Source organism: Nothobranchius furzeri, chromosome 2 (genome assembly GCF_043380555.1).
Source record: "Nothobranchius furzeri strain GRZ-AD chromosome 2, NfurGRZ-RIMD1, whole genome shotgun sequence".
Classification (NCBI taxonomy): Eukaryota; Metazoa; Chordata; class Actinopteri; order Cyprinodontiformes; family Nothobranchiidae; genus Nothobranchius; species Nothobranchius furzeri.
In genome coordinates, this window is record NC_091742.1 from 97,445,621 (window position 1) to 97,870,358 (window position 424,738).

The window sequence follows — 424,738 nt, forward strand, 5'->3', positions numbered from 1 at the left end:
GAACTGGAAATGAAGAGACGATGCTCGAAGATCAGGAGGAGGCTTCACACCCCCCTTTTGTTTCTCAAACTTATGCCGTGTCTGTGAGACAGGAGTAGCATAACAAACAACAGTTCTGAGGCTCCTAAGAGCCTGTTCACCAAAAACATGCACATTGTCACCAGAATCGTGCTGAAAGAGCAGGTGTTCAGATGTCCAAAGACCTGGAGGTGTTGGACTCGGAGGTTCTGAAAAGGAGTTATCCAAGAATGGTTGTGTCACGGGTGTCCAAGCAAACCTAGCCATGTGTAAACTCACATACAGACATGATGCTAGCTTTAGGAACATGGTCTGTCCTGAAAACTGAAGCCAAGAGTACTTTTTTCCCAAGAATGATGGAGGTTCCCACACAGAATCAGAAAAACCCGGTTTAACCAGAGTAGTTACAGACTGACTAAAGTTCCGCCCCGTAGAAGGTGTACCACCTATCTCCGGGTCAGAGGTCAAAGTTGTCAGCTGAAGTGGTGGAAGGTCAGTGTCAATTTCTGCAATGACCCGCCCGCTCGGAGGAGGGTTTCCCCCAAACAGGTTGAAGTCCGCAACGGAAAACTCAGTGCCACTCAGCACCCCCCCTTTGTCAGGCGGGGCCCTGAGCAGAGTATCACTGCACACACCTACTACTCCCGGGCCGGGAGGCCACCCCGTGCCCGTTAGAGAGGTGAACGCAGCAACCACCGAGACTCCCTCAATATCGCCACTGACCACAGGACTACTGGAAACCGCAGGGTTTTCTGCGCCGTCGTGGTCACCTGAAAGAGAAGTCACAGGAAAGAGAGCACAGAGGCCAGAGACAGAGTCACACCCCTGTGAAAGAAGCAAAGAGTTGGCCACCGTATTAGCAGAGGTCACGAACTGAGAAATGACAAGGTCATTCACAGAAAGGTCAAGATGTCCAGGCACAAACCCTTCAAATGGTAGGATGGCCACGTGTGGAGGCCACAAGCGTGTCACGGCGGCTGATGTTTTCATCTCGCCCCGTGAAATAAGCAGGTTTGTGCATGATGTGGACTGATGATGGATGCAGACCTCTGACTCAAGCGGTTTAGCACAGCTGGAAGAATTCACACCCATGCTGGAGAGATGTTCATCACCTAACATGGTGGAAACAGAAAAAGCATCAGGAACCACAGGTTGAATCACAAGCTGTTTGTCAGAATGGTTAACCATAGGTTCAAGAGATTTATTTAGATTAAAAGTAGCAGAGAAAGTGTCGTTTATTTCAAACCGTGATGTTAATGGTGGGGTTTTGACCCCCCTTAAGAAATAAAGGCAAAGAAATAGCATTATGACTGAAAACCTCTGAGTGTGTGAGGTCACTTCAGAAAGTGCAAAGCAGAACCACCTCCGACCCAGTGTAGCTGGTACCGAATCGCCGTCACCCGTCCCCAGGTCCGGGCCTTTGGGCTCCAAAGTCCGTACCCCCACCGCGCCAGACCGGCAGCTCCCAGCTAAGGGTTGGCCGTCCGCGTACGCTGCGGGACCAGCGTGGTCCGGCCGGTAAACAGTCTCCTGTGTCTTGGTGTGTTCCGTAAGCAGATCGTTAGAGAACCTTACATCAGGTGTAACAGTACAAGAAAGATTTTGTCGTGTCTCGTCCATTTCTCACTAAATACAGAGCAAATCGCGTTTTTTACCTTCTGAGCCCACGTATAACACCCGGTACAGCCCCCTTAATTCATCTCACAATTAAGGACTGCCCGTTGCGTAAACTTAACTTTACGGCACAGGGTAAAACAAGGAATTGTTGATAGAGAAATGAATGTAACACAACTTCACCACAAGATGGAAGAAAAAGGCATGGAACCGGCAGAATGGAGGCTGGGAAGCCTGACCCTTTCACCGGCTCAAAGAGAGTGAAACCTACGCGGCCACGTTGGTATTAGACGGATAAAACTCCTGTTTTACTCCGCCTGAAGGCCACGTAGCAAAATGTCGATTCTACACACCGGAGTGTTTTACAAGAACCACCGCTAAAGGTTTAGCGGATTTTAGGACGCAGAAGCTCTGCGACAGAACGGTTTAACAGCTTATCGGGACGCGCAACCCGAGCGTAAACCGGAGTGACTCCTTAGCTCTTCGGCTAAGTTTGTGAATGTCTGGAGCGACCAGAACCAAAATTGCCCAATTAACCAAACGTCCCTTAGCGACGAGGTAATGTTTAGGGTCTTTAGCGTTCCCACTCTGGGGTGCAGATACGCTCTCCAGCGTGTTTCGTCTTACAGCAAGATTAATATTCGCAAGTTAAGCAAACTATTACTGCCCGCGAGGTTCACTGGAAAAAGGACAATACGTGGATCAGACGCTTGCCGAACGGAATAATATTCCAACGGGGATGAAGTTATCTCCGATTTCAGAATTGCTCGCACACGGTGTCCAAAACACCGCAACGAAGGTCTTACTTTTAGGCAAAGGGAAAGTTACTTGAGTTAAGCGGCTAGCTGTTAGCTGTTATCAGAGCGGAAAGTTAAATTTCTGACCTGAAAGGCTCAGAGACGCGATGTCTCGTCAAAGTGGACAGAATATAGTGAAAGACCCCACTCACCCAGCCTCTCACCGAAGGGCGAAGATTGAAAAACTCACAGGATTTGCCAAATTTGTGGTTAATTTGTGATAGAAGATTCTACAGAAAAATCTTCCCCCGGACGTCTCCAAGAGGAATGAGTTTAGTGTAGAACAACTTCCGGTTTTTCAAAATAAGACATCAAAGTGAAACACAGAGAAAACGCGTAATTTTGTTAAAAATTAGCTTTTAGATGGAATAAATGGATATATCGCAGATATAGAACTCTGGATTAGCTCCCCAATATGTAGAATGGTTCCTCTTTCATAAAAGAGCATAAACCATAACGCTACATAATTGGCAGAGCCTAATTTAGGTTCACTACAAGGAAAAGAATTGAACACAATATATCAACATGCTTACAAAACAAATCATTCAACCACTACTGCACTTACTCAAATAACATATTAATGCTTAGAGAATATCGATAATAAGCTAATTGGTTCTATATTTCTTGATTGAAGTGCGGCTTTTGATGTTTTAGATCATGATATTTTATTACAAAAACTTAAACACTATGGATTTCATACGTCTGCTCTCAACTGGACTAAAAGTTATCTTACCAATAGAGATTAAAATTTTTATTTCAATGGAAGTTTTTCTGATAAAGGTCAGATGGAATGTGGTGTTCCACAGGGAAGTTATTTGGGACCTCTTTTGTTTTCTATTTTTTGAATGATTTTCCGTGGGTGCTGCAACATGCAACTACAGCAGTATATGCAGATGACATTACTGCTTTAGCTTCAGCACATACAGAGGGTGCATTGAATGAAATATTAACCAAAGAGTTAAGAACAGTCGAGCAGTGGATAACTGCTAACAAACTAGTGTTTAATGCAGGAAAAACTAAATGCATGGTAGTTGGCTCCAAACATACTTTACAGATTATGCCAAAGTTACATTTAACTCTGACTAACAACATAATGGAACAACTAGAAGAAGTAAAATTACTGGGAGTAATAGTTGATTGTAAGTTATCATGGACAAGCCAAATTATGTGTTACAGAAAATGGAGAGAGGTATGGGCAAAATTTAATTTTGTTGCAAATTTATACCACAATACTTACTTAAATGCCTTGTTCAACCATTAGTGCTTTCTTGTGTAGATCTAGCATCTCTTGTTTGGTCCAGTACAAGTGAAAATAATTTGCATAAGCTACAAGTAGCACAAAATAAAGCTGCTCGAATTGTTTTAGGCTGCCCTTACAGAACAAATGTGGGAACTATGCATGAAAAACTTGCTTGGCTCAATGTGAAGCGTAGATTGAAGTATTTCTTGGTAACAATTGTGAGGAAAATTATAATTACAAAAACACCAAAAATTATACATTGCACATTATTGTTTTTCTCAGATAATCATACTTATAATACATGACAGATAAATGAGATGAAAGGTGTTTTACCACGCAGTAGAACAAATCAAATTCAACGGATCTTTTCACTATAAAGCTATGATTGCATGGAATGCATTACCTAGATTATTAATATTTGAAAGTAATAACTTTTCTTTTCAGAAGAAACTGAAAATATTTTTGATTACACATTTAATTGTATAGTGACTATGAACTCTGCAACGAAGGACTGGGTATCTGGGTTTGAGGTTGAATACTGGATATCGATGGACTATGATACGAAACAATGGACATGAGGTCACCATTCTGTTGTATTTTACTTTCAATCTTTATTGGTGTGATTAACTCCTTTCCCGATATTAATTTATATATGTAATTTTGTTCTAGATATGTGATTTCATCTTGAGCTACTGGGATTATGTGAATTAGGGATGTGTGTGTGTGTGTGTGTGTGTGTGTGTGTGTGTGTGTGTGTGTGTGTGTGTGTGTGTGTGCGGGTATTATCTTATGTAAACAATTGTATGAAAATGTATGAGACCCCAGGAAGACTACCATCTGCATTTAGGCAGAAGCTAATGAGGATCTCAATAAAACTAAACGAAAAAAAAGAACCGCCCTCTCCACGTTGTGCAACACTCTCCCAGCGCCTGTTTACAAGTAGCTGCCAGCTGTAATGTGTAATAAGAGGCTCTAAAAACAGCATGCAGAACGTTAGCTTACCTCTCGAGCAGAAAACCGGCAACAGCGGCGTCTGTGGGGAGCGGACTGGACCGCGTTATCCTCTTCCTGACTTCCATGAGAGTGCGGGGGTGCACAGAGCACGCATGCGCAGGAAGTGAAAACTAACCCAGGATTGGCTTCACCAGAAATTAACATTTTTGTGGAACAATGGTTGACGTGATCCACCCGGAAGAAAAACATCGATTGCTATACCTTTAAATACGAGTACTAATACTTCGATAATTTTTTACTCAAGTACAAGTTAAGTACTTGCCTGAATTTTTACTCAAGTAAAAGTAAAAAGTATCTTAAATAAAATGTACTCAAAATAAAAGTTACTTAGTTACATTTTTGTCAGTGTAAGGATGGCTACATCTAAGTAGTGAAAAATCACAATGCCAGTTCGCAACACGTCCGTGTGGATTTTTATCCAATCAGTGAGAACTGGACGTGCACATTGATTGGACGAGGTTCTTTTACGATTGTGATTAAAATTATTCTTTATTTTGAAAAAGAAAAAATATTTTTAGATGCCATCAGCATGTGAGGTATCTCAATGTTCTCATGACAAAACTCTAACATGAGACTGTGCTCTAACCTGTCACATAACAAGCTAAATGAAAGTCAAACATTTCAGATGGACCATATGACAGCTGCTAACATTGGCCCTGCCCTACTTTACCTCTACATTACAGTTCCTTTATCCGTGTCCATCCTAGAGCTCCTCTCTGACCTTCATACTTATTTAGAGCAGCTGATTTTTAAAGCTAGCAGAGTTCATCCTTGGTAGTGGGTTCACTCACTCATTTAACCCTTCACCACTAAAATGAGTTTTTTCATTCCAATCCTCCTAAATAATCCTCCAATCATCCAACTGGAATCCTTAAGGGTCCCGTAACATCCATCCTATCAGAATAGGCCTTGGGAGACCAGGTGCTCTCCTGGATAAACTTCCTGGTCTGGTGTGCTCCATTCCAGCTTCAGTTAAAAGAGTGATACTTCATGTGGGATCAAACGATGTCACACGCCGGGAGACTGTCATCATTCAACAGCATTTTAACCATCTCGTTGACATTCTGAAGAGCAGTGGAATGTCTGTTTTCATCTCTGGCCCGATCCCCACAGTTTCTCATGGATATGGACGTTTTAGCCATCTGCTCTCTCTCCACTCCTGGCTTCAGTCTGCTTGCAAGTCCCACAGTTTTGGTTTCATCGATAATTTTAACCTGTTTTGGAACCATTTCTCCTTTTTCAGGCGAGATGGTATTCACCCTAACCTACATGGCTCAAGCATGCTAACCGCTTACATCCGGTATGCTGTGCAGTCCCATAGATATACATCTATGGTTGATTCACTTCCACAGTCATGACGGTTTACATCCTAGAGATCTTTACCTTCTGTGGCCTTTGCTCAAACCTCCACTTCAAATAACATCATTCCCTACAGTCCTCCCACTTCCTGTCGGTAACAAGATGGTGCCTGTGCTTGGCTTAGCCACAGTCACCGGCCAATTTTTCAAACTTTTCTCCACTAACCTCCTCTTTTCCACCTTGCTCTTGTCTGCGACCCTCTTCAGTGGTGTCCCTGCTACCATCTCCTATGATCGCCAGACTCCTTTGTCCTTCCATTCGTTCACAATCGCCCAAAATGCACCGAGGACGTACCTTCCTGTTTGTTTACCTGAGCAGCGTGCTGGCCCGGTGCAAAATGATTCCAACCAGGACACCTCCAGCGATGTTTATCCGGTCCCGGGAAAACGTCGGAGGAAAAGAGGTAAATGAGCAGGAATCCAGGTAAGAATAAGACTTCTCTTAAAGCGTGGTTTATCTAGTAAACATCGGCGTGATCTTCTAGCTTCTTGTCCTTTGTTTGGCGACTTGAGCGCCACTTCCGCATTCCCGCCAGGCCGAGTTGCAGCGCGGTTTCTCCGTCCAAGTTTTTTAAGGTCTGTTTATCCTCATTCTTCAGTGGCTTCTCCTCCTGTTCCCTCCATAAGTGGTTTTTATAAACACCGTGGATCTAACCCAGCTAATTTACGTCCACGAACTCCAGCTGTTTCTGTAGTTTCTGATCCACCTCACCCTCACTCAGGCCCCATGAGATGTCTAAGCTGCAGCTGTTACACCTGATACACAGGAGACCTTCATCAGGAATTCCTGATGAAGGTCTCTGACTGAAAGCTTGATCAATAAACTCCTACATCGCAGATTGAAGTGTGCGGATTCTTATTTTGTTTATTCCACTTTTTGATCCAGCAGCTTTCCCAGATGAGCGGTGACTCCTTCTACTCATTATGTGATCATTAAAATCATACTGCATTCATGTTTAGAGCAACTCTCAAATACCAAATATAATCACAAGTTTCCTTTTATTTTGTCTTTTGTTGCATGTTAAAATATACATTGTAGTAATACTTTGTCTCTTTTTGTTGAACAACCTGTTGCTTGAACTAATATTGAGAACTATCTCACTGAAGTCAAACAGGGTGTGTCTAATGAGACACCGCTGGATTTGTGAAAGTCAACACAGGCTTTCTATTCAATACCTTCCCCTGTAGATAATGATTTTGCTTCTCAAGCATTTGTGGAATCCATTTTTTCTGTGTGTGGAGTGCTGTCATCTGGACAGAGAAAAAGAGCAACCACATCTCTGGAACAACGGGTTTTCCTAAAAATAGACAAAAAGCTCTTAAAAACCCAATTATTTATTAAGGGAAATCTAAATTACAAAAACATATCAAACCAGCTTCCAACAACTGTGATTGACTATCAGAATATGTGCAAAAAGTTTCCAAAACATTGTACCCATGATGGCTTGACTGTTATGTTGCAGTATTGACAGTCCGTTTCAGGGGCAGGTCAGGTTGGCTCTATTCACACATGTATCAGCACAGCATGAAACACACAAACAGTTGAGATCTTTTGAACTGGATTTCTGTTCAAACGTTTAGAACAATTCATGTCATGCTATTTGGATGACCTCAGTTTGTAGGAAAATATGAACGAGTTAACAGCTAGTCTGAGATTCACACAAGCTGTTAACGTGTCCATCTCATAGTGCAGGAGTGTCCTGCACTATTGTGGTTTTAGTGATGTCAGTCAGTTCCATTGTCTTGTCAGAACTGTAGAACCAGCATTTAACTTATTGTCTCCTAATATTCATATTTAATCTAAATTACTTCAGAGATTGCAAGTTCTGTTGACCTACATACACTTGCTGTTTTGAAAATGCATTCTGCAGCTGGTTTGTATCCTGTTCAGTTCATTTTTTGTTATTCTGCCTGGAACGTATGGTAGCTCACCTGTTCAAAAAGAATATGGTTTTGAAAACAGTTTGGTAACACACAGCAATTTCTATTATCAGTATCAGACTACCGGTCTTGTCACTGATATGTAACTTAATATTACAAAAACCTATAAAAAATTGATTAAAACTAATAAAAACTAAACTGAAACTAAAAAGTAGATGAAACTAAAACTAAACAGAACAAAAACAAACATTGAAAATAAGACTAATGAAAAATGCTAAACAAATAAAATATTGGCCAACCACAGTTTATGTATATTAAAATGTAAAATTTCCAGCTAAATTAGAATAAACGATTACAAATATCAATGAAAAAAGATTAATTTGTTAATAGACTAAATAGAAATTTTTTCAAAAAAAGAAAAAAATCTCACAGTGTGTCTTTAACAGAGCTTGAGAATTAGTGTTTGTGTTCAATGAGTGGGTGACACATTTTTTTTCAGTGCAGTGGTCTCTGGCAAGATTTGATTGATTGATTGATTGATTGATTGATTGATTGATTTTGGGAGTCTTATTTCCTGATATGTGGACATCTCGCCCCGGATTGGATAACAGCAATGCAACTCTACCACTGACTTGCAACATGGATATTTTATCTCTCAAAATACACGAGCTTGGAGGACCTTCTGCTGTGAGGTGTAGTTGCTAATGCAGACAGTTAGCTTAAACTAGCCGAGACATCCACTGCTGATTACTGGACGTTAAAACAACAACAGTCTTCCCTATCGTGAATCGAGATCGTCGAGTCCATGAATGCTAATTCACAGTGTGACATAGATCTGTGAGGATTTTCAAATACATGAGTTTCATCTATTTTCTATCAGAAGCTAATGCAGGAGAAAGGTGTAGGAGACTATTTTCATATTCAGCCTGCATGAAAACTCAGAGTGATCAATTATAATTACAAAAAAAATTTTTTTTTAGTCAGTCAACCACACTTTAAACTTAGGGCTTAAATATAAACAGAGTCCACAATTAGACATAAAAAGCAATTTTGCCCTTTTTATACTTTTTCCATCAACACTCATCCTAAAGATATTTCTGTACATGTGTCACACTGGGCTAGTTCATGCCTAAGATATATGTGACTAAATGTAGTCAAAATCTCAATTCTTCTCAACTTTAAGAAGAAGAAAAAACATATATTTTAATGTATATAAACTCAAGTGTGAATTTTTACATGAGAAGTTAAAGAAAATATCTGGCTGAATCTCTTACCGACCAAACTTGGAAAATACTTTTCACTTGTGTTGAGTTCTCATGTGATAAAACAAGCCACTACTGACAGTAAAACATTTACAATAAGTGTTACATGGATATGGCTTCTCACCTGTGTGGTGCTCTCATGTGTTTAGTCAAGCTACTACTGGCAGTAAAACATTTACCACAAGTTTTACATGGATATGGCTTCTCACCTGTGTGAGTTCTCATGTGTTTAGTCAAGTTACTACTGGCAGTAAAACATTTACCACAAGTTTTACATGGATATGGCTTCTCACCTGTGTGAGTTCTCATGTGTTTAGTCAAGTTACTACTGGCAGTAAAACATTTACCACAAGTTTTACATGGATATGGCTTCTCACCTGTGTGAGTTCTCATGTGTTTAGTCAAGATATTACTGGCAGTAAAACATTTACCACAAGTGTTACATGGATATGGTTTCTCACCTGTGTGAGTTCTCATGTGTGTAGTCAAGACATCACTGACACTAAAACATTTACCACAAGTGTTACATGGATATGGCTTCTCACCTGTGTGAATTCTCATGTGTTTAGTCAAGACATCGCTGACAGTAAAACATTTACCACAAGTGTTACATGGATATGGCTTCTCACCTGTGTGAGTTCTCATGTGTTTAGTCAAGTTACTACTGACACTAAAACTTTTACCACAAGTGTTACATGGATATGGCTTCTCACCTGTGTGAGTTCTCATGTGTGTAGTCAAGTTACTACTGGCAGTAAAACATTTACCACAAGTTTTACATGAATATGGCTTCTCACCTGTGTGAGTTCTCATGTGTTTAGTCAAGATATTACTGGCAGTAAAACATTTACCACAAGTGTTACATGGATATGGCTTCTCACCTGTGTGAGTTCTCATGTGACGAAATAAAAAAGACTTATGACTGAAAGATTTTCCACAGAGCTTACAATAAAATGGCCTCTCACCTATGTGAGCCCTCTTGTGCTTTTTTAGTGTCTGAACATCTACATTGTCTCTGTGATCTTCGCTTTGCAGACGTCTTTTATTACGTGTCAGTTCTTCATTGCTGTTTGATTCTGAATTTTCTTTCCTGCATCCACCCTGATCTTGGTTCTCTGCTTCTGTAGAATTCTGACTCAAGGGTTGGTTCCTGTTGGGTTCTGGATCATGGCAGTCTGTTTCGTTAGAAGGAGAAGTCTCAATGAAGGTTACATGTTTTTGTTTCAAAAGGAACTGCCCTTCATGCTGATGGATATAGAATTCTGGCTGGTCCTCTGTGATCAGTGGATGTTCTGGTTCCTCCTGGTCCAAACTGGAGGTTGACTCTTGGTCAGAGAGCTGCTGGTCAGTCAGAACATCTTTTTCCCAGATATGATGCTGTGGAAGTTCTGGACAGGTAAAAAGAAAAAGAAAAACGTTGAGTAATGTGGCAATTAAAAATGTTCCAATGAAGGCAGGAAGTTCAGGGCTCTAGAACGGGATGATTCTGGTCACAAATGTGACTCCATTTCTCAATGGTGCACCTACATATCTACACTCAGGTTGCACCAGACGAATAGTTAGAGATGCTGGTCTGTCAGAACCTTCTACTTTTCCCAGAAATTAAGCTTTGGAAGCTCTAGACAGGTTAAAATAAAACTGGAAAACTTTGAGTGATGTAACAATTACAAAAAGAATATAGATATATATACTATATATACACCACTAAGTTGTAATCATCTGATGCATCTAAAATGCATCTCAATAATTCAAATTTTGATCTCAATTACGATCTGGGTTTTAAATCATCATTAAAACTGACTGAGCCGATTGTTAGCTCCTCCCTCATGCTTACTCTTGCGCTGCTCTGAGTGGCAAATCAAGCACAGCTCTCACAGCTCCAACCACTTTCCATTTTAGTGTGAGATGCAAACACGTCTCAAACAAGTGAGAAGACTTGAGGAATGCTTGGCAGAAGTTGTTTTGAGTGGAGAGGATAATGGATGCAAAATGAAAGATGTAGGAGCCATATGTGTTGTTTTCATTTTCTTTCTGTATACTTGACAGGAGGCTTGGCCTCATTTGATTGGCCAATTGATTGTGGAAGCACCAGCCTACTTAAGCCAACACAGATTAGACTCAGGTGTTGTTGTGATGGGACAAACAGTTTTTTACTGTGTGGCGAGGACTGTGGCTGTGTGTAACGGGCTGTCATTGGGGCAAGTAACACATTCATTTGAAACCCTTTAACTGCTGTGAATGGATCATGGACATTTTTGGAAGAAGACAAATAATAAACATCATCGGCAGTGGCGGTTCTACATGGAATTACTGTACTCCCCGGGCGAGGCCCCCTTAGATCGCCCCCCCCCCCCCACCACCACCACCACCACACCACCTGCACGCACACACGCATGTTTTCTACAAACAGGCATGTTGGATAAAAATAGTGTTATTCTGTCAAACAGAGTTCATTAACCTTATCCACATTTATAATGGTAAATAATTGGATGCATAAATGATGATTTTGTCTGGGAAAACATCTGGTGTTGTTTTGCTCCAGCTGGAGGGAGAAGTCGACCTTGTAAGTCTGCAGTCGTGTTATCACAACAAAGCTTCTCTGAATCTGGGAGGTTGGGTCAACTTTCAATGTGTGTGTGTGTGTTTTGACATCTGTGAATAAAACCTTTTGATGAGCTTCTGCTCGTTGGGAGACTAAACCGCCCTCCCTGTTGTGTGCGTGGTTCTTTAGTCTCTCCCGGTAATCAATACTCTGATTATTGATTATTAATGTTTATTAATAAATTTTATTAATAACTATATTATCTCTAACCCCCCTTGTGTGTTTTGGACTTTCTTTGAGGTACGCCTGGATTAAATAAATAAATAAATAAATAAAAATATCCAACATTTTGGTGCCGCTGACCCTTCGTGCAAGCCGCCGGACGCTGGGGGGTCGTCTCCAGGGAGCCGAACAGGCGCCGCTCTCACCTCAAAGTCCGGGGGGCTTGCATTGCCTCCTGGTCGGCTGCCCTGCAGACGGTCTTCCGCCACGGCTCCGCGCGTCGGGACTGCGGGTTGAGTCCAACGCGCGAGGGGGGAGAGTGGCTGAGTGAGTGAGTACCTTCTTTTTTGCAGCTGTAAATATATGAGCTGGTTGATTCGACGGTGTGTTTTACGCATGTGTCTGCCATTCCGGGTATGGGAGACGTCCCGTGTCTTAGTGGGGGGGGGGGGGGGGGGGATGATCCGGTTCGGTTGAAATAGAGTTGAAACAGTCAAATCCGGGAGCCGCTATGCCGTGCCCTAGGTCCAGCTGTCTGACCGGGTCGGTTCAGTTTGAAATATAAGCGGAAAGACAGATCAGAAAATCCCCTGGGAAGGTTGTAATAAGGGCTGTATCGCGGGAGATACGGTCCGCCCCGCAGTGAGAACCCCATCGCCGGTGTTAATACGGTCGGAAGGCAAATTTGGAATTTATGAGAGATAATATAATAGCGCCGCGTTAAAGCCGCAGCTAATTAACGCAGTACCGGCTGATATACGGTGGCCGTACGCTGGCGTTTAGTCTAAGTAAACACACTGTCACTGGATTATTTAAAAAGTTTCCTGTGCTGCTGAGGTACAAATATTCGAACACCGCTGTTTTGGCTTGAAAACAACCCCAAGTCGAACCAAAAACAAAAATCACTCATATTTGTGTGCGTCTCATTGATTTGGTGTTGTTCGTGGTGTTTTGTCCGCCGCTGGCTGATCTTTGCTGTCTGTGTGTGGCTTTGTGTGTGTGATCGGAGCTCTGCGCTGCTGGAGCTTCAGCTTTCCTTTGATGTGTGCGTAACTGGCCAGTTTTGCCTGGTTCGGTTCTGTTCGGTGGTCTGTGTGTTCGTGTGGGCGTATGTCCCGTTTCAGATCGTGCAGGCTTGCTTGATCTCTGTATCTGCCGCCGTGTTGAACTATCTGTGTGTGTGTGTGTGTGTGTGTGTGTGTGTGTGTGTGTGTGTGTGTGTGTGTGTGTGTGTGTGTGTGTGTGTGTGTGAGAGACAGAAAACGGAGGAGCGGTGATTTGCTTCAGCAGCTGTCAAATGTTATCTGAAAAAGTAATTTTAACATACGCTTTTATCTGTAGCATAATCGTTTTTCTGATAATTTTTACTTTAGAAATAATTGGCGTTCTTCCAGCTTGTTTTACTAGACCAGTAAACAAAACAACATAGAATGGGAAACACCACTTCTAAAAACAAACTGAAGGGGGACATGAAATACATGTCTCATAAACACCCAGATAGCTTAAAATTTATGCAAAAATGGCGCAAAAGTACAAAGTTGATGGGAGACTGGAAGGTCAACAATGGCACGATCTGGCCAGCATGTACACACTTAAAGTTGGAGCAGCCACTGGGAAAAATAAATTAGCTAAGGCGGAACAACTAAAGATAGCGACAATTTGGCGAGATGAGACAGATAAAAGACAGGAGGATATTCGAAAAAGTAAGGAGAGAAAGAAGGGGAAGGAAAGTGCAGCAGGGAAAAATACATCCGTCCTAAGTAAACTAACTCCTTCAGCTCCGCCGGCTGAACAGATGCACCCGTTTAAACCCCGGAGAACAGTCAGAGAAGTGGGTCACAGATATGGCGGAGGTGATTCACTCCCACCACTTAATTGGTCAAAAATTAGATCAACTGGCTCAAGCGAGCCTTCTAAACCCTCCCGCAGCTGGACAACTCCAGTTTGACATGTTGACAACGGATGTACAACAAAACGTTAATGAAATTCCAAACTTTACTCAAATAACAGCCATCAAACAAAGGCCTGATGAGTCCGTAGATGAGTTCCGTGCCAGATGTCAAACACATTTCAACCTCCACCGTGCCATCACACCCGACGCGGATGAAGTTGGGCCTTATGTCCGACTTTTATGTGCTGATTTGTTGAACGGTTTCCTGCCTGCAATGGCTGCACGGATCAAAACTCCCTACATTCCCTGGGAAACGTGCAGTGTTGCAGAATTGATGTTACACGCCAGACACGCAGAAAAGGTCATCCAGGGAAACATTAAAAAGCAAAAAAACCCTAAATCAGCCCAACAGGTCTTTTTTGAAGAAGATGACAAAAAGGGGGGAGAAGCTGTTGTTTATCAGCAGGAGAATTATAAACAGAAACAGCGCCAGTGGTTGAAATCACAGGCCCGAACACAACACTCCGTTTGTTGGAACTGCCAAAATCTAGGTCACGTCTCACGCAACTGCCCCTTAAAATAAACTAGATCCCTGATCTACAGCCCCTTTTTGTACTCTATGTCCCCCGTGCCGTTAGACTGAGTCAGCTTTTAGTTTTCACCTGAACTTTTAGAGGCCTTATGTTTAAATAAATGATTGTCAGCTTGGTTCGGTTTGTGTGTGCGTGAGAGAGTGTGTGCGTGTGTGAAGAATTGGCTGGAGTCCGACGGGTGTGTACGGAGAGGGAAGGAAACAGGGAAGTTGTTGGGTTATGGATAACTTTGGAAGATTTGGGAAAATGTAACCCTTTAGGTCTAGGGACACGTATACACTCTTTTGAACAGGTCTGATTTGGGACATTGTAACAGCAAAACTCCGCCTCCCAGAGATTCAGTTCCAATTCAGTTTGTATAAATGTTTTGAATGATTTAAGGTCTAATATGCAACCCCTTTAGGTCCAAATATAACAAATAGTTATAAATTCATTAAGGCCAGGTTGTGCTGAACAGGTTGATAGGGATTATGGTTTTTGTTTTGGGAAAAATATTACGCCTTTAACCCAGAGGTGCAGGCTAATTCACATCGTGCCTGCGCCTGGTTATTACTGACCAAATAATATCTTATAAAATGAAATTATAAGTCAGATGAAATTAAATTAAAAATCAAAATGGTGGTCGACAGGGAGTCCCCATAATTGTAGTTTTGCCCTAAAACAAATTAAAGGTTGAAAGAGCTCCTGCCACAAACCAAAAGAAAAAGTAGCACAACTATTAATTATTTATTGCTCTTGTGACCAGAGTATTTTTATTTATTTATGGTGGATGGTTAAATCTAGTCTAGGAGTGATCCCTGTCCTATTGATCTTTTATTTGCAGTTAATTTCAGTGTTTCTCTTCATCCTAACTTGGTTTGCTTTCACCTACAAAATTTAGAGTGCCTTACAAAATCCCACTATTACTTAAACAATCTCGCTGGCTTTCATTGGTCAGCCAATTTTCTAAAATCCTTGTGGATGATGGATGGCTTGCATCTGGCGGTGCAGAGTTTTGCCTCACAGACTCTCTTACGCCCTTTTGCAAAATAACCACCTAACAAGGAACATAAATAAAAAGAATCTACAGTGGGTAAAGAAATCCCCATTCCGGTATTTTGGGACACACTGCTGTCAGGTGAAGGCAGATCCAGTCAGAAAACCATGTTGATTGCCCAAACCCCAGATATGGAACGGATTATGCAGTTTTAAACCCCTATAAGTAACCCCTTAATGAAGAAAGGCCCCAGACCTTTGCACATTTCTCTTTGATGCTGGATATGACCCAGAGTTACAGAATTAGAGGGGAAAATTATTGTAAAATTATGATTTTGTGTTACTGTGGTATAAAACCACTTAAATGGCATCTGCTCTATTTAATTGAAGAACTGTAAAGATGGTGCTTTACTACTGTTGTAAAATGACAAACTCTTCTGCCCCTGTTCACTGAAACGGCTTTGATGTATTCATTTCTGGTTTTGGGGCAGATTAGCTTTGAGGCGGCTGATCTGCGTCCAAGGATGCCTTTTGCTACTAGACTTAGTTTAAAATTACAACTTGGACTCAAGATGGTTTCTATTTCCACTTGATAAGGCTGTTCCTTAATGGAATACAAACTCTAGCTCAGCGCAAATATTTCAACCTGCTTTGTTTCATTGGTTAGACTAATTAGTAGATATGGTTTAATTGTAACATTTGTCATTTTCTGTGGAGAAGCGAGCTACTTCAATGAGAACTACTTCTATTGTTAAAAGATTTTTCAGTGGGACCACTGAGATATATATATATATATATATATATATATATATATATATATATATATATATATATATTCTTTGATTTAGGGCCCTATCTCCAAAATAGGCTGATGTTTTCTCACCATATTCTGTTTTATTTTACTGGATTTATTATTGGATTTCTGCACAACACGGTATGGTTCATATGGAAAACAAAACAATATCAGCTATCTACTGAAATGTGAACTTCAGCTCAACTCCGCTTGTGAAAGTTTGAAGGTTCTCAGCCGAATGTTTACTTTGACAGTCTAAACACCCAAACCACAATATTGCCACCTGTTTCTTTCACTGTTTTGACTAATTAGATATATTTTAGAAAGAAGTGGTTTCAGTTTGACCTTTGACATCTTCTTTGGAGTAATGAGCTAATTTTGATTGTTAAATTTTACGGTGGGACCTTGTGCCCACTTTTCGTGGGTTTTAGTTTTATTATTTTGGTTATTTTGTTTTATTTTATTTTAGTGGGAGGTTTTCTTTAGTCTTGGTACTGGATTATTACACAACGCAGTACAATCGTGGTTTCTATTCTTTTTTTCTTTGTTTGTTCTGTTTGTTTTGGCCATCCGACCACAGTGTAACGAACGCAGTGTTTCCGGCCTGTTAGAAATAGAATTTCCAGGGTTCATGATTGACCCACACCATATTCGGTCTTATTATTACAATTATTCTATTTTATTTTATTGGGTTATTTTCTTAGATGATAGAATTCTGCTCAATGCAGTGCATGCATGGTTTATACAAACAAACTGTTAATATCCTCAACAAACTTCTGATTATTAGTTTTGCTTAGTGTAAATTGTGAGAGGTAAGAGTGGACTGCCGTTTTCTTTTGCCCTTTTGTTTGTTTTGTATTAGCCAGAGTTAGATACATGTTGGTTCGAGGGTTAGATAGGTTTTTCTTTGTTATTTCAGCTCTTTGTCCACTCTGAAGCTAACACGGTGATTCCAGACTGTTAACAGTCAGATGTCCTACCATGTCAAAGGTTATTGATTCAACCTGTCCTTTTCGTTTATTTTCGTATCTCAGGGTTTTATGTTATGACTAAATAATGTTGTTTAGGAATATGCGGTCCTAGACTTTTTCTATACTTGGTGTTTACGTGTTTTATTTTGACTTTAAAGTCGCCTGAGTTTTAAACAAATGAAAGACATCCTGATTTGTGATTTTGTTTTGTTTCTTCGTTTCCTGCCATAAGCAGACACTTTACCCTGGTTGGGATTTCTGACCATAATGACTTGCTGTTTATACAAAAAAGAAGGCATTCAGCCCTTTCATAAACTTTGACATCTTCCTGTTAACTGAGTCTTGTCAACCATAGATGGGTTATGTAAATTACTGGTGTAGGTTAGATTACTACACAATACACTTTGGTATGGTTTAGTGATATATATATATATATATATATATATATGTATATATATATATATATATGTATATATATATATATATATATATATATATATATATGGGTTATCTTACTCAGGCCTTTTGTTCTGACATTGTGATTATTTTATCTTTGCTATTCAAACAATTACGATCAAGGGGGATACGGTGATGTCCCAGGGCATTTTCTGTCCATCTCAGTATTTTGTTTGTATGCGGACCTCACATGTATGTGTAGTCTTGATTTTAGTGGTCAGTTTCTGGTGAATTTCAGCCCCACTGGGGGGTCCCCAACTGGATTGATCAAAAGAATGATTGATGGATGGATGTTGTTGAAGAAAAGTTTAAAGTCCACAGTGATCTCGCAGAGTTCTCATGTGCTTTCTCGCCACAGACCGTGAAACCAAGGAGATTGGGGCTCTGATGCACCTGCTGCTACCACATGAGGCGTCAAGGTCACCCATCTCATCCCTCCCACTGCTGCACACTGCTGAGAGGGCCACAACGACTGACCATCTTCATGCGGGGCTCACCGAGGACGGCAGATAAGTGAACAATCTGCCTTAAGCTTGCAGGATCTATCCACGACACCTTTGCTGATGTTTGGTGATCGCACTCTGCCCTGGAACCGGCCCTCAGCACCTGACGGAACGAGAGGAAACAGCAGCAGTTGGGAGGAACAACGGCAACAACACCTGGTGGCTGAGACCCCTCCGGGGTCCGTCCACACGACGCTGTGACCTGCCTCCAACGATGTCCAAATCCAGTACCCCAAATCTCCCGTCTGGTTTCACGGCTTCCTGTTCAAAAAAGATGTCCCCTCATCGTCCCCACTGTTGCCATGACACCATCAAAGTTGCTTGAAAGGCTCTCCCCTGCCACACAACTGGTGTGGCCCCAACGTGCAGAGTAGCTCGCTGCCCCCCACCTCACGTCAGCTTAGGACGGGCGTCCTTACGAGGACACCTGAGCTGGAGTAAGAGAGTCTGGGTCTGTGATGACCCTTTGCCTTTCCCCACCTACAAACACAAAGCCCCTCACTTCGACGGCCCAACCACGAGGATTCTTCTGTTTCATCTCGACGAAAGTGCAACTCCATCCCAACGTGACCTTCTTTGCCCCCACATACATACATACATCCCCACTGCTAGGCCTTTGGCCCCCGACTCTGCTGAAACCCCCTGACGCTTCCCGTGTCTCATAGACTGGCTGTTTTAAAGAAGAGAAATTGGTATCGGCTTCTGTAACAATGTTTGTTCATGATTCACTCAGTTTCAGCTGTGTTACAGGTAAATAAATGGTTGACAGGCTCATGACAGGTGCCTTAATCCGTATTTCCCACTAATAAAGTTTTAGTTCATATGTTCCCCTGATGAACCTGTTTCGTTTTAGCTTATACAACGCAGGCTCGTAACCATTGGTAATCAACTCAGGTGGGTTTATTACCCTTTTATTTTTACTGTTATGTTTTACTCTTAAAAATTAATCATTTCATTTTGTCATCTTAAAGTTATTAATTAATCATGTTTGATTTATGTTTTTAATAATTTTATGCTCTTAAAATTAATCCTGTTTAATCATTTTATTCTTAATTAATCTTAAAATTAATTAATAATCATTTTATTTTTACATCTTAAAATTAATCGTCTTAGAGTTAACCATATTCTGCTGCCCATTGAAGGTGACCCATGTTTCCACAGGGAGGTCTGTTAACGTTGTTACACTCAGTGTACGGTTGATAATGGTGGTTTTTTGGAATGAACTCCATTTGACCACAGGGAGGAATGTTGGATAAAAATAGTGTTATTCTGTCAAACAGAGTTCATTAACCTTATCCACATTTATAACGGCAAATAATTGGATGCATAAATGATGATTTTGTCTGGGAAAACATCTGGTGTTGTTTTGCTCCTGCTGGAGGGAGAAGTTGACCTTGTAAGTCTGCAGTCGTGTTATCACAACAAAGCTTCTCTGAATCTGGGAGGTTGGGTCAACTTTCAATGTGTGTGTGTGTGTTTTGACATCTGTGAATAAAACCTTTTGATGAGCTTCTGCTCATTGGGAGACTAAACCGCCCTCCCTGTTGTGTGCGTGGTTCTTTAGTCTCTCCCGGTAATCAATACTCTGATTATTGATTATTCGTGTTTATTAATAAATTTTATTAATAACTATATTATCTCTAACCCCCCTTGTGTGTTTTGGACTTTCTTTGAGGTACGCCTGGATTAAATAAATAAATAAATAAAAATACCCAACAAGGCATGTTTTATTAGAATGACTATTGAACATTCATTTTTCTAAGTTGCACATATTTACATTAATTACTATGAAGTTGTCAGAATGTAAAGCAATATGCATTATATACTGTATCAAAATATATAGACTCAAATATACAAAAACAAACAATAACTAAATATTAAGAATATATGAACATAGTATATAATAAATATTCTAAATAGCAAAAATATTTCACACATAACAAACTAAAGATAATCACTACAGCATTGCACTTAGAACAGAAAACACAAACTAAAATTAAAACCTAACCTTGATGCAAAGTCATCAATAATGTCATCACATGAAATCTGCTCCCCTGCTGAGTGATTGATACTAATCAGAGCCAGGTGAGTGAGCCGCCCCTGAAACATAGTTGACCTCAGGTATGACTTGATCAAGTTTTGAAAAGCTCCTCTCAGCTTGAGCCACAGTGACTGGCAGAGCAGTCCAAAAGTTGGGGTAGATCTCCAATAGATCTTCATCATGATCCATAATATTTTAGAATTGCCTCTGAAATTGTAATTTAAACTGACATAAAAAAAACTGTAGACTACCAAAAGTGCCAACTTTTACAGAACAAATCATGTAAAAATAATCAGTGCAGCCATCTGCAATAAATAAACAGGATAGTTAGTGGTGACCGGGGAGTTTTCTTCTCCTTGTAGAGTTGTTTTATTTATTATTATGTGAACATGATCAACATGTGTTTGTTGTTGTTCAGGCAGGCCACAGGCTGCAGCGAGCATTTAACAAATCCTAGTCTGATATTCAGTAAAAGACGAAGGAATTTTTTCGAACCATTTGAATATTCGTTTCAATATTTCAGCCCTATTAGCTCTGTTAGGAATTAGTTGACCGAATTTAACCTTTAAAATCCCAGTTAACTGGTTCAAATAATTGAAAACATGCATCATGAGAGCGTACATACCTTTATCTTTCTCCTCTTTTTTTCCTATTTTTTCCTGAATCGGGCACCTGGTAGTTTTTGCCTTTTTATGTTCATCTCTTCTGTTTGGCTCTTGACTCAGTAAGTTTCCTTTAGTCAGGACTAAACAATTTGACCTTGATGGGGGGGGGAGACACCACAAAATCGGTTTGTTTTTCCTTGTTTTATTCGGCCATTTCACACAATTCAGAAAAACCTGAAAGAACGATAGGCCTGTGTTTATGATATTATGAATGAAATGTGCGTTAAATGGAAGAACATCAAGATGTGGTTGACTTCAGCCATGTTACAGTTGATTCAGCCCCTACCCGCTCATTTCATTTGGGAAGACCCAGAGGCGAATTCCCCGGCCGCACCCCTCCCCTTCCTCTTCTTCATACACACACGGTGCACGTGAACCCTCTCAGTCAGCAGTGGGCGCCAACTTGCTGTTTCCAATCCAGACACTGTCATATGACAGATAATAGAAAACCTCGGTGCGGTGCAGATTTCTTTCTTTTTTATTTTTTACTCAGCGCTTGTGCGCCCCTTTTTGTGTCATGAAAAAATGCCGCCCCGGGCAACTGCCCTGTCTGCCCGTGCCTAAAACCGCTACTGATCATCGGAAATAAACACAAGCTGCAATTCTTTTAAACACACGTAAAGATCACCACCCGCATCAGTAACCAGTAGTGCCAGTGTATAGGGCATTGGTATTACACTTCAAGGTAAAAAAAACTGTCCCGTCGGCCAAGAAAGGTTGGCGTCCTCTGCAGTCAAGGCAGCAGAGGCGTAATTGAATCAGCTGTTTCCTGATCGCTAGAGGAACAGCGCGCATTAACGGCGCGTCTGGAAGAAGCACGGAGCGTCGAGCTGTCATTGGGACAGAAGGCGTTTCTGCGTGGGATCTGGATGGCCTTCCCTCATTGCAGAACGAGCAGCACATCAGCAGACAGCGGCGGGCGTTCTGTCATTGGGGCAGAAGTGTCTTCGTTGGATCAGCTGTGCGGCCTCGTCGCTGAAGAGTCAGCACGCGTCGAAGAGAGGTGCGCATATGAAGGATCGTCGCTGGGGCGGCAGACCAGCGCACATCAAGGAAGCAGCTCAGCGCAAAAGGTGTGGCACGCGGCGGAAGAACTGCGGGCATCCTGCCACTGGGGCAGATGTTTCAGCATTGGATCCGCTGAGCTACCTCATTGCTGGAGCGGCGCTGCGCAGCGGAAGGAGCAGCGAGCGTCCTGCCACTGGGGCAGGCGCCTGGCAACCTCATCGCTGGAGCGGCGGTGCGCGGCAGAAAGAGAAACTCGCAGCGTAGCAACGCTCGTCAGGGGGACGGCGGGTATCCTGTAATTGGGGCAGGAGACTTCAACGTTGGATCCGCTGAGCAGCCTCATCGCTGGATGAGCGGCGTGCGTCAGCGAGGCAGTGCGCGTCAGAAGGAGCAACTCATCGCTGAAGAGGAGGTGCGCATCAAAGGAGAAGCACCGTATTGGAGGAGCTACAGTGCGGTAAAAGTACAGGTGCTGGCCAGTAAATTAGAATATCATCAAAAGGTTGAAAATATTTCAGTAATTCCATTCAAAACGTGAAACTTGTACATTATATTCATGCAATGCACACAGACCAATGTATTTCCGATGTTTATTACGTTTAATTTTGATATTTATAGGTGACAACCAATGAAAACATCAAATCTGGTATCTCAGAAAATTAGAATATTCTAAAGGCCAATGAAAAAATGTTTGTTTCTCTAATGTTGGCCAACTGAAAAGAATGAACATGAAAAGAATGTGCATGTATAGCACTCAATACTTAGTCGGGGCTCCTTTTGCCTCAATAACTGCAGTAATGCGGCGTGGCATGGACTCGATCAGTCTGTGGCACTGCTCAGGTGTTATGAGAGCCCAGGTTGCTCTGATAGTCGTCTTCAGCTCCTCTGCATTGTTGGGTCTAGCGTATTGCATCCTCCGCTTCACAATACCCCATAGATTTTCTATGGGGTTAAGGTCAGGCGAGTTTGCTGGCCAATCAAGGACAGGGATACCATGGTCCTTGAACCAGGTGCTGGTGGTTTTGGCACTGTGTGCAGGTGCCAAGTCCTGTTGAAAGGTGAAGTCTGCATCCCCATAAAGTTGGTCAGCAGCAGGAAGCATGAAGTGCTCTAAAACTTCCTGGTAGACGGCTGCATTGACCCTGGACCTCAGGAAACAGAGTGGGCCAACACCGGCAGATGACATGGCACCCCACACCATCACTGACGGTGGAAACTTTACACTGGACCTCATGCAACGTGGATTCTGTGCCTCTCCGCTCTTCCTCCAGACTCTGGGTCCTTGATTTCCAAAGGAAATGCAGAACTTGCTTTCATCAGAAAACATAACTTTGGACCACTCAGCATCAGTCCAGTCCTTTTTGTCCTTGGCCCAGGCGAGACGCTTCTTGCGCTGTTTCTTGTTCAAGAGTGGCTTGACACACGGAATGCGACACCTGAATCCCATGTCTTTCATGAGTCTCCTCGTGGTGGTTCTTGAAGCGCTGACTCCAGCTGCAGTCCACTCTTTGTGGATCTCCCCCACATTTTTGAATGGGTTTGTCGTCACAATTCTCTGCAGGGTGCGGTTATCCCTAGAGCTTGTACACTTTTTCTACAACATTTTTTCCGTCCCTTCGCCTGTCTGTTAATGTGCTTGGACACAGAGCTCTGCGAACAGCCAGCTTCTTTAGCAATCACCTTTTGTGTCTTGCCCTCCTTGTGCAAGGTGTCAATGATTGTCTTTTGGACAGCTGTTAAGTCAGAAGTCTTCCCCATGATTGTGGTGCCTTCAAAACAAGACTGAGGGACCTTTTAAAGGCCTTTGCAGGTGTTTTGAGTAAATCAGCTGATTAGAGTGGCAGCAGGTGTCTTCTATATTCAGCCTTTTCAGAATATTCTAATTTTTTGAGATACCAAATTTGGAGTTTTCATTAGTTGTCACTTATGAATATCAAATTTAAATGTAATGAACATTGGAAATACATTGGTCTGTGTGCATTGCATGAATATAATGTACAAGTTTCACGTTTTGAATGGAATTACTGAAATATTTTCAACCTTTTGATGATATTCTAATTTACTGGCCAGCACCTGTACATTGAAGCACAAGAGGTAACCTCGAACACTGGGCTTAGCCATTAACTCATTCACTGCCATTGACGACTAAAGTCGTCATTTTAAAGTTAAAGTTAAAGTCCCATTAGTTGTCACACACACAGGTGTGTGTGCGAAATTTGTTCTCCGCATTTGACTAATCCCCTGGGGGAGCGGTGAGCTGCAGACACAGCCGCGCTCAGGAACCATTTGGTGGTTTAACCCCCCCAATCCAACCCCTTAATGCTGAGTGTCAAGCAGGGAGGCATTGGGTCCCATTTTTTCAAAGACATTGGTATGACCCGACCAGGAATCGAACCCTGATCTCCCAGTCTCAGGGCGTAGATCCAACCATTCACTGCCAATAATGACTAAAGTAGTCATTTGCATTTTTTTACAGTTTGAGCATCAGAATGAGCCCCCGTGCTGAGAGAACAAACATCTCAGCCCTGAAGCCGATCTTCATCCGCATACGTCACACGCCACATGATCAGGAAGCAGACCATCCATGTATTAGGAGATCGTTTTGGGCCGTTCCTGTAAAAAAAGTGAGGCGCGAACCGGAAAAGCGTCTGCCGATCACAATTCAACAACGGATTATGAAAGAACGGATAATGCTCGAAACACACGGCTTCTTCCTGATGTAAGAGGTGAGTCTCCTCTTTGTTTTAGTTGTTTTGGCATCAACATCATGCTAGCGCGCAACGTTCTGTGACTCTTAAAAAAACAGTAAAAACGGTGAGAAACGCTGGCAGCGAAGGCCGTTAGCGATCAGGAAATGGCTGGCAGTGAATGAGTTAAAGAATAAAGACAGTGACTTGTGAAGGTGAAATTTCTAAAGGGTTTGTTTTGGACAAAGGTTTAAGACGTTCCACTTGTCATGGCGGAAGAGGAAAATGTTGGTGTTGAGCCGAAATGTGAACAGAACTTTGCTTTGGGTTATAGATCAGCTGAAAAAAGGGAAGTTAAATCAACAGCCAAAGCTTTGGTCATGAAGATTGGTAACTTAGAAGAAGAAAGGAAGAAAAAGCTAAATAAGCTTAGCAAACTAAGACAAAACATCAACTTACTGAAAAATGAACAGTGTTTAAATGAAGTTGATTCAGAGTATAAAAGGTTCTTGAGTTTGCATGACGAGACATTGGAGACTCATAACAAGTTGTTAACTTTATTGCCTGCAGAAGAAGAGCAAAAGCATGAAACACGGTACCAAGCTAAGATGTTAAAAGTTAAAGATTTCATGTGTGCTACTGAGAACTGGTTGGCTTCACAAGGTGTAGAGGAAGCCACATATTGAACCACATGACAGCATTTCTAATGTTGAATCAAGAGGCTCACAGAGTAAAAAAGGTTCTTTATTTACTGCAATCAGTAAATCTTCCAGATCTTCTGCAAGACTAAAAGCTGAAGCAGAAAAGACAGCATTAGTAGCATGTGCTTTAGCTTTAAAGGAGAAGCATGCTCTTGAAGAACAAGAACATTTACCTAAAAGGAAAAAGGAACACTTACAGTTGAGCACCAAAATTGCTGCTGCTAATGCTAGACCTTCTGTGCTAGGGGGTAGTACTAAAAGTAGTGCATCGGTCTCCTGGTGTTCAGATGGCTTGGAGTCATACATAAGAAAGGGCACAAAACCCAAAGTTAAAGAAGATCTTCAACTGCAAGAATCAGAGGTGTCATTTAGGCAAATTGCAAAGGTGTCAGAGTTGGAGAAATCCATACCAGCATTATGCTTGGATAAACCTGTCTCAGTTGATATAGACCACACGGAGACTGGAGTCTTTATTCCACCAATACGGTCCCTCACTTTGCAAAGATTAAAACCTGCAGCTAAAGAACCAAATGTAACACTTGCAGCACAAAGCAGCAAGAATTTATCTCATGGGGAACAGGAAGTTGGAAACATGTATAGCTTATTGAAACAACAAAATGAGATCACGTCCGTTTTGGTCCAAATGCAAACAGCTCAACTACTGCCAAGTAGAGAAATCCCAATCTACGATGGTACTCCATTGCAGTTCAATTCCTTTATTAAGGCTTTTGAACATTGTGTTGAATCAAAAACTAGCAATAAAGGGGACTGTTTGTATTACTTGGAACAATACACCAGGGGGCAACCTAGGGACTTGGTTCGTAGTTGTCTACATTTAACAGCAGACAGAGGGTATGTGTTAGCCAGAAAGCTACTTAAAGAGCATTTTGGGAACGAGCACAAGGCAACTGCAGCTTACATGGACAAGGTGTCTGACTGGCCAAACATCAAGGCAGAAGACACCGCAGCTCTGAAGAAATATGGTCTGTTCTTAAGAGAATGTTGCAATGCAATGGAAGAGTTGCAATATTTAGAAGAGTTGAACATGCCAAGTAATTTAAGAATGTTGGTTCAAAAGCTTCCTTACAAGCTTAGAGAAAAATGGAGAGTTAAAGCAAATGAAATTCTTGAAAAAACTGGTCCAAGAGCACGTTTTCTGGACATTGTCACTTTCATAGAACATCAAATAAGAATAACTACTGATCCCTTATTTGGGGACTTACAGGATGTAACACCTGCCAAGAACATTTCTAAGGCGCAAAGATCTTTAATAAAACCACAATTCAAAAGAAGCAGCTTTGTAACTAATGTTTCTGTCAAAGGAGAATGTCCACAAAACGTCTATCAACCAAAAGATCTAAGTCAACGTGAAGCAGTCTGTGTGTTTTGTACACAAAACGGGCATCATTTGGAAAAATGTTGGGAGTTTGAAAAAAGGTTGCATAAAGAGAAACTAGATTTCTTGAAAAATAAGGGTCTATGTTTTGGGTGCTTTACTGTTGGCCATCTGAGTAAGAGTTGTGAAAGGCGCAACACCTGCAAGTACTGTAACCAAGCTCATCATAGCATGTTGCATATCGGTCAAAAAGAAAGAAATTCAAAAATCAGTTCAGCAAAGGCTCCAAATCAGGGAAATGAGCAGCAGTTTGAGAGTTACTCTACTTGTGGTCGTACTGGGGCTGGCTATCAGCATGGTATACTGCCAATAGTACCTGTTAAGGTGAAAAGTTCAAAGGGAGCTACTACAGTGGAAACACATGCGTTCCTAGACCCAGGAAGTACAGACACGTTTTGTACTGAGAACCTTCTTCATCAGCTTAGCATGCAAGGTCATAAAACTCAAATTCATCTACGTACTTTGGGTCAAAGTAAGATCATAAAATCCTCTGTTGTGAAGGGACTTGAAATTTCTGATTTCTCAGGTGAACATTTTTATGCACTCCCAACAGCTTTTACTCAAAAAACTCTGCCTGTGTCAATCGACAACCTTATAAGTGAAGAAGAGTTGGCAAAGTGGCCGTACTTGAAGGGGTTAAAGTTTCCTAAATTACATGCTGGGGTGGATTTGCTGATCGGAACAAACACTTCCAAATCAATAGAACCTTGGGAGGTCATAAACAGTCAGGGTGAAGGGCCTTACGCCATTCGAAGTTTGTTGGGCTGGGTTGTAAATGGTTCAGCCAAAAACATCTACAGTGAAACAAGTCAGTTTTCATTGGTTCAAGTAAACCGAACCTCAGTGGATAAGCTTGAACAGTTGCTAATCAGTCAATACAACCATGACTTTGTGGAGGAATCTTGCATTGGGCAAGAGGAAATGTCAAGGGAGGAAAAAAGGTTCCTAGACATAATGAAGTGTTCAGCACAGCTAGAGTGGCCAGTACAAACTTCCACTGCCTTTTAAAGAGGAAAACATTGCCATGCCAAACAACATTAGTGTAGCTCTAAAGCAACTATTGGGTCTAAAAAAAAAGCTAAAGGCAAACAAGAGTTTTCATGAGGATTACACCGGTTTTATTGCAGAGTCAATGGGCATGCAGAAAAGGTACCGCAAAACCAATTGCAGCCAATAGCCAGTAGGGTCTGGTACATACCCCATCAGGCTGTGTACCATCCACAAAAACAGAAGTTGTGCATAGTATTTGATTGTGGAGCAGAGTACAAAGGCATCTCTCTGAACAACCAGCTTCTGCAAGGTCCAAATTTGACCAGCTCGCTGGTCGGATTTTTAGTTAGATTTCAGCAAGAGCCTGTGGTACTAATGGCAGATATAAAGGCAATGTTCCATCAAGTTAAGGTGGCTGAGGCAGATATAAAGGCAATGTTCCATCAAGTTAAGGTGGCTGAAGAGCACATAGACTTTTTGCGTTTCCTTTGGTGGCCTCATGGTGACTTAGAACAGATTCCAGAAGAGTACAGAATGACTGTTCACTTGTATGGAGCTGTTTCGTCCCCGAGCTGTGCCTGTTATGCCCTTAGGAGGACAGCTGAGGACAATGAAGCTAACTATGCACCAGATGTTGTGGAAACTGTCCACCGAAACTTTTACATGGATGATCTTCTTAAAAGTGTGCCAACAGAAAAGGATGCAGTCACCATGGCAAAGGACCTTATGTCCATCTGCAGCAAGGGAGGTTTTACCTTAACTCAGTGGACTAGCAATAAGAGAAATGTGCTTCAAAACATTTCAGAAAGCCGCAGAGCACAAACTCTCTGACTTAGACTTGGATAAAGATAATCTACCTGTGAGTAGCGCATTAGGCATGTTATGGTGTGTTGAAACTGATAACTTCATATTCAAACCAAAGGTGAAAGAAAAGCCTGCTACCAAAAGAGGAATGCTGTCAGTAATCAGCTCATTGTATGATCCGTTGGGATTCCTATTTCCTGTCATTTTACCTGCCAAATTACTCTTGCAGGAACTGTGTAGACTGAACTATAGTTGGGATGATTCTGTACCTGATGCTTTCCAGAAGGAATTGGAGAAATGGTTGAGAGATTTGGAAAATTTAACTGATTTCCAAATCGGCAGATGCCTTAAGCCAGAAGGGTTCGGAAAGGTAATCGGCGCACAAATGCATCACTTCTCTGATGCAAGCGAAAGTGGGTACGGTACAGCTACTTACCTCAGACTCAAAACGACAAGGAAGAGATACATGTTTCATTTCTATTTGGCAAGGCTAGAGTAGCCCCATTGAAACCGGTTACCATCCCTCACTTGGAGCTTACGGCTGCAGTGTTAGCAGTTAAGCTGGATAAGATGTTGCGTGCAGAACTTCAGTTGCCTTTAAAGAAAACCTGTTTTTGGACTGACAGTACAGCTGTTCTAAGATACATTCAGAATGAAAACAAGCGCTTCAAAACCTTTGTAGCAAATCGCATAAACACCACCAGAGAAAATTCTGAAGTGGATTAATGGAGGTATATAGACCCTTTTACTGTTTGTAAACAATATGACGTCAGCGAGAATGCGCGCGCAGCTTGGCAACAGAGAATGGCGTTGTTTCAGGCTTTATCAAGCTACGCTGCGGGGTTATCACCGGCAAATCTTGAATGTTATATTATTAAACTCACTTTAACGAATGGCAACATACTCCCGGATCCCTGTGGCATTACGGAATGGGTGGAAGATGCAGGTGCGTGGCCAGATATCCAGTGGCCCGATATATATACGTTTTTAGTGGAGAGGCCCAGCAAGTACACACGTAAGAAGCTACGGGCATACAAATCGTTAGATGCATACAACTATGTTGTCTGTGGCCACGTACAGAAAGTAAAATATCACGACATAGACTCTGAGTTTTGCGTCTTGAAGGCAGAAGTCCTTCCTAGCCAAAGACAAGGACACAAGACTGCTATGTACGAGGCTTGGGTCGTAGTAAACAAACCAGAGAACTACGTACCTGCATGGCAGGGTGAGTATAGCATAGGTTTCTTTTTGTAGCGTGCTCAGAGTACAATCGTGTAAATTTTTAGAGAAATACAGTTTATACTAATATGCAGTGGGAAAATACAGATGAATTAGAATGAAATGTTAATTTCATTTGCAAACCAGCAAACGCAACTTACTTTATTTAATAGAACACACGTTAACCAGCTTTCTGGTGTAATCTTAGTACATAATTACCTTACCTGATATAAAATGGGCGCTACAAACTCGAGCATTTCGGATCGTGTTTTCAGTCCAGTTTTCATTGATTCCTTTTGATGGCCTGCAGCCACAGACGCCTCCGATTTTGTTGAAATGGATGTGCTCCCTTCGGAATTCTGTAAAGTTTCAGTCCACTGCTTGAAGAGAAGCGATTCTGGCATCCATACACGCAACAACCCGACATGTTTACGTGCTCAGAACTTCAAAACAAAGAGTTTAAAACTCTGTTTTAGTATCGAGTGTGAATGAGGAAGCCTTCACTCTCGTTGCCAGGCTGCGCGCGCAACTTTTGATGACGTAGGTAGTAAAAGGGTCTATACCTTCAGGGTTAAACCCCGCTGATCATGCCTCACGTGGGTTATCAGGTGAAAATTTGAAGTAAAAGTGGATAGAAACGCCCAAGTTTCTTTCAGAGCATGAAAATAGTTGGCCACAAAACCCTGCAAGTCTTCAGTTACCAACTGATGACCCAGAAATAAAACATATGGTATTGACATGTGCAACAACCAACAATGTCAACCCTACATCAAAGCTAATAGCTTACCATTCGGACTGGCAAAAGCTAAAAGTAGCTGTTGCATGGTTTCTAAAAATGAAGGAAGTGCTGCTTAAGCTGAGAAAGGACAGGAAACAAATTGGGATTCAAAAGGCCTCCATTTCAGATGTCCCAGATTTAAATCTGACTAGAAAGTTACAAGAGTTCAAAAAATCATTAGGAAATCAAGGTTTATCCTTGGACAACCTTAAAGAAGCAGAAAATGCAATCATTGCCTTTTGTCAGCAAGAAAGATTTTCTGAAGAGATAACCGCTTTAACGGCAGCTAAAGCCGAGGTATCTAAAAAAAAAGCAGCATAAACAAATTAGATCCAGTGTTGCAGGATGGTTTTCTGCGAGTGGGAGGCCGGTTGAGCAAGTCAGCCATTCCTGAAACCACAAAACATTCCTGTATTCTGTCAAAGGACCAACATATTTCTGAGCTTATCATTCGTCATGTACATCTTCAGCTTAGACATGGTGGTAGAAACCATGTTCTTTCTGTGATAAGAAGAAAATATTGGATAACACATGGGGTTTCTGCTGTTAGGAAAGTCTTGGCTAGGTCAAGTCACACATATGAGGTCAGACAATGGCACTAACTTCATAGGAGCAGAAAGAGAGCTACGAGAGGCCATAGGTGCCCTAAATACAAAAATAATCTAAAAGGCAATGACACAAAAGGGTCTTTCAATCCGCCAACCGGGTCACATTTTGGTGGAGTTTGGGAACGTCTCATTCGCATCATCAGAAAGTTTCTACACTCAGTATTGCATCAACAAGTGTTAGATGGTGAAGGTCTACATACCATCTTATGCGAAGCTGAGGCTATCCTGAACGACCGACCCCTAACCAAACTATCAGATGATCCCAATGATCTTGAAGCTTTAACGCCCAATCACTTGCTTCTCATGAAAGGGAAACCTGTCCTTCCACCAGGTATCTTTGAGAAAGAGGATTTTTATGTAAAGAGAACGTGGAAACAGGTGCAGTACATTGCTGATTTGTTTTGGAAGCGATGGATCAGGGAGTACTTGCCACTAATTCAGAAAAAACAAAAATGGATCAAAAGGAAAAAAGGTTTAGAAGTGGGACACATAGTTGTGGTTATGGACTACACCACTCCTAGAGGATCATGGGTGTTAGGGAAAGTCCTTAAAACGTTTCCTGACAAGAAGGGCTTGGTTCGAGAAGTTCGCCTTCAAACCAAGACTAACATTATCGAGAGACCAATAACTAAGCTATGTTTAGTGTGTGAAGGGGAAACTTGGGTTTCAAAAGGTATTACGGGTCTTTTGGTTTATGTATATTTTTTTATTGTGTTTATTGTTTGTTTATAATGGCTCCTGTAATTTAAGTTAATGTAATTGCTATGTCTTCTGCCATGCACAATTAGGGGCTGGCGTGTAGGAGCCATATGTGTTGTTTTCATTTTCTTTCTGCATACTTGAGAGGAGGCTTGGCCTCATTTGATTGGTCAGTTGATTGTGGAAGCACCAGCCTACTTAAGCCAACACAGATTAGACTCAGGTGTTGCTGTGATGGGACAAACAGTTATTTACTGTGAGGTGAGGACTGTGGCTGTGTGTAACGGGCTCTGCGGACTGTCATTGGGGCAAGTAACACATTCATTTGAAACCCTTTAACTGCTGTGAATGGATCATGGACATTTTTGGAAGAAGACAAATAATAAACATCATCGGAAATAAACACAAGCTGCAGTTCTTTTAAACACACATAAAGTCCACCACCCGCATCAGTAACCAGTAGTGCCAGTGTATTGGGCATTACATAAGATGTTCGTGGAAAATAGTTAAAACGAATTTGGTGATGTGGAAACATCACGGGTTCGAGGAGTCAGACGTGGATCAAGTAACAATGGTGTGTAAACTTTGCTATGCTGTCGTAGCTGCACCACAGAGCAAAATTACAAATGTAGTCAATAATTTGAAGACTGCTCACAAAGTGTCTTATGATCAGGCAATGAAGGAGTATAGAGGAACAAAACCTCTCAAATCCTGCTTCATCCTCACAAACCTTAATTCATGCTACCCTGTACAATGTGACCTGAAATCCCACCAGCTCCCAGAGAGTCGGAGTAACTCAGACTGGGGCAGATCGGCCCGACTAGTTTCCACAGGCATGGTTCGGTATTTTTCCTGTACTTTCTCCCCCATTTTTAGTCCATGCTCCATTGAGGTACCTGGAAAGGCAGAGTTGGGCCAATATCGTGATTCTGGATGCTGATTGGCTAGGGGACGGAGTTACTGGTTTCTCCAGAGTTCCCACCCCCCACCCCCGCGCTTTTCAGGATGCACCGACAGGGGGCAGCAACCCCAAACACCGACGAACAACTGTACAGCAACTGCTGATAAAATTTCCTGGAGCCACGCATGCCTCTCGCATGCAAATAACTCCACCCCGCGAGAATTCTATTCGAGCCAATCAGCACTGAGATAAACCACACTTTGAGAGAAGTCTTAATCTCACCTGGACTCCTGCTCGTTTACCCCTTTTCCTCCGATGTTTTCTCGGGATCAGTAGGGCTGGGGGTAAACGATTATTTTTAAAACGATTATTCTGACGATTATTTTATCGAATAGTCGACTATTCTAATGACTATTTAGAAAATTAATCTAATGATTATTTTTCTATTGCACAATTAACAAAAACCAGAAAATCTCAAATAAATTCCTCAAAAAAATGGATAAATTCTTACTGTAAGAGAATAAACACTACAGGCCTTCCATTTTGTATAACACTGCGTTTATTGTGTTGGTTGGTTATGTTCTGGTGACATGTAGAACTTGGGAGTGCAGGCTGCTGCCTGAGAGGTGGTAGAAGATGGAGTGTCTCCATGCTGCTTTGTTTTGGTCACTTATGTGCGTGAGGCGAGTGGTCTTACGGGTTAAACCAAACTCAGGTGATATTTTACACTAAACCGAAAACCCACAACACTCTAAATGTAATAAAAGGGAGATCTACACCACAAAAAAGATGAACTCTAAACCAAAACGTAACAGCTTATCCCAACGCAAGAAAATGTTAGCGAAGATGCTAACAGTAGCTTTACCAACGTTAAGTTAAAGTTACCAAGTTTAAATAAACCAAAAACACCCAGCAGCAAACAGACCAGCACGGAGGAGAGACTGCTACCACCAAAACAGCTCTCCTCATGTCTGAAAGAAGCTCCTTAATGAAGGGAGAAGCGCTCCCGGTGATTTTCTACATCTGCGATAGACACGAAGCAGCGCATCTGACCCCGGAAGTTGTTGTCCGTTGCCGGGAGACGAAGGGGCAAAACAGGAAAATAATCTAGTAGAGGACGGACGTTGTTCTGGGTCTTCGGTATTTGGCGGAGATGTTAGTGAAGGCGGAGAAGAGGGCGAACTAGAGGAAAAACAGGCAGATTCCTCCTCTATTTACAAACTCCTGGGGATGCAACAAGTGGGCGCGGTGCGTCGACTTCCGGATCTGACGTCGACAAATTTTTAGAATCGAGCCGTCGACTTCGTCGAGGCTTCGCTACAGCCCTAGGGATCAGATAAACATCACTGGAGGCATTCAGGTAGGAATCAGCGTTTGGCTGCGGGCCAGCGCGCTGCTCACTTAAACAAACATGGAGGTAATTATTCGGTGCATCTTGGGCGATTGCGGACAAACGGAAGGACAAGAGTCTGGTAGACGGTAGCCGGGACACTACCAAAGAGGATCGCGGACAGAAGCAAGGCGACAAGGAGAAGGTAAGTAGAGAAAAGTTTGAAAACGTGGTCGGTGACCGCCGCTAATCCAAGCACAGGCACCATCGCGCTACCGACCCGGATATGGGAAAGGGAGATTAGAATGCTAATTGAGTAATAAGTATAATCTGATCTCATGTTTATAAAATGATGACATCAAACAGACAAAAAACAGCGAGGTTACATTTTCACACTGTGACAACTATATTATGTTCTAGGGATGCACCGATGGATCGGCATTAGGGCTGCAACTAACGATTATTTTCATAATCGATTAATCTGTCGATTATTTTTTCGATTAATCGGTTCGTTATTGTTTAGCTATTTAACCTATACAAGTGATGGATGCATTTCAGTTAAGAAAAAAAATATAAGAAAATTGTGCAGTTGACTGCAATCTATTTTATTGCACATGAACAGTCAGCAGTATAAAATGAGCTAAACAGTGCAAAATATCAGTCCAGAATAATTTTTTTGCGTTAGCTGGAAGCCTGCTCCTTCCACCATGGGTAGTGGCCTCATGTCTTTTACCAGCATGTTTAGAATAGAGTTTGTAAGTGGTATGAATTGCTGGGGGGTGAGTGTCTTGTTCCCCATGTAGTTGTCCATAGTTGTTTGTTTTTTTCTGCATAAGAAACACAAATAGACTGAAATAAGTACACATATAAAATAAAGCAGCACACACACTACAACACTAAATCAATATTATATTATTTGAATTAATTAACAATATACAGTGATCATGTATTTTGAGGATTATGTTCTACAAAATAGCCCGCAACAGGAGATATTCAGAAAAAAAGTCTAATTTTTTTTACTATTAAAAAGCTCTAAGTAAGAAGCTCATGAGGTTTTTATTTTGAGTCGGGAGTGTTTAAATTAACTAGAAAATGTGAAAAATGTTTATTTTGTGTAATACTGTTTAAGAAACATGATAAAAATGTGTTGTGAGGCGTTTTACAGCGTTAGATAGTAAAACAGCCTTTTAATAGTAAAAAATGACTTTCTCTGAATTTCTCCTGTATTTAAAAATTGAAAGCGTACAACTATGCCGCGTTATATTCACCTGGACACAGCTCGTCTGTATATTTTTCTTCGCGGAGTTGTCCTTTTTTGAATGAGGAACATAGTTATGGGTTTGTGCCGTTTTTCTCTTAACGAGAACATTCTTATAAACAGACGTGCTAAATTTGGCGAGCGCATGATACACAACACGGAGATTCACGATTGCATCTAGTCAATCAGAAGTAGAACACCGTAGACTGACGCGGCAAAAAAACATGTTTAACATCCACTATAACGAACTCAGCTAAAACACTAAGTCCAGCTTGTTTATTTTCTGTTACTTACCGGGCTGGCTCTTCCAAATGACGGCTGACCGCGGTGCTCTTCCTCTGCTGCATCAGCCCCCACATGTTTTCGTCTCAAATGTTCACTTAGGGACGTCGTGCTTCCGTGCCATGCTAGATGGTTTTTGCATATTTAGCAGGTCACCCGTCTTTTCAAGGCATCTAGAGTGAAGTCCGGGGTTTCTCTTCAGTTTTGTCGCTTCTATTTTTCTTCCGTATTTCTTCTTGTTCCGCCATCTCTCACAGCAAGATGAGCGTCAGTAACGTGATACGTCATGAAAACCGAGGGCACTCATTGGCTCATTTCATCTTCTACGGCTCCACTGGTAGATCGGTGGCTCATTACTGCCACACACTGGCGGCAAATTTAACAGATTGTAACCGATGTCAGATTGTGGTAAAAATGGACTTTATGCGGTAAAATATGATTATTAAACAACTAATCGATGACTAAAAAAGTTGTTAACTATTTTAATAATCGATTATAATCGATTAAATCGATTAGTTGTTTCAGCTCTAATCGGCATTTGATCGTAATCGGCCGATAGCGCCCCTATCGGTTTTGATCGGAGTTTTCAAAATAGATCAAAGCAGACCGATCAGGTAGGGTTGTCACGGTAACCAGTGTAGCGGTAAACCCCGGTAAAAAAAAAAAGTTGACAATAATAATCGTCTTGTTTTAAAATAAAACTATATTATCTTGGTGGATCACCGTGACTGCGGTGTAGGCGCGGTGACCCTTACCAGCCACCGTATCATTTGCTGAAGTTGCTGGCGGCACATGCGCACTTTGTTGTTTACAACCAAAACGTTCTTGAAGCTAAAGCTGAAATAATGGTCAAAGGGTGACCATCACCCACAACTCTACAGTCAACGCAAGGCAAGCTAACGTTAGCGTTTTAGCTAAAATGCGTGATCCGAGGATTTGGGTTGAGGGAGAATGCAACGAGTCTCTATACAAAGCAGCCGCAGTGCCGCTACTTGCATATAAACCGTGTCGCGGACACCCCCATGTTGAAATGACGCTATGCATTACGGGACTCCCAGGGGCAGATAAGAGTTGGTCTCTCTCCGAGAATAATTATGAATTTAACAATGATTACTGCCTGATGACATTTTCCCCACATCTGCAAAGCTCACTGGAACACAAACCGAGGACAATATTTTCCTGATATAGGGTTTATTAGGCTGAAAGAAGACACCACATCTCACATATTCTTAAAACGCTTCACTGGTTGCCCGTTAAATTCAGGATCAATTATAAAATTTTACTTCTCACGTTCAAATCCTTGAACGGTCAAGCACCTCCCTATCTGTGTGATCTCCTTCATTACTACCACCCTCCTCGAGCTCTTAGGTCTGAAGATCAACTCCTCTTAACTGTCCCTAAGGCACGTTTGAAGACTCGTGGGGAAAGGGCTTTTTCAGTCTGCGCCCCAAAGTTATGGAACTCATTACCACTGCAGGTTAGGCAAGCTTCCTCTATCGCCGTCTTTAAATCTCGTCTGAAGACCCTCTACTTCACTTACGCATTAGATCCCTAATTCCATAACTCCTTAGCTCATCCATTGTCCCTCCTAGACAATTCAATTTTAATTTTGTGTTTTTATATTCTGGTTTAATTTGCTTTTACTGTTAATAGTCTTGTTTTTATTTCTTTTGCTCCTTTTTACATTTTCCATCTACCTGACTATTTTAACTTGTGTTTTCTTGCTTGTTTTTTGTGCAGTGCTTTGTATGGTTGTAATGCCGTGTTGAAAGCACTATATAAATAAAGTGGTATGGTATTACTCAAGTAAGGGTAAAAAGTATCTGATTAGAAGGCTACTTGAGTACTGAGTATCATCTGATCTAATATTTGTAAAATGACGACATCAAACAGACATAAAATAAGAAGTTATGGGCAAATATTGGTATTTTAAAGACTAAAGGGAAAAAATGTAAACAAATGTAACGTGAGGAAATATGGGTTTTCTGTGCCAAAGGCTGTATTTGCCCGGCTGGGTCAAAAGCTGGGTCGCGCAGAACTTTCACCCACAGATAAAGACCTTCCCCGCCAGCGAGTCTGCAGCAAACCACAACATCCAACACCTGCAGCTTCCCGAAGAAGGAGTTCTCACAAAATCTAGTCATAACAAAAAAAAGTCTTAAACTTCCTTTTCTTTATATTAAATGTTAAATAATCATTTGATCATTTTGCTCATTATAAATGTGTTTTAATCAAATGAATGATTATTATGCTTTGGGTAATCATAATGAACTATAATGAATCAATACTTAATTAAATAATGTGTTGGGAGATGTTTGGTGATGACCTTCACACTCGCTCACACAGGTCTGCATTCACAGTAACTCCAAAACACATTTGCTCTGACGCACAAGTTTGCTTTGGGAAGAGAAGTGGCTTTTGGTAAGATACTCAGTAGGGCTGCAACAACGAATCGATAAATTCGATGAAAATCGATTACTAAAAGCGTTGGCAACGAATTGCGTCATCGATTCGTTGTGTTGCGCAACTCTTCCAAAAGCCCCCTCCCCTCCCGCCCGCCGTTGCGCGCAGACCGGTGGAGAGCCGGCAGGTGTTTGTAAGAGGCACGGCAGAAGCAGCGAGACCCCAAAAAAGTAAAAACTTCTAAAGTTTGGGAGCATTTTCAGTTAAATCAGGCGAAGACATGCAACGTTTGTAGGTCAGACTCAGCATGGCACGGGGATACTACGGTGATGATGCAGCGTCTTAAACGCAAGCATGTCAGAATCATCAGCGAGGAAGGAGAGAGCTCTGTGTCCGGGTAAGTTAAAAACTTTTCAAAAGTGATTCACCCAAGCCCCGGATTATTACACAGGCTAGACATGCCCTAAGCTCGTAAAAAAAGTCTTTAAAATTGTAAGCGCGACGCTATTAGATAGGCGGGGGGGGGGGGACTCGCACAGCTGCGAACCGGTTCCGCCGTCACATTCCCGCAGAAACTGGTTGATCACATCGGGGCCAGACTACTAGCATGTGGCTTCACAACCACAATGTCCTCAGAAGCGAAAACGCTTTTAAAAGGGAGGGATGAGTCCTAACTGTTGCTGCAGGCGTGTTGTGTGAGTGCAGTTATATACTGGTTAATATATTTTTGGGTTCAGTTGCTTTCATGTGGCCTAATGCGAGTCTATTTGGGATCATTGGAATGATCAGCAGCATTTCTTGATGTGACTTTATGGCAGTTGCCCAGGGCATCATCACATGGAGGATGGCATTCATTTACTTTTGTTTTATTTGGTATTTTTCAGTGATTTTTGGAAATAGTGATTAATTTTGATTAATTCACAGCCTATGTTTAATTACATTTAAAAATTAGTTGTTTGACATCCCCAATTATAATAAATGTCTACAGATGAGATCAAACAAAACAGATGAGAATTGCCCTTAAAGAGCAAGTCACCCCAAATAAACTTTTTTTTGCTGATAAACTAAATAAACGAGTGTCTAATCATGCTGCAGACACGTGTCGTCAATAATTTGGCACTTCAGTGCATCTTAGTTAAAATTTAAATATTCTGCCTAAAACTGGCAGTGTTGTGCCGTTGTCAGGTAAAAACTCTGCACTGTATTTTAATTTAAATCTGCCACCGCTATTGGCTAAGAAGTATGCTATGATGTAAACTGGTACATTATGATGTCACAATGCTGTCGTGAGCCTGAGTGTGTGTGTATTTGTTAGCGGCTCCGCCCTCTCGGCCTGCCAGGCAACAGCATGTGTTGCATTTTTCAAACATGAAGTGGGAGTGGAATTAGACTCTGGTAGGGGTTGACTTGCTCTTTAAGCTGTTTAACTTGGACCAAGCATTTTAGGTCACAGAAAGGTGTAGCTTAGGGTCTCTGTCTTTACACCTTATAAGACAATTTAGGTGATGGCATGTTGTTTTTCTGCTATTGAACTGTTTTCTAATAATGTTGTGTTTAATAAAGTGAGGGAAGGAGAAAAATAACGTTTCCCTAGCAGTTTTTAAAAATGTCCCTATGTAATCCGATTAATCGATTAATCGTGTCGAGACCCCATCCGATTAAACGATTATCCAAATAATCGTTTGTTGCAGCCCTAATAGTCAGTTCATGTTTCAGTTCGAGTTTGACAACGAGAGAGAGAGGACGTGTGAACAAACGCCAACGGGGAACGGAGCCGCCGGCTCCTGTCCCCCCCCCCCCCCCCCCCACGCTATTCCTGTCAAGCCAGACAGGATAGCTGAAACGCAGCCAGCTACTGCAGACTCGTCCAGAGTCTTTGATTTCTGAGTTAATTTAAACAACGTGTACCGGGGGGCAACTCTGGACTGGATCGCCAGCACACCTTTGTCTCCTCTGCCAGCCAAGGTGTCATCTGGAGCACACACCCTCCTGGGATCCGGGTCTGAAAAGGGGATCCTCGTACGGTGAGGCAGACACGACAGATAGCGTTCTGATGCATCTTTTCTGATAAGAACTAAGTTTAATTCAAACCATCATTTTCACTCAGAGACACCTTTTCTCCCCCTGAAGCAACCTACATCTGCACACACGCATCCATAATCACATCACATCAACTTGTCTTTTCATTGAACTGAAACACAGACCCACGGATATGATCATCAGTTTATCGATGAAAACAACCTTTGAGTCTTCTTAACACTATAAAATTTGGTTATTAATTTATTAAAATTAATATTACGAATTAATATGTAGAATGGTTCCTCTTTAATAAAAGAGCCATAAACCATTACACTACACAAAAAACATAATTACAAAATAACACATTTTAGGCAAAATTTAGACACAAACTGAGGACAATATTTCCTGACATACAGGGTTTATTTAATTGTGTGAAAATGTAGCACGTTTAAAAAAAAATACCGCGATAATACCGAAAACCGTCGTAATGTTGGTCACAATAACCGTGAGGTTAAATTTTCACACCGTGACAACCCTAATACAGACCATTTTAGATTAGGTTACATTTCCTTTATTCCCAGATTATGTAGTTTGTAGCACTCATTATAATGTTGTAGAAAATGTCTGGCCAATCCACGTGATCGGTATCGGTGACCGGTATCGGTGATCAGCATTCTTTGATATCGGTATCGGTGATTGGCAGCAAAAAGCCTGATCGGTGCATCCCTATTATGTTCCAGTCATGAGTCATTTATATTTCAGTATGCTAATGTTTCTTGCATTGCATCATGGGAATTTTGGGCAAGAAATTATGTGTTTTACTTATAATTTGGTTGGTTTACTTACTAATTGTGACCACTTACAAAACATTACAATCAATGTATCGAAATATGATTATGATTCATTGAAGAAGCAAGCCATAACCAATTATAGTGGAATGCAGTTTTGTTTTTTTACCGCGGCACCAGCGTTAGATCCAAACTTAAAATATAGTCAGGATTCTAAAATTAACTCTAAAGTTAACGGGTAACCAGTGCAGAGACGTTAGAATAGGAGTGATGTGAGCTCTTCCGTTTGCTCCAGTTAGGAGCCTCGCTGCAGATTTGCCTTTTATTTGACTAAAGTCGTCACATAAAAGACAGCCCTAAAATAAAGCTGATTTGCCTAAAATGAGCAGTTTCAAGAAGTCCCTTATTGTGACATCACAGTAAGGAAAATGAGCATAGCACCCCCCTCACCTGTTGATCCCGGAGCAGCAGCAGCTCTGATCTCAGCCTCAGGAAGCAGTGACAAAAGGAGTTGGTGTCTGTCTGGTTCTGCTTCATCGTGGTCTCTTTCCTCACCAGCAGGAGTCACAAGGGAGGTCACCGTCTCCTGCTTCAGTACACACTGCTCTTCATCCTGACTGATGCAGAGCTCCTCTTGTTTTACAATCTGCAAAGGTTCTGGCTCATCCTGCTCCACTTTCATCTGTGGAGGTTCTGGTCCCTCCTGTAAAGGTTCTGCTTGTTCCTGCTCCAAACTGGAGGTCCTCTCCTGGTTCCAGAGCTGCTGGTCAGTCAGAACCTCCTCATCTGTCCTGACATAATGCAGTGGGAGTTCTGGACAGACAAACAGACCAAACAAAAAGCTGAGTCATGTGACAATAAGAAAGCACACTTCACTTGAACCATCTGATGCATCTGAAGATGTTTTAGAAAACAATGAACTCTTAACCTGTGCGTGTGTGTGTGTGTGAGTGTGTGTGTGTGTGTGTGTGTGTGTGTGTGTGTGTGTGTGTGTGTGTGTGTGTGTGTGTGTGTGTGTGTGTGTGTGTGTGTGTGTGTGTGTGTGTGACTGGACTCAGTATCTATCAGACTGACTCGTTTAACAAGTCTCTGATTGTAGAACATCAGCTGGAAGCGTTCACCAAGTCTTTAAAGTTTGTCTCTTTTAAACTGATTTAGTGGAGTTCCTGAAAATGAAAACTTCCTAAAATCCCTGAAATGTTATTGATTTGTTTCTCTAAAGTGGAACAAAGTTTACCGCAGACTGATTTCAGCTCAGTTGGGTCAAAAAGCTTCAGAACAGCAAATGGATCCAAGCAGACTGTCCTGAGATTGTGTCCTCAGTAAAACCACATGAGTCCCGCTGCTGTTTCATACCTATTCTGTGTAAGTTGATCTGTGGTTTCCAGCTGATCTCCAGCAGTCTGCGCTGACGATCGATCTCTTCCTCGTAGCGGACGATGGTTTTTTCAAACTCGGAGAAGATTTCTGCAGCAGCAGCAGTTAGCCGCTCTCTGATCACCTCTCTCAGAGACTGAGCTGAAGACATTGTTGCTGCAGAGCCTCAGAGGTTCCCCTCACACACCAGCACAGCAAGCTAGCGCTGGTAGCTAACAGCAAGCTAGCTCTGATAACAGCTTCCGGTCATGTGGCAGCGTGAAGGCGCGTTAGCGCCACCTACTGGACTGGAGTTGGACCAGCAACAACAAGGAAGAGATGAAGGTGTGGATCACAGGTTCAGGTCAAAAGGTGACAGAATGAGACTAATAACAGTGGAAAGAGAAACTGTTGAAGACCTGAGGGAAACGATCAACAGAGCAGATTTAGTTGGAATCACACAGCTGCAGGTTTTTAGGGACAAAGAGAAAACTGATCCATCTGTTACTGGAATTCAACAATCAGTTCTCTGGAGGAACAAATTATTTCATCCCTCCTGATGTTCTTAGTTCAGTTCAGTTTATTTATAAAGTGTTAGATGGGAATAGAGACTACAGAGGATGTAACAAGGGCGTAGGAACGAGTTTAATATTGCTGTTACACCAGAGACCTTCATCAGGAATTCCTGAAGCACCTTTCCCAGATGAGTCGTGACTCCTTCTACTCATTATGTGATCATTAAAATCATACTGCATTCATGTTTAGAGCAACTCTCAAATACCAAATATAATCTCAAGTTTCCTTTTATTTTGTCTTTTGTTGCATGTTAAAATATACATTGTAGTAATACTTTGTCTCTTTTTGTTGAATCACCTGTTGCTTGAACTGATATTGAGAATTATCTCACTGAAGTCAAACAGGGCGTGTCTAATGAGACACCGCTGGATTTGTGAAAGTCAACACAGGCTTTCTATTCAAAACCTTCCCCTGTAGAAAATGATTCTGCTTCTCAAGCATTTGTGGAATGCATTTTTTCTGTGTGTGGAGTGCTCCCTACTAACACAGAAAGTCGCCACAACGTCGCATTTTGAGACGTTTCGTTTGTGACGTAGTGACAACGTAGCTGCTACGTTTAGGTTACTACGTTCCACAGGGGACGTTGTTGGTACACTGCTGAAACGTCACACTACAACGTCCTCCAAAAGTCGCTTTATAACCTCTGTTAAATGTCCTCTCTGTCACTTATTCGGCACTTTGAATAACAACGTTGCTGCTACGTTGTTACAACGTGATAACTGTAGTTCCAGAATAAATAAAATTTAAGAGAGATTTTATGATCAAATTAGATTTTCAGCTTATCCATACTGTGATTCTAATCTGGATTTTGTTAAAATTAAAAATGTTTTCCTCAACACACATGAAAATAACACACAAAGATATTTACGTAGCTAATGTAACAGTCTATGGTTAAGATAAACATTGTCACTATTTTTAGTTAATAAATATTGAAATAGATTGTAGAGAGGACGAATCTTCTCTACAAATTCTATCATAGGACATTTGTACATTTTATTTTTTATTTATTTATTTTTTTAATTTTGTCCCGCTGTCTGGGCTCCATCCAGCCAATCAGGCCCTAGGCACGTGCCTACTTTGCCTTTAAGTTAATCCGGCTCTGCCTGTAGATAATGATTTTGCTTCTCAAGCATTTGTGGAATGCATTTTTTCTGTGTGTGGAGTGCTGTCATCTGGACAGAGAAAAAACAACCACATCTCTGGAACAACAGGTTTTCCTTAAAATCAACAAAAAGCTCTTAAAAACCCAATTATTTATTAAGGGAAATCTAAACTACAAAAATATATCAAACCAGCTTCCAACAACTGTGATTGACTATCAGAATATGTGCAAAAAGTATCTAAAACATTGTACCCAAGATGGCTTGACTGTTATGTTGCAGTATTGACAGTCCGTTTCAGGGGCAGGTCAGGTTGGCTCTGTTCACACATGTATCAGCACAGCATGAAACACACAAACAGTTGAGATCTTTTGAACTGGATTTCTGTTCAAACGTTTAGAACAATTCATGTCATGCTATTTGGATGACCTCAGTTTGTAGGAAAATATGAACGAGTTAACAGCTAGTCTGAGATTCACACAAGCTGTTAACGTGTCCATCTCATAGTGCAGGAGTGTCCTGCACTAGTGTGGTTTTAGTGATGTCAGTCAGTTCCATTGTCTTGTCAGAACTGTAGAACCAGCATTTAATGTATTGTCTCCTAATATTCATATTTAATCTAATTTACTTCAGAGATTGCAAGTTCTGTTGACCTACATACACTTGCTGTTTTGAAAATGCATTCTGCAGCTGGTTTGTATCCTGTTCAGTTCATTTTTTGTTATTCTGCCTGGAACGTATGGTAGCTCACCTGTTCAAAAAGAATATGGTTTTGAAAACAGTTTTGTTACACACAGCAATTTCTATTATCAGTGTTGGGTAATTTTATTTAGTCAATCCAGGATTACCAAAGAAAGTCCAACACACACAAGGGGGTTAGAGATTAAAGGTGTTAGGTTATCAGTACCATTTACCAATAATCAACAACCAGACATTGCAAAATCAGAGAGAAAGAAGATACACACCAGTGGCTTTCTGTTCGGTCTCTCGGCGAGCAGATGCTCGCGAAAAGGTTTTATTCAAAAGTACATAAGCACACACATATTAAAGATAAACACACCCACCCCCAGGAAAGGAAACTTTCCCTGGTTCTTGGTATAACAGAGAAAAGCTCCGTCTGCACTTCACTAGGGAGCTTTCGTGATAACAGAACCGCAGACTTACAAGGTGCCTCCATAAGTGGTTTTTATAAACACCGTGAATCTAACCCTGCTAATTTACGTCCACTAACTCCAGCTGTTTCTGTAGTTTCTGATTCCTCCACCTCACTCAGGCCCCATGAGATGTCTAAGCTGCAGCTGTTACACCTGATACACCAGAGACCTTCATCAGGAATTCCTGATGAAGGTCTCTGACCGAAAGCTTGACCAATAAACCAGAGTCACAGAATAATAACAAAATACGAACATGGAATGAACCTTCGTTTGAATTAAAAAACACCAGATGGTACCCAGACAAAATCGTTTTCCATGCATCTAATACTGTTTTTATCCAACATTCCCCCCTGTTCAAACGATGGTCATCCTAACTAATTGGTGTAATAAAAACAACAACAACTATTCTATGATTACGGGTAATGGTCGCAGCTGCAAAGAATCAACCTCTAACACACAGAAGACCACAAAAGAAGTAGTGACCTTTATAAAAGGCTGTAAAAAATAAGCAACAACCTGTAACAAAATTAAAGCAGCTCCAATAGTTGGCAACCTGTAATAAAATGAATGATTATAGCAGTGATTATATCAAACTCAAGGATTATACCAAAAATCAAAAGACAACGATTATACTGATTAAGTAAACATATAAAAGAACATAAAATCAACTGTGCTGATCACCAGGACATCAATCAACAATGGTTACAGAAACTGCAGTTCACATTGTAGACATCATAATGAAACCAGCTTTATTAGGAAAAATATGAACTAAAGCATCTGTCATGAGCTTGTCAACCATTCTCTTACCCCAAACATGGCTTAAACACAGCTTAAAACTAAGTAAATCATGACCATGATAAAGATAACAGTAACAAACATTGTCAAAAAAACGATACCAATTTCTTTTTGACAGCCACTCTATGAAGCACGGGAGGTGTCGGGGGCTTAGCAGCTCTAATTGGGGCAGAGCCGAGGTTCACAGGGCTTATCAGTCGGGATTATGTGGGACTGCAGTGGGGGCAGAGCAATGAAGACCACGTTGGGATGGTGTTGCACTTTCGTCGATGATGATGCAGATGAATCCTGGTGGTGGGGCTGTTGATGTGAGGGGCTTGGTTTTTGTTGGTGGAGAAGGGGCAAAAGGTCATAACAGACCCAGACTCTCTTACTTCAGCTCGAATGTCCTCGTAGGGACGCCGTCCTCATGCGATGTGAGGCGGGTGGCAGGGAGCCAAGCTGCACTTTAGGCCACACCAGCTGTGTGGCAGGAGAGAGAGCCATCCTGAGCAAAAGGCGTGTGTCAGCAACTTTGATGTTGTTATAGCAACGTGGGATCCTTTGACGGCAGGGACGGTGAGGGGATGTCTTTTTGGTCAGGGAGCCATGAAACCAGACAGGAGATTTGGGGCGCTGGAACTTGACATCGTTGGAGGCAGGTCACAGTGTCATGTGGAAGGGCTCAGGAGGAGCCTCATCCACCAGTTGTCGATTCCGTTGCTACCCCAACTGCTGCTGTTTCCACTCGTTCTGTCAGATGCTGAGGGGCGGTTCCAGGGTAGAGTGCGACCACCAACATCAGCAGCGGTATGGTGGACCCTGCAAGCTTAAGGCAGATCGTTTACTTATCTGCCATCCTCTGTGAGCTCGCATGAGGATGGTGCAGTCGTGGCGGCCCCGCTCAGCAGTTCCGCAGCAGTGGGAGGGATGAGATGAGTGACGTTGATGCCCCATCTGGTAGCAGCACTTGCATCAGGACCCCAATCTCCTTGGTTTCACGGCCGGTAGCGAGAAAGCACAAAAGAGTCTGCGAGATCACTGTGGAATGTGACTTGTCTTCAGCAACTACCATCCAATATTCTTTCTAATCAGTCCAATCGGGACCCCCAGTGGGGCTGAAATTCACCAGAAACTGACCACCTCAGTCCACATGGTATCATCCTAAGCTAAAATCAAGACCACACACACACACGTGAGGTCAGCATACAAACAGGACGAAGAAGGCTGGGCCCCCTCCAGTTACAGAGTTACAAAATACTGAGATGGACAGAAAATGCCCTGAGACATTCTTTTATGTGTTAAAAAGGACCATGATATACAGGAAAAAACCTAGCATTGCGTTCCCCCTGAACGTAACTGTTTGAACAACAAAAGATAAAATAATAACAATAAACACAATGTCATATCAAAAGACCTGAGTAAGATGCCAGTAACTCAAAAGTCAATTAGTGAGTTAGAATTGTGACTCAGTTTATCAATAAACCACATCAAAGCATATTCATAAACTCATGTTCCGTGATATATTAAACTAACCTACACCAGTAATTAAAATAACTAGGGCCGGGACTTTAACGCGTTAATCACGATTAATTTAGAAAAAAAATAACGCGTTAAAAAAATTAACGCATTTAATCGCAGCTTGCATTTCAAGCACGGCGGAACCTTTGTCATTGCACGATTTCCTCGTAGACTGAATATCACTGACGCACACCACAATGCACAGTGCTAATGGCTACTAAAACCGAATAAAACAGAAAGAAGTTGCCTTGCTTGGACTGATGCAGGATTTAGGAAACACGTCCACCTCTTTTCTTAACTTGGAAAAAAAAACTTCCAGACAACAACGGAGTCCGTGTCGCGGACATTTTTCAGAGATCGTCTCTGCTGCGGCTGCCCGGTGGCAACGGGAACTTTACAAAAGTTGCGGTAAGCTATATTTTTAACATTTACGTAACATCTGTGCAGCGCTGAAAGCTCCAGACAGAATAATTCTGTGCCCTAACAGTAGTTTATGAAAGTAGTCAGACAAACGAGAGGCACCTGGCTGCCGCTGGGAGAACGCTCCGTGTTCTCACTACTCTGTAAACAATCACAAACAACATGTCTTAAAGTTGAAAACAGAAGTTTCAGTTAAAACAGAAACACTCTGAAACTTTTCTGATGATTTTCTAAACAATTCTGTCGGGGAATTATATGTTTTTGAGACGAGTCGCTGTCTAAACATCATCGCATGCATTACTATCATTAAGCAGCGAGCAGGGGCGTGTCCAGGGAGTGGCCTGGGGTAGCACATGCCACCCTTGGAATCTGATTGGCCACCCCAGGTGCCACCACACTAAATTACCTTTAAATAGGCTTTTCATTGTCCACAAAAGGCTTGGGGATAAAACAAAAAAAGCATAACCATTGGTGCCACCCAAGCACAAAGTTGTGCCTCACCTGGGCCACCCCATTTTAAAAGATCTGGACACGCCACTGGCAGCGAGGTGTGTTGAAGCTGTCATCAGCTAAGGGGTGGATGCTCAAGTGCATCAGGGGCAGCGAGGAACGAGGAAGTTGTGATCAGGCTGGAGGTCACACCAGATTCGCTGCTGCAGGCGCGAATTTGCGGGTCTGCAGCATCCCCTTCTTAGGGTTTTGTTTCATAGCACACAGTGACATTTGAATAACTGAAATGCATTTTTTATTAAAAGCTTTAGTTTACAGTAATAACCATGTCTAATGTTTGATTCTCTCTCATAATTTTAATTAAAATTTTACTTTGAGAGCACATTTTCCTGAACGATTAAAATGCTATTGAGATAAATTAATTACAAAGCCTGTAATTAATTAGATTAAATTTTTTAATCAAGTCCCAGTCCTAAAAATAACCCATCAATGACTCATTTAACAAGACTCATTTGATAAGAAATTTCTAAAGTTATGAAAAGGTCCGAACACCTTTTTAAAGCAGCAATTCAAATCATTATGTCCATCAATCCCAACTGGGTAAGAAGTCTGCTTATGGCAGGTAAACCAAGAAAAACAAAATCACTAGTAAGGATGTCCTTTATTGTTTAAAGATAAGGTGACTTAGGGTCAAAACAAAACATGTAAACAACAGTCACAGAAAAGAAAAGGTTAACATATATCAAACCAGGACTGAATAAACTCAAACAACATGGACTAGTCATAATAAAAAACCATTAGATAAGAAAAAACTGTCTCAGCAACAGAAGAGAACAGAGTTTTAACCATGAACCCTGAATAGGGTAGGAAATCTATTTTCTAACAGGCTGGATCCACTGCGTTTGCTTCAGGGTGAACGAAGGCCAAAATAACAAACAAAAATCTAGCTCTCACAACCCCTAAAACATGATATAATAAAAACCTGAATGCATGTATCTAACCCTAGCTGACTGACCTATTCAAAACAAGCAAAAGGTTAAAAAAAATGGCAGTTCACCCTTACTGTAGCAGTACTAAACAAAACTTCACTAATGGTGTCGCGTGCCCGTCCCATTTACCGGTTCCTTTAAAACCCAGTTCCGTTAGAACTTATGAGACGGTGCATCCATCAGGGTTCGGGGGTGTATCGACGAGTATAATCGTACTAGACCCGGGTTTGGACTACCTAATTAGAATCTTGCCTTTTATTTTAAAGGTGAAATGACTTGCACGAATAGCCAGCCCCAGAGTGCTACACTTCTTTTAAACTCGTTACCTTTTGGTTAAGATACTAGAGAGAAGTCTGGAGGCAAGCCAAGCCTCTCAGCAATTGTTTGGGCTACCCGGAATTAATTGCGCCTCTAACAGCTTATGTGGGAGGTTGGTAACTATAAAATGATTTATGCTAGTTGATCAGGCTATCATAAGTTTATCAATTTATTTATTAATCCAACCTTCCAGCTGATTAGAGACTTTTTCAACCTGCAATCAGAGCCAAAATAACCTCGAATATTTTGCTTTTATCGCCCTTAAGACAACTCGTTACCCGCAAGGAGGGAGAAGTTAAAACTTCCCTTATCTTAAGGTTTCTTTATATTATTCTGTTATAAACTGTAAAGTAAGTCCTGATAATTCAGAGACCGACCTTCGACATGCTTACCTCTGTGCAATTTATGGCCAGGGCCCCAAACGTGAAGCTTTGGAGAAAACCTGAAAGAATCAGGATTATGTTTCTTTTTCAAAAAAGGTTTATTACAAAATCAAAATACAAAAATGAGTAAAGTAAAAAACAACTACTATCCCCCACGGAGGAATTAGTTCAAAATGATTAAATAAGAGTCAGTTTACACCAGCTCTTGTCTTCTCAGAATCTCCCCAAGAACGAAGCCTGAAGCACTCCCTGAAGAAGAACCCTGCTCGATCTGAGCTGCATCCTTTTATATCATTTCTGAGACTGCTCTAAACAATGCAAGAGTCACAAGTCATTCTCTCCTGACAGTTTAGGTCAAGGGGTCATCTACCAGATACACTTTTTTAGCTCTACATAAGACATTTAGTATCATTTCACTACATGCAGTATTCACATGAGGGCACAAAAGTTACATTCTGCACTCCTGGAATGAGAGCACAGGTCATAAATCTTCATATTGGTAGCAAATTGTAGATCTTCTTCCAGCATTCCTGAGAGCTCCTGGGTCCAGCTGGACCTCTCCTCACTCCATGCCATTCCTTCTTTTCCCGCCAGAGGTGGAGTTAGGGGCGGGCCCAGTGGTGTGTCCATGGGTGGATCTAGAGAAGACAGCTTGTCTTTTGACCCTTTGCCTATTTCTGTCCTCACCAGCAAGTCCTGAACTCTTGTCCTCTTGACCCTTGTGTGACCCTTGTCTCTGACCACTGTTTCTAAGCCTTGACTGGTTGCTCGGGCTTGCAACAATGGTTGTACTGCGTTGTGTAGAATTCCAGCACCAAGACCAAAGAAAATGATAAAATAGAATGTGGTGAGAAGAACTCACCGTAAAATTTAAAAATAAGCCTCACAAAATCAGCTCATTACTCCAAAGAAATTGACAAAGATCAAAATTAAACCACTTCTTTCAAAATTAACCTAATTAGTCAAAACAGTAAAAGAAAACCGCTAAAAGAGTTCGTAATATTTGGCTTGGGTGTTTAGACTGCCAATGTAAACATTTGGTTTACATTCCAGAAAGGGACTGATATTGTTAAACTAAGACCATCGGAACCAAAACGTTTGACAAGTTAAATTAAATGATTCATTCCCCCTGATGACACATGACCTGGGCCATGTGCCACCAGAGCGGCAGCTTTAAAAAGAACAGGTTTACCAAGTGAATCACATCCATCATCCATCTGAGACCCACTTCTCTGACTGTTCTCCAGGTTTGAACGGGTGCATCCTTTCAGCCGGCGGAGCGGAAGGAGCAGCTGCAGCTGAACCTGCCACTTCACCAGCTCCCCGATACGACGGGGGAGTTGGCCCAAGGGATAAATCATCGCATAGTTTTCTGAAGACGGATACATCCTTCCCTGCTTCGCCTTCGTTATCTTTTTGTTTCCCCTTCTCTCTGTCTTTTCTGTTCTGACTGCCCACCCGTCTTATCTGCCTCATCTCGCTGTTTCTCCCTTCCTCTGTCTTTTGATTTAGTATTCCCCATCGTATCTAAGATGTTTTGTTTACTGGTTTAGTAAAACACGCTGGAAGAACTCCGATTAGTTCTAGTATGAAAATTATTAGAAAGACAATCAGACTGCTTATGAGGGCGTATAGTAAAATAATTCTTTCAGATAACATTTGGCAGCCACCGAAACGAATTAACGCTTCCCTCTTTCTTTCTCACACACACACAGCGAAACAGCAGCCGAACCGGTCACACAGCAAAACCACTCTCAAAGGAACACACACACAGCGAACCGGCAGCCGAACCTGTCACACGTAACACTCTCAAAGTCCCCGATACATGCACATCCCCACACACACACAAATCCACCCCCTCACAGAAAGGAAACTTTCCCTGGTTCTTGGTATAACAGAGAAAAGCTCCGTCTGGACTTCACTAGGGAGCTTTCGTGATAACAGAACTGCAGACTTACAAGGTCGAACCTCCCTGCCGGAGGCACAGAATAATAACAAAATATGAACATGGAATAAACCTTCGTTTCAATTAAAAAACACCAGATGGTACCCAGACAAAATCATTTTACATGCATCTAATACTGTTTTTATCCAACAGTCAGTATCAGACTATCAGTCTTGTCACTGATATGTAACTTAATATTACAAAAACCTATAAAAAATTGATTAAAACTAATAAAAACTAAACTGAAACTAAAAAGTAGATGAAACTAAAACTAAACAGAACAAAAACAAACCTTGAAAATAAAGACTAATGAAAAATGCTTAACAATTAAAATATTGGCCAACCACAGTTTATGTATATTAACATGTAAAATTTCCAGCTAAATTAGAATAAACGACTAAAAATATCAATGAAAAAAGATTAATTTGTTAACAGACTACATAGAATTTTATTCAATAAAAGAAAAAAATATCAGAGTGCCTTTAACAGAGCGTTGGAATTAGCTTATGTGTTCAATGAGTGGGTGACATTTTTTTTCAGTGCGGTGGTCTCTGGTAGGATTGAATACCTCGTAAATGGTTCTCAGGGGGAACAATTATACTGTTGCACCATTTCTCAGACCTAAAATTTTCTCACATCACAGCTGAGCTTTAGGCTCTGTCCACACGTAGCCGGGGATCTGCCAAAACGTAGATATTTTTCTACGTTTTGGCCTATCATCCACACGAAAACAGAGTTTTTTTCACATGAAAACGGATCTTTTTAAAAACTCCGGCCAAAGTGAAGATCTGCGTTTTCTCCGTTTTGGGTGTCTGCGTGTGGACAGACAAAATCGTAGTTTTAAGGTCCGCAACGTCAGTTTCCGCGACAAAAAATGCTGACATCACGTGTGCTACCAGTGTTTACACTAGCCGGCATCTTGGAAGCCCACCGAGCTGCGCTCACTTTATCAATTGTCCAAGCGCTTTTTGCTTGTTTGTTTTTGCAAGCGGAATTACTGCTCCTTGCGGAAGACCACAGACGAAGGACGAGGTTAAGAACGGGGGAAGTACTGCCGCCTACAGGTCTGGCATGTCCTTAACATCGTATTTATCCGGGTACGTGTGGACAGTGTTTTTTTTTTTAAACGAGGTGGTGTGGATACAAGTTTTTGGAGGGGTGGATATTCGTTTTTAAAAAAAAACCCGGCTACGTGTGGACTAGGCCTTAGACGGCGGGTTTTGGAGTCTTATTTCGTGATATGTGGACATCTCGCCCCAGATTGGATAACAGCAATGCAACTCTACCACTGACTTGCAACATGGATATTTTATCTCTCAAAATACACGAGCCTGGAGGACCTTCTGCTGTGAGGTGTAGTTGCTAATGCTGACAGTTAGCTTAAACTAGCCGAGACGTCCACTGCTGATTACCGGACGTTAAAACAACAAGTCTTCCCTGTCGTGAATCAAGATCGTCGAGTCCATAAATGCCAATTCACAGTGTGACATAGATCTGTGAGGATTTGCAAATACATGAGTTTCATCTATTTTCTATCAGAAGTTAATGCAGGAGAAAGGTGTAGGAGACTATTTTCATGTTCAGCCTGCATGAAAAACTCAGAGTGGTGAATTATAATTACAAAAAGGTAAAGAAAATATCTGGCTAAATTTCATACAGACCAAACTTGGAAAATACTTTTCACTTGTTTTGAGTTCTCATGTGATAACTCAAGTTACTACGGACAGTAAAACATTTACCACAAGTGTTAATTGGATATGGCTTCTCACCTAGCAATGGGTACCGAATTCGGTGCTTTTTAAGGTACCGACTGAATTCCATAGTACCGACTGAACACCGATTCACTAGCCTGGCAAGCCAGACTAAATAAATGTATTATTTAGTCTGGCCACGCTCCATTGACGGCTTTCGGTTGTGGGGCGGGTTCTACCGTTGTCTTTCAAATGATCTCCGCATTCCACTGGACAATGAATGTGACATACTCTTGTTTCACTCTGTTGCATCATCCCACCCACCAGGCATATAGAGTGCCCTGATTGGCCCACAAAGCGGATAAAGCTCTGTGATTTGTTCACTAAGCAGATAGAGCACTATGATTGGCCCACCATTATGGACCAATCACAGCTCTTTAAGTGGGCGACGGTGGCACAGGAGTTAAGTGCTTGCCCCGTAATCGGAAGGTTGCAGGTTCGAGCCCCGCTCAGTCTGTCGCTGTCGTTGTGTCCTTGGGCAAGACACTTAACCCACGTTGCCTGCTGGTGGTGGTCGGAGGGACCGGTGGCGCCAGTGCTCGGCAGCCTCGCCTCTGTCAGTGCGCCCCAGGGCAGCTGTGGCTACATTGTAGCTCATCCCCACCAGTGTGTGAATGTGTGTGTGAATGGGTGAATGACTGATTGTGTTGTAAAGTGCCTTGGGGGGTTTCAAGAACTCTAGAAGGCGCTATATCAAATACAGGCCATTTACCATGTGTTTGAAACCCCTCTAGAGAGCTGTGATTGGCTAGCCAGAGTCCTGGTAGGAGCTGCTGAGGTTCCAATGGAGCATGCCTAGACCATTCTTTGCAAAGCAAGAATTTGGTCTAGTTCACTAGGCTACCGATTCACATCATTTGAAACGGTGCCTCCTTTCGGTACCCGTCCTTCATAATGAGAACTTGCCTAGACAGCCGTGCATGCGCAAGAGCGTTATGTCGTCGCTCGCTGCGAGCCAGTTGTAAACAGAACAGCATGGTAGAAAGAATGCACGCTAAAGCTTGGGTCCACTTCACTAAATGTGATGGGTAACTGGGTGATGATGAAACCAGCGACAACGATCTAAGTGAGACATCCTCATCTTAATCTGCTCCTGTAGGTAAATAAAATGTTTAAGATAACGTTAACTTGATATGTTAGCTTCCGTTCAACTAATGGTGGGTTCGCTTTCTCCTCAGAACTCCAATTTTCCGACTAAAAGGACATGAACACGCTCTAATGTTTGGCTTCACTTTACTAAATGTGACGGGTTATTGGGTGGAGATGAAACCAGCAACAATGATCCAAGTGTGAGGCATCATTGTTTAAATCTGCTCCAGCAGCTAAAAAAACTGTTTAAGATAACGTTAGCTTGATATGTTAGCTTCCATTGCCACCATTGTTATCAGCTAATGGTGCGCTCGCTTTCTCCTGGAAATTCTAACTTCCCAGTAGGAAAAATCAAATGAAAAAGGACGGCAAAAGGAATGAAGATACACAGTAAATTTAGTTCACAGTAAAGATGTTTAATTCAGTTTAATTATCAGCTTATAAAACTAAAAGGTCGATGTTAAAATACAAACTGTTGAATGTTATTTATCGTGATATTTATCAAATATGGTTATATATTGAGAAAATATATATATTTAATTATAAAAGAATTAAAATATTAAACACTCAAAAGTATCTAAAATTGGTACAGTTAAGTACCGGTATCGATTCCTAGGTACCGGAATTAGTACCGAATCGATTCAAATGTCAAAGGTACCCATCCCTATTCTCACCTGTGTGAGTTCTCATGTGATAAGTCAAGCCACTACTGGCAGTAAAACATTTACCACAAGTTTTACATGGATATGGCTTCTCACCTGTGTGAGTTCTCATGTGTTTAGTCAAGATATTACTGGCAGTAAAACATTTACCACAAGTTTTACATGGATATGGCTTCTCACCTGTGTGAGTTCTCAAGTGTTTAGTCAAGTCACTACTGACAGTAAAACATTTACCACAGGTGTTACATGGATATGGCTTCTCACCTGTGTGAGTTCTCATGTGTTTAGTCAAGTCACCACTGGCAGTAAAACATTTACCACAAGTGTTACATGGATATGGCTTCTCACCTGTGTGAGTTCTAATGTGTGTAGTCAAGTTACTACTGGCAGTAAAAGATTTACCACAAGTGTTACATGGATATGGCTTCTCACCTGTGTGAACTCTCATGTGTTTAGTTAAGGTACTACTGGCAGTAAAACATTTACCACAAGTGTTACATGGATATGGCTTCTCACCTGTGTGAGTTCTCATGTGTTTAGTCAAGACACTACTGTTAGTAAAACATTTACCACAAGTGTTACATGGATATGGCTTCTCACCTGTGTGAGTTCTCATGTGATAAGTCAAGTTACTACTGGCAGTAAAACATTTACCACATGTTTTACATGGATATGGCTTCTCACCTGTGTGAGTTCTCATGTGTTTAGTCAAGACACTACTGGCAGTAAAACATTTACCACAAGTTTTACATGGATATGGCTTCTCACCTGTGTGAGTTCTCATGTGTTTAGTCAAGATATTACTGGCAGTAAAACATTTACCACAAGTTTTACATGGATGTGGCTTCTCACCTGTGTGAGTTCTCATGTGTGTAGTCAAGTTACTACTGACAGTAAAACATTTACCACAAGTGTTACATGGATATGGCTTCTCACCTGTGTGAGTTCTCATGTGTTTAGTCAAGACACTACTGTTAGTAAAACATTTACCACAAGTGTTACAGGGATATGGCTTCTCACCTGTGTGAGTTCTCATGTGTTTAGTCAAGACACTACTGGCAGTAAAACATTTACCACAGGTGTTACATGGATATGGCTTCTCACCTGTGTGAGTTCTCATGTGTGTAGTCAAGTCACTACTGGCAGTAAAACATTTACCACAAGCGTTACATGGATATGGCTTCTCACCTGTGTGAATTCTCATGTGACGACATAAACAAGACTTGTGACTGAAAGATTTTCCACAGAGCTTACAATAAAATGGCCTCTCACCTATGTGAGCCCTCTTGTGCTTTTTCAGTGTCTGAACAACTACATTGTCTCTGTGATCTTCGCTTTGCAAACGTCTTTTATTACGTGTCAGTTCTTCATTGCTGTTTGATTCTGAGTTTTCTTTCTTGCATCCACCCTGATCTTGGTTCTCTGCTTCTGTAGAATTCTGACTCAAGGGTTGCTTCCTGTTGGGTTCTGGATCATGGCAGTCTGTTTCGTTAGAAGGATAAGTCCCTACGAAGGTTACATGTTTTTGCTTGAAAAGGAACTGCCCTTCATGCTGATGGATATAGAGTTCTGGCTGGTCCTCTGTGATCAGTAGATCTTCTGGTTCCTCCTGGTCCATATTGGAGGTTGACACTTGGTCAGAGAGCTGCTGGTCAGTCAGAACCTCTTCTTTTTCCCAGATATGATGCTGTGGAAGTTCTGGACAGGTAAAAAGAAAAAGAAAAATGTTGAGTAATGTGGCAATTAAAATGTTCCAATGAAGGCAGGAAGTTCAAGGCTCTAGAATGGGATGATTCTGGTCACAAATGTGACTCAATTTCTCAATGGTGCACCTAAATATCTACACTCAGGTTGCACCAGACGAAGAGTTAGAGAGATGCTGGTCTGTCAGAACCTTCTACTGTGGAAGCTCTGGACAGGTTAAAGTAAAACTGGAAAATGTTGAGTGACGTAACAATTACAAAAAGAATATATATATATACCTCCTCCTTGAACCGCCACCTTATCGTGGTGGAGGAGTTTGAGTGCCCTAATGATCCTAGGAGCTATGTTGTCTGGGGCACTTTGTGCACAATCGTGAACATTTGAGAGAGGCACAAACTAAAATGAAAATTACTTTTGACAAGAACGCTAAACCACGCGAATTTCTCCCAGGAGACAAAGTGCTAATGTTAACTCCTACAGCAGGGGATTCGTTAACGGCACGTTTACCGACTGAGGCGGGAACCTTGGCGGTCCAATCCCTGGACAAGTTAACTGGTTTTAGGGACATGGAACATCACCTCGCTGGCGGGGAAGGAGCAGGAGCTTGTGACAGAGGTTGAGCGGTAATGGCTGGATATAGTCGGACTCACCTCGACACATAGCATTGGCTCTGGAACCCAAGTCCTTGAGAGGGGGTGGACACTCTCCTTTGCTGGAGTTGCTCCGGGTGAGAGGCGGAGGGCTGGGATTGGCTTTTTGTTAGCCCCAGTGTTATGTTCCCCAGTAGTTTGTGTGAAGTTTATGGTTGTGTTTTACTTTTCATGTCACACAACATGGATCCTCTGAGCCTCTGGGGACAAGGACTCTTTGACTCTGCCAAGGACTGCGGAGTTCAGGACCAGCAGCCTTGTGTGAACTTTGCCCCAAATGACATCAACGGACAGCTCCGGAGCAGAAGCTGCAGCTGAAGCGGATTGGGACTGATGGTGGTTGCCACATGAGGAGGATAAAACGTCGTTGGAACCATTACACGAGGAGCAACTCCTACCCATGGGTTGACTCCACTCCACGCTCCCTTTTCTCTGTTAAATGGTTTAGTCTGCTAACATCTTGAGAAAGTGCTATCTTAAATGAGAGTAAATCTCTGCACTTTTCTGGTCCAAACTGTGGAGAGGATTTGTTTTAAACTTGGTGGTATTTTGGTTATTAGCTTTAGAATCTTAGTTGTTTTGTTGGTACCAGTTAAAGATAATTAGTGGGTAAAGAATTGCCAAATATTTTGTTTGTTTTGTGTGTAATAATTCCTGGTCCCAGCTGGGCTTTTGTTTTTGTTTGTAAATCCTTGTAATTATAATTGAACACAAAGAAAGATAAATTATTATTTTACAACCCGTTTCATTCCCTAATTTTTCCCAATGCTTACCCAGTTGAATGGGCTGGGTTATCTTAACTAGAGTCGAGACCGTAATACCCAGGACTCTCTGCCTGTGTGTTGGGGTTTACCCCGGGGGAAGAGAGGGTAGCTTCCCAGCGCCTTTGGGTCGGAGAACGGGTCCTGACTGTTGTTTGTGCTTATGGGCCAAATATCAGATCAGAGTACCCACCCTTTTTGGAGTCCCTGGGACGAGTACTAGATAGTACTCCATCAGCGGACTCCATTGTCCTGCTGGGGGACCATTTCAACGCTCAGCTTACCCTGGAGGGGTGTGATTGGGAGGAACGGCCCACCTGATCTGAACTCGAGTGGTCGTTTGTTATTGGACTTCTGCGCAAGCCGCAGTTTGGCCATAACGAACACCATGTTCGAACATAAGGATGCCCATCGGTACACTTGGTACCAGGGCAGCCTAGGTCGCAGGTCGATGATAAACATTGTAGTCGTATTCTCTGACCTGCGGCCATATGTTTTTGACACCTGAGTGAAGAGAGGAGCGGAGCTGTCAACTGATAACCACCTGGTGGTGAGTTGGATCAGATTGCAGGGGAAGATGCCGCGTAGACCTGGCAGACCCAAATGCATAGTGAGGGTCTGCTGGGAAAGCCTGGCAGAAGACAGGGTTCCCACTCTTTTCTTGAAATTATTTGCCAGGACTGTTCCTGGACAATTTCAAGACTTTTTCAGTGTACAAGTCAAGTTATCATAACTACGGTTTGCCGATATCCCAATGTATTTAGAAACAGATATGATATTGTACCTACCTACACCGTTATTTTGACAATATAGTTGTGGAAAGATTTTTGTCTTTCACAATCCCACCTACTTTCTTCTACTTACAATGCAACACAACTAAAGCAGAAGTTATGCTCTACTTTAGTTCATACCATAGGTGTGACATTGTGGCATCATCAAGTCATCTCCATGTCATGTTTTTGTTCTGCTCAACAACTGAACCAGGTTAATTCACTGTGCTGACTGAAATCATCGTTGTCTTCCTCCGCTTATCCAGGTCTGGGTCGCAGAGGCAGCATCCCAACTAGGGAGCTCCAGACCGTCCTCTCCCCGGCCACCTCCACCAGGACCCCAAGGCGTTCCCGGACCAGATTGGAGATGCAAAATCTCCAACGTGTCCTGGGTCGACCCGGGGGCCTCCTGCCGGCAGGTCATGCCCAACACACCTCCCCAGGGAGGCGTCCAGGAGTCATCCTGACCAGATGCCCAAACCAACTCAACTGACTCCTTTCGATCCGGAGGAGCAGCGGTTCTACTCAGAGTCCCTCCCAAATGTCCAAGCTCCTCACCCTATCTCTAAGGCCCGGCCACCCTATGGAGGAAACTCATTTCGGCCACTTGTATCCGCGATCTCGTTCTTTCATTCATTACCCAAAGCTCATGACCACAGGTGAGGATTGGGACGTAGATCGACCTGTAAATCGAGAGCCTGGCTTTCTGGCTCAGCTCCCTCTTCACCACTATAGATCGGCTCAACGTCCGCAGCACTGCAGTCGCCGAACCAATCCGCCTGTCGATCTCCCGATCACTCCTACCCTCACTTGTGAACAAGACCCTGAGATACTTAAACTCCTCCACTTGAGGTAGGACCTCTCTCCCGACCCGGAGTTGGCAAGCCACCCTTTTCCGGTCGAGAGCCATGGTCTCAGATTTGAAGGTGCTGATCCTCATCCCAGCCGCTTCACACTCGGCCGCGAACCTACCCAGCAAGAGCGGAAGGTCAGAGCTGGATGAAGCTAGGAGGACCACATCATCCACAAAAAGCAAAGACAAGATTCTCCTGCCATCAAACTCGACACACTCCACACCACGGCTGCGCCTAGAAATTCTGTCCATAAAGGTAATGAACAGAACCGGTGACAAAGGGCAGCCCTGGCGGAGTCCAACCCTCACTGGGAACAGGTCCGACTTACTAACAGCTATGCGGACCTAACTCACGCTGCTCTGGTAAAGGGACTGAATGGTCCTTAACAGAAAGCCACCCACCCCATACTCCTGGAGCGTCCCCCACAGAGAGCCCCTGGGGACACGGTCATAAGCCTTCTCCAAATCCACAAAACATGTGGATTGGTTGGGCAAACTCCCATGCCCCCCTCCATCACCCTTGCAAGGGTATAGAGCTGGTCCACAGTTCCACAGCCAGGACGAAAGCCACATTGCTCCTCCTCAATCTGAGATTCAACTATCGATGGAACCCTCCTCTCCAGTATTTTTCCAGGGAGGCTGAGGAGTGTGATCCCCCTATAGTTGGAACACACCCTCTGGTCACCCTTCTAAAAGATGGGGACCACCACCCCAGTCTGCCACTCCACAGGAACTGCCCCCGGTGACCACACAATGTTGCAGAGACGTGTCAACCACGACAGCCCTACAACATTCATAGCCTTGAGATACCCAGGACGAATCTCATCCACCCCTGGGGCTCTGCCGCTGTGTAGCTGTTTGACTACCTCAGCAACTTCTGCCCCCGAGATTGGACAGTCCATCCCCAGGTCTCCTGGCTCTGGTTCCTCCTCGGAATGCGCGTAGGTGGGACTGAGGATCTCCTCAAAGTATTCCTTCCACCGTCCGACGATAGCCCCAGTTGACGTCGGCAGCTCCCCATCCCCACTGTAAACAGTGTGAGTGAGTTGCTGCCTTCCTCTCCTGAGGCGCCGGACAGTTTGCCAGAACCTCTTTGAAGCCGATCGATAGTCTTTCTTCATGGCCTCACCAAACTCCTCCCAGGCCCGAGATTTTGCATTGGCAACTGCCACTGCTGCACCCCGCTTGGATATCCGGTACCTGTCTGCTGCCTCAGGAGACCCACAGACCAGCCACACCTTGTAGGCCTCCTTCTTCAGCCTGACAGCTCCCCAAACCTCTGGTGTCCACCAGCGGGTGCAGGGGTTGCCACCACGACTGGCACCGGCCACCTTGCGACCACGGCTAGCAACAGCCACCTCAACAATCGCAGAGTGGAACAAGGCCACAGTCAATGTCCCCCACTGCTCTCGGGACGCGGTCAAAGCTCTGCCGGAGGAGGAGTTGAAGACCGTCTTGACAGGCTCTTCTGCCAGGCGTTCCCAGCAGACCCTCACTATGCGTTTGGGTCTGCCAGGTCTACGCAGCATCTTCCCCTGCCATCTGATCCAACTAACCACCAGGTGGTGATCAGTTGACAGCTCTGCTCCTCTCTTCACTCGGGTGTCCAAAACATACGGCCGTAGGTCAGATGATAAGACTACAAAGTCTATCATGGACCTGCGACCTAGGCTACCCTGGTACCAAGTGTACTGATGGGCATCCTTATGTACCAAGTGTATTGATGGGCATCCTTATGTTCAAACATGGTGTTCGTTATGGCCAAACTGCAGCTTGCACAGAAGTCCAATAATGAAACACCTCTCGAGTTCAGATCAGGCGGGCCGTTCCTCCCAATCCCACCCCTCCAGGTCATGCTATCATTGCCCACGTGAGCATTGAAGTCCCCCAGCAGGACAATGGGGTCCCCTGATGGAGCACTATCTAGCACTCATCCCAGGGACTCCAAAAAGGGTGGGTACTCTGAACTCATTTTTACCCCATAAGTGCAAACTACAGTCAGGACCCATTCCCCGACCCGAAGGCACAGGGAAGCTACCCTCTCGTCCACCGGGGTAAACCCCAACACACAGGCAGAGAGTCTTGGGGCTAGCAAAAAGCTAGTTTTGAAAAGTTTTGAATCTGCACCGTCTTCCTGACATCACTCACTCCTGCCTATAAAGGACACAAAGACATATTTGAAAGATTGTTACTGTTTATATTGACTGTTTATTCAATAAATTAGGCCTGCTTTTCAAACCTTAGCTCTTTTATATCTTTCATAATCTATGTATTATACTTACTGTACACACCACATTACACTTTACTGCTTATTTCACATAGTTGGATGGTCAACTGCATTTTATTGTTCCAGTATTGGTCATTTTAGGTTAGTCCAGTCATCCAGAAACAAGATTCAGGGTAGATGACTAGGCTAATATCTCCCGCTAACACCACAGACATATAGGACCTGAAAAATATATTTTTTTCTACCTCAGAGATAAGTACTTGTAGTTGTTTGCTACCTTTTTAGTCTGGACTGTACGTAGCATTACTATGATAAATATATAGTTACCACTTAAAATCATTCTAGTTATTAATTTAGCCGTGTTGAATTCAATTTAATTACGTTAACAACTTTGTTCAAATGACCATGCCAGTCTTCAGTTCTCACTGCCTCCTGGCTGCGGTCTGTGTAGCTAGCTAAAAACAGTATGAAAAGCTGAGGCTCTGTCCTCTGAGCACATACTTAGTATTTTGATAGAATCGAATTCATGACATTTTTCTCATTCACATATTTTTGTTTCTGCTGTCGGACGATAGAACAAGTATGAATTACTGAGTGGAGCGCGGGTCCGGTAGACTACCTGCTATCCATTGCTATCCCGAAGCTCTCGTCATGTTCGCTCGTCTCAACACATGAGTGAAAAAAACAAAAGCTCTCCGCTGCTACTTTGTCACTCAACAGAGAGAAGGAGAAAAACTTCTCGATCTATAAACTGCGATAAAGCAATACTCCGTGAACCGAGTCGCTATTTTTGGCCCTTCTTTGGAGAAATAAATCTAGGGGTGAAAAATCTGTAAATCTAGCCAAAAAGACAGTTGGAAAAACAGAAGTGGAACTGGAACTGAAGGGGAATATGCAATCTGATTGGTTGGAAGCGTCATGTGGGGCACTGTGCCAGCTAGATGCAGAAATTAAATGAGAAGCGCTACAGCCCAATATTGCCCAAAATGTTTAATCCGTTTGTTTATCCACAAGGAGGGAAAATTATTTTCCAGGAAAACTCAAAAATTTCCAGGACATTTTGCAATTCCCCCCATTTTCCATGTGTTTTCCATGACTGGAAAATTGGACTATCATTTTCCAGGTTTTCCAGGACGCGTGGGAACCCTGCAAGAACCTGTCAAGATGGGTTTTCAACTCCCACCTCCAGCAGAGCTTTGACCGCGTCCCGAGAGCAGTGCGGGACATTGACTCCAAGTGGGCCTTGTTCCACTCTGCGATTGTTGAGGTGGCTGTTGCTAGCTGTGGTCACAATGTGACCGGTGCCATTCGTGGTGGCAACCCCCACACCCGCTGGTGGACACCAGAGTTTCGGGTAGCCATCAGGCTGAAGGAGGCCTACAGGGCGTGGCTGGTCTGTGGGTCTCCGGAGGCAGCAGACAGGTACCGGATAGTCAAGCAGGGTGCAGCAGTGGCAGTTGCCGAGGCAAAATCTCAGGCGTGGGAGGAGTTTTGTGAGGCCATGGAGAAAGACTATCGATCGGCTCCAAATAGGTTCTGGCAAACTGTCCGGCGCCACAGGAGAGGAAGGCAGCAACTTGCTCACACTGTTTACAGTGGGGATGGGGAGCTGCTGACGTCAACTGGGGCTATAGTCGGACAGTGGAAGGAATACTTTGAGGAGCTCCTCAATCCCACCTACGCACATTCCGAGGAGGAACCAGAGCTGGGAGACCTGGGGATGGACTGTCCAATCTCGAGGGCAGAAGTTGCTGAGGTAGTCAAACAACTACACAGCGGCGGAGCCCCGGGGGCAGATGAGATTCTTCCTGGGTCTCTCAAGGCTATGGATGTTGTAGGGCTGTTGTGGTTGACAGGTCTCTGCAACATTGCATGGTCATCGGGGGCAGTTCCTGTGGAGTGGCAGACCGGGGTGGTGGTCCCCATCTTTAAGAAGGGTGACCTGAGGGTGTGTTCCAAATATAGGGGGATCACACTCCTCAGCCTCCCTGGAAAGGTCTACTCCAAGGTACTGGAGAGGACGGTCCGATCGATAGTTGAATCTCAGATTGAGGAGGAGCAATGTGGCTCTCGTCCTGGCCGTGAAACTGTGGAACAGCTCTATACCCTTGCAAGGGTGATGGAGGGGGCATGGGAGTTTGCCCAACCAATCCACATGTGTTTTGTGGATTTGGAGAAGGCTTATGACCAGGGTCCGAAATTAATTTTTTTACTCACCGGCCAAGTTGGCCGGTAGATGATGAAAATCTACCGGCCAAGCATATTTTTTACCGGCCAAAATTCTAAATGATTTAGATCCACCTAAAGCAAAGTTTTTATGAACTCTTTCATTGAAATCTAGTCAGACTCCTTGTTTTCTCTGTCCATGAAGTCTGGCCTCCTGCTTCTGACACCATCTTTGAACCAAAGCATTACAGCCTCATTTGGGTCTTAGTCCTTGATCTCTGGAGAACACAGCTTCACCATGAGAATATCTGAAAGTGTGCTAGGGTTGTCACGGTAACCGGTGTAGCGGTAAACCCCGGTAAAAAAAAGTATACAATAAATAATAACAGTTTTGTTAAAAAAAAATATATATTATCTCGGTGGATTACCGTGACTGCCGTGTAGGCGCGGTGACCCTTACCAGCCACCGTATCATCTGGAAGTTGCCGGCGGCACATGCGCACTTTTTTGTTTACGACCAAAACTTTCTTTAAGCTAAAGCTGAAATAATGGCAGGAGGAGATGGCAGCACTTGAGACATTTATTATCCCTCAAAGAAGACAAAGTCGGAAGTATGGGCATTTTTTGGATATTTGAAGAATGCCGAGGGACAGTTGTCTGTGAAAGGCAGCAACGCTACGTGGCCATCATAATGTAGCCATTGTCTCACGACTCCGCCGTCTCCAGTTCGCCACTTTTCACAAAATCTTCTGGTTGCCACTGGTCCTGGTGGTTTTTCTTCCAGTTCGACAAGTTTTCTTTTGGAAGGCTGGCTGACTCCAGTTAAAAACCGCCACATTTCACCGCTAGTTTTAACACGAAGCCAACTGCTAACTTGTTAAACTGATTGAATGGGATAGGTGGAAATGACGTTGGATGCGGCGTTCACGTTTCGCGTACGTTTGTGTACGTTGCATGCAGGCGGGAGGAGTATCAGAAATCCGTGTTAGATGACTGATAAACATAACTAATTTGTTGCAAACATTTACTCGCCAGGTGGCAGGTAGAGCTCAAAAATTTACTCGCCAAATGGAGCAATTTACTCGCATTTGGTGAGTGTTAATTTCGGACCCTGCTTATGACCGTGTCCCCAGGGGCACCCTGTGGGGGACGCTCCAGGAGTATGGGGTGGGTGGCTTTCTGTTAAGGGCCATTCAGTCCCTTTACCAGAGGAGCGTGAGTTTGGTCCGCATAGCCGGTGTTACAGACGCTGTCTGTTTTGTGGCCACAAGATGGCCTCAGAGCTCCTACCTGTTCTCCTGGCTCTAGCTGAGCCAGGTGTCGCTAATCTCTCAATCAGGGAGCTTTCTATAAAAGGCAGCTCCCTCTGTCATTCAAGGAGGGAAGCTTAGAAGAGGCCTCGTGTTAGAGCGAGTGTTCCTCTTTTTCCCTCCTAGAAACCCAGACGTTAAAGTCTTCGTTGTGATTACCTGTGTGGTATTGAGTGAGTTCAGCTCACCCTTTTGGTGGAGCTTTTTGTGTTCATCTAATTCCTTTCATTTTCCCGGATTAGTACCGGCGTTTTTGTGTTTATTGATATTATTGTTATTTACCCAGTATTGGATGATCCTTGTGTTTAGTGTTATTGTTAATTCCCCAGTGTTGGACGTCCTTTTGGTTTTGTATCATTTTAGTCTTTGCCTGCATAAAGCAGTGATTTTTAGTTTAAAAACTCCTTTAAGAGAGTAAATCTTGGTTTGTCCGGTAATTCACATATCTTTCTTTACACCCTCAATAACATCATCTCCTAGACGAGCTGGGGGACGTAAAAGAGTGGGGGCTCGTTCGGGAATTTTGTCATCTTTGTACATTTATACCCGGTTTTACATCTATTTTTGTTTTCTGGACTAACCTTGTTTTCCTCTCTTGGAGGTGGAGCGGACGTCACCATGGCAACCTTTGACTTGCAGGCTTTTGTGGAGGCTCCCTCGCGCCGGCTGCTGGAGCGTTGCAGAAAAGCCGACCTCCGGGAAGTAGCTGCCCACTTCGATCTGGTTATCCTGAAATCGCTCACGAAAGACGCTCTACGGAAGTTCGTTGTGGACTATATGGAGGCCCAAGAGATCCTTCCGCCTCCTTCCGAGACCGACTCCTGCCCTTCATCGCCTCCGGTGACTCCAGAAAAAGAGGTCAAACCAGAAGAATCCTCTTCCGGCTCACCGTCACCAGATCAGAGTCCTCCGACTTCACCACTCAGTGGAGCTCGCCTGAAGCTCCGGCTCGCTCGCCTGCGCATTGAAGCAGATGAATGCGCTCTCGAACGGCGATTATGCCATGAGTTGGACTTAAAAAGACTGGACGCTGAAACCCAGCTTAAAATGCTCGAGATCGAGCTACGGAATAAGAAGCCCGTTCCTGATGCGGCTTGGACTTCCTCCCAGGAACCTGATGACTCGACTGCCTCCCATACAGGGGTTCGCCCAGATCCAGTGACACCCGCCCATTCGCCGTTGCGAACAACACCCTTTGATGTCAGTAAATGCATCACGCTGCTGCCCCAGTTCCAGGAGACGGAAGTGGACGGCTACTTCCTCGCATTTGAGCGGATCGCTGCGACGCTGCAGTGGCCTCGCGAGGTCTGGCCTCTCCTCTTGACTTGCAAGTTAACAGGTAAGGCCCTTCAGGTGGTATCCGCTCTGTCTCCAACAGATGGTGCTAATTACGACAAGGTAAAGTGAGCCGTACTCACGGCTTATGAACTTGTTCCTGAAGCCTACAGGCAACAGTTCAGATTTGAAAAACCACAGGTAAATCAGTCGTATGTTGAGTATGCTCACAAAGTCTGTGTTGTTTGAAAAATGGTCCTCTGCTTCTCATATTTCCTCATTGGCTGATCTGAAGGAGCTCATTCTAATAGAAGAGTTCAAACGACATCTTCCTGAAACGCTGGTCCATTATTTAAATGAGCAGAAGGTGATTTCCTTCTCTGAGGCTGCTCTCCTCGCCGATGAATTCTCCCTCACATACCGGGTCCGAGAGATTCGTACGGACGCAAACCGTGCAATCAGACCCCGTGTAAGAATATCTCCAAATTCTAATCCTGAAAAACCAGAGTGTTTTTACTGCCATAAATGTGGCCACGTCATCCGTGATTGTTATTCTTTGAAACTGAAAAACTGTAGTACCGGAAGTTCTCCAAATAAGGACAGAACTGATATAGCTTGTTGTGAGAAAACTAACGCTGAAAAGCCAAATCCCTGCTATAAGCCATTCCTTTCAGAGGGTTTTGTCTCTCTTCTGGGTTCTGAAGCCAACACCAAAGTTGTTATCTTGAGAGATACAGGAGCTTCCCTAACTTTAATAAAAAGAAGCTTGTTACCGTTTTCTGAAAATAGCCAAGCCGGCTACTCGGTGTTGCTACAAGGTATCGAGATGGGAGCTCTCTCGGCCGAAATGCACTACATTAAACTGTCCTACCCCTTAGTCTCGGGTGATTTTCTGGTTGGTGTGTTAGACGAACTCCCTACAAAGGGAGTTGAATTAATTTTAGGGAACGATGCTGCTGGAGGTTTGGTCGAACCTCTGCCTGAACTCATTTTAGAACCCGAAGTTCATGATAGTGGAGGCCCTCTGCCTGCTTGTGTGCTAACTAAAGCGCAAGCTAAAAAGGATTCGGAGATAACCCTCCGTGATTCTGTGTTGCATTCTTTCCTGTCAGATGAAAGCTCCGTTGCAGATGCTGCTACTGTTATGAAGCCCCCGGTTTCTGTGAACTTTCCTCTAAGCTATGATGCTTTGGTAGCCGCTCAGAAAATGGACAAACTCTCCGGCCTTATTTTACACTCGCTGCTGGTAACGCTACTCCTGTCACTAACATTCCTTTTTCTTGGACCCCAGACTGTCACCAGGCTTTCCTTTCTCTCAGAAACCTGCTTTGTTGCGCACCGATCCTGGCTGTTCCTGATCTATCCCGGCCCTTTAAAATTGAGGTGGACGTCTCTGACGCCGGAGCAGGAGCTGTTCTTCTCCAAGAGGATGCAGATGGGCTTGATCACCCCGTCTGCTACTTTTCCAGGAAATTCAACCCGTCTCAACGCAACTACTCAACAATAGAAAAGGAAACTCTGGCTTTAATTTGGTCCCTACAACATTTTCATGTATATGTCTGCAACCATTTCACCACTGTTGTTTTCTCAGATCACAACCCACTGACCTTCCTCCACCGCATGTTCAACGCAAAGCAACGTCTGATGAAATGGGCTCTCCTCCTCCAGGAGTTCAACATTGAAGTCCGCCACAAGAAGGGGGCGGACAACATGATGGCTGATGCGCTGTCCCGATGCCACACGGATTGAGGCTCCCTAGTAGAAATTTTGTTTTGTTTAGATGTGAGGATCTCCCTTAAAGAAGTTGTAACTCCCCCCTCAGAGTCTTACTCCACCCACGTATCAATTTTAAAAATTGCAACATTAGTAGGCGTTGCCTGGAGGACCGAGAGGGCAGAGCCGCGGCAGTGACGAAGACGACGGCTAACTAGACGATGCTAGCTCCCTTCACTCTGAGCAGTTATTAGAAGTGGTGGACGTTTCTCCCCCTCCTTACCCAGACACTCGAGAAGAAAGGGACCAAGTCTATTTGGAGGAGACAAGCGGACCTGAGCCTTATTGTTTTGAGCTTGTGAGTTGCCTGAAATTACCGGAACCGACCCAACAGAACCGGCTCTGAATGGTAAGTAGCCGTTAGCCATAGCATCAGATTAGCTGCAGGGTTTGTCTCCACGGCCCTAGAGCTAGTATTCAGCATGTTTTAGAGGTTTATCTGCTTCAACACACCTGGTTTTAATCAGCAACAAATAGCTGAGCTGCTTAACAGCTAATCTAACCCGTTAAAGCAGGAAAACCACTGAAACGTGCTGGATAGCAGGTCTCCAGGAGCCTTGGGCTCAAGTTACAATCTGCTGCATAGAAAGTTATGAAAATACCCCATGAGAAAATTATTCTGTAATGTGTTCAGCCCACTAAAACTGCCCTGATTTCATTATTCATTTACTGATAACAGCTGCTCTCTCGGTTCTAGGTCCTCTGGTGTCTGCAGGTGGTCTCTGCTGGTGTCGTCAGGATCAGGAGCTTCCGGAAGAATGTGCCTTTCAATGACTCTTTCCACCTTATTTGTTATATTAATTAAATAAATCTCAATTGATATATTTCCTGTTTTTGCTCATGTCCATAAATACTTAAACATGCTTGAAATTAAAACGAGCTTTTAACAGTGAGGTGCTAGTTTAATTCATCACAATAGTTAAACATGCGACAATGTGATAATTCAATTAATGTAATTTATAAATATCCATTAAAATATCAAAACTGGAATCAAAATGAGATATTTGGCAGCACAAAAAACTTGTCAAACACAATATTTATTATAATAATTGTGGGCAGACAGGAGACAGAGCTGATGGAGGTTCTCAGTCATCGAAGGATGGCTGAAGGCTTTCCAGGAACAGGAGATGTGGTGTTGTCTCTTCTCTCTCTATTCTGCCAGATGAGCTGATAGGTTACAGGTGTGTTAGGACATCTTCATGCTGTCACAACCAGATGACAGGAGTTATCAGGTGATCAGCCAGCCTAATGATGAAATGCAGAAAGAAAACAAATCCAGGACAGTGTACAATAATATGTGGTGTTGCTCACCTTATGTGCTCTTATAAGTATTAACGTGTGCCTGCCTCATGGTGTAGAGTCCGTATTTTGCTGAGTGTCCTGCAATAATGCAGGTTATTAGTTAATTTACTTTTGATAGCAAAAACAAAATATTTAATGTGAAAGTTATTTACCAGGTGCATCAGCTCACACGTCACCACCAAGTGTCACAGGGCCAGAATCAGTAGCCTCCTTCATGATGTAATCACATACTAATTTAATTGTTAATATCTTAAAAATTCTGAAATGTTTTAATTTTTTTACCTTGAAAAGTTCACTGAGCTTGCACTGTCACTGAGGTGGAAGCTGGAATCAACAGCAGACACCTCACATCTTGGTCTTTTCAGGGGGTGTGGACGCTGCTCTGGGACTTTCTGGAAGATGAATTTCCGTCATGGTCCTCGTGTCACAAGACACACTGCGGCTGTGAGCTCTTCTGGGTGGCTATGTACAAAAACAAAGAAGCAGCACATTTATAAATGTTTAAAAGAGCATAAAATCACGTGTAACAATAATCTGTAAAACAAATTCAAACTAGAAGGTAATAAAAAATGTTTACATAGAAGATTATTAAAAATAATTCACCTTTGCTACAGGTAAGGCTTCACGTCAGCCTGGACAAGTGCATTCTTGCAGCTAAATCAGTCTGACAGCCAGTGTCTTGGGTAGATTTAGCCTGAAAAAACAAATAGAAGCACATTGTTGTTGGGAGTTTATAAAGTCAGATAATATACAAAAGAAACTCCTATATAGGCGCTTTATAACAGTCCTAGTGTGTGATCGTTGTTATAACGTAAAAGTCAGTCACATATGATGTGGAGAGCCTGAAATGCGACCCCCTGAACAGAAGTCCTTACAGAACCGGGTTACAGAACCGGGTCACAAGCTGGATTTCACGCTGTAATGCTGTCTGTCAACTAGTGCTGCGTCAGTTAGAGCCACTGTTGCAGAATTGCCGACTGACTAGCTAAATGAAGTGAACCACGTCTCTCGGACTTTGCATTTAGGTAGGGAATTGTCTTTAGAAGATGTTAAAACTTTATTTAGCTGACTCACCTCAGACTGGAGCCCGCCGTGGTGGGGGAGCAGAGTCGGTGGGCTGCATCTAAATCGCGGAAGAGCCACGGTGGGCACAGCCTCCCTCTTCAAACGGAGGCGTGCAGAATCGCGGATAAAATGCCCACAGAGCCACCGCAACCATACTACACTACACCATCTCACCATGCTAACACGATATGGAGCACTAAACTCGAACTACTTTCCTAGTTACACTAACAGCCAAACACTAACTAAACTACAATATCCAACAGCCAAGCTAACACTAAATAAGTAAGTATAAAACTAAAAGCTATGCTCAAGACTAGGATATGCTAATGCTATATGCTAATGCTGAACTACGGCTAGCCTCCTACATTCGCTTGCAAATCCAACTCCCAACTCACCACAAGGCGTGGCCGAGACGCTCGTTGCTTTTATAAAGTTGACACAGAGCTGCTACGTAGTACTCTACTGGTTTACGTAGTATCTTACTCTTTAGCCATTGGTTAAAATTTATTCAAAATGAGTCAAATTCTATGTTTTAAGCTGAAGGTGGCGCTATACTGTGGTATTTAGGCAGAATTTTTAATTTTTAAAGAAAATGCACCAAAATGCTAAAATAATGAATACACACATTTAAAGCACTATTAGACACTCATTTATACAGTTCATCAGCAAAAAAAAAGTTAATTTAGACGTTAATTGCTCTTTAAGGCTAGTGTTGGTAGCGCAAGCTACTATCTCGGGGACACTCCGCAGCGCTGACGATCAGCGCAGCGTGATTTTAAAGTGTTTAATCAGCCCGTCTTCCGAGATCCAGGAATTTTAGTCAGTTAGTTAGTTGTTTTATCTAGTTAGTTAGTGGGAGCGCTCTTGTTTTTGTGGCAACAACAAAAAAGAATTTAGTTGTTGTTTTGAGGGGGAGGGTGTTACAGACGCTGTCTGTTTTGTGGCCACAAGATGGTCTCAGAGCTCCTACCTGTTCTCCTGGCTCTAGCTGAGCCAGGTGTCGCTAATCTCTCAATCAGGGAGCTTCCTATAATAGGCAGCTCCCTCTGTCATTCGAGGAGGGAAGCTTAGAAGAGGCCTAGTGTTAGAGCGAGTGTTCCTCTTTTTCCCTCCTAGAAACCCAGACGTTAAAGTCTTCGTTGTGATTACCTGTGTGGTATTGAGTGAGTTCGGCTCACCCTTTTGGTGGAGCTTTTTGAGTTCATCTAATTCCTTTCGTTTTCCCGGATTAGTACCGGCGTTTTTGTGTTTATTAGGCCCGAGCAGCGAAAGCGCTGCGAAGGCCTCTTGTTTTTTGCTCCGATTATTCTTTCTTTTTTGTTATTCCGTGCCCCCTTTGAATGGCTTTTTGGGGACCTTAACATACCCCAAAACTCACAATATTTTGCAAACTTGTCAGGCCTGGTGAAAAATTTGATATTTTAAAGGTCCCAAAAAAATCGCAAAGAAAATGGCTGAACAGCGCCCCCTAGAAAGTAAAAAAAAAAACCCTCTCCATAAAGCTTAGTTTATCGTACAGTTATGAAATTTGGTACACTTGTAGTACTCAACAGTCCGCACAGAAAAGTCTCTTGCAAGCATGGTCAATATCAAACAGGAAGTCGGCCATTTTGGGTTGAAATGGCGATTTTTTGCAGTTTTTGCCGTTTTTAGGGTCCGTTTCTGATTGGATTGCTCGATCATTTTTCGCACGATCGTCTCAAAACTTGTGTAAAATTGCTCAGAAGGGATGGGTGAACAAATTGAGACAAGGATTCTGAGTTTTCGTAAATGATGAAGGGGCGGGGCCAGGCCTCGAAGTTTGACTACTCACCAAAAAAATTTAAATTGCTATAACTTCATAACTGAATGGAATAGAGTTACCAAACTTTCTGTGGTCATTTGTCATCCACCCACAAAGTAAATTCCATGGTCGGATGATGACATCACACAAGCCCCGCCCCCTCAGGACCAAAAAAGTCAAGTTTTACTATGAAAGGTCCCAAATTGCCCTGTTTCACTTAATCACCACAAATTTGTAGCTGTTAACTCAAGACAAGTGGGGGTTGCTTGGCGTCACTTTATAGGAGTGTTCGGCAGAGGGCGGGGCTGCGGCGGCGCGGCGAAGTCAGGCGTACTGCCATGGCCTTACGTTTGCCTCCCATTTCGTCATTTCTAAAGATATCGTCACGAAACTTCTTGTGAGTGATCCTAGTCCGGCCCCCCAAAAGATCTGATGTGAATATCCGGTGGGCGTGGCCTATTTTCTGAAATAGCGCCCCCTAGGACCATTAAAACTGTCAGCCCCAAGCCATGCTTTGACTGAGGATTACGAAATTTGGTACACTAATGTGGTGTCTCAGGACCTACAAAAAAGTCTCTTGGACCCAAGTGCAAAGTCGTACAGGAAGTCGGCCATTTTGGTCCAAGTACACGATTTAGTGGTTTTCGCACACGTTGTTTGGAGAGTGATGCTCCGTCGCCCTTTTCACCAATCTCCTTCAAACTTCAGTTATACACTCTTAAGACATAGGGGAAAAAATTCAACCGTCGGATTTTTCAAAAGTTGAAAGGTGTGGGCGTGGCTAAGCCTCAAACTTTGACCTGTCGCCACACCACTCTTTTTTGCACTGCTCCCTACTGGACTCATTTTACCCAATCACCAGGATTCTTTGGCAAACAGCAGTAGACAACTTGAGGTTACTTGGCCTCCAGTACTGGCAGGTTTCGAAAAAAGGCGGGGCTTTGGGAGCATGGCGAAAATCGCCATCACGCCATGGAAATAAGTTTGTCTCTCATTTCTTCAGTTATCGTGATATCGCTACCAAACTTCTGGTGAGTGATCCTAGTCTGACCCCCAAGAGAAATAGACAGCTGAAGTTTGTGGGCGTGGCCTATTCTCTTAAATAGCGCCCCCTAGGACCATTTAAACTAATAGCCCCAAGCCATGCTTTGACTGAGGATTACGAAATTTGGTACACTAATGTGGTGTCTCAGGACCTACAAAAAAGTCTCTTGGTGCCGCAAAGTCGAACAGGAAGTCGGCCATTTTGGTCCAAGTATGCGATTTAGTGGTTTTCGCACACAATGTTTGGAGAGTGATGCTCCATCGCCCTTTTCACCAATCTCCTTCAAACTTGTGCTATATACTCTTAAGACATAGGGGAAAAATTCAACCGTCGGATTTTTCAAAAGTTGAAAGGTGTGGGCGTGGCTAAGCCTCAAACATTGACCTTTAACCATTACATTACTTGACTTAATAACTCCCATGACCATGATCAGATCTATATCAAACTTTGTCTGTGTGATCACTGACCACATCTCAAGACAACGTCATTGTGGACAGCTGACATCACCTAAGCCACGCCCCCTGACACCAGGAAGTCTATTGTTTTATGGTGAAATTCCCATATTTGCCCACTCTAATTTAGTCAACATGACACTAAGGTCATGCACTGTCTTCATGATGGTGTAATGACCATTCAGATCTGATAGCTTTCCATATAGGGAGGCGCTTACATGCCATGGCGAATTCTGGCCTGACGCCGTGACCTTACGTTTGATCGTAACTTCCACAAAAAGCCTCCCATCTGCACCAGACTGAACATGGCAAACGTTAAACGTGTAATTGAATGGTGGGCTCAGAGGGGATGCTGAGTCAGGGTGAGGTGCGGATGAGAAGACCATTAGCGGTTTCTGGTGTCGGGGTGGTGGACGTTTCTGTTCCGGGGACGTGCCCTGGTTCCCCGGCCTGCCAGCCAGGCCAGAGCGGCGCGGAGCTGCGAGGGCCGAACGACGCTGCTTGCAGCTTTAATTGATATTATTGTTATTTACCCTTTAGCCAATGAGACACAAAAAGTTGGTGAAATTTGTATAATGTTACCACAGCGCCCCCTACACACCATTAAAACTGTAATAACTCCTACAGACGAGGTCGTAACTGCACTAAACTTGCTTTGTGCCATCACACAAAGGCACCCAACACAATCCTGTGGTAATTGGTTGATATCGCTTTAGCTCTACGCCCTGACAGATATTAGGCCCTGAATAACACATGCATGATGCAATTCACACCAAACTGCACACAAATGACTGTTATCAACCTACAAACTTCTTCATAGAATATTTCCTACATTTGGGACAGCGCCCCTAGATACAAAAAACCTTTGTAACTTCTGCAAAAAAGCTCCAAACTATATCAAACTTTGTGGGAGTCATCACACAACTGCAATCAACACATGTATGTGCTCACTTGTTCAATTCACTTTAACTCCGCCCACTTACAGCTTCTTGTCTCTAGATGACCCATGCAACATTTGATTGATGCCAAATTAACAGAAAACCATCTTTGATGACCAAAGATGACCTCTATGGCATTTAGTTGTAAATGGTCACAGCGCCCCCTAGATGGGTTCAAACTTTATTAACTTCTAAAGACAAGGTCAGAACGGCATCAAACTTGGCTTGTGACATCCCGTGACTGAACCAAACACATTGATGGAGTTGTTGGTTCAAATCCCTGTAGCTCCGCCCCTTTCAGCTCACCGGCTTTAGATAACACACACAACGTCCGATTGATGCCAAAATAACAGAAAACCATCTTTGTAAACCAAGGCTGACCTCAATGGGATTTTTCTGTAGTTGGTCACAGCGCCCCCTAGTTAACTGTAACCTTCAATAACTTTAAAAAACATGGTCAGAATAGCATTAAAGTTGATCACTGTCATCACACCACCAGTGTGGTAAAGATACAGTATGCCCTAGTGGTGAGACGTGTAATTGAATGGTGGGCTCAGAGGGGATGCTGAGTCAGGGTGAGGTGCGGATGAGAAGACCATTAGCGGTTTCTGGTGTCGGGGTGGTGGACGTTTCTGTTCCGGGGACGTGCCCTGGTTCCCCGGCCTGCCAGCCAGGCCAGAGCAGCGCGGAGCTGCGAGGGCCGAACGACGCTGCTTGCAGCTTTAATTGATATTATTGTTATTTACCCAGTATTAATAATAATAATAATAATGCATTTAATTTATAGGCACCTTTCAAAACCCAAGGTCACCTCACAAAACATGATAAAACTTACACACAAATAAGAATAAGATAATTTAAACAATAAAATTACTAAAAGTATGCTATAAATGTCAGAGTAAAGAGTTTGTGGGCTAGAGAGTGTAAGCCAGGTTGAACAGGTGAGTTTTGAGTTTGGATTTGAATGAGAGGAGGGAGTCAGTGTTACGGATGTCGGGAGGAAGTGAGTTCCAGAGCCGAGGAGCAGAGCAACTGAAAGCTCTGTTTCCAACGGTGGTGAGATTAGCGGGAGGAACCACAAGGTGAATGGAAGAGGAAGACCTGAGTGAGCGAGATGGGACAGCAACATGGATAAGATCGGAGAGGTAAGAAGGGGCTAGACAGTGGATACATTTGTAGGTGAGAAGCAGGATTTTGAATGAGATTCTGTGTTCAGTAGGCAGCCAGTGGAGACGCTGAAGAACAGGGCTGATGTGATCTCTATAGGGGGTACGAGTGATGATCCGTGCAGCAGCATTTTGGAGGAGTTGGAGCCGATGGAGGGATTTATGGGGGAGACCAAAAAGGAGAGAGTTACAGTAATCAGTCCTAGAAGTGACTAGGCTGTGTACGAGGATGGCTGTAGCAGGAGGAGTGAGAGAGGGACAGAGTCGGTTGATATTGCGTAAATGAAAGTAGGCTGAGCAAATGATGTTGTTGATGTGGGCTTTGAATGATAAAGTGCTGTCAAGGATGACTCCAAGACTCTTTACATGGGGGGAAGGAAGGATTGAGGAATTATCAATGTTAATTGATATGCTGGTGGATATGTTCAGCGTGGAGGGTTTGCCAATCAGTAGAATTTCGGTTTTATTGCTGTTGAGTTTCAGGAAGTTTGAAGAGAACCATGATTTTATCTCAAGGAGACAGCTGGATAGGGAGACTGGAGGGAAGATAGCATCGGGTTGAGAGGAGATATAGATTTGAGTGTCATCTGCATAGAAGTGGAAATTTATCTTGTATTTGCGAAAGATATGGCCAAGTGGAAGAATGTAGATGATAAATAAGAGAGGTCCAAGGACAGAGCCCTGGGGACACCGGCAGAAACAGCAACAGGGTGAGAAGAAAAGGATTTTAATTGAACAGACTGAAATCGGCCAGTGAGATAGGAGGAGAACCAGGCGAGAGCAGTGTGAGTGATACCAAGGGAAGCTAACCGGTTAAGAAGGGTTGAGTGAGAGATGGTGTCGAAAGCTGCACTAAGATCAAGAGGGATGAGTAGAGAAAGGAAACCAGAGTCAGCTGCCATGAGAAGGTCATTTGTGATTTTAACGAGCTGTTTCTGTGCTGTGTTGAGGGCGAAAACCAGACTGGAACTGTTCAAAAAGGTTGTTATGATTGAGGTGGGAGATGGGCTGAGAAGCAACAACTTTCTCAAGGATTTTACAGATGAAAGGTAGATTAGAGATTGGTCGAAGGTTATTGAAGTTATTGGGATCAGAGCCAGGCTTTTTTAGAATAGGTGTGACAGAAGCTGTTTTGAATGCTGAGGGAACAGAACCTCAGTATTGGATGATCCTTGTGTTTAGTGTTATTGTTAATTCCCCAGTGTTGGGACGTCCTTTTGGTTTTGTATCATTTTAGTCTTTGCCTGCATAAAGCAGTGATTTTTAGTTAATAAACTCCTTTAAGAGAGTAAATCTTGGTTTGTCCGGTAATTCACATATCTTTCTTCACGCCTTCAATAACATCATCTCCTAGACGAGCTGGGGGCCGTAAAAGCCGGTAGTAAGTGGGACCTGTTCCCGGTGAGGGTTGGACTCCGCCAGGGTTGCCCTTTTTCACCGGTTCTGTTCATTACTTTTATGGACAGAATTTCTAGGCACAGCCATGGTGTGGAGTGTGTCGAGTTTGGTGGCAGGAGAATCTCGTCTCTGCTTTTTGCGGATGATGTGGTCCTCCTAGCTTCATCCAGCTCTGACCTTCAGCTCTTGCTGGGTAGGTTTGCAGCCGAGTGTGAAGGGGCTGGGATGAGGATCAGCACCTCTAAATCTGAGACCATGGTTCTCGACCGGAAAAGGGTGGCTTGCCAACTCCGGATCGGGGGATCGGGAGATTGACAGGCAGATTGGTCAGCGTCTTGTAACATGATGAAGGAGCCATTTCTCAGGGTTATTATCCTCTAACCACTGTTCCCCTTTGACACAGTGCCAGAGTGCATGAAACAGCCTCAAGGTCATGCATTCGCTTCTAAACTGTTAACATTCCAGCAATGAAGACAGAAGAAGACTCCTTTATTTTCTTTTATTAAAAGCCAAAGAACTCTATTTTCAATAAAGCTAATCAAAACAACTTTTAGTCAATAATACAATGTGACCGATTTGTGAAATCACAATATTATGATTAATATGTTTTTAATAAGTAAATGACTTATTCTAGTCACTAGACACGCTGATACACTAAGGTAAATAATCACATGACACATTGCTGTTGCTGATCCAATCAGAATCTTCCCCGTCTGAAGCGTGGCGAGTCTCTGTGGCGTTTATTTAATCTGTCAGCTTGGATTCGTCCAGAATCAAAAACATCCGGATTAATAAAACAATTCCAACTAGGGCTGGGCGATATGGCAAAAATAGAATATCACGATTTTTCCAATATTTTATCACGATTTCGATTTTATCACGATTTTTTATCCATGAATAGCATAACTTCAATTGCGTATTAAAGAAGAGAAACATTGAATAAATAAACATTTATTCATATTGGGGATAATCAGCACAGTGCTAACACACTTATATTTTAAACTCACACCAGAGATGATAAAAGCCCTGAGAGAAACAATTACAAAAATCAGTTTTTCTCGTTTTTCAAGTTACTTAACATAAATTAAAATCGTAAACATATTTAAAGTGCAAACATGTCAATTGCAAATGTATTGTGCAAACATTAACTTGTTCAAAATTAGGGATGCAAATTATCGAGTAATTCATTAATCTATAGTTGTTTCATCTTATCGATCGATGATCGATTAATTGATAAGCAGCGATTTTTCTGAAAAATTGAATTAACCTCTGAATAGGTTCCATCTACTATATATGCAACATAAAATGCCATCTTCTATATGATATAAAGAAAAAATGCAAATAATATTCCTTAATCAAAGATTTATTCTGGGATCAGGTTGACGGCAGGGAATAACTTTTGGTAGCAGCTACTTGAAATGAAAATACATTTGTGCTTCTCATCTGCGACTGCGACATTGGAACATAAATAGCAGCAGCATTCCTGAAAAGAAAAATAGAATATAGGCTACTTTAACATAGTGCACTGTCTCTATGAAGAATAATAAAATAAATTCTGTTAAGCAAATAAGGTGTCGGATGTGGACCATCAGCAGTATTTATAATCCCTTTTTAACTGGGAAATGTGACAATATCACAATTACATTGGTAAACCAAAACTGTAGCTCTAGTTAACTTAATATAGGCTCCCTGATGACAGTCTTCATAAAACAAACAACCAAAACATCCCTAGTGCTTCTCATAGCATAGACAGACTTATCTATTTTTGTTCAAGAATATCAGCAAATCCACATGGTCAGGAGTAAGTCGGGTGCGCAGCCTGTTAACAGTTAGGCCAGCTGCTGAGAATACTCGCTCAGAAGGGACTGATGTGCCTGGTATGGCCAAGTACTTTCGTGCCAGGTTTGCCAGCCTTGGAAACCTTCCTTCATTGACTTTCCACCATGTTGTGGGACTGGAATCAAGGAGTGGTGGCGGATCCTTCAGAAAGCTGTCCACCTCTTTTTCTACATCATTGGTGCTCCTGGTGGTATAGTTTTCACCCATGAGCAAAGCATACGCACTGCGTCTCTGAAGTCCAGCTGCCTGGACTGGCACCGCCCGGCCCCCAACCAACTCCTGCTGGCCTCCAATCGCATCTGCTGACGTGGCGCTCTTGCATTCGGCTTCTGCTTCAGTCTCAGCCAGAACTTCAAGCAGTTTGGCATGAGCTGTAACCCTCCTTGGTGGGGTCAGAAATCCCAGGTGCTTGTGCCTAGGATCCAGCATGGTTGCTATCATTGGTGGTGTTGACATCAGGTCATCAGAAGCAATCTGTGAAGAAAACAAATAATTATATCTAAAGTGCCTCTTCACTCCCTGAATATTGTAAAGCTGCTGAAATACTGAGCTGCCTAAAATCAAAACTCAACTTTTTAGAATTGCTTTTGAATTATGTCATAGCACATCATTCATCATTTAGTTTCTTTTCAACTTGCTGCAACAAGCTAATATCGTAATTTTTTCTTTGCCTTGTCTGCCGTTTTTATATTGCTGTCAAATTGTTGTTTTTTTTTGCAAATTTAATAATTTAAAGCACCTTGAATAACTGCTGTTATTGTGCTGTAAGTGTGCTATATGCCTTGCCTAAATGTTTGTTTTTAATTTTTTTAAATTGATTAGGTGTTTATTTATTGCCTGATCTTAATTATTAGATCAGATTGGAGTTAAAAACTACCATTGTCAAACAATGTGCTTTGTATGCAATGCATACAGTTAAAAAATATCTGCAATCATTAAATTTAACTTTTAACTTACCTTCATCCTTTCACTCAGTGAAGTGCACACTCTGGATTTGAATTCCCCCACTTTGCTGGTGTCTTCCTCGTCTGTCTTGAGATGCACGTTGATCAGGCTGAAGGTGATGGGATACGTGTCTGATACGGACACCTCAGTCTCGGCAGACATGACGGTCGTTGCACACTTGAGCGTTTCCAGCACTGGCGCCACATCCTCCATCAACTGCCAGTATTCATCTCTCAATTCCAGCGTCCTCGCATCTGAGAGTTTGGTTACTGTGCGGTCAGACAGTACAGCAGACACGGCCCACCTCTGCTCCGTTAGTCTGTTAAACATTTCACTGACTGAATTCCACCTGGTTTTGCAGGATTGGATGAGTTTATGAGACGGCAGCTGCATTTGTTGTTGTTTAGCTTTGAGCGCTATGTTTGCTAGGCTACTATGATTGAAGTGTTGCACGAGTCTGCTAGCAGCTATAATGACTCGGTTAATGTAGGTGGTGAATCCGTCGTTAATGGCCAACTGCAGCGTGTGGGCGAAACATGGAACTGAGTGCCAGTTGACTCGTGTGGGACTGTTTGCTGAGACGATATTCCGTGCATTGTCGTGCACACATGCAACTACACGCCCCGCGAGTCCCCATGTTTCCACAGCCTGGTTTAGCTTGTCGGCTAAATTGTCTGCCGTATGCCTCACCGTTATACTCTCTGTGAGTAGGACTGCTGACTTTACCCGCCAGTCCGGTTCAATGTAGTGGCATGTCACTGTGATGTAGCTTTCCGTAGTCAAGGAAGTCCAACAGTCTGTCGTGAGGGCCATATTCGCAGTTGCAAGTTGCGTTCTCAATTCGGTCTTCTTCTTCGCGTAACTTGCTTCCAAGCGAGTGGTTATAGTTGTTCTAGAAGGGATATTGTACCCTGGCTCAACGTATTTTATCAGTTCTTGAAATCCCTGTCCTTCAACGACATTTATCGGCAGCATGTCTGTAGTAACCATGTTACATATTCGCTGGGTAATGCCCTCTGCTTTTGTGGAGTCACATACCCTTCTTCCCAATGCCATGGCGATTGTAGGCTGAGTGCCACTCGCAGTTTGTAGCACGGCTGAATGTGATGTACTTAGGTGGTAGTTCAACGAAGTTGTAGATTTGTTGTACTTCAGAATACTTCCACATATTGTGCATTTGGCATCGTTGTCATTGACCAGCGTGAAGTGGCTCCATACTGCACTCCGTTTTGTCCTCCTCATCCTCTGCGTACTCTTTCTCCTCTGTTGTTGTCGTCGTCGGAGCCTTCCTCTCTCGTTATCACGCATGTGCGTCAAGTACGTCTGGTGTCAAGCGCGCCCCCATGCGGACTGGCGGGGAGTTACATGTTTAAAACGCAATTAATTGCAATTAATTTATTTTAATCGAGTAATTTCTTATCGACAATTAATTGATAATCGATTAATTGCTTGCATCCCTATTCAAAATACTATGTAGTTCCCAGTTGCTCATGTAGTGGATAGTTAAGCTCAAATACGGCTCTGATGTGCGGCTGGACCAGAGATCGCTTGTGGTAGCAAAAAACTGCGCATTCTGAATATTTTCTGCAACAAGTCTCTAAATAAAGTACAATTTTCCAGTGCAGATTGGAGACAACCCATAGAAGCACTGATTTGATCTCATTTCAGAGATAAATAGAAAAAATAGAACAGGTTAGATGCACCTAATAAATAAAATTACTAACAAACTCAGGAATCTTTCTTTGCTTCACTGTTCTGGTGCTGAAAATATCACTAATGTGGATCAAAGGAGATACACAGATGAATGCACCTCTTATTATTTGGAAGCTACATTTACTGCAGCTGGCAGAGGCAGAGATTGTTTCTATTGATACACGGAGTTTACAGAATCATTTTAAATGTTAATAGGGGAAGACTGCAGGAGGGAGCGGTAAAATACAGGGGTCCCAGCATAAACAAGATACTACGAGTCTGATGAAACCCGCTGGTTTTCCATCAGGCAGTCACGGAACAGCTCCAGCGACCCAGTGACCGAGCTCAGTCCGGTACCGACACCGGCTCGGCAGAGGGTGGACGAGCTGAGGCGACGTCGTGCTCTGCTTAAGAAGCGGTGTTATTTTCCTGCTTCAGAAGAAGCGTCCAACGTGTTTTTACGCTTTCTCCGAGACATGTCACGTCGCTAAGTTGTTAGCGCCGCGCGCTAAGGAAACCCTGCGTTCCTCTTCGGAACGAAAACCTCGTATCGCTCTCAGCCGCGGCGAAGCCATGTTTGTTCACACACAAGTGAAAACAAGCGGGGCACTGATATATTACTATGACTCACTCTGATTGGTTAAGGTCAAACAAAGGCGTGTCATTCGCCTGGGGTAAGTTCCCTTTTCATTCAGAGGCAGAAATTCAACAGCAGAGCTGTGAATCGTGATAAAACGGTCTCTCAAAAATGACAGACCGTCAGATGTGTAGATCGTAAAACGGTCTAAAATCGTCATATCGCCCAGCCCTAATTCCAACGCCATTATAAGTCAGTATTCAACATGATCTCAAGAAACCCCTGAAGTTCACCGCATGCTACGTGAAGTATGGAAAGGCCATCTATACTTTTCTTTTTAAGCTAAGAACAGGGAAAAACTTTTCGCTGTTATCAATCAACAACGGTTCCTTCAGAATAAAAGCTGAACTCGCTGACCCAAGGAGATTCCCCTTTTTGACGCTGTGAAACACCTGTCGCTGTTTACCTGCAGAAAATCCAAGGACTAGTCTGTCGTTCTGTAACGCTGTGCCATCGGCTCCGGTACCGGAAGGAAGGTCCTGCAGGACCTGGGCATTGTGGATCCACCGTGGAGGTCTCACTGAAGGGTATGTTGATGCGACAAACTGGCATCTCATGTGTTTATGACCACGGTTCAAACTTGATCAGTTAGGAGCAAAACATCATATCCCACTCAGACTCGCTTCTCCAGACACGGAGGTTCTGAACTTGACATCGTTCACACACACACACACACACACACACACACACACACACACACACACACACACACACACACACACACACACACACACACACACCAAACACACACACACACACACACCTACCTCACACTTCATTCCAACAAACATCCATCATTAGAGAGTTAGTCTTGTTAAATTGCTTAAAAAATCATTTAGTAATAAATTTTCTTAAACGTTTGAAAGTCTCTCTCTCTCTTCTCTTGTCTCTCAGTTCATGCAAAGTGATTATTTAATTAATAAAAAGATGCAATCTTCTGATTTAAATAACCCAGTGTCCATTAGATGGGATTCATACTAGATATGAATCTTTAATGTCTATGGTCATCAATTAAATTGTAATTCAATTCCATTACAGTCTGCAGTGATGCGGACGCTGAGCCGATCTGTCGTGGTGAAGAGGGAGCTGAGCCAGAAAGCCAGGCTCTCGATTTACCGGTCGATCTACGTCCCAATCCTCACCTATGGTCATGAGCTTTGGGTAATGACCAAAAGAACGAGATCGCGGATACAAGCAGCCGAAATGAGTTTCCTCCGTAGGGTGGCCGGGCTCAGCCTTAGAGATAGGGTGAGGAGCTCGGACATTCCGGAGGGACTCGGAGTAGAACCGCTGCTCCTCCGGATCGAAAGGAGTCAGTTGAGGTGGTTTGGGCATCTGGTCAGGATGCCTCTTGGACGCCTACCTGGGGAGGTGTTTCGAGCATGTCCTGCCGGCAGGAGGCCCCCAGGTCGACCCAGGACAAGTTGGAGAGGTTACATCTCCAATCTGGTCCGGGAACGCCTTGGGGTCCTGCCGGAGGAAGTGCTGGTGGAAGTGGCTGGGGAGAGGACGGTCTGGAGCTCCCTAGTTGGGATGCTGCCCCCGCGACCCGGATAAGCGGAGGAAGACGACAACGACAATATATATATACTAAATATACACCACTTGGTTTTAATCATCTGATGCATCTAAAATGCATCTCAATAATTACAATTTTGATCTCAATTACGATCTGGGTTTTAAATGATCATTAAACCTGACAGAGCCGATTGTTAGCTCCTCCCTCAAGCTTACTCTTGCGCTGCTCTGAGTGGCAAATCAAGCGCAGCTCTCACAACTCCAACCACTTTCCATTTTAGTGCGAGCTGCAAACACGTCTCAAACAAGTGATAAGACTTCAGGAATGCTTGGCAGAAGTTGTTTTGAGAGGAGAGGATAATGGATGCAAGATGAAAGATGTTCGTGGAAAATAGTTTAAACGAATTCGGTGATGTGGAAACATCACGGGTTCGAGGAGTCAGACGTGGATCAAGTAACAATGGTGTGTAAACTTTGCTACGCTGTCGTAGCTGCACCACAGAGAAAAATTACAAATTAGGGCTGCACCATATTAGGAAAACCTGCGATATTCCATAACAGTGCTTAATATTGCGATATCGATATTACTCACGATAAATGAACAAATACTAAAGTATGCAGTGTTGATGTCGTCTGGCGAGTGACGTCTGCTCTGGGTTTAAAGCAAACAAAAACTAATGCATGAATTCCATTACAACATAACATTTTTATTGCAAAAATAAGCAGCTGCACCTGCTACTGTATTAGCAGCTGCACCTGCTACTGTATTAGCAGCTGCACCTGCTACTGTATTAGCAGCTGCACCTGCTACTGTATTAGCAGCTGCACCTGCTACTGTATTAGCAGCTGCACCTGCTACTGTATTAGCAGCTGCACCTGCTACTGTATTAGCAGCTGCACCTGCTACTGTATTAGCAGCTACACCTGCTACTGTATTAGCAGCTGCACCTGCTACTGTATTAGCAGCTGCACCTGCTACTGTATTAGCAGCAAAACAACAAACTGCATGCATGCAGTTTCTCAGTGACTTTAAAACATCACCTCCACCATAAAACTTTTTCTGATGCTCCAAATACAGAAAAACATCCCTTACCAGGGTTTTCGAATAAATAAAAAAATCAGAAAATAAGTTTAAATGTTAAATAATAGTTAACATCACTTAAATGCAACAGCAAATTCTCTCATTGCTACTGAACATTTTCTCCACTTATGTGGTTATGATATAAGGCTGTTGCTGTAATTGGGAAGTGAACTGTGCTGGGCCAAACTAGGAGAATATTAAGATTTTCTGAGGGAAAGAGAAAAACAATTGTCTACCTTTCAGAAGAGGAACTGGCAAAAAAAAAACTACATGGAAAATATGTGAAAACGTTTGTTTTTAACCCCAAATTGAACAAGTTTACCTAGATCTTAAAAAGCAGCTCAGATGATGAAACTGCAACTATGATTCTGAAAACAAGCTAACAAATTGAACTAGCTCCTCTTAAGATAACCGGCTAGCAGAGCTTCTGACTGACAGTTTATGTGCAGCAGCAAATCAACTATCCTGATTAACAAGGTTATAAAACCTCATAAATGAAAAATCACTTTGATGTGTGGGGGAACTTTTCCAGGCCCTCATTAGCAGGGTGGGACTGGGAGGAGAGTGCTGTAGCCTTTTAGCTGGAAGCTAACCAGAGTCTGGGGCTAACACTAGCAACATGAAGGTGGGTTGGTTCACCGGCACATGTCGGAGTCAGCCCGGTAAAAATTATTAACGACACCGAGCGGAGTCACGTTCACGTTTGAAAGCAGCGCTGAATCCAGAAACATCAGCACAAAGTGCGTTAGTTGCTCTGAGCCAGCAAAACAAGGGAACAAGGGAACAGCGCCGCAAACTCTGTTCAACTATCCTGATTAACACGGTTATAAAAGCTCATAAATGAAAAATCACTTTGATGTGTGGGAGAACTTTTCCAGGTCCTCTTTAGCAGCTCAGGGTGGGACTGGGAGGAGAGTGCTGTAGCCTTTTAGCTGGAAGCTAACCGGAGCCTGGGGCTAACATCACCACCCGGTGGAACACTAGCGACATGAAGGTGGGTTGGTTCACCGGCACGTGTCGGAGTCAGCCCGGTTACTATCAGCTGCTTAAAGACACCGAGCAGACTCACGTTCACGTTTGAAAGCAGCCCTGATTCCAGAAACATCAGCACAAAGTGCGTTCATTAATCTGAGCCAGCATGACGAACAAGGGAACGGCGCCGCTAACTCAGTTCGGGTGTTGTGTTCCACCCATCCTAAGGGTCTACGTAGGGGGCGGGCGTATTACGTGAACGGACCCATCTGATTGGCCGTATATCAGAAGGGCTACATTTGATTGGTCAAATAATACTTCTGCGTAAAAAACAGAGCTGGTTTACACAAAGTTGATGTACGACACAGATGGAAATGTTTGAACCAAACATTTATCACTGTTTTTGACGTGCTTTGCGATGGGCCTATCGCACGTCCTGTTATCGCGATGACGATAATTTTTCGATATATTGTGCAGCCCTATTACAAATGTAGTCAATTATTTGAAGACTGCTCACAGTGTCTTATAATGAGGCAATGAAGGAGTATAGAGGAAAATAAACCTCTCAACTGCTGCTTCATCCTCACAAACCTTAATTCATGCTACCCTGTACAACGTGACCTGAAATCCCACCAGCTCCCAGAGAGTCAGAGTAACTCAGACTGGGGCAGATCGGCCCGACTAATTTCCACAGGCATGGTTCGGTATTTTTCCTCTACTTTCTCCCCCATTTTTAGTCCATGCTCCATTGAGGTACCTGGCAAGGCAGAGTTGGGCCAGCATCGTGATTCTGGATGCTGATTGGACGGAGTAACTGGTTTCTCCAGAGTTTTGCCTTTGCTTCACTGCCTGCAGCCATTTCCTGATTCAGAGTCTGACAAAAAGTCATAAAACTGAGCAAAATGTCTAGTAACATCATCATTTTTGTGCCGAGTTGTGTTTCTGCAGACAGTACAATTTACCTTACACTGTTTACAGATTCCGGCTCAGCTCCTTCTTAGCTACAACAGACTGGTTCTGTGTCTGCAGTGATGCAAACGCCGCCCCAATCCGCCTGTCGATCTCCCGCTCCCTCCTTTCCTCATAAGACTCTGAGACACTTGAACTCCTCCACTTGAGGCAGGACCTCTCTCCCGACCTGGAGTTGGCAAGCCGCCCTTTTCCGGTCGAAAATTATGGTCTCAGACTTTGAGGTGCTGATCCTCATCCCAGCCATTTCACACTCAGCTGTGAACCTCCCCAGCAAGAGCTGTAGGTCAGAGCATGATGAAGCTAGGAGGACCACATCATCCGTATAAATTAGAGATGAGATTCGCCTGCCACCGAACTCCGCATTGTCAACACCACGGCTGCGCCTAGAAATCCTGTCCATAAACGTTATGAACAAGACCAGTGAAAAAGGGCAGCCTTGGCGGAGTCCAACCTTCACTGGGAACAGGTCCGACTTCCTGCCAGCAATGCGGTCCAAACTCACTACTCTGGTACAGGAACTGAATGGCCCTCATCAAAAGACCATCCACCCCATACTCCTGGAGTGTCCTTCACAGGGTGCCTCAGTTGACACGGTCATAAGCCTTCTCCAAATCCACAAAACACGTGTGGATTGGTTGGGCAAACTCCCATGACCCCTCCATGACCCTAGCAAGGGTAAAGAGTTGGTCCACAGTTCTACAGCCTGGATGAAATCCACATTGCTCCTCCTCTATCTGAGATTCAACTTTCGACTGGACCCTCCCCTCCAGTACCTTGGAGTAGACCTTTCCCGTGGGGCTGAGGAGTGTGATTCCCCTATATTTGGAGCACACCCTCTGGTCCCCCTTTTTTAAAAAAGATAAAAAGATACACTGATAGGCATCCTTATGTTTAAACATGGTGTTTGTTATGGCCAAACTGCGACTTGCGCAGAAGTCCAATAACAAAACACCACTCAAGTTCAGATTGGGCAGGCCGTTCCTCTCAATCATGCCATTCCAGGTCAGGCCATCATTGCCAAAGTGAGCACTGAAGTCCTCCAGCAGGACTATGGAGTCCCCAGTCAGAGCACCATCTAGTACTCATCCCAGGGACTCCAAAACGGGTGGGTACTCTGAACTGCTATTTGGTGCATAAGCACAAACAACAGTTTCCGACCCGTTTCCCGACCCAAAGGTGCAGGGAAGCTACCCTTTCGTCCCCTGCAGAAAACCCCAACATACAAGCAGAGTTTTGGGGCTAACAGAAAACCCACCCCAGCCCACCGCCCCTCACCCTGAGCAACTCCAGCATAAGAGTCCAACCCCTCTCAACAACTTGGATTCCAGAGCCAATGCTTTGTGTGGAAGTGAGCCCGACTATAACTAGCCGGTACCGCTCAACCTCTTCCACAAGATCCAGCTCTTTCCAGCAAAGTTCCATGTCTCAATAGCCAGTTTTTGTGTCCGGTGATCAGACCACCAAAGCTCCCGCCTTGGTCTGCTGCCCGATCCACATCGTACCGGACCTTTTGTGTTCCTCCTGCGGGTGGTGGGTTCACAGGTGGATGAGTCCATGTATCCGGTTTGGGCTGGGCCTGGCCGGACCCCATGGGCAAAAGTTCGGCCACCAGGCACTCGCTCATGGGCCCCAACCCCAGGGTGGGACCCCAGTAACCCTACAGGCCAGGTACTCTAAACCAGGCCTAAAGGGAGACCCAGGACACGTTGGAGGGACTACCTTGCTCACATGGCCAGGGAACTCCTTGGGATTTCCCCGAAAAAGCTGGCCCAAGTGGCTGGGGAGAGGGAAGTCTGGGCCTCCTGAACTTAGGCTGCTGCCCCTGCGACCTGTCTCCGGATAAGTAGAAGAAAATGCGTGGATGGATGGATGAATTATTTATTAAGGAAATCTAGACACTACAAAACATATCAAACCGGTTTCCAACAACTGTGATTGTCTATCAGAATATGTGCAAAAAGTATCCAAAACTTTGGCTCTCTTGACACATGTAACAGCACAGCATGAAACACATGAACAGTTGAGATCTTTTAAACTGGATTTCTGTTAAAACCATCGACATATAAATATTGGACAATGAGTTTCCATAGACTCCAATAATAAGTTTTTATGCTAAAATGGGAGGTGGCCACCACCACCATTTTGACCGTGTTGTAGGTTCCGTCAAGCTCAGACAATTCCATAAAAGGGAAGAGAGGTGGAGCTGAGGGTGGGGCCGCAAGGCTGGGATAAACTGACGACACCCGGTCCAACTAGCTACAAGCTAACCTGAAGCTAACCCAAAGCTAATGCGGAGGTGGGAGCTAAGCTAACGGAGGTAGCAACCTAGCTACAACCAGAGTTAACTGTGCACAACACCAGAGCTTCTTAGTCAGAGATACGCCGGGCTGACCGCTGGGTAAAACCGGGGGGGAACACAGAGGTCTCCCGAGACCTCCACAAGCCGGCAGCCCCACAGCAGACAAGCGCTGCTGCGATCTGAGATGCGCAGAGCTGCTGCTGGGGAGAACTGGGTGGAAAGGTTTCCACCCCAGAGCTCCACAAGCTGGCAGCCCGCGCAGCAGTCAGAAGAAGCGATCAGACAGAGATGTGCCGAACTGCGGGGAGGGGAGAAGAGCTCCACAAGCCGATAGTTGGAACCCAGCTCCACCAACGTTATATTTCAACCCATTTTCTAAAGTGCAGCATTGTGCTAAATGCACTGGGTTTTACCCTATTACAGTGGTTCCCAAACTTATTTAGCCGCGCACCCCCTTCTATGTCCCGACCATGTCGACGCACCCCCCCCGAGCCCCCACATCGGGGCATGGCTCTATATCTATCTATCTATCTATCTATCTATCTATCTATCTATATATATATATATATATATATATTGTTATGGGCTTTGGCTGATATTGCTATTTTGCCTTCACAGCAGGATATGGACAATGCGGAAGGTGAAGAGGCGAGGAGCGCATCTGAGGGTGGTGATTCCGAGGATGGAGCGGAGATCATGAGGACTCCAGAGCGGGGTAAGGTCGCCAAGTCTCCCCCAGTGACTCTTCCTCGTTACGATTCAGAGTCTCCGGAACCGCGGCCTGGTTCGGGACCGGTGTCACCTGATCACGCCCGGCTACAGGTGCGACTCGCACGCCTGAAATATGAGGCCGAGGACAAACAGCGAAGGCGGGAGTTCGAGCTTCGCAAACTGGAACTCGAACTGGAAGCTGACACGAGACTAAAGATGAGACGAATGGAGCTGGAGATGCAGGCTGAGAGAACTGTCCATGGTGCTGATGCAGCATCTAGAGGCTCCCTGGCAGCGACTGAGAGACTGGATGTCGGGAAGTGCATGGGGCTGATGCCGCCATTTCGCGAGGCCGAAGTGGATAGTTACTTCGCCGCATTTGAGCGTATCGCTACGACACTCAGTTGGCCGCGTGAAGTGTGGCCTCTTCTCCTTCAATGTAAGTTGTCTGGGAAAGCGCAGGAGGTAATGACTGCTCTATCTGTCTCTGACTGTGGGGATTATGATACTATTAAAGACGCAGTTTTACATGCCTATGAATTAGTACCTGAGGCTTATAGGCAGAAATTTAGATCTCTACGTAAACGTGATGAGGGGCAAACATTTGTTGAATTTGCGAGAGAGAAGGGTTTACTGTTTGATAAATGGCTGCAGTCCTTAAAAGTGACCAACCTGAACGAATTACGAGAGTTAGTTCTACTGGAGGAGTTTAAAAGATGTCTTCCTGACAAGAGTGTGATCAGAGCTTTATCAAATGTCTTCTCGCTCTCCACGGGTGCTCCAAACAGATCAAGGGTCAAATTTCACGTCTGACCTCTTCAAACAGGTCACAAAAGTATTGGGGATCCAACATATTATGTCTGCCCCGTACCATCCTGAATCACAGGGAGTCTTGGAACGATGGCACCAAACATTTAAGTCGATGTTGAGGAAATACTGTTTTACAACATCTAAACAGTGGGATGAAGGTGTGTCTTTCTTGTTGTTTGCAGCTAGAGAAGCTACGCAGGAGTCGCTGGGATACAGCCCAGCGCAACTGGTTTTTGGGCACACTCCTAGGGGACCGTTACAGGCTTTAAAGTAGCGGTTTCTGCAGTCACCAGGTTCACTCAAAATGAACATAAACGAATACGTGAAATGTTTTAGGAGTCGCTTAAGAGTTGCAAACCAAATAGCACGAGAGCATTTGAAAAACGCGCAGAAGGTGATGAAAAGCCACTTTGATCAAAAGGCTAAACTGTGCGATTACTTGCCAGGAGAGAAAGTGTTAATATTAAGTCCTAGTGTTGGTGACACATTGAGTACACGTTTTGAGGGTCCATTTGAAATCAGCCACAAAATCAATTAAAACACTTATGCGGTTAAAACATCACACCGTCGGAAAGCTGTAAAAATCTGTCATGGGAATCTATTAAAAACTTATGTTGCCCAGGTCCCAGTGGATCGGATGCAGGATGGAGCACCAGTGTGCGCAGCTGGTCTCATCGCCACGTCCGATCCACAGGAGGAAGTAGTGATTCGAGCTTTACATGCAGTAAGTCCGCGCTTGAAAAATTCTGAAGTGTTGTTGAATTTGGATGAGAAATTAACACATTTAACAGAACAGCAACGTGAAGATGTGACTGTGTTAATTAATGCACATCTTAGCTTGTTTTCAGATGTCCCTACGATTACGAACGTGTGTCACCATGACGTGATTCTGACCAATCTTCAACCTATAAATCAGCACCCCTACAGGGCAAGTCCAGAAAAACGCCGTCTAATGAAACAGGAAACGGATTACCTGGTTCAAAATGGTCTAGCGGTAGCGAGCTGTAGTCCATGGGGGTCTCCTTGTTTGGTAGAGGAGAAGCCTGATGGGTCAACCAGGTTCATCACAGATTATAGAAAAGTTAATGCCATCACTGAGCCGGATTCGTACCCATTACCGCGTGTTGATGACTGCGTGGATAGCATAGGTATGTCTACGTATATATCAAAAGTGGACTTGTTAAAAGGTTACTGGCAAGTGCCTCTTACTGAGAATGCGTCGAAAATCTCCGCTTTTGTTACTCCAGATGCGTTTCTGCAGTACAAAGTCATGCCTTTCGGGATGAGGAATGCACCTGCTACATTCCAGCGTCTTATAAATACTGACATAGCTGGCTTAGAGAATTGCAGTGCATATTTGGATGACATAGTCATACACACAATGTCATGGCAAGAACATCTACACACCTTGAATGAGTTGTTTAAGCGCTTGGTTAGGGCAAATCTAACTATTAACCTTGCGAAATGTGAGTTTGTTAAAGCCACAGTCACATACCTGGGGAAGGAAGTGGGACACGGATTTGTTTGCATGCTAAAGGATAAAGTGCTGTCAGTTTCAGCCTTTCCGGTGCCCAGGACGAGACGGGAGCTGAGACGATTTCTGGGGATGGTAAGCTACTATCGCTGTTTTTGTCCAAATTTTGCAACAGTGGTACATCCCCTTACTAATCTGCTAAGTCCGAAATATCCATTTGTGTGGAGTGAAGAAGCTCAAGCAGCTTTTACATCCTGCAAAGTTCTTCTTTCCAGTGTACCTGTGTTGAAGGCTCCAGATTTGGCCAACCCGTTCACCTTGGAGGTTGATGCTAGCCAAGTGGGGGCGGGTGCCGTTCTACTGCAGGCCGATGAGAAGGGGATTAACCATCCGGTGGCGTATTTCTCGAAGAAGTTCTCTCCCTGTCAAGCCCAGTATTCGGTTATTGAAAAGGAGACGCTGGCCCTAGTAATGGCTCGGCAACACTTTCGAGTATACGTAGGTTCTACTACCGTACCGTTGGTAGTGTATACGGACCACAATCCGTTGTCATTCTTGGCCGAAATGTTCAATCAGAACCAGCGCTTAATGCGGTGGGCATTGCTTTTGCAAGAATATGCTTTGGAGATCAAACATAAAAGGGGTACTGATAACGTGATAGCGGACTGCCTGTCCCACATGCCTGATTGCAGTTGAGGTTGTTGTTTTTTTGTTGTATTTTTTATTTTGTTTTTCTTCTTTGAGAAGTTTTCGTATGTGATGGATTGTAAGTTTGACTTCATCAAACTTTTTGTGAGCAGGGGAGGTGTTATGGGCTTTGAGTAATTGTTTTCTCTGTTACCGGGGACTTCACACAACTTCGGGTCCTTGGAGGAGAAGAGGAGAGCAGAGAAGAGAGTGGGGGCGTGAGCTCCTGCTGCAACGAGGTGCAGGGTTGCCGGGACAACGGGGGAGGATCCCCACAACAAGGACAGACAGCGGAAATATCGAGGGGAGGAATCTCCAGGACGCGGATCAGGGATCACACCTGCAGCAAATGAACTGATTGCTCACCTCACCTCTTCAAACAGGATTTAAGCAGTTCATGGACGCTCCGACGAGGAGCGACTCTTTAACCTTGAGCTCGTCTCCGCAGCTGCTTCATTGTGCACATTCACTAAGTGTGATAAGTAATAAAAAGAGATTATAACTCTCAAGTATTTTTGTTTACGTCATTCTATTGGTCCTAGAAGACGTTCAGACAGACGTGTGTGCACTTAAGAAAGACAAAAGAAGCTACTGCTCTTCTGTACGCCGTTTTGGTACATTAGTATTTGTTTTGGGACATTAGAACCTCACCCCCCCTTTTTCCGTTGTGAAGATATAACATATATATATATATATATATCAGTGGTGGGCAGTCAGGGCCAGCAAAGCCTTCTCTGCTGGCCTAAACATACTCAAAAGCGTAAATGTATTTTTTTTCCTTTGGTAATTATTTTTAAATTAAAAAAATGTTTACTGGTCTATTTTCTTTATATCCTATTATACCCACTTGGCTGCACTGCTTCCAGTGTTAAAATACCAAGGCTGGGTGTTATCCAATCAGATTTAAGTTAGCTTGTGTTTTCAGGCAGATTAAGTCTGCTCTAGGCCTTCAGAATCAATCGAGAAGCCCACTGTCCGCTGTAAGTGAACAGAGACGATCTAGTTGCGATAGCCAATCAGCTCACGAGTCAGCTTGGCCCGGGCCAGCTAGCTGGCCTCACGCAAAAGTTGCCATGAACGCATCCTGTGATTGGATGAGCAGTAGTTAGAACTTTTCTAGCGGCAGGAAGCAAAATATCAAAACTTAACACAGAGATTTGTATCTATAGGCAGCTATCGGTGTATTTTTGAACACATGATGGCTGAAAGAGGAGAAGAGACAGACTTGGTGGCAGATTAACTTGCCACACCATTTTCAAGACAGACCTTTCAAGAAAAAATGGATCTTGTGAGAACAGGTCGTCTGACTCCAACGCTAGCTGGCTTGTCCCAGCGGGGAAAGGATTTGTTCGTCATTTTCAGGCAAGCAACTATGAACGGTACCCACGGCTAACAGCTTCAGAGAACCGCTGCAGGTTATTCTGCTGGGAATGCCTGTTGCTCGCATCAGATGGATTTGGTAGCATTAAAGTGCGTTAAAATGTACGCCAGAAACACGACCGGGCAGACACGTCTTTCAGCCTCCATGTCCGTAGAAAAGGATCCACTCATGAACCTGAAGTGCACAGATAAACAGTACAGAGCCATTGAGGTTTTCCTGAGGAAAGAAAGAAGGATGGATTTTATTTTCTAATGAGCAGGAGAGGAGGAGATCCATGCTGGACATTTATGTTGGTGAGTAGAAACATTTTATTAGTATTTTTTTAATGTTTTGTCATTTTATTTTGTTAATAATCAATAAATGGTAACGAAATAAAATGGCAAAATGAAATTATTCTGTGTTCTGTTTCTATGCAATTTATATTGTGAATGACGTGGTGTGTAAAGCTGCGCCAACATGTTCAATTGTTTCGCGGTACAATTTTCTCCAAAACAAATGCAAATAATGTGTTTGCTTTACTTATTTATTTTACTGTCTCATCTCTTAAACCCGTCTTTCATTTCTGAGATTTGACAGTATCCGTGGTCAGTTTCCTACTCTCAACTGGGAATGCGAGTTTGATTTTAAAGACTCTGGAAATTATGTGTCTTGACCAGCCACTGGTGTGCGTGTGTGTGTGTGTGTGTGTGTGTGTGTGTGTGTGTGTGTGTGTGTGTGTGTGTGTGTGTGTGTGTGTGTGTGTGTGTGTGTGTGTGTGTGTGTGTGTATGTGTGTGTGTGTGTGAGAGAGAGAGAGGTTTCTCCAGCTGTGATGTCCTATTGATGGTATTTTAAGGTGTATTAAATTAGATTGGACTGAATAGGAAATCACTGAAGGCCCAGGGGTGGAACGCACCGCCCGCCACTGATATATATATATAAGCTAAAATGGTCAAGCTAAACAGACAGGGTTAAAAAAAATTCCCCATCACTTTCATTTTTTAAATAGTAATTAATAAACATTCGATACCATTACAATTTCCTTTGATTTCATTTTAAATAAATATTTAGAGTGTCCAAGTAGCACATAAACAATGCAATTTAATGGTTTTCTTAAAGTAGGAACGTTTAACCTGTGCGGCCAGAGCGCTCTCCTTCCGTCTGCTCTGCGTAAACCTGAGCTGATCACCTACTTGTGCGTAATCAAATGTCAATAGGGGACAAGATATAGCCATGAGGTTCAATTTTACCTCAGACCGACTTATTGCTGTTTTATGGTGTGGCTGAATCTGCGATCCGCTGTCATGCGGACCGGAATAACACGTAAAATGAGATGTGGTCAGGTTCATGAGGAGTCACTGGCTGGAGCGGACCCGACTCATCCCAGAAGCTAATATCTTAATTTGACCTTGAATGAAAAATAACCTCTTAAAAGATTTTATCACAGAGGAGGCAGCGTTCATTTCTGCCTTCAGTCTGACGGCGCGCCGGAGTTAAAGCAGCGTGCGCGCTTATTGAATCTGTGTGTGTGTGCACGCGCGCACGCGCGGCACAGCCGCTCAAGTCACCGCGTCTCGCGCTATTTAAACCAATGTTGTAAAATTACTTCTGCCCAGCCCAGATGTGCTCACATGTGCACCCGTGAGCCGTGGTTCCGCCGGAACGCGTCTGACCTCTGACAGAAGCACACTGAACTTCAGATCGTCAGCGCGCTGTCAATAGCCTGAATGGGAATCATTTCTTGTTATTTTGTTACATCCACAATGTTCTGTGTGTGAGGTTTACAATGTCAGAACACCTGCATGAGACAGGTGTTAATTACAATCTGCCAGAATGACTCACCACCTTCAGATTCCTCCAACACCGTTAAAAATGATCAAATACGGAACATATCAGCGTGCGCAGGCCAGAGTGCTGAAGCTCGGCACATTGTTATTATGAAGCTAGGGCACATGTGGAGGACACGCGCAAAAATATACTTGTTTTCAATTACATTTATTGTGCCCACTTACTTTTTCTTTGGCCCAGCCACAAATGAGTTTCTGGCTACGCTAATGGTGACATATGACAGACCTCTCTGAGCTCTGCAGCGATTACACTTTTCACCTCGCGCACCCCCTAGCGGCAGCTCACGCACCCCCAGGGGTGCGCGCACCACACTTTGGGAATCCCTGCCCTATTACATTTAAATTTCACGGTTAAACAGTACATGTTAAAATCTAAGCTCAGCTCGGCAGTGACCTAAAATACATAAATATAATTTTATTTACCGAAAAAAAAAATGAAGTGGAGACTCCTTGGACGCTCTATTAGTGCAATTAATGCCACAGCAAGTCATTTTGTCCAACAATTGCACAAAAAATATCCAAAACAGAATACACAAACACAGAGATTCAAAATCCCGGAACAGTTTCCAGGCCAGACCGAGGCTCTACTGAGGCCTTTCCACGCTAGCTCTGCGGTCACGTGGGTCTGATGCTCATTAATTATACAGAATTTTAGGCTTTTAATACACTTAAACAGAAGAGTGAGAAAAAAATTCACCCCCCTCAGAGTTGTCATGAGTGTAAACTAGATCATTTAAACCAAAAACATGTTTTGGTACCAGGCTGTTAACATGTGTATTTCTGCTGTGAAATTGGTATTTTTAACATGGGAGTCAATGAGGATTTGCTCGCTTCTGACACCAGCCCCTAGTGGATGAGGGTGGAACTGCAATTTTTGGTACTTCCGGGATTGCTCCGATTTTTGAGCCGCATTGTGGGGGCTTGGTTAAAACTAGGGATGTTCCGATCACATTTTTTGGCTCCCGATCCGATTCCGAGTCATTTGATTTTGAGTATCTGCCGATACCGAGTCCCGATCCGATACTTCAGCAATACAATAAAATAGCAAGAAAAAAGGGAGACTGCCTCCAAATTGACCTGTTATTATTATTATTATTATTATTATTATTATTATTATTATTATTATTGTTATTGTTATTATTCTTTATATGACGGCATCCAACATGATACCATAAAAACTTTTTCTTTGTTTTTCAGCATAGCTTCCAGTGTCGGCTGGCTCCATGTTTTGATCTGCGTTGCCGCGGTGAACTCGGAATATTGAGCTGGATGTTTGCTCTTGAGATGGCGGATCAGGTTCGTGGTGTTAAAAGCAGCTCTGTCTTTTCCACCACGTGAAACACTCAGTTTGCACACGTTGCAAGTGGCTGTTGGACAGCATTCGGTCTCCAGTTTAAAATGATTCCAAACCGCTGACATTTGTTGCCCTCCTGAAGCGAGACGAGCATTAACCTGCTAGCTAACTGCAACCTGAATTCCGCGGTCCACTTTAAAACATGTGACGTTACGGCTGCTGTATGGTGTTGTCATGTTGTTATTGAGGAAGTGAAACTTGGTACAAAATTAAGCCATTGTTATTCAAGTTGAAACTCAAGATTGATTAAAAATGTCATGCTTGTTGTTTTATAAGGTTAAATCCGATCTTTAACATCCGATTCCGATCTTTTAAAAGTCACATGATCGGGCCAGATTTCCGATCACGTGATCGGATCGGAGCATCCCTAGTTAAAACCTTTAGAACAATTCATGTCATGCCATTTGGATTACCTCAGTTTGTAGAAAAATATGAACAAGTTAACAGTAGGATTGGACATCGTTTGATTTTGAACGATTCCGATTGCAATTCCTTGTTTCGATTGCGGTTCCTATCGATTCCCGATTCCGAATCTTTCAAGACATGACATGTTTTACATGAGCCAGCTAACCACAGGTCCTACTTGATGAAATAATCTGAACTTCAACATGAATTTTAACTCTATGAACAACAACATCACCTTCATTTAGACAAAAACATGTTTTGGAGAGAAAAAGAAAAAGACTTGCAGCACAACCAGTGTAAATGGCCTGTATTTGATATAGCGCCTTCTAGAGTCCTAGAACCCCCCAAGGCGCTTTACAGCACAATCAGTCATTCACCCATTCATACACACATTCACACACTGGTGGGGATGAGCTACAATGTAGCCACAGCTGCCCTGGGGCGCACTGACAGAGGCGAGGCTGCCGAGCACTGGCGCCACCAGTCCCTCCGACCACCACCAGCAGGCAACGTGGGTTAAGTGTCTTGCCCAAGGACACAACGACAGCGACAGACTGAGCGGGACTCAAACCAGCAACCTTCCGATTACGGGGCGAGCACTTAACTCCTGTGCCACCGTCGCCCCACAGTGTGTTTGTTTCTGACCACAACATAAGTCTGGAAGAAGCCTCTGGGATGAGAGGCTAAATGTCTCCAACATATCCAGAAACGTCCAGCTGTTTTCAGCCAAAACTCTCTGGGTGATCATCATGTCCAGGATGACTGACCCCAAAATTCCACTACCTCGGCTCCGCTGCGCTCCGGCACGAACTCCGCAGCAAATTCCACTACTGCGACCGTGCAGCGCAGTGCGCCCCCCGCCGTTCCGCCATCTGGCAAAAATAGGATCGATTCTATTTTTGCCGGACGCCGGAGCACCTCCTCAGTAAATGGACAGAAATCACAACCGCCCATCAGGAAAGGGAACAAGCACAACTTCCGTTTTTCACAATAAATCGATAAACAAAAAGCGTTTTTTGTTTCATATGCACAGGTTTAACAACTTTTAACAACTATCAATGGCGGCTGAACTTTAAATGCACAAAAATAAGCCTTAAATACAGTTTCTACTATCAAAGTAGTCACACTTTGTTGATCCAAACACTGCTGATCTCTCAATACAAATGATGGGCAGATTAAACAGTTCATGCCGATGCTTCTCCCACACAACGGGTGTTTGGATCTAACTTCCGCGTTCATTGCTCGGACTGTATTGCAAGATCTCGAAAATCCCGCGCATGCTTGTTTGCCCACCTCAGGTCTCCGCACCGGAGCGGAGCCGTTGTAGAGCGGGTACCAGTAAAAATTGAGTACGGAAGCGAGCGGCTGCGGAAGGCGGAGCGGAGGTAGTGGAATTTTGGGGTGAGAACTACACCTCCACGCTGCAGCAGCATTCAGTCAGAACAGAAAGTGAAACTTAAATGTAGCTGGCTGCGTCTGACTGCTGACGCTCCGTGTGTGTTTTTATTTCTGCAGTGAGACAAACTCACCTCCAGAGGTGGAAAGTAACGAATTACATTTACTCACGTTACTGTAATTGAGTAGCTTTTTTTGTATATTTATACTTTTTAAGTCGTTTTTAAAAGCTGTACTTTTATTTTTACTTGAGTACGTTTTTTAAAAAGAATTGTAATTCAGTACATTTTAAATCATATCCGTTACTGAGTAAAAATAAATTATAGGCTTAATAAATTAAAAATATTAAGTGAAGCAGCGTCGGAACAGGAAGAGACACCTGCATGAGCGCCCCGGGGGGGGGGTACACTTTTGCCCAAAGACATCAGTTCAGTCGATCAACTCGCTGTCTACCTCCTCTCTCCCTCCTCTCCTGTGGGTTGGATCCCGCACCTACGCGCACCGGTGTGACGTTATCAGAATTCTGCTTGGTTCGGTAGCGAGACTCGGTTCCGTGTTTGAAATGTGTTTCTCTACCGCTCCGCACGGAAGCAGCAAAATAACGTTTAGCGCTCATAACAAGCGGATTCTCAGCGCTCTGCTCATAAAACAGAAGACCTGCAGGCCTCTGTGAGTTAAAACATCCTGATACTGTTCAGGTGTAAACATTGTGCTCCATCCCTGTGTTTGAACTCAGAAGATGCTTCTTGATGCCACAGATATGTGATGATTTAGCTTGTTTCTTTATTTTACTCCAGAATAAGAGATTAAATTATTACTAAAGCAATTCAATGTAGTTAAATTAGTCATGGCGTGTGTGTGTGTGTTACACATATAGGACTGCATGAGACAGTGTGGTATCATCAAATCCATGCATCCTATATCTTGGCTGAAGTAATGGCTCAGGAAAATAACTTCTATTTCATAAATAATGACGTCTCTGCAGTGTTTATGATAATGTTTTATCTTATCTTTGGTCTGGGAGGTGTAACTTATCATGATACAAGCCTTTTAAAACATGTTCAAGTGTTACAAGAGGAGATGAATGCATGAATTTAAAGTTCATGTTTGGAGTCCAACCTTCACAGTTTGGAGGCTCACGCTGGTGAGGAGACACCATTAGTTCTAGTAACACCTGGGCTCCCAAGGCCTGTTCTGATAGGATGGATGTTACGGGACCCTTAAGGATTCCAGTTGGATGATTGGAGGATTATTTAGGAGGATTGGAATGAACAAACTGATTTCAGTGGTGAAGGGTTAAATGAGTGAGTGAACCCACTACCAAGGATGAACTCTGGTAACTTTACAAATCAGCTGCTCTAAATAAGCATGAAGGTCAGAGAGGAGCTCTAGGATGGACATGGACAAAGGAACTGTAATGTAGAGGTAAAGTAGGGCAGGGCCAACGTTAGCAGCTGTCATACGGTCCATCTGAAATGTTTGACTTTCATTTAGCTTGTTATGTGACAGGTTAAAGCACAGTCTCATGTTAGAGTTTTGTCATGAAAACATTGAGATACCTCACATGCTGATGGCATCTAAAAAAATATTTTTTCTCAAAATAAAGAATAATTTGAATCACAATTGAAACTTACCATCCTAAAAAAACCTTGTCCAATCAATGTGCACGTCCTGTTCTCACTGATTGGATAGAAATCCCTCCTTCAAGCCGTGCGTGTTTGAGTGTGTGTGTGTGCGCACACACGAGCGAATTGTGAACTGGCGTTGTGATTTAGCACTACTTAGATGTAGCCATCCTTACGCTGACAAAAATGTAACTAAGTAACTTTTACTTTGAGTACATTTTGTTTACGATACTTTTTACTTTTACTTGAGTAAAAATTTAGGCAAGTACTTTTACTTGTAATTGAGTAAAAAATTATCAAAGTATTGGTACTCGTAATTAAGTAGGAAATTTTAGTACTCTTTCCACCTCTGCTCACCTCACACCATCCAGTTTGTTCTTTAAAGCTGCTATTAAATCCACCGTGTTGACGTATTTTAGCAAGTTTCCTCTACGCTGCAGGAGTTAAAGTGTACATGACGGAGTAAAGGTTCTGTGGACGCGTTTGTTGGGGGACTCAGTGCTGCACACGGACAGCTGGTGTGATCAGCTCTGAAAAACTATCACAATATGCAGATCACGTTTATTTTTCGCGGAGATCGGCCGCGGATTCCTCTTCCGGTCGGCATTCTAGGAATCGAAACTAGGACTCGAAATAAAAAAAAACTTGAACGATTCAGAGAACAAAATAACAGTTGGAACCGGTTCCAATCAATGCTCGATGCCCAACCCTAGTTATCGGCTAGTCCAAGATTCACACAAGCTGTTCATGTGTCTATCTCATAATGCAGGAGATGGAGATGGTAGCTCTCATGTTCGAAAATGTTTTTGAAAACTAAGAAAAATTCAGAGATTTTGTTACACACAGCAATTTCTATTATTTTATAATATCTAACTCTGTTCTTTTAAATAATTTTATCTATTTATTTTAGTCAGTCTTGATATGTAACTAATATTACAAAAATACTAAAACTATAATTAAAACTATTAAAAACTAAACTGAAACTAACAAAATATTTGGCATGAAAAAAAATTTAATTATGTAAAGAAAATTAAAACTAATGAAAAATGCTTAAGTATTAAAACTGTGATGAAACGTAAAATGTTTCTGTACATGTGTCAAACTGGGCTAGTTTGTGCTTAAAGGGACTTTACGGAGTTTTGAATTTTTATGCTCGTGATTGCCCCCTCAGGCCAAAAGCGTAACGGCAGCTTCAATAGTAGGCTTGTGCACGAGGCGTGCATGCTGTACGTGCACACTCCTTAACGAAAATAACAGCTGAGACAGTCCCGTGTGTGTGTGTGTGGCCCGGAGGACAGGAGAACGTGCAGCTAATTAATTAAATAATTTGGTTCTGCACCTTTCTCTTCAGCACAGCCGACAAAGGTTTAAGATGGGTCAGTCCTCCTGCATGCTCAGATCATTCCCTTCCCTTGCATGAAAAATTGTTCCAAAATGAAAGTTGAACCCACATCTTTTTTTAACTGTGAATTCAATGCCGTTCAGCGAGTCTCCAATAAAAATTTGGGCATCTTACTGTAAAAAATATACCATTAATGTAAAAAAGAAACTCTAAATAAACTATGTTCACATCCAGAATCAAACCCAGGTCTTCTGCACGAGAGTCTGACATCTTACTAGGTGAGCTAAAGCGCCAGTGACGTCCTTTGTATCTGTAACATATATATCCTTGATGACAGCTGAAACAACGTTCAAAGAACGGTTCGGAGTGAAAATGGCTATTTTGTTGCTAATTTGCAGGAAATATCTAGAAGAAAGTTCTACAGAAAGTAGCTAGGGTCCTCAGAAATGTAGCTAGCTTTGTCACTAGGCGTTAGGAACAGCGACAAAGTGGCACTGCCTCTCTCTCTGCTGCTAAAGCTACGGATAGCAAACGCTACGGGCTATGCCTGAGCGTGAACGCGCATGAAGCAGCCTGCTTGACCCAAGCATCTCTCTTTTTCTGTGATTTTACAGAAAAACAGGCTAGCTTTGTCACTAGGCGTTAGGAACAGCGACAAATTGGCACTGCCTCTCTCTCTGCTGCTAAAGCTACGGATAGCAAACGCTACGGGCTATGCCTGAGCGTGAACGCGCATGAAGCAGCCTGCTCGACCCGAGCATCTCTCTTTTTCTGTGATTTTACAGAAAAACAGGCAATCACAGTAAAAATGCCAGGGCTCATTCTACAGGACCAGGGCATTGCAGGAGAATGTATGAAGAAGACATTTATTATTTCTATACATGTTTTGGCTTTCAAACTTCCATAATGCCACTTTAAGGAATATGTGATTAAAGTAGTCAAAATCTCATTTTTAACTTTACGGCAAAAACATTTAACCACACTTAATGTATACAACCTCAAGTGTGAATTTTAGACAAACGGATGACATTATCCAGATATAGAGGGTTTAGTTAGTTAACACGTTAAAAAAATACCGCGATAATAATGAAAACCATGATAACTTTGGTCACAATAACCGCGAGGTTACATTTTCACACCGTGACAACTCTATTTTGTTCCAGTCATGAGTCTTTTATATTTCAGTATGCTAATGTTTCTTGCATTGCATCATGGGAATTTTGGGCAAGAAATTATGTATTTTACTTATAATTTGGTTGGTTTACTTACTAATTGTGACCAGTGTTGGGAGTAACGCCGTTTAAGTATAACGGCGTTTCTAACGGCGTTCTTTTATAGGTAATGGAATAATCTAATTAATTACTTTTCCCGCCGTTGCAACGCCGTTACTGTTACTGGGGACGGACGGATGTGCGTTACTATGTGCTTGTCGAATGTTGAGCAACAGTGTGAGGCTTTCCGACCGCCACAATTCAGCTGCAGCCTGGGAGAGAGAGGTGTCGGTAACGCACTTACAAACACGATGATGATTGGCCGGGTGGGCGGAGACCCTCACTGTCTCAGTCGCTGCATGCTGTAGTGTAGACACAGCAAGTGATGGTAATAACGCCGTTTAAAATAGCCACGTTAATAAAAAAAATATTTCTTTCTGTGACGAGCAAACTAATCAATTACCGTCTTCTTTTATCAAAACGATAGTTTCTGTTACTGATAAGGAAATGCGTGCGTTAAGCAGCGCGGTGTGTTGAAGCTGTCATCAGCTGATCAGGAGCTAAAGAGGTAGATGTTTTCATCCAAGCGCATCACGGCCGTGAAGAACGAGGAAGACGTGATGAATAGTCTACGCCCTTCTTAGTGTGACAGCGGGACGTCCCGAAGGTCCGCTCACCTGTTCACTGCTCAGACGTCCTGATCTTCTACCTTCCTAGATCATCCAGCTGTAACCTGTTTCTGATCATGTGTTTAGTCCCGCTGTAACACTGATGCATCAGTCTCAGACGTCATGGAGCTCAGGTGTTATCAGAACTACCTGTGTGTGTTCACCACCAAGCTGCAGCTCTTCTGTGTTTGGGTCTGACCCACGTTAGTACATGTAAGTCCTCCATCAGGCTTGTGCCTCTTCTAGTGTCATTGTAAAGGATTTTATTTATTTATTCAACCATTACTACCATTAGTAATATCTTAGACTCAATTGGTTTTACTCAAAGAATACATAGCTCCACCCACTCCTGCCATCATACATTGGACCTTGTTCTGACTTATGGCATTGAGTGTGAGGAAATAACAATCTTTCCACATAATCCAGTCCTCTCGGACCACTTTCTGATAACCTTTGAGTTTTTTATAACTGAGTTCTCGAGACATGAAAGTAAATTTCATTATAGTCGGTCTCTATCTGACAACGCTGTTGCATCTTTTAAATCAACTGTTCCATCTTTACTGTCCTCAGCATCTCAGAGGCATGTAGCAGAGGGCAATATTTTCAGTTCTAGCCCCTCACAAATTGATGCCTTAGTTCATCATGTTAATTCCTCTTTACGTGTGGCATTAGATGATGTAGCCCCTTTAAAAAAGAAGGTAATTAGGGACAGGAAGTTGGCTCCCTGGTTTAACTCTCATCTACGAGCCTTAAAACAAAACTCTAGGAAATTGGAGAGAACATGGCGCTCTACGCACCATGAGGAGGCCTACCTGTTCTGGAAAAATAGTCTTGTGCTTTATAAAAATAAGCTTCAACAAACTAGAACTGCTTATTTCTCAGCATTAATTGAGGAGAATAAGCATAATCCTAAATTTCTTTTCAGTACAGTTGCTAAACTTACACAGAATCATAGCTCTGAGTCATCTATTCCCTTAGCCCTCAGCAGCAATGACTTCATGGGATTTTTTACAAGTAAAATTAATTCTATTAGAAACAAAATCTTTAGCATCCTCCCTAATGCGCTTTCTTCTTCCTCAGTAAGTGAGGCAGCATCAGAGGTGACTGTAGAACCTCATCTGTGCTTGAACCGTTTTGATCCAGTTGAGCTTTCAGAGTTATCAAAAATATTAGCTTCATCTAAACCTTCAACCTGCATTTTGGATCCAATCCCAACCAAATTATTTAAAGATGCATTTCCTTTGGTTACTGCCCCCATTCTAGATATAATCAATCTATCCTTAGTAAATGGGTATGTACCACAAGATTTTAAGGTTGCTGTAATCAAACCTTCACTTAAGAAGCCTTCTCTGGATCCAGATGACCCAATGAATTATAGACCAATATCTAACCTTCCATTTTTATCCAAAGTCCTGGAGAAAATAGTGGCCATCCAAGTATGTGAGCATTTAAACACTAATGCACTGTTTGAGGAAATTCAGTCTGGTTTTAGAGAGTATCACAGCACTGAAACTGCATTAGTGAGTGTTACAAATGATATTCTTATGGCCTCAGATAAGAATCTTGTGTCTGTTCTAGTCTTGTTAGATCTCAGTGCTGCCTTTGACACAGTTGATCACAATGTTCTTTGAAGCCCCCTTCAGACAGGCCATGAAAAACGGAAATGTTCCGGACTCTGTCCGTAAGACCTTTCTGTCTGAATACAAACATCCGGATAACGTGTTCCGGAATTTATCCGAACGAAGCCCCTAGTAACAGGTCCGGACTTGTTACGGACAGGCTGGCTTCTTCAGACTGGTGAGGTAAAGTTCCGGACAAGAGGGAGGGGGAGGAGGAGGGGACCGGGGGACGCTGTGCGCACCTAGATAGCCCGCTGCTGTAGCATGCGGCGAACCACGGCAGCTCGCCTCCTACGGTGTCGCGTGCCCGTCCCATTTACCGGTTCCTTTAAAACCCAGTTCCGTTAGAACTTATGAGACGGTGCATCCATCAGGGTTCGATGGGGATGTCGGTGAGTATTATAGTATTAGATCCTGGTTTGGGCGTCCTAAGTTAGAATCATATCTTTTATTTTAATGGTGAAATAATATGTAAGACCTTTCCTTCTGTAGTAGCTCACTTCTTTTTAAGCAATCCCGTTATCTTAAGGTTTCTTTATATTAATCTGTCACAAACCGTAAAGTAAGTCCTGATAATTCCAGAACCCATAATTAATGTGCTTACCTCTGTGCAATTAATGATCAGAGCCCCCACTCGTGAAGCTTTAGAGAAAACCTGAAAGAATCAGGATTATGTTTCTTTTTCAAAAAAGGTTTATTACAAAATCAAAATACAAAAATGGGTAGATGAAAAAACAACTGCTATCCCCCACGGAGGAATTAGTTCAAAATGATTAAATAAGAGTTAGTTTACACCAGCTCTTGTCTTCTCAGAATCTCCCCAAGAACTCTCCCTTTCTCTCTTTCTCTCCTAAGAGTCTCTTCTGTCATCCCCCATCCAGGCTTGGACGGGGGATGACCCCTCCAAATCTGCTCTGTCTCTTCTTGTCCTCTGCCCCAGCTGCTGTCCGCTCTCCCAATCTCTCTCTGCTGTTCAGAGCTGTTCTTATATACCCTTCCTGGACCAGCTTAAGGTCAAGGGGTCATTTACCAGATACACACTTTGTAGCTCAACACAAAACATTTGGTGTCATTTTCACTACATGCAGCATTCTTCTTAACACAGGTCATTACATCATCTTTTGCAGCATTCTTCAGTTTCTCTCCAATGTTCCCGAGAGGACTTCTGGATCTGATGGGCTTGTCTTCACTCTGTTCTCCTCCAATCCCATCTTTCCAAGCCAGGGGTGGGGCAAAGAGGTGGGGTCAGTCTCCTGACCCTTCGCCCAGTTCTGTCCTCTTGTCCCTGTGACCCTTGAGTGACCCTTGTTTCTGACCACAGTTTTTTTGACCTGCAGCCCAGCTCCTGTCGACTGGCTGATTTTGCTCGCACAAGCCAGTCCAGTGTGTTTCAGCTTTTGACCCCGTACTTGCCACTGTCTTTGGCATGTGGGACTCGCAACAACGGTACCGCCTAGACGCGCGACGGAGCGCTTCACACCGCTTCAGTGATTCCTTTAACCATTGAGCTTCATCATCCAGGTCTCTTATGCGTCTTCGTGTGCGCAGAATTATGCTTAAGCGCCTCGTGATTTTTATCTTGAGAGGCGCTAAAGAGATGATACTTTCTTCTTCTTCTTGACATGAGTCCGATCCCCCCCCACCGCCGTCAGACATCTGGAACTTTTCCCTGCTGTGTGAACGCAGCCGAAAGGACAAGTTCCGGTACAAAAGTGGTGTGTCTGAAAACACAGTTCCGGTTAAAAACTGGATTGAATTGTCCACAAATGTTCCAGAATGTCTGTCTGAAAAGGGCTTTAGAAAGACTTGAACATGTTGTAGGGATCAAAGGAACAGCGTTAGGCTGGTTTAAATCCTACTTGTCTGACAGATTTCATTTTGTAAACGTACATGACAAATCTTCTTCATACTCCAGGGTTACTTGCGGAGTACCACAGGGTTCAGTGCTTGGACCAATTCTTTTTACTATATATATGCTCCCAATTAGTAAAATCATTAAACAGCATGGGATAAACTTCCACTGTTATGCTGACGATACTCAGTTATATTTATCCATTAACCCTGATGAACCTAATCGGTTGGGTAGATTAAAGGCTTGTCTTGAGGACATAAAAAATTGGATGACTCTTAACTTCTTGCTTTTAAATCAAGACCAGGGGTGGACCGTTAAAGCACCCGAGCGCCAATAGCGCTAAATTTTCTCGTCGGGCGGTAAATACTTGACGACTTACCGCCCGGGTGGCGCCCAAGCTTCATTTGTCATTTACACACCGGCTTTCGCCTACATCATGGCCCCGCCCTGTAGGAAGCTGCCGTTTTCGTTTCGCACGCGTGAACCTGCGCGCCTCTAGCCACCTACTGCACTTGTACGATTCGTGCACGTACTGCACGATTAGTTATAGTCACGTGAACTATAAGTTCACTATTAAAGACGAAGTGGAACCATGCTAGAAACACACAAGCACGCAGGAAGATGGCGCCACCATAGGGATGGGATTTCTTGATGAAATCTCCGGCAAAACGCTTTAAAACTGGTGAGGAGAAGCGAGACAGTTCGAAACGGTATGAAGCAGAGAAGCGTGTGCGTAGGTGGAATGATTCTTGGCGGTTTAAAGAAGACGGGAGGCGCAGAGAGTGGCCGTGTTCGAGTTGAGCAGCGGCTCGCCTGGAAAACAGACGAGAGCAGACGGAAGCAGCAGGGGGAGTGGCTGAAAGCCGGCGAAACGCCGGGGACACGCCGGCCGCGGAAGCGCCCGAAGCGAATCGCTCACGAAGTCCGGCCGCTGCTCGCCGCTCCTCAGTTCAGATCAGACGCGCCCCATTCGAGGCGCGCCTCGGCTCCGCTGTGGTTTTTCTTTTAACTACCTGGTGTCCTCAATTTCCTCAGCTCTTTTCCTCTACGTGTGTGTGTGTGTGTGTGTGTGTGTGTGTGTGTGTGTGTGTGTGTGTGTGTGTGAGAGAGAGAGAGAGAGAGACTATGGTGTGAACCAGTTGTTTCTGCCAGTTGAATCTCTTGGATTTTCCTGCATGTGTAGCTCAGGGGTGACGATGGCTGAAGATATCGCGTTAGCATTCACACTTGTTCAATTTTCAATTTTAATTCTGGTGCCTGTTAGCAGCTGAAACACATCCTCACGTGCTTGTGGATATCATATATTGTACATGGAGACATGACTGTACTAATAAGTAAAGGTTGTCAGCTGTAGCTTCAGTGTGCTCATAGGAAACGTGACAAAAGAAAACAAAACACATTTCTCTTTGTGGCCTATATGGTTGTCATCATCAACGTAGTATGATTTACAGAATACATGTGACCAACTAACATTTCATGTTCTACCACCGGATGTTTGGATCAAAATATGAACCAATCAGATCTTAGATCAGGTGAGAGCCAGGTGTTTCCCGTCATCCCCTAGGTTTTGCAGCCGAGGGTGAGCAACTGCAGTGCCTTGCTCCAAAATCTGCGGCTGCCTTGATCTCACGAGGTTATCGTTGCCTACGTATGCATGACCTCAGAGCAAGTCGGCGTCAATTCGGACACAAATCTAACCGGCATGCACTGCTCGCCGATCACCGGTGATCTAATCTGCGCAGAACTGGCTCATCTCGAACACAGCCAATGGCTCGAATACAGCAAAGCGGAGTTGGTGATGTACTGCATTGTATGCCGGAAGTATGCGACGATAAAATCGTGTTTTGTTGAGGGAACAAACAAATTCAAACTTGAATACGTTATTATGTTTGTGAATGTGTACAAAATAAAGGTTTATTACATTTAAAACGGTTCAGTTGTTATTTTGACTCGTTTTGGCAGCTGACCAGCGGGGCCAGTAGATTCTTGGCAGGGCCGGTAAATATTCAGAGTTACCGGCCCGGCTGGCCGGTTGGTTTTGAAGTTAATGTCCACCCCTGAAGACAAGACGGAAATTCTCATCTTTGGACCAGAAATCCAGAAAAGGAAATTGCTTAGCCAATCGCCTGACCTGAATGGCATTACATTAATCTCCGAAAACAAAGCAAGGAACCTTGGTGTTATCTTTGACCAGGACATGTCTTTCAATTCCCAGGTTTCACAGGTTTGTAGGATTTCCTTTTTCCACCTTCGGAATATTGCTAAGATTAGAAGCATCCTTTCCAGGAGTGATGCTGAAAAACTAGTTCATGCATTTATTACATCAAGACTGGATTACTGTAATTCATTACTCTCAGGAAGTCCACAGAATGTAGTTATAAGTCTTCAGCTTGTCCAAAATGCTGCAGCTAGAGTTCTGATGAGAATTAAAAAGAGAGATCATATCTCTCCTGTCTTAGCTTCCCTACATTGGCTACCTGTTAAATTCAGAATAGATTTTAAGATCCTTCTTCTCACATATAAAGCTCTTAATAATCAAGCTCCATCATACATCAGTAATCTGATTGTTCCATATGTTCCTAACCGAGCACTTCGCTCTCAGACTGCAGGTCTACTGGTGGTTCCAAGAATATCTAAACTTAGGATGGGAGGCAGATCTTTTAGTTATCAGGCTCCTCTCCTGTGGAACCAGCTCCCAGCCTTAGTCCGTGAGGCAGACACCTTGTCTACTTTTAAGAATAGGCTTAAAACATTTTTATTTGATAGGGCCTATAGTTAAAAACTGATATTAGCCTAGATCAGGACAAGTGGGGGAGTAGAGGGAGGTGGAGTGTACAGTCGGTAAAGACGGCTCTCCCATGCTCTGCCTCCAACATGCCTCCATCTAAATAGAATAGATTATCCAGAGTTATCTCTGTAGTTATGCTGCTATAGGCTTAGACTGCTGGAGGATACACTGACCACTTTCCACACTCTACTACTTTCTTCTACAATCTGCTCTTTAACTGTATTATTTCCTGCTATTTCAGCTGTTAACTTTATTTTCTCTGTAAGTGTTTTTCTCCCCAGAAGAAGCTACAATGATGTTCTGCTGAGCTGTGGTGGCCTCATGGAGGGGGCCATCATCTAGCACACTGCTGCTAACCACTTAAACATTCTTCCTCTCCTGATAATAACTTTTTGGTTTCCTTGACGTTGGATGTGCTACTGCTAATTTATCCCTTTAATACCATACCATACCATATTTATTTATAAAGCACCATTTCAAAATTTTCATGGCAGCTAACCAAAGTGCTGTACATAAAAAACCAAATGCTTGACCAAGAAACACAATAAGAACAGGCAAAATACATAAGACCAAAGCATAAATAGTCGGAGATAAAAATTTCTACTAAAAACAATAAAATAGGAGAACAGTTAACAGCACTATAAAAATAAAATAATGTGACGAATAATAAAAACATTTGAAATGGCACAAATAAAACGAAATAAAATACCAGATGGTGCGAGGTGCCAAAAGTGAGCAACTAAATCATAAAAATGGAATTAAAAACTCAAATCTGGTGCTGTAACTGTACTATTTTGTGCAATTTCAGCTGTTAACTTTATTTTCTCTCTAAGTGTTTTTCTCCCCAGAAGAAGCTACAATGATGTTCTGCTGAGCTGTGGTGGCCTCATGGAGGGGGCCATCGTCTAGCACACTGCTGCTAACCACTTAAACATTCTCTCTCTCCTGATAATAACTTTTTGTTTTCATTGACTTTTGATGTGCTAATACTAGTTTATCCGTTTAATTATAGATCCACTAGGATAAATACAATAAAGTTGATCTTTCACCAAATACAATATTTACTAAGACATCACAATATAACTATAAACACATTACTTGTCTCTCTCTCTCTGTGTGTGTGTGTGTGTGTGTGTGTGTGTGTGTGTGTGTGTGTGTGTGTGTGTGTGTGTGTGTGTGTGTGTGTGTGTGTGTGTGTGTGTGTGTGTGTGTGTGTGTGTGTGTGTGTGTGTGTGTGTGTGTGTGTGTGTGTGTGTCTGCTCTGTCTTCTCGATCCCCAGTGAGTCGTGGAGGATGGCTGCTTATACTGAGCCAGGATTCTCTGGAGGTTTCTTCCTGTTAAAAGGGAGTTTTCCTCTCCACTGGCGCTGCATGCTTGCTTAGTATGAGGATTGCTGTATAGTCACTGACACTAGTCAGTGACTTGATGCAATTAGCTGGGTTCCTTATATAGGAAACTTTATTTCTGATTGGCTTATTGAACTGTGAATTGGAATGTTTATTGTGTGAAGTGCCTTGAGACGACTCTTGTCGTGATTTGGTGCTATATAAATAAACTTGAATTGAATTAGCAGCAACAGAAATGCTGCTAAAAACACACAATTATGTGAAGCTGGAAAAATTAGAATACTGTGAAAAATTACATTTATTTCTGTAATTTAACTAGACTGAGAGGCCATTTAAAGGCTCGGGAACCTTTACAGGTGTTTCTATTTGCAATTTTAATTTTAGCTGATTGGGGTCTTGCTAAATATCACACAGTGACCTTTTAATAGTCTAGATAAGTGTAATGCTCCTGTTAGTAGTTCCTCCTGTTACGTGCTTATTTATTAAAATTATTCATGTTTATAAAAACATTTGGACATATATTTTATTATGTTCCAGTCATTAGTCATTTATATTTTACTATTGTAGTAATTCTTGCATTCTTTAATGAAAAAAAGTAACTAAGTAGTTATTTTTGTTGGTAATTAGTTACTTTTATGATCTTGTAACTCTTGTAACTCAGTTAGTTACTGAGTTACTTTTTTGACAAAGTAATCAGTAACTATAACTAATTACTTTTTAAAGTAACGATCCCAACACTGATTGTGACCACTTACAAAACATTACAATCAATGTATCGAAATATGATTATGATTCATTGAAGAAGCAAGCCATAACCAATTATAGTGGAATGCAGTTTTTTTGTTTTTTTACCGCGGCACCAGCGTTAGATCCAAACTTAAAATATAGTCAGGATTCTAAATTTAACTCTAAAGTTAACGGGTAACCAGTGCAGAGACGTTAGAATAGGAGTGATGTGAGCTCTTCTGTTTGCTCCAGTTAGAGCCTCGAGGCTCTAACTGCAGATTTGATCGCTCCCGATCCAGCCCTAAAATAAAGATGATTTAACTAAAATGAGCAGTTTCAAGAAGTCCCTTATTGTGACATCACAGTAAGGAAAACAAACATAGCACCCCCCCTCACCTGTTGACCCCGGAGCAGCAGCAGCTCTGATCTCAGCCTCAGGAAACAGTGACAAAAGGAGTTGGTGTCTGTCTGGTTCTGCTTCATCGTGGTCTCTTTTCTCACCAGCAGGAGTCACAAGGGAGGTCACCGTCTCCTGCTTCAGTACACACTGCTCTTCATCCTGACTGATGCAGAGCTCCTCTTGTTTTACAATCTGCAAAGGTTCTGGCTCATCCTGCTCCACTTTCATCTGTGGAGGTTCTGGTCCCTCCTGTAAAGGTTCTGCTTGTTCCTGCTCCAAACTGGAGGTCCTCTCCTGGTTCCAGAGCTGCTGGTCAGTCAGAACCTCCTCATGTGTCCTGACATAATGCAGTGGGAGTTCTGGACAGACAAACAGACCAAACAAAAAGCTGAGTCATGTGACAATAAGAAAGCACACTTCACTTGAACCATCTGATGCATCTGAAGATGTTTTAGAAAACAATGAACTCTTAACCTGTGTGTGTGTGTGTGTGTGTGTGTGTGTGTGTGTGTGTGTGTGTGTGTGTGTGTGTGTGTGTGTGTGTGTGACTGGACTGTATCTATCAGACTGACTCGTTTAACAAGTCTCTGATTGTAGAACATCAGCTGGAAACGTTCACCAAGTCTTTAAAGTTTGTCTCTTTTAAACTGATTTAGTGGAGTTCCTGAAAATGAAAACTTCCTAAAATCCCTGAAATGTTATTGATTTGTTTCTCTAAAGTGGAACAAAGTTTACCGCAGACTGATTTCAGCTCAGTTGTGTCAAAAAGCTTCAGAACAGCAAACGGATCCAAGCAGACTGTCCTGAGATTGTGTCCTCAGTAAACCCACATGAGTCCCGCTGCTGTTTCATACCTATTCTGTGTAAGTTGATCTGTGGTTTCCAGCTGATCTCCAGCAGTCTGCGCTGACGATCGATCTCTTCCTCATAGCGGACGATGGTTTTTTCAAACTCGGAGAAGATTTCTGCAGCAGCAGCAGTTAGCCGCTCTCTGATCACCTCTCTCAGAGACTGAGCTGAAGACATTGTTGCTGCAGAGCCTCAGAGGTTCCCCTCACACACCAGCACAGCAAGCTAGCGCTGGTAGCTAACAACAAGCTAGCTCTGATAACAGCTTCCGGTCATGTGGCAGCGTGAAGGCGCGTTAGCGCCACCTACTGGACTGGAGTTGGACCAGCAACAACAAGGAAGAGATGAAGGTGTGGATCACAGGTTCAGGTCAAAAGGTGACAGAATGAGCCTAATAACAGTGGAAAGAGAAACTGTTGAAGATCTGAGGGAAACGATCAACAGAGCAGATTTAGCTGGAATCACACAGCTGCAGGTTTTTAGGGACAAAGAGAAAACTGATCCATCTGTTACTGGAATTCAACAATCAGTTCTCTGGAGGAACAAATTATTTCATCCCTCCTGATGTTCTTAGTTCAGTTCAGTTTATTTATAAAGTGTTAGATGGGAAGAGAGACTAGAGAGGATGTAAAGCTGTTTTCACTCAAGGGCGGACGATAGCCGTGAACTATCAGGGTCAGTGTTTAATGCCACCATTAGTTCTGTTTTACACACTCCAGCTACTTTGTCCCCTCTCTTCCCTCTTAACACTCCACACATCACATCCTGTTAGCGGCACCTTCAAAATAAAAGAGTTTGGTGGCAGGAGAATCTCATCTCGACTTTTTGTGGATGATAGGGAGTTCCCGATCCGATCACATGATCGGAAACCGGCCCCGATCCCGTGGTTTCAGACTGATCGGGACTCGGGCTTTACTTCCCGATCCAAGCCCCGATTCAGAGTCGGATACTGGGTTCAAATTACAGGAGAGCAACTTGGTTCTCCTTAAAGGTTGTCAGGCTCCCCTGATGCCCTTAACTTACACACCCAGAAGGAGCACAAAGAGATCCAGTTTCTACCTTTATGTAGTAAGATTACACCTGAAAGCTGGTTAACGTGTGTTCTATTACATAAAGTAAGTTGCGTTTGCTGGTTTGCAAATGAAATTAACATTTCATTCTAATTCATCTGTATTTTCCCACTGCATATTAGTATTAACTGTATTTCTCTAAAAATTTACACGATTGTACTCTGAGCACGCTAAAAAAAGAAACCTATGCTATACTCACCCTGCCATGGCTGTGAAGACGTAGTTCTCTGGTTTGTTTACTATGACCCAAGCCTCGTACATAGCAGTCTTGTGTCCTTGTCTTTGGCTAGGAAGGACTTCTGCCTTCAAGACGCAAAACTCAGAGTCTATGTCGTGATATTTTACTTTCTGTACGTGGCCACAGACAGCATAGTTGTATGCATCTAACGATTTGTATGCCCGTAGCTTCTCACGTGTGTACTTACTGGGCCTCTCCACTAAAAACGTATATATATATCGGGCCACTGGATATCTGGCCACGCACCTACATCTTCCACCCATTCCGTAATGCCACAGGGATCCGGGAGTCTGTTGCCATTCGTTAAAGTGAGTTTAATAATATAACATTCAAGATTTTCCGGTGATAACCCCGCAGCGTAGCTTGATAAAGCCTGACACAACGCCATTCTCTGTTGCCGAGCTGCATGCGCATTCTCGCTGACGTCATATTGTTTACAAACAGTAAAAGGGTCTATAGCGGCTTTAGTGATGTCAGTCAGTTCCATTGTCTTGTCTGTAGAACCAGCATTTAATTTATTGTCTCCTAATATTCATATTTAAATTAATCTAAATTACTTCAGAGATTGCAAGTTCTGTTGACCTACATACACTTGCTGTTTTGAAAATGCATTCTGCAGCTGGTTTGTATCCTATTCAGTTCATTTTAGATAGATAGATAGATAGATAGATAGATAGATAGATAGATAGATAGATAGATAGATAGATAGATAGATAGATAGATAGATAGATAGATAGATAGATAGATAGATAGATCAACTTTATTGTCCACCTCAAATTGAGGCAGAAATTCGTCTTTGTCATGGCTCACCTTACAATATAATCCATATTGCATTCACACAAATATATAAAAGACAGTTAAAAGGTATTAAAATTTTATCGTAAAAAAAATACAACTTTAAGAATTCAAAATTGTCATTGCGGTGGAAACAAATGATTTCTTATAGACACATTTCTTGGCCAATGGAACTCTGAACCTCCTTCCTGATGGAAGTAGCTGAAAATGTGGGTTCAATGGATGGGTTGAGTCTGCACTGATCAGGGTAGCCTTCCTGTGCACTGCTCGCTCGTGAAGAACAGAAAGTGGGATCTGAGGTGAGCCTGTAGTTTTGCTGCCTAATTTAACAATGCGAGAGAGTTGTGTTTTGTTTTTAACTGTAAGAAAGTTACACCAAGCTGTAAAATTGAAAGTTAGAATGGATTCAATCAGTGATTTGTATACAATTGTTAGGAGGTTCTTGTTCACATTGAGTGCTCTTAGCTTCCTTAGCAGGTGGAGTCTTTGCAGCGCTTTCTTGTAGACACCATTGCTGTGATTTGCAAAGGACAGGCGGTCATCAATTTCTGTTCCCAGATACCTGAATGACTGAATCTGCTCCACAGGCTGACCCTGTATGCTGTATTTTTTGTTATTTTATCTGGAACGTATGGTAGCTCACCTGTTCAAAAAGAAAATGGTTTTGAAAACAGTTTTGTTACACACAGCAATTTCTATTATCAGTATCAGACTACCGGTCTTGTCACTGATATGTAACTAATATTACAAAAACCTGTAAAAAACTGATTAAAACTAATAAAACCGAAACAAAAAAGTAGATGAAACTAAAACTAAACAAAACAAAAACAGACCTTGAAAATAAAGACTAAAAAAAAAAAGCTAAACTATTAAAATATTGGCCAACCACAGTTTATGTATATTAAAATGTAAAATTTCCAGCTAAATTAGAATAAACGATTACAAATATCAATGAAAAAAGATTAATTTGTTAAAAGACTACATAGAATTTGATTCAAAAAAAGAAAAAAATCTCACAGTGTCTTTAACAGAGCTTTGTAATTAGCGTATGTGTTCAATGAGTGGGTGACTTTTTTTCAGTGCGGTGGTCTCTAGTAGGAATGAATACCTTGTAAATGGTTCTCAGGGGGAACAAATATACTGTTGCACCATTTCTCAGACCTAAAAGATTCCCACATATCAGCTGAGCTTTAAACGGCGGGTTTTGGAGTCTTATTTGCTGATATTTGGACATCTTGCCCCGGATTGGATAACAGCAATGCAACTCTACCACTGACTTGCAACTAGGGCCCGACCGATATATCGGCCAGCCAATATTATCGGCCGATATAGGGGTCATTAACTCTATCGGCTATCGGCCAAAAAGACGGCCGATATGGCCGATATAGCGCTACCTATCCAGCAGATTCCGCCAGCTTTATGAACTCATGTTATGGGCTCCACTCCTCGGGGGGGGGGGGGGGGGGGGGGGGGGGGGGGTGGAGCCACTGTCACAGCACACATGCAGCAAGCAGCAGTCAAGCAGAGAGAGACGGTGATGAGGAAGTAGGAGGTAAGTCTTCAGTTTTAAGCAAATTTTTTGTGTCAGTGGTAAGTTGAACGGTAAAATAAGCAATGACAAAAGTATGTTTCCCCTCAACATGCTTCCTAAGTTTATTGTGTGCCTCGTGGCCTCGTATTGAAAAGTTAACCTGAAAAAATAAAATAAATACTGCCGCAGCATTAATCTCTATGCAGAGTTCACGCTGCTTCCCCTAGTCATGCAGGGCAGTAAGTAAGTAACATTGGCCTTTTTCTGGTAGACATTCTGGAATATTCTCAGACAATTTCCTCCGCTCTTCTTCAGCAGTCTTTTCAAACTTACACGGTTCACCCGCGGATTGCGGAAAAAATTGTGCAGACGCCGAAACTCGCTGCACGGTGCGGGCGGAGCGCGCAGCGCTTCGGCGGCCCATGTGGCCTATAGAATAGGATAACAAGGGTGACGAATGAAGGAGTCCCCGTTTAGCGGCGCTTCGGCGGCACACGACCGTTGTCGCAGCTGAGGACGGGCGCGGGGGGGTTGGCAACAAAGCAATGAAACGCTGTGCAGGGAGTCCCCCCAGCTGGGAGAGGAGTAGGGGCGGTAATACGAGAAAATAAACATTCCTCTCTGCAATAGAATAAATCTATTGTATTTTTCAGCCATATATTTTACATAAGGCTTATACATACTAATCTAACGTATCTTATTTTTATTTTCCTAATACTGTCGGCTTTGGAAAGGATCAAAACACAAAAGTGTAAAACTCAAAAGTATTTTAATGCCAAAAATCAGGTAGCTAGGATGCTGAAACCAGCAGAGTATGACTGAAACTGAACCGTATGCACTGAGGAGTGAGAGATGACAGAGGACTAGTTATGAGGAGGAGCTGTGAGTGGGAACAGAGGACAGCAGGAGAACATAGGAGGAACTATAAATGAAAATAATTTTAAAGAAGAAAGAATCCTAAAAGGGAAAGAAGAATAACTAGAAAAAAAAACCTGACAACAAACGGAAGACGAATACTAAATGAGAAAACCTTAACAGCTGGGGAACCAAACAAAAACAGAGCCATTGGTTTTGAGCCACAATGCCTGATATCATTTATTTACATGATAATTTTTAAACTTTTAAGTATAAAAATGCCACATTTAATGTATTTTACTTTGTCTTAGTATAAACAGATATATAACTGTACTTTTATGCTGATTATTTTATTACAGATGGAAAAAGAGGGTCGTAGTAAGGTGTGGGACTACTTCATTAAAGATCCATCTGGTGATGTCATCTGCAGCATCTGCTCATTTTCAGTAGTAGTTTGTGTGTTCTGTTGTTTTTGAGATTGCAAAATAAATCTTATTTGCATTACTTGGAAACCCCAGTCAGTTATTGAGACAGTTCTTTGGTGTGTAATAGAGAAATAAGTTCGCATCAAAAAGGCAGAGAATGAAGGGTTTAATCTTAAGAACATTTGTATTTATTTTTTTGTGAGGGAGATTTATAGCCATTATATCGGCTATCGGCCTTTGTTTAAAGTTTTATATCGGTATCGGTATCGGCCCCCTAAAAAGCATATCGGTCGGGCCCTACTTGCAACATGGATATTTCATCTCTCAAAATACACGAGCTTGGAGGACCTTCTGCTGTGAGGTGTAGTTGCTAATGCAGACAGTTAGCTTAAACAAGCCGAGATGTCCACTGCTGACTACCGGACGTTAAAACAACAACAGTCTTCCCTGTCGTGAATCAAGATAGTCGAGTCCATGAATGCTAATTCACAGTGTGACATAGATCTGTGAGGATTTTCAAATACGTGAGTTTCATCTATTTTCTATCAGAAGCTAATGCAGGAGAAAGGTGTAGGAGACTATTTTCATGTTCAGCCTGCATGAAAAACTCAGAGTGATCAATTATAATTACAAAAAAAATTATTATTTTTTTTAGTCAGTCAACCACACCTTAAACTTAGGGCTTAAATATAAACAGAGTCCACAATTAGACATAAAAAGCAATTTTGCCTTTTTTTATACTTTTTCCATCAACGCTCATCCTAAAGATATTTCTGTACATGTGTCACACTGGGCTAGTTTATGCCTAAGGTATATGTGACTAAAAGTAGTCAAAATCTCAATTCTTCTCAACTTTAAGAAAAAAAAACCCCACACATTTTAATGTATTCAAACTCAAGTGTGAATTTTCACGAGAAGTTATAGAAAATATCTGGCTGAATCTCTTACAGACCAAACTTGGAAAATACTTTTCACTTGTGTTGTGTTCTCATGTGATAAATCAAGTTACTACTGTCACTAAAACATTTACCACAAGTTTTACATGGATATGGCTTCTCACCTGTGTTGTGTTCTCATGTGATAAATCAAGTTACTACTGACACTAAAACATTTACCACAAGTTTTACATGGATATGGCTTCTAACCTGTGTGAGTTCTCATGTGTTTAGTCAAGTCACTACTGGCAGTAAAACATTTACCACAAGTTTTACATGGATATGGCTTCTCACCTGTGTTGTGTTCTCATGTGATAAATCAAGTTACTACTGACACTAAAACATTTACCACAACTTTTTCTACGTTTTGGCCTGTCATCCACACGAAAACGGATTTTTTCACACGAAAACGGATCTTTTTAAAAACACCAGCCAAAGTGAAGATCTGCGTTTTCTTCGTTTTGGGTGTCTGCGTGTGGACAGACAAAACCGGAGTTTTTAGGTCCGCAACATCACTTTCCGCGACAAAAAAATGCTGACATCACGTGTGCGACCTGTGTTTACACTAGCCGGCATCATGGAAGCCCTCAGAGCTGCGCTCTGTCACTACCCGATCCATCAATTGTCCAAGCGCTTTCTGCTTGTTTGTTTATGCAAGCGGAATTACTGCTCCTCGCGGAAGACCACAGACGAAGGACGAGGTCAAGACCGGGGGAAGTATTGCTGCCTACAGGTCTGGCATGTCCTTAACAACTTATTTATCCGGGTACGTGTGGACAGAGTTTGTTTTTAAAACGCGGTGGTGTGGATGCAAGTTTTTGGAGGGGCGGATATTCGTTTTTAAAAAACCCGGCTATGTGTGGACTAGGCCTGGGAGTCATGACAGAACCCCCCCTCCTCAAGGGCGGATTCCAGACGCCCACAGGAAACCAGAGCAGGGCGGGAGGAGGGGGACCAGGAAGGAGGGGCAGAGGAGTTTGGGGGGCCGGCGACAGGGAATCAGGAGCATGCTCCCAGACCCCCTAGAGTAGTTTAATACTTATCTTTTTCATGTCTGCTCATTGGTGCTGGTGCACACCTTGTGGTAGAAAAAGAACTGGAAGATAATTCAAATACACTTTAAAAAGGCATTTAAAGTGGTGTGTGTGTGTGTGTGCATGTGTGTGTGTGTTACACATTTAGGACTGCATGAGACAGTGTGGTTCCTCAAATCCATGCATCTTATTATGTGGTTGAAGTAATGGTGAACAAAAATAACTTGTATTTCATAAATGACGTCTCAATAGTGTTTATGATAATATTTTATCTTATCTTTGGTCTGGGAGGTGTAACTTATCATGATACAAGCCTTTTAAACATGTTAAAGTGTTACAAGAGGAGATAAATGCATGAATTTAAAGTTCTTGTTTGGAGACCAACCTTCACAGTTTGGAGGCTCACGCTGGTGAGGAGACACCATTAGTTCTAGTAACACCTGGGCTCCCAAGGCCTGTTCTGATAGGATGGATGTTACGGGACCCTTAAGGATTCCAGCTGGATGATTGGAGGATTATTTAGGAGGATTGGAATGAACAAACTGATTTCAGTGGTGAAGGGTTAAATGAGTGAGTGAACCCACTACCAAGGATGAACTCTAACTTTAAAAATCAGCTGCTCTAAATAAGCATGAAGGTCAGAGAGGAGCTCTAGGATGGACATGGATAAAGGAACTGTAATGTAGAGGTAAAGTAGGGCAGGGCCAACGTTAGCAGCTGTCATACGGTCCATCTGAAATGTTTGACTTTCATTTAGCTTGTTATGTGACAGGTTAGAGCACAGTCTCATGTTAGAGTTTAGTCATGAGAACATTGAGATACCTCACATGCTGATGGTGTCTAAAAATATATTTTTTCTTTCTCAAAATAAAGAATAATTTTAATCACAATCCTAGAAGAACCTCGTCCAATCAATGTGCACGTCCAGTTCTTACTGATTGGATAAAATATCCACACGGACGTGTTGTGAACTGGCATTGTGATTTTTTACTACTTAGATGTAGCCATCTTTACACTGACATAAATGTAAGTAACTTTTACTTTGAGTACATTTTATTTAAGATACTTTTTACTTTTACTTGAGTAAAAATTTAGGCAAGTACTTTACTTGTAATTGAGTAAAAAATTATCAAAGTATTGGTACTAGTATTTAAAGGTATAGCAATCAATGTTTTTCTTCCGGGTGGATCACGTCAACCATTGGTCCGCAATAATGTCAATTTCTGGTGAAGCCAATCCTGGGTTAGTTTTCACTTCCTGCGCATGCGTACTCTGTGCAACCCCGCACTCTCATGGAAATCAGGAAGAGGAAAACGCGGTCCAGTCTGCTCCCCAGAGATGCCGCTGTTGCCGGTTTTCTGCTCGAGAGGTAAGCCAACGTTCTGCATGCAGTTTTTAGAGCCTCTTATTACACATTATGGCCGGCAGGGACTTGTAAACAGGCGCTGGGAGTGTGCTATACCTTTAAGTAGGAAATTGTAGTACTCTTTCCACCTCAGGTTGCACCCAAGACATTACAAAATCAGAAAGAATGGAACAAAGAAGCTGGATTAGTTGCCGGTGGATGAATCTTCCTTGGTTTGGGAGTGAAGTGAAGCAGCTAGACCGATGGAAGTGGCGGGTTTTGTCCAGTTTGCTGAGCGCCACATGAAGCTAACCTGCTTTTGCTACCTTTCCATCCGATGCTTACCCTGTTAGCGTTAAACAGCAAAGTAAAACCTTCTAACTTGTACATGAACTTTTTCTATATGTCACAGTGAAACTTGGATTTGTAATTACAGAAAATAAAATGTTATGTGTAGATGTGCGAGGGAGAGCCGCTACACCGTGCAGTGGAGCTAGATGAACTCTGGAATCGGTGAGCAAATCTTATGCCGTTATTTCAAATAAGTTTGCACTATTTTACCTGAAAAACGTTAAAAACAGTTCATTGTACATACTCTGGTTAATAACTGTTGCACAAAAGTCTGATGATTGAGAAAACCAGATTTATACTTTTGCTAACTGTGAATCAGAGATTCTAATTGTTTTTTGTATTTATTGTCAAACAATATGGATAATATAGGTATTCATTTTTGATCAGGTTTATTTGCATGACAGATAATTACACGAGTGGATTAATCTGGTGACTTTGATGGCGAGCCTTCTCACTTTGCAAAACATCAGCATTTACGTTTAAACTCCAGAAAGAGCGAACAACAAACTGAATAGTGAACAAAGAGATTTAATAAAACACTTTAGTGGCAAACAAACATTTCATTTAACCTTTTCTTCTCCAAAAACAAAACATTTAATAAAACTGCTGCCTTTCATTTTAGTTAAAAGAGCTTCCAGATCAGTAGCATATTTCATTCAACACCCTTAGAAATCCCAAAATATATATTTAATTTATGTTCATTAATTCTGTCCTGTGCTGACTCTCATGTGAGTGTTTAAACTTGATTTTTGGCCAAACCATTGTCCGCAGAGATCACAAGAAAAAGGCTTCTGTCCTGTGTGGACTCTCATGTGAGTGTCTAAATTTCCCTTTTGGGTAAATCTTTGTCCACAGAGCTCACAGGCAAAAGGCTTCTGTCCTGTGTGGACTCTCATGTGAATGTCTAATTTTCCCTTTTGGGTAAATCTTTGTCCGCAGAGCTCACAGGCAAAAGGCTTCTGTCCTGTGTGGACTCTCATGTGAAAGTTTAAACTTGACTTTACACAAAATCTTTTTTCACATAGCTCACAAGCAAAAGGCTTCTGTCCTGTATGGACTCTCGTGTGACTGTCTAAACTTGCCTTTTGAGCAAATCTTTGTCCGCAGAGCTCACAGGTAAAGGGCTTCTGTCCTGTGTGGACACTCATGTGACTGTTTAAATTTCACTTTACATTAAATCTTTTTTCACAGAACTCACAAGCATAAGGCTTCTGTCCTGTATGGATTCTCTTGTGTGTGTTTAAACTTGACTTATCACTAAATCTTTTTTCACACAGCTCACAAGCAAAAGGCTTCTGTCCTGTGTGGACTCTCATGTGAATGTTTAAACTTGACTGTACACCAAATCTTTTTTCACAGAATTCACAAGCAAAAGGCTTCCGTCCTGTGTGGACTCTCACGTGAGAAAACCAGATTTATACTTTTGCTAACTGTGAATCAGAGTTTCTAATTGTTTTTTGTATTTATTGTCAAACAATATGGATAATATAGGTATTCATTTTTGATCAGGTTTATTTGCATGACAGATAATTACACGAGTGGATTAATCTGCTGACTTTGATGGCGAGCCTTCTCACTTTGCAAAACATCAGCATTTACGTTTAAACTCCAGAAAGAGCGAACAACAAACTGAATAGTGAACAAAGAGATTTAATAAAACACTTTAGTGGCAAACAAACATTTCATTTAACCTTTTCTTCTCCAAAAACAAAACATTTAATAAAACTAATGCCTTTCATTTTAGTTAAAAGAGCTTCCAGATCAGTAGCATATTTCATTCAACACCCTTAGAAATCCCAAAATATATATTTAATTTATGTTCATTAATTCTGTCCTGTGTGGACTCTCGTGTGAAAGTTTAAACTTGTCTTTTGAGCAAATCTTTTTCCACAGTGCTCACAAGCAAAAGGCTTCTGTCCTGTGTGGACTCTCATGTGAGTGTTTAAACTTGATTTTTGGCCAAACCATTTTCCGCAGAGATCACAAGAAAAAGGCTTCTGTCCTGTGTGGACTCTCATGTGAGTGTCTAAATTTCCCTTTTGGGTAAATCTTTGTCCACAGAGCTCACAGGCAAAAGGCTTCTGTCCTGTGTGGACTCTCATGTGAATGTCTAATTTTCCCTTTTGGGTAAATCTTTGTCCGCAGAGCTCACAGGCAAAAGGCTTCTGTCCTGTGTGGACTCTCATGTGAAAGTTTAAACTTGACTTTACACAAAATCTTTTTTCACATAGCTCACAAGCAAAAGGCTTCTGTCCTGTATGGACTCTCGTGTGACTGTCTAAATTTGCCTTTTGAGCAAATCTTTGTCCGCAGAGCTCACAGGTAAAGGGCTTCTGTCCTGTGTGGACACTCATGTGACTGTTTAAATTTGACTTTACATTAAATCTTTTTTCACAGAACTCACAAGCATAAGGCTTCTGTCCTGTATGGATTCTCTTGTGTGTGTTTAAACTTGACTTATCACTAAATCTTTTTTCACACAGCTCACAAGCAAAAGGCTTCTGTCCTGTGTGGACTCTCATGTGAATGTTTAAACTTGACTGTACACCAAATCTTTTTTCACAGAATTCACAAGCAAAAGGCTTCCATCCTGTGTGGACTCTCACGTGAATGTTTAAATTTGATTTTACACTAAATCTTTTTTCACAGAGCTCACAAGCAAATGGCTTCTCTCCTGTGTGGACTTTCATGTGAGTGTCTAAATTTCCCTTTTGGGTAAATCTTTGTCCACAGAGCTCACAAGCAAAAGGCTTCTGTCCAGTGTGAACTCTCATGTGTGTGTCTAAATTTCCCTTGCGTGTGAATCTTTGTCCACAGAGCTCACAGGCAAAAGGCTGCTGTCCTGTGTGGACACTCATGTGTCTGTTTAAACTTGACTTATCACTAAATCTTTTTTCACAGAGCTCACAAGCAAAAGGCTTCTCTCCTGTGTGGACTCTCATGTGAACGTTTAAGTTTGATATGCAGCTGAAACTTTTTCCACAGTCGTCACAACTAAATGATTTTAGTTTTGTCCGAACTTTCCTGCTAGAGTCTACATTTTGCTTCACTCTAACACGTTTCTTATCAACACAACAGCTTGAAGACTTCAGTCCTGAAGGACTTGTCACTCTCATGTGTTTCTGGAGAGACCGCTCATGGAGAAACTGTTCACCACACTCTGGGCAGCTGAAAGATTTGACAGCCTTCACATGTGATTTAGAAGACCTGCTCTTCTTCAAGTCTTTGTTATGATCTTTGGTGTTTGGCTCAGAATCTGACAAGAGTTTCAGTTGACAGTCAGAATTGTTGCCATCCTGGTCATCATCTTCATCATTGCTGACTTCAGTCTCTGAAGAGTTAGAATCATATTCATAAAGATTTAGATCTGGATTCCTGGTAGTTTCTGCTCCTCCACAGTCCTCTCTACCACTTTCTGCTTTCATCTGGTCAGTGGTGCTGCTGGTTGGAAGATCTCTGTCTTTAGGTTGGTTCTGATCAAACTGTGACAACAGAACTTCTCTTCCTTCTTCCTTAACCTGATGAGAAACTGCAGAGAATGAAATGTTGGTGGCATCAGTTTTAATCTCATCAAGCTGCTCCTCCTCTTCCTGCTTCATGTTGAGGGGCTCCATGTCCTTCTGGTTCAAAGGAGGCCTCAGTTCTTCAGGAGCTCTTCCTTCTTCCTTAAACTGACACAAAACTACAGAGAATGAATTATCACAGTTTAAAATGAATTTAAATATAACAAAACTTTAAAATGTATTTTACTTTGAAAAACCAGTACTGCCGTTTATCCCCGTGTGCGAAGGAGTCGGCTACTGTGCGGTGCGCTGCTCTCACGAGTTAAAGAAAACTACAGGGAGAGAAAAGGTGGAAGAAAGGAACCTTACGTTAGAAGAAGGCATTTTTAGTTCAGACCTGTGAAAACCAGCTTCATGCTAACGCACGCTGCTACATGTGAACAGTAACGTAGTCAATGTGGTCTGTCGTTAATGCGTAATTCCAGATTAGTAACAGCGTACAGCTTAATGTCGGGTCATGTTCCCACCGAGACTCTTTTCAGAAGAAGAGGAAGGGTGGGTGGAGAGGATGGAGTAGGACGCGAGTCTGGGAGCTCCTGCAGACTTCGATTAAATTGTTATTCATTTGCGCTTTTTTGACCATATTTCTTGTCCCAATTCTGATTTTTGAATTATTTTGTTGGGACGTTTTAATCGGCTCGGCATAAAATGGCAGCAAAAAATGTAAAAACCCGCAATGCTACTCAAACACAACTGAAGCTTGGTTTGCAAACCGCGGCCACACCCTCGAGTGAGCCGTCGTCTCCGGCAAAGTTTCCCTTGGGCCAAGCTAATCCTGATATCGAGGCTCTCAAGGTCGAGTTGCTTGCTTCGTTGAGGAATGATATTGCTGACATTTTTAAAAAAGAACTTCAGGACACTCTGGGTGATGCTTTGTCCACCATTAAGTTCGACCTGCAGGCTGTGAAGACGCAGCTGGCGATCGATAAAGCTGCCAATGACTCTACCATGTCCGAGCTAAAAGGTACGGTCAAGGAGATGGAGCATGCACTGACTGTTTGCTCTGATGATGTTGCTGAGATGAAAAGTACTATCAAGAGCCTCACTGCTCATGTAGCCAAGCTGGAAAACAAGTGTGAAGACTTGGAGTCCAGGTCGCGGCGCAACAATGTTAGGATATTGGGAGTACCAGAGGGCCCTGACACGTCCACCACTGCTGCCGTAGCCTCCTTGCTAAAAGAAGCATTCGACCTGGGGAAGGAGCCGCTTTTGGATCGTTCACACAGGACCCTCCAGCCTACACCTAAACCTGGCGACCGACACGAGCTATTATATGCAGGTTTCATTACCACACTGATTGTGTTGACATTTTACGACGTGCTAGAGAACGCCGACAGATTAAAGTTGGAGACCGAACCATCTCAATCTTCCCCGACTACACCGTCAAGGTGGCACGGGCTCATGCTGCATTCAATACGGTCAGGCAGCAACTCCGTGGCATTGAAGGCGTCCGGTACGGCCTGCTTCATCCAGGACGACTCCGCATCACATACAAGGGTTTTGAGAGGGACTTTGTCTCAGCAGACGAGGCAAGTGATTACAAGTGCTGGCCAGTAAATTAGAATATCATCAAAAGGTTGAAAATATTTCAGTAATTCCATTCAAAACGTGAAACTTGTACATTATATTCATGCAATGCACACAGACCAATGTATTTCCAATGTTCATTACATTTAAATTTGATATTCATAAGTGACAACTAATGAAAACTCCAAATTTGGTATCTCAAAAAATTAGAATATTCTGAAAAGGCTGAATATAGAAGACACCTGCTGCCACTCTAATCAGCTGATTTACTCAAAACACCTGCAAAGGCCTTTAAAAGGTCCCTCAGTCTTGTTTTGAAGGCACCACAATCATGGGGAAGACTTCTGACTTAACAGCTGTCCAAAAGACAATCACTGACACCTTGCACAAGGAGGGCAAGACACAAAAGGTGATTGCTAAAGAAGCTGGCTGTTCGCAGAGCTCTGTGTCCAAGCACATTAACAGACAGGCGAAGGGACGGAAAAAATGTGGTAGAAAAAAGTGTACAAGCTCTAGGGATAACCGCACCCTGCAGAGAATTGTGACGACAAACCCATTCAAAAATGTGGGGGAGATCCACAAAGAGTGGACTGCAGCTGGAGTCAGCGCTTCAAGAACCACCACGAGGAGACTCATGAAAGACATGGGATTCAGGTGTCGCATTCCGTGTGTCAAGCCACTCTTGAACAAGAAACAGCGCAAGAAGCGTCTCGCCTGGGCCAAGGACAAAAAGGGCTGGACTGATGCTGAGTGGTCCAAAGTTATGTTTTCTGATGAAAGCAAGTTCTGCATTTCCTTTGGAAATCAAGGACCCAGAGTCTGGAGGAAGAGCGGAGAAGCACAGAATCCACGTTGCATGAGGTCCAGTGTAAAGTTTCCACCGTCAGTGATGGTGTGGGGTGCCATGTCATCTGCCGGTGTTGGCCCACTCTGTTTCCTGAGGTCCAGGGTCAATGCAGCCGTCTACCAGGAAGTTTTAGAGCACTTCATGCTTCCTGCTGCTGACCAACTTTATGGGGATGCAGACTTCACCTTTCAACAGGACTTGGCACCTGCACACAGTGCCAAAACCACCAGCACCTGGTTCAAGGACCATGGTATCCCTGTCCTTGATTGGCCAGCAAACTCGCCTGACCTTAACCCCATAGAAAATCTATGGGGTATTGTGAAGCGGAGGATGCAATACGCTAGACCCAACAATGCAGAGGAGCTGAAGACGACTATCAGAGCAACCTGGGCTCTCATAACACCTGAGCAGTGCCACAGACTGATCGAGTCCATGTCACGCCGCATTACTGCAGTTATTGAGGCAAAAGGAGCCCCGACTAAGTATTGAGTGCTATACATGCACATTCTTTTCATGTTCATTCTTTTCAGTTGGCCAACATTAGAGAAACAAACATTTTTTCATTGGCCTTTAGAATATTCTAATTTTCTGAGATACCAGATTTGATGTTTTCATTGGTTGTCACCTATAAATATCAAAATTAAACGTAATAAACATTGGAAATACATTGGTCTGTGTGCATTGCATGAATATAATGTACAAGTTTCACGTTTTGAATGGAATTACTGAAATATTTTCAACCTTTTGATGATATTCTAATTTACTGGCCAGCACTTGTATGTTAAAACTTTGATCTCTGGGTGAGCCTGAATAGCCTCTTAGTTTGATGCTGTAATGTAACTAAGTGCTCACGCTCTCGTTAGGTTTAACGCCACCTGTGCATTGTTTTCTTAGACCGCTGTGCCAGTTATTATACTGTTGGTGTGCTGGTTCCTTTTATTTTCATTTTATCTAATGATACTGAATTATATGATATACTCTAGAGTTCAAAGGACTAGGTGGTATACATAATTGTTGCTGGCACCCTAATGCAGAAAAAGGTTTTGTTGGTAAACGTATATGCCCCGAATTTTGATGATGCTGAATTCGCTAATAGATTACTAAGTAACATCCCCTTTCTGAATACACATTTGCTTATTTTTGGTGGTGATCTGAATTGTGTTTTTGTTCCAAGCTTGGATCGTTCTGGTCCTCGTAATTTGACTCCATCATCTATGTCTAAAACATTTTCAGATTTTATGATACAGAATGACCTTGTTGATCCATGGAGACTTCGCAACCCTACAATCAAAAAATTTTCGTTTTTCTCCCAGGTCCACCAATCTTATTCCAGGATTGATTATTTTTCCATCGATAGAACTCTCAATTCATGTGTTACTAACTCCGACTATTCTGGTATTGTAATATCTGATCACTCTCCTCTGCTATCTGATCACTCTCCTCTGCTATTAGATGTTCAACTCTACATATAAACGTAGTCCTCCTCTTTGGAGATTTAATTCTCTCCTTTTGGCTGATAAAGAATGTTGTGAATTTATTTCAAGCTCTATTGAGGAGTTCTTGTTTAATCGGGATGATTCTGTTTCATATTCTCTGCTGTGGGAGACTCTTAAATGCTATTTGAGAGGTCAAATTATTTCTTATTCTGTACGTACTAATAAAAAGATTAATGCCAGGCTTAAAGAACTTACGGTGGCAATTAGTAACTTTGATCAAATTTATGCACTGAATCCTTCTCCAGAATTACTCAAGCAAGCAAGTCAGAATTTCCCACGGATAAAGCTAAAATGAATGAATTTCTTCAGTCTCTTTCAAACCCGGTTATCGGTACTCATAAGGCCGGGCAACTGGACTCCCCACTATCTGCTGATGAAGTATTAAAAGCTATTACAGCTATGCAGTCTAATAAAGCCCCAGGCCCGGATGGGTTTCCTATTGAATTTTATAAAACATTTATTGGTAAACTGGCACCTTTACTTTTGTCTGTGTTTAACGAGTCCTTGGAATCAGGTTCATTACCTCCTACTTTCACGCAGGCCACCATAGCGCTCCTTCTCAAAAATGACAAGGACCCAACTTCCTGTGATTCTTACAGGCCATTATCTCTGCTTAATGCTGATGCAAAGGTATTGGCTAAAGTAATTGCGTCTCGCCTAATTATCTGCGAAGAGCAGAATGGCTTTATAAAGGGACGGCAATTATTTTTTAATACCCGAACACTCTTTAACGTGATTTACTCAAAGCATCTATCTCAACTTCCTGAACTTGTGATTTCTTTAGATGCTGAAAAGGCTTTCGATAGGGTGGAGTGGGAATACTTGTTTGCAGTTTTGAAGAAATTTGGTTTTGGTGATAAATTTACTCCCTGGATTCAGCTTCTTTATTCATCCCCTAAAGCCAGTGTGATGTTTACTCTGATTATTTTGCGCTGGGTCGTGGTTGTCGTCAAGGTTGCCCTTTGTCACCTTTACTCTTTGCCATTGCTATCGAGCCGCTGTCCATTACATTAAGATCTTCTTCTGTATTCAAGGGAATCACCCGTAATGGAATTACACATAAAGTATCATTGCATGCGGATGACTTATTATATATGACTGACCCTGCTCGCTCCATTCCTGCTGTTTTAAGTATTCTGGAGAACTTCAGCTCCTTTTCAGGTTATAAATTAAATTTAGGGAAAAGTGAGTGTTATCCTGTTAATATGGCAGCACGTCAACTCCAACAGTCTGATCTAGGGTTGTCACGGTAACCGGTATAGCGGTAAACCCCGGTAAAAAAAGTTGACAATAAAAATAACCGTCCAGTTTTTAAAAAACTAAATTATCTCGGTGGGTTTACCGTGGCCGCGGTTTCGGCGCGGTGACTCTTACCAGCCACCGTCGCTTCAGCTGAAGTTCCCGCGGCGCGCACACGCACTTTTTAGTTTGCAACGGCACCAAAACTTTGAAGCTGAAATAATGGCCGAAGGAGGAGACGGCAGCGCCCAGGACATCCATCAGCCCTTAAAGAAGACTAAATCGGAAGTATGGGCATATTTTGGATTTCTGAAAAATGCTGAGGGACAGTTAATAGAAGACGGCTATCCCGTTTGCAGAACGTGCAGGAAAAAAGTGTCTGCAAAAGGCAGCAACACTTCGAATCTAATGGCACATCTGAGTGACCATCACTCACGTCTCTACAGCCAGTGCAAGGTAAGTTAACATTAGCATTTTAGCTTAAATGCATGACGTGAGGACTTTTGGTTGAGGGAGAATGCAACGAGTCACTATATACTGCAGCCGCAGCGCCCTCTGCCAGCATTTAAACCGTGTCACGGACACCCTGTTGCTGGATGAAGCATCTTATTTGTTGATGATGAAGAGAAATATACAATTAGTTCCTTGTCATTGATTTGTTTACTTATTCAATGCCATTTATACTTGAACATTTGGATTTGATTACATAGTGTAGTAGTTATTTTAGTAATTTGTTTAAAGTGGCTATTTATTTTAAATACATATTTTTTTAAGGTTGACTTGTACAGTGCTCAAGTCAAGTGTGGACTGGAGTTTTAGATTTTCATTTTGATAATGAAGAAAACAAGTATATGAGAAAACAAGTGGTGTTTCTTTGATTTGTTTACATATTGTTTATGTTTTGAATGTTTAGATTTGTATAATTTAAACTTGCACTGACTACTGTAACATGTTCCAGAAAAATACGCTATTTGTTCCTTTACTTGTGAAAAGTTGCACTTTTGCTAAGGCTTTGTGTTATTTTAGGTTTAATAAACACTGTTAAACCTTTTCAAAACTATTTCAGTTTGTGTAGAACAGGACTATCAATGCTTTCTGAACATATGCAACACCGTTTAAAAAATACCGCGATAATACCGAAAACCGTGATAATTTTGGTCACAATAACCGTGAGGTTAAATTTTCATACCGTGACAACCCTAGTCTGATCTACCCTTTCGTCTTAGTCCCTCTGGGTTTAAGTACTTAGGGGTTAACGTGACTCGCTCTCTATCTGGCCTTAAATCAGCAAATTTGTCTCCTCTTTTATCTAGGATCACATCTGATATTCAAAGATGGGGTAATCTCCCGCTTTCTTTAATCGGTAAGATTAATGTCGTTAAAATGAATATCCTACCAAAATTTTTATTTTTATTTCACTCAATTCCCTTATTTTTGCCGAAACATTTCTTTGTTTCACTGGACAAGATTATTGGTTCTTTTATTTGGGGAGGGAAGCCGCCTAGGGTTTGTAAAACGTTGCTGCAGCAATGCAGATTTAGTGGAGGACTTGCATTACCTAATTTTCTAGCTTATTACTGGGCCGCTCACATTCAAAAACTCTGCTACTGGCTAAAATCTTCTGGTTCCTCGTGGTGTAAATTGGAGCTATTATCATGTAAGGGCTCCTCTTTACCAGCTTTGCTCTATTCCTCTTTACCCGTAGAAGAAGAGGAAGGAAGCCGAGGAAGATGTTGAGGTAACGTTAGATGAAGATGCTCATTGTTCTTTATCGTGACCCAGTTCCCTCTGAGTGATCTGTACCGTGATACGTGTGATATTCCCAACGTTCCTATTGGTGATTGAAGGGAATCTAACATGTGGCTAATATATTAGACAAGTAGGCTGAAGTGGAGGAGGTGAGTGAAGGAGAGACAAGTGGAGAGGCAGAGCAAGGAGCAGCATGATGATGGAGAGAGCAGCAGGGAAGCAGAGAATCTGGCTGGGACCCAAAATGTTCCTCCCATGGCTGTAGCACAACAGTCAAGCATTACAATTTATGTCAAGTTAAATAAATATTTTATTTAATTTTATTTATTATTAATAATTTTTTTTAACCGTGTCCTGTCTGGCTGTGAAGCAAACAGAATTGATGTCTGAATGCTGGTGACAAGCCTTACAGATTTACTTTCAGGTGGAGCATCAAAGCGTCTGCTTTTAATGTCACGCCTGATACTTCAAATTTTATTGTTATTGTTGTTGAATGCTTTGTAATTCCGACCAGACACGGAGACAGAGGTGAAAGAGAAAGGAAAAGACAAAAGGTGGGAAGAGAAGGGGGAAGGGGTGGGGGGGTCCACAAAAATAAACAATAATGAACAAGAGTCTGCTTCTAGACCTTCAGAAAGAGCAGAAAAAAATGGGACACACAACAATACATCAGGAGCAAGCTATCACTGCGTCAACCTGATGATGAAATATAAAATCAACATTGTTTAACTGAACAATCACACGATAATAAATCACAGTGCATTTAGTGGCAACGACAGCCTTAAGACAAGCCCATACTTTTGAGAGCACCATGTGAGCACCTGTGTGTGTATACGTGCTTGTTTATGTAAGGTTTCTCTATAGGAGCGTCCAATAGAGTGTGAGGGACCACAGATCCGCCCCCCAAAGATGTGTAGGAGACGGGGGGAGCTCCAAGTCCCAGAGATCCAGGCGCTGCCCCAGAACACAGGAACCCCAAGGAGACTGCAACCAGAAAGGCCCCCGCCCCCCTCGAGAGGCACAGAGGATTGCCCCGGGGGGCCACAACCAGCAGCCGGCAGAGTCCCGGGAGATATCAGCGGCAAGCCCACAGGCCCACCCGCAGCCTCCCACCCCCTCGCCGGCCGAGCCCGGGACCCAGCGACCCGGGACCCAGGGGCGACCACCCCCACCGGGGACCCAGCAGAGCCCAGGGACCCAGACCCCACCACGCAGCCACCGGGATCGATCAAGCAGACGCCAAAAATCTTAAACTCCCTGACCCGGGAGCCACGAACACTCAGGCAGACCAAGGCACCACACTCCACACCAGGTGTGGCAGGGGGAGGGGAGACGAAGATCTATCAGGGTTTCCCGCCATGGCTGAAATCCCACCGCCATGCCTACAAGATCAAGTTTTTTTTTGCGCCGTTTCCCGAAGAAGCAGCGGGAACTACTATGTTGTTGTTTGTGATCACAGCCGGCGGGCAGCAAGGAGGAGCAGGCAGGGCAAGGTGAAGTTAGAGCATAAGTTACCGAGTTTAAAATTAGAAAGGTAGCAGTGGATATAATGCTTTGCGATTTACATGTTTCAATAGCATTAAGATAAATGTTGACGATCTTGACAGGTTTTCCTCCCCCCACCAGGCTAAGCATCACTTATTCATGTAAAATTTATTTTTTCATGTCTGACTTTAACCGCATCTAATCCTGTATTACGGCGTGAGCGCAACAGCAACAACTTAAGATCGATGTGTGAGCAGCCTGAGAGGTCGGGTGTTTCATCTGAACCCTTAAAACCTACAGCAGGCTACGCTGCACTATTGACGTGTTGGCGCGCGGCGCTAACAACTTAGCGACGTGACATGTCTCAGAGAAAGCGAAAAAACACGTTGGACGCTTCTTCTGAAGCGGGAAAATAACACTTCTTCTTAAGCAGAGCACGACGTCGCCTCGGCTCGTTCATGGCCGAGCCAGTACCGGACTGAGCTCGATAACATTGACCCAGCACAGCCACTGGGTTGTTGGAGCTGCCCTGTGACTGCCTGATGGAAAACCAGCGGGTTTTATCAGACTCGTAAAGTTTCTTGTTTTTGCTGGGGACCCCCTGTATTTTACCACTCCCTCCTGCAGTCTTCCCCTATTAACATTTAAAATGATTCTGTAAACTCCGTGTATCAATAGAAACAATCTCTGCCTCTGCCAGCTGCAGTAAATGTAGTTTCCAAATAATAAATAAGAGGTGCATTCATCTGTGTATCTCCTTTGATCCACATTAGTGATGTTCTCAGCACCAGAACAGTGAAGCAAAAAGATTCCTGAGTTTGTTAGTAATTTTATTTATTAGATGCATCTAACCTGTTCTATTTTTCTCTGAAATGAGATCAAATCAGTGCTTCTAAGAGTTGGCTCCACTCTGCACTTGAAATTTTTACTTTATTTAGAGATGTGTCATAATTTCTCCCCAATTCACCCCCCCCCCCCCCCACCCCCCCCACCCGGCCCCACCGCCACAACTGGAAAAATTCCTAGGGGAAACACTGTCTATATCATCAAAAGAAGTCACAGGAGAGGGGAGGAGTCAAAGGCCCCACCTGACATATACAGTCATACACAAACACAGTCACACACTCCCTCCCTCATGCTCACACATGCACATACAACCCAAGACTTACAAAAATGCATGCCTGACACCCACTCATGCTCCCCATACACACCCTATTCACTCTGGTCTCGGTACTGCTGCACATGGGGTACAACCATCACCGGTTACCAGAGTTTGACCCTTTCTGCTGGGGTGCTGATGAGCAGGGTCCCCCGCCCAACGCTGAGCACAGCAACCCACCACCCCAGACCCCAACCAGACGGCCAGATCTCCCTCCTAGCCTCCAGCCCCAGGAAGCCAAGCAACAACAGAGGTGTGCTAAGACCCCTAGTCTCCCTCCGCCTGCTCCAATATAGTGTTGTGTGTTGATGAGGCGTATGACTTAAGGTCAAAGGAGATTGTTTCAAAAGAGGCTTCTTTCCCCGATGTGGCCGAATTGGGAACCAGCTGGAAACCGAATTAATCGGGAAGTAATTCTTGTTTTAATAAACCACAATGTTATGATTTCCGGCCATTCTGGCAAATCAGAATGTGCCATGTCTGGAAGGCTTTACCAAAACATTCCTCAGAAAGCCACGCCTTCCTTCAAATACAAGATTCTTAATTCTGTGAATAAAGAATCTTTAAATGTTATGTGAGGTGAACCTTAACCTTAACTTGTATCTTATGAAGATGTGTATGAGTGTAGATAATGCTTAACTTGTTAAATCAAACACAGTGATTTGTGATATAAATGGATCATTGTAAGAACCAAATTCATTTCATATTCATTGATTTAAGCACAGGCTATTCAAACATTTGATGTAAACATCTTGTTCATTCATCACATATGATTATTTATATCATAAGTTGTAAAAGCCTTGTAGGATTCATGTGGATTTACTTTTATTCAGAGTGAGAAATCCAGCAGTCTGACTTTTAGCAGAGATAAGGTTTTTGTGGGAGACCTTGGCAGTTTATTCATGTCTATGTTGAAGAACAATAAGTGAGCAAAAGGTTGATCAGTGCGTCTGAATCCTCCAGCTGGTGTAACCGTGACTTTGTAGCTCTGGCGTGTATGAAAGGTTACTGTGTGAATTTGATGGTGAAAATTGACCCTTTTTATTCATTACACCCACGACACCCAGATTTATCCCCAGATGACCCCCTGGCTATCAGGTGCCTCTCACCACCAGCTCCACAAACAAATCAGCAACAAGTAGCAGGAGGCCATGAACCCTACGCAGGACACCACGAACACTACGCAAGACTAGGGATGCACCGATACCGATACTGGTATTGTTGCCGATACCAATACCAATACCGGTATCGGTAAAAGTTAACCGATACCAGGAACCAATACCAATGCAGTTGCTTGGAAATGGCTTCACTGTAACTTGTCATTTCTGTTTACCTAATGTTTTAGTTTTGTGATGATTTCCATTCATATATTTTACTTTTTATCTACCTCACAGTCTTTTCCTGTTGAAAGCAGAGAAGAAAATAAAATCTGTAATCCAAATCATTGCAATTTTTTGTGTGGTGGAAGTATTGGTATCGGTAATTGGCATCGGCGAGTACCCAGATCCAAGTATCGGTATCGTATCGGTTCGGAAAAAAGAGGTATCGGTGCATCCCTACGTAGGATGCCATGAACCTTACGCAGGAAGCCACAAACCCACGAACCCTATAGGAGGCCACTAACCCACGAACCCTACGCAAGAGGCCACGAACACTACGCAGGTCTTTTCTGTATAAGCTGTAACTCTTTCTGTTGCACTTTGAGATTGCTCTCTGCAATAACATATTTAGCTAGAAACTCACATATTAAAGTATGGAGTTTTTAAGTGGTTTAGCATTATTTATAATCTATTCTGAAGTTTCAGTTTTCACAGAAAAATGTTGCAACATTGTTTGCAATTGGTGCAATAAAAACACATTTTACCAGATAGGATGAATGACCGTGATTACAATATTGATCAAAATAACCGTGACTATTATGTTGGTCATAATCATACAGCACTAGTACATATATGTACCTTTGTTATTATTTATTCTTCTAATTATTCTTTTAAGTGTTGGTGCAGCTGTCACAAGCACATTTCCCCACTGTGAAATAAATAAAGTCTATTCTATTCCATCAATTCAAATTTCAAGACTTGCTTCGATTCCAATTCTCAAGAATTAGAATCGATTATCACAAATTGATTTGATATACGGGGTCAGTGATCTCTTCTTTTCAGGAGATGTGGTGTTCTCAACTCATTCACTGCCAGCCGTTTCCTGACCGGTAATGCCCTTCGCTGCCAGTGTTTTTCAGCGTTTTTACTGTTTTTTTAAGCGTCACAGAACGTTGCACGCTAGGATGATGTCGACATCAAAACAACCAAAAAAAATTTGGATTTAAAAGGAACTCTGGCTGTAGGAGCCATTTGTGTATTTTCTGATTTGTATTTTTCCTAAGCCAAGTGACGGGCCCAGGGCCTGAGTGGTAGCCACTCCTCCTTATTTAATCTGGGAGCGCTAGGTGTTGCTGACACTGGGCGCAAGCAGTTTCTACTGCGTGGCGAGGACTGGGTGGCTGAGTGATCACAAACGCACGGACAATCAGGGGCAGGTAAACATACAGAAATAAAATTGTGCCTGTGTAACTGAATCATGGACACTTACAAAGCAATAAACATGTTAACAGCACATTCAAGCTGCAAGTTCTTTAAACGCATGTAAAACTTTGTCCACGTCAGTAACCAGTAGCGTCAGGGGGCATTGGGCCTGGGCGTTACAAACACTGGCTATGAGGATGTGTGTGCCCTGATAAGCCACAAGTTTTCTGTTGTACCAAACTACAGGGAGTGCAGAATTATTAGGCAAATGAGTATTTTGTCCACATCGTCCTCTTCATGCATGTTGTCTTACTCCAAGCTGTATAGGCTCGAAAGCCCACTACCAATTAAGCATATTAGGTGATGTGCATCTCTGTAATGAGAAGGGGTGTGGTCTAATGACATCAACACCCTACGTATATCAGGTGTGCATAACTATTAGACAACTTCCTTTCCTTTGGCAAAATGGGTCAAAAGAAGGACTTGACAGGCTCAGAAAAGTCAAAAATAGTGAGATATCTTGCAGAGGGATGCAGCAGTCTTAAAACTGCAAAGCTTCTGAATCGTGATCATCGAACAATCGAGCGTTTCATTCAAAATAGTCAGCAGGGTCGCAAGAAGTGTGTGGACAAACCAAGGAGCAAAATAACTGCCCATGAAGTGAGAAAAGTCAAGCGTGCAGCTCCAAGATGCCACTTGCCACCAGTTTGGCCGTATTTCAGAGCTGCAACATCACTGGAGTGCCCAAAAGCACAAGGTGTGCAATACTCAGAGACATGGCCAAGGTAAGAAAGGCTGAAAGACGACCACCACTGAACAAGACACACAAGCTGAAACATCAAGACTGGGCCAAGAAATATCTCCAGACTGATTTTTCTAAGGTTTTATGGACTGATGACATGAGAGTGAGTCTTGATGGGCCAGATGGATGGGCCCGTGGCTGGATTGGTAAAGGGCAGAGAGCTCCAGTCCGACTCAGACGCCAGCAAGGTGGAGGTGGAGTACTGGTTTGGGCTGGTATCATCAAAGATGAGCTTGTGGGGCCTTTTCGGGTTGAGGATGGAGTCAAGCTCAACTCCCAGTCCTACTGCCAGTTTCTGGAAGACACCTTCTTCAAGCAGTGGTACAGGAAGAAGTCTGCATCCTTCAAGAAAAACATGATTTTCATGCAGGACAATGCTCCATCACACGCGTCTAAGTTCTCCACAGCGTGGCTGGCAAGAAAGGGTATAAAAGAAGAAAAACTAATGACATGGCCTCCTTGTTCACCTGATCTGAACCCCACTGAGAACCTGTGGTCCATCATCAAATGTGAGATTTACAAGGAGGGAAAACGGTACACCTCTCTGAACCGTGTCTGGGAGGCTGTGGTTGCTGCTGCACGCAATGTTGATGGTGAACAGATCAAAACACTGACAGAATCCATGGATGGCAGGCTTTTGAGTGTCCTTGCAAAGAAAGGTGGCTATACTGGTCGCTGATTTGTTTTTGTATTGTTTTTGAATGTCAGAAATGTATATTTGGGAATGTGGAGATGTTATATTGGTTTCACTGGTAAAAATAAATAATTGAAATGGGTATATATTTGTTTTTTGTTAAGTTGCCTAATAATTATGCACAGTAATAGTCACCTTCACACACAGATATCCCCCTAAAATAGCTAAAACTACAAACAAACTACAAGCTACTTCCAAAAACATTCAGCTTTGATATTAATGAGGTTTTTGGGTTCATTGAGAACATGGTTGTTGTTCAATAATAAAATTATTCCTCAAAAATACAACTTGCCTAATAATTCTGCACTCCCTGTATGTTGTTAGAAACACACAAAATATTACTGTTTATTTATAAATCTGTAATATTTAGTACATTTGTTGACATACGTAGGACGCCATGTTTGCACTCTGGGGGCGATGACGTATACTGGTTGCTCTTGGAAGAACAGCTGTTGACGCTGGTGTTTGTTTACGCTCTCACCGTATTAATTATTAAGTAAAATGCTGCATTGTGCTGCTTTTGGATGTAATTTCCAGTCAGAGTGCAACAAGGGGAGTGATGTGAGTTTACAGCTTCCCCACTGGCAACAAGAGGAGAAAGCAGTGGAAGATGCCTGTGGACGGACACAACTTCCCAAAGAGCCGCGGCTGTGTTCCCAACATTTTTCTCCTGATGCGTTTGAGGCTTATAGTCGACCACGACTACTTAAAGAGCTCACCAGAGCGGCTGGGTATAAGAGAAGGTGGAAACTAAATGCTTTAGCGACCATTTTCCCACACAAGGAGCCTAAACGCCCTCGGAGGGACGAGAGACGCTGGACGCTGTCCTGAGCCGACAACCCGCTCCTGCAGCTGCCGCTTCTGTCACGCTCAGCCAACCAACGGACACGCCACTCGTCACGGATGAAGCTGAACGTTCACCTCTCCCGTCAGTAAAACAAGCAGCAAGTGTAGCAACACAGTGTTGTCCACATATAGAATATCTGCAACAATGACTAAAGTGGTTTCACTGAACATCCTAATCATCTATGAAGCACACGACAGCTCTGGATGCTAAAATTCTCCTAAATCATTCATCATTGAATAAATCTGATCACACGATAGCTTACAGATAACTTCTGCTGACACAAATGTGAGCTCTCTCCCTCTCGGTTACCATGGAGACGCATTTGCTGTACATGCACCACCGGTTCTGTCCTGCTCTCGCTTCATCCCGCCCTTCTTGCTCTTCATGTTGATGCTCGTGTTGTGACACATGGTCAGTGATGTCATCATTAATGTTTCGCTCTGGTTCAAAGTGAAAAGGCTGAACAGATGACATGTCGATGTCGCTCAACAGTCACTACAGGGTCCCAAAGCCGCCGGTGCAACCGAGGTACAACCATATGACGTCACTACCCAGAGTGCAGTGCGACGCTAACAACAATGGCGACCAGGGATGTGTATTTTAGAAATTCTGGCGATACGATACATATCACGATACAGGGAAGGCGATACGATATATCACGATATATTGCGATACATTCAGTCAGACGTTACAAGCAATTTTTTTACTGAATTTATTGTAAGAACGTTCAATAAACAGTCCAAACTGATACGTAACATGCTTAACATGAGGTATCTGAACCATGATGGAGGGATTTACATTTCAGTGGTGGAAACAAAACCCGTTGCACACTGCTGCCAACTAGCGGGTGGCGATTGAATTGCACAAAACGAAAAGAAAATACACAAATGTTTGCATGTAAATTCTTTCAAGAATTAGATACACGGCTTTTGAATATCGATGTAATAATCGCAGGAAAAAATATCACGATATATTGCCATGTCGATATTTTCTTACATCCCTAATGGCGACCTACGAGTTAAACTATTTTTACTAATTTTATAAAGATTAAGACATCAAGAAGGTTTTTTACACCATTTTAATATAACTGATACTAACATTTATCTTTTAAGAAGCACAGAGTTTTGTAACCTGGGTTCCTTTTAAAATGACAACTTTTGTCGCCAATGGCAGTGAATGAGTTAATGATGATGAGGGTGGCTCCTAGAGGCTGAGGTGTAGGGCTAAAGTGTCATCACTCACTTTGGTCTGGTCCAGACGTCGTCTCTTTACTGGTGCTCCTCAGTAGGTGACGTGAAGCTCCAACATCTGAGCGTTCTGTGTTCCTCAGAGGAGAAGAAAAGTAACATTAGCACTGGCTACATTATTTTTACTAGCATCTCAAGGCCTTGGAGAAGCAGATGTTCACTTACCTAAACATCAGACCAGTTTGTCCCAGCTGAGCTCATCAGGGCGTTAGTCTGACAGCCTGTCAGTGAAACACGGCTCCAGCCTTCTGGATGTGGACTCTACAAAGCAAAGCAGCATCATTTTTACTGTTGTTTTCATTATTTTACAGCTGATTTGATCAGATTTCTGACGCTCATACCTGATATTTGTGGCTTTGCAAAATAAATTGAATGCTAAAATTTCTCAAATGCTGTGTGTGGTTGTATTTTGTGTATGTACAGTAAAAAATGATGTAAAATTGCATTAATGTTTTTCAACATGGTGTGGCTGGTAAACTGTATCTACCATACAACACTGGGAATATTAAGCAAGTATGTTGGACTGTACGTGGCTCCTTGATGGCCCCACCCTCAGAAAAATCCTTGATCTGCCACTGGTACCTGGGTCCATGCTATCCAGAACACACACACACGCACGCACGCACGCACGCACGCACTCTCACACACACACACACACACACACACACACACACACACACACACACACACACACACACCAGTACCTGTGTCCATGCTGATGGATGATCCTGAAGTGGTAGCAGGTTTTCTTTAGCCGTGTTTAGCTAACAGCTGCAATAGAAACAAAGCAGGAGAGCTGATTAAGATGCTGCTTCAGAACAACGCAGGAGATTAAAGATCCAACGCTTTGGTTCTGATCAGCTGAGGACAGATCCAGTCTGGAAAAGAGGACCTTTGCTCACCAGAGTTCACGGAGTAGAGCTCACCGCTTTTTCCTCCAGAGTCACATTCAGATTCGGGGCTTTTCCGTCGGAGAGTGTGAGCAGGATGGATGAGAGAGCGAGCAACGATCCTGCATCATGACCAACTCAGATGAGCGAGTCTGATAGAGGGAACCTCTTCAATCTGATGAAAGCAGCAAAACGAGCGCGTTTCTCAGAGAGGCCAAAGGAACAACAACAAGCTAGCTCTGCTAGCAGCTTCTGGTTTCTGCTTTTTCCGGTGGTCGGTGACCAGCATCACTAGCGCCACCTGCTGGACAGGATGAACATGTATTCACTCACACACAGACCTATGTTCAGTATTAAATCAGCGGTTTCTTCAGAAGCCCTGACAGAGAGGAGACCAGTAAAAGATTACTTTCTGTTTTCTTTCTTTAAACAAACTGAAAAAGATCTTCAGCAGCAGATAAATGCTTTCTGTACAGAATGTGAGAGAAACTTCTGATGTCGTTGATACTTTTGTCTTTAGTTGAAGCTGCTGTGAGATAGCCTAGTGAACTAGACCAAATTCTTATTTAGTCTGGCTTGCCAGGCTAGCTGTGAGAGGCAAACAGAACATTTAGTGAAGGTGCTGATGTGTAGCCTGGCAAGCCAGACTATTACTAGACTAGACTATTACTACTAGACTAAGGCATGTTTAACCCTCTGGAGGCAGGCGTTGCAGATTAGCAATGTAAAAACCTACCTACCTGGTTACTCCACATACGTACTTCATGAGCATTTTTTAACTCAGAATTTTCCCTGAAGGACTTAGTTGTTCGTCCCTCTATCAAAACTTATTTTGAGCCTGAGAGGGTTAACTAGCCTGGCAAGCCAGACTATTTATGTGAATTTATTATCTGACTATATATGTGAATATATACTTTGCAAAGCAAGAATTTGGTCTAGTTCACTAGGCTAGGAATAGATGGCTCAGAGCTATGATTCTGTGTAAGTTTAGCAACTGTACTGAAAAGAAATTTAGAATTATGCTTATTCTCCTCAATTAGTGCTGAGAAATAAGCAGTTCTAGTTTGTTGAAGCTTATTTTTATAAAGCACAAGACTATTTTTCCAGGATAGGTAGGCCTCCTCATGGTGCGTAGAGCGCCATGTTCTCTCCAATTTCCTAGAGTTTTGTTTTAAGGCTCGTAGATGAGAATTAAACCAAGGAGCCAACTTCCTGTCTCTAATTACCTTCTTTTTAAAGGGGCTACATCATCTAATGCCACACGTAAAGAGGAATTAACATGATGAACTAAGGCATTTATTACACGTATCATTATCGCTAAAGGAGGCAGAGGAGTAACTAAACACCTGACACCGAGAGTAAGAGATAGGAGATGGAGAAGCAGAGACAGAAGAAGCCATAGCCGTGCTGAGGCTAAGCTAACTGGACGAGCAAACTGTTCAACACCAAATAAACTGCGTGCGAACTCAAATGGTTCCCTAAAAGCTAGGTGGAACAACAGAAAATGTGTGTTTTAGCGTGCTTATGTGCTACAATAACTCATAGATATCCTAGTACAGAGAAACTAAATCAGTTTTAGCGAGCCCCAAACACCAAACAGCTACACGTAGTGCAACACTGAAAACAGGAAATGCCTTACCGCCAGGTAAAGCCAATCAGCCAATCCAAAGTGCCTTCACTTTGGCACCTCTAATTTACGTCAGTAATATTCAAAATGAAATTGTATTCTGAATTGTTTCATGGTTGTTGTTAAAAAGTATCTGAACTAAAATTTAACACAAGTTGTACAAATAAACAATACATCAGTGGTTTACGACACTAAACGACTCACTTAATATCAACTCAACCTTTACAGGTGAAGGTCTGAAGAAACTGGGATCCTTCAAGAGGTTATTGGAAAAATTGATCAGCTTAAGCAAGCTACTGAGACCCTCCAAAATGTCACCGAAGCAATAAACCTGCTGTCTGACCTTGCAAAAGTTAAAAGCACAACAGCACGACAAGATGAGCAACTGCACCTTGTTATGGATGCCTTCTGCTGTATGGATGCCTTCTGCTGTCATGTTTGCAAAAGTGGGCATAACACAAATAGTAACTGTATTGCATATTCAGTCATTTTTAATGTTTTCACTGCATCTAATAATGCTTTTGTTTATTCAATCTGTTGGCGCCAAAAATGTCAAGAGGTCATCTACAAAATGTATTGAGTTAAAGCTGAGTTCTTAGGTTGAAAGTGTTTTCTGGCTAGAGTTCGTGTGTTGTTCCAACATCAGCTCCGAAGGAATTTCCTGTTTTGGCCTCTGCTTGCTTCCAGTAAAATTGCTTAAAGCTTATCTGACTTGCTAAATACTTGATGTGATTCCAAAGTGTTGCTGGGTCCCAGACAGAAGTCTCCACCCACAGTTTCCACAGAGAGATGTGCTACCAAATATGGTCTGGTTCTCGCCGGTTGACTAGTGAATGTTTAAAGGCTGAGAGCTATAAAAGAGGGAACCACTCTTTTGTGGGGGTCTTTCGGCTGTCCTGAGATGTGAGAAGACAAATAAAAGACCACGCTGTTCTCGACTGAAAAACTCTCTCCGACTCTTTTCTTTAAGAATAACAGAAATTGCCCACAAATACTGTTTATGTCTCATGTCCAAGCCGATGTTTTCCACATGCTGTCAGTCTCTACTGGGATGCCAAACGTGTGTGGAGAGGTGGCTGTTGAACACAAACTACTGTCTGAAATGCAGAGCAGAAGACTTTGAGTTCAAGGTACATGAGGTCAAAGGTCTTAGCGCCGTTTTAGCCCTTTTCAAAGAGGTGCACACAGAATAGTCACTGGTGGAACCGTCATTCATTTTCTCAGGAAAAAATGTTGCCAAAAAGCTTAAAACAATGTTTTCCCCCTCTTAAAACAAATAAGCTAAAGTTTATGGCTCCTTGTTCTTCCGTATCACAACCAGTTTATTCTGTGGTTCTAAAATGTAATGTTGTGGAGTAAGGTCTAACCACGTTGTAGGTTACATTCCTCTACTGGAGATGTTAAAATTCCTCCTCTGGACGGAGGATGACAGGTCAGTTTTTGGGGAGAGGAAGTAGCAGGAGCAGTCAGTGAGCGTGTGTTAGAGGGCATTAGCCTGAAGAGAAGAAGATTTAGAGTTGGTGTAAGCCAACTCATTATTCTTAGTTAATTATTAGGATTAATTACTCCGTGGGGGTAGTGATCAGTCTTATATCTATCCATTTTTTGTATTTTTTAATCTTGTAAAATAAACTTTTTGAAAAAGAATCCACATCCCTGATTCTTCCAGGTCCTTTTTAAAGGTTAAAGTGGGAGCCTCGACCTATCCTAAGAAGAGGTAAGCACATTAATTACAGGTTCCTGAATTATCAGGATTTGCTTTACGGTTTGTGACAGATTAATAAAAAGAAACCTTAAGTAAAGAAGATAGTCTTCTCCTCTCCCGTGAGTAACGAGATATCTTAAGGATGATAAGCCAAAACATTAGTAGGTTAAAATAGGCTCTGTTTGCAAGTGTGAAAAAGTCTCCGCCAGCGTGGGTTGGATTAATTAGATAAATTGATAAATCTATGTTAGCCTGATCAACTAACAAGAATAATTTTCTAGTTACCACCGCCCACAAAAGCTGACAGGGACGCAATTAATCCTAATAACCCAAAGATTTGTCAGCGACGGATGGCCACCCGCTGGACTTCGCCCTAGTATCTAAAACCACTAGATAACGGGAGTATCTAAAAGGAAGTGTGCTCTCACAAAGAAAGAAGTATGGCATATCATTTCTCCTTAAAATAGGAAACTGATTCTAATTTAGGGAGTCCAAACCAGGGTCTAGTACAATAAAACTCACCGACGCCCCACGAACCCTGAGAAAGCAGCGCAGTCTTATTAAGTTCTAACGGAACCAGGTTTTAAAGGAACCGACAAATAGGACATGCTCGTGACAATTTAATTTAAGTTAAAACTATTATTTTCTCTTCTTACTGTGAAGTGCTTTGTGGTTTTTATCTTGAAAGGCACAATAAAAAACTGGTTTCTTCTTCTTCTTAGGATGTACTGTCATCCCCTACTGCAGAGAACGAAGAGGCTTATCCTGAAGACTGGAACAGAGTGGGAGGTCTTGCTGCACATGGATGAGCACACCTTTGATCGCCATTTTAGGGTCACCAGGCCACAGTTTGAATACCTGACAATGAAGCTGCAGGAGAATGGAGTAGGCAGGGAACACCATCAAGGCCTGCCACCAGTTCCTGTGACAAAGAAGGTGCTGATGCTTCTGTGGTCCATGGCGAACCAAAACAGCTTTAGAGAGATGTCTGACAAATTGGATGTGTCCCAGTCTGCGGCACACCAAATCATTGTGGATGTGCTTCAAATACTTTGCACACTTGGCTCAAACTTTGTCTCCTGGCCAAATGCCTGTGAGAAAGCAACACCTGCTCTTGCTCTTCAGCGACTCTGTGGCATCCCTGGTGTCACTGGTGCCATCGATGGGTGTCATATAAGGGTGCAGAAGCTACCAGTGCGAGGTGTAGACTACATGAACAGAAAGTCTTTCTTCTCTGTCCTTCTCCAGGGGATTGTAGATGACAGAGGGAGATTCTTGGACATTTGTGCTGGACCACCTGGAAGGGAGCATGATGCAAGGATGTTGAGGGCTTCTCCCTTCTTTGAATCATGGCAGGAGAAAATGGCTGCTTACAGCTTACTTGGAGACAGTGCATACATCGGGCGAGATTTTCCATTTGTTGTAACCCCTCGACGCGACAACGGAGCCCTGACGTGTGAGGAACAACTTCAGAACAACAAGATCAGTCGTGGTAGGGTGGTTGTTGAACAAGCTTTTGGACGAATGAAGTGCATGTGGAGGCGTCTCCGTGATCTTCAGAACACCAACATCAAAACTGTGGTGATGATAATAATGGCAGCCTGTTTGTTGTACAGCATGACTATTGCTGACTTGTGCCAGCTGGACCCCCAGGGCTGCCCAAGAGAGGATGATGACAACTAGTAGTGTTGTCCAAGTTGCAAGACGCTTGTTCTGCTTTTACAAGTATTTAGCATTTCTTCTTGTTCTTGTCAGATATTGACATATGTTGTTAATTGCAGTGTGCCTGTATTTCAGTGGCTTTATTTTATTAAAGACTTATTATTAAAGTCGAGGATGGCGCTCGCACAGGTGCGAGCTGCGAGCTGCTCGTCCTCTTAACGCCGGGGACACACCGGCCGCGGAAGCGCAGCGAAAATGGGACCGCCGTCATTCGGCGCCCTTGTAAAGCTATTCTGTAGATCTAATGGGCCGCCGAAGCGCCGCGAATCACCTCGCGCACGCCGGTGCTCCAGCCCGCGCCGTGCAGCGATCATTTCGGCGTTGGCTCAATTTTTTTCGCGAGCCGCGGGTGAATCGCGTCAATTCTGGCAGGAAGTCAAACCTAGACATAAGAGGCAGGCCGGTAAAGTTAACAAAATAAAGCATTTCAAAGTAAAATTCCGCAATAGTCAAATGTGTTCGTAATCAGACACTGCAGAAAAACCACACGAACACACACACATACACACACATCGAACTTGTGTGCGTGTGTGACCACGTGAAGGGGTGTGTGGTTTGGGTGTCTTTTCACCGGAGCAAACAGGACAGAGAGGCAGAAAGTCTGAGGCAAGCAGTTAAGATGGATGACTTTAAATTAATTATGGAAGTTGAGAAACACAAGGAGCTGTACGACCCCCGAAAAACATGATTATTTACATACCCATTTAGGAAGAAACTGCTAGGATACAGCTGCAGAATTGGAGCGGGTTCCAAGAGATTCAACTGGCAGCAACAACTCATACCATAGGTACACACACACACACACACACACACACACACACACACACACACACACACACACACGTACAAACCTACAAACACTCAAACGTAGAGGAAAAGAGCTGAGAAAAGGCAGAGAGAAAATGGAGGACACCAAGTGTTTAAAAGAAAAACTACAGCTGAGCTGAGGCGCGCCTCGACGGGGCGCGTCTGATCTGAACTGAGGAGCAGCGGCCGAATTTCGTGAGCGATTTGCTTCTCGGCGCTTCAGCGGCCGGTGTTTCCCCGGCGTTATGCAGTGGTACCTTGCTTTTTACTGGCTTTTATTGGCATTTTATTGGCTTTTATGCATTTTTGTCGTCTCTGATGACTTTTTTGAATGGTGTGGATTCTCTGGTGACATACGATCGAGCTGCGTTGCTGAGGCTTCGTCCTCCCATTGATGTAGCGGGTTGAGCGCACTGGGAACCTCACGGATGGCGCTGCTGGTTGGACTGCCCGTGTGCTCTCTCCCCCAAGCCGTGATGTGTCGGCCCTCTGTCCGCCCCAGCTCGAGAAGGAAGCATCAGAGAAGACGGGGAAAGAGAGGTAGCCGGTGCGTGAGACGTCGGGCTGGATCCCTGAAGAAGCGGCTGGTCCGATCGGCCCAGCTTCTGACCCGGTGGTTCCAAGATGTCTCATGGATTACTCTGTGCCCTGCCTAGGGAACTTGGCCAGCTCTGAGGGTGAACTGGCACCGCGCACGGCCAATCGACTCGAAGACCTCGCCAGACTGGGGTTTGCTGGGAGTATCTGTGCTCGGTTACGGGCACAGAGTTAAAGGAAACGTGCGCAATCTCTGTGCCGCAGCCCCGCCGCAGACCCGGTTTGGTCTAGCCAATGCCAGGTCTGTGCTGAACAAAATTTTTATTCTTTGTGACTTTTTTATTCAGCATGACTTGGATTTTCTCTGCATCTGTGAGTCATGGATCCCGTTTGGTGACTCAAGCGCCCTGCTGGAGCTGGTACCACCTGGCTTCTCCTGTTTTAATATCCCCAGATCACGGGGCAGAGGTGGAGGGCTGGTTGCTGTTTTTAAATCCAGCTTTCCTTGTAAACAGATTACACCCACCATGTCATTTTCTTCCTTTGAACTGTGCCTATTTGAACTGTGCATCTCCCCCCGCCTGCTCGTTGTGCTGATTTATCGGCCTCCAAAGACTGACTCTAACTTCCTTAATGATTTCTGTGATCTTGTGGCAGACTGCATCCTAAAATATGATTATGTCCTATTTTTTGGTGACTTTAACATCCATATCTGCTGTCCTGACAATGTGCTTGCTAAAGTTTTTTTTTTTAATTTGCTAGATTCATTCAATCTAACTCAATGGGTATCATCCCCAACTCATGCCAGGGGTCACACCCTGGACCTGGTTCTCTCTTTTGGTCTCCCCGTCATGAACCTTGTGACTTTGCCTCCTGTGTTCTCTGACCACTCTCCTATACTCTGTGATGTTACGTTGCCATGTCCTGTCCCTGTGTGTGAAGCTCCCGCTACTAGGTTTAGAGCCCTGGATGCAGAAACTATTTCAAAGTTTGTGGACTGTATGTCTGTAAGGTTAAAGACCTTTAACCCAGATCCATCTAACATTGATCACTATTCACAACACTTTGATGTACTTTGTAATCAGGTCCTGGACGTGATTGCTCCTCTCAAGCTTTGCAAGTCTAGGCCTAGGAGGGAGCCTTGGCTCTCTGATGTCACACAGGCTTGTAGGCGGGCGTGTAGAGCCTCTGAGAGAAAGTGGAAAAAGGATGGCCTACAGGTCTCGCATGAGCCTATTTTGCAGACATCATCGAAACAAACTCCAAGAATCCCAGGATTCTCTACAAAACACTAAACTCTGTTCTGGTGTATCAGGAGCCTAGCTCCATGTCTCCTACAGCTGCTGGAAACTCTGGAGATTTTCACAGATTCTTTGTTGATAAGTATCAGGCATTAGAGCAGCTATTTCTGGTAGCTCTATTGACACTGTTCCAGTTCCTCCATCACCACCCACCCTGAGCTCCCTCAATACTGTTGTAGTGGAAAATAGTGTATATATTTTTACACTGTAATTAGATCCAGATATTATAATCAGAAGCGGTTGTTTTTATCATCAGGGAGTTTACTTAAACACTTTGTATTGACTGAGAGACAAGAAAAGAGAGAGTTGGGATCGTTTAAGAATCTTTAATTTCTATAATTAAGAATTCAAACAATCTACCAGGACTAACTCAGTGATGGATGCATATGGATTTGAATGTTATAGTGTTGGTGCGTGTGTGTGTGTGTGTGTTCAGAATCTCCAGGCTGCCGTAGGTGGATCTGGTTGTCTGATGTTATGACTATGGACCACGAGGCTTCAGAAGCTTATGACATGAGCCGCCATCTTGTGCCGTGACTACGTACCTATGGAGTCTCCCGCGGTCAGATCAGGAGTGTCAGGTCCTAGAACCCCCTTGGTGCTGGGCTGATGAAACAGTGGTGCAGCACGACAAACCAGTCTACGGATAGCTCCGGCAGTAGCAGCAGATCTCGGCGGGTTCAGCTTTTATTGTGAAGGAACCGTCTTGTTGTTCAAACGACAGAAATTTCCAGCTTGACAGTTCTCAGCTTAAAGTAGAAAGTGCACTGGCCAGGCTGCACTTCTCTTAGCGATGACGATGAGAGCTGGTTGAACTGTTGATTCTCAGATGTAACTCCTTTGGAACTCAGATCGAACAGAACTGAGGTTAAAATGGAACCGAGTTTAAAATGGCGTTGCCTTGTTTTATATCACTTAGTTGTTTATAAATCTTAGTAAACCGGATTGGACAACTTAAGTAAACAGCCCAGATTCTGCCCTATGACAGACGAAAGCTCTGATTGGATGAGAACAAATGTGCCATGCGTTTCTACGTTATGTTGATCAGTCTGTCTGGTGCAGAGTCCTGTTTATTCATTAAACACATAAATCATGACATCTTTATTTCACAGATCAGTCACCTGATTAATATTGATCAAAATATATTTTGATTAGCTTATCACAAATAAAGTACTTTGATTAATTAATGGAAAGCGTTCTTCTTCTCTTCTTCTGTCTCTTCTCCTGGAATGTAAACATACTGAACCAAGCACCCGACCTTGGCGATTCATACACGTTGTTACTGTATAAAGGGGCAGCTGTTAAGGGCAGACAATTAAGATATTCATAACGCTACACACCCCCCTTTTCAAGGTCAATGTGGTCCTGCAAGAGACCACTTGGTCGTTGAACAAACCCAAGTTATGAAGAATCTTGACAACCGAACAGGATGCGATCCCACTGGAACAGCCAACTGTGGTGAGGTACGAACCCCACACTGAAGAACAGTCTCGCACACTCCTCAGGAAGAACACAAGTCAGCAGGTTATTAACTATTCCCCATGGAAGCCATAATTGAAGCAACAGCAACTTTATATCCTCACGGGCAAAAATGCAAAGCAGGAGCAAATCTTGTACGTATCCACGAGCAGTAATTATTCCAAATAGAAAATTGATCTTTGTATCCACTGGCAGGGTAATATTCCAAATAGAAAATTGAACTTTGCAACAGTACTCATCGTAATCCAGAAAAAGGGAAGAGCAGTAGACAGTAATCCCAATGAATGAGGTGTCCCAGCAGCCATGCCGGGACCACGGACGTCCAAGGCCAACGAGCCGGAGCACCACCCAGAAGTAGTCGATTCAGATGACGAGTCACGGATCCACCCCCAGGAAGCAGGATCCTCACGAGCTCAGCAGAGGAGAGAGAGCACAGTGCAGCACTTCAATGTAGACACGACAAGATTGTGTTTCATGTCCTCAAACAAATTAAAACCTAACTCTATGAGTACCTGTTGTACTATGTGTAAGTTTTATGTGAATTACCCATTAAGTGAAGAAATGGATGCAGCCCTCCCTGTGTGAGATGCAAAAAGGATGATGCAAAAAGCAGAAAATGAAAGAACCCTATCTGGTATCAGTGAATCCTCACTTGAAATACACGCTGTCAGGATAGGGGCAAAATTGGTTATAGCCCTGTAAGGTAAATCAACGCAGAGAATCACAACATTCACTTTTAAATCAACCTGTCAAAGATATTATAAAAAAACAGAAATGTAAATCAGTACTAAAATGTAAATCAGTGGAGTTAGTAATCACTTTCATGACAATGTACCCCTAAAGAATTATGATTAGTAAAGATAAAAAAAAAAAAAAAAAATTGGACAACAGTACTATGTGGCCTAACCCACTCACTGTTACCTGGCCGTTTACCTGACTCCAGGAGCCCACAGCATGCCCGTCTCAACACACTCTAAGTCTGCATGTGACGTAAACATGAAAGACAACCATGCACACTCACAAACAAACAAATTTGTGTAACCTGAGATAGAAATCTGTGGAACCAACGGGACGCATTTATCACCCCCCTTTTGAAGTCGGTAGATTGTTGTCGTCGGCATCGGCCAAATCTGTGGAACCCTTGTGCAGTTTGATATGGTCCCTGTTGTAACGGAATCAAAGTGATGTAACTATCTAGAGTTGTATTTTAATACACTGTTAGTAGTTCACTTTTTATAAACAGAAGAATAGGCTGTTTTTATCATCAGGGAGTTTAATTAAACACTCTGTATTGACTTTGAGACAAGAAAAGAGAGAGATATGGGATCGTTTGAGAATCTTTAATTTCTGAATTATAAATTCTAAACAATCTACCAGGACTACTCTGTGATGGATGAGAATGGATTCGGATGTTGTGTTGGTGCGTGTGTGTGAGTGTGTGTGTCTGGTTCAGATTCTCTAGGATGACGTAATCGAATCTGGTCGTCTTTGTTATGACTAGATATCACGAGGCTTATAAAGTGATGACATGAGCCGCTATTTTGCCGTGTACGTACCCAGTGGGGGTCTCCCAAGTAGATCAGGAATTGCCAGGTCTGGAAACCTCGGATGTACGGTGGAGCTGTCGGTGCAGCGATCACGTTTCAAAACCCGTCTGGAGAGTCGACCCGGTACCGTTCAGCGGCGTCAGCAGGTGCTCTTATTTTGAAAGGACGTCGTCTGGTTGTTAAACGACGAAAATCTCCCGTTTCACAGTTCTTAGTTTAAAGAAAACGCATCCGGCCAGGCTGCGCTTGTCTTTAGGATGATGGTGAATAGAACTGAAGTCAAAATGGAACTGACTTAAAATGGCGTTGCCTTGTTTTATATCTCTGAATTGTTGATAAGTTTCAGTAAAGTAGATTGGACACTTGAAGTCAACACCAGATTCTCCTGCGGCAGCCGAAAGCTCTGATTGGTTGGAACAATGTGTCATGCGTTTCTATGGAGATGAGGATCAGTATGTCTGCACCATAGTCCTGGTTTCATTAAACATAATTCATGACATATTTATTTCACAGATCATTCACTTAATTATTGTTGATCAACATCTGTTTTGCTTAATAATTTTAATCACAAATAAAGTACTTTGATTAGGTAAAGCTTCTTCTTCTCCTTCGGACTCTTCTCCTGGAATGTAAACAGTCTGAGGAACAACCCGACCTTGGTTTTTCTACACGGTGTTATTGTGCCCAGGGGCCAGCTGTATGGAGTTGAAAACCATGAACTTCATAACCTTACACTGTGTACCCATTTGTAGACGGGCGCCTTGTTTTTGCCGGCAATCTTGATCTGATACACGACCGGAGAGATCTTATCTGTTATCAGGTATGGACCCGACCATTTGGGCAAAAGTTTCTTAGCCAGCTTCCCCGAGGTCACCTTATTGTTACCCGTTTTGGGAGCGAAAATGTAGTACCAGGCCTCATCACCTACATCGAGTTCGGAATGTGAGGCTTTCTTATCGTAATAAGATTTCCTGCCTTCAGCCGACTTCTCCAGAGATGCCTGTGCGAACGAGAATGCTGCAAGCAGGTGGGTTCCCAGGTCCTGCAAGTATTGGTCGCTCGTGCAAGCCGGGGCTGTGTCGGGCTGAACCCGTTGATACAGCAGGTGAAGCGGTAGGGTCATTTGTCTGCCCGTCATCATTTCAAACGGGGAGACACCTGTAGACTCGTGGGGGTCTACAGGTGGGGGCCCGTATGGACATGAGGACCACGAGGCTTCAGAAGCTTATGACATGAGCTGCCATCTTGTGCCGTGACTACGTACCTATGGAGTCTCTCGCGGTCAGATCAGGAGTGTCAGGTCCTAGAACCCCCTTGGTGCTGGGCTGATGAAACAGTGGTGCAGCACGACAAACCAGTCTACGGATAGCTCCGGCAATAGCAGCAGATCTCGGCGGGTTCAGCTTTTATTGTGAAGGAACCGTCGTATTGTTGTTCAAACGACAGAAATTTCCAGCTTGACAGTTCTCAGCTTAAAGTAGAAAGTGCACTGGCCAGGCTGCACTTCTCTTAGCGATGACGATGAGAGCTGGTTGAACTGTTGATTCTCAGATGTAACTCCTTTGGAACTCAGATCGAACAGAACTGAGGTTAAAATGGAACCGAGTTTAAAATGGCGTTGCCTTGTTTTATATCACTTAGTTGTTTATAAATCTTAGTAAACCGGATTGGACAACTTAAGTAAACAGCCCAGATTCTGCCCTATGACAGACGAAAGCTCTGATTGGATGAGAACAAATGTGCCATGCGTTTCTACGTTATGTTGATCAGTCTGTCTGGTGCAGAGTCCTGTTTATTCATTAAACACATAAATCATGACATCTTTATTTCACAGATCAGTCACCTGATTAATATTGATCAAAATATATTTTGATTAGCTTATCACAAATAAAGTACTTTGATTAATTAATGGAAAGCGTTCTTCTTCTCTTCTTCTGTCTCTTCTCCTGGAATGTAAACATACTGAACCAAGCACCCGACCTTGGCGATTCATACACGTTGTTACTGTATAAAGGGGCAGCTGTTAAGGGCAGACAATTAGGATATTCATAACGCTACACACCCCCCTTTTCAAGGTCAATGTGGTCCTGCAAGAGACCACTTGGTCGTTGAACAAACCCAAGTTATGAAGAATCTTGACAACCGAACAGGATGCGATCCCACTGGAACAGCCAACTGTGGTGAGGTACGAACCCCACACTGAAGAACAGTCTCGCACACTCCTCAGGAAGAACACAAGTCAGCAGGTTATTAACTATTCCCCATGGAAGCCATAATTGAAGCAACAGCAACTTTATATCCTCACGGGCAAAAATGCAAAGCAGGAGCAAATCTTGTACGTATCCACGAGCAGTAATTATTCCAAATAGAAAATTGATCTTTGTATCCACTGGCAGGGTAATATTCCAAATAGAAAATTGAACTTTGCAACAGTACTCATCGTAATCCAGAAAAAGGGAAGAGCAGTAGACAGTAATCCCAATGAATGAGGTGTCCCAGCAGCCATGCCGGGACCACGGACGTCCAAGGCCAACGAGCCGGAGCACCACCCAGAAGTAGTCGATTCAGATGACGAGTCACGGATCCACCCCCAGGAAGCAGGATCCTCACGAGCTCAGCAGAGGAGAGAGAGCACAGTGCAGCACTTCAATGTAGACACGACAAGATTGTGTTTCATGTCCTCAAACAAATTAAAACCTAACTCTATGAGTACCTGTTGTACTATGTGTAAGTTTTATGTGAATTACCCATTAAGTGAAGAAATGGATGCAGCCCTCCCTGTGTGAGATGCAAAAAGGATGATGCAAAAAGCAGAAAATGAAAGAACCCTATCTGGTATCAGTGAATCCTCACTTGAAATACACGCTGTCAGGATAGGGGCAAAATTGGTTATAGCCCTGTAAGGTAAATCAACGCAGAGAATCACAACATTCACTTTTAAATCAACCTGTCAAAGATATTATAAAAAAACAGAAATGTAAATCAGTACTAAAATGTAAATCAGTGGAGTTAGTAATCACTTTCATGACAATGTACCCCTAAAGAATTATGATTAGTAAAGATAAAAAAAAAAAAAAAAAATTGGACAACAGTACTATGTGGCCTAACCCACTCACTGTTACCTGGCCGTTTACCTGACTCCAGGAGCCCACAGCATGCCCGTCTCAACACACTCTAAGTCTGCATGTGACGTAAACATGAAAGACAACCATGCACACTCACAAACAAACAAATTTGTGTAACCTGAGATAGAAATCTGTGGAACCAACGGGACGCATTTATCACCCCCCTTTTGAAGTCGGTAGATTGTTGTCGTCGGCATCGGCCAAATCTGTGGAACCCTTGTGCAGTTTGATATGGTCCCTGTTGTAACGGAATCAAAGTGATGTAACTATCTAGAGTTGTATTTTAATACACTGTTAGTAGTTCACTTTTTATAAACAGAAGAATAGGCTGTTTTTATCATCAGGGAGTTTAATTAAACACTCTGTATTGACTTTGAGACAAGAAAAGAGAGAGATATGGGATCGTTTGAGAATCTTTAATTTCTGAATTATAAATTCTAAACAATCTACCAGGACTACTCTGTGATGGATGAGAATGGATTCGGATGTTGTGTTGGTGCGTGTGTGTGAGTGTGTGTGTCTGGTTCAGATTCTCTAGGATGACGTAATCGAATCTGGTCGTCTTTGTTATGACTAGATATCACGAGGCTTATAAAGTGATGACATGAGCCGCTATTTTGCCGTGTACGTACCCAGTGGGGGTCTCCCAAGTAGATCAGGAATTGCCAGGTCTGGAAACCTCGGATGTACGGTGGAGCTGTCGGTGCAGCGATCACGTTTCAAAACCCGTCTGGAGAGTCGACCCGGTACCGTTCAGCGGCGTCAGCAGGTGCTCTTATTTTGAAAGGACGTCGTCTGGTTGTTAAACGACGAAAATCTCCCGTTTCACAGTTCTTAGTTTAAAGAAAACGCATCCGGCCAGGCTGCGCTTGTCTTTAGGATGATGGTGAATAGAACTGAAGTCAAAATGGAACTGACTTAAAATGGCGTTGCCTTGTTTTATATCTCTGAATTGTTGATAAGTTTCAGTAAAGTAGATTGGACACTTGAAGTCAACACCAGATTCTCCTGCGGCAGCCTAAAGCTCTGATTGGTTGGAACAATGTGTCATGCGTTTCTATGGAGATGAGGATCAGTATGTCTGCACCATAGTCCTGGTTTCATTAAACATAATTCATGACATATTTATTTCACAGATCATTCACTTAATTATTGTTGATCAACATCTGTTTTGCTTAATAATTTTAATCACAAATAAAGTACTTTGATTAGGTAAAGCTTCTTCTTCTCCTTCGGACTCTTCTCCTGGAATGTAAACAGTCTGAGGAACAACCCGACCTTGGTTTTTCTACACGGTGTTATTGTGCCCAGGGGCCAGCTGTATGGAGTTGAAAACCATGAACTTCATAACCTTACACTGTGTACCCATTTGTAGACGGGCGCCTTGTTTTTGCCGGCAATCTTGATCTGATACACGACCGGAGAGATCTTATCTGTTATCAGGTATGGACCCGACCATTTGGGCAAAAGTTTCTTAGCCAGCTTCCCCGAGGTCACCTTATTGTTACCCGTTTTGGGAGCGAAAATGTAGTACCAGGCCTCATCACCTACATCGAGTTCGGAATGTGAGGCTTTCTTATCGTAATAAGATTTCCTGCCTTCAGCCGACTTCTCCAGAGATGCCTGTGCGAACGAGAATGCTGCAAGCAGGTGGGTTCCCAGGTCCTGCAAGTATTGGTCGCTCGTGCAAGCCGGGGCTGTGTCGGGCTGAACCCGTTGATACAGCAGGTGAAGCGGTAGGGTCATTTGTCTGCCCGTCATCATTTCAAACGGGGAGACACCTGTAGACTCGTGGGGGTCTACAGGTGGGGGCCCGTATGGACATGAGGACCACGAGGCTTCAGAAGCTTATGACATGAGCTGCCATCTTGTGCCGTGACTACGTACCTATGGAGTCTCTCGCGGTCAGATCAGGAGTGTCAGGTCCTAGAACCCCCTTGGTGCTGGGCTGATGAAACAGTGGTGCAGCACGACAAACCAGTCTACGGATAGCTCCGGCAGTAGCAGCAGATCTCGGCGGGTTCAGCTTTTATTGTGAAGGAACCGTCGTATTGTTGTTCAAACGACAGAAATTTCCAGCTTGACAGTTCTCAGCTTAAAGTAGAAAGTGCACTGGCCAGGCTGCACTTCTCTTAGCGATGACGATGAGAGCTGGTTGAACTGTTGATTCTCAGATGTAACTCCTTTGGAACTCAGATCGAACAGAACTGAGGTTAAAATGGAACCGAGTTTAAAATGGCGTTGCCTTGTTTTATATCACTTAGTTGTTTATAAATCTTAGTAAACCGGATTGGACAACTTAAGTAAACAGCCCAGATTCTCCCCTACGACAGACGAAAGCTCTGATTGGATGAGAACAAATGTGTCATGCGTTTCTATGTTATGTTGATCAGTCTGTCTGGTGCAGAGTCCTGTTTATTCATTAAACACATAAATCATGACATCTTTATTTCACAGATCAGTCACCTGATTAATATTGATCAACATATATTTTGATTAGCTTATCACAAATAAAGTACTTTGATTAATTAATGGAAAGCGTTCTTCTTCTCTTCTTCTGTCTCTTCTCCTGGAATGTAAACATACTAAAACAAGCACCCGACCTTGGCGATTCATACATGTTGTTACTGTGTAAAGGGGCAGCTGTTAAGGGCAGACAATTAGGATATTCATAACGCTACACTGTTTCATATTCTGAGCTGAGTAAGCTTGTTGCAAGGCAGAAGCCATCTGGCTCTCCACTTGACGTTCTGCCGGCTCGTCTCTGGAAGGCTGCCTTTCCGTGTTTTGGCCCATCACTTGGTCAGATTATCAATGGGAGCCTCAGCACAGGTGTTGTCCCAGGGGCTTTGAAAGCAGCAGTTATTCGGCCGACCCTGAAGAAACCTGGTGCTGATGTCTCTGTGATCGCAAATTACAGGCCTATCTCTACCCTGCCTTTTACATCAAAACTGCTTGAGAAAGTCGTTTATCAGCAGCTGGTCTCACATTTAGCTGACTCTGATCTGTTTGAGGTTTTCCAATCAGGGTTCAGGTCTGGCCATAGCGCAGAGTCAGCTCTACTGAGGGTCTAAAATGATATCTATCTTTCACTAGATCAGGGTACATCTGTGGTGCTTCTGTTGTTAGACCTGACGGCAGCCTTCGACAAAGTCGACCATGCGATTCTACTCGATCGCTTGGAACGATGGGTTGGGATCAAAGGGTCTGCTCTGAATTGGTTTAGATCGTATCTCCACAACAGGACATTCTGCGTTAAACTGGGTGATGTTTTTTTCATCTTGGGAGGGGCTCCGCTGGGGGCCTCGCAGGGATCGATCCTTGTTCCTCTTTTGTTTGCCATTTATCTGCTTCCTCTGGGGTCAATCTTTCATAAACATGGCCTATCATTCCATCTCTATGCTGACGATTTCCAGATTTACTCTCCATTGTGTCAGGAGAAAGGTCACTCTATCCAGTCCTTTGTGTCCTGTATTAACGAGGTGAAGTCTTGGCTAATGTCCAATGTTCTACATCTGAATGAGGGAAAGACAGAGCTCATTGTTTTTCACCCCAACAGCAGGAATGTGGGTCGTTATGTTGATCTTGGCCCTCTTTCTCCCTATTCAAAACCAGTTGTTACCAGTTTGGGGGTGAAACTTGATGCTGGACTTAAATTTGATGCTCACATCAATTCTGTGATCCGGTCCAGTTTCTTTCACCTGAGACGCCTTGGAAAAATCAAGCATATGCTGTCGAGAGCCCACCTGGAGCGGGTACTGCATGCCTTTGTTATTTCTAGGCTTGATTACTGCAACTCTCTCTATGAAGGGTTGTGTCAGTCATCACTGCGTCGCCTACAGGTTGTGCAGAACAGCGCAGCCAGGTTCCTGACTGGGACCAGGAAACGGGACCACATCAGTCCGGTTCTGGCCTCCATGCACTGGCTTCCGGTTTGCTATCGCTCACAATTCAAAATCCTCATCTTTGTTTATCATTTCTTCCAGGGTGGTGGTCCCCCCTATCTAGCCACACTCCTTTTTTTTTTTTTTTTTTTTACCGTGTCCTGTCTGGCTGTGAAGCAAGCAGAATTGATGTGGTGACAAGCCTTACAGATTTATTCTCAGGTGGAGCATCAAAGTGTTTGCTTTTAATGTCACGCCTGATACTTAAAACTTTATTGTTGTTGTTTTTGAATGCTTTGTAATTCCAACCAGACACGGAGACAGAGGTGAAAGAGAAAGGAAGAGAAAAGGTGGAGAGGGGGGGGGGGGGGTCCACAAAAATAAACAATGAACAAGAGTCTGCTTCTAGACCTGCAGAAAAAGACAAAAAAAAAAAAAAAAAAAAGGACACAAAAAAGGGACACAACAACAATACAACAAGATCTACCTATCACTGCGTCAACTTGATGAAAAAAACAAATAAAAAAAAACAAACAATATATATATATATATATATATAATCAACATTGCTTAACTGAAGAATCACGATAATAAATCACAATGCATTAAGTGCCCCCCATAGTCTTAAGACATGTGTTGAACGTGCCCAAGCCCATACTTTTGAGAGCACCATGTGAGCACCTGTGTGTGTACACACGCTTGTTTATTTAAGGTTTCTCTATAGGAGCGTCCAACAGAGAGTGTGAGGGACCACAGATCCGCCCCCCAAAGATGCGCAGGAGACGGGGGGAGCTCCAAGTCCCAGAGATCCAGGCGTTGCCCCAGAATGCAGGAACCCCAAGGAGACTGCAACCAGAAAGGCCCCCGCCCCCCTCGAGAGGCACAGAGGATCGCCCCGGGGGGCCACAACCAGCAGCCGGCAGAGTCCCTGGAGATATCAGCGGCAAGCCCACAGGCCTGCCCGCAGCCTCCCACCCCCTAGCCGGCCGAGCCCGGGACCCAGCGACCCGGGACCCAGGGGTGACCACCCCCGCCGGGGACCCAGCAGAGCCCAGGGACCCAGACCCCACCAGGCAGCCACAGGGATCTATCAGGCAGATGCCAAAATCTTAAACCCCCAGACCCGGTTGCCACGAACACTCAGGCAGACCATGGCACAAGCCCCCAAACCAGGTGTGGCAGGGGGAGGGGGGACAAAGATCTATATCATCAAGAGAAGTTCCAGGAGAGGGGAGGACCCAAAGGCCCCACCTGACATATACAGTCATACACAAACACAGTCACACACTCCCTCCCTCATGCTCACACATGCACATACAACCCAAGACTTACAAAAATGAACGCCGGACACTCACTCATGCTCCCCATACACACCCTATTAACTCTGGTCCCGGTACTGCTGCACATGGGGTACAACCATCACCGGTAACCAGAGTTTGACCCTTTCTGCTGGGGTGCTGATGAGCAGGCTCCCCCGCCCAACGCTGATCACAGCAACCCGCCACCCCAGACCCCAACCAGACGGCCAGATCTCCCTCCTAGCCTCCAGCCCCAGGAAGCCTAGCAACAACAGAGGTGGCTAAGACCCCTAGTCTCCCTACACCTGCTCCAATATAGTGTTGTGTGATCATGAGGTGTATTCCATGGCTGTGGTGAGTGGGCAGTGCGGGCATCATCCGGCATATGCCAGCTGATGCCACTGCACCACCCCACTTACACCCTCAGCCATCAGTGTCTAAGTGCGGTTTAAAATTGGAAGTGGGCACCGGCACTCGGGAGGAGGCTGAAATATCCCCCTGCCAAATGCCGTTGAATGTGCTCACTCCCAAGGCCCTAAGTGTGTGTTTGTGTGGAATGTCGTCAGTGGAAGTGTATAAGGTGCAAATAAAATTGGGGGGCAGGTTGCCACAGGAATGCGGAAATGGGGTCCATACCCGCACTCCCTGACTTGCCCACCCCCCAAGGTCCTATGTGTATGTTTGTGTGATGATGTGAGGGAGCAGGAGGAGAGAAATATGCGGGGATGGGGAGGAATGGCTGGTTGGGCTTAGCCCTCCAGGGAGCCAGCTCCCCTACTGGCCCCAATAGGCACCTCTGTTGTCAAACTGCCTCCCAGGGCATGGAGACCCCAGCCCATCCTGCCAGGGCCCAAAGTAGAGGTATTACAGAGCCTCACGGAGTCTGAGGGCACCAACCCAGCCCGATCCCAGCAGAATATCTATGCCCACCCCTGCATTTGCACAACTTCCAGAATATATAAGACATGGGACATCCAGGTAAGGTTTGGTCCTCCCCGTCCTGGACCTCCCCCTCCCCTGTGATGGAACGGCAGAGGAGCCAAGGTCTACCTGATGCCCCCGAACCCGGGCCAGGCACTGCTGCGTGTTCCTGCCTTGTTCCCGGCAGCATACAAGTCAGGACCCGACCCCCAAGGCCCCGCCCAGATCCCCACACGGGGCCGGCCACCCCCAAACCCCGAGCCCCCAGGCCCCCACCCAGACCCGCCCAGGGGTATTGCAGCCGCCAGGCAGTGACCCATGGCCGCCGCCAAGATCCCCAAGGGGCCCCACTCACAACTGCCAGCAGTCCACCCCCCGAGGCAACCCAAGCACCTCCAGAGGGGGGCAACAGCCCCCCAGTCCCAGACACCCCGAGTGAACCCACCTCCAGGGAACATCCGGATACTCCAAACTCAGAACCCACACCCCCCCACCCACACCATCCCACAGGACAACATCAACGGCCCCCCACCCTCGCTATGTGATGGAACCGATCAAAGGAGCCCAGAGAGATTCATCTGAAGTGGAAGCAGAGGCTATATCAAGTGCAATATGATCTAACAAAAGATTCTATACTGGTTAATGCAGAGAGTTTCTCTATTTTTCCAATTCAAGAGGATAGTTTTCTTAGCGATGCACATGGCAGTCAGAACCACGTGAACCAAAGATGTTGCAATCGGGACATCGTGCAGCTGTCCCAGTAAACAAAGAGAGGGGGAAGTTGGGATATGACATTTCAGACATTTTGACAGATCCTCACATACTCTACCCCAAAATTCCTGGACAGGTGGGCAGGACCACAGTGCATGAATGTAATTGTCAGGAATGTTGTTTGTGCAGTGTGTACAGGTGTCAGACGACACAAACCCCATCTTGAACATCCAATGACCTGTATAGTGTACTCTGTGTAGAATTTTGTACTGAATTAATTGTAAATTGGGGTGTCTGATCATTTTAAAAGTTTTTAAACAAGTTTGGGACCAGAAGCCCTGGTCAAAGCTAACTGATAGATCCACCTCCCATTTTTCAATAGGAATTGCAATTTTATCGTCTATTTTGGACAGTGTCTTATATACTTTAGACAGTAGTTTGGGGGGTTTGAGATTATAAAAGTCTAATACCCTTGGTGGTGTTTGTAATTCTATTTTATTGAGCTTAAATTTTTGTTTGACTACAGATTTAATTTGGTGATATTCTAAAAAGCTATTCTTATCCATTCCAAATTGGAAGACTATTTGATTAAATGGGATGAAATCCAATCCTTCGTATATGTGTTCCAGGTATAGGATTTCTTTATTTTTCCAGTCCGGAAGGTTCATCATTTTGTTGTTTTGCAAAATGTCAGGATTGTTCCAGATAGGTGTGCGTCTGCATGGTACTAGTGAAGACTCTGTCATTTTAAGATACTCCCACCATGCTGTCAGAGAAGTGCTGATACTAATACTTTTAAAGCTTTCATGTTTTCTTATGCTTGAGCTAATAAATGGTAAGTCTGAAAGCTCTATCGTATTGCAAAGTGTCTGTTCTATATCTAACCAGGACTCATCTAATGGGTTATCTTGCAACCATCTTGGTATATATTGCAGCCTGTTGGCTAAGAAATAATAATAAAAGTTGGGTAAATCCAGTCCTCCTCTGTCTTTGGTCTTCTGAAGCGTTTTTAGGCTAATTCGTGGAGGTTTATCCTGCCAAAGGAATTTAGTAATTGAGGAGTCCAGAGATTTAAACCAGTCAGCTGGTGGCTTGTTTGGGATCATCGAGAAGAAGTAATTTATTCTGGGTAAGACCATCATTTTAATTGTAGCAACTCTCCCCATGAGTGATATTGGTAAGGATTTCCATCTTGCAAGATCATCTTCCACTTTCCTTAAAAGTGGGATGTAGTTTAGTTTGGTTAGATCTGCTAACTTGGGAGAGATATTAATTCCCAGGTATGTGATATTCCCTGACTCCAATTGTGTATTAAGCAAATTGACAAATGAGAAATTAATTGGTAGAACTGTGGATTTTAACCAGTTTATAGAGTAATCTGAAACTCTTGAAAAAGAGTTTATCAGTTCTATTGCTTGGGAGAGAGAGGATTGAGAATTCTGGAGAAAGAGTAAAACATCATCTGCATAAAGACTGATCTTATGTTCTATTTTCTTACACTTTATCCCTTTAATGTCTGTTGTTTGCCTAATTGCTGCTGCTAGTGGTTCGATAAAGATAGCAAATAGTGAGGGGGAGAGTCGGCATCCCTGCCTGGTCCCCCTCTGAAGACAGAAGCTAGCTGATATTTGGTCGTTCGTCCTGACACGTGCTATTGGTGAACTGTATAATGTTTGTAGCCAGTTTATGAAGAAGTTCCCAAAGCCATACTTATGTAAAGTTGCAAATAAGAACTTCCAGTTAACTCTATCAAAAGCTTTTTCTGCATCTAGAGATAATATACTAGTTTCTATGTTTCTACTGTAAGAGAAATCTATCAAATTAAGTAATCTACGTGAGTTTGTGGATGACTGTCTACCTTTAATGAAACCAGTTTGGTCAGGGTGTATTATGAAGGGGTTACCTTCTCTAATCTTTTGGCCAGGGCTTTACAAATTATTTTGAGATCAACATTAATAAGAGAAATTGGGCGATAGCTGGTTGGAAATGCTGGGTCTTTGCCTGGTTTTAACAAGAGACTAATATTGGCTGAATTCATGTTCGGCTGTAATCTGCCGCTCTCTTCGATTTCCCTCACCATTCTGAAAAATGTTGGAGCCAGAATGATCCAGAATTCTTTGTAGAATTCTACTGGGAACCCGTCTGGACCTGGAGCTTTCCTATTAGTCATGGATTTAAGGGCTTCCTGGAGCTCCGCTGATGTTAGTGGCGAGTCCAGGACTGTAACTTGGCTGTCTGATAATTTAGGAAGTGTTATCCTGTCAAGGAACTCATTGATCTCATTATCTGATGGGTTTATCTGTGGTGAGTACAACGTTTGGTAAAAGTCTCTGAAGGTGTTGTTTATTCTTTCAGGGTCATTAACTATATTCCCGGTTGAGTCTTTAACAGCAGATATGGTAGTTTTCTCTTTATTTATTTTTAATTGGCTAACTAAGAATTTACCTGATTTATTACTATGTTCGAAGTTTTCTATTCGTAGTCTTTGTGCTAAAAATTGTGTCTTTTTGTCAATAATTCTATGAAGTTCTAATTTAGCTTTACGTAATTTGCTTACTTACATACGACAACACAATATACAAACAACTGGAAGGCTTCGCCATGGGTAACCCGTTATCAGCCACCCTGTGCGAGTTTTTCATGGAAGACCTGGAACAAAAAGCCATAGCCACCGCCCCCCCAAACTGCAAAATAAAACTATGGAAACGCTACGTGGACGACATACTGGAAATCATACCAAAAGGTCAAACAGAAACACTAACACAACACTTAAACAATATTGACGACACGGGCAACATAAAATTCACTTATGAGTTAGAAACAGAAGGCAGCATAGCATTTATGGATATGAAAATCACCAGGCAGACCGACGGGACCCTAAACATAAACACATACAGGAAACCAACACACACAGACCAGTATCTATTATGGACATCAGAACACCCCACCATACACAAAATGTCAGTAATCAGAACATTATATCACCGAGCAAACATAATAACAGAAGAGAGAGACCGTAAACAAGAGGACAAACACATACAACACGCTTTAAAGACCTGCGCATACCCGACATGAGCAATAAACAAAGGAAAACAACAAACAAAAACAGAAAGCAAAGAACAACCCAAAAAAAGAACCAGAAACCCAGAAAGACAAGAACCAAAACCAGTGATAACCCTACCATACATCAGAGGCATAACAGAAAAAATAAGAGCAACAATGAAAAAACACAACATAAACACACCAACAAAGCCATACACAACAGTTAGAAACAGATTAGTACACCCAAAAGACAAAATATCAGCTGGACAAAAATGTGGAGTCATCTACGAAATCCCATGCAAAATATGCAATGAAACATACATAGGAGAAACCGGACGCCAACTCAACACACGGACAATAGAACATAGAAAGGAGTGCGAGAAAGAGGCAAATCGTAAACACACAAGAGCAGCAAAAGAAGAAGCAGAAAGTACAATAAAAAAGTCAGCCGTAACAGATCATTGCTTAAGAGAAAACCATATAATGGACTGGGACAGCACACGGATCATAACCACTGAACAACAAAAATACAAAAGATGGATCAAGGAAGCAATAGAGATAAGGAGACGTGGATGTGGGACCATGAACAGGGACGACGGAGTTTACACGCTGGACCACGCATGGGACTGCATCGTCGGAGAGGGGAGAGCGGGCAGTAGAGGGCGACAACGTCCTCTGCTCCCCGCAGATAAACGGAGAAGGAAGTGACGCGCCACCATCAGCGTCAGCCTGAAGAAGCCGGCAGCTGTCGGCGAAACCGTAGCTACAAACAGGTAAACAAAACTGTTTCTGTGTTTAAAAAAGAACGAAAGCATGGGTATGTACAGATATTTTTAACATTATAAATCTACCCTCTGGATCAGAAACTGTGTCCAATACTGTGAAATTGATGTTTTTGTGTATTAAAATAGCTACACCTCTTTGCCTAGAGTTATAGCAGGCAGAGAACATGCTGGGAAACTCAGGTGTTTTAAGTTCATCTGTGGATGTGGCAGATCTATGAGTCTCTTGTAATAATATTACGTCTGCTTGCACTCTCTTTAGCTGATCAAAAATCTTTAAGCTTTTCTCTCTAGAGCCAGTTCCATGTACGTTCCATGAGACAAACCTTAGTGCACCCATAGATGTGTGTGTGAGTAGCTAAAATATGATGCCTTCATGTGAATAAGATGGAATAAGTATATAAATGTATAAATAGTATATTAATAAATAACAGAAAAGTAAATAATAATAATAATAATAATAATAATAATAAAGATCCAACAGTGTTTGTGGTTGTATTATTGACGCATAAATTATGAAATTGTGCTGTGAATTTAATACATATGTTTGTGTGTGTGTGTGTGTGCGTGTGTGTGCGTGTGTATGTGTGTGTGTGTCGAGTCTGACGCAGTGTTGGAAAGTTGTGTGGTTGTGCCATACAGGTGTAAAGGTACAGAAGCAGGTAAAAAGGAAGGGAAAATACAGATATAGTTTAAAAAAGAAGAAAGAACTAAAAAGAAGAGGTGATGGGGTGTAAGGTGGTGAAGGACAGGTGATCTTATCATCTACAAAACGGATTTAGCAGCTGTTTAATCCTGACGTGATCAAACCCAGTGAATCCTGATAAGAATAGTAAATGTCTGACTGATGTTGGGCTAATACAGCCAGTCAGTCACTCCTCGCTCCTTGTAAAGTTTATTGTCCACATAAAGCTTATCCACCGCGATGACAGCTCTCTTCCCATCCTGGATAAACTTATTACGCAGCGGAAAGAGAACTCTGCGGCGATCCAGAATCTCCTTCGGGAACTGATCATTCACGCTGAAATCTTTTCCTTTGAGCTCTCTTCCGTGACTTTTAACAAGATCTTTCTGCTTAAAATGTTCAAATTTAGCCACGATGGGACGAGGTCTTCTGCTCTCCACTCGTCTAGCTCCAAGGCGATGTACCCGGTGAAATGTGATGTTTTTTATCGTTTCTTCTGGAATCTTCATTTCTGTCTGGAGAAAGTTCTTGATTGTATGTTCGCAGTTCTCCGCCCCTCCCGTCTGCTCCGGCAGACCTGCGAACACCAGATTATCCCTCATGCTGCGGGCCTGAAGGTCCAAAACCGTCTCCTTCAGAGTTTTGTTGTCCTGGGTGATCCGTGTCATTCCCTCTTCCAGGGAAGAAACGGACTCCCGCAGAGACGCGTTCTCAGCAGCGAGCCGCTCAACCTGCTCCTGGCTGAACTCCAGAGATGTTTGGAGGTTCTGAAACTCCTGGTGAAGAACCTCGAGCAGATGAAGTCGCCCCTCAAATCCCAGAAGCTGAGGACAGGACGAGGAGCATGCGCATGCGCTGACGGCTGATCACCGGATACACGGCAGCGTTTGAAGCTGATGGCAGCTCGTTAACAAACATCCACAAACAATTAAGACACATTTTCGCCTAATTTATTTACTGACAACGCAAAAAATAATCTGGTAAGTATAACTCACTCAATCTGGAGGTAAGTGAAGAAAATTCAGAAAGTTTGTTAAATTATATTTTGAGTTATTCGTCATGGGTCCGAAGAAATCAGCAGCTGAGGCTGAAACACCTGCTGGGACCAAGAGGAGCCGTCCTCAGGATTCGCCTGAGGCCTCATCTCCCCGTAAGGACATATTAGAATTATTAGATTCTATAGATAAACGGCTTCTGGGATTTGAGGGATCTAGCCACACTCCTGAACAGACATTCACCATCACGCGCTCCTCTGACCAAGGCCTGCTCGCTGTCCCTCGTTCTAGGTGTCGTACTCGCGGGGACAGGGCTTTCTCAGTCCTAGAACTGTCACTCTGGAACGAGCTGCCACCCTCAGATAGGCTGTCCCCATCTCTGCCAGTCGTTAAGAGTCGCCTTAAAACACACCTCCTCCGCTTGGCGTTTCCTGAACATGTTTGATTTTGGCCCTCTTTTATGTTGAATTTATTTCAGTTTTCATTGGTTCACTCTATCCATTGTTTTACACATTTGTCTTCTACTAGAATGTTTCACCTTTTTTGTAATTTGTATTTTGTAATTTGAATTGCTTTTATTTTTGATTTATTCAATATATTTACCTTCTACTGTACCATGTTCAGCGCCTTGGGCTTCCTGACAGGGTTGCGGAAGGCGCTTTATAAATAAAGCTTTGATTGATTGATTGATTAAAGTTTTTTCTCTGCTTCACACTCAAGTATTTATTATGGGGTTGTACTCTCTCTCTCACTTTACATTTTTAACTCACAATTTACTACTTTCTTCTCATTTTAAACATGTTTAAACATGTCGTCACTGGTCCGATCAGGCAGGGGGCCAGAGAAAATTATGGAGTCCGACATTGTTTTGGCAAACTTACATACCGAAGCTACATTAATTTTAGTGACCTCCGATTGGCGTAACCTGGTGTCATTACTGCCAGCGTGAAGAACAATCTTACAGTACTTAGGCTTATCCTTAGCCAGCAGTTTCAGGTAAGACTTAATGTCGCCCGCTCTGGTCCCAGGTAAACATCTATGGTTGCTGGAGTCTCTAATGCCACGTTTCTGACTAAACGTGTTCTTTGTATAATAGAAATAAAATATATTAGGATTACTGTAACTCACTGTGATCACAAAAATAAATCAGCTGATTAGCAATCATGAAAGGAGGTCTGGGAGGGGTTCACTCTTTTATTACAACACTTTTTCTTTTTAGATCTGTTACAAGGCCACCATGGCTGCCTGAGTCTTCAACATCAGCTACACAAAGAAGCAGGTGTAGCTTGGCCTCCCTGAAGTCAGTGTCTCCTGGTTCGATTGGGGCGGACTGAGGTGGAAAGACCTTCTCCCCTTCTTTTTCCACTCCCTGTGAGGAAGAGCAGCTCCTGATGTCCTTCTCATCCACTGTGGCGGCCATGACATGGGGGTGGTCAGCAGTGTGATGCTGGTCAACATGATGGAGAAGGACCTCCACCAGCTTCACCTTCTGCACCCTCATATGGTCATCTTCTTCTCATCCATCACCCAAAGGTGTAGCTGGAGGGCAGGTGTAAAACCTCCAAAAATGGACAAGACTGGAGTTTTGTCAACAGTGTTATGGCTACACTTATTTCTAATTAAATGGTGCAGTGGTTGTGCATCCTAACATCAGACACGACAGTCCAGGGATATTTTTGTCAATGTTCATTTCATAAATAAAGGAAATTATATTTTCTTAACTAATAATGCAAATTTTCTTAATGGCCAGCTCCAAAAGCAGTGAAAGACTTCTAACTGGGAGTCTCCCTGCTTTTGAATTTTGCCTTTAGAACAGATTTATTTTAAGGCACATAGTACAAACCTATCCCTGACTCACTCTGCAGCTCTCTGGGCCCCTTTTCTTGTTTTATTTTACCTTTTTCCAAATTTACTGACAGTGTGTCCTGTTAGTTTATAAAATCTTGTGTAAAACGATAAATGTTATTTTTTTCTCAATTACTGGAATTCTTTGGATAAGACATGAAAGTAAGGAAGAATCATATGGAAGCGTATGAATAACAGAATTAAATGATTATGCAGTAGCAGAAATAATTTTTAATTTTCACATTAGAACTGCCAAATTTGACTCATAAATAAAATTAATAAGCAATCTTCCAAACTTCTTTTAATTTTCTTCTTCATCATTGCTTATTCTGTGACTTAATGAGAAGTATAAAGAAAAAAAATTTAAGATTTAATTTTCTAATAACACTTCAGCAAATATTTAACTAAATTCTATTTGAAATGTCAAATCTGAAAATGAAAATACATGAGCAGAAACGCTTTTTCATTCTCACTACACAACTGCTTAGTGTGACTCACAATTAAAATGAAGAAGCATTTCTCCAAACTGCTTTTTAATTTTCTTCTTCATCATGGCTTAATCTGTGATTTCATGAAAAGTATAAAGAAAAAGACATTTGAGATTTAATTTTCTAATAACACTCCAGCAAATGTGTAACAAAATTCTATTTGAAATGTCAAATCTGAAAATGAAAATGCAGTAACATAAATATTTTCATTTTCACTTTACAACTGCTAAGTCCATCCATCCATCCATTTTATGAACCTGCTTGTCCATGTAGGGTCGCGGGGGTGCTGGTGCCTATCTCCAGTGGTCATTGGGCAATCAGGCGATGTACACCCTGGACAGAGTGCCTGGACACACACACACACTCACACCTAAGGACAATTTAGAGAGACCAATCAACCTGACTGTCATGTGTTTGGACTGTGGGAGGAAGCCAGAGGACCTGGAGAGAACCCACACATGCACAGGGAGAACATGCCAACTCCATGCAGAAAGGCCTTGGGCCGGGAGACAAACCCAGGACCTACTTGCTGCAAGGCAACAGCTCTAACCACTGCACCAATGTGCAGCCCCAACTGCCGAGTGTGACTCAAACTTAAAATTGGGGTGGGGGATGGGGGTGGGGGGAAGAACAGCGTGTGATTACAGACAAATGCATGAGAGAGATAGCAAACCTGTAGCAGCTTGATGGACAACTCTCCCCACGTTTTAAATTGCAAACATAACATTTCTGCTACGCTAAATAATGATTTCTCTATAGAACTACAAAGTCCGACTGGGGAGGAGAATAGGTCTGCTCTGTGGAGGGGGGCGGAGTTTGCAGCTCCTTCTCCAGACTTAAAAGAGAAAGTACCCAAAAATGGCTCATTCTCAGGCCCTGTCCACACGTAGCCGGGGATCTGCCAAAACGTAGATATTTTTCTACGTTTTGGCCTGTCACCCACACGAAAACGGAGTTTTTTCACACGAAAACGGATCTTTTTAAAAACTCCGGCCAAAGTGTGCAGCAATGAGAATTGCTCTTAACCGTGTGTTCCGACCGGAGTCTAGAAAGTGTAACACCGGAGGGTGAGAGATAGACACACATGTCTGATTATTGAGTGTTCAATAAAGGTTTGCCTCGGACGAGGAAAAGTCAACTGAGCATCTTGTGGAATTTATAGAGAGAACAAGATGAAACAAAGTGAAGATCTGCGTTTTCTCCGTTTTGGGTGTCTGCGTGTGGACAGACAGAACCGGAGTTTTAAGGTCCGCAACGTCACTTTCCGCGACAAAAAAATGCCGACATCACGTGCGCGACCTGTGTTTACACTAGCCGGAATCATGGAAGCCCTCAGAGCTGCGCCCTGTCACTACCCGATCCATCAATTGTCCGAGCGCTTTTTGCTTGTTTGTTTTTGCAAGCGGAATTACTGCTCCTTGCGGAAGACCACAGACGAAGGACGAGGTTAAGAATGGGGAAGTACTGCCGCCTACAGGTCTGGCATGTCCTTAACAACGTATTTATCCGGGTACGTGTGGACGGAGTTTGTTTTTAAAACGCGGTGGTGTGGATGCAAGTTTTTGGAGGGGCGGATATTCGTTTAAAAAAAAACCCGGCTACGTGTGGACTAGGCCTCAGACTCTCCTCAGAACAGGGGTAGATGAGGGGTCTGTAGAGCAGCAATAATGAGGAAATCAGACCAAAGAACTTCAATTCCACTGAGTTTAGACCCCAACTGATTGATTTAGATGTAAAATGGAAGAATTTAAAAGGATGATATGTCTCCTTTAAGGCTTTAAGAGTCAGTCTATTTATTCCTTTTATTTGTTTGAGCTGGAGTTAGCGTGCACATGCTCATCAGGAATGGTCTTTCCTTCATTTGGAAGCGATACACATACCTCTGTGTTTACCGACATAAACCTGTAAATTTCCTCCATGATGCACAGCGCCAGGAGGTGAACGGCCAGAGCAGCGTGAATCAAAAGCTGCATCCAACAAGGCCCAAGCAGCACGTTCAGGACCCAAACACCGCTTCAGGACTCACTCCAGCGTGGTCTCCAACAGGACTCGACCCACCAGCACCTCCAACAGGACTCAACTAGGTAACTTTTACTTTGAGTACATTTTACTTAAGATACTTTTTACTTTTACTTGAATAAAAATTTAGGCTAGTACTTTTACTTGTACTTGAGTAAAAAATTATCAAAGTATTGGTACTCGTATTTAAAGGTATAGCAATCAATGATTTTCTTCCAGGTGGATCACATCAACCATTGGTCCGCAAAAATGTAAATTTCTGGTGAAGCCAATCCTGGGTTAGTTTTCACTTCATGCCCATGCGTACTCTGTGCACCCCCGCTGTCTCATGGAAATCAGGAAGAGGGTAACGCGGTCCAGTCCACTCTCCACAGACGCTGCTGTTGCCGGTATTCTGCTAGAGAGGTAAGCTAACGTTCTGCATGCAGTTTTTAGAGCCTCTTATTACACATTACGGCCGGCAGCTACTTGTAAACAGGCGCTGGGAGAGTGTTGCGCAACGGGGAGAGGGTGGTTCTTTCCTGAAATTCAGAAACATCGATTGCTATACCTTTAGTAGGAAATTGTAGTAGTCTTTCCACCTCAGATTGCACCTAAGACAGTACAAAAACAGAAAGAATGGAAAAAATAAGCTGGATTAGTTGGTACCATTGCCGGTGGATGAATCTTCCTTGGTATGGGAGTGAAGTGAAGCAGCTAGACCGATGGAAGTGGCGGGTTTTGTCCAGTTTGCTGAGCGCCACATGAAGCTAACCTGCTTTTTCTACCATTCCATCCGATGCGTACCCTGTTGGCGTTAAACAGCAAAGTAAAACCTTCTAACTTGTACATGAACTTTTTCTATATGTCAGTGAAACTTGGATTTGTAATTACAGAAAGTACAATGTTATGTGTAGATGTGCGAGGGAGAGCCGCTACACCGTGCAGTGGAGCTAGATGAACTCTGGAATCGGTGAGCAAATCTTATGCTTTGTTATTTCAAATAAGTTTGCAACCTGAAAAACGTTAAAAACAACTCATTGTACATATTCTGGTTAATAACTGTTGCACAAAAGTCTGATTTTGGAAAACCAGATTTATACTTTTGCTAACTGTGAATCCGAGTTTCCATTTGTATTTGGATGACAAACAATATGGATAATTTAGGTATTAATTTTTGATCAGGTTTATTTGCATGACAGGTAATTACACGAGTAGATTAATCTGGTGACTTTGATGGCGACTTTTATGTTTAAACTCCAGAAACAGCGAACAACAAACTGAATAGTGAACAAAGAGATTTAATAAAACACTTTAGTGGCAAAAAACATTTCATTTTCAATCTTTTCTTCTCCAAACACAAAACATTTAATAAGACTGCTGCCTTTCATTTTAGTTAAAAGGGCTTCCAGATCAGTAGCACATTTCATTCAACACCCTTAAAAGTCCAAAAATATATATTTTATTTATGTTCATTAATTCTGTCCTGTGTGGACTTTCAAGTGTCTGTTTAAACTTGACTTTACACTAAATGTTTTTTCACAGAGCTCACAAGCAAAAGGCTTCTGTCCTGTATGGACTCTCATGTGAATGTCTAAATGGTCCTTTCGGATAAATCGTTGTCCACAATGCTCACAAGCAAAAGGCTTCCGTCCTGTGTGGACACTCATGTGAATGTTTAAACTTGACTTTACACTAAATCTTTTTTCGCAGAGCTCACAAGCAAAAGGCTTCTCTCCTGTGTGGACTCTCATGTGTGTGTTTAAACTTGACTTATCACTAAATCTTTTTTCACAGAGCTCACAAGCAAAAGGCTTCTGTCCGCTGTGGACACTCATGTGTTTGTTTAAACTTGACTTTACACCAAATCTTTTTTCACAGAGCTCACAAGCAAAAGGCTTCTGTCCTGTATTGATTCTCATGTGTGTGTCTAAAGTTCTCTTTAGGGTAAATCTTTGTCCACAGAGCCCACAAGCAAAAGGCTTATGTCCTGTGTGGACTCGCATGTGACTGTTTAAACTTGACTTTACACTAAATCTTTTTTCACAGAGCTCACAAGCAAAAGGCTTCTCTCCTGTGTGAACTCTCACATGTCTGTTTAAACTTGACTTATCACTAAATCTTGTTTCACACAGCTCACAAACAAAAGGCTTCTCTCCTGTGTGGACTCTAGTGTGAATGTCTAAATGGTGCTTTCGGATAAATCTTTGTCCACAGAGCTCACAGGCAAAAGGCTTCTGTCCTGTATGGACTCTCATGTGAATGTCTAAATGGTCCTTTCGGATAAATCTTTGTCCACAGAGTTCACAGGCAAAAGGCTTCTGTCTTGTGTGAACTCTAGTGTGACTGTTAAAATGAGTCTTCTGACTAAACTTTTTTCCACAAAGCTCACAAGCAAAAGGCTTCTCTCCTGTGTGAACTCTCATGTGTGTGTTTAAATGTCCCTTGTGTGGGAATATTTGTCCACAGACCTCACAAGCTAAAGGCTTCTGTACTGTGTGAACTGAACTGAAACTTTTTCCACAGTCGTCACAACTAAATGATTTTAGTTTTGTCGGAACTTTCCCACTAGAGTCTACATTTTGCTTCACTCTAACACGTTTCTTTTCAACACAACAGCTTGAAGACTTCAGTCTTGAATGACTTGTCACTCTCATGTGTTTCTGGAGAGACCGCTCATGGAGGAACTGTTCATCACACTCTGGGCAGCTGAAAGATTTGACAGCCTTAACATGTGATTTAGAAGACCTGGTATCCTTCCAGTCTTTGTTATGATCTTTGGTGTTTGGCTTAGAATCTGACAAGAGTTTCAGTTGACAGTCAGAATTGTTGCCATCCTGGTCATCATCTTCATCGTTGCTGACTTCAGTCTCTGAAGAGTTAGAATCATATTCATAAAGATTTAGATCTGGATTCCTGGTAGTTTCTGCTCCTCCACAGTCCTCTCTACCACTTTCTGCTTTCATCTGGTCAGTGGTGCTGCTGGTTGGGAGATCTCTGTCTTTAGGTTGGTTCTGATCAAACTGTGACAACAGAACTTCTCTTCCTTCTTCCTTAACCTGATGAGAAACTGCAGAGAATGAAATGTTGGTGGCATCAGTTTTAATCTCATCAAGCTGCTCCTCCTCTTCCTGCTTCATGTTGAGGGGCTCCATGTCCTTCTGGTTCAAAGGAGGCCTCAGTTCTTCAGGAGTACTTCCTTCTTCCTTAAACTGACACAAAACTACAGAGAATGAATTATCACAGTTTAAAATGAATTTAAATATAACAAAACTTTAAAATGTATTTTACTTTGAAAAACCAGTACTGCCGTTTTTTCCCCGTGTGCGAAGGAGCCGGCTTCTGTGCGGTGCACTGCTCTCGCGAGTTAAAGAAAACTACAGGGAGAGAAAAGGTGGAAGAAAGGAACCTTACGTTAGAAGAAGGCATTTTTAGTTCAGACCTGTGAAAACCAGCTTCATGCTAACGCACGCTGCTACATGTGAACAGTAACGTAGTCAATGTGGTCTGTCGTTAATGCGTAATTCCAGATCGGTAACAGCGTACAGCTTAATGTCGGGTCTTATTCCCACCGAGACTCATTTCTGCTCACATTTTCAGAAGAAGAGGAAGGAAGCCGAGGAAGATGTTGAGGTAACGTTAGATGAAGATGCTCATTGTTCTTTATCGTGACCCAGTTCCCTCTGAGTGATCTGTACCGTGATACGTGTGATATTCCCAACGTTCCTATTGGTGATTGAAGGGAATCTAACATGTGGCTAATATATTAGACAAGTAGGCTGAAGTGGAGGAGGTGAGTGAAGGAGAGACAAGTGGAGAGGCAGAGCAAGGAGCAGCATGATGATGGAGAGAGCAGCAGGGAAGCAGAGAATCTGGCTGGGACCCAAAATGTTCCTCCCATGGCTGTAGCACAACAGTCAAGCATTACAATTTATGTCAAGTTAAATAAATATTTTATTTAATTTTAATTAAGCATAAGCTGTTTTACACACTCCTGCATTAATGTTCACCAAAAACACACAGTCTCATGTCTCACAACGACCGTCTCCATACGTCTCTACCACCCTGCATTTAGGGGCGTGGTCCTGGTCAACACAATCTCCTGAACTCCAAACTGAAGGTCAGAATGGGAAAGAAAGGTGATTTAAGCTATTTTCAGCGTGTTGTTGGTGCCAGACGGGCCAGTTTGAGTATTTCTCAAGGGTTTACAAAGAATGGCGTGAAAAGGGAAAAACATCCAGTATGCGGCAGTCCAGTGGGCCAAATGCCTTGTTGATGCTATAGGTCAGAGGAGAATGGGCCGACTGATTCAAGCAGATAGAAGACCCTAACCCTCGTTACAACTGAGGAACGCAGCAAATCAGAATCAGAATCAGAATCAGAAAAGGTTTATTGCCATTGTTAGTGAACAAACGATTCACAAACTAGGAACTTGCTTCGGTACTAACGTGCTACATATAACATGAATAATATAATTAAAAAATAGAATAAAGTAGAATAAAATACAATAAACTAGCATAAAACTTTGCTATAAAAAATGGCAGGTAAAGGTAATATGGCCGATAACGTGATGTTATGTCAAGTACCGAAGACGAGCATGGTTGTGTGTTTATAAGCTGTTCACAAGCCTAACGGCAGATGGAAAGAAGCTGTTCTTATGGCGAGAGGTTCTGGTCCGGATGGACCGTAACCTCCTGCCTGAGGGAAGCGGCTCAAAAAGTCTGTGACCCGGGTGAGAAGGGTCAGCTGCTATCCGACCTGCACGCCCACGAGTTCTGGAGACGTACAGGTCCTGGAGAGATGGAAGGCTGCAGCCAATCACCTTTTCAGCAGAGCGCACAATGCGCTGCAGTCTGTGTTTGTCCCTCAGACTGCAGTGCATTGTGCCATAAAGCGTCACCGTGCGGAAAGTGAATGCGTCAAGCATAAACCAAGCTTTAGTGTGGAGAAAGTTTGGTTGTAATGAAAGAATACAATCTAAGAAGGCACCATGAAACGTCTAAGAAACACACAGACAAAGACAACAATATGGACACGGAACAAAGGCTACAGAAGGTGGAAGAATTAAAACGAGGTCTTAAGTCCCAGCAGGTTCTGTTCACAAAGCGAAGCTGCCGTCAAGGCGAGTTTTATTGTGGCAGAAGAGGTCGGAAAATCCGCTCGGCCATTTACAGAGGGAGAGTTTAGTTTGTAACGCAGTGTGCCCAGTCAAAAGGCAACTATTTTCAAACATGAGCCTGAGCAGAAACACTGTTGCTGAACGTGTAGACCAGCCTTCCACCAATCTAAAGGAACAGCTTGTGGGAAAGGGAAAAGATTTCATCGCATATTCCCTTGCTGTGGATGAGAGCACCGACACATCTGACGTTGCCCAGCTGTCAATTTTTATTCGTGGAGTGGACTCCAGCCTGAGCATTACAGAAGAGCTTTTGGCATTACGTCCTATGCATGGCACAACTTCAGGACAAGATCTGTATGAAGAGGTATCCAGATGTGTAAGTAAGATGGGCCTGCCTTGGGAAAAACTCGTGGGATTGATGACAGACGGAGCACCCGCGATGTGTGGGCACAAGAATGGATTGGTGGCAAGGATGCGTGAGAGGATGCAGGAGCAAAACGTCACAGGTGAGCTGAAAGCTTATCACTGCATAATACACCAGGAGTCGTTGTGTGGCAAAGCCTTGAAAATGGAACATGTAATGAGCACCATAACGCGCGCGGGCGGTTAACTTAATCAGAGCAAGAGGTTTAAATCACCGCCAGTTCAAGGCATTTCTGGGCGAGTTAGATACAGAGGATGGTGACTTGCTCTATCACACAGAGGTGCGATGGCTAAGCCAGGGAAAGGTGCTGCAAAGATTTTTCGAGCTGCGTGAGGAGATCTGTCTGTTCATGGAAAGCAAAGGGAAAGACACAACAGAGCTCCGAGATGAAAATTTTCTGTGTGAAATGGCATTTCTGTGCGACATCACGAGCTGTGGGAGACGCAGATGCGGAAAGAAAACTTGAGCCACTTTCCCAGTTGCCAGACCATGAAAGAGAAGCTCTCTACCGCCGTGTTCCCAAGTGCACAGTTTGCTGACAAACTCAACATACTTGCCGCCGACTTCCGACGCCGATTTGCTGACTTTGAAGCCCAAAAATGCAGGTTTCAACTGCTCAGCAATCCTTTTGCAGTTGACGTGGAAAGCGCACCACCAAACCTACAAATGGAGTTGATTAGCTTCAGTGCAATGACACATTGAAGGAAAAGTATGAGCGAGTGGGTGCTGCTGAGTTTGCACGTTTCATTCCCGACACAATGGCCGAGCTGCGCATCCAAGCTGCTCAGACGCTCTCTATGTTTGGCAGCACATACCTGTGCGAACGACTGTTCTCTTTGATGAAGCTAAACAAAACATCACACAGGAGCCGTCTCACTGATCAGCACCTTCACTCAATCTTGAGGATTTCCTCAGCTCAGAGCCTTACCCTGAACATTGATGAGCTTTTACAAAAGATGAGACACCATCAAGTATCAGGCTATCCTCAGACAAGTGAGCATCACAGAGCATTAACGTATTTTTAGTTTTTAATTCAGTTAAAATTTTACATTTGTTTCTACAAGACGTGATTTTTCTTTAGAGGAAGTATTGTTTTGTCAGTGTGCCATATATTTTTGCATTTTATTTTATTGTATTGTATTTTATTTCTTTATATTTATTTTAGTTAATGGACTCAGGGGAAATAGCAGATAAGAGCCATGAGAAAGAATACAACTGATTTGATTTATTCTATATTTTTTCATTTTACTATTTGAAGCAGTAATTGGTAGGATAATAGAGCAGCACAATATTGCATTTTCAGTTTATAATGCATGCAGTTTCATTTATGCATTTATCTTGATATAAGGAACATGTTTTGTTTTGAAGGAAAATTGCTGTTTGCTGTTTGCCTGTTGAAAATGTTTTCTTTTTAATTTACTGACAGCCTAAAGAAAATATTACTTTATTCATTTAATGTACAGGACATGCGATTTTTCTTTGAAGGCAGTTTGTTCTTGTCTGTGTGCCTGCTGAAAAATGTTTTCCCGATTATTGATTTAATCATTAAATAATACACTGTGTTAGGTCTTGGTTCAATAAGCTATGTGCAAACATTTTAATATGTTTTAATAAACATTGAACCAGTCCGGCCCTCGGCTTATAGGCAATTTGTATTTTTGGCCCTCTGTGTATTTGACTTTGACATCCCTGATGTAGGTGAAAGCTGGTGTGTAAATGACAAACAAGGCTTGGGCACCACTCGGGTGGTAAGTCGTCAAGTATTTACCGCCCAACGAGAAAATTTGGCGCTCGGGCGCTTTAAAGGTCCACCCATGTGCATGCATGTTTAGAAGACAAGAACAGCGCTGACACAGCATTAATAAGCCCTGGATGATTAGAAAATAAAAACTGCACACAAGACATGCCTGGTTAGTCAATAAAACACACACTTGCCTACCAGAAGAAGTCATTCGCTCTCATCTTCCTCTTGCGCACTAAAGCCATTAAAGTCCTCTTCTTCAGTGTCGGAGTTGAACAGCCTCAGAAGAGCTTCGTCACAAACCTTTTCTGTGGCGATGTCCGTGTTGCTGTCATCATCCCCAGGTGAAGCTGGCTTGAATGAGTTCTTCCCGCTGCCGTCTCCAGCGCCGAACCATGGATTCATTCATGCCAAGCTTACGTGCGGCAGCACTGTTTCCCTCCTTTACTGCCAGATCGATGGTCTTCAGCTTAAACGCGACATCATATGAACTCATACGTGTAGTTACCATGATGAGGGGGTAGGGATTTGAAAAACATTCTTCGTCCTGCCGGCTGCTTGCATGTGCTAAATTAAAATGAGCACTTTCTTCGACTTCCACTTTTGACTTCCACCTGTTTCACTTTCTGCTAAAGCGCCCCCTAGTGGCAGGTGAAGGAAAATATTCAGTAAAGCCACACCTCATTATAAGCCGCATGGTTCAAAGCGTGGGAAAAAAGTAGCGGCTTATAGTCCGGAAAATACGGTAGCAAACTCTGGGGAATCTAACAACACACACAAGTTTAGGGACAGACGATCTCTATAAGAATTAGGGTTGTCACGATACTAAAATTTCAAACTCGATTCGATACTGGGGGGGGGGGGGGGGACTCGGTACTCGATTTCGATACTATTTAAAAACACCAATTTATTGAACAAGTTAATTCAAAAAATAGCATTCCTCAATTTATATTGCAAAAATTAAATGTTAAGAATTAAGTGTATAAAGTGCTTAAACATTTCAAGTATCAGCATTTTTTAAAAAGTGCATACAAAAACTGGCGAAAGTTAACACTTTAAATCATGAATTGTCTCACTATATATACACTATTTGCAGAGGGATGTTTTGCTGCTTAAATTCTGTTTAAGTAGCATTTTTGTCATAATGCTGTAATGCCATATGTTTTGTTCTGTACTTTTGAACAACTCTGTTGGTCAATAAAGGGAGAAAATGAATTTCTCCACGGTAGGACAAAGGTACATCTAATCTTAATAAAAACTGATTGGCACACGGCAGTGATGTCACTAAAGCGCCGGTTAGATTAGCCGTGGACCCGCTCTAAACGAACAGGGGAATCACGTTAATGATTCCTAACAAAACCTTTCGACATGAAGATGTTTTGGTGCAGATAATGTCTTATTTCGAGGCTGCACCATGGGTGCCCGTCCGCACCCGTTATATGGATATACACTGATGGCGATTCGCCAATGGATCTAAATACGCTGTCATGCTTGTCCGTGTACTTGAAGAAGGCTGTGTATATGTGAGACTCCATAATATCGATACCACAGGGATGGAATATCTAATTTAGATACCACTTTTACTATCGATTTATATCTAGGTATTGATTTTTTTGACAACATTAATAAGAATATTAAAATGCAGCAATAAATAAAACGTAATACTTGTGCTTTGTAACAAAGTAACACGCTGTGGAAGTTAACTTGGTGAACTTATTCACCCTGGACAGGAAATAATTGCACAAAAGAAACATAAATAAGAATAAATAAATAAAGAAGTTCCAAAACAATAATTTGTGTTCAAAGTTCAAGGGAGTGGAGCCACACCACATGAGTTCATATGGCTGGCGCCATCTGCTGGATAAGTAGTGCATATCGGCCATCTTTTTGGCCGATAGCCGATACTGTTAATGACCCCAATATCGGCCGATAATATCGGCCGACCGATGTACCGGTCAGGCCCTAGTCTTAATGTTGGAGAAAAATGTTGAGAAGTAATTAAAATTGCACCCACATTTTCTAAGGTAACACACATTTCTTTTAACAACGGTAGTTTTTGCATCTTTACCGTTCCTGCTTGAGGTGGCGAGACTTTGATAACGTTACTGTGGCCGAGCTCAGGATGCATCTGTCTGTGTTGCGAGTCCCCACATGCCAAAGACAGTGGCAAGCTGAAACACACTGGACTGGCTTGTGCGAGCAAAATCAGCCAGTCGACAGGAGTTGGGCTGCAGGTCAAAAAACTGTGGTCAGAAACAAGGGTCACACAAGGGTCACAGGGACAAGAGGACAGAACTGGGCGAAAGGTCAAGAGACTGACCCAACCTCTTTGCCCCACCCCTGGCTTGGAAAGATGGGATTGGAGGAGAACAGAGTGAAGACAAGCCCATCAGATCCAGAAGCCCTCTCGGGAACATTGGAGAGAAACTGAAGAATGCTGCAAAAGATGATGTAATGACCTGTGTTAAGAAGAATGCTGCATGTAGTGAAAATGACACCAAATGTTTTGTGTTGAGCTACAAAGTGTGTATCTGGTAAATGACCCCATGACCTTAAGCTGGCCCAGGAAGGGTATATAAGAACAGCTCTGAACAGCAGAGACAGAGCGGACAGCAGCTGGGGCAGAGGACAAGAAGAGACAGAGCAGATTTGGAGGGGTCATCCCCCGTCCAAACCTGGATGGGGGGTGACAGACTTTTTTGGAAGAAGAGACTTGGGAGAGTTTTGGGGAGATTCTGAGAAGACAGGAGCTAGTGTAAACTAACTCTTATTTAATCATTTTGAACTAATTCCTCCTTGGGGGATAGCAGTTGTTTTCTATTTACCCATTTTTGTATTTTGATTTTGTAATAAACCTTTTTTGAAAAAGAAACATAATCCTGATTCTTTCAGGTTTTCTCTAAAGCTTCACGAGTGGGGGCTCTGATCATTAATTGCACAGAGGTAAGCACATTAATTATGGGTTCTGGAATTATCAGGACTTACTTTACGGTTTGTGACAGATTAATATAAAGAAACCTTAAGATAACGGGATTGCTTAAAAAGAAGTGAGCTACTACAGAAGGAAAGGTCTTACATATTATTTCACCTTTAAAATAAAAGATATGATTCTAACTTAGGACGCCCAAACCAGGATCTAATACTATAATACTCACCGACATCCCCATCGAACCCTGATGGATGCACCGTCTCATAAGTTCTAACGGAACTAGGTTTTAAAGGAACCGGTAAATGGGACGGGCACGCAATATCTGGAGCGCGTCAACGATCAGAGCTCTGTGCCTCACAGCTCTAAATAATCCCCAGAGAGTCCACATAGATAATTTAATATAAGCAGTACCAGGATCGTTTTCGGGCTAAAAAATAGTCTACAGTCCATCTTCCCTAATGTGTTTGTGGCCCTGCGGATCTTTCTAACTCTACCAGTTACAAATTGTGAAGGGGAACGATCATTTTCACAAATGGCAAGAATAAAAAATGACCTGAGAACAACACAAACTCAACAGTGTCTCAGTGCACTGTCACTGATGACTATTGAATCTCAGCTTGTCAGGAATCTGGACTTGGATGACATTGTAAATGGATTTACTAATAGAAAGGCCAGAAAGCAGTTTTTCTGAAGGCAAGAGAGGAGACCAACAAGAGGAGACAAAAAGAGGAGTAAGAGACAGGAGACAAGAGGAGGAAAGAGACAGGAGACAAGAGGAGGAAAGAGACAGGAGACAAGAGGAGGAAAGAGACAGGAGGAGACAAACAAAATGCATGCAGATATTTCATCTTTTCAACTTTTTTTTTTTTTTTTTACTAACGCTGTTTTAGAACATCCAAACACCCCACGTAGCCATGCACTAACTCACACACACAAGCAGACCCACTGCTGCCATGCTGCTTAGCAGTAACATATAGCAGCAGCTGTTATCTGTTTGTTGGTTTTATTCGTGGCTCATGATGGCCAAATGAGTCGAAATGTGCATGTGCTGATTATGAGAATCGGCGAGAGCTGAAAATGTGGGAGAGCGCTAATTGTCCGCAGTAAAAATATTAACAAAGACAATGTAGCACCTGCTAAATGTAGCCGTCGTGGACATTATTACAACATTGTTGAAGTGCTTGCAAAAGCAAAATGACAACGGACTCTTGATAGTCAAGTTTAATGCCTCGTCCTGTTTGAACGTTAGCTTGTTGATCTTATAGATCTAAGTTGCACCATCTAATGACTACAAAAATGTGCAGCATTTTGTGTTAAAACCTCTTTTTTAACAAATCTTGTAGATTAAATATTTTGAAAAAACACTGAAATACAGATCTTCAAATTATTATTTTGATATTATGCTTTCTACATAAATATTTTTGTAATTATTTTAATTTATCTGTGTTGTATGTGTGATTTATGTTTTCAGGAACAAACAGAAAAGTCTGGAGGACTACTGTCAGAAAAGAACACCCTGCACCCCCCAGGAGGTGGCTGTACTTACCGAGAGCGTCCTATCTATGATTCTGAAAGACATGAGACCACTTGCTGTGGTTGAGGGTGAAGGATTCAAAGAAATGCTGACCACTTTTCAACCAGGTTACACTTTGCCTTCTAGGCGCCATTTTACAAGCATGATGGAGAGAAAATATCAAACTTCAGTTGAGAAACTAAGGAACAAACTAAAAAATGCCTCATCCAAAATCTCCTTTACCACTGATGCTTGGACAAGTCTAGTCACAGAGTCCTACTTAGGAGTAACTTGTCATTTCATCAATGACAATTGGGATCTTCTCTCCTTCAATTTAACAACACTCCCAGTTGAAGAGCGCCACGCTGCAGAAAACCTTGCCTCCTGGGTGGCGATAATGTCCTTGCCATTGTGCATGATACTGCAAAGCCCCCTTCAGACAGGCCATGAAAAACGGAAATGTTCCGGAATCTGTCCGTAAGACCTTTCTATCTGAATACAAACATCCGGATAACGTGTTCCGGAATTTATCCGGACGAAGCCCCTAGTAACAGGTCCGGACTTGTTACGGACAGGCTGGCTGCTTCAGACTGGTGAGGTAAAGTTCCGGACAAGAGGGAGGGGGAGGAGGAGGGGACCGGGGGACGCTGTGCGCACCTAGATAGCCCGCTGCTGTAGCATGCGGCGAACCACGGCAGCTCGCCTCCTACGGTACCGCCTAGACGCGCGACGGAGCGCTTCACACCGCTTCAGTGATTCCTTTAACCATTGAGCTTCATCATCCAGGTCTCTTATGCGTCTTCGTGTGCGCAGAATTATGCTTAAGCGCCTCGTGATTTTTATCTTGAGAGGCGCTATAGAGATGATATTTTCTTCTTCTTCTTCTTCTTAACATGAGTCCGATTCTCCCCCCCCCCCCCCCCCCCCCCCCCCCCCCCCCCGCCGTCAGACATCTGGAACTTTTCCCTGCTGTGTGAACGCAGCCGAAAGGACAAGTTCCGGTACAAAAGTGGTGTGTCTGAGAAAACAGTTCCGGTTAAAAACCGGATTGAATTGTCCGCAAATGTTCCAGAATGTCTGTCTGAAAAGGGCTCAAGTAACATGGCTGCAGCTCTCCACATCCTGGAAGAGAAGTTTGGAGTGGTGTCCTATCGGTGTGCTGGGCATACACTGCAGCTGGTTGTAAACCATGCACTGAAAGACCCCAAGATTGATAAGGCACCATCAGCTGCACGGGGCCTCGTAAAGCACATCAGGAAAAGTGAGCCAGCTAGCATCAAGCTTAAGGAGAAGCAAAAATAGATGGGTACAGCTGAGCATGAACTAATCCAGGATGTAGCTGTCAGGTGGAAGAGCTCATACTACATGATTGAACGTCTGTTGGAACAGAGATGGCCAGTAGTTGCGACGCTGTCAGATCCAGAAGTCACACAGCGTGGGAAACAGTACCTGGATCTGAAAAATGATCAGTGGATTCTTCTGGGTGAGTTGAAGGAGGTACTCAAGCCTTGTGAGCAAGCCACTGATGTTCTTAGTGGACAATCTTATGTCACAGCCTCTGTTCTCCCCCCACTGCTGAAGGGTCTTCTGAAATCCACTCAAAACAAATCCTTCGATTCTGCTGCGGTGAACATTTTCCAGAACAGTGCAGAAGAGGAAATCACGTCAAGGTGGCAGCCAGAGGTATCTGCATTTCAAGAAGATGGGAAAAATGTGTCACTCATTGCTGCTGCCCTCGATCCACGTCTTCGTAAACTGAAATTCCTTTCTCCAGAGGATGCTCTGAAACTGCAAGTAAGAGTACAGAAGGATGCACTTGACCTCAAAAGGGAGCAGAGATCACAGCTTCAGCAGGCAACTGTGGGGCAGGAAGCCTCAGCAAGTCCCCCAACAAAGAAGAGGTCTGTGTGTTGGACACGTTGTTGGGTACCGATTCTGAGGAGGAAGATTGTAATGAAAACATTGACCAGGGTGGGGACGGAGAAAATGAGACAGTGAGGAAAGAAGTACTGTTGTACTTTGGGGAAGCACCTATTCCAAGGGATAATGACCCCCTTACATGGTGGAAGAATAATGCTACAAGATTCCCCACACTGGCTACTTGAGCCAAATCATGTCTGGCTGTACCTGCCGCACCAACACCCTCTGAAAGGGTTTCTTCTGTTGCTGGAAACATCGTCACCAAAAAAAAGGGCAAGCCTGACTGCTGAGCATGTAGACATGCTAACATTCCTTCACACCAATGCATAACTGCTTCATGTGATGAATATGATTGGACACACACACACACACACACACACACACACACACACACACACACACACACACACACACACACACACACAGAAACAAGAGAGAAGGCAGCAAAACGGATGTTATTTTTTTAAAGAGCACTTTTTTTGCAGAGAGCAAAGTGAATGTTATATTTTTTTTGTTCAAAGACACCATTACTGCTGTTTATTTTATTTATTTTTTGTTGTTTTGCACAAAATTTAATTTCTTGTTAAATGCTACCTCTAAAATTAGATTGTACTACTACTTTATTGTGGATTTTTTAAAATTAAAACAACAATGCATAACTACTTCATGTGATGAACAAAAGAAAAGGCAAAATTGATTTTATTTTGAAAATGAACAACACTTTTTTGCAGAAAGCGAAGTGAATGTTAGATTTTGTTTGTTAAAAGACGCCATTGCTGCTATTTATATATTTTTTGTTATAAAATTTCCTTGATTTATATGAATATTTTGCACAACATTTAAGTTTTTGTTAAATGTTATCTCTAACATAAGATTGTACTACCATTGCAACAACTTTATTTTAGAATTTATTTTATTAAAATGTGTTCAAATGAAGAAATTTGCATTTATTTCATTGAGATACATAAATTAGTAATAATCAAACTTTTATACAAGTCAAATAATTGGGAAATAATCAATAATTTAATCTAATCAAAATCTAATCAAATTAACAAATTAATCGTTAGATTAATCGATGCATCGAAAAAATAATCGCTAGATTAATCGATTACAAAAATAATCGTTTTGCCCAGCCCTAGTTCCAATCACTTCAATGGTGACAGCTGCATAACTTAAGCACCTTGGCATGCAGACTGCTTCTACAAACAAGTGCCAAAGCATGCTACCTTTGTTATTATAAACTACAAGCATAAGAACTATGTGCCAAAGCATGCTACCTTTGTTATTATAAACTACAAGCATAAGAACTATGTGCCAAAGCATGCTACCTTTGTTATTATAAACTACAAGCATAAGAACTATGTGCCAAAGCATGCTACCTTTGTTATTATAAACTACAAGCATAAGAACTATGTGCCAAAGCATGCTACCTTTGTTATTATAAACTACAAGCATAAGAACTATGTGCCAAAGCATGCTACCTTTGTTATTATAAACTACAAGCATAAGAACTATGTGCCAAAGCATGCTACCTTTGTTATTATAAACTACAAGCATAAGAACTATGTGCCAAAGCATGCTACCTTTGTTATTATAAACTACAAGCATAAGAACTATGTGCCAAAGCATGCTACCTTTGTTATTATAAACTACAAGCATAAGAACTATGTGCCAAAGCATGCTACCTTTGTTATTATAAACTACATGCATAAGAACTATGTGCCAAAGCATGCTACCTTTGTTATTATAAACTACAAGCATAAGAACTATGTGCCAAAGCATGCTACCTTTGTTATTATAAACTACAAGCATAAGAACTATGTGCCAAAGCATGCTACCTTTGTTATTATAAACTACAAGCATAAGAACTATGTGCCAAAGCATGCTACCTTTGTTATTATAAACTACAAGCATAAGAACTATGTGCCAAAGCATGCTACCTTTGTTATTATAAACTACAAGCATAAGAATTATGTGCCAAAGCATGCTAGCTTTGTTATTATAAACTACAAGCATAAGAACTATGTGCCAAAGCATGCTACCTTTGTTATTATACACTACAAGCATAAGAACGATGTGCCAAAGCATGCTACCTTTGTTATTATAAACTACAAGCATAAGAATTATGTGCCAAAGCATGCTACCTTTGTTATTATAAACTACAAGCATAAGAACTATGTGCCAAAGCATGCTACCTTTGTTATTATAAACTACAAGCATAAGAACGATGTGCCAAAGCATGCTACCTTTGTTATTATAAACTACAAGCATAAGAATTATGTGCCAAAGCATGCTACCTTTGTTATTATAAACTACAAGCATAAGAACTATGTGCCAAAGCATGCTACCTTTGTTATTATAAACTACAAGCATAAGAACTATGTGCCAAAGCATGCTACCTTTGTTATTATAAACTACAAGCATAAGAACTATGTGCCAAAGCATGCTACCTTTGTTATTATAAACTACAAGCATAAGAATTATGTGCCAAAGCATGCTACCTTTGTTATTATAAACTACAAGCATAAGAATTATGTGCCAAAGCATGCTACATTCGTTATTATAAACTACAAGCATAAGAACTATGTGCCAAAGCATGCTACCTTTGTTATTATAAACTACAAGCATAAGAATTATGTGCCAAAGCATGCTACCTTTGTTATTATAAACTACAAGCATAAGAATTATGTGCCAAAGCATGCTACCTTCGTTATTATAAACTACAAGCATAAGAACGATGTGCCAAAGCATGCTACCTTCGTTATTATAAACTACAAGCATAAGGACGATGTGCCAAAGCATGCTACCTTTGTTATTATAAACTACAAGCATAAGAATTATGTGCCAAAGCATGCTACCTTTGTTATTATAAACTACAAGCATAAGAACTATGTGCCAAAGCATGCTACCTTTGTTATTATAAACTACAAGCATAAGAACTATGTGCCAAAGCATGCTACCTTTGTTATTATAAACTACAAGCATAAGAACTATGTGCCAAAGCATGCTACCTTTGTTATTATAAACTACAAGCATAATAATTATGTGCCAAAGCATGCTACCTTCGTTATTATAAACTACAAGCATAAAAATTATGTGCCAAAGCATGCTACCTTCGTTATTATAAACTACAAGCATAAGAATTATGTGCCAAAGCATGCTACCTTCGTTATTATAAACTACAAGCATAAGAACTATGTGCCAAAGCATGCTACCTTTGTTATTATAAACTACAAGCATAAGAATTATGTGCCAAAGCATGCTACCTTTGTTATTATAAACTAGAAGCATAAAAATTACGTGCTAAAGCATGCTACCTTTGTGAATATGACCTACAAGCACACTTTAATGGGTAAAAAGAAGTGTCAAACCGTACTGGCTTCATGAATATCAGCTACAAACATACTCGGATTGGCAAAGTTAAGTGGTAAACTGTCATACCTACTTAAATTTGTGCTGGAATTATTGTTTGGCAGCATAAATGTGCATAAATTACGTACAGTAGGACATTTTGCCAAAGTAGGGCAGTTTGTCATGAGGCAGCGTAAAATTATCCTACGGGTAGGACGTTTTGTCAAAGTAGGACGTTTTATCAGAACACCGGCCCTGCCCAACAGTGAGCTTAGCTGCGTGTGACTGATGCAGAGTTGGTTTTTATATCTTCAGAGAGACAAAAACTAGCCTCACTTCATTCAGAGATTGTTCTTTAAAACTCGTATTAAATCCGCTGTGCTGACGCACTTTAACCACTTAGTCGCGCTGCTCTTTAGCTGATATGGGATTTATTTACTGGATGCTAACATCACATCACACTCACGGAGTAACACACACAGGCGCTCTGCTGCTACAGTCAGTGGAAGGTTATCATCTGGTGTAAAAAGGCGTTCATCACAATTCCCAGATCACGTTTTATTCCACGAAAATCGTCCGAATCCACATTAATCTGGGTGCTAACTTTACTAGCATGTTGTGCTAGCGTTAGCAGGTGGGATGCTAATGCTAGCACGCTGCTAATGCCCGTAAATGAACGTGTACAGTAAAGTTAGCCGACATTTTAGAGTGATATGAAGCTTACCGCTCTGCTGCTGTGTCGAGCTGGGTCCAGCCAGCCGCGGGGCCTTTCTGCTGGGCTAAACTAGTTCGTGTCGCACCGCCACGGCTCAACAAAAGCCACCACACCTATAAAACACACTTTTGTTGCCTTTTCTAAGAGATGGTAATGACTCCAACTTGTTTCCGTTTCGGATCTTTATTCCGGGTTACTGTTGGCCGCAGCCCACGTCTTAACTCCAGCAGAAAACTGGTGTCAAGGCAAGCCAGAGTCCAGTTTGTTTTCTGTTCCCCGTCTATTCAAGTTATTACGGGAATGGATGTGGAAACCGGATTTCAAAATAAAATTCAACTTCGAGTGAATTATCAGATATTTTAATCACTGTGGGGTTGTACACTGTTGATCTAAAGTGGAATTACCCAGTGGAAACAGCAACTTTCTATTTTAGAGCATTTTGAAATCAGTGAAAGTTTGGTCATATATGGGCAATTTAAAAAGGCCTTTATTTTGGAAGGCAACATCAGAATGACTTGATATTTATATGGTATCACTGCGGGGTTGTATTCTGTTGATGTAAAGTGGAATTACCTTGTGGAAACAGCAACTTTCTATTTTAGAGCATTTTGAAATCAGTGAAAGTTTGGTCATATATGGGCAATTTAAAAAGGCCTTTATTTTGGAAGGCAACATCAGAATGACTTGATATTTATATGGTATCACTGTGGGGTTGTATACTGTTGATGTAAAGTGGAATTACCCTGTCGAAACAGCAATTTTCTATTTTAGAGCATTTTGAAATCACTGAAAGTTTGGTTGTATATGGGAAATTTAAAAAGGCCTTTATTTTGGAAGGCAACATCAGAATGACTTGATATTGACAAGGTATCACTGAGGGGTTGTATCCTGTTGATCTAAAGTGGAATTACCCTGTGGAAACAGCAATTTTCTATTTTAGAGCATTTTGAAATCACTGAAAGTTTGGTCGTATTTAGGCAATTTAAAAGGCCTTTATTTTAGAAGGCAACATCAGAATGACTGCCCAACGGAAGAAGACAGAAAGTCAGTGGACAGGGTGAGGGTGTCTAAAAACAGTAAGCCTGCTAAAAATAGATCTCAGCATGTCACTAAGCCGTTTGCTGCACAAAATACTAAGAGCTCAGCTTCAAATGTGGATGCTCCCCATCACACCCAAAGCGAGATTGTCCTGCTAATGAGGGGAAATGCCACTCATGTGGGAAAAAGGGACATTTTAGCCGCATGTGTCGGAGTTCAAAAGGGGTTCATGAGGTTACACAAGAGGAGGGAAAAGAGGTTTTCCTCGGCAGCGTAACAACAGAGGGTGATCCCTGGATGGTCGACATCAACATTCAAGATAAAAACATGATGTTTAAGATCGACACAGGCGCTAATGTCACAGTTATACCGCGCACTGTTTTCAAAGGGCTATTTGAAAATAATCCTCCCAGGCTCCAGAAAGCATGAAAACAACTCCTAGGACCTGGGAAAATCCCGTTGACAGTTGAGGGCGTCGTCAAACTGCGGCTGCAGAGAAAGGAGAGTGGAGATGGAGGATGTTTATGTGGTTCGTCCCCTGCACACCGCCTTGCTGGGAAGACCTGTGAGCTGTAAGTTGGGGCTCGTTGCACGTCTGGACAGTGTCACAACAGAGACATTAAAACAAACCTACCCAAAACTATGCAGTGGTGTGGGGGAGGTGCAACAGCCATACGCCATAAAGCTGAAACCAGGGGCTCAACCGTTCTAACTGATAGCTCCGAGGAGGATCCCAATACCATTAATGGACAAAGTTAAACAGGAACTAGCCCGCATGGAGGACCTTGGGGTAATATGCAGGGTGGAGGAACCAACCGATTGGTGTGTTGGCATAGTGGTCGTACCGAAGAAGTCAGGTGCTGTGCGCATATGTGTGGACTTAACTAAGCTGAATGAGTCTGTGCGCAGAGAGAAGTTCATTCTTCCATCAGAGGAGGAAACACTGGGGAGACTGGCTGGAGCCAGAATTTTTAGTAAGCTGGATGCAAACATGGGGTTTTGGCAGATTCCCCTAACTGAAGATTCAGCTAAATTGACAACTTTTATCACACCCCTCGGACGCTTCTTCTTCAAACGGCTACCCTTCGGCATAGCTTCAACCCCCTGAACACTTCCAGAACCGGATGGCAACTGAAGTCACAGAAGGATTGTGGGGCCGCACGCAAGAGGAGCACGACGCTCGCCTGCATGCCGTGCTGACAAAAATTCAGAAGGCTGGAATCACCTTGAACATCGCAAAGTGTGACCTGTCAAAGTCAAAGGTGAGCTTCCTTGGTCACGTGGTCTCTGCCAGCTGCATCAGCCCAGACCCGGCAAAGACTGAGGCGGTGAAGAGGATGAAGGTGCCGACAACTGTGAGCGAACTAAGATCATTCCTTGGGATGGTGAACCAGCTGGGGAAGTTCATCCCACAGCTGGCAGAGAGGGACAAGCCACTACGAGTCCTCCTCTCTAAAAACTGCTGGATGTGGGGTGCCGAGCAGGTCAGGACTTTTCAGGATCTAAAAGATGCACTGACAGCGCCACCTGTCCTAACCATGGATGATCCTAACAGAGAATGTAAAGTTTCTGCAGATGCATCTTCATATGGCCTGGGTGGAGTACTGCTACAGAGATGGGACGAAGAATGGAAACCAACAGCCTACATGTCGCGGTCGCTCACACCAACGGAACAGAGATATGCTCAAGTGGAGAAGGAGACATTGGGGCTGACTTGGGCCTGTGAGAGGTTTCGAAATTTCCTCACTGGAAAACATTTTCAGCTGGAGACTGACCACAAGCCTCTCCTGAGTCTTTTAGGATCGCAGGCACTGGATACTCTACCTCCTCGGATACAATGCTTTAGAATGCGCCTGATGCACTACTCGTACTCCATATCCCTTGTAACGGGAAAATCTCTGTGGACTGCAGACACACTGTCAAGAGCTCCAGTAATGAGCAAAGAGACAACAGATGAAAAAGAGCTGGTTGAGGACACCAACATCTACGTCGACACAGTGGTGGAAAACCTACCAGCAAGTACTGCGTACCTGGAGGAGTTAAAAGACCAACTGCAGAGGGACAGTGTGTGTGCACGAGTGATGCAGCTGTGCACAGAAGGATGGCCCACACACGGCATCACAGAACCAACTCTGAAACGGTATTGGAGTGAACGGGCATTTGTCATGGTCCAAGATGGTCTTCTGCTAAAGGGACAAAGACTGGTCATACCTGCTGTTGTGAGAAATGATGTTCTGTCCAGGCTGCACAAGGGACATCAAGGCGTGGTAAAGTGCAGAGAGAGAGCATGCCAGTCTGTGTGGTGGCCAAGGTTGAGTCAGCAGCTGAACGAACTGGTTCTAAACTGCTGGACGTGCTGTCAGGAGAGGCAGAACCAGAGGGAGCCACTGATGACGACACGATACCCAGGTCGGCCATGGCAGAAGTGCGGAGCGGATCTGTTCATGTTGAAAGACAAAACCTACCTTTTAGTGGTGGACTATACATCGAGGTACGTAGAGATTGCTCTTTTGACACCATCTAGAGCGGATGATGTCAATCTTTGCACGCCACGGCATTTGTGAGACTTAAATCACCGATAACGGACCGCAGTTGTCAGGAGCGGCCTTCGCTGAGTTTGCCAAAGTTTACGGATTTCTCCACATCACCAGCAGCCCGAGATACCCCCAAGGAAATGCCGAGGCTGAGCGAGCGGTGCAGACGGTCAAGAGACTCCTAAAGAAAGCCCTGCTGTCATATCGGGCGACTCCGCTTCAAAATGGCCACAGCCCCGCTCAACTTCTCATGGGGAGGAGAATTCGTACAACTATACCAATGCTTCCTGCTCTACTGGATCCTGACCGTCCAGATGAAAATGTTGTGGAGCTTAAGGAAAAGGAGAGGAAGAGGAAGGATGCACACAGCTATAATCTGCGGCATCGTGTGCAAAATCTCAGCAGACTCACACCTGGGCAAGAAATGTGGGTTACAGACAGCGATGGGCAGTAACACGTTAAAAGTAACGCGTTACAGTAATCCAATTACTTTTTTTGAGTAACGGGTAAAGTAAGGGATTACAATGGCAAAAATGTAATTAAACTGCCGTTACTTCGGTTTAAGCAGGCTGCGTTACTACGTTACTCAGTTGAGTAGAGCGCGTCTCCTGATGATGACGTCTAAACGCGTACGCCGTCCATGATAGAAAACAACTGATGAGAACATTGGAGCGTGACAGAGAGCATGCTCGTTCGGCGTTTGATGGTTGTAAGTATCGCCACTACTTTCAGTTTTATTCTGTAAAAAACGACAAAAATATTAGTGTCCGCTGCACACTCTACGTTGGAAGGAAACTTTTATCTGCAGCAAAAAACTCAACTTCCAACCTTAGCAAGCACCTAGCTAACCGGCATGGGAATGTGAAGCTCACCGAGAGCCCGACTGGCATCACAGCTGCAGCTGCTAACGTGGATTCTACATCAGACGGCCCTACTGCTAGTAAACAGGTGAAAATAGATATAAAACCCGCCGGGCTTGGTGCCGCCGAACTGAAAAAGCTTGTCGCTGGTTATGTAGTGGAGGAGATGTTACCGATTTCCACTGTGGATTCTGAATCATTCCGACGCATCATAGAGAAAATTCCGACTAAAAGTGGTGTCAAACTACCCCAGAGAAAGTCATTCTCAGAATACCTTGAGCGAGAATATGACATCATGAACTCCAATTTGAAGGCAACACTTGAAGAGGTAGACTTTGTTTCCACTACTGCTGACATTTGGACGGTGAATAACAAAAGTTTCTTGGGTGTGACAGTTCACTGGATTAATTCCACTTTACAGTGCAACAAGGCGGCCCTTGCATGTAAGAGGATTAAAGGCAGCCACACATTTGATGTGATTGGAGCAGAGATTGAAGAGATTCATTCCACATACGGGTTGCATGGCAAAGTTGTTGCCACAGTAACAGATAACGCATCCAACTTTGCCAAAGCATTCAGCGTGTATCAGTCCTGTGATTTGGAGTCTGAATCTGAAAACTAGGATGATGAGGAGGAACCAACTTTTACAGATGTCGTAAATGTTCTGTCAGCCCCATCTACTGAAGGTCAGTTTAGCCTGCCTCCACATTACAGATGTGCATCACACACCATTAACCTGATATCAACAAGTGATGTTGAGAAACATCTAAACTCCAGTGCAGAAACCAAGAGTGTGTACAGGAGCAGCATGGCGAAGGGCTCTGCTCTTTGGACTAAAGCAAGTCGGTCGACATTAGCTGCTGAACAGGTGGAGGAAATCAGCCGCAGGAAGCTGATGGTACCTACATCCACAAGGTGGAATTCCCTGTATGAAGCAATTTCAAGAATCCTCACTATACCTTCAAATGAACTTAATCCATTGTGTGTAAAACTGGGAATCAAGTGCTTTACTGAAAAGGAGTATCAGCTCTTGAAAGAATACATCAGTGTGATGAAGCCCCTGACAGTAGCTCTGGACATCTTGCAAGGAGATGAGTGCCCTTATGGAGCTCTACTACCAACACTCACAAGCCTGATGTCAGAGACACTTGCCCTGAAAGACGACCTCTCTAAAAGGACAGCCACCCTTCCAGATGTCATCGTCAAGGTAAGGTTATAAATTAATATTTGCATTGGATGGATTTAGTAATCTGTTCATTTATTTATGTATTTTCAACACCCTACATGGAATATGAATGTTTTACTGTGTGTTAAGTAGTGTTTACAAATTTTAAAATGATAGAATAAAAAACCAAACCTAAAAACAATTACTAGTGATGAACATTAATCATAATATCAAAGTGGTCAGATTAAATAAAGATAAATGAATCTCATTCAAATTATTATCACAATAATCTAAAAGAGAGAATAATTGTAAATATAACATAATAAAATACATAAATCCTTAGATACATCTTATTGTATGTTACAGGCCATCAAGACTCGCTTTAATGCTGTTCTGGAGAGCCAAGAAGGACGTCTTGCAGCGACCACCTGTCCAAAGTTTAAGCTGCGTTGGCTGAGAGACGAGTGTAGCCGAGTGCAGGTCGTTGGGTGATTTTAGCAGCACAGGTTACCTAGAGTGAATCACAAGCACAGGTAGAAACTGAAACATTTTATCTGACTTTGCAAAGGGAGAAATGTGAAAACCAAGAACAAACCGACCCAGTATGGAGTTCCACAAATCTCAAAGAGCTCATCCCCTTCGAGCGTCTTTTATTCAGTACAGAGTACACACATCAGCACATTCTTTGATAAGCAAGTAAGAAGTGACATATGACTGTTTATCCATCCGACTCCGCTCCCATCATTGCGTGTCCGGTCGTCTACTCAAGGAAAAAGCTGATCAGCACAATCAACTCTCAAGGGACCATCCTGACCCTCAGTCTAGTTATAAACAGTCTAAATGGAACTAGTGGCTCGTGTAGCTATTCTACTATAATTATTTATAATATTTGGTCCGGTAAAAGCTGTATTACAAAATCTTCATTTATAATATGTGACGGTAAAAGCTGCATTACAAAATGTTCCCTAAAACAGGTGAAGGAGCTTCTTATCACAGAGTGTCGTACAACTGCTGCTGCAACTGCTGACGGGCCCCAAGACTCCCAACCTCCAGCCAGTCCAGATGAGATGGACTTTTTTGACTTTGAGATCCAACCCAGAGAATCCTTGTCAGCAGAAAATGAAGTAACTGACTATATAAGGTCAGGGCATGAGCTTGAGATTCTGAATCAGTTTCCAACTGTCAAAAAGATTTACATGAAGTACAACACTCCAACGCCATCCAGTGCACCAGTGGAAAGGCTGTTTAGCTTAGGTGGATTGGTGCGTTCCCCGAAAAGAAACCGACTATCTGATAGAAGGTTTGAGAAGTTTCTGCTGATGCGATGTAACCACTGCTTCACTCCAAAAGAAAACAAAACATCTGGTAAATTTTAGGTTAGTCATAATTTTAGACTGGGTCTAAATGTAGCACGGAACAGAAATTTTTATTTATTTTTTTGTGGTAGAATTAGCATTACTCGTCCTCTTTGCACTTCAGCAACTTCTAAAAAATACTGTATGGAAGAAACTTGAATTTTATTTATTTTTATTATTTTTGGCAATGTTTTAGTTGGATTTGCTTAAAAAGGTGAGTGTAAATGCCACAAAAATGTTTTACTTTATTTAATATGGAAGAATATGCAGAAAGAGATGGTGGAATGTGCAGAAAACAGGTTTTTATGTTTAAAAAAACATTGCTTAAACTGTTCTGGAGTCAGTTACATTTACAGGTTTTTGCTTGATAGATAGTCATAAGTCATAAAGTGAAAACATAATTGAAAATTATATATTTTTGGTGAGCCATATACACTGAGACTAGGTCTAAATGTAGCATGAAACTGAATTCTCTGTTTTGGTTGTTATGTCATTACTCTAAGTTCCACTTCACCAACTTCTAAAAAATTGTTAAATGGAATAGTGTAATTTTTTTTTAAATTTTAGTTGTATTTCACTAGAATTTACTCTAAGTTTAAACACTGCAAAGGTTAGTCGTTTTAACTGCAGGTATGTGCAGAAATATAAGAAAAAAAACTTGATTTATTCTTAAAATGTGGTGAAATGTGCAATAAACAGGTTTATGTATTAAACTAATTTCTTTGACTGTATAGGAGCCGGCTGCATTCGTTTATTTAGTTTTTTCTTCATGCAATGTTTGTAAAGGAAAAAGTTAAAACCACTAAAAACAATTTAAGAGCAGACTGTTTCATGATTGAATTTTATATGACGGAATATACTTATAGCCTAGTCAGGTTGTGTTTCATATTTTCACAAAGTAACTAAGTAATTAAGTAACTAATTACTTCTGAAAATAAGTAATCAGTAAAGTAACAGGATTACTTTTTGGGGGAAGTAATCAGTAATTAGTAATTAATTACTTTTTCCAAGTAACTTGACCAACACTGTTTATCATATATAAATATCTAGGATATTATATATTCGATAGAAGTTCATATGCCAACGAGCTTGGTCTACTTTTAATCCAAAGATTAATGTTTAATTTAAGATAATTAAATTTAATAGCAAAAGTTTGTTTATTTAATCAGAAGTTTAAAGGAATCTTTGCTTTTTCAATAACCAGAAATATACACCATTCTGTGTTCCATTTCAAAGAAGAGTCAAGTTTTTAAAGTTAAGAATTTATTACTAACACTTTTAAAAAATGACAATTTGAAATGACAATTTTTAACAGACAATTTGATGTTAAAACTTGTTTTAAAAAGCAAACCTGTGACTGAATGGAAGCTAAAATGAAAATGCGAGTTTTTGAATGCGTGAATGAATATCAGAAGGTTTCTTTCAGCGAGAGAAGCGTTTCTGGGTGGAAAGTAGTTTTGCAGCTAACTGATGTTTATTAGAAGAAACGGCATACAGACGCAATCTGTCAAGAATGTCTACCTCACCCAGTATCAGGAGACCCTCTTCTGGATCCGAGATGTCAGATGGAGATGGTTTCCTCCAGGCACGAGGTTGGTAGGACCTTAGTGTGACCAAATCAATCCTGAGATGTCTCCGTGGGTCACTCGACTGGTGGAACTATTTGCGTCTCAAAATAAAATAACTCTGAAGGAGTTTTGCGTCAGCTGGAAACAGGTGCGTTTATTCGGAGCAACTCTATCGGCGTGACAGAATGCTTAGTAGAGATTCGGGCGGCCGTCCCTCTTCTCCTGGTATGTTCAAGAACTGAACTTTTTGCTGCGGGATTTGCTTTTAACAAAACCCTCAGAACACGCCCTCTCAGCGTCAGAAAGCTTGGTCATGAAGTAAAGACATGTGATGGTTTTTCCCTTTACCCTGGATCCCTTCTGAATGAGGCTGGCTAACGTGCAAGATGACCTTCTGGTTTACTGAACACACATTAGGATTATCAACCATAATTATTATTATACCCAAGCATAATAAGTCATTCCAGTAATTAAAATACATGTATACTGAATCAAGAGATTATTTATGATGGTTGTAATAACAGTAATAAAGTCAAGAGATTATTAAAATTATTATTTAAAACAATTATTGTGAAACTTGAGGTGTCCTTCGTCTTGGGACGGAACAGCAGCAGATAAAGATGGTTTCAGCAGACATCACGGCTCCTGGCGGGTTAATCTGTGGGGCAAAGTTACAGTCGACCCAGCTTGACCCAGCTGGGAAAATGTGACCTTTGTCACACATTAGAGGCCATTCATGACGCTACACATGAGATAACACTCATTCATTCAGGACTGCAGATGTGAGTTAGCTTCACGTTAAATCTGGTACAATGCATCAAATTTCAATATGTATGTTTAATATTGTACACGGTCCTTAAATAAACAAACATTCATCACAACTGTAGCTACATTCCTACCAGCATTATAAAGATCAATAAGCCACATAAATGGTAATAACATGTGAAAGTTAAACTTTTCATGACATAAACTTAACTAATAAAAATCTGCACTGATATAAATTTCTATTTTCAGCTAAATTAATATTTACTGTAAGTATAAATAATGCTGGAATGAAGCTGAATCATTTAGTAAATAGTTGAGTATTCAAATAAAAACAAGTGTGATTGTAATTTGTCCATCGTGTCACCAGCTACAGAAACTTCTGGGACACCTGACCAACCAGGTGGATTTTCTGTGTGACGTTTCCATAACGTTATAAAAGCTGATGCAGATGATCAGATGATCTCCTCCGGGTCGTTCCGCTCTCCCGTCACGGTTCGCTCCGTTTCTGTCTGTGACACTGCAAAGCCGGTTTCCCTCCAATAGCGATTTTTGGAGTAACGTGAATTACATCGTTGGAAAGCTCATTTTATGTCCTTTTTGAAACCGTTGGAATTGTTTTAATTCCATCAGTCATTCAGAAGTTGTGACGCGGAGAATCTAGAGTGAGAAATAACGTGGTTCTTGTGTTTCTCTAGTTTCACTTCAGAAGAAGTCTCTCATGTTCACTTTTCTGTCCGACATGCTAACTCTGCTCCACACACACACACACACACACACACACACACACACACACACACACACACATGGACTCAAATGTTAATGTAAACAAAAGCTCTGAGGTTAAAATCCATCCAGCTGACGTGATGCAGGCTGAATAAAAACTTACAGGTAGATGAACGCAGACTCCTGCAGACAGGCAAAACACCGGTCTGTCGTCTCCATGGCAGCGAGTTAGAGGGACAGCCAATCATACGTTAGCCTGACGTGGCAGAGCCAATCAGTGAGTGAGACTCTAAATGCAAATATTTTTTCTTCTGCCTAGTGGTATGCAAGCCCATTACAGCGGTACTTGGAAACAGTTCACATTTCACTTCCCAGATGATGGCGTTCAGTGATTCGACAGCATTTGCTGAACCTTACTTAAAAATCAAAACAAAACAAAAACATTGGACTGTGATCTGTATTGCTTAATTCATTCACAAATGAATAAACCCACAGCTTTTATCAGTGATAATGGCAAAAAAATGCCTAAACCACAACTACATGAAAAAAATCAGAACAGGACAACCGCACTGATGGATATAACTGATTTTGACGTCACAGGGTTATTGATGTAAGTGTAGGTGTTTGTTTAAAGGAGACATAACATGCTTTTAAGTTATTCCTTTTTACATCTAAATCCTTCAGTTGGGGGTCTAAAAACAGTGGAACTGCAGTTCTTTGGTCTGATTTCCTCATTATTGTTGCTCTACAGACCCTCATCTACCCCTGTTCTGAGGAGAGTCTTGAGAACGAGCCGTTTTTGGGTACTGTCTCTTTAAACTGGAGGAGGAGCTGTAAACTCCGCCCCCCCTCCATAGTGCAGACCTGTACTCTCCTCCCCCAGTCGGACTTTGTAGTTCTATAGAGAAATCATTATTTAGCATAGCAGATTTAGCATAGCATATTAGCATTTTTAAAACATGTGGGGAGAGTACTTCATCAAGCTGTTTCAAGGCTGCTAACTCTCTCATGCATTTGTCTGTAGTCACTCACACACACCCGTCACGGCCGACGGAGGGACAAGCTAGCAGGCACGTGCGCGCGCGCGCACACACACACACACACACAAGGAATGCTGCTTGCTTATTTATTTCTATAAAAAATGTTTTAAAAAATGATACAGCTCATTAAAACACCATTAAAAGAATACATTTTATTAAGATCTCTATCTATATATATACATACATATAATTATAAATAATTTTATAAGTAGTCTTATTTAATATTGGGTGTCTTAATGGCTGAAAATGGATAAAAAGCAGTTACATTTTAATTTAAAGATTTGAGATTCGAGTCAAAAATAAAGAACATTCCTCCAAATGTTCTTTAATGTGATCATTATAATTCTAATGCTTACAACTTTGTTTTTATTGTCTGCAATGCGTAGCCTGTATCTTTATTAAATGTGTTCAGCTGTAAAGTGGTAATTCTCTCTAATGCGTACAGAGAGGTGGAAATCAGTGCTGCAGTGAAATTCCCAAGATCAGTCTGCTTTGCTAACAAATATAGTTAAATCTTACCTGCATTCTAAATAAATACCGTTAGGTGAAAACATCAGTAGGCATTGAGTTATTGATAAAATCCCTAACAGCCAGAATGGAAGAAGAGCATGCTGGGTCATCCTGGATCTGAGCCTGTTCTGTGTATTTACATACAGGATGCAATAAATGTCTACAAGGTGGAGTTTGGACCATTACATCTAAAAGAAAACATACAATCAGTGATTTTTTTTATTGTTTACATTAATATACAAATTTTCTAAGTATTAACCTCACAGCAAATAAGTAGAACAATATAATAAACAGGCTTTAGTAGTTAAACAGGCGTTGTGCACACAGGTGCTTTGTGTCTCGGTGCTGGTGGTGTCTAGGTCTCAGAGTTCCTGTCCTCCTGCCGTCTTCTGTTGTCCTCAGGATACGGATTGATGTTTCCTGATGATGAGGGAGGGGCAGTATGTGGGCTTCAAACTGGTCCTGGATAACAGTGGGAGACCTCCGTTGTCTGAATACTGAGATCAGAGGGTTGGTGAGATGCAGATCTTCTCTACCTCATCTAGAAACGGAGTTGGTTCAGAGAAAACTTTTCCAAAGACCAGTTCCATGATGTCATCGCCATATTCTGCAATGATAGACGATAACATTAATGACATATTTTGTTTACAAGCAGCTTTAGGAAAGTCGTTTCTTTAGCTTTCATGTTTATAGTCACGTTTGTGTTTGTTCACAAGTTCACTTTGCTGCAGTGACTTCATATTCTTACAAATGTAATAAAATAGTGACACTAAAATTATACGAATGATTCCTTATGAAAGGAAGTTCATTAGAGAGCAGTGCAGACAGACTTACTACTCTATTAAATCCACTGTGTTGACGCACTTTAATGACTTTGTCACGCTGCATTTAAGCTGATATGGGACTTTATTTACTGGATGCTAAGATTACATCACACTCACGTAGAATAACACACAGGCTCTCTGCTGTTACAATCAGTGGGAGGTTATCATCTGGTGTAAAAGAAGGCGTTGATCAGAAATCACGTTTTATTCCACGAAAATCAGCCAAATCCACATTAATATGGGTGCTAACTTTACTAGCATACTGTGCTAGCGATAGCAAGCCGGATGCTAACGCTTTAGTGCTGCTAATGCCCGTAAATCTAAAGTAAAGTTTGTCGACATTTTAGAGTGATATGAAGCTTACCGCTCTGCTGCTGTGTCCCGGTGCTGCCACATTCAGATAAAAATGACTCCTTTTAGATAGATGAAGCCGTCAGTACTTACTAGCTGGAAGACACGAACGAACGAACCATGCGCACGCGCGCGCACACACACAAACACAAACACACTACTTTTTCTTCTGTGTTTTTTTAGCAGTAGTGTCATCAGCTCCTGGGTTTAAATACTGCCACACCACCCTTCCTTAAAACGAGGAACAGTTTTGAGCTGTGTGTGGCTAAAATAACCAGACATTCTGCATTTTTCCAATAGGACTACAAAAAATCTTAGCGAGAAGAAAAAATGGCGGATTGGCTCTGTGTTTAGCCGAGGGCCATTACCATATTTGGTAGTTATCCTCACTAAATTAATTACTGATGTAATAGATAATGTAAAAACTGAACAGGTGGACAAATATGCCCAAAACTTAATTAATAAATATCTAAATAGCAACTCCAGTGAATAATATACAGGTGCTGGCCAGTAAATTAGAATATCATCAAAAGGTTGAAAATATTTCAGTAATTCCATTCAAAACGTGAAACTTGTTCATTATATTCATGCAATGCACACAGACCAATGTATTTCCGATGTTTATTACGTTTAATTTTGATATTTATAGGTGACAACCAATGAAAACATCAAATCTGGTATCTCAGAAAATTAGAATATTCTAAAGGCCAATGAAAAAATGTTTGTTTCTCTAATGTTGGCCAACTGAAAAGAATGAACATGAAAAGAATGTGCATGTATAGCACTCAATACTTAGTCGGGGCTCCTTTTGCCTCAATAACTGCAGTAATGCGGCGTGGCATGGACTCGATCAGTCTGTGGCACTGCTCAGGTGTTATGAGAGCCCAGGTTGCTCTGATAGTCGTCTTCAGCTCCTCTGCATTGTTGGGTCTAGCGTATTGCATCCTCCGCTTCACAATACCCCATAGATTTTCTATGGGGTTAAGGTCAGGCGAGTTTGCTGGCCAATCAAGGACAGGGATACCATGGTCCTTGAACCAGGTGCTGGTGGTTTTGGCACTGTGTGCAGGTGCCAAGTCCTGTTGAAAGGTGAAGTCTGCATCCCCATAAAGTTGGTCGGCAGCAGGAAGCATGAAGTGCTCTAAAACTTCCTGGTAGACGGCTGCATTGACCCTGGACCTCAGGAAACAGAGTGGGCCAACACCGGCAGATGACATGGCACCCCACACCATCACTGACGGTGGAAACTTTACACTGGACCTCATGCAACGTGGATTCTGTGCTTCTCCGCTCTTCCTCCAGACTCTGGGTCCTTGATTTCCAAAGGAAATGCAGAACTTGCTTTCATCAGAAAACATAACTTTGGACCACTCAGCATCAGTCCAGTCCTTTTTGTCCTTGGCCCAGGCGAGACGCTTCTTGCGCTGTTTCATGTTTAAGAGTGGCTTGACACACGGAATGCGACACCTGAATCCCATGTCTTTCATGAGTCTCCTCGTGGTGGTTCTTGAAGCGCTGACTCCAGCTGCAGTCCACTCTTTGTGGATCTCCCCCACATTTTTGAATGGGTTTGTCGTCACAATTCTCTGCAGGGTGCGGTTATCCCTAGAGCTTGTACACTTTTTTCTACCACATTTTTTCCGTCCCTTCGCCTGTCTGTTAATGTGCTTGGACACAGAGCTCTGCGAACAGCCAGCTTCTTTAGCAATCACCTTTTGTGTCTTGCCCTCCTTGTGCAAGGTGTCAATGATTGTCTTTTGGACAGCTGTTAAGTCAGAAGTCTTCCCCATGATTGTGGTGCCTTCAAAACAAGACTGAGGGACCTTTTAAAGGCCTTTGCAGGTGTTTTGAGTAAATCAGCTGATTAGAGTGGCAGCAGGTGTCTTCTATATTCAGCCTTTTCAGAATATTCTAATTTTTTGAGATACCAAATTTGGAGTTTTCATTAGTTGTCACTTATGAATATCAAATTTAAATGTAATGAACATTGGAAATACATTGGTCTGTGTGCATTGCATGAATATAATGTACAAGTTTCACGTTTTGAATGGAATTACTGAAATATTTTCAACCTTTTGATGATATTCTAATTTACTGGCCAGCACCTGTAAGCCTTTTTGCTCACTTAGACACTTAAAATGTGAAACACACTGTGTTAATGGATAAAAAAGTGGGTTTTTCATGTTATGTCTCCTTTAAATGGAGGGTCATCGATTTTATTTTACATTTTAGAGTGGTGAAGAATGACCTATTTGATCACCCTCCTGTTATCTGTAACTTCCTGAGAACAGATGAAGGTCCAAAAATCTGTTGATTAGGTTACCCCGGTCAGCTGGTTCTGAAGAATTGTGTGTGTGGGTTTATCTGTAACTTCTGGCTGTGCCTTCCTAAATAAAAGGAGCTCCAAGGCTTTGCCTAAGGGTGAGAGCAAACTGACCTCCGTCTCTGGTGTGTATTTGATTTCTCTCACCCTTTGCAAAGTATTTGTTGTTGTTTGTTGTTGGCAGGATTACAATTTACAAAATTATCAATCAAATCCCTCTGTGTGTGCTCTAAACTTTCTTTGAGTTAATATGGGAGTAATATAAAAATTACGCAACACGCACGATGCTGCGCTACTGAGAGAGGGCGTGAAGCCTCGTTCACACTGAATACAGAACGCATGCAGAAGTGCTAAGTGTCTGTGATTAATCGTCCACCAGCAGTGATTAGTTGTGTCATCAGAAATAAAGGGAATGTGGTTAATTTTCATGCTGAGCTGTTTCTTGGAGTTCTATGACTCAATCATGGCAAAGTTTGAGTTAAAAAAGATAACCGGTTTATTACAATCTAGTCCATGTTAATACAAGCATCGGTACACCGGTGGAGAACCATGCAGCCCAAAAGCGGTTCTGTCTTTCCAGCATCTGTCCACTGCTTATAACTCTGTAAGAACATCCCTAAAAACTCTGGTACAGGCACATTCCTAAGGCTGCTTAGAATAGTAAAATACTATTATAGGAGAATGGAGTCTCCACAGAGCCGCCTTGTAATTTATGACTTCTTGACAACAGTCCCAGCTGTCTCTCCACAGCCTTTAAGGTGGGATTTCTTCTTAGGGGCTCCAAATGAATAAAGACACATTATTTTTAAGCTGCAGTTATTACAACATTGTATGCTATTATTTTATATACAGATAAATTGTTTAAAGCAGACGCCACCGGTATCTAACAGCTTTAAACTGCAGTGGGTTACGTACTACAACCATCATGTGTCTGTTATCTTGTATGTTTCTTAAATACAGGAGGGTATAACAGTTTTTTCTTAATCTTTAAGTAATAATTTTTTTGTATTCAGAATTCATGAATGAACATCTCAAATGTTTGGTTAAGGTCTGAGTTTAAAAAACAAAGGAGATTTGAAAATGAAAATCAAAAGAAGAGGTGGCTCAAGGGCCGATCAACGATAGTTGAGGAGAGGTACAAGACTAATATTAAGGTTGTAAAAAAACCAAATAGTACATTTGGAAGTACTGTTGTTAAATAAATCCCTCGAGCCTTGTGTGGATGCTCGTATGTCTCTTTAACTTTGTCTTTTGGCTAAATCTTTGTCAACACAGCTTACAGACAAAGGCTTCTCTCCTGTGTGGACTTTCATGTGTGTGTTTAAATTTGTCTTACGGGTACATCTGTATTCGCAGAGCTCACAGGCAAACGGCTTCTCTCCTGTATGGACTCTCATGTGTGTGTTTAAAGTTGCCTTATGGGTACATCTGTATCCACAGAGCTCACAGGCAAACGGCTTCTCTCCTGTGTGGACTTTCATGTGTGTGTTTAAATTTGCCTTATGGGTACATCTGTATCCACAAAGCTCACAGGCAAAAGGCTTATCTCCTGTGTGGACTCTCATGTGTGTGTTTAAATTTGCCTTACGGGTACATCTGTATTCGCAGAGCTCACAGGCAAAAGGCTTATCTCCTGTGTGGACTCTCGTGTGTGTGTTTAAACTTGCCTTTTGGGTACATCTGTATCCACAGAGCTCACAGGAAAAAGGCTTCTGCCCGGTGTGGACTCTCATATGTGTGTTTAAACCTGCCTTATGGGTACATCTGTATTCGCAGAGCTCACAGGCAAAAGGCTTATCTCCTGTGTGGACTCTCGTGTGTGTGTTTAAACTTGCCTTTTGGGTACATCTGTATCCACAAAGCTCACAGGCAAAAGGCTTATCTCCTGTGTGGACTCTCATGTGTGTGTTTAAAGTTGCCTTATGGGTACATCTGTATCCACAGAGCTCACAGGCAAAAGGCTTCTGCCCGGTGTGGACTCTCATGTGTGTGTTTAAATTTGCCTTTTGGATACATCTGTATCCACAGAGCTCACAGGCAAAAGGCTTCTCTCCTGTGTGGACTCTCATGTGTGTGTTTAAACTTGCCTTATGGCTACATCTGTATCCACAGAGCTCACAGGCAAACGGCTTATCTCCTGTGTGGACTTTCATGTGTGTGTTTAAATTTGCCTTACGGCTACATCTGTATTCGCAGAGCTCACAGGCAAACGGCTTCTCTCCTGTATGGACTCTCATGTGTGTGTTTAAAGTTGCCTTATGGGTACATCTGTATCCACAGAGCTCACAGGCAAACAGCTTCTCTCCTGTGTGGACTTTCATGTGTGTGTTTAAATTTGCCTTTTGGGTACATCTGTATCCACAGAGCTCACAGGCAAACGGCTTATCTCCTGTGTGGACTCTCATGTGTGTGTTTAAAGTTGCCTTATGGGTACATCTGTATCCACAGAGCTCACAGGCAAAAGGCTTATCTCCTGTGTGGACTCTCATGTGTGTGTTTAAAGTTGCCTTATGGGTACATCTGTATCCACAGAGCTCACAGGCAAAAGGCTTCTGCCCGGTGTGGACTCTCATGTGTGTGTTTAAATTTGCCTTATGGGTACATCTGTATCCACAAAGCTCACAGGCAAAAGGCTTCTCTCCTGTGTGGACTCTCATGTGTGTGTTTAAACTTGCCTTATGGCTACATCTGTATCCACAGAGCTCACAGGCAAACGGCTTATCTCCTGTGTGGACTCTCATATGTGTGTTTAAACTTGCCTTATGGGTACATCTGTATCCACAGAGCTCACAGGCAAAAGGCTTTTGCCCGGTGTGGACTCTCATATGACGGGTTAAACTGGACTTTTGGCTAAATCTTTTTCCACAGTCATCACAACTAAATGATTTTGGTTCTTTCTGGACTTTTCTACATGAGCCTCCATGTTGCTTCTCTTTCACACATTTTGTATTAACCGAACACTCTGAAGACCTTACTGCTGAATGACTTGTCACTCTCACATGTTCCTGAAGAGACCACTGGTGGAGGAACCGTGTACCACACACAGGGCAGCTAAATGATTTGTTGACGGTCCTAATATCTGACCCCGAAGACTTGTTCTCATTACAGCCATGATCTCCGTTTCCAGTTTCAGGCCCAGAGTCTGAACGCTCAGAATCTAGATTCACATCATCTTCATCTTCTCGACTAACTTCAATCTCTGAAGAATCGGATGTCTTTTCTTTAGGGTCCAGATCTAGGTTCTTGCTAATTTCTGCTCCTCCACCAACTTTTGCTGTCATCTGCCCAGCCAAGCTGCTGGTTGGGACACCTCCGTCTTTCATTTGATGGTTGTGGAAATGTAAGAGCAGAGGTTTCTCATCCGTTTCTTCTCTCTTCCTTGAAACTGCAGTGAACCAAGCAGAAATATATAAAAGAAAAATATTCAGTAAAAAGAGAAGACAAAAGACCTAGGGGTGTTTTTGCAATCAGTAATATACATAACAAATGTTGGTTAACACATTACTATTTATGGTAATGCATTACTTTAACAAATAACTGAATCTAAAGAGTTGCTTTTAAGTCCAGACATCACTATGCGATTGGTAGAAGGAAAAAAATGCTATCTGCAAATTCTGATTTACGCCTCTCAGAGCCGGTCAAACCAGCCGTCCGTCGCTGCTACTGTGGAGCCTAGAGACACCCTGACAGCAGCATCACGTCGGCCTCTCCCTTCCTTTCCCTAACACTGTAGACGCGCAGGGGCAAAAATGTAAACAAACATATCTGCCAAATCTTTACTCCGTGAGAGTGCTGTAAAGTTTGTATCCTACAACGAAATCACGGCGCGGAGCATCAACACTCGTCTGTAACCCATAAAATAATAATGAGCATCATGCTTCTAGATCAGCAGCTTGTGATGACAGTTAGTTCTGCTCACTGGGTCAGCTGACCTTAATCCACAAGATGGCTCATATGGCACTAGAATTCCAGATAAAGAGCTAGAAGTAAGGCCAATAAAACATTTGTAGGCCAGAACCAAAATCTTAACTGGGATCCAATGCAGAGAGGCAACATCTGGAGTGATATGATCAAATCGACCAGTGCCAGTTTAAAGACGGGTTGCAGCATTTTTAACTAGCTGCAGCCTAGCAATACACCCATGATCAAGATTAGGGCTGCACGATATTCGATAACAGTGCTTAATATTGCGATATCGATATTACTCACGATAAATGAACAAATACTAAAGTATGCAGTGTTGATGTCGTCTGGCGTGTGATGTCTGCTCTGGGTTCAAAGCAAACAAAAACTAATGCATGAATTCCATTACAACATAATATTTTTATTGCAAAAACATGCAGCTGCACCTGCTACTGTATTAGCAGCTGCACCTGCTACTGTATTAGAAGTAGGGCTGCAACAAACGATTATTTGGATAATCGATTAATCGGATGGGGTCTCGACACGATTAATCGATTAATCGGATTACATGGGGAAATTTTTAAAAACTGCTAGGGAAACGTTATTTCTCTCCTTCCTTCACTTTATTTAACACAACATTATTAGAAAACAGTTCAATAGCAGAAAAACAACATGCCATCACCTAAATTGTCTTATAAGGTGTATAGACAGAGACCCTATAGGCTACATCTATCTGTGACCTAAAATGCTTGGTCCAAGTTAAACAGCTTAAGGGCAATTCTCATCTGTTTTGTTTGATCTCATCTGTTGACATTTATTATAACTGGGGGTGTCAAACAACTAATTTTTAAATGTAATTAAACATAGGCTGTGAATTAATCAAAATTGATCACTATTTCCAAAAATGACTGAAAAAATACCAAATAAAACAAAAGTAAATGAATGCCATCCTCCTTGTTATGATGCCCTGGGCAACTGCCATAAAGACACATCAAGAAATGCTGCTGATCATTCCAATGATCCCAAATAGACTCACATTAGGCCACATGAAAGCAACTGAACCCAAAAATATATTAACCAGTATATAACTGCACTCTCACACAACACGCCTGCAGCAACAGTTAGGACTCCTCCCTCCCTTTTAAAAGCGTTTTTGCTTCCGAGGACATTGTGGTTGTAAAGCCACATGCTAGTAGTCTGGCCCCGGTGTGATCAACCAGTTTCTGCGGGAATGTGACGGCGGAACCAGGGCCAGATTAACACTTTGTCGTACCCTGGGCAACAATATTCAAGGGCTCCATCATCACGACCCGAGGATCACCATAATGTGGTCACATACAGAATATTTTACTGTAATATGCAGTAAATATACTCAATACTTGAATGCCTGACAACACGTAACCCGCCCAGAGTAACCTTTGACCCACCTCGTGTGGACTGACCAATGAGGAGAGGGTCTTAACTTGAGGCCCTCTCTTCATTGGTCAGCTGCATGAGACTGATTCTCAACTGACGTTCAGTCATTGGCAGCGAAGCGTCTCTGTGCAGCGCAAAAGCCCGGGTGGACAGTTTGTTTAATAGGGTGACCATATTTCCATTTCCAAATAAGAGGACAGGGGATCTGTGCCTATGATGTCACACTATGGCAACGCCACACAAACCATGTTGGGACCCATTTTTTGTAAGAACTAAATTAATATCAGATTCTGCCAATAAAAGGGCTCTAAAACAATTCATATGTAAATATTTTGCATATTTAATGCAAAATCTCATTTTTCTGCTTTAGTGCTGCAACAAGGTTTTATTAATAATAAATTATTATACCTTTTGTTTTACTACAGCATCGGTAAGCTTCCTGTGCACAGATTATTAAGGATGCTTGTTTCAGCTGTGAGATTAGACGATACGATCAATTAAAACATAAGTTGTCACACACTCCATGGAAACTTTCAGAGAATCCACAAATAGTGGCTTTCAAATGGTTTTGTTACTTTTTGCAAGTTTAGAAAAGCAGCAGATGAGACAGCGTGTCTGATAATTTAGTTTTTCATCTGATAATATTAGAACATGTCAGTAATGTCTGAGGGGCTTTTATAAACACCATATAACTAACACTCCTGGAGAGGGTAGGCTTCTGGGGAGCCCATTTATTGGGGGGGGGGGGGGCATTTTGCCTTGGCCCCCAAAATGTCTTGAAACGGCCCTGGGTGTGTGACTGAGTTTTGAAGGTGATCTGAATTGTATCAGATGTATAAATATGTTTTTTACTGGTAAAAACGTGTAATGGAGATAAATCTACCTACATTTTACTTTTCAACACTTTGTTTTGTTTTCTTGTTTTTATTAAACTATTTTCCTGTCCTGTCCGTCTCTCATCTTCCTGCATCTCCTCTTAATTGTCCAGAAAATCTGTTGCCTGGATTCTTACCTTTTCACCTCATCAGTTACTTTTGAGCAGATCAAAGAGATCTCCTGACCACAAAGCGCAGAGCGCGTTTTCGATGCTGCGTGAGGTGACATCACCACAGCACAGGTGATGAGCTCCGCAGTAGAGCGCTTCAGGCACAAATAAGACAGAAAATAGAGAACATGTGCATACACGAACGATCGTGTGCTAATTATAGTTTTTTGGTTGCGCCACTTTGAGAATGGACCGTGCGCTGGAAGCAGCTGCCTGGATCGCTGCGCAACAACAATGCGCTGTGCCGCTCTCTGCTCAAAAGAGTCCAAAAATGATATAATATAGAAAACTTTTTTCCGGCTCCCCTGATGTGTAGGATATACAGCTCCCCCATAATTCGATCCCTTCTCCTGGATGAAAAGACGGACATTTTCATCAATACAAGAACCCGCATTCCGGACGCCCGGACAGAGTGTGAAAAGTGGACAAGTCCGGGGAAAACGGAACGTACGGTCACCATAGTCCTCATAAAGCGGGAAATTATAGATACAGTATTTAGCTCGTGCCCTGGGCCCTTTAGAATTCGTGGGCCCTGGGCAATTGCCCAATTAATCCGGCCTTGGGCGGAACCGGTTCGCAGCAGCGCAAGTCTGCCGGCTCTCCCTTGCGCTGATCTGCCGGTACCGGCTCTCCTTCGCGCTGATCTGCTGGTACCGGCTCTCCCTCACGCTGATCTACCGGCTCTCCCTCGCGCTGATCTGCCGGCTCTCCCTCGCGCTGATCTGCCGGCTCTCCCTCGCGCTGATCTGACTTGCGCTGGTCTGGAAGAGTTGTGCGACACAACGAATCGATGACGCAATTCGTTGCCAACGCTTTTAGTAATCGATTTTAATCGAATTTATCGATTCGTTGTTGCAGCCCTAATTAGAAGCAAAATAACAAACTGCATGCATGCAGTTTCTCAGTGACTTTAAAACATCACCTCCACCATAAAACTTTTTCTGATGCTCCAAATACAGAAAAACATCCCTTACCAGGGTTTTTGAATAAATAAAAAAATCAGAAAGCAAGTTTAAATATTAAACAATAGTTAACATCACTTAAACGCAACAGCAAATTCTCTCATTGCTACTGAACATTTTCTCCACTTATGTGGTTATGATATAAGGCTGTTGCTGTAATTGGGAAGTGAACTGTGCTGGGCCAAACTAGGAGAATATTAAGATTTTCTGAGGGAAAGAGAAAAACAATTGTCTACCTTTCAGAAGAGGAACTGGCAAAAAAACTACATGGAAAATATGTGAAAACGTTTGCTTTTAACCCCAAATTGAACAAGTTTACCTAGATCTTAAAAAGCAGCTCAGATGATGAAACTGCAACTATGATTCTGGTAACAAGCTAACAAATTGAACTAGCTCCTCTTAAGATAACCGGCTAGCAGAGCTTCTGACTGACAGTTTATGTGCAGCAGCAAATCAACTATCCTGATTAACAAGGTTATAAAAGCTCATAAAGGAAAAATCACTTTGATGTGTGGGAGAACTTTTCCAGGCCCTCTTTAGCAGGGTGGGACTGGGAGGAGAGTGCTGTAGCCTTTTAGCTGGAAGCTAACCGGAGCCTGGGGCTAACATCACCACCCGGTGGAACACTAGCGACATGGAGGTAGGTGGGTTGGTTCATCGGCACGTGTCTGAGTCAGCCCGGTTATTATCAGCTGCTTAACGACACCGAGCGGACTCACGTTCACGTTTGAAAGCAGCGCTGATTCCAGAAACCTCAGCACAAAGTGCGTTCGTTAATCTGAGCCAGCATGACGAACAAGGGAACGGCGCTGCTAACTCAGTTCGGGTGTTGCTTTCCATCCTAAAGGTCTATGTAGGGGGCGGGCGTATTACGTGAACGGACCCATCTGATTGGCCGCATCTCAGAAGGGCTACATTTGATTGGTCAAATAATACTTCCGCGTAAAAAAAAGAGCTGGTTTACAAAAAGTTGATGTATGACACGGATGGAAATGTTGAACCAAGCATTTATCGCCGTTTTTGACGTGCTTTGCGATGGGCCTATCCCACGTCCTGTTATCCCGATGACGATAATTTTTCGATATATTGTGCAGCCCTAATCAACACTCAAGTAAAGACTATTGCTGTAGTCTAAACAAAATGCATTAAATGCATGAATAAGCTTCTCAAAACAATTCCTCATCAAAAAGGACATAAAGATTCTTTAGGTGAAAAAAATATACTTGAACCACATTATTGACTTGAACATCAAATTTAAGTTGAGAATCATTCTTAACACCCAAATTAGACACAACATCCTTTGCATCATATGAGACTGAGTAACTACAGGAGCACCACTTGGTGCAAACATAATCATTTCCATCTTAGACTAATTAATCCGGAGAAAATTACAACCCATCCACAATTATTAACCTCACGAAGACAACTCAGAGCTAAATCCTTAGCTTTAACAGGAGCATAGACCTGACAGTCATCAGCATAAAGATGGAAATCAAGCTCATATTTCCAAAAGATGGCCCCAAGAGGGAGCAAATATAAATTGAAAAGCAGAGGACTAAGTACAGAGCCCTGTGGGACCCCATATTTCAGGGGAGCATCAATTGAGCTGAAGCTACCAATCTTAACAGTCATATACCTGTCAGCCAGGTAGGAACTCATCCAGAAGAGCGATGAACCAGAGACCAAAAAAATTCTCCAGTCGATTGAGAAGTAGAGCTGCAACAAATGATTATTTGGATAATCGATTAATCGGATGGGGTCTCGACACGATTAATCGATTAATCGGATTACATGGGGAAATTTTTAAAAACTGCTAGGGAAATGTTATTTCTCTCCTTCCTTCACTTTATTTAACACAACATTATTAGAAAACAGTTCAATAGCAGAAAAACAACATGCCATCACCTAAATTGTCTTATAAGGTGTATAGACAGAGACCCTAAGCTACATCTATCTGTGACCTAAAATGCTTGGTCCAAGTTAAACAGCTTAAGGGCAATCCTCATCTGTTTTGTTTGATCTCATCTGTAGACATTTATTATAACTGGGGATGTCAAACAACTAATTTTTAAATGTAATTAAACATCGGCTGTGAATTAATCAAAATTGATCACTATTTCCAAAAATGACTGAAAAAATAAGTTGTCACACACTCCATGGAAACTTTCAGAGAATCCACAAATAGTGGCTTTCAAATGGTTTTGTTACTTTTTGCAAGTTTAGAAAAGCAGCAGATGAGACGGCATGTCTGATAATTTAGTTTTTCATCTGATAATATTAGAACGTGTCAGTAATGTCTGAGGGGCTTTTATAAACACTGTATAACTAACACTACTGGAGAGGGTATGAATTACACAGAGGCTTCTGGGGAGCCCAGTTATGGGGTGGGGTGGGGTGGGGGGGGCATTTTGCCTTGGCCCCCAAAATGTCTTGAAACGGCCCTGGGTGTGTGACTGAGTGTTGAAGGTGATCTGAATAGTATCAAATTTATAAATATTACATGTGTGTAACTTATTGTTTTATAGGTAAAAACGTGTAGTGGAGATAAATCTATCTACATTTTACTTTTCAACACTTTGTTTTGTTTTCTTGTTTTTATTTAACTATATTTTCCTGTCCTGTCTGTCTCTCATCTTCCTGCATCTCCTCTTAATACTCCAGAAAAACTGCTGCCTGGATTCTTACCTTTTCACCTCATCAGTTACTTCTGAGCAGATCAAAGGGATCTCCTGACCACAAAGCGCAGAGCGCGTTTTCGATGCTGTGTGAGGTGACATCACCACAGCACAGGTGATGAGCTCCGCAGTAGCACGCTTCAGGCACAAATAAGACAGAAAATAGAGAACATGTGCAGACATGAACGATCGTGTGCTAATTATAGTTTTTTGGTTGCGCCACTTTGAGAATGGACCGTGCGCCGGAAGCAGCAGCCTGGATCGCTGCGCAGCAATGCGCTGTGCCGCTCTCTGCTCAAAAGAGTCCAAAAATGATATAATATAGAAAACTTTTTTCCGGTTCCCCTGGATGTGTAGAGGATATACAGCTCCCCCATAATTCGATCCCTGCTCCTGGATGAAAAGCCGGACATTTTCATCAATACAAGAACCCGCAGTCCGGACGCCCACACAGAGAGTGAAAAGTGGACACGTCCGGGGAAAACGGAACGTACGGTCACCATAGTCCTCATAAAGCGGGAAATTATAGATACAGTATTTTGCTCGTGCCCTGGGCCCTTTAGAGTTCGTGGGCCCTGGGCAAATGCCCAGTTAATCCGGCCTTGGGCGGAACCGGTTCGCAGCAGCGCGAGTCCCCCCCCCCCCCCCCCCCCCCCATCTAATAAGCGTCGCGCTCACGACTTTAGACTCTTTTTTTACGAGCTTAGGGCATGCCTAGCCTGTGTAATAATCCGGGACTTGGATGAATCACTTTTGAAAAGTTTTTAATTTACCCGGACACAGAGTTCTCTCCTTCCTCGCTGATTATCCCGACATGCTTGCGTGTAAGACGCTGCATCATCCTGTGCCATGCTACGTCTGACCTAAACGTTGCAGGTAACGAATGTCTTCGCCTGATTTAACTGAAAATGCTTCCAAACTTAAAAAGTTTTTACTTTTTTGACTCTCGCTGCTTCTGCCATGTTCCTCTTCCAAACACCTGCTGGCTCTCCCTTGCGCTGATCTGTCTGCGCGCAACAGCGGGCGGGAAGGGGGGGGGGGGGGGCGCTTTTGGAAGAGTTGTGCGGCACAACGAATCGATGACGCAATTCGTTGCCAACGCTTTTAGTAATCGATTTTCATCGAATTTATCGATTCGTTGTTGCAGCCCTATTGAGAAGTATAACATGATCAAGAGTATCAAAAGCAGCGGTCAGATCAAAGGGTAATAAAACGACTGTCACCCACATCAGTATATTGGTAAATATCATTGAACACTCTCACAAGCGCAGTTTCCGTACTATGCTTTGCTCTAAAAGCTGATTGAAAAACTTCTTAAATTTGTTATTATCTAAATGGTCTGACAATAGCTTAAAACATTGACGGATAAAAATTGATTGGGACCGGATTTTTTTAGACCCTGCTGGGGTCACTCAGTGACGCGCCCATTGACAACCCAACTCTGGTAATTGGCAGCTCCATAGTCAGAAACATAGCAGAGACTCCAGCAACCATAGTCAAATGTTTACCTGGGGCCAGAGCGGGCGACATTAAATCCTACCTGAAACTGCTGGCTAAGGATAAGCGTAAATGCAGTAAGACTGCTAATTACGCTGGTGGTAACATACCTGCAAACTCGGGGTGTGGAAAAAGGTGACAACTACAATGCCCCCCTCCCGTCTGTGGGGTTTGTAGTGACCTGCTCTGGCATTTACATACTTCTTGTTGGAATAATTCAAATCAACTCATCAACATGATTTTTTGCAAAATGCAAACTATTTTCTACCATGACGTTTAGACAGTCTCTGCTCAGAGAAACGAAAAAATATGCCTGACAAAAATGATTATGGATCATCAGATATTTTACAACATTTTTATGAGACTAATTCACACTCATGTTACAGCCCCCTGTATTTGGGCTGATGAGTTTATCTCCCTCTGTTCATGCTGTGAGGTGAACCCCATGATCCAGCTAAACTCCCCCACCAGAGGGAGCCATTATCTGGAACCCTTTGGCCTGCTGCTGCTCCCCACAGGGCAGCTGGTGCACATCAGCTGATTAAGAGGTCTGCACAAACAGTTGAAAAGCCAGACTGAGAGGAGCTGGAGAGAGAAGCGCAGTGAATCGAGAGGTTTTGAAGGTTTTGATTACTTTATTTGTTCTTGTTTTATTTTTGTTTGGTTATCCTATTCGGATAAACAGGAGGGATTATGTTATGTTTATTATTAACTGAATGTATCATTCTATGTCTAAAAACACACACACACACACACACACACACACACACACACACACACACACCAGAAGCAGAGTATGGGTGGGATGAGGCTGGCCCATACTCTGGAACAGCAGCTGCTATGTGTTGACTCTCATGTGATTTGTTTGTTTACATTTGTAGTAAACCTTTCTCCAGTCATCAGGACTAAATGATTTAGGTTTCTTCTGGACTTTCCTGCACGAGTCTACATGTTGCTTCACTCTAACACATTTCTTATGAACCAAACAGCCTGAAGACCTGACTGCTGGATGACTCGTCTCCCTCACGTGTCTCTGGAGAGACCACTTGTGAAGAACTTGTTGACAGACTTACCATCTGACTCAGAAGACCTGCTCTCATTCCAGTCATCATCTTCATCTCCAGTTTCAGACCCAGAGTCTGACAGCTCAGAGTCCAGATTCACATCATCATCATCATCATCATCTCCACTAACTTCAGTCTCTGAAGAACCAGATGTTTGTCCATGAGGGTTCAGATCTGGGTTCCTGCTAGTTCCTGCTCCTCCACCAGTTTCTGCTGCCATCTGGTCAGCTGAGCTGCTGGTTGGAACATCTCTGTCTTCTATTTGCTGCTGATGAAGCTGTGAGACCAGAGGTTTCTCTTCATCATCCTCACTCTTTATAGAAACAGCAGTAACAGGAGACCCGACAGCTTCAGTCTCCTCCTTCAAACAGAGATGCTCTCCCTCCAGACTGGTCCAGAGCTCCTCCTGTTCCTCCTTTATGTGGAGGTGTTCTGGGTCCTGCTGGTCCACACCAGCACTCTGTTCTTCAGGAGCTTCTTCTTTAACCAGCACCAGCTGTGGAACATCTGTAGGAAACACAGACACATGATGTTACAGACCACCATACCTTTATATTTACACCATGAGTGATACTGGCTACATGATGTGGGGGAAAAGGAACAAGAACATGAACTTCATTTAGATAAAAACAAATTTCTACTTTAGGAACAATAAAAACTTCCATCACAATCAGCGTGTTTGTTTCTGACCAGAACTTCTAAGCCTCCTACTCACAACCCAAGCTTTAGATCTGAAGCTGATGTGAGGAGAAACGTCTCCAAGATCAAATCAGCAACTATTCAGTCAAAAGGAAAATGAATAAACACTTAGATGTAGCTGCTGTCAGTAACAACCTTTCACTTTGAAGCTCTCAGCAGGCTAGAGCACTACAAAGCAAAGGAATCTTACTAGTTAGCATTTTGGGAGATTTATTATTATTATTAGTAGTAGTGGGTTACTTAGTGACTGAGCAGTGGGCGGAGCCTGTTGTTTTCTACTCATTGTATTATTTTTCAGCGTTTTATTGTGATTCCTTTCGTGACCTCGGTCTGGGACACGTGCTGTATGAATAAACTTGGTTCTTCTTCCACCACAGAGAAAGGCTGCTCTTCCAGCATCATGAACTTCCTCATGGTCCGGTTATTAGCCGAGCCTTCTGACGCTCATACAGACGGGTGTTGGTGAGCGTAGCTGCGTCTGACTGGGAGGTGTTTATCTCTGCAGCCATCCCTGGAAACTCACCTCACTCCACCCAGACTTTGTTCTTTACGTCGTATTAAACCAGCTGTGATCAGCTTCCCCAGGAGCTGGAGCTTTTCACTGCAGGACTCAAAGCTTACATCACTCTCGCAGACGGAGTTAAAGTTAGGCGGACATGTTGTTTTACATTGTTGCTGCTGTCCTGCACAGCATGAAGGAAAAGGGGAAGAACCCCAAGTGCTGCACACAGGGTTCACACAGGTGTTGCTGGTATGATCAGAACATCCCAAACTAACACCAACGTAGATACACAATAAACAACTTGTATTAAGTACTGATGAGCTATCTGCAGGGGAACAGGACCAGCTGGCATCCTCACACCAAAAGGAGGAACGGGTGTCTTTTATAAACCAGCCAGGCACTAACTGGTGTGTTTCCATTACCGAAACTTCCCAGTATGACCGTCTCCACTTCACCGGAGCCAGCCGAACCGGTCGTTTTCCTAGTGCAACGTTAAAATCATGGTTGTTACAGTATTATTTAGTCGTGTTCACTTGTTATCGAATCTTCCTCTCATCATCAACCACCTAAAACCTCACTCTTCATTGTAGCACCTGCCTGCAGCTCAGCAGGTCTGGTGCTCCCTGTCTCACCCTCAGCAGGTCTGGCTCTCCCTGTCTCACCCTCAGCTGGTCTGGTGCTCCCTGTCTCACCCTCAGCAGGTCTGGTGCTCCCTGTCTCACCCTCAGGGGGTCTGGTGCTCCCTGTCTCACCCTCAGCAGGTCTGGCTCTGCCTGTCTCACCCTCAGCAGGTCTGGTGCTCCCTGTCTCACCCTCAGCAGGTCTGGTGCTCCCTGTCTCACCCTCAGCAGGTCTGGTGCTCCCTGTCTCACCTTCTTCATCATTTTCCTGCTGAACTTCCTCTGGTCTCTTATATGAAAAGAGTAACATCAATAAGGTATAAAAAACAAAATGTGATGAGAATGTCACAAACAAGCAACAATCACACTTACAAATTCCATTTTTATGTGGAGATTCTACTTTTTTATTTATTTCGTGTCAAATGGTTTTTGTCTGTTACTGTCGAATCGTGTCAAGTTCACCATTTTTTGTTGACTAGCAGTGTTGTTTAATGTTTAATGCTGCCTAGCATGATGTTTACGTTAGTCAGCCAGTCTAACGTTTGACCAGAAATACAATTATCCTCTTGGACTAAATTATTACCAACTCGCATTTCCTTTCTTTCTTTTTTGCCCATGAGAAGAACTCGCAGAGCTGCTGTCATCCCGGCTCTTATCCCGCTTTACTCAGCCAGCCTTACTGCCTGAGGGGAGGGGCTGTGTCAGTGAGAAGTCTGCGGTGTCTTTCAAAATAAAAGCTCGCAAGTCAAATATTTCAAAATCATTTTTTTCTTCTCCATGTTATTGGGGGGGACAAATGTGCGTTTGTCCAATATTGGAGGGGACATGTCCTATCATCCCCCCCCCCCCCCCCCCCCGGTTCCTACGCCCTTGCCCAGAATATCTAAAATTAGGATGGGGAGCAGATCTTTTAGTTATCAGGCTCCTCTCCTGTGGAACCAGCTCCCAGCTTTAGTCCGTGAGGCAGACACCTTGTCTACTTTTAAGACTAGGCTTAAAACATTTTTATTTGATAGGGCCTATGGTTAAAATCTGATGTTAGCCTAGATCTGGACAAGTGGGGGAGTAGAGGGAGGTGGAGTGTACAGTCGGTAAAGACGGCTCTCCCATGCTCTGCCTCCAACATGCCTACATCTAAATAGGATAGATAATCCAAGGTTATCTCTGTAGTTATGCTGCTATAGGCTTAGACTGCTGGAGGATACACTGACCACTTTCCACACTCTACTACTTTCTTCTACAGTCTGCTCTTTAACTGTATTATTTCCTGCTATTTCAGCTGTTAACTTTATTTTCTCTCTAAGTGTTTTTCTCCCCAGAAGAAGCTACAATGATGTTCTGCTGAGCTGTGGTGGCCTCATGGAGGGGGCCATCGTCTAGCATACTGCTGCTAACCACAAACTTTCTCCCTCTCCTGATAATAAATATTTGCTTTCCTTGACGTTGGATGTGCTACTGCTAATTTATCCCTTTAATACCATACCATACCATACCATACCATATTTATTTATAAAGCACCATTTCAAAATAGCATGGCAGCTAACCAAAGTGCTGTACATAAAAAACCAAATGCTTGACCAAGAAACACAATAAGAACAGGCAAAATACATAAGACCAAAGCATAAATAGTCGGAGATAAAAATTTCTACTAAAAACAATCAAATAGGAGGACAGTTAACAGCACTATAAAAATAAAATAATGCGACGAATAATAAAAACATTTGAAATGGCACAAATAAAACGAAATAAAATACCAGATGGTGCGAGGTGCCAAAAGTGAGCAACTAAATCATAAAAATGGAATTAAAAACTCAAATCTGGTGCTAGATTGTCATGAAAAGTGTCACGGAGGGAAGGCTATGCTAAAGAAGTGCGTTTTCATGGCCAACTTGAAACTGCTAACAGAGGGAGCCAGACGCACATGGAGGGGCAGAGATTTCCAGAGTTCTGGGGCTGCATAAGAGAAGGCACGCTCCCCCCGTGATTTGTACCGAACCTTTGGAACAACAAGCAGCAGATAATCTGCTGGCCAAAGGGCACGGGTTTGAACATATGGGGTCAGCAGGTCCATCAGATAGGATGGGGATGGGCAGTACAAAGCCTTGTAAACATATAACAGGACCTTGAAGTTAATCCTAAATTTGACTGGGAGCCAGTGTAAATCTGCGAGGATGGGTGTGATGTGCATGCGTCTGTCGGTGTTGGTTAAAAATCTGGCCGCGGCATTTTGAACCTTCTGCAGTTTCCTTAAGGCTGAAGCATCAATCCCAATAAGGACAGAATTTGCGTAATCCAGACGTGAAGTAATAAAAGTATGAATGACTGACTCAAGATCCGGGCGTTTGAGGATTAACTTAAGATGAGTGATGCGGCGGAGTTGGAAAAAGCAGGACTTGACAGTAGCGTTGACTTGTGAAGACATTGAAAGGTCAGAGTCCAGTTTCACACCTAGGCTAGTGGCACATGATTTGAGATTGAGTGGGAGAGTTGAGACATCTAAAGCACCATTCATGTTAGTGGGGCTAAAAAGTTTGGCATCTGATTTGCTGTCATATAACCGTAGGCAGTTTTGAGAAAGCCAGGATCTGACCTGGGAGAGGCATTCTGACATTATAGAAAATGAGTGCTGTTGGTTGATTTGAAGGTAGATCTTTAGCTTAGATGCTTTGAGGGTTCTGTGTCTACAAAGGTGGTGCTACCATCTGAGACCTTATGGGTAACGGTTCCCCGTGGTGCTACGGTCCACGTTGGTGAGGTCTCTCTATATCACTTGGATCCTGGTGAGCATAGGTCTGTAGTGGAGTCCTCTCCTTTCTATGATAACATCTCTTTTGCTCTCTCTAGAAGGACGGTGGATCGGGTGACGTTCGGCGGTCCGACCGTGGTTCAAGTGGGTGTGGTGAACAGGGTGCTGCGTGAGTTGAAGTCGGATCCCGATCTTCGGTATCAACCAGTGTCTTACTCCTGGTCCTCCTCTGACTCGGTGATGATATTCATTATTAGCATAAACATCTGCTCGATTTGGGCTATGTTCCTTTTCCAATACCGTCGGTTCTACGCCGAATTGGAAATTCTGGAGACGTCGATCGCTGATGTTAGCGGACGCCTGATTCGGACCTTGGAACTGCGTCGCGATAGACCGGCTGCCCAGGCGTCTGCGCCGGAGCCGGTGAGTTCCTCTCCTCCTCCGCCTCCTCCTCCTCCAACATCAGGGACGTAGAGAATGGAGGATCCCGGTTATCAGGCTCGGTGGTTCCACAGTCGTCTATCTCCGGTTACACACTTTTGTTTGTTTGTGAGTGTGCATGGTTGTCTTTCATGTTATACGTCACGCGCAGACTTAGGGTGTGTTGAGATGGACGTGCTGTGGGCTCCTGGAGTCAGGTAAACGGCCAGGTAACAGTAAGTGGGTTAGGTCACATAGTACTGTTGTCCAAATTTTTGTTTTTTTTCTCTTTACTAATCACAATTCCTTATGGGTGCATTCACATGAAGGGTTTACTAACTACTGATTTACATTTTAGTACTGATTTAAATTTCTGTTTTTTTTTACAGTATCTTTGAAGTTGATTTAAAAGTGATTGTTATGATTATCAAGTTGATTTACCTTACGGGCCATAACCAATTTTGCCCCTATCCTGACAGCATGTATTTCCAGTGAGGATTCACTGATACCAGTTAGGGTTCTTTCATTTTCTGCTTTTCGCATCATCCTTTTTGTATCTTACACAGAGAGGGTTGCATCCTTTACTTCACTTAATGGGTAATTCACATAAAACTTACACATAGGACAACAGGTACTCATAGAATTAGTTTTTTTTTTATTTCTTTGATGACATGAAATGCCATTTTGTCGTGTCTACATTGAAGTGCCTGCACTGTGCTCTCTCTCCTCTGCTGAGCTCGTGAGGATCCTGCTTCCTGGAGGTGGATCCGTGACTCGTCATCTGCATCGACTACTCCTGGGTGGTGCTCCGGCTCGTTGGCCTTGGACGATCGTGGTTCCGGCATGGCTGCTGGGACATCACATTCGTTGGGATTACTGTCTACTACTCTTCCCTTTTTGTGGATTACGATAAGTACTGTTGCAAAGTTCAATTTTTATTTCGAATATTACCCTGCCAGTGAATATGAAGTTCAATTTTTATTTGGAATATTACCCTACCGGTGGATACAAAGATCAATTTGCTTTTTGGAATTATTGCCTGCTCGTGGATATACACTAGATTTGCTCCTGCTTTGCCGTTTTGCCCGTGAGGATATAAAGCTGCTGTTGCTTCAATTGTGGCTTCCCTGAGGAATAGTTAATAACCTGCTGACTTGTTTTCTTCCTGAGGAGTGTGCGAGACTGTTCTTCGGCGTGGGGTTCGTACCTCACCACAGTTGGCTGTTCCAGTGGGATCGCGTCCTATCGGTTGTGAAGATTCTTCATAACTTGGGTTTGTTCAATGACCAAGTGGTCTCTTGCAGGACCACATTGACCTTGAAAAGGGGGGATGTGTAGCGTTAGGAAGTATGATGGTCTGCCCTTAACAGCTGCCCCTTCACACAGTAACACCGCCAAGGTCGGACGCTTGGTTCAGTATGTTTACATTCTAGGAGAAGAGACAGAAGAACAGAAGAAGAACGCTTTTCATGGGTTAATTAAAGTACTTCATTTGTGATAAGCTAATCAAAGCATTTGTTGATCATTAATAATCAGGTGAATGATCTGTGAAATAAAGATGTCATGAGTTATGTGTTTAAATGAATAAACAGGGCTGCCCAGACACATTGATATGCATTACCATGGAAACGCATGACACATTGTTTTCAACCAATCGGAACTTTCGCCTGTGGTAGGGCAGAATCTGGTTTGTTTATGAAAGTAGTCCAATCCGGTTTAGTAAGATTCTCAAACAACTGGGAGATATAAAAAGAAGGCAACGCCATTTTAGGTCAGTTCCACGTTACGTCCGACTTTCAGCAGTTACGTATTAAACTCAGCTCCCGGACATCCGAGTTCCTAAGGATTTCCATCGTCATCATTAAGAAGTTCAGACTGGCCAGCTGGACTTCCTACTTTGAGCTGAAATCTGTCAAGCTTGAGATTTTCCGTCGTTCACCTCAGTCAACGAGACGACGGTCCTTCAAAATAAGAGTAAACTTGTTGACGCCTGCCGATGTACCTGAGTCGACCCTTCAGACGGGCGTTGTTTGCTGTGACCGCTGTTTCAACCAGCTCCAGTATCGCTGAAGGTCCGAGACCTGGCAATTCCTGATCTAACACGGGAGGCTCTTACTGGGTACGTAAATACGGCAAATGGCGGCTCATGTCATCAGCTTCTGAAGCCTTGTGGTAGCCTAGTCATAACAAACCAGATCCGCTACTCAGCCTAGAGATTCTGAACAAAACACACACACACACACACACACCAAACCGAACCATCTACATCCACATGCATCCATCATTGAGATAGTCCTGGTAGATTGTAAGATTTTATAATTATAGAAATTAAAGATTCTTAAACGATCCCAACTTTCTATCTTTCTTGTCTCTCAGTCAATACAAAGTGTTTAAGTAAACTCCCTGATGATAAAAACAGCCTCTTCTGATTGATTACTTAGTTTGTATAAATATACCAAATCAGGTAATTAAATTATCTAATTACAGTATATAAATATACAACTTCAAATCACAACATATGTAAATTGAAAAGAGGAGAGGACCCAGGATGGAGCCCTGTGGTACACCCCATGGAAGTGGGACATTGGGAGAAGAGCAGTCTCCAACAAGAACACTAAAACACCGACCATTAAGGTACGACTTAAACCATTCGAGGGCAGTACCGGTCACACCCACCCAAAATTCAAGTCTGTGAAGTAGGATGGTGAGGTCTACAGTGTCGAATGCTGCGGTCAGGTCGAGTAAGAGTAACTGCACATGGGAGCCAGAGTCAGTCAGAATCAAGATGTCATTGAGTACCCTAATGTGTGCAGATTCTGTGCTGTAATTACGTCTAAAACCTGACTGGAATGGGTCAAGAAGCCCACTGTCATCTAGGTGAGAAGTAAGCTGCGTGAGAGCCAGTTTCTCAACTACTTTTGAGATGAATGGAAGTTTTGAGATTGGGCGATAATTGGCACAGTCAGACTGGTCAAGGCCTGGTTTCTTCAATAGTGGCTGAACAACTGCATTTTTAAAAGCAGCTGGAAACACACCAGAGGAGAAGCTGGAATTGACAATATCCAAAACAGCAGGGGCCACCGCTGGAAGGACATTGCGCAGCAGTCTTGGAGGAAGGCTGTCCTCTGGAGAGCCTGAGGGCTTCAAAGCCAAGATTAGATCAACCAGGGAAGAGAGAGTCACATGAGCAAAGCAAGAGAATGAGGGTGGACAGTGAGGTTCCACACAGGTAACCCAGCCTGAGTAAGAGAAACCGGATCTAACATCCTGGATTTTATGCAGGAAAAAGTTTTGAAACTCATTGCAAAGAGCCCCTGTAGAGGGAGAAGAGTTGGGGGATTCTCTAAGGGATAGTACAGAGGTGAGGACACTGTACAGTTTCTTCTGGTCGTTTTTATGCCTAGTGATTATATTTGCAAAATATCTGTTTCTAGCTGTGCGGACAGCTTTCTGATAGTGGGTCAAAGAATTCTTGAATAATTGGTAGATTTGCAGCTTGTCCTTCCGCCACCGGCGTTCGCAGACCCTACATTGGCGTCTTAGGGCACGAGTCTCCTCATTGAGCCAAGGGCCTGCCACAGTTTTTTTATGTCTGGATTTTAGAGGAGCGACTGCATTTAAAACAGTTGAGCAGGTAGAGTTAAAAGAGGTCAGCAGCTCCTCAACTCCTACACAGGTGGAATCAGGTTGGGAAGTGGATAGAGTCGCAGCTAGGCTAGATGCTAATAGATTGGTGGTGAAAGGGGAAATTATTCTTGTAAGGTGTTGATTATGTTGCCTTTTGGATGGAGGTGTCAAGCCACAGATATTAAAAATAATAGGAGAATGATCAGAGATACATGCAAAGTCAACAATCAGTTCAGAGATACAGATCCCAAATGACAAAACCAAGTCTAAAATGTGCGATCCTGAATGGGTGGGTGACTGGACCTATTGCTGGAGACCAAAACAATCTAAAATGTCTAAAAAGTCACCAACAAGAGATCTGTCAGGGCAGCAAACATGTATATTAAAATCACCAAGAATAATCCCACGGTCATATTTTGGATGAAAGTCTGTTAAAAGATCAGAAAATTCCGATAAAAAGTTTGAATTGTACTTAGGTGGGCGATAGCAGAGAATAAACAGCAGTGGAGGACTAAAGTCCACCTCAAAAGCCATAAACTCAAAGCTGGCTGGAGTCACTGGTATAGTACGTTTTTTTAGGATGGAAAGAGGATCTGAACATGTTAGTAATCCACCACCACGACCAGTGAGCCAGGGCTCGTTCAGAACCTGACAGTCTGAAGAACAGAGCTCTGACAGAGCAGCTGACTCACCAGGAAGAACCCAGGTCTCGTTCATGCAGAATAATGTCACCTCATGCTGGAAAAAATAATACCTTAAAATGAGGGTTTTATTCCCAATTGACCGGGCGTTTAGGACAGCTACCCTGAAGATCGGTGGAAGACCCGAATCAGCTGACCGGGGTGACTGGGCCGCTTGGGCCACCGTAGGATAGCAAAGGTTAGCTTGGTTGACACCCCGGTGCATCCACGGGTTGGTGGTTGAGGCATTCCGGCGACCGGATTCCCCAGAGAATCTTCGACAGAGCGATGGAATGCGGAAGGTCCGATGATCTCCATGTATCAACTCTGGTGACAGGTGAGGTTTACATCCCATGCACGAACGGCCGGAGGAGGCTCTGAGCCGCACTTTGGAACCCCCGCGTTTGCCACGTCTGCGGGACCGCCGTAAACAGAGGGGCGAAGGACCGTCTTAGATCCAAACAGCGGTGATAGGCAAATCCAAGTTTATGCCGAAGTTCAAGAAGGGTGAGGCGATCATAGCAAAAAATTTGAGCTACTATCCACCAAAGAGCAACACAGGAAAATAAAAAGCAAAAACAACAATCGGGAGAGCAGACGGCAGGCCGTGGACGGCGCCATCTTGACAGGTATCTTATTAAAATGCCTTCTGGACGCCTCCCTGGTGAGGTTTTCCAGGCACGTCCAACCGGTAGGATACCTAAAGGGAGACCCAGGGAGGGACTACGTCTCTTGCCTGGCCAGGGAACACCTTTAATCATAGATCCACTAGGATAAATACAATAAAGTTTATCTCTCGCCAAATAGAATATTTACTAAGCAATCACAATGTAACCGTAGACACATTGCTGTGTGTGTGTGTGTGTGTGTTTATGGTTTGTGAGACCTATTTGTCAGGTTACACACCAGCATTATGAAACCAATAGGTTTATGAGACCATTTTTGATGGGCTCGTAAACCGTGACTTTTAAAGTGTTGTAATCTTTGAAAAACTATAAAAAGTAAGCATTGTTAATATATTATTACAAACGTTGTAACAGCCATTATCATCTTATTTAGTTATTTCTGCAACTTAACCTTCCTTTTGTGTTTTATAGCCAATTTAAAAATTGGTTTTGTAAACCATATCTGTTGTGATGTATATAATATCAGAGCCCCCTGCTGGTAGAAAACTGCATAGCAGGGCTGATACAACCGATACAACTTAGCACCTCAGCAGCAGGACTTCTCCTGGCCTAATACTGACTTCTCGCTAAAAAATATAAATTGCCATAATTTCATCATCGTAGGACACAGAGTCACAAAAATGTTTGTGGTCATTTGTCATCCACTCCTAAAGAACAATCAATAATCAGATGATGACGTAATCAAGGCTCCGCCCCCTCACTACAGAAAAGGTATTGTTTACTCTGAAAGCTCCCAATTGTACCCTTTTGATCTAACCAATATGAATCACTGCCAAATAACAGTTGACATGTTGGGCTCACTTAGCATCCAGTACTGGCAGGTGTTGAAAAAGGGAGGGGCTGTGGCGGTATGGCGAAATCAGGAGTAACGCCGTAGCAATACGTTTGCCTCTCATTTCCTCATTCCTCAACTTATCTGCAGGAAATTTTGCATGAGTGTGACTAATCTGACCTCAAACAGATATGGATGCAAACATCCGGTGGGCGTGGTCAATTTTTTTCAAATAGCGCCCCCTAGGACCATTGAAACAGTAAGCCCCATGTCATGCTTTCACTGAGGATTATGAAAGCTGGTACACTTATGTAGTGTCTCAGAACCTACAAAAAAGTATATGGAGCCACTTTCCAAATCCGACAGGAAGTCAGCCATTTTAGTCACATGACTATTTCTTCTTTTCTTTTTTGCACATGCTTAATTAGAGCTAACTTATCGTAGAGTTTTTGACCTATTGACTTCAAAATGACAAATTTCACTCATAAGCCACTGGGGATCAAAAGTTGTGAAAAACATTCTCAAAAGTATAACTGTGTAGGCATGGCTAAGCCTAAGATATTGACCCCTTGCCACATCAGTGGGTGTGACCTATTTATTTAAAATAACAGGCCCCTAGGGCGATTAAAACTATCAGCCTCATGCCATGCTTTTACTGAGGATTATGAAATTTGGTACACATATGTAGTGTCTGGCAGGTTTCAAAAGAGGGTGGGGCTTAAGGAGTATGGCGAATTTAGGCATCACACCATGGAATTACGTTTGCCTCTAATTTCCTCAGTTCACATCTCATCTGTGCAAAATGTAATGTGATTTACTCTAATCCAACCCCAAACAGATAATTATACAAATTTTCCATAGGCATGGCTTAGTTTTAATATAGTGCTCCCTAGGACCATCACAACAGTCAGCTCTATGTCATGCTATGACTGAGGATTATGATATTTGATACATTCATGATGTGTCTTGAGACTTACAAAAAAGTCTCCTGAAACCATGTTTCAAGACCAACAGGAAGTTAGTCATTTTGGTCAGATGATGCCATTTTGTCATTTTAACACATATTATATTTTAACTAACTTGTCCTAGGGCTTTAGGCCTATGACCAAAAATTGATAAGTCATTGGGAATCAAAAGTTGTCTAAATAGTTTTCAAAAGGACTAATGGTGTAGTTTGGGCTTAGTCTCAAATATTGATTTTTTTACATTAAAGTCCTTGGTTTATTAACTTGCAGAGAAATGATCAGAGCTATATCCAACTTAGTGTGTGTCATCTCAATTCTCAAAACAATGACGGTGTCATTTCCTGCCATCACCAAAGCCACTACCCCTGACAACAGGAAGTTTATTGTTTTATTCTAAAAGGTCCAACTTTGACCCTTTGTATAGAATCAACATGAGACACTGCCCAGTGACAGAAGACATGCTGGTGTAATGTAGCATTCAGTAATGAGATATTTCAAGAGAGAATGGGGTTGTGGTGGCACGGCAAAATCGGATGGCAAGCCGTGGCCTTACAATTGGCTGTAATTTCATCATACACACTGATTTTCACCAAATTAAACACAACAGATGTTACAGTCTCTCAAAGAAATGTTTGCAAATTGTTGGTAATTAAAGTCTTAATTTTGCTTTAGGGCCACTTGCATGCATTCATCTCTTTAATAACTTCTACAAAAAAGGTCATAATATGTCAATATGACTTTCTTGTTTAGTCCTTGTAGCTGTGTTGAGTGTTAACTTGACAAGGTTTGTACACTCTGTGAGCCCCTAGCTGCTTTTTATACACAACAAGCCATCAACAAGCTATCCTACCCAATCCTATCCTTTAAATAAAGTTATTGTGCCATGAATAAATCTGACATACTCACTCAAAAATGGAACCACAATTAGCCACCTCCTCTACATAGATGACATAAAACTGTATATCAAGAGCGAGCGAGACATTGACTCACTAATCCACACCACCAGGATCTACAGCACTGATATTGGAATGTCATCTGGACTTGAGAAGTGTGGTCGAATGTTGACAAAGGAAGAGAAGATAATAGATACAGGAGGGGGTCACACTCCCTGAAGGAACAAAATCAGACCTTGAGGACAGCTACAAATTCCTTGGTGTCCAGTAAGCAAATGGCAACCTCGATGAGGCTGCAAGGAAATAAGCCACAACCAAATACTTAAAACAAATAAGGCAAGTACTAAGAAATCAGCTCAAGGGCAAGAACAAGATTTGGGAAATAAACAGCTACGCCCTGCTAGTAATCAGATATCTGTCAGGAATAATGAGCTGGCCAAAAGAAAAAATACATCTGAGGCCTTGACTCCCCCCAAAAAACCCTATTTCCTCTTTGATTCCTTGATATTTTGAATGTTATAAATAAATGTGTATACTGGTCTCATAATGTTTAAATGTCCCCTTAAACCATGAAACAGTCAGAATTGTATATTTTTGTAATCAGACCTCATAAACCCTAATTGTCTCCATAAACCACCAGGTTGTCAAGTCCTCATAAGCCTGTGGAAATTCATATGTGAAATGTATGTATGTTCTGATATGTTTTTCCTAATTTTGAAGTGAGACTTTTCTTCTATGGGTAAAATCAAAATTTTTGACATACTTTTTCGTGTTCACCAGATGCAGGGAAAGGTGTGTCCTCATAAACGACCAAAAAGTCATAGTGGCTTCATAAACCATATATACACGTGTGTGTGTGTGCGCGCGCGTGCGTGTGTGTGTGTGCTCTGTCTTCTCGATCCCCAGTGAGTCATGGTGGATGGCTGCTTATACTGAGCCGGGATTCTCTGGAGGTTTCTTCCTGTTAAAAGGGAGTTTTCCTCTCCACTGTCGCTATATGCTTGCTTAGTATGAGGATTGCTGTAAAGGTTGCAATTTGCTGGGTTCCTTATATAGGACACATTTTTTCTGACTGGCTTAATGAACTGACCTGAATTGGAATGTTTATTATGTGAAGTGCCTTGAGATGACTCTTGTCGTAATTTGGCGCTTTATAAATAAAATTGAATTGTGTTTGTGCGCACCGCGGGAGCGAGCAATGAGCATGTGCGTTTTTGCAGCTTGCAGTGTTGCCAACTTAGCGACTTTGTCGCCATTTCTAACGACTTTTCAGACCCCCTTAACGACTTTTTTTTCTCAAAATAGCGCCTAGCGACTAATCTGGCAACATTTCTGACCCCCCTCAGCTACTTTCTTCCTTCTACTAAAAGATTCAAACTATTAGTTAAGCGAGTTAAAAACATGTTTCATGTATTGCCAAAATGTATTTTGAGAAAAGAAATGTACATGCATGTAAATTCTTACTATGGTAATTTGAAGGATGAAGAAAGAAAAGATTGTAAAAGCTATAGCTGTGAGAATAAGAGATGAGAATTTTATTTAGCTGTAAACAATAATTGCATTATTGTTGTGCAGGCTAGGTTTTTATGCTCGGTACGGGACTGAAGTGGATTGGAGTCCTGGATTCTCTCCGGATGGAGATGGCGAGCCTGTGCCCGAACTGAACTGTATCCCGATCAGGAGAACATCATTCTTCTATACTGAGCCAACATTCCAGTGGTAACCACTCAGACCACTGAACCTGAGTTTTACAAGACCGAGGAGACTTTCTTTTTGACTAGACTACGACCAAATAGAAGACTGACTTTGAGCTCAGCCTGACTAGGTTTACTGATATAGGGGGAAAGGCCTAATTGTTTAATTATATGTCTATTGCAGCTGCAGTATTTTTTGTTCTATTTTCATATATCTATATAAAATTACAAATCTGGTGCAACTGTGTTTTTTTGCTCATTCTTTGGATCCAGCTATTCCATTTCCCACTCACTGGTAATTTGTAAGGTAATCCTGTTGGACCTAGAGTCTGGCCTGTTTATTATTATTTTTTGAATAAGTGGTAACTTAATCTGACGCCAGGGTTACAATAGACTGACAATATATTCATTCATCCACCAGTACCTGTGTCCATGCTGTCCAGGTCCAGGTGGTGAACACACGATGAATCCGTCCCAGCTGATGGATGATCCTGAAGTGGTAGCAGGTTTTCTTTAGCCGTGTTTAGCTAACAGCTGCAATAGAAACAAAGCAGGAGAGCTGATTAAGATGCTGCTTCAGAACAACGCAGGAGATTAAAGATCCAACGCTTTGGTTCTGGCCAAAGGAACAGCAGCAGATCCAGAGGGCAGGAAGTCTAGAGAAAAGCTTTTCTCACCCACAACCTGATTCTGGAGCTCCGATTGTCACGAAGACCGCAGAATATCTTCTCTGGTTCTGGAAAGAACTCCGCCAAGTTGTTGAGGAGGAGAAGAAAGTTTCCACAGCCTGGTGAGAAGATTTCTGCAGCAGCAGCAGTTAGTCGCTTTAGCTGATCAACTCTCCCAGAGACTGAAGTGAAGACGTTTTTACTGCAGAGCCTCAAATGTTCTCCTCACACACCACAACAACAACAAGCTAGCTCTGCTAGCAGCTTCCGGTTTCTGCTTTTTCCGGTGGTCGATGACCAGCGTAAAGGTGCACTACCGCCACCTGCTGGAGCAGAGTAAATCACACCTGGCTCTCATACACAACTTCCGCTGGTGGTTTTTTAGACAAAATATTTTATTTTTATTTTTTTTAAACAGGTTTTATTAACTTGTTGTCAATACATTCAGAAAATACATTCAATGTATCCATGGATCACATTTTACAGTTTTTTACAATTGCAATAACATAAATGCAACATTAGGAAACTATTAAACAAAAAACAAGAAATAAACAAAAGATTGAAGAAAACATATATAACTTAGAAACATAACACTTAGGGGTCTGCTGTGTCTAAGTTGAAATGATGAAATAAGTTGATGGTCTTTGTTAGTTTATTGTTCTTTTTTTTATTTTTCAATGCTGTTCCAATATTTCATAAGGTCTGTAATTCTGAAATTATAGAAGGAGGGGATACTTTTCTGAAAAATCATTTTATGTAAATAATATTTTGCTAAAATAATGACTAAGTTAATTATGTATTTTTCATTGGATGATAAATGAGGGTTAGTAACAATGAGAAGTATTTCATATTTGCTTAAAGAAACATATTTTTGTAACTTTCTGGAAATGTATCTTTGTAAATGGAACCAAAACAAAGTTACATGAAAGCAATCAACAAAAACATGTTCAATAGTTTCTCCCTTACAACCACAAAAAGTACAGATGTCAGAAACATTTGGAAAAAAAATACAGATGTTTGCTTTTGACTGGTAATATCTATGAACAATTTTGAATAAAACTTCTTTTATCTTATTCACAATGACATATTGGTGAGGTAGCAGAAAGACCCTGTTCCAGAGTTTTGTATTCATCAAAGTCCATTGGTGTTTACATATCGGGGTTGAGACAGGATAAATTGCTTTTCTAATAACAGAATTATTACATTTCTTATCTGTGATTGGAATCCCGGAAATAGTGAGAGGGTGCTCGCTGCAGAACTACAAAGGCGGAGCTGCACCATAAGGTGGAGCTGCACCAGAGTCAGCCCCGCCCATTCACGCAAACTCAGCCTAGCCCACTGACTTCCGTTTTTGTTTTCAACTTTATCGCAAACTGACCTGACCCACATGAATTACGGCTGTTACTAGTTTACAGTCGTTAATTCTATGTTCTATGCTCCAATTAAACAAGATAAATAGAACTTGCTACATGACAAAGTCTGAATATATCCCGAAATAAAAAAGTTTCTCTTAGCGAATATCTGCCCACAGCCGCTCTAATAAAACTCCTGTACAACAGCATGTACCACCACCATGTGGGTTCTGTTAGTCCAGTGGCAAGATCGTCAGAGTTAAGTTTTGCTTTCCCCTCAGCTGATGCTGGTTCGATTCTCGGTGGGGTCGGCAACAATCTATTTAGCCAGCTGAAACATTGAATTTGTTCATATTTTAGTTGTAATGTTCATTTTCAGCAAAATATTTATGTCTCTACAAGTTCTTTGAATTTGGTCGTTCCTAAACAGCATTTTAGTTGAAACTCTGCTCACAGATGGACTCACACTGGCTAAATAAACGAATGAATAAATTAAAAAAAACACATTAGTCATTATATGTTAAACGGCATACCAATAAATTGTTGTAAACATAGTACTGGCAAGTGTAGCTAGAAATGAGGAAAAGAGATTATAGGATATTTCCACTGCTGGGAGGCGAACCTGTGCAAAACTTCATGTCAACCTGACACCATCACCACTACACCACCATATCTGATAAAAACTAGATGGCGTTACATTTTATTATGCTATTTAGTGTGTCTTTGGAGATGGGATGTATGGTTTATTGGCGGTGTCTCAGTAGAAGTCATTTCAGAAATAATTTGTCAGAAAATTCACAGAATATCCAGATTTGAGAACCAAAACCAGACCCGCTTCGGGGGAGGAGACCAAATTGAAGCTGAGATGGGAAGAAAATGCATGAATGAGGCCAAAAATGGCTTTGGCGTGTTTCTTATGAGGAAATGACAATATAACATGATTAAAAGTTCCAAAAGTTAGATTTTTAATTATATGGAACCTTTACAAAAACTGTTCAATTCACTTCTCAACTCCGTCCTCAATCTTGCATTTTTTAGCCATAACACCCTCTTTGGTTCCAGAATGCTATAAAGCCTGACAACTGGAAGGAATTGGACTGACTCTTATAGAATGGGCGGGGCTGATTCTGGAATGGGCGGGTCTGACTCTGGTGCAGCTCCACCTTCTGGTGCAGCTCCGCCTTTGTGGTTCTGCAGCGAGCACCACTTGGAAATAGTTGGAGGTCTGTAGACAAAATATTTGTCGTAATGTTTTTTGTTCCTCTCTCCAAAAGCACCTGGCTGCAGACCTCCACTGTCAGGCTGCTTCCGGTGGAGGCTCCTCTGTCAGGACGGGAAATGCACGGAATACATTACAAAATAAAACGGCAAACATTGGCCGTGTTTGAGTTGAGCTGCGCAGTGCGCCTCGCCTGGAAACAAGCCCCCACAATGCGGCTCTAAAATTGGTCCCAACCCGGAAGCACCAGAAATTGCAGTTCCACCCTCATCCACTAGGGGCTGGTGTCAAAAGCGAGCAAATCCTCATTGACTCCCATGTTAAAAATACCAATTTCACAGCAGAAATAAACATGTTTACAGCCTGGTACCAGAACATGTTTTTTGTCTAAATTATCTAGTTTACACTCAGGACAACTCTGAGGGGGGTGAATTTTTTTCTCACTCTTCTGTTTAAGTGTATTAAAAGCCTAAAATTCTGTATAAGTAATGAGCATCAGACCCACGTGACCACAGAGCTAGCTCCGTGGAAAGGCCTCAGTACAGCCTCGGTCTCTCCTGGAAACTGCTCCGGGATTTTGAGTCTCTGTGCTTGTGAATTCTGTTTTGGATATTTTTTGTGCAATTGTTGGACAAAATGACTTGCTGTGGCATTAATTGCACTAATAGAGCATCCAAGGAGTCTCCACTTCATTTTTTTTGTGGCAAGTTAAATTATATGTATGTATTTTAGGTCACTGCCACCTTTAAACTAGCTGAGTTTATCGAAGTAGCTAGCTAACTATCATTTTAACATGTAGCATGTACTGTTTAACCATGAAATTTAGATGTTAAATACGGTAAAATAATTAATAGGGCATATGTCGATGGGTAAAACCCAGTGCATTTAACATAAAATGGGTTGAAATCGCTGAAATATGACGGAGCGCTTGGAGGGACACTTCTGTGTTCCATTCTTCCATCCGGTACTCCCCAGCGGTCAGGCCGGTGCATATCTGACTGATGCGGCGCCTAGCTGCTGCGCGGGCTGACCGCTCGTGGAGCTCTCTGACTCGGAGACAGATCTGACCGGAGAAATACTGCAGCTCGGTGAGTTGTTTGATAGTTTTTGATGTCAGTCTCCAGAAGTCTATAGGGCATACAGGGTTTCCCTTAAATCCCACATCCTCGGCTCATTCACCCTCTGCCGAGCCGGACTGAGCTCGATAACATGGACCCAGCACAGCCACTGGGTCGTTGGAGCTGCCACCGGGCCTGCCTGAAGGAACACCAGCGGGTTTCATCAGACTCGTAAAGTTTCTTGTTTTTGCTGGGGACCCCCTGTATTTTACCGCTCCCTCCTGCAGTCTTCCCCTATTAAAATTGAAAAAGATTCTGTAAACTCTGTGTATCAATAGAAACAATCTCTGCATCTGCCAGCTGCAGTAAATGTAGTCTCCAAATAATAAATAGGAGGTCCATTCATCTGTGTATCTCCTTTGATCCACATTAGTGATATTTTCAGCACCAGAACAGTGAAGCAACAGATTCCTGAGTTTGGTAGTAATTTTATTTATTAGGTGCATCTGACCTGTTCTATTTTTCTCTTAAATGAGATCAAATCAGTTTTTCTATGGGGTTGGCTCCACTCTGCACTAGAAATTTTTAATTTATTTAGAGACGTGTCATAATTCCTCCCCAAGCCTGACCTGACCGCAGATATACTGCAGCTCGGTGAGTTTTTTGATGGTGCTTGATGTTAGAAGTCTGTATGCCATACCAAGGATGGATAATGGAGTTGCATGTCTCAGCACTGACGCAGGAGAAGCATGAATCAGGCTTAAGATCAACCCTCCTATATTCATGAAACCTAAGAAGTCCAATTGCCTTCTTTAAAAATCCATTTGATGTCATACTGAACAACTGTTGTATTTGTTTCTAATTTTAATGATTCTGTTTCAGGTGGAAATGCTGTGTGATTCCTGTGTCCTGTGGCCCATGACCTGTGTCAGCCCGGTTCTGGATGTGGCCTTGCTGAGTTCTCTGTTGCAAGGTTTTCTGGCGCTTGGGGCCGTTCCAGAGTGCACCTGATCCTTGGCGGTCTAACACTTCACATTCCAGCACACGCACGAACACATGCTTGTTGATGTTTGTTGTTTATGATGTTTGTGGTTCATGGTTTACATGTTTATAGTTGTTCATCCCACAATTTCTTGATGATTCTTAGAAATGTTTCTTCACAGGTGCAGCTGCTGGTTGCTGTTTTTTATGTTGGTTTCCTAGTTGTATTAATTTTTCCTCTTATTTACTTGTTTATCCTCTATCAACAGTCTTTATTCCAGATTGGTTCAGCATTTACATGCTGATGTGGCGATACATAACCCAAACCAATATTACTCAAGGGGAACCTCGTACACATTAAGGCTCCTCTTGACAGAGCAAATCTGTTCAGCACATTCTGACAGACAGACCACCATTCTTCTGTCATGTTGCTGTACAGGACATTTGTAGATTTTCTATTTAAAAATAAGTAGTATTACATTTAAAGAGCAATACTTTCACGTTATCATTTTCCTACACTTTGTTTACCTGTATTTTGTTGTTTTTCAATAAACAATGACAAATTATTTAAGTTTGGTTTTTGTTGCACACAAATATCTACAAAGCTAATGTTTACATAACAAGTATGATTGGGTTTTGCAATATGGCACTCTGTTTATTTTAGTAAGATTTTTAAACCAAGTAAAGTTAGTAAAGAACACATTTCTATTGGCTGCTAAGAAACTGTTGGGATTTAAAATGGGCCTGTTGTACAAATAACTTGTAAATGATTATTCCTCACTTTTTTGTCTTAACCAAAGAAATTCCAGTAATTGAGCAAAAACATTTAATTTTTTCTACTGCATTTTATAAAACAACAGGGCACAAAGTGTCGGCACATTAAAAAAACTTAAAATTATAAACTGGGCCCAGAGAGCTGCAGAGTGAGTGCAACATTGTGGTTTGAAGGAAGAACAGTTCAACAGTGTAATGGCTACAGATAAATTACATCATCAACACATTAGCTAGAACAGTCAGGGATATGTTTATCCTGTTTGCCTGAAAATAAATCTGTCCTAAAGGCCAAATTCAAAAGCAGCGAGACTCCCACCTGGAAGTCTTTCACTGCTTTTGGAGCTGGCCTTTAAGACAATCGGCAATATTAGTTAAAAATATATCATTTCCCCTATTTGTGAAATGAACTCTGTCTGACAAAAATATCGTTTCTGAGGTGAGAATGCACAACAAAGGCACCATTTAAACTAGAAATAAAAGTAGCCATTACACTGTTGACGAACCTCCTGGCCTTCTCAATTTTGGCAGGTTTTACACCTGCCCTCCATCTACACCTTTGGGTGATGGACGACATGATGATGGTCATATTTGGGTGGAGAAGGTGAAGCCGGTGCAGGTCCTCCTTCATCATGTTGACCAGCTTCACACTGCTGACCACCCGCATGTCATTGCCGCCACAGTGGATGATGAGGACATCAGGAGCTGCTCTTCCATGCAGGGAGTGGAAAAAGAAGGGGAGAAGGTCTTTCCACCTCAGTCCGCCCCAACCGAACCAGGAGACACAGACGTCAGGGAGGCCAAGGTTGTCTCCGAGGGTCTCTGCAGCTCTCAGGGCACCGCGCCTCACGTAGCTGTCACCGATGATCCAAGTGGCTATGGAGAAAAAAAAATAACAGGTTTGGCCTAGCTGTTTAAAGTACAAAACCATACATGAAGTGGTCAAGACGGGTATTTGGAACTTACACTTGCTGCGTTGTGTAGCTGATGTTGGAGACACACAGGCTGCCATGGTGACCTTTTAACAGATCTAAGAAAAAAATGTAATAAAAGAATGAAACTTAAAAACTCCCAGACCTCATTTCATGATTGCTAATCAGCTATGGCTGATTTATTGTTTGGATCACAGTGAGTTAACTGTTATTTTCACATGACTGTTATCAGGCTCTCTTGTTCTGGTTCTCATGATAATAATTCTGTTTCTTCCAGTAAGTTATCTTGTGCTTACTTCATCTGTATAATGTCTCTTTACTTTTGGTGAATTGTACTGAGTCCAGAGTAAAGGCTAGTTGGCTGTACAAGATACAAACAAGTATCACATTTTGGAAATATATGAAATGTATTTAGCCTGATAATTTATCTCAAATACTAATAACTACCGTATTTTCCGGACTATAACTCGCACTTTTTTACAGTCTGGCCGGTCCTGCTACTTATACTCTGGAGCGACTTATATAACAAAATATGTAGGCTACACCGCGCTGCTGCGGGCCGACTCCGACCAAAGAATGAGTTCCCCTGTCCCGCTGGGAGGGTTTGAAACACCGCCAGCATCTGCTGTAGCCTGTGGAGGGGTGCTGAGGGCCAGCTCCAGCCCAGGAATGAGCTCTCCTCGCCCGCTGGGAGGGTTTGAAACACCACCATCCTCTCCTCTGCTGGCTGGAGACCATGGCGCGCTGCTGCGCCCGCGTTGTTCATTCTGTTATGGTTACCGGTGCTTGTCTTGCAATGTTTAACGCTTGGTCTCAGATTTTGTAAGAAAAATAATAAAATGTCCACCCAAAATACGACTTAAATATATTTTTTCTTCTTGATTATACATTTAATGGCTGGTGCGACTCAGAAGCGACTTATTGCCCGGAAAATATGGAACTGAAAACTTGCTCAAAGCAAAATATGGGTTCATTACGGAAATAAATTATAAACTTACCGATTTAATACTTTTTTAATCCAGGTACTCTTCACGAAAAAGCACCGAAAACCTCCACCTAAACTTTGTGTGAGGTTCAGGTAGATGGGTGTTCCATAGTTAGCTCCGGTTGGGTTGTAGCTAGGTGGCTACATCCGTTAGCTCGGCTCCCACCTCCGCGTTAGCTTTGGGTTAGCCAGGGTTAGCTTCAGGTTAGCTTGTAGCTAGTTCGACCGGGTGTCATCAGTCGATCCCAGCCTTACAGCCGCACCCTCAGCTCCTCCTCTCTTCCCTTTTATGGAATTGTCTGGGCTGGACAGAACCTGTGACACGGTCAAAATGGCGGTGGTGGCCACCTCCCATTTCAGACAAAAAACTTATTATTGGAGACTATGGAAACCCATTGTCCAGTATATATGTCGATGTGTGGAACACAGGTTCAGGTCAAAAGGTGACAGAATGAGACTAATAACAGTGGAAAGAGAAACTGTTGAAGATCTGAGGGAAACGATCAACAGAGCAGATTTAGCTGGAATCACACAGCTGCAGGTTTTTAGGGACAAAGAGAAAACTGATCCATCTGTTACTGGAATTCAACAATCAGTTCTCTGGAGGAACAAATTATTTCATCCCTCCTGATGTTCTTAGTTCAGTTCAGTTTATTTATAAAGTGTTAGATGGGAAGAGAGACTAGAGAGGATGTAAAGCTGTTTTCACTCAAGGGTGGACGATAGCCGTGAACTATCAGGGTCAGTGTTTAATGCCACCATTAGTTCCGTTTTACACACTCCAGCTACTTTGTTCCCTCTCTTCCCTCTTAACACTGCACACTAGGGGTTGTATGAACTAGTCGACTAGTCGACTTCACGGCTCTGTAGTGACTTTTTATGCCTGTCATCGACTAGTCGCTGTCACGTGATAATGACTGACAAGATGCAGTCCTCCAGCAGGTGATGAGCCCCTGCGTCGGAAGGCGGAGGCGACACGCTGTGCCAGAGCGTCTGTACTGACACCGGCGGTAAAACGGACATTTATCCAAACTGTGACCTTTTCCCTCTTGCAATTTTACCTTCCCCTCACCCCCATCCTAATCTTAACCAGTTTGCGCATGCAAAGCTCTGATCGTTGACGCGCTCAATCTGCGTCCTGAGCACCGCCAAATCAGGTGTCACCACCTCAAAAACAAATTTAGCACGCGATCGTTCATGTCGGCTCATTTCCTTTCATGTTTTCTGTCTGTTATTTGTGCCTGATGCGTTTCGCTGCTGCGGAGCGAGGCTCTTCACCTGTTTTGTTCTCTGGTGACGCACCCCCAAGATTCCACTATCTCCGCTCCGGCACGAACTCCGCAGCAAAAACGGCCGGCGAGCAGCGGCACTCCACTGTTTTTGTGGTCGGTAGATCTTTTAGAATTGCAGTTCAAAGGTAACTCATAAGAAGAATATATATGAACCCAGGTAGCAGTTTCTCTTTAGGATTGAGAGGAGATGCAGGAAGATAATAAACAGGCAGGACAGAAAAATAGTCAAATAAAAACAAGTTTGCTTTTGTACCTGGTGGTTGTAACAAACAGACGCCATTGAAGGTAATCAGAAGTGATGGACAGAAAATGAAATAATTATTTTAATGTGTTTTAATGAGCAGCAGGAACGCCGAGAGGCTACAGGTGTATCAGTTTGCTGCTGCTGCGCAGGGGGAGGGGGAGAGGACTGAAGCAGGATGCAAAAACTACCGTTGTTAAAAGAGATGTGTTAACTTAGAAAATGTGGGCGCAATTTTAATTGTCAAAAGCTCCAGCGAACTTACAGACCCCCCCCCCGCTGCTTCAGGTGTATGACGTCATCAACGACTAGTCGAAGTTAACTCGATTTTCATTACTTGACTGTCAACTTAAAAAAAAATTTTCATGCAACCCCTACTGCACACATCACATCCTGTTAGCGGCCTTCAAAATAAAAGAGTTTGGTGGCAGGAGAATCTCATCTTGGGTTTATGAGGATGATAGGGATGTCCCGATCCAATTACATGATCAGAAATCAGCCCTGATCACGTGGTTTCAGACTGATCGGGACTCGGGCTTTACTTCCCGATCCAAGCCCCGATTCGGAGTCGGATAGTGGGTTCAAATTACAGGAGAGCAACTTGGTTCTCCTTAAAGGTTGTCAGGCTCCCCTGATGCCCTTAACTTACACACCCAGAAGGAGCACAAAAGAGATCCAGTTTCTACCTTTATTATATTATTTATATGGACTCAGCGTAGCGGGGATTCTTTTGAGCAGAGCGGCAGGCAGACCGTTGATTATTCATGAACTCCAGCTGCGTTCTGCACACGGCCACAGTAACATTTTCTAAGTTTCTAAGTGGCGTCACACAGTCATTAGTGTCCGTTCATTTTCTCTCTGGTAAGTTCTGTCTGTATTTGAGCACGACGTGTGGACGCGCTCGCGCTGCAGCGCTCGTCACTGGCTCAGCCGGGCAGCGCAGCGCACACTCTGCTTTTTTTGTGGTCAATAGATCAATTTGATCTGCTAGTAATAAAAGTTATTTGTGAGGTGAAAAAGAAGGAAGCAGGCAGGAGTTTTTCTGGAGGACTGGGAGATGCAGGAAGAGCAGAGACAAACAGGACAGGAAGATAGGATTACATGATCAGAAAGTCCAAAAGTGAAGAGTTTATGTTATTTATTACTTGATTGTTCAAGCTACCTCACAGAAAGTGATCTGTTGTTAAAAATTAAATTAAAAAGGTAAATAAATAAACAATAAGGAGCATTCTGGAACTGTTTCTTCCTTTTCTTTTTTTTTATATGTATCAAAAGTATCAGATCGGGACTGGGTATCGGCAGATTCTCAAAATCAAATGACTCGGACTCGAGGGCAATAAAACCTGATCGGGACATCCCTAGCGGATGATGTGGTTCTCCTAGCTTCATCAGGCTCTGACCTACAACTCTGCTGGGAAGGTTCGCAGCCGAGTATAAAGCTGCTGGGATGACGATCAGCACTTCTAAGTCTGATACCATGGCTCTCGACCGGAAAAGGGCGGCTTGCCAACTCTGGGTCAGGAGAGGTCGTGCCTCAAGTAGAGGAGTTCAAGTATCTTGGGGTCTTGTTCACAAGTGATGGAAGGAGGGAGCAGGAGTTTGACAGGCCGATTGGGGTAACATCTGCAGTGATGCGGATGCTGAACCGGTCTGTTGTGGTGAAGAAGGACCTGAGCCAGAAAGCAAGGCTCTCAATACCAGTCGATCTACCGCCCAGTCCTCATCTATGGTCATGACCTTTGGGTAATGACCGAAAGTGCAAGACTGCAGATACAAGCGACCGAAATGAGTTTTCTCCATGGGGTGGCTGGGCTCAGCCTAAGGGATAGGTTGAGGAGCTTGGACATCAAGAGAGACTCAGAGTTGAGCTGATGCTCCTCCATATCGACAGGAGTCACACTCTAAGAAAAAATGTATGTAAAAAAACAGTAGAATACTGGCAGCTACAGACGCCAGCATTTTACTGTTTTTTACAGTAACTATACTGTAAGTTACTTTTATAGTAACTTACTGTTAAAGTGAATACAGTACAGGTACTGTATTCACTTTAACAGTAAGTTACTGTGTGAGTAATTTACAGTACAGTTGCTGTGGATTAACAGTAAAATGCTGGCGTCTGTAGCTGCCAGCATTCTACTGTTAATTTACATTTTCAATGCTGTAACAGTTTTAAAGTATTTTACCGTTAAAGTAATTGTTGTAGTGAACAAATAAATTTATAGTTACATACTGGCGTCTGTTGCTGTCAGAATGTTACTGTAATGAGTTTCATTACTGAATTTACTTTATAAGTAAATATCTGCGAAAATACAGTGCAACTATACAACCACTAAAATAGTAAAAATGTTTTCTGGCACAGGGTGTAACACAAAAAGAAATGACCCACAAAAAAGTTATTGGTGCAGTTTTCAAAACGTGTAAGCTCTATGAAACAAAAAAAAAGAGGATGACATGAAGAACATAGGTCTGAATGTTTATTTATAAACCAATATGCAACAATAAACCATACGCAGTTTTGTTCTTACAAATTAAATTAGAAACATGCATTTCCATGGCAGGGAATAGTTAAAAAACTGGCCACATAACAAATAAAATGTCCATGGCTGCAATTAAGATTCAATAAAAAGAAAAAAAAAGTGCAGATTGCAGTCTTTTACATAATCAGTTTTAACAATTCTAAGATCCAAAAAAATAAAAACTCTATAAAGAAAATAACCTAGTACAAATGCTTTGCTGAATCACTGGGTAAATGATAAGTACCCAACCATAACATTTTAACATGGCTACAGAAAAACATGCTGTATTATCCTGAACAGGATTATAAATAGTCAACAATGACTTTGTTAACAGGAGTGTCACTTACTTTTTGGGTGTGGATGAGGAAGCCATTCAGAAGGGAAAAAAATAAGAACAATATTATTAGAATATGAGTCTTTTAGAAACATAAAATAAACAACAACAACAAACCTGTATGAAGTGCCACTCAAAGTCCATAAGATTTTTTATCAGGGTAGAAACGTGCGCATTCACTGTCTGCAGTTTCTTTTGGACGGCCTTCCCTGTCTTTTTGGACACCACCTTTCCTTGGTAGGATTTTGTGCCTCTCTCTGGGTTAATCCCAATGAAACGCCTGAAAAAGAAAAATACGTCCAATATGAGAAAAACTTGCAGACTACAGTGTGTCACTTTCAAAGCAGCAAGTGCTTGTAACAATAAAGGAGTTCTTAAGCAGTACATCCTGAAATTACTCACACTACATAACTTTCTCCACATTTAGCTTTGTTCCAGCTTTTTTTCAAAATGGATTAAACTTTTTTCCCAAAAAATTCAATAAAAATCATCCTATAATGGCAAAAAAGTTTATCTGTTAGTTTTTTGCAAACTTATTATGAATAAAAATAACTTAGAAATCAAATTTACACAAGTATTCACAGCCTTTGCTCAATAATTTGATGATGGTTCTTCTACAGACAATTTCTTTGAGTTTTTGATTGTTTTATGCTCTGACATGTACTGTCAAGGATCTTATATTGGTCATGTCCAATCAACTGAATTTACCACAGGATGACTCCTGTTAAAGGAACACTTGCCAGTTTAGGCTTGTTTTAGCACTCCCTAGTGTCCGTTGGTGAAACCAAAAGTAATAATAATAATACATTTTATTTCAACAGTGCCTTTCTAAACACTCAAGGACACTTTACAGACAGAGATAAAATACACAACAATAAAAAATAGAAGAGCATAAAACAAACAGACAGATAGGAGCAAAGAGAGTAACTATTGGAATGCTAGACGGAACAGGTGGGTTTTGAGTCTGGTTTTAAAGAGAGTGAGGGAATCAATGTTACGGAGGTCAGGAGGGAGTGAGTTCCAGAGCTGGGGAGCAGAGCGACTGATGGCCCTGCTCCCCATAGTGACCAGACGGAAAGGTGGGACAGAGAGGTGGATGGAGGAGGAGGACCTGAGGGAACGGGTGGAGGTTGAAGGATGAAGGAGGTCTGAGAGGTACGGGGGAGCTAGGTTATGGATGCCTTTGAATGTACATAGTAGAATTTTGAATTGGATTCTGGAAGTGACTGGGAGCCAGTGGAGCTGCTGAAGAACAGGGGTGATGTGGTGGAAGGAGGGAGTTCTGGAAATGATGCGGGCTGCCGAGTTTTGGAGAAGTTGGAGTTTATGGAGGGATTTGTGAGGAAGACCGAAGAGAAGAGAGTTGCAGTAGTCAATACGGGAAGTGATGAGGCTGAGGACAAGGATGGCGACCGAGTGAGTAGTGAGGGAGGGGCGTAGGCGGTTAGTGTTACGTAGATGGAAGTAGGCAGACCGGGTAATATTGTTTATGTGGGGCTGGAAGGACAGTGAGGAGTCGAGGATGACACCCTTGACCTGAGGGGAGGGGGAAACTAAGGAGTTGTCGACAGGAAGTGTAAAGCTGTGGATTTTTGATAGTAAAGATTTAGTGCCGACAAGTAACATTTCTGTTTTATCACTGTTGAGTTTGAGAAAGTTTGATGTGAACCAGTCTTTGATTTCAGATAAACAATTGGTGAGGGAGGAAGGAGGAAGTGAAGAGGAGGGTTTGGAGGATACATAGAGCTGGGTGTCATCCGCGTAACAATGAAAATGGATGTCAAATTTATGGAAAATATTTCCCAGGGGAAGAAGGTAAGTGATGAAAAGGAGTGGACTGAGAACAGAGCCTTGGGGGACGCCAGTAGTGACAGGGAAGGGACGGGAAGTGAAGGATTTGAGTTGAATAAACTGAGTACGGCCAGAGAGATATGAACGGAACCAATCAAGCAGGGTATGAGAAATGCCAAGGAAAGACAATCTATGGAGGAGGATGGTGTGAGAGATGGTATCGAAGGCTGAACTCAAGTCAAGGAGGATGAGAATGGAGAGCAGTCCAGTATGGGCAGCAGTGAGGAGGTCGTTAGTGATTTTTATGAGTGCAGTTTCTGTACTGTGGCCAGGTCGAAAACCAGTCTGGAAGGGCTCATAGAGGCTACTGAGGGCGAGATGAGCATGGAGTTGAACAGAGATATTTTTTTCTAGGATTTTTGAAAGAAAGGGAAGATTTGAGATGGGATGAAAAGTAAAACTTATCTCCTTGCTGTGCGTTCATATTTTTATTTTAACACCTTAATCTAACAGCTTTTCTTTAGTGTCTACTAGGGGTTGTACGAACTAGTCGACTAGTCGACTTCACTGCTCTGTTGTGACTTTTTATGCCTTTCAGCGACAAGCCGCTGTCACGTGATAATGAGCGACAAGATGCAGTCCTCGGAAAAGACAGCAGGTGACGAGCCCCTGTGCATCAGGAGGCAACGTGCTGTGCCAGAGCGTCAGTACTGACGCCCGCCGTAAAACGGACATTTAACCAAATTGTGACGTTTACCCTCTTGCAATTTAACCTTCCCCTCACCCCATCCTAATCTTAACCAGCGTGCACATGCAAAGCTCTGATCGTTTACGCGCTCCAGACATCTGCGTCCTGAGCATGGCCACAGTAACATCAAATTAGTTGTCGCCACCTCAAAAACAAATTTAACACGCGATCGTTCATGTCGGCTCATTTCCTTTGATGTTTTCTGTTTTGATGTTTTCGGAGGTGCTCCGGCGTCCGGCAAAAATAGAATCGATCCTATTTTTGCCGGATGGCGGAACGGCGGGCGGCGCACTGTGCCACACGGCCGCAGTAGTGGAACAGCTCTGACTGACTACAATGGGACCGTTTGTGCTGCGACGTTCGTGCCGGAGCGCAGCGGAGGGGAGATAGTGGAATTTTGGGGTTAGTCTATTTTGGTATAAGGCTGTAATATAACAAAATGTGAGAAAAGTGATGTTCTCTGAATACTTTCTGAATGTAATGTATTTTGGAGAAATTATCCTGCTTTTAAAGGGATATTCCACCCCTAAGTGAAATTTGGTCTATTTCCATTTTCCCCACCGTGAGATAAGTGAGAAAAAGCATTTAGTAACCAGCACAGAAATTCTCCTGATCTGGCAGCAGTACGTCTGCTTTAGCTTAGCATAAACAGTGAATGGCTGATACTAGCATTTTGTGTGCAAAAGTGATTAAAAATAGTCAATTGTTCCTGGTGAGCTCAATAATCGTGTCAACGGCAAATATAAAGTAAAAAGTAACACGAAGGATTTGCAGGAGCCGATTTAGACTTGGAACTACATTACGACAAAGCACCACTGTAACCCGCTGCTGCATGGCGTATGGATATAACACAGCGGTCCAAAAAACCTCTGGCTTCTGTAAACAAACATCTGTGGGAATAACGTGAAATACCCTGCAGCTGTATGTCTTTGGCTCGTTTTCACATCCCTTTGCTACATAAGTAAGGCTTTTTCTTGTATTACACCTGTATAATAAACTACGAAAAAAAAAATACTGTGCAAATCACACGTAATTTTTGACCGCTGTGTTATATCCATGCGCCATTCAGCAGTGGTTACACTGGTGCTTTGTCGAAAAGTAGTCCCAAGTCTAAATCGGCTCCTGCAAGTCCTTTGTGTTATTTCCTAGTTTTTATTTGCAGTCGACATGAGTATTGAGGTCACCAAGAATAATTGGTATCATTATTGAATTATTTAATCACATTTGCACACAAAATGCTAACTTTTGCTATTCACTTCCATTGTTTATGCTAAGCTAAAGCAAATGGACTGCTTCCAGATCAGGAGAATTACTGCGTTGGTTACTAACTGCTTTTTTCTTACTTATTCAACTGTGGGGAATATGGAAATAGACCAAATTTCACTTAGGGGTGGAACATCCCTTTGAATATATTGAAACCCCATCAACAAATTTGCCAACTTTTGATTATGACCAGATTGATAGTTTTGAAATCTTGGCATTGCTGTTTTTTTTCTACAGCGCCGTGTTTTCAAAATAAATAAATTCACGGGGATCATTTTACCGTTGCACAAACTCCAAAGTCTTTGCTGCCTCATCTTGATATTGCAGGTTGAAGATGTAAAATGTGACAAACACCGCTGCAAGCCCTGTTGAAAATGTTGGCAGGACCCCCTCAAAGATGACATGGCCTTCAGCACTGACCATCCATCCACTCAGTTTTTGCTCATTGCCACCTGTGGTGGACAAAGATGAAAGTTTTTATTATATTTTCTCTCATAAATGTTTATCCACACAATATTTTAAAACATCACAACTTAATTTAAGGTCAGCATGACAATTTTATTCTAGTAAAGGCTTTTTAACTATGTTAGGCAAGTACCTTTGGATCTCCTTTTTAACAAGTGTTTATATTCTTTTTACATATATACATATTAAGCAACTTTAAGCGAAACATGTGAATAGTGCTAATCAGTTCTGAACTCACGCAAAATCAGACGAGGGCTGGCTGGCAAACTTAGGCTGGTTTCGACATCCGCTGCCGTTGCAAACTCCTGTAAAACATGGACAAGTGTATATTAGCAAGACAGTATGCATATACAAAAATGGACGAAGCTCATAATATTTATGTGCAATAAGCCTACATCAGTAGTCAGAATCAGCCCATCAGGGGACTCCTTGAAGTGAGCCATCAAAAGCTGGACAACAAGGAATGTTAGATCATCAGTTGCTTCTTGTGCCAGGATTTTCTGGACATCAGCAGTCTTGACTTTAGTGCGGAAGTACTCCACAATGGCATTACCACACTCCTCAATTGACAGTTCCAAGGCACGGAGGATGGCAACATCAGTCAGCAACTCAAAGTGAGAAAAGATTCCACGTTGTGTAAACAGGTAAGGCCAGCTGGTTTGCAGATCAGCTAAGGAGGGGGCAGGGATCCTGTTTATATGTTTGCGCTGAAGGCTAAATGTGGTGTTCATCAAATCAGTCACTTTAGGCCTATCCTCTCCGTGAATGCCATACTTGCTGTGAGTGCTCTGTAATCTTTGACGTTTCTCTTCCACTGTGTCATCAGTTTCCTCTGGAGGAAGTTCTGGCTGGAATCTTGTACATCCATACGTATCAGTTGGTCCCCGTTTGACTCCAGCCATTCCACTGGGTCCTGATGATCTGAATCTTCGAAATTTCCCAGAACGGTTGACATTCTCGAGTCTTGTTTTGAGTTGAGAGAGTAGAGAACTATACCCTCCAGCAATGACCTTTCCACTTGGTGTCATATCTGCAAAGGTATCTAGGTATTGACGGGATATCTTCTGGCAGATTGTAAGGCATTGTGAACGTGTGGGATTAGCCTCGTACTTCTGCACTTCATCAGCAAGTATTCTTATCATTTGACGCCTCTTGTCAGGAGGGGGTCTTTTGCCTTCTGAGATTGCTGTCTGAATTTCCAGTGGCATCTTTTCCCATGGGACTTGGAAGGTTTCTGGCCAAGACTGGGATATATTTTGTGCATCATATCGACATGGTACATGAGGTGGTTGCTTTGCTGAAGTGTGTAGTGAAACTGATGATGTGGAGGAAGTTGAAGGACTTGAAAAAGGGGATACAGTTGAGGGACTTGAAATAATCTCCAAGTCTAGTGTGACTATGTCTGTCTCTGAAATCATAAAAATACATGCAATTTAAATATTAAACATCTAATCATTTGTAATATGTTCCTTTTTATATTAGTGGGTTCTTTACCTTGTTTGAATTTCTCCAACAACTTGCGTTGTTGAATGACAGGCAGCAGATCTTTGATGTCATCTTGCTGGATATACTTCAGGTCTTCCACAGACTCAGCCCCACAGTTTTCAAGTGTGGAAATAATGCTTTCTTGGATGTCTTCACAAAGGCTGGGCAAGGTCTTAAGGATTATCTCCTTTATAGCATCATGTAATGATGACATTTGTCTAAAACTCAGAAACAGAGTGGTGTAGAATTAGAAGAGACATACCCCACACCAAATATTCTGGCAGTGGGTAAAAGTCCAGTAGTTCATCTGATTTGATACAGCAGTAGGCACTTGGCACAGGACTTGTTTGATGACAGTCAATCAAAGGAAGCCGAACAGCCTGGTGTTTCTGACATATAAAATAAACTACTGAGTTTTTATGAACAATGATTTTCTTAATTTTTCCCACTAATAATCCATCATCATTATGCCCAATTACAACAAACATGTTGCTCTTATACTTTGTTCTTTTCATTGTTACATCATTGGCAATCAAAGTGTTTGATTGATCCAGGTCTAGATGTTCAACTGACTTTTGTATATTGTCATTGTAATCACTTGCAAAATACTCAGTCCCTTTGTCCACAACAACATCAGCTGGAAAGAGACTGCCAGCACTGAGAAATGCTTGAAAAGGCTGATGTCTTTCTGATAAACTCTGGCAAATATTTTTGAAGTTGCGCAACTTCCTTGCACACTGTTTGAAATAAGTGTGCTTACTTTCAAACCTTAGAGTCCAAAGACGAATCAATGGCCCAAACTTAACAATGAGGTCTGGATAATGACACAAATAGTGATGTTTGCGCTTCAGTGGATGTTCTTGAAAACTTTCCTTCCTACTTTGCAAATACTCTTCAATCAGAACACGGAGGTATGTGATCTGACCAGCAGTTATCTTTGGAGCACAAACAAGACTGACAATCTCTCTCAGCTGTAAAATTAGCTGCCAAACTTCAACTTCTGATTCATTGTTTATTTTATCACCAATCAACACAGGGAGCATCCTGAGAAAACACCAGTTCTGTACTGCATTTCCTGATAGTTTTCCAGCACCTGGGTTCACTTCACATGGTTTGTTACTTGCATCATTACCATTGAATCCATTTATGCGCCGATTCATTTCAAGGTAGGAGAAATGTTTTTCTTTTTTTATGAGGTGATTAATGAACAATGCCACATCTGATGAAACAATGCCCTCAAAAAGGTCATGGCCAAGGCAGGGGGGTAATCCTGGCTGACAAACATGAAAGTGAGCAAGCTCGTTGAAGATTGAGTCAAATTTGACACCTTTATCTTCACTTGCCCCAACATTGTCTGTGTTGGCCAGAACATTTACTTTGTATGACTCTTCAGTGCGGTCTGGGCCTTTGGCAAGAGGATCAGTCAGAAATGTTTTTCGATCAATCTCACAATACCGACAAAAATATATAGTCCTGGAAAAGCTTTCCACAAAGCCCCCAATACTGTGTGAACCTAAATTGTCACCTGCAATGGCACACAGTGTTCCTTTAGTAATCTTACCATCAGGCAACGTAACGCCAGTTACTTCAAGATCTTTGAGATCTTTAAGAAGATGCCCAAACACAAGATCCTGTCCAAAATACTTAAAATCTTGCTCTCGACAAAGTAGCACAAGTTGCATTTGATCTATGCTAGATCTGTTGTGTGGTAGAATATTTGCAAGAGTCATATAAACTGCTAAAATCTTGTGCTTCTTTTTCCCAGAGCCAAGAGGATTCACTACCTCAAACAAATCCTGATAAAGTATTACACCCAATGAGTATTCTGCATCCCTGGACAGTATGTTTTCAACCATATTTGTGCCATCCCAAACATCCTGAAAAACATCTTCATTTCTTTTGATGGTTTTTGTTAGTTTATGGTAGTCCATCACTGATTTACACTGAAATAGGGACTCTATGGTCTTCTTCAAAGGCACATACTGTGCAAAGCATTCCATTCCAGACTCATTTTGACCAAGACAGATGGACAGTGGGTCAACATAATTGAAGCAGTTTTTAAAAACTGTTTTCCTACGGTGATCTGTGTGGAGTGCTGCAGTATTGCAAGCTCTGAATATATCCTCCTCTCTTAAAATGCCAATCACATCTTCTATTTGTGTTTCTGAGAGTCCAAGAGTAAGTAGCTTTTCCTTGAGATGGAATAGCAAATGTGACTGATTCATTGCATGCATTTCCCAATAGTCTTCAATAATAGTATTTATGGCAGAAGATGGAATAAGTAGCTTGGCTTGTAATTTCAAATAAAACAAAGCCAACTGTCTTAAAAACAGATCTTTTTCTGTTTTCTCTGGATAGATCTCCTGTTCATTACTGAAGCAACTTAAAGGATCTGGCTCCAAATTACAAGCTCCATCTTGTGCATCATCATAAGAGCTACAATGATCTGTTAAGCCTCCTGACATTGATGGACTGTTTTCAGAAACATTTTTATGCTTTCTTGACAAATGTGATGTAAATGTTGACTTGACCGTAAAATGTTTTGTGCAGTTTTTGAAAGGGCATCGAACTGATCTTCCCTCTCTCATATGGATTTTAAGATGGGCCAAAAGACTCCTCATATCAACAAATCTAGCATTACAGATCCCCACATGACATTTGAAGTCTGTTTCACTTCCAGTAGCATTCTTGTGTGCATCTTTATGGCGATAAATGTGACACTTAAAAGATGAAAATTTACTAAAAAACCTGCTGCACCCAGAAACACCACACTTGAACACCACATTTGACATGCAACAATGCTTTCGCATGTGCCTTACATAAGTAAACACATTACTGCACATCTTGGAACATATGTTGCAAAATGTCATTTTTAGGATTTTTTTTATATATATTTTGTAATACCACTAAAATCTAAAAATGACAGTGTCTTCAGAACACCAAAAGATTTACAGCATACCTTTCATGTAATTTAGGTACACAGTGAAATTTCGGTCTGGAACTGTTGCCTGTAACAAAACAAAAAAGTATATAAAATTTTAACACAATATATTTATATAAAAATACTGTTGAATTTCTGAATTGCACAATCAAGGTCTACACTGTTAGACTTTACCTATCCACTTTACGGTAATAAACTGGCAACACTGTTGCCAGCATGATACCGTGATGCATGGTTAACGGTAACTTACCACTTAGTGTTGATCCCAGAATTATACCGTATATTTTATTGCTGTAAAAAACCCTCTGACTGCATGCCGGTGAGATACTGGCAACACTGTTGCCAGTATCTCACCGGCAACAGTGTTGGCAGTAAAATACCGTAATATATTTCACAAGAAAATTACATCAATAACGCAACATTATACCATGATTAATAAATATGTGTTGTGCTGTATGTTTATGGTATGTTACCGTAAGCTCATTTCAAGGTATGCTGCAATACCTTTTCCAGTGATTTACCGTAAACATACACTTTTGCTACTGAAAATAGTCAACGCTCTCAGAGGTTACTGTGTTTTTGTGGGCAGTAATTTACCTTTTTCATGTAATCTTTTACTAAGATACGAGTAAACGGTAACATACTGTAATACAATAAAGGCTCCCAAAATAAAAGGTTTATACTTGTGCGTGCACACACACACACACACACACACACACACACCTGCACACTTGTTTGTGTAATAGTTGGATATATTTAAGATCAAGATGTAAACAAAATGCACTGGATTATCTTTTTTTATTTGATTGCTTCCATTAAAACAGAAAAACATACCAATAGCCGGTAAAAGTCTCTTCAATAAAATGCTTTGTAGTTAAACATCCAGAATGGTATAGTGAGAAGAAATTGGCAACTGATGGACATAATGTAAAAAAGAAATGAATCAGTGACCTGTGTGACCTACAGCTGATAAATAGTCAGATGTATACAAAATGTCTACAAACCTTTCTTAAATGCAAGTAGTAGTTTACGTATTTGAATTGGTGTAAGAAAATGTTTGCTATCATCTGCCTCTACTAACAGAAGGTCACTTTTTTGTTGGACACCAATGACATCTTTCAGGTGGTCTGCAATGGGCAGTACTTTCTGTCTCTCCAATTCCGGCAGGATGCATGTGATTTCATCTTCAATTTCCATCACTGAAATATAAGGGGAAAAAATCGTGAAGAAACTGAATGGTGCAGGGAAACAACAAAAAGATCTGTCATGTTATAAAGGGGTATTGGGTAATAATCCATCAGACTGTCAGCATTTACACACAAACTTCTGTCTGTAGGGCAGTGTAGGCAATCAAGTCCAAGGTCAATAAGGCGTACTGACTGATGCAATTCTAGCACAAAGTACAATTTAGAATCATTAACAAGTATCACAACTATCTTCCCAAACTCAGTGCTCTCATTAGTGTGAACTACTACAACAACATGACCTTTGACATATTTGGTACCTTTGTAGACAACTGCAGACACATCTAGCACGTTATGATTAGAGACATCTGCTTTTGTCACAGCATCCTGAGTGTCAGAGTTGTAAAGATGATGTCTATAATCATTCACTTCTCCAATGATTTGAATTGTAGGTGGAAATATTTGCCCTGGCACAATACTTTTTTTCCATCTTTAATATGGATCCTCAGATGGACACAAAGAGTTTTAATATTTTGTCCAACATACCCACATCCAGGAACTTGTCAGCTAAGATTTCCAGTGAACTTCCAGCTCTCCTCCTCAGTGTTCTCCCCTCGTCTATGATTTCTGTGCATATGGGAACGAAAGGCAGTGAATGTTTTCAAAGTGGCTTTACAATTCTCAATTCCACAAGAAAACATATAATTTGCATTGTGTTTATGGCTTCTAACATGTGAACTGAACAATATAAATTTGTGTGCACGGAATGTACAATATTTACAGAGAAACATTTTAAGTACCCTATATCTTCAATAGTTTCTTTTCCAGGGATATTTTAAGCAATACAACAAAAATGCATAGAAAACTAAACAGTACCTTAACAGTAGTCTAAATAGTCATAAAAGGCTCAAATATGCCTAAAATGTAACATACCCTCAAAAAATGGAAAGTAGTATAGCTTTCACACTGGCCACAAAAAGGAAAATTATTTGACCTCAATATCAGAGTTAAACCTCTCCAACCTGTTCTGCATATCACAGCATGCACTGCCAGCAGCCTTCACCTGCAAACACTTACTGCCAAATTAGCATTTGTTTTTTTTTTGCTCCTAACTTTATTGAAAACAGATGTCATACACAAGAGAAGTCAAGGAAACAAACTGACTTTGATAGCAGTCTCCATTACAGAAAATGTGAAGCAAATCCTTTTACTTTTGAAAAGAAAAAAAAGAAAAAGAAAAAATGATCAAGAGCAAAACAATAAGTAGCAGAAACATTTTGGCACAAGCAGTTTTCTTATTCATATCTGAGATGTGCTTGAGTGACTAAAAATATAAGGAAAAGTTATTAAAGAAAAGGATAAACAGAGAACTTTTTTCCAATTACATGAATAAATAAATTATTTACATAGAATATTTACAAAAAGAAAACATCAGATATTTTAATTAAAATCTAGCTTTGGCTATCAGTCCAAAATACAATCACATGCTGACAATTGAAAAATAGATTATGCATTGTTTGTAGATCTTAACAAATTTGGTTTTAAGCATCACATTACTTTGCATGGGTAGCAGCTGAAAATTAATCACCTTGTTTGTCAGTTTTTAAAACATTCAGGTAACTTCAATAAGGTGTTTACACATTTATGGACAGGGACCATTTTGCAGAATTTGCATGAAGATCACAGCTATAGCTAGTTTAAAAGCCAAAACATGCAGTAAAATACTTACCAGACTGACCAACTCCCCTGTAATGGGTCACATTCGGGATACGCGTTTGGAAAATGTTTTTCTTTCTTCTTTTCCTAAAAGTGCAAGACAACGATCATATATTGTGTTTCCAATGTTGTTGTTTTGAAAGCAAATATCCAGGTTGTATCAGGTGAAAGTGATGAATTATTTTTCACTTATCTAATTCTGGGAAGCCCAACAACATAAAACATACCTAGGGGTGGAAAATACCTTTGATGAGTTCTTCCTTGGCCCATTTCCTTAAGATTCCATCTATAGCTGTCTGAATTTTTTGTTACATCTATAGTGAACACAATAGATAGACAACAGCATAATTTTGGTGGCTGTAATTATCCTATAATATTGCTTTGAAAACATGCAAAAAAAAAAAAACAACTGATGAAATTTTGAAATGATCAATATTTTATGGAATATTTTACATTAAATTTCTTACAGTTATAAAGTCGTAAACTGGTATCATGTCAGTTTTTTGATAAAATTCTGTTAACATTTATCGGTTTAAATCGCCCCCCAGGCAGATGTCATTTACTGTCATTTAGGCAGTAGGACTAATAGATTAGCTTAAATATGATTTTATCAATCTGAGATGATTTTTTTATTTACAATGTAGGCTTGGTTAAAGCATCCAATCTTTTTTTATATTATAATTAAAATATTTTTAAAGAGATTTTAGTGAGTGTTTACATACTGTATGCTTTTATAATAGCTCAATTAAAACATTTATTCTTGGAGCATTTTCTCTTTACTATGGGGCATAGTGTTTTTTCATTGGTGATCTCACAAAGAATTGTTTTGGTAATGCACTCTGAATGAAGATTTGAGCAAGGTATTTTAAAATGTCCACAAAAAACCACAGACAGAAAAATGTCAGAGGTATACCAAATTTTTATATTTGCTGTACTTTACCTGATTTCTTTAAAACAGTGACATACCATGAAAAATATGTGATGTTGTTGAATTTACTCACCATTACATTCCAAATACAGTACTACACTGCTAAGATTTTAGCTGTATTTTCCTTTTGATTTTACAGTAATAAACTATAGGAATGACAGCACAGTCTAACAGTGCATGGAAATTACAGTACTACACTGCAGAGATTTTAGCTGTATTTTACTGTTGATTTTACAGTAATATACTATAGGAATGACAGCACAGTCTAACAGTGCATGGAAATTAAAGTACTACACTGCAAACACTTTTAGAGGTATTTTACTGTTGATTTAACAGTAATATACTAGCAAATGCCAGCAAAGTCTAACAGTGTAAACATGCAATAAACAGATTGATATAATAACAATAACAATAATAATCTGATGCAGAATATTTCACAAAAGAGATCAATTTGATCAACTTTAACAAAAAAAAGTACCTGACGCGCGCGTGCGTGTGTGTGTGTGTGCCAATCTTAAACACTGTGGCATTGATCGGGGTGGATTGAGACAAAATAAATGGTCCCAGGCATTTTGAACCAGAGTAGCCAATCACATTCAGTAACAGAGATCTGTGTTTGCCTCTAGAATGTGTGTCCCAACTGTGCAACTAATGAAGCCACTTTATTAAGCAATATAACACATTAACAGGCATAAGCAATTTACATGTTTATTTGATTGATGTTTAACAAATGAAGTAAGCTTTAATGATCAAACATTTACTCAGTATTTGAGCCTTTTTAACAAGATTTTTTTTTTTACTATGAATGATTGTTTTTCTTACTACCTATTTGTATAATAGTACAGCTACTGGATAACTTAACTTTCTGCTCTTCTCATTCTTACTCAGTTGACTGTCATTTTGGTGCATTTCACGGTGTTTGCTTGAACAGCAAGTTTATTTCTCGCAGTTTCTCTGCCCTTCTTTTGTAATTTCTCTCCACCTCATTCGATCCAAATAGATAACTTTAGCTCTAATCACAGGTCCACCTGCCACAGACCCGTGTGTGTTAATGAGCAAGTGATCCGTACACAATCACGCAGCCATCTTTTTATTATTTTTGCAAAATGCAGGACCAGAGCGAAAAGGGTTTGGTTAGAAAAATGAGACAGTCCGAATGTTAATAGAGCCACTAATAGCTTACTGCTATTATGGATCAGTCCGAAGTCGGCATAAAAAGCATCGAACTGTTGGCCCAAAAAGAATGTCCGCCAACCACGGTACGCCTGATAGAGAGCCCAGCGGTGGCACTGATGCACATTAATAGTTATTAATGAAATATCTCACTAAAGAGCCTCCAGTTCTGATGCTAACGCTAGCACGAATGTACAAAGATGAAAAACAAAAACGTGGTCCTACATGACAAATCTAAAATTCCAGTCATTAAAAATAAATATTTAACTTTCCACCATAAAACTCCTAAAATTACTATGGTGCAAGTGATGTTTCATTTCATGTCATGTTTTGTAAGTAAGCTAAACTTTGACACGTGGGTTTCTGGTGATCTATATATTGACTTAATGCTAACCAAAACCACAGTTTACATTCTTAAGAGTGATAAACTTACCCTTTAGAAGGCTTTCAAGTTGGAGGATGAACACTGATTGTCTTCTTTTCCTTCTTCTTCAACGTAGCTGATTGTTTAAGTTCAGAACTTCAAAAATGTGCTTCCAAGGAAATACTGTATCAGACCGTTTTTTTGCCGTAATTTTCCGGCTGTCGTAATTCAACAGAAAAAACATCAGATTTAACATTAACCTACCGTAATTTGGAAAAACGGTATGTTGCTGTTGGAATTCTGCCGTAAATTTACAGAAATTTCTAAGAGTGCAGTTGAGGTTGTTTGGGCAACTTGTTAGGGTGCCATCTGGATGCCTCTCCAGGGAGGTGTAAGGCATGTCCTTCAGGCAGGAGGCCCCCATGGTCGACCCAGGACATGTTGGAGAAAGTACATCTCCGAACTGGCCCAGGAACGCCTTTGAGTGCTACCGGAGGAGCTGGTGGAGGTGGTCAGGGAGAGGATGGTTTGGAACTCCATAGTTGGGATGCTGCCCCCGCAACCCGTACCCGGATAGGCGGAAGAAGACAAGATGAGACAAGTATACCTTGATCCCTAAGTTTGAGATGACATCTTTGGGACAAGGCGACAATGCATCCAAGAGAGATGGAGAAACAGTCGATGACCCACTAGGTTTAAAAAAATAGTTTTGGTCTTGTTCTCATTTATGCTCAGAAAATTAGAGGCCATCCACACTTTTACCTCCTCAAGACACTGTAAAATACCTGCTTCCAATTTGACTAGAGTAAAAATTTGGCAGTCATCCGCGTAACAATGAAAGGCCAGACCAAATTTCCTAAAAAGTAGCACCCAAAGGAAGCAAATATAAAGACAACAGTGGAGGAACAAGCACCGTGCTCTGGGGAACACCGCATTTAAAGGGGGCCTCCTTGGAACAAAAGTCACCAATACTGACAGACACTGACCTATTGGACAAATATGATTTGAACCAGCTCAGGGCAACGCATTGAAATCCAACTAAATCTTCCAAACGTGACATTAAATTGGAGTGGTCAACCGTATAAAAAGCTGCAGTCAGGTCCAACAGAAGTAATAATACAGTTTCATCAGAATCTGTAGCCAGAAGTTTGCCAATAAAAACCTTAACCAGTGCTGTCTCAGTAATGTGGCAGAACTTAAAACCTGATTGGAAAACCTCAGAAATCTGGTTCCCATCAAAGAAGGGAGTCAGTTGCAGAAACACAACATTTTCCAACACCTTGGAGAGAAAAGGAAGCATAGAAATTATACTAAACTGTTGTGTCCATACCATATTTTTAACAAGGACTTTAATGATAATGCAGATGTTGAGAGTCTGCCCTCGTGAGAAATTGCTGCAGTAATTTGCTCCAAAAGACTGTGCTAAATTGCTCTGAAAAAGCAGATAATAAGTTCCAGCGGCCAAGAGACACTTCATTTCCCATGATGCTTTGCACACGGAAGCAGTGTGATGACGTCACCAAAGCGGAGCCGAGAGCACGAGTTCTGCACATGTGCGAGTTTTCCCGCCAGCCGAAAAAGCTATAAATTATAGCGAAGTCGTTCTTTGTCTTTTGCCCAGAGTCGACTGGCTTGAAGACGTTTTGCTGCGGTCGCTCCGATCAACGCAAGCGCGCGGGAGGTCTAAGTGCCGAAGTGGAGCTCACGGAACCGCTGAAAAGCCAAACCACACAAGCCCATCAGGCCTGCTCTCCTGGTGCTGATTTCCAGCCAATGTATGAGGAAAAGTTCACATACGACTCCGGACGTGTGAGTACAGAACCTGGCTGGAAAACAGTGGAGGACCGTCAAATCAACTGAGAACTGCCGATTAAAACAACGGAGAACCGTCAAATCAAACAGTGAGGGACGCCTCGCTGTTCTGGTGATGAGTAACTCCTCTCCTTCTCTCTCTCTCTATCTTATCCCGTTTCCTTTATAGTTCAAAATAAGCAATTACACCGTGCTATTGCTTCAAATTATCAGACGTTTTTTTTCTCTTTTCATACCAAAACCGCCATCAGAACTCCAAGTAAGGTCTGTTTGTTTATTATTGTGATATCTGTGTTTGTTTAAGCTGGGCCCGGCTGGACAGGCTTTTAGATATTCAAGTTGATCTTTGTTGTTTTGTCAACTGGTGAAACGGTTAAAGTTAAGTTTTACTGTGAAACTGAATTAAGGTTCAGTTACTGTGAAATTTTAAGTCACTAAGTGCAAGCTAATTCCTTTGTCTGCAACTGATAGAGGAAAAGTCACAGCTTACAGCTCACATTCCTCCATCACATCACACACACACACACACACACACACACACACACACACACACACACACACACACACACACACACACACACACACACACACACACACACACACACACACACACACACACACACACACTTGTTTTTAGTGTTTGGGGGGACTCAAGCTAAAGACACACTTATTGGGTCAGATTGTTTTACATCATTATTATTCATTATTTCATTGTTTATTAATTTGAAAATAGGTTAGTTAATAAATGTTGTAAAAATTCAATCCAGTTTTGCCTCAAGCGACTTGTTTGTGTCGGCTGAAAATTTCTGCTCCTAACGATTCCACAAACTTTCAGACAGATTGATAAGATCTTTGGATTCAATTAATTTTCCCCTATTAAAGGGGTGGTGTCCCGAAGATACCTAAGAATATCTTAATTAATTAATAAATCGGTAAATATTCCCATATTTACAGAAATTATTGAAGAATCCAAAAGTAAGTAAAAGCTTACAAATTATTCGCTCACCTAATAATCCCAACACAGAGGTCACCACTGGCCACTAGGGTGTGCTGCGATCAAACCTCGAGGGAAAAAAGTGTATTTAGGGATGTGCCTGAAGTAACGTACATGTGACTATCCCCTGCAGGGACGTGCCTGAAGTCACGTACATGTGACTATCCCTGACTGTACATACTGCTGCTTCTCATTTGGATTGCTGCTGCTCAGCCATCACACTGCTGTCTACCCATGCTACTGTTCAACTTGTATCTGTAAGTCTTCACCTGCTTGTTAAGCTAATGTAATGGTCACATTGTCAGTATGCATGATAAGCCGTGCTGCATTTATTTAAAACTTCACCAGAAGACAGGCTGGAGTTAACTATATTCCAGACCAAATCAGCAATAGCAGGTCAAACCTCCTTCACAAGACAGGAAGGTATGTCATCCAGAGCAAAGCCTGAGGGCTTAAGTTGCCCAAAATGTCTGCCAACCCCTCATGGGACACAGCCTCAAATTGCCAGAGTAATGCAGAGCAGCACCGACTGTCCACAGCCGGGCCACATGACTGAGGCAGGATCACAGACACATAGTTAGCTTTACATCAAAGAAAAACAGATTGCGAAGCACAGTGACCCCGTTTGCAGTAAGATGATGTTTTAGGTCTGTGGAGCAGGTCTGTGGGTTCACTCTGACTGTTCTCACCATTCTTCACCTCTGTTTACCCTAGATTTTTCTTGGTCTGCCACTTCGAGCCTTAACCTGAACTGTGCCTGTGATCTTTCATTGCTCAATATGTTGCTAACTGTGGAAACAGACATCTGAAATCTCTGACAGCTTTATGTATCCTTCCCCTAAACCATGATGATGAACAATCTTTGCTTTCAGCTCATGTGAGAGTTGTTTAGACTGCACATGACCATGAAGAGGTGGAAGAAAATGAATGACAATTTTCTCCGTGTTATAAAGTCTCTGAAATATAAAAACAGTAGTAAGTACACTATCATGGGCCCGGATAAATGAGTGTTACGGTGACAGGATACCACAGAAAATCACTACACCCTCTGTTGTCCTGGCAGGGAATTGCTTTGCAACACTCCCCAGGTGACGGAAAAGTCCGACAGCAAAATGTTTGTCTATGTGTGTACGTCTCTCCCCTGCAGAGCTGACGGAGGAGTATAAATCAGGGTTCAGCCATCATCAAGCTCTGCAAGAACTGCTAATCACTTATTATTAATCAAATCTGTGTTATTGAGGCAGAGAAACTCACATTGACCTGCCCAGGCCAATACAACACAGTAGACAAAGCCTATTAGCGCTAACAAACATCTAAAATTTGATACGTTTCTGCTCAGATATAGCTGATTCTAACAGCTGAATTATCTTCTCAGCCTTAATCAATTTCTACAGGAGAAGCTAATCAGTCGTTTGAACCAAATCTGTAGCCTTCAAACTGGGAAAAACCTAAAAATGAAAATAATTCAACAGCAATGCTAGCACTAACATGCTAATGCCACAACAATTCACAACAAATAGTCTGATATGGTTTAAGGTTAAAGCCTTCACTTATCATTAGCTCAAATACACAATGATCCAATATTTAGTTGACTTTACAGGTCGAGTTAGCCTTCAAGATAACCCTACATTAGCTGATGGCAAACACAGCAAATAATTAGCTGCACTATTACTTTTTATATTTAAATTTTAAAAATCTGGTACAATACTTTATTTACCTGTCCAAAAAAAGTTTGCTAACACAGCTTACGTATTTCGTGAAGCTTTTGAGTCACATCACACCACTGTGCATGGCTCTGTGTACTGAAGCGCGTCCTCGCTGACTGATAGCTCAATCGGATGAATATGAAACTCAGTTGATGAACGTGAGAGGCCCGCATAATGATTGATTTAGCTGTAGAGGCTAGGGGAGAAAAAAATTATGAAAGATTACCTTATAGATAGTCAACTTTAAGAATTTTTGAAAATATTCTAAGTATTTCAATTACGGACTATAGCTTTAATAATGAAATTATTTGGACAAAGATGGCAAGATGTGGTACTGATAGCACTAAGAGACCATCCAAAATGTCTTTGCTTCATTTTTTTCAGTAAGTAACATTATAGTTCAGCTCTTAATTTTGCTGGTTGAATGGGGGGACATGCTGTGCATTCATGTGCATTTAACAAAACATAGGTTGCCGCTGTCAAAAGGAGGTTTGGTGATGTGCCCCTCCCTTTAACAGCAGTAGCCCTGCGATCAGGGATCTGCAAATCTGATGCTCCATCCTCCCGAAGGCAGCCCAGCAAGGTGGGTGCCCGGCTTCACCTGTCTCTTGGCCGGGAGCAGTTGCTAGACACAGAGAGGCGCCCGCTCCTGTCTCCTGAGGCAGCCGAGCCATAAACATGACTACCTTGCCTGGCCTGGCCTGACCTGACCTTGTCTTGTCTAACGTCCAAAAGGGTAAATTTTCTCCTAAATATTGACAAATTTAATAACCTTTCATCTACAGAAATAAATTCACTGTCTAGGTGACCTTCTAAATCCAGAACGTCATGACGACCTGTTTTCCTTCAGCCACCATACCTGATCTCCTGGATAAACTTCCTGGTCTGCTGTGCTCCATCCCAGCTTCAGTTAAAAGAGTGATCATTCATGTGGGATCAAACGATGTCACACGCCGGAAGTCTGTCATCACTCAACAGCATTTTAACCATCTCTTTGACATTCTGAAGAGCAGTGGAATGTCTGTTTTCATCTCTGGCCCGATCCCCACAGTTTCTCATGGATATGGACGTTTTAGCCATCTGCTCTCTCTCCACTCCTGGCTTCAGTCTGCTTGCAGGTCCCACAGTTTTGGTTTAATCGATAATTTTAACCTGTTTTGGAACCGTTTCTCCTTTTTCAGGCTGGATAGTATTCACCCTAACCTACATGGCTCAAGCATGCTAAACGCCAACATCCGGTATGCTGTGCAGTCCCATAGATATACATCTATGGTGGATTCCCTTCCACAGACATGACGGTTTACATCCTAGAGATCTTCACTTTCTCAGCCTTTGCTCAGACATCCACTTCAAATAACATCACTCCCTACAGTTCTCCCACTTCCTGTTGGTAACAAGATGGCGCCTGTGCTTGGATTAGCCACGGTCACTGGCCACTTTTTTCAAACTTTTCTCCACTAACCTCCTCTTTTCTACCTTGCTCCTGTCTGCGATCCTCTTCAGTAGTGTCCCTGCTACCATCTCCTATGATCGCCAGACTCCTTTGTCCTTCCGTTCGTTCACGATCGCCCAAGATGCACCGAGGACGTACCTTCCTGTTTGTTTACCTGAGAGAAGTGCTGGCCCGGAGCCAAATGATTCCTACCAGGACGCCTCCAGCAATGTTTATCCGGTCCCGGGAAAACGTCGGAGGAAAAGAGGTAAATGAGCAGGAATCCAGGTGAGAATAAGACTTCTCTTGAAGCGTGGTTTATCTAGTAAACATCGGCGTGATCTTCTAGCTTCTTGTCCGTTGTTTGGCGACTTGAGCGCCACTTCCATATTTCCGCCAGGCCGCGTTGCGACGTGGTTTCTCCGTCCAAGTTTTTTAAGGTCCGTTTATCCTCATTCTTCAGTGGCTTCTCCTCCTGTTGCCTCCATAAGTGGTTTATATAAACACCGTGGATCTAACCCTGCTAATTTACGTCCACTAACTTCAGCTGTTTCTGTAGTTTCTGATTCCTCCACCTCACTCTCATTCAGGCCCCATGACATGTCTAAGCTGCAGCTGTTACACCTGATACACCAGAGACCTTCATCAGGAATTCCTGATGAAGGTCTCTGACCGAAAGCTTGACCAATAAACACCTACATCGCAGATTGAAGTGTGCGGATTCTTATTTTGTTTATTCCACTTTTTGATCCAGCACCTTTCCCAGATGAGCGGTGACTCCTTCTACTCATTATGTGATCATTAAAATCATACTGCATTCATGTTTAGAGCAACTCTCAAATACCAAATATAATCACAAGTTTCCTTTTATTTTGACTTTTGTTGCATGTTAAAATATACATTGTAGTAATACTTTGTCTCTTTTTGTTGAACCACCTGTTGCTTGAACTGATATTGAGAACTATCTCACTGAAGTCAAACAGGGTGTGTGGACCGCTGGATTTGTGAAAGTCAACACAGGCTTTCTATTCAATACCTTCCCCTGTAGATAATGATTTTGCTTCTCAAGCATTTGTGGAATGCATTTTTTCTGTGTGTGCAGTGCTGTCATCTGGACAGAGAAAAAGAGCAACCACATCTCTGGAACAACAGGTTTTCCTTAAAATCAACAAAAAGCTCTTAAAAAAACAATTGTTTATTAAGGGAAATCTAAACTACAAAAACATATCAAACCAGCTTCCAACAACTGTGATTGACTATCAGAATATGTGCAAAAAGTATCCAAAACATTGTACCCATGATGGCTTGACTGTTATGTTGCAGTATTGACAGTCCGTTTCAGGGGCAGGTCAGGTTGGCTCTGTTCACACATGTATCAGCACAGCATGAAACACACGAACAGTTGAGATCTTTTGAACTGGATTTCTGTTCAAACGTTTAGAACAATTCATGTCATGCTATTTGGATGACCTCAGTTTGTAGGAAAATATGAACGAGGTAACAGCTAGTCTGAGATTCACACAAGCTGTTAACGTGTCCATCTCATAGTGCAGGAGTGTCCTGCACTATTGTGGTTTTAGTGATGTCAGTCAGTTCCAATGTCTTGTCAGAACTGTAGAACCAGCATTTAACTTATTGCCTCCTAATATTCATATTTAATCTAAATTACTTCAGAGATTGCAAGTTCTGTTGACCTACATACACTTGCTGTTTTGAAAATGCATTCTGCAGCTGGTTTGTATCCTGTTCAGTTCATTTTTTGTTATTCTGCCTGGAACGTATGGTAGCTCACCTGTTCAGAAAGAATATGGTTTTCAAAACAGTTTTGTTACACACAGCAATTTCTATTATCAGTATCAGACTACCGGTCTTGTCACTGATATGTAACTTAATATTACAAAAACCTATAAAAATTTGATTAAAACTAATAAAAACTCAACTGAAACTAAAAAGTAGATGAAACTAAAACTAAACAGAACAAAAACAAACATTGAAAATAAAGACTAATGAAAAATGCTAAACAATTAAAATATTGGCCAACTACAGTTTATGTATATTAAAATGTAAAATTTCCAGCTAAATCTGAATAAACGATTACAAATATCAATGAAAAAAGATTAATTTGTTAATAGACTACATAGAAATTTATTCAAAAAAAAAAGAAAAAAATCTCAGTGTGTCTTTAACAGAGCTTTGGAATTAGTGTTTGTGTTCAATGAGTGGGTGACACATTTTTTTCAGTGCAGTGGTCTCTGGTAAGATTGAATACCTCGTAAATGGTTCTCAGGGGGAACAAATATACTGTTGCACCATTTCTCAGACCTAAAAGTTTCCCACATATCAGATGAGCTTTAAACGGTGGGTTTTGGAGTCTTATTTCCTGATATGTGGACATCTCGCCCCGGATTGGATAAAAGCAATGCAACTCCACCACTGACTTGCAACATGGATATTTTATCTCTCAAAATACACGAGCTTGGAGGACCTTCTGCTGTGAGGTGTAGTTGCTAATGCTGACAGTTAGTTTAAACTAGCCGAGACGTCCACTGCTGATTACTGGATGTTAAAACAACAAGTCTTCCCTGTCGTGAATCAAGATCGTCGAGTCCATGAATGCTAATTCACAGTGTGACATAAATCTGTGAGGATTTTCAAATAAATGAGTTTCATCTATTTTCTATCAGAAGCTAAAGCAGGAGAAAGGTGTAGGAGACCATTTTCATGTTCAGCCTGCATGAAAAACTCAGAGTGATCAATTATAATTACAAATTTCTTTTTTTTTTTTTTAGTCAGTCAACCACACCTTAAACTTAGGGCTTAAATATAAACAGAGTCCACAATTAGACATAAAAAGCAATTTTGCCTTTTTTTAATACTTTTTCCATCAACGCTCATCCTAAAGGTATTTCTGTACATGTGTCACACTGGGCTAGTTCATGCCTAAGGTATATGTGATTAAATATAGTCAAAATCTCAATTCTTCTCAACTTTATGAAGAAAAAAAACCCATACATTTTAATGTATACAAACTCAAGTCTGAATTTTCACGAGAACTTAAAGAAAATATCTGGCTGAATCTCTTACAGACCAAACTTGGAAAATACTTTTCACTTATGTTGAGTTCTCATGTGATAAATCAAGCCACTACTGACAGTAAAACATTTACCACAAGTTTTACATGGATATGGCTTCTCACCTGTGTGAGTTCTCATGTGTTTGTTCAAGCCACACCTGTCACTAAAACATTTACCACAAGTTTTACATGGATATGGCTTCTCACCTGTGTGAGTTCTCATGTGTGTTATCAAGTTACCACTGATAGTAAAACATTTACCACAAGTTTTACATGGATATGGCTTCTCACCTGTGTGAGTTCTCATGTGATAAATCAAGCCACTACTGTCACTAAAACATTTACCACAAGTTTTACATGGATATGGCTTCTCACCTGTGTGAGTTCTCATGTGTTTAGTCAAGCCACTACTGTCACTAAAACATTTACAGCAAGTTTTACATGGATATGGCTTCACACCTGTGTGAGTTCTCATGTGTGTTATCAAGTTACTACTGGCAGTAAAACATTTACCACAAGTTTTACATGGATATGGCTTCTCACCTGTGTGAGTTCTCATGTGTTTAGTCAAGTCACTACTGGCAGTAAAACATTTACCACAAGTTTTACATGAATATGGCTTCTCATCTGTGTGAGTTCTCATGTGTTTAGTCAAGACACTACTGTAAGAAAAACATTTACCACATGTGTTACATGGATATGGCTTCTCACCTGTGTGAGTTCTCATGTGTGTTATCAAGTTACTACTGACACTAAAACATTTACCACAAGTGTTACATGGATATGGCTTCTCACCTGTGTGAGTTCTCATGTGACGAAATAAAAAAGACTTGTGACTGAAAGATTTTCCACAGAGCTTACAATAAAATGGCCTCTCACCTATGTGAGCCCTCTTGTGCTTTTTTAGTGTCTGAACATCTACATTGTCTCTGTGATCTTCGCTTCGCAGACGTCTTTTATTACGTGTCAGTTCTTCATTGCTGATTGATTCTGAGTTTTCTTTCCTGCATCCACCCTGATCTTGGTTCTCTACTTCTGTAGAATTCTGACTCAAGGGTTGGCTCCTGTTGGGTTCTGGATCAAGGCAGTCTGTTTTGTTAGAAGGAGAAGTCTCTACAAAGGTTACATGTTGTTGCTTCAAAGGGAACTGCCCTGCATGCTGATGGATATACAGTTCTGGCTGGTCCTCTGTGATCAGTGGATGTTCTGGTTCCCCCTGGTCTAAACTGGAGGTTGACTCTTGGTCAGAGAGCTGCTGGTCAGTCAGAACATCTTTTTCCCAGATATGATGCTGTGGAAGTTCTGGACAGGTAAAAAGAAAAATGTTGAGTAATGTGGCAATTAAAAATGTTCCAATGAAGGCAGGAAGTTCAGGGCTCTAGAATGGGATGATTCTGGTCACAAATGTGACTTCATTTCTCAATGGTGCACCTACATATCTACACTCAGGTTGCACCAGACGAATAGTTAGAGAGATGCTGGTCTGTCAGAACCTTCTACTTTTCCCAGAAATTAAGCTTTGGAAGCTCTAGACAGGTTAAAATAAAACTGGAAAACTTTGAGTGATGTAACAATTACAAAAAGAATATATATATATATATATATATATATATATATATATATATATATATATATATATACTCCACTAAGTTGTAATCAACTGATGCATCTAAAATGCATCTCAATAATTCAAATTTTGATCTCAATTACGATCTGGGTTTTAAATGATCATTAAAACTGACTGAGCCGATTGTTAGCTCCTCCCTCATGCTTACTCTTGCGCTGCTCTGAGTGGCAAATCAAGCGCAGCTCTCACAGCTCCAACCACTTTCCATTTTAGTGTGAGATGCAAACACGTCTCAAACAAGTCAGAAGACCTGAGGAATTCTTGGCAGAAGTTGTTTTGAGAGGAGAGGAGAGGATAATGGATGCAAAATGTAAGATGTAGGAGCCATATGTGTTGTTTTCATTTTCTTTCTGCATACTTGACAGGAGGCTTGGCATCATTTGATTGGTCAATTGATTGTGGAAGCACCAGCCTACTTAAGCCAACACAGATTAGACTCAGGTGTTGCTGTAATGGGACAAACAGTTATTTACTATGTGGCAAGGACTGTGGCTGTGTGTAACGGGCTCTGCGGACTGTCATTGAGGCAAGTAACACATTCAGTACGTTTACATGCAGCCAATATCCGGCTTATGATCGGGTTAAGGTCGGTATTCGGGTTTCTGAGTTGATCAGAATAACCCGTTTACAAGCATAAATAAAAAGAGTTACCCCTAACTTGCATAACCCGATTTAAATGCGGACGTTGGGGTAGCGTCAAGACGTATGGACTACGTCCAGACGCAATATGCCTCATTTCCGGTTCTTCTTGTTCCGGTATCCGTGAAAAAAACAACATGCTTCCCAGTTCGGAAGAGATAGCGACCGCGTTTGTTTGTGCTTTAGTTTCTTCGTCACTCCAAAAGTGTGGTGCTGTGCCGCGACTTGCCATTTTGCTCCCAACTTGTTGTTTACTTCGGTGTTCTGGCACATACACAGGGGTGGACATTAACTTCAAAACCAACCGGCCAGCCGGGCCGGTAACTCTGAATATTTACCATCCCTGCCAAGAATCTACCGGCCCCGCTGGTCAGCTGCCAAAACGAGTCAAAATAACAACTGAACCGTTTTAAATGTAATAAACCTTTATTTTGTACACACTCACAAACATAATAACGTATTCAAGTTTGAATTTGTTTGTTCCCTCAACAAAACTCGATTTTGTCGTCACATACTTACGGCATACAACGCAGTACATCACCAACTCTGCTTTGCTGTACTCGAGCCATTGGCTGTGTTCGAGATGAGCCAGTTCTGCGCAGATTAGATCACCGGTGATCGGCGAGCAGTGCATGCGGTTAGATTTGTGTCCGAATTGACGCCGACTTGCTCTGACGTCATGCCTACGTAGGCAATGATAACCTTGTGAGATCAAGGCGGCCGCAGATTTTGGAGCAAGGCGCTGCAGTTGCTCTCCCTCGGCTGCAAAACCTAGAGGATGACGGGAAACGCCTGGCTCTCACCTGATCTAAGATCTGATTGGTTCATATTTTGATCCAAACATACGGTGGTAGAACATAAAATGTTAGTTGGTCACATGTATTCTGTAAATCATGTTACGTTGATGATGACAACTATATAGGCCATAAGGAGAAATGTGTTTTGTGTTCTTTTGTCACGTTTCCTATGAGCACACTGAAGCTACAGCTGCTAACCTTTACTTATTATTACAGCCATGTCTCCATATACAATATATGATATCCACAAGCACGTGAGGATGTGTTTCAGCTGCTAACAGGCACCAGAAAAGCCATCGTCACCCCCGAGCTACACATACAGGGAAAGCCATAGGTTCTTTTTCTTTCTCTCTCTCTCTCTCTCTCTCTCTCTCTCTCTCTCTCTCTCTCTCTCTCTCTCTCTCTCTCTCTCTCCCTCTCCCTCTCCCTCTCTCTCTCTCTCTCTCTCTCACACACACAGACAGAGGAAAAGAGCTGAGAAAAGGCAGAGGAAAAGGAGGAAAAACTACAGCTGAGCCGAACTGAGCAGCGGCCAAATTTCGTGAGCGATTCGCTTCTCGGCGCTTCCGCGGCCGGTGTGTCCCCGGTGTAACGCCGGCTTTCAGCCACTCCCCTTGCTGCTTCCGTCTGCTCTCATCTGCTTTCCAGGCGAGGCGCAGCTCAACTCGAACACAGCCATTCTCTGCGCCTCCCGTCTTCTTTAAACCGCCAAGAATCATTCCACCTACGCACACGCTTCTCTGCTTCATACCGTTTCGAACTGTCTCGCTTCTCCTCACCAGTTTTAAAGCGTTTTGCCAGAGATTTCATCAAGAAATCCCATCCCTGTGGTGGCGCGATCTTCCTGCGTGCTTGTGTGTTTCTAGCGTGGGTCCACTTCGTCTTTAATAGTGAACTTATAGTTCACGTGACTATAACTAGAATCGTGCAGTACGTGCACAGAGGCGCGCAAGTTCACGCGTGCGAAACGAAAACGGCGGCTTCCTACAGGGCGGGGCCATGATGTAGGTGAAAGCCGGTGTGTAAATGACAAATAAGGCTTGAGCGCCACCCGGGCGGTAAATCGTCAAGTATTTACCCCCCGACGAGAAAATTTAGCGCCATTGGCGCTCGGGCGCTTTAAAGGTCCACCCCGATACAAGACATCTCGCTACTCAAAAGACCAAGATTCCTTGCGAACAGAGCATGCGCAGAACAGACGCTTTGATGGGGATATCTCGATATGCGTTTACACGATCAAACATTCGGGTTAGAAAAGGGTTACCCCAGGTGTAGTAACCGGGTTTTTAAAAACCCGGTTATGAGCATATCCGGGTTTTTGGCGGTGTTTACAAGGACCTGCTGAACCGGGTTATTGTGAATATTCAGGTTTTAAAAGGGTTACTGGCTGCATGTAAACGCACTGATTCATTTGAAACCCTTTAACTGCTGTGAATGGATCATGGACATTTTTGGAAGAAGACAAATAATACACATCATCGGATATAAACACAAGCTGCAATTCTTTTAAACACACGCAAAGACCACCACCCCCATCAGTAACCAGTAGTGCCAGTGTATAGTTCGGTATTTTTCCTGTACTTTCTCCCCCATTTTTAGTCCATGCTCCATTGAGGTAGCTGGCAAGGCAGAGTTGGGCCAATATCGTGATTCTGGATGCTGATTGGCTAGGGGACGGAATTACGGGTTTCTCCAGAGTTCTGCCCCCCACCACCCCCACCCCCGCGCTTTTCAGGACGCACCGACAGGGGGCAGCAACCCTAAACACCGACGAACAACTGTACAGCAACTGCTGATAAAATTTACTGAAGCCGCCCATACCTCTCGCATGCAAATAAAACCCACCCCGCGAGAATTCTATTCGAGCCAATATGCACTGAGATAAACCACACTTTGAGAGAAGTCTTAATCTCACCTGGACTCCTGCTCGTTTACCCCTTTTCCTCCGATGTTTTCTCGGGATCAGATAAACATCACTGGAGGCGTTCAGGTAGGAATCAGCGTTTGGCTGCGGGCCAGCGCGCTGCTCACGTAAACAGACATGGAGGTAATTATTCGGTGCATCTTGGGCGATTGCGGACAAACGGAATGACAAGAGTCTGGTAGACGGTAGCCGGGACACTACCAAAGAGGATCGCGGACAGAAGCAAGGCGACAAGGAGAAGGTAAGTAGAGAAAAGTTTGAAAACGTGATCGGTGACCGCCGCTAATCCAAGCACAGGCACCATCCCGCTACCAACCCGAATATGGGAAAGGGAGATTAGAATGCTAATTGAGTAATAAGTATAATCTGATCTCATGTTTATAAAATGATGACATCAAACAGACAAAAAATAAGAAGTTATGGAAAAATTCTGGTATTTTAAAGACAAAGGGGAAAATGTAAACAAACATTATGATTACAAAATATCAAATTGTAGACACAAACTGATGACATTTTCCTGATATAGAGGGTTTAGTTAGTTAACACGTTAAAAAAAATACTGCGATAATAATGAAAACCATGATAACTTTGGTCACAATAACAGCGAGGTTACATTTTCACACCGTGACAACTCTATTATGTTCTAGGGATGCACCGATGGATCGGCATTTGATCGTAATCGGCCGATAGCGCCCCTATCGGTTTTGATCGGAGTTTTCAAAATAGATCAAAGCAGACCGATCAGGTAGGGTTGTCACGGTAACCAGTGTAGCGGTAAACCCCGGTAAAAAAAAAAGTTGACAATAATAATTGTCTTGTTTTTTAAAAAACTATATTATCTTGGTGGATCACCGTGGCTGTGGTGTAGGCGCGGTGACCCTTACCAGCCACCGTATCATCTGCTGAAGTTGCTGGCGGCACATGCGCGCTTTGTTGTTTACAACCAAAACTTTCTTGAAGCTAAAGCTGAAATAATGGTCAAAGGGTGACCATCACCCACAACTCTACAGTCAACGCAGGGCAAGCTAACGTTAGCGTTTTAGCTAAAATGCGTGATCCGAGGATTTGGGTTGAGGGAGAATGCAACGAGTCTCTATATAAAGCAGCCGCAGCAGCCGCTACTTGCATATAAACCATGTCGCGGACACCCCCATGTTGAAATGACGCTATGCATTACGGGACTCCCAGGGGCAGATAAGAGTTGGTCTCTATCCGAGAATAATTATGAATTTAACAATGATTACTGCCTGATGACATTTTCCCCACATCTGCAAAGCTCACTGGAACACAAACCGAGGACAATATTTTCCTGATATAGGGTTTATTAGGCTGAAAGAAGACACCACGTCTCACCTATTCTTAAAACGCTTCACTGGTTGCCCATTAAATTCAGGATCAATTATAAAATTTTACTTCTCACGTTCAAATCCTTGAACGGTCAAGCGCCTCCCTATCTGTGTGATCTCCTTCATTACTACCACCCTCCTCGAGCTCTTAGGCCTGAAGATCAACTCCTCTTAACTGTCCCTAAGGCACGTTTGAAGACTCGTGGGGAAAGGGCTTTTTCAGTCTGCGCCCCAAAGTTATGGAACTCATTGCCACTGCAGGTTAGGCAAGCTTCCTCTATCGCCGTCTTTAAATCTCGTCTGAAGACCCTCTACTTCACTTACGCATTCGATCCCTAATTCCATAACTCCTTAGCTCATCCATTGTCCCTCCTAGACAATTCAATTTTAATTTTGTGTTTTTATATTCTGGTTTCATTTGCTTTTACTGTTAATAGTCTTGTTTTTATTTCTTTTGCTCCTTTTTAAATTTTCCATCTACCTGACTATTTTAACTTGTGTTTTCTTGCTTGTTTTTTGTGCAGTGCTTTGTATGGTTGTAATGCCGTGTTGAAAGCGCTATATAAATAAAGTGGTATGGTATTACTCAAGTAAGGGTAAAAAGTATCTGATTAGAAGGCTACTTGAGTACTGAGTATCATCTGATCTAATATTTGTAAAATGACGACATCAAACAGACATAAAATAAGAAGTTATGGGCAAATATTGGTATTTTAAAGACTAAAGGGAAAAAATGTAAACAAATGTAACGTGAGGAAATATGGGTTTTCTGTGCCAAAGGCTGCATTTGCCCGGCTGGGTCAAAAGCTGGGTCGCGCAGAACTTTCACCCACAGATAAAGACCTTCCCCGCCAGCGAGTCTGCAGCAAACCACAACATCCAACACCTGCAGCTTCCCGAAGAAGGAGTTCTCACAAAATCTAGTCATAACAAAAAAAAGTCTTAAACTTCCTTTTCTTTATATTAAATGTTAAATAATCATTTGATCATTTTGCTCATTATAAATGTGTTTTAATCAAATGAATGATTATTATGCTTTGGGTAATCATAATGAACTATAATGAATCAATACTTAATTAAATAATGTGTTGGGAGATGTTTGGTGATGACCTTCACACTCGCTCACACAGGTCTGCATTCACAGTAACTCCAAAACACATTTGCTCTGACACACAAGTTTGCTTTGGGAAGAGAAGTGGCTTTTGGTAAGATAGTCAGTTCATGTTTCAGTTCGAGTTTGACAACGAGAGAGAGAGGACGTGGGAACAAACGCCAACGGGGAACGGAGCCGCCGGCTCCTGTCCCCCCCCCTCCACGCTATTCCTGTCAAGCCAGACAGGATAGCTGAAACGCAGCCAGCTACTGCAGACTTGTCCAGAGTCTTTGATTTCTGAGTTAATTTAAACTTGAGAAAGCGCATCTGCGAACGCGTCAACAACGTGTACCGGGGGGCAACTCTGGACTGGATCGTCAGCACACCTTTGTCTCCTCTGCCAGCCAAGGTGTCATCTGGAGCACACACCCTCCTGGGATCCGGGTCTGAAAAGGGGGTCCTCGTACGGTGAGGCAGACACGACAGATAGCAATCTGATGCATCTTTTCTGATAAGAACTAAGTTTATGTCAAACCATCATTTTCACTCAGAGACACCTTTCTCCCCCTGAAGCAACCTACATCTGCACACACGCATCCATAATCACATCACATCAACTTGTCTTTTCATTGAACTGAAACACAGACCCACGGATAAGATTGTCAGTTTATCGATGAAAACAACCTTTGAGTCTTCTTAACACTATAAAATTTGGTTATTAATTTATTAAAATTAATATTACGAATTAATATGTAGAATGGTTCCTCTTTAATAAAAGAGCCATAAACCATTACACTACACAAACAACATAATTACAAAATAACACATTTTAGGCAAAATTTAGACACAAACTGAGGACAATATTTCCTGACATACAGGGTTTATTTAATTGTGTGAAAATGTAGCACGTTTTAAAAAAAATACCGCGATAATACCGAAAACCGTCGTAATTTTGGTCACAATAACCGTGCGGTTAAATTTTCACACCGTGACAACCTTAATACAGACCATTTTAGATTATGTTACATTTCCTTTATTTCCAGATTATGTAGTTTGTAGCACTCATTATAATGCTGTAGAAAATTTCTGGCCAATCCACGTGATTGGTATCGGTGACCGGTATCGGTGATCAGCATTCTTTGATATCGGTATCGGTGATTGGCAGCAAAAAGCCTGATCGGTGCATCCCTATTATGTTCCAGTCATGAGTCATTTATATTTAAGTATGCTAATGTTTCTTGCATTGCATCGTGGGAATTTTGGGCAAGAAATTATGTATTTTACTTATAATTTGGTTGGTTTACTTACTAATTGTGACCACTTACAAAACATTACAATCAATGTATCAAAATATGATTATGAATCACTAAAGAAGCAAGCCATAACCAATTATAGTGGAATGCAGTTTTGTTTTTTTACCGCGGCACCAGCGTTAGATCCAAACGTAAAATATAGTCAGGATTCTAAAATTAACTCTAAAGTTAACGGGTAACCAGTGCAGAGACGTTAGAATAGGAGTGATGTGAGCTCTTCCGTTTGCTCCAGTTAGGAGCCTCGCTGCAGATTTGCCTTTTATTTGACTAAAGTCGTCACATAAAAGGCAGCCCTAAAATAAAGCTGATTTGCCTAAAATGAGCAGTTTCAAGAAGTCCCTTATTGTGACATCACAGTAAGGAAAACAAGCATAGCACCCCCCCTCACCTGTTGACCCCGGAGCAGCAGCAGCTCTGATCTCAGCCTCAGGAAACAGTGACAAAAGGAGTTGGTGTCTGTCTGGTTCTGCTTCATCGTGGTCTCTTTCCTCACCAGCAGGAGTCACAAGGGAGGTCACCGTCTCCTGCTTCAGTACACACTGCTCTTCATGCGGACTGATGCAGAGCTCCTCTTGTTTTACTATCTGCAAAGGTTCTGGCTCATCCTGCTCCACTTTCATCTGTGGAGGTTCTGGTCCCTCCTGTAAAGGTTCTGCTTGTTCCTGCTCCAAACTGGAGGTCCTCTCCTGGTTCCAGAGCTGCTGGTCAGTCAGAACCTCCTCATCTGTCCTGACATAATGCAGTGGGAGTTCTGGACAGACAAACAGACCAAACAAAAAGCTGAGTCATGTGACAATAAGAAAGCACACTTCACTTGAACCATCTGATGCATCTGAAGATGTTTTAGAAAACAATGAACTCTTAACCTGTGTGTGTGTGTGTGTGAGTGTGAGTGTGTGTGTGTGTGTGTGTGTGTGTGTGTGTGTGTGTGTGTGTGTGTGTGTGTGACTGGACTGACTCGTTTAACAAGTCTCTGATTGTAGAACATCAGCTGGAAACGTTCACCAAGTCTTTAAAGTTTGTCTCTTTTAAACTGATTTAGTGGAGTTCCTGAAAATGAAAACTTCCTAAAATCCCTGAAATGTTATTGATTTGTTTCTCTAAAGTGGAACAAAGTTTACCGCAGACTGATTTCAGCTCAGTTGGGTCAAAAAGCTTCAGAACAGCAAACGGATCCAAGCAGACTGTCCTGAGATTGTGTCCTCAGTAAACCCACATGAGTCCCGCCGCTGTTTCATACCTATTCTGTGTAAGTTGATCTGTGGTTTCCAGATGATCTCCAGCAGTCTGCGCTGACGATCGATCTCTTCCTCGTAGCGGACGATGGTTTTTTCAAACTCGGAGAAGATTTCTGCAGCAGCAGCAGTTAGCCGCTCTCTGATCACCTCTCTCAGAGACTGAGCTGAAGACATTGTTGCTGCAGAGCCTCAGAGGTTCCCCTCACACACCAGCACAGCAAGCTAGCGCTGGTAGCTAACAGCAAGCTAGCTCTGATAACAGCTTCCGGTCATGTGGCAGCGTGAAGGCGCGTTAGCGCCACCTACTGGACTGGAGTTGGACCAGCAACAACAAGGAAGAGATGAAGGTGTGGATCACAGGTTCAGGTCAAAAGGTGACAGAATGAGACTAATAACAGTGGAAAGAGAAACTGTTGAAGACCTGAGGGAAACGATCAACAGAGCAGATTTAGCTGGAATCACACAGCTGCAGGTTTTTAGGGACAAAGAAAACTGATCCATCTGTTACTGGAATTCAACAATCAGTTATCTGGAGGAACAAATTATTTCATCCCTCCTGATGTTCTTAGTTCAGTTCAGTTTATTTATAAAGTGTTAGATGGGAAGAGAGAATAGAGAGGATGTAAAGCTGTTTTCACTCAAGGGCGGACGATAGCCGTGAACTATCAGGGTCAGTGTTTAATGCCACCATTAGTTCTGTTTTACACACTCCAGTCCCCTCTCTTCCCTCTTAACACTCCACACATCACATCCTGTTAGCGGCACCTTCAAAATAAAAGAGTTTGGTGGCAGGAGAATCTCATCTCAGCTTTATGCGGATGATAGGGATGTACTAAAGGCCCCAGTTCTCCTTTCTATTCTGTTCAGTTGTTCACCTGTAGTTGCTTAGAGTGACCTGTAGATGTCACCCCACCACTTTGGATGGGAGAGGTTTTGGACAGGTGGATACGTTGGTGAGATCTATATGAGTGTGTTCGCTCCCACTTACCAGCAGAGAAGTGGTCATTTCGTGAGAAGTGTGCGTTACTGAGCAACAGACCACACACACACCCACCCCCACACCCCCACACACACCCGTACCTAAACTTGTATGTAACACCTGCTCCTCCGACAAGCCTGTTACCTTTGACTGTGTGGAGGCAATACAAGCGTTTAAACCATCCTGGGTGTCTTCTGCGTCTTCCTGAATCGCCATCCGGGCCTAGAGTAGTGTTCTGGCCGACACTCCGGGGAGTGGCAGCTGCAAACTGGAATCAACACCTTACAGTCTTCCCTTCCGTGTTATCTACTCAACACTAGTGGTCTTTCGTGCCGGATGTATGCTGCTTCTACCCTAACAGGATGGATAACATTCAGAACTTCTCAGCTCTTGGTGCGCGCCCACGGCGTAATGTACGTCGTCCCCTACGTTATGAAGCTTATGAGACTGACTTCCCCTGGCTTGGTGCAGGTTACCGGGAGGAAAGTGAAATAGGAGGTGATGCCCGTTCTTCCCACCATCCGCCGTCTGACCCCTCTGAAAACCGCTCATACAGCCAAATCACACCAATGAGAGCAGAGTTGGAAGATGTACAACGTGAAAGGTTCCTGTTATAGCAATCACATGACCAGATGAGAGCTGGGCTGGCTGCTTTCCAGGCACTTCATGCTAGTTTGCTGCAGCTGTTGGACCGTGCGGAGAGTCTGCAGCTCAATCCACCGACCAGAAGCCCTGCTGTTCATCTCCAGCCACCCCCTACTGAGGAGGAAGAGGACTGACCTCTACCACCTCCTCTGGTTGCATTCATGGAGGAACCTGTCCCCAGTCAAAGCCCAATCACAGACCGCATCGACACGATGACGAAAGAGCTTCAGGCTCTGAAGAGGGAGTCTATGACTGCACAGGAGGGCCGGATCATTCCCCCACCTGAATCTAAGCCGAGGTTCACGTCTCCTCAGCTAAGGACCATGTACCCTCCAGCGCCGCCTCCAAGTGGACACCTCCCTCCATTGCAACCACTGCCAGCTCCGACTCCGTCCCCATCCACTCCTTTCTCTGCCTCCCAGATGCATAGGCCCTTTGGCTTGGCTGCGGCCCCGGATATGAACTACAGGGGGCCTCGTCAATCTGTGGGACAGTGTTTCTGTGTTGACAACCTCCTTCAGAGTGTACCAACCCCTGAAGAAGCTCAGGACCTACTGGACCGGCTAAGAGCCTTCCTGACTTCTGCTGGATTTGTCCTTCGCCAGTGATTCAGTAATGAACCCAGCACCATTGGCCACCTACCTGAAGACCTCAGATCCACAAGTGCAGGACTTTGGCTCACTCAAGACAAATCAGACACCTCCGAGCCAACTCTGGGCCTTAGCTGGCACTTCCCCACGGACACTTTGGGTGTACAAGCACCGCAAAGTCAGTTATGGCGCCCCCACTATGCGGAGCATTTATAAGGTTCTCGCAAGCCAGTACGACCCACTTGGCTTCATCCTACCGTACTCTACCCGAGCCAAGATGCTGGTGAGGCGCCTTTGGGATCAACAGAGGGGGTGGGATGACCCGCAGCTTCCACCAGAACTGCTACAGCAGTGGGAAACCTGGGAAGAGGAGTTGTCATTCATTGCACAAGTCCTGCTTCCTCACCCTTATCTCCCAAAGCACATCACGGAGTCAGTCAGTGAGAGAGAGATTCACATCTTCTGTGAAGCGTCGGAACAGTCTTATGGTGCAGTGGCCTATATGAGAACAGTGACGGGTGATGGCAGCTCCCATCTGGCCTTCCTGATGGCCCGCTCCAGTGTTGCCCCTAAACGCATTCTCTCCATACCAGACTCGAACTGTGTGGTGCCCTCTCTGGAGCGCACCTCTCCCGTCTCCTTAGAAATGAACTCACCCTGGACATGGAGAGAATAGTGCTGTGGTCTGACTCCACCACTGTACTCACCTGGTTGAGGTCCGAGTCATGCCACTTCAAGGTCTTCATCGGCACCCGCGTGGCTGAGATACAGGAAATAACTCAAGTGCACACCTGACGCTATGTGGATTCAGCCCAGAACCCCACGGATGATATAACCCGTGGGAAGACCCTTTTGGAACTGGCCAGACCCAACAGATGGAGTCAAGGGCCTCCTTTCCTGCTCCTAAGTCCAGAGCAGCATCCTCCAGAGCCGAGCGGCACCCTGGCTGAGCCACCAGGCTCATCTGAGCTCCGCAAAGAGACCTTTTGTGGAGTTTCTACCACCTTTGACCCCACCACCCCGAACTTCAGCGGATATGACACCTGGGTGGAGCTGCTGGAGGCGGTTATTACGCAGTTGCATGGGGCGGCTGGAGGCGGGGGAACTTCATCAGCTCAGGACTATATTCAAGCAGAGAAGCACGTTTTGAGAGAAGCTCAAAGGGAGAGCTTTCCTGAGGAGTATCGGCTTCTTAAGCAGGGGAAGTCTGTCCGTGAGATTCGGCGCACTCATTGGATCCTGAGAGGTAGGGAAGCGGTTAGGTGTTTCCAGAGGACCTGTCTTGAGTGTCGCAGATGGAAAGCCTGACCAGCGGTTCCCAAGATGGCTGACCTGCCAGTGGCACGCCTTCGCCTTTACAAACCTGCCTTTTATTCGACAGGTATGGACTGTTATGGACCCTTTGAGGTCAAAATCGGGCACCGTGTGGAGAAAAGGTGGGGCATCATTTTTAAGTGCCTTACTATCAGAGCGGTCCACCTTGATGTCCTGACCTCCATCGACACAGACGCCTTCCTAATGGCACTTCGTCGATTCGTTGCCAGGAGAGGGACCCCAGCTGAGTTGTACTCAGACCAGGGAACCAACTTCCGTGGTGGAGAAAGGGAACTCCAAGTAGCTTTCACGGCCATGACCGCTGACCTGCAGAAGCTCCTGGCTCCCCAGAAGATCGTCTTCCACTTCAATCCACCAGCGGGTCCTCATTTTGGGGGAGTGTGGGAGCGGGAGATTAGATCTGTCAAGACGGCGCTCTACACTACAGTAGGATTTCAACCCCTACAAGAGGAGGTCCTCCGTACGGTCCTTGTGGAGGTGGAGGGCATTTTAACCTCCAAATCACTAGGATATGTCCCGTCCGACATCAGTGATCCTGATCCAGTGACCCCCAACTGTTTTCTGATGGGACGGCCTGATGGGACGGCCTGATGGGGCGCTTCTTCAAGTTGTTTAACCTAAAGAAGAGCTCCTGAGTCGCCGCAGATGGAAACACTCTCAGGTGCTGGCTGACCACTTCTGGTCTCGATTTATCCGACTGTACCTTCCAAGCCTACAGCTTCGCCCGAAATGGCAGTCATCCCCCTCGGATGTCACCGAAGGTTCGGTGGTGATGATCATAGATCCTCAGCTACCCCGCGTTTCCTGTCTCCTGTGTCGCATCTCCAAGGTCGACCCCAGTCCCGATGGGCACATCGGGTCTGCTGACGTCAAGGTGGGAGACAGGACCTTCACCCGACCTGTGGCGAGGCTGGTGGTATTGCCTGCCCTCCCGGACAAAGACAAAGGACAGTCACAGTGACTTTATTAGAGAAGTTACCTTTTGTTGTGAGCAAATGTACTTCATACATTTGGGGCGGCTGTACAAAAGGCCCCATAGTTGTGAGTTCTTTCTATTCTGTTCAGTTGTTCACCTGTAGTTGCTTAGAGTGATCTGTAGAGGTCACCCCAACACTTTGGATGGGAGAGGTTTTGGACAGGTGGATACGTGGGAGAGATCTATATGAGTGTGTTCGCTCCCACTTACCAGCAGAGAAGTGGTCATTTCGTGAGAAGTGTGCGTTACTGAGCAAAAGACCACACACACACCGACACACGCACACCCACACACACCCGTAACTAAACTTGTATGTAACACCTGCTCCTCCGACAAGCCTGTTACCTTTGACTGTGTGGAGGCAATACAAGCGTTTAAACCATCCTGGGTGTCTTCGGTGTCTTCTTCCTGAATCGCCATCCGGGCCTTGAGTAGTGTTCTGGCCGACACTCCGGGGAGTGGCAGCTGCAAACCGGAATCAACACCTTACAGTCCTTCCCTTCCATGTTATCTACCCAACAAGGGATGTCCCGATCCGATCACATTATCGGAAACGGCCCCGATCACGTGGTTTCAGACTGATCGGGACTCGGGATTTACTTCACGATCCAAGCCCCGATTCGGAGTCGGATACTGGGTTCAAATTACTGGAGAGCACCTTGGTTCTCCTTAAAGGTTGTCAGGCTCCCCTGATGCCCTTAACTTACACACCCAGAAGGAGCACAAAAGAGATCCAGTTTCTACCTTTATTATATTATTTATATGGACTCAAGAGTAGTGGGGATTCTTTTGAGCAGAGCGGCAGGCAGACCGCTGATTATTCATGAACTCCAGCTGCGTTCTGCACACGGCCACAGTAACATTTTCTAAGTTTCTAAGTGGTATCACCAAAAAATATACATATAACACACAGTCATTCGTGTCCATTCATTTTCTCTCTGGTAAGTTCTGTCTGTATTTGAGCATGACGTTTGGACGCGCTCGCGCTGCAGCACTTGTCACTGGCGCAGCCGAGCAGCGCGGTGCACACTCCGCTTTTTTTGCGGTCAACAGATCAATTTGATCTGCTAGTTAAAAAGTTATTTGTGAGGTGAAAAAGAAGGAAGCAGGCAGAAGTTTTTCTGGAGGACTGGGAGATGCAGGAAGATCAGAGACAGACAGAACAGGAAGATAGGAAAATAAAAAACAAGAAAACAAAACTAAGTTCTTAAAAAAATAAAATGCAGGTAGATTGATTCCACTACACGTTGGTACCTGTATAAAGCAATAATTTATCAGCATGTAGTATTTATATTGTTGATACAATTCGGATCATCGTCAAAACTCTGTCCCATGCCCAAGGACATACCTAAGCATTTTGGGGACCGAGGCAAAATAGATCCTTGCCAGGTATTTTAAATTTGAAGTGCTACAGTGGGGCAAAAAAGTATTTAGTCAGCCACCGATTGTGCAAGTTCTCCCACTTAAAATGATGACAGAGGTCAGTAATTTACATCATAGGTACACTTCAACTGTGAGAGACAGAATGTGTAAAAAATCCATGAATTCACATGGCAGGATTTTTAAAGAATTTATTTGTAAATCAGGGTGGAAAATAAGTATTTGGTCAATAACGGAAATTCAACTCAATACTTTGTAACATAACCTTTGTTGGCAATAACAGAGGTCAAACGATTACTATAGGTCTTTACCAGGTTTGCACACATAGTAGCTGGTATTTTGGCCCATTCCTCCATGCAGATCTTCTCGAGAGCAGTGATGTTTTGGGGCTGTCGCCGAGCAACACGGACTTTCAACTCCCTCCACAGATTTTCTATGAGGTTGAGGTCTGAAGACTGGCTAGGCCACTCCAGGACTTTCAAATGCTTCTTACGGAGCCACTCCTTTGTTGCCCGGGCGGTGTGTTTGGGATCATTGTCGTGTTGGAAGACCCGGCCACGTTTCATCTTCAAAGCTCTCACTGATGGAAGGAGGTTTTGGCTCAGAATCTCACGATACATGGCCCCATTCATTCTTTCCTTAACACAGATCAGTCGTTCTGTCCCCTTAAGCCGGGCGTACACTGTGCGTGTTGGCGCAGCCATGCTGAATATGAGTTGGAAACCGGCATCGGAGGACAAATAGACACACAGTCGTATTTGCGTTTGGCCTGCAATTTTTTATTTTTGTGAATGAGCAGCCCTTTTATTTCTCACAGGTGTGTAGCTCCGCCCACAACCCGATTCCAGGTCAATTAAGAACACAAATGGAACAAACAAATCAAAACAGTCAACACCCCCACTTGTTCTTAAATTGGCAAAATACATTCCAATACATCAAACACAAACAAAACTCTTCAAATGCCAAATATAAACATCACAAACTTATCCATCCTTGTTTTGGACATAGGTTTGGTGAAAACATCTGCTACCATTTCCTCTGTAGGACAGTAATGAATGGTTATTTTCCCATCGCTGAGTACAGATCGAACAAAATGATATCGTATATCTATATGCTTACAGTGTTGGCGGCGGACTGGGTTTCTTGAAAGGGCAATAGCACCTTGATTATCCTCAAATATAGTTACAGGTGAGTATTCCACTCCATCGTTCATTCCAGCAAGCAACTGTACAAGATAAAGACTTTCCTGAACAGTAGCCGACAAAGCCATGTATTCTGCTTCGCATGTGGATAAAGCCACAGTGGATTGTTTCTTTGACTTCCAGGAAATAACAGGCCCACTCTGAGACAAAGTAAAACAGTAGCCAGTGACACTGCGCCTGTCATTCTGGTCTGCTCCCCAGTCCGCATCTCTATAGGCCTCAAGTTTCAGATTGACCTTAGGTTCCTGTTTTCTGAAACACAGTTCCTGGTCCACAGTGCCTTTTAAATACCTCAACACATGTTTAGCTGCAACCCAATGTTGTAGTTTCGGTTCAGACAGATATTGTGATAATTTACTGACAACATAACTTAGATCTGGTCGAGTAAATGTCATTAGGTAAATTAAACTGCCAACCACTTCTCGATATATTTTTGAGTCAGCAGGTTCACCCTCACTGTCAAACTTTATTTTCATTTCACATGGTGTTGACCTTGGCTTACAATCAGTCATGTGAAATCTTTCCAAAATCTTGGTAATGCATCTCTTGGTTCATTTTTATTTCTCCTTGTTTCTGGGTAAAGTCAATGCCAAGGAAATGTCTCAGTTTTCCTAGATCTTTCATTTTGAATTCTGCTCCCAGCATTTCCTTCACACTTTTGAGGATTTGACAATCACTTGCTGCAATAATAAGATCATCAACCCAAACTATCAATATGACCTCTTCATAACCATTCAGTCTACTGTAAACACAGAAATCTGCTGTATTTTGGACAAAACCATTTTTAACAAGAAAATCATGAAGCATTTTATTCTAATTTCGTCCTGACTGCTTCAGACCATACAATGATTTGTTGAGCTTGCACACCAATTCCTCTCCTGTCCTAGACTTGACCTCAAATCCTTCAGGTTGTTCCACATAAACCTCACAGTCTATGGGGGCATGCAGATATGCAGTTTTGACATCCATCTGATGAAGATCTAAATCATACTGAGCTGCAAGCTGCATCAAAACACGTAATGACGTCATATCAGCAGTGGGTGAGAAGGTCTCATTATAATCAGTACCATACACTTGATTATAACCTTTTGCCACAAATCTGGCCTTGTATGTTGTCTCAACAGGATTTTCTTTAACAGTATAAACCCATCTACCCCCCACTGCTTGTTTACCTTCAGGTAGGGGCATTAACGTGTACGTGTCATTCTGTAGAAGAGAATCAATTTCATATTTCATAGCCCTAGCCCACTGTTCTGATTTTGAAGAGCTCAATGCCTCCTGTAGTGTCTTAGGGACATCACATGCCACACGATAACAATAATCCACATTCATCACCTGATCATCAGACTTTGCTTGATAATCACAGTCAGTATAAAACTGAGGTGGTCTTCTCTCTCTCTTTGGATAACGAGCAATGTCACAACCCTCACTTTCACCTTTAATGCTGACATTGGAATCACACATCTCTGTTTTCATCTCTTGGGGGACTACATCGGTCACATCAGGTGTTGGAACTGTCTCCGCTCTATTCCTATGTTGCAAATGTTCATACATGTCTTCGTCTGTCTGAGTGTTACATTCCTTTGTTTGTTTTGACACAAACTTCACCAACCGGTTCCTCAAAACTTTACCAGTGTCTGGGAAGAAAACCAAAAATGCAGGGCTGTTTTTGTCGTAGCCTACAAACATGCCCTTTTCACATCGTGGGTCCAACTTTCTTTTATCTTGTTTGTAAACAAAACACTCTGAGCCAAATGCTCTCATTTTAGACAGGTCTGGTGTTTTCCCAGTTAGCAGGTAGTATGGAGTTTGTCCAAGACGTCTGTTATAGCACCTATTTCTGATTATAGCAGCAGTCTGTACTGCATATGTCCACAACTCTTTAGGTAGCTTACTCTCTATCAGCATGCATCTTGCCATCTCAAACAAGGTCCTCCATGCTCTTTCTGCAGTCCCATTCTGATGGGGTGAGTAAGGAGCTGAGGTTTCATGTCTGATGGCATTCTTGCTGAGCAGTGATTGAAACACCGACGATGTAAATTCTGTTCCATTATCGGATCTTATGCATTTGATTTTTCCATAAGGGGCAACATCAGCAATGAATCTCTCTGTAGCTTTAACAGTATCATTCTTAGCCTTAAGAAAATAAGTGAACATGGCTCCTGAATAGTCATCTGTGAACACAACAGCAAATCTGAATTCATCTTTACCTGCTGGCTCTATCGGCCCAGCCAGGTCAGTGTGAACAAGTTCAAGCACTTCTTTAGCCTTCTCGTCTAGATTTGTATTTCTACTTTGTGCAAACTTTCCGTTTATACATACTTCACATTTCTGATCAGCTTTCTTGCTTTCCCCTTTTATTTTCATACCTTTTGTGACATTTTCTAATTTCAGTATGTCATCATAATTACAGTGACCCAATATTGTATGCCACGTCTGAACATCATAACACACATTGCATTTATCAACTTTACTTTGCAGAGTACTTAGATAGAATAGTCTGCCATGTGTGCTAATTTCAAAAGTCATACCGTTTTTATGGATGAGCCGGTTCTGTCCTTCTTTGAAGATGACTGTCGCTCCCTGCGATGTAGCTGCTTTCACTGAAAATATGTCCTGTGAAAATGATGGGACGTAGAGCGCCTCCTTCAGCCTCATCTCCACATATTGTCCTGTACGGTCCTTCATGCACACTTTGGCGGTGCCTTTCTTTAACGCAATCCCGCTGGCCCGATCTCCATCAGCCAACTCCAGAATATGACTCTGGGGTGTGAAGTTTGGATCAAACTCTTCAAACATGCCAACATCAGTAATGATATGCCTCGTTGCTCCTGAGTCGACCATGAGACCCTTCATCTTTACCATGCTGCCCGGATCGTCATCTAGTCGCACCTTGAAAGCAAAGGTGTGGTCCTCTTCGTCTACCGCTTGCTTCACCTTGTCCCGCTTTCTCCATCGACAGTGCGCGTCTTTGTGCGTGGCGCTCTTACATAAGCTGCACCACTGTCTTTGCTCTCGGCGCTCCCCTGCTGATGTACACTCCGCAGCTTTGTGGCCTTTTTGCCCACAGGTGTAACAGGTGAATCTAGTACTCCAGATGTCTCTTCCCCTCAACTTCATCACGCTGTCCTCTTCTGACCCAGAAGCACCAAACTTTTCTGACCCAGAAGCACCAAACTTTTCTGTGCTTTCGTAACTCCTCCGCTTTGTTTTAAAGTCTGCAAACGTTATGCTTTCATCACTCTGCGTGATGTGAACAGAAAATGGTCTGAATGCATCAGGCAGGCCTTTTAAAATCATTGCTGTCAATAAACCATCACTTAGTGTCTCTCCCGCATTACGCAGTGCCGTGATAGCTGTCTCTGCCCGGATAATGTAGTCTGTGACGCTCTCATTCACACCCTTTTGGAGAGAAGTCAGCTCTGTGTACAAACTGATGATGCGCGGCTTCCCTTTTCCTGCGTAATGGTCTCGCAGGATCCGCAGCGCCTTCCTGCCATCATCTGCAGCGTCTCTCATTACCAGAGATAAACTCTTATCATCCAAGAGCTGAATTAGAACAGCATATGCTTCCTCATTTTAGCTGGAATCCTCCGTGTCCTCTTCATCATCATCTGCAGCTGGACCGTCACTCAGGATGATGGATTTTAAGCCAAGCAGGCACAAATGCGCTAGGAATTTTGTTTCCCACAGTTCATAATTCTTTTCATCTCCGTCAAAACATAAGCGGTTCCATCGGCCTCCAAACTCTTTACTGGGCCCATAACCTGTTGGCGCAGCCATGCTGAATATGAGTTGGAAACGGCATCCGAGGACAAATAGACACACAGTCGTATTTGCGTTTGGCCTGCAATTTTTTATTTTTGTGAATGAGCAGCCCTTTTATTTCTCACAGGTGTGTAGCTCCGCCCACAACCCGATTCCAGGTCAATTAAGAACACAAATGGAACAAACAAATCAAAACAGTCAACAGTGCGACTTTTTCACTCGCAGCGTTCAGCTTCAGCTCAAACTGTAAGACTTCCTCGCAGAGCAGATCTCACGAGTCATGCGCTCACACTGCACGACCCAGTTCTCGCATGCGACCTAACTGCTCACACTGTACGTCTGGTAGCAACACGTCGGCCCTAAAAATATGCTAAAAATAGCAGTTTTTACTCAACACGTCAGACTTTTTTTTCTTGTTTTGCCTGTTGTCCTTCGGGAGTGCTGCAGGAGGACACACAGGGATTTATGGGGGTTGGATGAGGAAAACAAAATAAAGAAAGTAAATCTGTGTTAGGTGATCAGTTTAATTTGACATAAACACGACAAACACGTTTTCTTCACAAGCTTTGTGAGTGAAAAAAACGTGTAGAAACAAAAACGAACAATGTGTGTTATTAAGAAAATAGCGAGCGAGAGGCGTTGATGCAGGATTGCGCATGCGCCGTGAGCGGTTCTGATACATTTTGGGTCGCAGCTGCTCGCAGCGCCGCTTCAACAGTGCGATACCCTCACGAGGGACGAGCGATATATTAAACTCGCCAGAAGTCCATGCGACCTCACGACTGCTGATCGGCAGCTGACACGTGGTGTTAATCGCCTCTCGTAACCCCCTGTACACTACACGACCGCTCGGCGCAAAACTCGCCCCGATGTCGTGGATTCTCGCACGAGTGGAAAATCGGCTCAAAAAAGTGAAAAAGTCGCACAGTGTACGCCCGGCTTTAGCAGAAAAACAGCCCCAAAGCATGATGTTCCCATCCCCATGCTTCACAGTAGGTATGGTGTTCTTTGGTTGCAACTCGGTATTCTTCTTCCTCCAAACATGGCGAGTTGAGTTTATACCAAAAAGTTCTACTTTGGTTTCATCTGACCACATGACATTCTCCCAATCCTCTGCTGTATCATCCATGTGCTCTCTGGCAAACTTCAGACGGGCCTGGACATGCACTGGCTTCAGCAGCTGAACACGTCTGGCACGGCAGGATTTGATTCCCTGCCGTTGTAGTGTGTTACTGATGGTGACCTTTGTTACTGTGGTCCCAGCTCTCTGCAGGTCATTCACCAGGTCCCCCCATATGGTTGTGGGATTCTTGCTCACCGTTCTCATGATCATTTTGACCCCACGGGATGAGATCTTATGTGGAGCCCCAGATCGAGGGAGATTATCAGTGGTCTTGTATGTCTTCCATTTTCTGATAATTGCTCCCACAGTTGATTTTTTTCACACCAAGCTGCTTGCCTATTGTAGATTCACTCTTCCCAGTCTGGTGCAGGTCAAAAATTCGTTTCCTGGTGTCCTTCGAAAGCTCTTTGGTCTTGGCCATAGTGGAGTTTGGAGTCTGACTGTTTGAGGCTGTGGACAGGTGTCTTTTATTCAGATAATGAGTTCAAACAGGTGCCATTAATACAGGTAACGAGTGGAGGACAGAAAAGCTTCTTAAAGAAGACATTATAGGTCTGTGAGAGCCAGAGATTTTCCTTGTTTGAAGTGACCAAATACTTATTTTCCACCCTGATTTACAGATAAATTCTTTAAAAATCCTGCCATGTGAATTCATGGATTTTTTTTCATGTTCTGTCTCTCACAGTTGTAGTGTACCTATGATGAAAATTACTGACCTCTGTCATCATTTTAAGTGGGAGAACTTGCACAATCGGTGGATGACTAAATATTTTTTTGCCCCACTGTAGATCTGTGAGGCTTTTCAAATACATGAGTTTCATCTATTTTCTATCAGAAGCTAATGCAGGAGAAAGGTGTAGGAGACTATTTTCATGTACAGCCTGCATTAAAAACTCAAGTGATCAAATATAATTACAAAAAAATTTTTTATTATTTTTTTTAGTCAGTCAACCACACCTTAAACTTAGGGCTTAAATATAAACAGAGTCCACAATTAGACATAAAAAGCAATTTTGCCTATTTTTATACTTTTTCCATCAATGCTCATCCTTAAGATATTTCTGTACATGTGTCACACTGGGCTAGTTTATGCCTAAGATATATATGACTAAATGTAGTCAAAATCTCAATTCTTCTCAACTTTAAGAAGAAAAAAACCATACATTTTTATGTATACAAATTCAAGTGTGAATTTTTACATGAGAAGTGAAAGAAAATATCTGGCTGAATCTCATACAGACCAAACTTGGAAAATACTTTTCACATGTGTTGAGTTCTCATGTGTTTAGTCAAGCCACTACTGACAGTAAAACATTTACCACAAGTTTTACATGGATATGGCTTCTCACCTGTGTGAGTTCTCATGTGATAAATCAAGCCACACCTGTCACTAAAACATTTACCACAAGTGTTACATGGATATGGCCTCTCACCTGTGTGAGTTCTCATGTGTGTAGTCAAGCTACTACCGGCAGTAAAACATTTACCACAAGTTTTACATGTATATGGCTTCTCACCTGTGTGAGTTCTCATGTGTGTAGTCAAGTTACTACTGACAATGAAACATTTACCACAAGTGTTACATGGATATGGCTTCTCACCTGTGTGAGTTCTCATGTGTGTAGTCAAGTTACTACTGGCAGTAAAACATTTACCACAAGTTTTACATGAATATGGCTTCTCACCTGTGTGAGTTCTCATATGTTTAGTCAAGATATGACTGGCAGTAAAACATTTACCACAAGTGTTACATGGATATGGCTTCTCACCTGTGTGAGTTCTCATGTGACGACATAAAAAAGACTTGTAACTGAAAGATTTTCCACAGAGCTTACAATAAAATGGCCTCTCACCTATGTGAGCCCTCTTGTGCTTTTTTAGTGTCTGAACATCTACATTGTTTCTGTGATCTTCGCTTCGCAGACGTCTTTTATTACGTGTCAGTTCTTCATTGCTGTTTGATTCTGAGTTTTCTTTCCTGCATCCACCCTGATCTTGGTTCTCTACTTCTGTAGAATTCTGACTCAAGGGTTGGTTCCTGTTGGGTTCTGAATCATGGCAGTCTGTTTCGTTAGAAGGAGAAGTCTCAATGAAGGTTACATGCTTTTGCTTCAAAAGGAACTGCCCTTCATGCTGATGGATATAGAGTTCTGGCTGGTCCTCTGTGATCAGTGGATGTTCTGGTTCCTCCTGGTCCAATCTGGAGGTTGACTCTTGGTCAGAGAGCTGCTGGTCAGTCAGAACATCTTCTTTTTCCCAGATATGATGCTGTGGAAGTTCTGGACAGGTAAAAAGAAAAATGTTGAGTAATGTGGCAATTAAAAATGTTCCAATGAAGGCACTACCAGAACTGCGGCTTCCTTTTCAATTTTCAAGAAACTCCTAAAGACCCTGCTCTTCAGAGAGCATCTTCTTAACTAGCACCGTCCCTGCACCCGTCCCCACCTCTCTACTGTCCACTCCTTGTTCCCTCTCTCTATGACTAATTTCAAGTTGTTGTTATTGTTGTTGTTAGCCTCAAGGGCAATATGCAGATTATCACTTGCAAGTCCCTTTGGTCAAAAAGCATCTGCTAAATACATAAACATATACATAAGTTCAGGGCTCTTTAATGGGATTATTCTGGTCACAAATGTGACTCCATTTCTCAATGGTGCACCTAAATATATACAGTCAGGTTGCACCAGACGGATAGTTAGAGAGATGCTGGTCTGTCAGAACCTTCTACTTTTCCCAGAAATTAAGCTTTGGAAGCTCTGGACAGGTTAAAATAAAACTGGAAAATGTTGAGTGGCGTAACAATAACAATTAAATCTGCAAGCAGCGTCGTTCGGCCCTCGCAGCTCCGGCCTTGCCGGCAGCCCGAGGCGCCAGGGCACGTCCACGGAACAAAAACGTCCACCACCCCGACACCAGAAACCCCTAACGGTCACCTCATCCGCAGCTCACCCTGACTCAGCATCCCCTCTGAGCCCACCATTATATTACATGTCTCACCACTAGGGCATACTCTTATCTTTACCACACTGGTGTTGTGATGACAGGAGTTATTACAGTTTTAAAGGTATGTAGGGGGCGCTGTGGTGATATCATACAACGTTCACCAGCTGTTTGTGCCTCGTTGGCTAAAGGGCATGATTGTTCATTGCCATGTTCAGTCTCGGGCAGATCGGAGGCTGTTTGTAAAAGTTGCAGTCAAACGTAAGGTCACGGCGTCACGCTAGAATTCGCCATGGCATCAAAGCCCCTCCCTATCTGGAAAGCTATCAGATCTGAATGGTCATTACAGCATCATAAAGACAGTGCATGACCTTAGTGTCATGTTGACTAAATTAGAGGGGACAAATATGGGCATTTCAGCATAAAACAAAAGACTTCCTGTATTCATGGGGTGGGGCATAGGTGATGTCAGCTGTCCACATTGTCATTGTCTTGAGATGTGGTCAGTGTTCACACAGACAATGTTTGATATAGATCTGATCATGCACATGGGAGTTATTAAGTCAAGTAATGTAATGGGGCAATTTGGGACCTTTCACAGTAAAACTTGACCTTTTGGGTCCTGAGAGGGCGGGGCTTGTGTGATGTCATCATCCGACCATTCAATTTACTTTGTGGGTGGATGACGAATGACCACAGAAAGTTTGGTAACTATTCAATTCAGTTATGAAGTTATAGCAATTTAAAAATTTTTGGCGAGTAGTCAAACTTCGAGGCCTGGCCCCGCCCCTTCAACATGTATGAAAACTCAAAATCCTTGTCTCATTTTGTTCGCCCATCCCTTCTGAACAATTTTACACAATTTTTGAGACGATCGTGTGGAAAATGATCGAGCAATCCAATCAGAAACGGACCCTAAAATCGGTAAAAATGGCTAAAAATCGCCATTTCAACCCAAAATGGCCGACTTCCTGTTTAATATTGACAATGCTTGCAAGAGACTTTTCTGTGCGGACTGTTGAGTACTACAAGTGTACCAAATTTCATAACTGTACGATAAACTAAGCTTTATGTAGAGTTTTTTTTTACTTTGTAGGGGGCGCTGTTCAGCCATTTTCTTTGCGATTTTTTGGGGACCTTTAAAATATCAAATTTTTCACCAGGCCTGACAAGTGTGCAAAATATTGTGAGTTTTAAGGTCCCCAAAAAGCCATTCAAAGCGGGCTAAGAATAATAAATAAAAAGAATAAACAGAGCAAAAACAAGAGGCCTTCGCAGCGCTGTCGCTGCTCGGGCCTAATAATAATCAGAGCAAAAACAAGAGGCCTTCGCAGCGCTTTCGCTGCTCGGGCCTAATTAAAGCTGCAAGCAGCGTCGTTCGGCCATTGCAGCTCCGCGCCGCTACAGCCTGGCCAGCAGCCCGGGAAACCAGGGCACGTCTGCCGAACAGAAAAGTCGACCACCCCGACACCAGAAACTGCAAACGGTCAGATCGTCCACACCTCACCCCTACTCAGCATCCCCTCTTAGCCCACCATTGAATTACACGTCTCACCACTAGGGCATACTCTATATTCACCACACTGGTGGTGTAATGACAGTGACCAACTTTAATGCTATTCTGACCATGTTTTTTAAAGTTATCGAAGGTTAAAGTTATCTAGGGGGTGCTGTGACCAACTACAGAAAAGTCCCATTGAGGTCAGCTTTGGTTGACAAAGATGGTTTTCTGTTATTTTGGCATCAATCGGACGTTCTCTGTGTTATCTAAAGCCGGTGAGCTGAAAGGGGCGGAGCTACAGGGATTTGAACCAACAACTCCATCAATGTGTTTGGTGCAGTCACGTGATGTCACAAGCCAAGTATAATGCCATTCTGACCTTGTCTTTAGAAGTTAATAAAGTTTGAACCCATCTGGGAGGCGCTGTGACCATTTACAACTAAATGCCATAGAGGTCATCTTTGGTCATCAAAGATGGTTTTCTGTTAGTTTGGCATCAATCAAATGTTGCATGGGTCATCTAGAGACAAAACGGGTTTTCCTTAAAATCAACAAAATGCTCTTAAAAAACCCAATTATTTATTACAAAAACATATCAAACCAGCTTCCAACAACTGTGATTGACTATCAGAATATGTGCAAAAAGTATCCAAAACATTGTACCCATGATGGCTAGACTGTTATGTTGCAGTATTGACAGTCCGTTTCAGGGGCAGGTCAGGTTGGCTCTATTCACACATGTATCAGCACAGCATGAAACACACGAACAGTTGAGATCTTTTGAACTGGATTTCTGTTCAAACGTTTAGAACAATTCATGTCATGCTATTTGGATGACCTCAGTTTGTAGGAAAATATGAACGAGTTAACAGCTAGTCTGAGATTCACACAAGCTGTTAACGTGTCCATCTCATAGTGCAGGAGTGTCCTACACTATTGTGGTTTTAGTGATGTCAGTCAGTTCCATTGTTATCAGAACTGTAGAACCAGCATTTAACTTATTGTCTCCTAATATTCATATTTAAATTAATCTAAATTACTTCAGAGATTGCAAGTTCTGTTGACCTACATACACTTGCTGTTTTGAAAATGCATTCTGCAGCTGGTTTGTATCCTGTTCAGTTCATTTTTTGTTATTCTGCCTGGAACGTATGGTAGCTCACCTGTTCAAAAAGAATATGCTTTTGAAAAGTTTGGTTACAGACAGCAATTTCTATTATCAGTATCAGACTACCGGTCTTGTCACTGATATGTAACTTAATATTATAAAAACCTATAAAAATTTGATTAAAACTAATAAAAACTCAACTGAAACTAAAAAGTAGATGAAACTAAAACTAAACAGAACAAAAACAAACATTTAAAATAAAGACTAATGAAAAATGCTAAACAATTAAAATATTGGCCAACTACAGTTTATGTATATTAAAATGTAAAATTTCCAGCTAAATTAGAATAAACGATTACAAATACCAATGAAAAAAGATTAATTTGTTAATAGACTACATAGAAATTTATTCAAAAAAAAGAAACAAATCTCACAGTGTGTCTTTAACAGAGCTTTAGAATTAGTGTTTGTGTTCAATGAGTGGGTGACATTTTTTTCAGTGCGGTGGTCTCTGGTAAGATTGAATACCTCGTAAATGGTTCTCAGGGGGAACAAATATACTGTTGCACCATTTCTCAGACCTAAAAGTTTCTCACATATCAGATGAGCTTTAAACGGCGGGTTGTGAAGTCTTATTTCCTGATATGTGGACATCTCGCCCCGGATTGGATAACAGCAATGCAACTCTACCACTGACTTGCAACATGGATATTTTATCTCTCAAAATACACGAGCTTGGAGGACCTTCTCCTGTGAGGTGTAGTTGCTAATGCTGACAGTTAGTTTAAACTAGGGCTGCAACAAACGATTATTTGGATAATCGATGAATCGAATGGGGTCTCAACACGATTAATCGATTAATCGGATTACATGGGGAAATTTTTAAAAACTGCTAGGGAAACGTTATTTCTCTCCTTCCTTCACTTTATTTAACACAACATTATTAGAAAACAGTTCAATAGCAGAAAAACAACATGCCATCACCTAAATTGTCGTATAAGGTGTATAGACAGAGACCCTAAGCTACATCTATCTGTGACCTAAAATGCTTGGTCCAAGTTAAACAGCTTAAGGGCAATTCTCATCTGTTTTGTTTGATCTCATCTGTAGACATTTATTATAACTGGGGATGTCAAACAACTAATTTTTAAATGTAATTAAACATAGGCTGTGAATTAATCAAAATTGATCACTATTTCCAAAAATGACTGAAAAAATAAGTTGTCACACACTCCATGGAAACTTTCAGAGAATCCACAAATAGTGGCTTTCAAATGGTTTTGTTACTTTCTGCAAGTTTAGAAAAGCAGCAGATGAGAGAGCATGTCTGATAATTTAGTTTTTCATCTGATAATATTAGAACATGTCAGTAATGTCTGAGGGGCTTTTATAAAGACTGTATAACAAACACTACTGGAGAGGGTATGAATTACACAGAGGCTTCTGGGGAGCCCAGTTATGGGGGGGGGGGGGGGGGGGGGGCATTTTGCCTTGGCCCCCAAAATGTCTTGAAACGGCGCTGGGTGTGTGACTGAGTGTTGATGGTGACCTGAATATTATCAAATTTATAAATATTACATGTGTGTAACTTATTGTTTTATACAGGTAAAAACGTGTAGTGGAGATAAATCTATCTACATTTTACTTTTCAACACTTTATTTTGTTTTGTTGTTTTTATTGAACTATTTTCCTGTCCTGTCTCTCATCTTTCTGCATCTCCTCTTAATTCTCCAGAAAAACTGCTGCCTGGATTCTTACTTTTTCACCTCATCAGTTACTTCTGAGCAGATCAAAGGGATCTCCTGACCGCAAAGCGCAGAGCGCGTTTTCGATGCTGCGTGAGGTGAAATCACCGCAGCACAGGTGATGAGCTCCGCAGTAGCGCGCTTCAGGCACAAATAAGACAGAAAATAGAGAACATGTGCAGACATGAACGATCGTGTGCTAATTATAGTTTTTTGGTTGCTCCACTTTGAGAATGGACCGTGCACTGGAAGCAGTTGCCTGGATCGCTGCGCAACAACAATGCGCTGTGCCGCTCTCTGCTCAAAAGAGTCCAAAAATGATATAATATAGAAAACTTTTTTCCGGTTCCCCTGGATGTGTAGGATATACAGCTCCCCCATAATTCGATCCCTGCTCCTGGATGAAAAGCCGGACATTTTCATCAATACAAGAACCCGCAGTCCGGACGCGCCGGACAGAGAGTGAAAAGTGGACACATCCGGGGAAAACGGAACGTACGGTCACCATAGTCCTCATAAAGCGGGAAATTATAGATACAGTATTTTGCTCGTGCCCTGGGCCCTTTAGAGTTCGTGGGCCCTGGGAAACTGCCCAGTTAATCCGGCCTTGGGCGGAACCGGTTCGCAGCAGCGCGAGTCCCCCCGCTCATCTAACACGACTTTAGACTCTTTTTTTTACGAGCTTAAGGCATGTCTAGCCTGTGTAATAATCCGGGACTTGGATGAATCACTTTTGAAAAGTTTTTAATTTACCCGGACACAGAGTTCTCTCCTTCCTCGCTGATGATCCCGACATGCTTGCGTTTAAGATGCTGCATAATCCCGTGCCATGCTAAGTCTGACCTAAACGTTGCAGGTAACGCATGTCTTCGCCTGATTTAACTGAAAATGCTGCCAAACATAAAAAGCTTTTACTTTTTTGACTCTCGCTGCTTCTGCCATGTTCCTCTTCCAAACAACTGCCGGCTCTCCCTCGTGCTGATCTGTCTGCGCGCAACGGCGGGCGGGAAGGGGGGGCGCTTTTGGAAGAGTTGTGCGACACAACGAATCGATGACGCAATTCGTTGCCAACGCTTTTAGTAATCGATTTTCATCGAATTTATCGATTCGTTGTTGCAGCCCTAGTTTAAACTAGCCGAGACGTCCACTGCTGATTACTGGATGTTAAAACAACAAGTCTTCCCTGTCGTGAATCAAGATCGTCGAGTCTATGAATGCTAATTCACAGTGTGACATAAATCTGTGAGGATTTTCAAATACATGAGTTTCATCTATTTTCTATCAGAAGCTAAAGCAGGAGAAAGGTGTAGGAGACTATTTTCATGTTCAGCCTGCATGAAAAACTCAGAGTGATCAATTATAATTACAATTTTTTTAATTTTTTTAGTCAGTCAACCACACCTTAAACTTAGGGCTTAAATATAAACAGAGTCCACAATTAGACATAAAAAGCAATTTTGCCTTTTTTTTATATACTTTTTCCATCAACGCTCATCCTAAAAACATTTCTGTACATGTGTCACACTGGGCTAGTTTATGCCTAAGGTATATGTGATTAAATGTAGTCAAAATCTCAATTCTTCTCAACTTTATGAAGAAAAAAAAAACATACATTTTAATGTACACAAACTGAAGTGTGAATTTTCATGAGAAGTTAAAGAAAATATCTGGCTGAATCTCTTACAGACCAAACTTGGAAAATACTGTTCACTTGTGTTGTGTTCTCATGTGATAAATCAAGCCACTACTGACAGTAAAACATTTACCACAAGTTTTACATGGATATGGCTTCTCACCTGTGTGAGTTCTCATGTGTTTAGTCAAGACACTACTGTAAGAAAAACATTTACCACATGTGTTACATGGATATGGCTTCTCACCTGTGTGAGTTCTCATGTGTGTTATCAAGTTACCACTGATAGTAAAACATTTACCACAAGTTTTACATGGATATGGCTTCTCACCTGTGTGAGTTCTCATGTGATAAATCAAGCCACTACTGTCACTAAAACATTTACCACAAGTTTTACATGGATATGGCTTATCACCTGTGTGAGTTCTCATGTGTTTAGTCAAGCCACTACTGTCACTAAAACATTTACAGCAAGTTTTACATGGATATGGCTTCTCACCTGTGTGAGTTCTCATGTGTTTAGTCAAGGTACTACTGGCAGTAAAACATTTACCACAAGTTTTACATGGATATGGCTTCTCATCTGTGTGAGTTCTCATGTGTTTAGTCAAGACACTACTGTAAGAAAAACATTTACCACATGTGTTACATGGATATGGCTTCTCACCTGTGTGAGTTCTCATGTGTGTTATCAAGTTACTACTGACACTAAAACATTTACCACAAGTGTTACATGGATATGGCTTCTCAGCTGAGTGAGTTCTCATGTGACGACATAAAAAACACCTGTGACTGAAAGATTTTCCACAGAGCTTACAATAAAATGGCCTCTCACCTATGTGAGCCCTCTTGTGCTTTTTTAGTGTCTGAACATCTACATTGTCTCTGTGATCTTCGCTTCGCAGACGTCTTTTATTACTTGTCAGTTCTTCATTGCTGATTGATTCTGAGTTTTCTTTCCTGCATCCACCCTGATCTTGGTTCTCTACTTCTGTAGAATTCTGACTCAAGGGTTGGTTCCTGTTGGGTTCTGGATCAAGGCAGTCTGTTTCGTTAGAAGGAGAAGTCTCTACAAAGGTTACATGTTTTTGCTTCAAAGGGAACTGCCCTTCATGCTGATGGATATAGAGTTCTGGCTGGTCCTCTGTGATCAGTGGATGTTCTGGTTCCTCCTGGTCCAAACTGGAGGTTGACTCTTGGTCAGAGAGCTGCTGGTCAGTCAGAACATCTTCTTTTTCCCAGATATGATGCTGTGGAAGTTCTGGACAGGTAAAAAGAAAAATGTTGAGTAATGTGGCAATTAAAAATGTTCCAATGAAGGCACTACCAGAACTACGGCTTCCTTTTCAATTTTCAAGAAACTCCTAAAGAAGACCCTGCTCTTCAGAGAGCATCTTCTTAACTAGCACCGTCCCTGCACCTGTCCCCACCTCTCTACTGTCCACTCCTTGTTCCCTACTCTCTATGAATAATGTCAAGTTGTTGTTATTGTTAGCCTCAAGGGCAATATGCCAATTATCACTTGTAAGTCGCTTTGGACAAAAGCGTCTGCTAAATACATGAACATATACATAAGTTCAGGGCTCTAGAATGGGATGATTCTGGTCACAAATGTGACTCAATTTCTCAATGGTGCACCTAAATATCTACAGTCAGGTTGCACCAGACGAAGAGTTAGAGAGATGCTGGTCTGTCAGAACCTTCTACTTTTCCCAGAAATTAAGCTTTGGAAGCTCTAGACAGGTTAAAATAAAACTGGAAAACGTTGAGTGGCGTAACAATTACAAAAAGAAATATATATAATATATATATATATATATGTATATATACATATATATATATATATATATATATATATATATATATATATATATATATATATATATATATATATATATATATATATACACACCACTAAGTTGTAATCATCTGATGCATCTAAAATGCATCTCAATAATTCAAATTTTGATCTCAATTACGATCTGGGTTTTAAATGATCATTAAAACTGACTGAGCCGATTGGTAGCTCCTCCCTCATGCTTACCCCGGGTTTCCACGGGAGCCGTCAGCAGCACGTTACTGCAGCAGCACGTCTTGCTCGCGTAAGCTGCTGCTTGGCCCTTCCCACGAGACGCGAAGCAGCAGGGGAGCAGCTGTCACCGACAGAGCACGAAGTCACACGAGTGACTTCGTCAGTAAACACAACAACAAGCAGGAGAAAACTACAACATGGTTTGTGTTTTATGTTCTGTCCGTTTTATAATCGCCAATACGGACCTGAAAAACAAAGGAGACCGCTAGCTAGGTGATAACTTCTCACGGGGCCGCACAGTTAATAACATTATTTACAAGTAAAGCAACCGGAAGGCAGCACGTTCTTTATTCTGAAAATCTCAGTAGCTTCTCTCCATTTCCGGGTCCGATTTCCTGTCTTTCCTTCCCCAAAAATGTCAAACTTGACCCGTTTCAGAGGCGTCGCGCGTAGGAAATAGAACCGGCGTGTAAAGGCCGCGACATGCTGCTCCTGAGACGTGGCCGACTCGCGCTGCTGACGGCTGCTGACGGCTCCAGTGGAAAAGGTTCTGTTGATCACAGCCGTTCCTATCAGCAGCTATGACGTGCTGCTGCAGTAACGGGCTGCTGACGGCTCCCGTGGAAAGCCGGGGTTACTCTTGCGCTGCTGAGTGGCAAATCAAGCGCAGCTCTCACAGCTCCAACCACTTTCCATTTTAGTGCGAGCTGCAAACACGTTTCAAACAAGTGAGAAGACTTGAGGAATGCTTGGCAGAAGATGTTTGGAGAGGAGAGGATAATGGATGCAAAAAGAAAGATGTTCGTTGAAAATAGTTAAAACGAATTTGGTGATGTGTCACGGGTTCGAGGAGTCAGACGTGGATCAAGTAACAATGGTGTGTAAACTTTGCTATGCTGTCGTAGCTGCACCACAGAGCAAAATTACAATTGTAGTGAATAATTTGAAGACAGCTCACAAAGTGTCTTATGATCAGGCTATGAAGGAGTATAGAGGAAAAAACCTCTCAACTCCTGCTTCATCCTCACAAACCTTAATTCATGCTACCCTGTACAACGTGACCTGAAAACCCACCAGCTCCCAGAGAGTCAGAGTAACTCAGACTGGGGCAGATCGGCCCGACTAGTTTCCACAGGCATGGTTCGGTATTTTTCCTGTACTTTCTCCCCTATTTTTAGTCCATGCTCCATTGAGGTACCTGGCAAGGCAAAGTTGGGCCAACATCGTGATTCTGGATGCTGATTGGCTAGGGGACAGAGTTACTGGTTTCTCCAAGGTTTTGCCCCCCACCACCCCCACCCCCGCGCTTTTCAGGACACACCGACAGTTTTAATGCTGTTCTGTGTTTAAAAAAGAACGAAAGCATGGATTTAGAAAGACACAGCAAGAACACACCTAAGATGTTCAAAGGGGGCAGCAACCCCAAACACCGAAGAACAACTGTACAGCAACTGCTGGTAGAATTTATTGGAGCCGCCCATGCCTCTCGCATGCAAATAACTCCACCCCGTGAGAATTCTATTCGAGCCAATCAGCACTGAGATAAACCACACTTTGAGAGAAGTCTTAATCTCACCTGGACTCCTGCTCGTTTACCCCTTTTCCTCCGATGTTTTCCCGGGATCAGATAAACATCACTGAAGGCGTTCAGGTAGGAATCAGCGTTTGGCTCCGGGCCAGCGCGCTGCTCGCGTAAACAAACATGGAGGTAATTATTCGGTGCATCTTGGGCGATTGCGGACAAACGGAAGGACAAGAGTCTGGTAGACGGTAGCCGGGACACTACCAAAGAGGATCGCGGACAGAAGCAAGGCGACAAGGAGAAGGTAAGTAGAGAAAAGTTTGAAAACGTGGTCAGTGACCGCCGCTAATCCAAGCACAGGCACCATCCCGCTACCGACCCGGATATGGGAAAGGGAGATTAGAATGCTAATTGAGTAATAAGTATAATCTGATCTCATATTTTTAAAATGATGGCATCAAATGGACAAAAAATAAGAAGTTATGGGAAAATTCTGGTATTTTAAAGACAAAGGGGAAAAATGTAAACAAACAACATGATTACAAAATAACAAATTTTAGACACAAACGGATGACATTTTCCTGATATAGAGGGTTTAGTTAGTTAACACGTTAAAAATATACCGCGATAATAATGAAAACTATGATAACTTTGGTCACAATAACCGCGAGGTTACATTTTCACACCGTGACAACTCTATTATGTTCCAGTCATGAGTCATTTATATTTCAGTATGCTAATGTTTCTTGCATTGCATCATGGGAATTTTGGGCAAATTATGTATTTAACTAATAAATTGGTTGGTTTACTTACTAATTGTGAACACTTACAAAACATTGCAATCAATGTATTGAAATATGATTATGATTCATTGAAGAAGCAAGCCATAACCAATTATAGTGGAATGCAGTTTTGTTTTTTTACCGCGGCACCAGCGTTAGATCCAAACTTAAAATATAGTCAGGATTCTAAAATTAACTCTAAAGTTAACGGGTAACCAGTGCAGAGACGTTAGAATAGGAGTGATGTGAGCTCTTCCGTTTGCTCCAGTTAGGAGCCTCGCTGCAGATTTGCCTTTTATTTCACTAAAGTCGTCACATAAAAGGCAGCCCTAAAATAAAGCTGATTTGCCTAAAATGAGCAGTTTCAAGAAGTCCCTTATTGTGACATCACAGTAAGGAAAACAAACATAGCACCCCCCCTCACCTGTTGACCCCGGAGCAGCAGCAGCTCTGATCTCAGCCTCAGGAAACAGTGACAAAAGGAGTTGGTGTCTGTCTGCTTCTGCTTCATCGTGGTCTCTTTCCTCACCAGCAAGAGTCACAAGGGAGGTCACCGTCTCCTGCTTCAGTACACACTGCTCTTCATCCTGACTGATGCAGAGCTCCTCTTGTTCTACAATCTGCAAAGGTTCTGGCTCATCCTGCTCCACTTTCATCTGTGGAGGTTCTGGTCCCTCCTGTAAAGGTTCTGCTTGTTCCTGCTCCAAACTGGAGGTCCTCTCCTGGTTCCAGAGCTGCTGGTCAGTCAGAACCTCCTCATCTGTCCTGACATAATGCAGTGGGAGTTCTGGACAGACAAACAGACCAAACAAAAAGCTGAGTCATGTGACAATAAGAAAGCACACTTCACTTGAACCATCTGATGCATCTGAAGATGTTTTAGAAAACAATGAACTCTTAATCTGTGTGTGTGTGTGTGTGTGTGCGTGCGTGCGTGCGTGCGTGCGTGCGTGTGTGTGTGTGTGTGTGTGTGTGTGTGACTGGACTCAGTATCTATCAGACTGACTCGTTTAACAAGTCTCTGATTGTAGAACATCAGCTGGAAACGTTCACCAAGTCTTTAAAGTTTGTCTCTTTTAAACTGATTTAGTGGAGTTCCTGAAAATGAAAACTTCCTAAAATCCCTGAAATGTTATTGATTTGTTTCTCTAAAGTGGAACAAAGTTTACCGCAGACTGATTTCAGCTCAGTTGGGTCAAAAAGCTTCAGAACAGCAAACGGATCCAAGCAGACTGTCCTGAGATTGTGTCCTCAGTAAAACCACATGAGTCCCGCTGCTGTTTCATACCTATTCTGTGTAAGTTGATCTGTGGTTTCCAGCTGATCTCCAGCAGTCTGCGCTGACGATCGATCTCTTCCTCGTAGCGGACGATGGTTTTTTCAAACTCGGAGAAGATTTCTGCAGCAGCAGCAGTTAGCCGCTCTCTGATCACCTCTCTCAGAGACTGAGCTGAAGACATTGTTGCTGCAGAGCCTCAGAGGTTCCCCTCACACACCAGCACAGCAAGCTAGCGCTGGTAGCTAACAACAAACTAGCTCTGATAGCAGCTTCCGGTTATGTGGCAGCGTGAAGGCGCGTTATCGCCACCTACTGGACTGGAGTTGGACCAGCAACAACAAGGAAGAGATGAAGGTGTGGAACACAGGTTCAGGTCAAAAGGTGACAGAATGAGACTAATAACAGTGGAAAGAGAAACTGTTGAAGATCTGAGGGAAACGATCAACAGAGCAGATTTAGCTGGAATCACACAGCTGCAGGTTTTTAGGGACAAAGAGAAAACTGATCCATCTGTTACTGGAATTCAACAATCAGTTCTCTGGAGGAACAAATTATTTCATCCCTCCTGATGTTCTTAGTTCAGTTCAGTTTATTTATAAAGTGTTAGATGGGAAGAGAGAATAGAGAGGATGTAAAGCTGTTTTCACTCAAGGGCGGACGATAGCCGTGAACCATGGACGTCACTAGGATTGAGAAATGGGGGGGCTTAGCCCCAGGAGCTTGACCTTGATCGTTTTTTGTCACACCCTGCAAAAACGTTGTCAATTAATTCATTATATGAAGAACATTTAATAAAACCTATTATTTTATCACTTTCTTTTCCTTTCCTACCTTTGTGCATTTTCTCTCTTCTTTTTATAAAAAATAACACTTAATCAGTTCATTTGTGGGGTCTATGTTGAAGAAAGATTTAATGTAAGTCCATTAAAAATTAGATATGTTATATTTCCAAATAAAGCTATTCATTTCAGTCTACTGCACTTAACAGGGGGAAATGTTGTAGTCATTTATTTAATTTGTTTAATTACAACTTGTTTAATTATAACTGTTACTTAAATGTGACAATAAAGAACAAATGAATAATTGTCAAACTTTTATTCTGCCAAATGAGTGTGCAGTTGACAGTTTTAATATATGAATAACACTGCTATGATATGGAATAAAGGAGTGTGTAATTAACAATTACAAGACAAAATTAAAGCTGCAAGCAGCGTCGTTCGGCCCTCGCAGCGAAGCTGCTCGCCCTCCGTCCGCACCCCCTCCGCTCCATCCCCGACGCTCTCCAAACCCAGCTCCCCGCCGCTCCGTCCTGGCCGGCAGCCCGGGGCACCAGGGCACGTCCACGGACTGAAAGGTCCACCACCCCAACACCAAGAACAACTAACGATCACCTCGTCCACACCTCACCCTGACTCAGCATCCCCTCTGAGCCTACCAGGATATTACATGTCTCACCACTAGGGCATACTCTGTCTTTACCACACTGTTGGTGTGATGACACAGACCAACTTTAATGCTTTTCTGCCCATGTTTATTAAAGTTATCGAAAGTTAAAGTTATCTAGGGGGCGCTGCGATCAACTACAGAAAAATCCCATTGAGGTCAGCTTTGGTTGACAAAGACAGTTTTCTTTTATTTTGGCATCAAACGGACGTTGTGTGTGTTATCTAGAGCCAGTGAGCTGAAAGGGGCGGATCTACAGAGATTTGAACCAACAACCATATCAATGTGTTTGGTGCAGTCACGTGATGTGACAAGCCAAGTATAATGCCATTCTGACCTTGTCTTTAGAAGTTAATAAAGTTTGAACCCATCTAGGCGGCGCTGTGACCATTTACAACTAAATCCCATAGAGGTCATCTTTGGTCATTAAAGATGGTTTCCTGTTAATTTGGCATCAATCAAATGTTGCATGGGTCATCTAGAGACAAAAAGCTGTAAGTGGGCGGAGTTAAGGTGATTTGAACAAGTGAACTCATACATGTGTTGATTGAAGTTGCGTGATGACTCCCACCAAGTTTGATATAGTTTGGAGTTTTTTTTTGCAGAAGTTACAAAGGTTTTTTGTATCTAGGGGGCGCTGTCCCAAATTTAGGAATTATTCCATGAAGAAGTCTGTAGGTTGATAACAGTCATTTGTGTGCAGTTTGGTGTGAATTGCATCATGCATGTGTTATTCAGGGCCTAATATCTGTCAGGGGGCGGAGCTAAAGCTATATCAGCCAATTACCACAGGATTGTGTTGGGTGCCTTTGTGGGATGACACATAGCAAGTTTGGTGCAGTTACGACCTCGTCTGTAGGTATTATTACAGTTTTAATGGTGTGTAGGTGGCGCTGTGGTGACATAACACAACGTTCACCAACCGTTTGTGCCTCGTTGGCTAAAGGGCATGATTGTTCATTGCCATGTTCAGTCTCAGGCAAATTGGAGGCTGTTTGTGGAAGTTACAGTCAAACGTAAGGTCACGGCGTAATCCAGAATTCGCCATGGCATCAAAGCCCCTCCCTTTCTGAAAAGTTATCAGATCTGAATGGTCATTACAACATCATGAAGAAAGTACATGATCTTAGTGTCATGTTGACTAAATTAGAGGGGACAAATATGGGCATTTCACCATAAAACAATAGACTTCCTGTAGTCAGGGGGCGGGGCTTAGCTGATGTCAGCTGTCCACATTGTCATTGTCTTGAGATATGGTCAATGATCACACAGACACAGTTTGATATAGATCTGATCAAGCACATGGGAGTTGTTAAGTCAAGTAATGTAATGGCGAAAGGTCAAAGTTGGAGGCTTAGCCACGCCCACACCTTTATACTTATTTAAAATCCGACGGTTGAATTTTTTCCCCTTTGTCTTAAGAGTACATAGCAGATGTTTGAAGGTGATCGGTGAAAAGGGCGACGGGGCATCAAGGTCCAAACAACATGTGCGTAAACCACTAAATCAAGTACTTGGACCAAAATGGCCGACCTCCTGTGCGACATTGTACTTGGCTCCAAGAGACTTTTTTGTATGTCCTGAGACACTACATTAGTGTACCAAATTTCGTGATCCTCAGTCAAAGCATGGCTTGGGGCTGACAGTTTTAATGGTCCTAGGGGGCGCTATTTCAGAAAATAGGCCACGCCCACAAACTTCAGCTGTCCAGTTCTATTGGGGGTCAGACTAGGATCACTCACCAGACATTTTGTGGCAATGTCACTATAATAGAAGAAATGACAGGCAAATGTATAGCCATGGCGTGATGGCGAATTTCGCCATGCTCCCAAGGCCCCGCCTTTTTTCAAAACCTGTCAGTGCTGGAGACCAAGTGACCTCAACTTGTCTAGTGCTATTTGGCATAGATTCCTGGTGATTGGGTAAAAGGAGTCCAGTAGGGAGTTGAGAAGAAAAGAGTGGCGTGGCGACAGGTCAAAGTTTGAGTCTTAGCCACGCCCACACCTTTATACTTATTTAAAATCCGACGGTTGAATTTTTTCCTCTACGTCTTAAGAATATATAGCAGAAGTTTGAAGGCGATTGGTGAAAAGGGCGATTGTGCAACACTCTCCAAACAATGTGTGCGAAAACCACTAAATCGAGTACATGGACCAAAATGGCCGACTTCCTGTGCGACTTTGCACTTGGCTCCAAGAGACTTTTTTGTAGGTCCTGAGACAACACATTACTGTACCAAATTTCATAATCCTCAGTCAAAGCATGGCTTGGGGCTGTCAGTTTTAATGGTCCTAGAGGGCGCTATTTCAGAAAATAGACCACGCCCACCAGAATTTCACATCAGATCTTTTGGGGGGCCAGACTAGAATCACTCACAAGAAGTTTCGTGGCGATATCTCTAGAAATGACGAAATGGGAGGCAAACGTAAGGCCTAAGCGGTACGCCTGACTTCGCCGCGCCGCCACAGCCCCGCCTTCTGGAGAAAACTCCCATAAAGTGACGTCAAGCAACCCCAACTTGTATTCAGTTACCCGCTACGAATTTGGGGTGATTATTGGAAAGGGCGAATTTTGGAAAATTTCCCAGTAAAACTTGACCTTTTAAGTCCTGAGGGGGCGGGGCTTATGTGACATCATCAATCGACCATTCATTTGTCTTCGGAGGGTGACGACGATTGTCCATAGAACATTTCTTTAACTGTAATTCTTTCATTTATGAATCTATAGCAATTTGAATTTTTTTGGCGAGTGCTCGAACTTTGAGGCCTGGTCCCGCCCCTTCATTATTTACGAAAAGTCAATTTTATTGTCTCATTTTAATCGTCCATCGCTTCTGTTCGATCACACACTATTTTTGAGACGATCGTGCGAAAAATGACCAAACTGTTCAACCAAATATAGACCCTAGAAATGGCCAAAACGGGGTCAAAATGGCCACTTTAGTCCAAAATGGCGGACTTCCTGTTTGATATTGACCATGGGTGCAAGAGGCTTTTCTGTGCGTATTGTTGAGTTCTACAAGTGTACCAAATTTCATCACTCTACTATGAAAAAAGGTCAAAGCGGAGGGGTATTTTTAATTTTCCAGGGGGCGCCGTTGAAACATTTTTTTACCAACTTTCACGTTGCCAATGAAATACGTAAATTTCACGCACTTTCTATATTGGGCCAGAATTTGGTGACTTTTTGGATATGCTAAGACCCCCTAAAGGCCATCCAAAGACGCGGAAGAAAAAGAAAAAAAAAAAAAAAAAAGAAAAAAAATTAAAGCTGCAAGCAGCGTCGTTCGGCCCTCGCAGCTCCGCGCCGCTCCGGCCTGGCCGGCAGCCCTGGGCACCAGGGCACGTCCGCAGAACACAAACGTCGACCACCCCAACACCAGAAACGGCTAACGGCCACCTTGTCCGCACCTCACCCTGACTCAGCATCCCCTTTGAGCTCACCATTACATTTTATGTCTCACCACTAGGGAATCCTCTATCTTTACCACACTGGTGGTGTGATGACAGTGACCAACTTTAATGCTATTCTGACCATGTTTTTTAAAGTTATCGAAGGATAACGTTATCTAGGTGGCGCTGTGACCAACTACAGAAAAGTCCCATTGAGGTCAGCTTTGGTGACATTATATAACATTCACCAACCGTTTGTGCCTCATTGGCTAAAGGGCATGATTGTTCATTGCCATATTCAGTTTCGGGCAAATCGGAGGCCGTTTGTGGAAGTTACAGTCAAATGTAAGGTCATGGCGTCACGCCAGCATTCACCATGGCATCAAAGCCCCTCCCTTTCTGGAAAGCTATCAGATCTGAATGGTCATTAAAACATCATGAAGACAATGTATGACCTGAGTGTCATTTTCACTAAATTAGAGGGGACAAATATGGCCATTTCACCATAAAACAATAGACTTCCTGTTGTCAGGGGGCGGGGCTTAGGTGATGTCAGCTGTCCACATTGTCGTTGTCTTGAGATGTGGTCAGTGATCACACAGACAAAGTTTGAATTAGATCTGATCATGCACATGGGAGTTATTAAGTCAAGTAATGTCATGGCGAAAGGTCAAAGTTTGAGGCTTAGCCACGCCCACACCTTTATACTTATTTAAAATCCGACGGTTGAATTTTTTCCCCTTTGACTTAAAAGTACATAGCATAAGTTTGAAGGTGATCTGTGTAAAGGGCGACGGGCCATCAATGTCCAAACAACGTGTGCGAAAACCACTAAATCGAGTACTTGGACCAAAATGGCCGACCTCCTGTGCGAAATTTCGCTTGGCTCCAAGAGACTTTTTTGTAGGTCCAGAGACCCTACATGAGTGTACCAATTTTCGTAATCCTCAGTCAAACCTTGTCTTGGGGCTGACAGTTTTAAAGGTCCTAGGGGGCGATATTTCAGAATATAGGCCACGCCCACAAATCTCAGCTGCCCAATTCTATTGGGGGTCAGACTAGGATCACTCACCAGACATTTTGTGGCGATGTCACGATAATTGAAGAAATGAGAGGCAAACGTATTGCCATGGCGTGATGGCGAATTTCGCCATGCTCCCAAAGCCCCGCCTTTTTTCAAAACCTGCCAGTACTGTAGACCAAGTGACCTCAACTTGTCAGCTTTTATTTGCCAGAGATTGCTGGTGATTGCGTAAAAGGAGTCCAATAGGGAGCTGTGAAAAAAAGAGTGGCGTGGCGACAGGTCAAAGTTTGAGGCTTAGCCACGCCCACACCTTTATACTTATTTAAAATCCGACGGTTGAATTTTTTACTTTATGTCTTAAGAGTATATAGCAGATGTTTGAAGGCGATTGGTGAAAAGGGCGATGGAGCATCACTCTCCAAACAACGTGTGCGAAAACCAGTAAATCACGTACTTGGACCAAAATGGCTGACTTCCTGTGCAACTTTGCACTTGGCTCCAAGAGACTTTTTTGTAGGTCCTGAGACACCACATTAGTGTACCAAATTTCGAAATCCTCAGTCAAAGCATGGCTTGGGGCTGACAGTTTTAATGGTCCTAGGGGGCGCTATTTCATAAAATAGGCCACGCCCACCGGATGTTCACATCAAATTTTTTGGGGGGCTGGACTAGGATCACTCACAAGAGGTTTTGTGGCGATATCTTTAGAAATGACGAAATGGGAGGCAAACGTAAGGCCACGTCGGTACGCCTGACTTCGCCGCGCCGCCACAGCCCCGCCTTCTGGAGAAAACTCCCATAAAGTGACGCCAAGCAATCCCAACTTGTCTACAGTTACCTGCTACAAATATGGGGTGATTAGTTGAAAGGGCGAATTTTGGACAATTTCCCAGTAAAACTTGACCTTTTAAGGCCTGAGGGGGCGGGGCTTATGTGACATCATCAATCAACCATTCATTTGTCTTCGGGGGGCGATGACGATTGTCCATAGAAAATTACTTTAAATGTAATTCTTTTATTTATGCAATTAAAGATATTTGAATTTTTTTGGCGAGTGCTCGAACTTTGAGGCCTGGTCCCGCCCCTTCAGTATTTACGAAAAGTCAGTTTTATTTTCTCATTTTAATCGTCCATCGCTTCTGTTCGATCGCACACTATTTTTGAGACAATCGTGCGAAAAATGACCAAACTGTTCAACCAAATATAGAGCCTAGAAATGGCCAAAACGGGGTCAAAATGGCCACTTTAGTCCAAAATGGCCGACTTCCTGTTTGATATTGACCATGGGTGCAAGAGGCTTTTCTGTGCGTATTGTTGAGTTCTACAAGTGTACCAAATTTCATCACTCTACTATGAAAAAAGGTCAATGCGGAGGGGTATTTTTAATTTTCCAGGGGGCGCTGTTGAAACATTTTTATACCAACTTTCATGTTGACAGTGAAATACGTAAATTTCACGCACTTTCTATATTGGGCCAGAATTTGGTGACTTTTTGGATATGCTAAGACCCCCTAAAGGCCACCCAAAGACGCGGAAGAAAAAAAAAGAAAAAAAAAGAAAAATTAAAGCTGCAAGCAGCGTCGTTCGGCCCTCGCAGTGAAGCTGCTCGTCCTCCGTCTGTACCCCCTTTGCTCCATCCCCGACGCTCTCCAAACCCAGCTCCGCGCCCCTTCCTGGCCGGCAGCCCGGGACACCAGGGCACGTGCGCGGAGCAGAAACGTCCACCAGAACAGAATTCGTTGTGGCATCAAAGCCCCTCCCTTTCTGAAAAGCTATCAGATCTGAATGGTCATTACAGCATCATGAAGACAGTGCATGACCTTAGTGTCATCTTGACTAAATTAGAGCGGACAAATATGGGCAGTTCACCATAAAACAATAGACTTCCTGTAGTCAGGGGGCGGGGCTTAGGTGATGTCAGCTGTCCACATTGTCACTGTCTTCAGATGTGGTCAGTGATCACACAGTCAAAGTATGAAATTGATCTGATCATGCACATGGGAGTTGTTAAGTCAAATAAGGTAATGGCGACTGGTCAAAGTTTGAGGCTTAGCCACGCCCACACCTTTATACTTATTTAAAATCCGACGGTTGAATTTTTTCCTCTATGTCTTAAGAGTATATAGCAGAAGTTTGAAGGTGATCGGTGGAAAGGGCGAGGAGATATCATTCTCCTAATAACGTGTGCGAAAACCACTAAATTGAGTACTTGGACCAAAATGTCCGACCTCCTGTGCGACATTGCGCTTGGCTCCAAGAGACTTTTTTGTAGGTCCTGATACACTACATTAGTGTGCCAAATTTTGTGAACCTCAGTCAAAGCATGGCTTGGGGCTGACTGTTTTAATGGTCCTAGGGGGCGCTGTTTCAGAAAATAGGCCACGCCCACAAACTTCAGCTGTCCAATTCTATTAGGGGTCAGAGTAGGATCACTCATCAGAACTTGTGTGGCGATGTCACAATGATTGAAGAAATGAGAGACAAACGTATTTCCATGTCGTGATGGCGAATTTTGCCATGCTCCCAAAGCCCCGCCTTTATTCGAAACCTGCCAGTACTATAGACTAAGTGACCTCAACTTGTCTGCTGCTATTTGCAACTGTTTGGTGGTGATTGGTTAAAAGGAGTCCAATAGGGAGCTGTGAAAAAAAGAGTGGCGTGGCGACAGGTCAAAGTTTGAGGCTTAGCCACGCCCACACCTTTATACTTATTTAAAATCCGACGGCTGAATTTTTTCATCTATGTCTTAACAGTATATAGCAGAAGTGTGAAGGCAATTGGTGAAAAGGGCGACGGAGCATCACTCTCCAAACAACGTGTGCGAAAACCACTAAATCGCGCACTTGGACCAAAATGGCCGACTTCCTGTGCGACATTGCACTTGGCTCCAAGAGACTTTTTTGTAGGTCCTGAGACACCACATTAGTGTACCAAATTTTATACTCGTCAGTCAAAGCATGGCATGGGGCTGGCAGTTTTAATGGTCCTAGAGGGCGCTATTTCAGAAAATAGGCCACGCCCACCGGATGTTCACATCACATTTTTGGGGGGGCCGGACTAGGATCACTCCCAAGACGTTTCGTGGCGATATCTCTAGAAATGACGAAATGGGAGGCAAACGTAAGGCCACGTCGGTACGCCTGACTTCGCCGCGCCGCCACAGCCCCGCCTTCTTCAGAAAACTCCCATAAAGTGACGCCAAGCAACCCCAACTTGTCTTCAGTTACCTGCTACAAATTTGGGGTGATTATTTGAAAGGGCGAATTTTGGGAAATTTCCTAGTAAAACTTGACCTTTTAAGTCCTGAGGGGGCGGGGCTTATGTGACATCATCAATCGACCATTCATTTGTCTTCGGAGGGCGACGACAATTGTCCATAGAACATTTCTTTAACTGTAATTCTTTCATTTATGAATCTATAGCAATTTGAATTTTTTTGGCGAGTGCTCGAACTTTGAGGCCTGGTCCCGCCCCTTCAGTATTTACGAAAAGTCAATTTTATTGTCTCATTTTAATCGTCCATCGCTTCTGTTCGATCGCACACTATTTTTGAGACGATCGTGCGAAAATTGACCAAACTGTTCAACCAAATATAGACCCTAGAAATGGCCAAAATGGGGTCAAAATGGCCACTTTAGTCCAAAATGGCCGACTTCCTGTTTGATATTGACCATGGGTGCAAGAGGCTTTTCTGTGCGTATTGTTGAGTTCTACAAGTGTACCAAATTTCATCACTCTACTATGAAAAAAGGTCAAAGCGGAGGGGTATTTTTAATTTTCCAGGGGGTGCTGTTGAAACAATTTTTTACCAACTTTCACGTTGCCAGTGAAATACGTAAATTTCACGCACTTTCTATATTGGGCCAGAATTTGGTGAGTTTTTGGATATGCTTAGACCCCCTAAAGGCCATCCAAAGACGCGGAAGAAAAAAAAAGAAAGAAAAAAAAAAAGAAAAAAAATAATAAACGGAGCAGATACAATAGGCCTTCGCAGCTTCACTGCTCGGGCCTAATTAAAGCTGCAAGCAGCGTCGTTCGGCCCTCGCAGCGAAGCTGCTCGCCCTCCTTCCGCACCCCCTCCGCTCCATCCCCGACACTTTCCAAACCCAGCTCCGCGCCGCTCCGTCCTGGCCGGCAGCCGTGGGCACCAGGGCACGTCTGGCAGAACAGAAAGTCAACCACCCCGACACCAGAAACCTTGAACGGCCTCCTCGTCCACACCTCACCCTGACTCAGCATGCCCTCTGAGCCCAGCATTACACGTCTCACCACTAGGAGATACTCTATCTTTACCACACTGGTGATGTGATGTTCAGTCTCGGGCAAATCGGAGGCTGTTTGTGGAAGTTACAGTCAAACGTAAGGTCACAGCGTCACGCCAGAAATCGCCATGGCATCAAAGCCCCTCCCTTTCTGAAAAGCTATCAGATCTGAATGGTCATTACAACATCATGAAGACAGTGCATGACCTTAGTGTCATGTTCACTAATTTAGAGGGGACAAATATGGGCATTTCACCATAAAACAGTAGACTTCCTGTAGTCAGGGGGCGGGGCTTAGGTGATGTCAGCTGTCCACATAGTCACTGTCTTCAGATGTGGTCAGTGATCACACAGACAATGTTTGAAATTGATCTGATCATGCACATGGGAGTTATTAAGTCAAGTAACGTAATGGCGACTGGTCAAAGTTTGAGGCTTAGCCACGCCCACACATTTATACTTATTTAAAATCCGACGGTTGAATTTTTTCCTCTATGTCTTAAGAGTATATAGCAGGAGTTTGAAGGTGATCGGTGGAAAGGACGACGAGATATCATTCTCCTAATAACGTGTGCGAAAACCACTAAATCGAGTACTTGGACCAAAATGGCCGACCTCCTGTGCGACATTGTGCTTGGCTCCAAGAGACTTTTTTGTAGGTCCTGAGACACTACATTAGTGTGCCAAACTTTGTGATCCTCAGTCAAAGCATTGCTTGGGGCTCATAGTTTTAATGGCCCTAGGGGGAGCTATTTCAGAAAATAGGCCACGCCCACAAACTTCAGCTGTCCAATTCTATTAGGGGTCAGAGTAAAATCACTCATCAGAAATTGTGAGGCGATGTCACAATGATTGAAGAAATGAGAGACAAATGTATTTCCATGGCGTGATGGCGAATTTCGCCATGCTCCCAAAGCCCCGCCTTTATTCGAAACCTTCCAGTACTATAGACCAAGTGACCTCAACTTGTCTGCTGCTATTTGCCAGTGATTGCTGGTGATTGGTTAAAAGGAGTCCAATAGGGAGCTGTGAAAAAAAGAGTGGCGTGGCGAGAGGTCAAAGTTTGAGGCTTAGCCACGCCCACACCTTTATACTTATTTAAAATCCGACGGTTGAATTTTTTCATCTATGTCTTAAGAGTGTATAGCAGATGTTTGAAGGTGATTGTTGAAAAGGGTGATGGAGAATACTTCTCCAAACAACGTGTGCGAAAACCACTAAATGGAGTACTTGGACCAAAATGGCCGACTTCCTGTGCGACTTTGCACTTGGCTCCAAGAGACTTTTTTGTAGGTCCTGAGACACCACATTAGTGCACCAAATTTCGTACTCCTCAGTCAAAGCATGGCTTGGGGCTGACAGTTTTAATGGTCCTAGGGGGCGCTATTTCAGAAAATAGGCAACGCCCACCGGATGTTCACAACACATTTTTGGGGGGGCCGGACTAGGATCACCCCCAAGAAGTTTCGTGGCGATATCTCTAGAAATGATGAAATGGGAGGCAAACGTATGGCCACGTCGGTACGCCTGACTTCGGCGCGCCGCCACAGCCCCGCCTTCTGCAGAAAACTCCCATAAAGTGACGCCAAGCACACCCAACTTGTCTTCAGTTACTTGCTACAAATTTGGGGTGATTATTTGAAAGGGCGAATTTTGAAAAATTTCCCAGTAAAACTTGACCTTTTAAGTCCTGAGGGGGCGGGGCTTATGTGACATCATCAATCAACCATTCATTTTTCTTCAGGGGGCGATGTCGATTGTCCATAGATTGTTACTTTAACTGTAATTATTTCATTTATGAAATTATAGCAATTTGAATTTTCTTGGCGAGTGCTCGAACTTTGAGGCCTGGCCCCGCCCCTCCAGTATTTACGAAAAGTCAATTTTATTGTCTCATTTGAATCGTCCATCGCTTCTGTTCGATCGCACACTATTTTTGAGACGATCGTGCGACAAATGACCAAACTGTTCAACCAAATGTAGACCCTAGAAATGGCCAAAATGATTAAAAATCGCCATTTCAACCCAAAATGGCTGACTTCCTGTTTGATATTGACCAGGGTTGCAAGAGACTTTTCTGTGCGGACTGTTGAGTACTACAAGTATACCAAATTTCATCACTGTACGATAAACTAAGCTTTATGGAGAGGGGTATTTTTCACTTTCTAGGGGGCGCTGTTCAGCCACTTTTTTACGAACTTTCACATCGCCAGTGAAATACGTAAATTTCACGCACTTTCTATATTGAGCCAGAATTTGGTGACTTTTTGGATATGCTAAGACCCCCTAAAGGCCATTCAAAGACGCGGAAGAAAAAAGAAAGAAAGCGTAATTAAAGCTGCAAGCAGCGTCGTTCGGCCCTCGCAGCGAAGCTGCTCGCCCTCCTTCCGCAACCCCTCCGCTCCATCCGCGACGCTCTCCAAACCCAGCTCCGCGCTTCTCCATCCTGGCCGGCAGCCGGGGGCACCAGGGCACGTCTGGCAGAACAGAAAGTCAACCACCCCGACACCAGAAACCGTGAACGGCCTCCGCGTCCACACCTCACCCTGACTCAGCATCCCCTCTGAGCCCACCATTACACGTCTCACCACTAGGAGATACTCTATCTTTACTACACTGGTGATGTGATGTTCAGTCTCGGGCATATCGAAGGCTGTTTGTGGAAGTTACAGTCAAACGTAAGGTCACAGCGTCACGCCAGAAATCGCCATGGCATAAAAGCCCCCCCTTTCTGAAAAGCTATCAGATCTGAATGGTCATTACAACATCATGAAGACAGTGCATGACCTTAGTGTCATCTTGACTAAATTAGAGGGGACAAATATGGACATTTCACCATAAAACAGTAGACTTCCTGTAGTCAGGGGGCGGGCTTAGGTGATGTAAGCTGTCCACATTGTCACTGTCTTCAGATGGGGTCAGTGATCACACAGACAAAATTTGAAATTGATCTGATCATGCACATGGGAGTTATTAAGTCACGTAACATAATGGCGACTGGTCAAAGTTTGAGGCTTAGCCACGCCCACACCTTTATACTTATTTAAAATCCAACGGTTGAATTTTTTCCTCTATGTCTTAAGAGTATATAGCAGGAGTTTGAAGGTGATCGGTGGAAAGGACGACGAGACATCATTCTCCTAATAACGTGTGCGAAAACCACTAAATCGAGAACTTGGACAAAAATGGCCGACCTCCTGTGCGACATTGTACTTGGCTCCAAGAGACTTTTTTGTAGGTCCTGAGACACTACATTAGTGTGCCAAATTTCGTGATCCTCAGTCAAAGCATGGCTTGGGGCTGATTGTTTTAATGGTCCTAGGGGGGCGCTATTTCAGAAAATAGGCCACGCCCACAAACTTCAGCTGTCCATGTCTATTAGGGGTCAGAATAAGAAATCGCCATGGCATCAAAGCCCCTCCCTTTCTGAAAAGCTAGCAGATCTGAATGGTCATTACAACATCATGAAGACAGTGCATGACCTTAGTGTCATGTTGACTAAATTAGAGGGGACAAATATGGGCATTTCACCATAAAAAATAGACTTCCTGTAGTCAGGGGGCGGGGCTTAGGTGATGTCAGCTGTCCACATTGTCATTGTCTTGAGATGTGGTCAATGATCACACAGACACAGTTTGATATAGATCTGATCATGCACATGGGAGTTAAGTCAAGTGATGTAATGGCGAAAGGTCAAAGTTTGAGGCTTAGCCACGCCCACACTTTTATACTTATATAAAATCCGATGGTTGAATTTTTCTCCCTTTGTCTTAAGAGTATATAGCAGAAGTTTGAAGGCGATTGGTGAAAAGGGCGATGGTGCAACACTCTCCAAACAACGTGTGCGAAAACCACTAAATCGAGTACTTGGACCAAAATGGCCGACTTCCTGTGCGACTTTGTACTTGGCTCCAAGAGACTTTTTTGTAGGTCCTGAGACCCCACATTAGTGTATCAAATTTCGTAATCCTCAGTCAAAGCATGGCTTGGGGCTGACAGTTTTAATGGTCCTAGGGGGCGCTATTTAAGAAAATAGGCCACGCCCACAAACGTCAGCTGTCCATTTCTATTGGGGGTCAGACTAGGATCACTCATCAGACATTTTGTTGTGATGTCACAATGATTGAAGAAATGAGAGACAAACGTATTTTCATGGCGTGATGGCGAATTTCGCCATGCTCCCAAAGCCCCGCCTTTATTCAAAACCTGCCAGTACTACAGATCAAGTGACCTCAACTTGTCTGCTGCCATTTGCCAGTGATTGCTGGTGATTGGTTAAAAGGAGTCCAATAGGGAGCTGTGAAAAAAAGAGTGGCGTGGCGACAGGTCAAAGTTTGAGGCTTAGCCACGCCCACACCTTTATACTTATTTAAAATCCGACGGTTGAATTTTTTCCTTTATGTCTTAAGAGTATATAGCAGGAGTTTGAAGGTGATCGGTGGAAAGTGCGACGAGATATCATTCTCCTAATAACGTGTGCGAAAACCACTAAATCGCGTACTTGGACCAAAATGGCCGACCTCCTGTGCGACATTGCGCTTGGCTCCAAGAGACTTTTTTGTAGGTCCTGAGACACTACATTAGTGTGCCAAATTTCGTGATCCTCAGTCAAAGCATGGCTTGGGGCTGACAGTTTTAATGGGCCTAGGGGGCGCTATTTCAGAAAATAGGCCACGCCCACAAACTTCAGCTGTCCAATTCTATTAGGGGTCAGAGTAGGATCACTCATCAGAAATTGTGTGGCGATGTCACAATGATTGAAGAAATGAGAGACAAACGTATTTCCATGGCGTGATGGCGAAATTCGCCATGCTCCCAAAGCCCCGCCTTTACTCGAAACCTGCCAGTACTATAGAACAAGTGACCTCAACTTGTCTGCTGCTATTAGCCAGTGATTGCTGGTGATTGGTTAAAAGGAGCCCAATAGGGAGCTGTGAAAAAAAGAGTGGCGTGGCGACAGGTCAAAGTTTGAGGCTTAGCCACGCCCACAGCTTTATACTTATTTAAAATCCGACGGTTGAATTTTTTCATCTATGTCTTAAGAGTGGATAACAGATGTTTGAAAGTGATTGGTGAAAAGGGTGATGGAGCATCCTTCTCCAAACAACGTGTGCGAAAACCACTAAATCCAGTACTTGGACCAAAATGGCCGACTTCCTGTGCGACTTCGCACTTGACTCCAAGAGAATTTTTTGTAGGTCCTGAGACACCACATTAGTGTACCAAATTTCGTACTCCTCAGTCAAAGCAAGGCTTGGGGCTGACAGTTTTAATGGACCTAGGGGGTGCTATTTCAGAAAATAGGCCACGCCCACAAATTTCTGCTGCCCAGTTCTATTAGGGGTCAGAGTAGGATCACTCATCAGAACTTGTGTGGCGATGTCACAATGATTGAAGAAATGAGAGACAAACGTATTTCCATGGCGTGATGGCGAATTTTGCCATGCTCTCAAAGCCCCGCCTTTATTCGAAACCTGCCAGTACTATAGACTAAGTGACCTCAACTTGTCTGCTGCTATTTGCCACTGTTTGGTGGTGATTGGTTAAAAGTAGTCCAATAGGGAGCTGTGAAAAAAAGAGTGGCGTGGCGACAGGTCAAAGTTTGAGGCTTAGCCACGCCCACACCTTTATACTTATTTAAAATCCGACGGCTGAATTTTTTCATCTATGTCTTAAGAGTATATAGCAGAAGTGTGAAGGCAATTGGTGAAAAGGGCGACGGAGCATCACTCTCCAAACAACGTGTGCGAAAACCACTAAATCGCGCACTTGGACCAAAATGGCCGACTTCCTGTGCGACATTGCACTTGGCTCCAAGAGACTTTTTTGTAGGTCCTGAGACACCACATTAGTGTACCAAATTTTGTACTCGTCAGTCAAAGCATGGCTTGGGGCTGGCAGTTTTAATGGTCCTAGAGGGCGCTATTTCAGAAAATAGGCCACGCCCACCGGATGTTCACATCACATTTTTGGGGGGGCCGGACTAGGATCACTCCCAAGACGTTTCGTGGCGATATCTCTAGAAATGACGAAATGGGAGGCAAACGTAAGGCCACGTCGGTACGCCTGACTTCGCCGCGCCGCCACAGCCCCGCCTTCTGCAGAAAACTCCCATAAAGTGACGGCAAGCAACCCCAACTTGTCTTCAGTGACCTGCTACAAATTTGGGGTGATTATTTGAAAGGGCGAATTTTGGGAAATTTCCTAGTAAAACTTGACCTTTTAAGTCCTGAGGGGGCGGGGCTTATGTGACATCATCAATCGACCATTCATTTGTCTTCGGAGGGCGACGACAATTGTCCATAGAACATTTCTTTAACTGTAATTCTTTCATTTATGAATCTATAGCAATTTGAATTTTTTTGGCGAGTGCTCGAACTTTGAGGCCTGGTCCCGCCCCTTCAGTATTTACGAAAAGTCAATTTTATTGTCTCATTTTAATCGTCCATCGCTTCTGTTCGATCGCACACTATTTTTGAGACGATCGTGCGAAAAATGACCAAACTGTTCAACCAAATATAGACCCTAGAAATGGCCAAAATGGGGTCAAAATGGCCACTTTAGTCCAAAATGGCCGACTTCCTGTTTGATATTGACCATGGGTGCAAGAGGCTTTTCTGTGCGTATTGTTGAGTTCTACAAGTGTACCAAATTTCATCACTCTACTATGAAAAAAGGTCAAAGCGGAGGGGTATTTTTAATTTTCCAGGGGGCGCTGTTGAAACAATTTTTTACCAACGTTCACGTTGCCAGTGAAATACGTAAATTTCACGCACTTTCTATATTGGGCCAGAATTTGGTGAGTTTTTGGATATGCTAAGACCCCCTAAAGGCCATCCAAAGACGCGGAAGAAAAAAAAAGAAAGAAAAAAAAAAGAAAAAAAATTAAAGCTGCAAGCAGCGTCGTTCGGCCCTCGCAGTGAAGCTGCTCGCCCTCCGTCCGCACCCCCTCCGCTCCATCCCCGATGCTCTCCAAACCCAGCTCCGCGCCGCTCCGTCCTGGCCGGCAGCCGGGGGCACCAGGGCACGTCTGGCAGAACAGAAACGTCAACCACCCCGACACCAGAAACCGTGAACGGCCTCCTCGTCCACACCTCACCCTGACTCAGCATCCCCCTCTGAGCCCAGCATTACACGTCTCACCACTAGGAGATACTCTTTCTTTACCACACTGGTGATGTGATGTTCAGTCTCGGCTAAATCGGAGGCTGTTTGTGGAAGTTACAGTCAAACGTAAGGTCACAGTGACACGCCAGAATTCGCCATGGCATCAAAGCCCCTCCCTTTCTGAAAAGCTAGCAGATCTGAATGGTCATTAAAACATCATGAAGACAGTGCATGACCTTAGTGTCATGTTGACTAAATTAGAGGGGACAAATATGGGCATTTCACCATAAAAAATAGACTTCCTGTAGTCAGGGGGCGGGGCTTAGGTGATGTCAGCTGTCCACATTGTTATTGTCTTGAGATGTGGTCAATGATCACACAGACACAGTTTGATATAGATCTGATCATGCACATGGGAGTTGTTAAGTCAAGTAATGTAATGGCGAAAGGTCAAAGTTTGAGGCTTAGCCACGCCCACACCTTTATACTTATTTAAAATCCGACGGTTGAATTTTTTCCTCTATGTCTTAAGAATATATAGCAGGAGTTTGAAGGTGATCGGTGGAAAGGGCGACGAGACATCATTCTCCTAATAACGTGTGCGAAAACCACTAAATCGAGTACTTGGACCAAAATGGCCGACCTCCTGTGCGACATTGCGCTTGGCTCCAAGAGACTTTTTTGTAGGTCCTGAGACACTACATTAGTGTGCCAAATTTCGTTATCCTCAGTCAAAGCATGGCTTGGGGCTGACAGTTTTAATGGTCCTAGGGGGCGCTATTTCAGAAAACAGGCCACGCCCACAAACTTCAGCTGTCCAATTCTATTAGGGGTCAGAGTAAGATCACTCATCAGAAATTGTGTGGCGATGTCACAATAATTGAAGAAATGAGAGACAAACATATTTCCATGGCGTGATGGCGAATTTCGCCATGCTCCCAAAGCCCCGCCTTTATTCGAAACCTGCCAGTACTATAGACCAAGTGACCTCAACTTGTCTGCTGCTATTAGCCAGTGATTGCTGGTGATTGGTTAAAAAGAGCCCAAGAGGGAGCTGTGAAAAAAAGAGTGGCGTGGCGACAAGTCAAAGTTTGAGGCTTAGCCACGCCCACACCTTTATACTTATTTAAAATCCGACGGTTGAATTTTTTCCTCTATGTCTTAAGAGTATATAGCAGAAGTTTGAAGGCGATTGGTGAAAAGGGCAACGGAGCATCACTCTCCAAACAACGTGTGCGAAAACCACTAAATCGCGCACTTGGACCAAAATGGCCGACTTCCTGTGCGACTTTGCACTTGTCTCCAAGAGACTTTTTTGTAGGTCCTGAGACACCACATTAGTATACCAAATTTCGTAATCCTCAGTCAAAGCATGGCTTGGGGCTGTCAGTTTTAATGGTCCTAGGGGGCGCTATTTCAGAAAATAGACCACGCCCACCGGAATTCCACATCAGATTTTTTGGGGGGCCAGACTAGGATCACTCACAAGAAGTTTCGTGGCGATATCTTTAGAAATGACGAAATGGGAGGCAAACGTAAGGCCTAAGCGGTACACCTGACTTCGCCACGCCGCCACAGCCCCGCCTTCTACAGAAAACACCCATAAAGTGACGCCAAGCAACCCCAACTTGTCTTCAGTTACCCGCTACAAATTTGGGGTGATTATTGGAAAGGGCGAATTTTGGAAAATTTCCCAGTAAAACTTGACCTTTTAAGTCCTGAGGGGGCGGGGCTTATGTGACATCATCAATCGACCATTCATTTGTCTTCGGAGGGCGATGACGATTGTCCTTAGAACATTTCTTTAACTGTGATTCTTTCATTTATGACATTATAGCGATTTGAATTTTTTTGGCGAGTGCTCGAACTTTGAGGCCTGGCCCCGCCCCTTCAGTATTTACGAAAAGTCAATTTTATTTTCTCATTTGAATCGTCCATCGCTTCTGTTCGATTGCACACTGTTTTTGAGACGATCGTGCGAAAAATGACCAAACTGTTTAACCAAATATAGACCCTAGAAATGGCCAAAACGGGGTCAAAATCGCCACTTTAGTCCAAAATGGCCGACTTCCTGTTTGATATTGACCATGGGTGCAAGAGGCTTTTCTGTGCATATTGTTGACTTCTACAAGTGTACCAAATTTCATCACTCTACTATGAAAAAAGGTCAAAGCGGAGGGGTATTTTTAATTTTCCAGGGGGCGCTGTTGAAACATTTTTTTACCAACTTTCACGTTGCCAGTGAAATATGTAAATTTCACGCACTTTCTATATTGGGCCAAAGTTTGGTGAGTTTTTGGATATGCTAAGACCCCCTAAAGGCCATCCAAAGACGCGGAAGAAAAAGAAAGAAAGAAATAATTAAAGCTGCAAGCAGCGTCGTTCGGCCCTCGCAGCGAAGCTGCTCGCCCTCCTTCCGCACCCCCTCCGCTCCATCCCCGACGCTCTCCAAACCCAGCTCCGCGCTTCTCCGTCCTGGCCGGCAGCCGGGGGCACCAGGGAACGTCTGGCGGAACAGAAAGTCAACCACCCCGACACCAGAAACCGTGAACGGCCTCCTCGTCCACACCTTACCCTGACTCAGCATCCCCTCTGAGCCCACCATTACACGTCTCACCACTAGGAGATACTCTATCTTTACCACACTGGTGATGCGATGTTCAGTCTCGGGCAAGTCGGAGGCTGTTTGTGGAAGTTACAGTCAAACGTAAGGTCACAGTGTCACGTCAGAAATCGCCATGGCATCAAAGCCCCTGCCTTTCTGAAAAGCTATCAGATCTGAATGGTCATTACAACATCATGAAGACAGTGCATGACCTTAGTGTCATCTTGACTAAATTAGAGGGAACAAATATGGGCATTTCACCATAAAACAGTTGACTTCCTGTAGTCAGGGGGCGGGGCTTAGGTGATGTCAGCTGTCCACATTGTCACTGTCTTCAGATGTGGTCAGTGATCACACAGACAAAGTATGAAATTGATCTGATCATGCACATGGGAGTTGTTAAGTCAAATAAGGTAATGGCGACTGGTCAAAGTTTGAGGCTTAGCCACGCCCACACCTTTATACTTATTTAAAATCCGACGGTTGAATTTTTTCCTCTATGTCTTAAGAGTATATAGCAGAGGTTTGAAGGTGATCGGTGGAAAGGGCGAGGAGATATCATTCTCCTAATAACGTGTGCGAAAACCACTAAATTGAGTACTTGGACCAAAATGGCCGACCTCCTGTGCGACATTGTGCTTGGCTCCAAGAGACTTTTTTGTAGGTCCTGGTACACTACATTAGTGTGCCAAATTTTGTGATCCTCAGTCAAAGCATGGCTTGGGGCTGACTGTTTTAATGGTCCTAGGGGGCGCTGTTTCAGAAAATAGGCCACGCCCACAAACTTCAGCTGTCCAATTCTATTAGGGGTCAGAGTAGGATCACTCATCAGAACTTGTATGGCGATGTCACAATGACTGAAGAAATGAGAGACAAACGTATTTCCATGTCGTGATGGCGAATTTCGCCATTCTTCCAAAGCCCCGCCTTTATTCGAAACCTGCCAGTACTATAGACCAAGTGACCTCAACTTGTCTGCTGCTATTCGCCACTGTTTGGTGGTGATTGGTTAAAAGGAGTCCAATAGGGAGCTGTGAAAAAAAAGAGTGGCGTGGCGACAGGTCAAAGTTTGAGGCTTAGCCACGCCCACACCTTTATACTTATTTAAAATCCGACGGTTGAATTTTTTCATCTATGTGTTAAGAGTATGTAGCCGAAGTGTGAAGGCAATTGGTGAAAAGGGCGACGGAGCATCACTCTCCAAACAACGTGTGCGAAAACCACTAAATTGCGCACTTGGACCAAAATGGCCGACTTCCTGTGCGACAATGCACTTGGCTCCAAGAGACTTTTTTGTAGGTCCTGAGACACCACATTAGTGTACCAAATTTCGTAATCCTCAGTCAAAGCATGGCTTGGGGCTGTCAGTTTTAATGGTCCTAGGGGGCGCTATTTCAGAAAATAGACCACGCCCACCGGAATTTCACATCAGATCTTTTGGGGGGCCAGACTAGGATCACTCACAAGAAGCTTCGTGGCGATATCTCTAGAAATGACGAAATGGGAGGCAAACGTAAGGCCTAAGTGGTACGCCTGAATTCGCCGCGCCGCCACAGCCCCGCCTTCTGCAGAAAACTCCCATAAAGTGAAGCCAAGCAACCCCAACTTGTCTTCAGTTACCCGCTACAAATTTGGGGTGATTATTGGAAAGGGCGAATTTTGGAAAATTTCCCAGTAAAACTTGACCTTTTAAGTCCTGAGGGGGCGGGGCTTATGTGACATCATCAATCGACCATTCATTTGTCTTCGGAGGGCGATGACAATTGTCCACAGAACATTTCTTTAACCGTAATTCTTTCATTTATGAAATTATAGCAATTTGAATTTTTTTGGCGAGTGTTCGAACTTTGAGGCCTGGCCCCGCCCCTTCAGTATTTACGAAAAGTCAATTTTATTGTCTCATTTGAATCGTCCATCGATTCTGTTCGATCTCGCACAATTTTTGAGACGATGGTGCGAAAAATGACCAAACTGTTCAACCAAATATAGACCCTAGAAATGGCCAAAACGGGGTCAAAATGGCCACTTTACTCCAAAATGGCCGACTTCCTGTTTGATATTGACCATGGTTGCAAGAGACTTTTCTGTGCGGACTGTTGAGTACTACAAGTATACCAAATTTCATAACTGTACGATAAACTAAGCTTTATGGAGAGGGGTATTTTTCACTTTCTAGGGGGCGCTGTTCAGTCACTTTTTGACGAACTTTCACATCGCCAGTGAAATACGTAAATTTCACGCACTTTCTATATTGGGCCAGAATTTGGTGACTTTTTGGATATGCTAAGACCCCCTAAAGGCCATTCAAAGACGCGGAAGAAAAAAGAATAATAATTAAAGCTGCAAGCAGCGTCGTTCGGCCCTCGCAGCGAAGCTGCTCGCCCTCCTTCCGCACCCCCTCCGCTCCATCCCCGACGCTCTCCAAACCCAGCTCCGCGCTTGTCCATCCTGGACGGCAGCCGGGGGCACCAGGGCACGTCTGGCAGAACAGAAAGTCAACCACCCCGACACCAGAAACCGTGAACGGCCTCCTCGTCCACACCTCACCCTGATTCAGCATCCCCTCTGAGCCCAGCATTACACGTCTCACCACTAGGAGATACTCTATCTTTACCACACTGGTGATGTGATGTTCAGTCTCTGGCAAATCGGAGGCTGTTTGTGGAAGTTACAGTCAAACGTAAGGTCACAGCGTCACGCCAGAAATCGCCATGGCATCAAAGCTCCTCCCTTTCTGAAAAGCTATCAGATCTGAATAGTCATTAGAACATCATGAAGACAGTGCATGACCTTAGTGTCATGTTGACTAAATTAGAGGGGACAAATATGGGCATTTCACCATAAAACAGAAGACTTCCTGTAGTCAGGGGGCGGGGCTTAGGTGATGCCAGCTGTCCATATTGTCACTGTCTTCAGATGTGGTCAGTGATCACACGGACAAAGTTTGAAATTGATCTGATCATGCACAAGGGAGTTATTGAGTCAAGTAACGTAATGGCGACTGGTCAAAGTTTGAGGCTTAGCCACGCCCACACCTTTATACTTATTTAAAATCCGACGGTTGAATCTTTTCCTCTATGTCTTAAGAGTATATAGCAAGAGTTTGAAGGTGATCGGTGGAAAGGGCGACGAGACATCATTCTCCTAATAACGTGTGCGAAAACCACTAAATCGAGTACTTGGACCAAAATGGCCGACCTCCTGTGCGACATTGCGCTTGGCTCCAAGAGACTTTTTTGTAGGTCCTGAGACACTACATTAGTGTGCCAAATTTCGTGATCCTCAGTCAAAGCACGGCTTGGGGCTGACAGTTTTAATGGTCCTAGGGGGCGCTATTTCAGAAAATAGGCCACGCCCACAAACTTCAGCTGTCCAATTCTATTAGGGGTCAGAGTAGGATCACTCATCAGAAATTGTGTGGCGATGTCACAATGATTGAAGAAATGAGAGACAAACGTATTTCCATGGCGTGATGGCGAATTTCGCCATGCTCCCAAAGCCCCGCCTTTATTCGAAAGCTGCCAGTACTATAGACCAAGTGACCTCAACTTGTCTGCTGCTATTTGCCAGTGATTGCTGGTGATTGGTTAAAAGGAGTCCAATAGGGAGCTGTGAAAAAAAGAGTGGCGTGGCGACAGGTCAAAGTTTGAGGCTTAGCCACGCCCACACCTTTATACTTATTTAAAATCCGTAGGTTGAATTTTTTCCCCTTTGTCTTAAGAGTCTATAGCAGAAGTTTGAAGGTGATTGGTGAAAAGGGCAATGGTGTAACACTCTCCAAACAACGTGTGCGAAAACCACTAAATCGACTACTTGGACCAAAATGGCCGACTTCCTGTGCGACTTTGCACTTGGCTCCAAGAGACTTTTTTGTAGGACCGGAGACACCACATTAGTGTACCAGATTTCGTACTCCTCAGTCAAAGCATGGCTAGGGGCTGACAGTTTTAATGGTCCTAGAGGGCGCCATTTCAGAAAATAGGCCACGCCCACAAACTACAGCTGTCCAAATCTATTGGGGGTCAGACTAGGATCACTCACCAGACATTTTGTGGTGATGGCACGATAATTGAAGAAATGAGAGGCAAACGTATTGCCATGGCGTGATGGTGAATTTTGCCATGCTCCCAAAGCCCCGCCTTTTTTCAAAACCTGCCAGTACTGGAGACTAAGTGACCTCAACTTGTCAGCTGCTATTCGCCAGAGATTGCTGGCGATTGGGAAAAAGGAGTCCAATAGGTAGCTGTGAAAAAAAGAGTGGCGTGGTGACAGGTCAAAGTTTGAGGCTTAGCCACGCCCACACCTTTATACTTATTTAAAATCCGACGGTTGAATTTTTTCCTTTATGTCTTAAGAGTCTATAGCAGAAGTTTGAAGGCGATTGGTGAAAAGGGCGATGGAGCATCACTCTCCAAACAACGTGTGCGAAAACCACTAAATCGAGTACTTGGACCAAAATGGCCGACTTCCTGTGCGACTTTGCACTTGGCTCCAAGAGACTTTTTTGTAGGTCCTGAGACACCACATTAGTGTGCCAAATTTCATAATCCTCAGTCAAAGCATGACTTGGGGCTGACAGTTTTAATGGTCCTAGGGGGCGCTATTTCAGAAAATAGGCCACGCCCACCGGATGTTCACATCACATTTTGTGGGGGGCTGAACTAGGATCACTCCCAAGAGGTTTTGTGGCGATATCTCTAGAAATGACGAAATGGGAGGCAAACGTAAGGCCTAAGCGGTACGCCTGACTTCGCCGCGCCGCCACAGCCCCGCCTTCTGGAGAAAACTCCCATAAAGTGACGCCAAGCAACCCCAACTTGTCTTCAGTTACCCGCTACAAATTTGGGGTGGTTATTGGAAAGGGCGAATTTTGGAAAATTTCCCAGTAAATCTTGACCTTTTAAGTCCTGAGGGGGCGGGGCTTATGTGACATCATCAATCGACCATTCATTTGTCTTCGGAGGTCGACGACGATTGTCCTTAGAACATTTCTTTAACTGTAATTCTTTCATTTATGAATCTATAGCAATTTGAATTTTTTTGGCGAGTGCTCGAACTTTGAGGCCTGGTCCCGCCCCTTCAGTATTTACGAAAAGTCAATTTTATTGTCTCATTTTAATCGTCCATCGCTTCTGTTCGATCGCACACTATTTTTGAGACGATCGTGCGAAAAATGACCAAACTGTTAAACCAAATATAGACCCTAGAAATGGCCAAAACGGGGTCAAAATGGCCACTTTAGTCCAAAATGGCCGACTTCCTGTTTGATATTGACCATGGGTGCAAGAGGCTTTTCTGTGCGTATTGTTGAGTTCTACAAGTGTACCAAATTTCATCACTCTACTATGAAAAAAGGTCAAAGCGGAGGGGTATTTTTAATTTTCCAGGGGGCGCTGTTGAAACATTTTTTTACCAACTTTCACGTTGCCAGTGAAATACGTAAATTTCACGCACTTTCTATATTGGGCCAGAATTTGGTGACTTTTTGGATATGCTAAGACCCCCTAAAGGCCATCCAAAGACGCGGAAGAAAAAAAAATAAAAAAAAAAAAAAATAAAAAAATAATAAACGGAGCAGATACAATAGGCCTTCGCAGCTTCACTGCTCGGGCCTAATTAAAGCTGCAAGCAGCGTCGTTCGGCCCTCGCAGCGAAGCTGCTCGCCCTCCTTCCGCACCCCCTCCGCTCCATCCCCGACGCTCTCCAAACCCAGCTCCGCGCTTGTCCATCCTGGCCGGCAGCCGGGGGCACCAGGGCACGTCTGGCAGAACAGAAAGTCAACCGCCCCGACACCAGAAACCGTGAACGGCCTCCTCGTCCACACCTCACCCTGATTCAGCATCCCCTCTGAGCCCAGCATTACACGTCTCACCACTAGGAGATACTCTATCTTTACCACACTGGTGATGTGATGTTCAGTCTCGGGCAAATCGGAGGCTGTTTGTGGAAGTTACAGTCAAACGTAAGGTCACAGCGTCACGCCAGAAATCGCCATGGCATCAAAGCCCCTCCCTTTCTGAAAAGCTATCAGATCTGAATAGTCATTACAACATCATGAAGACAGTGCATGACCTTAGTGTCATGTTGACTAAATTAGAGGGGACAAATATGGGCATTTCACCATAAAACAGTAGACTTCCTGTAGTCAGGGGGCGGGGCTTAGGTGATGCCAGCTGTCCACATTGTCACTGTCTTCAGATGTGGTCAGTGATCAGACAGACAAAGTTTGAAATTGATCTGATCATGCACATGGGCGTTATTAAGTCAAGTAACGTAATGGCGACTGGTCAAAGTTTGAGGCTTAGCCACGCCCACACCTTTATACTTATTTAAAATCCGACGGTTGAATTTTTTCCTCTATGTCTTAAGAGTATATAGCAGAGGTTTGAAGGTGATCGGTGGAAAGGGCGAGGAGATATCATTCTCCTAATAACGTGTGCGAAAACCACTAAATTGAGTACTTGGACCAAAATGGCCGACCTCCTGTGCGACATTGTGCTTGGCTCCAAGAGACTTTTTTGTAGGTCCTGGTACACTACATTAGTGTGCCAAATTTTGTGATCCTCAGTCAAAGCATGGCTTGGGGCTGACTGTTTTAATGGTCCTAGGGGGCGCTGTTTCAGAAAATAGGCCACGCCCACAAACTTCAGCTGTCCAATTCTATTAGGGGTCAGAGTAGGATCACTCATCAGAACTTGTATGGCGATGTCACAATGACTGAAGAAATGAGAGACAAACGTATTTCCATGTCGTGATGGCGAATTTCGCCATTCTCCCAAAGCCCCGCCTTTATTCGAAACCTGCCAGTACTATAGACCAAGTGACCTCAACTTGTCTGCTGCTATTCGCCACTGTTTGGTGGTGATTGGTTAAAAGGAGTCCAATAGGGAGCTGTGAAAAAAAAGAGTGGCGTGGCGACAGGTCAAAGTTTGAGGCTTAGCCACGCCCACACCTTTATACTTATTTAAAATCCGACGGTTGAATTTTTTCATCTATGTCTTAAGAGTATGTAGCCGAAGTGTGAAGGCAATTGGTGAAAAGGGCGACGGAGCATCACTCTCCAAACAACGTGTGCGAAAACCACTAAATTGCGCACTTGGACCAAAATGGCCGACTTCCTGTGCGACAATGCACTTGGCTCCAAGAGACTTTTTTGTAGGTCCTGAGACACCACATTAGTGTACCAAATTTCGTAATCCTCAGTCAAAGCATGGCTTGGGGCTGTCAGTTTTAATGGTCCTAGGGGGCGCTATTTCAGAAAATAGACCACGCCCACCGGAATTTCACATCAGATCTTTTGGGGGGCCAGACTAGGATCACTCACAAGAAGCTTCGTGGCGATATCTCTAGAAATGACGAAATGGGAGGCAAGCGTAAGGCCTAAGCGGTACGCCTGAATTCGCCGCGCCGCCACAGCCCCGCCTTCTGCAGAAAACTCCCATAAAGTGAAGCCAAGCAACCCCAACTTGTCTTCAGTTTCCCGCTACAAATTTGGGGTGATTATTGGAAAGGGCGAATTTTGGAAAATTTCCCAGTAAAACTTGACCTTTTAAGTCCTGAGGGGGAGGGGCTTATGTGACATCATCAATCGACCATTCATTTGTCTTCGGAGGGCGATGACAATTGTCCACAGAACATTTCTTTAACTGTAATTCTTTCATTTATGAAATTATAGCAATTTGAATTTTTTTGGCGAGTGCTCGAACTTTGAGGCCTGGCCCCGCCCCTTCAGTATTTACGAAAAGTCAATTTTATTGTCTCATTTGAATCGTCCATCGCTTCTGTTCAATCTCGCACAATTTTTGAGACGATGGTGCGAAAAATGACCAAACTGTTCAACCAAATATAGACCCTAGAAATGGCCAAAACGGGGTCAAAATGGCCACTTTACTCCAAAATGGCCGACTTCCTGTTTGATATTGACCATGGTTGCAAGAGACTTTTCTGTGCGGACTGTTGAGTACTACAATTATACCAAATTTCATAACTGTACGATAAACTAAGCTTTATGGAGAGGGGTATTTTTCACTTTCTAGGGGGCGCTGTTCAGTCACTTTTTGACGAACTTTCACATCGCCAGTGAAATACGTAAATTTCACGCACTTTCTATATTGGGCCAGAATTTGGTGACTTTTTGGATATGCTAAGACCCCCTAAAGGCCATTCAAAGACGCGGAAGAAAAAAGAATAATAATAATAATAATAATTAAAGCTGCAAGCAGCGTCGTTCGGCCCTCGCAGCGAAGCTGCTCGCCCTCCTTCAGCACCCCCTCCGCTCCATCCCCGACGCTCTCCAAACCCGGCTCCGCGCTTCTCCATCCTGGCCGGCAGCCGAGGGCATCAGGGCATGCCTGTCGGAACAGAAAGTCAGCCACCCCAACACCGGAAACCGTGAAAGGCCTCCTCGTCCACACCTCACCCTGACTCAGCATCCCTTCTGAGCCCACCATTACATGTCTCACCCCTAGGAGATACTCTATCTTTACCACACTGGTGATGTGATGTTCAGTCTCGGGCAAATCGGAGGCTGTTTGTGGAAGTTACAGTCAAACGTAAGGTCACAGCGTCACGCCAGAAATCGCCATGGCATCAAAGCCCCTCACTTTCTGAAAAGCTATCAGATCTGAATGGTCATTACAACATCATGAAGACAGTGCATGACCTTAGTGTCATCTTGACTAAATTAGAGGGGACAAATATGGGCAGTTCACCATAAAACAATAGACTTCCTTTAGTCAGGGGGCGGGGCTTAGGTGATGTCAGCTGTCCACATTGTCACTGTCTTCAGATGTGGTCAGTGATCACACAGACAAAGTATGAAATTGATCTGATCATGCACATGGGAGTTATTAAGTCAAATAAAGTAATGGCGACTGGTCAAAGTTTGAGGCTTAGCCACGCCCATACCTTTATACTTATTTAAAATCCGACGGTTGAATTTTTTCCTCTATGTCTTAAGAGTATATAGCAGGAGTTTGAAGGTGATCGGTGGAAAGGGCGAGGAGATATCATTCTCCTTATAACGTGTGCGAAAACCACTTAATTGAGTAATTGCACCAAAATGGCCGACCTCCTGTGCGACATTGCGCTTGGCTCCAAGAGACTTTTTTGTAGGTCCTGAGACACTACATTAGTGTGCCAAATTTTGTGATCCTCAGTCAAAGCATGGCTTGGGGCTGACTGTTTTAATGGTCCTAGGGGGCACTGTTTTGGAAAATAGGCCACGCCCACAAACTTCAGCTGTCCAATTATATTAGGGGTCAGAGTAGGATCACTCATCAGAAATTGTGTGGCAATGTCACAATGATTGAAGAAATGAGAGACAAACGTATTTCCATGGCGTGATGGCGAATTTCGCCATGCTCCCAAAGCCCCGCCTTTATTCGAAACCTGCCAGTACTATAGACCTAGTGACCTCAACTTGTCTGCTGCTATTTGCCACTGTTTGGTGGTGATTGGATAAAAGGAGTCCAATAGGGAACTGTGAAAAAAAGAGTGGCGTGGCGACAAGTCAGAGTTTGAGGCTTAGCCACGCCCACACCTTTATACTTATTTAAAATCCGACGGTTGAATTTTTTCATCTATGTCTTAAGAGTATATAGCAGAAGTGTGAAGGCGATTGGTGAAAAGGGCGACGGAGCATCACTCTCCAAACAACGTGTGCGAAAACCACTAAATCACGCACTTGGACCAAAATGGCCGACTTCCTGTGCGACTTTGCACTTGGCTCCAAGAGACTTTTTTGTAGGTCCTGAGACACCACATTAGTGTACCACATTTCGTAATCCTCAGTCAAAGCATGGCTTGGGGCTGTCAGTTTTAATGGTCCTAGGGGGCGCTATTTCAACAAATAGACCACGCCCACCGGAATGTCACATCAGATTTTTTGGGGGGCCGGACTAGCATCACTCACAAGAAGTTTCGTGGCGATATCTCTAGAAATGACGAAATGGGAGGCAAACGTAAGGCCTAAGTGGTACGCCTGAGTTCGCCGCGCCGCCACAGCCCCGCCTTCTGCAGAAAACTCCCATAAAGTGACGCCAAGCAACCCCAACTTGTCTTCAGTTACCTGATACAAATTTGGGATGATTATTTGAAAGGGCAAATTTTGGAAAATTTCCCAGTAAAACTTGACCTTTTAAGTCCTGAAGGGGCGGGGCTTATGTGACATCATCAATTGACCATTCATTTGTCTTCGGGGGGCAATGATGATTGTCCATAGAAAGTTACTTTAACTGTAATTCTTTCATTTATGAAATTATAGCAATTTGAATTTTTTTGGCGAGTGCTCGAACTTTGAGGCCTGGTCCCGCCCCTTCAGTATTTACGAAAAGTCAATTTTATTGTCTCATTTTAATCGTCCGTCGCTTCTGTTCGATCGCACACTATTTTTGAGACGATCGTGCGAAAAATGACCAAACTGTTCAACCAAATATAGACCCAAGAAATGGCCGAAACAGGGTCAAAATGGCCACTTTAGTCCAAAATGGCCGACTTCCTGTTTGATATTGACCATGGATGCAAGAGGCTTTTCTGTGCGTATTGTTGAGTTCTACAAGTGTACCAAATTTCATAACTGTACGATAAACTAAGCTTTATGGAGAGGGGTATTTTTCACTTTCTAGGGGGCGCTGTTCAGCCATTCTTTTATGAACTTTCACATTGCCAGTGAAATACGTAAATTTCACGCACTTTCAATATTGGGCCAGAATTTGGTGACTTTTTGGATATGCTAAGACCCCCTAAAGGCCAGTCAAAGACGCGGAAGAAAAAAGAAAGAAAGAAAGCGTAATAATAAACGGAGCAGATACAATAGGCCTTCGCAGCTTCACTGCTCGGGCCTAATAAGAAGAAGAAACGGAGCAGATACAATAGGCCTTCGCAGTTTCACTGCTCGGGCCTAATAAGAAGAAACGGAGCAGATACAATAGGCCTTCGCAGCTTCACTGCTCGGGCCTAATTAAAGCTGCAAGCAGCGTCGTTCGGCCCTCGCAGCGAAGCTGCTCGTCCTCCATCCGCACCACCTCCGCTCCATCCCAGATGCTCTCCAAACCCAGCTCCGCGCTTCTATGTCCTGGCCGGCAGCCGGTGGCACCAGGGCACGTCTGGCGGAACAGAAAGTCAACCACCCCGACACCAGAAACCGTGAATGGCCTCCTTGTCCACACCTCACCCTGACTCAGCATCCCCTCTGAGCCCACCATTACACGTCTCACCACTAGGAGATACTCTATCTTTACCACACTGGTGATGTGATGTTCAGTCGCGGGCAAATCGGAGGCTGTTTGTGGAAGTAACAGTCAAACGTAAGGTCACATCGTCACGCCAGAAATCGCCATGGAATCAAAGCCCCTCCCTTTCTGAAAAGCTATCAGATCTGAATGGTCATTACAACATTATGAAGACAGTGCATGACCTTAGTGTCATGTTGACTAAATTAGAGGGGACAAATATGGGCATTTCACCATAAAACAGTAGACTTCCTGTAGTCAGGGGGCGGGGCTTAGGTGATGTCAGCTGTCCACATTGTCACTGTCTTCAGATGTGGTCAGTGACCACACAGACAAAGTTTGAAATTGATCTGATCATGCACATGGGAGTTATTAAGTCAAGTAACGTAATGGCGACTGGTCAAAGTTTGATGCTTAGCCACGCCCACACCTTTATACTTATTTAAAATCCGACGGTTGAATTTTTTCCTCTATGTGTTAAGAGTATATAGCAGGAGTTTGAAGGTGATCGGTGGAAAGGACGACGAGACATCATTCTCCTAATAACGTGTGCGAAAACCACTAAATCGAGTACTTGGACCAAAATGGCCGACCTCCTGTGCGACATTGTACTTGGCCCCAAGAGACATTTTTGTAGGTCCTGAGACACTATATTAGTGTGCCAAATTTCGTGACCCTCAGTCAAAGCATGGCTTGGGGCTGATAGTTTTAATGGTCCTAGGGGGCGCTATTTAAGAAAATAGGCCACGCCCACAAACTTCAGCTGTCCAATTGTATTAGGGGTCGGAGTAAGATCACTCATCAGAAATTGTGTGGTGATGTCACAATGATTGAAGAAATGAGAGACAAACGTATTTCCATGTCGTGATGGTGAATTTCGCCATCCTCCCAAAGCCCTGCCTTTATTTGAAACCTGCCAGTACTATAAACCAAGTGACCTCAACTTGTCTGCTGCTATTTGCCAGTGATTGATGGTGATTGGTTAAAAGGAGTCCAATAGGGAGCTGTGAAGAAAAGAGTGGCGTGGCGACAGGTCAAAGTTTGAGGCTTAGCCACGCCCACACCTTTATACTTATTTAAAATCCGACGGTTGAATTTTTTCCTCTATGTCTTATGAGTATATAGCAGAAGTTTGAAGGTGATCGGTGGAAAGGGCGAGGAGATATCATTCTCCTAATAACGTGTGCGAAAACCACTAAATTGAGTACTTGGACCAAAATGGCCGACCTCCTGTGCGACATTGCGCTTGGCTCCAAGAGACTTTTTTGTAGGTCCTGATACACTACATTAGTGTGCCAAATTTTGTGAACCTCAGTCAAAGCATGGCTTGGGGCTGACTGTTTTAATGGTCCTAGGGGGCGCTGTTTCAGAAAATAGGCCACGCCCACAAACTTCAGCTGTCCAATTCTATTAGGGGTCAGAGTAGGATCACTCATCAGAACTTGTGTGGCGATGTCACAATGACTGAAGAAATGAGAGACAAACGTATTTCCATGTCGTGATGGCGAATTTTGCCATGCTCCCAAAGCCCCGCCTTTATTCGAAACCTGCCAGTACTATAGACCAAGTGACCTCAACTTGTCTGCTGCTATTTGCCACTGTTTGGTGGTGATTGGTTAAAAGGAGTCCAATAGGGAGCTGTGAAAAAAAGAGTGGCGTGGCGACAGGTCAAAGTTTGAGGCTTAGCCACGCCCACACCTTTATACTTATTTAAAATCCGACGGTTGAATTTTTTCATCTATGTCTTAAGAGTATATAGCAGAAGTGTGAAGGCGATTGGTGAAAAGGGCGACAGAGCATCACTCTCCAAACAACGTGTGCGAAAACCACTAAATCGCGCACTTGGACCAAAATGGCCGACTTCCTGTGCGACATTGCACTTGGCTCCAAGAGACTTTTTTGTAGGTCCTGAGACACCACATTAGTGTACCAAATTTCGTAATCCTCAGTCAAAGCATGGCTTGGGGCTGTCAGTTTTAATGGTCCTAGAGGGCGCTATTTCAGAAAATAGACCACGCCCACCAGAATTTCACATCAGATCTTTTGGGGGGCCAGACTAGGATCACTCACAAGAAGTTTCGTGGCGATATCTCTAGAAATGACGAAATGGGAGGCAAACGTAAGGCCTAAGCGGTACGCCTGACTTCGCCGCGCCGCCACAGCCCCGCTTTCTGGAAAAAACTCCCATAAAGTGACGCCAAGCAACCCCAACTTGTCTTCAGTTACCCGCTACAAATTTGGGGTGATTATTGGAAAGGGCGAATTTTGGAAAATTTCCCAGTAAAACTTGACCTTTTAAGTCCTGAGGGGGCGGGGCTTATGTGACATCATCAATCGACCATTCATTTGTCTTCGGAGGGCGACGACGATTGTCCATAGAACATTTCTTTAACTGTAATTCTTTCATTTATGAATCTATAGCAATTTGAATTTTTTTGGCGAGTGCTCGAACTTTGAGGCCTGGTCCCGCCCCTTCAGTATTTACGAAAAGTCAATTTTATTGTCTCATTTTAATCGTCCATCGCTTCTGTTCGATCGCACACTATTTTTGAGACGATCGTGCGAAAAATGACCAAACTGTTCAACCAAATATAGACCCTAGAAATGGCCAAAACTGGGTCAAAATGGCCACTTTAGTCCAAAATGGCCGACTTCCTGTTTGATATTGACCATGGGTGCAAGAGGCTTTTCTGTGCGTATTGTTGAGTTCTACAAGTGTACCAAATTTCATCACTCTACTATGAAAAAAGGTCAAAGCGGAGGGGTATTTTTAATTTTCCAGGGGGCGCTGTTGAAACATTTTTTAACCAACTTTCACGTTGCCAGTGAAATACGTAAATTTCACGCACTTTCTATATTGGGCCAGAATTTGGTGACTTTTTGGATATGCTAAGACCCCCTAAAGGCCATCCAAAGACGCGGAAGAAAAAAAAAGAAAGAAAGAAAGAAAGAAAGAAAAAAAAAATAATAAACGGAGCAGATACAATAGGCCTTCGCAGCTTCACTGCTCGGGCCTAATTAAAGCTGCAAGCAGCGTCGTTCGGCCCTCGCAGCTCCGCGCCGCTCCGGCCTGGCCGGCAGCCCGGGGCACCAGGGCACGTCTGGCAGAACAGAAACGTCAACCACCCCGACACCAGAAACCGCAAATGGCCTCCTAGTCCGCACCTCACCCTGACTCAGCATCCCCTCTGAGCTCACCATTAAATTGAATTGTAAGGTCACGGCGTCATGCCAGAATTCGCCATGGCATCAAAGCCCCTCCCTTTCTGAAAAGCTAGCAGATCTGAATGGTCATTACAACATCATGAAGACAGTGCATGACCTTAGTGTCATGTTGACTAAATTAGAGGGGACAAATATGGGCATTTCACCATAAAACTAGACTTCCAATAGTCAGGGGGCGGGGCATAGGTGATGTCAGCTGTCCACATTATCATTGTCTTCAGATGTGGTCAGTGATCACACAGACAACGTTTGATATACGATCTGATCATGCACATGGGAGTTAAGTCAAGTAATGTAATGGCGAAAGGTCAAAGTTTGAGGCTTAGCCACGCCCACACCTTGATACTTATTTAAAATCCGACGGTTGAATTTTTTCCCCTTTGTCTTAAGAGCACATAGCAGATGTTTGAAGGTGATCGGTGAAAAGGGCGACGGGGCATCAAGGTCCAAACAACATGTGCGAAAACCACTAAATCAAGTACTTGGACCAAAATGGCCGACCTCCTGTGCGACTTTGCACTTGGCTCCAAGAGACTTTTTTGTAGGTCCTGAGACACTACATTAGTGTACCAAATTTCGTGATCCTCAGTCAAAGCTTGGCTTGGGGCTGACAGTTTTAATGGTCCTAGGGGGCGCTATTTCAGAAAATAGGCCACGCCCACAAACTTCAGCTGTCCAGTTCTATTGGGGGTCAGACTCAGATCACTCACCAGACATTTTGTGGCGATGTTACGATAATTGAAGAAATGAGAGGCAAACGTATTGCCATGGCGTGATGGCAAATTTCGCCATGCTCCCAAAGCCCTGCCTTTTTTCGAAACCTGCCAGTACTGCAGACCAAGTGACCTCAACTTGTCAGCTGCTATTTGCCAGAGATTGCTGTTGATTGGGTAAAAGGAATCCAATAGGGAGCTGTGAAAAAAAGAGTGGCGTGGCGACAGGTCAAAGTTTGAGGCTTAGCCACGCCCACACCTTTATACTTATTTAAAATCCGACGGTTGAAAATTTTCCTTTATGTCTTAAGAGTATATAGCAGAAGCTTGAAGGCGATTGGTGAAAAGGGCGATGGAGCATCACTCTCCAAACAACGTGTGCGAAAACCAGTAAATCGAGTACTTGGACCAAAATGGCTGACTTCCTGTGCAACTTTGCACTTGGCTCCAAGAGACTTTTTTGTAGGTCCTGAGACACCACATTAGTGTACCAAATTTCGAAATCCTCAGTCAAAGCATGGCTTGGGGCTGACAGTTTTAATGGTCCTAGGGGGCGCTATTTCAGAAAATAGGCCACGCCCACCGGATGTTCACATCAAATTTTTTTGGAGGCTGGACTAGGATCACTCACAAGAGGTTTTGTGGCGATATCTCTAGAAATGACGAAATGGTAGGCAAACGTAAGGCCACGTCGGTACGCCTGACTTCGCCGCGCCGCCACAGCCCCGCCTTCTGGAGAAAACTCCCATAAAGTGACGCCAAGCAACCCCAACTTGTCTTCAGTTTCCTGCTAGAAATATGGGGTGATTAGGTGAAAGGGCGAATTTTGGACAATTTCCCAGTAAAACTTGACCTTTTAAGGCGTGAGGGGGCGGGGCTTATGTGACATCATCAATCAACCATTCATTTGTCTTCGGGGGGCGATGACGATTGTCCATAGAAAATTACTTTAACTGTAATTCTTTCATTTATGAAATTATAGCAATTTGAATTTTTTTGGCGAGTGCTCGAACTTTGAGGCCTGGCCCCGCCTCTTCAGTATTTACGAAAAGTCAGTTTTATTTTCTCATTTGATTCGTCCATCGCTTCTGTTCGATCGCACATTATTTTTGAGACAATCGTGCGAAAAATGACCAAACTGTTTAACCAAATATAGAGCCTAGAAATGGCCAAAATGGGGTAAAAATGGCCACTTTAGTCCAAAATGGCCGACTTCCTGTTTGATATTGACCATGGGTGCAAGAGGCTTTTCTGTGCGTATTGTTGAATTCTACAGGTGTACCAAATTTTATCACTCTACTATGAAAAAAGGTCAATGCGGAGGGGTATTTTTAATTTTCCAGGGGGCGCTGTTGAAACACTTTTATACCAACTTTCACATTGCCAGTGAAATACGTAAATTTCACGCACTTTCTATATTGGGCCAGAATTTGGTGAGTTTTTGGATATGCTAAGACCCCCTAAAGGCCGTCCAAAGACGCGGAAGAAAAAAAAAGAAAAAAAAAAGAAGAAAGAAAGAAAAAAAAGAAACGGAGCAGATACGGTCAATGCGGAGGGGTATTTTTAATTTTCCAGGGGGCGCTGTTGAAACACTTTTATACCAACTTTCACATTGCCAGTGAAATACGTAAATTTCACGCACTTTCTATATTGGGCCAGAATTTGGTGAGTTTTTGGATATGCTAAGACCCCCTAAAGGCCGTCCAAAGACGCGGAAGAAAAAAAAAGAAAAAAAAAGAAGAAAGAAAGAAAAAAAAGAAACGGAGCAGATACAATAGGCCTTCGCAGCGCTTCGCTGCTCGGGCCTAATAATAAACGGAGCAGATACAATAGGCCTTCGCAGCTTCACTGCTCGGGCCTAATTAAAGCTGCAAGCAGCGTCGTTCGGCCCTCGCAGCTCCGCGCCGCTCCGGCCTGGCCGGCAGCCCGGGGCACCAGGGCACGTCTGGCAGAACAGAAACGTCAACCACCCCGACACCAGAAACCGCAAATGGCCTCCTAGTCCGCACCTCACCCTGACTCAGCATCCCCTCTGAGCTCACCATTAAATTGAATTGTAAGGTCACGGCGTCATGCCAGAATTCGCCATGGCATCAAAGCCCCTCCCTTTCTGAAAAGCTAGCAGATCTGAATGGTCATTACAACATCATGAAGACAGTGCATGACCTTAGTGTCATGTTGACTAAATTAGAGGGGACAAATATGGGCATTTCACCATAAAACTAGACTTCCAATAGTCAGGGGGCGGGGCATAGGTGATGTCAGCTGTCCACATTATCATTGTCTTCAGATGTGGTCAGTGATCACACAGACAACGTTTGATATACGATCTGATCATGCACATGGGAGTTAAGTCAAGTAATGTAATGGCGAAAGGTCAAAGTTTGAGGCTTAGCCACGCCCACACCTTGATACTTATTTAAAATCCGACGGTTGAATTTTTTCCCCTTTGTCTTAAGAGCACATAGCAGATGTTTGAAGGTGATCGGTGAAAAGGGCGACGGGGCATCAAGGTCCAAACAACATGTGCGAAAACCACTAAATCAAGTACTTGGACCAAAATGGCCGACCTCCTGTGCGACTTTGCACTTGGCTCCAAGAGACTTTTTTGTAGGTCCTGAGACACTACATTAGTGTACCAAATTTCGTGATCCTCAGTCAAAGCTTGGCTTGGGGCTGACAGTTTTAATGGTCCTAGGGGGCGCTATTTCAGAAAATAGGCCACGCCCACAAACTTCAGCTGTCCAGTTCTATTGGGGGTCAGACTCAGATCACTCACCAGACATTTTGTGGCGATGTTACGATAATTGAAGAAATGAGAGGCAAACGTATTGCCATGGCGTGATGGCAAATTTCGCCATGCTCCCAAAGCCCTGCCTTTTTTCGAAACCTGCCAGTACTGCAGACCAAGTGACCTCAACTTGTCAGCTGCTATTTGCCAGAGATTGCTGTTGATTGGGTAAAAGGAATCCAATAGGGAGCTGTGAAAAAAAGAGTGGCGTGGCGACAGGTCAAAGTTTGAGGCTTAGCCACGCCCACACCTTTATACTTATTTAAAATCCGACGGTTGAAAATTTTCCTTTATGTCTTAAGAGTATATAGCAGAAGCTTGAAGGCGATTGGTGAAAAGGGCGATGGAGCATCACTCTCCAAACAACGTGTGCGAAAACCAGTAAATCGAGTACTTGGACCAAAATGGCTGACTTCCTGTGCAACTTTGCACTTGGCTCCAAGAGACTTTTTTGTAGGTCCTGAGACACCACATTAGTGTACCAAATTTCGAAATCCTCAGTCAAAGCATGGCTTGGGGCTGACAGTTTTAATGGTCCTAGGGGGCGCTATTTCAGAAAATAGGCCACGCCCACCGGATGTTCACATCAAATTTTTTTGGAGGCTGGACTAGGATCACTCACAAGAGGTTTTGTGGCGATATCTCTAGAAATGACGAAATGGTAGGCAAACGTAAGGCCACGTCGGTACGCCTGACTTCGCCGCGCCGCCACAGCCCCGCCTTCTGGAGAAAACTCCCATAAAGTGACGCCAAGCAACCCCAACTTGTCTTCAGTTTCCTGCTAGAAATATGGGGTGATTAGTTGAAAGGGCGAATTTTGGACAATTTCCCAGTAAAACTTGACCTTTTAAGGCGTGAGGGGGCGGGGCTTATGTGACATCATCAATCAACCATTCATTTGTCTTCGGGGGGCGATGACGATTGTCCATAGAAAATTACTTTAACTGTAATTCTTTCATTTATGAAATTATAGCAATTTGAATTTTTTTGGCGAGTGCTCGAACTTTGAGGCCTGGCCCCGCCTCTTCAGTATTTACGAAAAGTCAGTTTTATTTTCTCATTTGATTCGTCCATCGCTTCTGTTCGATCGCACATTATTTTTGAGACAATCGTGCGAAAAATGACCAAACTGTTTAACCAAATATAGAGCCTAGAAATGGCCAAAATGGGGTAAAAATGGCCACTTTAGTCCAAAATGGCCGACTTCCTGTTTGATATTGACCATGGGTGCAAGAGGCTTTTCTGTGCGTATTGTTGAATTCTACAGGTGTACCAAATTTTATCACTCTACTATGAAAAAAGGTCAATGCGGAGGGGTATTTTTAATTTTCCAGGGGGCGCTGTTTAAACACTTTTATACCAACTTTCACATTGCCAGTGAAATACGTAAATTTCACGCACTTTCTATATTGGGCCAGAATTTGGTGAGTTTTTGGATATGCTAAGACCCCCTAAAGGCCGTCCAAAGACGCGGAAGAAAAAAAAAGAAAAAAAAAGAAGAAAGAAAGAAAAAAAAGAAACGGAGCAGATACAATAGGCCTTCGCAGCGCTTCGCTGCTCGGGCCTAATTAAAGCTGCAAGCAGCATCGTTCGGCCCTCGCAGCTCCGCGCCGCTCTGGCCTGGCCGGCAGCCCGGGGCACCAGGCTACGTCTGCGAAACAGAAACGTCGACCACCCCGACACCAGAAACTGCTAACGGCCACCTTGTCCGCACCCCACCCTGATTTAGCATCCCCTTTGAGCCCACCATTATATTTTATGTCTCACCACTCGGGAATCCTGTATCTTTACCACACTGGTGGTGTGATGACAGTGACCAACTTTAATGCTATTCTGACCATGTTTTTTAAAGTTATCGAAGGATAACGTCATGTAGGGGGCGCTATGACCAACTACAGAAAAGTCCCTTTGAGGTCAGCTTTGGTGACATTATATAACATTCACCAACCGTTTGTGCCTCATTGGCTAAAGGGCATGATTGTTCATTGCCATGTTCAGTTTCGGGCAAATCGGAGGCCGTTTGTGGAAGTTACAGTCAAAGTAAGGTCATGGCGTCACGCCAGCATTCACCATGACATCAATGCCCCTCCCTTTCTGGAAAGCTACCAGATCTGAATGGTCATTACAACATCATGAAGACAGTGTATGACCTTAGTGTCATGTTCACTAAATTAGAGGGGACGAATATGGGCATTTCACCATAAAACAATAGACTTCCTGTTGTCAGGGGGCGGGGCTTAGGTGATGTCAGCTGTCCACATTATCATTGTGTTGAGATGCGGTCAGTGATCACACAGACAAGGTTTGATGTAGATCTGATAATGCACATGGGAGTTATTAAGTCAAGTAATGTATTGGCGAAAGGTCAAAGTTTGAGGCTTAGCCACGCCCACACCTTTATACTTATTTAAAATCCGACGGTTGAATTTTTTCCCCTTTGCCTTAAGAGTACATAGCAGAAGTTTTAAGGTGATTGGTGAAAAGGGCGACGGAGCATCACTTTCCAAACAACGTGTGCGAAAACCACTAAATCGAGTACTTGGACCAAAATGGCCGACTTCCTGTGCGACTTTGCACTTGGCTCCAAGAGACTTTTTTGTAGGTCCTGAGACACCACATGAGTGTACCAAATTTCGTAATCCTCAGTCAAAGCATGGCTTGGGGCTGACAGTTTAAAATGTCCTAGGGGGCGCTATTTCAGAATGTAGGCCACGCCCACAAACTTCAGCTATCTATTTCTATCGGTGGTCAGACTAGGATCACTCACAACGAGTTTCGAGGTGATATCACGATAAATGAAGAAATGAGAGGCAAACGTATTTCCATGGCATGATGGCGAATTTCGCCATGCTCCCAAAGCCCCACCTTTTTTCAAAACCTGCCAGTACTGGAGACAAAGTGACATCAACTTGTGTGCTGATATTTGCCAGAGATTCCTGGTGATTGGGTAAAAGGAGTCCAATAGGGAGCTGTGAAAAAAAGAGTGGCGTGGCGACAGGTCAAAGTTTGAGGGTTAGCCACGCCCACACCTTTATACTTATTTAAAATCCGACGGTTGAATTTTTTCCCCTTTGTCTTAAGAGTATATAGCAGAAGTTTTAAGGCGATTGGTGAAAAGGGCGACGGAGCATCACTCTCCAAACAACGTGTGCGAAAACAACTAAATCGAGTACTTGGACCAAAATGGCCGACTTCCTGTGCAACTTTGCACTTGGCTCCAAGAGACTTTTTTGTAGGTCCTGAGACACCACATTAGTGTACCAAATTTCGTAATCCTCAGTCAAAGCATGGCTTGGGGCTGATAGTTTTAATGGTCCTAGGGGGCGCTATTTCAGAAAATAGGCCACGCCCACCTGATGTTGACATCAAATCTTTTGGGTGGCCAGACTAGGATCACTCACAAGACATTTCGTGACGATATCTTTAGAAATGACAAAATGGGAGGCAAACGTAAGGCCACGGCGGTACGCCTGACTTCGCCGCGCCGCCACAGCCCCGCCCTCTGCCGAAAACTCCCATAAAGTGACGCCAAGCAACCCCCACTTGTCTTGAGTTAGCAGCTACAAATTTGTGGTGATTAAGTGAAATGGGACAATTTTGGACCTTTCACAGTAAAACTTGACCTTTTTGGTCCTGAGGGGGCGGGCCTTGTGTGATGTCATAATCTGACCATTCACTTTCCTTTGTGGGCAGATGACAAATGACCACAGCAATTTTTGTAACTCTATTACATTCCGTTATGAAGTTATAGCAATTTAAACTTTTTTGGCGAGTAGTCAAACTTCGAGGCCTGGCCCCGCCCCTTCAACATATACGAAAACTCAGAATCCTCATCTCATTTTGTTCGCCCATCCCTTTTGAGCAATTTTACACAATTTTTGAGATGATCGTGCGAAAAATGACCGAGCAATCCAATCAGAAACGGACCCTAAAAACGGCAAAAATGGCTAAAAATCGCCATTTCAACCCAAAATGGCCGACTTCCTGTTTGATATTGACCATGGTTGCAAGAGACTTTTCTGTGCGGACTGTTGAGGACTACAAGTGTTCCAAATTTCATAACTGTACGATAAACTAAGCTTTATGGAGAGGGGTATTTTTCACCTTGTAGGGGGCGCTGTTCAGCCATTTTCTTTACGATTTTTTTGGGACCTTTAAAATATCAAATTTTTCACCAGGCCTGACAAGTTTGCAAAATATTGTGAGTTTTGGGGTACGTTAAGGTCCCCAAAAAGCCGTTCAAAGGGGCACCGGAATAATAAATAATAATTAAAGCTGCAAGCAGCGTCGTTCGGCCCTCGCAGCTCCGCGCCGCTCCGGTCTGCCGTCGCACCAGTGCACGTCTGACAGAACAGAAACGTCAACCACCCCGACACCAGAAACCGCGAATGGCCTCCTAGTCTGCACCTCACCCTGACTCAGCATCCCCTCTGAGCTCACCATTAAATTGAATATTAAGATTACGGCGTTACGCCAGAATTCGCCATGGCATCAAAGCCCCTCCCTTTCTGGAAAGCTATCAGATCTGAATGGTCATTACAGCATCATGAAGACAGTGCATGACCTTAGGGTCATGTTGACTAAATTAGAGGGGACAAATATGGGCATTTCAGCATAAAAAATAAATTCCTGTAGTCAGGGGGCGGGGCTTAGGTGATGTCAGCTGTCCACATTGTCATTGTTTACAGATATGGTCAATGATCACACAGACAAAGTTCGAAAAAGATCTGATCATGCACATGGGAGTTATTAAGTCAAGTAAAGTAATGGCGAAAGGTCAACGTTTGAGGCTTAGCCACGCCCACACCTTTCAACTTTTGAAAAATCCGACGGTTGAATTTTTTCCCCTATGTCTTAAGAGTGTATTGCAGAAGTTTGAAGGTGATTGGTGAAAAGGGCGACGGAGCATCACTCTCCAAACAATGTGTGCGAAAACCACTAAATCACGTACTTGCACCAAAATGGCCGACTTCCTGTGCGACTTTACGCTTGGCTCCAAGAGACTTTTTTGTAGGTCCTGAGACCCCACATTAGTGTACCAAATTTCGTAATCCTCAGTCAAAGCATGGCTTGGGGCTGAAAGTTTTAATGGCTCTAGGGGGCGCTATTTAAGAATATAGGCCACGCCCACAAACTTCAGCTGTCTATTTCTCTTGGAGCTCAGACTAGGATCACTCACCAGAAGTTTCGTAGCAATATCACGATAACTGAAGAAATGAGACAAACGTATTTCCATGGCGTGATGGCGATTTTCGCCATGGTCCCAAAGCCCCGCCTTTTTTCAAAACCTGCCAGTACTGGAGACCAAGTAACCTCAACTTGTCTACTGCTGTTTGCCACAGAATCCTGGTGATTGGGTAAAAGGAGTCCAGTAGGGAGCTGTGAAAAAAAGAGTAGCGTGGCGACAGGTCAAAGTTTGAGGCTTAGCCACGCCCACACCTTTCAACTTTTGAAAAATCCGACGGTCAAATTTTTTCCCCTATGTCTTAAGGGTATATAGCAGAAGTTTGAAGGAGATTGGTGAAAAGGGCGACGGAGCATCACTCTCCAAACAACGTGTGCGAAAACCACTAAATCGCGTACTTGATCCAAAATGGCCGACTTCCTGTGCGACTTTGAACTTGACTCCAAGAGACTTTTTTGTAGGTCCTGAGACACCACATTAGTGTACCAAATTTCGTAATCCTCAGTCAAAGCATGGCTTGGGGCTAATAGTTTAAATGGTCCTAGGGGGCGCTATTTCAAAACATAGGCCACGCTCACAAAATTCAGCTGTCTATTTCTCTTGGAGCTCAGACTAGGATCACTCACCAGAAGTTTCGTAGCAATATCACGATAACTGAAGAAATGAGAGACAAACGTATTTCCATGGCGTGATGGCGATTTTCGCCATGGTCCCAAAGCCCCGCCTTTTTTCAAAACCTGCCAGTACTGGAGACCAAGTAACCTCAACTTGTCTACTGCTGTTTGCCACAGAATCCTGGTGATTGGGTAAAAGGAGTCCAGTAGGGAGCTGTGAAAAAAAGAGTAGCGTGGCGACAGGTCAAAGTTTGAGGCTTAGCCACGCCCACACCTTTCAACTTTTGAAAAATCCGACGGTTGAATTTTTTCCCCTATGTCTTAAGGGTATATAGCAGAAGTTTGAAGGAGATTGGTGAAAAGGGCGACGGAGCATCACTCTCCAAACAACGTGTGCGAAAACCACTAAATCGCGTACTTGATCCAAAATGGCCGACTTCCTGTGCGACTTTGAACTTGACTCCAAGAGACTTTTTTGTAGGTCCTGAGACACCACATTAGTGTACCAAATTTCGTAATCCTCAGTCAAAGCATGGCTTGGGGCTAATAGTTTTAATGGTCCTAGGGGGCGCTATTTCAGAAAATAGGCCACGCCCACCAGATGTTCACATCAGATCTTTTGGGGGGCCGGACTAGGATCACTCACAAGAAGTTTCGTGACGATATCTTTGGAAATGACGAAATGGGAGGCAAACGTAAGGCCAAGGCGGTACGCCTGAATTCGCCGCGCCACCACAGCCCCGCCCTCTGCCGAAAACTCCCATAAAGTGACGCCAAGCAACCCCCACTTGTCTTGAGTTACCAGCTACAAATTTGTGGTGATTAAGTGAAATGGGGCAATTTGGGACCTTTCACAGTAAAACTTGATCTTTTTGGTCCTGAGGGGGCGGGGCTTGTGTGATGTCATCATCCGACCTTTCAATTTACTTTGTGGGTGGATGACGAATGACCACAGAAAGTTTGGTAACTCTATTCCATTCAGTTATGAAGTTATAGCAATTTAAATATTTTTGGCGAGTAGTCAAACTTCGAGGCCTGGCTCCGCCCCTTCAACATATACGAAAACTCAGAATCCTTATCTCATTTTGTTCGCCCATCCCTTCTGAGCAATTTTACACAATTTTTGAGACGATCGTGCGAAAAATGATCGAGCAATCCAATCAGAAACGGACCCTAAAAACGGCAAAAACGGCAAAAAATCGCCATTTCAACCCAAAATGGCCGACTTCCTGTTTGATATTGACCATGGTTGCAAGAGACTTTTCTGTGCGGACTGTTGAGTACTACAAGTGTACCAAATTTCATAACTGTACGATAAACTAAGCTTTATGGAGAGGGGTTTTTTTCACTTTGTAGGGGGCGCTGTTCAGCCATTTTCTTTGCGATTTTTTTGGGACCTTTAAAATATCAAATTTTTCACCAGGCCTGACAAGTGTGCAAAATATTGTGAGTTTTGGGGTATGTTAAGGTCCCCAAAAAGCTGTTCAAAGGGGGCACGGAATAACAAAAAATAATAATAATCAGAGCAAAAACAAGAGGCCTTCGCAGCGCTTTCGCTGCTCGGGCCTAATTAAAGCTGCAAGCAGCGTCGTTCGGCCCTCGCAGCTCCGCGCCGCTCCGGCCTGGCCGGCAGCCCGGGGCACCAGGGCACGTCTGGCAGAACAGAAACGTCAACCACCCCGACACCAGAAACCGCAAATGGCCTCCTCGTCCGCACCTCACCCTGACTCAGCATCCCCTCTGAGCTCACCATTAAATTGAATTGTAAGGTTACGGCGTTACGCCAGAATTCGCCATGGCATCAAAGCCCCTCCCTATCTGGAAAGCTATCAGATCTGAATGGTCATTACAGCATCATGAAGACCGTGCATGACCTTAGTGTCATGTTGACTAAATTAGAGGGGACAAATATGGGCATTTCAGCATAAAACAATAGACTTCCTGTATTCAGGGGGCGGGGCTTAGGTGATGTCAGCTGTCCACATTGTCATTGTTTAAAGATATGGTCAATGATCACACAGACAAAGTTCGAAAAAGATCTGATCATGCACATGGGAGTTATTAAGTCAAGTAAAGTAATGGCGAAAGGTCAAAGTTTGAGACTTAGCCACGCCCACACCTTTCAACTTTTGAAAAATCCGACGGTTGAATTTTTTCTCCTATGTCTTAAGAGTAAATAGCAGAAGTTTGAAGGCGATTGGTGAAAAGGGCAACGGAGCATCACTCTCCAAACAACGTGTGCCAAAACAACTAAATCGCGTACTTGGACCAAAATGCCCGACTTCCTGTGCGACTTTGCACTTGGCTCCAAGAGACTTTTTTGTAGGTCCGGAGACACCTCATTAGTGTACCAAATTTCGTAATCCTCAGTCAAAGAATGGCTAGGGGCTGACAGTTTTAATGGTCCTAGGGGGCGCTATTTCAGAAAAATGGCCACGCCCACAAATTTTAGCTGTCCATTTCTATTGGGGGTCAGACTAGGATCACTCACAACAAATTTCGAGGTGATATCTCGATAACTTAAGAAATGAGAGGCAAACGTATTTCCATGGCGTGATGGCGATTTTCGCCATGCTCCCAAAGCCCCGCCTTTTTTCAAAACCTTCCAGTACTGAAGACAAAGTAACCTCAACTTGTCTACTGCTGTTTGCCACAGAATCCTGGTGTTTGGGTAAAAGGAGTCCAGTAGGGAGCTGTGAAAAAAAGAGTGGCGTGGCGACAGGTCAAAGTTTGAGGCTTAGCCACGCCCACATCTTTCAACTTTTGAAAAATCCGACGGTTGAATTTTTTCCCCTATGTCTTAAGAGTATATAGCAGAAGTTTGAAGGAGATTGGTGAAAAGGGCGACGGAGCATCACTCTCCAAACAACGTGTGCGAAAACCACTAAATCGCGCACTTGGACCAAAATGGCCGACTTCCTGTGCGACTTTGCGCTTGGCTCCAAGAGACTTTTTTGTAGGTCCTGAGACCCCACATTAGTGTACCAAATTTCGTAATCCTCAGTCAAAGCATAGCTTGGGGCTATTAGTTTAAATGGTCCTAGGGGGCGCTATTTAAGAAAATAGGCCACGCCCACTAAATTCAGATATCTATGTCGCTTGGGGGTCAGACTAGGATCACGCCCCAGAAGTTTCGTAGCAATATCACGATAACTGAAGAAATGAGAGGCAAACATACTTCCACGGCGTGATGGCGATTTTCGCCATGCTCCTGAAGCCCCGCCTTTTTTTGAAACCTGCCAGTACTGGATACCAAGTGACCTCAAGTTGTCTACTGCTGTTTGCCAGAGATTCCTGCTGATTGGGTAAAAGGAGTCCAGTAGGGAGCTGTGAAAAAATGAGTGGCGTGGCGACAGGTCAAAGTTTGAGGCTTAGCCACGCCCACACCGTTAAACTTTTGAAAAATCCGACGGTTGAATTTTTTCCTCTTTGTCTTAAGAGTATATAGCAGACGTTTCAAGGAGATTGGTGAAAAGGGCGACGGAGCATCACTCTCCAAACAAGGTGTGCGAAAACCAGTAAATCGCGTACTTGGACCAAAATGGCCGACTTCCTGTGCGACTTTGCACTTGGGTCCAAGAGACTTTTTTGTAGGTCCTGAGACACCACATTAGTGTACCAAATTTCGTAATCTTCAGTCAAAGCATGGCTTGGGGCTGACAGTTTTAATGGTCCTAGGGGGCGCTATTTCAGAAAATAGGCCACGCCCACCGGATGTTCACATCAGATCTTTTGGGGGGCCAGACTAGGATCACTCACAAGAAGTTTCGTGATGATATCTTTAGAAATGACGAAATGGGAGGCAAACGTAAGGCCACGGCGGTACGCCTGACTTCGCCGCGCCGCCACAGCCCCGCCCTCTGCCGAAAACTCACATAATGTGACACCAAGCAACCCCCACTTGTCTTGAGTTACCAGCTACAAATTTGTGGTGATTTAGTGAAATGGGGCAATTTGGGACCTTTCACAGTAAAACTTAACCTTTTTGGTCCTGAGGGGGCGGGGCTTGTGTGATGTCATCATGCGACCATTCAATTTACTTTGTGAGGTGATGACGAATGACCACAGAAAGTTTGGTAACTCTATTCCATTCAGTTATGAAGTTATAGCAATTTAAAAATTTTTGGCGAGTAGTCAAACTTCGAGGCCTGGCCCCGCCCCTTCAGTATTTACGAAAAGTCAATTTTATTGTCTCATTTTGTTCGCCCATCTCTTCTGAGCAATTTTACAGAATTTTTGAGATGATCGTGCAAAAAATGATCGAGCAATCCAATCAGAAACGGACCCTAAAAACGGCCAAAACGGCAAAAAATCGCCATTTCAACCCAAAATGGCCGACTTCCTGTTTGATATTGACCATGCTTGCAAGAGACTTTTCTGTGCGGACTATTGAGTACTATAAGTGTACCAAATTTCATAACGGTACGATAAACTAAGCTTTATGGAGAGGGTTTTTTTTCATTTTCTAGGGGGCGCTGTTCAGCCAATTTCTTTGCGATTTTTTTGGGACCTTTAAAATATCAAATTTTTCACCAGGCCTGACAAGTATGCAAAATATTGTGAGTTTTGGGGTATGTTAAGGTCCCCAAAAAGCCATTCAAAGCGGCACCGGAATAATAAATAAAAATTAAAGCTGCAAGCAGCGTCGTTCGGCCCTCGCAGCTCCGCGCCGCTCCGGCCTGGCCGGCAGCCCGGGGCACCAGGGCACGTCCGCAGAACACAAACGTCGACCACCCCAACACCAGAAACTGCTAACGGCCACCTTGTCCGCAACTCACCCTGACTCAGCATCCCCTTTGAGCCCACCATTATATTTTATGTCTCACCACTAGGGAATCCTCTATCTTTACCACACTGGTGGTGTGATGACAGTGACCAACTTTAATGCTATTCTGACCATGTTTTTTAAAGTTATCGAAGGATAACGTTATCTAGGTGGCGCTGTGACCAACTACAGAAAAGTCCCATTGAGGTCAGCTTTGGTGACATTATATAACATTCACCAACCGTTTGTGCCTCATTGGCTAAAGGGCATGATTGATCATTGCCATATTCAGTTTCGGGCAAATCGGAGGCCGTTTGTGGAAGTTACAGTCAAATGTAAGGTCATGGCGTCACGCCAGCATTCACCATGGCATCAAAGCCCCTCCCTTTCTGGAAAGCTATCAGATCTGAATGGTCTTTAAAACATCATGAAGACACTGTATGACCTGAGTGTCATTTTCATTAAATTAGAGGGGACAAATATGGGCATTTCACCATAAAACAATAGACTTCCTGTTGTCAGGGGGCGGGGCTTAGGTGATGTCAGCTGTCCACATTGTCGTTGTCTTGAGATGTGGTCAGTGATCACACAGACAAAGTTTGAATTAGATCTGATCATGCACATGGGAGTTATTAAGTCAAGTAATGTCATGGCGAAAGGTCAAAGTTTGAGGCTTAGCCACGCCCACACCTTTATACTTATTTAAAATCCGACGGTTGAATTTTTTCCCCTTTGACTTAAAAGTACATAGCATAAGTTTGAAGGTGATCGGTGTAAAGGGCAACGGGCCATCAATGTCCAAACAACGTGTGCGAAAACCACTAAATCGAGTACTTGGACCAAAATGGCCGACCTCCTGTGCAAAATTGCGCTTGGCTCCAAGAGACTTTTTTGTAGGGCCAGAGACCCTACATGAGTGTACCAATTTTCGTAATCCTCAGTCAAACCTTGTCTTGGGGCTGACAGTTTTAATGGTCCTAGGGGGCGCTATTTCAGAATATAGGCCACGCCCACAAATCTCAGATGCCCATTTCTATTGGGGGTCAGACTAGGATCACTCACCAGACATTTTGTGGCGATGTCACGATAATTGAAGAAATGAGAGGCAAACGTATTGCCATGGCGTGATGGCGAATTTCGCCATGCTCCCAAAGCCCCGCCTTTTTTCAAAACCTGCCAGTACTGTAGACCAAGTGACCTCAACTTGTCAGCTGCTATTTACCAGAGATTCCAGGTGATTGGGTAAAAGGAGTCCAATAGGGAGCTGTGAAAAAAAGAGTGGCGTGGCGAAAGGTCAAAGTTTGAGGCTTAGCCACGCCCACACCTTTATACTTATTTAAAATCCGACGGTTGAATTTTTTCCTCTATGTCTTAAGAGTATATAGCAGAAGCTCGAAGGCGATTGGTGAAAAGGGCGACGGAGCATCACTCTCCAAACAACGTGTGTGAAAACCACTAAATCGCGCACTTGGACCAAAATGGCCGACTTCCTGTGCGACTTTGCACTTGGCTCCAAGAGACTTTTTTGTAGGTCCTGAGACACCACATTAGTGTACCAAATTTCGTAATCCTCAGTCAAAGCATGGCTTGGGGCTGACAGTTTTAATGGTCCTAGGGGGCGCTAATACAGAAAATAGGCCACGCCCACAAACTTAAGCTGACCTTTTCTATTGGGGGTCAGACTAGGATCACTCACAACAATGGTCGAGGTGATATCACGATAAATGAAGAAATGAGAGGCAAACGTATTTCCATGGCGTGATGGCGAATTTCGCCATGCTCCAAAAGCCCCGCCTTTTTGCAAAACCTTCCAGTACTGGAGACCAAGTGACCTCAACTTGCCTGCTGCTATTTACCAGAGATTCCTGGTGATTGGGTAAAAGGAGTCCAATAAGGAGCTGTGAAAAAAAGAGTGGCGTGGCGAAAGGTCAAAGTTTGAGGCTTAGCCACGCCCACACCTTTATACTTATTTAAAATCCGACGGTTGAATTTTTTCCTCTATGTCTTAAGACTATATAGCAGAAGTTTGAAAGTGATTGGTGAAAAGGGCGACGGAGTATCACTCTCCAAACAACGTGTGTGAAAACCACTAAATCGCGCACTTGGACCAAAATGGCCGACTTCCTGTGCGACTTTGCACTTGGCTTCAAGAGACTTTTTTGTAGGTCCTGAGACACCACATTAGTGTACCAAATTTCGTAATCCTCAGTCAAAGCATGGCTTGGGGCTGACAGTTTTAATGGTCCTAGGGGGCGCTATTTCAGAAAATAGGCCACGCCCACCAGATGTTCACATCAGATCTTTTGGGGGGCCGGACTAGGATCACTCACAAGAAGTTTCGTGACGATATCTTTGGAAATGACGAAATGGGAGGCAAACGTAAGTCCAAGGCGGTACGCCTGAATTCGCCGCGCCGCCACAGCCCCGCCCTCTGCCGAAAACTCCCATAAAGTGACGCCAAGCAACCCCCACTTGTCTTGAGTTACCAGCTACAAATTTGTGGTGATTAAGTGAAATGGGGCAATTTGGGACCTTTCACAGTAAAACTTGATCTTTTTGGTCCTGAGGGGGCGGGGCTTGTGTGATGTCATCATCCGACCATTCAATTTACTTTGTGGGTGGATGACGAATGACCACAGAAAGTTTGGTAACTCTATTCCATTCAGTTATGAAGTTATAGCAATTTAAATATTTTTGGCGAGTAGTCAAACTTCGAGGCCTGGCTCCGCCCCTTCAACATATACGAAAACTCAGAATCCTTATCTCATTTTGTTCGCCCATCCCTTCTGAGCAATTTTACACAATTTTTGAGACGATCGTGCGAAAAATGATCGAGCAATCCAATCAGAAACGGACCCTAAAAACGGCAAAAACGGCAAAAAATCGCCATTTCAACCCAAAATGGCCGACTTCCTGTTTGATATTGACCATGCTTGCAAGAGACTTTTCTGTGCGGACTGTTGAGTACTACAAGTGTACCAAATTTCATAACTGTACGATAAACTAAGCTTTATGGAGAGGGGTTTTTTTCACTTTGTAGGGGGCGCTGTTCAGCCATTTTCTTTGCGATTTTTTCGGGACCTTTAAAATATCAAATTTTTCACCAGGCCTGACAAGTGTGCAAAATATTGTGAGTTTTGGGGTATGTTAAGGTCCCCAAAAAGCTGTTCAAAGGGGGCACGGAATAACAAAAAATAATAATAATCAGAGCAAAAACAAGAGGCCTTCGCAGCGCTTTCGCTGCTCGGGCCTAATTAAAGCTGCAAGCAGCATCGTTCGGCCCTCGCAGCTCCGCGCCGCTCTGGCCTGGCCGGCAGCCCGGGGCACCAGGCTACGTCTGCGAAACAGAAACGTCGACCACCCCGACACCAGAAACTGCTAACGGCCACCTTGTCCGCACCCCACCCTGATTTAGCATCCCCTTTGAGCCCACCATTATATTTTATGTCTCACCACTCGGGAATCCTGTATCTTTACCACACTGGTGGTGTGATGACAGTGACCAACTTTAATGCTATTCTGACCATGTTTTTTAAAGTTATCGAAGGATAACGTAGTGTAGGGGGCGCTGTGACCAACTACAGAAAAGTCCCTTTGAGGTCAGCTTTGGTGACATTATATAACATTCACCAACCGTTTGTGCCTCATTGGCTAAAGGGCATGATTGTTCATTGCCATGTTCAGTTTCGGGCAAATCGGAGGCCGTTTGTGGAAGTTACAGTCAAATGTAAGGTCATGGCGTCACGCCAGCATTCACCATGACATCAATGCCCCTCCCTTTCTGGAAAGCTACCAGATCTGAATGGTCATTACAACATCATGAAGACAGTGTATGACCTTAGTGTCATGTTCACTAAATTAGAGGGGACGAATATGGGCATTTCACCATAAAACAATAGACTTCCTGTTGTCAGGGGGCGGGGCTTAGGTGATGTCAGCTGTCCACATTATCATTGTGTTGAGATGCGGTCAGTGCTCACACAGACAAAGTTTGATGTAGATCTGATAATGCACATGGGAGTTATTAAGTCAAGTAATGTATTGGCGAAAGGTCAAAGTTTGAGGCTTAGCCACGCCCACACCTTTATACTTATTTAAAATCCGACGGTTGAATTTTTTCCCCTTTGCCTTAAGAGTACATAGCAGAAGTTTTAAGGTGATTGGTGAAAAGGGCGACGGAGCATCACTTTCCAAACAACGTGTGCGAAAACCACTAAATCGAGTACTTGGACCAAAATGGCCGACTTCCTGTGCGACTTTGCACTTGGCTCCAAGAGACTTTTTTGTAGGTCCTGAGACACCACATTAGTGTACCAAATTTCGTAGTCCTCAGTCAAAGCATGGCTTGGGGCTGACAGTTTAAAATGTCCTAGGGGGCGCTATTTCAGAATGTAGGCCACGCCCACAAACTTCAGCTATCTATTTCTATCGGTGGTCAGACTAGGATCACTCACAACGAATTTCGAGGTGATATCACGATAAATGAAGAAATGAGAGGCAAACGTATTTCCATGGCGTGATGGCGAATTTCGCCATGCTCCCAAAGCCCCACCTTTTTTCAAAACCTGCCAGTACTGGAGACCAAGTGACATCAACTTGTGTGCTGATATTTGCAAGAGATTCCTGGTGATTGGGTAAAAGGAGTCCAATAGGGAGCTGTGAAAAAAAGAGTGGCGTGGCGACAGGTCAAAGTTTGAGGCTTAGCCACGCCCACACCTTTATACTTATTTAAAATCCGACGGTTGAATTTTTTCCCCTTTGTCTTAAAAGTATATAGCAGAAGTTTTAAGGCGATTGGTGAAAAGGGCGACGGAGCATCACTCTCCAAACAACGTGTGCGAAAACAACTAAATCGAGTACTTGGACCAAAATGGCCGACTTCCTGTGCAACTTTGCACTTGGCTCCAAGAGACTTTTTTGTAGGTCCTGAGACACCACATTAGTGTACTAAATTTCGTAATCCTCAGTCAAAGCATGGCTTGGGGCTGATAGTTTTAATGGTCCTAGGGGGCGCTAATACAGAAAATAGGCCACGCCCACAAACTTAAGCTGACCTTTTCTATTGGGGGTCAGACTAGGATCACTCACAACAATGGTCGAGGTGATATCACGATAAATGAAGAAATGAGAGGCAAACGTATTTCCATGGCGTGATGGCGAATTTCGCCATGCTCCCAAAGCCCCGCCTTTTTTCAAAACCTTCCAGTACTGGAGACCAAGTGACCTCAACTTGCCTGCTGCTATTTACCAGAGATTCCTGGTGATTGGGTAAAAGGAGTCCAATAAGGAGCTGTGAAAAAAAGAGTGGCGTGGCGAAAGGTCAAAGTTTGAGGCTTAGCCACGCCCACACCTTTATACTTATTTAAAATCCGACGGTTGAATTTTTTCCTCTATGTCTTAAGACTATATAGCAGAAGTTTGAAAGTGATTGGTGAAAAGGGCGACGGAGTATCACTCTCCAAACAACGTGTGTGAAAACCACTAAATCGCGCACTTGGACCAAAATGGCCGACTTCCTGTGCGACTTTGCACTTGGCTCCAAGAGACTTTTTTGTAGGTCCTGAGACACCACATTAGTGTACCAAATTTTGTAATCCTCAGTCAAAGCATGGCTTGGGGCTGACAGTTTTAATGGTCCTAGGGGGCGCTATTTCAGAAAATAGGCCACGCCCACCAGATGTTCACACCAGATCTTTTGAGGGGCCGGACTAGGATCACTCACAAGAAGTTTCGTGACGATATCTTTGGAAATGACGAAATGGGAGGCAAACGTAAGGCCACGGCGGTACGCCTGAATTCGCCGCGCCGCCGCAGCCCCGCCCTCTGCCGAAAACTCCCATAAAGTGACGCCAAGCAACCCCCACTTGTCTTGAGTTACCAGCTACAAATTTGTGGTGATTAAGTGAAATGGGGCAATTTGGGACCTTTCACAGTAAAACTTGATCTTTTTGGTCCTGAGGGGGCGGGGCTTGTGTGATGTCATCATCCGACCATTCAATTTTCTTTGTGGGTGGATGACGAATGACCACAGAAAGTTTGGTAACTCTATTCCATTCAGTTATGAAGTTATAGCAATTTAAATATTTTTGGCGAGTAGTCAAACTTCGAGGCCTGGCCCCGCCCCTTCAACATATACGAAAACTCAGAATTCTCATCTCACTTTGTTCGCCCATCCCTTCTTAGCAATTTTACACAATTTTTGAGACAATCGTGCGAAAAATGATCGAGCAATCCAATCAGAAACGGACCCTAAAAACGGCAAAAACGGCAAAAAATCGCCATTTCAACCCAAAATGGCCGACTTCCTGTTTGATATTGACCATGCTTGCAAGAGACTTTTCTGTGCGGACTATTGAGTACTACAAGTGTACCAAATTTCATAACTGTACGATAAACTAAGCTTTATGGAGAGGTTTTTTTTTCACTTTCTAGGGGGCGCTGTTCAGTCATTTTCTGTGCGATTTTTTTGGGACCTTTAAAATATCAAATTTTTCACCAGGCCTGACAAGTTTGCAAAATATTGTGAGTTTTGGGGTATGCTAAGGTCCCCAAAAAGCCGTTCAAAGGGGCACGAGAATAACAAAAATTAAAGCTGCAAGCAGCGTCGTTCGGCCCTCGCAGCTCCGCGCCGCTCCGGTCTGGACGGCAGCCCGGGGCACCAGTGCACGTCTGACAGAACAGAAACGTCAACCACCCCGACACCAGAAACCGCGAATGGCCTCCTAGTCTGCACCTCACCCTGACTCAGCATCCCCTCTGAGCTCACCATTAAATTGAATATTAAGATTACGGCGTTACGCCAGAATTCGCCATGGCATCAAAGCCCCTCCCTTTCTGGAAAGCTATCAGATCTGAATGGTCATTACAGCATCATGAAGACAGTGCATGACCTTAGGGTCATGTTGACTAAATTAGAGGGGACAAATATGGGCATTTCAGCATAAAAAATAAATTCCTGTAGTCAGGGGGCGGGGCTTAGGTGATGTCAGCTGTCCACATTGTCATTGTTTACAGATATGGTCAATGATCACACAGACAAAGTTCGAAAAAGATCTGATCATGCACATGGGAGTTATTAAGTCAAGTAAAGTAATGGCGAAAGGTCAACGTTTGAGGCTTAGCCACGCCCACACCTTTCAACTTTTGAAAAATCCGACGGTTGAATTTTTTCCCCTATGTCTTAAGAGTGTATTGCAGAAGTTTGAAGGTGATTGGTGAAAAGGGCGACGGAGCATCACTCTCCAAACAATGTGTGCGAAAACCACTAAATCACGTACTTGCACCAAAATGGCCGACTTCCTGTGCGACTTTACGCTTGGCTCCAAGAGACTTTTTTGTAGGTCCTGAGACCCCACATTAGTGTACCAAATTTCGTAATCCTCAGTCAAAGCATGGCTTGGGGCTGAAAGTTTTAATGGCTCTAGGGGGCGCTATTTAAGAATATAGGCCACGCCCACAAACTTCAGCTGTCTATTTCTCTTGGAGCTCAGACTAGGATCACTCACCAGAAGTTTCGTAGCAATATCACGATAACTGAAGAAATGAGACAAACGTATTTCCATGGCGTGATGGCGATTTTCGCCATGGTCCCAAAGCCCCGCCTTTTTTCAAAACCTGCCAGTACTGGAGACCAAGTAACCTCAACTTGTCTACTGCTGTTTGCCACAGAATCCTGGTGATTGGGTAAAAGGAGTCCAGTAGGGAGCTGTGAAAAAAAGAGTAGCGTGGCGACAGGTCAAAGTTTGAGGCTTAGCCACGCCCACACCTTTCAACTTTTGAAAAATCCGACGGTTAAATTTTTTCCCCTATGTCTTAAGGGTATATAGCAGAAGTTTGAAGGAGATTGGTGAAAAGGGCGACGGAGCATCACTCTCCAAACAACGTGTGCGAAAACCACTAAATCGCGTACTTGATCCAAAATGGCCGACTTCCTGTGCGACTTTGAACTTGACTCCAAGAGACTTTTTTGTAGGTCCTGAGACACCACATTAGTGTACCAAATTTCGTAATCCTCAGTCAAAGCATGGCTTGGGGCTAATAGTTTAAATGGTCCTAGGGGGCGCTATTTCAAAACATAGGCCACGCCCACAAAATTCAGCTGTCTATTTCTCTTGGAGCTCAGACTAGGATCACTCACCAGAAGTTTCGTAGCAATATCACGATAACTGAAGAAATGAGAGACAAACGTATTTCCATGGCGTGATGGCGATTTTCGCCATGGTCCCAAAGCCCCGCCTTTTTTCAAAACCTGCCAGTACTGGAGACCAAGTAACCTCAACTTGTCTACTGCTGTTTGCCACAGAATCCTGGTGATTGGGTAAAAGGAGTCCAGTAGGGAGCTGTGAAAAAAAGAGTAGCGTGGCGACAGGTCAAAGTTTGAGGCTTAGCCACGCCCACACCTTTCAACTTTTGAAAAATCCGACGGTTGAATTTTTTCCCCTATGTCTTAAGGGTATATAGCAGAAGTTTGAAGGAGATTGGTGAAAAGGGCGACGGAGCATCACTCTCCAAACAACGTGTGCGAAAACCACTAAATCGCGTACTTGATCCAAAATGGCCGACTTCCTGTGCGACTTTGAACTTGACTCCAAGAGACTTTTTTGTAGGTCCTGAGACACCACATTAGTGTACCAAATTTCGTAATCCTCAGTCAAAGCATGGCTTGGGGCTAATAGTTTTAATGGTCCTAGGGGGCGCTATTTCAGAAAATAGGCCACGCCCACCAGATGTTCACATCAGATCTTTTGGGGGGCCGGACTAGGATCACTCACAAGAAGTTTCGTGACGATATCTTTGGAAATGACGAAATGGGAGGCAAACGTAAGGCCAAGGCGGTACGCCTGAATTCGCCGCGCCACCACAGCCCCGCCCTCTGCCGAAAACTCCCATAAAGTGACGCCAAGCAACCCCCACTTGTCTTGAGTTACCAGCTACAAATTTGTGGTGATTAAGTGAAATGGGGCAATTTGGGACCTTTCACAGTAAAACTTGATCTTTTTGGTCCTGAGGGGGCGGGACTTGTGTGATGTCATCATCCGACCTTTCAATTTACTTTGTGGGTGGATGACGAATGACCACAGAAAGTTTGGTAACTCTATTCCATTCAGTTATGAAGTTATAGCAATTTAAATATTTTTGGCGAGTAGTCAAACTTCGAGGCCTGGCTCCGCCCCTTCAACATATACGAAAACTCAGAATCCTTATCTCATTTTGTTCGCCCATCCCTTCTGAGCAATTTTACACAATTTTTGAGACGATCGTGCGAAAAATGATCGAGCAATCCAATCAGAAACGGACCCTAAAAACGGCAAAAACGGCAAAAAATCGCCATTTCAACCCAAAATGGCCGACTTCCTGTTTGATATTGACCATGGTTGCAAGAGACTTTTCTGTGCGGACTGTTGAGTACTACAAGTGTACCAAATTTCATAACTGTACGATAAACTAAGCTTTATGGAGAGGGGTTTTTTTCACTTTGTAGGGGGCGCTGTTCAGCCATTTTCTTTGCGATTTTTTTGGGACCTTTAAAATATCAAATTTTTCACCAGGCCTGACAAGTGTGCAAAATATTGTGAGTTTTGGGGTATGTTAAGGTCCCCAAAAAGCTGTTCAAAGGGGGCACGGAATAACAAAAAATAATTAAAGCTGCAAGCAGCGTCGTTCGGCCCTCGCAGCTCCGCGCCGCTCCGGCCTGGCCGGCAGCCCGGGGCACCAGGGCACGTCCGCAGAACACAAACGTCGACCACCCCAACACCAGAAACTGCTAACGGCCACCTTGTCCGCAACTCACCCTGACTCAGCATCCCCTTTGAGCCCACCATTATATTTTATGTCTCACCACTAGGGAATCCTCTATCTTTACCACACTGGTGGTGTGATGACAGTGACCAACTTTAATGCTATTCTGACCATGTTTTTTAAAGTTATCGAAGGATAACGTTATCTAGGTGGCGCTGTGACCAACTACAGAAAAGTCCCATTGAGGTCAGCTTTGGTGACATTATATAACATTCACCAACCGTTTGTGCCTCATTGGCTAAAGGGCATGATTGTTCATTGCCATATTCAGTTTCGGGCAAATCGGAGGCCGTTTGTGGAAGTTACAGTCAAATGTAAGGTCATGGCGTCACGCCAGCATTCACCATGGCATCAAAGCCCCTCCCTTTCTGGAAAGCTATCAGATCTGAATGGTCTTTAAAACATCATGAAGACACTGTATGACCTGAGTGTCATTTTCATTAAATTAGAGGGGACAAATATGGGCATTTCACCATAAAACAATAGACTTCCTGTTGTCAGGGGGCGGGGCTTAGGTGATGTCAGCTGTCCACATTGTCGTTGTCTTGAGATGTGGTCAGTGATCACACAGACAAAGTTTGAATTAGATCTGATCATGCACATGGGAGTTAAGTCAAGTAATGTCATGGCGAAAGGTCAAAGTTTGAGGCTTAGCCACGCCCACACCTTTATACTTATTTAAAATCCGACGGTTGAATTTTTTCCCCTTTGACTTAAAAGTACATAGCATAAGTTTGAAGGTGATCGGTGTAAAGGGCAACGGGCCATCAATGTCCAAACAACGTGTGCGAAAACCACTAAATCGAGTACTTGGACCAAAATGGCCGACCTCCTGTGCGAAATTGCGCTTGGCTCCAAGAGACTTTTTTGTAGGTCCAGAGACCCTACATGAGTGTACCAATTTTCGTAATCCTCAGTCAAACCTTGTCTTGGGGCTGACAGTTTTAATGGTCCTAGGGGGCGCTATTTCAGAATATAGGCCACGCCCACAAATCTCAGATGCCCATTTCTATTGGGGTTCAGACTAGGATCACTCACCAGACATTTTGTGGCGATGTCACGATAATTGAAGAAATGAGAGGCAAACGTATTGCCATGGCGTGATGGCGAATTTCGCCATGCTCCCAAAGCCCCGCCTTTTTTCAAAACCTGCCAGTACTGTAGACCAAGTGACCTCAACTTGTCAGCTGCTATTTACCAGAGATTCCAGGTGATTGGGTAAAAGGAGTCCAATAGGGAGCTGTGAAAAAAAGAGTGGCGTGGCGAAAGGTCAAAGTTTGAGGCTTAGCCACGCCCACACCTTTATACTTATTTAAAATCCGACGGTTGAATTTTTTCCTCTATGTCTTAAGAGGATATAGCAGAAGTTTGAAGGTGATTGGTGAAAAGGGCGATGGAGCATCACTCTCCAAACAACGTGTGCGAAAACCACTAAATCGAGTACTTGGACCAAAATGGCCGACTTCCTGTGCGACTTTGCACTTGGCTCCAAGAGACTTTTTTGTAGGTCCTGAGACACCACATTAGGGGACCAAATTTCGTAATCCTCAGTCAAAGCATGGCTTGGGGCTGACAGTTTTAATGGTCCTAGGGGGCGCTAATTCAGAAAATAGGCCACGCCCACAAACTTAAACTGACCATTTCTATTGGGGGTCAGACTAGGATCACTCACAACAAATTTTGAGGTGATATCACGATAAATGAAGAAATGAGAGGCAAACGTATTTCCATGGCGTGATGGCGAATTTCGCTATGCTCCCAAAGCCCCGCCTTTTTTCAAAACCTTCCAGTACTGGAGACCAAGTGACCTCAACTTGCCTGCTGCTATTTACCAGAGATTCCTGGTGATTGGGTAAAAGGAGTCCAATAGGGAGCTGTGAAAAAAAGAGTGGCGTGGCGAAAGGTCAAAGTTTGAGGCTTAGCCACACCCACACCTTTATACTTATTTAAAATCCGACGGTTGAATTTTTTCCTCTATGTCTTAAGAGTAAATAGCAGAAGCTCGAAGGCGATTGGTGAAAAGGGCGACGGAGCATCACTCTCCAAACAACGTGTGTGAAAACCACTAAATCGCGCACTTGGACCAAAATGGCCGACTTCCTGTGCGACTTTGCACTTGGCTCCAAGAGACTTTTTTGTAGGTCCTGAGACACCACATTATTGTACCAAATTTCGTAATCCTCAGTCAAAGCATGGCTTGGGGCTGACAGTTTTAATGGTCCTAGGGGGCGCTAATACAGAAAATAGGCCACGCCCACAAACTTAAGCTGACCTTTTCTATTGGGGGTCAGACTAGGATCACTCACAACAATGGTCGAGGTGATATCACGATAAATGAAGAAATGAGAGGCAAACGTATATCCATGGCGTGATGGCGAATTTCGCCATGCTCCCAAAGCCCCGCCTTTTTTCAAAACCTTCCAGTACTGGAGACCAAGTGACCTCAACTTGCCTGCTGCTATTTACCAGAGATTCCTGGTGATTGGGTAAAAGGAGTCCAATAAGGAGCTGTGAAAAAAAGAGTGGCGTGGCGAAAGGTCAAAGTTTGAGGCTTAGCCACGCCCACACCTTTATACTTATTTAAAATCCGACGGTTGAATTTTTTCCTCTATGTCTTAAGACTATATAGCAGAAGTTTGAAAGTGATTGGTGAAAAGGGCGACGGAGTATCACTCTCCAAACAACGTGTGTGAAAACCACTAAATCGCGCACTTGGACCAAAATGGCCGACTTCCTGTGCGACTTTGCACTTGGCTCCAAGAGACTTTTTTGTAGGTCCTGAGACACCACATTAGTGTACCAAATTTCGTAATCCTCAGTCAAAGCATGGCTTGGGGCTGACAGTTTTAATGGTCCTAGGGGGCGCTATTTCAGAAAATTGGCCACGCCCACCGGATGTTCACGTCAGATTTTTTGGGGGGCCAGACTAGGATCACTCACAAGAAGTTTCGTGACGACATCTTTAGAAATAAAGAAATGGGAGGCAAACGTAAGGCCACGGCGGTACGCCTTACTTCGCCGCGCCGCCACAGCCCCGCCCTCTGCCGAAAACTCCCATAAAGTGACGCCAAGCAACCCCCACTTGCCTTGAATTACCAGCTCCAAATTTGTGGTGATTAAGTGAAATGGGGCAATTTGGGATCTTTCACAGTAAAACTTGACCTTTTTGGTCCTGAGGGGGCGGGGCTTGTGTGATGTCATCAACCGACCATTCAATTTACTTTGTGGGTCGATGACAAATGACCACAGAAAGTTTGGTAACTCTATTCCATTCAATTATGAAGTTATAGCAATTTAAATTTTTTTGGCGAGTAGTCAAACTTTGAGGCCTGGCTCCGCCCCTTCAACATATACGAAAACTCAGAATCCTTATCTCATTTTGTTCGCCCATCCCTTCTGAGCAATTTTACACAATTTTTGAGACGATCGTGCGAAAAATGATCGAGCAATCCAATCAGAGACGGACCCTAAAAACGGCAAAAACGGCAAAAAATTGCCATTTCAACCCAAAATGGCCGACTTACTGTTTGATATTGACCATGGTTGCAAGAGACTTTTCTGTGCGGACTGTTGAGTACTACAAGTGTACCAAATTTCATAACTGTACGATAAACTAAGCTTTATGGAGAGGGTTTTTTTTCACTTTGTAGGGGGCGCTGTTCAGCCATTTTCTTTGCGATTTTTTTGGGAACTTTAAAATATCAAATTTTTCACCAGGCCTGACAAGTGTGCAAAATATTGTGAGTTTTGGGGTATGTTAAGGTCCCCAAAAAGCTGTTCAAAGGGGGCACGGAATAACAAAAAATAATAATAATCAGAGCAAAAACAAGAGGCCTTCGCAGCGCTTTCGCTGCTCGGGCCTAATTAAAGCTGCAAGCAGCGTCGTTCGGCCCTCGCAGCTCCGCGCCGCTCCGGCCTGGCCGGCAGCCCGGGGCACCAGGGCACGTCCGCAGAACACAAACGTCGACCACCCCAACACCAGAAACTGCTAACGGCCACCTTGTCCGCAACTCACCCTGACTCAGCATCCCCTTTGAGCCCACCATTATATTTTATGTCTCACCACTAGGGAATCCTCTATCTTTACCACACTGGTGGTGTGATGACAGTGACCAACTTTAATGCTATTCTGACCATGTTTTTTAAAGTTATCGAAGGATAACGTTATCTAGGTGGCGCTGTGACCAACTACAGAAAAGTCCCATTGAGGTCAGCTTTGGTGACATTATATAACATTCACCAACCGTTTGTGCCTCATTGGCTAAAGGGCATGATTGTTCATTGCCATATTCAGTTTCGGGCAAATCGGAGGCCGTTTGTGGAAGTTACAGTCAAATGTAAGGTCATGGCGTCACGCCAGCATTCACCATGGCATCAAAGCCCCTCCCTTTCTGGAAAGCTATCAGATCTGAATGGTCTTTAAAACATCATGAAGACACTGTATGACCTGAGTGTCATTTTCATTAAATTAGAGGGGACAAATATGGGCATTTCACCATAAAACAATAGACTTCCTGTTGTCAGGGGGCGGGGCTTAGGTGATGTCAGCTGTCCACATTGTCGTTGTCTTGAGATGTGGTCAGTGGTCACACAGACAAAGTTTGAATTAGATCTGATCATGCACATGGGAGTTATTAAGTCAAGTAATGTCATGGCGAAAGGTCAAAGTTTGAGGCTTAGCCACGCCCACACCTTTATACTTATTTAAAATCCGACGGTTGAATTTTTTCCCCTTTGACTTAAAAGTACATAGCATAAGTTTGAAGGTGATCGGTGTAAAGGGCAACAGCCCATCAATGTCCAAACAACGTGTGCGAAAACCACTAAATCGAGTACTTGGACCAAAATGGCCGACCTCCTGTGCGAAATTGCGCTTGGCTCCAAGAGACTTTTTTGTAGGGCCAGAGACCCTACATGAGTGTACCAATTTTCGTAATCCTCAGTCAAACCTTGTCTTGGGGCTGACAGTTTTAATGGTCCTAGGGGGCGCTATTTCAGAATATAGGCCACGCCCACAAATCTCAGATGCCCATTTCTATTGGGGGTCGGACTAGGATCACTCACCAGACATTTTGTGGCGATGTCACGATAATTGAAGAAATGAGAGGCAAACGTATTGCCATGGCGTGATGGCGAATTTCGCCATGCTCCCAAAGCCCCGCCTTTTTTCAAAACCTGCCAGTACTGTAGACCAAGTGACCTCAACTTGTCAGCTGCTATTTACCAGAGATTCCAGGTGATTGGGTAAAAGGAGTCCAATAGGGAGCTGTGAAAAAAAGAGTGGCGTGGCGAAAGGTCAAAGTTTGAGGCTTAGCCACGCCCACACCTTTATACTTATTTAAAATCCGACGGTTGAATTTTTTCCTCTATGTCTTAAGAGTATATAGCAGAAGCTCGAAGGCGATTGGTGAAAAGGGCGACGGAGCATCACTCTCCAAACAACGTGTGTGAAAACCACTAAATCGCGCACTTGGACCAAAATGGCCGACTTCCTGTGCGACTTTGCACTTGGCTCCAAGAGACTTTTTTGTAGGTCCTGAGACACCACATTAGTGTACCAAATTTCGTAATCCTCAGTCAAAGCATGGCTTGGGGCTGACAGTTTTAATGGTCCTAGGGGGCGCTAATACAGAAAATAGGCCACGCCCACAAACTTAAGCTGACCTTTTCTATTGGGGGTCAGACTAGGATCACTCACAACAATGGTCGAGGTGATATCACGATAAATGAAGAAATGAGAGGCAAACGTATTTCCATGGCGTGATGGCGAATTTCGCCATGCTCCCAAAGCCCCGCCTTTTTGCAAAACCTTCCAGTACTGGAGACCAAGTGACCTCAACTTGCCTGCTGCTATTTACCAGAGATTCCTGGTGATTGGGTAAAAGGAGTCCAATAAGGAGCTGTGAAAAAAAGAGTGGCGTGGCGAAAGGTCAAAGTTTGAGGCTTAGCCACGCCCACACCTTTATACTTATTTAAAATCCGACGGTTGAATTTTTTCCTCTATGTCTTAAGACTATATAGCAGAAGTTTGAAAGTGATTGGTGAAAAGGGCGACGGAGTATCACTCTCCAAACAACGTGTGTGAAAACCACTAAATCGCGCACTTGGACCAAAATGGCCGACTTCCTGTGCGACTTTGCACTTGGCTTCAAGAGACTTTTTTGTAGGTCCTGAGACACCACATTAGTGTACCAAATTTCGTAATCCTCAGTCAAAGCATGGCTTGGGGCTGACAGTTTTAATGGTCCTAGGGGGCGCTATTTCAGAAAATAGGCCACGCCCACCAGATGTTCACATCAGATCTTTTGGGGGGCCGGACTAGGATCACTCACAAGAAGTTTCGTGACGATATCTTTGGAAATGACGAAATGGGAGGCAAACGTAAGGCCAAGGCGGTACGCCTGAATTCGCCGCGCCGCCACAGCCCCGCCCTCTGCCGAAAACTCCCATAAAGTGACGCCAAGCAACCCCCACTTGTCTTGAGTTACCAGCTACAAATTTGTGGTGATTAAGTGAAATGGGGCAATTTGGGACCTTTCACAGTAAAACTTGATCTTTTTGGTCCTGAGGGGGCGGGGCTTGTGTGATGTCATCATCCGACCATTCAATTTACTTTGTGGGTGGATGACGAATGACCACAGAAAGTTTGGTAACTGTATTCCATTCAGTTATGAAGTTATAGCAATTTAAATATTTTTGGCGAGTAGTCAAACTTCGAGGCCTGGCTCCGCCCCTTCAACATATACGAAAACTCCGAATCCTTATCTCATTTTGTTCGCCCATCCCTTCTGAGCAATTTTACACAATTTTTGAGACGATCGTGCGAAAAATGATCGAGCAATCCAATCAGAAACGGACCCTAAAAACGGCAAAAACGGCAAAAAATCGCCATTTCAACCCAAAATGGCCGACTTCCTGTTTGATATTGACCATGGTTGCAAGAGACTTTTCTGTGCGGACTGTTGAGTACTACAAGTGTACCAAATTTCATAACTGTACGATAAACTAAGCTTTATGGAGAGGGGTTTTTTTCACTTTGTAGGGGGCGCTGTTCAGCCATTTTCTTTGCGATTTTTTTGGGACCTTTAAAATATCAAATTTTTCACCAGGCCTGACAAGTGTGCAAAATATTGTGAGTTTTGGGGTATGTTAAGGTCCCCAAAAAGCTGTTCAAAGGGGGCACGGAATAACAAAAAATAATAATAATCAGAGCAAAAACAAGAGGCCTTCGCAGCGCTTTCGCTGCTCGGGCCTAATAATAATCAGAGCAAAAACAAGAGGCCTTCGCAGCGCTTTCGCTGCTCGGGCCTAAATAATTAAAGCTGCAAGCAGCGTCGTTCGGCCCTCGCAGCTCCGCGCCGCTCCGGCCTGGCCGACAGCCCGGGGCACCAGGGCACGTCTGGCAGAACAGAAACGTCAACCGCCCCGACACTAGAAACCGCAAATGGCCTCCTAGTCCGCACCTCACCCTTACTCAGCATCCCCTCTGAGCTCACCATTAAATTGAATTGTAAGGGTGCGGCGTTATGCCAGAATTCGCCATGGCATCAAAGCCCTTCCCTTTCTGGAAAGCTATCAGATCTGAATGGTCAATACAGCATCATGAAGACAGTGCATGCCCTTGGTGTCTTGTTGACTAAATTAGAGGGGACAAATATGGGCATTTCAGCATAAAAAAATAGACTTCCTGTGGTCAGGGGGCGGGGCTTAGGTGATGTCAGCTGTCCACATTGTCATTTTTTACAGATATGGTCAATGATCACACAGACAAAGTTTGAAAAAGATCTGATCTTGCACATGGGAGTTATTAAGTCAAGTAAAGTAATGGCGAAAGGTCAAAGTTTGAGACTTAGCCACGCCCACACCTTTCAACTTTTGAAAAATGCGACGGTTGAATTTTTTCCCCTACGTCTTAAGAGTATATAGTAGAAGTTTGAAAGTGATTGGTGAAAAGGGCGACGGAGCATCACTCTCCAAACAACGTGTGCGAAAACCACTAAATCGCGTACTTGGACCAAAATGGCTGACTTCCTGTGCGACTTTACGCTTGGCTCCAAGAGACTTTTTTGTAGGTCCTGAGACCCCACATTAGTGTACCAAATTTCGTAATCTTCAGTCAAAGCATGGCTTGGGGCTATTAGTTTAAATGGTCCTAGGGGGCGCTATTTAAGAAAATAGGCCACGCCCACAAATTTCAGCTATGTTTGTCTCTTGGGGGTCAGACAAGGATCACTTACAAGAAGTTTCGTAGCGCTATCACAATAACTGAAGAAATGAGAGGCAAACGTATTTCCATGGCGTGATGGTGATTTTCGCCATGCTGCCAAAGCCCCGCCTTTACTCGAAACCTGCCAGTACTGGATACCAAGTGACCTCAAGTTGTCTACTGCTATTTGCCAGAGATTATTGGTGATTGGGTAAAAGGAGTCCAATAGGAAGCTGTGAAAAAAAGAGTGGCGTGGCGAAAGGTCAAAGTTTGAGGCTTAGCCACGCCCACACCTTTCAACTTTTGAAAAATCCGACGGTTGAATTTTTTCCCCGATGACTTAAGAGCATATGGCAGAAGTTTGAAGGAGATTGGTGAAAAGGACGACGGAGCATCACTCTCCAAACAACGTGTGCGAAAACCACTAAATCGCGTACTTGGACCAAAATGGCCGACTTCCTGTACGACTTTGCACTTGGGTCCAAGAGACTTTTTTGTAGGTCCTGAGACACCACATTAGTGTACCAAATTTCGTAATCCTCAGTCAAAGCATGGCTTGGGGCTGACAGTTTTAATGGTCCTAGGGGGCGCTATTTCAGAAAATAGGCCACGCCCACCGGATGTTCACATCAGTTCTTTTGAGGGGCCGGACTAGGATCACTCACAAGAAGTTTCGTGACGATATTTTTAGAAATGACGAAATGGGAGGCAAACGTAAGGCCACGGCGGTACGCCTGACTTCGCCGCGCCGCCACAGCCCCGCCCTCTGTCGAAAACTCCCATAAAGTGACGCCAAGCAACCCCCACTTGTCTTGAGTTAACAGTTACAAATTTGTGGGGATTGAGTGAAATGGGGCCATTTGGGACCTTTCATAGTAAAACTTGACCTTTTTGGTCCTGAGGGGGCGGGGCTTGTGTGATGTCATCATCCGACCATTCATTTTACTTTGTGGGAGGATGACAAATGACCACAGAAAGTTTGGTAACTCTATTCCATTCAATTATGAAGTTATAGCAGTTATAATTTTTTTGGCGAGTAGTCAAACTTCGAGGCCTGGCCCCGCCCCTTCAGCTTATACGAAAACTCAGAATCCTTGTCTCATTTTGTTCGGCCATTTCTTCTGAGCAATTTTATACCATTTTTGAGACGATCGTGCGAAAATTGATCGAGCAATCCAATCAGAAACGGACCCTAAAAACTGCAAAAACGGCTAAAAATCGCCATTTCAACCCAAAATGGCCGACTTCCTGTTTGATATTGACCATGCTTGCAAGAGACTTTTCTAGGCGGACTGTTGAGTACTACAAGTGTACCAAATTTCATAACTGTACGATAAACTAAGCTTTATGGAGAGGGTTTTTTTTCACATTGTAGGGGGCGCTGTTCAGCCATTTTCTTTGCGATTTTTTTGGGACCTTTAAAATATCAAATTTTTCACCAGGCCTGACAAGTTTGCAAAATATTGTGAGTTTTGGGGTATGTTAAGGTCCCCAAAAAGCCATTCAAAGGGGGCACGGAATAACAAAAAAAGAAAGAATAATTAAAGCTGCAAGCAGCGTCGTTCGGCCCTCGCAGCGAAGCTGCTCGCCCTCCTTCCGCACCCCCTCCGCTCCATCCCCGACGCTCTCCAAACCCAGCTCCGCGCTTGTCCATCCTGGACGGCAGCCGGGGGCACCAGGGCACGTCTGGCAGAACAGAAAGTCAACCACCCCGACACCAGAAACCGTGAACGGCCTCCTCGTCCACACCTCACCCTGATTCAGCATCCCCTCTGAGCCCAGCATTACACGTCTCACCACTAGGAGATACTCTATCTTTACCACACTGGTGATGTGATGTTCAGTCTCTGGCAAATCGGAGGCTGTTTGTGGAAGTTACAGTCAAACGTAAGGTCACAGCGTCACGCCAGAAATCGCCATGGCATCAAAGCTCCTCCCTTTCTGAAAAGCTATCAGATCTGAATAGTCATTACAACATCATGAAGACAGTGCATGACCTTAGTGTCATGTTGACTAAATTAGAGGGGACAAATATGGGCATTTCACCATAAAACAGAAGACTTCCTGTAGTCAGGGGGCGGGGCTTAGGTGATGCCAGCTGTCCACATTGTCACTGTCTTCAGATGTGGTCAGTGATCACACGGACAAAGTTTGAAATTGATCTGATCATGCACAAGGGAGTTATTGAGTCAAGTAACGTAATGGCGACTGGTCAAAGTTTGAGGCTTAGCCACGCCCACACCTTTATACTTATTTAAAATCTGACGGTTGAAACTTTTCCTCTATGTCTTAAGAGTATATAGCAAGAGTTTGAAGGTGATCGGTGGAAAGGGCGACGAGACATCATTCTCCTAATAACGTGTGCGAAAACCACTAAATCGAGTACTTGGACCAAAATGACCGACCTCCTGTGTGACATTGCGCTTGGCTCCAAGAGACTTTTTTGTAGGTCCTGAGACACTACATTAGTGTGCCAAATTTCGTGATCCTCAGTCAAAGCACGGCTTAATGGTCCTAGGGGGCGCTATTTCAGAAAATAGGCCACGCCCACAAACTTCAGCTGTCCAATTCTATTAGGGGTCAGAGTAGGATCACTCATCAGAAATTGTGTGGCGATGTCACAATGACTGAAGAAATGAGAGACAAACGTATTTCCATGGCGTGATGGCGAATTTCGCCATGCTCCCAAAGCCCCGCCTTTATTCGAAAGCTGCCAGTACTATAGACCAAGTGACCTCAACTTGTCTGCTGCTATTTGCCAGTGATTGCTGGTGATTGGTTAAAAGGAGTCCAATAGGGAGCTGTGAAAAAAAGAGTGGCGTGGCGACAGGTCAAAGTTTGAGGTTAGCCACGCCCACACCTTTATACTTATTTAAAATCCGTAGGTTGAATTTTTTCCCCTTTGTCTTAAGAGTCTATAGCAGAAGTTTGAAGGTGATTGGTGAAAAGGGCAATGGTGTAACACTCTCCAAACAACGTGTGCGAAAACCACTAAATCGACTACTTGGACCAAAATGGCCGACTTCCTGTGCGACTTTGCACTTGGCTCCAAGAGACTTTTTTGTAGGACCGGAGACACCACATTAGTGTACCAGATTTCGTACTCCTCAGTCAAAGCATGGCTAGGGGCTGACAGTTTTAATGGTCCTAGAGGGCGCCATTGCAGAAAATAGGCCACGCCCACAAACTACAGCTGTCCAAATCTATTGGGGGTCAGACTAGGATCACTCACCAGACATTTTGTGGTGATGGCACGATAATTGAAGAAATGAGAGGCAAACGTATTGCCATGGCGTGATGGTGAATTTTGCCATGCTCCCAAAGCCCCGCCTTTTTTCAAAACCTGCCAGTACTGGAGACTAAGTGACCTCAACTTGTCAGCTGCTATTCGCCAGAGATTGCTGGCGATTGGGTAAAAGGAGTCCAATAGGTAGCTGTGAAAAAAAGAGTGGCGTGGTGACAGGTCAAAGTTTGAGGCTTAGCCACGCCCACACCTTTATACTTATTTAAAATCCGACGGTTGAATTTTTTCCTTTATGTCTTAAGAGTCTATAGCAGAAGTTTGAAGGCGATTGGTGAAAAGGGCGATGGAGCATCACTCTCCAAACAACGTGTGCGAAAACCACTAAATCGAGTACTTGGACCAAAATGGCCGACTTCCTGTGCGACTTTGCACTTGGCTCCAAGAGACTTTTTTGTAGGTCCTGAGACACCACATTAGTGTGCCAAATTTCATAATCCTCAGTCAAAGCATGACTTGGGGCTGACAGTTTTAATGGTCCTAGGGGGCGCTATTTCAGAAAATAGGCCACGCCCACCGGATGTTCACATCACATTTTGTGGGGGGCTGAACTAGGATCACTCCCAAGAGGTTTTGTGGCGATATCTCTAGAAATGACGAAATGGGAGGCAAACGTAAGGCCTAAGCGGTACGCCTGACTTCGCCGCGCCGCCACAGCCCCGCCTTCTGGAGAAAACTCCCATAAAGTGACGCCAAGCAACCCCAACTTGTCTTCAGTTACCCGCTACAAATTTGGGGTGGTTATTGGAAAGGGCGAATTTTGGAAAATTTCCCAGTAAATCTTGACCTTTTAAGTCCTGAGGGGGCGGGGCTTATGTGACATCATCAATCGACCATTCATTTGTCTTCGGAGGTCGACGACGATTGTCCTTAGAACATTTCTTTAACTGTAATTCTTTCATTTATGAATCTATAGCAATTTGAATTTTTTTGGCGAGTGCTCGAACTTTGAGGCCTGGTCCCGCCCCTTCAGTATTTACGAAAAGTCAATTTTATTGTCTCATTTTAATCGTCCATCGCTTCTGTTCGATCGCACACTATTTTTGAGACGATCGTGCGAAAAATGACCAAACTGTTAAACCAAATATAGACCCTAGAAATGGCCAAAACGGGGTCAAAATGGCCACTTTAGTCAAAAATGGCCGACTTCCTGTTTGATATTGACCATGGGTGCAAGAGGCTTTTCTGTGCGTATTGTTGAGTTCTACAAGTGTACCAAATTTCATCACTCTACTATGAAAAAAGGTCAAAGCGGAGGGGTATTTTTAATTTTCCAGGGGGCGCTGTTGAAACATTTTTTTACCAACTTTCACGTTGCCAGTGAAATACGTAAATTTCACGCACTTTCTATATTGGGCCAGAATTTGGTGACTTTTTGGATATGCTAAGACCCCCTAAAGGCCATCCAAAGACGCGGAAGAAAAAAAAAGAAAGAAAAAAAAAAAATTTAAAGCTGCAAGCAGCGTCGTTCGGCCCTCGCAGTGAAGCTGGTCGCCCTCTGTCCGCACCCCCTCCGCTCCATCCCCGATGCTCTCCAAACCCAGCTCCGCGCCGCTCCGTTCTGGCCGGCAGCCGGGGCACCAGGGCACGTCTGGCGGAACAAAAACATCAACCACCCCGACACCAGAAACCGTGAACGGCCTCCTCGTCCACACCTCACCCTGACTCAGCATCCCCTTTGAGCCCAGCATTACACGTCTCACCACTAGGAGATACTCTATCTTTACCACACTGGTGATGTGATGTTCAGTCTCGGGCAAATCGGAGGCTGTTTGTGGAAGTTACAGTCAAACGTAAGGTCACAGCGTCACGCCAGAATTTGCCATGGCATCAAAGCCCCTCCCTTTCTGAAAAGCTAGCAGATCTGAATGGTCATTACAACATCATGAAGACAATGCATGACCTTAGTGTCATGTTGACTAAATTAGAGGGGACAAATATGGGCAGTTCACCATAAAACAGTAGACTTCCTGTAGTCAGGGGGCGGGGCTTAGGTGATGTCAGCTGTCCACATTGTCGCTGTCTTCAGATGTAGTCAGTGATCACACAGACAAAGTTTGAATTTGATCTGATCATGCACATGGAAGTGATTAAGTCAAGTAACGTAATGGCGACTGGTCAAAGTTTGAGGCTTAGCCACGCCCACACCTTTATACTTATTTAAAATCCGACGGTTGAATTTTTTCCTCTACGTCTTAAGAGTATATAGCAGGAGTTTGAAGGTGATCGGTGGAAAGGACGACGAGACATCATTCTCCTAATAACGTGTGCGAAAACCACTAAATCGAGTACTTGGACCAAAATGGCTGACCTCCTGTGCGATATTGCGCTTGGCTCCAAGAGACTTTTTTGTAGGTCCTGAGACACTACATTAGTGTGCCAAATTTCGTGATCCTCAGTCCAAGCATGGCTTGGGGCTGACAGTTTTAATGGTCCTAGGGGGCGCTATTTAAGAAAATAGGCCACGCCCACAAACTTCAGCTGTCCAATTCTATTAGGGGTCAGATTAGGATCACTCATCAGAAATTGTGTGGCGATGTCACAATGATTGAAGAAATAAGAGACAAACGTATTTCCATGGCTTGATGGTGAAATTCGCCATGCTCCCAAAGCCCCGCCTTTATTCGAAACCTGCCAGTGCTATAGACCAAGTGACCTCAACTTGTCTGCTGCTATTTGCCAGTGATTGCTGGTGATTGGTTAAAAGGAGTCCAATAGGGAGCTGTGAAAAAAAGAGTGGCGTGGCGACAGATCAAAGTTTGAGGCTTAGCCACGCCCACACCTTTATACTTATTTAAAATCCGACGGTTGAATTTTTTCATCTATGTCTTAAGAGTGTATAAAAGATGTTTGGAGGTGATTGGTGAAAAGGGTGTTGGTGCAACACTCTCCAAACAACGTGTGCGAAAACCACTAAATCGAGTACTTGGACCAAAATGGCCGACTTCCTGTACGACTTTGCACTTGGCTCCAAGAGACTTTTTTGTAGGTCCTGAGACACCACATTAGTGTACCAAATTTCGTACTCCTCAGTCAAAGCATGGCTTGGGGCTGACAGTTTTAATGGACCTAGGGGGCGCTATTTCAGAAAATAGGCCACGCCCACCAGATGTTGACATCTGATTCTTTTGGGGGCCGGACTAGGATCACTCCCAAGAGGTGTCGTGGCGATATCTCTAGAAATGACGAAATGGGAGGCAAACATATGTCCACGTCGGTACGCCTGACTTCGCCGCACCGCCACAGCCCCGCCTTCTGCAGAAAACTCTCATAAAGTGACGCCAAGAAACCCCAACTTGTCTTCAGTTACCTGCTACAAATCTGAGATGATTATTTGAAAGGGCGAATTTTGGAAAATTTCCCAGTAAAACTTGACCTTTTAAGTCCTGAGGGGGCGGGGCTTATGTGACATCACCAATCGACCATTCATTTGTCTTCGGGGGGCGATGACGATTGTCCTTAGAAATTGTTTTAACTGTAATTCTTTCATTTATGAAATTATAGCAATTTGAATTTTTTTGGCGAGTGCTCGAACTTTGAGGTCTGGCCCCGCCCCTTCAGTATTTACGAAAAGTCAATTTTATTTTCTCATTTGAATCGTCCATCGCTTCTGTTCGATAGTACACTATTTTTGAGACAATCGTGCGAAAAATGACCAAACTGTTCAACCAAATGTAGACCCTAGAAATGGCCAAAACGGCTAAAAATCTCCATTTCAACCCAAAATGGCCGACTTCCTGTTTGATATTGACCATGGTTGCAAGAGACTTTTCTGTGCGGACTGTTGAGTACTACAAGTAAACCAAATTTCATAACTGTACGATAAACTAAGCTTTATGGAGAGGGGTATTTTTCACTTTCTAGAGGGCGCTGTTCAGCCACTTTTTTATGAACTTTCACATCGCCAGTGAAATACGTAAATTTCACGCACTTTCTATATTGGGCCAGAATTTGGTGACTTTTTGGATATGCTAAGACCCCCTAAAGGCCACCCAAAGACGCGGAAGAAAAAAAATAATAATAATTAAAGCTGCAAGCAGCGTCGTTCGGCCCTCGCAGCGAAGCTGCTCGCCCTCCTTCCGCACCCCCTCCGCTCCATCCCCGACGCTCTCCAAACCCAGCTCCGCGCTTCTCCGTCCTGGCCGGCAGCCGGGGGCACCAGGGAACGTCTGGCGGAACAGAAAGTCAACCACCCCGACACCAGAAACCGTGAACGGCCTCCTCGTCCACACCTTACCCTGACTCAGCATCCCCTCTGAGCCCACCATTACACGTCTCACCACTAGGAGATACTCTATCTTTACCACACTGGTGATGCGATGTTCAGTCTCGGGCAAGTCGGAGGCTGTTTGTGGAAGTTACAGTCAAACGTAAGGTCACAGTGTCACGTCAGAAATCGCCATGGCATCAAAGCCCCTGCCTTTCTGAAAAGCTATCAGATCTGAATGGTCATTACAACATCATGAAGACAGTGCATGACCTTAGTGTCATCTTGACTAAATTAGAGGGAACAAATATGGGCATTTCACCATAAAACAGTTGACTTCCTGTAGTCAGGGGGCGGGGCTTAGGTGATGTCAGCTGTCCACATTGTCACTGTCTTCAGATGTGGTCAGTGATCACACAGACAAAGTATGAAATTGATCTGATCATGCACATGGGAGTTGTTAAGTCAAATAAGGTAATGGCGACTGGTCAAAGTTTGAGGCTTAGCCACGCCCACACCTTTATACTTATTTAAAATCCGACGGTTGAATTTTTTCCTCTATGTCTTAAGAGTATATAGCAGAGGTTTGAAGGTGATCGGTGGAAAGGGCGAGGAGATATCATTCTCCTAATAACGTGTGCGAAAACCACTAAATTGAGTACTTGGACCAAAATGGCCGACCTCCTGTGCGACATTGTGCTTGGCTCCAAGAGACTTTTTTGTAGGTCCTGGTACACTACATTAGTGTGCCAAATTTTGTGATCCTCAGTCAAAGCATGGCTTGGGGCTGACTGTTTTAATGGTCCTAGGGGGCGCTGTTTCAGAAAATAGGCCACGCCCACAAACTTCAGCTGTCCAATTCTATTAGGGGTCAGAGTAGGATCACTCATCAGAACTTGTATGGCGATGTCACAATGACTGAAGAAATGAGAGACAAACGTATTTCCATGTCGTGATGGCGAATTTCGCCATTCTTCCAAAGCCCCGCCTTTATTCGAAACCTGCCAGTACTATAGACCAAGTGACCTCAACTTGTCTGCTGCTATTCGCCACTGTTTGGTGGTGATTGGTTAAAAGGAGTCCAATAGGGAGCTGTGAAAAAAAAGAGTGGCGTGGCGACAGGTCAAAGTTTGAGGCTTAGCCACGCCCACACCTTTATACTTATTTAAAATCCGACGGTTGAATTTTTTCATCTATGTGTTAAGAGTATGTAGCCGAAGTGTGAAGGCAATTGGTGAAAAGGGCGACGGAGCATCACTCTCCAAACAACGTGTGCGAAAACCACTAAATTGCGCACTTGGACCAAAATGGCCGACTTCCTGTGCGACAATGCACTTGGCTCCAAGAGACTTTTTTGTAGGTCCTGAGACACCACATTAGTGTACCAAATTTCGTAATCCTCAGTCAAAGCATGGCTTGGGGCTGTCAGTTTTAATGGTCCTAGGGGGCGCTATTTCAGAAAATAGACCACGCCCACCGGAATTTCACATCAGATCTTTTGGGGGGCCAGACTAGGATCACTCACAAGAAGCTTCGTGGCGATATCTCTAGAAATGACGAAATGGGAGGCAAACGTAAGGCCTAAGTGGTACGCCTGAATTCGCCGCGCCTCCACAGCCCCGCCTTCTGCAGAAAACTCCCATAAAGTGAAGCCAAGCAACCCCAACTTGTCTTCAGTTACCCGCTACAAATTTGGGGTGATTATTGGAAAGGGCGAATTTTGGAAAATTTCCCAGTAAAACTTGACCTTTTAAGTCCTGAGGGGGCGGGGCTTATGTGACATCATCAATCGACCATTCATTTGTCTTCGGAGGGCGATGACAATTGTCCACAGAACATTTCTTTAACCGTAATTCTTTCATTTATGAAATTATAGCAATTTGAATTTTTTTGGCGAGTGTTCGAACTTTGAGGCCTGGCCCCGCCCCTTCAGTATTTACGAAAAGTCAATTTTATTGTCTCATTTGAATCGTCCATCGATTCTGTTCGATCTCGCACAATTTTTGAGACGATGGTGCGAAAAATGACCAAACTGTTCAACCAAATATAGACCCTAGAAATGGCCAAAACGGGGTCAAAATGGCCACTTTACTCCAAAATGGCCGACTTCCTGTTTGATATTGACCATGGTTGCAAGAGACTTTTCTGTGCGGACTGTTGAGTACTACAAGTATACCAAATTTCATAACTGTACGATAAACTAAGCTTTATGGAGAGGGGTATTTTTCACTTTCTAGGGGGCGCTGTTCAGTCACTTTTTGACGAACTTTCACATCGCCAGTGAAATACGTAAATTTCACGCACTTTCTATATTGGGCCAGAATTTGGTGACTTTTTGGATATGCTAAGACCCCCTAAAGGCCATTCAAAGACGCGGAAGAAAAAAGAATAATAATAAGAAGAAACGGAGCAGATACAATAGGCCTTCGCAGCTTCACTGCTCGGGCCTAATTAAAGCTGCAAGCAGCGTCGTTCGGCCCTCGCAGTGAAGCTGCTCTTCCTCCGTCCGTACCCCCTTCGCTCTATCCCCGACGCTCTCCAAACCCAGCTCTGCGACCCTTCCTGGCCGGCAGCCCGGGACACCAGGGCACGTCCGCGGAACAGAAATGTCCACCAGAACAGAATTCGCCGTGGCATCAAAGCCCCTCCCTTTCTGAAAAGCTATCAGATCTGAATGGTCATTACAGATTCATGAAGACAGTGCATGACCTTAGTGTCATCTTGACTAAATTAGAGGGGACAAATATGGGCAGTTCACCATAAAACAATAGACTTCATGTAGTCAGGGGGCGGGGCTTAGGTGATGTCAGCTGTCCACATTGTCACTGTCTTCAGATGTGGTCAGTGATCACACAGACAAAGTATGAAATTGATCTGATCATGCACATGGGAGTTGTTAAGTCAAATAAGGTAATGGCGACTGGTCAAAGTTTGAGGCTTAGCCACGGCCACACCTTTATACTTATTTAAAATCCGACGGTTGAATTTTTTCCTCTATGTCTTAAGAGTATATAGCAGAAGTTTGAAGGTGATCGGTGGAAAGGGCGAGGAGATATCATTCTCCTAATAACGTGTGCGAAAACCACTCAATTGAGTACTTGGACCAAAATGGCCGACCTCCTGTGCAACATTGCGCTTGGCTCCAAGAGACTTTTTTGTAGGTCCTGATACACTACATTAGTGTGCCAAATTTTGTGAACCTCAGTCAAAGCATGGCTTGGGGCTGACTGTTTTAATAGTCCTAGGGGGCGCTGTTTCAGAAAATAGGCCACGCCCACAAACTTCAGCTGTCCAATTCTATTAGGGGTCAGAGTAGGATCACTCATCAGAACTTGTGTGGCGATGTCACAATGACTGAAGAAATGAGAGACAAACGTATTTCCATTGTGTGATGGCAAATTTTGCCATGCTCCCAAAGCCCCGCCTTTATTCGAAACCTGCCAGTACTATAGACCAAGTGACCTCAACTTGTCTGCTGCTATTTGCCAGTGATTGCTGGTGATTGGTTAAAAGGAGTCCAATAGGGAGCTGTGAAAAAAAGTGTGGCGTGGCGACAGGTCAAAGTTTGAGGCTTAGCCACGCCCACATCTTTATACTTATTTAAAATCCGACGGTTGAATTTTTTCATCTATGTCTTAAGAGTCTATAGCAGAAGTTTGAAGGTGATTGTTGAAAAGGGTGATGGAGAATCCTTATCCAAACAATGTGTGCGAAAACCACTAAATCGAGTACTTGGACCAAAATGGCCGACTTCATGTGCGACTTTGCTCTTGGCTCCAAGAGACTTTTTTGTAGGGCCTGAGACACCACATTAGTGTACCAATTTTCGTACTCCTCAGTCAAAGCATGGCTTGTGGCTGGCAGTTTTATTGGCCCTAGGCGGCGCTATTTCAGAAAATAGGCCACGCCCACAAATTACAGCTGTCCAGTTCTATTGGGGGTCAGACTAGGATCACTCACCAGACATTTTGTGGCAATGGCACGATAATTGAAGAAATGAGAGGCAAACTTACTGCCATGGCGTGATGGCGAATTTCGCCATGCTCCCAAAGCCCCGCCTTTATTCGAAACCTGCCAGGACTAAAGACCAAGTGACCTCAACTTGTCTGCTGCTATTTGCCAGTGATTGCTGGTGATTGGTTAAAAGGAGTCCAATAGGGAGCTGTGAAAAAAAGAGTGGCATGGCATCAGGTCAAAGTTTGAGGCTTAGCCACGCCCACACCTTTATACTTATTTAAAATACGACGGTTGGATTTTTTCCTTTATGTCTTAAGAGTGTATAGCAGAAGTTTGAAGGCGATTGGTGAAAAGCGCGATGGAGCATCACTCTCCAAACAACGTGTGCGAAAACCACTAAATCGAGTACTTGGACAAAAATGGCCGACTTCCTGTGCGACTTTGCACTTGGCTCCAAGAGACTTTTTAGTAGGTCCTGAGACACCACATTAGGAAACCAAATTTCGTACTCCTCAGTCAAAGCATGACTTGGGGCTGACAGTTTTAATGGTCCTAGGGGGCGCTATTTCAGAAAATAGGCCACGCCCACCGGATGTTCACATCACATTTTGTGGGGGGTCGAACTAGGATCACTCCCAAGAGGTTTTGTGGCGATATCTCTAGAAATGACGAAATGGGAGGCAAACGTAAGGCCACATCGGTACGCCTGACTTCGCCGCGCCGCCACAGCCCCGCCTTCTGCAGAAAACTCCCATAAAGTGACGCCAAGCAACCCCAACTTGTCTTCAGTTACCTGCTACAAATTTGGGGTGATTAGTTGAAAGGGCGAATTTTGGAAAATTTCCCAGTAAAACTTGACCTTTTAAGGCCTGAGGGGGCGGGGCTTATGTGACATCATCAATCGACCATTCATTTGTCTTCGGGGGGCGATGCCGATTGTCCATAGATAATTACTTTAACTGTTATTCTTTCATTTTTGAAATTAAAGCAATTTGAATTTTTTTGGCGAGTGCTTGAACTTTGAGGCCTGGCCACACCCCTTCAGTATTTACGAAAAGTCAATTTTATTTGCTCATTTGATTCATCCATCGCTTCTGTTCGATCACACACTATTTTTGAGACAATCGTGCGTAAAATGACCAAACTGTTTACCAAATGTAGACCCTAGAAATGGCCAAAACGGGGTCAAAATGGCCAATTTAGTCCAAAATGGCCGACTTCCTGTTTGATATTGACCATGGGTGCAAGAGGCTTTTCTGTGCGTATTGTTGAGTTCTACAAGTGTACCAAATTTCATAACTCTACTATGAAAAAAGGTCAAAGCGGAGGGGTATTTTTAATTTTCCAGGGGGCGCTGTCGAAACATTTTTTTACCAAATTTCACGTTGCCAGTGAAATACGTAAATTTCACGCACTTTCTATATTGGGCCAGAATTTGGTGAGTTTTTGGATATGCTAAGACCCCCTAAAGGCCACCCAAAGACGCGGAAGAAAAAGAAAAAATAATAAACGGAGCAGATACAATAGGCCTTCGCAGCTTCACTGCTCGGGCCTAATTAAAGCTGCAAGCAGCGTCGTTCGGCCCTCGCAGCTCCGCGCCGCTCCGGCCTGGCCGGCAGCCCGGGGCACCAGGGCACGTCCGCGGAACAGAAACGTCGACCACCCTGACACCAGAAACCGCAAATGGCCTCCTAGTCCGCACCTCACCCTGACTCAGCATCCCCTTTGAGCTCACCATTAAATTGAATTGTAAGGTCATGGCGTCATGCCAGAATTCGCCATGGCATGAAAGCCCCTCCCTATCTGGAAAGCTATCAGATCTGAATGGTCATCACAACATCATGAAGACAGGGCATGTCCTTAGTATCATGTTGACTAAATTAGAGGGGACAAATATGGGCATTTCCCCATAAAACAATAGACTTCCTATTATCAGGGGGCGGGGCTTAGGTGATGTCAGCTGTCCACAATGACGTTGCCTTGAGATGTGGTCAGTGATCACACAGACAAAGTTTGATATAGTTCTGATTGTGCACATGGGAGTTATTAAGTCAAGTAATGTAATGGCGAAAGGTCAAAGTTTGAGGCTTAGCCACGCCCACACCTTTATACTTATTTAAAATCCGACGGTTGAATTTTTTCCACTATATCTTAAGATTATCTAGCAGAAGTTACAAGGCGATTGCTGAAAAGGGCGATGGAGCATCACTCTCCAAACAACGTGTGCGAAAACCACTAAATCGAGTACTTGGACCAAAATGGCCGACTTCCTGTGCGACTTTGCACTTGGCTCCAAGAGACTTTTTTGTAGGTCCTGAGACACCACATTGGTGTACCAAATTTCGTAATCCTCAGTCAAAGCATGGCTTGGGGCTGACAGTTTTAATGGACCTAGGGGGCGCTAATTCAAAAAATAGGCCACGCCCACAAACTTAAGCTGACCATTTCTATTGGGGGTCAGACTAGGATCACCCACAACAAATTTCGAGGTGATATCACAATAAAAGAAGAAATGAGAGGCAAACGTATTTCCATGGCGTGATGGCGAATTTCGCCATGCTCCCAAAGCCCCGCCTTTTTTCAAAACCTTCCAGTACTGGAGACCAAGTGACCTCACTTTGTCTGCTGCTATTTACCAGAGATTCCTGGTGATTGGGTAAAAGGAGTCCAATAGGGAGCTGTGAAAAAAAGAGTGGTGTGGTGAAAGGTCAAAGTTTGAGGCTTAGCCACGCCCACACCTTTTTACTTATTTAAAATCCGACGGTTGAATTTTTTCCTCTATGTCTTAAGAGCATATAGGAGAAGTTTGAAGGCGATTGGTGAAAAGGGCGACGGAGCATCACTCTCCAAACAACGTGTGTGAAAACCACTAAATCGCGCACTTGGACCAAAATGGCCGACTTCCTGTGCGGCTTTGCACTTGGCTTCAAGAGACTTTTTTGTAGTTCCTGAGAGACCACATTAGTGTACCAAATTTCGTAATCCTCAGTCAAAGCATGGCTTGGGGCTGACAGTTTTAATGGTCCTAGGGGGCGCTATTTCAGAAAATAGGCCACGCCCACCGGATGTTCACATCAGATCTTTTGGGGGGGCGGACTAGGATCACTCACAATAAGTTTCGTGGCAATATCTTTAGAAATGACGAAATGGGAGGCAAACGTAAGGCCTCGGCGGTACGCCTGACTTCGCCGCGCCGCCACAGCCCCGCCCTCTGCCGAAAACTCCCATAAAGTGACGCAAAGCAACCCCCACTTGTCTTGAGTTACCAGCTACAAATTTGTGGTGATTGAGTGAAATGGGGCCATTTGGGACCTTTCAAAGTAAAACTTGACCTTTTTGGTCCTGAGGGGGCGGGGCTTCTGTGATGTCATCATCCGACCATTCAATTTACTTTGTGGGTGGATGACAAATGACCACACAAAGTTTGGTAACTCTATTCCATACAGATATGAAGTTATAGCAATTTAAATTTTTTTGGCGAGTAGTCAAACTTCGAGGCCTGGCCCCGCCCCTTCAGTATTTACGAAAAGTCAATTTTATTGTCTCATTTTGTTGGCCCATCTCTTCTGAGCAATTTTACACCAGTTTTGAGACAATCGTGCGAAAATTGATTGAGCAATCCAATCAGAGATGTACCCTAAAAACGGCCAAAACGCCAAAAAATCGCCATTTAAACCCAAAATGGCCGACTTCCTGTTTGATATTGACCATGCTTGCAAGAGACTTTTCTGTGCGGACTGCTGAGTACTACAAGTGTACCAAATTTCATAACTGTACGATAAACTAAGCTTTATGGAGAGGGGTTTTTTTCACTTTGTAGGGGGCGCTGTTCAGCCATTTTCTGTGCGATTTTTTTGGGACCTTTAAAATATCAAATTTTTCACCAGGCCTGACAAGTATGCAAAATATTGTGAATTTTGGGGTATGTTAAGGTCCCCAAAAAGCCGTTCAAAGCGGACACGGAATAATAAAAAATAATAAACAGAGCAAAAACAAGAGGCCTTCGCAGCGCTTTCGCTGCTCGGGCCTAATAATCGGAGCAAAAACAAGAGGCCTTCGCAGCGCTTTCGCTGCTCGGGCCTAATAATAATAAACAGAGCAAAAACAAGAGGCCTTCGCAGCGCTTTCGCTGCTCGGGCCTAATTAAAGCTGCAAGCAGCGTCGTTCGGCCCTCGCAGCTCCGCGCCGTTCCGGCCTGGCCGGCAGCCCGGGGCACCAGGGCACGTCCGCGGAACAGAAACGTCCACCACCCCGACACCAGAAACCCAAAACGGTCACCTTGTCCACACCTCACCCTGACTCAGCATCCCCTCTGAGCCCACCATTATATTGCACACCTCATCACTAGGGCATACTATTTTCTTTACCACACTGGTGTTGTGATGACACAGACCAACTGTAAAGCTTTTCTGACCATGTTTTTTAAAGTTATCAAAAGATAAAGTTATCTAGGGGGCGCTGTGACCAACTACAGAAAAATCCCATTGAGGTCAGCTTTGGCTGACAACGACGGTTTTCTGTTATTTTGGCATCAAATGGATGTTGTGTGTGTTATCTAGAGCCAGTGAGCTGAAAGGGGCGGAGCTGCAGGGATCTGAACCAACAACCACATCAATGTGTTTTGTGCAGTCGCGTGATGTCACAAGCCAAATATAATGCCATTCTGACTTTGTCTTTAGAAGTTAATAAAGTTTGAACCTATCTAGGGGGCGCTGTGACCATTTACAACTAAATCCCATAGAGGTCATCTTTGGTCTTCAAAGATGGTTTTCAGTTAATTTGGCATCAATCAAACGTTGCATGGGTCATCTAGAGACAAAAAGCTGTAAGTGGGTGGAGTTAAAGTGATTTGAACAAGTGAGCATCTACATGTGTTGATTGCAGTTGTGTGATGACTCTCACCAAGTTTGATATAGTTTGGAGCTTTTTTGCAGAAGTTACAAAGACTTTTTGAAACTAGGAGACACTGTCCCAAATTTAGGAAATATTCCATGAAGAAGTTTGTAGGTTGATGAAAGTCATTTTTGTGCAGTTTGGTGTGAATTGCATCATGCATGTGTTATTCAGGGCTTAATATCTGCAAGGGGGCGGAGCTAAAGCAATATGAACCAATTACCACAGGATTGTGTTGGGTGCCTTTGTGTGATGACACATAGCAAGTTTGGTGCAGTTAAAACCTCGTCTGGAGGAGTTATTACAGTTTTAAAGGTATGTAGGGGGCACTGTGGTGATACCATACAACGTTCACCAACCGTTTGTGACTCGTTGGCTAAAGAGCATGATTGTTCATTGCCATGTTCAGTCTCGGGCAGATCGGAGGCTGTTTGTGGAAGTTGCAGTCAAACGTAAGGTCACGGCGTCACGCTAGAATTCGCCATGGCATCAAATCCCCTCCCTATCTGGAAAGCTCTCAGATCTGAATGGTCATTACAGCATCATGAAGAAAGTGTCATGTTGACTAAATTAGAGGGGACAAATATGGGCATTTCAGCATAAAACAATAGACTTCCTGTATTCAGGGGGCGGGGCTTAGGTGATGTCAGCTGTCCACATTGTCATTGTCTTGAGATGTGGTCAGTGATCACACAGACAAAGTTTGATATAGATCTGATAATGCACATGGGAGTTATTAAGTCAAGTAATGTAATGGCGAAAGGTCAAAGTTTGAGGCTTAGCCACGCCCACATCTTTATACTTATTTAAAATCCGACGGTTGAATTTTTTCCCCTTTGTCTTAAGAGTGTATAGCAGAAGTTTGAAGGTGATTGGTGAAAAGGGCGATGGAGCATCACTCTCCAAACAACGTGTGCGAAAACCACTAAATCGAGTACTTGGACCAAAATGGCCGACTTCCTGTGCGACTTTGCACTTGGCTCCAGGAGACTTTTTTGTAGATCCTGAGACACCACATTAGTGTACCAAATTTCGTAATCCTCAGTAAAAGCATGGCTTGGGGCTGACAGTTTTAATGGTCCTAGGGGGCGCTATTTCAGAAAGTAGGCCACGCCCACAAACTTAAGCTGACTATTTCTATTGGGGGTGAGACTAGGATCACTCACAACAAATTGCGACGTGGTATCACGATAAATGAAGAAATGAGAGGCAAACGTATTTCCATGGCGTGATGGCGAATTTCGCCATGCTCCCAAAGCCCCGCCTTTTTTCAAAACCTTACAGTACTGGAGACCAAGTGACCTCAACTTGTCTGCTGCTATTTACCAGAGATTCCTGGTGATTGGGTAAAAGGAGTCCAATAGGGAGCTGTGAAAAAAAGAGTGGCGTGGTGAAAGGTCAAAGTTTGAGGCTTAGCCACGCCCACACCTTTATACTTATTTAAAATCCGATGGTTGAATTTTTTCCGCTATGTCTTAAGAGTATATAGCAGAAGTGTGAAGGCGATTGGTGAAAAGGGCGACGGAGCATCACTCTCCAAACAACGTGTGCGAAAACCACCAAATCGCGCACTTGGACCAAAATGGCCGACTTCCTGTGCGACATTGCACTTGGCTCCAAGAGACTTTTTTGTAGGTCCTGAGACACCACATTAGTGTACCAAATTTTGTACTCGTCAGTCAAAGCATGGCTTGGGGCTGGCAGTTTTAATGGTCCTAGAGGGCGCTATTTCAGAAAATAGGCCACGCCCACCGGATGTTCACATCACATTTTTGGGGGGGCCGGACTAGGATCACTCCCAAGACGTTTCGTGGCGATATCTCTAGAAATGACGAAATGGGAGGCAAACGTAAGGCCACGTCGGTACGCCTGACTTCGCCGCGCCGCCACAGCCCCGCCTTCAGCAGAAAACTCCCATAAAGTGACGCCAAGCAACCCCAACTTGTCTTCAGTTACCTGCTACAAATTTGGGGTGATTATTTGAAAGGGCGAATTTTGGGAAATTTCCTAGTAAAACTTGACCTTTTAAGTCCTGAGGGGGCGGGGCTTATGTGACATCATCAATCGACCATTCATTTGTCTTCGGAGGGCGACGACAATATTCCATAGAACATTTCTTTAACTGTAATTCTTTCATTTATGAATCTATAGCAATTTGAATTTTTTTGGCGAGTGCTCGAACTTTGAGGCCTGGTCCCGCCCCTTCAGTATTTACGAAAAGTCAATTTTATTGTCTCATTTTAATCGTCCATCGCTTCTGTTCGATCGCACACTATTTTTGAGACGATCGTGCGAAAAATGACCAAACTGTTCAACCAAATATAGATCCTAGAAATGGCCAAAATGGGGTCAAAATGGCCACTTTAGTCCAAAATGGCCGACTTCCTGTTTGATATTGACCATGGGTGCAAGAGGCTTTTCTCTGCGTATTGTTGAGTTCTACAAGTGTACCAAATTTCATCACTCTACTATGAAAAAAGGTCAAAGCGGAGGGGTATTTTTAAATTTCCAGGGGGCGCTGTTGAAACAATTTTTTACCAACTTTCACATTGCCAGTGAAATACGTAAATTTCACGCACTTTCTATATTGGGCCAGAATTTGGTGAGTTTTGGGATATGCTAAGACCCCCTAAAGGCCATCCAAAGACGCGGAAGAAAAAAAAAGAAAGAAAAAAAAAAGAAAAAAAATTAAAGCTGCAAGCAGCGTCGTTCGGCCCTCGCAGCGAAGCTGCTCGCCCTCCTTCCGCACCCCCTCCGCTCCATCCCCGACGCTCTCCAAACCCAGCTCCGCGCTTCTCCATCCTGGCCGGGGGCCGGGGGCACCAGGGAACGTCTGGCGGAACAGAAAGTCAACCACCCCGACACCAGAAACCGTGAACGGCCTCCTCGTCCACACCTTACCCTGACTCAGCATCCCCTCTGAGCCCACCATTACACGTCTCACCACTAGGAGATACTCTATCTTTACCACACTGGTGATGCGATGTTCAGTCTCGGGCAAGTCGGAGGCTGTTTGTGGAAGTTACAGTCAAACGTAAGGTCACAGCGTCACGTCAGAAATCGCCATGGCATCAAAGCCCCTGCCTTTCTGAAAAGCTATCAGATCTGAATGGTCATTACAACATCATGAAGACAGTGCATGACCTTAGTGTCATCTTGACTAAATTAGAGGGAACAAATATGGGCATTTCACCATAAAACAGTTGACTTCCTGTAGTCAGGGGACGGGGCTTAGGTGATGTCAGCTGTCCACATTGTCACTGTCTTCAGATGTGGTCAGTGATCACACAGACAAAGTATGAAATTGATCTGATCATGCACATGGGAGTTGTTAAGTCAAATAAGGTAATGGCGACTGGTCAAAGTTTGAGGCTTAGCCACGCCCACACCTTTATACTTATTTAAAATCCGACGGTTGAATTTTTTCCTCTATGTCTTAAGAGTATATAGCAGAGGTTTGAAGGTGATCGGTGGAAAGGGCGAGGAGATATCATTTTCCTAATAACGTGTGCGAAAACCACTAAATTGAGTACTTGGACCAAAATGGCCGACCTCCTGTGCGACATTGTGCTTGGCTCCAAGAGACTTTTTTGTAGGTCCTGGTACACTACATTAGTGTGCCAAATTTTGTGATCCTCAGTCAAAGCATGGCTTGGGGCTGACTGTTTTAATTTTCCTAGGGGGCGCTGTTTCAGAAAATAGGCCACGCCCACAAACTTCAGCTGTCCAATTCTATTAGGGGTCAGAGTAGGATCACTCATCAGAACTTGTATGGCGATGTCACAATGACTGAAGAAATGAGAGACAAACGTATTTCCATGTCGTGATGGCGAATTTCGCCATTCTCCCAAAGCCCCGCCTTTATTCGAAACCTGCCAGTACTATAGACCAAGTGACCTCAACTTGTCTGCTGCTATTCGCCACTGTTTGGTGGTGATTGGTTAAAAGGAGTCCAATAGGGAGCTGTGAAAAAAAAGAGTGGCGTGGCGACAGGTCAAAGTTTGAGGCTTAGCCACGCCCACACCTTTATACTTATTTAAAATCCGACGGTTGAATTTTTTCATCTATGTCTTAAGAGTATGTAGCCGAAGTGTGAAGGCAATTGGTGAAAAGGGCGACGGAGCATCACTCTCCAAACAACGTGTGCGAAAACCACTAAATTGCGCACTTGGACCAAAATGGCCGACTTCCTGTGCGACAATGCACTTGGCTCCAAGAGACTTTTTTGTAGGTCCTGAGACACCACATTAGTGTACCAAATTTCGTAATCCTCAGTCAAAGCATGGCTTGGGGCTGTCAGTTTTAATGGTCCTAGGGGGCGCTATTTCAGAAAATAGACCACGCCCACCGGAATTTCACATCAGATCTTTTGGGGGGCCAGACTAGGATCACTCACAAGAAGCTTCGTGGCGATATCTCTAGAAATGACGAAATGGGAGGCAAACGTAAGGCCTAAGCGGTACGCCTGAATTCGCCGCGCCGCCACAGCCCCGCCTTCTGCAGAAAACTCCCATAAAGTGAAGCCAAGCAACCCCAACTTGTCTTCAGTTACCCGCTACAAATTTGGGGTGATTATTGGAAAGGGCGAATTTTGGAAAATTTCCCAGTAAAACTTGACCTTTTAAGTCCTGAGGGGGCGGGGCTTATGTGACATCATCAATCGACCATTCATTTGTCTTCGGAGGGCGATGACAATTGTCCACAGAACATTTCTTTAACTGTAATTCTTTCATTTATGAAATTATAGCAATTTGAATTTTTTTGGCGAGTGCTCGAACTTTGAGGCCTGGCCCCGCCCCTTCAGTATATACGAAAAGTCAATTTTATTGTCTCATTTGAATCGTCCATCGCTTCTGTTCGATCTCGCACAATTTTTGAGACGATGGTGCGAAAAATGACCAAACTGTTCAACCAAATATAGACCCTAGAAATGGCCAAAACGGGGTCAAAATGGCCACTTTACTCCAAAATGGCCGACTTCCTGTTTGATATTGACCATGGTTGCAAGAGACTTTTCTGTGCGGACTGTTGAGTACTACAAGTATACCAAATTTCATAACTGTACGATAAACTAAGCTTTATGGAGAGGGGTATTTTTCACTTTCTAGGGGGCGCTGTTCAGTCACTTTTTGACGAACTTTCACATCGCCAGTGAAATACGTAAATTTCACGCACTTTCTATATTGGGCCAGAATTTGGTGACTTTTTGGATATGCTAAGACCCCCTAAAGGCCATTCAAAGACGCGGAAGAAAAAAGAATAATAATAAGAAGAAACGGAGCAGATACAATAGGCCTTCGCAGCTTCACTGCTCGGGCCTAATAATAAACGGAGCAGATACAATAGGCCTTCGCAGCTTCACTGCTCGGGCCTAAATAAACGGAGCAGATACAATAGGCCTTCGCAGCGCTTCGCTGCTCGGGCCTAATAACAGTATATATAAAAATATCCATCAAGTAGTAGAACTTATAATACAGAAAGTCAACTATACAGATACAACTTGACATAAGGTTGCAGGTCACATTATATAGTTTTTTTTTTCTCAAGGTCTCTTACCTGTTCACTCCTAAACAGAAAACTGTTCAATTTTGCTTGGGAACTTTGTGCTCAGGTAAATGCTCATAACGATGCGCTCGCCCCTGTTTTCGCTGTAGATCACTGACCTTGACCATGCAGATCTCCTCAGCATCAACCACCTGGTCTCTCTCCTGTTCCTCACTCACTCTCTTAAAAAAATCTTCGTATATCCATCTAGCCAACACATTGAAAAACATTTTCAATTTCTAATGCCAAGACAAATGCTACTATGCCATTTAGTTTTTACTCACAATAATTGAAACAGCCATTGGTGGATAAATGGGACAGAATATAGACCACTGTTAGCCTAATATAGCCTATGTTTGGTTGCTCATGATGATGGCATTTTCCATAACGTCACATTAAGCTGCCAAAATTTATGTTAAAGAGAGACAAATACAATATCTCCTTTCTTTACCATAGGTAAACATGGGAAATATTAAGCAACTGACAACCCACATGGAAATAATTCATATAAACATATAGGTTTAAATATATGTTTTGATGTAGCTTTTGAATATATGTGACATATATAAAACTGGCTGTTTTCTATTTTATATATACATATATGTACCTATAATATAATATTATATATATATATATATATATATATATATATATATATATATATATATATATATATATATATATATATATATATATATAGATAGATAGATAGATAGATAGATAGATAGATAGATATAAAATAGAAAAATATATAATATAGAAAAATGGTCAATAATATACACATTCGGCCATATTCTGATTCAGGTTTTTAGTGTGGAGTGATTTTTGTGCCACCAACTGGAGCGTGCAGTGATCAATCTGCAAGAGCAACATCTGCTCTGCAGTCGTATGCAGCCCTCTCTCTGCATGCTCAACTCTCTCTCTGCTTGCACAAATCTCCCTGCTGTTGCTCAACTTGCAATTTACAAAGCAATGTAGCCTCTCCGTCAGCCAATCAGACAGCTCTCCATTATGCAATCAAAGCATGTCCAGGAAATACTGCCAGGAAAATTGCACTTTTTTCAGATAAAGAGGACTTTATATAATTATATTTAATTAGGTTGATTAACCCTCCTCTTTTCCTGGTACATTTCCACTGTTCACTTCCTTTTACACATCAAGGGCTCATTTATGTCTAATCAAACAGAGAAGAAACACTTTATATGTTGAAATTAAAATCCTCTTTAACTGAAAAGAGTGCAATTTAACAGTTTTAGGAATAGGCAATGTGTTTTTTCTGGAAGTCAAATATGGTCACCCCAATCATGACACATGAATTACAACAAAGTATTTTGCAGGCAGTGGATGGTGACTGGCAGCTAACCAGCAACAGAAAGCAGTTCAATAAGCTGTTAAATTGGTGTTTTTCTGTAAAGCAGTATTTCCTTGACATGCTTTGATTGGATAAAACAGAGCTGTCTGTGATTGACTGTTGGAGAGGCTACTTGTTGAGGAGAGCAGGGAGAGATTTGCATGCGCAGAAACAGAGTTGAGCCCACAGAGCGGGCTGCAGCTGCTGCACACAAGCGCAGAGCAGGTTCTGTTTGTGCAGACTCATTACTGTACGCTCAAGTTGGTGGCACTAAGTCACTCAATGAACTAGCTGGCTCGTTAATCATGTCACTTCAGGGGAGTTTTCCGATCGTTTTACTTGACATCAAAGCTTTTCATTATGTAAACATGCTAGCGGAGTTAGCATTAGCATGTCGATGCGGTAGCATTTTCCTCTCGCTGAAGTCTGAACTATAACCTTGAAATATTAACGGTGTGCTGCTGTTGCTGTCTTACCCTAATGTGATGTTGAGTGACTTACATGAGCGCTGAGCAGGGTTTGCTCAACGATATATAGGTTTTGCTGTATCACCCCGCCCCCTGACTTGTCAACAAAGCTGCGGGAAGTGGAGGAAGTTCTTTCTTGATACTTCCTGTGTGCGACGGTGTAGTTCTATATTCATTAATTATTATTTCTGTTTCAGACTAAAAAACTCATGTACCAACTACACATGTCGTGATTGTGTTCAGCATGTAGATGTGAACAAATAAAAAAAAGTTAACTGAAAAAAATAAAATAAAATAAACCAAAATGATAGGGGGGGGGGGGGGGCTTGTGATTATTTTAGGGCGGCTGAAGCCCCCCTAAAACGGACCTAACAACATCAGCGTGTCATCGTCAAGGTAAGATTATAAATTAATATTTGCATTGGATGGATTTAGTAATCTACTCATTTATTTATGTATTTTCAACACCCTACATGGAATATGAATGTTTTACTGTGTGTTAAGTAGTGTTTACAAATTTTAAAATGATAGAATAAAAAACCTAACCTAAAAACAATTACTAATGATGAACATTAATCATATTATCAACAAAAGATTTAAATAAAGTGGTCAGATTAAATAAAAATAAACGAATCTCATTCAAATTATTACCACAATAATCTAAAAGAGAGAATAATTGTAAATATAACATAATAAAATACATTAATACTTAGATACATCTTATTGTATGTTACAGGCCATCAAGACTCGCTTTAATGCTGTTCTGGAGAGCCAAGAAGGACGTCTTGCAGCGACCACCTGTCCAAAGTTTAAGCTGCGTTGGCTGAGAGACGAGTGTAGCCGAGTGCAGGTCGTTGGGTGATTTTAGCAGCACAGGTTACCTAGAGTGAATCACAAGCACAGGTAGAAACTGAAACATTTTATTTGACTTTGCAAAGGGAGAAATGTGAAAACCAAGAACAAACCGACCCAGTATGGAGTTGGACAAATCTCAAAGAGCTCATCCCCTTCGAGCGTCTTTTATTCAGTACAGAGTACACACATCAGCACATTCTTTGATAAGCAAGTAAGAAGTGACATATGACTGTTTATCCATCCGGCTCCGCTCCCATCATTGCGTGTCCGGTCGTCTACTCAAGGAAAAAGCTGATCAGCACAAACAACTCTCAAGGGACCATCCTGACCCTCAGTCTAGTTATAAACAGTCTAAATGGAACTAATGGCTCGTGTAGCTATTCTACTATAATTATTTATAATATGTGGTCCGGTGTAACTACAGGGGTCCAACAAAGAATGGCCACGCATCATACTGATGTCTTCGGATGTTTATTTGCTCTCTCTCTCTCTCTCTCTTATTATCTTCAGACACCGTGAAAACTGAAGAAACACAAAGTTTACACAATAACGGTTTGAACTTATCAGTCTCTCATACCATTGTCCATAAACAGTCTCGTGCAAACAGAACAGAAAGAAAATGCGCAATAATGAATCACAAATGTCCTCTCATTACCAGTGTAGAACACATATGCAACATTATACAAACATTATACATGAAACCATACCGTGTGCGCCTCTTGGACCACATGCAGAATGACATTAACGTCGAGGCTGTAGACGCATCTGTAGCTATGTATCCATGCTATGGTTGCTATGGTAGCGCTGTCAAACAAACTCTGATCATGTGACCATTACAAACTCTACCTCATACAAACTTTACAGCACGTTACATATTTAACAAACCCATATTTTTTAATCACATATTTTAGACATGTTTTTAAATCAATGTTACACTTTTATCATCTTATCTAGTAATTAAATGAACCAAATTAAGCATCTCTCTATCACAGAAACATTTGAAATAAACAACTTTATTTTAACTGTCTCAGGGACAGTTACACTCCCACCAAATTACTAAGATTTATGAACTGTTAATAATATGAATAAATCTAGAAATTTTCAGAACCAAACAGTACTTAATCTTGCAAGTCAAGTCTAACACTTTAACCATCCCATATACATTTACAGAAGTTCCACTGAAACATTCTAATTACTCTCTATTAGGACCACTAATTTATGTATAGGGCGTTCAAGAGTGGATGGTTTATTGAGCCTTTCACCCTCTTTCGATAGTTTTCTATTTCCTAGTTGTATTCTGGCTTTTTGGCTAGTTGCTGAATCCTAGCAACTACATTTACTGCTGTATGCCATTTTGAGAACCTTTTGAGTCTCTCCAAGAAGTTCCTGTCCTCTACTACCTTTGTACGTAGTATTTGTGTCGTTTTGACCTCTGGATCACCTACCAGAAGGTCTGGAGTTGAGGCTGGTGTGACAAACCCTCTTTCCCACAGGAAATGAGGTCCAGTAAGCCAATTTGAACTGATCAGTTCTGCCACTGTGAGGCCTCTGGAAGCGTGATCCGCTGGATTTTGATTGGTGCCAATATAGTGCCACTGTGCTGGATCAGTTGCTTCTCTGATTCTTTGCACTCTATTAGCAACAAAAACATGAAATCTGTGGGCTTCGTTGTTAATGTAGCCCAAAACCACCTGTGAATCAGACCAGAAATACTCTTGATCAATTTTGAGCTCCAGTTCCTCTTTTAGCATTCTGCTGACTGCTGCAGACACCACTGCTGCTGTTAATTCCAGCCTTGGTATGGTTACAACTCTCGTGGGCGCAACTCTTGCTTTGCCCATGACTAAGGAGCAATGCACTCTGTCTTCACTCATCACCCGGACATATGAGCACTGACCATACCCGCGATTGCTCGCATCTGAAAAGTGGTGGAGTTCTATTCTTTGGACTTTTCCAAGGTTTTCAGGTATAAAGCATCTTGGGATTTGGAGTTGCTGCAGGTTCTTCAGATCAGTGACCCAACTCTCCCATTGTGGCTTCAATTCACCAGGCAGTGGCTCATCCCATCCAATGCTCTTTAGACACATTTCCTGTAGAATTTTCTTTCCTATTAGAAGGAAAGGAGCCAAGAAGCCTAATGGGTCAAACACAGAGGCGATGATGGAAAGAATTCCCTGTCGTGATACTGGTTTCTCCTCCAGGGCAACTTTAAAGGAGAAGGTGTCACTGCTTACACTCCACCTTACTCCCAACACAGTTTGAACTGGGAGTTCATGATGACTGATGTCCACATCCTGGGCTCCACTAGCTCGTTCACTATCTGGAATTGACTTCAGGACTTCTCTGTTGATGATATGAACTTGTGAAGTCGTAATCTTGCCTTCGCACACACCTTCCGCACATCTCTCACTACTTCAATGGCTGCATTCACAGTTTTTAAACTGACTAGCCCATCATCAACATAGAAGCTACTTCTGATGAAGTTGGCTGCTGTCGGATGTTCCCTTTCATTTTGGCTCGCAAGATACTTCATTGCATAATTTGCGCAGCTTGGTGAGGATGCTGCCCCGAAAAGATGGACTTTCATGCGATATTCTTTTGGCTCTGTGTTTGTTTCACCGTTTTCCCACCACAGGAATCGCAAGTAATTTCTGTCTTCTCTGTTTACATGAAATCTGTGAAACATCTTCTCTACATCACAGATTATTGCAATAGGGTGTTGGCGAAATCTGCAGAGTACTCCAGTCAAACTGTTGATGAGGTCCGGTCCGGTCAAGAGGTTATCATTCAGAGCTGTGCCACTGTACTTTGCAGAGCAGTCAAACACAACCCTGATTTTTTCTGGTTTTCTTGGGTGATAGATGCCTTCATGTGGAATGTACCACGTATTTCCTTCTCTGGGATCATCTTCAGCTCTTTCAGCATCACCTTCCTTGAAGACATTGTCCATGAACCTTACATAATCGTCCTTAAATTTGGGGTTTTTCTCAAACTTCCCTTTCAGGTGCTTAAGTCGCACCAGAGCCAGACGCTTATTTTCTGGCAGCTGAGGGCGTGCCTCAAAGGGAAGTGGCATCTCTAGGTGCCCGTCAGCATTCTGGTGTATTTCCTCATTTAGCAGATGCATGAACTGGATGTCATCTTGTGATATGCTCTTTTCTCCAGGAGCTGTGTCTTTGAAATCTGACTCAAGTACTCTGATGATGGTGGCTGGTGTCAGAGGTGGAAGCTCCTTAACAGATAAGCGATGGCACAGGCCTGTCACTTCTGTTGATGTTGCCATTTTTTGTGAACTGCCAACAATGCTCCAGCCCAGGTCTGTCTTGATTGCATATGGCTCTTCGTCACCCCCCGCGATTACTTGCCGTGGTGCCAGTGCTCTAGAACAGTCGTAGCCTATTAACAGCCCGACCTTGCAATCCATTAACTCGGGCATCTCCTGTGCTATTCTGATTAGATGTTTCCATCTCTTGGCAGTTTCAGAGGTGGGAATGTGTGAACGTTCAAGTGGGATGAAGTCTCTGGTATAGGCAAGTGGCAAATTGATAAAGACTTTGGAGTAAAACCCTCTAACTCTGAGCCCACTAACCCTTTCGCTCTGAACAATGGAATCTCTTCCCATCATAGTGGTTAGCTTTAACTTCACTGGCTCTAAACTCATCCCCATCTCCTCACACACCTCTTGATCTACAAAAGTGTTGCTACTCTGTGTATCTAATAAAGCATACACTAAGGTCTCTCTCTCTGGAGTGGTGGTTGAAGAAACCCACACAGGGACTATCATGGATGTGCTCCCACCATCTCCTTTGTCCATGCAGCAAGAAAGTGCAGATATGTTTTCTTCTGCCTGCATTCTATGTGATGTTGTGTTCACTGCAGTTGTTGGACGGTCTTCATGAAGAGCTGTTGGATGATGTTTTTTACAAACCCCACAAGTCGCCTTGCGCTTACAGTCTTTGGAATTGTGTCCTCTTCTGAGACAGCCAAAACACAGGTTATTGTCAAGTATGAACTTTCTCTTGTTTTCCACATACATTTGAGTAAAGGTCTGGCATTTATGAATAGAATGGCTTTCTCCACAGCAAATACATGTGACTGAGTTTGATGGCAATGCATGTGCTTTTCTTTCTATATCAGCCTCATTTGAATTGTTCTCCACTTTGCTGTATCCTGTTGTTGTTCTGTCTGATGCTTCCACACTTGTGATGTATGCATTAGCCTTTGGATGTTTTATGTCTCTAGCTTCAGTGTGTTTCAAGGCATTAAATGATGTTATGGGATTGCATGCAACTTCCGCTTCTTGTGTAACAAAGTCGGCAAATTGTTTGAATCTTGGATATTCTTCTGTTTGCCGTAACTGCACCGTGACATGACGATTCCAGCGAGAAGTCACCCAGTCAGGAAGTTTTCGGAGCAATTTTTGATTCTCTTCACAGTCATTTAACACCTGCAGTTCTTTGATGTATGGCATAGCATTGCTGCAGGCTGTCAGAAAATCACTGAATTGTCTCAGTTTAAGCGACTCTCTTGAACCAATCTTTGGCCAGTTGTTCAGTTTTTCCCTAAATGCACGCTGAATTACAAAGGGGTGACCATACCGAGCATTCAAAGCTTCCCAAGCTTGGTCATATGCTTGATCATCTTTTCTGTAAAAGCTTCCCTCCAATACAGACCGTGCTTCTCCACTGATGTATTTGCGTAGGTAGAACAACCTGTCGGCTGGATTTGTGCATCGCCGTTCTATCAAAGCTTTGAAACTAGTGCTCCACTCTAAGAACTTAAGTGGGTCCCCTGAGAAGACTGGTGGTTCAGGTGCAGGAAGTCTGGTGAGGACCATTGTGTCATGCAATGCTTGCATTAACAATGACTCATTGTTATTATTGTTTGGTTGTTCATTGTTATTATTCTTGTAGGTTTGCTCTGGTACGATTTCTTCAGGAGCTAACGGAGGACAACTGACTACCTCACTGTGTGCACTTTTGACTTCTCCACAGACTTCACTTGAATCTGCTTGAGAATAAGCTTTTAGCTTTGCAGTTATTACCTGAAGATCTCGCTGATTTTCTAGTCTTTTAAGCTCTTGCCTTTGTGTAGCAATAGCCTCCTCCATTTCTATCTCGGCCTGCTTCGCGGCAAGCTGTGCAGCACACTCTGCCTTTTTTACATTGATGCTTTGCTGCTCCGATAAACAGCTTGAGCGGTGGCTACGTACTGAAGGTCGGGAGATTGTAGTCCCAAATATTGACTGAGCATATTCTCTGTCTAGCACCATGTGAAGTCTTGCATTTTCTGCCTTAGCATCAAACTCTTCTATCCCCACTTCGCTCATACGTACTTTAAGTATTCTCATCAAGTCCGCTGTTACTGCTGTGCAGGAATCAATTTTTCTTCTAGTCTCAGTAGAAGGGGCTGACTGCGGTCTTATATCTTCGTATGTATTTTTCACTTGTGACTCCAGCCCTTCGACAGTATCCATCATGTCAGCTAATTCCTGGTCAGAGCACTCTTCTTTAAGTTTGGAACGTGTAACTTTAACTTGTTCTTTCCAGGTTTCATATAGTTTGATAAATTTACTCTCCTTCTGAGAAAACTCTTGTTGCTTAATTTCTAACATTTTGGGTGTTAACTTTCGCTCCCTTGAGGATTTCCTGGGCTCTAGTCTTGAAGTATTAGCGGCAGGCTTCTGCTTTATTTCTATTTTAGCATGAATATCACCTATGAGTAACTCCAATTTCTCCCTTTCAACATCATCAGTCTGTAATTTCAATTGTTCATTCAATCTACTTAGCTCTTCCTTAAGGGAATCCATTTGTTCTCAGAATTCTTCAATATGTGATTTTTCTGTGTTTACTGACATTGCACATGTTTCAGCAAACCTGCTGCATAACAAGTCGTTGCTATATGTATATGCGATCCTGGCAAACATATAATTCTCAATACAATCTGATTCTTGCAACAATTTGCTTAACAACACCCCTTGTTAGTCTTCTTTTAAGTTGAACTCTTAAACATCATTAGAACACTTTAAACAACACCACTTGTAAATTAAAGGGGAACAGTTTGGCTATGACAGGCTGGTTACCTTTAGCTCAGTACCTTTCTCATACAAAATAAATTATTATATTAATAGACCTTTCCAAACTTTACTAACAGTTGTGGATATATCACAGCCCAACCTGACGTTGACTGCAGAGCCGTTATCTTTTCCTTGAAGATGGGGGATTATACAGTTTTTGCTGTGTGCAACGGCAGAGTTGCAGAGCTGTAGTTTATGATGGTCAATGTCGCCCTCTATTGGTGAAGTCGTGGTCGTTGCCGTCCAAAGCGCCAATAATGATGTTTCCTCTTTCCGAGTTTGCAAGCCTCCTTTCCGCTGTGTTCTCGAACCACACACACTGCGCTGTCACGAACCTTTCTTCTTTTCTTCTTCTGAAACATTCACTGCTTCTAACGTTGAACTTCCAGGCACGTTGGCGGTACGTTTTCACTGTAACTACAGGGGTCCAACAAAGAATGGCCACGCATCATACTGATGTCTTCGGATGTTTATTTGCTCTCTCTCTCTCTCTCTCTTATTATCTTCAGACACCGTGAAAACTGAAGAAACACAAAGTTTACACAATAACGGTTTGAACTTATCAGTCTCTCATACCATTGTCCATAAACAGTCTCGTGCAAGCAGAACAGAAAGAAAATGCGCAATAATGAATCACAAATGTCCTCTCATTAACAGTGTAGAACACATATGCAACATTATACAAACATTATACATGAAACCGTACCGTGTGCGCCTCTTGGACCACATGCAGAATGACATTAACGTCGAGGCTGTAGACGCATCTGTAGCTATGTATCCATGCTATGGTTGCTATGGTAGCGCTGTCAAACAAACTCTGATCATGTGACCATTACAAACTCTACCTCATACAAACTTTACAGCACGTTACATATTTAACAAACCCATATTTTTTAATCACATATTTTAGACATGTTTTTAAATCAATGTTACACTTTTATCATCTTATCTAGTAATTAAATGAACCAAATTAAGCATCTCTCTATCACAGAAACATTTGAAATAAACAACTTTATTTTAACTGTCTCAGGGACAGTTACATCCGGTAAAAGCTGTATTACAAAATGTTCATTTATAATATGTGACGGTAAAAGCTGCATTACAAAATGTTCCCTAACACAGGTGAAGGAGCTTCTTATCACAGAGTGTCGTACAACTGCTGCTGCAACTGCTGACGGGCCCCAAGACTCCCAACCTCCAGCCAGTCCAGATGAGATGGACTTTTTTGACTTTGAGATCCAACCCAGAGAATCCCTGTCAGCAGAAAATGAAGTAACTGACTATATAAGGTCAGGGCATGAGCTTGAGATTCTGAATCAGTTTCCAACTGTCAAAAAGATTTACATGAAGTACAACACTCCAACGCCATCCAGTGCACCAGTGGAAAGGCTGTTTAGCTTAGGTGGATTGGTGCTTTCCCCGAAAAGAAACCGACTATCTGATAGAAGGTTTGAGAAGTTTCTGCTGATGCGATGTAACCACTGCTTCACTCCAAAAGAAAACAAAACATCTGGTAAATTTTAGGTTAGTCATAATTTTAGACTGGGTCTAAATGTAGCACGGAACAGAAATTTTTATTTATTTTTTTGTGGTAGAATTAGCATTACTCGTCCTCTTTGCACTTCAGCAACTTCTAAAAAAATACTGTATGGAAGAAACTTGAATTTTATTTATTTTTTATTATTTTTGGCAATGTGTTAGTTGGATTTGCTTAAAAAGGTGAGTGTAAATGCCACAAAAATGTTTTACTTTATTTTATATGGAAGAATATGCAGAAGGAGATGGTGGAATGTGCAGAAAACAGGTTTTTATGTTTAAAAAACATTGCTTAAACTGTTCTGGAGTCAGTTACATTTACAGGTTTTTGCTTGATAGATAGTCATAAGTCATGAAGTGAAAACATAATTGAAAATGATATATTTTTGGTTAGCCATATACACTGACACTAGGTTTAAATGTAGCATGAAACTGAATTCTCTGTTTTGGTTGTTATGTCATTACTCTAAGTTCCACTTCACCAACTTCTAAAAAATTGTTAAATGGAATAGTGTAATTTCTTTTTTTTTATTTTAGTTGTATTTCACTTGAATTTACTCTAAGTTTAAACACTGCAAAGGTTAGTCATTTTAACTGCAGGTATGTGCAGAAATATAAGAAAAAAAACTTGATTTATTCTTAAAATGTGGTGAAATGTGCAATAAACAGGTTTATGTATTAAACTAATTTCTTTGACTGTATCAGAGCCGGCTGCAGTCGTTTATTTAGTTTTTTCTTCATGCAATGTTTGTAAAGGAAAAAGTTAAAACCACTAAAAAAAATTTAAGAACAGACTGTTTCATGATTGAATTTTATATGACGGAATATACTTATAGCCTAGTCAGGTTGTGTTTCATATTTTCACAAAGTAACCAAGTAATTAAGTAACTAATTACTTCTGAAAATAAGTAATCAGTAAAGTAACAGGATTACTTTTGGGGGGAAGTAATCAGTAATTAGTAATTAATTACTTTTTCCAAGTAACTTGACCAACACTGTTTATCATATATAAATATCTAGGATATTATATATTCGATAGAAGTTCATATGCCAACGAGCTTGGTCTACTTTTAATCCAAAGATTAATGTTTAATTTAAGATAATTAAATTTAATAGCAAAAGTTTGTTTATTTAATCAGAAGTTTAAAGGAATCTTTGCTTTTTCAATAACCAGAAATATACACCATTCTGTGTTCCATTTCAAAGAAGAGTCAAGTTTTTAAAGTTAAGAATTTATTACTAACACTTTTAAAAAATGACAATTTGAAATGACAATTTAGAAATGACAATTTTTAACAGACAATTTGATGTTAAAACTTGTTTTAAAAAGCAAACCTGTGACTGAATGGAAGCTAAAATGAAAATGCGAGTTTTTGAATGCGTGAATGAATATCAGAAGGTTTGTTTCAGCGAGAGAAGCGTTTCTGGGTGGAAAGTTGTTTTGCAGCTAACTGATGTTTATTAGAAGAAACGGCATACAGACGAAATCTGTCAAGAGTGTCTACCTCACCCAGTATCAGGAGACCCTCTTCTGGATCCAAGATGTCAGATGGAGACGGTTTCCTCCAGGCACGAGGTTGGTAGGACCTTAGTGTGACCAAATCAATCCTGAGATGTCTCCGTGGGTCACTCGACTGGTGAAACTATTTGCGTCTCAAAATAAAATAACTCTGAAGGAGTTTTGCGTCAGCTGGAAACAGGTGCGTTTATTCGGATCAATTCTATCGGCGTGACAGAATGCTTAGTAGAGATTCGGGCGGCCGTCCCTCTTCTCCTGGTATGTTCAAGAACTGAACTTTTTGCTGCGGGATTTGGTTTTAACAAAACCCTCAGAACACGCCCTCTCAGCGTCAGAAAGCTTGGTCATGAAGTAAAGACATGTGATGGTTTTTCCCTTTACCCTGGATCCCTTCTGAATGAGGCTGGCTAACGTGCAAGATGACCTTCTGGTTTACTGAACACACATTAGGACTTTCAACCATAATTATTATTATACCCAAGCATAATAAGTCATTCCAGTAATTAAAATACATTTATACTGAATCAAGAGATTATTTATGATGGTTGTAATAACAGTAATAAAGTCAAGAGATTATTAAAATTATTATTTAAAACAATTATTGTGAAACTTGAGGTGTCCTTCGTCTTGGGACGGAACAGCAGCAGATAAAGATGGTTTCAGCAGACATCACGGCTCCTGGCGGGTTAATCTGTGGGGCAAAGTTACAGTCGACCCAGCTTGACCCAGCTGGGAAAATGTGACCTTTGTCACAAATTAGAGGCCATTCATGGCGCTACACATAAGATAACACTCATTCATTCAGGACTGCAGATGTGAATTAGCTTCACGTTAAATCTGGTACAATGCATCAAATTTCAATATGTATGTTTAATATTGTACACGGTCCTTAAATAAACAAACATTCATCACAACTGTAGCTACATTCCTACCAGCATTATAAAGATCAATAAGCCACATAAATGGTAATAACATGTGAAAGTTAAACATTTCATGACATAAACTTAACTAATAAAATTCTGCACTGATATAAATTTCTATTTTCAGCTAAATAAATATTTACTGTAAGTATAAATAATGCTGGAATGAAGCTGAATCATTTAGTAAATAGTTGAGTGTTCAAATAAAAACAAGTGTGATTGTAATTTGTCCATCGTGTCACCAGCTACAGAAACTTCTGGGACACCTGACCAACCAGGTGGATTTTCTGTGTGACGTTTCCATAACGTTATAAAAGCTGATGCAGATGATCAGATGATCTCCTCCGGGTCGTTCCGCTCTCCTGTCACGGTTCGCTCCGTTTCTGTCTGTGACGCTGCAAAGCCGGTTTCCCTCTAATAGCGATTTTTGGAGTAACGTGAATTACATCGTTGGAAAGCTCATTTTATGTCCTTTTTGAAACCGTTGGAATTGTTTTAATTCCATCAATCATTCAGAAGTTATGACGCGGAGAATCTAGATGAGAAATAACGTGGTTCTTGTGTTTCTCTAGTTTCACTTCGGAAGAAGTCTCTCATGTTCACTTTTCTGTCTGACATGCTAACTCTGCTCCACACACACACACACACACACACACACACACACACACACACACACACACACACACACACACACACACACACGGACTCAAATGTTAATGTAAACAAAAGCTCTGAGGTTAAAATCCATCCAGCTGACGTGATGCAGGCTGAATAAAAACTTACAGGTAGATGAACGCAGACTCCTGCAGACAGGCAAAACACATCGGTCTGTCGTCTCCATGGCAGCGAGTTAGAGGGACAGCCAATCATACTTTAGCCTGACGTGGCAGAGCCAATCAGTGAGTGAGACTCTAAATGCAAATATTTTTTCTTCTGCCTAGTGGTATGCAAGCCCATTACAGCAGTACTTGGAAACAGTTCATATTTCACTTCCCAGATGATGGCGTTCAGTGATTCGACAGCATTTGCTGAACCTTACTTAAAAATCAAAACAAAACAAAAACATTGGACTGTGATCTGTATCGCTTAATTCATTCACAAATGAATAAACCCACAGCTTTTATCAGTGATAATGGCAAAAAAATGCCTAAACCACAACTACATGAAAAAAATCAGAACAGGACAACCGCACTGATGGATATAACTGGTTTTGACGTCACAGGGTTATTGATGTAACAGTGTAGGTGTTTGTTTAAACGGAGGGTCATCAATTTTATTTTACATTTTAGAGTGGTGAAGAATGACCTATTTGATCACACTCCTGTTATCTGTAACTTCCTGAGAACAGATGAAGGTCCAAAAATCTGTTGATTAGGTTACCCCGGTCAGCTGGTTCTGAAGAATTGTGTGTGTGGGTTTATCTGTAACTTCTGGGTGTGCCTTCCTAAATAAAAGGAGCTCCAAGGCGTTGCCTAAGGGTGAGAGCAAACTGACCTCCGTCTCTGGTGTGTATTTGATTTCTCTCACCCTTTGCAAAGTATTTGTTGTTGTTGGCAGGATTACAATTTACCAAATTATCAATCTAATCCCTCTGTGTGTGCTCTAAACTTTCTTTGAGGTAATATGGGAGTAATATAAAAATTACCCAACACGCACGATGCTGCGCTACTGAGAGAGGATGTGAAGCCTCGTTCACACTGAATACAGAACGCATGCAGAAGTGCTAAGTGTCTGTGATTAATCGTCCACCAGCAGTGATTAGTTGTGTCATCAGAAATAAAGGGAATGTGGTTAATTTTCATGCTGAGCTGTTTCTTGGAGTTCTATGACTCAATCATGGCAAAGTTTGAGTTAAAAAAGATAACCGGTTTATTACAATCTAGTCCATGTTAATACAAGCATCGGTACACCGGTGGAGAACCATGCAGCCCAAAAGTGGTTCTGTCTTTCCAGCATCTGTCCACTGCTTATAACTCTGTAACAACATCCCTAAAAACTCTGGTACAGGCACATTCCTAAGCCTGCTTAGAATAGCAACGTGCTATTATAGGAGAATGGAGTCTCCACAGAGCCGCCTTGTAATTTATGACTTCTTGACAACAGTCCCAGCTGTCTCTCCACAGCCTTTAAGGTGGGATTTCTTCTTAGGGGCTCCAAATGAATAAAGACACATTATTTTTAAGCTGCAGTTATTACAACATTGTATGCTATTATTTTATATACAGATAAATTGTTTAAAGCAGACGCCACCGGTATCTAACAGCTTTAAACTGCAGTGGGTTATGTACTACAACCATCATGTGTCTGTTATCTTGTCTGTTTCTTAAATACAGGAGGGTATAACAGTTTTTTCTTAATCTTTAAGTAATATTTTTTTTGTATTCAGAATTCATGAATGAAAATCTCAAATGTTTGGTTAAGGTCTGAGTTTAAAAAACAAAGGAGATTTGAAAATGAAAATCAAAAGAAGAGGTGGCTCAAGGGCCGATCAACGATAGTTGAGGAGAGGTACAAGACTAATATTAAGGTTGTAAAAAAACCAAATAGTACATTTGGAAGTACTGTTGTTAAATAAATCCCTCGAGCCTTGTGTGGATGCTCGTATGTCTCTTTAACTTTGTCTTTCGGCTAAATCTTTGTCAACACAGCTTACAGGCAAAGGCTTCTCTCCTGTGTGGACTTTCATGTGAGTGTTTAAATTTGCCTTACGGGTACATCTGTATTCGCAGAGCTCACAGGCAAACGGCTTCTCTCCTGTATGGACTCTCATGTGTGTGTTTAAAGTTGCCTTATGGGTACATCTGTATCCACAGAGCTCACAGGCGAACGGCTTCTCTCCTGTGTGGACTTTCATGTGTGTGTTTAAATTTGCCTTATGGGTACATCTGTATTCGCAGAGCTCACAGGCAAAAGGCTTATCTCCTGTGTGGACTCTCATGTGTGTGTTTAAACTTGCCTTTTGGGTACATCTGTATCCACAAAGCTCACAGGCAAAAGGCTTATCTCCTGTGTGGACTCTCATGTGTGTGTTTAAAGTTGCCTTATGGGTACATCTGTATCCACAGAGCTCACAGGAAAAAGGCTTCTGCCCGGTGTGGACTCTCATATGTGTGTTTAAACCTGCCTTATGGGTACATCTGTATTCGCAGAGCTCACAGGCAAAAGGCTTATCTCCTGTGTGGACTCTCATGTGTGTGTTTAAACTTGCCTTTTGGGTACATCTGTATCCACAAAGATCACAGGCAAAAGGCTTATCTCCTGTGTGGACTCTCATGTGTGTGTTTAAACTTGCCTTATGGGTACATCTGTATCCACAGAGCTCACAGGCAAAAGGCTTCTGCCCGGTGTGGACTCTCATGTGTGTGTTTAAATTTGCCTTATGGGTACATCTGTATCCACAGAGCTCACAGGCAAAAGGCTTCTCTCCTGTGTGGCCTCTCATGTGTGTGTTTAAACTTGTCTTATGGCTACATCTGTATCCACAGAGCTCACAGGCAAACGGCTTATCTCCTGTGTGGACTCTCATGTGTGTGTTTAAACTTGCCTTATGGGTACATCTGTATCCACAGAGCTCACAGGCAAAAGGCTTTTGCCCGGTGTGGACTCTCATATGACGGGTTAAACTGGACTTTTGGCTAAATCTTTTTCCACAGTCATCACAACTAAATGATTTTGGTTCTTTCTGGACTTGTCTACATGAGCCTCCATGTTGCTTCTCTTTCGCACATTTTGTATTAACCGAACACTCTGAAGACCTTACTGCTGAATGACTTGTCACTCTCACATGTTCCTGAAAAGACCACTGGTGGAGGAACTGTGTACCACACACAGGGCAGCTAAATGATTTGTTGACGGTCCTAATATCTGACTCCGAGGACTTGTTCTCATTACAGCCATGATCTCCGTTTCCAGTTTCAGGCCCAGAGTCTGAACGCTCAGAATCTAGATTCACATCATCTTCATCTTCTCGACTAACTTCAATCTCTGAAGAATCGGATGTCTTTTCTTTAGGGTCCAGATCTAGGTTCTTGCTAGTTTCTGCTCCTCCACCAACTTTTGCTGTCATCTGCCCAGCCAAGCTTCTGGTTGGGACACCTCCGTCTTTCATTTGATGGTTGTGGAAATGTAAGAGCAGAGGTTTCTCATCCGTTTCTTCTCTCTTCCTTGAAACTGCAGTGAACCAAGCAGAGATATATAAAAGAAAAATATTCAGTAAAAAGAGAAGACATAAGACCTAGGGGTGTTTTTGCAATCAGTAATATACATAACAAATGTTGGTAAACACATTACTATTTATGGTAATGCATTACTTTAACAAATAACTATGAATGTAATGAGTTGCTTTTAAGTCCAGACATCACTATGCGATTGGTGGAAGGAAAAAAACGCTATCTGCAAATTCTGATTTACGCCTCTCAGAGCCGGTCAAACCAGCCGTCCGTCGCTGCTACTGTGGAGCCTAGAGATACCCTGACAGCAGCATCACGTTGGCCTCTCCCTTCCTTTCCCTAACACTGTAGGCGCGCAGGGGCAAAAATGTAAACAAACATATCTGCCAAATCTTTACTCCTTGAGAGTGCTGTAAAGTTTGTATCCTACAACAAAATCACGGCGCGGAGCATCAACACTCGTCTGTAACCCATAAAACAATAATGAGCATCATGCTTCTAGATCAGCAGCTTGTGATGACAGTTAGTTCTGCTCACTGGGTCAGCTGACCTTAATCCACAAGATGGCTCATATGGCACTAGAATTCCAGATAAAGAGCTAGAAGTAAGGCCAATAAAACATTTGTAGGCCAGAACCAAAATCTTAACTGGGATCCAATGCAGAGAGGCAACAACTGGAGTGATATGATCAAATCGACCAGTGCCAGTTTAAAGACGGGTTGCAGCATTTTTAACTAGCTGCAGCCTAGCAATACATCCATGATCAAGATTAGGGCTGCACGATATTCGTTAAACCTGCGATATTCGATAACAGTGCTTAATATTGCGATATCGACATTACTCACGATAAATGAACAAATACTAAAGTATGCAGTGTTGATGTCGTCTGGCGTGTGACGTCTGCTCTGGGTTCAAAGCAAACAAATCTAATGCATGAATTCCATTACAACATAACATTTTTATTGCAAAAACATGCAGCTGCACCTGCTACTGTATTAGCAGCTGCACCTGCTACTGTATTAGCAGCTACACCTGCTACTGTATTAGCAGCAAAACAACAAACTGCATGCATGCAGTTTCTCAGTGACTTTAAAACATCACCTCCACCATAAAACTTTTTCTGATGCTCCAAATACAGAAAAATATCCATTACCAGGGTTTTTGAATAAATAAAAAAATCAGAAAATAAGTTTAAATGTTAAACAATAGTTAACATCACTTAAATGCAACAGCAAATTCTCTCATTGCTACTGAACATTTTCTCCACTTATGTGGTTATGATATTTGGCTGTTGCTGTAATTGGGAAGTGAACTGTGCTGGGCCAAACTAGGAGAATATTAAGATTTTCTGAGGGAAAGAGAAAAACAATTGTCTACCTTTCAGAAGAGGAACTGGCAAAAAAACTACATGGAAAATATGTGAAAACGTTTGTTTTTAACCCCAAATTGAACAAGTTTACCTAGATCTTAAAAAGCAGCTCAGATGATGAAACTGCAACTATGATTCTGGTAACAAGCTAACAAATTGAACTAGCTCCTCTTAAGATAACCGGCTAGCAGAGCTTCTGACTGATAGTTTATGTGCAGCAGCAAATCAACTATCCTGATTAACAAGGTTATAAAAGCTCATAAAGGAAAAATCACTTTGATGTGTTGGAGAACTTTTCCAGGCCCTCTTTAGCAGGGTGGGACTGGGAGGAGAGTGCTGTAGCCTTTTAGCTGGAAGCTAACCGGAGCCTGGGGCTAACATCACCACCCGGTGGAACACTAGCGACATGGAGGTAGGTGGGTTGGTTCACCGGCACGTGTCGGAGTCAGCCCGGTTATTATCAGCTGCTTAACGACACCGAGCGGACTCACGTTCACGTTTGAAAGCAGCGCTGATTCCAGAAACCTCAGCACAAAGTGCGTTCATTGCTCTGAGCCAGCATGACGAACAAGGGAACGGTGCTGCTAACTCAGTTCGGGTGTTGCTTTCCATCCTAAAGGTTTATGTAGGGGGCGGGCGTATTTCGTGAACGGACCCATCTGATTGGCCGCATCTCAGAAGGGCTACATTTGATTGGTCAAATAATACTTCCGCGTAAAAAACAGAGCTGGTTTACAAAAAGTTGATGTATGACACGGATGGAAATGTTGAACCAAGCATTTATCGCCGTTTTTGACGTGCTTTGCGATGGGCCTATCCCACGTCCTGTTATCCCGATGACGATAATTTTTCGATATATTGTGCAGCCCTAATCAACACTCAAGTAAAGACTATTGCTGTAGTCTAAACAAAATGCATTAAATGCATGAATAAGCTTCTCAAAACAATTCCTCATCAAAAAGGACATAAAGATTCTTTAGGTGAAAAAAATATACTTGAACCACATTATTGACTTGAACATCAAATTTAAGTTGAGAATCATTCTTAACACCCAAATTAGACACAACATCCTTTGCATCATATGAGACTGAGTAACTACAGGAGCACCACTTGGTGCAAACATAATCATTTCCATCTTAGACTAATTAATCTGGAGAAAATTACAACCCATCCACAATTATTAACCTCACGAAGACAACTCAGAGCTAAATCCTTAGCTTTAACAGGAGCATAGACCTGACAGTCATCAGCATAAAGATGGAAGTCAAGCTCATATTTCCAAAAGATGGCCCCAAGAGGGAGCAAATATAAATTGAAAAGCAGAGGACTAAGTACAGAGCCCTGTGGGACCCCATATTTCAGGGGAGCATCACTTGAGCTGAAGCTACCAATCTTAACAGTCATATACCTGTCAGCCAGGTAGGAACTCATCCAGAAGAGCACTGAACCAGAGACCAAAAAAATTCTCCAGTCGATTGAGAAGTGTAACATGATCAAGAGTATCAAAAGCAGCGGTCAGATCAAAGAGTAATAAAACGACTGTCATTCACATCAGTATATTGGTAAATATCATTGAACACTCTCACAAGCGCAGTTTCCGTACTATGCTTTGCTCTAAAAGCTGATTGAAAAACTTCTTAAATTTGTTATTATCTAAATGGTCTGACAATAGCTTAAAACATTGACGGATAAAAATTGATTGGGACCGGATTTTTTCAGACCCTGCTGGGGTCACTCAGTGACGCGCCCATTGACAACCCAACTCTGGTAATTGGCAGCTCCATAGTCAGAAACATGGCAGAGACTCCAGCAACCATAGTCAAATGTTTACCTGGGGCCAGAGCGGGCGACATTAAATCCTACCTGAAACTGCTGGCTAAGGATAAGCGTAAATGCAGTAAGACTGCTAATTACGCTGGTGGTAACATACCTGCAAACTCGGGGTGTGGAAAAAGGTGACAACTACAATGCCCCCCTCCCGTCTGTGGGGTTTGTAGTGACCTGCTCTGGCATTTACATACTTCTTGTTGGAATAATTCAAATAAACTCATCAACATGATTTTTTGCAAAATGCAAACTATTTTCTACCATGACGTTTAGACAGTCTCTGCTCAGAGAAACGAAAAAATATGCCTGACAAAAATGATTAGGGATCATCAGATATTTTTAAACATTTTTATGAGACTAATTCACACTCATGTTACAGCCCCCTGTATTTGGGCTGATGAGTTTATCTCCCTCTGTTCATCCTGTGAGGTGAACCCCATGATCCAGCTAAACTCCCCCACCAGAGGGAGCCATTATCTGGAACCCTTTGGCCTGCTGCTGCTCCCCACAGGGCAGCTGGTGCACATCAGCTGATTAAGAGGTCTGCACAAACAGTTGAAAAGCCAGACTGAGAGGAGCTGGAGAGAGAAGCGCAGTGAATCGAGAGGTTTTGAAGGTTTTGATTACTTTATTTGTTCTTGTTTTCTTTTTGTTTGGTTATCCTATTCGGATAAACAGGAGGGATTATGTTATGTTTATTATTAACTGAATGTATCATTCTATGTCTAAAAGCACGCACGCACACACACACACACACACACACACACACACACACACACACACACACACACACACACACACACACACACACACACACACACCCCAGAAGCAGAGTATGGGTGGGATGAGACTGGCCCATACTCTGGAACAGCAGCTGCTATGTGTGGACTCTCATGTGATTTGTTTGTTTACATTTGTAGTAAACCTTTCTCCAGTCATCAGGACTAAATGATTTAGGTTTCTTCTGGACTTTCCTGCACGAGTCTACATGTTGCTGCACTCTAACACATTTCTTATGAACCAAACAGCCTGAAGACCTGACTGCTGGATGACTCGTCTCCCTCACGTGTCTCTGGAGAGACCACTTGTGAAGAACTTGTTGACAGACTTACCATCTGACTCAGAAGACCTGCTCTCATTCCAGTCATCATCTTCATCTCCAGTTTCAGACCCAGAGTCCCGATTCACATCTTCATCATCATCATCATCATCATCATCATCATCATCATCATCATCTCCACTAACTTCAGTCTCTGAAGAATCAGATGTTTGTTCATGAGGGTTCAGATCTGGGTTCCTGCTAGTTCCTGCTCCTCCACCAGTTTCTGCTGCCATCTGGTCAGCTGAGCTGCTGGTTGGAACATCTCTGTCTTCTATTTGCTGCTGATGAAGCTGTGAGACCAGAGGTTTCTCTTCATCATCCTCACTCTTTATAGAAGCAGCAGTAACAGGAGACCCGACAGCTTCAGTCTCCTCCTTCAAACAGAGATGCTCTCCCTCCAGACTGGTCCAGAGCTCCTCCTGTTCCTCCTTTATGTGGAGGTGTTCTGGGTCCTGCTGGTCCACACCAGCACTCTGTTCTTCAGGAGCTTCTTCTTTAACCAGCACCAGCTGTGGAACATCTGTAGGAAACACAGACACATGATGTTACAGACCACCATACCTTTATATTTACACCATGAGTGATACTGGCTACATGATGTGGGGAAAAGGAACAAGAACATGAACTTCATTTAGATAAAAACAGATTTCTACTTTAGGAACAATAAAAACTTCCATCACAATCAGCGTGTTTGTTTCTGACCAGAACTTCTAAGCCTCCTACTCACAACCCAAGCTTTAGATCCGAAGCTGATGTGAGGAGAAACGTCTCCAAGATCAAATCAGCAACTATTCAGTCAAAAGGAAAATGAATAAACACTTAGATGTAGCTGCTGTCAGTAACAACCTTTCACTTTGAAGCTCTCAGCAGGCTAGAGCACTACAAAGCAAAGGAATCTTACTAGTTAGCATTTTGGGAGATTTATTATTATTATTAGTAGTAGTGGGTTACTTAGTGACTGAGCAGTGGGCGGAGCCTGTTGTTTTCTACTCATTGTATTATTTTTCAGCGTTTTATTGTGATTCCTTTCGTGACCTCGGTCTGGGACACGTGCTGTATGAATAAACTTGGTTCTTCTTCCACCACAGAGAAAGGCTGCTCTTCCAGCATCATGAACTTCCTCATGGTCCGGTTATTAGCCGAGCCTTCTGACGCTCATACAGACGGGTGTTGGTGAGCGTAGCTGCGTCTGACTGGGAGGTGTTTATCTCTGCAGCCATCCCTGGAAACTCACCTCACTCCACCCAGACTTTGTTCTTTACGTCGTATTAAACCAGCTGTGATCAGCTTCCCCAGGAGCTGGAGCTTTTCACTGCAGGACTCAAAGCTTACATCACTCTCGCAGACGGAGTTAAAGTTAGGCGGACATGTTGTTTTACATTGTTGCTGCTGTCCTGCACAGCATGAAGGAAAAGGGGAAGAAGCCCAAGTGCTGCACACAGGGTTCACACAGGTGTTGCTGGTATGATCAGAACATCCCAAACTAACACCAACGTAGATACACAATAAACAACTTGTATTAAGTACTGATGAGCTATCTGCAGGGGAACAGGACCAGCTGGCATCCTCACACCAAAAGGAGGAACGGGTGTCTTTTATAAACCAGCCAGGCACTAACTGGTGTGTTTCCATTACCGAAACTTCCCAGTATGACCGTCTCCACTTCACCGGAGCCAGCCGAACCGGTCGTTTTCCTAGTGCAACGTTAAAATCATGGTTGTTACAGTTTTATTTAGTCGTGTTCACTTGTTATCGAATCTTCCTCTCATCATCAACCATCTAAAACCTCACTCTTCATTGTAGCACCTGCCTGCAGCTCAGCAGGTCTGGTGCTCCCTGTCTCACCCTCAGCTGGTCTGGCTCTCCCTGTCTCACCCTCAGCTGGTCTGGTGCTCCCTGTCTCACCTTCAGCAGGTCTGATGCTCCCTGTCTCACCCTCAGCAGGTCTGGCTCTCCCTGTCTCACCCTCAGCTGGTCTGGTGCTCCCTGTCTCACCCTTAGCAGGTCTGGCTCTCCCTGTCTCACCCTCAGCAGGTCTGGTGCTCCCTGTCTCACCCTCAGCAGGTCTGGTGCTCCCTGTCTCACCCTCAGCAGGTCTGGTGCTCCCTGTCTCACCCTCAGCAGGTCTGGTGCTCCCTGTCTCACCCTCAGCAGGTCTGGTGCTCCCTGTCTCACCCTCAGCAGGTCTGGTGCTCCCTGTCTCACCCTCAGCAGGTCTGATGCTCCGTGTCTCACCCTCAGCAGGTCTGGTGCTCCCTGTCTCACCCTCAGCAGGTCTGGCTCTCCCTGTCTCACCCTCAGCTGGTCTGGTGCTCCCTGTCTCACCCTCAGCAGGTCTGGCTCTCCCTGTCTCACCCTCAGCAGGTCTGGTGCTCCCTGTCTCACCCTCAGCAGGTCTGGTGCTCCCTGTCTCACCCTCAGCAGGTCTGGTGCTCCCTGTCTCACCCTCAGCAGGTCTGGCTCTCCCTGTCTCACCCTCAGCAGGTCTGGTGCTCCCTGTCTCACCCTCAGCAGGTCTGGCTCTCCCTGTCTCACCCTCAGCAGGTCTGGTGCTCCCTGTCTCACCCTCAGCAGGTCTGGTGCTCCCTGTCTCACCCTCAGCAGGTCTGGCTCTCCCTGTCTCACCCTCAGCAGGTCTGGTGCTCCCTGTCTCACCCTCAGCAGGTCTGGTGCTCCCTGTCTCACCCTCAGCAGGTCTGGCTCTCCCTGTCTCACCCTCAGCAGGTCTGGTGCTCCCTGTCTCACCCTCAGCAGGTCTGGTGCTCCCTGTCTCACCCTCAGCAGGTCTGGTGCTCCCTGTCTCACCCTCAGCAGGTCTGGTGCTCCCTGTCTCACCTTCAGCAGGTCTGGTGCTCCCTGTCTCACCCTCAGCAGGTCTGGCTCTCCCTGTCTCACCCTCAGCAGGTCTGGTGCTCCCTGTCTCACCCTCAGCAGGTCTGGTGCTCCCTGTCTCACCCTCAGCAGGTCTGGCTCTCCCTGTCTCACCCTCAGCAGGTCTGGTGCTCCCTGTCTCACCCTCAGCAGGTCTGGTGCTCCCTGTCTCACCTTCTTCATCATTTTCCTGCTGAAGTTCCTCTGGTCTCTTATATGAAAAGAGTGACATCAATAAGGTATAAAAAATGAAATGTGATGAGAATGTCACAAACAAGCAACAATCACACTTACAAATTCCATTTTTATGTGGAGAGTCTACTTTTTTATTTATTTCGTGTCAAATGGTTTTTGTCTGTTACTGTCGAATCGTGTCAAGTTCACCATTTTTTGTTGACTAGCAGTGTTGTTTAATGTTAAATGCTGCCTAGCAAGATGTTTACGTTAGTCAGCCAGTCTAGCGTTTGACCAGAAATACAATTATCCTCTTGGACTAAATTATTACCAACTCACATTTCCTTTCTTTCTTTTTTTGCCCATGAGAAGAACTCGCAGAGCTGCTGTCATCCCGGCTCTGACTCCCGCTTCACTCAGCCAGCCTTACTGCCTGAGGGGAGGGGCTGTGTCAGTGAGAAGTCTGCGGTGTCTTTCAAAATAAAAGCTCGCAAGTCAAATATTTCTAAATCAATTTTTTTCTTCTCCATGTTATTGGGGCGGACAAATGTGCGTTTGTCCAATATTGGAGGGGACATGTCCCATCAGTCCACCCCCAACCAACCCCCCCCCCCCCCCCCCCCCCAGCGTCTGTCGGTGTTGGTTAAAAATCTGGCCGCGGCATTTTGAACCTTCTGCAGTTTGCTTAAGGCTGAAGCATCAATCCCAATAAGGACAGAATTTGCGTAATCCAGACGTTGTGGGCTTTTTCTGTTATTCTTAAAGTAAAGAGTCGGAGAGAGTCTTTCAGTCAAGAACAGCGTGGTCTTTTATTTGTCTTCTCACATGTCAGGACAGCTGAAAGACAAATAAAAGACCACGCTGTTCTTGACTGAAAGACTCTCTCCGACTCTTTACTTTAAGAATAACAGAAAAAGCCCACATGTTGGCACACCAGATGGGTGAACAGCGAGGACTTTCCGTGGCGTCCCTTGGCTCCTGTCCAGTGGCTGAGGTCCGTACTAAGGGCCCAGGTGAGCATGTTTTTGTTCATTTTTGTGGCCTCTGTCACTGGGCAGGGGTGTTCTCCTGTTCTGAAAATACTATAAATATTAGTTGGAGAGAGGATTCATGTCTGACAGTGGTAAAATATTCACACCGTGTGAAGTCAGCTGTGTCATTTTGATGACGGACAAATTTTAAGTGTCAAATTGAAAGGTGGGACAGCAGATTGGAATAGAATCTGAAAAGCTGATAAGGTTTTGAGAAATCCAGTCTCCTGACTCGGTAAGAGCAGAGACGGGGATCCTGGGAAAAAAGCGCTGAAGTTGTGAGAAATGAGTTTTGCCTGTAATTCGGTCTTTCCCCTGGGGTTTGGTAAATTTAATAAGAGTTTGTGGCAAAGTAAAAAGAGAAAAAGAGGCCTGTATAAGAAGTTGAAGTCTTTGCTGAGTTCGGTTCGTCCTCGAGGAGTAACAAATTTAAGAGTGTTTGCAAAGCAGTAGTGAGGCCTGTGAGAAGACGTCTTGAGTTTGCAGCGAGAGGCTGCGTATGGCTCAGTTTGAGCACTTGGAGAGTGCTTATCAATTCCAGGGCACACGTGCGGTGTACCTCCTTATCAGGCAGCCCAGCTGCTGATTACGTGCTCCACAACATGTTGTTTTGTGCAGCTTATGTAAGTCCCACTTACTTTTGACCATATTAGGAGGTGGGGGTTGAATAGAGAGAACCACAGTGTGAGGGCCTGATGCGGTACCAGGAAAAAATAAATAAGATAAATAAGAGCTCTAAAAAGTTGCAACTCGCATATGTAAAGTTCACTGCAGTGCTAAAATTAATGTTTGAAGTTACGCAAAATTCAAATTCTGCAACCCTGTTCTGATTAGTCTGAGCAGAGTACCATAAGTTAATAAATAAAAGGTTTTAAAGTAACATATGTATGTGTGTGTGTATGTATGTATATGTGTATACATATATATACATATGTAGTGTACAAGCGTGATAATCATTTGTGTGCGGGGCAGCATGTGAGTGACCCCGATCTGGGGGTTAAGTGGCCTGGAGATAAAAAAGGGAAAAAAAACCAATAAGAAACGCAAGTAGGGTTGTGTATGACAGATTTATTTTGGAGATATATGGATATACATGTACATGGAGTCAGATAGCTGCTGAGCAGTGAGATCGAAACAGATCTGTAGAAAATAAGTATGTGGACTGTTTCTCAGAGCGCTCTCAAAAAATTGCAATTTGACTTGCTCTAATGGTTGAATAGGACTTGCTTAAAAGCAGGCATTAAGTTCTGAAAATTACCAGCCGTTAAAGGAAGTCCTGTCAATTTGGTGCAAAGTAGGAAAAGTAAGTGCCAATTTGGGTCAGTTAAATTTAAATTAGGAGAAACATAATAATAGTCCAACTGAAACAAAGAGATTAAGAAAAGATAAGGTAAAACAGACGCTTATGTATACAAAGAGAATAAATAAGTGACGGACTGACTTATTTTTGTTTAAAAGACTGTGACAAAGAGGAAAAATGTCGTCTGTGCCGTTGTGTGACTGGATGTGAGTGTTTCTTGCATGAGGAGAAGTGAATGCTGCTTCTGGCTGGATCCTCTGTTGAATGACGCAGTTTTTAATAGAGAGAGCTGCTGGAAAAAACAGGGCGTAGTCCAGCTTTGCCCGACTGAAAAACAATAGAAAAAGAACTTGTGGTTAGTACGATGACAAGGAAATCGTTTAAAATATAAAAGTTGCATGGTCGTGTTTATACAAAGGAAGTATTTTATCAGCTTTTGGGCCGTGTTGTAACGAGTCTCTCTCTCTGTCTTCCTCTTTTTTCTACTGCCGGCATGCACACACACATGGTGGAAACAAGGCTTGCTTGCTTTCTGTAACATGCAGTTTTAAGCAATTTGTGACTTTAGAAAAGATATTTTTGGTGTTTTGAGGGCGTACCTTCTTAGTCCAGTCTTAGTTCTTAGTCCATGGTTGGCCTCCGTGAGACCTGTTCTCCTGAACGGCCAGGGAAGAATGATACTGAAAGTTCTGTCTGAGGGCCTGACTCCACCCACATTTACACACAAGAATCCCATAGTCTATAAATAGCACAGGGTGCTGCATTCTGCAGCTCTCATACCTCTTAGAATCATATGATCCAATCTTAAAATTAACAATCAGTCAGGAAATAAAGTATTTGCTCTAGAACGTTCAGTTACATCCATTTATAAATATTTAGTATAGGTTTTGTAAAACTATTGCTGTAAATCTTGCTGTAAAACAAAACCCAATAATTGTCTTGCCTCAACTTTAAGAACCATTAACATTAGTGGCTGGATTTTGAGACGCTGAATGATGAAAAACAGATAAACTAATTGTATTATTTCTACCTGGCTAAAACTTGTGCCAGGCTGTTTTGAGTTAAGAACTGGTATTTATTCTCCCAAAATAAGATGGATAAAAAAAATAAAATAAAATAAAAATGAAAAGAGCATTTTGGGTTAGATCGCACCTAATGATTAAAACCTGTGTAGAACTGATTTGATGATTAAGGAACAATTGTGCCCAGGAAGTAGTCTAGATTTAGCTTTGAGTCAGTAAAGTCGACTATTTATTAGAAGCCATCGTTGATTTGTAAAAGAGAAAGTTCTGTCATTTCAACCCAATCAACATATTTAAGGAAGACGTTTGCTGTGAACTGTGGCGGCATGAACTTTACTGGGTTGGCCTGTCATAGAGACGGAAACCGGCTGCAAATGAAAGTTTCCTGGATCTGGCTCTACACAAATGGAGCAGGAAGTCCCCACCACAAGCTGTGTGTCTGCGTCGAGATGGGGGAGGCGCCGTAAGATGGACACTATGAGACAGACGCTTGGTTGCCCTGCTGCAGATGGAACAAAGACGAAGGGGAGGAGCATGTGTTAACATGTGAACTTTAATCAATGACGGTGGTCATCCTGGACTTACAAAGAGAGGCTCAAAAGAGACTGTCTCCTATGGTTACACCCAGTGAAGGAGTGCTTGCTGCAGTTAGGTAATGGAAAAAGCCCACAACGTGAAGTAATAAGAGCATGAATGACTGACTCAAGATCCGGGCGTTTTAGGATTGACTTAAGACGAGTGATGTGGCGGAGTTGGAAAAAGCAGGACTTGACAGTAGCGTTGACTTGTGAAGACATTGAAAGGTCAGAGTCCAGTTTCACACCTAGGCTAGTGGCACATGATTTGAGATTTAGTGGGAGAGTTGAGACATCTAAAGCACCATTCATGTTAGTGGGGCTAAAAAGTATGGCATCTGATTTGCTGTCATTTAATCATAGGCAGTTTTGAGAAAGCCAGGATCTGACCTGGGAGAGGCATTCTGACATTATAGAAAATGAGTGCTGTTGGTTGATTTGAAGGTAGATCTGGCAATCATCTGCATAAAAGTGGTAGTTAACCCCGAGACTTGCTAAAATCTTACCAAGTGGTATTATGTAAATTGAAAAGAGGAGAGGACCCAGGATGGAGCCCTGTGGTACACCCCATGGAAGTGGGACATTGGTAGAAGAGCGGTCTCCAACAAGAACACTAAAACACCGACCATTAAGGTATGACTTAAACCATTTGAGGGCAGTACCGGTCACACCCACCCAAAATTCAAGTCTGTGAAGTAGGATGGTGTGGTCTACAGTGTCGAATGCTGCAGTCAGGTCGAGTAAGAGTAACAGCACATGGGAGCCAGAGTCATTCAGAATCAGGATGTCATCGAGTACCCTAATGTGTGCAGATTCTGCTGTAATTACGTCTAAAACCTGACTGGAATGGGTCAAGAAGCCCACTGTCATCTAGGTGAGAAGTAAGCTGCGTGAGAGCCAGTTTCTCAACTACTTTTGAGATGAATGAAAGTTTTGAGATTGGGCGATAATTGGCACAGTCAGACTGGTCAAGGCCTGGTTTCTTCAATAGCGGCTGAACAACTGCATTTTTAAAAGCAGCTGGAAACACACCAGAGGAGAAGCTGGAATTGACAATATCCAAAACAGCAGGGGCCACCGCTGGAAGGACATCGCGCAGCAGTCTTGGAGGAAGGCTGTCCTCTGGAGAGCCTGAGGGCTTCATAGCCAAGATAAGATCAACCAGGGAAGAGAGAGTCACATGAGCAAAGCAAGAGAATGAGGGTGGACAGTGAGGTTCCACACAGGTAACCCAGCCTGAGTAAGAGAAACCGGATCTAACATCCTGGATTTTATGCAGGAAAAAGTTTTGAAACTCATTGCAAAGAGCCCCTGTAGAGGGAGAAGAGTTGGGAGATTCTCTAAGGGATAGTACAGAGGTGAGGACACTGTACAGTTTCTTCTGGTCGTTTTTATGCCTAGTGATTATATTTGCAAAACATCTGTTTCTAGCTGTGCGGACAGCTTTCTGATAGCGGGTCAAAGAATCCTTGAATAATTTGTAGATTTGCAGCTTGTCCTTCCGCCACCGGCGTTCGCAGACCCTACATGGGCGTCTTAGGGCACGAGTCTCCTCATTGAGCCAAGGGCCTGCCACAGTTTTTTTATGTCTGGATTTTAGAGGAGCGACTGCATTTAAAACAGTTGAGCAGGCAGAGTTGAAAGAGGTCAGCAGCTCCTCAACTCCTACACAGGCGGAATCAGGTTGGGAAGTGGATAGAGTCGCAGCTAGGCTAAAATGTGCGATCCTGAATGGGTGGGTGACTGGACCTGTTGCTGGAGACCAAAACAATCTAAAATGTCTAAAAAGCCACCAACAAGAGGTCTGTCAGGGCAGCAAACATGTATATTAAAATCACCAAGAATAATCCCACAGTCATATTTTGGATGAAAGTCTGTTAAAAGATCAGAAAATTCCGATAAAAAGTTTGAATTGTACTTAGGTGGGCGATAGCAGAGAATAAACAGCAGTGGAGGACTAAAGTCCACCTCAAAAGCCATAAACTCAAAGCTGGCTGGAGTCACTGGTATAGTACGTTTTTTAGGATGGAAAGAGGATCTGAACATGGTTAGTAATCCACCACCACGACCAGTGAGCCTGGGCTCGTTCAGAACCTGACAGTCTGAAGAACAGAGCTCTGACAGAGCAGCTGACTCACCAGGAAGAACCCAGGTCTCGTTCATGCAGAACAATGTCACCTCATGCTGGAAAAAATAATACCTTAAAATGAGGGTTTCATTCCCAATTGACTGGGCGTTTAGGAGAGCTACCCTGAAGATCGGTGGAAGACCCTAATCAGCTGACCGGGGTGACTGGGCCGCTTGGGCCACCGTAGGATAGCAAAGGTTAGCTTGGTTGACGCCACGGTGCATCCACGGGTTGGTGGTTGAGGAATTCCGGCGACTGGATTCCTCAAAGAATCTTCGACAGAGCGATGGAATGCGGAAGGTCCGATGATCTCCATGTATCAACTCTGGTGACAGGTGAGGTTTACATCCCATGCACGAACGGCCGGAGGAGGCTCTGAGCTGCACTTTGGAACCCCCGCGTTTGCCACATCTGCGGGACCGCCGTAAACAGCGGGGCGAAGGACCGTCTTAGATCCAAACAGCGGTGATAGGCAAATCCAAGTTTATGCCGAAGTTCAAGAAGGGTGAGGCGATAATAGCGAAAATTTGAGCTACTATCCACCAAAGAGCAACACAGGAAAAAAAAAAGCAAAAACAACAATAGGGAGAGCAGACGGCAGGCCGTGGATGGCGCCATCTTGACAGGCATCTGATTAAATTGCCTTCTGGACGCCTCCCTGGTGAGGTTTTCCAGGCACGTCCAACCGGTAGGATACCTAAAGGGAGACCCAGGGAGGGACTACGTCTCTTGCCTGGCCAGGGAACACCTTTAATCATAGATCCACTAAGATAAATACAATAAAGTTTATCTCTCGCCAAATGGAATATTTACTAAGCAATCACAATGTAACCATAGACACATTGGTGTGTGTGTGTGTGTGTGTGTGTGTGTGTGTGTGTGTGTGTGTGTGTGTGTGTGTGTGTGTGTGTGTGTGTGTGTGTGTGTGTGTGTGTGTGTGTGTGTGTGTGTGTGTGTGTGTGTGTGTGTGTGTGTGTGTGTGTGTGTGTGTGTGTCTGCTCTGTCTTCTCGATCCCCAGTGAGTCGTGGAGGATGGCTGCTTATACTGAGCCGGGATTCTCTGGAGGTTTCTTCCTGTTAAAAGGGAATTTTCCTCTCCACTGTCGCTATATGCTTGCTTAGTATGAGGATTGCTGTAAAGGATGCAATTTGCTGGGTTCCTTATATAGGAAACATTTTTTCTGATTGGCTTAATGAACTGACCTG

The 424,738-nt window shown here is 43.1% G+C and overlaps 8 protein-coding genes and 3 pseudogenes across 14 annotated transcripts; 1 reads left to right on the forward strand and 10 right to left on the reverse strand.

The window, feature by feature from the left end:
• Positions 1-7,358: 7,358 nt before the first annotated feature.
• LOC129162424 (uncharacterized) lies at positions 7,359-305,244 on the reverse strand (annotated as a pseudogene).
• Positions 48,410-58,465, reverse strand: LOC139066229 (zinc finger protein 345-like). Its single transcript, XM_070548561.1, has one exon. The coding sequence runs from the start codon at positions 56,810-56,812 to the stop codon at positions 55,181-55,183; it is 1,632 nt and encodes a 543-aa protein (XP_070404662.1). The 5' UTR covers positions 56,813-58,465; the 3' UTR covers positions 48,410-55,180.
• On the reverse strand, positions 69,701-83,625 carry LOC129152913 (E3 SUMO-protein ligase ZBED1). Of its 4 annotated transcripts, none has more exons than XM_070548537.1 (6): positions 80,629-83,625; positions 70,589-80,145; positions 70,268-70,447; positions 70,138-70,195; positions 69,995-70,063; positions 69,701-69,885 (listed from the first exon to the last, which is right to left on the reverse strand). In XM_070548537.1, exons 1-2 carry the CDS (start codon positions 81,922-81,924, stop codon positions 79,588-79,590), a joined length of 1,854 nt encoding a protein of 617 aa, XP_070404638.1. In that variant the 5' UTR covers positions 81,925-83,625; the 3' UTR covers positions 69,701-69,885; positions 69,995-70,063; positions 70,138-70,195; positions 70,268-70,447; positions 70,589-79,587. The 4 variants fall into 4 exon arrangements, with proteins under 4 accessions (XP_070404638.1, XP_070404639.1, XP_070404635.1 ...); XM_070548538.1 differs by having other exon boundaries at positions 69,701-69,928; XM_070548534.1 differs by having other exon boundaries at positions 69,701-70,063.
• On the reverse strand, positions 123,208-124,198 carry LOC139066251 (gastrula zinc finger protein XlCGF57.1-like; annotated as a pseudogene).
• Positions 124,330-143,225, reverse strand: LOC107372964 (zinc finger protein 235-like). Of its 2 annotated transcripts, XM_070548546.1 has the most exons (5): positions 142,915-143,225; positions 142,717-142,783; positions 142,178-142,605; positions 142,008-142,082; positions 124,330-126,670 (listed from the first exon to the last, which is right to left on the reverse strand). In XM_070548546.1, exon 5 carries the CDS (start codon positions 126,447-126,449, stop codon positions 124,659-124,661), a length of 1,791 nt encoding a protein of 596 aa, XP_070404647.1. In that variant the 5' UTR covers positions 126,450-126,670; positions 142,008-142,082; positions 142,178-142,605; positions 142,717-142,783; positions 142,915-143,225; the 3' UTR covers positions 124,330-124,658. The 2 variants fall into 2 exon arrangements, with proteins under 2 accessions (XP_070404647.1, XP_070404648.1); XM_070548547.1 differs by lacking the exons at positions 142,178-142,605; positions 142,717-142,783; positions 142,915-143,225 and having other exon boundaries at positions 142,008-142,095.
• On the reverse strand, positions 174,683-191,383 carry LOC107372854 (endothelial zinc finger protein induced by tumor necrosis factor alpha). 2 transcript variants are annotated; one of them, XM_070548532.1, is made up of 3 exons: positions 191,123-191,383; positions 176,693-176,778; positions 174,683-176,613 (listed from the first exon to the last, which is right to left on the reverse strand). In XM_070548532.1, exon 3 carries the CDS (start codon positions 176,554-176,556, stop codon positions 174,877-174,879), a length of 1,680 nt encoding a protein of 559 aa, XP_070404633.1. In that variant the 5' UTR covers positions 176,557-176,613; positions 176,693-176,778; positions 191,123-191,383; the 3' UTR covers positions 174,683-174,876. The 2 variants fall into 2 exon arrangements, with proteins under 2 accessions (XP_070404633.1, XP_054589903.2); XM_054733928.2 differs by lacking the exon at positions 191,123-191,383 and having other exon boundaries at positions 176,693-178,651.
• On the forward strand, positions 178,633-180,045 carry LOC139066311 (general transcription factor II-I repeat domain-containing protein 2-like; annotated as a pseudogene).
• LOC107373201 (zinc finger protein 271-like) lies at positions 202,234-233,987 on the reverse strand. Of its 2 annotated transcripts, XM_070548425.1 has the most exons (5): positions 233,713-233,987; positions 233,460-233,569; positions 224,926-225,147; positions 218,741-219,238; positions 202,234-209,554 (listed from the first exon to the last, which is right to left on the reverse strand). In XM_070548425.1, the coding sequence occupies exons 4-5, from the start codon at positions 218,949-218,951 to the stop codon at positions 207,408-207,410; spliced, it is 2,358 nt and encodes a 785-aa protein (XP_070404526.1). In that variant the 5' UTR covers positions 218,952-219,238; positions 224,926-225,147; positions 233,460-233,569; positions 233,713-233,987; the 3' UTR covers positions 202,234-207,407. The 2 variants fall into 2 exon arrangements, with proteins under 2 accessions (XP_070404526.1, XP_070404525.1); XM_070548424.1 differs by lacking the exon at positions 224,926-225,147 and having other exon boundaries at positions 233,713-233,983.
• Positions 244,996-251,472, reverse strand: LOC129152208 (uncharacterized). Its single transcript, XM_054733900.2, has 6 exons — positions 251,146-251,472; positions 250,047-251,059; positions 249,890-249,956; positions 249,467-249,638; positions 245,502-245,664; positions 244,996-245,396 (listed from the first exon to the last, which is right to left on the reverse strand). Exons 1-6 carry the CDS (start codon positions 251,348-251,350, stop codon positions 245,394-245,396), a joined length of 1,623 nt encoding a protein of 540 aa, XP_054589875.2. The 5' UTR covers positions 251,351-251,472; the 3' UTR covers positions 244,996-245,393.
• On the reverse strand, positions 291,342-292,798 carry LOC139066253 (zinc finger protein 892-like). The gene has a single exon (XM_070548691.1). The coding sequence runs from the start codon at positions 292,217-292,219 to the stop codon at positions 291,695-291,697; it is 525 nt and encodes a 174-aa protein (XP_070404792.1). The 5' UTR covers positions 292,220-292,798; the 3' UTR covers positions 291,342-291,694.
• Positions 297,683-303,283, reverse strand: LOC139066312 (zinc finger protein 79-like). The gene is made up of 6 exons (XM_070548756.1): positions 303,137-303,283; positions 302,991-303,078; positions 302,790-302,931; positions 302,658-302,734; positions 302,442-302,516; positions 297,683-300,704 (listed from the first exon to the last, which is right to left on the reverse strand). Exons 1-6 carry the CDS (start codon positions 303,281-303,283, stop codon positions 299,437-299,439), a joined length of 1,797 nt encoding a protein of 598 aa, XP_070404857.1. The 3' UTR covers positions 297,683-299,436.
• Positions 305,245-424,738: the final 119,494 nt, after the last annotated feature.

Coding starts and splice junctions, on each gene's coding strand:
- LOC107372854 (XM_054733928.2), bottom strand. CDS start 176,830: ATGCCTTCTTCTAACGTAAGGTTCCTTTCTTCCACCTTTTCTCTCCCT. Junction 176,614..176,692: donor GGCAGTACTGGTTTTTCAAA/GTAAAATACATT, acceptor GTTTTGTGTCAG/TTTAAGGAAGAAGGAAGTAC.
- LOC129152208 (XM_054733900.2), bottom strand. CDS start 251,350: ATGTCATCATTACATGATGCTATAAAGGAGATAATCCTTAAGACCTTG. Junction 249,957..250,046: donor GGCTGATTCTGACTACTGAT/GTAGGCTTATTG, acceptor CATGTTTTACAG/GAGTTTGCAACGGCAGCGGA. Junction 249,639..249,889: donor CAGCCCTCGTCTGATTTTGC/GTGAGTTCAGAA, acceptor TGTCCACCACAG/GTGGCAATGAGCAAAAACTG.
- LOC129152913 (XM_070548537.1), bottom strand. CDS start 81,924: ATGCGTGATAACGAGAGAGGAAGGCTCCGACGACGACAACAACAGAGG. Junction 80,146..80,628: donor CACTGAGTGAAAGGATGAAG/GTAAGTTAAAAG, acceptor TTTTCTTCACAG/ATTGCTTCTGATGACCTGAT.
- LOC107372964 (XM_070548546.1), bottom strand. CDS start 126,449: ATGGAGCCCCTCAACATGAAGCAGGAAGAGGAGGAGCAGCTTGATGAG.
- LOC139066312 (XM_070548756.1), bottom strand. CDS start 303,283: ATGGTGCCTGTGCTTGGATTAGCGGCGGTCACTGACCACGTTTTCAAA. Junction 303,079..303,136: donor AGACTCTTGTCCTTCCGTTT/GTCCGCAATCGC, acceptor TTACGCGAGCAG/CGCGCTGGCCCGGAGCCAAA. Junction 300,705..302,441: donor TTCAGGTCACGTTGTACAGG/GTAGCATGAATT, acceptor AAAATTGAAAAG/GAAGCCGTAGTTCTGGTAGT.
- LOC107373201 (XM_070548424.1), bottom strand. Junction 209,555..218,740: donor CAGGTCTTCTGAGTCAGATG/GTAAGTCTGTCA, acceptor GGTTCACTGCAG/TTTCAAGGAAGAGAGAAGAA.
- LOC139066229 (XM_070548561.1), bottom strand. CDS start 56,812: ATGGACCAGGAGGAACCAGAAGATCTACTGATCACAGAGGACCAGCCA.
- LOC139066253 (XM_070548691.1), bottom strand. CDS start 292,219: ATGAGAACTCACACAGGTGAGAAGCCATATCCATGTAACACTTGTGGT.